This window comes from Hippoglossus hippoglossus, chromosome 7, assembly GCF_009819705.1.
Source record: "Hippoglossus hippoglossus isolate fHipHip1 chromosome 7, fHipHip1.pri, whole genome shotgun sequence".
NCBI lineage: Eukaryota > Metazoa > Chordata > Actinopteri > Pleuronectiformes > Pleuronectidae > Hippoglossus > Hippoglossus hippoglossus.
In genome coordinates, this window is record NC_047157.1 from 5,897,501 (window position 1) to 6,375,992 (window position 478,492).

The 478,492-nt window shown below is 41.1% G+C and overlaps 2 protein-coding genes across 4 annotated transcripts in view; both read right to left on the minus strand.

Moving 5' to 3' along the window:
- Positions 1 to 125,443: 125,443 nt before the first annotated feature.
- Positions 125,444 to 387,265, minus strand: LOC117764601 (plexin-A1-like). 2 transcript variants are annotated; one of them, XM_034590517.1, is made up of 33 exons: positions 387,044 to 387,265; positions 348,561 to 349,957; positions 327,514 to 327,696; positions 266,620 to 266,751; positions 251,704 to 251,804; positions 249,197 to 249,320; positions 248,723 to 248,876; positions 247,184 to 247,283; positions 238,327 to 238,441; positions 220,054 to 220,254; positions 208,812 to 208,908; positions 202,896 to 203,119; positions 194,480 to 194,631; positions 192,935 to 193,055; positions 192,660 to 192,796; positions 189,758 to 189,925; positions 182,300 to 182,393; positions 179,973 to 180,209; positions 174,857 to 175,000; positions 167,712 to 167,946; positions 160,717 to 160,859; positions 156,436 to 156,533; positions 155,544 to 155,702; positions 153,826 to 153,892; positions 146,680 to 146,826; positions 145,530 to 145,689; positions 144,574 to 144,677; positions 144,380 to 144,476; positions 140,909 to 141,099; positions 135,797 to 135,966; positions 134,525 to 134,737; positions 131,099 to 131,249; positions 125,444 to 128,822 (listed from the first exon to the last, which is right to left on the minus strand). In XM_034590517.1, exons 2-33 carry the CDS (start codon positions 349,737 to 349,739, stop codon positions 128,727 to 128,729), a joined length of 5,694 nt encoding a protein of 1,897 aa, XP_034446408.1. In that variant the 5' UTR covers positions 349,740 to 349,957; positions 387,044 to 387,265; the 3' UTR covers positions 125,444 to 128,726. The 2 variants fall into 2 exon arrangements, with proteins under 2 accessions (XP_034446408.1, XP_034446407.1); XM_034590516.1 differs by having other exon boundaries at positions 160,711 to 160,859.
- A 51,604-nt stretch (positions 387,266 to 438,869) lies between these two features.
- Positions 438,870 to 478,492, minus strand: part of chchd6a (coiled-coil-helix-coiled-coil-helix domain containing 6a) — a 73,379-nt gene continuing 33,756 nt past the window's right edge. For both annotated transcript variants that reach the window (XM_034590488.1, XM_034590489.1), the window contains 3 exons: positions 475,830 to 475,900; positions 464,349 to 464,484; positions 438,870 to 439,453 (listed from right to left, as the gene is read on the minus strand). In XM_034590488.1, the coding sequence (XP_034446379.1) occupies positions 439,430 to 439,453; positions 464,349 to 464,484; positions 475,830 to 475,900 (231 nt within the window). In that variant the 3' untranslated portion in view covers positions 438,870 to 439,429. The remainder of the gene's footprint in view (positions 439,454 to 464,348; positions 464,485 to 475,829; positions 475,901 to 478,492) is intronic.

Genomic DNA, 478,492 nt, shown 5'->3' on the forward strand with positions numbered 1-478,492 from the left:
GTAAGTGTTTAATGGGGTGTTCAGATTATTCCCCTCTGCCAGAGAACTCTGCGAATAAGCATATTTCACAAAACGTCAAATGTCTCCTTTCAGAAAGCGGGTATGTACTCAAAGCAACTGGTTTGAATCTGCATTCAGTGCTGAAGGTTTACACCCTTGTATTGTATACACCCTCTGATTCAGCTGCATGCTTTTATTCAGATGCAAGAACAAATGACACAATATGTTTAACGCACAAATTTAGCTGCACCATTTTACACACACTTCGTATCCTCTTAATGAAAGTCAATGTTATTTGATTCCTCATCTCAAGACTCCAATGGCAAAGTTCAGTGACAGTTCTGTTTGCTTTGTTTGTAGCCAGGCTGACAATACAATCGTGTGGATCTAATGGTGATGGAGGAGCAGGAAGCTCATCAAATCTTGATGCAGGACACTGAAGCTTACTTTCCCCCTGAACCATACCATAGTTGCCATGGGCAGATACGGTGGGAAGAAAGGATTTTAACAACGTTCTTTTGACAGTAGGGTGCATGCCATCGCATTTTCACTGAATGTCACATGGAGGTATGGAGGAGAATTGTCCAACATTGTTTGGCAGTAACAACAGTGTCACACATTCTGCATGCAGGTGTAGAAAATGAGTTGTTTTCTTAAAGGGATAGTTGAGAAATGAAAATCCACTCATTATCTACTCATCACTATGCCAATGGAGGGGTGGGTGAAGGGTTTGAGTTCACAAAAAACGTTTGGAGTTTCAGGGGTAAACAGTGTAGCAGCCCAAACAGAAGAAAAACATGACATGCCTCCGTGCTGGTGTGGTGTCATCCAAGTGTCGGTTAGCCCCGACATTCATATTCTACTCAAAAAAGGTATAATTTACACCATGTTTTTAGCCTAATTGTCCTCCGCTTTCATGTTTGCATGCACACACTGCAAACAAGCTCTCGCTCAAGGGCATGCGCAGGCTGCACGTTAGCTTCGCTACTTTCGGTAGCAGACTTTTAGGATAAAAACATGGTGTACATGACACAGTTTCGAGTCGAATTTGAATGTCTGGGCTTGCGGACACTTGGATGACACCACTGGAGCAGAATGGAGGCAATTTATGTTTTTTTTCTGTTCTTTTTTTACGTTTGATGAATTGATCACCAGTTACTTCACTTGTATTGGATTTGGCTGCAACGCTGTTTACCCCTGAAACTCCAAAAGTGTTTTGTGGACTCAAACACTTCACCCACCCCTCCATCAGCATAGTAGTGAGAAGATAATAGGTGAATTTTCATTTTTTCTGTGATCCCTTTAAAATGAATCATCGGGTTAACTTGAACCTGGATGACATTATTTTGTCTGCTGCTCTATAAAAACATCCAATATCATCTCAAATATTCTACTGGATGAAACAAATCCCAATTTTTCCGTTTGTTCAGTATTTCAGTGTATGTTAATTTTCTTTTTTTCAGCAGATTACTTTCATGTCACTATGTACACTGTTTTTACTTAGTGCAGCAATTTTTTCAACATATCTTTCATAAATATATTGAGAAAACCACTCAAAGTTATATGATATATAAGCAAAGTTTGTTATATATCAACTGTTAAAAGTTGTGTTTTCCACAGTCTAAGTCAAGAGATCAACTAGTTTCACAGAGGAATATAAAAAAAAAACTGCATGTAGTAGCTCTTCTCTCAACATGAGGCCAAAAGGAGAGGAAAGTGTAAATAGAAGCCATTCAGAGATTTGGTATTCCCTTTGTATTTGACTGGCCTGCCACAGCCACTTTCATGTGGTTTAATCTTTACATTTACAACCTTCTGAGAGTTCGCCACATGAAGTCAAATGATATTCATCGCTGTTAATTATTCAACATGAATTCATAAAAGATAGTTTAGATGACAAATTCATAATTTAATTGAATCATTCATACTTCAGTGGCCGGTCACTGCAGATTGACAGACAGGATAGTAACATCTCAGGCACTGGGATGCTTCTCCGAGGGTAGACCCATCAGGAGGCCCCTAAGTCCTCATAACTTTTCTTTTTCATTTCACCATAGACAGTCTCATGTTGGATTTTTTTTAACTATCCACATTGAAGTTATCTATTTGAAGCTTATAGTTTTCGTTGTAGCGGAGCACTGTTCTGTTTGGTTGTTATAGGAGCCGTTTGGGGATTCGGTTCCAGCAGCAAGTGTTATTGTGAAGGGATTTTCTTCATAATGGGGTTCAACTGCTTCACTGAACAGTGTGATGGATAAAATCCAAGCACAAGTAATGGTTTATTTATAATTTTGAAGTTGTGTTTCCCCTTAATAAGCTGCAGCCTGCTGGTGGATCGGTCATTACAAGTTCACTCTGTGCAGCCAAATTAAATACATTCCATTGGAAATCCCAAAGTTTCCAAACATACTGCAACTTGAATTTTTTGGTGGACATTGCATTGGAGAGTACGCACAAGATGTCCAGATGATTTTAATGGATTCGGCTTATCCACAAGACAAAATACTATATGTGCTATGCGAGAGTTGGGTTTGAATATTGAATAGTTAACATCAGATAGCTACAAAAAGCTTTTAAAATTAAAGTAATTTCAGGGGAAACAAAAGAGAGAAGCTGAGTGGTAAGGGGTTGTGATGGATAAGGCTTAGTTATATTAGCAAACCCCTGCAGCAGTTTGTGCTGAGAATGTAGCTGATTGCATGTTAAGGGAACACTTACAAGCTAAAACAGCTCCACACTTAATTACCAAATAAACAACCAACATTTTAACACTAGTTTTAACTATATGTTGCAGCTGGCAGGACTGGTTTTGTTTTCATATTCCTAACCTGATTTTAAATATAAAGTATGCTATGCACTTTCCAATAATTGAAATCATCATTATACACTAAGCACACAAGTCTCAAAGTATTAACATTGTATGAATAATAATAAAAAATAGCGATACAGTAAAAATGTGACATAAGGGCAACTTGAGTAGTGGGTTGCCTTGTTATAAATTTAATTTCCATTAGGTAGTATTGGTAGAAGTCCTTGGAAGTATCAATACTAAAAAATAGTATCCGTAATAATTCCCGAATTGATCAAATCTGTTAGAGTGTGAAGTAATTTTAACAGTAGTTTGTCATCATTTTAGACTATAAATATAAAAAATAAACCAGATAATCACTGTTTCAATATCAGACAAATGTTTTTAGTTGTCACTGATAAACATTTACAATTTATCATATATACCAACAAAAATGCATATTTAAATAAGGCACTAAAATATTAAAGCACACACTGAAAATGAAATACTTTCATAAACATGTTGTCTTATCAAACGTGCCCAAAGTGTCTTCATTGCCCCCTGGTGGCTGGCTGCAGTATAGATGAGAAACCCTGCTATCACCATGTTAGTGGATGGGTTGTGGACCAAACTAAAAAGTTAAAGTATGCATCAAATAAATTCTTCTCAGAGATGGTCTATGTCAGTTTAGGAACTTATTATCACGCTGATGTATGTTCAATGTGTTTGGGTTTTTATCACTTATTTAATGCTATAAAAACTGCTACTTGCTAGTGCGAGTCTAGTGCGAGTCCAGCTCCACATTATTACTTCAGCGCAAGATGGCGACCTTCATAGCCAGAAAACGTATGGCTTCTTTTCTGGATAGTGGGAGGAATGTTACAGTTAAACTGTGTCACAGTGCTGATGCAGAGGGATATTTGCAGTCTTTTTAAGAGAAGATGCTGTTTGATAAAAGTAGAGAGGAACACAGTTCCCTCCACTTCACACTGCCTGCATTCCTTAGCAACACACCTCAGCCTCACATTGCTTATTAATACATTTACATAGATCACTGAGAGTAATTACATCCATATGTTTCTAGATAAACCTTTGTATTTCAAAGTTTTTAGTCAACACCATGTCTTCACTAAGGTACATCTATTCCATAGCCGTGCAACACAGACACTGCTTTAATGTTTCATTACCTCAACACTGCAAATTTATCAGAACATTTATCACAGGTAATGAATGAAAATGATCAAGATAACTGACAGGCTCCATCGTTTCATCGCTCACTTCTCATCAAACTGGAATAATTGGCTCGAGTGGCCCTGTAGATCCATAGAGATGTTTCAAAAGTGTTTAAAGCATATCACCCATAAACACACTACGCCTGTTCATCCTCTTCTTAAAGGCATGGCAATTTTATTTATGTAGCATCTTTCCTACACAGAGGAAGAATCAAGGCGCTAATTTAAACCCATCAGGTTTGATTTCTTAGTTTTGGGCTTTCTCTGCTGCCGAGGAAGATGTTAAGAGCAGACATGGAGCAGTGAGGGGGCAGAGGACATGTGCACGCTCACACAAATTTAACATGGTTCAGGTGTTTCCATGATGAGTCAACATTACAAAACTGAAAGGGCACACAGAGAGCACATCCCTCCACCATATCTGAAAGGCCACTTTATCATCATATTACATATTAAAATAAGATGTTCCATATACACAGAATTGCTCTGCAAACTGCTCACATTAAGCAGGAGATATATACAATCTAGCTAGTAAAAAGTAACTGAATAAAGATAAGTCCACTAATATATTTTTTTATTTTGATTCACAGAATCAAGATTATTATCCACATCAGACTTCAGATCTTCATCAGATCTTAGATATTACCACACTTCACATGCTTGATTGTTTTCAAAAAGATCTCTGCATTATCTACAAAAATGTTGGAAAAACACCTAATCTCACGATGCTGAGGAGTGCGAAAAAAACCCCACTTCCTGGAATCCGTCCCCCTGCTTTCCTGACCCATACTTCATCCTGCCACAAAGTCTTGTGGTAATCCGTACAGTAGTTTTTTCATAATCCTGCTAACTAACAGACAAACAAAATGAAAACGTGACCTCCTTAACGGAGGTTAAAATTCTCAGTGCCCTTCAATAGTCCATCTATCCATCATCTATACCACTTCTCCTTTGAGTGTTGTGGGCGGTTGTGGCCAATCCCAGCTGACACTAAGTGAGAGGTAGGATACACCCCAGTGGACAGCATATGACTTCACTGCTGAATTATATATTTTAATATCTATATTATTCAGGCTAACATTTCATCATCAAAGGCACTTTTTCCTCCCATTAAAACTTGTGTTTTGTACTATGCTTGGTGTCCTCTAGTCTAGACCATTCAAATGTGCAACACAGAACACTGCACATCAAAAATATCCACACTGTCCTCCGAGTCGTTCTCCTTCTGATGAAATGGATAAATCATTCAGTGATAGATTTGGTCTAGAAGAAATACAGCAGCTCTTCAAAAGAGTTGTTAGAAACTTCAGCAGTTCATTACTTAGGAACACTGATGTTTGTAATATATTATTCATTCCGCACATCCATTTCAAATGCCCTGATGTTTACAGTATTTCTTTACAAGTTGTTCAAAAGTATAAAGATGTGCTTCAGGCTTGAAAAAGTATCTCTCATCATGGCACGCCAGTTTTCCTTCTACCATAAGAAGCGGTTCAGACGGAGAGAGCTTCAGTGAGCTGGGGCTGGTAGCTACCTGGCAGTGGATACATGCAGTATAAGCTCTGTCATTCATCTGATAAGAATGGAGATGCTGGTATGCACAGGCTTCCTCACATACAATTACTCTTGTCTTAATGTTTGACCTTAAATCCCATATCACTTCCGATGATGATCCATTACTTCTCTTGTATGTCTGTTAGTGGAAATTATAACTTATCTTATCACCACTTAAAAAGGATGGTGTTGTCTCTTATCTTCTATCTTGGTTTTTCATTCTACCACCTGAACTGTGTGTGGAAGATCTGAATGCAGAACAGAGTTAATGTGATGAAGTGAAATTCTTTTTCTCTTACAATAACAGTTTAAAACAACATTAAAACCAAAACAAATACTTGGTCAGACAAGTTTCAGCCCTCCTTTTGGCAACACCTCTGACCTCCCTTCCTGTTCTCAGGTTGAGCCAAGTATAAGCTCTCTTAACCATAAATAAGGAGGACAACTGAATAAAGATTTCCTGTGTACAGGAGCCAATGAAAAAAGAAATTCCAACCACAACCATTACGCCCGGGCTACACTGCCTTTTTTTCACTTACAATGTCTACTCCATTTTGTGGACAAGCACGTTAATACCAACTACCAAGTACTCAAACATTTGGGTTGGAGAACATGGATGTAAGCCTCTATCATGATACATGTTACTGTATATTGTGTTCCTTGTATTTAATCATGTCTTTAAAAATTCATTAACTCTCACTACGCAGAATATCATCCGCTATTATCACTCCGCTACTTAATCATGAAATATCATGTAAAATTGCACATTTCAAACCGAATCATGGCAAAGATAACTCGCTCAATTAAGATGAATTAAGATGTTGAGTTCATGCTGGGGAAATGTCAACCACACCAGAAAAAAATCTCGAGACAATTATATTAACTATAATCTTCCTCCTTAAAAAGGGTTAGAGTAAATGATGGTGGACACACTAACATAAAGCAAGAAGTTCCCCTCTCCCCAACTCCCTTGTTTGCTTTTTTCTTTGCTCTGAAATGCGCAGCGGCAATCCGACTGTCTCTGGTATCCTAGGAGTGCTCAACGGTGAGTTGGCTGCCTCTCATAGCCATGAAGAGATACCTGATAAAAGATGTTTAAAATAAATAAGAGGCAGATCAGCCTCTCTTGCCTACCACGCTGCAGCTGCTTGATCAGAGCGAGGCAGAGCCAGAGGTGGAAAGGGTCGCATTGTAATTACCTCTCACTACCTCGTCTAAAAACAGACACATATCACACATCTGCACACGGGCAGATAGATCCCTGCTCTACAGCATGTAATCATGCTATAAACATCATTAAAGGTTTTTGGTATGAAAATACCATAATGATAGAACATTCTAACAATTATTTTTCCCTCTCTCTAGTGTCCCCCCTCCCAAAGAAAGCACGTAAGTCTATTGTAAAACTTGTGAGACTTGTTTTAATTGGTATGATTTTGTATCGGTGGATATAAAGGGAAATGATTGTCTCCCTCCCTGCGTGTGTTTTTGTGGAGTGAAAGGGAAAAACAAATCGCCTCACAACAAGAGTATAGGTACAAAATAAAAAAGAACACAAGAGACCTTTGTGTTGTGTGCAACCATCGTTTTCTTTCTGTTGCCCTGTTCTCACTCCAGTTCCTATCACTCACGTGAACGCAAACACACTTTGGAAGTCGCTGCCAGAAAACACACACCGATGAAAACTGGAGCAAACACTTGCATGTACACAAAGTCGAGCACACTCTGCCAGGGGCTCTGGTAAATCAGCCTATTTGCACATGCTAATACTGTGATGCCTTTTGCCGCATTAGATCCTCCTCCAGGCTGTGAATTTGACTGCTGGAACTATTGACTTTATTTACCACAAAACGAATTCTGATGCAGTGACATATCAACTACTGCCTCATGAATTCCTAATAAATTTAAACACAAGGAATAATATAAACATGTGCCCATACTGATAGATCTGGAAGCAAACACATGGAAAGTCAGGGATACACACGCATGCATACACACACACACACACACACACACACGACAGACAAAGAAGACATATTCATATACACATGGCGTACACATCTTAACCTGAGGCTGTTGCCCTGGCAACCTTGTCTTTGAGGAAGAAAATTCCTGCCAGGGATCCAGAGGAAAGGGTGGAAAATCACTCAGAGCAAAATTAATGGCACGTCTATGGTGCTGCATTCAAACAACATTACACTGGAACATTTCCGTGTGTCACTGTGTAAAATTAGTGCCGTGGATTGGGGGAATAATTGGGATCCTGATGGCTCAGAAATCCAGAAAGTGCTTTGTTTTCATTGTTTGGGGGAAAAAACTCAAAAAAGCTGTCTTTATGTTTTGTCTTGAAATTTAAATAATGTGTGCTCCTCCTCGGGTTGGGACACATCTTTTTTTGTCCCTCAGAAACCACCACAGTGTGTTTCACCAGTTCCTTTTTTTCCAAGTCACTGACTTGTGGTGAGTGTGCACTCATTACTGTGAGAGTTCACACAGCACATCACTCAAATTGAGGGTGTGTGTTCTCAGATCAGTTTTTTTTCTGTCCCTCTTTAAGTGATGTCACTGAGAAAAATATCAAATCCCAAGCAAGCAGCAGAGTCAAACATTTCAAATGATAGATGGCAGTAGGATAAAGCAGTTTTTTTGTATTTGACGCCATAATACACAGAAATGTTGAAATAATGAATGTTTCATTATACAGTCGACAGACAATTATGATTAAAGCTAAAGGTTCAGTGTAAGTGCTCATTAAACAGGGAGCAGGAGTCAGTTTGTTAACATCTCAGACAAAAACACTGACTTCATCATTATAAAAGCATAAATTCTGTCAGTTATTGGTCGACAGCCAAACAAAAAGTTCAAGTACAAAATACGGAGCAAAGTGGAAGAATTGAAAAAGAATGAAAATAAATAACTAAACTGAATTAATATATTCTGTTTGATAGAGAACAGAAGCAGCATCAAATGTATGATGGGTGTTGTTCCACAGCCTGAAGTCTTCTGTTGCAAACTGAACACTGGCTTGAGACAGAATTCTTCTTCTTCTAATAATAGCGTTGTATCTGTAACAGTTTGGTGTTTTTCAAATATAAATCTAGATTTATAAAAGACTAGTACAGTGGCCTTTGAAACCTGCCTGTTTGGAATGGGCTGTTTACATGGCCTGTGGTGATGCTGGTTGCAGCTTTCTCTCTGAAACTGTTAAAGTGACCTGCAGTGATTGAGCCGTGGCAAATAAAGACAGGACTCAGTCCACAAAACCGTGAAGCTGCGACACCACTGCCGCACAAAGAGCTGTTCACCTGTTTATTCAAGGTTTGGTGAAGCTCGATTCAGTACACAGAACATTGAACTGGAGAATCAGCGGTGATTGCTATTATCGTGACAAACCCATTGTCGTGAACGCGCTGTTGTTGTGACCGACAACGTCACTTGCGTTGATGAATTCCAGCCGCCTGTTTATTCAAAGTTTATTAATATTGAATGTATTGTGTGTCTAAATCACAACGAATTGAAGGCGATAAGATGAACAGACAGACAATTATTGTATATAATATATTGCTTAAATAAATGGAGATGGGTTTTATATAATTAAACACCATCAGCAGTTCAGTGTATTAATTAGCCCAAACATCTCTGTTAGCAGGCATTTATTTCTTGGTTTTAGTTAGAGTGAAACTAGCTTCAACATAATGTTGTGGTGCTGCTGAAATTTGACATTACCACAGTCAATGTAGGGTATGAAATAAATTGTTATATGTAACATAGTTCTATGACAGAAGATTAACTGTTATTAGTGATTAAGGGTGAAGCTGGAGAAGAACAGGACACGTATTGTGGCCACTTGTAGGAAGCAGAATAAGCCAAAAGCCGGTCACATTGCGGATGACACCTTATGAAGTTATTACTGGACATATGTTGTCTTTTTTTTGTGTTGTCTTTTTAATACTGATAGACACAGCCTCGGGTGGGGGGTAGAAAAGAAAGCAGTAGCTTACTACTAAAAGCTCATGAGAAGTTGTGCAATTCACATAAGTAGGGTTAGGGTAAATGGGTTAGGGTTAAAATAGTCAATATCCTCTCTGTTAGCTCTAAGTGCAAAATCTGCTTTTAGCAAGGCAGTGGTCTGGTCCGCACTCTGGATTTCAGTGATCAAGACGAATGTCTTTGTCATTATTGATGATTTTGATCCTTCTCTTAACTGATTGGTGTTCAGTATGATGTGCCTTTAACTTTTCAATGTGGGACACAGTGGAAGCCAATTAAGTGACATAGTCTGAGCAGCCATGGGCATTTGGGTTTAATATGAGATGTGGTCTGCAGCATTGTTGGCACATTGTTGTCTTGAGGCAGCAGAAAGTGCAACTGAACAAACTTAACGCATGTACCAGGATAGTAATATGCACCAAGAAAGCTGTGTGCATAAAGCATATATACTCTGCTTGTTCCACACACAGGGATGCTCAACAGTAATGACATGAAAAAAAAGTCAAATTATTTGACCAATTGTGACCAACACACATAGGTATTGCATCAGATCTGTTTCCCCTGCAGAGCAGCATCCCTATTCCTAGCAGGAAAACCCGCTGCTGTAATTACAATCCGCCAAGGTGCAAGCACACCTGGCTTTTAAATGGATCGAAAGATGAAACTCAGATTGCTTTATTGCATGTTACACCAAAAAGGCATTCGCTCCATGCACTTTACACCGTGAGCTTAGATGGTTAAAATGGAGCCTTTATGCCTTCATGGTGATTTTGGATTGAATCTGTATCACATCCTTACTCCTGCAGTTCCCTGTGAGAAATATTTTGCGCTTTAACTGATGTTCACCAGCTAACTTTGTCTGGTTACAGTTTGATGCTGGGCAGGAGACTACAATAAGTTTATCAGAGCTTATTCATTTGCTCATTCAGAGTTGGGGTCTGTAAAACCACCACAAAGAGCTAAAGCTTCAAGGTAGAGCTCAAAGGAAGCGCAGGATTGGAAGATAAACCTTAGTGGCTTTATCTCAACATGAGACTGCTTTCACATCATCATTTGATCCACTGTTGACATAAAGACAGTTTATTATCGCAGATTAAAGGCTGGACGTAATTTGGATATTTCACAAACTGAAGTTGGGTGCAATTTATGTTGATTCAATGCTCTATAAATTCTGATTATCTGCTCCTTTTTCATCCCCCATCTATGTTAAGTCACACACAGAGAGAGTGCTTGGATGGAGAGTTAAAGAGTATTAACAATGTTGTAAAGAGTGAGTGGAAACTAGAGTGTGAGGGGAAAAAAGAGAGAAGTGTTGTGGGAGTTACCTGCCGGTGCCTTGTTCTGATGGATGGCCTCGCCTGCAGCCCTACCACTTTTAACAGTGCTTTAAAGAGCTGGCGTCTTGCATGTACACACACATACACACACTTTGAATTGCCCGTACCATTTCTTTTGTATCCTCTGACGTGTTTGTGTCCCTTTGTACACACACTAGCGGGACGCCGATTCAGCTCTTTTTTTACTTACACACACACACACACACACACACACACACACACACACACACACACACACACAAACAAAGTCAACTCGTCTTCTATGAGTTACCTTCAACGTGTTAACATACAAAGTGCAGCACAATAATCAACATGCAGCTGGTATTTGCCATAACAGACTACTATTTGTGATTTCACAAGGATCTTGGTCACAGGCCCGGGATTACCCGAACCCTTATACTAAGGATGACCACAGACAAAAAAAGACTTCTGCCCATGACCAAGAGATCAAACAGCAACCTTTGCAATTATATTATATATTAGGGGTGTAACGGTAAACAAAAACCACGGTTCGGTTCATACCTCTGCTTTAAGGTCACGGTTTTGTACGTTTTCGGTACAGTATAACAAGGAAAAGAAAACATTAAACAGATTTTTCTTCTCTTTTTCATTAAACCCTGGTGTCTTTCTTACCTAAGTAATTTTTACAAAGTCAAATTACAAAATGTGCTACCAGCTACATATCCGATATAGCAGCTGCACAATGTCAGCACACAGTTTTTCTACGATCCACTCGTCTTTGTCCGTCGTCATTATAGTGACTGGGACACTGAAGTGTTCCAACACAGAAAACTTAAATGATGAGGGAGGGTCTTCACACGCTGTTTGTCGGCGGTCGCTATGACCACGAGCTACAGAACATCTGGTCCTTCACCAAAAAGTTTTCTTGGAATTTGAGACCCACACAAATAGGTTCCGAACGTGAACTCGCTGTATTCGTTCGGTACACGTGCGTACCAAACCGAAAGACCCGTACCGGAAATTTTCGGTTCGGGTACCGTTACACCCCTATTATATATTGTGCATAATGAATTGGTCCTCTTGGGTCAATCGGCAGGTTCTACTTTTAGACCTGAACTGTGTCATGCCGGCCTGCTCACAGCTCATTGAACGTTTTTTTGTCAGCACTCCCTACCTGCCCTGGATTTGGCTCACTACGACTTCTTTCTCTTGCCCAAAATGTGAAGTGTCTCTGTTTGGACAATATGGTCGAGATTCATCTCAGGTCTCAGACAGTGTGAGTGACGTGCTTACAGATCACGACTTCCAGGGAGCGTTCCACTCATGGAAGGGGCATCAGAAGTGGTGCATTGCTGCACAACGTGCCTACTTTGATGGGCATGTCGGCCGAATTTAAATCAGGTATGGTTTTTGCTTGTTAAAGATGCAGTCTTGCAACTTTTTGATTGCACTTCTTATATTGTACCTGTACTCTTCTTTAATATCATGCCATTCAGAGGTAATAGGACAGCTTCGCTAAAGCAGAGTGCCTGCGCCTCAATATTCATAAAAATCCGGAGCTGCACACAAGGCAGCACTGAGCCCTCTTACCGTAAAAGATGTATTTTTGCATCACTACTAAGCCCAGAATTATTGTCAGCAGTGCTTCTGCATGACTACATTTCTCTTTTGACAGCATTGTGCTGGTAACTGGTACTAAAGCTGCCACGGAGTCTCGAGTCAGTGTTATAAATGCAGGCGTTTTGAGCACAGGTATTCCCATTCTGATTGTAAACCTTAACCCTGGAACACAACTCACCAGAAGAAAAGAAAATAAAATAAAAGAAGATTCTTCTATCCGCTCTATGCTTCAGCAGGGTAATCCTTAAGTCTACAACAGATGGCAGCGGTTGCCTTTTCTCAGTTCGCAGTGTTTGTCTGCCTGTGTGTCTGTTTGTATATGTGGGTGAAAAGAGGGGGAAGGAGGGTAAGAAAAAGGTGGGATTGCATACAATGAGGGACTGTGACAAGGCAGTGTGGGCCGAGGCGTGGGGCCTCCCTCCAGTCTGTCCGTCTAGCGCCCCACCTGCCTGGTCCGAGCGTCCATCTGCCCATCGCACATAAGCCCACTCCATCCAGCACCATGGCTTTACCAATAGATTACACAGTTTCAGCTCAGTGATTTGCACTTTGATGCCACCGTGGTCTGTTTTACACAAAGAGATGCTGGTTGTGACAGACAACTGAAAATGAAATTCATCACAAATGGCTGAGCAGCAGGAGGAAGTGTTCTGTTGGCTCTCACCTCTCATAGTCAGTCAACATCAACAAAATAATGGGCTGATATCTGATCGCTGGATGCAATACTTAGCACAACATGTGAATATTGCATGATACCAAGCTACGCTACAGGTATACTGTATATATCAACATGAGACCAGGATGGGTGATCGTGCTTAAAAATTGACCAAGCAAAGGCTTTGAAAAAAGACAACATTGCTAAAAAAAAAAAGGTACTTAAATCGAGTCTGTGGACCTTGATTAAAAATATTATTTAAAGGCTATGAAAATCTTTCTCAATCAGTCTTACAAACAAGTTGGGGACAGGTTTGTTGAGTTTTGCTATGATCCTCTTGCATATTTATTCCCCAAAACTTTATAACTGTTTCTTTTTTCTTTTCTTTTTTGGGGCAACAAGCTGTGAACACAACACTGACACAAAATATTATCTGAGCTGATATTGCAAACAAAGTCTAATTTATATATCCAACAGACACAGAGCTACAATAACATTCATTTAGGGTTGTGTCTGTCCCCGTCCTATATTCACTCTCCTTTTAGCTCTGTTGAGTCTCCTCTGCATCCCGGGGGAAAGGCTCTCTGGCTCTGGAGCTGCTAAATGCTCTAATTTGTTCCTCAACTGGTTGTTAACTATGTCTGTCTGCCGCAGAGTACGGTGGGGTCTTTGAGCTCCTCCCTAAAACAAAAAACCCTCCCGAATATGGAAAGGGTGCTGATGAGACTGAAACAGTAAAGATACAGGCTGTAAAAACCAAAAAAGAGTTTAAAGATGTTAAAATGTTTGGTTCAGCTGAAGGGAACTACACAGCAGGGTGATTTCTAAATTGGGTTCATAACTACAAGCTCACACAGTCATTTCATCCATTGCTCACATCAAATTTATCAGAGCAGCTTTAACTTTGTCATGAATATATCACACATGGTAACATGTTTATAAAATCACCCGGTACAAATAATTGCTCCACTAGTGACAGAATTTTGAGGTCATTTTTACAATAATGACATTTTCATGAGAATTCCCCCTCACAGTTAAGACTAGATCCTAGTAAAGATAAAAGTTATTCACAAAGCATCTCAGCCCTTCTGAGAGCACCTAAGGTGAAATACTGCTCGGAGAAAGGAGGAGGACTTTTAAGAGGTTAAGTGTTTCTTGAGCAGAAGAGAAAACAATGTTATTAAGTTAAGATAACTCTGCCTGCTGTTGTAAGTGGTGCAGTATCTGTGTGTTAACAATCCTGTTGGTCTCAGCCCTTACTTTTAGACTGCAACACACACCACCTCTTCACACACTTACTAGTGTAACACAAACAGAGGCAATGAGGCGTTAATTTGCTGCACTGTATTCTCCAACATCTGTGCTGTAACACCAGCACTGAATTTAACTCTGAAATGGTTTTACACTCAACTAATTGAGCTAATGGGAAACAATGGGCGTCTGCCCTAATGGTCTTATTGGTTCTTTTACGTGCTTCAATTACTCTTTGCTTGCTGGCTGGTTTGCGGTAGATTTACATTCCAACCAACACTGCAACTGTTGGGCATTCACAGATAGTTCTTGGTTTGCATTCTCTCCCATTGTCTGAATGCATTTTCTCCAGGTACTCCTGCTTCCTCCCACAGTGATCGGAGACTCTAAATTGACTGCTGGTGTGAATGTTTTTTTGTCTTTTATATTTAATTGTAATGGGCTGACGACCTGTCCAGGGTGTACACCGCCTCTCACCCAAAGTCTGCTGGGACTGGCTCCAGCCCACCACAACCATTAAAAGATAGGCAGTAAAGATAATGGATGGATGTGTGATAAATAAAACTATCTGTGAACAGGCTGCTGCACAACTAGACTTGTGTTTTATTGTTATTGGTTACTTGTAAAATAAGGCTTAGAATTTATTCAACATGTTTATAACATTGTGTCTTAGTACAGATTAAACTCTGTGACTAGGCCTCTTCATTTCAATGTCCCTTCTAGGCCCATTTTAATCAGAGAATAGCGACAGGGTCAACCACACTGCCTCACTCAGGTAAACGTTTGTCCCTTTTTTGCTCACAGGTGCTCAGAGCAATCATTGACCAGGAGTCATTTCTAGAAATTATTTTAGGCAAAGCTCTGAGAGTCTTCACAGGGTCTTCATACGGGGAAGTGCTATTTTCTTTCAGAGAACAAACTGCTCCGATTTTCCAGGACAGATGGGGAGGTTTGGCATTGGGTTTTTCATAAAGAGGAGAAGTTCTGTAGCGAACAAAGACTTATTATATGAATACAAGAGTTTGTTCAACACGATATTCTAACACATTTCACACATCAACAGACTGACTGAAATGAATAATTATTATTAAAGAAAAAAAAAAAAAATACTGCAGATTAATGAAAACCCAGCACTGAAATTCTGGCTAAAGTACATGAACAGAAACTGTCACTTTCTATTGTGTCTTTAGGCAGTTTGATTTAAATCTACACGGCGTGAGGTGATTCATTTACACAATTTGAACTTTGTGTTATAATAATGCAAAACACTAATACTGATCATGTTGTCAGGGCTCTGGGGTCAGAGAAGTTAGTTAAACACAACTTTTCTGTGTAATCTATGAATACTCTACATCAACCTGAATGCATTAACCTTGTCAGTTGATGATAGTGGTGGGCGGATGCCTCGGGAGTCTTGTTTGCACCAGATAGGTGACCTTGTGTCGTCTCCAGTCAGATACTGTAAGAACACAGAGGCTCTCCAGGCGATCGAAGCTGTCACATTCAATAAAGGAGATGTTAAATAAAAACACAAAGACAGGGAAAGAAAAGAATATTTTTTGAGTAAAAAAGTGTAGTCTCTACATTGACTTCTTCTGCGGGAACATCGAACCGTGAATAAATATCCTCCGAACTCTACCCACTAACTGAAGTTATACAGACACTCAACTGCTGCTTGTGTCGCCAAGTTCAAATTCTCACTGTGCTTGAAAAAACATTGATTAAGCGTTATAATATGTGGGAGGAACAGTGATGAGTTTTTTTTACCTGTTTTGACATTTCAACTGAAACTTGTCAAGAGAAAGTCACATATTTACAAAAAAAATCCATAAGAAAAACTTTAATTAAATGAAGGTTTATATAGTCAATGACATAGCACATATAATAAAGTGGTTCTCCTTTAGTATTGCAGGGAGGTTATATTAGCTTCAATATTGTATCTGTGTGAATATTTTTTCATACAACTTTTCAGCTTTTTAATATTGGCAAAATTGGCTTTTACATGAAAATGGAAAAAGATGTTGGCCTCAAATGGAAAAGTCATTAATGTTATTTTTTTATTTTGACACAAGAAAGCATGCTTACATTAACACACAGGCCTGATCAGGAGAGCAAGCAACTGGAAAACTCATTAGATTTTCGAAACAGGTATACTATTCTTTCAAGATCTTTATTGTCAATATACTCAGTTGTAAGAGGCTTCTCTCTCCTGTGTGTGTGTGTGTGTGTTAAATATAATGTAGAAAACCCACAATATCATAGCAGCAGCAAATAAACACATAGTGGACTGAATAACCCAAAATATATACATAGTGCAAAATGGTGCAAGTAGGTTTTTCCCTTTTGAGCTCTTCTAGAGGTCTCACATATTTTTTCCGCTTTCCGTGCGCGGTTTTCAGTATTATAGACAGATAAGAAAAAAGATCGCTCAAGGATCTGTAGCCTGCCCGTTTCAAAATAAAAGCCCTCCAGCATTTCTGTTGACTGAATCCATTCATTTGTTTGTGTCTGTGTGCACTGTTACCTTTTGCTCAGGTTCTGGGAAAATAATAAAGAGGCTACCCAATTATTTTATTGTAATCAACGGTTTATAGACATCAGTTTGGCCCAGGACAAACACGATCATTAGCAGTTTCAATTGTTGTAGAATTTTGTCGGGAGGCTGAGGCGGATTGAAATTTGATGGAGGGGGTTCACAATTCTCTATACAGGAAAAACCCTGGACCGTCAATGATCTGAATATCTTTAATTTATTACTATATAACGTTTTGTGCTGCATTTTTCCACTTTCAAATTGAATGAATTTTAAATTTACTCTTTTTACTTTCTTTCACAATGTTTGCACTTACACTGACTTGTTAGCGAACTTATTTTTAAAGATTAGTTTTTTCTTTCAGCCAGCGATGCTCTCCTCAGAGCATATCGGAATAGTTAATGCTGCTTAAAGTGGGATACATGGCAAAGCACTGTAATCTTTCTCTATCTACATCCACGGCTGCCACCTCTCCCAATGTGTGTTTACCCTAGCAGCAGCTGGTCTGGGATCAGCTCTGTGCTGCCTTGGCCTCTGCCCCTTCATTCAACTCTGCCCACTCAGGTCGCTTTACTGCCCGTTGTAAACCAAACAGGCCTGGACCACTGGCAGAGACAGAGAGGGAGACAGACAGGAGGGACCAAAGTTTTCTATTCAATGTGAGGAAAAGTTCTGATTTCTGATATGAGATGAGGTTATTGGCCACAGGAAAAGCACAGTTTACTCAATGTTTGGCTAAACTTCTGAAAAGTAAAACAAAAAGGTATTGCACTACAACAAACATGTTTCTTGAATAAAGTCTTTCATGGGCTGATTTTGATCAGCCAACATTTCTTTATTGGTAGGAGCTGTCATTTCACTTTGCATTAGCATAAATACAAAGAAATACACTGACTGATGTCTGTGTGATTGTTCTGTGAGCAAGAACACTAGAACTCTTACAGCTGCTGGGACTTCATACAGAACACCTCCAGGAGAACACATTGTGTTACATATATTGTTATAACTAGCACTGTTCATCAAATCTGACTGCAATCTCTACTGCATCATGTCCAAGCAACAGAAGAAAATGTTTTCAATTTTAGGAGTAGGGTGCATTTTCTGAAATGTTCATACATGTGATCAATGTATTGATCCTATATTTTTCATGTTGAGCTACACAGTGTTTTTCAGATCAGCAGCAGCTGGAGAATAATAAGTACAAATTCTGTTCATACTTAACTGAAACAAATTATATTATGTTACACTGTGTTACTACGCTTACTGTCTACCATTTAAAAATATGTTTTCACATTGAATGTGGGGAAAATGCATCTGCTCATTGATAACACAAGGAAAACACTTTGAGAAAAGGGCAGCAGTTCTATTTACAAGCTCAATTTAACCTGTGAACAATCACCAGGGGTCTGCTCATCTGTCGCCATGAAACTACATGTATTTAAGAAAGAGATTTGTGAGATAGGTGGATGTAGCAGTGCTTTGACACTGGAGACTACGGCTGCAGTCGATGAATCAAAAACATTTCCTCTTCTAACCACTTTCCTCGGACCCGGGTGGAAAACGTCATATGGTCAAGGAAAGATATGAAGGAAATACACGGTACTAAGAATATATAAAGCCAACTGTATTTATTTTACCAGAAGATATGCACAGTGACAAATTCAATGCTGTAGCGGTCCATTCCATCTCTCATGCCACAGTGGTAGTATCAAACACTGATCATGCACAGGCAGAAATTACACAAGCACCTCTGCAAATACCGGTTCATGCAGGGGTATGGGGGCCTGATGACCCCAAAACCTCCTATTACAGTAAACTGGGTAGAATTTTCGTTCAATATTATAATCACATTGTTATTTCAGTTTTATTTATTAGATGTTATACTGATTCAAGCAGCAAATTTTACAAAGCCTTACATGATTTCTTTCATATGTCTGATTTTTTTCGGCATCTTGTGAGAACTAGGAGAGCCAAAGGACACACACATACACACAGAGAGACACACAGACTCTTACAGCGATGATGGCACCAAACCTGACATGAGAGACTACAGAGCATTCTCATATTCATAAGAATGAAATATGAATGAGCGCTGCTTGCATGAGTACAATGGCAGAGTTACACATTCAAATAAATTAAACATACATATTTACATTTGCAACAAAGTGGATACTGCAGTTCAACTAACGTTGAATATTGTATAAAAGGCGTTTTTGTTCAGGCATGCATTGATTCTTTGTGAATATGATTGAGGCTGCAGTCTTTCTTACAATGGCCTTGAAATATTGGTCCTGTTAAAATGTTTATAAAGCGACAGTAGACAAGTTTCCAAACTGATGTAAAGACAGCACAGTCTCCACAACATTCACTGTATGTTCTATACATCCATTTTAACCATTATAAATGGGTATAGTGTGATCACATCTCTGCCTGCTACTACAAAGGGAGTACAACCTGCATATTAAACTACATAATTGATTCCACTGCTACAGATGGTGAATTGATGAACAGTCAACAAAGCTCTGAAGCTTATCAGCACTTCCACAGTAATAAAGCTTGGCAGGTTTCATTAAAGAAGATGGCACAGAAACCTTGTCTATCTCCAAGCAAGTTAGCTAACAGCAAGAAACTTTGCTAGGGTTATCTAAGGCCACTTCTTGGGGTTGCATTTCCATTCTTGGAACAGTATAGTAAATATTACTCTAATGCTCACAAGAACCTAACTTAGCTTAGCAAAAAGGCTGGAAATGAGTTGAATTACGACGTAGTGTTGATTTACCCAATTAACTCTGGGCAGGCAAGTGAATGAGCAAATTTTTCTAAAATGTTGAACTTTTCTTTGAGTTGTGATAGGCTGTATACATCAGTCCTTTCTCCAAATTCTCTTGGAAAATTGAAAACACCCTGTGGCAGTTGACCATGCCACGGGGCTCTCACCACAGCAGCCAGAGACGAACCATTCAGGTTTTAACATCTTTTATTAAATCAAACCACACACGTGAACGGACGCAAATAAACTGACAAAGTGACTAGCTTTGCAGCTCAGTGTCTCTGGAGTCTCTCAGTCCTCCGTGTGCTCGGTCGATTTAATAGGTGCTTGTATCTGTCTCTTTTTACTTTGCAAAAATCCCATTTTGGGTGGTACATGGAAACTAGTTCAAGCAACTCTAAGAGAAATGAGTTTTGACCAAAGTGTCTGGTGAGAAGAAGCAGCCCATTCTGTCTCCTTTGATCAGAGAAAGGGCAGATATAAAATTTTTAGTATATTGATAGCAATCATCTGTATGTGATGGGACTTCAAAAAAATAGTCTTTATTCTTCGAGAAAAATCAGCTGGTACCCTACCTAACCTGAGTCATTGAGGGTGGGTAGAATTTATTTTCGCCAAACCTGAAGCAATTGAGCAAATTCTGTAGAAAATACTATTGATAGATCCATGAACGTGACACTTATTGTTCTGACACAAACTGAAGGACATTCTGAAACACCAATATCCTGTGCTCTGTGCACTAAGTTGATATTATTGGTCCTTTTTCCATTGGACCAGCAGAACCAAATTACATACCTGTCTCTATATCTATTGATGAAACAACTTTGATTCATTACAACTTCCCCAATATCTTCCGCTAACTTTTTGGGATATTGCTTGGCATCTTGGGGAGAAACAGACCCATATGAGATTTGAATCTTCTGCTTTCTAGTTAGAAAATCTTTTCTTACTTGTTTTTTTGTTTTTCCCTCTTTGTACTTCAACTCATATTCTTTCTTCTTAAGGGAAAAGGTTTGTGCTTTCTCCTGTGATGGAAATCTGGAAATACAAGAGGCTGGAAAACACCAAAGTTATCCACGTGTATTTTAATAGGGGCTTTCTGCAGAAAGGATCAACACAGAGAGTCACAAGGATCTCAGAGTGAAGATGCAGGACACTCAAATGCAAGGATCTTATATAGGAGGACTAAGGCTGTCTCTCAGAACCAGTTAAGACTGGTTCTGTAGGCGCAGGAGAGAGAGGAATCTAAACAAACAACTGATTTACATGTGTTTCCTAAGGAGATAAGCAGACATACATTCCGTTCTATGGAGGGTAAATAAGTGGCAAAAGGGTCTGGCAGTTTTCAGGTCATAAATAGTTCAGACCATAAAACAGCTCAGGTCATAAAAGTCTTTAGACAGGGCTGCAAAAGTTACTCTTCAACTATAAAATAGGTTTCAACCACACTTAGTTAATTTTTCCAGTACATGTGACATGGTGTTTGTTGGTGCAAGGAGTTTCTTTGATCAGGCGTTTGAACGCTGAGAGAAACAGCCCCAGAGCAAAGATGCAGAGCTGTGATCAGAAAAGAGGGGAGTGCTCACAGGCAGTTCTTTAAAGATGAGTCTCCCATAAGGTGATGTTAAGAGTTAAGATGTCATTGTAAGTTGATAACCTCAAACAAGAAGCTCTTGCCTCTGCATTCTGGTGTAATAACTATGTTTTAAGTCCAGCAGTATTAGTTTAATTAGAAAGAGAATGAATACAATGCACATTGCTCTGCTTTAATAACATGAAAAGGCATAAATTGCTGCAAAAAGAGATATGGGTGACTGGTTATTTACAACTTCGGAGGTGGTGCGATATGAAATTATGGGAAAATACAGGATTATCATGCAAAAAAAAGATCGCTAGCACGCAATGCTTTTTTTCAAGCAACAGTGGAGGAACTGCAGAGTTGAGCTTGGTTTGATACTATTAGTGACCTCTTCCATTACAGTCATTTAACACATTTATGATATGATATTAACTGAAGCAGCACTACATAGACTGTCGCAGAGGTGCTGCTTTTAAGCAACAGCTAACAGGTTCCTCTCGATATCAACAAGCTGCTGGACTATCCAGCCAGACAGATGTCTAAAGCAGTTAAAAGGGCCCCTGTGATATAATGATAGAAATGAATGAGAAGTCTTAATGCTCATTTTTGAGACTGATTCCATCACTTACTCAATCTCGGTCTGTCAAGATGTGTGCTGCGGATTTTTTTCCTTGAGAAGGTCATTTTCTTGGTGAAAAATCAGGGAAACTAAACTCTGCAAGGACATTGTGCAACTCTTAAAGCAGTGTATGGTTCTATTTTATTTATCAGCTTCTCAAAAAAGAGGCACCCACGTTTGTTTCACCTTCCTTTTGTATGAAAACAGCATCTGTGTTCTCCCTCAGTCTTCCAAAATCATCCTCTGAAGATGAAGTCTGACTTCAGTCATTACAGTGATGTTTCACTTTGGTTCAACTTCTTTATCGTCACTGCACTAATCCAGCACATCTTCATATTCTATGAAATGGCAATATTTTGCATTAAAGCAGCAAGGCACATGCGTCCGTCTCCATGGCTGACTTCATCAATAATTGAATAAGCAAACATGCTTTGTGAAAACGGATCCAAGAACAAAGGGAAACCTGTTTCATTGTATAAACAAAATAAATTGACAAAGTGGGAGTGACCACAGTATTTCATGGAAAACGATGAACAGCTTAAATTTACTGTAGTCGTTACAATATCAATATTTGGTATCAACTTCCGTTTTGATATATCATACCAGAACATGAACAGGGCTTTAGCTCAGAATAAAGTTAATCTATGAATGAGTTTATCTATGAATTATTAAAATACACGTTTTATAAGTTTAGTTTAAACTATTGCCCTTCGACCAGTATTGTGATTTATTATTGTGATTTATTGTGATATTTTGTTTTATATATAACTTGAATCCAGACAATGTACTAATTGCTGCTTAATTGCTGTACATCCTCCCTCTGATAGAACTGGGTGAACCGTATTTATGTCCTCAGAAGTTTACCACAGCCACACTGATGTTTTGATGTCTGTTTGGGACAAAGTAGCAGTACAGTGAGCAGTTCTTTTCAAAACTGACTCTAACAAATATCCCCCCCCCCCAAAAAAAACCCCCATTAAACTGACTCAAACTTCAAAAACCAGCTGCCAATGAAATCACCAAAACTACCATTAGAAGTCAAAAAGAAGAGGTTCCATCCATTGGTTTAGAGGTAAGTTTGATATTTGTGTTGAATCCTTTAGTATGACCCGTGAGGGTAAGGGTGGCGTGGTGTTAATGTGGCTCAGGTGAGCACCTCCAGCACAGGGAGAATGATAGCACAGCTGACTCCAGTTAGGGAAGCACTGCCCTGCTTAGATGTAGCAGAGATACAAGATAATCGGCAAGAGTTGGTCCTGTGCATGAGAGAAACCAGGCAGTGAACAGGACAATGTTTCTCTTTGTCCCATTCATACGCGATTCTCTCCCTGACTCTTTTGATCAGCTGACTGTTGGGTGTGTCCGGTAATCTAATCATATTTTTCTTTGATTTCAATCAGCTAACATGTAATTGCTGCCAAACTTAAAGTCTTGTCTCCTCTCCTCTCCTGTCAGCGGTCATATCAGTGTTTTTCTGAGACCCTCCTCCTCCACGATCACCTCCAGTTTCCACACCCAGTGTTCACTCATCTCATTCAGATCCTCAACATTCTCTGGATCCAATCAACCACCACTGGTGTCCAGACCATTGGGGGGTGTTCCTACACTATGCATATCCTCATCCCCTTTCAACCTTGATGACATCACAAGGGGTCTAGTCACCAAATGGACTCTCATTCATATCACAGGACTTCTCCCATTGTGCGTGAAAAAATGTTTTTTATTAGTATGTCTTTCCTGATAGAACAGTTCATCACAAAGATAGAGAAAAGTTAATTATTATTGTTCAACTGCTATGTTTACATGTCTATACCTGAAGAAGGTTTTAATAAAACATTATATTAAATGTTATCTATTTCTATATAGACAGCGTGTGGGTGTTTCATCATCCTCCTCTTACTCAGGCAGGTATCCTCTGCCTACACCCCCGTCATAAAGAGAAATTAAGTGTGTAAGAGATCTTTGATGAATTCCATTTAAGTATTAAAATGACGCTCTAAGCACATGAGGACATATCCTGTATATGCCTATTGTACCCAAGCATGAGCAGGTAATGTGAGATTGAAACTTTCACAGTTTTAGGATTATCACCTGTCTTTTAGACCGAGGAAGATAATACCAGCCAGGGCCACAGACTGACAGTGATTGAATCAAAATTACATATCCAATATAGATTGGCAGTGCATTAGCTTGCAAATGAGGCTTTCTAAATTTATTTTTCAACTTGGAAACGTTGCAGTGAGTGGCAGCAATTCTGCCTTGACATCATTTCAATATTTTTGCCCCTCTAGTGGTTTTCTAATGGTCCTACTTAAATAATACCATGTTCTGATTCATACTGAGTGTGGCAGCACTGTCTGACAAGAAAGGTCATTTTCTATTGAAGTGTCTGATGTCAGCCATCACTGCTGTGAGAATTCCTTCATGTGGAAAAGTATATGTGCACAAAGCATTCAGTTAGGGTTGCAGTAGTATCCCAGTCTCATTGTAAAACGTTGTATGAAAATGAATGGTTATAATACTGTTTGCATACTTCTCTGCACTATGTACGCACATCTGTCTAATCGACTGCCTGTCAGATTTAGCATCTGGAACCTTTGCATTAGACACATAAATGCAAAACACATGGCGGAGACTGATCATTTTTATCCCCCCAAAAAGAAACTGAAATCAGCAGCTTGGAAACACTTTGGATAACACACAAGTAACAAGGGGTTTCTCTCAAAAAAGAGATCCAGTCTGTCCGAGGAGGGTACCTCTCACATACTATATATTTGCCCAGCTTTGAGAATGCCATCGCTCCGTGCAGAGCCAACTGTGTATATTAATCTCTGAAGAAAATGTGTGAATGTTTAAATAATCACTAGTAAATATGCTATCTAAGTTACTTTTCATATCATGGATACATACTGGCTACATCTGCATTGTTTGTTTAGTTGGTAAACTCTGACTTAAAAATACACACGTGACCCCATAAATAAACTGTGGGAGGAATACATTATTCCCCCTATTATTTAAGGTGATCATACATTTGAAGTCGTGAAATCAACACTCTCCCCCTAGACATAAAACCTGTGGTCTGTAGACACCTAACACCCCTTTGTCTTGTCTACTAGCGTCTATTTTTCCAAATGTGTTTAATCTTTTATTGTCGGGTTCTTCTACTGTGTCATTTTTAACAATTGTACTTTTGTGAAGCACCTTGTTGACTTTATGTGACTTTGCTCTGTGAAACTTACTTTTACCTTGTTCTTATGTTTCTTAAAATATGTTCTCTTCTTAATTCAAATTAGATTTCAACATGTTTTTATTTTGATCTATATTGTATGTAAAGTACTTTGAGCTGTACTTTAAGTTTTTAGAAACTAAAATATAAATTGATTAATGGAGAAACAATCACCAGATTCATCTATGATGAATGATAAGTTGCAGTTGGACACAAAAGGGTAGAAAAGAGCTCTAACTCAACCAACTACAACAGTAAAATCCTCTAAATACATTAATGCATGGGCAATTGTCTAATGGGTATAAGTACTTGTAATTAATTAAATGACATGAATACTTCCTCTACAACTGCTACGAACATGCAAACTCAAAACAACTTTGTTTTTATTCCCTAAATAATCATTGTAAATGATAATATTAATAAAATAACTATTAACTATTAAAAAGTATTTTTCAAACTAGGTTCCGATTGGGATTTTTGACTTTGTGGCCAAGTGTGGCTGTCACTCCACCATTTGAATTAGAGGGCCAGAGCTGCCTGCTTTATCCAGTGTGAATCTATTCAGACAGTGTGAATCATAGACAGGATGTCATCACTTTGTTTGGAGGAGACAACATTCTGACACCTTCGATAAGAGTGACGACATGCTGTTGGTCTCTAGAGAGACATTTCCATGGCAAACAAGCATACTGTCAAACTGCATGCGCGCACACATACAGATAAACAATGTGGGCAGATAACTCGAGCAAGCAGACAGGCTCAGAAACTAAACACACACACACACACACACACACACACACACTTAACAGTAGGCAAGATTGCAGGGTCCAGGCACCACTGTCACACCTCTGTCTCTTCCTCCATCTGTCATTTTCCCTCTTTCACAACAGGGTCCAATGGGAGAGTGGTGTGAAGGACAGGAGAGAAGGATGCTGTCAATGTGCACCCACGAGTCAAATGCAGAGAGGGTGACCAAAAAAGTGGTAACATTTTATTTTAGATGATTAAATCTGACTTATTTTTATCCCAAATACATCATCCTGTCAGGCACCACTTAGATCTGATCAAGATTCTTCTTATATGATCAATCTAAAGTTTCAGGTACAAATTTCAATAAAGTTTTGAAAGTGGATTGAGTCATTATTACAGAATATCCATTACGAGAAAACAAAACGGCTTTGCTTATTTCAAGAATCCGTCTCATCTAAAAACAACCTTGTAACAACCTGTACCTTGTAAGTACTGTATGTGAGCTGTCAGCCAGCCAATCAGAGTAGACTGGTCTTAATCGGGTGGGGGGGATCTTAAACAAACAAGAGATAAAAAAAACATGCGTTTAAGACAAAGGCTGAAAGGAGGAGCTGCAGCAGTGGACAGTATGAGTAAGCTTGTGCGACGACCTAATGAAGATGAACCTAATGTCTCCTTAAAAATGATATCACTATGTGCACTACTAATGATTTGTTTTTATATGTTTTTAAGGTTGTATTGGTTTTATTGATTTCACGTTTGAAGATAAATGTGATGCAGCAACACCGAGCCCAAGGCAAATTTCTCAAAGGAGACGATGAAAATAAATCTTATTGACTTACTTTATCATTTACTTGATTTAAAGCAGATTGCTGCACTAGTATTACAGAAAATGTGACTGAATTTATTTTTTAAATAGGGCTCCTATGTGAGCAAAAAAGTTAACATAATTGAAAAAAAAATTAAAGTGGATTTGGAGAGAATCTTCAAATGGAACAGTGTCATGAAGGCCACTTGTTTCTGCTTAGGCTTTGAGGTATAAGTCTTTCTAGTGAGTCGTAAAGTGTTTTGGGTTTTAATCCTACACATAATTGTTTTTCTTTATACTTCTGTATTCTGCTTGTAGAGGCTTATGCACAGCTGGTGCACTTGAAGCTTAGTGTGGCCACATGGTGTCATCGAATTGGTAAAAACTTGGACATACGCACAGAGCTGTGAATACAATCTCTGATGAGGATATTGATGTAACTTGGACCCGAGGGGACCCTGGCGTCCACACAGATATGGAAAGTATAACACTACCCTTACACCAGCCTGGTTTTTAGGCCAGTTTCGAGAGATCAAAACAAATAATTTGTGCTCACACCATTGAACAATTTTGTGTGTCAAGCTTTTGGTTGTGTTGATAAATTCACATACACTTACAAGTTTGCACTCTGTGTCCGTATCTGCATGCCTGTTAAGCGGGTAACAGCAGTAAAGCATGGAACCCCCCCTGTATCAGCGTCAGCTCCCAGCATCTCAGCTGCTCTCCACCTCCACAAGACGACAATTTCTTAAACCACCTGAAAATGGAGTTGACTCCAGCTGAGTCCCCACGAGAGTACACACTGGTTCACTCCGCATGAATAATAGCACCACTTTGTATTGAGGGAAATAGCTTTTCTTTTTTTTCTACCCTCCCCTCTCTTTCTCTCAACCCTGTTTGGCTCTCTTGGGACCTTGGCAGCTCACCGCAGGGGGACATTTCTTTAAAGTAAAGACATTGACCTTTACAAATAGAGTTGGGCCACTGGCAAGACTGCTGCTCACTATCTGTGTATCACCATATGGGAAAGATGCATTTATATCACAAATAGCTCGGGAGGCAGACTAAATGGGTTCACTTGCCTTTTTTATGTTTTTTCATCATCCTCTCTCTTCCAGCAGTTTTTGAAGATTGCAGAAAAAGAAAAGAAAGTTTGATGACACAGGCTCAAACTTTTCACAACACAATCACCCAATGATGAAAAAACACACTTGGGTAGTGCTTGAAAAAAAATTAAAAGACCGCCTGCAGAGAGTGGAACTGAGTAGCTTTAGTAAATATCTGTCGGATACCAAAGCTGCTGTTGAACAGGAAGTCTTCCAAAGCATAAAATGTCTAGTCATCAACAAGCAAACTTGACCTCTTTGTTAAGTCTTTTGTTCTTTTCAAACAAGGTTATGTGAGAAACAACCAAGATGGAAATAAGAAGATATGTCTGATTTTAACCCTAACACCAGAAATCAAAGAAACATCTTAAACATAACAAACACAACATAAGAATTGCTCTTGTGTTAACTCTAGGTCCGCCTACAGGTGGAGGCATAGTTTTTTATACTGTCATAAATACAGGTATATGCATGTACATTTGTAAACAAGCTGAAGAAAAAAGAACTGGCAGCGTCAAAAGCTAATCAACCTTGTTGATTGTATCCAGTGCTCATTTGCCCACTGATGGTTTGCTCTCTCTCTCCCTCTTACTTTCGCTGTCACTCACACACAAACGCACAGTCAGCAGAACAGATCTTGCCCACTTAAACTTTCATATAGTTTTTACCATCCTATGCAGGCAGGCAGGATTCAAGATGCTTGTCACCCCATCCTAGTCCAATATTCCCTCTTGACCACTTTCTTACTCAGTCCTTTTCTCTTTTACTCTCCTCCAACCCTCCAACAATGACAATGAAATTGGGTTTCTTCACTGGCTTTTTTCTTATGTACAAACTGAGAATACTAAAGATTTCTCTTACAGCTAGCTGCTAACTCCGGTTCTGGTTGTGGGAATGCCGTAAAGCCACTTTGCATTTGAATTACATGCAATTCCTGGTTCTATAGCAATAACAGAGATGGCATTTTCATATTATAAGTTTGCGTACAATCAAAGTGATTTTAAAGTGGTTATTTTAAAGGTAAAACCAACAACATTGTGTTGATTTAAGGCACGTGAGACTCTGACACTCAACTTGGATGGGGGTGAAATAAATGGAGTGCTCCTCTGAAGCTCGTGGTTCTGAGCCAAAATCACAGCATAGTCTGTAAAACACATGGACATTCAGGAGGACAAAGGGGCAGTTGAGGGGAAGGTGAAGAGGAAGAAACATGACAAAGATCCTGCAAGTCAGAATTCATATTCCTTCTCTGAGCCACAACTCATTCATATTTTAACACACACTCATGAAACACATTGATATCATTCAGTCTGACCCACACTTCCCAGGGGATACCATTATCTCTTGATATCCCTCTTGAACAAATCCACCTCAAAATAATCAGAAAAAAGATGCTTCAGAACTTGCCTGAGAATCATACCATTTTTCTTAAATTTTCTTCAATACCAAAAGAATCCAGTGATAATTATCTGATCGTCCATGGGTGCTTGGAAAAAAGGAAATGCGGACTGATGTAGGATAGCTTTAATAGCACCAACGTGCTGAAGTATTATTGAGTCAAAATAAATTACTTAACAGTAAATGGCAGTACATAAAATGAGCTTTTACAGGGCAATGTATTCTTTGATGATTTTTCTGTCATCATGTTGGTTTCTAAATAGACCTATATGTTGTGGTTTGTGGCATGTTTTAATTTTTCACATCAGCAAAAAATATTTTGACTTCATCCATGTTTGCTCATGAGTCACATTTCCCACTGAGCTGATGATAAAAGAGAAGGACATCATCTTCCCTTGTGGTAAAAACAGAGATCCACTTTGGACTCAAGGACATTGCTACAGACAATTTACAGGAGGAGCAAACTCATCATAAAAAAATCTGTAGGTATTTGAGGCTATAATTATGACCGGGGTGGTTATGAAGAAATTACCGACATACGTGTTCCAGATGCGATTAAAACCACTGACCCCACCGCTGAAGAAATGAATCCAGTCCGAGTGGGGCTTAAGTAGAGCTAAAAGTTCACCTTCTCTATATGGAGTGTAAAAAATTTGAATTTGGCAAGTTGAATTTCGGAGTCCACTCAAGTTGTCATTATGACAACAGAGTTGCTTCTGACATAAGCAGCTCAACCAGACTCTTGTGATTACACATAACTGTCAACGGCTTTTTTGGGGGGAGACAGCTTTTTCAGAGCTTTCAAATATGTTAAATATGAGATGCAGTAACAGACACTGACTATCTTCAGTCGAGTAGGGCATACTGCCCTTGTTCAGTTAAAATTATAAATGAATAGACATTGTCTTGTACATAGCTGCAATTTCTGTCAGCAAGTTGAAGTTCTGAACAAATGAGGACTCTAGAACACTATTACATGAGAAATCATCATTTCACATGACATGTTTTGTGAATGTATTGCGCAGTCATGAAACAATGGCAGTGGCTAAGTCAAAGAGATGTGGTTTAGTTATGAAAAGTCTGGCAGGGACCTGGACATTTTAATTTGGAAACCATTTTCCAGACTTCTTCCCACAACAGACTCAAAACACCACTGACCTACTTGAACAACTAGAAAAGAAAGTTGTCTAACAGAACCAAAAAAACTACAGTTGAGTTCTCGAAACAAACACCCAACTCAGATTTCGTAAGAGGGCTTTTCTTGCACACAATGCTGCAAAGAAAAGTTTCATGGCATTATGATATTTCTGGTGTGTCTATGGGAATTGTGGCCTGATAATGCTGTAACAATAAAACAAGTTCATCAACAACATCAGGATTTATCTTCCATGGACCATGACATTTTTTGGATAGCCTTACATGAAGGTTTATCTCCTCTTCCATGTGTTAGTTGACCCCTAACATCTTTCTGTTTCAACAAATAAGTCACACAACAAAAGTGAATTGTGTAAATACCTGTACTAAAGAAGTCCAGCTCAGACAGGCATTATGTATTATATATAATTCAATGAATTGTTGGATTGTGTGTGTGTGCTTTAAAACCATGTCAGTGGGCAGTACCAAACATTATATGTAAAGAACTCTCTCCCTTTTTCTTCTGCACTCTCTCTCTTCTTTTCTGTGCACCTCCTCTCAGATCTCCTCTTCTTCAATATCACATTCTTTTTCTTAATTTCTGTCTTATCCTCTAGTCTTTGTTCTCTCTCTCCATCTGCACTCATTGCCTGTCCCCGTCTCTGTGACACCTCTCATGTCTCTCCTGCCAAAGTCAATTAAAAATCCTCTATATTTCAGACTTGTGTTTGAGTTTGCATCATCTTGAATTTGAATTATCAAAATATGTCTCATTAAACAGTATTTAAACATAAGCTAAATTTTAACATTTTTTTTAAACAATAAAAAATAAAAATATGTAAGGATTCCCAATTTTAACAAAATTTTAACCCCCACAAACTGAATTTAAAGATCAGTCTTTCAACTTTTATTGCAAGTTTTCCTGATGTTGGATGGGTTAAATTAAAGGGATAGTTCACCGAAAAATGAAAATTCACTCATTATCTACTCGCCGATGGAGGGGTGGGTGAAGTGTTTGAGTCAACAAAACACCTTTGGAGTTTCAGGGGTAAACAGCGTTGCAGCCAAATCCAATACAATTGAAGTAACTCGTGACTCCTTCAATCGTAAAAAACAAAAGAATGCCTTCATATTGCTCCTGCTCAGTTCAAATTCGACACACAATTTGCACCATGTTTTTAGCCTAAAGCTTGCGTGCAGTGTGTGGGTGCAAACGTAGCGCGGCTCCAGAGGAGAATAACAGCGGACATTTAGGCTATAGATTATCCCCCTGACCTTTGCACTAGGGCTGACTGAGTACACAATTATCTGTATCTGTCCAACCAAATACTCGGATGGGGCGGGACTTAAACCGAAAGTTGTTATTTTAAGCCTGACATAGATATGGGTTGATCAGAAGTTGCTATAGTTATTCAGCAGCAGTGATCTTTTTCATTCATCACGAGTACGGATATTGACACATTTTACTCAGATGGTATTCTTGCTCGTAAAAGTGCATTATCCGTACTGGATACTTGTTTCAGCCGAGTATTCACCTCAACCCTACTTTGCACATTGTCCATTATAAACGAGTTCCTTCCCATTGTCTCTGGTATTTGTTGAACCACAGCCACTGTTTCTGTTTCTAAGCACTGCAATGCTCCCAGTTGTAAACAGTTTAAGCTTTAGTCCCTCTCCCAAAGCAACAGTAATTCTACATAACACACATTGTTCATTATACTGCACAAAGCCTCTATAAGCTAAGCCTATGTGACCTACGATACCTTGTTGCTCAGAACAGATTCACTACAACCATGTGCAAGTGTGTGTGTGTGTGTATCTCTGTGCACCCGCATTTGCTCATTCCCTATTCATGAGTTGTACTACTTTACAAGGAGGGAAAATGTCATGATATTTTTTTCTGTCACTAGAAATCAATAAAAAATAATTAAACAGATTAATTTACTTTATTCTATACATTTATTCATCTATCAATTTGTTAATCTTGGTTACGGTGACATTTTACAACACAATGTTTAACCGGCAGAGCTTGAAAAGCTTTGAATAACAAACCTTTTTATGATACGAATGATTCATAAAGCTACACTGTTTACGACCCGGCTCGCTATGAAAGAGGTGGCAACATAAAACCAGATGTTTTTGGTAAATAAAAGTCGTTTAGTTTATTGTAAACTTGGTTTAAAGACTCTAGGACAATGCAGGTAACATGAACTAACAGAAAAACAAGCAACAGGGTGCTATTTCAAACAAAAACAAATATAACAAAAAGAGGACTCTTACCAAGAGCTACACAAATCTTATATAAACCAGAACGAAAGGTCATACTTATTAAACAAAACACTAGTTCAAAACAAAAGACTTTAATTCTCTAATAACAATTCTGGTCTGACTCTCAGACAACGTCAATCAATATCTCTTAATTACAAATGTAATCTCACTAGAGCTAGGTTGGTGAGCTGTTCACACATGACATACAGCTGGACAGATTATATACTGCCTCCAGCCTAAGTGCTTCTGGGTGATTGGAGGTTTGGAGTTGACGCCGCTCCAATCCAGATCTGTGCCTTCACCACCAGCCAGGAAGGAGGAGGAGCATCTGCCAGGCTCCACTGAATACAGAGAGAGAGTGACACATAATACACTCTTACTGGGCCAGGGGGTGGCTACGGCCTCTGGTTGGCTGTATCACAATTGGGCAGATTCGGCAGTCTGTCTGATTTGTTCAAATAATCAAGGAATCAAAAAACTCCAACCACGTGGACACAAGCAGTGACACCAGATTAACAAAAGTTAGTGATTTTGGTGAGTTTTTTCACGCTATTACTCTTTTAATTTTAATATATTTCTTTAAAAATACAGTGGTCAAGACTTGGCCTCAATGGTTGGAGCGGCCATACATGTACTTCTGTGATAACTGCCAGAAAAACGGGGACTAAGAAGAAAAGTACATATCTACGCTCAAGACTGAAAGCACATTAACACATATAACTATCAATGTAGTTAATTCCTCACAAAGTTGCAAGGAAAGTAAAACTGCAGTAAATGCCAAACTGGGTTCAAGGTAAATTTGAAAAAGTGTCCCTATTACTTAGTCTGTTTATCAGAGAGCACGGACTAGTTTTATACTTGTCCCACACAGTGTACATAAAAAAAATAAAAACTACATTTACTACAATTGAAACACATTGTAACATCTTACTGTATGTTACGTTTTTACATCAAAAAATACTGTTTGCTCTCTAATATCTATCTAACTCTCAAATATCAATGGTAATAGCGGTCCAAAACCTAGCATTGTTCAGATTACAGAATGATGCGAATGATGTTCCGGAAAAAAGTATATTTCTCCTTAGGGAACCATCCCCGATTTAGTTGTTTTAGCTGCCAATTTATACCTGTGGTAATATCCAGACAGGAAGCAGAAGGTGTTGAGAAGAGGAGGTGGGAGACAACCGCTCACATCAAAGAGAAACCACCTCTCTTTACTTGACATCTCTTTTTTTAACTTGCGTCAGTCTGACATTTCTACTGTATCTTTCTCTCCATCCATCACACTTTACTTTCACACTCTCTTCGCTATAAATTCCTAATATTTAGCCAATTAAAACTAATCTGAAATTCCCAAATCCAACCCAGGAATGTTCCTCTCCTCTTATCTTTCCCTATCCTCTGCTTACTATTCTTGCGAGGACTTCTGGCTGCATGCACATATTCAGTGATTCTGCCTCTCTCGGGGGAAGGAGGGATAGAAGATGGTGGGCGCCTCTCCAGGGTGTCCTTTGGATTTGGTTAAACCACCTGGGCTCACAGCACTTCACAGCAGACAGACAGACACATACTCGCACAGACATACACAGAAAGTGGGAGGAACAGGCCAGCTGGTGTGTGTGTGTGTGTGTTTGTGTATTTATGTATGTGAGTAATGAGATATGCAGAGCTTCTCATGCCGTTCCCAGTGGGTTTCCTATCACAACACATTACACACTTTCTACCTCTCACCTCCTCCTGAATCCATCTCTCTTAGACTCTCTCTCTCTCTCTCACACACACACACACTCACATACTTGTTCTTGGTGCATCGGTTCGGAGGTTACACGAGGGGAGGCTACTTTTTATATAAAAAAAACAATTTTACCTGCCAAGTGCATGGATTATTATTTAGGACCCCAGAGTTAACTACAGTCACAAAATGTCTTAATTTTTGTAGAGGATTTATTTATATACTTACAAGCAAATGGTAAGTTTTTAGAAACAAGAGCTTTATATAAAAAGAGAATGTGTATCATATTTCTGTTAATTATCTTTCGATTGCACTTGTGTATACACCATTAACCATGTATTTGTATATTGACTAATGATCTGTGCATATTGAACTTCAGAACTGCCTTAATTCTCCGTAGCATAGATTCAACAAGGCGTGGTGTTTAAACGATGCTCAATTGGTACTAAGGGGCCCAAAGTGTGCCAAGAAAATATCCCCCACACCATTACACCACCACCACCAGCCTGAACCATTGATACAAGGCAGGATGGATACAAGGCAGGATGGATCCATGGTTTCATGTTGTTTGCGCCAAATTCTGACCCTACCATCTGAATGTCGCAGCTGAAATCGAGACTCATCAGACCAGGCAACGTTTTTCCAATCTTCTATTGTCCAATTTTGGTGAGCCTGTGCGAATTGTAGCCTCAGTTTCCTGTTCTTAGCTGACAGGAGTGGCACCCGGTGTGGTCTTCTGCTGCTGTAGCCCATCTGCTTCAAGGTTCGACGTGTTGTGCGTTCAGAGATGGTATTCTGCATACCTTGGTTGTAACGAGTGGTTATTTGAGTTACTGTTGCCTTTCTATCATCTCGAACCACTCTGCCCATTCTCCATTTCGTCCACACAACTGCCGCTCACTGGATATTTTCTCTTTTTTCGGACCATTCTCTGTAAACCCTAGAGATGGTTGTGTGTGAAAATCCCAGTAGATCAGCAGTTTTTGAAATACTCAGACCAGCCCGTCTGGCATCAACAACCATGCCACGTTCAAAGTCATTTAAATCCCCTTTCTTCCCCATTCTGATGCTCGGTTTGAACTTCAGCAAGTCGTCTTCACCACGTCTAGATCAAGGGGCAACATCCCGGGCTGAGCGATGAGGCCAATACGGAAGTGCAAAAAGCTGCAGTTCACTGGGTGGCCACTTGAGGCTGGCTCCAAGAAGGAGTCAATTCCCATTGACTCCCATGTTAAAAAGCCCGACTTTAGAGCAGAATTAAACCTGTTTACAGCCTGGTTCAAAAAACGGTTTTAGTCCCTTCACTCTTCCTTCATGACAACTCTGAGGGGGGTGAATTTTTTTCTAACTCACTCGTTTAAACTATATAGAGGTTTGATATTATGAATAATTATCACTTGATGGACAGGCGACGTCACCGTTAGCTCGCGACTCCAGCTCCTAGCCTGTTGCCTGCTCGGCTTCACCTGAGCTAACAGGCTAACAGGCTAACCCCGTCACCGAACAGGACCTGAGTCTGTGGAGAGGTTTCACTCACATATCGGATGAATAATACGGTTTGATGTTCGGCTTGTTCCCCGGACGGAGAACTTAAAGACGTCTGCGCTCCCGTTTCTGTGGTCAGTAAACTATAGTATGTTATTTATGTGTTAGTAGTGATGAGCAGGTATCGGTGTCTCTGTACCTGGCTTGTTAGTTTAGCTCCGCTAGCCTGCAGGCAAGATACCAGCAGTAATGGCGATGCTAACGGGACCGTACGGGAGTTATTACCGACATGAACCGAGACAGGCGACTGTGTGTGTTTGGAGAATAAGCTCCACCACGTAAGATATGTAAAGTTGTTTCACTCGCCAACCCATTTGACTTGACTACGTTACACAGATTATTATTCTGCAGAAACAGATTTACTGTGATCAACTGAAACGTGAGTATTTAAAGTCACATCTGCATTTTAAGAGCAGCTGTTTAAAGTAGCATTACGTCTCCTAAAGCTCTTTATTCAGAGTATTGGTGTTGATGTGTTGTAACGTGTTAGTGAAAACTAAACTTGTCGGCTACATTCAGTTTTTACATCGTTAATCTCAGGCAGACTTTACTGAATTATTGTGTTAAATAAGTGGACATGCAGAATAATGTATTTTTTTGTCACATAAATAAATTATAGGAAGTGTAACTTTACTAGAATAGACAGTCACATAGAGAACCTGAGGCTGATGTCCACCACCTATTTCCTAAGCTGAAATGATTATGATCTGATGAACTTTGAAGTAATAAACTTTTATTTTTACTATGTAAAAGTCTGTTAAGGAGTTAACCTGGCACATGTATGACTTTACGTATCTGTGTATTTGTGTTGAATGTTCCTCTAGGTGACTCAGACAGCCTGCACCTGTGGATGTCCAACATGAGACACAACTGGAATCCAACCAGACTGAACACTGAGAGTCATCACTTCAACACTGACTCCAGGTACAGACCTGTTTTCATAACTTACAAACAATCAAAACAAAGTATTGCACATAATACATAATGTATTAAATTATATATGCAATACTATTAATGTGGAAGAACTCCATACTGTACATTCATTGTCTTGGTAGTGCACTGTTTAATCCAAAACCATATTCAAATACATAGTTGAATATCCACAGAAAATAAGGATACAAACTTTGTTCATAAGTAACACTTCCTCTACAATAATGCCATACTTTTATGTTTCCTGTCATTTTATTAGTGACGGACGAGCCTGAAGGACACAGCTGTGCTGACTGTGTTCTGTCTCTTATGGCAAAGAAGAAAAATAAAACACTGGGTTTTTATCTAAAGTGTATCAAATCAGAAAGTAAAAGATAAACATTGTTCTGATAAGTGTTCATTTTTTTAACCAACCATAATGAATATAGAAATTAACTCTATTATCCATGACACTTAGCAATGACTGCCAACTCTAAACAGTTGCAGGCCATCTTTAGTTAAGGGAGGAAAACATGAAGTGTTGTGCAGATGAAGCTGGTGCAGGTCGTCCTCATGTTGACCAGCCTGAAGCTGCCGATCTCCACCATGTTGCTGCTGCCACAGTGGATGCTGAGGACATCAGGTGCTGCAGTGCTTCATCTAATGAAAAGAAGAAACTCACTATAAAAGGCTGTTTTATGTTGTGTATGTTCCAGCAAAGACTGGTTCTTACAGTTTATTCTGTGTTCAGCAGGTGGAAGCACCACAGATTTCAGACAGAACCAATGTACTGGGCTCTGGGTTTGTACCCTCATGGTTAAATGCACATATTGTAAGTCGCTTTGGATAAAGCATCAGCTAAATGAAATGTAATGTACTGAAAGAAATAAAACATTGTACAAATAGATAAAATGTCTTTCTACCTCATCTGTAATATTCAAGGTGATAATCTCCCACAGAGCTGTTGATAACAGTCCACATCAAGTCTCTCCACTTCTCTCAGTGTGAAAACATAATTATATAATAAATATGAGAACCAACAGTGGTGTGTGGAGATTATAATCATATCTAAACTGTCTAATTCACTGTAAATTCCATAACAGGCTAAATAAACAAGGTGGCAATACCAGCATGTATCACAGCATTTGTGAAACATATAGTTACTATCACATGCAACTTACACATGTAGCGTATTCATATTAACTTATTAAAATCAAGTCACAACCAAACACACGACTCTGTAGTAGTGTAGTTAATTTGCTTCAATCTGTTCATTACACGTGTTAAATAAACGGTACCTTTTATAACAATTACATATTAAAACCCACTTGAGGCATGTAAGCAAATGATTATGATAATAGATAAAGCAATAGGTTTTGTTGTTGTGTAGTTTCAAGGTTAAACATCGCGACCATCCTGAAGCAACAACACCGCAGCGCTAGCCGGTTAGCAGCCGCGGGTAGCATGTAGCCTAGCTCCTTAGCCTGAGCTAACCAGGTAACGTTGAGCTCTGCTGGCGTGGCTCAGCTGTCAGTCTTCACTCGCGCTCCTCCTCTTTGCCCATTTATTGGTTAGCCAGGAACTAGGAGGAGTCAGCACCGGCAAGATGGCGCCGGGTGAACGCCTACTACTAGCCTAATTTTCACTCTTCAGAAACCAACGGGTGACGTCACGGACCCTACGTCCATTATATATACAGTCTATGGTGTGTACACACACATCAAAGAGAACTAAGCAGCTAGTCTGACATCATAGCACCAGGCTTTAGCACCAAGTTCTCTTTGGTGTGTGCTATAATCTCATTTCTGATATCTCCTTTGTCCTAGTTGATCAGTGTATGGTAGGGGTAGTACACGGAGAACAGTGAGAGCACTTCCGACAGGAATAGTACGATTTTTTAAAACTAAGCCAATAAGAGAAGTATTGAAAAACAATATCAGAAACATGAAGATGGACATCGACAGCATTCTGCCCATTGTGACGTCCTTTTTCCAAGGCATGACATCAGAACAATGGAATCTTTCGAAAAAAGGCAAACCTGATGTGGCCACAATGACCATACTCGGAGAGAAACTGCTGGAAATTGTCATTTTGATGACACAATCCATCCTAAAGGATCTTGAGAGCACAGCTGTGCCTGTGTCTGAGAAGAGTGTGATTTGCTCTTTGGGCAACACACTTCCTCAGGTTTTTGCTCAGGCTCTTGACATTCCAGATGAAATCAATCTTGTAAGTTCAGAGAATTTGACCCAGTTGACTGCTAAAGAGATTGCAGAGTGTGTCAACTCTGTCCTTTCCATGGGCGTGGACAGTGTGAAGGCAACTACTCCTCGTGTCACACCTCCAAAAAGACTACAAGGTATGATTCAACAGGCCGGCAAAATGATCAAGGGACTCATGAGGAATCTGAAACGTATGTGTGCACCTTCTAAGAGCAAAAAGAAGGTCTACCAACTGGTCAATGAAGATGACAGTCAGTCATCATCCTCATCCCAGAAGACAATCTCAGAAGACAGGGAAAGTCTTCTGTCTGCAACATCCACAACTGTCCAGGAGATCATTAAGGAGGAGGTCTCTCAATACACAGAATCTACTAACGATGAAATATCAGACTATGATTATGATCAGTTGGAATCTGGCTCCACTCTGGAGATTAAGAATGTTGCAGATGACGTTGCTGAGGTGATTGTGGATGAAATCATGTCGCAAAACAAAGATGATCCAGAAACAGCCCAGAGCACACCCTCTCTGAAGAAAGTGTCTGAAAGGATTAGGACAATCGCTGCAAAGCAGTTTGCCCAAGCGTCCATTTGTCGTATTGTGGGCAGACTGAATAACAAGTACTTTGACAGCCTTTACAACCCGGCCTTTGACAAGGTTTTGGGTAGGCAGTCAATGCAATCTGTTACGAGTGATATTGACGCTCTGCTTCCAACAGCAGTTGGTGAGATACAGCAGGGGCAGAATGGGTCTCAATGGATGGATGATATTTTCAGTGGTGAAACCCTCGAGTTAACCAACGAGCTGAATAATATCCTCAGCAATCACATAGATAGGATGAGATTTAAGATGACCTCACGACCAAAAGCCTCACAACCACGGTGCACAAGCATAACGGTTTGTCCGCCACGTGCTACAATATCAGCTGACATCCTTGCCATTGTGTGGTGTTTCCTTGGAGTAATGAGGTGGTGGCTTCACACACAGTCAGAAACTCTCACTTCCACGGTGATAACACATAGTTTAGAAAAAGCTGTGTCAGAGGGCCCGATCGGTGGGGCCAGTCTGCCTTCGGCACCTGGTAACGGGTCTGGCTCAGAAAGCAAGGTGACCACTCCTGAATTCAGTGAAGAATACAGAGAAGAGCAAGAACCAACAGTGGAAGGAAGGAAATTACCCATCAGGATAATTGTTCTGAAGCTGGTTTCGAGGATCTTTGCTAAAGCAAAGTTGTCGAACACTCTCAGATCACCAAACACCATCATCGAGCGTCTACTCGAAAACATATGGGTCGAAATCAAGGATGAAGATTTTGAGATCACCCCAAAAATAATGAAACAACTTGACAAAGCCGTTTTCAAAAAAATCTGCAAAAAGTGGCACGGGGTTGTAAGTGTGCTGTTAGAATTGGAAATGGAAGACCCAACACTGGACAAATATATTGTCTCTGTCGTCAAAGATCTGCTTGTGACACCACCATCAAGATCCAGCGCCATCAGCAGGTTCTTCTCCAGACTGTCCAACGCCTTCTCCAAACCTTTTGAATCAAGAATCTTGTTACCAGATTACCAGAATGAAAGTGTGTAACTTGGATAAGTTTTAGTCTTTAGTCCCCCACAGATTCCCATTTCCATTTTAATTGTCGTTGCCTGCGACATTTGAAGGCTTTTGAACAAAGATTTTCAGCAAAGTGACTCTTTCTCCACAGCAGATGTTAAAAAAATGAATGTGTGTTTTTGATTGCCCAAAGGCAGCTCCTTGCCGAGTCCTTGCAGAGTGATCACAGTACAGTTCCTCCGGCTGCAGCAATAAAATCTGTACCCTAATGACAAATTATGAGAGGACTTTTAAAGGGGTGAAGAAGAAATGTAAAGTAAAACCCTCCAGCTTGTCTTACTGTGAACATGCGTGGTTTTGACAGATGTTATAATGATGATGCAGTTTGCACATGTTCTGGTGTTTACTGCGGCCGTAAAATAATAAATTCATTGCTCCAATCAATGGAGTTAATAGTTGAACTAAAACAATTAGATGACTTAGCAGGTGTGGCTGTGGGTCTATATACATTTCCAATAGTGACATATTTGTTCTCATGAAGAATTACTTTAATAAAAAGATCCTCAAAGTATTTCGGCTCTACAAGAGGTATAATTAATTCAGAGGCTAAGCTAGATGAAACATATGTAGCCACACCACCGCCTCTGTTACCTCTGTCAGCTCTATATAACAAATAGTTAGGAAGATTGATTTCAGTGCAATTTTGCTACTTAGCCAAGTTTTAGAGAGTGTAATGATACCTGGTTTGTGAAAAGTAATGAGGTACTTTGAGGTACCAGGCTCCTGATATTCATGAAGCATTTTTAATTCGTTGGTATTGTCCATTTTGTAATCAAATAATAATCAGCACTGTCATTGTTGAAGTGTAAGCTAAAGAACACAATTGACCCTATATATAAGAAAAGGTTGAAACGCGCAAAACGAAGGGGAAGGGCTAAGGACTGCGCCAAGGGATGAAATGGGATTGGGCCTTACTGATCTTTGCCAGCTGTAGTGTGCCTTCAGGCAGTCTATAATACTGGCGATGCACGCAGGTGTCGTGGCCAAGGAAGTCAGCAAGTCATCCATTTTATTGTCCTGTAAGTTGAGGACCTTTGACATAGTGGCCATCTGCTTTCTTAATTTAGTCAGGATAATGCTTCTGCCCCACAGGTTTGAGCAATCTGATGAATAACATCGGATCCTCTAAAGTGACTGAGTGCTTGCGGTCTCTTAAACATGAATGGATTCTCATCAGGTACATCACAGTTCTGGCGAGCATATCAGGTGTGAGTAGAATGGCGACCTTTCATCCACGTTTGCCTTTTATCTCTATTTGCTGGAAGTGCTCACAAAGCTTCTTCTCAAGGTCAGACAAAGCAAGCGCCACATCTGGATGAGTCGACGAGTTGTCTCTCAATGTAAAAACATTAAGGGACATCTTGGACACTTCTCCTTCTCTTCGGCGTTTGAAAAGGATCACCTCACAAAGTGTCATTTTTGCAAGTTTTGCCCAGTGCTTCTTACTTGGTTCGTCTTCTAGTTTTGTTTGGCACTTTATCCTTTGTATGTTGAGATGCTGATGCATTTTTTTCACTTTTTTTCTTGGGAAGAAGTTGTGGAGCATTCCATTTTACCTCACTCAAGTTCCTAAGGGCCTGTGATGGCACAGACTCCTTTCATTTGGTGTCACAAATTTGTTTAAAAACCTGCACATTGCCAACAACACTTTCATCACCTTAGATCAGGGGTCAGCAACCTATGGCACGCGGCGCCATAATCATTGGCACACAGGCGATTTCTTATTAAAGAAATGTTCAAAGGTTTTGCCGTCACACAGCCTGTATTATTTGATTTGATTGATGTTAACACCTCCCAGCCACTAGGTGCCAGTAATGCGCCATAGGCTGGATGCCAATCGCCATCAAATAATAATAATAAGAAGCCTCCCAGCCGGCGCTGCTCGCATTTTCCCACATGAATCTCCGTGAAGTGCAGCCGTTCAGGTGTATTGGTGATGGCATGCCCGCTAGCTAAAAAGACGAAGACACGGGCATTTCAGCCCTCATGGGCAGAAGACTACGGCTTTGTTTTTCATAAGGACCGTGCTGTGTGCACATTATGTTTTGAAAATGTTGTTTGTCCAGTGTTAAGCCCCACTTTGAGACAAAGCACAAAAGAAGTTTCAAAGATCAGGCAGACAAGGGAGAATCGATCAAACGTGCAGTGTCCAGGTATGGGAAGCCAACTCTCTCAAAGTCTTTGCCACTGCCAAAAACCATGCGACTGAAGCAAGTTTTCGCAATACTGAATATGAGTGTGGTTGGTGGGGTTAATGACAAACTTATTACAATCATAATGAGATAAACATGTTCCTTTAAAGTGTTGTTCTATATATAGCCAATATGGATGGAATAAAATGACATGTCTGTTGGAAATATTAATGTGGTTCAATAATAACTTATTATAAAAAAATGTTGATATGGCACACTAATTAACAAGAAAATTTCACATTGGCACTTATTGTCAAAAAGGTTGCCGACCCCTGGGTTAGATCATTGCTTCACATTCCATAATATTAGACATTGAGGTTGTGGCCCAACTTCAATGCCAGAGATGGTGTTCTGTACATGCCTGTTTCCTCATTCAAGCCAGACTTGACTGCTTCTATCACCTGAGGAATATTAGCCACTACAAAGAAATCTGACACCATCTTTAACTTGCCATTTTTTTTTCCCTTGGAGAATTAGTCGCCCTGTCTCGCGTATTTTTGTATTGTATTTTTGTCATGTTTTGAGACATCGTGTCTGCTTATTAAAGAGGTGTTCCCCTTATTTCAGTATGATTTTCTCTTTGAGAACAACAATTGCAACCTCATCTTCATGCATGTCAAGCACCAGCTTTCACAATAGTGCTTTCACACTGTCTGGAACTGGCTGAGCATATGTACAAAGTGCCTGGAATCTAGTTTTTCCCAGCTTTAAACCTTTGACTTTCTTATTTAAGTGAGATATCTTCATATGCCTCCATAGTCATCTCCTCTTAAAGTATAACTCACAGTTTATACAGTGCATGTACTCACTGGATTTTAAATGTACAACTGATTGTTGCTGGGTTATCAGCATTGTGTTTCCTTCTTTAAGTCCCTGATTATTATGGGCACGGTTCCCTCTATTTCTCAATAAACCAAGCTGTATTCATCGCTCTTTAAACCCCTTTAGAGAAGCAACTGCTCTTGCCACTTCTGGTTTATCACTGTGTTTGATTGGAAATGGCGTGCCATTTGCAATGAAAAGGATTCTCTGGTCATTTGCTTCCACAGAACTAGAACGTGCCATGCGCCTTCTCTTCCGTGGTCAGACATCTTTTGCGAGATTTAGTTGAAGTTTTTTTCCGTCCCTCTCACTTCTTACCCATGTTGTGCCATAATGCATCAAACGTGATACCATAAAATGGTGTGCCTTTCGGCATTCGGTTATCAAAATAAAATATTAATATTTTACGATTAATATTAAATAATAACTTTAATTGATTAAAGTTACCTCGGGGCACCACCCTTCAAAGGAAGGGAAAAGATAGCCAATTTATTGATTAAGTCTCATAAAGGTTCTAACTACAAATTTGGAACTCTGATTAACAATTAAATTAATAACTATAACCAAAATTACCATATAGATAGTTAGCTAAGTTGAAGGATATGGGGTTCTTGACAGTGTAGAGGTTGGCGAAATTCACTTATGCAACATTAATGAAAAAACATTTGTGAAAGAAAAACATTTATTATGAATATAATAAAGTATAAAAACACAAATTACTAACAGTCTAATTGCTAAACAAAGATAGGTATGTGTGTGTGTCTGTGTGAGTCAGCGTGCTTTCAAAATGGTGGCTGGCCAAAGAGATAACACCCTTCCCCCACCTATTGGAATGTTTACGACCTGTAGAGCTAATGAGGTGAAGAGTTATGCGTGTGTCTGTGTGTGTGCCAAATTAGAGAAAGTTACTAGATTGGATGCAACAAAAGACTGAAGAGCATAACAGACTAACATTACTTTCTCAATAACTTGTACCCAAAATATCACAACACCACAAATCAAACTTATAAACCTCACACAGAATCAAATAAACAGTCTTGCTTAGCCTAGTATAATTACTAAGCCCAGTTGTGTTACCCGTCCTTTGGAAAGGGGAAAAAGGAAGTTGCTGTGCAGTTCGAAGTCCTGTGAAGTCTTCTGGCTGGCTGTGGCTCCCGCCTTAGTGGTTCTGTTGAGTTCAGTTGCTGTTTGAAGTTCTTACAGCAGGACATCGAGTCGCTGCTTGAAGGGTTGGCAGAGCTTGGAGTGCGAAGAGGTTTCCTTGGTAAGATGAGCTGGAAGCTGCACCTTGGTGCTCCTCTCGAAGAGTTGGATGGGAAGATGAAGATGTGAGCTGGAGAAGAGGCTCAACAGCCTTCCCTCCTGTAGAAGGATTGTAGAAAAAGGGCAGAAGAGGCTCGACATCCTTCTCTCCTTGGAGGGAGTGTAGAAAGAGGATGAAGAGTTGGATAAACCTGGCTTTATATTGGCCCGGTGACGTCACAGGTCATGGGGTCCAGAGTGACCAATGGGAGTTGAAACCTGTGTCCCTGGGGGGGTTTTCACACCTCTGATGCCCCCTGGGAGACTGAGTTCCTTGCTCTGGTTTTTGATGGCCCCTGGGAGTCTTGGAGGAACATGCGGCTTCAGGCTTTGATGGCACATGTAGGCCGAAGTGTGGTTTCACACAAAGAACCATGGCCCAACATCCTTGTGCTGTTTGACATCTTCTGCTGAACTGTCACTTTCAGTTTCTTCAGCAGATCGAGGAACACACTCTGAACTTGATAGAGATGTGTATGTTGTGTATCCAAGCATTTGTCTTTTAAGTTAAAAAAGAAAAAGAAAAGCTAAGAGTGTCTTCATTGTATTTTGTCCAAACAATCATTTAAAGATCATAAATGTCTACACAAAACCGGAGATTAAAACTCGTAAAGGCTACATTTTGGAAGTCAATTTCCGTGCTTGCCTAAATTCAAACATTCACAGTCTGCATAGTTTGAAAATCACAATGATATATCTATTTTTCGTAAATTTAGTTTATCCGTTATCATGTCATATAAATAAGTAAGTAATGTCTTTATCTCTTGTTTTCTTGTGTTTCCAATTTACCAAAACATCTGCGGGTCTCTGACGAGTCACTGGAAAAACATGTTAACTCAACAACTTCACTGACTTAAGATATGATGTCACTCTGATTTATATCGTAGATACAGTTGTTTGTTAACTGTTGATTTTAAGAAACAAAGAAGACGACATATCCTACCTCTTTCTCCTGTTCAGGGTCCAAGCCATCTGTCACGTCAGCGCCTGCAAGTAAGTAACAGGAGATGAAAACGTTAATTCAATTAACGATCAACTAACAATGAGAACTTGAGCCTGTTCAACCTCTGATAGAACAATGCGTTTCATTTTGGTTATATGCTATTTGAAATTTAAAAAAGATCTCTTTTGCAATAATCATTATATTAAGTGGAAAACTACATTTAACTGGTTGTACTGCCCCTTTAAGGAGGCATTTCTACTGGTAAAAATAACTTGATGGGTTATAATCTTTAAAATATAACCATGCATAACCTTTCAGTGACAAGGCAGTTGTTGCTATCACTTTTTGGAAAAGGGAAAACTGCCTTTTATGGGTTGTAGGGCTATAGCCAGCGTAAGGATATTTAATGTGGACAGGACTGGTTATAATCAAGGGCACAGAGCAGGTAATATAATGCAGTCAATAGGATAATTGAAAAATAGATATTTTTTTATTTTTTGTACAACACATTAGTAAATTTTGTTTATCACAGTCTAGTTTCCAAATAATCAAGATATTAGACTTAAAACCTATAAACATTGGAAGCATAACAGTATTGCCTATAATCACATACATGTAATGTTTGACTAATATATAAACTCCCTCAACGACCGTTTTAATTATTATGTTAGCAGAGACATTAAAGTTTCACAATGATCTACCTTAAATGAGTATCTGCACGTGATGACTGATCAGATAAAAGCAGCTGTAGACATCTATAAACTGGGCTCTGACACGCTCTTGTGGACAGCAATCCACAAGCATAGGTCATATTTAAGCCATGTTGGTGAGGTTCCAACAAACTGCAACATAACGTTAGCTTGTTTTATGTCGTTTATGTAGTTTTGCTTTTTTGAAGAAATTGTACTTTCTTGATTCTTGTTGTTCTGGGTTTGTACCCTCATGGTTGAATGCACTTATTGTAAGTCGCTTTGGATAAAAGCGTCTGCTAAATGAAATGTAATGTAATGTCACAATATTTGTGCAAACAGTGTCAAGTCAACTTAATAGCGCTGTATTATATCAGGATATTATAACTATTTTAACTCTTATACCTTTCCATAGAGGTTCACAGATAGCTAAGTCAGGTGCAACATGTTCTGAGAATCTATCCAGTCCATCGCCTTTTGACAAGAGCATGCACTGAGCATGGGTGGGGGATGGGCGTGGTCACGATGGGGACTGTGAACGTCAGGATGTGTGTGGAGACGGCGTGGATTGGATGACAAAACATCTCGCTTCCAGTGGGGATTCCCAATAAGGGTTGCTGGCATTTACATAAATGCTAGTTTAATTTAACAAAATGATGCTGAGTAACAAATAGAAATCAAAAAAATATTGTTGTTGTTAATAATAATAATAATTATATATATATACAATGTCAAAATAAACACTAAATATAAAATGCTTTGCCAAACTTCAATACTACCTTTGACAACTAGAGACTGCTAGAGAGTGAGCGAACGGCGACGGACACTTCCGGAACAACAGACCTCAAGGGGACTGCAGTACCTATGATCATTAAGGTCGCATAAAACATACACACATTTTTGTCATTAAAATTGTCCTTTTGGGTCCTCAGCAAGAAAACTGCATTGTGCATGTTTAAAGACTGTTTTCTAGCCTCTAATGGGGTCGACCGGTGGGGACCTCTTTTTTTGTCCCCACAGTGACACAGGTCCCCATGGGTAGGTGTGCATTCAGGTCAATGTCCCAACCAGAATAGAAGAACACACATATACTCATTTTTATCCCTTGGAGAGAACCATCCTGTTTTTTCCCCAATGTGGGGTCCAGACTTTCCAGTTTTTTTCTTCAAACTTGAATGTATCCGCCATTATATGTTAGTCTGGGTCTCGACTGTATTTCAAGACAAAAGACCTCAAATGACATAACATAACATTTCTTTAACATGTTGTCAAGTTAAGTCAAAAATAGACTTCTTTTGACACTTTGACATGTGTCAACCTTCTTGAGATTGTTAGTCCTAATTTTTCTTTTTACTGCAAAAGTCATTAAACTCATCAAATGTATGCCACTTCCTTTTCACCGGGAGATATTTGTTTTCTCTGTTTTCTTTTCATTTTTGCGTCCGTCGCGTGTTAGAAGCATCATCAACCCCCCACTCGCTTGCAGGGGATCCCCTGCTCTTCTCCCGACTTTCTGCAGACGTTTTACTCGGGGGCCAGGCAGAGAAAGTCTAAAATAATAATCCAGAGGCTCTCACTCGGACATTTGCTTTTACACATGCAGTGGGGATAGTCTCTGGAGTTCAGTGCATGTCATTTCAGTCATTCAGAGTACAATCACCATATGGGAGCGCATGCTGCACACAGCTCTCTCTCTCATCCCCAACATGCCTGGCCATTCAACTTTTTTTCAATTATGAACAGTCAAACATTTAATCTCCTACAAATTATCATTATCTAAATCTATGGGATGAAGTAGTCAGGAGATTTCTCGTTTTGTGCACCTCTCGGTGTGCGTTTAATTTACAAACATTTTTGGTTACAGAAACGTCTGGGTGTCACCAAAACAACCGCTTTTAACCCCTCCCGGTGCCCTTGTTACTGTGGTAACCCCACAGCTCCTTGCCGAGTGTGTAGTCGTGCAAACCACATAGTGCAAATCAAATAGTGTAAACCACGTCAACAGTCTTTGGTGAATTCTGTCTATCACGTGTCCACTACAATCGGATATAATTCATATTATCGGTAGATACAATTATACTATCTGCACCCACTAAACCCTAACAAGTGAGTAAAAAATATGGTATTAATAGTGTTCCTTGTTGCAAGGCAGGCATTTTTGTGTACCTTTTGGGGTTTGACTCACTGCACAGTCACAATAGTTCACAGCTATTACTTCTTGTGTTCCTGATAGGACAATGTCAGTGATAACCTGAAATTAATTATTAGCATCATTGGGTTTTAATTACAATGTTGTTAGATTAGGATTAGAATTGAGTATTTCTCAGAAAAATTACCTTGATATTTCTGTCAGTAAGGCCTTATGTAAACGGTAGTTAATTCCCAATAGAACCATTTTTTTGACATGCTGGCTGTTTTGTAGGACCACTACCTGTAGACCATCAGTGTATATATGTTGTAAATGAAACCAATAGGTAGAAAATGAAATTAGACTAACTTAGTACTTTCTCTTTTACCTGTTTGCCCATGTGGCGAATCACTCCTTTGATGAATTTAATGACATTAGTAGTAACAACACTAACAAGAAAACATTTTTTTTCATGATTTCATGAAGGGGACATCAAAAGAAAGTCTTTTCTAACCTTTGTAGTAGGGATATCTCAAAAAGTTTGTGGACTTGGTTCCCATACTAACTGGCTAATCTCTAAAACTGCAAAAGATACAATTTATCGGGTAACTGATCTTACAGAAATAGTGCCTTGATGCTGATCTTTTTCTCCCAATCACTGCTCAATGTCCTCCATTCTACCTCCTTTAAGTAGACTCATTAAAATACACCATGGGAGAGAGCGTCAATCTGTGTTATTCTGCTGGGCTCATCTCTCTTTTTTGCTGACTTCCTCTGGTTTTGGTCAGACGTGGTGGAGGTACATTCTTGAAGGGATGTCACACTGACCTCATATTCTGACCCCTCTGCTTCTGGCACACTGGCATCTGTGTACAAAAAGAAAGTCTATACAACTATACAAGACAGATTGTTCAGAAATGCAAGTACACTGCTCAAAAAACTTCTTGGGAGGACTTCTTGGAGCACCCACACACACACACACACACATATACATACATACCTACACACTCACTCACTCACTCATCAATCTTAGTGAGGACGCTCATTGATATAATGCATTCCCTTTTACTTTACCCTACCTTAACCATCCAAACTAAATGACTAAGCCTAACATAAACCCAAGTCTTAAACCTGGAACAGCCCCTTAAAAGTGAGTCAGAAAGTGAGGACCAGCCAAAATGTCCTCACTCTGTAGGTTGTAGGCTCAAAATGGTCCTCACAAAGATATCTGATCGCTTGATCACTCACTCCTCTGCAGAGTACAAAAGTGAACCAGTGCTGGACAGCTGAGTAACAGGCAGAGACAGAGTGTGGTGGGAGGTTTGGATGACGTCCCAGTGTTTGTTGGGGAGAAGCTTTAGTGGACCCACTCCACCTCCCACATGGCAGCCTCTTTGTGTCGTATGCAGAGTATGGGAATGCTGTGTGGTTATACCTCATGTAGTGAGGTCTAAACATAAAACATGTGACTCAAGAGTTTTCTAAATAAATATTAATGGCAGAATACAAAAGTCTTGACCTGAGGCTCATTATTGGAGAGAAATTAAGTTTAGCGTAAGTTAAATAAGGAAGTATTTCCCCCATTCAATCAATCTTAATTCCCTCACTCTATTAATCAGCTTATTGTGGGTGTTTCTAAATGGCCATCAGATTCTGCCACAGTCTCTTCCAGCCAATCATGCGGCTGCTGTCAAACTTTAAATCCCTTCTCCTCTTTAGTCAGCCATCATTCAGTGACGCATGTAAGTCAAATCTTTTGCTCACCTTGCTTATTTTCACATCGTTTTTTATCTCGCTGTCGAACTCTGACAATGATTATCCCCAGGAGGTTAGGACCCAGCATGGATCTGCTCCAAGAGATCGCTTCAATCCTTCGGGTGGTTGGTGCAGGAGCCTTCGCCGAGCCAACACCACGAATCTCCCCTCAGCGCACCGACAGGCCACCAGGTGAATCAATTCAACAAAGTAACCAATTTGAAATAATTTCCATCTGAAAGCACGTACATGCCCAACTGCCAGTTTCTTTACATTGGCTGCATCCGCAAGATGCTTAACCCTAATTAAAAGGTCCAATTTAAAATTAGACCCCCTCATTAACTCATTCACAATTTATTCTGTTAACAAATATTTGATTTTGTTCTTCGCTTACCCTAATTTCTTTTCAATTATGATCTTTTCTTCGTTTGGTCACCCAGACATTGCATAAGCTTACAGTTGAATTCTAAAAAAAGTTATATCACCCCAAAATATTTATCTGATAAAATGTTTAATTATTATAACATTCACATACATTTCTCTGTGTCAATAAATGTTTTTTAAACCGTTGAATCAAAGTCTCTCCTGATTGAAAAAATTATATATTATTCCCACAGGTATATTTTAGAAAAGAGAGAGTGGATAGGTAAAAGAGTCAATAGTATAGTAGCCTACTATAAATAGTGATACTAAAAGTAGAAAAAATGTCCTAATGCAAATGTGAAAAAAGTTATATGCCACAGTGTGGACAAAAGTGCAAAAATGGAAATGTGCAAAGGTAAATTCAGTTAACTTCGACTTTCAATGGAATCACATTTTTTGATGTCATTATTTTACTACAGTTTAGCACAAATGATTTTGTGCTATGTATTGCAAAAAACTGAAAACTGTTTATGGCATCAAACTATAATGAAACATATACAATGGCTGGACAGATTTTTTAGCTCATAGCTTCAACTATCTTGCAGATACATGTTGTTGGTGTATAGTAAGGGCAATAATTAAAAAATGTAATTGCGGTATTGCCGCACACAATAAGAGACAGGTTATCTGAAACAGTGTCTCTACAACAGAATCGAGTGAAAGTGGCAATGACAATACATAAAACTACAATGTTATACAAATTGTGTTGTGTTATGCCTTTTATGGAAAAAAACGTGGCCACAATCATTATCACCACTCGTTATTATTAATAACTTTGCATTTATGTGCCCTGTCATGATGAATACGGATATAGAACAGAGCGCAACTTCCTCAGCTCACCTTAAGACACGCACAATAACACCAACACGATCTACGATCTAAATTGTAACCACAATAACTATTAATAGAACTATAAAAGTTGTTAATTCAGTGATAAGGATAGTGATAGACTGTTAGAGGAGCAGGCATGGAGTACAATGATTAAACAAATCAAAGAACACAAACTGGATTTGAGGAAAATTCCAAACTGTTACATAGTTTGTCCACCAGAGTGCAAGCGAGCAAAGACTTGAGCCTTGCAGCAACAAAAAACAGGTTCGCACAACACTCCTCACATTGTGTCAAAATAGCCATCTCACCTCCACTGCATCTGCACATACAAAGTTGAAATGTAAAAGTAATATTGACAGCAGACTGCTCCAATTAATGGCCTCAAGTGCCCTGTTTGCATAATTTTAAAGAGAGGGAGGGCCTGTCAGAGATGACATGCAGTTCCTAAACTAACCAGAAATGTCTCCTTTCCATCACCATGTGGGTGGTTCACAATCACATCTATCACACCCTCCGTGGGCTGTGTGAACCCTCATGGTCACCATAGCCGTCATCCTAATATGATGGATTTTGATGAAATGCCTCCCACAAGATTAGGAAGAGGTACTGGAGCCGTCAAGGGTCATACACTCTGGACGTCCATCTGAATTATCTGATGGTTTCACTCGGCTTCCCTCTAACTGGCATTAAAACTGTTTAAAATATTCTAATTTATGTTGATGAGCCTTGCAGGCAGCCACTGCAGTGGCCAGTGGGAAACTCCAGACAGAGGAGCACGGTAGAGGTTTGGCTCATGTTGGGGAGTCACCTCACCTTAGGGCAGATCTGGGGGTTAACATGAGGATCCCAACTCTGACAGGGTGTCAATACAAAGCAATTTACGGGACCCCATGAAGAATCGACCCCCTAGATAACAGGCAATTACTCTGCTCTGCTGGTCACCACGGGCCACACAGGTCCAGATCAGAGCGGAGGAAGGTAAACACAGACAGACAGATATGTGTGTGTGGTGTGAGTGGACCATACAGTAGACTGTACAGCTTCAACACATGCCTCCAAAGATGATCCGCAGACTTGTACGCAAGCTTAGGGGCAGACTGTGTCTGAGACACACTAAACCAGTGGTCGCCAACCCGTCGATCTCCCAGTCTTCACTGTCGATCCCCCAACTCTCTGGACTCACTGTCTGTCGTCGCGCCGCAGATCAGCTGTGTGTCGGCTGTCTGTTTTTCACACACGCTGTGTGTCCGTTACTGGCGGCGGAGCTGCAGGTTTATCTCCTGCATTTCCTTCAAGAACATGTTGGTTTATGTACTAAAGTAAATGTCAGGACTCTTTCGGTCTGTCGATAACAATCAAAGCCCCATTGAAACAAATGAGTGGATTCAGAATGTGAAACGCTGGAATGCTTTTACTTTGAAACGGGTTCGGAAAGTGTTGTAAATACATTTGTGTCATAAACAGATAAACATTGTGGTTCACAGCAGTATAAACAGAGAAAATGATCTTTCACCTGAGTTTTAATGTTTATCTGATGAATTTATGTCACAAACAAATGGTTGCAACACTTTCTGTATACCTTTTCAAAATAAAAGCACTCCAGCGTTTCAGTTAATGGAATTCATTCCCTTGTTTAAAAGTTTTTTTTATTGTGAAATATTTGCAGGAGCAGAAGATGCACGGCTTCATACTGTGTAGTACTGGTATTTATTTGAGGACAAGGGACTTCTTTCATACAGGGCAATAATCATTTGTGGCCATATTCAAATAAAAGCCTATATGTAAAAACGTTGCTGCAGTAGCAGCTCCTCTGCAGAACATGTTGTGGAATTGAGAAGCTACATATTGTGCATTATAAATATGAATTGATATTAATTTGAATATTGTGCATTGAATAAAAAAAGTTGCACAACTGCCCTTTGTGTATATTTATTTCTTGTACATTCAGCCTTTAACACAAATTGCAAAAAATAATAAATATGACCCTCCTAAGTGGGTTTTTTGGAAGATATCAGGGTGGTAGATCTCGGCTTATGTTTGGAATTAAAAAGTGATCTTGGGCTCGAAAAGGTTGGTGATCACTACACTAAGGTGTCTTATATGCAACACACACACACACACACACACACACACACACACACACACACACACACACACACACACACACACACACACACACACACACACACACACACACACACACACACACACACACACACACACACACACACACACACACACAGAGAGAGAGAGCTTCCCCTCTAACAGTGTATGTGCGTTAGGCTGTGGATAGGAGGCAGAAGCAGACTGAGAGGAGGGGATACAGTTAACCAGAGAAAGAGAGCAGGGAGAAAATTAATATTGAAAAATGAATACATTTTTTATTATTAGAAGTAGAGACAGACAAGAGAACAGCATTTTTTTCAATATACAAAGCATATAGTTCAGGGCTCTGGAGTGCGACTTTTGTGTACTTGTATGATCATGCTATATTATCATTATATCAATGGTATAAAATTGTTTAAAATGATGACAATAAGACTTAATAACAAAATATCTTCCAATGACCGACATACCTCATTATTTTTAACCTAGTTAAAGGTCATAGTTCTCTTAGAATCTCTTTCATATTCAAGCAGGAATATCGAAGATATTGAATCGAATTGAAAATGTGTTTGGCAAAATGTTACTACCTGGGTGTATTGTTTCCAACAGTACATTGGTCAGCTGAGGGGCTAACCATAATGTATAATAGGAATGAGCGAGTACACCATTATCTGTATCTGTTCAACTAACTAATTTGTCCATATCCGTACTTGGAAGGGACGGGACTTAAACCAGAAGTGGGTGAGACTTAAACCTGGAATTTGAAGTCTGACATGGATATGGGTTGATCAGAAGTTGCTATTTTTTATTGTTTATTAGAAAACTATTTACAGAACAGCACACACACACACACTCTGTAAAGATTGATGACATAATAGCTTCTCAAATGTGAGGTGAAGCCAAATCATTTTGATCAGCCCCTGGTGGCTGGCAGCAGTATAGGTCATAAATTCCTCGATGTTAGCAGAGGGGACATGGACCAAATTAATGTCAAATACCTTTTTCTAAAAGCTAGTTCCTATCACACTGTTTCAATCACTAATTCGTCCACTAAGTTTACTTTTAATTAGTTGATTGATCCTATGGAAAAAATTGTCATGATGACAAACAGCGACTGATTGGTCAAAAGTTTCAATGCGCAAAATGGCTGCACCAGTATACAGGATGATTTAGCTTCATTTTAGCAGCCTACAACAGGAGGAAGTAGAAATGTGGCGTCCTTCATTTTATATAGTCGGCATTAATGCCGACACACACACAAACACACACGTCCTGATCACTGGAGGCATTGCTCTGCAGAGAGTTACTCTGGAAGATTGAGTTGTTACAACTGTATTGGTTTTATTTTGTCTCAACATTTGTCAACTATGCATGCACGTTTGATTGAAGTGCACACAACAGTGACTGCAAGCAGAAAACCACAGTTTGCGATGCATTATTTCAACTCTGCATGTGCATCGAAAAGTGTCTGCGAGCAGAAAAGCATTCTAGCGAGCGAGCATGTCTGCTCCTTGCACAACAACGGTTCCATTTGAACAGGGCTGAGAAGAGCTTTAAACACTCCACTCCTCAGCCTGTTTCTGATCTTCTAAACCCCATAACTCAATTTTTCGTAATGATTGTAAACTTCATGGGTGATATACACCACTGCTGTCGACACAAAAAGCTTTTGTTGTATGTAGGTTATGCAGTATTTAATTGTGTTCAGGGAATTGAAGAAGTGGTTCCTTCACGAGTATGGTTTGGCGCTTACGAATACTATTCTGTACAATTGGATCTGTGAGGTTTGATACTAAATAAACATCATAGTATTGTCTCTGAAAAATTTGATAAGAATTTGGGTTGAATTTGTGTATCAATGTATATTGATGAAAATATATGTTACCAGCAGAGCTATATCAGATCCTGACTCATCATCACTCTTCCTAGAGCCAAAAAGGTCTAAAATTGTATTTCCATTAACAATTACTTAATTTCAGGTGGTGGTGGATGGGTTTTGGGGGGGGGGGCACCCATGCACAAGGCTGGATGGGTAAACAGGATATTAAAGTTTGGCCCTTACACCCCTGATCTCTAATCTCATCCTCACATACATATAGTGTGCGTTTTAATGGTGAAGGGTGTGTGTGAGTGAGTGAGTGAGTGAGAGAGAGAGAAGTGACCTCAACAGAGAGTAAGGCAGGGAGATATAAAGATTTAAAGAACACGGCACTTGAAGCAATGTCTCTTCAGACATTATCAAAGGCTGCCCTAAACGGTGCCAGGCATATTAAAGGATGTGCAAAGGATTCTGGGTAAAATCATAAGTTCAGTGGCTGCCAAGGGTGAACATCTGAACTCTGTCAGAGAGGTGAAGGCGAGCCGGCAAGGCAGCTCCAATCTAGTGCCAGTCTGTCAGGAAGTGAGTAATGGTGAATGACATCGCTAACCTCCCCCAATCCGTTTGAACATTTTAACGTTTCTCTGACAAAAAGGTACACATGCCCCATGTTTGTCATTTCCCTTTTTAAAACAATGTGTCTTTTTGACTTTCTGCTGCTATCATGTACTTCCTGCCAAAGGAAAGTGATTTTCTTTTGTTTCTGGGTAGGAAATTCAAAGGAGAACTGGTCCGGTTCTTATTTCTTGTCCCCATAGTATGATATGCCATCATATATATCTGTATATGAGAATGGACTGACATGACCACTAACTAATACCAATGACTGTGGTAAAAATTATAAAAAATGATTTTAAATCTAAAGAAGAAAGTTCTGAGGATATGTCCTCTGGCTATCATTGACAAATTGTATAGCAACAACTGTTTATAAATTTCACTGAACCAACAAATATCAAACTCATGCTGGTGCTCGAGGAAAAGTCATCAAAGTCAGTCAGATCCATTCTCTAGGGACCATGAATATCCAAATCTCATGTCAGTCCATCTAACCGACACTGAAAAAAAGGAAAAGTGGGGTTTTTCAATTTACAATATGCAGTTAGTGTATAACACATGATTAATTTATGTCCCTTATCTGAACATATATTAATCATGTAGAACGATTTTAATCTTGAGGGATGTAAAATTATGAGTCTCAGTCATGTTATGAATTGAGAAAATAGTTATGTTTCGTCTGAAACTGCGCCCACTGAGAGCAGCAGAAGAATTACAGTCCGCCATCTTTTCACCTGAGTTTGATGAATTCTTTAAAAAGGTAAAAGTTATTAAATCTTACCAAATGTTGGTCATAGTTAGAGTTAGTCACTTTAGACACATTGGGCCTCGTTTACTGACAGTACGTACGCACAGATCTTGGCTTAAACCACGCGTATGAATGTTTGATGCACAAATCTGGGATTCATCAATATGTTCTTACCTATATTTGTTCGTACTCTGGCAACAAATTTAGAACTTTCTCAGACCATGCGTACGCACAAATGATGAAGGCCCAACTGTCCTGGAAAATGTAAACACACATCCTTTTAACTTAAAGCAGTATATATTAAAATTCCATTTATTTAAATCAAAATAATTCAATTTACTAATGCATTGACGAAATGTATTAAATAACTATGGAATTGATGCCCCTTCATCCTCATCATCTCTATTAAAACCTGCTGAATTCATATTTATGTTTCTGGATAAACGGGTCTTCGCTTCTTCTGCAATAATAAGTGTTAAAACATCGCTGCTACTCGTACCATTAGCTTTTTACAGTGGAGGTGCCTGGGTCAGCCGAAGTCCTTCCAGATTAACCTTATGATACCATGATGAACTATGAGATATATGAAATGTCAGCTGAAGGAGAAAATAACGCTGCATGAAATGGTGTTCCATGCGCCATGAAAACAATATGCAACAACCTTTTTAAAATTGAATCTTTGAATTGAAATCCCCGGCCATTCCCAAGTAATCCTGGGAATGGCCAGCAGCAGCCAAATGTTGACTTTCCAAAATGGACTTCCTGGATCTGCTGATGAACATGTTAGCGAGGTACAAAGACAATGTGGTCTTGACTCTGACTTCAGACTTCAATTTATGGATGCACTATTTGGAAATTAGTTTATGAATCTCACTTCAATAGATGAAGTACAGGATAGAAGGACCATCAGAGTAATCTCCATGACAGAGGTATCATCTCCTCAGTTTGCTATTAGCCTCTCCACTTCAGCTAACGCTCATGTTCTTGAAGACTCCTCATCCCTGTCTAGTGGGTGTGTTGGCACAGACATACTCTCCTCAACAGAGTCAGAGTCATCTGGGTCAAGGTCAGTGTGGCCCAGCGTCTTCCGTGCTCCTCAGTTTTGCTATGATGCAGAGCTGAAACTTGAGCGGGGTCATGCAGCATACAGGGAAAAGGGTGCCTTGCTTACTCCAAATCATAAACTGAGGTTGAACATTCTCGAAGGACTGGTGCAAGAAATAGTCTGGTACAAAGTTTATGTCACTGATAAGCAGTTTAACATGGTTGGAGAAGCCCTCATCTCAAAGCATCCCTGCCTGACTGAGAAAGGCTCCCTCACTGGATATGCTGGGTGGAAAGCTAGCTTGAAGAATAAACTGGCAATCTATTGCACTCACTTAAGAAAGCTGAGGTGATGGTAAACTCTCTCAAGCAGAAACCAGAGGGCAAATCAAGCGGTCCGAAGTGAACTACTGCCCTTCTTATCCTATTGGAGAATCTGACGTGAGCCTTTAGAGTGGAACTTCTTTCAGATGTTAAGAAGAGTAATAAAGGAGGTGGTGAGAATGAAAATGTAAAGGCGTTTGCATATAGGAGATATGATGTGGTACGTGACACACTCAAGATACAAGTCTTCCAGGTAAGATGGCCAGCACTCTTTGAAGTAAATGAGGTATGCATTCATGTAATTTGTTTGCAATGCAAGAATATATTGATTTAAATATGTTGATAGTGCATTGGAAGCTTTGTGAAAAAAATGTTGGGGCTCAGAATTATGCATTGTTCACATTTTTGTCCTTGTTTGCATGTTTTTATTGCTGCCTGGGACAAGTCCCATCACCCAAATTCAACTTGTTCATGTTTTTATGCCTGAGGCATTATGTTTTCATGTTATCTGTCCTATTCTTGTGAATGTGATACAAGAGTACCTTGAGGGAATTTCATCAAACTTGGTAAAAGAAATTCTAGATTTTGATTTGAATATCCAGTTTTAGATTTACAAGACCAGTGGGTTGCAATTTCTTTATATATGAGATATTGGGGATGAAACACCTCAAAAAAGGATATTTTGTCTTCAGTTTTCAAACCAAAATGTCAAGCATACTCTTATTCCAGATTATCAGTTTCCTTTATTATATGATAGAAAACTCAACATTTTGGTCTTATGGTGGTATAAAACAAGGACTATAGGACTCAGTATTTTATGTCATTTGATAAAACTCTTCATAGAAGTAGTAGTACCGTGTGGCAAGCCTCTGAATTTTCCACAACACATTCCTGCCAAGGTTTCACAATGGAAGCCTGTTAGGAATTGAAGGGATTCTATACACTTAAAAGCAAGAGGGCTTTTTATTATAAAACAGATACAGGAAGTGTGTGCATTAACAACAAAATTCAGTAACAAAACAGGGCAAAGAGGAGCAGATCAGACAACAAGGAGACTAAAATTAAGAACTACAAAAATGATTATAAATTAAGATTATTATTAATTAACAGACTTTCAGTATAATATTTCCACTGTATATATTCATTGCGCTTTGTTTGTGTACTCTGCATGGAGAGAACGCAGCCATCATCGAAGGATCCATTGAGGAGACCACAGTGGGAATATACGTTGTCAAACATGCCGCCACCAGTCAACCAGAGGACATAGGGATTGTCCTGGAAGGTCAGCAGATATTGCATGATCTGAACAACGTTGCATTAGCTGCTGCCATGTTATTTGGCCTAATGTATGCAATAAACCTGAACTACCCTCCTGAACTAATTTACACTTTCAAAGTGCTCCAGAAAGTTGGGATGGAGCTGGATGGCAACACACTCTCTAAGTAAGCCCAAGTTCTCAAAAACAGACTGAGTTTGCTGTTGACATGGACCATTGTTGCTCTTTCACTGCATTTATACTGGACTTTTGACATGCACTTATGCAACTCTCTTGCACTTCCTTTATGTATGTTTGTTTTTTGCAGTATTTACCTATTGCATGTCTACTGTGTTGTTTTTCAGAAGATTTTTTCTCCCGGGGTCATGTATTCCAAAATGTACCTCTACCATTAAATTGCCCTGTCAGATTTGCAGATTTCACTTAAACTTATGAAGCTGCGACAAAAGGTACATTTTCCCCTGATATTAGGATTTTGGGGTGTTTTGATTTTTGCATGTTCCTTAATGTGAAATGTTGTGGTGCGAAACCAAGCATATGTTATTCTTTAATTTCAGTACCATTATAAAATACATGCCAGCAGTAAACCAGGGGACATTTATCTAGCTGCTGCTATGCTAGACGGCAACATAATTTCTAAGGAAGCCCAAGTTCTCAAAAACAGAATATGAGTGAGCTGTTGCTATGTTACGGCAAGGTGGACACAACACAGTGCCCCATGTTTGCCTTTTGGAATACGAACCACTGTTGCTCTGTCATTGCAAGCACAAAGACAAAGACAAGCACTTAGCACCTCACTTGCACTGTCTTATGTATGTTTATCTACATCATATGTATTGTGTTTTCACAAGACTTTTTCCATGTGTTACGAAATTGACTTCTTGCATCAAAATGCCTTGTTAGATTAGCAGATTAGAAGTAATGGATTTGCAACAAAAGGGCAATTTTTTCCTCTGTTAGGATTTGGCAAAATTTGTATTATAATTTTTTGCGCTGTATAATATAATGGTGAGGAAGCAAGCCATTTTTACTTTTACATTTCAGAGCCCTTTGGCACAGTCAAAGACTGTATTTTTGACAGGAGATTAATTGTTTAAACTCTTATTCTTTTCAGATTCCCACAGTAGTGGCTGTTTGAGGGCTATCCTGACATTGGGTCCTTGCTTTACTTGAAATTGCAAGTCAGAATTATTTGCCTTCAACCAATGGGGGACATCTATCGATGTTTTCTTTTTGTTTTTGGAAGCTGTTTTAAGGACTGATTGTGTTGCATTCAGTTGTAGCAGTTAAATATATTTACTATGCACTCTTGAGAATATGGTTTACACATGTTTCTATGAAGAAAAAATGTGCTGAGTTCTAACAAGTGAGATGTGTTTGTATGTATACATATACAAACAAGCATTACACATTTTTTGGCTGTGATTGCATTTTCTTGTTATATTTTCAGTTTATTTTATGTGTTTTCCTGGCATAGTTTTTCAAGGGTGGAAAAAGCGGGAAAAAAATTGTGGATTTTTAGTTAATTGTTAAAGTTTTAAAAATACAGTTACATTGTTAAATGGAATTTGTTTTTCTTTATTCCTTATTTGTTTTGAAATTGTATGATACATGCTGTAGATAAGAGATAAGGATTGGCTCGGATAGAAGGATGTACAAAATGCCTTTAACAACATAAAATAAATTGGTGCACAGAGATAATGTCATTCAATTAAAATAAAAAAGTCATGTTTTTTGACAAAATAATTCTGTGTATTTAAAAAATAATTAAACCTGAACCCAACCTGAATGATGGCTATCACATATTATATGTTCTTTTTAAGAGTTGGTGTATGTTGTTTTGTAGCCTAAATGTCCGCTTCCGGAAGTAGCGATGCTAACGCGCACCCTGTGCATACCCTTTGGCTGTTAGCTTGTGTGCGGTGTGTGCGTGCAAACTTGAACAAAGCTCCAGGAGAGGATATCAGAGGACATTTAGGCTAAAAACATGGTTTAAATGACGCCGTTTCAAATCGTATTTGAATGTACGGGCTTATGGACACTTGGATGACACCAAACACGCAGTATGGAGGCATGTTAAGTTTTTTTTTTTACATTCAAAATAATTGATCACCAGTTACTTCAATTGTGTTGGATTTAGATGCAACGGTGTTTGCCCCCTGAAACTCCTAAAGTGTTTTCCGGACTCAAACACTTCACCCACCCCTCCATCGGCATAGTGGTGAGTAGTGTAATGGAAATTTAGCATCTGTGCATTGGAAGATTGCATGAACAGACTTGTTTATCTAAAAGGGCAACTGTGAGTTAACGTTAGGTTTTCAATTATTGCTCAGGGACTTTAACTTTATGGCTTCTTGAAGCCTGAAAACTTTATGGTGTCTCTGCGCAAATGGTCCACTCCAGGGGTCTAAGCCAGAAATGAAGCCAGGATGTCCCCCACCCTAATAAAACATCAAAAAAGGTAATGGATACCTTCTTTTCCCTTGTGGGAGGGGGCTATGAGTTATAAGTATACCGATTTCTCCTGTGTTCTTCACTCATTGTGCATATCATTCAGGTAACGTGTATTTTGAGTCCATCTGCAGATGTAGGATTAAATTTACCGAAAGACAACTGTTTGACTTTGTGCTTGATTCACAGAAAATTGCCACCACCGTAGATAATGAGGTTTTGGTGAAAAAGCTGTGGAAATGGAAAAGAATGCAAAAATACCTTGCGTCTATTTCAATCGATGTCCTCTTGAACTGCTCCACTATCCCAAGCCTCATGGTCTCCAATGTGTCTTTAGTTTCTCCCAGTGGAAAATTAGGAAGGAAGTTGACTTCCCCCCTTTGGGTCCTTCGATGTTGGCCCTGGATGCTGCACCCTCTGGATTGGTCCTGCTGCGCTTTCCTGCATTCACAGCCACATCTTTTATGCCAGCCCTGCTCAGTTTTGTCCTGTAGTTGCCCATTTTGAAGCGCAAACTGTTCTTCCAACCCTCATACCCCGTTTTGGAACCATTTTCTTTCAGACAGGGGCGTTTGCTCACCAGAGCCTCAGCAGACTTGACTATCTGTTTGGTACTAGGATATGCTTTATGTTTATATATTTCAGCAGCCATTGCATCTAATATGTTGTGTTTTTGATCCCTGGTCAACCCGAGAGTTTTTTCCTCCTTCACATATGCAGAGTTGCCCTCTCTTAGAGCATACTCCACCTCATATGAGAATGTTGGAACACCAAATATCTCTGGCCATTGACAGACGCTCTGGTGAACATTGTGTCATCTTTGCTGGTTGAACTAAGATCTAAATCAACAAATCTTACTATCTTAATGGCTGCCTTGGATGGAAGGTCCTCTATGTTAACTAAAGTACAGAGAGCATTGTCAAACTCTGGGTCTTGGAACTGAAGGCGAAAGTCATAGGCCAAGTTCAACTTATTTTTCACCTCCAATATGAGGGCATTTACAGTCTCAGGACGAGAGAGCAAAATAAGCCTTTCAACGTTGATATCATCTAGGATGACCCTTAGTTTTAGGACTGCATTCGAGAGAAAACGGGTAAACCGGAAAAATGGCTGAGGAAGGCTACTGCTGAAATGTTTAGTTGTCAGAATTAGCTTGCCCGAAACTTTGTAGGCAACCTGCGGCATTTGATCAGTTAGCTGACACACAGATTTCACTGTATGGCCCTCCATGCTTTTATGATCCGTTAGCTCATAGGACCGTAAATGTTCAATATACCAGGTCTCAGTCTTTTAGAAGAAAGATGTTATTTATAACGGAAAATAGGTTGCGTAACGAAGTTTAGCGGTCAACAAATAATACAGTGTCCCCACTCGCCCTCTTTCCTTCCTAAACAGGTGAACAGGTGCTTAAATCAACTACAGTTGCAAGCAAAATTATTCAACCCCCATTGCACATTAGGTTTATTGGCAAAATATACAATTTCTCAGCTGTTTGCAATAAACAAATTACGCAAGAACTGTTTAAGTAGTTCAATGAAACAAATATTACAAGAGTTTTTATCCAAATTCAACACAAAATGCTACTTTTAATTACTTTAATGCTACTTTTGACTACTGCAGTCTCAAAATTATTCAACCCCTTCATGACAAGCATCTTCAGTACTTAGTAGAGCACCCTTTTGCTGTTATGACCTGCTGCAAACGTGATGCATAGCCAGACACCAGCTTCTGACAGCGTTGCTGAGGAATCTTAGCCCATTCCTCATGGACAATGGCCTCCAGTTCAGTAATATTCTTGGGTGTGCGTTTTGCAACCGCCTTCTTCAAATCCCACCAGAGATTTTCGATGGGGTTCAAGTCAGGCGACTGTGACGGCCACTCTAGAATCTTCCATTTCTTCTTCTGAAACCAAGCCTTGGTGGACTTTGAGGTATGCTTGGGATCATTGTCCTGTTGGAAGGTCCAATGATGCCCAAGCTTCAGCTTCATCACAGACGGCATGACGTTTTTTCCTAAGATTTCCTGATACTTGACTGAATCCATCGTGCCCTCCACACGCTGCAGGTTTCCAGTGCCAGAGGCAGCAAAGCAGCCCCAGAGCATCACTGAGCCACCGCCATGCTTCACTGTAGGCAGGGGGTTCTTTTCAACATATGCTTCATTCTTCTTCCTCCAGACATACCGCTGATCCATAGGCCCGAAAAGATCCAGTTTTGTTTCATCGTTCCACAGAACAGAATTCCCAAACTTTGGTGGCATATTTATATGGTTTCCAGCATATTGGAGCCGACTTTTCTTGTGCTTTTGGGTCAGTAGTGGTGTACGTCTTGGAGTCCGGGCATGGAACCCTTCAGTGTTTAATATGCGCCTTGCTGTGCAAACTGAAACCTCAGTGCCTGCTGCCACCAAGTCTTGCTGCAGGTGTTTTGCAGTTACTCGAGGGTTTTTGACCACTTGCCTCCTCAGGAATCTGGTGGCAGCCGCTGATAGCTTCCTCTTTCTGCCACGTCCAGGTAGTGTAGCCACTGTTCCTTCAACTTTGAACTTGCGAACTATGCTTCCAACTGTATCTCTAGGGACATTCAGTGCTTTTGCTATCTTTTTGTATCCTTTTCCTTGTTTGCGCAAGGCCATGATCTCTTCTCTGAACTTTTTGGACAATTCTTTTGACTTCGCCATATTTCTAACATGCAATCAAACATCACTCTCAACAAACCCCTAGCCAGTCCAGGTATTTATGTGTTCCATCTCAAGCACACCTGAACTAATGAAGCCCTTGATTAGTTGCACCAGGTGTGCTTGAGACAGGGGGTTGAATCATTGAGACTGTGATTAAAAGTAGCATTTCGTGTTGAATTTGGATGAAAACCATGGTAATATTAGTTTTATTGAACTATTGCAACTGTTCTTGTCTACTTTGTTTATTGCAAACAGCTGAAAAAAATGGTACAATTTGCCAATAAGCCTAATACGCAATGGGGGTTGAATAACTTTGCTTGCAACTGTATGACTCCCGCCCCTATCCTTATGTCAAATCAATAGGATCACAAGTAAACAATAAATAACAAATTAACCAAATAATACACCCAAAATACAAACTCATTACATTTTATATCATAGAAAACAAAATAATATCTTTCCTTAACTTATTTACGGCTCCTACAGACAGTATTGCCCTATTCAACTCTTCCAAAGTGAAATATTTTTTCGTGATCAAACCTTTCAAACAATGTGCCAACTGCACAGGAACCACACCCTCAAACAGGTCATGTAGGATGTCAGGTGGAAATAAGAGAGATGGTCAGAGAGAACACAACTGCGTTTTACACCGCAATTGTCTCCATTGTCATTGTTCTGTATTTCTTGAACATGGTTATCATGCAGATCTTTGGTTCTCATCTCAAAACTACCAGAGACTGCATCTGACATTTGCAATTCTGTTTGGGTGGCAAGAAAAAACCTGCAGAAATATGTAGACCTGAAACTCTCACTGAAATCAGCTAGCCCATAGGCAGCAAGGTTATCAGCCACAACAGAGTAGACTGTGCCTTTGAGGCAGTCACCAAATGTTTCAATATAGACAACAGCTTCTTCAAGAGTTTTTAGGTCACTCAATAGGGGTGCAAATGTTTTTGCATATCCAAACTTCCTTACATAATTTGAATTGCACAATAGAGCCGGTTGAGTAGAGTGGAGGGCTGAGCGGTACTTTACTGGCAGGTTAGCTAATGTCCAATAAACTGCACAGACTTTATGTATTCTTTTTGATGTTCCTAAAGGGTTTGCAATTTCAAAATCAACGAAGTTCAAACTGCCATGGCACTACAAACGTCACTGTAGAGACTACCCATTTATGTCCAGATAACCTCTATGGTTCACAACCATTTTAATTTAATACAAATGCTCAAGTATCTCATTGTCCATGTAAAAAACACACAAAATAATGTACAAATAATAATAATAATGGCCCACACTTTGGGAATGACTGATCTAAGCAATAGCCTAAATAATTAGGAATGTAATTTCACACTCGCTCAATCACAAGCTAACAATTCACACCTGTTGGTGGCAAGGCCTACATATATGGATTTTTCAGCTCACTGGATTTGTAGAGTAAGGAGATTCAGAGAGAGACAGCGAGAAAGAAAGAGAGAGAAATACAAATAGCAAAAGAGAATTGAGAAAGTGATAGAGTTTGGGAGATTGTTGAGGTAAGGTTAATTCAGGTGACAAAGTATTTAGAGTATTTAGAGCAGGGATAGTATAGAAACAATATTGTAGATATAGGATATATTATTGTAGATATTAGATATAGGGTAGATTTGAGTAGCAATAGGCATAAATTAGCACAGGGTGACATTCAGATTAGTAACAGTTTAGTCAGGGACACATAGATAGATAGTTACAATGGACCGTAAAATGGTAAGGGAAATTAAAGACTTCCTGAGGCATAATGCCTATCCATTTGGTCTATCCTCAAAAGACCGATATATAATAAAGAGGAGATGTGAAAATTACATCTTTAAGGGTAAGTAGTAGGCCTTGTCTTTCCAAACAATATGGCACTGATGTCGAGTTACTAATATCATCATGGCCCTCAGATGGGCAGCTTCACTACGTATGTCGTAGAAGGAAGCAGGGCGAGTATCTCGCAAAAGTTGTTACCTCACCAGAGGAGGCAAACGATCTGTTTGTGGCCTTCCATGCGAGTGAGCATGGAGGCCATTGTGGGATGGAGAAAACAGTGGATGCCATTTCCTTGCGGTACTACTGGCCTGGGATGGAAAAGGACATAAGGAAATGGGTGAGCTTGATCTAATTTTGTCAGTAATCTCTGTGAATGGTGGTGTAAATTAAACACACTTTCATATTCAATTTGGTTCTTTTCTCATTTACTGATTTCTCAAATTTGTTTAGGTATTGGAGTGTCCTCAATGCCAGGCCAGAAGGAATGTCCTCAAAATAAAGAAGGCTTACATCCCAATTGAGGTGACTGCACTGAAATGAGTCCCTATCCCAGAATAAGAACACATTTCCATAACATTCTCTTTCCTCAGGTAACTGAGCCACTTGAGCTTGTGGGGATGGATTTGGTTGGCAAGTTGACACCGACCAAAAACGGCCACCAGTACATTTGTGTGATGATAGACTATTTCACGAAATGGACCGAGGCCTATCCTTTGAGGACCAAATGTGCTGCTGAGGTCACAGAGTGCATCCTTGACTTTTTGTACAAGTTTGGTGCTCCGAAAAGGCTTCTCACGGACCAAGGAAGAGAATTTGTTAATACGGTAAGAACTCCTCATGCCATCTGTATCTTAAATGGTATGGGCGCAATATGAATGTTTCCAAACTTATACACAAAGTAAACATCGACCAGCTAACCAGATATATTGAGCCTACGCCGCGCGTCCCCCACAAATGGTTGACAGAATCACCATCCACAATCTGCATCTCACCCTCATCTCCAGCCCCGTCACCCTCATCTCCAGTCGCCTCAACCTCAGCTCCAGCTGCCTCACCCTCATCTCCAGCCGCCTCACCGTCACCCCCATCTCCAGCAGTGTGTGTCCCGTTGAAGGGCATGAAAGTCGATTCAGACACTTTGGAAACAGGTAATAGCTAATTATGACTAAAGTTATTTTGCTAATGTTTATTGCAAGTAATATGTCAACTTTTTTCTACATAGTGGTACAGAAAATTTGGGCTGGGGAAAAGCCAGAGGTCTTGTGGAGCAAAGTAGGGCCTTACAAACAACCTCCGGGAACACCTTTGTCCAGATGAACTTGTGGAAAGTGAGGTAAGCAAAGTTTTCAGCATTTGGAATTTGAATTAAGATGTGGGTTAAAATTTGATTCCATTACAGATCACAATTGCGCTGAGGCATTTCGCAGAGGCAGGGGCTTTCTCCTGGACTCCTTCCAAATGACTGACATTTGGAAAGGAAAAAACAAAGGACTGAGGAAGGTAAGTGATAAATGTGAATACACTGCATATTAGGGAGGATCTTTTTAATCATGCTCCTTCACTTGTAGGCCTTTTTTGTCTTGGTCATGATTATTTATTCTGCATAATAAATGCAGGTATATCCCCTGGATTACGACGTCGTGGTTGGAGCTGTCTGCGAGCACCAACACTGGACACTAACTGTAAGGTGCTTTGGCTATAATCACAATATACAGCTCCTGTTAGAATAATTCCTTGTTGCCTTTTCTAATTTGTCCAGGTGATGTATCCTAAAAAGAGGCAGTCTGTGTGTGTGGATCCTTTTGGGGCACATGAGGACGCATTAAAAAAAATGCAGTGCAGTGACCAGGTAAAGGGGGCCATGGTGTGGAGGGGGTTCATCGATTTTTGAACGTGGTATTAATTATTACTATGCTGCACAGGGCTTTCATGAGGCAGCGGGGCCACAACTGCTCCCGCTGGTCCAGTGAAACAGTACCACACGCTCGTCAAGAGGATGCAACCTCATGCGGTGTTAGTGTGTAAAGTAAGTGAAGGTGCTTTGAATCAACCAGTTCAGAAATAAATGTTTGGACCGTTTATGCATCCTTGTGTTTTCCACTTGTTTCTTGTTCCAGTTAGCAGACATGATTTTAAATCAAGAGGACTTGGAGGACATTTTCAATAAGTCTTCAATTTTACATATGAGAATGCAGAGAGGCCAACGGCTGATCAAATAAACAGGTTTGTTCCTTATTTGTTTTTTATTAGTTATTGTAAAACAAGAGATATTTATTAGGAAAAAAATAACAACTATGTTTTATGAACAGATGATTTGTCCGACCTATGCCGAGTGTGTGGTTCGTATGACACAGATGTGCAATGGGTAAGGCAGATTTTAAGCGCTTTCAGTTGATGCATGTCTTACTTATGGTACTGCCATACAGATGATTTTCTCTACTTCCAGATTGCTTGCACACTGTGTGACGGATGGTTCCACTGCAGCTGTGTTGGGCAACCACCAGTGGAGGCACCCTTTTATTGCCCATTGTGCACATAAACATGTTTAATATAGTATTTCTGTTTAACCGGCTCCTTGCTTTTAAGGTAGCTTGATTGATAAAATGTCAAACTTATAAAAGTAAAGATGAGTGTGCATATGTGTTGCATCTAGACACTAAATAAAAGACCTTACACCAAACCAGCAAACCATGACACTAGTATTTTTTTCCGACTACAAGCTCTTACGAGCCTCTCATTACTCGTGTTTGTATACTTGCTTCATAACAACCATGATATCAACGAAACGCGCACTAATAGTAAGCACGCAAACTATTTATGGCTTTTGCTTTGTATGTGCAGCCTGTGTAATAGAAGTGTAGAATAGGTAAAGATGGAATGAAAAAGACAACAAAATTCCAAATGGTATTACTATGTCACACACTCTTTAATGGGCATAATTAACCAAATGATCAGGGTAAATAAAAACGCTGCTTACATGTTTAATTACTAATTATGCTTCCTGACCAGTTCTTAATTAGCAGATGGATAAAATATTGGTTTAACTTTGGAATCCTCACACAGATGAAGACTTTTCTTTTCCAAGCCGTCTCCAGGTTGTTTAGTCTTATTCACACTGCTACAAATTAACTAACTTCTAAACTGGCAAAGGCACCAGAGTTCATTGTGAGCAATTAAAAAAGATGGAGTTACACCAATCTTCAAGAAAAAAGTAACAATTTGGGGAATAATAAGACTGTAAAACTTTGATTACACATGCACCTCTTCTAATAATTAGCATAGTGTTTTCATTTCAAGAAGCTGATACGAAGCAAGAAGAAAAAGCATCTGTTTCCCAACCCATAAAAGAAACTTGTTATAAGAAAACTCCATGATAAGTAACTGTCCTGGACACACATTATTAGTTATGCTCAGAATAGCACAAAAGTGTTTTTTTGTAGGGTGATTGTTGGTCCATCATGTGCTCAAGTCAAAAATCTCTAAATGTGCAGTATAACAGAACTTGCCATGGTTATGGCACTGATGTTATCCACTTTGTTTGCCGTGCTTAAGTAACGTCCTGCCTTTCAAACCCCTGCCCACTACCATTCAACAACATCCAGCATCATTTTGTACAAAACATTCATTCGCTCACTTTAAATTTCAATGCTTCAGGCTTTTACTATTGATATTTTGATTATTAAACCTCATCTTGAGACAGCTTCAAGTTCTGCCAGTACCAACAAAAACTTTCTCTGCTGTGCTCCATCTTTCTGTTTGAATTTGCCATTGTGTGTAACCATGCATTATTTGAAACACTCCTCACCAGATAAATAAAGAAAACTCTTTTGGCTATTCTTCGTCCTTTGCATAATTGCCTGTGTTGATGTGGTAACCTTCTCAAACAAGTATCACAGTGAGCAGTTATCTCTCATCTAAATCACAGAGATTATATGGTTGTAAAAATGATAATGGCAGCAAATTTTTTTTCTATAAAATACTTATTTTAGTCTGCAGTTGTCATCATTCTGTGGCATTTTAACGAACTCTGATTACAGCAGTGTGCTTTAAGTATTGCAGTAAAAAACACATGCCCAGAATTAATGGGCGTATTCAGGAAGTCTATATAAATAGGATTGCATATATAAAAAACAAAGACATTTTAAGTAAGTATTTAAATATATAAAATGTGTGGAAGACAGTGAATTTTCAGGTCATTGTGTAAGTGTTGTCAGCAGCGGTGCGTATGGCTTTGTTGCAATTTGAATGTTGTTAATTTGCTTATCAGACAAAAAATGCATTAAAAAAAGGTTTTGAAAAAAAAAACGTATGTAGGACTGATGAGGAAAATGTAATAAAATTTGCAATAAAGTATTTTGACAATATATTTGTATGGAAAATAAAGCTGCAGCAGGAGAAACATTTAAAGTATTTTTTAGCAGCACATCAACCATCACAGGCAGCTCTGACACTTATTAAACACAAGTTTCCTGCCATCAAAACTGTCCTTACTCATATGTGTAGAACCCTGGTTCCAAGTGTGTACGTTGTACAGGTGGGGACAAATAGATGGAAGATTCATTCACATAAAGCAGCAGAAAGCAAACTGCTGGTGGAAACTGGGTGCAAGACTTAGCAGTGACACCTCAGACCAGTACAAAATCACTATTGTCAGAATCATCCTTACAATGTAATTGGAATGTTTAATTTAAGGCAAGCACGTGCACACACACACACACACACACACACGTCCTACCTAATGTGCGGTCAGTTACAGGCTGTGGTTGATTGGCAACTGTGTGTCCCTCTTATTGGTTGTGGAAGAGATTATACTATATCAATTATCATTGGTTCGTGAAGTTTGGTGACCTCACGTCCAGCATAGCTATAGCCAAAGTTTTACAAATGAGTGAGCAGACTTTTGAGGCCTGGCTGTAACTTTAAAAAATCTTCAACCTGTACATTGTTTACATGGGATGGCATTATACAGATTTTTTTTCAGCTGACCCTCATTGGGACAAATAACAGGAACACTTGTAAGTATGATGCAATAAAGCTCAACAGCTCCACAAAACTCCAGCCTCCAAAATGACCATCAGATTAGATCCACTTCTCTCTGATAGAATTTGATTTAAAAATTTTTAACAAACTTGACATTATAACTTTAATGATGGTAGGATTTACAGCATGGCTGTTTAGATTAGTCTGCATTAGTTTGACCTACCTGCAGCTAAAAGACCAAATGTATTGTCTGGCCTTTACATTGGTATTTTCAGATTTCAACACTGCAAACTGCGACTACTTCCTGGCAAACATGGTCATGAAACAGCTTCATGAATAACTCACTTAAGTCTTACTCAGACCTAGTTTAGTTGTTGCTTATACAGGTTTCAGGGATGTGTTTGTCTCAAATGGTAGATAAGTTTTACCACATTCATGAGCATAATCACTCAGACTGCAGACAGACAGCATTTGTTTTAGCTTCTCCATAACATAGTCCTTAAACCAGTGTGCTACGTTTCTGATTATATATTATTTGTCACTGTGGCAATCGACCTTGCCACACAGCCAGAGACGGAAGTATTCCTTTTCAACATTCTTTATTTATCAATAAACATAAATTCAAACTACAAACATAAAGCAGACTGGCTTTGCAGCTCAGTCCAGACGTCTCTCCAGTGTCTCAGTCTCTGAGTTCCTTTCTGAGGCAGCTCAGACGCTGCCTTTTAAGCCCAAGGACCAATCAGCTAACAGCTCTCACCTGCGCTGATTGACCCTCTGTGAGCAGGTGAGGGAGCTCTCCCAGCCCCCACACCTCCACAGTCACCAGCCGACTGCAGGAAATACAGATGAAACTATCGCCTTTCCACATGCTTTTTGAAGAGGTGATTTAAAGTTTTTAATTGGCCTTTTTACTGCAAAAAAACAAACAAACTAGGATAGGTTTTAACTCAAGTAAACGTCACTTCACCTGGTTCACAGTGTCCACTGCAGCATCATCACTGTGTCTGTGCTAATATTGCCCCGTCCCAGGAGAGGACAGAGAATAAGGGCAAACAGGAGCTTCATATCAAAATATTGCCAATAGAAGGGAATTATAATTTAAACCATTACAAGCCTGTCATAAATTAAGCACTGTTTCCTGCTGCAGTTGTGGAAAATAAAAGGCCCTGCTCACTATTCTTGACTTCTTATGTAACTGAGTGGTGTTTGTGCAGCACTGGTTCACATCAAAAGTCCAAGTCTGAGTATCTCTCCATTGTTGCTCCTTCACTGTGACTTGTTTTCTCCCCTTCCCGCCATCAGTCCATCCCCTTTCACCAAGACAGTCTTTATTTCCAGTCTAATCTAGTCTTGAAGTGTGTCTCATTAATAAAGTGAGGTAGAGATATTGGATTAAGAACAGATTAAAGATGATTAATGCTGCATAATGAGGACTAATCTGGTGCTCCTCTGTTCCACTCTGTGTTTTAATGTGTGTTTTGCTCTGCCCCTCCTTGCTTGCTGAGTCATCTGCCTCCTGGTACAGCTGCTGAAATATACATGAAATGTTGGTTTTACAGAAATTATGAAGATCTGTTAGAAAAGAGGCGCAGGAGCTGTTTAAATAAGGAGGTTTGTGTCTCTTAACCCAGTGAGGGTGAATAATTAGCACTTGTCAGACAATCCATTACACACACAAACACACAATCTAAAGCCTGAGATAGCCCTAGTGTTGAGAGTCCTTAAACTGCACCTCACAAACCATTGCACACACACATATATCAATGGCAAAACGTGATGCTGAAGTGCTTAAAATACACACACACACACACACACATACACACACACATACACACACAGGACTATGTCCTTGAACAGTGCAAGGAGAGGGGGAAGGTTACAGACAATCATCCCAGGGTCCTCTGAGGCCTCCCAGCATCCGGGACGCCACCTTTGGGAGTCCCACTCCTCCGGCATCGCTCCTTACTTCCCCCCTCTTTTTTTTTTTTTTTCAAAGACCCCCTACGATGAACAGCCAAAAAGCTTCAGCCTTCTGTGAGCTGAGGGGGGGGGGGGGGCATGTGTTTGAGTGTATATTCACATGTAGAATTGCAGTAGATTTGAGGACATGTGGACGATGCATATTTCTGCTTTGTTGCATTAAGACATTTTATGGCACACAACTACGTCCTCAATAGAAAAATAAAAGCCTTTCTTCCAAACCTTTGGCAAGCCACCATGGACAAAATACATCACTCGCCAATAATGGTATTTTTAAAGAATGGCGTAAAATGCCGCGTTCTGGTGGGATTCACGTCGCTTTTATGCAGCGCTTTGTTTGCTCATGGAGCACAATTTTTACGCTGTCCAGTGTCACACAAGACTTCGAAGAAAGCGGCGTTGTACTGATGACCAGGCCCAGTGGTTTCACAGCTACTAAAATCAAACTTTAATCACTCAATCAGTAAAGAAAAAGGGCCGACCAAACCAATCGAGCACCGATCGCCTTTTCTGTAGATCACATCATTCACGGCCTATATTGTTATTCAGTGTCATTTAAGTACCCCACACTCAAAATTGTACTAGTTTGACAATATCACGGAAGAACAAGTGATTGACTACTCTCGAATTAAATGATAGGTGATGGTGGAGGTAGGTGTCACATATAAATAGAGAGAGAGAGAGAGAGAGAGAGAATAACACAATGCCGGTTTCATACAATGATGATTAACATTAGTAATGATAATAATATTAAGGGTTTTGGGGGTTTGTAAATGAGGAGTTCATGTTAATCATGAGCAGATTATTCAATGTCATGGTGCCTTCGTCCCAGCAGCACACACCCTCACGCCTACAGCCTTCTACTTCTCCTCACTGTTACCAGGGGCCTATACACTAACGTTCAGAGAGTTGCACAGAGCTGCAGAACCACTGTCCAGTGTCAGTTCGTTTACCCTACACAGGAAGCAAGACCATCTACATCACAAACTTTATAGCACAAATTGCCTACATTAGTTTAGCATTTGCAATGCAAAGATTACTGAGGTTGACATGATGCTCTGAGAAATGTTAGTCGTGTTACGTCCAGTCCTGCTTACTAGTTAAGTTGGCCTGATATTTATCGTTTATTCTTCTGTTCTGTGTTGTGATTGGTTACTCATCTCTCCTCTCGTTTCAGACTCCTCACTCCCTGCCTTGTGTGTGTGCTCCACCTTGTTGATTGTCTGCTCCGCCCCGATTGTTTGCACCTGTTCCTCATCACCTAGTGTATTTAGTCTGTGTGTTCCTGTGTCGCGTTGCCAGTTCGTCTTTGTTTCCCCGTGTCTCAAGCGTCCCAGCGATTTCTATGATTATTAAGTTTCTAGTGATTCCGACCCCGGCCTGTGTAATCGACTCCGCTTTTGCCGAAGTCCAGTGCATGTCTGAAAGCAGCTGTAACGTCATGGGGCCTGTCCTCTCTCATTATCCTGTGCTGACTTTATTTTCTATGCTGATTGTACGTCTCCTGCATCTCGTTGCACTCTGCCTGGACATTCTCACCTTTCTGCAATCCCTCCTGGATGAACAAGTGTTAGGATTATTCAGTAAACATATCAAAAGTGCAGCTCAGAGGAAAAATGTCCAAACTTACTGGTTACTGCTTATGAAGTAGAAAAGAAAAACTGTGGAAGTATTTTTCTATAATTACAGTTTCAACAGTTTAATCTCAGATCAGTGGAAGCTGAATCTAGAGCATCTTGACAGGGAAACTTGTCTGTAGCTAGCTCCAGCCAGTCCACTGTCAAAGATTCCAGGATTATCCACATTATGCATGCTTTAGCTTGACAAGCCCCAGCCTGTGTCAACAAAACAGGGCCAGATAACAATGAAAAAACAATAGATACAACCACTAACAGTCAACGTAGCTTGCACATTTCCAGCTTGCCCAAGAGCCTGCTGCATCAAGGATAAGATGAATGAAATATCAGACCCGTTATGGCACAGAATGCTGTTCAGAGAGGTAGGGAGAAATATGGCTTTCTCTACGGTATCATACTAACTAATGTCTTATTTTTTAGATTGAATTGGTCGCCTTGCTCACATGTGTGAGATATTTGGATAGACTCTTAATGTGGTCACACAAAATGTGTACGGATCTACTTTCTTTGACCCAAACTGAAAGCTTTAAATAGACCAAAATATTTTGGTCATAGTGATCAAGTAGTCTGCTTACAGTGTTAATTTTCAGTCTTTTCATACATGTTTGGACCATAAAAAAGTTATTCCTTACATTTTTTATCGGCTCTGTCAGTAATTTACTGATCCTCTCTGTGTCTCGATCATTCACGCTGTGCACTGCCAACCAAATCGAACCAAACTGAGCATGCCCCACTATCTCCTCTGGCTCTCCATGCATTGCCTGAGTTTACAAATTCTGTTGTTTTTACCTAGTCTGAGTTTACATATGTCCAATGACACTGTTTGTGTGTGTGAGTGCATATGTCGTCGTGTGTGTGTCTGTGTGAGAGACGAGCTGAATCTATGAAGATGATATATTCTGGGACTGTCATACAGAAGCTACACAATTCGGTTATGGTAATCAACAACTTGTGGTGATCAATTTGGCCTGGACAAACGTGATCACTGTAGGCAGGTTCCACTGTAATCCTTTTTAGACACAATCCACATTCTGGGAAATCTTTCTCCCCAATTTTGAAATTGTTAAAGATATAAATTTTCATTGTTGCTGCTTTTATCATACAGTATGTTTTTAGTTTACGGATAACTTTGCTTTGAGAAATACTTGAATCTACATATCCCAACCACAGCCATACACCTGATGTTGACTCCTTTTTTATCACCAGCTCCTCATCTGTCATGCTGCTTGTTCACATTGAATTGTTTTTCAAATACATCAGGCATAATAGAGACACTAGGATTAAAAACTTTCGATATAATTTGTATTCAGTCACCAGAGCAGGCAATCATTTTGTTGGTTTGTGAATGGGTATTTACGCCATCATGGTAGACCAAATGTAAATGTCATCAAATGTAAACATCTCTACATTCATGGACACCTTCAAGGTAGATCATTTTATAAAATCGTCACATCACAATGGGCGGCCTTCTCCTTGTTAACTTTAATTAATTTCAGTTTATCCAACAAGTAGAGAAGAAGCACAAAATCAATCAGACATTTCAGTGTAGAAATGATCATGTCAAGTCCAATCAATATTGCTATGTTGAAAAAACAATAGGCTCCTCTCCAACCAGTGTTGTTGGACAGCTTGAGAGTGTGATGTGGTACCAAAAAAACCTTCTACCTTGTATCAAAAGTGGATCAGCAATTGTGGCAGAAATGAATATGTTGGTATTTCAGAGGAAAAGTTCTTTGAAAGACAGAAAAAAAGCCTCACTTCAGTAATGAAACCCATTGACTATGCTCTGTTGAAGGCTGCTATTAGAAAAAATGTATCAGTGTTGTGGTCAGATTTTCTTTTCTTTAAAAAGAAGTGAAAGCCCAGGTTTAGTGCAATGATTTCAAATGATGGTTTTGATCAATGGAGAGCCACTTTCGCTTCTTTCAAGGGCTGTTCGCTATTTGCTGGAGGCAGAGCTCCCTCTCAACAACTTTGAAAAATGTACTTGTCTTTCTTCATCGTATAATTGAGCTTTTGCTGCACCGCAGCATTAATTTTCTCTTTTCATCCCTCTGCCGCCACCTTCTCTGCCCTACCATCCTCCAACTTGTCTTTTTCTCCCTCGTCCACCTCTGCTTCACACTCCCTGAGTCCCAGTTCCCTTCCAATCACAGACTCCCAGAGGATTTGAGGCCCTCTCCAGCCATCCTCCCCCCTTGAGAGACACACATAACACAGACAGACTCACACACACACAGACTCACACACACACACACACACACATCCATGTTCGTACTTAAACACAGACACAAAGACCAATCTCTCTGCCTCATCTCTTCATCTCTTCATCCCCATCACCATTCCTTTCCCAGATGTGCCCCATCCCATGAGAGACTCCCCCCCTCTGCCCCAAAATAATAAAATAAAATCCCACCGCCTTACTCTTCAGCCCCTTTCTGAAGAGGGCGAAGAGGAACTGATGAATGTGGTGGGGCAGATGTGGATGAGAGGAGAGCAATTAAAATCATCCCTGCTCTCCTTTTCTTCCCAGATCCAGAGGGAAAACAGAGGGAGACAGAGATTGTGTCTGGCATGAAAAAAATCTGTCTTATCTCAAAGAAACCTATTTTGAAGGCTGAATAAAGACAAAAGATTCACTGGCTTTTATAGGACCAGTCACATGGAGAATCAAGGGCATTTAGCGCTACTAAGGACGAGACATGAAACACTGGCACAGACTAAACAGAGCATGAATTGAAAAATTCTGCTAAAGTTGAGGTGACAACTGTGGAAAGAAATGTTGAATCAATACTTGTCTTAACCTTACATCAAACCTTTACCATATGTTTCAGTAATATACTGCAGAAGTAAAAATATATACGTATACAAATTTGATTAAATTAACATCGGATCCTAATCAGTGTCGCCATAGCATTCGCTCAATGCTAAGCTATGTCTGTTCTTCAACAGTGAATAACAAACAAAACTGTTTGTCATTTGTCCTTTCTATTCGAAACCCCATTAAGGTTTGTCCTAACAATCACTTAGTGTATCATTTTGACGTGAAAAATGCTACTATCCAAGACACTTGTGAGATAAACAAAGTACTTGTGCTGGAATCTACTTGGAAACCTGTTTCTTTTTTTAAATCAGCAGATTCATGTGTTTCTTTGAGAATGCTTATCTTGCCCCGTAACATCATCATCAAACTCTTGATCAGTCAAGACCAGGGCAATCACTGTGCCCAACAAACAGAGCCAACATATTCGGCTCAGATTACCAGTGTCCTAGAGGGATAAAATAACTCCAAATAAATTAATTTATCCAGCTGGCAGAGGCCAGTTTCTGAGGTACCTTCTGGTTTCTGTTTAAAAGTAACTTAAGGTTCTGGGTGTTGGTCTTGTCCACTTGCATTAAAACCCGACAATCAGTGCAGTCATGCCAGCAAGTTTTTCTTAGTGGCTAAGTGGACAGAACACTTTCACACTGCGACCAATTAGACTCCAAAGTCTTGTTAGATAAGCACAAATGTCAGAACCAATTTAAAATGCTGGTGAATTACAATTAAATGCAACTTTTTAAACTCTTACTAGACTTAAACTGTGTATGGCTTCAGCAGTGAAGTCATTCTCACTAAACAACTTTAGAGGTAAGGAATAAAACAACATAAGGTATCCAAGTGTTAGAGGAAATAGTTTCTAAAATGGATAGACAGTTTAAAAGAATTGAGCAAAACCCTGAAGAAGTATAGCTAAGCATTATTGCTGGGCACAACATTAAGATACACATCAATATAAATATGACCTTTGGAGGTTGTTTTGGTGGAACTTTTGACATGGAGAGACAGGAACTCATTGAAATAGCAAGTGCCCCACAGAGAAAAAGCACGGGAAATGTGTCATCTTCATGACTGCATCTAAATCTTAAGCAAAACTTGCCATTCTCACTGTGTACTTTGCAGCTCAGAGGTCATTGTTTCCCTAAGCAAAGGGGATTTCAAAAATGGTGCCTGGAGGTTAGTGGAAGGAGAGAGGAATGCTGTATTAGAAACGCAAACAACGGCCAACAATACCCACTGTCTCCATCTAGTGAGTCATTCTCAAAAAACAGCTGTTATCTTAAGGTCAATAATATGTCTCTCTGCCACTCTTAGCTCAATATTTGTTGAGATATTTTACTAGAAACCTCAAACACCAACCTTGGGTTGGTGCTACAGGAAAAGTCAGGGAATGACTTAGGTCAGTGTATCTGTGGCCAATTGTACGCCCACCCATCAAATAGTGGATGACACATTTGAATTTGGATGAAAGTGAACGACCGACGGAGAAGGGCCTGACATTCACATCCCTACAGCAGCATGGCAATAAAATGACACATTGAAGTTTCACAGTGCATTACACACTGTTACTGTATCTTGGCAAGCAGTGGACAAGTGCAGTGATTTCCTGAAGTCATGTGATAACTGTGAGGTTGCCAGGGACTGGATACTCAAGCAACATGGAGAGTGAACCCAGAGAACCTGTTTCAGTTTCTCAGTAAAACTGATGAAATAAATCTATGAGAGATGACTGAGTTACATCTGCTCTTGGAGCAGCAGCTACTCTAAGTATGACATCAGGATTTTGGCTTTATATAATCTGTTAGTTTCTTTTAGCCCATGTTGATCCAGCAATGTTTACCCATTTTCCTCTTTTTACCAGGAAGACTTTTATTTAACAGCAGTAAAGCTGGAGGTCCCATTGTTCTGGAGGTGTAAAGGACAACCTGCCCTACACTATGTTGCACACCATGCTCGTTCTCCCCTTTGTCTCCCCTTCTCACTCTCTCTACCCCAAAAAAACCCCCAACACCCTCCCAGTGGGGGAGTGGTGCCATGTGGTGATGAATAGTCAGATCTGAGGCAGGAGGACGCACGATGTAGGTCGAGCTCCAGGGGTTGTCGTCTACTAGTGTGTGTGTGTGTGTGTGTGTGTGTGTGTGTGTGTGTGTGTGTGTGTGTGTGTGTGTGTGTGTGTGTGTGTGTGTGTGTGTGTGTGTGTGTGTGTGTGTGTGTGTGTGTGTGTGTGTGTGTGTGTGTGTGTGTGTGTGTGTGTGTGTAAAGGCACTTTAGGGGGGCTTTTGGGTACATGCTGTTCTCCAGTGAGAGGTAGGGGAGGGGGGTGTATATATCTGCAACACTATGATATATGGGGTGTCTGTTCCCCCTTACACACCTGTTCCCGTTGCCTATTCTGTCTCTGCCTAACACATGTGCGTGCGTGCACACACACACACACACACACACACACACACACACACACACACACACACACCAACCCTGCACCCAGGAACAAGGAGTGGGTAATCAGCTCATTTGTTATGGTGCAGGTAGATGAGCGAATGAACACGTATGCATGATGATGAACCGCACTGCACCAGCACCACAACCTTGTTCTGCAGGACCACAAAGTCGCATATGGAGAGCAGCTAATAACGTGAACTTCAAAGACTTTGGGGGTCAGAGGAAACTGGGATGCAGTGGTGAGGCCTGTGTATGAAGGAGGCCATGCAGGCTCCCTGTTTGTTTGTTTGTTTGTTTGTTTTTAATCCAGTCTTTATAATGGTTGGTTGTTTATGCTTGATGTCAGATTCCCAATTCTGGCTTGTGGTGACCATTTATGGTCTTAATTTGGCACAAAGATAACACTGGTGTTTGCAGATACACCAACACGAGGCACCACAATCAGAAATGGGGCAGACAACATTGGAACATCCCTACAGACAACGTAACGTTGATATTGTTTCTAGATTAAAACTATCTGTGACATTTCTGATGAGTCATTCCTTTTCCTCTGCTTTGTGAGCAGCTTTTGTAGTTTTACACAACCACAGCTTGTTAAGCTAAGATTAAATTATTAAGCAGGATCTCAAACATCCAAAACATGTAGCCTGTTTATCTTTTATTTTCACAAAACTTAAAATATGGCAAACTCTTGAGCACAAAGCTTCTGTCTGAAACAAGCCACCCCACCCTCCGGTACCTGTAGACAGTGAATCACAGCAGCAGAGGAGGGAGGACAGGGACAAGGAGGAAGGACTGATCCTGACTCGTGTCTGTATTCTTCATTCTCTCAAGAATATTATTTATTTAGCTGACATTTTAGTTCAGCTTCCAGTACGATAAAAACTTCATAAAGTAACTTTGCTGCAAACTGTACCCTTGCAGCTCTTGAAACAAATATAAATCCCTTTTATTCCTGCACTGAATTTTTTTTTTTTTAGAATGATACTTTAAAAGATGTAGCAGTGTATCAAGATGCATCAACAATCAGGGGCACCGGACACAGCTCCTCCAACGTCACAGCTCTATTTGTTTGGATTTCTTTTCTTTTTTCAAAAAAAGTACAGCTCCAGTTGCTATTAGTTTCTAGTTTACAATAAACAAGCTCATGTGGCGGCAACATTTTTTTTTTGCAAAATGAGGAGCACAGGTTTGTTAGCAAAATGCTAGGAAAAATACAACATTTTCTAAAAATAAGTGGTTTGTTGGAAAACTGAAGGCACTTGCTGGTCCTAGGGGGATGCTAGCTTAGCAAGCCTGCAACATGCACACATTACACAACAGCACGTTGTCCTGTTGAGTGGAGCTGACAGAGGAAATGTTCCCGCAGAGCGAAGCGTCACTCTGCAGAACGACACTCCCACACAAAACCGAGCAGGATCTTCCATAGACCTGGATGCTCCTGCAGGACACCAGGTAGTTCTGTAATGTGGAAGCTTTTACTGTGAAGCAACTTCTCATTGTTCCTTCTCTTGTTTCACTCAGACCAACAAAACTATCTCCTACAAGTTCACTGTTCACTCCTCGTTTTCTCTTTAGACCAATACATTTTTCAGGACTTTGTCTTACTTTTTAAACCCCCCCCTCACCCTAACTCCTCTCTTCTCCTCTTCTTCCCGTCTCTCTCTTCGCAGTGCACCACTGTATAGAAACAGCAGGGAGCCCCCCATGCCTTTTCATCTTCTCTCTCATCTGCGTCTCTTGTGTAACAACCTCAATCTGTCTGTCTCTGTTAGCCATCATCTGCGACAATAATTCTGTAATACACTCAAGTGGGAAAACCTTGAAGTGGCGTTGCTCCCTCTGCTCTCTCAGTCAGTTCACTCAAGTTATTTATTTATTTTTTGGACGGGCGGTTATCAGAAAAAAAATACTGCAGGATTCCAAATAAGCAAAGGGACCAAATCACACAATGTGTGTGTGTGTGTGTATATGTGTGTAAGGTCCAGGTATTACTCATGTTGTGGGGACCTCACTCTGTTACACAGTCACATTATGGGGACAAAAAGCAAACAATTTAAATCATTACATTTTTAAGTTGAATACATATTTTCTAGTTAGGTTAAGGTATAGGTTTGATTAGGTTTAGATTAATTTAGGTCAAGTTTAGGTTTGGTTTAAAGTTAAGGTTAGGGTTAAGCAAGTAACCCAGGTTAAGAATAAGTCTTCAGGAGATCAATACAAGTCAATATAATGTCCCCTGAAGTCATGGAGACACAACTGTGTGTGTGTGAGGGTGTGTCTGCATACTGCATCTGCACTTGCAACTGTGTGTGTGTGTGTGTGTGTGTGTGTGTGTGTGTGTGTTCGCCCTGGTATCTGAGCCTCTGTCGGCCTCGCAGGAGAACAAAACAAAACAGAGCAGAGCGGATCTGCGCTATCATCCCCGAGCAGGCCGCCGCTCTCCGTCTCTGTGCTCCGTTACCTGTTGGTCCTCATATAATTACAGCAGCCACCCTCATCCATCACAGTATTGTTGCGGTGTTCGCCGGGCCCCTTCTTGTCTGTGGCTCAGCAGCATTACATAAAGAAACAATAACAGAGTCTAAACAAGCACCATCCACCAGAAGAGGGGGTTGTGGGGTGGAGGGGGGCGAGAGCGAGAGAGAGAGAGAGAGCGAGAGAGAAGGACAAAGTGCAGGTGAAAGCGCGCGCACACACACAGAGAAAAAAAGTATGATAGTACAGCGCAGGGTTTTTTGTCTGCATCCCAGTGAGCAGGAGTATGAAATATTAGAACCACCGACTCTTTCTCTGCAATATATGGAGCAGGGCAAGGTTTGATCACCACAAAGAATTCACTTTTACATTAGTTTTACCTGTGAAGGGCAGATAGTGCAGCTGGAAGAGAGGCTGGGAGCTAAAGATATTCTTTACCTCCTGCAGAGAGCTTAAGGAAGATCTGTGTAACATGATGAATCAGAGGTTTATTTATTTACAGTGATACTTTCTGCACATCTGCATGGTGTGAGGTTAAGGTGCTGCAATATCAACTACAATTAAATAGCGTGGTAACATATGAGCAATTATGGAGCATAGGTTGAATCTGGACCGAGCAGTGAGTGGTCATACTACAACGCCAGCAAGACCCAGCAGTGATGTTACCCAAAAAGTGTTTCCCATAATAATTCCAACTCCAGACTGGAGGGAATAAATCCTAGGCTGGATGTATTAGTAGAGAAATAACGTTTCCTTTTTTTCCTGCAGAATGCAGCAATGACTGAAACTTCATATTTCCATCAGTACCAGATACTTCAACTAAAACAGTCTGTCTCAATGTGTTTTTATCTCATAGCTATCACAGTTAAACAGAGCCAGCAGTCAACCTGGAGTCAGGATAGTCCCACAAAGACATATTTTAACTGCTTTCTCAGGATTTAGGGTCTGAATTCACCTTGAACTTTTTCACCCTCTCCTTTTTTATCCTCTATTATCAGGCTAGACATAGTCGTTGGTTCCTGATTTTAACACTCACATTGATGACACTTCTTGCAGCTGATTTTATTGATTTCACATAATCTTTTAATGTTGTCCCACACACTTGAGAGGCCACTCCTTGGACCTTGTTTTTACACTTGGTTTAAATAATGACTATTCTTTCTGAAGAGTTGCATGTCACTGATCATAAATGTGGTCTGATGAACCTGTCTTTTAATTTAGATTATATTCCCAGTAAACGTGAACATTGCTCTCCTTTCTTAAATGGTCTCTCAGCTGAAAAAGTCTGGTCCACTCCTTTAACTAAAAGTCCTCTCCAACAACGACTGCAACAACTTTCTCTCTTTCTTTTTGGATAAGATTAGAGATGTCAGGGCCAGTATCATCCCCTCTGATGTTCCTTTCTCTGCTCATCCAACTCGGCCGTCAATTTTGAATTGTTTTTCTCTAATCTCCCTGCAAGATCTCACTGAATTAGTGGGCAGTTTAAACATCTCCTCGTCAAGCCCACAAGATATTTTATCATCTCCTTTTATTAAGGACGTACTGGGGTCTGTTGGTCCATGCCTGGTCTCCATTATAAATAGCTCCTTACAATCCGGTTGCGTCCCAGATTATTTTAGACATGCACTTGTTCAGCCTGTTATTAAAAAACAATCTTGATCCTTCCCTTCCCCTAAACTAAGGCTGATACCTTTAATAGCTATTGTTTATTTGAGTGAAATTATCAAATTATTGATCACATATAAAAATTTATATTTCTGACAAGGAAAACATTATAATTTCTTATGTACACAAGTTGTATTTCTTTAAAAATGCAAAACCTAAAGTCCAGGCTAAACATTTTTAGCCTGGACTTTCTTAAACTGTGGACAAATGACTAAGTAAACAAGTGTTTTATCTTTATTTTTTAGAGAAAACTATTTAGAAACAGGAATGAATATTGTGTAATAGGAATAAGCATTGGTAACAAGAATGTACATCCTTGTGTATCTCTGTGTGTGTGTGTGTGTGTGTGTGTGTGTGTGTGTGTGTGTGTGTGTGTGTGTGTGTGTGTGTGTGTGTGTGTGTGTGTGTGTGTGTGTGTGTGGACACAAAATAACTCAAAACGTGGACGTATATCCAGATTATTAACTTGTGGATGGAAGTGATCAGAGAAAATAGTGAAGGTTAAAAAAAACAAAACATGTAATATACAGGGAGTTTCCGGGTAATTTGTGGTTTGCCACCAGCCAATGAACTGAACAAAGACGAAGAAGAGGAGAGCATTGAATGGGAAATGTATTGTACAGTAGATGGTGGTAATGCACCTTGACGTAGGTTGCCACCCAACAATAAACCGAACAAAGAAGAAGAGAGCATTGAAACAGGAAGTGATGTCCGGTGTATTAATTGTTTTTTCAAACAAACAAGCAGCCAGTCATCCAATAGCTACTTAAAACTTAACCTGTCAGAAACATGAACACTTGAACATACATCAGTTTGATAAGAACGTCCTAAAATTACAGAAACCATCTTTGAGAAAAAAGTATTTTCCATGTACCCATTTGCTACATGGACGATGCATGTGAAAATTTGACATACATTCTACAAAAATGGGAAAACACTGAAATCTGCATCAATTTTGTTCATGTATAACAAGCTTTAAAAGGTTTATTTTTAATGTAACTGGGGAACATTAAGAGTAAAGTCACCTCCAACTGTTTTATTTCACACTGATGCACAAAGACAAGGTAAGATCGAAGATTTGGACGTAGACATGTCATATAAACAGGAGATGTGGGGACACTGATTTAAACGTGCACATTGTGGCTACTGTACATTAATTAAAAAAGCACAAGAAATGTTAGTTCCTGGGAACTACCCCAATTTAGCCTAGACATTAATAATATCTACTTTTACTCCTTGTCAACACACATGCTGTAATTAAATGAGGCCGACGTACTGTGACTGAAGAGAGAATGGCCATAACAATGTGGAAGAAAAATGGGACAGACGAGTGGGAGGTGGAAAAGAGACAAAGAGGAAAGGGATGTGTGAATAAAATGCTTTCTTTTCACTTGTCAATCAAATGCTTTGTTGTAATAATCAAATTTCTAAGTATCCTAATTCAACTTTAATATAATCAGGTTTTTTTTAATTGTCTTCTTCAGTCAATTTTTAAAAGTGTCTATATGCATGTTTTCTCTGAAGGGTTTCATTGCCGGGACCGCATGGTGGTGATGGTCACTTAACAAAAGCTTCAGCCATAATCGCATTTGCAAGACAATAGCATATTGCACTGGTCAATTTTTGCAAACCCGCAATCGCCTGCATTCCCAAAGCTCTGCACCAGACCCCACCAGTTACCCGCTATTGTCTCCAAGTCCAAACCCGTCCAGACCTGTTAACATATGACTCATTACGTCACTCGTGATTAAACACACACGCTCAATACGCATTATACACTCACATTACATGGGTTATGGCCTCCTTGTCCTCCTGTTTTGGTGGGTGTATTGTGTTCTTGGAATCTGTGAATTGATAGTGCACCTTTGCTCCTGCAGCTCTCAGTGTGCTTCTTCAGGGATCACGTGCCAAGCTTGTGGCTATCAAAACGTCAGTGTGGCACTTTTTACAAGCAGCAAAGCCATTGAGAAGATATTCACTTCTGGCTATTTTTGTCTTTATGTGATCCATTTGAATGTTCTAGAAAGTTTGCTGCCAGTACTGACACTTTGAGCAGAAGCGAAGTGAAAGTGGTGTCATATGCTTTCACAATAAAATAAATCCTTGTGGCTGACTAGGTTTCATCAAAGCTTATTTAGATGTTAAAAATACTGCACATTCATTCCAATGTCGGATTTCTGGAGAAATAAAAACCAAAGCAACCAAGTGGATTCTTCAAATTTTGCTAACTACCACATAACACAAGCTGTTTCGAAAATAGGCAGTATATGAATGAATAGGCCTGAGTATATTCTTTCGTTAAAAATGTCTCACAATTCAATGCAACTTTAATAAAGCAATCTGACTTTGACTTGTTCCATTTTTGAATCATGTGTATTGAAAGATCTTACATTACTTATTTCCAGAGATAATTAATCTTTCTGTTCAGCCACTTAATATATATAAAAAAGGAGTCTACCATCACACACCACAACATGCTATCTCTATCCATGCCCATTCACTCATTTATATATTCTTTGAACCTGTACAACATGTGCTACTTCTGCAATCTGGCGAGTAGTTGATCAACAGCTCATTTGATATGGAGAGTTAAAGCTAAATTACTGTGGTCAGAGTCAGCCAACGGCTAGCACTTTATTTTTAAAGGCAATCATTTATTCCCTGGAAAAAAAGACATGTACGTATGCCTGGGCTAATCTTCCGTATATCCTGAATATCAAATGTAATAACAGAAGTGTCTGAGCTGGTATACATCCTGAGACAGAAATGGGAGTGTTGACAGTTTGATTGCACAAGTTTCTACTTTACAATAGCCGCACACCATCAATTCAGTCTGCCTGGAATGAAAGCTGCTCTGAAGGGGTGAATACAGATGGGCCTTGACTCGATGTGATTATGAAATTGCCACACAGGGCAGGAAACATTTTATACTCATAAACGATAAATGAGCATCTTTGTAATTGTTCAAAGCCTCACGTCTGGGTGCGAAGATAGGTACTTGGCCATGTCCTAGATGTCTTCACAACACATCTAATTTCTCCCTTTTATGTGCTACAGGGGTAATAAAAATGATGTCATTCTGAAACAAGGTATTTGCTTAATTTACAATTTGACCTATGCAAGTTACATATTACCTGGGGCTGTGTAACAGCCACGGTTGAGACCATAATTTAATCAACCACATTAGGGCATTTTCAGATGATCTCTTTGATGTTCAGAGGAGGCTGGTAATCTACACCACACTCATCTATTTGCACCCTAATATCTATGCGTTCTGAAAATTATATTCAGTACTTTGTGATGTTCATGATACTGTCCTTTGTCTCCAGGTTCCCTTTAGTCAAATAATGTTTCTGTGACCTAACACATTCATCTTCCAGTTTGTTATATCGGTCTGTACATTTTTCACTGAAATATCTTGTGGTAATTGGCCGTTTACAGACTTGCAACTGCAATGTATCAGAGCAGTCGATATTTTGTTGAAAGCGGGTGTATTGAAGGTGGAGTTACTCATTCTGGGTAAATACACCCCTCCTTCAGAAGTTCCAATTGCATCGCCAGGGTGAACAACTTGTCTCAAAAAGTTGGAAGGAGCCACCACCCTTTCATTATTTTAGCGTCTGTGTGTAAGCTGTAGTCTGTGGTGCTACAGCACTTGGCATTTGGAGCACATCTGTAGAAGTAGCATTTCCAGTAGTTTAATATTCTGTACACTACTTATAATAGTTTTTTGGGGTCAATCATTAACTGTGATAGATGTTGCTTTTCATTTCCGGCTGATTGTCGGTATCTGTGCATACGCATCTAATTTTTGTCCGACCATATTGCTGGTCATGCCAACAATCCGGCTTTTGTTCATCAATTTCAAAAACATGTACGTGATGAACTATTTTTATTTGTGTAATTGAAGCAGGTTCTTGATGGTTTGACCACTGAGTTCCAACTCATGGATAACTGAAGGGTCAGTGCTATTTGGATTGTCAAATTGCCTGTGAAGACTCAAGGCCTCTCTTTTCATTTCATTTCTTCTTGGTCAGTCTGGTCAGGAACAGGCGGTACAGGTCAACCTGCTGCTGCCCATGGTTTTCATTTGAGATCTGACAAGGGCTATGAACACTTTTCACACACCACATATGGTAAAAGCCACAGCTTATAGGATATCAAGATATTTAAGATTATATAATTATATTAAAAGGGAAGGCCCTTTCCTGTTTAAGATAAAACCACTCCAGTGTTCAAACGAAGGTCCCCAGAGAAATGGTTACAAATAACAAATATTTTCATAATAAATTAATCTGTTAATTGTTATCTAATATATTGTCAAGCCAAAGACTAGTAACAATTTTTCACATTTGAAAAGCTGGAATAATACATTCCTATTTTTTGCAGAGAGAAAATATCTTAAATACTAAATCAATTGACGTACTCGCTGATTTTTTGTCAATGAGCTAATTAAAAGTTATATTCATGTCTGCATTTCTGGTGTTACCATGTTATGGCCCTTCTAGCATGTGACACATTCAGTCAGAATGTCTGCAGTCAAAAAGGTGGACTTCCTGTTTATGAACAATAAGAGATTACATTTATCTGTAAAACATGGATTAAAGAGAAGTAGCTTCTCGGTCCAGGGATCTGAGACTTTTAGTCAGATTTAATAAACCAACAGTCCCGCAAACTTCTGTGGGGAAAACGGCCAACAACTCTGCTGAAGATCCTCGGAGGAACAGGTTTTACCACGAAGTTGTGGACATGACTATATTGTCAAGTATGTCCCGGTTATTGTTACATTCACATCCCCTGATGAAACCACTCCCATCCAAGTACTACTTTTCTCTCATTTACTTCTCCTCTGTGCAGTGTGAACCCATAGAGAGACTAATTAGTGAGAGGAGCTGTTGAGTATCGCGGATGACACACTGGTCTGAAAAAGTGTGTTTTTGATCATGGCTTTTGTAGTAGCACTTAATAACCTACTTTCAGCTCTCAGACAAAAATGCCGCCTACATCCTGACAGGCACAGGAGCACTGGGCATACAGTTCATTCACACTGCAAGTCTACTGAGCCACATTCACAATAGCAGCGAGCTTTGTTCCATAATAGATACAAAGTCTTTCATATTTCCCCTCCACATGCACTATACATTACAGCAGAGGATTGCTAATGAGGGAATAGTTACAGGATTATTCCAAGGTTGCAGTTTCACATTGGTTGTCTCTGCCTCACTTGTAGTGATCTACACGGCAGGGGGCCTCGCTGCAACCACGCTGCTGTACAGTCTGTGCAGCGTGGAGGGGCTGACGGAGACGCGTGCTCAAACAAGAGCAGAAAAATAAAGCCAAAAAGGGGAACGGAGGGAGATCACGATAGCAGGCAGATGCCGGCGCTCAATAACACAGGCTTAATTATAGCAGATGGACGAAATATCTCTGGAATTTCATAAATCATGTAAGAAGTGCTTACTCTCTCATTCATTTTTAAGTGATACGGGTAAATATCCTTTTGCATTTGAAACAGGTCCCTTCGTATCGATTCCCTGTCATGCTGCAGCCAGTGGCTAATGCCGTGCCATCATTTATAGACAAGGTGCTCAGCTTATCATGCCCCGAGGCCACTATTACATTCAAGATTAGACTATGAATGATTTAAATGAACCAAGGTTGGGCTATTGATTGAAATCAGGAAACTCAAAACACTCGGCGTTCGCTTCAGCCGCACTTATAGATCTCGCTTTGTTTTGCCCCATAGGCTACACCCTCAATAAACACTTGAGCAGAGGAGCACAAACCCCACTCCAGATGAAACATGTCTTTCAAGGCAAAGAAAAAAAAATCTGAGCGTAAAGAGCATGATAAAATGGCAGCAGTGCTCGTTAAACAGCTGCAAAAAACACCTCGTCGGTGCTGAAATTGCTATCGGGAGCAGCAGTTGACAAAAGATTATTATAATTAAGTCAGCGCAAACCAGCCGCGCCAACGACAAATCATTTAAAGAAGACAAAGTGGGATGAGTTGACATTACGCAGCATCGAAAATGCCCGAAAAGGCAAGACAGACAACACGAGATTTGATAGAACAGTCTTACAAATTGCCAATCAAGGGGAGCAATTTAGTAGGGAGTCATTCGAGTGAGAATTGGTAAATGTGTTGACGTGTCGGCTAACAGGTGCGGGATCGACATAATGTAAACGCTCTGAATGACAAACGTGTCGTTCACCCTTAAAGACTATATTCAATTTCTCTGCATGACTGATTCTGGTGTGGATGAGGATGTGAGCCCATTTTAATCCTGTCTGCAACTAAACTAAACTAAGTTTGGACTACTACAATATTTTTTACTCTTTTCTCTCCAACAGGTCAGCCAGTTCAGGGCTAAGAGGGAAAGCAAGAGAGACGTCTGGAGGAGAGGAGAGAGTCAGGGCAGGCGAGAAATCATCGGCTCACACACACAAACTCACAAAGCCACCCAGAACACCCAGTGGCCACGCACAGGGGAGTATCGAGCTGTGTGTAACAAGTTCAGCTGCTCAGTGGAGGTCCAGCTCAGAGGGTCAGGTTGGAGGAGCACCAGGAAGGGAGGGAGGAGTTATGAATAGAGGTTGGAGAAAAGTCTCATTAACAACCCTACAAATAATTCATTTCACTAGAGGAATAGAAACACTCTGGCTCAGACTGCAATTAACACTTATTAGTCTACGCTGGTTCTTTGTTGGTGAATCATTGAGTCCATGAAATGTCAGATATGTATTCCCTTGTCCGTCAACAGTCAAAAACCTATAGAAATTCCGTTCACTTTCACAGAGTACGGAGATAAGCAGAGCGGCATCCAAGTTATTTTTAATATGATTAACAACCAGATTTTCAATGAATAAATATTGTCTATAAAACGGTAAAAAGCTGGTAAAAAAGTTTTAAAGGCAAAAATAATTATAGTCAACAAAATTATTTTGCTTTATATTACTAAAGCTGGGGAAGGGCAACATTTGTCATTTGCTTAGTAAATAATAAAAGAAAACCATAAAATATAAATGTTTAGAAGCTGAGACATGAGATATGGTTTTGCAAATTTCCATAAAGGAACAAAAACTAATTATCTGAACACTTTAAGTTTAAATTCTCTGTTGAATTATTATTATTTTTAAATCAATCAGCACAAAGAGACACAATTTCTGTAGCAAATAGCAAATGTACAAAGCATACCCGCATGTTTTTTCAATCTATGGCACCATTCATCATATTACTCCAATTCCCCACAATTTGGTGTAGTGAATACTCCACTAACAGCTGTTCAACTACAACTAATGCACTACAACCTGTAACAAAAACCAAGTGTCTTTAATTTCATTTAAATGTTTTTTGTGTGATTTAAATGGTGAAAATAAATACGTAAGCTGGATCAATTCTGGGTATTCTCGACTGCACATTTCAGAATTGGGAAGATAAATTGTTATATGACATGTTTTGGAAGATGGCCCAATAGGGTCTTTACACCATGTTCACACAGGAGACATACTGTGAGCACTGATTATAGGAGCATATCCCGTAATTTGATTTAAAAAAAATATATATATATTAATCTGGAATAACATTATTTTTGGGATATGGTGTATATGACTGGTACACAGTCTATTCACACAGCTCATTCAAAGCGCCACCTCTCAGTCCCTTATTGCCAGCTGTGTAGCAGCTCTGTGCCCCTACACTTTGAATAGGGTGACACTATGAGTTTCGAAAAAGTGCATTGTGGTTCATTGGTGCTGTTGCATTTAAACAAACCCTCAAGCGCAGTCGCTAGCCAAACAAATCCAAGCTAACGTGGAAGAGGAGGTAGAATCAGCTGGTGAATCTGGTGTCTTCTTTCGGTTGTGCATCTCTTTAGCATTTCATTACACCTTGCATGTACTTGAGCAAACCAGCCGGCTATGTTGTGTGTCCCAGGCATGACACAGTGATTGTTGTCGTTATAATCATTGTGCCGGTACCAAGCGTTAGGCACGTCCACCATCAAGCAAGAGTCCAGCAGAAGCATTCCCACTGCTGATCAAATAAATCAGTCACATGTGCTGAACAGCAAAACAAAACGTTTTAAATAAATCACTTAACTAATTAAATCTGTGTTAATGTGCACTTTTCCTTACATCCATTGCTATAAATGACCTGAGTAAAAATACACATTGTGAATACACCTGCATATGTGTATGTGCTGGTAGTAACAGTGAGAACAGAGGGACTGAGAAGCGATGAGAGGACCACCGCTAGCGAGTGTCTGACTTAACAGAGATAAGAGGTAGGGTCAGCCAGAACACCCGTGCTCTGGTAGGGAGGGGAAATGGCTGCTGGGCAGTCCCTGACCCTGGATCAGAGTCTGGGAGCTGGGAAGAAATGAGACGTGACTAATGGAGGCACTGCTAGCTGACCCCTGATCAGTCGGGAGCAGGAAGGACGCAGGAGGAGGAGGTAAGAATGTGAATGAATGAGGTGAAGCCGCTTGAAGCTTAGCAGTGGGGTGAAAAGGTGTTTGTGTTTGTGTGTGTTGCACTTTAATGTGACTTCTGAGATGCCTCCTGAGATAAAGCCAGAGCTCTGACTGTTTGCTTAGAAGGATATTTAAGGAGATTGCAGTGCAGGCATCTCTGATGTGTCAGAGCCTACACAGTGACAAATGCTGTTTCTATTCACTGACACAGAAGAAAACGCAACACAAAAACAGACATGACTGGCACAGTATAATAGCTCATGATATACTAATTAAATAATTCACAATACATATCGAAAGTGTACCCAAGTAGTGATAGTATTGAATCAGCATATACATGTTTCTTCCCTGGCCAAACAACCAGACAGGAAGTCCCACTTTAATCTCTGGGGCCCGTAAAGTAAAGCTGCTCAAACATTATTCAATTAATATATAACATGTCGGTGACGGATCAGCATCAGATGAGATCTGTAAAACCTCCTAAACTCTTCATTCTGGCTTTTAGCGGCTTGGTTGAAACACGGCTGTTTTCCACACTAAGATTGCACAGAAGAGAACAGATAAAATAGATATGCATAACACCAAGAGATGTCCAGAGCTAATGTCATTAGGATTGGTATCAGGGCTGATCCAGGTATATTTACTAAAAGGAAACAGTATCGGCAAATCTAAAGCAATTATAAAGCCAATTCTTTTTCCTTCTTACTTTTTTTTCTGACCTGGGCTGTGTTTTGTCCACCTCACGCAGCTAATGGTGCAATGCTCCTTCATGAAATGCTACAATGCAAGTAAACCTTAAATAATGTAGAAACAAGCACAAGTGAGAGTGACTCTGAATCCGGATGTCCATGTTGGCAAAACACGAGGATTCTCTGATCTCTGACTCTAAATGTGTCTTTTTCATTTACAAAAACAATCAGCGTGCAAGACGTTCAGGTACCTGCTTTCAAGGGTGAGGAATCCTTTCCATATCAGGGGCCATTAACTTTATACAAAACCCATTTGTCCTTGCAGCTTCTTCAGTTAAGCTGCATGTTTCCAGCTGTAAAGATGCTTGAGATCTGCCTTATTCATCACTGCGATTGCATCCACGCAAACTAGTTACACTGGCTTGTCCTCTTTGGTAAAAATGTAACAGTCCGTTTCACTCGGAAAGCTGTTTCTGGGGCAGCAAACCAGAAACACTACATTATTTTGTAGTGGCTACTAAATTAATCATCACTGATATTAAGATTTAAATTCCATCACGATAATTAAGCCTAATTTATTTTCAGAAGTTGTAGCTAGAAGCTGATATGAGCTGTAGAGCAGAAGAAATGACATGACTGTTGATAAATACAGATTTTTCTGACAAACTGAAATAAGAGCAGACAAATACCAATGGGGGACGATAATAGGACCCTCTATTCAGCATTTTTATGATAATTAGCATTAATCCAAGACAAACTGAGTAAGATTGAGCATCTGAATAGATTTGGAATTAACAGCTTTCTTTTCTGAGTCTGATCAATTTAATTAAACAATTAAAATTTGCTCTGAAAGGAGCTGGTTCCTCTGTAATAATACAGGGTGGGAAAATAATACAAACGCTGGGTGCCCATAAACTTTTGGATTATTGGAAGATTTTCATCTTTACTACAAATTAACACGTGTCCACTATTGTCTCCTTGATTTCTAAAGATCGGTATCAGTGTGTATCACCCCTGACAAAAACATATTAGTTTACCCCCAACAAATACAAACAGATTTCTCCAAAGCCAAATTTACAAATCCAGAAAATTGCTTTACCAGTTTCAAAATGGAACCTTCTGTTGAAACCCAAACACATCAAAACTTTTTCTGATTTCTATATGTATATGTTATATAACTATATATATATATATATATATATTTCCCCCCTCCTAAAATACCCAAGATCATCATTTTTATCAATGCAGCTTACCTAGAATTATGGCTCCTGACAGCACTGTCCACTCAGGCAAAATTGAGGGAGAAAACGGATCATGTATCACGCTGCTTTCTCAATTAGGTTTGCGCTTATTTCAGGACAAAACTCGATTTGTAGAAGTTACACCCTACCACGCTCAGTGCTGCTCTGTGTACAATGTGGCAACTAGAAGGAAAAGGCCTTTCATTTAACTGATTAAATGAGATTCAACCTCATTAGCTTGCATCTCTTGCAAGATCATCTTATTGCTTGATTGTTGTAGCGTTCAAGCTGCTCTGCTTTCCTCTGTTTCCATGACTTACTATCACTATTTTACACATGCTGACCTGCATTTTCTTTCTGGATTTGTTGACTGAACCAGACAATCCTCATGTTCCCTAATGTAAACGTCAAGCCAACCATGTAAAGATAATTTTCTCCTTACCTCTTTATAACCTCTTTTTATCCCTACCCCCTTTAAATCCTGTAAAAACTGGCTACGAGATGTTAAACATCCCGCAGAATTCTTTAAATCAATAACGGTAGTGGGTGTGCACATGCACCAACATGATTCGCATGCAGTCTAAAAAGGGACTAGTTCTTGTGTGTGAGAGAGAACTGCATTGCATGCAACTTATGGGTATGAACACAACTGTAGCTGAAACTATGAGGTCTGACTGTCTGCATGACAAGTCAAAACTTTATGGACAATAGCGCCATAGATCACACGGCAAATAGTGCTGCACACAGGTATAGAATGGAGCAAAACACCAAGATGTCTTTATGAGAAGTGCAAAAAAATCTTGGTTCATTATGAAACTGCGGCAGGACACATTAGACCAGCACAGTCTAGATAATTCATTGGAAATACTTCATAATTGTTATCAATACAACTATTGACTTTTTTAAACAAACATTTTCAAAAACTAATAACATAAACATAACACCATTCAGAAACGCAACAATATTTTAATTAGTTGAATCATTTTTCAGTTTTGTTACAAAAGTTTGGATTCACTCAATAAATAATTGTTTATTTATGTGGTATTATAATTAAAGGGCAATCTATTTTTGACAGGCAGGCTCACACAGTGCCAGCTGACACCGTCAACAAAAACCACTAAAGACTTAGAAAGTTACCAACAGTTTAAACTTTGGAGTTGAAAGCTAGAGAGCTGGAACGTAGTGTCCACACGCAGTACAAAGTATTACTGAAAATATTTTTTTCTTCTCCAACTAACCTCTGTCTGAAATTGAGAAGTTACATTGAACAGCATACTCCTCGACTCATTTTGTTTACATCAGAAGGCTTTGGGCTCTTTGAGCTTTTGAAAACAATTTCATCGTTGGGGAGCACGGCAAACCTCCAGGAGCACAGCAGGAACTACAGAGTTTGCCAACTACCAGTGTGTTTCAGACTTTTATTGGCAGTAATAAAAAGCTCTAACAGCATCAGAAACATTAACCTTGATATCCCCACAGACACTTGGAGCTCTGTACCAGTTTGAGTGTTTACTTCGGAGCAGATCTCAAGTTCGGCTCGGCGGTGTGTGGATCACATTTTGCTTCAAGGCATCTTATCTTGTTATGTGGTTTGTAAGTACAGTTTCACATTAGCAAAAGCACTGCAATACTTTCTGATACTGTAAGACACAGAACCGTTTTCTTCGTCAGTGATGAGAAACACAAAAAGACAGGTATCCTTACTGTACATTTGAACTTGTGTAGTTATTTGTAACTTTTTAATTACAAAAAAAAAAGTATTTATTTTTCTGTCACAAAAGAGAAAACCCACTTACCCACACAGAAAGTATTCTCCTAGAGGCATGGATTTTATGTTCCATCCGACAGTGTCAGTACTTGGTGGTTGTGCAATTGGTGTTAATTCTGCTTGGGTGGGCATTTACAAACAGGACTGGGTCAAAACCTGGTGTGTGGCTGTACTGTGTATGGTTCAATTGAGGAAGTAGTTGTGAACAGTTTGGAAAGCTGCTAAAGCTTGCTCAAATAGTAGCTAAATGTCAATGGATTACGTTATATGCTAATTGTAATTTTCATTCATTAATGGTGTCATACTTTTATTCTACCTGGTGTCAGCTGGTTTTAACTCTACAACAGTTTGCTTCTGTTCTGCTCTCTGTGCTCACTTATACAATATTTTGATACAGATGAATTCACAATGAAACTGTTCTCATTTACATGTCTTTATCTGTTTCTGTTGTTGAACAATAGAACAATAGTGACTGAAACTTTGACCATCAAGACATGTTCACTGGCCGTCACTTACCAGCCATTTCCATTCTGCTCCGATAAAATCAAGATTTGATAAAGGTGACAGCAAAGCCATAAGTTACATGTAAATACAATCGCTGTACTTTGATTTAGGTATATTTTATATATATATATTCCATAAAAGTGTCAAAAAAGGAATAATGGAAAAAATATGCACAATATATGCATTATCATTCAACTTTATAGTGTTTGTTAAAATAGTCTTTGATGTCAAAAATGTTGCCAAAACTAAAGCCATAATGTCCTGGCTTTGAAGTCGATACAAGACCATAAAAAGGTAGTGGGTATTCCACCGGCCAATAAACGTAATGAAGAAGAAGAAACGGTAGTAATGCACCTTGACGTTGGTTGCCACCTGCCAATATACCGAACAAAGAATAACACCTGGTTCCCAATCCTCGAAAAGATAGTTTGTATCATCCACGTTAATGTCATCAGTATTATTAAGAAAATATGAAAAAACGAAAATGCACTCATTATCTACTCACCACTATGCCGATGGAGGGGTGGGTGAAGTGTTTGAGTCCACAAAACACTTCTTGAGACTTGAGTCTCAGGGGTAAATTTGTTGCAGCAGAATCTGATACAATTGAAGTAAATGGTGACCTACACTTCAGACGTAGTAAAACAGAAAAAAACATAACATGCCTCCATACTGCTCCTGTGGTGTCATCCAAGTGTCAAATATGAATGCTTGCGGACACTTGGATGACACCACAGGAGCAGTATGGAGGCATGTTATGTTATTTGTTGTTGTTTTATTACGTCTGAAGAAGGGGTCACTTTGGCTGAAACACAGTTTACCCCTGAGTCTCCAAAAGTGTTTTGTGGACTCAAACACTTCAGCCATCCCTCCATCGGCGTAGTGGCGATTAGATAATGGGTTAATTACAATTTTTCTGTGAACTATCCCTTTAACTTCCCCCTACTCATGTGTATTTCACTGGATCTTGGTATGTCTTTCTTTGACATTGTGTCCCATGGCGTACTGTGCAAATAGGACTCCTGTACATTCACTACTTGTATGAGAATTGAAATAATAGAGGAGAAGACCTCAACACTGTCATTATTATTAGTTAAGAAACTTGAGCGCCAAGTTAAATAGAGTCACTGTCAGAAGGAAAACACGATGCATCATTTCAGCAACCAACTACCAAAAATATAAATATTTGAAAAGCTTCCACGCTGAGTTTGCCTCTACTTTATCAAAGTATTGAAAAAGACAGTCTTTCAGGAATTAAGGGTCTCTTATTGACTTCAGCTTTAACATGCTCTATACAACTGTTACTAGAAGCTGGGCCATAAATCAATATGGATGCTGTATGTTGCTACACTATGAGTAGAGAATGGAGAAGGTTGTTAAGCAGACAAAGAACTAACTGAGAGGCCCAAATCCCATCACAGTGCAATAAACAATAACAAGGAACTAGGTCAATGCATTGCTTCGCCCTGCAATGCATTACCTAGGGGTGCCGACCACTAGGCACCCATAACAACGAAGATGCTCCATGATTGTTGGGAAAAGGGAATCTATGATCAGCAGGTTATGATCCTGCAACGTTTTTTTTTGTGTGTTTTCAGTATTTTTCATGCTGCTGATGAATGATGAGTGACAATACAAATATGACAACTGTAGCCTCCTGTTTGACTGGCACTGCTGCAGAGGGCTGGGTTATAGGCCCAAAAATGATATCAAGATAATAATGTTTATATTAGTTGATATCGATAATTATCATGATAAATGTCACAATATTATTTCCTTTGAGTTAAAGGAAAGATTTTTGATCCTGAGTGAAGGTTGAGGTTTTAAATTCTTTATGTGCAGATAAACAGCAAAAATATTTTACAAATCTGAGGAAAATCAATAATGTGTTGTACCTCCTCAGTGTGTTTACACAAGGCATACAAATTATATCGATACATACACAAACCTTGTTATATTGTTTGTTATGTGTTGTTGTTCAGCCCTCCTGCAGTCTGTCTCACCGGCTCAAGCTTTGGCTTTTTTCCTCACACAACTATCTGAATGTGACACAGTTGGCCTCCACCATTCACAGCTTGGAAAAGTTCAAAATGTCTCGTTTAATTTGTCAGCAACATTGTGACACACTGCTCTAACTAAATAAGGCAATGCAAATGTACAATGTCATGACACAACTCGTCTCATTATTAAGAGTATGTGATGTGAGGCGCCTCTTTTTTCCTCTGAAGGTTAAGTATTGCTCTGGTTTAAATTTTTTCTTTTTGGAACAGGCTTGTCTACAGCAGATCCAGGAGAATCAATAGGTTGGCTCTCAGCCATCCACACATATGTTGCTGCTGCAGCTGAACACACATAATGTAAATATGTCAACATGTCAGAAAACTGTAAATTTTCTGATTAAGATTAGTCTAATGCCAGGGAACATTTCTGACAGACTTTTGTCTTTTGTTTATTGAACGATTGTGATATAGAATGATAAATGTTTGTCAATGATTATTATAAGTCTTCGCACTCTTCACAAGATCATATTTATCTTATTCATTATCTCCCTTTTACCTAAAACTAAACCCAAAAATATTTTTACAGCAGTGCTGGTTTTGTTGTGGATACCCAGCAATGTTAAAATATACTTTATATAGGTTGAACATAGGCTCAATTCCTCAAGACCACAATATGCCTCAAGCGGACCTTCTGCAGACTTCCAGAGTTTTCACAAGATTGGGCTGCAAAATTGTATTACCCACAATTCACTGCCAAGAACGACATGTTTTTCTGACACTCGACTAAAGAAACAAAAATAATAGTAAAACTACTACTAACTAATTACTTGAATCATGTAGTCCAGGAAAAATCATGATCCAGAACATAAAGCTATAGGCTATACCGTGGCTCAGGAGATAGAGCTTATATATTATATGCAATGTGATAACATTATTGGAAAATGAAAGAAAAGAGACATAAGACAATATACACAAGTGCTGCAGTAATAACAGTCTTTTGAATTGAATGTTCCAGTAACAATGAGGGAAACAGACTTGAAGTCTGCCTATCGGCAGCTCATAGGGCCTTGCAGTCTTCCACCCCAATAGACTTGATGTGATGACAGTCAACATGTCATGGTACATACATACGACTGAAAACCGTAAGGACATTTACATTCAGCCTTACAGTACCATGCAAATCTTTCACACATTGTGTAATACCACCAGGGAGGCTTGTGATTGGCCCTTGGGTCATTTTGCAGCATGAGACAACAAACCCAAACATACAGTCAAAACCATTAAGACCTATCTTCAGTGACAAGAGGAACAAGGATTTCTGCTGTATTGTTTATTTAGAAGGATCCCCATTAGCTCTACCCTAAGACAGAGCTACTTTTAGTGGGGTCCACATTTAAAACATACACACAAATATCAAACATTTAAAACATACATTACAATACCAATATCAAACATTTAAAACATACGTTACATTACAAATATCAAAAGTTAAAATACATAAAAATAATGATCATACAATTTCACATTACAAATATCAAACATTAACATAGTGGTTATGCAATTTTACCTTTGTCATGATATAAAACACTGATATATCCAATTCCATAGAAGCGAAAACTGCAAACCATGTAAGAGAATACTACACATTTTTGCTGTAATCGTCAAAGAGCTCTGATATCAGTCTGGAAGCACGTGAAGAAACAGGAAACACTAAGGTACATACCTTGAAAAATTGTATGCAAGTGCACCTAAGATAACTAATGCAATTTCAAAGGCAAAGTGTGTTCACACTAAATATTGATTTGATTGAGGTTTGTTCGGTTTACTGCACTGGGTAAATTAGAAAAAAAAAAAAGCTAAATGTTTCTTTAAACTGTCAGCAATTAACAGTTACAAATCTCCGACCCTCTAGGAAGTTATTTGGGAAATTGTCAACCTGGGGGATAAAAGTGATACAACAACCTCACAGTGAAAAAGGCAACACAATAGTAGCACAATGCACATAAATCAAACATGGCTCAACAGGCAACTAATACTAAAGAGTAAACAATAATGTCCGTGGTAATGTGGGAGCAGCGGAGCATTGAGAGGCACACGGTAAACACTGTCCTCATAACAAACTAATTATCCTGGAACTGAATTAGACCTTAATATGCTGCTGGACATTTGTTCATCAGACTCACTGAACGGACTGACTCAGTGTGTAGCCATGACCAATGCTGTGGATGAGAACAAGCAGCATTGGGCTTTTGGGATCGGCTTCCACGTGTAGGCTAATCCATTTTATATGAATGATTAACCTATCGCGGCTGCAGTTAGTAATGCAGTACTAACAGGACTCAGAACATGAGGAGACTGGAGAACCCGCACAGACTGTCAGCGGCACTGAGCTACTAAGCTGGAAAGCTCAGGGAAGTTTAAGTTTGCGTTTTGAATTTATGTTGTGGTTATTAATAAGGTATGCTTAAAAGCAACAGTGGTGTGTGTGTGGGAGAGCCCCGTGGCATGGTCTACTGCCACAGTGACATAAAGTGGTGAAGTGTCATGTTGCAGCTGAACACCCCTCACCTCATTCTCTTCTTCCAAACATGAACGAGAACCTGTGGTAACCTTCAGTTTTCATAAAAACTCAAAGGGTGTTTAGTTTGTCCAGTCTAGGCTACTACAAGAAACATGGCAGCCTCCATAGAGAGCCCCCCCCATGTAAATATAAAGTATTTCAATATAAAATGCCCATTCTAGGGTAAATAAAACAAAAAAATATATAATTTAAATGAAACACTAGTGAAAACATCACTAGGATTATTTTATATAAAATTTCTGTCAATAGATCCCTTTCACCTAAATCTTACATCGTCGTTTCACAATTTCTTTGCAACAGAAAACTGAGTGCAAAGTTAGAAAGATGATCTATTTCAGTTTAATGATTCTTAGGTATTTCATTATTAAACAATGGACTGTTTACGTCTGTGGCAAGGGTCGTTGCCACCGGGGTCTCCCAACAACAACCAGATACGAACAGCTTGCATTTTAACATCTTTTAATTTAATAAATCAAAACCAAAAAAACACATTCAGAATAACCAAACTTAAATTGCCCAGCATATGTCCTTACTCTGCTGGCAGCTCGGGCTGGGCGATTAATTGAATTTCAATTACGATTACGAAAACAAAGAAATTGATATGAAATGAATATTATCCCGCGTTTCATTTTGCAATGAGTTCTCTCGAGTTTATGAGACACGTATTTATTCATGATCCGACATGACTAATAACTTAATACATGCAAATGTCTGTTTGTGTGAAGAGTTACAGAAACACTCACAAACAGACACAGACACACAAACAGACACAGACCCACCTGTACAGAGGAGACATATTCTTCTCACAGATTAAAACGCAACGCAGTGTTTTAACCTCATTGTTGCAGAAGAAGTGACGCCCCGTTTATTTATGAACACATAAATATATATTCAGCAGGTTTTTATAAAGATCAATTCTACATGTGAGTGAAGAGGAGCAGAGTCACCCTGCTGAGCCGGAGCTGAACTGCTCAGTCAGACAGTGTAGTTCCTCTAATCTGATAACATGGGCGCCAAAATAAATGTTCTTTTTCCAGAGCCATCACTGACTGAAGCCATGTTGGGCCCCACCTTGGGCGCCACTTTGGTCTCCCAACAACAGCCAGACACGAACCAGTCACTTTTAGCCAAACTTAACTTGCCCAGCACATGGCCTTACTCTGCTGGCAGCTCAGCTCAGGTTTGTCTCTGGCTTAGTCTCTCTCCAGTCTCTTGTCCATGTGTTTCTCTCCGTGTGGCAGCTCAGAAAACAGGAATCCGAAAGCCACAACACAACCACAAACGCTACAACGCAAGTACAAAAAGCCTAACAATGGAAACACACTGAAGTGGGCAACAAGGGATGTTGACAATGAAACAAGCAGAGTTACTTTCTGCAGTCAAGTAATGGTGGTATGGGTCAAGTGAGCTGTCATTGGTGAAAACCTGGACAAGCCAGTCGCCACTTGAAATGTGATGATACCCTTTTTGGGTGCTCCATGCTCCTGTACAGTAACATCTCAAATAGACAACACATTTTAAGCAGCAAGTGGCTTCACAGGGTTTTCACAAACGATAGCTCACTTGACTGAGTAAAAAGAAAGTAATTGTCCGCAGAAAGTAACTTTGCTAATTACATAATCTCTCAATTCTGTTGTGATTATGTTTTTGCTGTGTGGCTTTTGCAGTTGTGTTGTGGCCTTTGTATTTTCTGTTAATATGCTTGTCATCAGATTACAGATACTTTTTATTGAATAAGTTCTTATTGAAAAGTTAAACTCTGACAATTGTAATGCCATTACTTGTACACTGTCACTCTCTTTGCCAAAATGGTAGCGTGGCAGCTATTATCAAGAGGCTAAAGGCAGAATTTCATGCTTTGAGGCTCTTTTTTTAAGATTCATTCACCCTCATTTTCTTCTTTCTTTCATCCACTTCAGTGTCTCTCTGCCCTCGCTGTCTTCTCAGAATGAAATGCCATTCTGCATTAGGGAGTGAATTGGTGAGACTGATGGTTTTTGAGGGTTTCGGGAGATAGCTTAGTTGAGAGTGAAAGAATGTGTGACGGTGCGTGTGCGATTAGGCTTGTGTGCGTGCGTGTGTGTGTGCGCGACTGTGAAGGTGAGATTCGAAGAGGAGAGAAAGTGAGGGAGCCGCAGAGAGCTTGTCAGCCAACACGGGTCATGAAAAATGCATGGAGGTTGTGGTGTCAGTTTGCTGGAGCGAAAGCTGCAGAGAAAGAGCACAGACAGGGTTTTCTGAACTCTGCAACTCTCGCTGTCTGCACTCTCACTCACCCGGCCAGCCGCTGCCTTTCATACGCTACAGCTCACTTCATTAGTCCTGCTCGCCTCTCAGCCGCCTGTACTCTCCAGATGCTCTCTTAAGGTTTAACTGTGCTGTTGGCACTGATTATAGACTTTTCTCTACCACTATTAGACCTTTGTGGTGCTGTCCCCCTCCATATCTCCTCCGTATTGTCCCGTAAATTTTCAGGACAAGATCAGCTCAACTTTGCTTCAAACATCAGATTTTTCCCTTTAAGACAAAATGCAATATGTGCTTTTCTCCCTTTGAGACCAAGTGTGACACCTGTGTGCTTCTCCCTTTAGAGCCGGATGATACACGACCAATGAAATGCATAGTGATTTGCTGAAATTCAAGCATGGAGAAATGAAATGGGTTTCTGCAATTTTAGCCCATAAAAAAACAATATTTAAAGTTATGGCCCAGGCATTGGTCGAAGACCTAAGCAAGGGTAGCGACCTTGAAGCAGAGTAAAGCAGTTACTTGGATGAAAACAACAATGACACAGACATAGAAGATTCAGACACAGACTTAGCCAGGGCTCAGCGGGTGAGAGGCAAGTAAGGGCAGGAGGGGCAGAATGAGGATTTCAGGGAGTAAAGCTAGTGTAAGAGCCAGTATCACCAAAGGCAGAGGTACAATAAATACAGACCTGCCCGACGACAGAGTCACTAAACCCTTTATTTCTCAGCCTCTGAATCAGATAGTTACATAAAATGTATACGATTTCAGTGATTAAACCTTTGGCTTTTATTGTAAATAATCACTTTTGCCCATGAACAGCTCTCTCGTGGTTTTCATTTCATGTTTCTATCTGATTACAAAAAAAAACTTCTGGTTTTAGGAGGTTGTTTTCAAATGGTGGGTGCATCAGGTCTTAATGGGTAAATTAAAGCAGAGAGAGTAAACAAGAAAAACAGGTTTCGACATTGAGTGTGCGATCACTGTCGAAAGTGTTGTAACTCTAAGGGCTACAAATCAGTCTGGAAACACCAGACATGATGATTGTACAGAGTGTGGAGAAGAGCAATAACAAAATAAGTCCACGGGATAAAGATGTGCACCTCAAAATATGCATTTAACAAAGTTTTTAGGTCGTAGGTTATACTGGGAAAATAATATAGAATTTTTCATTTTCGGTTTGTCCACTGTCCACTGGAGTTTTCTCTAGGGATAGAGAGATATCAATATTGTGAGACAAGATCTGAAGATATGAAGTGCCTTTAGCTGGGAGTGTCCCCGTCCAAAAAGAAGCAACAAGGGAGAGGGTTAGAAAATCTTCCTCTTCGAGAATGTATGTGAATATGGTTTTAAATGTAAGTGCACAAAAAATGTTCAGTATGCAGTTCTTCAACATTAAAGGTATTTTATAATGTAATGTATTATGTTCAATACTTCATTGGTTTAAGTAATACTTTGCTTTGATTGTTTCTAGGTTATGAAAAGAGGTCTGTATCTGGAGTCAGTGGTGAAGTGATGACTCTGTGTTTAGTCTTGTTGGAGTCTCCAGTTCTGTCTCCTCAAGTTGGACATCCACGGATGCAGGCTGTCTGAGTCACCTAGAGGAAAACGTAACACAGACATATGTAGAGTCATACATGTGTCAGGTTCACTCCTTCACAGAGTTTATCACTTCAAAGTTCATCAGATCATAATCACCTCACTTCAACACATCAACTCCAATACTCTGAATAAAGTGTTTTAGGCAACACTACACTACTATAAACAGCTGCTTCACAAAATGCAGATGTGAAGTTAAATATTCACGTTTGAGTCGCAGTAAATCTGTTTCTTCAGTATAATAATTTGTGTTTGTTGTGGTAGTTTTATCAATCAAACTTGTTAAATTCAACGTTACGTTAGCGTACTGTCGCAATAACAACTTGTTAACTCTAGCTCAACCAATTTCACACTGCAGCAACTGCACTAATGTTATTTCTGGAACAGTAATTTATGTGACATTAACACTTAAGCTACTCACTTTAACATACTCAGTCAAGTGTAGCATCAATGTTAACAATACATTACTAGGATGGCAAGCGAAACAACACGACATAACTTTAGCTAACTAACGTGGTGGAGCTTAATTCTCCAAACACACACAGTGACCTTCAGTTTAAAAGTATTATCACCATAAACTCTAACGCTTCTCTCTGACATGTGGACCGGTTCATGTTGGTGTTGTGTCGGTTTAATAACTGTAATAAGCAATCATACGCTCCTGTAGCTTCGTCATTGCTGCTGGTATCTTGCCTGTAGGCTAACCCGAGGGCTGATTAGCCGAGCTAAGCCAACAAGCCAGGTACAGAGACACAGATACCTGCTAATCCCTGCTAACACGTGAACAGAAACTGGAGCACTATGTCAGGACAATCAATCGTACAAGAAGTCATATTATTCATCCGATATGCTGCTGAAAACTTCTCCGCAGAGTCGAAGGGGTCATTTTCGGTGACGATGATTAGCCTGTTAGCTCAGGTAAAGTCGAGCAGACGACAGCTGCTAGCAGCCAGGGTGACGAGCTAAGGGTGATGTCTCCTGTCAATCAAGTGAATCAAATTATGCATAATTTCAAACATTTATATTATCTAAATGAGCGAGTGAGACAAAAGTTTACCCCCCGCTCAGTTGTCACAAAGGAAGAACTTTGAGATTGACAATTAAAACGTTTTTTGAACAAGGCTGTAAACATGTTTAATTCTGCTCTGAAGTTGGGCATTTTAACATGGGAGTCTACGAGAATTTACTCGTTCTTGGAGCCAGCCTCAAGTGGCCACTCAGTTAACTGCAGTTTTCTGCACTTCTGCATCGGCTTCACCCTCAGCCGTGGTTGTTGCCACTTGCTCGTTTCTCACTCTTGCTGTTAACATGCTTGTTTTGATGGCATGAATAGCGATTTTCCTTTAAAAGCTTGTCACAGCAATTCAAATATTTAAATTTGCTACTGGATGAAAATGAGATATATTCAAGTGGATTAAAAAAAAATAATTCAGGGTTATATTGCAAGATTTCACACTTCACACATTTATGAACATTTGTACCCGCAGTGGTCCCCACATTGATTCGCTTCGTCCGTTTGTAAAGCTTCCTTTTAAGGGGGGGTCCTGAATACACCACAGTTGAAGGGGTGTTTGAAGGGCCACTACCCCTACATCACATAGAAAAAGGGACAAACCTACTCCGTCACTGCCAAGCGCAAAGCAAAGGGGTTGGGCCAAGTGGTGGGGCTGAGGGGTGAATTAAGACAAGGCCCAAGTCAGGCCTCGACTGTTCAACACTACTAGAACTGAAAGTACACGAGGCCCATATTCACAAAGCCTATTTCCTGGAAAAAAGCAACCTTACAACACAACCAAATCATACCATCCGTATACAATGATAGGAAATAACTCAATACTGCTAATTAGAAAGACATCTTTGGAAAGCATGGTGAAAATATATTTGAGCTGAAAGACACTAAAGGGCATCATGTGCTCAAGGAACTGCAGAGAGAGAAGAGGGTTCTCTATGTATTCAAAACTACAACTATAACTTTAAAAGTTTCACAATAATTTAATCAGTGGAAGATGTGAAAATATTGATTTGGGTAGCTTTTACAAAAACAAGGCTGTTACAACTTTTGTACTTGTTTTAATTCAAACCTGGTTCATGATACTTTCAACTGTGGAGGTCCCAGAATGCTTTGCCGAGACTGAGGAAACAAAGAGAAGCAGATTTCCCTGCTGATTACACTGCTGATAACAATAAAACCAGAAACAGAAATTAAATGAAAATGCTTTCTCTTTATTTTGCCATGTCACTCCAATCCATTAGACATCTAACCTTGTTTTGCTGCAAATTACACTCCTCTGAAGATTTTCTTTTCACTACAGAGTTATTCATTTTCAAATTCAAAAACACTGCAACATACAGTCAACCAAGGTTACCTCCGCCTCCTGCTCCCCGACACAAAGAAAGGAGCAGAGAAGGAAGAAAAACAAGCTGTGCCTTTATCCTTCCACTCATTATACATTAAGATTGCTTTTACATGTTTGTTAAGATAGCGTAGCCTAATGGACTTTGTGTGTAAAACATCATCAATGTATGCTACTGCACAATGAATAATTAACTGCAGTGCTGCTTAATGCTCTGCGTGCTTCTTCCACATACAATATATCTGTGCATCCTGAAAGTCAGAAGTAAAATCACAGTCTTTACCTGGAGACCAGCAAATGTAAATAACTGACAAACACTTCTCTTAGGATCCCAGCTGCAAATCTGACTATCTCTAGTCTAAGCCACTTTAAAGCTGGGCATACACTGTAGTATTTTAGAAATGCTGAAAATCCAACTCATACTGCACAAGTAAACCATCTGGGATGTGAAGCCGAATGTCAGTGTTTATGTGCTCCCACTGTGTGGTGCGATCGTCAGCCACGACCTGACTGCTCACGCTGTACATGTAAAATGCCCGTCGGTCCCTGCGGAAAGCTACTGAGCCCCTCTGGTGACATTTGGGAAGAAAAAAAGATTACATGGCCACGATATAATAACGCATGGGAACTAGAGAATACTTTTTGCACCGTACACTGACTCAGATTGATGCCCCACTGTGGTAGAAACATTTGCAATTACTAGTCAATTTAAAAACACAAGGCCCCATCTTTGTGCGCCATGACGCACTGTACAAAGCGCAGTTACATTTCCAGAGTGCAGGGAGCCTGACTGTGTATTTGGATACAGGGAGAAAACAGAACCTAAACTTTTGTGTCACCAATACTACATTTACCTTTCTTGGACCCATTCAACAAGTCAATCAACAAGACATGACAATCAAATGTGTATGGTTATTAAGTCACTGTGTGATCAAGCAGTGCACGTTTAACACAACCTAAACAAACATGTCAGGATGAGGCTAAACTCCATCTGCAAAAAATGCAGTAATGCCACATTGTTGTGAAAACATTACATTACACCACTACAGCTTTTTACAGCTTGAAAAGTCACATTACATTACTTAACATTTGGTTACGTCAGTGTCTATTTTGCACATTGAGGCGTCTCCTCAGGTTGGTGCTTTTCTTCCCAACTTCTTTTTAGCTGCAGGGATTCTCTCCAAAGTGGCTTTTTCCAACCAAGCCCCATTGTTGTTGTCACATTCTTTTCCCATTGTTTCCCACAGTAGTAAGGCTGGGCGAAACGACCAAAATTTACATCAGGATGAAAATAAAATCCGTCAATATCGCTATTTAACATGATAACATTTTTTGTAAGTGGGTTTATCACCTTTGTTTGTTTTTGTTGTTGTTTAAAGACAATTTTCTTTGCTGCCGAGTGAAGGATACAGTTTTAGAGTGACAAACACTGAAACATTTTACAAAGCTGAGGTAGATCAATTATGTGTTGTACTTCCTCACTGTTTTTGCAAAATACATAAGCATCACATGGATATGTTTTATTGCCATTAATTAAAATTATATTGAAATAATTATTGATTTGGTTTTATTTTGCATCCCTTAACTATAGCATTAAAGTGCATATACTACCTAGGTCCAGGCAAGCAGTGTTGGCAATGTGTCCATGGGTGTGTGGCTAGTGTCACAAGGAAGATGATGGGCACTCTGTGTACAGTGGACAGTGTGCTGTATATGTTTGATGCTCTGTTTGCATACTGTACACTGCCAGCACACAATATTCAGCTCCAGGCTAGATAGGAGCCCAGCAAAGAGTCAGTGCCTCTCCACATGCACTGCAAATGTCACACGGAGAACTTTGCTATATAAATATGCAGATCCTGTGTGTTTGCAGCTCAAACATCTTTATTTTTAGATATTACCTCAAACTGAAGTATAGGTTTTTGCCCTTCCTATTTATGTGCTGAGAATAATAATGAACACTGAATAAACAGAGTCGAGATGACTATAGAGTCCCTGCCATACTTTTATAAAATGTTTTTTTCATATTCTGTATGATCAAAGTACTCGAGATTTTTTTTGACAAGCATTCACGTCAGGAGTACCTTCAGTAATGAGCTGCGTTGATGTACGGTTGCAAATAGCTGTTGTTTTAACAATATTTCATTTAAGGTTGCAAAGATTATCTCACTTAATCAAGTAATTGTTTGATCTATAAAATGTCAGAAAAAGAACTTTGCGTGGGAGGACTTTGAAAGAACTTGATGAAAAGTATGAAGTGTTTTTTGCGATTTGTGATGTTGACACAGTGTTTCCCAGAGAATGAATTCAATCTATGGCTTTAACAGCGATGCACATGCACAAAGGTCACTGTCACGCCCAACAGATTCCAAATGACAGGTACACAGACTAAATAGTAAAAGATAAGTTCTCCTGAGAGAGAAAGAACTGCATTGATGCCACAACTGCAGCGGAAACTATGAGGTCTGACTGTCACGCAGTAAAAACATTATCAACCGCAGCCCATGAATGCGGTAGCATGTGGTAGCAGCGGCAGCACAAGCTAGTACGTGGCAAATAGCGCTGCACACACCAAGTTGGAGGATATGAACCATGTGAAACAATGTTTAGTTCATGATGAAAGAAATTAGAATATGGCCGACTGCCACAGTCTAGATAATTATTGGGAAACAATGATATTAGAATAAATTTGACTTGACTTTCTTCAGTTTTGCTGTTCTTGTTCTGTGATATATATTCTGTACGGTGTTAAGTGTTTAAGCTGGCTGTTGGCTGTTTGGCCAATAAACCATTATAGAACACAAAGTTGTAACCATGACAGTAGACACTGCTTCAAATATGGATGTTTGTGAAGTTACATATTATACAATAGGGATTTCACACAACCCAGCGGACCACAGGATATTTACTGTCATGACATTGTCAAGGGGGACACCCAAGATTAGTGTAAGCAATTCAGGATCCAACCAAATGTGAAATTGTTCCAGACTAATGGTGCTGAATAATGGCCAGAGAAGTGTTTTTGCAGAAAATGATGATGTCACAATGAAGCTGACCTGATAAGTTTAGGATATAAGATGTCATCACGAGATCAATTTATTATATTAGATATTAATTAGTTAAATTGTGTCAGAAATATTGAATTCCTGAGTTATGGCCAATTATTATGATTATTATTATGAAAAAATATTATATTTAACTTTAATCACACAGACCAAAACATCAAGAAACTTAAAAAACATACAGTACAGACCAAGCTTACAAAGCATAAAAGACAACAACAAAAGATCACAAAAAAAGGTCACACTGGGTCAGTCAATCATTCAGTGAAAGTAAAGCATATAGCCAGGAATAGCCACAATGGATGTCATGCAAAATTTGGGGTTTCATTCGGGGAACTAAAGGTCACGAATAATTGGGCTCCAAGTGTTTCATGAAAACCGTATGTGTTGCTCCGAAGCCTGTAAAGATGTATCCCTGAAGCTAGTTCCATGAACCACCTGGAGAAACAAGGAGCACTGGTAGCTTTCCATATACTGAGAGTTATTCTTCTTTGCTACTAACATACCAAACATAAGGGTCTGCTGTACAGTATGTTCAGTGTAAGAGAAGCTACAGAGCAGAACAAGCAGGGAAACCAGTGCGTCAGGTTCAATCTGTAGACGATACATTTTAGAATACCATTTGAAAAATATCCAAAATCGTAGGACAAACCAAAAGGTGTGGCCTAGAGTGTCTTTTGTAGAGTTACATATGTCACAAATATCAGATACATTAGGGTACATTTTATTAATTTTTTCTTCCAAGCATGACTTTAAATTGAATCAACTGCAACATGGCATTAATTGAGCCTGAATGGATCCTCTCCATCCCCTCCCTCCCTCCCTTCCCATCTCAACGCTCAACTCCACACCAAGATCTAATTCCCGGACAAGGAGGCAGATCTTGACAGGGTCTCTTGTTTTGATGAAACAAGAGACATATTAGCTAATAGTCGAGGAAGGAGGACATCCGGTGACATGTGGAGTAGCTGTGTGTGTGGTAGTCTCTTCTCACAATGATATGAATTAATAATAATATGACCCTTGACTTCTGATGAACACAACTCAAGTCCAAGAGTTTCACCCAAATTCTCTCAAGGCACTCCCACAATATCATATTCAACAGAATGGGATGAGTGGACAGACACACAACCCTCACAGATAATGCCTCTGGCCATGCTTGTTGCCGGCGCCGAGGCATAAAAAGACAGAAAATATCAAAAACTAGGTTTATCGCCTCAGGCAGAACCATACAATTAGGCACATGAAGCTCAAGTGCTTCCAGTTTCAAACACCAGCAATTTGACCTTTCGGCTTGAACAAGCAGCCAGACGTGGGAACAAAAAAACACCTCAACAGCAGCCTGTAACAGTACTAAACTTTTTTTAATTGCATCATTTAACACTCAACTCTTTGAGATGTCAAGCTTTGAACCTGGACCTCTGACACTCGCAGAGGCTTGAGATAAACAGCTCATTGCTAACCTGGTGCAATGTATGCTAATAATTATTTCTGATGAAAAGCAATGGAAAACATGTCACAACTGTTCACTTCTGTGATGAAACTTTGGATTTGGCCACAGTCAGTTTGCTACTCACAGGTTCATTTCATTTGTCAGTCACACTCAACAATTAACATCAGTTTGTTTATTTGGAATCTGTTTTTTTTTTATTTTTTTTAACATTACAATGTTTAGATGAATGCACACATTTGAACACTGTAGGGCTCCACAGGGAATTGTTTTTTTTATATTAATCATTTGCTTCTTTGTCATTGAGTTACCGTGGTTGTTGGGGGAGGTTCCTTCCTGCTGGCAAAAGGTGCGGCTGAGGAAGCTTAAATCCTGGAGCCAGCTCATTGGGCCAAACCATGTGCTGCTATGTCGCTGGGGGGGGGGGGGAGTTGTGTTTAGTTATTTTGCGTCGTATTTAGTTGCAGTTGGTGGCCATCTTGTTTACCCGTTGTTTGCCATTTGGTTTGGCCCATGTATGTGGCCTCATGTCACATTGTGGGGAGTCGGTTTTGTTCAGTTAACACGCTCTTCAGTTGTTACGTTAAGTATAGTTACCTTTTGTTGACTTCTTTTATAGGCCTAGTTATTACATTTTTGGTTTATAATGTTTTGTATTTCTTTGGTTTAATAAAAACCCAGATCTTTCATTTACAACTCCTGTTTCCTCATTGCCTCACTGCTTGGTCCCTTACAACCACAAACAGCATTTGTTGTCGCCTCTCTCCCTTGAGTAAACTGATCAGCCTGCAGGTCATCAGTGAGCCATTACGTTTGGAGTGGGTAGAAATGGAAGGCAATTTATATCTGCAGCAACAAGTGATCACTATGTTGGAAACGGTGCTTCAATCCACAAAAACAGCAGCTTCATTCTGGGCTGTTAGTTAAAAAATGACTTCTCTCTTCTCACTTCTAGATTCTCTCTCCTTATTCACACACCACAATCTAAATGTTATCTACTCATGTTTGGCTAACCCATCTAATTATCTCCCTCTCCTTCATGTATTCCTTCTTTTGCATTGCTTCGCTCTACAGTGTCATCTTACCTGCCTGTCAGCCGGAATGCCAGCAGTTTTTCTTCCTCCTCTCTCTCTCTGTCTCTCTACACTAACTTCAGTGTGAGGAGGATTGTCTACCTGTCCCATGTTTAGATTGCCTGCCTTGCATTGTGTCTGTCAGACTCACTGTCTTTACACACCGTGCTTGACAGCCACACCTGTCTGCTAAGTACTAAGCAGCGTTTCCCCTGTCTGTCTTTATTTGTGTAGTGTGCAGTCTGTGAGGCTGGTCGGGCCGTGCCATTGCACAGTGCGTCTGATAATCAATGCGACACATACAGACCCTCTAAGTCTTGACCTTGTCAGTGCAGTGAATTCAGCTCCAACAACATTCTCCTCCGCCCTGCCTCGACCTGTACTGTTAAACTGTGTGCCTGTGTGAATGGACATACCCTCAGTAGATAACAGGGACATACATACACGTTATCCAAAGCATATGTGGACTGGTTTGTCTCCACTTCAAAGTCTTAATCTCAATCCTGAACTGAACTCCAACAGACTGGTTTCATTTGTTTTCTCATCTACATGCTGCTGACATCTCTGTCTGTGACGGATAACCAAAACTCAGTTTAATACACACTTGTTACAGCTGTTTAAAGATGAATGAATGTTTGCGACTAAATACAAAGTACAATGTACTAAAAAGTACAAAAGTTCATCCTTAAATCCAAATGAATAGGTGTGATTAAAAATTCCCACCAGGTGTTGAGGTGAGCAATCTTGTTCACAAGAACAGGACAGACGTATGATTGGAGAACCTAAAAACAGGTAGTGAAGACTTTGAAGGAATTTAATGAAAGCAAATTGAATAGAAAAGGAAAAGCACCAGAGAAGATGTAAATCCAATTGGGACAAGATATTATGTTCTAAAATGCCTGATTTAATTCTGTGTCTTTAACTCAATTTGTGAATCCAGTCACTCATCTCTCTTTGTAAACTGCACTTTCAAATATTTTTTTTGCATTCAATTCAATTCATGTCCCTATTGATTATTTTATACTTTTGTTGTTATCCCCTTTATAATTATTATCATATAAATTCATATTTTATTTTATTCTAATTATTACTATTAGTATTATTTATTGTCCAATAAAATGTAAGATAATGAACAAAAGGAAAATAAATGTAATTTTTTCATTCAAATAGGGAAATAAATATTTATGCATATTTTATTGTAAAATTAGTTGTTAATTAATGAAGTGCTTTATTTACTATTTCCATGACACTTGTGGTCCTCCATACAGGTGGAACAGTCTCCATAAACACCCCACAGATTGTGCATTGTTTTGACTCCACTCACTGTGTTTCTGTGAGAAACTTTACTTTCAGATGTCAGAAGCTGTAACAGTGTGGCAACAGGCTGCGAGAAGACAACACCGTTCATCTCTGCTCGACCAGCTTTCAGGAAAAAAAACGATTGTGGCAGCCAGTGTCGTATTCTTCATGAGGCCTTTTCAACAATGCAGATACTTGTACTGTGAAGGTTTCATAACTTACTTTTAGCCAAGATTTTTAAAATACGAGGAAGAAGCTCTGCCCAAGGATTTCTGTCTGCCATTAGACTTATAAGGTAGCAAGACCTACTAATGTAGATGTACTGTAGCCTGGTGCTAATCTTCTACCCTGTGCAGATGTTTCTTAGACCAACCCTTCAACCAGATGTGATCTAATGTCACCAGATTTATAATTAAGATTAATTAATTTAAAAATATTAAGGCTACAGATATATTTTGAAATGACTGGTTTTCTGATTTTAATTTTAATCTCAGATTTATGGTCATTATCTGTGACGCACAAAGGCCTTCTCCAGAGTTAGTAATATGGATATGCAACCAAAGAGAGGAGCCTGGTCTTTTTACCCTGGAATAACTGAATGGGCGTGTTGTCGAGATGTCAAGTGGTGAGACTTGTCTTTGTTTTTATCCATTAGGCTTTTTCATAAACCAACGAGTGCTTTTTCAATAGAATGGATGGATGGATGGATGGATGGATGTCAGACAAGTCACAGAGCAGAGAGGTTATAATATCAATTCAAACTGGATTGATATTAGGTGTCTTGATCTGACCTCATGCAGTCAAAGATTGGGGAGTGACAATAAGATCTTTGACATATTGCAGATGATGGATGTTGATGAGGAGTTGCGGTTGATGAAATGCAATATGTAAAAGCATCTGCAGCCGTGGACATGGCAGCGGGCTTAACGACATTCACCTTTCTGAAAAGGGCGCGCTGGATTTTCTAGGAGCTGCAGGGAGTTGTCATGGATGCACATAAGGGAGTGTGAGTTGTTTGTGCCGTAACAATCGCTTCCAGGCTTCATTGTTGGCAAGTTCTTAGAACGTCACAAACAAATACCTGTGAATTCGGATGAAATTAATGTTTCCTGACTGGGAAAAAAAGAACAATCAAAACCACAGATAAACAGCAGAAAATGTTAATAACAGACATATTTTTGAAATTTGGTTGTAAACATTATAACTCTGCTGTACAACCCTTTAAATATGAAGTATAAATGTATTTTTAGTTCAAAATTAAGAAGATAAAAATGTGTTTGGTAGACATCTTGTCAGTGTGAGACTGGTGAGTGTGGATAGAAGGGGTGCTGAAGTGCATTGCAATCACGGCAACTGAAACAGTGTGAGTGGTTTGACCTTATCTGAGGCAGTCAAATCAGCTCTGTATGCAGAGAAAGTTACTCTCATCAGCCCTCTGCCACCCTCAGCTCCATATGGCTCCTAAAACTGTACGGCCTCAGACAGATTTCCTTTTAATAGCACAGAACAACAGTTAAAGAAGTCTTGATGATGTTTCGGGGGCCGCTTACCTAAAAATCTAAGCATGGTAATTACAGTGTCACATAAAGCTGTGCACTTCCTTGACCTTGACTTTCACCAGACTGTGGCATTGACATGGCGACGAGCCACATCTCAGCACGTACAGCTTGATTCGTGAAATGCCTGTGAAGTGAAAGAAGTTGCTGTCGTGACTTAATGCATCAGAGGAAGCACCATCCATCCATCCGCTGAGACTGTGGCACACTCGGGGGAGTGATTAGAAATAAACCAGAGAGAGAAAAAAACAGGGTGTAAGAACAGATCTTCTTTTTCAATAGAAAACATTGTTAAAGTCACTGTTTCATATTGTGTGTTTTTCTCTGAGTTGAGGTCAAAAGTTCACGTGAGTCAGCCTGTTATTACAAGCACATATTGTATGGATGTCTGAGAGAAAAGGTGCACATTGATCTGCTCAGCAGTCAAACCCAGAACAAAAGGAACTGAAAGAAATCCTGTTATGGAACAGCTCACAGACTTTCTGACACAACAGCCCTGAACTATTTCTTCACCACATGTACAGTAGATCAATGAAGAATAAATTAAAAAAAATCTGATTGATCATTGGTCACTTTTACAGAAAGAAAGCTTCAACCAGCATCACCACAGGCCAAGCACACAGCCCACTCAAACGGGCAGGTTGCACTGCTCTAGTAAAAATAACAATAAAGACGTTTATTTAGGCTGTAGTCACTACAAATGAATACACAGATATTGTGATGCATATGATATATGTTGTCTGCAAACAAATGGTCAGTATCAATGTACTTGCAACTTGCCAAATATGTTAATCAACATGTAATAACATTAAAATATGAAGTATTGATTATTATTTTCCGCCAACTGCAATGAGGTTTAATTGTGTCTCAATATAAATAAGTGCAGCATCACACCGGGAAATCTTTGACCTGCGTTTGGCTCCTGCACTTAACGGTGCTTTGAGCCTGAGCCACCGTGTACTTTGGATACTGCACTGTATCAGTGTGCAGTCCAACTTGACTCTAAAATCACCTCAGATCAGACTTTAGTTAGCTCAATTATCCCGGCCCCCCTGAGGTGTCTAAGGCCAAGTGCCCAGCTTTACTGCTTTATCACCTGATATTCTTTGTAAACCTCTCCAGACCATCGTGCTAAGATGCTTTTCGGAAGCAGGGCTTAGCTCTGCTTAGTACCAGATGACTCCTCAAGCCCCATGCTGCTTCCAATACCGCAGCACTGCCTGCAGCCAAGCCATAAGTGATACAGGGAGAGAGAAAGCAGGAGCGCGGCTCTAGCAGACAGGCAGCGAGAGGGGGAGGGAGCAGATGAGAGGTCGGAGGAGATAAAAGGATGACAGAAGTGACAGAAGGGGATAGAGGGGCGAGAGAGTGTAGAGTGGGGTGGAGAGACAGAAGAGGTGTGTGTGGGGGGATGATTAGATGACTACTTTGTCTCGTCAGGTTTGTTCTCCTCAGTCAGGGCTCCCAAGCATCCGACCATCCCGCTGAGACAGGGGGAAATGAAAGTGTGCGGGTAGCTCGGCGGCTAGCGAGAGGAAAGGTGAACTGAGCCCTAGCGACGAGGATTGAAGCAGGCGGGGGGGTTCGGATTGGTGAAAATAGTTGGAGCCGAACTAGGAGCTGAATTCATAACGCCACATTTGCATTTCATTGGCTCATGTGGTCTGTCGTTCGATGCTAAAGGTTATGCTACGAATTATGGGGGCTATTCTGTAATTTACTGATCCGGCCTGGTGCAGTGAAAAGTCAATTTTAACAGTTTCCAGGTTCTGAGCATAAACAAATATTATTCTCAGAGAGTAACTGCTAAAGCTGTGGAAACATGCAAATAGATTACCGTTTTAATGTTTTTATGAAACTAACTGTGCCAACTACTTGTTAATTGTGCCATTAACAGTATGAGAATTACCTATTAGGTGTTCCTGTTTGCAGTGTCTACATTAAGTATTCACGTTCACACCTAGCAATAAAATTTGTCCTGAATGTGTCTCCAGGTTAATGCGTATGTGGTCCTTCATATGCGGCCCGGGACCTAATTGCATTCACACAGGGAAAAGAAAGTGGCCACCTTTGACCTTGGTTTGAGTGATCGCACATCAGAGCCCATTCAAGAGGCATTTGGGTGCATTCAGACCTGAACTTAGCGCTGACCCGTTGTCGTCTGATCACATCTGAGCGGATGTTATTCTCTCCCCGGGAGGTTTGTTTATTTGTGATCTACTATTACAATCTACATCCTGTAAAATGCAAGGCAGTGCAATGACTTAACCAAGGAGCATGGTGAATATCTCTGCAACTGTTTTCTGCCTTTTCTCATGGATAGAATGAAGAAGAGACCGGGAACATTCAAACCTGGGACGTAACGCTCCAGATGTGCGCCCACGTGGTTTATGCCCTAATCATTCAGCTAGGGTCACCCCTGCACAGCGAATATTTTATTTCCCAATTAACGTGTACTATTAATCATGTCTGCGTTGATCTTAAGAGTCTTAAGTCATTCTAGCAGCTCTCTGAGGCTGCAGTGTGACACAACAGTATTTTGGAGCTAAATGTTAACATCAGCATGCTAATATGCTCACTGTTAGCATGTCGAATTCTTCCAATATTCACCGTCTTGGTTTAGTTTTTTATCAAGCTAACATATGCTAATAGGTAAACACAAAGTGCAACTAAGGCTGATGTCACTAGTTTTGCAGGCGTATTGAGGGAAAATTTGAAATGAGAAAGTCTGGGGATGACCAAAGTTATTACAGTTCCTCCTGAGGGGAATATAGACTTCAGTATCAAATTTCACGACAATCCAATACTTGTTAACACATTTCTCTGATGCTAACCTCATCATGGCCCTTGAAAAGTCAGGACATAACCACAGTTGTTAAAGTATCCACTCTAAAGCATGGACATCTGTTTAATTTCATGGCAATCCATCCAATGTTTGTTGAAATATTTGAGTATGTTCCAAAGTAATCAGCAAGCTGCCAGCATGGCTAAAAAAACAAGAGGCCATTGTCTCTCTCCTATAATCTTTCTCTTGACTTAACCAGGTAATTTAGCTGCCTACACATAACCAGTAATGATAATTATTTTGGACTTTGGCAGTTCGAAACCCTTTTTCATCTTATATCAGTGTTCTGACAACATCGTTGCTCTGCTCATTATTAAAAAGTTTTCAGTCCTGCTGATACATGCACTCGACCACCTCATTTTCATATCATTAGATAAGTAATTTAGACCTACAGGAATAAGGAACACTTACATCAGAGTGATAAGAACTCCCTGAATTAACAGAAATTATCTTTATTATTAATTATATTTGCATTCTGACTTTTTAGTTTGGTCCATGTCTCATCTGCTTTCATGGAGGAGGCAGGATTTATAGCTTATACTGAAGGAAGCCATTAGCTGGCGATCGAGACCCTTCGGCTTCACTCTTGGGAGTTGTCATGTCATCCAACTTTATATTTATGCAAAGTGTAGAGCTAATGTGTTGTATAAAAGCAATAAATCCCATAAGTGATTTTGACAGACACATCAGTAATGAATATGTCCAAAACCCGCTCCACTTCATGCATTGTCAGGTCATGCACCAGCAGTCACAGTTTAGCACTTCATTTTCTTCAGCTTTGACAGAGAGGGAGCAGCCAGGGCTGACATGACTCTGTCTGCTGCCCTGAATCTGCGCTATCATCTTATTTCCCCTGCTGGTCGTCATTTATTGGGGCTTCATAACAACAGAATGAGCGAGATCTGAGCCAGGCAGTATAACCGCCCACCTCCTACAAGACGACCAAAGTCAGCTCTCTAGCCTGCTTTCCATCTCTACACTTGTCTCACTCTCTGCCCGTCTTTCATATTCTCACTGGTGTCCTCTGTGCCCCCCCCCCCCCCCCCCAGTTATGTTGTCCTCCTCTCTGTGGACACAGACGGGTCTTATCGCAGTTTAATCACCAGCTGAGAGTCAGAGGTGTGGGGGCCCCAGGCCAATGTGACTCTGTCTCTTATTCCGTGTCGGGGCATCTTTAGAGCACGGCAGAGTGTTTGTTTTGAGAGTGGTCGGGGTTATTGAATTGCCAGACATGCCTCCAGGCACAAGAAAAAGAGAGACGAGCAAAATAAGAAACAAGTACATCTCAAACATGGTAATCAGATGCCCGGATATATGAGAACAAAAAGCCAAACAGAAGGGGCGATCGGAGATGGTATCTGCTGTCAGGGAGAGTGTGTGCACCTTGTGGCTTAATCTAAGCACTGCTAGCTTTACCTGCTGTGACAAAAGTGCTACAGCATGGAGTTCAAACAGTATGCAAGAGGCAAATTAAAGGAGCAGGAAGGGGAGCGGGGAAGAAACCCCTGAGGAAACCATCTCAGCCTGTCTCTCTAAAAGACCAGAAATACTCCAATCTGCTCCTCAGCTTGAAACCTCTCCACGCACAGAAAGACACAAGAGTCTGAGACAGCCCTGCAGGTGGAGGAGAGAGGAATATGGAGGAAAAAGGATTTTGAAAAAGCACTTAGGATAATAAAGTGAGGTCAATTCCATTCAGAACAAAGACAAGGTGTCTGTGATATCCAGGGCAGATTCTCTCTGGAGGTCTGAATCTCTCCTCGTAATGGACTTTTTAATTGATTGATGGCTTGCCTGTCAAATCCTTTTGTTCCCATGGGGAGCGTGTGGCGCATTTTAAAATGTATATTTTCCAACTGGACGGTCTGAGGGACGTGACGGGGAAGAGGAGTTGATCTGTTTTGATATGATTTGCTCAGGAAAGGAAGGATGAAGACAGAAATCACTCCCTCATTCGGTAGTCCTTAGAGCTGAAATTCACTTGGGAGCAGAGACACTTATGAGTCATTGTCATTTAGCCTCCCTCTTGTTGTTCAATGCTTTGTGACATTTTAAGAATTCAAAATAATAATGGAATTATTGAAAGCTATTTGTCTATTTGTGTTGTTTTAGGTTTCTTTATACTTTCTTGTTTGGCATGTAATTCAACAACAACTATAATCCTCTTTCCCTATACTTATGTTCCCCCGCACCTTTACGTCTTTATTTTTTATTTTATTATTTTTATTACTGTTTATTGTGCATTTATATATACCTTTTTATGTTTTGCACATCACTACCCAATATGTACACTTGCTATTCTTTACATCCGCTGTCAACATTATACCAGATTTCTCTGTGTATATATGTCCCAGTCAGATTCATTACTTTTTGTGTGGTAGAAACACTTCTGCTGTAGTCTGCACCACGTTTCTCATGTGAGTTGTGTTTGTGTGTACTTGTGTTGTCAAACTGATGAAAATGCTGGATTCATTTCTTTGTGTTTTTTCTACGTGCATGTGTGTCCTTAAATTCAGGTGCGCTGAGCTTTCTTGGCCACTGAACAAACCAGCTCCATGGGGTTTAAGATTGGAGACTGTGCCAGTCCTCAATCGTTTGAAGACACAGTCTGGTTCTTTTCTATTCATCTGAAGTATCAATCCCTCACCAACCATCGTCCTGCGCCACTTGTCTTTTTCTTCTCCATTTTGATAATAAATAAAGTACTACTACCTGCAGTATAGTACTGGGCTAATATTGCATTAGATGTAGTAACACAGTTTGTACAAAGAGAGGGTTTGTAAGTAATGAACCAAAATCGGGGCAATTCTAGGAATCATTGTCAGTGTCTTCATCATCATCACCGTAGTACAACTGAGGGGAAATCACACAGAAGCAGCAGCTTCTTCTTTTCCAGAATACATAGAGTACACAGAGTACACAGAGTACACAAACAAGTCTCATATGTGCTGCTTTTGATCTTGTGAGTTCTCCTGTGGTGACGTGCACTTGAGATAAACTTAAAACTTGTTACAACTTTCAAATCCACAACTTTGAGGATATGTAGGGACAGGGAGGGGAAATAAAAACATCAGACGAGCCAGATTTAGCAAAAAACATGTTTAATCTCTCCTTGATGCGTGTCTATTTACACGTAATAAATCTGCAAAATAGGAAAGAGCAGGATATTTACACGGGCGTGAAACAGCCAAAACCTGTCACAGCAGCTTCAAGTCTGAAACTCTTAAAAAGGTATCAGAATTCATAAAGTATTAAAACTCTTTAAGGTATTTTTTTTCTTTCTACCTCCTCTTAATCTGTGTGTGAAGATATTTCATGTCCTATACTCCTCTGAAATATACTTTAATCAAACTCAGCAGGTGATGATGCCAGAGAGTTGGAGCTGAGGGATGAAAAGCCCTGTTGAGGGGGATCAAATCTGAAATGGCAGATGAATGGGGGATGTATTAAGGTTGTGCGTTGTTATGGGTCTGAGGTGGTGTCATTTTGGTGGGTGGAAGTTGTACTGAAAAATAAGCACATTTACGATACACTTGTAAAGTTTTAAAGACTGCTTTCAGAATGTACGGGGGGGAAAGGTGTGGGTTGCCAACACCTTATTTCAGAAACAGTTTGACATTTTGGGAAATGTTCTTTTTCACTTTTCTGCTGAGAGTTGGACGAGAGGACTGACACCAGTCTAATGAAAATGAAGCTAGAAACAGAAAGTGGTTAACTAACTTAGCGGAACAGCTAGAAAGGAGCACCAGCTAATCCAGTGCTGTTTAAAGGTTAAATGAACAAAAGACATTGTGTTCTTTCGATAATGGGTAAAATCATTTCAGGTAAAGTTTCTTTTTTCTCTCTTTTTATTTAATTTTTTATATCTACACCCCACTCTGCTAAACCTAGCTAACCATCTTTATACACCTTATTGATAAACACTTAAATGTACTTGCAACAAATATGTGCTAATTTTTCTTGTCTTCTAGAGCTACAGGATGATGTCACTGTTATGTCTCTGTATTTAAAAGAGAGCTGGAGTCACAATGTAGTTAGCTTAGCTAAAATTAGCATAAAGACACAGAGAAAACCAGTGTACCAAAGCTGACTGATCAACAACAAGGTAAAAGATGATAATATATTGTTTTAGGGGCAGTTGTGGTGGAGTTTCCTGTTAAAAGCTTGCTAAAGCTCAATGGGTGTAAGCAGGTACTTCTAGCATATTCCCTCAAAGCACAAACTATTGAATTTTAGTTTATGACTAATTCAAATTGAAATACACAAGAAGACAATTGGTTTTCTAGAGCCAGGCTAAAGACCTCCAAATATTCCTCTCAGAAAGAAGTGAAATTAGAATATTCTATAAATTACTGAAGTAAATGAACACAAAAATGTATGTTTAAATATATTTCTATGACCAATTTTTAACATCTGCCTCGATTCATATTTCTTTTCAGTATGTGAAGGGGCTGACGAAGCTCGGAGAACAGTTCTGTGTCGGTCAATCATTGAGCGACTCCTTCATCATTTCATCACTGTCTTTTTCTATGTGAAAAACTGAATGCCACAGATGCAACAGAATGGAAAATGAAGCGGTAACATTGCCTTCAAAGCGCTTCCTCTGCCTCGCCCGAGTCTTTTCATCTTTTACCCCAACAAGTGGTGAAGCAGAAAACAAGAGGCTAAGAAACAAAAGCACCAGAGACCAAGTGAGTCTTATCCCCCCATCTTACTAAACGTTTCTTTTTTCTTTTTACACCCGTACAAAGTTATCAGCAAGGCTTAATAAGCCTCATTACTCTTTCCAGATCTCTAAAATTATCTTCACGAGCCTTTAACACAAGAACAAATGAGCAAGTAAATCGCTGTCAAAACATCCATTTAAATTGAACAAAATGTGTTGATGAGCGCCTGTACATGGAAGTAATGTCTCTCGATTTCAGCATTCATCAGCCATAGAAAACTAAACGACTTCCTAGTTATTTAAAAGACTGTAACTGAATGGCGAAATCCGTTTTGTGGAAGTGCTGAGAAGCAGATGGATCAAAGTTAATCTCCTGTCCTGGAGTTCCTCTCCTGATGTGGATGACGAAAGCTTTGGTCTGCTGCCCTGTATGTAGTTTTTTACCCTGTGTAGATCAGTGGTTCAAGTATGGAAGCACAAACAGTACGTCTCACTCTGTCCAAACACATTCATGCTGTCAGATGAAACACGGCGTTTTAGTTTGAACTGCAAAAAAATATACACTGCATTTTTTGAAAGGGTTTCTTTAAACATCCTAATCCCTCAAAGGTAATGTGGTTCTGTTGGAGTGAAGAGCTTTCACTTGACAGCAGCAAAATGTGTTTGGCTTGGAGGCTACACAATGTCACTGATGCTAAGTTTGCCTTATAACTTCAACTGAATATTAAGGAACTGAATATTTTTATATTACAAACCTGTTTTCTCAGCTGTAGGGAAAATATGATGTTCATTTTTCTATAGTTGTAGCTGGGAAATGGAATTCAAATAATGAATCCTTATCGTCAACCTGAATATTAGCATGTCAGTTTAGTAATCACCTCATGTGTGGTGACATTATTTTCCACTTTCCTTTTAAGCGTGAGGCTTTGATTGGAGGGAGTGCTGCTCAAAAGACACAATCCAAAGGGTCTTATGTGAAAATTAGTGACGGCCAAACACACTAAATGAAATATCACCCTGAATTTCATTCTGTGTGCCAGCTGTGACTGAACAATATCACTGGGTTATGTTCTTTAGTCTGTCTAGTGCTTTTTTTTAATCACACCAGGTGCCTTCTAAACAGAAAGTCCTTATCAGGGTCTGAACCAAGGTTTGTGTTTTTGTGACATCATGTCGGCCAACATTTGATCTGGTTTGTTTTCACACTGCAATTTTGCAATGTTCTGTGGTCATCACATCCACGTGCTGCATTGCTCTGTACTTGACATTGCTTTCATGTGGGTTAATTCTGTGGGCAGCCGTTACTGCTTGAAAGGAGATAAACGAAAGATGTATCCTGCTATCATAATAATAGCATAGTGGTAGCAGAAAAAAATCTTACATGGATAACATGATTCAGTTTGATGTGGACCCAGACCACTTCTTCTGTTTGGACCTGAGTCTGTCTCTTCGATCAAAACCAAAGACAATTCTCACTCCTGCTATTTGGGTTCAGACCAACCTGAAAAGTCCTAAGGTCCAAACCAAACAAGGCAGGTGTGGAAGCATCCTTTCTCTACTGGCTGCTGTTTTCTTTGGAATAAAGAAAATAATGTAATATTGTCAGTACAACTTGCACAAATATGTGGGGTGCAGATTTAAATACAATTATTTCAGTTCAATTACATTACTTGAACTAATAACTTAGTTTAGTATTCAAAAAACATGATGCCTAGTGTCCTAATTATTACAATTAATATTAAAAATCTTTAGTTTTCCCAGCTGGCATTTTAAACTTCTGTTTAAAACAAGTATCTATTCCAGCAAAGGTTAATTTGAGACTATGTAAAATGAAGACAAGAGGTGTGAGCAAGTCTCATTGTAGATAGATTACAACTGTGTTGGAAAGTATACTTGAGAGTTTCCTTGGCTGTGTTGGATTGTACTGAAGAGCAGCACTCACTGCAGTCATAAGGATCTATTACCAAGGTAGAAGAACCAAAGTAAGTTAGTAATAACTGCCATCTCTCACTTGGCTCTCCTTGGACTGTCTAAGTGTAGGAGGGGATGATAACTCAAGGGGTGCGGTTTTGCATAAACCTAGCAGGCCTGTTCGCAGACACCCCCCAGCTGTCTGCAGACTCTGTTATTCAAACTGGGATGAGTACTCTGGGGTTCACTGATTAAAGAGTCAATTCCACTGTACCACAGGAAAAAAAAGAAACTGAGGGAAGCACTGTTGAACAGGAAGGAAAAGAAAGGATAAATCCATACTACCCCATTTCATTTGAAAAATAAAACGATCATCTCTCAACACAAGCGTTTTGGCTGAGGATGAGTTTTAATTCCGGTTCATACTTACATGCCAAAAAACGCGTGTTGGTGTAAACAGGAATTGTTAGAATATTAGCTCCTTTTCGCATGTGATCACTTTTATCATAGTTAAATGCAGAATTCAAGCTGTTAGCAAAGACAACAGGGTCAGCAACGCTTGTAATTGATTATCCATGTTGTGTTCTACACTGGTAGCCGAGGCCAATGTTGGTTGCTAGTCGTGTGGACCCAGGCATATTTGTAGCAGAGTTGATTTGTAACATAGTAATGTGGATGTAGCCAAAATGATTTTGATGCATTGGTAACTGCAGTATTCTTGTAAATCTCATGGAAATCAACCTGTTTCAACCATCACCTATTTTCTCTGTTATTAAAAGAAACAAACAGGGATAAGTAGTTAAATTCATCGGATCTGGTTGTAAATGAGTCTGATCTGCTTCTCATGGATGAATGACAGTTCATCAAACATACAGTTTACATGACATTACCCCGGTGTGTTTAACGCCTGTCAATCTTATTTTTTGTCATAGGAGAAAGGAATGTCTTGTTCATGTACGCATGTTTTTTTCTGAGCACTGCCAGTTTATGTGGTGCAGCGCGTACTTCACTTTTTTTGATACCCCTGTAAAACCACAGAATGAAAAAAAAAGGCCTTCAACTGGTACAAAAACACCACTCACATGAATCAAGCTACATTTCATTATCGCTTCATAAACCACATTCACATTTCAAAAATGGAGCCTTGAGCTTTTACCGTATTCACTGCAGACTAAGAAAAAAAAAATACAAGCCAAAGTTCGACAACACTGTTTCACTTTCTTTTGCATCACACCAAAAACTAGCCTTCATGTCAGATGGCACATCTAATAAAATGTTTCAGACAAGAGGGGGAAGGCTATAAAACAAGAGCAAGAAGTTGCAGAGAACATGTGCCACGGTTCAACCTAGACGGCTGCCTAATTCCTCCAGTGGTCCGACCACCACACAGCGACGAGGCTGGCCTCCACAGAAATGACTTCATCTAAATCAGCTGTATTTGGTTGCTTCAAAACAAACACAAGAGCACTGAAGGTCGGTCGTCTCACAGGCGACTTCCAGACACCATTTGTCCTTTCGCCAGAGATGTAGCACACAACTACCCAAAGACCTCATGAAATATAGAAAGTGTCTGTAATTATATATATATATGTATATCTTTGCCAGTTACCTATTTTTTAAACTCTCACTTTCAGTCGGTAAGCATGGCAACATTTCATGATAGCACATTTCATGATAGCACATTTCATCTAACGAAAAGAAGTCTCTTTGCACTAAACAACATTCAAAGGAAAACATGGCACAGGACAACTTTTTCCTCATAATTTTTCATCTCGGAAATATCAAATCCTCTTCTCAAACTTATCTTTTGTACATTAAAATGGAAAAAGAACTCAACTTCTCATTTGTTTTAAAAACAAAAGGTTTGTATTTATATATCCATATATATATATATATATATATTCATATATCCTCTTCTCTCTTTTGATTTAGCTTTGTTGTGCAAATTCAGCAGTAACACAAGTGGCACAGCACTAGGGAGAGTAGGCAGTTGAGGGAGCAACGGAATCGAATACAATTACAAATCAAAAGCCGAGTGGTGAAACTGAGGATGTCCTTTGTCAGAGATCTTGTTGATAGTTAGTCAGAGTCAGTACTGGAGGAAGAGTTTCCCTGCAAAGTCCTTCCTCGTGGTTGCTCTGCGGTGGCAGCCAAGTGTCCTGCTGAAGTGTCTTTGAGCAACACACTGAATTTCTACCAGCTCCATGGCGGCTGCTCTGTAGCTGTCCCTGACCACTGACCTCCCGGTGGAGGACAGCAACAGAAAAGAGAAAGGGATCAAGTATAGAGATATCACATCCTGGATTTGTATTAGCCCACAGTTGCTATTGAACCGTAGCTCTGGCTGTGGAAAGCTACTCGCTGGTGACTTGTACCTTTCCCCCTGCAGCGTTTCAGCTCTGCGTCCAGCTCCATGAGTGTCTGGTCGCCACTGTGCATGTACCGCTCCTGATTGTGGCCAAAGTACCCAGCTGCTGCCCCTATAGGACTCTCGATGTGATGAGGGGCCTTGATGAAAATGAACTCTCTCCTGAGCTGAGGACCATATCTGCTGAGGCTGTCGGTGCGTTTGATTTGGTTGTTCAGGGCTGGGTTGGTGGCTCAGAGAAAACAAATAAAAACCAAAAAAACACCAACCCTGCCGGCGGGGCCTTAGGTCCTGCTATCTCTCCAGTGTGCTGCTGCTGGGTGCTTGTGTCCTGGCAGTCTTTTCTGCTGCTCATGTTTGTTGTTGTTTACGAGGGCGACAGCGAGAGACTTCAAACGTCGAGGGTCTAAATGTCACGGGGCGTCAACGGTTGTCAGGGAAGGTGTGTTGGTTGGCCAGTTCTCTGCTAGCCGAGGAGCGCGATTGGCTGGTCCTCAGCTGGCCAGAGCCATGGTGTCGATCACCTGCTCCAGCTTTCCGCGTAGCCGCTGTCTGCGCGACTGCTCGTCCTTCTGCAACGCTGAAAGGATCTGGACACAGATATGGAGAAAGATGATCAATTCTTTATATCTTGGTGCATGCAGCAAACTCATTAACACAAATGCTCTGTGGCTAATGTCAGAGTCTCTGTTAGTGATCACATTTTAAACGGATGCTGACAACATGGACATGGTTAGGAGGGCAGGTGTCTGGGTGAGTGGGATGTACACAACTGCATGACCAAGGCCACATGGAAAGTGTGTGTGTGTGTGTTGGTGTTGGTGTTTTATTATGTGGGCCTTGAACAGGGCAGAGAGGAGCTGGTGCAAAAAGACTGTATTTATGTGTGCATTTGTCCTCTCTTACTGAAGTGTGTGTGTGTGTATCAGCAGGCATATTTGAGCGTGTACATTCATGCACGCGCTTATTTGAGTGTGCATGTGAGGTCAGGGCATGTGTCAGAGGCGACTGCGATTGTGCAGCCGCCTACATCTGTATAATAGGCTGTAATGAAGGGGAGCACTTGGTTTGAATGGAGACACCTGCAGCCAGCCAGCGTAACCACTGTAATACTGCTGCTACGGGGGGACGGAGGGGAGGGGAGGGAGGGAGGGAGGCTGAGACAACTTATCGGTCGCCACATAAAAGCGCGATAAAGCTGGGGAAGGCGGAGGTTGCAAAGGACACAGGGCTGTCCATCAGAAGCGGGAGGAGGGTGAAAGAGGAGGGGGGGGGGGGGGGTGGTATGAACCGCAGTGACTCATGGGAGGGGAAAATAAAGGGATGGAGAGGATGGAGGATAATGAGGCAGGGAAGGAAAGAAGGAGGGATAAGGAGATGGAGGAAAGATTAAATAGCTTGGAGGGTGGGGGTGTGAGGGGGCTCTTTCAGTCATTTAAGTCTTAATGGGTTGGACGAGGGGGCATGGAACAGATTTAAGGCTAAATTATCAGTCCACTTAAAGAAGGACATTTAGCGTGCACACACTCACATGCACACACACGTTCGGCAGAAGCAAGTAACACGCACATTATTTTACTAATTAATCCTGCCTTCCAGTCTGCTTGGAAAAACATGAGCAATGTACAGCTTGATTACATTAGCAAAAATAGTTCAATATTTGTCAAATACACTTATTTGATTTGTTGCAGAGAGTTACATGAAATTATATATTTTTTTCTTCTCTCTTTATTCAAGGGCTTGGTCTTTCAGTTTTATGGTTATTAGTACGTATTGTTTTCAAGTTCAGATTTTGTAATGCTTCCACTCAAAACCTTGCGCTCTCACTCAGATGTACCCTGCTTGTGCTTACATTTGCTGCGCTCCAACTTCAGCTCTTCTCCACACGCTGCTTCTGTGCTTGTGTGAAACCTCTGCTCTCGGATTTCTCCTCTGCACTCTATCTATCAAAACTGCCCAACCAATAGAATGCCAGGTGTAATTGTGAAACTGTCCCGCCCTCGTTGTGAATGTGTTAGGTTTCTGTCCTGCACAGGCGATTACTTTAACCAGGTTCGTGCACTACTGCTCTCCAAAAAGGTATTTCGTCATCACTCCATCTGGCATTCTATTGGTTTTTTGGTTTTGACAGAGTTGTTGCACAACAAAAAATCCGAGAGCAGAGGTTTCTCTTACGCACAAAAGCAGCAAGTGGAGAAGAGCTGAAGCTGGCGTGCAGCAAATCCAAGACCACACTCTTGAATAAAGATAGAAAAAAAAAACGCATTCATTTTTTATATCACTCTCATATGTGTGTGTGTGCTAAATTATGAAGCCATTGCAGGCAGATGGTGAGTTTGTCTGCGCACAGACTAGAAACAGGGTGGAGACCCTCAGCCTGGCTTGTGTCTAAAGGTAACACAACAAATCTACCTACCAGCGCTTCTGAAGCTCAGTAATTAACACGTCCTATCTTGTTTGCTTAATCCCTACAAAAGCCTCATATTTAGCACAGAGACGAGAGCGGTGGGTTTGATCTTCTTCAGCAAAAAGCACATTAGCATATGTCAAAATAATGTCAAACTGTTCCTTTATCAGATAAACCACACACTTTGAGCAGAAATGTGGAGTTTTAATCAGCCGGCAGCAGCTGTGGGACACTGTACATGTCGGGGGGGGGGGGGAAATGAAAACCACATTAATTTAATGTGGCTCCGTTAGGTCTGTAATGTGTTGAGCTCATGCCTTAATGTGCATCCTAATGGTGATAATACCTTCCAGCCTGTACCACTGGTTATCAGTGTAATTGAATTAAAATGACCTCATGGTATTAGTCAAGGGAAGTGAGGAGGGTAGGGTGGGGGGGTTTGGAAGCGACGGAGCCCACCTCGTCTTTGTATTTGATGATGTAGGAGTAGATCTCGTGCAGCGCAGACATGCTGTTGAACTGGCTGAGGTGCAGGCGGGACTGCTCTGCTAGGTAGGCACTCATGTCCTGGTCGCTGATGGCCGGCATGCGGGAGATGTCAGAGTAATACCTGGAGGAGACATCAGGCAGGGTTTAAAGAAAACATCTGTATTACATCCAAAAGCTTATACACTTATTTTACTCAAACAGAGTCTGAACATGAATATCCTGGTCATCCACAATTGCTTTTTTGTTAAATTATTTTTTTAGCAGTGTGAGCTTTCCAGATGGGTTCTCTGTAGACCTCTTCATCTGTTGTGGCAGAAAGGTTTGGAATAAAGATAATACTATAAAAGGTGCAGCAGCCTCTCACAAAATAAAATATGTAAAACAAATCTGTCGAGTTCTGTCAATTTGCCGTTAGCTGCTGCCTGAAAAGGTCGACCATACTTTCCAGACTCCGTGTCCGCTGATATTTTTTTTACTGGAATCGGTTACACATGCATGCCCTCATTTCCATTCATACTAAAATGAGGGTCCGCACGGGTGTGGCGTTCCTGGGCTGCATACCTTATCCAACATTCAATTCCATTCTATTCCAGTAGGTGGCGCTAAACTGGTATAAGGTTTGTTTGTCAACTGCCATTCATATCAAGATGACTCCTGGACTGGAAAATGTTGAACAGTAAAATATATTATACCTGGAGCATGCGCACATACAGTCAACAACCTTTGGGCTGCACGTGGACAAGGGGTCCGTGCATACGCTAGCATGGGTGGACATGAGACAACAGTAACGTCAGGAGGACCATAGCGGACCCCAGTGGACTGGCAGACATGGGAGTTAGAAATTCACTTAAAAGAAGACAGGTGCCTGATAGTTTTCCTGCTGCATTGACACAATTTTTCACCGTATTTTGAGGTAGACGCAGGGAGGTAAACATTGCGTGTATAAAACTAAAAATGAATACAGAAGGCCTTGCTTTACACATAAAAACATTATTTAGTTATTTATGTACAGTCCCTCATGTTGAGTGTTGACTTGCACCTACTGAGGTCCATTCTGTATGAGCAACAACCTTCACATTATTGACTCAGTGCCGCAGCAGAGGAGCAAAATCTCCAGTAAATATGTAGCAGGCAGTGAATAGCACAGTATATTGAGAATATATACCAATATTGAGTTGCACCTGAACCTGCCTGCAGGATCCATATCTCAACTATCTCAAGGTTTACTGCTGCAGTCTGAGGTTGAGAGTGGGTTAGGAGGCATGAGCGAAAACGAGGTTTAACTGCACCCAATTAACCCTCTCCTATAAATCCCTATCTCTGCCTCCAAATGCTCTCTGCAAGCCTCAGGACTTACTGTAGCACAGTCAAGCCTGTTGTTGTCCAAGTGCATGAGTGCTGCAGCGGCAGGAGGAGAAGGGCAATGCACTTTGGATATATCATTTACTTTTGAGCCAACACTTGTTTTACACACAATTATCCCCATTTGGCAGATGATGTTTCCTGCCCTGCGAGCATTATATCTTGGTAATTTCAGTATCAGAATAATCAGAACATCTTTACATGCTGTTGAAGACCCGGCAAAGCAAATTGCCAAAGAGTGAAGGAAGTGGCAGTCCAGATAAGATACTTAAGCCTTTTTCAGACATTAACAATTCGGTCAGGACTCTCTCAGGAGTTTGTCTTTCACATATTCAATTTAATTCAATTGTATTTGTACAGCGCCAGATCCTAATATACATTATCTAAAGGCACTTTACATAAAAGGTCAAGACTTTAAAAAAATTATACAGAAGCCCACAATGAGCGAACACTTTGGCGACTGTGTAGAGAAAAAACTCCCTCATTAACCGGAAGAAACCTCGAGCAGAACCAGACAGCCACCTGCCTCGACAGGTTGGGGGTGAGCAGAGAAAAATGTAGAAAAGACGGGAGAGAAGAACAACGTGGCAGAAGACGTGTTCACAACAACACATAAATCACCAGAGCATTCAGGTGAGGGATCGGTGTAGCAGACAGAAGCAGGATGTAACGTAGTAATGCAGCTGCAAAGATCACGTTTTTGATTGCAGCCCATAACCTTCGGTGCTGAATAAAAGATGTGGCGTGCACCAGAGGATGTATTTCAGCGTTCCTCTGTTTGGAGAGAGGGCGAACAGCTGTTACAAATCCTTTATTCACCCGGATGGTTCCTCTCTAAACTTGATTCTTAACAGGTGAAGTGGATTTTAAAGTCAGAGTGTTTTTTCTTGGATCTGATTCATTGGGTCAAGCTGAAAATGTCACAGGCAGAACTGATAGATTTACACTGTGTGAACTTTTTTTTTTTTTTTTTTAAAGCCGAGGGCAAGACTGTTGTAATCACAGCACATGATTGCTTCACACCAATTTAACCCAGCTCCAATCTTTGATTTCTAGAACCGGATAAAGTTCAACCTGTATTTTTGCGTGTTACAGCTGTTTTTAACCTTGATCCCATGTCTCCACGACGCTTGTCACATTATCATTCTTCACCTTCCACCCAAATTTCTCGATAACCAGGCTCCCTCCTATGCTCCACCACCACCACCCTCTCTCCTCCAGCCTCCGCTCCTCTGATGCCAACCTCCTGTCACCTCCACTCAGGACCAAGGACCAGACCTGGGGCGACAGAGGCTTTTCTGTAGCTGCTTCCTCCCTCTGGAAGCCTCTCTCAACCATTCAGAGGCTGCACTGACCTGCCAACCTTCAAAACATCGCTCAAAATTCACCTCTGCAGAACTGCTTTTATATGACATATGATGTATTTCTATGTATTTGCTTTTATTGGCTCTCTCTGGTTTTAACCTTGATGTAAAGTGTCATTAACACTATTAAAAGCGCTATATAAATATAATGTACTATTACTATTATTACTCCACCAGCTCATAAGTACAACAGAGTATTTGTGCTTGCCAAGTTCTCCTTCGACTGGATCCAAAAGCTTGAGATGATTAATCTCATTGTCTTTTGAGAAAATAAGAAACCTCTTCGAATCCATCATGCATAAACACAACATGTAATCAATGATACCTGTGTATTAAAACCACTGTCAAACATCTCCTACTCTACCGAAGAGGCAATTTAAGTATTTTGTTATTTCTGAAACCCTTACTAAAGTATAATTTAACAGGCTGCTCCACATTTCTTATTTTAATGCAGGTTTTATTCTCTTAATTTTAAAACTAAAAGACATTCATCTTGTTAATGTATGACTTTTTTTGGTAATATTACAACTTAAGTCATGTAATATTACCACTTTATTCACAAAATCTTTAAGTGGCCCTAATACTAGAAGTCGTACAAGGAACTAAATGAGTTTCCAGTTGAGTTTTGTGGATTTGCACGTCAGTTTGTCTGTGTTAAACTTTGACCTACCTCTCCACCCAGTTCTTGTAGTTGGGGATGTCTTTAGCGTAGAGAAGCTTATTTGAAGGTGAGTCTTTTCCCAGTTTGTGTTCTGATGTTGAACAGGAGTCCATGAAGGTCTGGGCCACCACAGACAGACAGGCGTCCGTGATGCTGTTCTTGTGAATGTCAAACACAAACTGGGGGTTCTTGATCACGTTCACCCAGAAACGCAGAGGGAGACTGCAGAAGGTAAAGAAACACACATTTACAGGAAGTACATTATAACTGGTAATAGCCTGAATAACTATGTCCCTTGTGACAGGTAGTTTACTTACTTTGTTAGAATTGCACTACTTAATTTTAATCTCTGATCAGTGCATCGTGTACATTTAAGCCTTGTGTTTATTGTAATCACTCAATAGGTGCCATGATCTCAGGTGATGTGTCAGTTGTCTGGTCAGATATGCAAAATGTTTTACAACCGTCCTCTAAATGCTTTGCAAAAACTGTCTCCCATCAAATAAATGGGAATAAATAATGTATGGAAAATATCGCAGCACTAGTTCAAAGATGTTCTGAACTCATCCAGTAAATTATGACCAAGCGTACGACATAGCAGCTATTTGACTTGTCTGTGCATTTTGCAGACTTGCATTCACTGATTTAATGACTTAAGTTTGAATAATTATTTTCAGTAATATATACTTTCCAGGCATTAGCAGATGGGATGCAGAACACTATCATTATCACCACATTCTATTACATAACACACTCAGTTACAAGGCCATTTAAATACACTTTGGCCACTAATTACCACTGTCCATCAATAATTACTAAGCCCCCATAAACACTGTAATCTTGGGGTAGTATAGACAGTTGGAACACAGGTTATGGAACATCATCTGGTAAGAAAAACTTTGAGCCACTAGTGTAAAACTCTGTATAACACACAAAAAATGTAAATGTTAAAATGATCAAAGTGTATGCTGTTCCAGTGTAATGCTGTAAATGAATAGGCCAGAAAATGATAAAAAACGTCAATCAAAATTCCAAAGGACAATATGATGAATAGTTTTGTTTTGTCCCCTGAGAAAAGCAACAAATCATCACATGTGAAAAGCTGGAAACAAACGTTTGATATTTTCAATTTGAAACAAGATGACTTAAATATAATATATACTCTAAAGCCTTCATTGTATTTTAGGTTGCCATCTTGTAATACTGTAAATCCATTGCAATAGTTAGTTTCAATTGTTAAATGTAGAAAGAGAGAGAGAGAGAGTAAACTATCTCACTAACCAGTTGCTCTTCCAAGTGTGTCGTACGTCGTAGTCATTGATCGAGTGTTTGTCGGCCTGCTCGTCCAGGAAGTCGAACATGTACTTGATGGCGAGGGGCAGCGCACTGCCTCTGTGTGCCGTGCTGAAGATGGTCTCAAACAGGTCGTCCACAAACTTCTGTAACGTACCCTGAGTGGTAGAGTGAGAAAAGTGAGAAAACAAGAATATTAAATTCCATTTCTTAGTTTTAATTCAAACTAGTGCAGTGCCCATCTTAAACCTGGCTGTTGTTCTGTTTTCTGGTCCTGTGTTAAAGCTCTGGAGCTACTTCAGAATTATTCCTTGTCATTAGTGAGTCCTCCTCAAACTACAATATATTCTGTCACTTTTTATTGTTTGTGTGCCGCAAAGTGAAAACGTTGTGTTCATCCTACCTGGTTTATCTGCAGCAAAGATATTGTCAGCGTTTTTCATAAAATGAAAACTTATTGTTTATTTAATTATTATTAGTAGGTAAATTATGTTAGTTTAGTTTTTATATGATTTGAATTTAGTTATTCATTAATTGCATTTTTAATTTTAACTGTTTATTTAACTATTATGCTTGGTAATCAGTGTTGGTCCATAAGAATGAGAGAACCTTTTAGTTTTAGTGGAGCTTGAATACCAGTTGTCACAGTATACACAACATGAGTTGTGGTTTTTGTTTCCTCTGAACAAACATGTGCTCAAAATGGCTGCACTATGTCATTTAAGTTGTAACTGACTACATAGTATTCAGGAGGCCACCTGATTTCTTTTCTCTGATTCCTTTCGACATTTTAACGACATTTACTTATTATGGAAACCTTTATATTAGAGGTTAAGACAATAAGAACATGTCAGTGAGAAGGTAGAGACTGATAAATAACAGTGTGACAGTGCTGTGTGTCAGAATATAGTGAGCCACTTGTGTCCACAGCCCCTGAATGGGCCATATGTGTGTAGGTTTTCACTGTGAATGGTCCCACTGTGAATCACAGCAATAACTTAGGCTTTGTTACTGCCTCGCTCTGGTCACTGAGCTCCACATAATCACAAACAGGAAGCCCAGCTCCTCGACTCGGACGCTTTCCTCCAATGACAACTCTTCAACATAAATGGGACTGAATTTCCTTAACAACACATTTGTTTCCCGGACTTCTCCGGCTGGCTGAATCCATTACTGCACAAATGTTTGGGGATCGCATTTAGTCAGCCTTCGTGAAATGGAACAGGAATGAATTCTGTCCCAGTTACGGATCGAAGTGCTGAGATCTGCATAGATGAGACAACCGGGCAGGCGGACGCAGATAGACAAGGACAAGATGAGCTACTCAATTATATTTGCCTCTCTGTTTTTTCATCATGCGTGGCCAAATCTTCAATCCCTCAACAAATTACCTGTCTCCCGACACCTCCTGTAGCTGCCTCCCTGCACTCTGCACCACAAGCCCACCTTTTATTAATCTGTTTTTTCTTATTACCAGTGGAAATTGAAAAGCCGACTCGCTTGTAACTGCTGCCCATTGCTCTGCCCCCCCCCCCCCCCCCCCCCCCCCCCCCTTTGTATAATTAGGAGACAGAGAACTGAGAGACACAAGGAAAGACAGCTGGATTGTCTCTGAGACGGAGAAGATTGTGTGTGTGTGTGTGTGTGTGTGTGTGTGTGAGTTGTGATGGTTACGGTTACAGTTATGAGCTAGGGAATTAATGTCATCCATGTGTCCTCACAAGGAAGAAGTACAGGTTTGTGTGTGTAAATATACAGAGGGTCCATTGGTTAACGGTTTGGTTAGCATATATCAGAAAGAAAAAAAAAGGCTTTGTCTAGAAAATGTCCTACAATGTGACATACTGCTTTCTATCGCCAACCATCAATCATGTGGTTGTGCACGTGATAAATGCTTCACCGGCTCTGGTTATGTTTGGTAAAATGCTTTAGTACAGGTCTCCTAAGTGCGGTTTATTGCAGCGATGAAGCTGACTCTAAACCGATCTAAACTGAAGATCTTTACAGGCCAGTCCTGTTAAGCTGCTTTCAGACACACACTGAACTCCAGCTAATCTCCTGACATTCTCCTGAGGGGCCGCATGGGAGAACGCAATTGTCCGACAAAGAAGCTCTGCACTTTCCTCATAGTTTCTCCTGCTGGCCCCCAGGTAAAAAACTCCAGATAATAGCAGAGTGAGCCACTGTGAGAACACAGCAGGAGATCCTCTGACGGATTCTGCAAAGTCCATAAACATATCTGGGGTCTTAAAAGCAGGTGCTGTTGTTTTGGATGTAGTTTCCTACTACTGTTGTACCTTTGTGGGCTGTAGTGGTTGGAGTTGTGGCAGTGTGCTGCTTGTTGTGTGGAGGTGCGTCCTCTAAGGTTACTATGCGTGTTTACTTTGTTTTGCTGTAACTCTTTGTTTGCATAGTGATCTTTTGTGGATTCTCGATTTCGCTGTGCGTGTTACTTTGTAGCACTTGGTTAGCACAGTTAGCCCGACAGTACCGTGTGTATGTGTGTGTTTGGTTTTTGGCCATAACACTTTGCGTGCACACTCGTAAGTGTGCATACTACAGCGCTGACGTGTTATATTTGGATTGACTATGAAACTTTGTGTGCAGAGCTGTATGGGAGTTGTATATTTGTGGTTTTGGTTAAAAAATCACTGTGCAGGTTGGTTTCCCTGCGTAATGATTAGGATGATTTTCTGAGTAACCCGATGCGTGAGTTGTAGGAGAAATGTACTAAAGATAATCTTCAACTCATTGCGGAGATATTAGATATTTCTATCACTAAACAAGGCAAGAAGCCGGTCGTACGGGCTGATTCAGCTGTTGTCTGCTTTGGTTGAGAGGAGATTGCTGTCAGCTGGTGAAGCCGTGCAGGAAAGAGATTGAGTTGGAGTTGCGTCGGCTTGATTTGAGAGAGATAGAAATGACCCGTAATCTGGAGCTGAGAAAGCTTGAGGAAGAGACTAAGCAGAGACTGCCTGTGAAAGGATTAGAACTAAATGTAGCCGCGTCTCCCTCGGCTTCACCGGAGTCTGATGTGAGCAGAATCATCCATCTTGTTCTGGCCTTTCATGAAAAGGATTTGAGTGGGTCGGAACAACACTAAATTGGTCCAAAGAGGTGTGGACACTTTTACTGCAGTCCGTACTAACGGGTAAAGTCCAGGAGGTTTATGCAGCATTGCCTCCTTGATTATGAGAACGTTAAAGCTGGTATTTTGCGAGCACCTGAACTTTCTATCGTCAGAAGTTCCGCAAATACGGAAAACTTGAGTCTCAAACCGATGTCGAGTTTGCTCGCCAGAAAGAGGCATTATTTGACAGGTGGTGCTCAGCGCAGGGTGTGAAAACGTTAAGTGCCCTTAAAACCTTTTTGCTCTTTAAAAGCTGCTTGGCTGAGAGGGCTTCCACTTACCTGAATGAGCAGAAGACTCTTAAATATTCAGATGCTGCGATTCTTGCGGATGAATATGTTCTCACTTACAAATCTGTGTTTGGTGAAAAGGTGGCTGTGCACGCTCGGTTTAAAGATAGCGGGTCAGACAAGGGTTCGACTCACTTTGTGGTGCCGGCTGATGTCAGTGTTTCCAGTGGTGCCTAAAGGGAGATCCACTAGAGAGAGCCGAGTTTGTTTTCATTGTAAAAAACGGGGACATATCATTGAAACTTTTCATGCTTCGCAGAAGAAAAGCCAGTAAGCCAGGTGGTGCCGTGGTTGATGTTAGCCCTGGTAAAAAAATCTATGGCACAAGAGCAGCTGGCAGACAGTGTGGCATCCAGCACGGCAACTGTCAGTTCTGTCATTGCCTTTGTGGAGCTGTCCAGTGCTGAAGGGGTTTGCCCTGCTGTGCCCTTTGCTGTCTGTGTGTGTGTGTGTGTGTGTGTGTGTGTGTGTGTGTGTGCGTGTGGTAGTGGTGGGAGCTCGAGAAGTTCTTCTCTTGGTTAATTCTGATCACTTCTGATTTCTGCAACTTGACTATCTGTACTGACCACAACTCCCTTGTGTTCCTGCAGAATTTGCTCGTCAACAATCAGTGGCTGATACGGTGGAGAAATTGCTTCGGTGTCTCTGTCCAAAATGTCTACGGCAGGTATGATGTTGTGGCAAGATACATTCCCACGCCTGTTATTCATTTGTATTGGGATTTATTTGTTCACGTTTGTTTGTGTATGTTGGTTTATGAGAATCATCAACTTAGGGTGTTTTGTGTTTTCTTTCTCCTTCCCTCACTCTTTCTTCTCACAGGTATGAGTAAGTGTGATCACGTACATCTGGACCCACCGCCCTTCGTGGTGGGTCCAGATGCTCCCAGTTTTATTTTCTTTATGTCCATGCCTCTATTTGTTTATTCTTTGTTTTGTTAAAAAACTCTTTGTTTTAATCGTGACTCCAGCGTGGTGTCCTCTTTTTATGTTGCAGTCACAGTGTTGAGCCAAAGTAAATTTATGAGGCTTTGGCCGTAACAGGACCCAATTGTGCTTTCGTGTACTACTACTACTTTGCTGGACAACCACTCCCTTTGCTCCTTGGCAATTTGCTTTGTGGTGTGTCTTGAGACCTGGAAAAGTCCACACAATTGGTTCCGGCCTTTTCTCCTCTCTGAAAACGGCTTTACTTGCTTTCCTGTTCCAAGTTTCTGTTTTCCTCTTGAAGATTAAGAGCAGTCATTTTGCTGAAACTGCTCTGCTATTAACTATAGCTACAGGATGATAGTTGAAAATAGAACAGTAAAGACACCACATGATCTGTTTCTACCTTGAAGTAATGAGTTCATTTTACATTCGAACATCCATTTTTTAAAAGTAATACTTGAAGCTTGTATACCCTCTGGACGCTTCTCCTTTGCGATGTACTTGTGTTCTGCTCAATGCCTCTGAAAGCTTAATGCTTTAATGGAAATGTCAAATGTATATAATTTACCTTATGTAGGATTTTAAGACCCCTCAAGGACAGTCAGTGTGAGTAGTTTCCTCCACATCTACAACCTTAAAGGTTCCATTAGTCTGAGTTTTAGTGGTGGGTTTGAGTGTCCCTCAGTACTTCTAAGTGCTGTTTGAGAAAATAACAACACACAGATGTGCAGGATCCTCCCCTGCGTCTTACTTTTGTGGCGAGCAGCCTGGTCAGGTAGATCTCAGAGACCATCTTGCTTCCCCGGTCGCCCTCTCTCTGGTCCGAGTGGTCGTGGTTCTTCACCAGATGCCACAGTTTGGTGCCACTCTCCAGGTCGGGCGTGATCATGGGTGTTCTGGATCGGAGGCTGTCTGGACTGCTGGCTGTCCTCAGCATACTCTCTAAATCCACACACACAAGACAGAGTGATTATTTCAGCTTTATGTCAGCTTCCTTTTGAAACCGTGATGCAGTGAATGCAAAAGGGCTAATTTGACTTGTTAGGGCCATTTACCAGACCAGTAAATACCCCCAAACACACTTGAATATCTCTCCCCCACCATATCTCTCTGTGTTGCTTTCATTATTCATGGTGTGGGTGTCAGAGTTGATTAGAGTGAAGCAAAGAGATGCATATCTATGACCATTCCATTAAGGGTTGAGAGAGAGGGAGGAAGGAACCAGGGAGGTGAGGTGCACAGGGGGGGGGGGAGGGAGATGACTATCTGCTGAGTAGCTCCCATCCTGGGGGAAGGAGGGAATATGGAATGGATGGATGAGAGATAAAAGAGAAAAATGTTGCCGCGTGTTGCAGTCCCTTTATGTTCGGTGAAAGGACGTGGAGAGGAGTGGAGAGAGTGAATGTTGGGAGATGAAGGGGGGGTAAATGGACACAAAGAAAAAACATCTGGGGGAGAGAGGGGTGAAATGGAGAGTAATGGGGGAGCACAGGATAGAACAGTGAATGAGGGTGAGTGGGATGGTGTCTAGTGCTGTCGGTGCTCCTGCCAGCGGGGTGCGGAGTGGCTCTGATACCAAACCTATCATTGCTACTGGTGGCTGACATTAATGTGTGCTCATCCACACACACACACACACACACACACACACACACACGAAAGCAGAAGCACACAAAGGTGCAATAATGAACACTGAACCGGCCATAATGTATTTAGTGAGAACTATGGGTTTTAGTGATTTCAGTAAATTAATTGACCAAAAATACATATTTCTCCTCAACTAGCACTAAAGCAGTGAAGATGTGACACTGATCCATGGACTGTTTTTAAAGATGGATGACGCCTTTCCACTTCCTCCAACTATCAGAAAATGAAGCCAACATATCCCAGATGAACGCTGCAATCTGTGCAGTAGTGATCAGGGGGTGGAGCTGTGGTAATGAGGTCCTGCTGATACACGTAGTCGACCAATCAGAATCAACTATCTGTCATGACATTTCAAAATTGATAATTGGACATGCGTCAATGTAATAACAACTACCTAAAATGACGGACACCAACTTTGAGAAAGAAAAAAGTATTTGACATTTACTCTTCATTTTGGTCCATGTCCCATCCACTAACATGCAGGAGGAGGGATTTATGAGCTATGCTGCAGCTAGCCACCAGGTGGCGATTGAGATGCTTGGCTTCACTTTATATCATCTTTATATACAGTCTATGTACTTATCCAAATACTTCCTATTCAAGTCAAGATGCCCACAAACAGATACTTGATAATAAGAGATAATTTTCATAAAACAATGAAATACCTATTTGAAGTAGCCATACGATACGGAGCTGTTATATGAACTTAAATATTGTATCAGTATAGTCCTTGTTTCTACTGCCCTCCAGTAGCCAAAGAATAATACCATTGAAACCATTCATAGTGGTCGTGTCTGTACGAGTCAAGTGGATATTTGTTGTAACCTTTTTTTGTTTGTTTTTATTTCTTTATTTCTAATGCAGATTATTATCTAATTGACATCTATATATTTATCACCCTAAAATATCAAATAATGTTCCGGACAACATTAACATTTACAAATCTAAAGATACATGATAAACTGGGCGAGGGTCCTCCCCGGCTCCAAGCCAAGGTTGGTCAGAGACAAAGCATTACACTTCACTCACCACGCAACACACCTGCTGCTACAGGAGAGAGGGAGTGATAGCTATGCTCTGGAGGATTCCAAAAACGGCGAGCTGGGCAGGAACGGGAGGTCGAAATAATTCACTGAGCCAAAGCAGTGGAGGAAGATAAGACACGGCGCACAGCATGCACACATACACGCACTCCCTTACAGCGAAATTAATATGTATACGCAATGGGAGTCCAACAACCTTATAAATCAGAAGAGAGCCTAAACACACGCCAGTCTGCAGGAGCAGTTTACAGCAGGAGCTTTGTTGTTCACAGCAGAAACACATTTCTTCATGCTGGTCAACAATCACACGTGGAGCTGATCTTTATGATAACCTCATGAATTTCAGAGGGCCATTACCTTCTCTATTGCCTGTGTGTGTGTGTGTGTGTGTCACTATCTGCCTCACTTATTGATTGAGCTTGCTGAAACACAGTCATGAGTCACCTCAGCCCAGTTCAACCCCAAGACAAGACCCAAACTCTGTGAGCTGACTTGAAAACTATGAGTGAATTATTCAAACAGCAGTCGTGTAGGAATGATTTGTCCAAACCTTTTTGATAACTCTAAGTGGTTTCCACTGTGTAAATGTCAATATCAAAAGTGGAGGTGAAAATGGCCACCTTCATATACGATGTCATTGTACAATGAGCTGCTTTCGAGCATTTTCCAGACGGGCTTTATACGTGAACGCATATGTCTGAGTTGGCCACCGAATTTATTCTTCATGTCCTGCACGCTCTCCACAGGCGACACTCCTCGAGTCTGACCCGGACAATCTTCTGCTGCATTATTCATATGTGAAAGGAAAATATCCTGAACCAGTATTCTACAAATTTCTGAAAACGGCTAAATAGACACTGGCTAATAATATTCTCAATTTTGTTGACGACCACTCTGTCACCAGAGTTAATTCAATATCAATGCCAAATTGAATTTCATGTTATAGACAAACACAGGAAAAGGGGATAATACCTTCAACAAAACATTTTTCGTCTTTCTTTTTTTTTTTTTTTTATCTGCTGAGGTTTTAGTCCAGCTTACCTTGGGATAACAGCAGTAATGTAAATGTAAGGATCATTTCCTACTAAGTAGCAGACGAGGGTCGAGCTTTTTCTAACTACAGAGCCATTTATCTTCTACATATTCAAAATTTCGAATAAAGTATACAATATTGATGCTGGGCCTCTATCTGTTTATCTGACTGCCAGGTGTCCTCCCTTTCTCTCCCTCTCTTCTCTTTCACTCTGTCAGCTGGGATCGAGGTGTCTACTTTAATGCCTGTCATTTATGGACTGCTTGGAAATAGCCATGGAATAGCCTTGGCCCGGGCTGATAGCAGTGGATAAAAAGGATTGCCATTCACTCAGAGGGAGGCGGGGGAAAAAAAGAAAAAGTAAGGCAGCCAATCATGGCAATGAAAAACAAAGAGAAAGAGAGAATGAAAGAGCAATGGAGGGTGCAGAGGGAGGAATGGGAATCATAGACGGAATGATTTAAATAGGATGAGGTGAAGAGGAGAGCGTGAGCCGTACCGTATCTGCTGAGGCTCTTGGTGAAGGTGGACGAGTTGGAGATGTTGTAGGCAGAGTTCTGCTTTGGCACCAGGGCGATCACTGAGCCGTCCGTCACCTGCACAAACAAACGCACAACAAAATACAGTGTGAGAGCGACTAAGCTCACAGCGCCTGCTCGTTCCTGTCTGCAGTGCACGCCGGCACTCGTGTACCTGATAGTGAGCCAGTGTGTTGAGGCGCTTCCAGTCGTTGTCGATCTTAGTCGTGACATCTTCATCTTGCAGAATGATTCTGGCCATCCGACCTTGACGCCATTCTTCAGAAAAAAAAAAGGAAAACGGAGGATTAGATAAACTTACACAAGTTGTCAGTTCTTAAGCTACAAACAAATGCAACAAACAGTGAATATCGTTTTCTTCATTTTCTTTATTCCTTAATCACAACTGTTGCAGGCTTTGAGTATTGGCAGTGCATGTGTTTGTGATGTGTTTGCAGTGTACTCATCCAATTCTTTGAATAGTAGTCGCGACTTAAAGATGCTCAAATCAATATTTCCAAATGACCAATGTCTCGTCGGCCTCTGCAGCTCCTCTCAGCTCCATGAAGCCTTAAAGAGGTTAGCTGCTCTCAGCTCATTATTTTGCTTTTTACTCCTTTTTCCAACTTGTATTATTTTTAGTACTAAAGTACTAAACGGCTCAGAGCTTGTGACTATTGCTGATGAACATGTGGAGCATTTACAGAGCCACATGTTTTCCTCAGGAACTGGTGGAGACACGAACATGACTCCACATTAATGTTACACTGTGTCTGCAGGATATGTAGGTGAGCAACCTAATAAGGTGATAATAAGCAAATGTTGTGTTCACGGGTTGCTGAACTCTCCCAAAGTGGTCAAAATAAAATGAATTATTTCATATGTAATAACAATAATGTCAACTGATTCTAGGCAACAGAAAATCCCGTCACCTGAGTTTGATTCAAGTAACCATCCAACACATCACTAGCTCTGTTACGACCACTGACATTAACCAGCAGTTCAGACAAGTGCAGCAAAGAACTCCTAATACTACAGCTAACTTGTACAAGTTGTGATTGTGTGTTTTGAGCTGAAGTGACAAAATCTGTGCATGTTTCATACATGCGTGTGCAGCACTGTGCTTCTTACCCAGGTCCATATCAGAAGCCTTTGGCCTTTGTGAATAGGGGCTGCCCTTGTACACAGCATCGAGCAGCTTCTCTTTGACCTGAGTGATCGTGTCACAGTTGAGACACTTGACCGTCACCTCGGCGGAATTCTCATTCTCTGGGTTTACACAGTGCAACGTCTGGCAGAAGAAAAAACACAAAAATGGAAAGAGACAAAATAAATTAGGTTTAAGTCGGCACACTGCTAGAGTGCTGCTAAGTGAGATGTTTGTATCATTGTTTAGGAGCATTTGATTGTACATGAAGTTTTACACCTAGTTTGTTTGCAGTAGCTCAGGAGCGGATCCAGGGGTGGGACCAGGGGGGCACTGACCCCAGCTGAAATCTGATTGGTCCCTAAAGTGCCCCAGTCCTGGCAGTTTTTTTTTTTCCTTTAATAAACTAGACACTTAGTATCAATGAGATAAACATGACAATTTGTTAGGAGTTTTAATTTTCTAAGCTTTTTTGAGAACCATTGGCTTAAAAAAGGAAACATTTTCAAATTATATACAATAGTATGAGGCTTTGCTCAAAGCTTTAGAGCTAACAGTAAACAAGAAATGACTTTAATGTGCATTATACTGAATCAGAAACTGTGCATGGATGTTGGACATGTAAGGGCCCCTCTGTGTAAATTGTGGCCCCTTTATGGCCCCTGATGATGAAATCCCTACATTCACCACTGCAGTAGCTATATTATCATCCAGGCATTTTCCTAAACTGTTTGTAAAAATTAACTGAGAGTTCAGACTTGGTTCCAGACCAGAACAACTCGACAACAACGAGGTTTGTCTCTGTGGTTCCAATCCAAACCTCTAGTGCTTTTTTTGGACAGACAAAGTGAATAACACAGAAATTAAGTTGGGCCAGTTTTCAGACAGATCACATCCTCACTCCAAACATAACTGGTGCTGAAGCTTCATGTTTCCCCTGGACCAAATCCTGGAGCAACGCTCCACATCCATTCAGGGAAAAAGAGGCTCCGTCATGTCTTACTGCTGATTACTTCCAGTTTGGTTTTAAAATCTTCATCTTTGTCAAATGTGACTGAAACGTAACGAGTCGTGCAGTGATTCAGATCCGATAGGACAGCCGCAGAACACTGGAGACACAGCGAGTTTACTGACCAGTGTTTTGTAGTCAATCTGCTGCCTGATGAGCTTGTCCTCACTGAGGGAGTAGCGGGCTTCTCCTGTGATGGCGTCGATGGGTCCCTTCTCCATCTGCTGCTTGATGGCACAGTAAAGCATGAACAGAGGCTCCCCAGCACACTCCTACAGAGAGAGGGGGAAACAGAAGTTCTAGAGTCAGTGGTTCTCCTTTCTTATTTGAGTAACTGGCTCAGTATAACATGCCTGTTTGATTGGTCTGTGGTAATGCTGGTTGCAGCTTTCTTTCTCAAAAAGCAAAAGTGATGCTGAGTCACAGCAAGTAAAGACCGACTGCGACAGAACGCTGAAGCTGCGCCACCGCTGCTGCACAAAGAGCTGTTCGCCTGTTTATTCAAAGTGCAGTGGAGCTGTAACCACAATCAGCAGCCATTGTTGCTGTTGTAATTGACAACGTCGCTTTCGTGGATGAGTCCCAGCTGCCGCTACAGAGAACTGGTCGACTGTTTATTTAAAATGTATTAATGTTAAACATATCATGTGCCAAAAAACCCAAATTCAACACTGCACTTTCTTGGAGCCATAACAATACAGACAGATAAACAGTCTAGTGGCTAATAGCTAACATATAAGACAAAGAACCACAAATGAGACAGGCACACGTAAGACAAAGATCTGATTGATAAAATTAATACATAAATAGAACATCCTTAATAGATCATCCTGAAAATGGTTTTCTTAATTCATGACTCATCTCATCTTATGACCCTCTGCCTCTGGTTGTGGAAAATATGGTAACATTTTATTGAAATGCAGCATTTATTATAATTTAATATTATTACTTAAACTGTCAAATGTTGGGAAGTTTGTTGCATTGCTGCTCTTGTTGTGGTGCTGAGTTCTTGTGTTCTTGTCCATAAAGTAAATTAACTTTATGGATCTTTTCATTTGAATTGCCCTTTTCTCTCTTTCTCCTCTTACACCTGCCTCTCAGGGTTTAAAATCTTTAAATCAAATCTTTAAGTTAAATTTCAAACCCAATTTTCTCTGCTGCTCCGTATTCGTTTCTGCTCCTTCCTCCTGTATTTGACTGTTTAGTGCTTAAGACAACAGCTCCATATCTTAAGTGCATCCCCACATGCTATCACATGTATGATCACTTCAGCCTCTGTGTGATGTACCAGCAAAAATACATAAATTCCTAAAATGTATGATAATTTAATCTCATTATGTGACAGTATTATTTTGGTATAATTATCTGTATAGTTAAATATGGATCTATGTCTCTCTGTCTAATGCTTGTTGTGATGACACAGGTGAAAATGGACCATGCATCTGTTTTTTTGTGCACATCTCTTTTCATGTTGCTGACCAGCCAAGCATCATTGGCACAATGGCGGAGGATGTAGGATACACAATGTTTCTTTCATGTGATTTGTAGGCAGTGTTTTATGAAAGTTTTTCATTTAAAATAACAAAAATAACAGGTTTGGGTTATTTCTAAGGCCATGTGGAATTTGTCTACTTCCTTTCTTGGCATTTACAAAGCTGGGACTCTCTAAGGTGCATTCCAGGTCAAACAGGACCCAGGTTTATAGTGCAATAAAACAAATTATAACCACCTTAACAGACGCTAATGAGTGAACAAGCACAGCAACATTATTAAATGTTCTCTGGACAGCATGTCATTCACATTTTGAGTCTAATGTCCAAAATCCTCCCACACCTCTTAACTTAGCATCTATCCTCCCTCCGTCTCCTCTTACTGAAGGATTATTAACGTTTTTGCACAGAGTCAGTATTTTCCATATGCGGACACTGAGTCTGATACATTTAAATATTCTATTCAATTTGAAAGATCGCTGTAGGATTTAACTGAAGTTGAGCAGTGGGGATGATTTTGTGGTCCTCTCACTTTTTTCAAAAAAGAAAACAATGGGTCCCTCCAATCCTGAGAAGCCATCAGGTACAAGGAGAGTTCCATACTGATCAAGAAGCTGTAAAAATTATATTCTATATTCTATTTCAGTTTGTCAGTGGCCCAGTTTGATTCACTCAAGCACTGAGACCACATATCAAAAACAAGAAAACTCATTTCGGTGATCCAATCGATCCCGAACAGCTCGAACAACTCTCTGCCTTCAAAAGTGCAGCAAATCAAACCTGTTCCAAAATTTCTAATGATGGATGACAGTTTCGGAGTTGGTGCACTGTTATTGACGCAGCTTGACGTCGCATATATTTTTAAACGTGCAACAATTTTGGACCAAAAAAATACAGACATGGTGTGCAATGTATCAAATCTTTAAAAGCAGATATTAAAATGATCAAGTTATCGCATACTGTCAGACTCCAGCCTGTGAGTTGCAGATGGAAAAGAAGTAAAAAGGTAATGACAGATCTAAATATCTACAGCCAAGAAGGCATGTTTGTACCAAGTTTTTTTAACACAGCAGTGGACATTCTAAACATCAGACCTTAGAGTAATGTCTCGCAACATGAAGGACACTGTGGTGTTATGTAAAAATCTCTTTTGTCTCGAGGACTTAAAGAGTGAAAGCAGCTGTTATATAAATAACCTTTTCAGGTCTTTCGCATTGTTTACACCCCAGAGTGAGTCTTATGTGACTAGACCCAGATGTTATAAATATGTTCCCCACTTCTCCCTCTATCAAAGACACTTGCCAATCAATACTGTCATTAGTCATCACTCGGGCCTAAAGGAAAACACTCCCGACCGAGGCAGCGGCAGTTTAGAGAGGGGAGAGAGGACACATCACAGCCAATACTCATCCAGACGAGAGTTTAATGATCGACCGTGCCGTGCTCAGCGAGATACTTCAGGCTGTGTGTGTGTGCGTGTGCGTGTGTGTGCGTGTGTGTGGAAGATGCATGACGTCCAGATGAGAAGAGGGAAAAGTACTAATTTATCTGTTTCACCTTCAAGCACACTCAACAAGTCGCTTTTTCTTTGTATCACGCATTCCTCCTTTTTCTCTGGCTTTTCCCCCTCTCTCCCTGTGATACCAATCTTCCACCCTTTACTCTTTATTTAATCTTCCCTCTCTCTTTCTCTCAAATTCACTCACACAGTATTTTCTTCCTCGTCTCTACCTTTGATTTGATGCAAACATGTTGGATGTATGTGATGTTATCATAGATGTAGAAATGGACGAAACGACCGCTCCCCAAAAGAGAAGCCAAAGCGTCTCGATTGGTAGCTGGTGGTTGGCTGCACTATATAAAACTCACCTCCTCCATTTTTTTCTCAATGATGGTTTCTGTTATTTCAGGTAGTTCTTATGTGCTCATTTGTCCAGTAAATTTGATTTCAATTATTTGATGCTATAAAAACGGAATGAAACGTCATGATTCACAGCTGAGACTGACTTGTGATCGGTCAGGTGCATCTATCGATGACACCTTGCGACCGCAGCTCCATCCAAGTGACAGATTGGTTAAATATTGGCTCAAAAACTATTTGGTTAGCCCTCCTGATGCTGAATGTGTCACTCTATTCACTAAGGTGTAGGTGGTTGTGGCTCAGGAGGTGGAGCAGATCATCCACTAACCAGAACGTTGGTAGTTCGATCCCCGGCTCCACCAGTCTGCTTACCAAAGTGTCCTTGGGCCAGATATTGAACCCAAAATTGCCCCTGATGGCTATTGTGTAATAGAAAAAGGGGAGGATATATAAGTGCTGTATGAATGTGTACGTGAATGGGTGAACGCAATTTGTACCTTAAAGTGCTTTGAGTGGATCAATAAGACGAGAGAAGTGCTATAGAAATACAGACGATTTACCATGTTTGTACAGAAGTGCTTTTGGGATGTTTGTAAGAGGAGGACAGTTAAAAAAAATTATGCTTGAAAATACATGTCAATCAATAATGACTTGCAACCACACTGAAGACTTATTTGTATGATTTTCTAATGTCCGATGTGTGTAATCATTTTGTTTTCCTCCTAATTTCTACCTTTAAAAAGGCATCACCATAGAGTTTTCATGTTTCCTTCTCTGCCTTATTGGACCACTAGGATATGCATAATGCATCCGGGTGAGAAATAGTGAATATAAACAGAAATTGTTTTTGTTTACAAGAAATCTTTCCTAACCTCTAAGGTTAAAAAGACAACACACCCACAGAAGGTTTCAGTAAAATTAACAAGTTGTTCTTACGTTGTATTTGAAACATGATATTTCTGATATTTGTTTTCTGTGTAATTAAGAGGAAAAATTACCTCAAACATGAAGAGGTCAAAGCCTGAACTGACATGGACCCACTGTAAATGGAAAATAGCTAAAGCTTCTTGATTGCTGGCTAAATGTCGCTAGACGATGTAAAATCTGAATTAGCATATTTATGATGTCATTATGTCGCATGCAAGGACAAGGAAGGTGATCAGGGCTTGATCTGTTAAAACTAAAAATAGATTTCAATTTGACGATACCAAGTGGAAGTGATATATCTCTCCCTACATTTGATGTCAGAACAAGCTTCTGTCTCATAAAAGATCTAATATTGCCTCTGCATTCATATCGTACTTTTTTGCCAACTTGTCATTCCTTTTTTCATTTGTCCCCCTCCTGAACCTTTCAAGTAACAAAAACCCTTCCCACTACAACCCTCTCCTGAAAAATCATTCACATATGCAACTTAAGTTTTGGCAACATAATAGCCGACTGGATTATGTTTAGAGTTTTTATTTCTTTTTATGAATAACACTCTACATTTACCCTGAGGAGGAGGATGGGGTGGAGTGTGACATGCGAGTTTGCATCCACAGTATCGTCTGGTTTATGTTTAGATAAAAAAAAACACACTTTGCATAAGGTCAGGAAAGGATTGTGATTTTGGTTAAATATCAATAAATATGTTGTATCTTAAGTCAGTTTGAACTTTTTAACTTTAAACCAGACCATGATATTGTAAACCATAGAAAAGTTTAATAATGCTGTTGTCACTTCAAGTGGATTTTGTTCTGCAAGATGAGATATTATTTTAGTTATTCACTATCAACATTAATTTAATAATTCCAGAAATCTGTTTGTGATATGTTCAATATGAATAAACTTTAAGAAAAAGATAAAGAAAACCACCACAACAACCATCATCAAACACCAAGCACAGCCCATTCCAAAGTATTGGTAAAAGTTATGTTCTATAGAATGTTAGTTGTACAGAAACATCATTTCCAGTTAGAGGATTGTCTCCTTCCAACACCTTGTCTACTTTGCTTTCACTCTTTTTCTGTCGTTACTTGAACGCTGCTCCTCCTTTTACATTTGTTACACTAAACTGTCTCTGCCTCTTTTCCTCCCACATCCTTCCCCCTCACTTCCTCCCTCCCTCGCTTCCTCCTAATTGTCGAGACTCCCTCTATTCTTCTTCCCTCTCCCCACCACCTCTAACCCCTTCTTCTCCTCCCTCCCTCCCGCCTCTCTCTCTCCTCCCTCCCTCGTTCCAATGCCATATGCTCTAAGAACCTTGTTAGCATCTGGGCCAATTAGGTGGGTAGCTACTAACGAGACAGAGTGAGTATACATCACACTGTTGTGCTCTTGCTTTGTCTTTCCGCCTTTGCTGCTCGGCTGCTGCGCGCGTGTCGACAAAATGTTCCTTTCCTCCACACACCGCCTTCATTAGGGCTCCCTGATTGTATGCTGATATTTACATTTTGAGGATATAATGATGGCTATTGCTGTTCAGGGAGATACATAGTCTCCGAGTCCTACATCACTAACAATCACTGGAAACCAAATCAGCAATGCATGAGTCAGGGACACTGTGTCTCTTATTTTCTAGGCAAATAAACCTAAAAGCAAAAGGGATTTAAGTAACAGTTTAGATGCATCATAAATATTTTGCATGTACTAGTGTCGGGTCTGTTCTAAACCTGCCTGTTCTCTTGTCCTGTGTTCATGCTCTGAAACTACTTCAGAATTATTCCTTGTTATCAGTGAGTCCTCCTCAAACAGTTCTACAATATAATGTCACTGTTTATTGTTTGTGTGCTGGACGTTATGTGCTGAGTTTTTTATAAACATCCTACCTGGTTTATCTGCAGTGAAAATATTCTAGATATTTTTGTTTTTCATAAAATTAAACTGAATTGATTTGATCAAAATGAGCTGGTGGGACAGTTTTGGGCCGCGAAGACATGTTCAACTCACCAAATTGCACCAAATTCAACACCGCACTTCCTCGAGCCATCAAGAATACACATGCAAAGTGTGAACGACGATAAAATGAACTCTTTGCAGGTTACAAACAGACAATTGTGAAATTCGTTGGTGGATGTATTATATTCATCCTTGTTAAACAACACAGTCATCAAAACTAGAGAATGACACAAAACTTAATGTTATTTTCTCCCAACACTCAACATTAACTGAATGAACATTGGCCTATAATGATCATGGTTTAGCTCTCATAATGGGATTAGGATTATAACGCCATATGAGGACAACTCAAAGTTTTGTAATTATCATGTGGAGAGGAGACGACAAACTATTGCGAGAGAGAGCAACGTCAGAAACCATTTCATGAGCAGACTTTCTTTAAGCGGCGAGTGACAGGGAAGAGGGACAGGGGACGGCAAGGATGAAGGGAAAGAGAGGAGGCGTGGGACGACAGCGTGAGCGACGTCGCACCCCCCCCCGGTGATGAAAATGACCTTAAGGCAGAGCGAGAGAGAGAGAGAGAGAGAGCGACCGCAGTAATAATGACAACAGAAATGACACTGATGAAAGAGACATCAGAAGGAGGGAAGCTAAAAGAACGACGGGAAGATCAGTGACGAGGACGTGTCAGGTACCAGAGTGAAATTATGAGAGGTGAGAGGATCTGTGCACAAAAGAAAACAGACATTATAACAACCGAGAGCAGAATAAAGCTGCCACGAGCCTTTGATTATCTTCTGTATGTGTAAGGCACGGAAATATGCAGTGGAAACAGGAAAAGCCCTTTTAATAACAACACTGAGATAAATCCAACGCAGAGAGAACATAAGCCAGGGGAATTCAATAAAACTCCCTAACACGAAGGCAGTGGAAATATATTTAAAATATCACACAATATGTTGTTAATCCACTTTAGATCATGACTGCTTATTTAGCATTTAGAAGATTGAATGATTATAGCCGGTTGTTGCTGGTCTTACCTTGAGGAACTTATACAGCAGAAACGTAAACCAGTTGGTCAGCATCTTCTCAGCGACGGACTCCGTTCTATTGCAGAGAGGAAAATAAAGACAAAACACCATTAAAAGGAAAAGCTACAAACGAGTGAGTCACAAGATCATGAAAACATGGAAAATGTACGAGATTCCAGGTCTTAGTTAGTATCTCAGATAGATCTAGATAATTAAGTATTAATTATAAGGACAATAAAGCGTTTGGTTGAGAAGGAGATGATGATTTTCGATGAATGTCCCTTAAAGAACTGGTCCACTAAAACCGATGAATACAAGACGTCCTGTCTTCTGACCCCATTAAGCGAGGTCAAGGCCTCAGTGCAGACATGAATGTGACAGGAGTCATTGGAAGGCTTTTCTTGGCCCTCAAGCCTTTTTGCTGCCAATTTGTTGCCATGCTTTCCTTTGCTTTTAATCATATGACCCTGGTTGCAAGTAAATAGTAACTAATTATTGATAAATACCAGGATCAATAAAGTGTCAATCCATCCATCCATCTGTCAAGGAGGTTATGTTTTCATCTTTTTGTTTGTTTGTCTATTAGTTAGCAGCATAACACAAAAGCTACTGGATGGATTGCCATGCAACTTGGTGGAAGGATGGTGTATGGGTCACAGAAGAACCCATTACATTTTGGTGCAGCTCCAGATCAGGGGGGCGGATCCAGAACCTTTTCTCACTTTGTTTAACATTGCGAGATCGGACGTTTTTTCAACACTTTTGTGTAAGAAATAATGCAGAGATCTTTATAGTAACGATCAGGCATATGTAAAGTGCTAATAACTATGAACAGGTGAAGTTTGCTTCAGATCTGGATAATGATCCGGATGTATCTGACCTCACTACATGTATTTGCAATATTGCAGCCAGTCAGCCTTGGCGGAGATATTCTCTCTCACTCTCACAGTTTACCTCACCTGCTGTGCTCTGACACAAAGACTCCCGAGTTAATTTATTTAGAATGAATTACTCACTAATACACTGTCCCTATTTCCCCTCTTCCATATGATAAGACATAGTGTTTAAGACACATGACAGAAAAATGCTACAACCCTGATGCAGGACTCTTTAAGTGTCAGTGAGCACAGCAATAAACTGCTTTTAATTTGTCTGCTCAAACCTGAAATGAACTCGTGCAGATCTGTGGTGAATCAGTCTTTCTCGTGTTTATGTGTAATACTTCGATAATAGTGATTCTGAGTGTGCTGGAACCCCTGGTTATGTTTTTTTTTTATTTTCCACATCAGTGAAGCTGACAGAAGCTTTACTTCCCTGCCTCATTTATGGAGGGAGAAATCTTTAAAGAAGTCCAAAACTTCAATGGCTCTTGCAACAGTTCACATCCTATATTTGCCTGATGTGGTGCCGTGTGACAGATGATAATGAGAAAAATAGATTTGTCAATGGACAGTTTAACGAGCAGTGGATCTATGCTGTGGCCCGTTTTTACAGCAGGTTGATAAGAAGGAACATTAAAACTCACTACAAGACTCATTTAGAATACACATTTAACAATATCTAGTTTCTATGGTATCACTTATACTAGGATTTGGTTTGTGGTTTACTTTTTGCCCTCATACCTAGTCCAGTTTTAAGCTGGTTCAACTTAAAAGAAAACGTATTCTAAAAATTCGAGTCCAGCATCCAGTCTACAGTTTATCCCTGTCTCTCCACGTCCTCCTCACCTCCGGAGCAGCAGCTTGGGATGGTTTTTGCTCTCCAGGTTTCTGTCGATCAGGTCGGACAGCAGCTGTTTCAGGACTCCAGTGGCGTACTCCATCTCCCCCTGCAGGGCCGTCATGATCAGAGATGCCACGTTGCCTCTGTCTCGCATTGAGAATGACCTGGAAATACATTGACCCTCTCGATGTAAATGATCCACAAACGTTCGTCACGGCTTCTTTTGAGCCACATCTGAAGCTGCTCATCAAAATACAGCATCATGTAACATATAATGCAATGAATGCACCATAGATTTCATAATGGAACCTTGCTGTAATAGTTGTAAACCTACTATAGTGACTGTTTTGCATTTACATCATCCTGTTCCCAAAACCGGGAGTCTACCATGATCTCTATTTTGATATTAAATGCTCTTATTTTGCTTTTACATTGCTTTTCAAAAGCGGCAGACATTGTTTATTCACATTGTTGAAAGTTGGGGAAAACATGTTAATAACAACATATTTAGATGTGTAAGAACCAAACTATCTAAAATGACCAAAGCTGTCTGTATGCACGTGTTTACACTTATACACATGTGTACAATAAATAACAAATAAGCTAACACACACATACTTTTACTGTATTATGTATTTTCATTTAATTGTTATTTATTTGTCTAAGTTGTTTGTCTTGTGTAAGCCTGTTTAACTTTTTACATTTTTTGGATTGCATGATTTATGTATTTGTTTATCATGCTTCCTTAGGTGAGATTTTTATCATAAGCCTAAAGGGGTGTCTTTGATCTCACTTGCACATACCTTTTTTTTTTTTAAATCTCAATATTTTGTTATATTTTGCAAATAAATTAATCAAATCAAATCAAGAATTAAAGAAAGAAAGGAAGTGTGATACCTTTGTGCCTCCAGGGTTCGTATGAACGTCAACAGGAAGTGCTTCTTGGTCAGCAGCTGGCCAAACAGCGTCAGTGCCTTCTCAACATTCGCCTGAACCTGAAGAAACACACAGACAAGTTAGAACAGAAACTAAAAAGAAATGCTCAATATATTAACATTCCTGATTGTTATTGCTGTATAGCTACTGAGGTACACAGACAAAGTACCACATGCACTCACAGACTCTGCTAAGGCATTGCCACGTGTAAAAAAAAGATTGTCTTCTCCATTCTGCTTATTATTTGACCTCTGCAATGCAATCATTTATGCAAATGCTTATTATTTATTGGCTCAGTCCCTCTGAGTGTTTTCTTGCCACTTTGCTGAATCAGCGTTTACTTCAGATACGTGAAAGCTCTTCAATGAATCTTTGAATAACACGTCAACATCCCGCTGTCAGTGGGAAACTCTCGCCTTTTTATCTGTTCAATCAGCCCAATGTCAGAGATCTTCTTCTTCTGTCTGGGAAGAAGCACGGGGGCATAGCAGGACAGTTTCCGTCAGCATCGGTGTCAGAGGTGCACCCTGCTTGTTCCAGTGGCTGGCACCTGTCACTACTCATCAACAACACGCTAAACCCCCCGAAGACGCCTCGCTGTCTCTCACTCCCTCCGTCTTCCTCAGCGCTCTAATCCCCCCCACTCGCATTTATTGTTGACTGTTTCACATCACTGGTCTTTCATCCATTTTAATTTCTCCTCCTCTTTGTCATTGTGGGGCTCTGTCACACACACACACACACATGCGCACACACACAGACACACACAGACACGCACACACACCATTTCCATCTCCCCTCTTTCTCTCGCTCTCCATTGTCATCCTTTTGTGCCACTATAACGTCTTTTCTCTCTCTCATTCGATGTGCCATTATAAAGTGTCTGGGCCTCGCTCTAAAGGGCTAAATGAGATTCTCGGGCCTCCAGGGTGGAAACTCAGTGTGATGCGAATGTGTGTTTGAAGAGAGTCGGAGCAATGAGATGAGAGACGCATGTACATACAGTACAGTACTGCAGGCGGCAGAGTCTTTACTGAATTTCAAGAAGGGCATATCCAGCTCTCCGCAAAGCCGCGTACGTGTGTGATGTCCTGTGTGTGTGTGCGTGTGTGTGTGTGAGAGAGAGAGAGCCTAACTGGTGTGTAGCGTGGCTGTCCAGATTAGAGGAGAGAGCAGTCACACAGAGCAATAAAACTAGGAGCATTGGTTTGCACAGGCCATTGGATTAAGCCAGCAATCCCTGTGGGAAATATAGAGGGAGAAAGACGGAAGTCTAGACTTAACCATCAAACATGTACGATCCCTTCACATCTGTGCCCGCCTACAATTGAGCGTGGAAATGTACAGACAGGAGAGCGGAGCCGGAGAACCAGACTTTTTCATGGCAGAAGTAGAAAGATTCTTTTAAATTCAGAGCCTGTTTCTGTCTCATGATTCTGTGCAGCCTGTCTCTCCTGTGCTGAAAGTCTCTCTAACTCTGCCTGGACATCTTCACCTCTCTGTACTCCTTCCTAAACGAAGTATTTAGATTATATATCATTGAGATACTAATGTGTTTTTTGATGAAATACACTTTCGCTGATTTTCAAATCACATTTAATTACAAAATCGATAAAAGAAAATCTGTATTTATGGCTTGAACATGGCTCCTAATGACTCCTCCTGTTTCAAAACATCTTATGCTTATGTGGAGTCAACCATTTATGACATCTCTACATCTTGACATTCATGCATAAATCAAAAATGTAACACTGCCGGCTGTTTGAATGGCTCAGAGCCATCGAAGTCCTCGGACACAGTTGCTTCAGCACCGGCCGCCTACGTTTCAATTTCTGTCACAAAAATGTGAGTGATGCTACTGGAGTTGTCGCTCATAGGAAGACAACCTAGATAAGCCAAACTTATAAAGTTGAAGTTAAAGTTACAATCTAAATCACCTTTATGACAATCTTCAAAATATTAACTATTAACTGACAATAACACTGTCTAGAGACAATGCAGACGCCTGCATTTGTCTGCCTTAATACTCAAACTCTTCAAAACGTACTGCAGATCTACACAGTGATTACCAGACAGAAATACATCTTTAGAAGTTGTGCAAGTGTACGTAGGTAACTGGACCTTTTTCACCTCTCATTCAGTAAATATCCTTGGATTTTGTATGTCTGCATTTTTGGGATTTTGTCTTTGTTGGTTTTTCATTTCCTCTTTCCTTGTGTGTCTCTAAGTGTGTTTTTCTTCCTCTGTGTCTGTTTTCCTGCTCCCCAATAATTACCAGCCTTGCTTATTCACGAAGACACGGGCATTTCAGCCCTCATGGGCAGAAGACTACGGCTTTGTTTTTCATAAGGACCGTGCTGTGTGCACGTTATGTTTTGAAAATGTTGTTTGCCGAACGTCCAGTGTTAAGCGCCACTTTGAGACAAAGCACGAAAGAAGTTTCAAGGATCAGGCAGACAGGGGAGAATCGATCAAACGTGCAGTGTCCAGGTATGGGAAGCCAACTCTCTCAAAGTCTTTGCCACAATGTGACTGAAGCAAGCTTTCGCAATTCTGAATATGAGTGTGGTTGGTGGGGTTAATGACAAACTTATTATTGCAATCATAATGAGATAAACATGTTTCTTTAAAGTGTTGTTCTGTATATAGCCAATATGGATGGAATAAAATTACGTCTGTTGGAAATATGAATGTGGTTCAATAATAAAACTTAATTTTAAAAAAAATGTTGATATGGCACACTAATTAGAAAATTTCACATTGGCACTTATTGTCAAAAAGGTTGCCGACCCCTGATGTAAACTAATTACAGATTCTAAATGTTTTAATTATTTACAAAACTGTAAATGTTGAAAGTCTATTTAAATCTAAAGCGGGGTTTGAAAAGATTTAGACCTGATAGGTTTGATACAAGACTCATGGTCTAAATAAATACTAAACCTAGACTACATTATTTCGCAAAGGTTCATATTTGTCTGTTAAAGCATCAAAGCAAATAAATGGATGTAAAGATTTGACTTTAAGTAGATCTACTCCTCTGCTACCTTCCTGCTGGAGAACACTATCTAATTACTAATTACTCTGTATTATTTTTAGTTAAGTTATAGCTTTATAGTGTCCACTGGAAACCATAATTTACTTTTTTTTCTTTGTCCAAGGATAATTCTTTTGTGTTTAAGTAATCACTTATGTTCCCCCTTGCCAAAAATAGCAGAGGATAAATCACTAAATTCACAAATGACAACTATAAAAACCCAGAGGACTTTTTGTCTTTCTGTTTTTTTTCATAGGAATATAAATCCACTCTCTGGATTAGAACGATTAAATGAAGCTGTAAAAGGTCAAACAAATTATTCCTCGACTTCAAAAAGTCAGCGCTCCAATCAAAGTCAATGGAGCGGCACCAGATTCTACATCTTAATGATACTGCTGATTACAAACTTGGCTCGGGTTTTTTAGCTTTGGAGGAGCGTCGTCCCTGTTGACGTACTATTAATTCCACTTCCCTCGGCAGTATAAAATGTCTTTCTAAATCCGCTGCATCTCAATTCAGCAGGGTAGTCGTATGTACTCGCTTAATTAACAAATTAACAACGATCTATAATACAAGTCACAATCCTATAGTATAAGTGGATCTTATCTCTCCCTCTCTGTTCTAATCCTCTTCTTATCTTTGCCCTCATCGTTTGCTATACTCTATCCTTTCTTACATCTCTTTATCTCCTTGTATTTCTTACATACAATTTCTGGTGGTTCTTACTTTAAAACTGCACTTCCAGACATCCTGAGAACACAACGTGCATCCGTCCCATGAGAGCCGACTAATGAGGCTACTAAGGTGCCCGAAAAGTCCTCCGCATTCATTGAGACTAGCTGAATACATTAAGATAAAGTAGGTGAAATATAGGCTATGCGATCGCTTTAAGGTGAACCGTGTGTGGAGTTCTTCTTGCCTCAGATTTTGTTCTGAGGTGCCAGTCTTTGATGAAAACTATCATGGGATAATGGCTCCCAAAGTATTAAGCTGTAAAGCCAGAAGGACATTTTTTATGCTTTTAAATCCAAATTTCAAAGTACTTCTCCGAAATATTTCTCTGGATTTCACTTTTTGTCGCAACTATAAGCAACCACTACGTCTCTACCTCGGACATTAGCGGCCTTGTATTTGGTTCTACTGCGTTTGATTGTTCACGGTTAGTTGGTATCAGTTTCAAGTTCAGTTGGTGGTGTACTGACCCGTACCTCCATCTCCTTGAGCACGGGGTGGTCCTCGATCCCGGGGAACAGGACCCTCATCGCATAAGTCCGATAGTCGAGGAAGGGGATCCCAGCCCCGTCCAGCTCCTGGGTCAGCTCATGGATGTCGGTCTGAAGCTCAGCAAAAGCTACAAAAAAAAGGAGAAAAAGAGATGTCAGGATAAAGGACGGTTATGGATTGGATTTGGAATTTGCTTGCAGATCTTTTACTGTACTTTCTGTTTGTTTTTGATCAGTTGCATCAGTGAAGTGATTACGTAAACTACAGGCTCAGTCACATCAGCATCTAAAACGACGGAATTCTGTGGTGGTGACATTCATTAGTTTCAGTGACATCAGTATGGTGACCTGAATCTTTACTCTGAGTTCAACCGTGGTGACCTTTAACATGTGAAGTTGTGTTATTGACCAATGGCAAATGGTCTTGTTGTTTGAGGGAACTAAAAGCTGGAGAATAGGGAGAGAGCTAGTCCAGGCTGTCCTACTGAGCTGCTCTGCTCTAATCATGTGACATGTCTCACTCTCCACAACCCTCTACAACACACACCCTCCCAATTTGGCAGCCTCTTTGAGCTGCAAAGATTTCTCATCTCTTCTTTCACCACCCAAGCATCCACCTGCAGACTGCGGGCAAGGGGGGGTTACACATACTTGCTCATCTCTCCCCATTATGTAATCATATCATGGGAAGTAATGAAGTCGAAGCCTAGACGTCAAAATTTACTTTCTCCAAATTTGGATTAATCCCTTGTCTAAGCACTTAATTCCTTGTCATTGTAAACTCCAGTGTTGATCAAGGGTGTTTGTAGACAACGTGCCGCCTCTGTGACGCAACTCATCACATGCGGCTTCATTTGTACCTGCCAGTGAACACCTTCTGCTAGAAGGATCTAGTATTTATTAAGCTCCTGAAATTAACATTTTGGACTGACGTGAAAGATAAAACAAAAATCGATTCAAATTCATTCTAACTTAAATAAACTTAAGAATAAAAAGTATCAAATATTCGCAAATGTACTGTAAAATCCGGGGAACTCCAGGGTTTATTTAAATTAGCTGATCCTTGATGACTTCAGCACAGACACAGAGCTGAGCATGCATCTGCTTTCTGTCAATGTTTTTTATTCTACTATTATTCGCATTTGAACTTTTGATAGGAGGCTGTAACACTCCTTCTTTTTTCTTCTCTTTGGCAAACGAACAACTACAATAAATCTGGCATTGATTTTATTTACAGCCACTGTGTAAGCATCTTCATAGTGTGCACTTGTCAGTGTGCTGCTACATTCTCCTTGTTATATGGTGTCTCTGACGTACCTCGTCTACCAACAGCAGAATTCTGTTTCCATTCCAGACATTATATTATTATCTTTCATAAATTATAAATACACTAGATTATTGTTGCAGTCTATTTTAGCTTCTTATGTGTTTGGTCCTGTGTGGCAGTGTATGTGAGAACGCAATGTCCAAGTCAGTTGCTCCAAAGGTTATCTGAAACTTTTACTTTCAGCACGCTAGTTAAATGTCGGATAATGTCAGACTTAGCCATTGTGAGAAAGCAGCAGGAAAAAATCCGGAAAATTCACTAAACTGGCAATGGACACAAAAGATTACAAATATCTCAGCATGAAAAAGATGTGCCATATAGGTAGAAGATGTCTATGAAGATGAAACTTAAAAAAGATGAGATTCTAGAGCTTTTCGTGATTAGAACCAATGCTGCTGTTGATGTGCAGTAAACAAAAATCTGGTTTTCACTGTTGATTTTATGTCATATCCTGCATGCTTTACCCAGATGCCACCCCTTGTCTGAATGTTCCGAGATTTTCCTGTTGCATCTGAGCCACATAAAGTGTCCCAACCCAATTTTTCAGCCATTTTCTGGAGTTCATGCCTGAAAACAGCAACTGCAACATGGTTTATATTTAAATATATATATATACAGGCCTATGTTATTGAGAGTGTGAAATAGGGAAACGTTAAGGGCCAAGTTGGAACCTGTGCACTACAGGTAAGCTAGCGGTAGCTCATGCTTGAATCATAAAGTGACAAGTTCATCTATCTTGATGTCATCAATCTGTAACACTTGTGATCCCACGTAATTAAAAGCAGAGGGTAATTCTGTAATGCTTCACCAATGGCACTGATTACAAAGATGGACAGTGGACAAAAGAATCACAAACCAAGACTGTACTGACAGTGTGTGACAGCACGGTAAACAGGATATATGTGTCAGATGAGGAACTTGCCTGACACAAATAACGGGGAGGTACTGTTGACAGACACCAACAGTGCATCATTTCAGGTACAGTGTCTGCGTCTTTAACAAGGGCCTAGACAGTTAGGCTTAAAAATAAACACCATAATGAGGGTAGAATCCCACAAAGGCAATAAATGAGAAGTAAAATGCAGACAAGACAGAACCATGAGGGGGAATACAGGGATAGACAGCCATTAAAGCACAATAACCCACCCAGGATCAGCTCGTCACTTCATTTTAGTCACGGACATGCAGAGAAAGCAACGGGAAAAAGCCAGTATACGTATCTGTCTGACTTTAATTTCTCAAAAAATAAATCTGGATGTGACAATTAGGCGAAAAATCCACTGAAAGAAAAGGCTGAACGTGTCTGGAACTGAAGTTCTCCATGTGTGACTTAACTTCAGTAAATTCAATCCTTGTCAAAAAAGACTCGAGCACAATGGAATGAAACAGGGAAAAGCAGCCTGGGGAGAGAAAAGCAGAAAAAGGAAACAGAAAACAAAGTTCCTGGAAGACAATTAATTGCATGAGTGGATAATTATTAAGAGAACGACGGATGAGCTTTCATGCATAATTTCCCCCAGCTGTAATTGGCCTGCTTGGTCCACAACAGAGAATGATAGGGGGATAAAGCGGAGGAGATGAAGGAAAGATGAGGGGAAGAGAAAGAAGAAAGGAGAAGAAAAAAGATCATGAGGTTTAGAAGCGAGGATGGTAGGACAGAGAGGAAAGGAAATCCAGGGGATAGAGGACATAAGTGAAGAGGACTACGAAGAGCGAAAGATTAGGAGGTAAAAGGTCAGAAATGAGAAGAAGTGGAAAGTACATTAGAGACGTGGAGAAAGAGGCAGAGTAGAAGAGGCAGAATGGGAGATAAAGAGAAAGAGGAGAGGGATGTAAAGAAGATGAGAAAAGGAGAAGGATGGAGAAGAGGAAAGGGATTGTTAGATATTCAGGAACATGCTTTCTCTCCTGTCTGTTATCGTCTCCAGCTCCCTCTGTCATCTTGTGTTTCATCTGTTCCTCTATTCTCTAATCAATCTTTCATTTATTACTTAAATAAGTAAATGGTTATAGCTATAAAGGGTCTGGTAATAATAGAGACAGAAACACTGCAGCACATCAGGATACATAAAATTTGATTGATAGCCAGACTTAACTGTAGCCATTGTGGCCATTTCCCAAAATGTCCCTTTTTTTCTGTTTTTTTGAGTGAGACCATGTGTAACAACAAGCAGAGCAATGGATGTACTGGTGTGTTTATCGCTCTAAAATACCAACCATTTCAAATTCAATGAATGAATTTTATTTCTGAAGAAATTATTTTTGCAAAAGTAAAATCGGGTTATTCTGTGAAACCTTTAATCCAATATTTGAAGTCAGTGCACAAGGTAAATTAAACTACACACTCAACAGTCAAAAGACCCACAATAACAATCAAATAAACAGAAACTAGCAGGTTACCAGTCATCTTTCCCTTCTCAGCATTATCTACACATACTGTGAATTTTTTTTGTAACGGAAAAAATCTCCCCCATTTAAAAAAGAAAATCTGTCCGCATGACCTTTGTTTGAAAAAATATGTCCATCCAGACAATAATACAAAGACGATTAAAAAGGCTCAAACTGATGCTCAGTGAGCGTTCGTTTCTTTGTCAGTAGCCATAGTTGTTGTTGTTTCTGGTGCATTCTCATTACACACAGCAACAGAGTTTGACGCTATATTTTAAGTATTTTAACTTCTTGTGCACATTGTGTTAGCATATGTTTTGTAACAGAAAGTTCTCATTGTGACATCCCATGATGTTTTAAAAAAGCGTATTGGTTCCAACTCTATTTCCTTATGTGTATAAATGTTTGCTTCTTGCTAAATTCCACAAAAAGTCTTGTCTTTGCCCGTTAATTTATTTGAAGGTCAATTTGCATTTCGTTTGGTCATGTAGCATCTGAAAAAAAAATCATCTCTCCTGAACTAAAATGTGACACTTGCCATTCAGCAGTTGTCATTTCTATAATGCAGCTAATTGACTGATGATGAACTAGTTCAGATGATAGTCTGCTTCTCACGGCCGACTGAGCCTGACGTCCCCTGTCACTTCCCCCTGAAAACTCCTCGTAGCGAGCAGCCAACCTCACACGCAGAAGACCACCCCCTTCATCTGTTCCTCCGCCCACACGCAGGGTCTCGTCTCGGCGGGCCAACTGGGGGGGGGGGGGGTTGTTGCAGGCGTGTTCATGTTCTACTTCCTGGAAAAACTGAATGGTTGTTTTCTGTATCGACAAAAATCAACCGTCTTCTCAATGAGCAAAGAGCGGGACTTTTCCTGTTTCTGTCCTGTGTCTTGAAAATCACAAAAAAACGTCTTAATACTCAGACGAGGTGGGAGCACCTTTCTGGAAATGTGACCTTGCACCGCTCTCCTTGAAACGGCCGCACTTTAAATCAAACGCCGTCGTGGGTTTTGTCTGACAGCTGATCCTTGGCGGCTGATAGAGCCGTGACTCTGTGTCACGACTGTGCTGTAATCATATTGTAACCTTGTACCATAACTGTGTGTGCCTGTGTCATTATATGGAGTGTAAACAGCTGGACTGTCCCTACATCAGTCATCAGACACTACTGCTAACAGTGTGACCTCACATAAGGCCCCTCTCCCTCCCGCTCAGCCGGCTGTCTCTCCCACTTTATCTCTCATCCCACTGAGAACGATCTCTTGGTTGTTCTGACCTCACACAGCCTCTCTCTCTCTCTCTCTCTCTCTCTCTCTCTCTCTCTCTCTCTACCAGCTAACACTTAATATGCTCTCTCTCTTTTTATTCCAACACTCTCTCATTGTCCTGTCTTGCTTTTACTCAGACATACGGACAGACGACTGACATCTCCCCACCACCACAATCTGAACCCCACATAAGGAACTAGAATGTCAGTCTGTAGAGTTCATACCTCCGCCAAGGCCCGACAGTTCCCTTATGAAACCACATCTAAATTCACCCAACTGACATACTCATAAATGAAGCTAAGTGAAGGTTCAGTCAGATAGACTGTCTTCTTGTTCATAACCTCCTAAGTCACATGCACAGTTCCCGCTCTACCTAGGCTCCACCAGCTCATCCTCTTTTTATCCAACCAAAGCCTGACACGCTCACTTTGAGCCAATCAACCTTAAGCTGTCAGAGTTTAAAGTGTTCTCTCTCGCTCCGCTGTCAGTTCAGCGGGGCGATTCCAAGCGACCCCTGCACCATCCCAATTCTGGATTCCTAGTCATCCTCGACGTTCCAACTCCGTGCTTCATCCCTCATCATCACCACCAGTGTCTGGGCTCCAGGGAAAGTCTCCTACATGATCAGAAGCTTCTAACTCAGAAGACCGCTCTGGCACCACAGACTATTTCAAAATAAATGACGACAATAAAGGATTTTTCATTCTAATTTACTCGTTCTCATTCATTTCTATATAAGTCTCTCCTGATTAAAATATCAGTCCCCTAAACCCCTAAACATGCCCGATTTTTTTCCATCTAGATCCAAGGTTATTCACAAAGAAATCAATGAAAATGTTGAAAAACACCTCCCTTTTCCCCTCTGCTTTCTCAGCCAATCTGTGTGTCAGGTCAGTGTTTCATAACTGTGAGTGAAAACACATCCTGCTCTGAAACTGTGACTGTAATGATGGTAATGTAACTGGACGCGAGTTCTTCCCATTATGTATTTAGATCAGCCCTGTATATAAAGTGTTTTTTTGTTCGTTGTGACTCATGTATGACACAGTCATGCATTTTCCTTGGTAAACACACCCTGCAGCCACCATGTTGTCATCCATGACAGCAGCAACCAATTTCCTGCTACTACAACAGCCAAATACAGTGCATCTCTCTCCATATATTTTGGGTATAAAACTCTCTTAATCCACATATCATGAACTGTTGGACACTTACTCAGCGTAGTACACACACACACAGTGTCATTGCCTTCAAACCAGTTTACTCAGCTGATATGTAGGTACTGTTAGATAAAGAGAGTACAATGTTGTGTGTAGCAATAATATGGATTACATGTTGGACTTTACTTTATTTAGATTAAAAGTGTATTTGATATAAGCTTGAAAAACTGTATAGACCAAGTCTGATGTACATGAAGCTGACATTGGTGGGATACACCCTGGAGAGGTCACCAGTCTATCAAAGGGTCAACATACAACCAACAACAAACAACCGTTCACACTCACATTTAAACATACAGTCAATTAGTCTCCATTAAATCTAACCATGTCCAACAATGTCTTTGGATCATGGGAGGAAGCCAGAGTTTCACCACAGTGCTGCCCAGCATAGCGTATTGATCACAGACTAGCACCCCTAAAACTATTACTACTAATTATTAAGCAAGACAATCAAGGTATACGTTTTAGAGTTGCCAGTCTGTGATTTTTGACATCTTTTCGACAGACAAGTGTCTAAGCTGACAGGCGTCTGTAACATAGCAATGGCACAAACGAGAATTATTTTTTTTCCAAAAAGATTAAACTATTCCTTGAACACCTCATTTGGTCCAAATTAAATAATTTATTTGTTTCTTTATATGATGTAAATTTATCAAATGTTCTCTACAAGATAATTTTATGTTTTTGTATTATACATTAATTTAGATATTAATCCAAACGACTGTATAGTCATTCAAAGCTGTGGCTAGCACAGTGTACGCTGTTTGTGTGACCTACCTTCTTTACACTCCAGAGCCACTCTGGACTCCAGGTTGTCCATCTGGAGCTGAAGACGTTTCAGTGTGCGGTCAGCGTCCCTCGACTTCCTCTTATAGGCTATCAGCACAGCGATGATGACCAACAGGAGCAGGCCGCCGCCCCCTCCGATGCCGATGATGGCGGGAAGTGTCAGAAGGCTGTCTGAGTAGATGTGAAGAGTCCCGGGGGAGTACTCGAACCCCCCAGCACGGATCTGAACACACAAAGGCAACAAATATTTAATGATTGAGAGAAAAAAGAACACAAGTTCCAGTAACTCCTTAATTGTAAAGTGACACAGTCATTCACCAGAGGGCTGCGAAGGTTCAGTGCATTGCTCAAAAGCAGTTCCACCACTGGAGAGGAAATTACAACTGATTTACTGTCCTCTGTCAAATTTTCTGGAAATGTAAACCAGCACTTCCCAGAAAGACATACAAACCAGGCAGTGGTCACTTGAAAATAATGGTCTGAAGAGATCAAACAGCGGTGGTCTGATGAAAGAGAAGTTGGTTGACCCAATTTCTACCACAAGCTTCATTAAATGTTTATCTATTCTGTGCTTGTGCTAAACAGGCTGATCTCTGACAGGCTTATACTGAGGAGTCTTACATCCCCTCAGCTTTGAACATTACTGGTAAAGGTTTTTTCCAATCTTGCCTTTGGGGGAGCAGCTTCACAGGCCTTTGATAATGAAGATCTCACGAGTTAACTTGCTCAGTGCTTTAAATGATTTACTCTCCTCTGCATTGTCTGCACATCCCCAGTAAGTGGGTTTTCAACACAGATGTTCTGTTATACCACTTTTCCACCGAGGCAGCTCCAGGGCCAGTTTGAAACCAGTGCCTAATCTGGAACCAGTTCTATGTGTTTTAACAGCCAAAGAACTGGCTCTAGGCCATAAAAACAGTGGCACACACTCATTGCAGGTCTAGAAGTAAGAACCGGCTAAAGTTTACACACGTGTACAACAACACGGTGTTTATATGTGAGTGTGGTGATCAGTGTTGATAATGTGGCGGTCGTTACAAATAAATCAACATTTAAACTGTAGCGGGTCACAGACGTCAGGTGAGTCGGTGTCAGTGTGTGTGTGTGTGTGTGTGTGTGTGTCTCTGCGTGTCCGTGCAAGCGAGAGAGAGGAGAGCAAGCAGAGTAAGGCTGGACTAAATAAATGAATGAATGAACACATATAATATATAATAGTTGCCAGCTCGTGGGTCAGGTGTTGAGATGTAGACAGCGAAAAATATATGGTGACAAAATGACTCTAAATGGCTCTAAAGTGGCTCTCGCCCATGGAAGAGCAAACTGGTCTTTAAAAGCTTTGTAAGTTGAACCAGCTCCGAACCAGCACTAGCACCCGGTTCACTGCGGTGGAATAGGGTTATTATTGATATGCTCATTTCTTACACGTATATGAACAAAGTTAAACCAGCCGATGGTGTTAAAGTCAAACACACTCACACATAGAAACACTCAACACACACTTATTAGACTACACACACACCCAGACACAGTATAAGTAATCAAAAAACGTAATCACCAGCATTTAAATCTCTCCCCAAGGAGCTTGGCTAATTATGGGAAGTCAAACACATGTTTTTTTTTTTGTCTGACTAACTACATTTACATAAGCACAGTTTGTCGCAGAGAGGAGAACAACACACACGCACACACACACACACACACACACACACACACACACGCACACAGGCACGCTGCACTGGAATCCGTCAAATCAAGCGATCCTGCAGGGGGGTTGATAACAGATTCAAATGAGGTGCGATTATGTGCTTTGACGTTTCTGTAAGTGCACTTTCATGTTATCATTATCAAAGTCTGAAAAAAGAAAACAGAGGAGCTGTTAAATCAATATCCATGTAGTCATAACCTACAAATTGAATTTGCAATGGCGGAGACAATTAAACGGGAAGACGATTAAAGTAAGAGTTTGGATTTATTAGTTTGTGGAACTGAAATGTGTGATTTCAAGAGATCGCGAGACAGCTGGGCGGCACAGCACGGTGGTTGGGTACTGCAGCTTCCTCTCACAGTTTAGAGACATGCAGGTTAGGGTTAGATCAGTTCTCTAAACTGAGCATAGGTGTGGATGTGAGTGTGACAGGTTGTTTCTGTATGTTGGCTCTGAGATATGCTGGAGACCTACAATAGATGACAATGGACGGATGGATGAAAGACAGTCTTAGTCTAGAACGTATAAACATCATACAGGATTCATTTTATGACCTAATAACTGTCAACAGAATAGCACAGGCTCACAGTGGTGATTTACCACGTCATGCCTTTTAACCATCAAAGCTCTTTTTTTTTGGTAAATTTAACTTATCAAATTTTTTTATGGCAACAATAGGCTGTGTAATGGGTCACTTGAGCTGGTTTTAGACATGCACTCAACTCTGGATACTCTCCCACACTTTTCCAGAGGGGCTGTATGTGACAACCCAAATCTCTGAGTCGGTTGCTCCGGACATTCTGCAGCGTTTCTCCTGCCAGTTTCCGAGTAAAATCTCGAGACAATGTTTGAAAAAAGCAGGAGATTATCCGAAGGTTTCACGGAGAGCGAGTGGGTGTGTTGATGACGTTTCCGACAAGCGACATTGACAAAACTGAAAATAAGAATACTAAGATCTCTGGTTTAAAAAGAGGTGTCATACACATAGGGGACATAGAAGATGTAATCTTGGAAAGGCGACGAGAGCTTGGAGTACTGTAGTCAATGTTTTAACAAAAACACATGATCGCTACAGAATTGATAAATTACATCCTGCCTCCTGGATGCTGCGCCACCCCCCTCGCCTGAATGCTCTGGAGATTTCTGTTTGTGTGAACGTCGGACTGGAGAATCTCCTGCTGTGTTCTTCATGTGTGAAAGGTAAATTCATGAAAAAGTCTGGACATTTTCCTGAAAGTTCATGTCTAAAAACAGCTTTGCAGCCACAGAGCAACATTACCATACTCTACAGTTCCCTTGGTTTGATGGGACATTTCCAGATTATTGTTTTGATCTTACAGCATATAACTTCACTGTTTGGATTCGCCCCCACATCTCACGTCACCTCTGTCATCAGGCAGCTGCTGTCAGTGGAACAGCTCTGATAAACCCACTGTGTACCTGCCCAACACCAATCACAGGACCAGTGACTGGCTGGTAAACAGAACAGAACCATAACGAGTGAATATTGGATTTACATTCGAAAACGCAGCCAAGTGATTATATGTCAAACCATTCTGTGTAGCTCACACACCCCAAAAAAAAAAAGAACAGCAAGTAGAGCAAATGATCATGTCAGTGTGAGCAGGGGGTGGGATTTGTTTTAAATCTAAAAGTGGGAGGGGGCGTTTCCTCTCACGCCTTTTCATTGAGGACATTCTGACAGCAGGAAGAGCAGAGGTGTAAATGTTTAAATTAGTGACGACTTAATTACATTTAGCTGCTTCATTTTCAGGCTCCTGGTGTTCTTCATGCTGTGCTCACTGTCACACACTGTCAACGCTTCCTGGGACACTTGAACAGAACACGCGCCCCATTAACAGAACAGAGCAGAGACACTGGTAAGGTTATTACCAACATCTGGGCCTTTTTTTTCTGAAGGAAGGACACAACAATAACACCGTCAGGGAAATATGCATTTCAAAGGTCTCATAAAATGGCACTTAGACTGATGATTCTATTTATGTCCACATGAAACTAAAAGCTGTGAGGTATTTGAATTTAAATATTCATGAGATTTCAACTTGTTTGGTTTTTGGAAAATGGGGAAAACATATCAAACTGGAGGAAGGGAAGGTTAAGGTTATGTTGGATTTGGGGAACTCAGAGATAGGGTTACTTTCCCGGCCCATTGCAAATGAATACGTGTTATCTAATCAGAGGTCACTGGCAAATCTGGTGCAATTAACCAGGGGGAAAAGTATCCTTCAATGACTCGAACGCAGCATAAGTAGAAGTTGGTGACACATTTTCGAGGCGTTTTTCTATTTTTATTCTTCTGACAGACTGAAGGACTGATGGAGGAACTTAAAGAGCTGAAGGCCAAAACAACAAACAAGTTTCTTCGAAAACTCGAGGGAGGTGCACAGCTGCCAACACACAGCTGAGCATCTGAGGGGACACACAAAGACACATTGACGCACACACTCACCACTTCTGACTGTACAACAACACACAAAACAGACACACACACAAGCGCAGTATGTCTGGACACCCATTGGGGTCCCCTGTATGTAGGTCATTCTACGTAGGGAATATTATTGTGCCACAGCTGTGCGCACAAACACAGTCATAGTGCATGTAGTAACACACACACACACACACACACACACACACACACACACACACACAGCAGAAGAGATAAGAACAGACAGCTCTATTTTTTCTTCGGCTATTGTCAAACGAAGGACTAACTCCACCACCCCCGCCACCACATTGCATCGCTCCGATATTCGACATGACATTTCATTGAAAAAAAAAAAAAGAGAAAAGGGAGGCTAGAAAAAAAGACAGAAATTCAAGAGAGTTCCACCTTGGAGCTGGCTGTATCCGTTGAGAGCTATCATACTGAATTACATGGATGTGCTGTCAGTGGCTTTCTAGGTATATTGGCGGTAGCTGGCGGGGAGTAAATGTCATAAAGATTGGTGATAAGTTTAAAGCGCGGGGGGGGGGGGACTGAGTGTGTGTACTGGCGGACAAACATCCAAATATATTCATGGCAGAACCGAGTCGCCTGAAGGAGACCTGACCTTCCTCTGTGCAGATGCCCCAGGAGCCGCGTGGTGATTTTGAAAGTCTGCTCCAGTCAGAGTGAATCAGGGATTTCAGATCTGCCGTCTGTTGACAGCTCAGCACTCTGGACAAGTAAAGCTGAATGGGTACCGCGGGACGCCGTCGCACGCTTGTTCTTTGGCTTTTCCCTGAACTACTCCCTGCTGTATTGTAATTCCTGGACTGCAAGTGGAAGCAACATCGGCATCATTCACACTGTGGGTGGCGGTAAGACAAAAAAGAAGCTAGCTACAGCTACTACACTTCACATACAGAACAGGAAGTAGAACTAAGTGACGCTGCAATGATGCTTTAGCTTGGATTTGCTGAGAGTTGGACAAAATTTGCACATCAGAGAGATTTATACAGAGAACGAGGTTCATGGATTAAAGCTTAGAGGCGAGCTTAGTGTCTGCATATCAGTGGCATCCTGGAGAAACAATTCTATTCTTAATACCACCTTTTATGTTTCTGCATAACTCGAGGACAGAGCTGCGCTGGTGACAGTGAGACAGTGCCTTGTCATGGACATAAACTGGAGCAAAAGTGAATACTCATACACTTCTCTTATCTCTCACCAAATATGCTGTACATTAATTCAGCTCTCTGCTTCCCCCAAAATCAGTTTGATAGTCTTTTGAATAAAAAGTTTTGAGTTTGCAGGATCAGGTTTCCTATTATTTGGCAGGTTTTTAGTATGTAGAGCAGGTATGACCCTTTGCTGGTAGAAAAAAACTAGAATTACTGCACTGGGGTTGTATTCCTCCAACAACCACTGTGACCTTTGACCACTGAAATCTAATTTATCTTATTTACTTATTTGAGTCCAAGTGACAACTGGTCAACATTTTAAGAAACTTTCTAGAGACAGTGACCTAATCTAATAAATAAATCTGTGAGTCCAAGTGAATGTTTGGTTCCAATGTAATGAAATTCCAGATGGGTGTTACCATCATATCGCGTTCACAAGAACATGAGGTCACCATGACCCTGACCTCATATAGAATGCACAAAGGGGACATTTTAACATGTTTAAAACCCTTGATTTTCACTGGAGGGCAACTATAACTCAAGCTGTGTCCTATTTTCAGATGTGTATCTCTCACTTACAGATGTGTGATTGCACTTGCACTTGATGTGTGTTCTGTGATGCAGGGCAAATGATATATTTTTAGGTTTACCTTCGCACTGTTTAATTCATTATTTTGAAAAGCATTGCAGGTTCCTTCATTAAGTGTGGATGGTATTAATCAAACATTTACATTTGCATGATTATTCTGATATTTGATTGTCGTAGCAAAAATCTTAAAAAACATGCTGAATGAGACAAAGTTCGGTGTGTAATACTGGAGATATAAGTACGGAGCAGCGGTGATGTGTGCAGCTTTGATTAAAGTGGAGTGTGGGTGGAGGATTGGCTGGTGGATTTACTGAGGGTTAGGTACATTATATTCTGTGCACTATTAAATGTCTACACCCTCAAAGTAAAGGGAAGCTAATAAAAGTACATGAAAAATGAAGATGGCACTGAGGGGACTTGAAAACCACTCAAATCCAAAAGCAGCAGCACCTGCAGTGGAGAAGTGCTGACGCCTGCACAGCTGCTGGTGCCGATACACTTCAGCAGAGAGACAGGAACATGGTTTTACATCTGCAGACATGTCTAAAGGTTCACCGTGGTCATGTCGAGGATATAATGTAGCTGTGAGATGTGACATTTCAGACACTTAATGGATGTGAGCGTTAACAGCGCTGCGACGGTGAACAGTTTGAAGATTGGCTCTTAGACAGACATTTGTCAGGAGTCTGGTTCCTGTGACGGGAACTCAACTTCTCCACTGCCTTATTTCAACGGCAACCGGCCCGCTCAAGGCCAATGAAGAGCAACATGTTAATTGTGCGTTACATATTTAACAGCAGCCTCGGTGTGAATGCTCAGTGGAGCGTATCCCCGGATCTGTCGGCGGGAATCGTTTAGTAACGACACGAGCGGGTCATTCTCATAACTCACAGACAAGGTTAGAGTGACATTATAGGCTGAGATTGTCAGCCTCCAATGTTTCTTATTCATAAATATGAGTTACTGGGACAGTGCCATCTTTTTTTGTCTTTCCAAGAAAATCGCTTTTAAAATACATTTTAAAATAATTTAATGAATGAGAAAGGTAAGAAATTATATTAAGGAATCAGCTCATTACATCGAGTTCTCTTGTAGATAATCAATTCAGTGCGCACGGGGACAAAATGGGACAGAAAAGTGCAACTTTGAAGTAAAGTCAGGACAGGTCAAAGTGACAGAGATAAAGAGGCAGAGGACACAGAGCGCTGATCTGACCGTGACTTTGTGTTGTCCAGTGAGGTTGGGCCATTCACACAGCAGCTGGCTCTCAGACAGGGTGAGGACGCAGGGAGTCTCTCCAATCAGCACCGTGTAGTTCAGGCGACTGTTCCCCGGAGCCGCTGGGATCAGGTTTCGACCCTAAACACAAAACGAGAAAGAGTCATGAGAGGTAGGAGAGGGCCTCAGCTCATATTTTCACACAGAGAACTGATCATGAGATACCATCAACACCTTTTCTTTAAAGGACGACTTTCAAGTGTAACCCTCTAACTGCTAATTGCTTGGCAGTTAAGTTGTTCAGTAAAACTTTAATGGTTTTCCTCTAATGAAATCATTCAATTATCTGTAAATGAATATGAGCCAGAGAGAAATAACTCAACGACAGTCAAAGTGCTCAATTAAAAATGACTTAAAGGACGAGGCCGTCGATGCTCGATATTTTTCTTACTGTTAAAAAAGCTTACTGATGATGTTGATCTTTAAAAAAACAGGTATTTATTTAATCTTTTCTGTTAAAAGGGATTTCCTGAAGCAGCTGCTTGTAGTTCTGTCTGTGGATGAATACACATTTGATGCTCTGGTAAATACAGCAGCAGGATGAAATACAAAAAACGACAGTGCCCATGTTTATCACAATGAAGAAACATGTGTTTTTATAGTGTCAGACGGTAGTGGAGCTCAATTGCACAAGAACAAGATATAGGAATGGGGTTTAGAATACAAACACAACACTTGTTAGTTGGGATCAAGTCCATTTTGACGATGAAGTGTAGAAGTGCCAGTACATCTGCTTATCTGACTGTGGCTTAATGAAATTGTATATTGTTTTCAATCATCAAATCTTCCCAATTGTTGTTTTATTTTTGAAACAATTTTGATGATTCAGGCCAAAAAATCGATCAAAACATGAAATTGGGCGAATCTGGCTCAAGAGGTAGAGCAGGTCGTCCACTAACCAGAGGGTTGGTGGTTCGATCTCCATCTCCCCCATTTAGCATGCCAAAGTGTCCTTGGGCAAGACACTGGAGCCCAAATTGACCCTGAGTGATACAGAAAGTGCTTCACATGGATGCACTGTATATTTGTGTGTGTGAATGGGCCAATGGCAAATCTGTAATTTAAAGTGCACGAGTGTTTATAAACACTAGAAAAGTGCTCAATATATAGAGAGCATTTACTCATGTTGACTGTATCTTGACTTATACTAAGGTGGTACACAAAACCCTCCCCCACATGCACCAAAGCAGTTTTTTCCCCTGTCCATGAAACTGAATTCCACACAAAGTCTGCACAGACGGTGTTTCTCTTCTAACATTTGTCGTTTTCAGTTCCAGTTTTTCATTTCCATGTCCCAGGTCCAATTTGAGCCACACTCTGTGACGGACAAGAGGCAGTTCTGTGCGGCCTAAAGAGGGATCCCAACGTAACGGTGAGAAAACAATAAGGGGGAAAAATGAATACAAAGAAAACAAGACGGATAGTAAACGTGGCGAGAAAACATCAGGAGAGCGGGCGCGAGGAGTGGAGAGAGCAGAGAGAAGATTATAAGAGAGGTAGAAAAATGTGTGGGGACTGTAGCGGGCGCGCGGGAGAGACAGAGAGAGAAAGAGAGAGAGGAAGATAGCTGCCGTGTGTCCCGCTGGCTTAGCAGTGGGACGCAGAGACAGACTCCGTTTTCCAATCCCATCGTCTCTGCAGGCTGCCACCCAGCCCCGCTCTGCAACCCTGTAAACATGCATCCCATTCCTTCTTGCAAACACGCGCACACATGCAGAGTTCCAGCCACACACGCACTCAAGTCACAGCCACACACGGAGCTGTTGCCACACATACACACAACAGGCAAGAAGCATCACGCCGGGCCATACTGTCAAAGACACACAAACACACACAGAAAAGCACTCAAGACACACCACAACCAGATAAATATTTTTTTCTCCAGCTAGCACACTCACTAAAAACACACCCGGCACTTCAGATGAGAAATTAATTGCGTGGCGAGCGCAGTGCGTGATCTGAGACACGCTACCCCCACATCCCATCTTGCCAAATTGCATTTCTGTCCATCTCATCAGTGCTTCCACTAGGTAGGCAGTTCTACCAACAAGCCAAGCAGGAGATTTGACAATTACTGAGAGGCTCTTTGCTAATAAATTATCATTTAAGAAATAAATTACACTGGTTATGCTGCTTTCAATTTCTTCATGGAAATAAACACCGTGACACACTGTGATAACACAACCGTGCCAAGGCAAATTCTAACAAAAGATAAATGCACGGAACAACAGATTCAGAGCGAACGTAGCATTGCTCGACAATAGATTTATATTATTTTGTCCCTTTATTGTGTAGAGGTCAAGGTTAGGTAAAAGGTGTATAACCGCTTTACACCTATATAGTGCACAGTCCACATTGTGCCATCAGTTAAATTCTGTTTCCACTTTGAGGTTAGCTCATTTTGGAGTCGCACCGTATTTCAGCAAACATTGTGCAGCGTACAGGAGGTTGGGAGGACCAATCATCCGACGGACCAATGGATTTCTGACATTTTCGAAATTTTTTGTCCTACGATTTCATAGCAAAACCAAAATGCCCACTTCTTCCAAGTCTCCTGCGTGTCCATATTACGATGCCTCTATCTTTGGACGTTTCGGGACATAGTGACACATATGATCAAGGCAGCATGTTCCTCCCCTTTTAGCAATGTTAGCAAACAAACGTCTTATTCTTTGACAAGGAGGAGCTGATAGCAGCGTACAGTGTGAAATCTTGAGCTTTGGCTTCACGAACAAGATTTACTTGTGTGAGGTGGAATTTAAAAACAACATCTCTAAAGTCGCGGAGTAGCCCAGCTTTACTTACTGTTTCCAATCTCATTTCTACGTTTTCCACTTCACTCTCTACAGTCGCTCTGACTAAACATTTCAGGTGAGCTCGGTGTGATCACATAATGACACACACACTCACAAACTCAAAAATTGCCAATTAATTTCCTTTTACTTGTGTCCAATCACTGTCGATGCGAATGAAAACCAATGGAATCCAAATCTCCTGGACTGTGTGCTTCCACACTGCCCTCGCGGCACCAGAAATTAATTACACAAATTGCAGGCAGTGTTATTTAAGAGGGCTCGCGGCCGCAGAGGAGGACGGCAGTCAAAGAAGCTGCTGTTAGTTACTGAAGGACGGGAATAGGCCTTGGAAGGTGTGGACGTTTGCTTTCAGCTTTCAATTATGAATCTGTGAGTTTTTTTTCCCTCCCCGTCTCAGAGACCATGTAAACACATTTGAGTGCTTTTTTTTTTCTAATAAGAGAAAAAAAAAAAACTGCTGCTGAGTGTCTCTGTGTGTTTGTGTGAGTGAGTGTGTGTGTACTTGTCATTATTAATACAAGATAGGTTCAATATGTTTGAGACTCTTGTAGTCATCTAAAAAGCTATCTATCTACCACGAGCTGAGACTTTTTGTACGCCTGCTCCACATCAATACTCTGTTAAAAATCAATGACAGTTCTAAAAGAAAATATAAAACAAGGTTGGATAACTTCACATGTAGAGGGGGTGTGCAAGAGCGATACTGGGCGGGTAAATGAGGAGTTTGGAGAGTGGTCTTTTCTTAGTTGTTATAAAAAAAAAAAGAAAAAAAAAAAGAAATGCAGGGACATAAGTGTAAGGAATGGATTAAACTGTGTTTTCAACTGTTTTAATATAATATGCAATTACCTCACTACCTACACAATTAAATCAACATGTATTTTTCTTAAAGATGCACATCATCAAAAAACTACATTGGTTTTAGGGTTAGAGGTAATATTAGAGGTGTGATTTGTAGGTTTTCTCTGCTGCCAAATATGAAGACATGAGGTTATGTTTTTTGCACAGCAGTGTTTCCTGTTTTATTTTTCTATATTTCTTATTTTCTGTAGTCAAAGATGTTTATGTATATTGTGGAATTATATTTCAAATTAGTTTTATTATGATTCTGGTGACTTATTTTATATTTTTATTATCTTGTCTACCTCATTCTGACCAGTCTGCTGCTGTAATAAGGGAGTTTCCCTGGTGTGGGATCAATCAGTTTTATCTTATCTTATCTTATCAGACATTGTTTCCACTTTACTACTCCACCTGGGAACCTCTTTACATTGCCTGACGTTCAGTGCAGTATTTCTATGTCTGAAGTTTTGCTGCTCTTCTGGATCTTGGATTTATAACTCTTCCTTGTCTGTTATTGTTTGCCTTTGTGGACTGCCTTCACATGGATGACCTAATTGAGGTCTAGTTAACACAAAATGTATTTTACCTAGTTTGTTCATTTGTAGTCTATGTATTAACAACATAACCTTTTATATAGATCCTTTAAGAATAAAGTCCTGTTCCAGACCAGGACATGTATTGTGCAGTATTTCCCCCATTTTGTGGAAGTGATGCAGTCCTGGATTCTAGCATTGAACTCTAGCATTTGGGGTAACATTAGTAGCTGTATTCTAACACAGCAACAACTAGATATAATTAAGTTTGGCAAACTAATTAAATTAGTCCTTTAGATATAAGAACTGTCTGATCTGTTTCCTTATAAGCATCTTCTTCATCTGTACATTGTCTTCTACATAGATCAGCTGGTGAGCATGGTGACTGTCAGCCTTTTACTGTATGTGCCACATGGAAACCTTAACAGGTATCAAAACCTGACATGATGCTTCACTGTAGGTTGGGGGGGGATGCTCTGGCAAATACCGACAGCTGATCCCACCATAGCTTAAAATCAGGGATAACCTTATATTTCAATTTGCAAGTGATTCATTTATCGTCCTCCGGGTACGGTGTGAAAAATTAATTAGCTTGAAATCCAGACGATTTAACACCAAGCAAATGTGACAAATTCGGTGTAAATGTCAATAGCCTCATTCCCACTGCAAAAGCTGTCTGAGAGCAGAAGAGACTCATCTCTTCTGCTCACAGCTTCACAGCATCACAGAACGAGTCCCTGTCAAGTTAAGAAGTGTTTACAAAGGCAACATTGTATCCATGGTAAAAAACAAACAGATCAGAGGAATAATAAAATCAACTACATGGTACGGGGCATGTACAGAGCAAATAACACCTCTGACCTTGAGAATGAGTGGCGATGTGGGTTTGAGCTCGAGTATTCCAGAGGGACTCAGCGGCTCGAACACGGGGTCGGGGTAGTAGCTGAATGTCTCGTTCACCACAACCAGAGCATTCACATTGTCCATGTAGAAGCCGATCTCGTCCGGGCCTGTGCCGGCCTCTGAAAATCCCAGCTCTGAATCGGCCACCGATGGGGCGAGGCACACCATGACTGAGTTGTTATACACCGTACAGTTCTGAAAAGGGAAGAGACAAGCACGTATTGAGGGCTTATGTTTGCAGTCACCAGGAGAATCTCCATTTTTTTTAAATATTTGAGGTAAGGCTGTGAAGAAGGGTAGAATAAAGCTACATACTAGATAATGAGTGTAGACACAAATCTAAATGCTTTTAATCATAATATATTTATAGTTCCATTAAGAAAATAATATCACGGATAAGCAGTCAACAGAGTCTCCGTTTAAAATACTGAGAATAACCCTCAGGTTATATTTTTCTCTCTAAAATGGATCTGTTGGGAACAATAATTCATCCGTTTTGTGCGTCAATGCCCTGTGAAACTGCGATGCTGTTATACTTATTGGAAATGTAAATTGGTTGCAAATTTATGATCAACTGTTAATAATCAGTAATGTGCTGTGTGCATTTGTTAGTACATTTATTACATCATTGCTTGGGAGAATATGTGAATAAACAATAATGTTTGCATGAATTTATAGGGCTGTTTGGAGGACAGCACTTTCGTCTTGTTTTAGACAATTTATCACGGAAGTGTTACCACAACACTTTGAAAGGAAGGAAGCCAATTACTAACAACTGCTTCATTGATTTTGATTGCAGCACATATATATGCACAATGTATATAAATAAGAATAGTTACCGATATAACACAGCCTATTTTGTCGACCTCAACAGTGATAAAAGAAGTAAATATCCAATGAAAAAACATGATGCGTATTATTTGGCTTGTGAATGCAGAGCTATTAAGCTGTCAGATCTGGGGAAGTTTTTTAAATAAATCTACAGATTCTGTTTGGTTTCTGCTGCAATGCAACCGTAATGCCACTCTGACAAAACTAAAAGGAATCACGATGTTTGTTGTGACCTCTCTCAAACAAATCTCTGCGAGCTGACTGTTTTATTGTACCACATCGCACAGAAAGCAATAGAAACCAGGTGAGAAAAATGCATTGACAAAAATGTGAGACACGATAGAATGTTTTGGAAAATGGCTGGTATTTGTGCCGTGACTTGTAGTGAATGGGGGACAACATTCGAAAACATCATCGTGGTCTTCAAGTGCAGAGTTGTTTAATAGAGGACTGTGTGGGATACAGCGATGGCTGTTTGCCTCAACGAAGGGCAGCTTCATCTGCAGGCTGAAGAGCCGTAGTATTGTTTCAAGTCTAGTTCCCTAACACTAACAACTAAAAAGCCTCAACTCACTGCGACAATCATCAAAGTGCTTTGAGAACAGTATCTATAGAGCCCAAGAAACTTTTCAACTCCTTAAAGGGGTTCTGTGTGGATTTGTTTTTTCTTTCTTCTTTATTCCCCGGATCATCCTCCGCCTGGGTCTCTCGCTCACACATGCACACACAGCCTCTCGATTTGTGTCAAAAACACTCATGTGGTGCGGTGACATTTTGAAAAGCTATGTGGCCTGAGGTAGCGTTAGATGTCTGAAGGAGATGTGGGCAAAACACAGAGGCAGACCGTCCGCCACCTTCAGCAGTACCCTTAAAAGAACTTGTCCGCAGATGTGCTTGTGTGCCTGGGCGGGTATGCCTCACTATATATGTCAGTTCTTGTATGGATGATACTGTCTATCTACGTTGTATTCATTCCAAATATCTCTGTCTTTCTCAAATATCTAGTACACACTTGACATTGTTAAGGGTCCCAGAAAGTGCAGTGTCAAAGTTAGTGAGATTTGGACATGCAAAATGTTCAATATTGATAAACTTTGAAAGAAGAGCAGCTCTTTGTGCAGCAGCAGTGTCACAGCGTCATGGCTCTGTGGAGTGGACCGGTCGTTTCTTGCCGCAGCTCAATTACTGCAGTTCACTTATACAGTTTCAGATAGAAAGCTGCAACCAGCATTACCACAGGCCAAGAAAAAAGTCCATTCCAAACAGGCAGGTTTAGAACAGCACTGCATGAGAAAATCTAAATCTAAAGTGGGTATACTGTAGATACTACATGCCTGGGTATGTTGCTGAATGTCAATTTGTGCATATGAGTGGTGTGTGTTTCTGCACAGCCTGCTTGTCTGTTAGTGTGTGTGTGTGCGCTTGTAATATGTGTCAGTCACATCAATACTCACATGAAACGATTCCGCCTGCCCATACTTGGCCCTTATCTTTGGTTCTCGGATGGTTGCGAGGTTGGTACCGCTCACTGTCAGCAGAGTCCCACCACTAGAGAGACAAAAAGGAAAGAGAGTGGGTGATGAGTAAAAAGATAGTCCGAGTTGATGGGTATCTCAGGGTATCTCGGATTGGTAGAGGCCAAACTGCTATACTGTACATGCAAAATGGATATTACTGCAGTGTGCATGGAGCAGTTTGACAAAGGTTCCCAAAGAAAAGGGGGTAATTGGGATGGATTCAAAGTGCAGGATTTTTATTTATTTCCTTAACCTTCCTATCCAGTAAATACAAATGCCAAAACTTGGCTGATGTCCCAAAGAGTAATTTTGTTGGTGAGTGGTGTATGAAGGGAGACTCACGTGGCTGGATCAATTCTTAAACAGACTTAGTATTTTTGTCCATGACCGAGGCTGCTTGTGCATTAGAAACAACAGCTGATCACAAGTTCAGTCAAATTGGCAAGTGTTGAGGATGCAAGTCTGTGGGAAGGTTTAAGTATCCTTCAATGGTGTCCTATGTTGGTCTGACCCAAAATGATATGTGGATTTGTTTCCTTTGAACCCGAAGTGAAGAAGGATCATAAAGTGAACCATAAAACAAAATCTATAGCATGGAGGAACCTGGCCACTTTTAGAGGCAATGGTGTTAGTTCGTCCTTTTCACTGCTACACTTAAACTGGATTTATAAGGTTTTTATGAAAGATGTCTTCCTGTCCCAATGCCTGCCTTGCTTTTACAACGGCAGTTCCAACTTCTGAGTACCCTGCTCGGTTTCCTGCACGGAGATCACTGCCTTTCACTGCAGTGCCTCTGAGAAATATAGTGTCTAAGATTCCCTATTGTGTGTCTTTCTGCAGGTTCCCCACTGCCTAGAGGAGGATGTACTGTCCTCTCTTTCACTTTTGTCTGAAAGAAAAGGCTGAGATAATAATGTATCTTGAAAATGTCATAAACAATGTGCAGCACTAAAGCATATTTTAAAACCTGGAGTGAATTTCCGAAGGGTCGTTTAGGCCTTGGTGAAGTTTGTAGTTCAATCCACGGTTTTAATATCTCATTAAAAAAAGGATCTCATTTCTCTTGCTGGTTGGACTGTAATACGCCTTAGTCTCTACTCAGAAGTACCTGTGTCTGACAGCTGAATCCACTTTCTACACTTCAAAGATGAGTGTTTTGAAGATTCACTCCCTCTGTTGCTGTTACGATATGGGCTCTTCGCAGGGGGATACTGCTTTAGCTTGTCACTGCCCAGACTTAAACGAAACTAGAGAAGTCTCTTTTCTTTAGACAGATTTGCCACATGTCTCCTGGTGTATTGTTCTTGTAGCTCTGCTTGAACATTGAAGAGATTTATGACAAAGTATGACATAAAACTTTTTTAAAACAGCCATCTTGGTATACAGTATCTGGACCAGTAATCTTTGCAGACTGTACACTGTGGAGTCTTGTGGGAGCTGGCCCTGTAAATTACCTCCTGTTCCTGTCGCCTGTATCCCTTATACCTTTCTTCATAATAAATTAAATGGCTTTTAGTAACCTTACATGTTTTGTTTTGTTTTGTTTTAACTTGAAGGATGCTCAGAGAATGCAAACCTCCACCAAAGCTAGCACCCTGTCCCGCAATGTTTAAGAAGGTGAAAAAAAAATCAAAACCACTCTTAAAGATATTGGATTATTCCTTGGCCAATAGCCTTCAGCAGAGTTTCAAGAAAATTGGTTCTGTAGTTAATAAATGAACAACAATGAAAAGATAACCCTCTTGGAAGAGGTAATGATGCAGTATGTCCACAGACCAATATAAAAGTCATATGAGCAGACCAAATGAGTATCACATTATGATAGGTTGTGTTGTGGCAATATGTCACTCACTGAGACAGAAACAAGCCTTTATCTCTGGCCCTTGTGTCAGCTTTCCTCTAACTCTGCTCAGCACGACAACAAAGCTCAATCCTTCTGGTGAGTTACCGCATGTAGCAATTGATTTCTGAAATGTGCAGGTGTCTTCTTTGTAGAAGTTAATCGGACACCTACGACTTACGTAATAAGAGCGAACAGCAGAGTAAGTGATATGGTGATTCAGAGCATGAGCCTCTTCACATCTTGGATAGAGTCGTAGAGAGTCTAATGTGAGACATTCTCCCCCTCCATAATCAAGGAAGACTTACAATACCAGCAAATGGTAATGATAGGGAAGGACAGGTGTAAATGATAAAGGTAGACTTAGCATCTGCTACATCACTGATAACTCTGCCTATTGTTCTCAGCTAAGTGGGTTTTCCCCCCCCCCGTAGTTTGGCAGCCTTCCCATTTCTGGCTACGGAGCACGAGTCTGACTCATTCAGTCTCAGTGGAGTCTTTGTGATTGTAGATGTGTGATGGGGTCATCAAGTGTTTGGTATATTGACAGCTCACGTACTGTAGATGATTTGCTTCTACTTTCACACACTTGTATTCACTATTTGTAATGCTGTAATCAAACAAGAGCACTGGAATCCTCAAGAGCTAAATTAAGCCAATTTGTGTGCATGCTCGTTATCTAACTGTTCCAAATTTTTAGCTGCCGTCTTTTGTAAAATGTGTTTTAATGTTTATCAATAAGTTATTTATGCTATGCTTTTTCTGTGAGGAATGACTTTGTAGAAAGTGTAGTGTTGTGTTTGCATTCGGCTACGCTTCAATTGCAAAGCCACTGTCTCCAGGCACTAGCTGATTGTGTTCAAACTTGCCGGTGTAGTGATCAGAACAACGGACAACCCCGCAGCATCTGTGTCAAGTGGACGACCCACAGAGGATGCCGAGAAAGAATGAAGAGACAAGGGAGGAGAGATTGGTCAAAACAACAGAGACTGATGGAAAAGAATGTATCCTTCATCTATCAGTTGAAATCTGAGCTCACTAGACAGTGAGATGGATGAGCTAGCAGCCCCTTTTTAAGGAATCGGAGTACCTCAAAGAGACATGACCACAGGAGGATACTCCAAATCCCAACACTGCCATTGACAGCTTTCAGATGGTTCAGTTTGGACAGAAATAAATGAGAGTGTAGCGATAGGAGGTGATGGGCTTGCCACTTTCATTAACAACACCATGAAGGAGAGTTTCTACAACATTGAACTGACTGTTGCATGGTACAATCTATATGAGGTACCTAGAGAGTTCTCATATACCATCTTGGATGTTGTTTACATCCCACTCTCTACTAACCAACAGCCCCCTGTGATGTCACCTACTCTGTTGCCAAAGTATCCTCTCTACCCCAGCAGCCCAGGGCCTCCTGATGATTTTAAGGTGTCTGCCTTAAAATGCACTGAACTCCGGAGAAGGTGCATGTGCGAGTGAGACACTCTGCAGTCTCTGCCGGGCCTCCTAGTATTATTACCATAGAAATCCTAGAGAATTCCATGTGAGGACACAGCAGTGGATTCCCTGCTGGATTCACAGCGAGCGAGTGGGGGGGGGTGACGCTTCTAACGCACGACAGACACAAAAATAAAAAATAAACAGCCTCTGCTTCACCTCTCACATGAAAAATGCGGTAGTTGTTGCTGTCGTGAACACGTCTGTGCAGAAAACCTCCTGCTGTGTGAAAGGCAGACTGCAGGTAAACTCTGTAGCCTATTCTCCGGATTTTACCCGCAGGTCATGTCTGAAAAAGGCAGAAGTGAGACACTTCAGTTTAGGCTGAGCTCTATTAAAGTCTGCCACGATGTGGTACAATTTATTCTGAACGAATCAAGTCTGTTCTGTTGAGCAAAGTCTAATTAACGTCAAAAAAGTTAAAGTTATGTCTAAAATCTATAAATGATGCTTTTTTTAAATTCCCCTTTGAATATATATTAGATCTTTGATGTGTCACAGCAAAGGATGGTCCTCCTTGAGTTGTCTTTCTTTAGTTCGGACTTTTACTATGTAGTAATGTAATCTGTTTAGCTGAATTATATATAAATAATATTTAATCCTTAGTTAATCCTTAATCCTTTATGAATGCAATAAAGCCATATTAATCTGACACTTTAAAGCACATAGTTGCCAGAGTAATGCTTTAATACCCGTTTGTTACATAGAGTAAACTGTATTTGCTCATATACTATATTGGATGTTAGAAGAAAGAGAGAAAGTAAAAGAAAGTTGTATAGCATAATAGCACTAGGCTCTATATAACAGAGATGAAGGCAGCTGATTAACAAGGGAGCAGTGGAGCTGAGGCCACATTCAAATGAACTGATTTTTAATTAGACATTTATGTCATTGCCACAAACACACCATGGGACAAAGGAGCCTGCACTTATATAACGCTGTGTGTCCGGTGTCTCCTTCCTCCTCAGCTTGATGAATATTTGTGCTGAGTCCTTCTGTCCCTGTTGCTCCTCTCTTTGTCTAACTGTCTCTTTAGCTCAGGTACACGCTTCAGGGAAGAGACAACAAGACAATCAGGATAAACTCCCAGGGATAGCTGGGGAAATCCAACCACTGTTGTTAGCGTCCCACTCTATATGCTCTGCCTCCCACTCTTGCCATCTGTCACTGCTGTCTCTGTTTTCCTTGTCTGTTTTTTGGTCTAATCTTCCTCTCACTGTGACATATATGTTCTTTCCCACTATAAGCAAGGGATTCTTCAAAACGTCATTTCTAAGTTTACCGTAGCAGCACAGTTACCTCACGGGAAAACCTGACTCGTCAAATAGTGGCTGAAAAAAAGGAAACACACAGTAAAGACTGGACCACACTTAAAGTGAAGCAAAATCAGTGTGTTGGCTTGTGGAGGAAAAATGCGTCTGCATCAATACTTCAGGTTTAACTTTTGTTAACTTTGACACTTGAATTTGGTCGGTGCCAATAGTCAGCCGTATCGACAAGGCTAATGGAGAGCCAAGGAGCCTATAGCAGCTCATTAGCTTTGTTGCTCCATCCTCTTTTTTAACACTATGGATTGCTTCCAGAAAAGAGCCATAATTTGCAGATAGCTAGCTACAAAAAGTATTAGGGCCATGTTGAGGGAAAAGTAATGAGATTTTGAGGAAAAATTCACAATATTATGAGAATATAAATTTGCTTTACTTTACAAAAGTAAAGTCTTAATATGATGAGAAAAAAAAGGTAATTCTTTTAGGCTACGTGTCAGGGGAATATCAGAAGATCAGCCTTTGGCCTGCGTTAAAATGAGGAATATGGAGCATCTTGTTAAGTTATAATATAGGTTTGCAAATAACCTTTAGGCTCTTTAGCACCATATTAGTAAGTATCAGGACTTTGAAAAGATTGCACAAGGAACTGTTTCTCTTCTGAATAAAGAACACACACTTTATGTATGGTAGTGCGTGACTGACTGTATATCATGGGTTATATCTGTGTGACATTCAGAGGGGTTTCACAATGAGATTGGTTGAAGATTTCACATGTGGAATTAGTGGAACTTTCTTTCACACTATTACAAATCTATTCTTGTAAAATTAGGATTTTTTTTCTCGAAATACATTACGACTTAATTCTCATGATATTATGACTCTATTCTTTATTACAAGTGTCTTCTCAATTACAACTTAATTCAAGTAATATTAGGAGTTAGCAGCACAGTACAGTGAAAACTAGCTATAGTGACGATTGCTAGCATGTCAGTTGTTCAGTTAGCTCTCTAATTACATGAGTTTACTAAATATTCCTGCCATGTCCCGACCAATCCTCTACCTTTTCTGTGGGAGTGCGAGGAAGAACATTATTATTTCACTTCCTGGTGTGACCTTTATGCTTGTAATAAAGTGAATACTGTGGTTAATTAATTTGCACTTTCAGGATACTGGGGAAACTGACGGCTTCCTGTCTGAAGGCCTGGATTTAGTTCAACCACTTTACCAATGGTTATGCAGATCAAGCAGCACTGAAGCAGTAAGAAGATTTAGTACCTTGCCTAAGGGCACCTTGGCAGTCCTTGCTGTAGAAGTGGCAATCCTTTTTCGCATCTGCAGTTGGTTTGGGAGAACATTTAAATATTTTGGACCAAAATTGCTTGTCTAACCTCTAATGCAACCCAAATAGCTTCCCTCGCTGTCCCTGATGAGCCCTCGTTGATTTATTTTTGAAGTCCTCTGTCTTCTTACTAAATGGAAAATCATCATTCCATCCCCCCCCCACACACACACATACTTCTCGTTTTTTTGTCCTCACCGTCTTTCATCCACTCTATCTATCATCACCCAAGCACAATGATAATGCTCCAGAGGCGTGCATGTATTTGCACAAAAGCAGACAATGAAGCAGATATCAGCCAATATGATATCACATCTCACTGGTTGGTTATACTTCACACCTGAGCCAACGTGAGGGCACTGGCTGAAACGCATCAGCCAAATAAAAGCTTCTTCTATAGCTGTAACAAACACACACACACTTTGTGTTGCCATTTGTGAGGTGCAGGTGCAATGTTTTGTGGTTTTCTCGGCCTCTGGGAATCAGTGCGGTGTGTGTGTGTGTGTGTGTGTGTGTGTGTGTGTGTGTGTGTGTGTGTGTGTGTGTGTGTGTGTGTGTGTGTGTGTGTGTGTGCGTGCATGCATGTCTTCTTTATGTGGGATCATCACCCCTGAGTTAGCTTCCAGAAGTAGAAGCCTAGTTTTTAGCACAGACAGACAGACAGACAGACAGAGACACACACACACACAGTGGGTGTGCAGGGGCAGTGATTGGGCCTCAGCTGTTTCTCGGGCCAGTCCTACTGAGCAACAGGGAACGGGGCAGAATTCATCAACACCCTTCTCTAACAAACTCTGCATCTATCTGCTACCATCTACTGATGAGTCACCAGCGGGAAGGAAGCAACAGAGAGAATAAAAGAAGGACAGGGAAGGAGGGAGGTAAAATAAAATGAAACAGGGCAACGTTTTGTCCAGCAAAAAAGCTGAATAACAGAAGGGATACAGAAAAGCAAATGCAGGCTCCAGTAAATTATCTGATATAACATTGATTGAATTGGCTTATTCAGATGGTGGGTAACATAAAAATACTTTAAGTCACTGCATGTTCACAGAAGGTAGTTTGTAATAGACATAACTGTACTGTAGATAAATTCTGAACTCTATTGCAAGCTAGTATCCAGCTTTGACATTTTCTGACAGGACTTAAATCATATAAGGAACATCAGGTGCCAGCAATCTGTGAGTATTTGAGGTTGCAGTAAATACTGAAGCAGTGGGTGAAAAGTCAACCACATTCCGTTTGGGACCAGGAAAGGATAGAATCAATAAATCAAGCAAAATGAGAAACCTTTGCTAGAGCGTGTCCTCCATAGTGATGTTGCTCTTATGCGCAATGCTTAGTTGTGCAAGGTCTTAATTTATTTAAGTGGAGATATACATCGTGAACCTAAATGGACGAAATACAAGAAATATTCCAGTTTAGTAAATCGTACCACACTGGCTTACCTGGCAATGCTCCAGTCAGGTTCAATCCTCAGGACAGTGGGGTCTTCAGTGTAGTTAAACTTGACTTCAGGGTTTCTCAGCTCAGCGTCGTCGATGTCCACCAAGACCGATGAAGTGCCTGCTGCCAATCCAGCTGGTGTCACACACACTATCTCACGGGCCTTCCTCCTGGATGGACACAGGGCAACAAGGAAACATTGGTGGAAAGTGATCAATTAGGCATTTTATAAATTAAAGAGGGAGTCCAAAAATCGGTCAAGTGCTACATTTCCAAAAAGCTCTGGAAATATGAACATATATGAATATGTAAAACTAAACTTTTAAAAACAATTTTCGTAGGAAAGTTTATTGAACTGAGCCTTGAAATCTGTAAATGTTCTGCTTTTTCACAGGAATGTCTAATAACGAGAAATCTACAAATAAAATACAGGAACATAAAAAGAAGAAAAAATGAACTATTTTAGAGAAAGCAACAATTCACATATGAACCAAGAGTCTGCCCACTCTAAAAGAATTATAATACTAATAAAGAGTAAATGATTTCTTCCTTGTGCCAGGGCAAGCCTCAAATACTGAGGTCAAAGCGTCGACATGTTTAATGACTTCCTCATTATTCTTGTAATTACCAGTGTCTAGCCTGAGCCCATTAATCTAATTCTCTTAAAATCATATGCTGCTAATTTGATTGAATAATTCCACTTGTGGCCATCGCACTTCAGCCAAAAAAGCCGGTCAGGTCCTGTGAAATGACCAATTTCCTGGCCTGCAGGAATCAGACTTTGTATCTTCACTTCAGCTTCTGATCACAGCAGTGAGTCCAAATTTAGTGCCACAGCTTGGTTTTTATTTTCATTTTTAAATCACATTTATCGAAGCACCGACAGATGATTTTTAAAAGCTGGAATTTTGATTACACATTTCATACCGTAGGAGGTACTTAAGTTTGTATTTTTAACTCTGCCAAGGAGCTTATGTTTTTTGTTTGGTCTGTCTTGTCCGTTAGTCAGCGGAAGTGCACACAAACTGCTGACTGTGAAACTTGGTAGAAGGACGCAGTATGGGCCAGGACAAAACACATTAAATCTTGGCAGGGATCTAAACAAATGTGATGTTACAGGAATTTTGTTTAAGTTTCCCATTAGCATTTCCCACATAATTCCCCCAAAACGCAAATAAATTTCGCTGTCACACGCAACAGATTCAGTTGACCGTGGGAGAGAAAGAACTGCATCGCATACCAACTGCAGGTGAAACTAAAAGGTTTGACGGTGCATAAATGGTAAAGACTTTGTGGATGATAGAACAAGTGACCATGTCTCAAACAGCATTGCCAATAGTGCTGCACACAGCGATACAAGGCAGCAATGGAGCAAAACAACATAGAGATCTCCTATGTTCTTATGAGGAGTCTAAAAAAAGAAAAGAAAAGTAGAACATGGCTGGGCACCACAGTGTTAAAAATTAATGAGAAACAATGCGTTGACATGGTGCGATAGGGCATTAGCCTTGGCAGAGGTATGTGCTCTCACAAAGCCCTTCTAGTTTCTTATAAGTTTGGGTGAGCTCGACAAGACGGATTCTAATCAACTTTGTGTCTATGGCATTAAAGTATTGAATATTGAATCTTGTGATAGTATGTTACTCTTTAATAGCTTGTATTTCTTTTATATCAAAAGAAGTGAGATAGGTGTAGTGTAGGGATGAATAGTTTATAGGTCATGTTTAATCTTTACACTTAGTCTACTATGATTGGTGCTTTGAACAGCATCAGTTGCACCAGTCACAAACACTGGGATGGAGGTTGTGTGTCTTCATGTGTGTACACAGTGTGTGTGTGTGTGTGTGTGTGTGTGCGTGTGCGTGTGTGTGCGCATGTCCCAAAGGCAAAATAAAATTTTCAATTGAAGTCTTGTGCGCAGTGCCCAGTAGCTACATTATCTAATATGTATTTAGCACAGTTGAGTGGTGGCTGCTTTTCTGGGCCATGACTTCACAGGAGTGACACATGTGTGTGTGTGTGCCTGTGTGTGTGTGTGTGTGTGTGTGTGTGTGTGTGTGTGTGTGTGTGTGTGTACTTTAATGTAGTATTGCACATTCTTTTGTGTCTCTATACACCATGGCACTCACACATAGGGAGGGAAGTGTGTATGTGATGGAGAGAAAAAGGGAAAGAGAGAGAATCCACAGTATCTCTGCCCTGTAACCATAGCAACCCCATTTACCAAGAACACACGCCCCAGCAACCTTCACAAGACGCCACAAACACATGGGCACAGTTAGGGTGCGACAGATAAAGGCGGCGTTGAGGTGACTGAAGAGTTGTGGTGATGTGGAATCTGTTGGATTACTGTGAGGAAGCTGTGGCACAGATATAACTGCTGTGACATCAAAGCTACCATACAGTTGCTTCAATGGAGATTAGCCGCGAGAAGCTAATCCATGCATGTGACATGCAAGCAACTGTGGTGATAGTTTGGATTTTTTTTCCATGCACCAGATTAAGGAGAGCAGTGCAGACAAATAAAAGCTGTGTGTTTGCAAGCAGCGTGTGCATACACTCTTAAATGCAAACATTAACACCCCCCCACTCACACACACAAAAACCTCCTAACCTGACACACTGATTACATGCTAACATGTGCATGTAATATCTGTATGCTGATGACATTTTTCCACATTAACAAATCTGTTTACTTATGCACCCATTACATTTGTTTATCTGTCTCTTGCGTTATCCACTGTACCCTCACTCATAATTAAGAACTTGTTTTTCTATCTAAAGTATTGTTTATTTGTCTTTTTTCTTCTCTAAATCCTAACTAATATCCTCTGCTGCCACGTTCCCATTTCCCCGCAGGGATCATTAAAATTCTATTTAGACTGACGAAAATTTGCTCTTTACTTTTTGAAGTAGCAAGGCTGTGGTCCTATGCTGACAGACACGTAACTGCCTGCGTTCAGGTTGCTTCCCTCGATGGTGACCCTGGTGCCGCCGGAGATGGGCCCCTGAGATGGCTGGATACGGGTGAAGTATGGAGTCTGGACAAGAGAGGAGATAAACACAAGTTTATGTCAATTCTCCAGTTCCTAGAGATTTTTCAAGGCCCCGTGTTGCAAAACAACAACTTGAACAAAATGCCAGTTGGAAAACCTTTGTTGTCATTGTATGGTCCTTACCACGAAGGTGAATGGCCTTGGCGACAGGGCTCGATAGTCGTTGACACAGTCCCTCACACACACCTCCACCTGAGCCTCTTGCACCCTGTAGCCCGTAGCGTCGTTCAGCAGACACACTATTCTGTGGATGGGAAGTTTGAAGGATTGATGAGGAAGAGAGGAGAAGAGAAGAGAGTAAGAGGTCAGGGTGTTTCTGTTGTTGTGGTGAATCAAATTTGTTCTTTAGAAACGGATTCACCTTAGAAAGAAATTCTATTTGGGCCATGTTCAAGAAAAACATTCTGATGAAAAAATTGACTTTTGCAAGAATAAAGTCAAAATATTACAAGACCAAAGGGAAAAACTAATAACATTTTTTTGGGGAAATAAGCAAGATGAGAAGAGAATTGACTTTTGATTCTTTCTCCGGATTAAATAATTTCTTTCACACTCTTTTCAAAGTCCTGATACTTTTAGGCGAATGTGGTGCTCATGTGCCAAAAGATGAAGTATTTCGTTATTTGTGAAACCTTTACAAAACTATAACTTAACAACATGCTCCATTTTCCTAATTTTGACATAGGCAAGAGGCTGATCTTATGATATTCCCCCAGTAAACTGATACAGAGCCTAAAATTATGATATTTATTTTAGTGAAATTACAACTTTTTTCTTGTAAAATTATAATTTGTTGTACATTACTAATTAACCTTTATAAAAAAATACACAACTATGCCAAAAATAGATCATAAGCAAGGACAAAAACAACCATAAACCTCAGCCTATACCTGCAGCCCCTGTACTGAGTTTTAGACGCATTAAGACTGAATGAACCATCAGTCACATCATCACACTAGACCACTGCAGCAAAAATACACAATGGATTTGAATCCATGTCTCAGGAGTAGTGAGAGAAAGTCAAAATAAAATAAAATGAATCTGACTATGAAAGAAGGAGTAATCTAAAAAAGATCACATGTTTGAAGTGGTGCGGAGATTTCAGGAATAATGTGGTGAATAACCGATGTGTGTGCAATATTTGAATAGTGATGCCCTCGATCTCAACATGCATCATTTCCCGACTAACTGCACTGCAGAGAGATTGTTTGATCTGCGTGAACTCAATTCCTCAGCCGTGTAGGACCCTGCAGAGGAGTAAATGTCAGGATGGAGGGATGAGAAAAATAAAGGAATGAGCGTATGCAGGGAGTAATGGAGGGGGACGACAGGTGGAATTTGCAGACAGGAGAAAAACCTGATGTCAACGTCTTTTCAGCTGTTGAATAAGGATACACCTACACAGGAACACGCTCAGTTATCTTTCTTGGTGTTTGATTGGTCAGGATGAGAGAGGTACGAGATGGTGCTGTCCTTGGTGCGGATGTGTCCTCACATCCACGAGTGTGAGCTTCAGTGAGAGAAAGCTGCTTCTCTGCACGTGACTGTAAAGGCTTTGATCCGTGTCGGTGCACTTTATGAGCATACGTATCATTTTCAGTTTGTGCACGCCTTTCGGTGCATGTGTGTTTAACTACCTGTATTTGTGTCCTCTGTTCCTGAACTTACCTCTCAGCGCTCACGTACTCCTCCTCGATAGGCACACAGGGCACCTTGCCCAACCTGACGCCCATCTGAATGTCTCTGAAATGCAGACCCAGGTTCTCCCCCAGGATGGTCACCCTGGTTCCCCCCTGGCGAGGCCCCGTCTCAGGGAACAACTGGAGTTTGCCAAAAAGAGACAAAAGAGTTCATATTATATTTACTACTTTGACCAATGGCTTCCAAAGAATGTTCACATTAAACAGACATATTACACACACACACACATACACACACAACAGTTAATCCACAGGTTCATATTATATTCTTCATATTCAAGTGTGAAAATGGCCCCACAACATGACACAGTTTAAACACTGTCAAACAGACATACACACAGGCATAACACACATTCACACACACAGGCACACACCATACAGAATTGCTTGTATCAGGTGATTCTAGCTTTAATGAAGAAAAATCACCCTCTTGCCTTTGACAAACACTGAGAATGAGATAAAGAGAGGGCAAAATAACAAGTTAGGCCGACACAGAACCAAAGCAGCATCATCTCTGCGGTTTAATTGAAACTTATTACGCCGGCTTGGCTTTGTCAGCGGGGCTGTGGCGGTGTAACGCGCGGTCACACTGCCGACCCATAATGTGATTTATCTAGCCAGATTATGGCGCGTAACGGGGACAGGTGTGGTGTGACAAAACAAATATGGTGACTGATGGACGGTGGCTGTCACGAACACACACACACTGCGGCATGGGCATACACACACACACACACCTAATCCCTAACAAGCATCACAAGGTAATTATGTATAATCTGTCCATTGCCCTGTTCTTCCGAGGTGCTTGGCTGAGCAGACAGCCCAGTGTGGAAAGGCAAACTGAGGCGCTGACAGTTTGGAGGCATGATGCTGTTATTGTACCACAGACAGTAACAAACAACAGACCGTGACAAATGGTGATTTCACCGGTGTGAACTAGTTTAGGGGGTGAACAGTTCGTGTTGCCACACAGATGAGATGTAATCCTAAATTTTTTATATGGAGAAAGTCTGCAGAGACCCTGTACCTTGCTTCATGACCAAATGCCTTGCACAAGGGCACCTCTGACTCATTGATGGAGGCAATATAAAACAGTATGAGTCAGTGACTTTGGACTTAAAGCTAGGTCTGGTAATCCCAGAAAAGCTAGCAAGAGCAGGCTACACTTTGAAAATATGCAAGCACTGACTGACAACTGCTAGAAGACGACTTTTCAGTGACTCCATCACTATCCTCTGGCTATCATCTCTGTCATCTTTTTTATTTGAGACAACTGTATTTATTGGTGCTTCGCGACGTGAAGAAGATTCCACCAAATAAGTGTTTCAAAAACAACTTACCGACGCTACCTTAAACAAAATCAAATCAATGTTTGCATGTACAACTTTGGACAATGCAGAGAAAATAATTGTAATAGAAAAGAGAAAAAACGACAACAAACAATTGCATGAAACTGCTCAAATTGAATCATTATCAGCAACAACATGTATTGACAACCTCAGGAAATCAAATAAAAGATTAAAAAAGTAGAATAAAAAAAGTTTCTTAATATTACCACAAACGAAACATCAGTACAATCACACAAAAACACACTTATGGACTTTTGATCTTTTTACATCCAGTCTAAGTACCTAGTTTCTTTTAAATGAACCTAAACTTCTACAGATTTCTAACATCTACAAACTGTCAGACCATACATTTGGCAGCATTGTGCGAGTACCACAGTACTCTAACTAAAACAAAGACAACTTCATCAGCAGCTATACAGATCTTGGCACAACTATCTGTCATGGGGTTTAAGATAAATATAATCTAATAATAATCATTGTAATGTATGACATTTAATGTGTTGCTGTATAGCAAACTATCTGTAAAGCGACAGTGAAGATGTGAACTTAATGGAGAGATGAGGAGGGAGACCCAGACAGAGCAGTTGAGGGATAATGCTGCCCACTACTCAGAAGCTGAAACCAGTTAGGCACCAATAGAGCTGCTGCCCTTTGGTCCCACAAACACAGTAGCTGCCAAACACTGGCCAGAGTGAAACGCCATCAAGCTCTCGGGAACGATATGGACGGCAGATGTCTGGGTGTGGAAATGGGGCTTCAGATGGTTTTGGAAGAAAGAAGCCATGATACCACGAAACCCAATATCAGCTATAGCCACCAAGGCCTGGCATGTGAACGGTGGCAGAGCCGCAGACTGGGAGGCAACAGAGGAAGAGAAGGAAGAGCGCTGTTGGGTTAGAAGTGATTACTAACATTATCGAGGGGTGGGACCAGTGAACACAATGGAAACATATCACACTGCACACACACACACACACACACACACACACACACACACACACACACACACACACACACACACACACACACACACACACACACTCAGCAGGGCATGGAAACAGGCTTCAGGGGACATTATTAGAGCTTGCACATATGTAACATTAGAACATAATGTCTGTGCTGCAGAATTCTTCTCACTACTAATGTACAATGCTACTGTACTTTTACCTGAAGCTGCTCTTGACAATGGATTTTGTCTGTTTGAATCCCTGCACAGCCCTCACAAGCAACTATGACTATCTTTAAAGGGACACTAATAATCTGACCTTAGACATTATTAGGATTATAATGTTAAATTAGTTGCTAATAGAATACTCCGTTCATGTTGCTATTTACACGTTGAGCATAGTCTGATTATGACTCACATTACTTCATTTGTTAAATGTTCCTGCCAGAATAAAAAAAAAACATCCAGAGATAGTTACATGCACCATGCTGCCATATTCAATTTTCAATGTTTTCTTTCTAATTTTGTAAAGACTTTAACTCCTCCTGTCCAGCAGGATTCTTTAATATGATTAAGCTGTGTACATGTCTACACATTGACACTAAGGTTGGAATACTACCTTGTCTTATTTGATTATTGATTATTCCAAACATGATCTTACTCAGACTTAGGTAATCAGAAAGTACAGTTTATTCAGGCTACTGTCTTAATCTGGTTTACATCAAAATAGTGGTAAAGGGTACAGTTAACATGTCTGTCAGGAAGGGGAAGAGTTATAATTTAACCATTTGGATGAATGCACCCTTTTCAAACAATGTAATCCAAAAACAGTACATCAGGTAACGGCATCATGTGAAGCGTTTGGAAGTGTATTGATATTATGTATAAGGCTACTGTGGTTCTGCAGCGTCCTTGTACGGCACTGACACTGACTGGGTCTCCGATCACAAAAACAGGGCTTCACGGTCCTGAATGATGTTTTACATGAAAGGCAATCTGCATGTTTAAGCTGTATCCACCATTAACTGTCATTTTCACTGACACAGCTAAACCAGCCTTGGTGCTTGTGGTGGCGCCATCTGTCGCTCCTCATCCATATTTGTGAGAAGATAGGTGAGGTTTTGAGAGCCAGGGCCTATTTTGAGTAAAGTACCACTTTATACCACTTCCCCAAACAACAACTGGAAATCTCAACATCCCTTAAAGCATGTGAGGGTTGAGAATATTTTAGTGTTGGATGAAACATGGCTCACCAACATTAAGTAGGGCTGCCAACCAGACACAGATTCCTAAGTCAGCAATAACACTGCTTCCTATCAACCACACTATAATCTCCAGCTATGTATCTGAAACATGATCGCTGTGGTAAGAGAGATGGAGCCAGACCACTGTACCTCCTGGCTGCTATGAATGAAAGAATGTTGTGTTTGTGTACATGATAATATTCCTCAGACATATGACAGTGGATTTCCACTGTAACCTCACAAACTCTGGGAAGTATACAAGTATGGCACCACATAACAAGATAACTAGCGCTTACTGAGCCCGTGGGCAAGCAGGCAGATGCCACAGTGTGGAAATGGGACCTCAAGCAGCTCTGGACTCACGTTACAGTGATTTGACACAACACCACTACATCCAGGCACATAACCACCACTCTCCGGGGAATGTAAAGTACAAACACCCCAAAGCTGAAAATGTTTTTTTGGGGGAAGGATAGTGATCTGATACAACCATGAGCACTAACTAACAAGCCTCAGGATTTAACTGCAAAAAGGACAACAGATACAAATGTTCCACATGAGCAACCAAACTGATTTTCTGAACACATGGGGCCCCGAATGCTTGTGGATGCGTGTGTGAGTAAAACGCCCTGCAGACCCTGCCAGATACTAGCCACTAACCAGTGAACCCTGGAGGCAACGGGCAGATATTCAAACTGAATGGCAGCTTTGTTACGACTCCATCATTTAGTGTGACAGTGCATCCCCTGTTCGCTGTTTTGTTTGAGGGGAGCATTTGATTTTTCCCCCCCCCAAACAATCACTGATGACTTGTACATATTTGGCTGCTTTGACATTATAAGTCAACACTGAGGCGACATCAGCCGAGAGAGTTTGCAGAAGTTAAGCAATTTTGTGGAGAGTCAAATATGAGGATGTATGCTGTGTAGGCAAAGATGAAAAAAATAGTTTCCTCCGCTGTTTTACAATTTTAGGATGCCTTGGAGCTAAATAACCACTTAGGCTTTACATTAATCTATAGGGGATTCATCTAATTGATCTTTGTTACCTTTGACATTATTTTTCGTCCTATGTTTGGCCACTTCTTTTAAATACCACAGACCAAGAATCCAGAAGAAGTAAAGTCCTGTGGCGTCACTCTGAGGTGGTGCGGCCTCCACATTGCAGGCCGGACCACACAGTAGCCACATCAAATCATCAATATTACAGCAGTGGTTTCCTAGTAGTTGTACACATATCATGTGTGTGTGTATATGTGTGTGTGTGCTGTCACATGGTAAACTGGCTGTGGTCTCAGTGGTAACCAATGGCACATTAGCGATGGAAGCAGCAGCCATCAGCTGTTGCAGACTGGGAAAGTTGTCTATGTGGTCAGAGAATAGTTTGAGGATAACAGCTAAAACACTTTAAGTCAAATGGGGAGTATGGGAAATCCAATTTGCAGTGGTTCTTCTTTTCTTTCTAGGGAATTCTGCCTCAAACAAATAATCTATAAAACCAGTTATTATGTTCAAAAAACCTGGCAGTACTGAAGGGGGAATATCATTTTCACAAAAGTGGATTTTAGGTGTTGCGAGAGTGTAATGTTATTGAAGGATCTTTGTTTTCGATAGGATCAACTCCTGCTATTTGAATGTGTTCGGGGTTATTGTCAGCACATGATTAACAAGAACACTGACTGAATAGAGTCAGGCAGTGTCAGGACAGTTTGAAATCAAATGTTTTAGACACTGCTCCTCAGACACAATAATAAACTAGTTTTTTCCTAAGAAGACTAATGTCCTAGACCTAACCCTTGACTTAATGAAGAAGCTTTAAATTTGCAGGTCTAACTCACACTTGGTGTCCACTTGATGGTCTCTTCACATAAATAATCGAGGATCCAAATGAATACCACCTGAGCTTGTTCCTGATGTCTACAAGTATTGATGCTCATGATAGCTGATGGACTTGACAAACAGAGGTTGTTTCTTCTACCTCTGCTGGAAAGGAATGTAATTTAGATAGACAAAATGAATCAAGAAAATAGGGACAATTGTTACTGTCAAAATGTCTCCTTTTCTTTTTCATTTCTCTTTAGACATTTCTGACTCCCGGTCTCATTCCATTTGTACAGTTTTTAAAGATAAAAACATCACTCTCACTCTCCTTTATCCATCTTGTGTCCTTGTGCACACACACAAAGATGCAAATACATGGACACAAGTGTATGCACACAAATTAACAGGTATACTTTGCAAACGTGTGACCAGACCCCAGGGTGTCCCGCCTCTCGCCCAATGTCAGCTGGGAGTGGCTCAAATGTTGTCATCATCTCGCACATTAGACATTTTGCTACCTCAACTTCTAAAGGTTATAATCTTACACTACGCCAGTGGTATTGACAGTTGTCGGCCGAGAGTTGAAAACTAAGAATCACACGGCCCTGATGCAACAGTATATATTGAAGAGAAAATCCCTGTACTCTGAGATTCAGTTGAAACAGTTAGTAAGTCTTATTTCTTATGATATATACACAATAAGTGAAAAAAAGACAGCTGAAAGAAAATAAATTGTCCCTCACTCATTTGATCAACAACCGGGGCTTTACATATTGCAGACAGATAATTCCAAGTGGGAATAGTGTCAGTTTCTGTACCTGATCTATAAATATAGTATTTTATCTGTTGTTTTGTGAAAGCTAAAATTGTTTTCCCTCTGTTTTTAGCCCACTGAGATTATGATCTTTATTAAAATGAAACAATCTGGACCTAAAATAAATAAAACATGTAAAAATGAATCAGATGAGCCAGAAGATCTGCGACAGACCATTTTTGGATTTTGACCATTCAAGTCCCCCAAAGACAACCAGAGAGACAGTGACACACAACAAAGAGCCCAAAAAGAACCAAAACCAAACAACCCTTTACATGTCTTTGTCTCTGGAGTAGCAGTTTGACGTAACCAAGAGTAATAACACAATGTCTGTGCCAAGGGCAGCCACAAGGTCCCAACATGTGTGTGTTTTAACAGCAACACATTCCAAACGAGCAGCTTTCATTCTGGGTTCAGGACACGTAGGGCTTTCGTGACCACGGGGGCTTCAGCAAAGACAGCTGACGCAATGGTCTATCAAGGTTTCTGAGTCTTGGATCTCCGCAGGCGACATTTACACTCCTCATGAGTTGACGAGATTATAACACAGAGCTCAAAGAGGCCGCGCTGCTTTTTTTTTTCGCAGGTGATTTTAGAACTCTAACACTGGAGGGAGAGTGATTAGAAGAGTTTCTGTTGGGTGTTGCTGACTGTGAATTTCAATGGTGGTTCCACTTTCTCGAATCATGCTGCCTTTGCACCGAAAAACACACACACTGCCAAGATGCAATAGTGACGTAATTTTGCGTTTTTTAAAATGTCTTTCATTTTGCAGAAATCTCCAAAATAGTGAGCGCAAAGCACAAAGCAAAGAAAAGAAGCAGCTTAAGAGAATGGCCTATTTTATATAACAAGTCATAGTTTTGGAAAATTGGGAAAACATTCTGTTGCCATGCATTATCTGTGGCCAAAGTTGCATTGTGGCAGCACTAAAGTTTGTTGTAAAATAAATAAATTAGAGTTGTTTTCAGCATCTTCTGTACAGTAGCCTGAAATCCTGGATACAAGGAGATAAAAGCTTTTGAATTTGGTTCAGCTCAGTTCTATTTTTACATTATAAATATATAATCACTGGTGTAATTACAATGGTTTGTGTTATTTATACCGGTTTATATTTGTACAGAGAGCATCTTGATTATTGCTTTGGAAAGCGAACTGTGTCCTTTTATTTTTAATTTATTTACTTTATTTAATATCTATTGGCAATATTTTCGAAACAGGCTTTAGTTTTATTATATTGAACACACTTTTAGTCTTAGATTTAAAACCACACTCACTTCAGGTTTAAACATCACGTGTGTTAGCACTGCAGGCAATGATGAGCTGTGTGGTTGCTCTGTTTTGTTTGACCATAGGAAAGAGGTCAAAGGTCACGCGGGTGTCCTGCCAATGTTGCATCAAATGTTTTTTGAGCACTGGCTCATGAGAAACACTCTACAACACATCATCTCATCTACAAAGATGGGTGTGAAAGCTCAGCGGTCCTAGAAACCAAACCAGTGAACAAGCGTATATTTATTTGCGTTTGCAGATGGGTCTGGCTGCGCTCCTGGTCAGACAGATCCATCGGGCCTCAGACAGGTCAGGCCAATCATTCAGGGGTGGCTGGTACAAAGGGCAGTAGTATTAAACAAATAGGATGCTATATAGAGAAGAAAAAAACAACTGCACTTATAGCATTTGTTGATACACTACTTCAGGTGATTTGTTGCTCAGATGGGTTGTAGCATTATCCAATTGCATCCGGAGAGGCATTGCACGACCAGTGATCACGCCCCTCGAAAATCAAAAATATACTGATAGGTTCCAGGCCTATTTGCAAAGACAGGCGACAGCTCAGCACTATCTCCCCACATACCAGGCAACTGTTCCCATTAACATTAACTATAAAGACAGCACTGAGGGAGAGTGTACGCTGTTTAAAGCTGTGAAAGCAAACTACATAAGAGCATAGATTCAGAAACCAGTATCAGAGGAATGGATGGCATTCATACTCATGCACATACGTCAGAAATTCTGTCTGATCCTGTACACATAGAAAACATTTTTTTTTTCAAACTCAGCCATAATGTAACAAAGCTAAACTACACACAGAAAAAAGCACATCCTCTAACATACACACACAAACATTTTAATATTTTATTCTGGTCCAATGGTGAGTAGTCCTGTCTCCTATATATGCAGCCATGTCACCCACACGCACACACATACCTTCGTGATCTTTGGATGGGTGCAGCGGCTGTTTCCAGAGGTGGCGTGCATCCACCCTCCACCTTCAGCCAGCTGCAGCGCGGGGTGGGAGTGTCCTCCACCGTTACACTCCTGCCTGAGGGAGCACTTCTTGTCCGCGACGCACCAGCCACACTCAAACCTGGGGTCAGCCTTCAGGCACATACCACAGCTGTCCCGCAGCGCTCTGCACTTGTAGAGATGAGCTGGTTGAGAGACAGAAAGAGTGGGAGAGACTCAGATACAGTATAAATTGTCATGAAACCTTAACGTGTTCTGTCACTGTGCAGCTACTGAAATCTTCCCTGGGATTGAGAGTTTTTATAAAGCATTTCAATTCAATTCGATTTTATTTGTGTGGTGCCAAATCATAATATACATCATCTCAAGGCACTTTACATACGCTGGTGCTGGTCAAACACAGGAGCACGTTCAGTGCAAGACTGACACCACCGAAATGCAAGAGCGCCACAGGAAGTCCTTCCTGCCTGTGGCCATCCAACTATGCAACTCCTCCCTCTGAGTGTCAGACACTCTGAGTCAACCGACTGGACTCATTACAATGTCAGCAATACCGGACATATCCATGCTTGCACTAAATACTCAATGTACAGAACGCGCATATTGTACATATTTCTTATTTTATTTTATATATTTTTTAAATCATTATAAGCTTATATTTTTTATCTTGCGTGGAGCTATTGTAACAAACACAATTTCCCCCTGGTATCAATACAGTATTTCTGATTCTGATTCTGATATAAGGTCGAGCCCTTAAAAATAATAGAGAAACCCAACAGTTCCCACAATGAGCAAACACTGTGGCGACTGTGGAGAGAAAAAACTCCCTCAGTAACTGTGAGAAACCTCGAGCAGAACCAGACTCAATGTGGGCGGCCATCTGCCTTGACCAGTTGGGGTGAGCAGAGAAAAATGGGGAGGAGATGAGAGGTGGGTGGGAAGGAGGGGAGAGAAAAGACCAGGAACAGTTGTGTAACCATCATGTTTCAGCTCTGACAGACTAGATGTTCCAATGAAAACAATCAGAGTGATCATTATGGATGCAAAGATGTTATGAATGATAGCAGCAACAATGTATATAATTGTAATCCTGATTGAAATGCATGAACTAAAGTAACAATCTACCTTTTTTTTAATTCTACTGGAGAATTCTCATTTCTGATGAACATAAACTTCTCTAAGTTGTTAATTGAAAAAAGGCAAGAAAAAAGTAATCAGGCTCCTGTGTGCCTGTGAGTGAGAGAGCGAGCACAGGACCAGCATAAATGAATGTTAATCACCTACACAACACCTAAAACCACTCTGACGACGAGAGAGTAACAGATAAATAGAGAGGAAACATTTTAACATGAACAAGCGACCTAGAGGGATATTACAGATATTAATTCAACAGGTAATGTCTTCTCACGCCAACAGGGAATTGATAATTTGTTGTGTGTAAAACCGTTCCCTAAACTCTGCAGAGTGGAAAAAGTCATTAAAAATGAAAAAAAATATCTATATATTAAAAAATAAACATAAATAAATAATTAAAACCTCAGACACCTGAGTAGTGAGAGGAGAGGGAGATGAAAGAAAACAGGGAAGAGGGGGAGGAGGATTTTTAGCTGCGCTTGTTAACAAAACAGCTACAAGAATTGTTATGAATTTAAAGATGGTGGGGCCCCGCGAGGCCGAGTGAATCAGAGGAAAGGGAGGAAACTGCCAGAAAGAGAGCGGGAAGGAGGGAGGGAGGGAGAAGTTGAGAGAAAATGAGAGAGAGAGAGATGAAAAGCAATCTTAACCCACACACAATCTGAAAAACAAACAGAGGAGAGGAAGTCACATCCAGACGAGAGCAGGATATTCCGGTGAATGGTTAAGATCTTTTGAGTTCTGTTTTGATACCATTTGTCATCTGTTAATCTGTATCATAATTTCCGCAGTTGATTCTCTGTTGCCTAAACCTGCAGGCAGGTTTGTTTGCCGTCACAGCAATTAAACAGATTTGAAATGAGCTAAAGTGGAAAAACAGATGCATGAAAAAAAACAACAACAACCGAGCATGCAAGAATCTCCTCCCTCCACCTCCTCCCCGGCAGACATACGGCGGCCGGACTTCAAAGAGAGCTTCTCTCGGATCCATCTGCCGGCCTCGGCCCTCCGCTCGCCCTAATCTGATTAGCCACGGCTCGTCTTAAAAGTAGCGCGACGCTAATTAATCTGAACCAAATGAATGATTTAATTAACATTAACATCTCCACTTTACACGGGGGCAAAATCGGGTCAGCGCAGTGCGGCTCTGCCTCTGACGGATAATGCTGCTTCTATTCAGCGAGGAAAAGACAGGGGACGGAGAGGGGGAGGGATTAATAGGGGATGGAGAGAAAAAGGAGGAGAAAAGGAGGAGAAGGTCTTTATGAGATTTATGAGTGAGGACGGTTTCATAATACCGAGTTTTAGGCCTTCAACACTAAGCGTAGAATTGAATTTCATAATCATAATGGGTATTCTGAGAGGCTTTAGAACAAAGTAGCCAAACTATATCTAGTGGGGAGTGATAGTGCTGTTGATTCATTCTAACTACTCATCCATAACCTCGCCAGCTGTTTTACGAGTCTGTGTTTGGCTTCTTTTGAGGAACACGCCATTGGCCTGGGATGCTGCCTGCATAAATTCCCTGCCACGTAGAAAGTCAAGTAGCGAGTACTCATAGTCATAACAGCAGGAGCACGCTCGTCACACACACACACACAGACACACACTCCACAGCCTCTAAGATCACTGGATTTCACATTCGAGAACTCTCAGAGCTCGACACCATCCTGTCACATGAGAGGCGCTCTCCGCAGCACACATCCCTGGGGCCTGTAACGAGTGCTTCTCTATAAAACCTCATGAAAGAGATGGATGCCAAACGCCCTGTGATGACTTTTTTTTCAAAGTCTTCCAGATAACGCAAGATAACTTGAAAAAAATAATTACATTCTCTTCAGGGTTACACAAGGGTGCCCCGAAAGTCCTCACAGCTCAGTGTTCAACTCAACAGTGAGCTGTGTTTATTTTCAACATATCAACAGTGATCTGTGAGGACATTTTGGGGATTTGAAAGTGTTAGCGGGTGATGCAACAAAAAAGCGGGACTGTAGCCTATGAGGTTTATTCTCACTGCTGTATTTCCCGCTAACACTTTGAAATCCCCAAATTACCTCACAATGCGTTCTTTCATTCCCGAACCTATTCCAGGATTCATTGCATGAGGATTCTCACGACTTCACTCTGTGGGTAGCTGAGCTGCAGTAAGCGTAGCGGCTCAGAGTAGCTAACAACACAAAACGCTGTAAGGACGGGACAAGCTGGTGACGCGAGTAAGATACCAAACAGTTTCAGATCCGCCTTTGCGGTCTTCTCCGTCTACAAGGCCATGACTAGACTGGGTCCTCTGAAGGATGTCACCTCTGGATTGGGACACAACTAGAGACTACTCGATTCCCCCGATATGTTACATGACTGGATATTTCATCTGTTCGTTATGAATAAAGTCAGGAAAGGTTTGAGAAAATTGTATTTCAAACCATTATATGGATAATGGATCCTGCATTGTTACTGTTTATAAAATAAATTAAATCTTGTCTGTGGCCAGTCATGGCTTCACTTTGACGCAGGGAATTACTCTGATAAAAAAGTGGCTAGGACATTCTGGAAGAAGATAAAAGCACATGAAACATGAAAATCCTTACAAAAGGCAGAAGGTCACTTTTATACATTAACACCTGCAGCTCCCCCGTCCTGTGTGAAAGAATGTCACTAACACTACGACGACTATGACACCTAACCATGTGCTAAAAAAGACAACACTGCTCTAGTAGGTATAATGTTAACCACGTTCATCAGCTTTGTCAAGCATGGTCCTCGTATCACAACTAAACACAAACTACAGCTGAGGCTGATGGTAACACTGGTAAGTGATCACAAATCTATACGGGACTTATTAACAATTGAACATTATCTAGCACCATCGGGTCACAGATATTTTTTTATTTATTTTGTATGTTTTATGTATGTGCATTTGATTTTTGTGTTTATTTGTATATTAAAAAAAAGATCTAATATTTGTACATCCATTTTTAAATCCAATCTTTAATTTCTATGGACAGACCGGTATCTCCCCACAGTTGGTGTGATGGACAACCTGCTTCATCATCAGCACACAACAACTAACTCAACTTCATCAGCACACAGCAACTAACTCAACTTCATCAACAGACAACAACTACCTCAACTTCATCAGCACACAACAACTAACTCAACTCCATCAGCACACAACAACTAACTCAACTTCATCAGCATACAACAACTAACTCAACTTCATCAGCACACAACAACTAACTCAACTTCATCAGCACACAACAACTAACTCAACTTCATCAGCACACAACAACTAACTCAACTCCATCAGCACACAACAACTAACTCAACTTCATCAACAGACAACAACTACCTCAACTTCATCAGCACACAACAACTAACTCAACTTCATCAGCACACAGGAAAAAGTTTGCTAAGAGGTGGCACAATTTATGTGCACTTGAAAGTTTGAAACTTTCACGCTGGTGTAAGTGAACCAAAACACAGAAGGCAAACACAGAACCATTAGTAATTTAACATCATTCACTCAACATTATTGAATAACTGCTTAATATGAGGAAACATTATATCTGAATATGTTTCAGGCTAAAACATTATGACATCAATGTTAAACCACTGTGTGAAAAATGACTAGACTCATTAAATAAATGCAGATACAAGTGCCGGATGAATAATTCACCAAAGATCAGCCTTTGTTAAATATCGAATACTGATTCAGAACAGTCACCAAATCCATCTACTTGATTGTACAGAAAAAAGGGGGATTCTTTATTTTGTTGCGACAGCGACAGCACTTCTCAGCACATGTTAAAACACAGATTGTTTGATCCCCAGAGAGAATGTCTCAGCGCAGACCCACAGAAAAGCTTCAGGGAGCGTATTTTAAACAAAATTACACTGGCAGACGAATTAGGTCACGACCGATAAGCAACTAATTTCCAAGCAATCTGCAAATTAACTGTGCGTGTGACATTTATCAAAATGAGGTCAGATACAACACAAAGGATGTGAGATTAAAATGTGCATGTGTGTCTTTTTAAGACTGAGACTGAAAAGTGAACGGGGTTTGAAAAAAGAAGAAGCAGAGAATAGAGTGGGAAGGGTTAGTTAATCTGAGTCTGGTTGTGCAAATTCACAGCAAAAGACTTCCTGACACACTTGAGAGCAAGACTTATATTATCTTGTGTAATGGGACGTCTAAAATCATTAGCCTCCGCCACCCAATATATTACACTTGATAAAGAATTTAGAATTGGTAATTGTTTTCCACTTCATGCACAAATAGCGATTAAAAATAATAAATGCCATCCCTCCATGTCGCTTTCTGTTTTTCTTTATCAATTCCTTTATTCTCATCTACACCCCCACCACCCCCATCGCCATTACACAGTGCATTTATCATCCTGTCATCCACATCTTTCTCCCTCTTCATCCTTTCTTCTGCCTATCTCTCTCTCTACATTTGTTTATCTTCCTCTCCAACATCCATCCCTATTAATTTCTGTGTTGGGTGTTTGTTTGTCATTGGTATCCATCAATCACTCCCTCTGCCCCCCCCCCTTTTATCCCCGACACAAGAATTGTGTTTTTCCAAACCAACGGTACACTTTCACCTTTCTCACTGATGCCTGTCAAAAAATGAAATTACAGATTTCTCATGAAGGGGGAGAGAAAACCGCACATAGTGTTTGTCTGCTTCCCAGGGAATCATTACCGACAGATAAACAAGCAGCAACACAAATGTTGTACCTTGAATGTTGAACGGGTTGTCAATGACGAAGTTTCCATTCCACACCACGGAGAGGTCGACCGGCAGGTCACTGATGTCGCCGCCCTCGTAGTCGTACTGAGAGAGACAGAGAAACACAGAGACAGGGAGGCAGTGTGAAAACTCTTTGATTTATACTTAAATTGGGAAGTGTGTGAGATATTGGTTCATTTGCATAGTCATTCGCTGCAGCTTGGTCATTGCAGACAGCGATACAGCCTGAGCAGGAATGCATATAAATCACATGTATAAATTCATATTCACCAAAACAGACATATTTTATAAATACACAGAGATAAATAGCAGATGGGCTACAGTTGAGTGGGCATGAGTGAATGGAGATGGAGGAAGCGGAGGATTGAGGGAGAAAAGATAGGAGAGGTGACAAGAGGAAAATGGGGAAAGGAGAAGATGAGGAGAAGGGAAGATGGGAGAGGGTGGAGGAGAGGTGTGAACGGTGGAGGCAGAGACAGAAATCGGACGCTGGTAGACGTGTGAGAGGACCTTATTCATTTACACATGAGCTAAGTGGTGGGATGAGGGTAAGGGAGAGATAAGATACAGAGCAGTGTAAAGTGAAATTGGCATTTCCAATTTGTTCCCTGACAACCTGGATTGTGTAGACACGGTTCAACCATCCCATGGGCAGTGGGGCCTGAGAGGACACACACACACACACGCGCACACACACACACACACACACACACACACACACACGCGCACACACACACACACACGCACGTACAAGTCAAAACTTTTCTCAACTCTACTCCGGCTGTACCGTGACTCAGGTACCAACGTGTCAAGTAGTGGATATTCACACACATGGATGGTATAATCGGTGAAATCAAGCAATAGTGCATTGGGCTTCGGTCGGGTTCGGACAGAGAGAAAAACAAGAAAACAGAATGCCTGTCAGGTCGGGTCTCCGTTGTTTTTCTCTCGGTTTCAGGCAAAAAATACGTCCAGAGTCGCTCTCTTTTCTTGACAACTGTGACGTCCACTGAACTGTTTCAACTCTGTTCTTTGGCAGGATGACGCGGAAGAGCAGGAGCATCAGTCAGACTCATCGTGTCTCTTCTCGTGTATTTTTGGGAGTAAAGATAGTGTGAAGACAAGTGGTAAGTTTTTCCTGACAGATAATGTAGTGTATCATCGCAATGAACGACTGTAAGACTTCCGGTTACAGGGCAGCGAGTCATTTAGTGTGAACGGCACAGCGGTCTCACGACTTTAAAAGTTGCATACTGTTTACTCGGCTTTTAAAATAATGAACCGCATGGGTCAAAGTAGATGAGCTTCTGAAGTGGATGTAAACAAAATACTGTGTTAATTTAGATCCATCACAGTTTCAATTCATTCTGGAGCCTCGGGGAGAAGGCGATGAAATAAAAAGACGAATAGAAAAAAAGAGTAAAACTTAAACAAGAGGCCAGAGGGGGAAAGAGGAGACATTGTAAACAGGCACAATGTGCGAAGTCAGGATCTCTATTGAGTCAGTGAGAAGCTGAGAGCAGCACATCCCAACGAAACCACAGGATTCTGGGAGGTCAGTGGCCTCGGAGCAGAGGGATTCAACCGAAAACACTCTCTGGCCACAAAGGAAAGGCTGATTGGTCTTATTCTCTTCCCACTCGTTCAGTGTGATCCAAGTCCATCACACATGAGGTCGGCTGTTGACTTTATTAGCATCACTATTACGTCCCACTGGCTTGAGGTCTGTGTGTGGCAGCAAGGGGCCTGAGAGAAACCACAGGACAAACGCTCGCACGCACACACACACACACACACACACACACACACACACACACACACACCACTCCTCTTCTCTCTGTGGCGTGGCCCCCATTAAACTTTAAGGGCTTCTACTTGTTTGCCATCGCCAAAAACACTGGGCGCCCTTGTTCTCTTGTCAGCCCCTGCCCACCCCGCTGCCCGCCACATCATGCTTTATTCATACCGTCACATGGTTTAAAACGCTGACACAAACCGCACTGTGACACCGTGACACCGTGCCACCACTCACACCGAGCATCGCCCGCCGGCTCACCAGCTTCCTGGGGGACGTTTTGGAGCAAAAAAAAAAAAGACAATTCAATAAAGCGAGAAGGAAAGAAAATCATGGATAATCAATGTCATTAGGATTTATTCTCTGGCGACCACGAATGTCATTCAAATGAAATAGTGTTAATTGATAAATCATACACACTGGTCCTGTCAGTTATTACTCCACTCATTTTGTAAATCTCCAAGTTTTGATTTAGGTTCATATTACGTTTTAATCAGCCATTCACTGATCTTTAAATGTCACACCCACCATATAGTGGTTCTTCTACCTAATAAAGTCTCCTTTCATTTTTTGATAGACATAATTCAAAATGAGACAGAAATGGAGAACTGTTTTCCACAAGTCGACAGCTTATACTTTTACCTCACCTCACTCTTGCTTTGACTCACACACAGGCTGGGAACAAGTGAACACTTTACCTAGAATCATCTGTCTTAAAAAAAAAAAGTCATGGCATGGTTTAATGAGGAATTTTAGCTGTCTTTTGTTTTATGATTTATTATCCGCGCTTGTTTTTTCCACATTTCTTGCGTTTAATTATGTTTTTGTCTCTCAGCCATCCCGCTCTGGGTTACCTCCTTGGCCTCTGTTTAGGATTTCTTCCATACTGGGCATTCCTCTGGTCTACTGGAGATTAGACATTTGGATTTCCGTCCTGCGGCAGCCTGCAGCTTCTCTTGTTTTAAAATAAATAAATATATGTGCATCCATAAAGCAAGGCATGTCGTTTTCCTCCTGTAACTGCATTGGGTACATCTTCTTTACTTATTGATGTACAGAGCTGTTGACTACCAGCATGTCAGTGACTTTTGACACTCTGATCTTAAAGCGGTGGCACCAGCGCTGTTTAAAAACTCTGTATCGGTGGGTCCCTGTGGGTGAAAGTTGCTCTTCCCCCACTGAGAGTCCCCTCTGCTGGCCTACTGTCCTGACTTCCCTCCCCTGAGCGCCCGGAGCTGCTGGAGATGAGTAATCAGACTCATTACTGAAGCCTCTGGCCAGCTCCTCCATGTCACTGCATGTAATTAATCTACCTGAGCCAACTCATAGTGTGTACCCCCCAAGGGAGGAGAGGAGAGGAGAGGAGACAAGGGGAGAGGAGAGGAGTTAAGGGGGGTTTGGGGGGAAAGGAGACGAGACAAAAGGGGAGGAAGATGAGGACAGAAAAGTTGGGTGGATGTAAATGGAGGAAAGCTTATAGAGGCGATAAGGGGAAAGTGAGAGGATTGGAATTAGGAAAGGAGATTAGGACAGCAACAGAGGGCAAATAGGGAAACAACAAGAGGCAATGCGAGGATGACAAGAGGAGGAAAAGAGGTCGAGGAGAGAGAGAACACAGGGAGAAAATAACATATGGGACAGAAAACGAGTAGAGGACAGTTGGAGGAAGGAGAGTTTAAACAAGAAGGCGATAAGAGTGCAGAGAGGAGGAGGAGGGGCATGGAAAGGAAACAAGGGAGGAGAGGTGACAAGAGGAGAAAAAAGGCGAGGGAGGGGAGGAGGTGTAAAAAGTACAAGGTGAGCACAAAGCCGTCCCTGGCCTCATTACAGTAACACACCAGCCTGGCTCGGGTTCATTCGTTATCTGCTCCCGCACTCGTTTATTCTCTCGCTACATGAATCGTCTCCATGGATTGCATGTCTCCATGGACTGTATGAATAGATATGGCTAGTGTGTGTGTGTGTGTGTGTGTACGTGCTTTAATGTCTGGGTGAACTGAAAACTGCCAATGTTAACAAAACAGAGCAGCTGGCTGCTGAGAGGAGGAGAAGGTAGGAAAAAAAAGGTGTGTGCATAAGTGTGCGCGTCCATGTGCAGGTCACCCTCCTGTAATTAGTCATGTTGAAGGATACGCTGAAGGATAGTGTGTGTTAAAAATACACTGCTCACACACACACAGCCACACACACAAGCCCTTCATTCCAGTTCCCTTCAGTTCAATGGGGCTTTAGTAAATGAAATTCTTCTGTTTTATTGTTCTTCCTTTGTTTGTGCATTAACGCAGATACTGTGCACACATTAATGGATTACTACAGTTTAAAAAATGAAAAATAATAAATCTAATAATAAAAAACACTTACATTTCTGCACTAAGCCTGCATGTGTTGTTTGCAGGAGGGGCATGTGCAACTAATTCACATTAAAGAACTGTACTGTAGTGAAGAACAGTAATATCATCCTAATTACAAACCTTTATATTGAACATATCTGCAAACTGCTCACTGCCAATAGACAGCATTCACTTACTCTAACAGAGGCGGATGAAATGTCCAAGTTAACGTCTAAGTTAACACAACAATATAAAAATAGTCCAAGTTAAACTCAAGTTCCTGCCACTGCTGTTGGCAATACATGTGTATGGTTGTCATATGAATATAATGAAAAGTTTTTAATAAATAATAAATAATGGAGAAAAAGTACCACAAAATAGATAAATACACATTTATATTTAGGTATTAAAACTAAATCATTTTAATCTTTGTGTATTTTTGGTGAGATAATGGAGATTTCAATCTCTTTGCTGTTAAAAGAATTATCCATTTTTTAAAAAAAAAAGTAATAGTGGACTCAAAGTTTAAAATACAGAAAATCGAAAAATACTTAAGTATCTAAAAACTGTACTGAATTGCGGTGAAAGAGTAAAGCAAGTATCAGTGTATCGTACCAGTGTTGTCGTTGACTTAATAAGTCAAGTCTCAAGTCCCCAGTCTCTGAGTCGAGTACCAATTACCTGAATCCGAGTCATCAAAGTTTAATTTAATCCAAAAAGACCAAGCCACAATCATACATGATTGAAAGGCTGAGTGTATACAGCGACTGCAATCAACTTCAAAGTGCATCTGTGGCCACAACATACCAAATGACCTGTGTGTGTCCCTGAGCAAGAGCCCCTGCTCCGGAGGTGATGGGTCAGAGTGCAGAGGTGAGACTCGTCTCAGAGAGCACAAAGGACAAAGAGTGTAGCAGCGAATCAGATTCATTATTCAGTCATTATTTCATTTCAAAAGGGAAATAAATTGTTACTTTTAAGATTAAATAACAAGTGGATTAGCCAGAGCTGTTTCAGTAAACAGGAAGGAATAACGGTGGATGTGCTTTACCAACTTTCTTGGCATGGATTATATGCATCACAGCCCGGCACAGGAGAGAAGTTTTTCTTTATTAATTCACACACTTTATCTTTGTCTCCTGGCCAGGTTAGAGTAGGATATATTGTCTCTGCATGGGAGAGTGCCCCAGCTCTCAAAGCACAAATTGGTCTAGTTCAGATCCAGATAAAACATTTCGGTGTCTTCAAAGTGGGCACACGGGGTTTCAGGGGGTCTAGGCATCTTAGCCCTGACTGTTACTGTCAGCATGCACGTGAATCTGCATGTGCCTGCCCTTGCATGAAATTGAATAATGTTCCAGTATTCATTCAGCTATCAATATCTTAATCCAAATTATTAAATCCTATTACAAAAACAAATTCAGAATCCTTGTCCCAATGTAGCCAGTGCTCAAGACCAAGTCCAACACAGTCAAGATAAATGCAGATACTTTCTGCCTCTATACCTTCCTGGCGACTAAATTAAGATTAACACGTGGTTATGTTCAGGCAAGTCAAAGTTTTCAGTTAAGGGTAAAAGTGACTGCACTGATTTTAAAGAACAAGACAATACATCGATTGATTCATTGTAATATTTAATAAAAACACAATGTTTCCCTAATGTTAGTTAAATATTTGAGTAGTTATAATGAAATAAAGCGAATTTACTTAAGCACTGCACAGAAATTGATTCAGTTTTCCATTTATTGTAATGTATACATGTCAGAATGGAATGTTGTGCTTTGTTTCCTCGACATTTATATTAGTCAAAGTCACTACTTACTTTCACAGGTTAAAATTTTACACAATATTATGTAATAAAAATAGTTCAATCAAGCTCTACCTTTGTCAACAACAAATATCTGCCCAAAACATTAAATGTACAGAACAAGCATGTTAGTCACAACTAATTTTTGTTAAATGTGTGTACTCGTCATATTTTTAATGCAGTACTTTTATTTGCAAAGAGGATATTGATATTGCAGTTTTGCTACTTTAATTGCTACACCAAGCGGACAAACACAAGTCCCAGTTTCTGCTGTTAAACTTGTGAGTTTGGTCCATCATTCAACTTGAGCTCGTCTACTTAATTACTGTTCCAACATGCGTCTGACAGAACAAATTGAAGGTCAAGTTGTTCCTAAAATACTTTTTTTATCTTATTTGTTGGAATCGTCCTGACGTCACTATAGCCATAAAAAAAAATAAAGTTGTCTGTGGCTCTCGCAGGACGAGCAATCATTACATTGGGACGTACCTGTCTGTAACCGACATGTCCCCGCTCTCACTGCACATGACTGAAGTCTCACAAGCCAGAGAGACACACAGCGCTGAAGCAGAGACGATTGTCCTAAGTTAGCGAGAGAGTCACAGAGAAGTCGTCTTCTAGCAGTCGGCAGTCAGTACTCGTTCATGAGAGGGTCGAAGGGGAGGGGACTGCTCTTGCTCGCTGGTCCGAGCTCACCAACCCTAGCGTTAATGTTGCAGAGGAACATGCACGTCTGTATAACGTAGTGCATCGGTACTGTGTGTGTGTGTTACATGGAGCATGTTTGTGGAAGTTATCGGGAGTCCAGACTTGTGCCAAGTTGAGACCAATTTGTGGACCGTGAACACACAAACAGTCTGTCACCCTCCCAAAATGTGCTGTGCCGCTCGCAACTGTGCCAGATGCACGGACTTACAGTAGGAAACACACACACACACACACACACACACACACACACACACACACACACACACACACACACACACACAGAGAGAGAGTTTGATAGCGTGTGTGTCAGTGTAATAAATCATGTAAAGCAGGTTGCTGGTTGCTGCTGATGCTACATTCTCCGTCTGCTCCACATGATTAGGGAGAGGATCATGTGGAGAATCTCCATATGTCTGCTTCACGTTGGGCTTCCAAACCCCTGGGGAGGGTGTGTGTGTTTGTCCATGAAACAAAACAGTATGTATCCACGCAGCTTGCATGTATCCTATCTGGGGGTGCCGGTGTGTGTGTGTGTGTGTGTGTGTGTGTTTTCCTGTGATCATCCATGCATACTTTGGGTCCCTGGAGTATTTGAGTATGCGAGTTCAATGCTTCAGTGTTTGGCGAGGGGCTAAATAATGCACAAAGAGACAGTAAGATTGAATGGATGAGTGTACATGTACTGCTGGCTAATTTTCTCTGTGATTTATTACACTCCACTGTCCCCGTCACAGCAGCTGTGATACATGTACACACACCCGCTTGCTGAGGATACTGAACACAATGGTTACCAGGGTGCAGCTTCTCAATCATGGATCTTCTACTGCCTGTGTCGAGCCTCTGGGTTCGTGCTCTCATTGTTCCTGAAAACACACTAATTATTATGTATGAGGAAGTAATTACTAGTAAAGGGGAGGTAAAGGAAACATTCACATATGGATGGAAATACCTTTCCAATGACATTTTAATTATTGATAATGTTTAAACTGACTATATGAATTAATTTGATTTATTGTGTGTATGGTCGCCCCCCCAAATTTGTAAGGAAGTGAATATTGATGATGATGATGATGATGATTGATGATGATGATCATGTGACCGGCTGAAGTTACGTCAGTGATTGTCTGGGTTTTGGATCCTTCCTTATTGGCTATAGCTCTTTCAAATTGAATGTAGAGCCTGAGGAGTTTCTATTATCACAACCCTTTTGAGATTTTTCTTTTACAAAATAAAAATCTTGCAACAAATATGGAAATTTGATAAAAATAATAATAATATCATAATTACACGGATTTATATGGCACCTGTCATTGCACCTTTCATTTTACAGGGCTAGGTGGCCAGAGGCAAACCTCTCTTTATGTCTGCTGTGTTCAGGGAGCATCAGAGAACCAGAGAACCACGGAGGACATACTTCTGTAAACATCATCACAGGCTTTGTTGTATTAGTCCTAATGAGTAAACAGAACTTAATGTTGCATATTGGTGGAGTCCCTTGTTTCTTTATGGTATGAAATTAAGAAAGTACATATGAACCTGCTTTTTCTGCAATGTTGTGACATCAAGTCAGCAGTCACTTTTCTTTACATCAAATTTCCTTAGTAAATGTTAATGTACACGTTTCAAATCGGTCTGCACTCAAACGGCAATTCTCATTTGTTGACACAACTCTCAGATCAGATCTGAATTCGATGTGTTCACTGTGATTGACAACACAACTCAACCCAGGTGTAGTAATCTGGGTTCAGATTGCAACAGAAAGAAAAAGGAGAAAGATCAACATAATGTTGAAGTTAGCTTCATATTTAACTGTGTAGCTACATGAGCACTGCTATAGTCTTTTAAGTGGTTTACCAAAAAGCATCATGGGGGTCGTCTATGCTTTGTCTGAACAGATTATCTCAACATTTACTTGATTTTTCCTGACGACTGTAATGCAGATCTAATATCTCCAAACCATCAGCACACATCTGAACCACTTTGAAACCGCTTCCTATTGTCTCAGCCGTCCTTCCACCCTGTGGTCCAGTTCATCCAGTCTCACTCCCACTTTTGCACGGCTCATGATTTCCTTTTCTTTCAGCATTCCTCTGTCAGACATGCACATCTTTTATATTCCACATTCATTCCCTCTCCATCTGTTTCTCCCTCGTCCGTTTATTTCCTTTCCCTCCTAGTCTGCCGAGCTTCGCCCCCACCCACCTCCCGTCTGTCTCTGTTCTTCTTATTCTTCTCATTCTCTCTTCCCTCTTTTTACGTCCTTCATCACACTCTTTGTTGTGTCGTCATTGTCTGTTCCAAATTCCCTCACCTCCTCTTTGGCTCTCTCTCTCTCTTTGTCTTTTTACTTCCCTCTAGTGTGTTTTAGTGGTTTGCGCTGTGTGTGTGTGTGTGTGTGTGTGTGTGCGTGCGCCTGTGTGTTTGTGTCCGTCGGCCTACCACAACACAGCAATTCATCATCATTTTATCTACAGCTCCCTTAATTGGATCCTATCACGGTCCCACCTGACGAGAAAGTGAGGCGGGGGCACGGAGAGAAGGAGGATTACTCCCTCACAACACCACACTCACACACACACACACACACACACACACACACACACACACACACACACACACACACTCCCACTCTCTTCGGCAACAGCTGCAAAGTTGTGTTGAGGCCTTTATATTTACCATTTTTTTCCAGCAGAGAGAACATTGGGATTTTACAAAACATCAAAGCTCACAATGACGAATGAAGAGCGTTTGTGCATACGCGTGTTGATCCATTTTAGTTTTTGCTGCTGTATCAGAGTTTTGTTGGGGAAAGTCTCTGCCCTGCAGCAGCACTGGTAACAAGTGTATTGAACACTGGGGATGTAAACCTCTACTTTTGGAAAACATGCCGGTGTTTGAGGGTCCATATAATACCTGGTTTAGCTCTTATTTTAGGAGCAACAGCTTTACATTGTCAGTGATAGAAGCCATCCATTACTTCTTTTAAAGACATGAACTCCGCAATGTCCGCACAATCGGCTCTGGACTTGGACCGGAGTTTGCCTTTAACACTCCAGAGCGTTCAGGTGAGGGGTGGAGCAGCAGGCCGAGGCAGGACGTAGAGTCATAATTCCATAGCGGGGATCACGTTGTGTTTAAAGCGCATCAACACCGGCGTGGGCTCTCAACACCGAAAGCTCTCTTGGCATCTTCACCTTCTTCTACGTGTATGGCAACACTTGTTCATCTTGATATATTTGTATTCTCGGGATAATCTCCTGTTGTTTTGTATCATGAGCTCATTTCCCGCAGTTCTTACTTGAGAAAGTCCGGAGCCTCCCACTTGGACAATTTTTCACATACAGCCCCTCCGGAGAATGTCTGGAGATTATCTGGAGTTCAGTGCATGTCTGAAAGCAGCTCATATCTGAGGTTGATGGAGAAGTTCGATAATAAGCTTATCGAACGCTTTGCAAAGGATGTGCACTTCGGAATTTGATGTTCAGCATTTGCAGTGTTTTAGCAGCTCACTCTATTCATCAGGCTTTTAACATTAATAATGATGAGAGTAATAACAACCCAAAAAGTCAAATCTATAAGAAGTCAATCACATGGGGCAATTACAGAAACACAAGCCGCTAAATATGCACAGCTCCCCTAAGCACAAAAGAACTGTGGGAGCCATCATTACGATCCGAAAAATCCACTTCAATAACGTCCCCCAGAACTATTTTACGTGTCACCATCCGACAACAGCGGCTGAACGGTGTCCAATATCACAAAGCTGAAGCTCAATCTTTGCCTTTGTGTGACGAGGGAGTGGGTGACTGGGTAGAACTCACAAAACAGCAAGTGGCCACAAATCAGTGATGTGTTCTGAGCCCAGCGGTAATGCATCAGCCGGCTAAACGACCCACAGCCCCCTGACAAGTGTCTGACAGGCTGAAGAAAAGGCGGCCGGCGAAATCTGCCAAAGCCACATACTGGCTCCCACTGCCTCTTGAAACTGCGAGGACTCCCTGTGTTGGACCTATCATCGTGAGCGAGCGCTGCGCCGCGCGGCTCAAATGTTAATAATATGTCTCGTTAAGTAAGTCATAATTGGTGTCGTTAAAATGCCTCTCCTCTGTCTCATGCCCTGATTGGAGCGGAGGAAATTAACATAGCTGAAACGGCTGCTCCCCATTAGCGGGGACAGTTTGGCTGGGGGCTGAGAGGCAGGAATGAAGGGTGGAAATGAAGAGCGAGCAGCTTTGCGACAGCCAGTCCCTGTGGCTACATGCCTCGGTTTCAACTCCTCGCCACACCAGTCTATTACTGCTACTTTCTCCGTCTCACACTGCAGCTAACCAACTGTAAAGCCTCCCGATGGTTAAACCAATGTGGCTGTCCTGGACGGAGCTCTTGCTGACAGAGGTAACAGCCTGGGATTGGTCAGAGCAGAAAGGTCGTTGATTAAGACTGGCTGCGGTGGTAATCTGTCGATAACAAGGCCCTTATTCAATCTACTAACTCACGTTCATCAGGTTAACAGACGTTGCTGGGGACGTCAGCTCTGTGAGCTGCTGTAGTTGTAGCTGCGTGTGCACGTGAACGCGTTTGAGTCTTACCGTGGTCTTCTGACACTGTATGCTGGTGCTGTTGAACCTCAGAGCCGGGACGCTGTGCGTGTTGCCCTGGATGTGGAAGATGCACTCGTAGTTCCTCTGTCCAGACTGAGGCTGCGGCAGGTTCTGGGCCAGCAGGGTGATGGGCCTCATGACGCCGGCAGGGATGTAGATCTGAGTGGAGGGAAGGATCTGAGGACACTCCTGAAAATGAGAGAAAATATAAAATTTCTGTGAGAACATTTTATGCAACTTAAAAGGTGTTCTCCCTCTGGAAGAATCGGGTGGTCCAGAAAGCACAAGCAATCAGACGCCATCATAATTATGTAGTCTCAAGGGAATTTTCTGTCAAGACCTCGGGGCTAATATCTGTCAGCTCGTGAAATAAATCATCAGTCAAATTCATTCATTCCATCTGCTATCAGGCTACTAAAGGCTTAAAGTTGTTGATTATTGTTGTTGATGCTGTTGATTTGTGCACTGGTGGCATGTTGATGTATGATTGTGTCTACTCATTTATTTATTCTTATTTATTAACATGGGTTCGACAGTGTGACAAGTTGCTCTTCTGGGATTAACAAAGAATCTGAATTTGAATCAGACTCAAAAGCTCTACTTAAAAAGGATCAACACTCTCGAGGAACAATTCTAGTCCTACTTATTTAACACTAAATATAAAATGTGGCAGTGCATGTCATTTTGGAATCAACCCTTTCTCCTAATACAAGGCTAAAATGGATAGGAGGTATGTTTTCTCTCTTTTATTTCCAAAAGGATTTTCTGATTCGTGGACAAAACTGAGAGCCAGAGGCAGCGTGAATTCCATCGGGCTGTACAGTAAACCAGCTACAGTTTGGGGATTAGAGCCGGAGACGGAGGGGTCAGCCGATTCCATTCAGCAGCTGATTGCTGCTCTTCAATCAAAAAACAAATGTTTGTCTTTGCATCATATTAACGGAAGCAAAAATAATTGAAATCCCTCGGTGTTTCTTTTTTTCCAGCTCTAAGTAAATCAAAAGACAATATGCGGCTCTCAGCTGGAAGCCATGCTACATCTCTACTCGTACTACGTTTTGAACTGCTTCTATTAATGAGATTCAATTACATCATATATGTGTGAGGAGATAGTTATGAGGCCCCTATTATGAACCTCTGCTGTGTATTGTCTGTCTGTATAGTGACTTTAAACCATGATGGCTGAGTCAAGTGTCACTTTACTGATAATAGCGATGATTTACCTCCTTATTGTTCGGAGATGGTAGACATTTAGTTTGTGGAAAATTCTAATTCATATCAAATATGAATGAGAGACTGCAACTTTTTAAAGACATATTCTGCAGCTCGAGTGGTTACAAGAGCCTCTGCAATATCGTAAATTCTGCTGAACTAGTGAGATCCACTAATATATGTTTAATGTTCATCTGGAGATGTGGGAAACAATCATGAAGGCCAGATAAACACCAAAGTAGAGCTTATAAATTAAGTCCTATTCCACCATAAGCGCTATTCAGCAAAACTATAATTTTCCTATTAGGATATCAGTCGTTTGTATCTGCCATGATAAATCAGTGGGAACTGCATTAATCAGGAATGACTACCTGACGTTAAACCACATACTGCAGAGTCATCTCTATGTGAGGCTGCGACGAGGTCCTGTGTAATGGAGCAACAGTAATGACTTTCAGATTGGCCTGGGAACGGCTGAGAGGGTGTGGAGGGTGGAGAGAGGTCTGGACATAATGGGACCCAGAGACACCTCTACACAGCCGTCACTGTAATGCAGCACGCTCCCACAGCCGCAGGTGATGGCACTGATGCCATGTGGGAAGATGCAGATTGGAATAGGCCTCAAGGAACATTTGAAATGCCAGTAACCTGTAGTTCAACATATCTGTAGATAAATACGGACATGTCAAATCACATGAAGATAGCTGAGTCAGCACTGGAGAATCGTCCTGCAGCACCATTATTGTGCAATAGGGGCTAAAAAACACAGTATTTCATAATACATTACATTACATTTAATTTAGCTGACGCTTTTATCCAAAGCGACTTACAATAAGTGCATTTCAATACCAGTCCCAGTTGTCTTGGGCAGTAAGGCCAATAAATTATCCAGATTTTTTTTTCATCGATATCCATTGTTTCCCCTGAGAAATCAGTAAATCACTAAAAATGATTGGACCCGCCCCCCTGATCCTGATCTGCACCAACATTAAAGGGTTCTTCCCAGATTCATCCCACATCCTTATTCCACTAAGTTTTGTGTCCAGTAATTCTTGCACACTCATACTTACAAACAAAGAAATGGACAGAGGTACAAACGTAACAGTGAAGATGTCAAATTAAAGATGTATGTCCGCTGTGTGATATATAACTTTTACTGATGAAGAAGGACAGACAAGGTGCTCTACAGGTGAGGTCAGTTCTACTCTAGCTCTGGAGGAACTCACTGGACTCACTCAAACCACAGGTGATCTAGTTGTATGTGACGTGCATCAAACCAATAAGGAGGTTCGGAAAGGAGACGTTTGCATGAGATACCCGTCCAATGAATGATACCCACACTCGACATGCATTATCAATTTGCAAATGACTTGCTGAAATGCTTCTGTCTGATGAAATCTGAAAATCATCATGTTTTGTCAATAGCTTTCCACAGGAAGGAGGAGGAGATGAAATCGATGCAAGTGAGCAGAGAGAAGCAGATTGTCAATTAGTGAGGCTGACAGTGAAAGTTTAAAGTATTCACAGATGGCGACACAGATGAACCACTGCCAGGCTCTAATAAAATGTAAAGTAGGGCTAAAAAAGCCTAGAGTGTGTGTGTGTGTGTGTGTGTGTGTGTGTTACTCCCAGATAGACAGTGGCAGCAGAGCAGTATCTCATCTGAAGGAGCAGTCATTATTAATGTTGGACAGACCAGGCTCAAGCATCCAGTTGTGGAAATACACACGCACACGCGCACGCACACACACACACACACACACACACACTCACACTCACACACTCACAAGACATTCAGCCACTTAGGACCTGCATACAAAGACTCACGATTTCACAAACACATATAGGAAGAAGAGAGCAAGGGAGACACACAGCGGAGCAAGGGAGTGAACAAAAGAGAAGGGAGCAGAGGATTGTGGGAGCTGTTTCATTAGGAGTGGTGACAGGTGTTAGAGCTGAGTCTGCATCAGATAACGGAGCAGTTCTACACAATGCATCACAACAATCTCTTTACCTGGGGGATTCCTCTCATCCCTCACTTTTACGCCCCTCTCTTCTTTCATCCTCCCACTCATACTTGATCTTTTTCATACTTCCTCTCTCCTTCTCTCCCACTAACACCTTGTTTTCCCACATTTGTTTCATCCGGGAATAAGAGTCTAGGTAGAGCGGGCATTCAGTTTCTAAAAAACTATTTTCGCACCAGTAAAGGTTTCCAGTACAAGCAGTCTGCAACTGGTGACCACTGGAAAACATGGTAAATCTAAGGGAGTGGCTCGTTGAGATGTGAATTTACTGCAGTGCAAGTCAGGGATGAACGCTGATGCAAGGGATGAGCTGACATAAACCATCGGATAAGAAAGAGGTGAGGAGGGGTGAAGCGAAACTAGGGAGGAGAGGGGGAGATGAGGAGGCGAGGCAAGGTCTTGGGAGCCATACACTCGTTTATTAAAGTAGGGGATGAGAGTCTAAGAGGTCAGGTTCCCAACAGAGCGAGGCAGGGGTGGAGCGCGCAGCACGGGGAGTCATACACACCGCTTATATCTATCCAAATTACTTCCCACACGAGCAACACACACACACACACACACACACACACACACACACACACACACACACTATGTTACATTTAGATACATATACCCTAAATGCACATAACAGTCGATACACTAACCAAATACATTCATATTCGTTCTTACACACCTACTACACACACAAACACACAGGTCTAAATCTCTCCCTCTGGCTCGGTGCAGTAAGCTGGTGCTCTCTGAGGCCTGTGGAGTGTTTTACAGTAGCCTTGGGGCCAAATACATGGAAAGTGTGATCAAAGGTGGGACGGTAAGCTTTTAGAAAAAAAAATAAAAAAGTTTGCCTTCCCTGCTCCAAAGTTAAACCAATGTAACATTTCTATTATATCTACAAAATCTCTGTCAGTTGCTTGCACATCTGTGGGTGTGTACACAAGTGCAGAGACGTTAGGGCACATTTTGGGGATCTTAAAAAATGTCCACATTTATATGCTGGTCTTATTGACCTGGGAAACTGAAAAAAAAAACATACATGTATTGACAATATATATTCAATCGTTAGTGCTGAATGCGCTGGGCATCATAGCTGTATTAACGGTTATACAAAAGCTAACCTACATACTGAGGTCAGTTTGAATGTGGACCGATGAAATTGCAATTGTGATCAGAGCCGGACGTCCCTATACGCTCACTACGCACGTTGAGTAGGGCCCCGCAAATTAAGCAAGGCCCCTCCTCTCTCGTATCAGAGCCAAAGTCTCAGTGAGTGAACGTCTTAGTCACGAGCTCTGCGGTAGCTGTGTACTATTGTGTGCAGCCGCTTAGCATCAACTGCATTTAATGGACTTTAGGGAGCAACATTACTAACAATAACTTCAGGCTACGCATTTAACATCTGTAACTGGGTAAACTAGACAAAATATCCTGGGTTTCACCTTTATTATAAGTATTTTCTAAGGCAGAGTCGTGGATCTATTGAAGCACGTTGGTGGTGTACTTCACACAAAAGCCTGACTCCTCCTCACATCTGAACGCAGGGTTTATGTCATTCTGAATTCATTATAGCCATAACAACCAAAGCACTATATACAAGCATAGCCATTGGATCTTTATTTAAAAGGGCAATATTTATTTCATCTACTTTTATGTATTTTGCGATAGTGGCTAGATCAAAGAATAATTGCTTCTAAAGTTAAAGTAATACAAGGCTGATTTGGGATCAACACTATTTCGTTTGTGCCATCTGTCTGACAGAAGTCATGTGTTATTAAGATTAAAAACCATAGAAGCATAAAGGCTGGCATTAAGCAACAAGCTACAACTAATACAATTGACAATGGGTGTGTTAGATTAACAGTTTGTGAATGATCAAGTATTGACAATAGGCGAGCCCCTCAGATCAAATTCTGCTTAGGGCCCCATAAAGGCGATGGAGTTCAGACAATGGCTGACAACCTGAGTGAGGAGGTGACTGTGAAGCTACAGCAGTTACTGAGGAATCAAGGTTTCAGTGAACGATTTTAGGAGGCTGTTTTAAAACAATGCTCAGGTATAAGCATTGGTTTGAACAAAAAATTGTTTATTCATCCATTATCTATAATCCATCTGATCCTCCCCCTTCCTGCTTCCTACCTGCTCTGCTCTTTGTTTAAATATAATGAGGCCTGCAGCCAGGAACACCAGCTGTCACTGAGGCTGAACAGCATCTTCATATTGACTTTTTACTCTCCTCTGTAGCCTCTCCTTTTCCCCTCCCAACATTTCTCCTCCTCCTCATTGGCTGCTGGGATACGATGTTACGATGGAATGGGGTAGATGACTCAGGCCAACGGAACAACAACAAGAACAGTACCTTTGAGACAATGAACCAAACAATATGTGGAGGCAGGAGCATGATGTTTATGAAGTTTAATTATCCTGATGGATATGTTCTTTATTTATATCCAGCTCTGTTGCACCTAAAGCCGTCATATTATCAGTTTACTTTCTTTCCTTCACTTCAAATGACTTTTTGAGGCGTCAAACGCCCGCTGATGTCAGAGATGAAGATAGGGCCCCCATTGGCTGCCGGCTGTCACCCATGAGGCCACCTCACTGAGGCACTGACAACCTCCGAGTATGATGGATGAGGGGGTCTCTGTGTGTTTGTCTATGTGTGTGAGTGTCAAGGGGGGGTCACCGCAGTGTAGAGGGTCCCTGCGGATTAGCGTTACAGTCCAATGAACCGTTTCAGGAGAGGAAGGGGGCGAGACCCCATCGACCGGTGCGCTGTTTTACACACACACACCAAAAGAAAGGAAAAGGTCTGAATATGATGACCACATCTCCCAGGAGAGGGAGGACGCGTCATCTGTTGAGCAATGTCTCTGTTTGAAACAATAATATAGTCAAACCCTGAGAGGAGGAATCTAACACAAAGTAACACACGCGCACACGCACACACTCACAGGCCCCAGAGAACGACACAATGGTGTGTAATGGCTCATGCTAGTGGCCCCAATAGATCTCTCCATTCAATCAATACACAGACAAGTCATAAGACTGTATCCATATAGATCCGCTGAAACACTTCCTCATATTTAGACTCATCTTTCCTCCGGAGTGTTTTCCTCTCACTCTTCATTAACTATTAACTCCATCTTCACCTCTCCATGTCTGTCTCTCCTAACCCAACAGCGAGGGAACACACGGAGAGAGTGTTGTCAGCCCGTGCATCCAAAACATCTCGTTATGGCTGCTACACTCTGAGCATGTATTGGATACTTCCTACAGGTTGTGTCCATATGCACTGACTGCTGGAAATCTCTTTATGTGAAAACCCAGAGAGGAGGTCAAACCGAGGACAGACACAATCTAATGTCCATCAGTGCAGCAGCTGGTTGACATGTGTTTGTTCAGCTCGTAGACATTGTTCATTCAGTTGCATGCAATATCCTGCATATCCGTTTGTACCATATGTATATATTTATTCTATTACTAATATTATTTTTTTTTAAACTGTAGATAGCATTTATGGACAGCCATAGCATTAATAATTGCATTTGTGAACCAGATGCAATGTTATTTGGTTTTACTGTGCACGGTCTTCTGTATGATGTGAATGACAATAAAGTGAATGTTGAATCTTGACAGTCTGGGTCTCAGTTTTTGTTATTCCAATCACAGAAAATACAGATGTGAGATGGAGATTGGCCTCCACAAAAACAGAAAGGCCTGTTGGTGCGCTCCTGTCGGTCATGTCAGAGGGTTAGGAAATCCAAACACACAACTGACTAAATATTTCCATGGGACTTGATGCAGGGACAAGAATATTTAAAACATGGAGAAGCTACCATGAACTGAATGGAATCATAAATGTGTGTTTGCGTTAGGGGGGGTGTTGACCAGGAAAAAACAACAACAAAGCAGTTAATTACCTCCACCATTCAGGCAGTGTTGTCATTGACGATTGTTTGTTATTAATTGTTAGCAGGACGAAGAATAAACTACCGAAATTATTTCCAAGAAATGTTCTTCCACTTTCTTTAACATATAGCGAGATGAGGCATTAGCCTTGGCAGAGGTATGGACTCTTCACCAATCTAGTTTCTGACTGCTATTTAAAGACATTATTTATATTGGACAGCCGTACGATATATCATGGAGGATATGTAAAATAGATTTAATTGTTTATTCTGTCGCATGGCCAACAGTGGTTGGAACAGTACATACATTTAATATGGAATCTACAGAAGTAATGAGATGAGGATTCTGTGCCCAAAATAATCAATAATTCTATAACAGTGACTGAAATTCAAAGCCCTTGAGTTATTTTAATCCAGAACAAAGATATGTGGTATGATTTATTAGAAGTTGGTTTTACAAAGACACACTTGGACTATAATTGGATTTATTCCTAACCAAGTCTGAATTTAAATCTAAGTTACTCCGTTGCAGAATCCTCTGGGGTTTTTAACGATAACTGAAAATGTTGGTAAAACGTATGCAAATTGTTTTCATTGAGGTTTGAGATTTTTAAAGTTACAAGGACATTTTAAATTGTGTGACGAGACAAAAAACCTCCCGAGACATTACATTTCATTTCAGTGCAGTGCAGACCTGGGACAGAGCACTGATTCTGTAACGAGTTCACTTTGGTGAAGGAAAACAATTCACAAAGTCCTCGCTGCTATAATATATGTTTCCAAAAGATGACGGCGGTTTCTAAAAGCTTCTCATTACTCGGTCCACAACATTGTTAAAAAACCACAAACTGCGGGCCATGCTGCTGGTTTTGCTTTCACCTTGTGAGTGTGTTGAGTGTGTGTGAGTGTCCAGGTATAACTCATGTTGGGGGGAACTAAATCCATTTACACAGCCACATTATGGGCTCAAAAAAGTCCACATGATCTATATCATATTTTGAGGTGACGACATGTTCCAAGGCTAGGGTACGAGTTAGGTTGAGGCAAGTCCTGATAGTGGTTAGGTCTCCAGAAAATGAATGCAATTCTATGTTCTGGTCTCAAAAGTGACCTATGAAAACATATATGTGTATGTATGTACGTAGGTATGTCTGTCTTTCCCTCTTAAAGGGTCAGAACAACCTTAATTTTAGCTGGAAGCCTTATTTTCTATAATACTTAAACCAGTGGATCTCAAACTTTTGCAATTCAAGGACCCCTTAACTGACACTAGACCCCCCATTTGACACAATTTTTGGTTTGAAATGTGTTGGTTCAGGATGTGTATGAATTTAGGTTCAAAATAGTTCCCCTTTCTGCAGCGCTCAGAGCTAACTCTCCTTCCCTCAGCCGGAGACACAGGGGGACTGGCAGAGCTCTGACAGTCACAGAAACACATTAACGGCCCTTTGACAGAGTCACTGTGAGGGTACCTCTGTTGCAGCGGGGCGAGCAGCTCTCCGGTGTGTTGACTGTGGGGGACTGTCTGTATGTATGTGTATCCCTGCAGTGTACTGCAGTTAATGTTACTGCGCAGCCATAAATATCCTGTTGAGCTCTGAATACAGCCCAGTTACCGTGGGTCTGTGTGTTGTGTTTACTGCACTTGCAGCTATATTGCAGTCAAAGTTGTGCTTTTTATATTCAGCACAGCGGCTGATGTCACCGCAGGGACCAATGCAATAGGTATAAATATAAGTACTATAAGTATATACTTATAAATATAATAAGTAATAATAACAATAATAAGTGTATATAAGTATAAATTCAATAAATACAAGTAGAAACTCAGTAGTCTATTACAAAAAAGCCATATATACTTATAATAAAGCTGGTTTCTATGAACACACTAATTCACTGTTTCTAAGTGAATTATCATTATCATGTTAAGAAAATGAAATTAATTAGTATGTTGAGCAATAATGCAATATAGCTCAGAGCAAAATCTAATTTACTACCAATTAGTGGAGAGCAAATGTTATCTGACACTTGTTTGTAAGTTTGTGGCACAAAAAACTAAAAATGGGAATAAAAGGAGATTCACTTATATTGTTGGTGTTAAATTGTTAAACAATGCCAACAAAAATGTATAATTGACTTTTGGTTTTTCAAACAATGAATCACAAAGTTATATCTAAAAGGGTTACATATAACAATAGTTATTCTGTTTTGTATGATTGGAGTGCAGCCTAATTTTCAGAAGAATATAGGCAGGCATATATAAGCGTTTTGTTTGCTCTGAGCCCGTTCAGTCACAACATAGACTTCTAACTTTTCTATACTGTAATTATCATTTATTATACATATACTGTATTATACATGATGACTGATTAAAATGCAAATAAATACAAGAACATTTTGTAAAGCTATTCGAGATAAACCTATTACCTACAGTCCAATAAAATACTAAGCCATCATGTTGAGAAGCTAAAGAACGAACCACTGTGACAACTGGGAAAAAGACCTTTACTCCATTGACTGTAGCTCTTCATCACACACATCTCCATTAGAACAGCAGTACCCTGTGTATTATCTCTGATGACCGAGTGTGATTGTGTGTCCATCTGGATGCTATCAGGTCTGGATGGTCAAAGAGGAGGATGTGGCCGATAAGCATCAGCTGGTGGATCGATACAAACCTCTAAAAGATACACAGTGTGTGTGTGTGTGTGTGTGTGTATTCCTGAGGGTGGTACGGTAGATACATGACAGATAATGAGAAGTTATTTGGGGTGGCCTCACAAAGCGCAGCCCTCTGTTCTCTTTTTTTCAAGCCGCAGGACCGAAATTTGATGAATTTTGTTTTAATCTTGTGAGCTGAAAATGACAAACTGCTCCTTGTCATGTGGGAACCGACCGAAAAGAGACTCGCAACCCGTTTTAGACCGTGACCCAGTGAATAACACGATACGTCTGTGACCCACCTAAGAATCCGCCAACCTTTCAAGGTCAGTAGCTCTGTGATAAATGTACTGACTTCATGTGTTTAAGTTTACTTCCAGTATTAGTCTCGGGACAAGAGGATAAAATTCTTCTCATCCCGAAGGTCCCAGGCTGGAAAAGTTCAAGCAACACACAACACCGTCAGCTTCAAACAAAAGACGCAGCGTATAGTATCAGGCATCTAAATACACTGGGGCCGGAAACTTTTTGAAAGCGGTCGCTTCTCTTTGCGAGACCTGTTTTCATCTTTTATTCCAGATTTGTGACTCATCCCCCGCGCTTCATTTCAATACGGAAACTTTTCATCTATTTTGCTCAAATGAAGCTCAGTCGTAGTCTCAGGTGGAAGGAGGGCAGGCACCTCATCGCACAGCGCCAGGAGTTCTTCTCTTCAATAAAAGACACTTTGAACTGTGTCAGAAGCCTTTTGGAGTGTCCACCCACTCTTCGCAGCCCTTCACTGTAGGGGATATGAAGCGAGGCGGGTGAGGCACTACAGATAAAACACAGAAATATCCTGCGCTGCTATGAACTGAGATCTTTAAACAGATGCATGAACATAAGCAGCGCTTTGACCTCATTACGGCAGACATCGGAAAATGTTGCCAATTTGACTTAGTTTTGAAAACTTGAGCAAACCTGATTGTATAATTCATCGCCTGTAATCTAAACAGGTTTCCTTCAAATCTCGACATGAAAGGAATCTTCCCTGCCACTCATCTATAACAAGAAAACCAACGTGGGAAAGCAACAGACATGCGAACATGCAATGCACTCCCCACCATGTGATGTATAGGGATCTCGTAAGATTCATCTTTATAAAGGTTTCTTTGAAATTTCTGCCTCTGAATGAAGCATCTGTGATCAAAACGGTTTCACATCTCCTGAAGAACAAAGGGGCGATTCCTTTTACTATACATGTATTATCTGAATCATGCAAAAATAATTTATACACACGTGTTTGAGAGAGTGAAGTTCATGTGAGTCTTTGAACTGGTTCATCTTGAACTTCACCTTTTCCAAATACACGGATGTGTTCGGAGGTCTCTCTGTGAATGGTGTGTACGTTTGCTTCAAAGAGAATGCAGTTTTTTTCAACAGCCTTTGAGCTCCATCAGTTCCCGTTTGGTGGGAGGGTGAAACCAACACGACTGCAGGGCTAGATGTTGAACCTTAATACTTTGAGTGTACACACTGAACTGTGTCCATAAATCCCTTCAAAACAGCTTCTCCTCCGACATTCTTTGATCAGACATTTTCTGACTTTGATCGTTACTTCCACTGCCAATAATGCGTTTGATATTTCTACTGTCTTTCTCCTCCTCAGAGTATGGTCTCAAAAAAGGGTGGTATTGGCACCTGTATTAGAAAACCCTTTAAGTGACTAAGCCTTGTAAAATAATCTCACTGTGTTTGAACAGCCTTCACATTGTCACATACCAGAAAACATGTAATTACCACCAAGGAGGTTATGCTTTCATCAGCATAACACGAGAACTACTGAACAGCAGGATGGAAGGATACACTATGGGTCAGAGAAGAACACGTTAAGTTATGGTACTGATCTGGATCAAGGGGTGGATCCAGGATTTGTTTTTTCAACATTTCTGTACATTTCCAAAGAAATAGTGAAGAGATCCTAGTGAGAAAAGAATGCATGTGTACAATGTCAATATCTATAAACAAGTGAAATCTGCTGTGGACCAAGATAATGATCCGAAAGTATCTGAACTCAATACATGTGTATGCAATATGGTGATAAAGGGACCAGTCAGCCCTGGTGGGGGTATGTGGTCCAACAGTGCCCTTAAAGAGAAAGAGATTTAACTGCATTCAGTTGCTTTTTACAGACATCGCCATCTAGCATCAACAATCACCAATATTTCATATCTAGGGCTATTGTGGTAGATTTTGCACTACAGGAAACACATAATAAACTGGTAATGCTGTCAACTCTCCCATGAGATTTATTTCATTCTTTAATTAATATATATTTGTAAATTTACCAAAAAATCTTTCATATCAATAGCTTTACTTCACCTCTGCTAGTATAAAACAATCGAGTGAGGAGCACTGACACTCCAGCTGATTCACCTCATTCTCCTCCTCAGTGCACCATTTAGCAGGTTGATCACCGTTGAGACAGTGAACACCATCAAAACTCTTTCAGAACTTAGTTCCCACACAAAGATTACTCATGTGCCTCAGTGACGCAGGAGCAACAGTAGAGTGAGGTATGTTAATACTCCTACAGGAGGGAGAGGTGCGGTCGGATTAGAATAAAGCAACACAGGAAATCGCGATCTCGACTGATAACGATGAAGGGATACACATAAAGTGTCCTCTTGATATTTTACATCCATCCATCATATTCATCTTTACGAATGGATATGTTCTGCAGACGAAAGCAGGCTCTGTAACTCCGAGGTAATCTTGAGTTTAAGCAGCTGAGCTTCCACGGAAAGCAGAAAGTAGGGCAGATAGCATTAGCCAAATGACATAGAATTATTGAGTAGATGCTAAGAACACACGAGGCACAAGGTGGTGTCCTGACCCTGAAGTATCCTTTCATTTCCTGAATACTTAAACATCACCCTCATCCTCCTCCCACTTCTTCATCCTCCTCCTTTCAACAACCTGCTCGCTCCTTCTTCTCCTTCCGGTCGGTCTTCTGTTAGCAATTTATTGTTAAACGACAGGGCAACATGTGAGATATGCAAAATTTGCAGCTAGAGAAATCTTACCAGAGTAAGATTTGTTAAGGGAAACCAGCAGGATGGAAAATACAGACATTCTGTAATATATATATATTTATTTTTACAGAAGGAATCTTTTCTTCAAATTTTCTTTATGTGCTGTTTGCATATAGTTTCATAAATGAGGCCCTTGGCTGTTTTAGCAAGCTCGCTCCTTCTCTAACAACTAGGCCACATCCACACCCCTCCCCTTATGTTTTATTGTGGATGCTCCACCTTTCCCTTCGCATCTCATCTGTCTCTCTCCATTAAACACGCCAACGATCAGGGAGGCATCTGGAGATGCATCTTTAAGCTTTAATTCACTTTGAATAATTAACACACATGTGCACGGTCATAAACACACACACGTACACACACGCGCGCACAAGTCTATTAGTGGCACAGCCAGAGAAACTCAGGGGGAGAAGGGAAGCTTGGTCGGTGCCAGCCCCAGCCCCAGAGTCTCCGAGCTGGGTAACTCCGAGCTGTGTACCAGCCTGAATTCCTGCAACCAGACACAATGGAAGGGCAGCTGTAACTCTGAGCCCCTCAGCTGAGACACACAGGGAGGGTGTCTGGCTCCTGGTCAATGACTTGTTGAGGGAGTAAGAAATGGGTGAAGATGAAGGAAGAGCTCAGTGGGTTAGAGGGCAAAAAGGGGCGAGCCCATGTGGCTGGTGAGATGCATGGCACGGTTCAAGCAGTGATAAGTGAGATGTTGGCTTGTGTGCGCTTGTTGGCCCATGCATACATGCATGCCTGCGCTGGTGTGTCCTATAAAGGTGAGGTGACTACACAACTCACTCATCACATTGATTCATCCTCTAATTAGCAGCACGGAGGCTAATGCTGATCCATATATCTATATTCACCTTCTTTGCATCTGGAGCCACACACAACCTGCTAATGATTATCATTGAGGCTAGGCTAGAAAGCCAGGGGTTCAATCCCCCGTGCTGCAGCAATGCATCATGGACCTACTGTATTTCACCGACAGTAAGGAGGTCAGCTTCAATAACAGGAGAGGGGGAGAGAAGAGAGAGAGGGAGGGGAAGAGAGGAGAAATAAGATATAAGGGATGCATGGGGCGAGTGGGAAGAATGGGAGGAGGGCTGAAAAGAGGACAATGCAAGGACCACAGGGAGAAAACGGAAGATGAATGAAGGAACAAAAGGGGAAACGAGAAAATAAGAAATGACAGACACATTTAAAGTTAGGAGAAAAAAACCATATAGGGGACAAGGGAAAGAAGCTAATGAATGAAGGGAAATGAAGGATAACATAAAGGAAGAGAGAAAGAAAGCAAGAGAGAATAAACAGTGTGAGGTTGTGAGTTGCAGTTCCACTTATTGAAAAGGTCAGTGCCTCGATAGTTAAGCTGCTCCGAACGGCTGAGGCAGAACCAGCACTGGATCATAAATTATGAGCATGTTGATCCACAGATTCACATGACTTCCCTCAGCCCGAGTCTTCATGAACAGCTTCAAGCTTCACTTTCCTAAAAACGGAATAAATTAACAGAAAGAAAACATTTGTCTGAATTCGACGCCTCAGTGCTCTCTGTTGCAGATGCATTAAGAAGAAATTGATCCAGCCCGGGTGAAAAAGCACAACGTTTTCAGGTGAATAGGAAAATACCACTGCACTAAAAATAAAATGCATGGGCTTGGTTGTGGGTAATGTGTTTCTTGAGGTGAGAAGATTTGTCATCGTGATATGCTCTATCTCAAACAGACCAGTGTCCCTTGTAACATCCATAATCATCAATTCTGCACCTCCATTTTTTTTAATACAGTTTGACATTTTCGCCAATGCACACGGTCTGATGTGGGATTTCACACCACAGACGACGATGGGATTGCATTATTGCTCCCACTCTCAAGAAATGTACCCAGAATATCTTGTATGAGCGCTGCCATGTTGCAATCTTTTTTGTGGACTTGAGGGTCCAACAATCGCAGGTCAATCTCAGCTGTCAATAAGTTTCACTCCTTTTTTATGGCATCAAATATCTAGAGGCAGCTGCACAGAGTCCAATAATCGGCTTCAAGTGACGTCATGTCAGCATCAGTTGGTGCTGAAGACAACAAGAGTGAAAATGAGCTTACTGGTCCTCTGAAGACCACTCGTCATTTCTTCCTCAGGCTAGCTGCTGCCAGCTACGTTAACCACACAGGTAAAACTGTCAATTCACAAGTTGCACTGTGGGTAATGTTGCCAGTTTATGGCACAGAAGAAAAGCGTGTGAAATAACAATAAATTCCCGTACATCTCTGATTCCAACGTATCCATTTCTCCTCTTATTCATTTCAAATGTCTGGCAGAACCATGACGTCCATGCAAACCTATTGCTTTGAGTCAACCGAAGAAAGAAACAAGTTTAACTTTTACATGCAGCCACTTGACATCACACTGCATTGTGGTGGAAATCCATTTACCTTACCTTTATTTATTTCTGCCCTGAGTAGAAGTTGTGAAGAGTAAACTTGTAATAACTTTTCACTTTGTTTACTTGGCTCTCTGATACTTTTCCTTTATATTTTGCCACATTGGTGTCTGCGCTACATATATTAATGACACATCCAATACAACATGAAGGCAGTATTAGGGTATCATCAATAACCAGCAGCTCAGGTCATTACTAATGATGAGATTGTTGTTGCATGGAGCTAAAGCCTTCATTGTGTGAGCAGCTTATTATGACCCATAGTTACGGTTTATTGTGAGGTGACCTCTAGCAAAAAGGATTAATTTACGACAGGAACAAAGGAGGAAGTGATGAAGAGTGAGAAATTCTGCGTTAGGCGGAGGATGAGGTGGATGGACGGGTCAACAAAATATAAGACGTTCACACAGGAGACACTGTTTGCTTCCTGTGTGAAATCGACAGTCAAACACATGATTTATCTTATAATCCTAACTTTATTACTGTTACTGTAACTACAGTCTGCTACGCCTTCTGCTGGTTCGCTCATATAAGTCATTTCAGGCTAAGGACAAACAACCTGCTGTATCTGGTGGTTTAGGTCGGAGCACTTGTTTTACAGAGAGATGAAAATGAAAAATAAGTCACTTCTTGTCAAAGCTGCCTTCTGAAGCTGTTACTTGGCAGCGACTTCGTGTCTCTGCTGTCAATCTTGTGCCGCGCTAATTCATTTATGGGACATGAAATATCCAGAGTAAAAAGCAACTCCATGCAAAATGAATGAACAGCTTAATTAAACGAGCAGGCAAATCACAATCAATAAATGAATAAGCAGGCGAGCTTGTAGACAGGGAAATAAATGCTAACAAACCTGCTTTGTTACTTTTGCTGTTCCTTTTTAAAAAAACTAATCTTGTTTTTCCTATTTTCTCTAATCTGAATGAAGTTATGTGAGCCGACCTCAGGGCCGAGCCTCGGCCCAGTCTGTTTCACCAGCCCAGCGCTGAGATTCACTGGAGCAGAGCAAATTTGTTTGTCTCCGTGTTTGTTTCTCCCATTGTTTGTGTTTATACACATTTCTGCTGATGGTCTTCTCAAGTGTTTCTCCGACTCTGGCAATTTTCTGCCTGGTCGCCCCTAATGTGCCTCTCTGTTTATTTGCTGTCACAATACAGCTGATTTATATATATTTACATACCCAGGAAGTGATGGCAGAGACTTATGTTTACTTTAGGAGGGCAGGAATTATACATTAGAGGTTTACTATTTACACACACGCACGCACACGCACGTGCACACACACACAGAGAAAGCGATAAGAGCGTATTTTTGTGATTTACATGTGGCACAGATTCACAGATGCTATGAATTGATATCAGATATGAAGTGAAGTCAGCCTCAAGAAATATGACAGATACCTTTGGGAAGATAACCAGCGTAGTGTGAATTCAATCACTTTGGCAACCGACTGCTAATGACACAGGGGGAAACTTTTTCCGGCAGCGGAGATGGGCAATATTGCTTTCAGCAGGAGCTGCAGACTGGCAAGTTGGAACCAAATCTTGGCTAGAGGAGATAAGTGTGACGACAAAGCTGCTCCTGCTACGTCTGCTTCTGCCGGCTCAAGTGCACATGTGCATTGCTTATTCAATTCAGAACATAAGGAAACATCAAAACACATGCATCCATCCCAAAAGCCAAAAGCTGTCACTTCACTGTCTGCTGCTGTAATACCCATAATCCATGTAAGGATGTGGTGGTGACACTGGTACTGTGTGTGTGTGTGTGTGTGTGTGTGTGTGTGTGTGTGTGTGTGTGTGTGTGTGTGTGTGTGTGTGTATATCAAAATTCAGCAGAAGCACCCTGACATTCAAAGAGTCTTGGTAACCATAGCAGCGGCTGCACCAAAAAGGCATCAGAAGGGGAAAGGAAAAAGCGACGGAAAATAAGAGGATGAATTGTTGTAGCACTTCAAATAAGATGAGGGTGGATGTCAGCATGCTGTGTTTACAGGAAGGATGTAACATGTGATGACAGGGTGTGTGGAGTCAAGTGGTATCTCTTCCATACACACACACACACACACACACCAACACACACACACACACACACACACACACACACACACACACACACACACACAAATACTCTGTGTCATTTGCACAATTGGACATCATTGAACACACAAAACTCACTCCCTTGGTACATTTGATAGACGCATGCAGAAAATGTCCTGAACAAGATATTGTTCACACATATATTCACATTCACTAACACATACATGGACATAGACTCTATACACACATACAAACCAGATCAAATCTTATCACACCTGTACGCAGACACACTTGCACATTCATATTTACACCTCCTGACTGTATGTAAGGTCTGAAAGGTGAGAGAAGAGAAGGGGAGAAGAAAGGAGGAGAAATATTTGTCATAAAGGAGTGATTTTTCTGAAAACACAAAAGCTGAACTCTTTGTCATTGTTACTTTTGTGTTTGCATGAGCGACAGTGAGAGCTACAGACGTAGATGGAGACAGAGCAACTGTGAAAGGCTGTGAGCTCCTGGATCAATGTTGCCTTTCATGCAAATATAACATTTGAGAGCGTAGTGTGAGCCCCCATTTGCATACTCATTCACCCTGCCTTGTTTATAAGTAAATAAATCCAGCTCTGCTTGGAGTACAACAGCTGCTGCTGGGCCACTCATGGTAGCACACACACGCACACACACACACACACACACACACGCACAAACAGGTCCCAGCTGCACGCTCTGTAGTGAGACACTGAACATACTTGTGTGTGTGTGTGTGTGTGTTTGTGTGTGTGTGTGTGTGTGTGCACTCATCTATTAATACTTGTGCTAATGGATTTTTGGGGTGTGAATTCTGAAATTTTGTCTGTTAATGTGTGTGTGTGCTGTTTGTGTGTGTGAGTGCGTGCGTGTGCGCTTAACCCTCACCTCAGAGGTGTTGACTCGTCCCTCCTGGAAGGAGCAGTCGCTGGCATCCTGCGTGCACATGTGGCGATATTTGCACCAGTTACATGGGAAGTTTCCATTTACACATGACAGACACCTGTAGTGAGTGAGAGAAGAACATGTAGGAGTTTTAATATTTAACGTAAACGTCTCTTTTTCTTTGTATGGTCGGCTATGGTGGCTATCACCATAACAACTATTCATATTTAGTTTTCTAAGTATTCCCTCTCTTCTTGCACAAAATGAATCCAGAAATGACAGCTTGCATGTTTTTCTTCTCCTGTTAGGAAAAAAGTGTGATGGAAACTGTACAACCTGGACGAACACAAACATTTAAATCATCAACAGCAAGACGCGGAGTATAGGTAGAATGGAGTGTAGACCTCATAACCCCATTTAAAGCCACTGGATCTGGATTTTTATTTGGATCTGCACCAAATTCCAGACACTCATAAAAATCAAGATCAATGAATTATTATAAACAAATGTATCGCATGTGAAGGAAAGAGAGAAAGAATTCCTGAATCTGCCCCCAATCTGGATTCTCAACCACATTTAGAGTGTTCTTTCCTAACCCATACTGCATCCTTCCACCAATGTAGTGATAATCTGTTAGTTTACTAACGGATTAACCACACAGTTAACTAAAGGAGAGACAAAACAAACAAACCAAGACAAAAACATAACCTCCTTGGTGGAATAACTAATATCATGGTCACAGGTTGTCATTACTAAATTTAATTAGTTACTCTTTGAAGAGGGCGGGTCTTAAATAACAAGCGCTGGCCTGACGGGAGAGGCCAGAGAGAAGGGAGAGTAGAGGAAGAACAGGAGCGAGGTGAGTGCCCTTGTGTTTTTCTGTTATTTAAATTACTTTTCAGTAAAAAATAAAATACCTTTCCCCTCCCGTTCTCTTGTCTCTGTAGCTCTGATCTTCTTTGGCATCCAAGAACTCAATTAACTACTCAAAACAGATGACTAATGCAGCGTGAACCTGCATTAGTCATTAGACAATTCTTTGTTGGGGATTTCTAATTCTTTAATTTCTTCCTTATTCAGTGCTTTTATCTGGGAGCAAATCAAAAAGAAAACTTGTCGCAACATTTAGAAGACAAACACATCGAGAAGTTGTCAAATTTTATATTTACTCATTATTACCAGGATAACATCCACTGACGGAAAGCCCAGCTAGCATGACCTGAATTCATTATAGATTAGGTACGATATGCTCAGGGAGAACTGATGCCAAGTCAAATACAGAAAGAGTGGAAACACGGATCAAAAGCAAACCTAGGCGTATCGCACACACTGACAGGCCAAGCGTGGACATGCTTCACCATAGTCGCACAACATCAAATGTTTATGGTCAGATCTCAGGAATTCAGGTTGAACTGACAAGTGTAAGCGTGGCCTCGTGCATTAAGACGTCATTCCAGCTGTCAGCGAGAGAGAGAGAGAGAGAGAGAGAGAGAGAGAGAGAGAGAGAGAGAGAGAGAGAGAGAGAGACCTCGGTGATCCACTCCTCTCCTCCTGTTCTCAATGCTCGCTGGCTTACACAGAACTAAGCTGGCAGACCAAGATAAGTCGTTTTTTAAATAACATTTGTCTTTTTTTCTTCTTAAGAGTTGAGGAAGCAAAGTGACTTCATACACATTCAAACATGGATTAACAGACAAAAGCACGGCCCTCGTCGTGGCCCTCGTAGAAACACAAAGGTTGGTTTAGGTTTTTACTTTGTTTGTGTGAGAAGTTAAATTGAGTTTTCGGTGAAAGTGCTTTTATTTTTATATGAGTGCTACATTAAGCTTTCATTGTCATTGTGACACCCACAGGGAGAACAGGAACCAACCTCTATCATCATATTCTTGTAATTTTAATGTAGCGTCTTTGTCAGCTCAGTGTGAACTTAAAATCAACCCCCATCTTGGTTTAAAAATAAATAAAAGCAAGTCAAAAGTTAAAAACAATAATTACAGAGAGTGACAGAAGAAGGTGCTGTATAACTTTAAACCTGGTGTTCTCTCCCAGCAACAACAAGTCCTGGCTTCGTAATCTTTACACCACTTCTGAACCGAGTTTCACTTAAGTGGCTCTAATTACACTTCAGACCTGTCACTGTTCACTCAGTCAGACCTCCTACGGATCCACCCCCACACAGTCTCTGCTCTCCCACTCACATCCATCCTACTGACAGGGAACCTGTGGGGTCAGATGGACAAACCATCATCCAGTCATCACTCTACAGAAGTGTTTTTACAGTATAACTACACATTACTATGCTTGTAATTTACTTAAGTTAAATTATTAGAAAATGGGCTCTTGGTTTTGATGACAGATTGTACTTTGAAAATGGAGCTTAAATGTAACGCTTCAATTAAAACATTTTTGCAAAATCACCAACTGGGAAGCTTAAACACTTTCAGTCAATCATTTTTTAATTTCCTAATAACATTAAAGAAATGAATGATAGGTCTTTGCTGGCTAGTTTGACATTCTGGGACACTTGCACCTGGCTCGTTCTAAACCATGGGCTATTTGCTTGGCCTGTGTTAATGCTGGTTGCAGATTTCTCTCTGAAACCAGCTGTGGGATGAGGAAGTTCGAACAGAGAAGTGAAAACGCTTTTTGTCGCAATCAACAACGTCACTTTCGTTGATGAGACCCTGTTACAGAGCACTTGTCACCTGTTTATTCAGAGTTTATTAATATTGAAAATGTTACGTGTCAAAAGTCGCACCAAATTCAATAATACACTTACTGGGGCCCTTAACCATACATTTGCCAAGTGTGAAGCTGATAAGATGAACGTTTCTCAAGATATGTGGACCACATACAGACAGACAGACAAGAGTGAGAGAAAAAGAAAAACATGCTAAATAAAGAGCTACAATCACCATGCTGTTAGCTTAGCTTAGCAAGAGAACAGCAAGCAAGCAGAGGGAGAACAGCTAGCCTGACTCTGTTTGAAGGTATGCTAGTTTTCCAATGCTAGTCGAAAAATTAAGTAAAAAGAGCTGAAGAAAGAGTGCATATTAGAGTTAAATTCCTCAGGTGGCCATTAATCCACTGAATTGTTGGACTGTTTCTGCTGGTTGTCTAAACTGGTTCCCCAACTTTACACCATCCTGTTAATAGGGCTGAGTGTGTTTCATCTGGTTTTAGGGTTTAAAGCTGTTTAACATTTATTTGACTTTCAATCATACTTCATTTGAGAGTTAGAATTGAGGATTATAGTGAGGATTACTTATAGTGACATACATTTAAAAGCATTTAGGACTAACTTAACAATGCAGTGGTTTGTTCAATATCCACAAAATCTCTATTATTCTACTCAGTTGTTTTTATGTTTTTTCTTAGTGAAAAAAATAGTGATTTTGACTGGGAATAACCTCAAGGACTCTGGCGTTCTACTGGTTAGGGACTGTAACTGCAAAACAAAAACAGTGGAATAAAGAACTTCTAATTTCATTTTCTAAAGTAACATTTTAAGAGAAGCATAGTAGTAGACATAACAATCACCAATTAATGTGTTTTTTACATATATATGTTGTTTTTCCTTTTGTATATTTTCTATGTATCTAATGCACAAATCAGATCGGTTCAAGTTTGCTTTTTTATTCTAATGTCAGAGGAAATATGAATCACAATACTGTCACTGTTTAGCCAGCGAGTGATCTCTGCCAAATCTAATCCAAAAACACCACATTAATGAGCCACCATGGGGGTTTAAAACCAGGTCCTCCAAACTGAAAGACAACGGCTCAGCTCACAATACAACCCTGCTGCCAGGGAGACTGGCATTAAAGTAGATTTCTGTCTAATCCTCGCTCTGTCGTCGTCCTTCTGTCCTTGGTTTATTCAGATTTTCGAGGGTCAACTCCTAAATCGCCTGTATTAGACGACAGAGTGACAGAGGGGTCTTCATATAGCCAGAGATAAGCTAGTCATGACAAGACTGAACTGCAGTGTGAGGTTTGTAATCAATGCCAGTGGATTTCCATCGGAAGAAAGGTGGACTGAGGTTATGCTAACAGCGTGATGTTTGTTAGTAGAGCCGGTGAGCCAGTTCCTCCTCGCTATTAACCCCGGGGTTTATCGATTTCTTGTTGCAGCCACATGTCCGCGCACATTCACGCGGCTGTGCGCGCACGCTCGTGTCTGCGATGGCACACACACACACTTGTGGAGCCGAGATGCACTTACACACACACAAGCTGTCACCCATGTTGACATCCTGGCATTCCTTTGAGTCACCTGGGCAGTGGAGACTTGTTCTACAGTAGAGCTGTCAATGCCTGGACAACTGGATTGGGTAAGTGGCTGTGCTGCTGCAATGTAATCAATAAAATCCCCTGCTATTTAACAAGGCCTAGCAACAGAGCCGGGTCAAAAGCCTTTTCATCTCCTCAGAGTTGTGGTGCTAGTGAGGCTGGATCGATGGAACAAAGCCGTTGATATGCGAGCAATAGACCTGCACAAAAGCATACAGTATATGTATGATGATATGCTCATTTCACTCTGGTTAATGTGGATACAGCAGCGAGTCTTTCCTAATCAGGAGAAGAGTGTTTTATCTACTGCTCTCCAAAACATGTCAACGTGAGCCAACCCCAGATCAAACAGGCCGATGACACATTTAATGGCAAAAAAAGCAGAAATCGTTGAGGCCTAATCAGCTCTTGATCCTGATTGTGATTAAAAACCTCTGATTGGTTTGACATCATATCTCCCAGACACGTGAGCAGGGTTTGGAAGACGGACAGATAAGACCAAGTGTGCTCGATTTATACGTAGGCCTCCTTGTGTTGTATCCAATAAAGCTCCAACGAGAGTAGCAATAAAGTGATGCACACATGATTAAGTTATGCAGCAGACGAGCCAAATGAAGAGTTTAGATTCTCAACAGGGGACTCATTATAAGATATTACTGCATCTTGTCATAGCGATGTCCAAACGCAGTTAGTCGGCGCGTCTCAACCCTCAGTTTAATTAAACAGGGTCACATTCACTGAAAATTGGACCAACAACTATACTGTCTTAAAAAAAATCCACTAATGGACTCTTAACTGTTTCTAACCAGAGGATAGCTGGTCGCGGAACAGGAGGCAACAGCCAACGGCCGGCCTAGAAATGACAGCCCCTTCCTAGGCGCCGGAGCGTGGGCCTCTCCCCTCCCTCGAGTGTTTCTTTTCACTGCATAGATTTCAGCCCTTTCATATTGTAATGGTCACGGTGGCCTACGGCTGGGGCGCAAACCTTTTAGCTGTGTGGGACGCATTATTCCTGACACAATGGGAACAATCTCTCTCTCTCGTTCGCTAACACTCAGCTTTATATATCTCTCTTTCCCTCTCCATTCCTCCTTCAGTTGTCTTTTCCCTCTAGAGCTCTCAGGGAATGTGATTTTTTTCTTCCTTGTCCCACTCTTCCCCGCAGCAATCTCCCTACCATTTGTTTCCCTTCCTCTCTTTAAAGATGAATAATTCCTCCTCCCGCTTGCTCAATTAAATCATTCCAAACCTCTTTTTTAATGCAAATTTCTAATATTGTAACAGCGTATGCAAATAGCTCGCAGTGCAATTTGCAAGTGTGTGCCTTCTGTCTCTGCGTGCCCCTTCTGGCTGTGTGTGCACCTGTTTGTGTGTGTTTGCATGAGGAAATGTATGGCCAGAGATGCGAGAGCTTAGGCGTGTAGCACGAGGCTGTATGAAGTTGCACACAAGCCTTTTCTGGGCCTGTGGGCTGATACTGTACGTCTCTACGTCCACTGTCGGGAGTCCAGGCTACAACACGCCCACGAGGAAAAGTCCATTATCTGCCACTGGACTCTGGCGCCCCACGTTCTGCAGGCGGGGTCAAAGATTTGGAGGTGAAAGGTAAAGGCAGAGGGGGAGTAGTGTATAATATATTTGCTACAGCCTCTGCTGTAATAATTGCTCTTTGGTGGTATAGTCATCCACAGGGGCCTCAAGGGGCCAGCAAAGCCATCATCAAAGGCTTAAACAGCAGTATGGCTGTTTATGCAGCAACAAGAGGAGGCGGCTTGGAGGGCTGGTTAATCAGGGGAATGGAGCATCACACACACACACACACGCGCGCGCGCAAACCCCTCCTGCATGTTCACAAATATGACACTATAGTGCTAACCCATCAAACAGAAACTCCTCATGTTCACACACACACAATCCCAAAATGAATCAGAGCCATTGAACTAGGCCTGGAGGCTCTGAGAAGTGGCCCAGGTGAGCTCTCTCTTCAAGCTCAGTCCATTATGACCATCTCCACACAGGCACCCGCGCTAGGTCTAATTAACGGCCTATTACTATGCAGATATATGCAGGGCCAAGAGCAGAGTGCAGGCAATAAATGGGTTTGATGAACGAGTGCAGGGCAAAGAAAAAAGGGGGGGGTGGATGGAGAGGGCTAAGTGGGGTCTGGGGATGGGGGTGGGAGACTTGTAAAATGAGCAACTGGGAGAAGAGAAAGTAGAGGACGGTTGGAAGGCAGGACAGGAAAAGAGAGTCGTGGGGAAGAGAGAGGCAGTCTGGGAGGGATGGTGGCTTGAAAGCCAGCAAAAGTGCACTTTAAACAGCTAGAGTAATTACTGGCTGCTTGTAACACTGCTGATCAAATTATGACAAAGGTTTTGTCATAATTAGTAGTTTTTACAGGTCAGTGTTATGGACCTATCCAGTCATTCAGGAACATTCACAAAAACGGAGGAAACAGTAGAAAGAAAGAAAGAAAGAAATCGGATGGAAAACAAGACCTTATATCCCCCACTGCTAATCTTCAAAACACATAGAATAATAACATGCACCAGACTCGCAGATGAAAAATACAGACTGTGACCAAAAGGACAGTGCATCTTGTTTAACATTTGGTCGGGAAACAGGAAGAACCAAAAAAAGTAGATTGATTAGACATATTTATAAGTGACAAGCTTTTTCCGGGAAGCTCTTATTTTTTTTATTTTGGGGTTTTTAAATGCTATAAACATTAGGAAAGGAAGTAAAGCTGTCGTCAGTTTATGTTTGGCAAGAGAAAGAGAGCTCCACATTAGGAAGGCCACAGATTGGTTTTTATTTGGTCTGTATCGACACCTACAGTTTATGTGAGATGCGAGTTTGTGCCAGGTGGGGGGGGGGGGGGGGGGGGGAGAGGGAGAGAGAGAGAGAGAGAGAATGAATTTCCCTCAGCTTCTCTGACGGAGCAGCCAAAAGTCATTTAGGGAATGACATTTTATTTGTTTTCATTTAACCTTCATTTAAGGTGGCAGATCAATTAAGAACACATTCTTCATTCATTATCAGGCTGATCTCACTGCTCCTCTCTCTCTCTCTCTCTCTCTCTCTACTCCCTCCATCCTGTCTTTGAACTGAAAGTGTTTGTCACTGGGGTTCAAAGACACAACCAGCGTTAATGCTGAGCAGTTTGGAGAAAATCACAGTGCATTTCCTCTTAGTAATACTGGAATTTAAACTCCGAGCCTGTTTTGTGATCTTCATAGCATCACGTTTGAATATGGGTACGTTTGAATCAACCACAACCACACATTTTTGTGAGTTTGTTCCAACCACTGATGAGTTTTTCTTACAACCAGAGAAGCAGCACTACAGCACCTCTAATGCTTTTAAAAATGTTATACTGTAGAAATAATATTTCATCAGCTGAAATGATGTAGAAAATAAAAAACGATCTCTGTCCAGAAAAGTGTTTTTGGCTCCGTGTCAGTTTTAATCCCCGTCCATACTAACACACTTGAAAACGCATATCACATGACCACTGGACATGCATGAGCCAGTGTAAACAGGAAGCATTTGGTTGATAGTTGTAGAAGTGTTGCAGATTGCTGGAATAACAGCTCATCTCCTACACATGTTATCAGTTGTATCATTGTAAAATGTAGAATTAACTGCACAACAGCTTTTAGCAAAGACAACAGGGTCAGCAACGCTTGTATTTGTTTATCCACGTTGAGTTCTACACCGGCAGCCAAAGCTAATGCCGGTTGTTTTCTTCTGAAAGGGGGTCATGTGATATGAGCCTGGCGAATCAGTGAAGGCTGTCGTGACCAAAAAGAGGGTTTGGAGTATTTACGCCATGGTTTCCGAACATTTCAATTTCCGACCATCGAAACCATCCAGTTTTTAAACTAAAGCGGGGATAGCAGCATTTCCAAACATGGCTCTAAAACTCCCAAGTAGGGTAGATACTAAATGTATCCGTAGAAGAGTTGATGTGTTCTAAAACAAAAGTAGTAGTGTGGCTGTAGCCTGTGTCTGTGGTCTCTCTCTCTCTCTTAACAGAGTCAGCTCCACGATATGTGAAATCTGTTTCCATACCAGTGCTGAAAAGCCAATCAGTATTCCAATACTTACATTAGGGATAATTCATTTCAAGGAACACAACTGCCGTGTTTTAGCTTCCTCGGCTTGGCTGCTCTTCTATGTCTTGCATGGTTAGGAATCAATTTATATTTCAGTCACCAGTGCTCCCTTTATTGCTTGAGATTTAATTAAGTAATTGATTTGTAAAAAGCTTGAATACATTGAATAATGAATTAGCAGAGGTTGCATGCTGTTCTCTCCATTCCCCCATTATAGGACTTATTTTCAGGCCAACATTTTACCACTGTTGCATTTTGAAAAGAACCACAGGCAGCGCTCGATTGATCACTGCTTCCCACCAGTCTGTGTCCTGCTGGGTGTGTCATATCCTTGTGTGTGTGGATTAGCATTCAGGTTAGTTCGGATTAAAATGGCATGTGAACAATGAGAGATCGTCTATTCCTTTTCTAATTCAAGTCTAAAAAGTTTTAAAACACACAAAAACTTACGATCGGTGGACGCTGCAGTTGTAGAACACAAAGTCCACGCTGGCAAACTTCTTTCCTGTTTCCTTCGACTTCAGATACAACTTTATCACGCGTTGATCCCCTGCAAGTACACACAAAACATTCACATGTTATCTTATTTGTCCTTTTCTTCCAAATAGGGTCCTAGGGTTTTTGGATAGTGCACAACTCACTCATTGTTAGTGTGTAGGTAATGTTTCATGAAACCAGGATCATGCACAATCACAGTTTTCATCCATTTCTGTTTACATATACTCAGAGAATAATGGGATTTTTCCTTCCAGTATGCTGTTGAGCTCTGTTTCCACTAAGCTTGGAGAAGTGATTTTTATTTTTCAGAAACATTCAATTAATATATTTAGGAAATAATGCACCTTTGTTGATTTAAAAAAAATCAGGCATATTTAGTGACATTAAATATAAATAAGTAGAATTTGGGTCGGATCCAACTACTGCATTCTTCTTTCAATTATTTGTTCCACCAGTGTTATTTATTGTTGTTAAATTGCAGCTTCTCTAGTTGACATATTTTGTGTTGTTAATAGTGTGAAGCTTTTTACCCTCTAGAGCAGATACACGTAGTTGAAGGGGAAAAATGATACATGTTACATTGTTTTTCATGTTCAGTTTATATATTTGTTTTATGACAAATCAATCATTTAGGCAATCGGACCACTTCTTTTGTTTCTTTTATATTTCCACTATAAGAAGTAGACGATCATGTGTGGGATTGCTCCTCTGTGGCGGAGGTATACGCACTCCACCGAGTGCCGTTCCTGTTTAGGTGTAACTTGCATTGTGCACAGTGTTTCTGCTGGAGAGTGCAGGAAGCCTGGAGCAGAATCAATGGGATTTGTGGAGAAGTTGCTCTGCGGAGGAAACGGTTCAGCTGTGTGTATACAGTGTATTTCAAGCTTTTATTCAGTAAGTTTTAGAATCAGCAGTTTCTCATTCTGACTCTGGCTGCAGTTAAAAAAGCATAATTTGGTGTTTCAAACAGTTGAATGGACGGGCTGAATGAAGCAAACTAATTATATGTGTGCATCCTTTTCAGACAGTGCAGCTTCCAGAGCAGCAGGGCTAATTCATAACATCATGTGAACAAATTGCTTTCTTCACTTCACGACTGTGCTGTCGTCGCTCTTACAGCTCTCAGCCAATCACTTGGCTCCTGCCTCTTCAAGTAGCGTGAGAGGAAGAGGCGACTGTTGATCACACTGCAGTCATTAAAGTGGATCATTAAGTAAATAACTAAATACAACTCAGCGTGATATAACACTATTGGTAAAAAGGCCAAATGGCTGTTTTTGTTTTATGGAAATAAGAAACTAGTAATGATCAATTTGAATCTTTTTTTTTAATTATTGCAAATATAGTTTTTGCATGTGACACTGTTTATTCATATTTTAACGTATGTAATGTTAAACAATTTGGGTTTCTATACGCATTGCTGGTTTCGGATTTTTAGAAATTAAATATTTTCCCACAGACAGCCAGTCAGATATCTGGTAGTTTATTTACCCTGGTCTCGTGTGATGGGGGCCACCTCCTTCGTAGAGGGCGACAGGCAGAAGATGCGTCCACCATAGATGCGTCCCTCCGTCTCTATGAAGTCCTCAAAGGAGCAGTTCACTCCAGCAGACAGACTCGGCACATTCTGCGTCTGAAGTACCAACTAGGAGATGAGAGACAACATACAATTAAACTGATATACACCAGTGGTAATGGTAATAAAGAGGATTTCTATTACCACGGAGCAGAAATAGCTTCTCAGGTATGTGGTTCAAAACTCACTTTTCAGCTCATTCTCAAAATGATGGACAGATTGCCAGCGATGACATGAGAACACGCTTCATTTAATCTCATTCCTCATCTGATTGACTCACTTTTCCTGTCCATCTTTCTTATGTCAACTTCTCCCACCACAGACACACATATGCACAAATATTTAAAAGCAAAAAAAAAACAACACATAAATACAACAATTCACTGCACCTGCACTTCTGACATGGTGACAGAGACGGTGTCAGGTTGGACGGAGAGTCGGACACACTGCTCCACTCTGGTGGTGAAACGCTGAGGTTCGTCCGCTCGCTCACAGCTATCCTTCCTCGAGCATCTGCAAGAAACAGATACAATCAATCAATGGATGAATCAGACATCACAAATTCACACTTCATTCAGTATCATGGGTCAGAAGGGTAATTGAATCCCACAGCTGCTTCTCACTTGTGAAACACAACCTCAGGTTCCTCACACAGCTGTTCAAACCTCAGGTTGTTTGGAGTGCAGGCTCCACTGAATCAGTGATGTCCTCCACAGTATTTATTGAACAGCAGCAGGACGCTGGGTTTCACACAGAACCTCTGTTTGTGACTGGAATATATTTGGTAACGGTGATAAGATAACCAGCTCTTTTTCCAATTAAGCTGTAAAGAAAAGTAGTCGTTGTTTGGAGAGAGACAAAACCATAGTCTGGTTCTTGGTTGTCCTGACAATAATAAGTAGCCTATGTGTACTTTGAAAGTAAACAAATACATCAAATCACTCTATGGTTCACCAGTAATGCACCAGCAAATAAATACAACTGCAAAGATGAAACACATTTAAACACACTAAACATTAAAATGAAAGTTGAACACATAAATAATGAAAAATGTATTTCCAGGATCAAACATTTTAAGTCTATGTCAATTAATATAAATTAATAATAAGTTCTTTTTTAAAGCTGTCCACAGAGGTTGACTAATTGACGTTCAGGCTGTTCCAAAGTTGTGGTGCACTGTTCTTGAAAGCAGCTTTTGCAGTTTGTTTGTTTTTCGCAGTACTTTGGGCACTTTGGAGGATCTCAGGGCTTTTTGTAGTTGACAGGGTATTAAAAGGTAAGAGATGTACGAGGTTGCTATGCCATTAAGAGCTTTGTAGGTAATTAAAAGGACGTTAAAATCAATTCTAAAAGAAACAGGGAGCAGAGTGCAGTTCATCTAAGACAGGAGTGATGTGCTCGCTCCTGTTAGTTAAAAGTCTGGCTGCAGAATTCGGTTTGACCTCCTATTTCTTCAGCGGCTTTTTTAGGGGGAGACGGGTTAAATGTGCACTGCAGTTTTCTAATCCACTATCAACATGAGCCTAGTGCTTTGTTGTTGAGTCAGCCGACTAATATAAGGGTTTTGAAACACAAATTAGAATCTGAAATGACACCTGGACTTCTAACTTGTCTGGGGATCCTGATTCCTGAGCTTAATAAACAAGCTGTGCTTCTGCGAGAGTGAATACAAAACTAATAGAATAGTGCATTAGTGCAGGTGGAGCACAGACGTTGCACTAGCTAAATCCACCAGCTGCTCATTCATGCATTACAATCAGTGACTCATTCAGTAGCTGCTTGGCTATTATCTGACCAGTGACGTCCAATCATATCAATACAGGTGGCAGTGCTGAAGATTCTCAATGACCACTCTGCTTGTGTCTTCCCAGCCAAACCATCTGCTGCCACAGCTTTCTCCATCACCCCAACCTGCTCCTTATGTGCTACAGGCTTTATGTATTATTGATTATAGGAATGTATCAGTGTTTTATGTTCCGTGACAGTGATTCATTCAAGAGCATTTTATTTCCATCATATCTCATCGTATCATCCTTTAAGAAATAAGTTTATTTTCAAACAGAAAAAAAGTACATTTTCTAAGCACCAATGACATCTTTAGGAAACTAAAATTGACCAGTGAGATCCTGATTGGACTACAAAGGGGACATGATGAGTCCAATCAAGTCCAATCAAGCCCAACCCCCCCCCCCCCCCCCCCACCCCCCCCCCACCCCCCCCACATCATGATTAGAAAGCCCGTCTGTGTCTATAGCAACTTTTGTAACATTTGGAAACTGACAAACCATGAAGAACAAATCATTGACCTTGGGGGAAAGTGGTAAGATAGGTAAGATTTGACTTTCTCTCTCAAGCTCTCTTTGTTCCACATGTATATTATTTAATTTGTTCCTTCTTAATCTTTGCAAGACAGGGACTTTTCCCAGAGAATCATTGATGGATCTTGATGAAAGAAATCTGCCACATTTAGGGAACTGACATCTATGAGTGTGTGCAATTTGAATGTGAGGAGACTGTAGGGCCTTGGTGGAGGTATGCGCTGTACCGACTGCCATCCAGTTACACAATGACGTTTCATATTGACACTATACACATGTAAAGGAAATGTATATGTTAGCAGAATCAATACATAAAGATTTCCATATTCCCTTCTTAAACCCAGCCCTTTAATAAAGTGGCTAATTGTGGCTTTTGTTGTGTTAAAACACAAATGTAGGAGCAGACACATCTACATAATTATAACCTTGTTACCGTGAACATGACAAATGGAATTCATGGGTTTTAAACACCCCTGTCCGTCCAGGTATCCGATCATAATTAACCGCAGAGCACCCTCGTGATGTAGCCGCTGAAATTACCGCACGGACACGACATAGTAAACAGTACGTGCACTTACACATTATGCAGCACACACCAGCCACAGTGAGGGTCTCCTGATCCCAGACAGGCTCCACAGGAGGTGTACTGCTCACAGCTCTCCACTGGTACACGTGTAACCTGGAAGACACACACACACACACACAGACCTGGTCAATGTTGCACAAATACCCTGCGTAAAACCAGCTTCAAACTACTCAAGTCCATAATATAGGCCTTGGTTTAAACAGGATGTACCGGAGGTGTCCTGTGCCTGGAACATGAGATTAAGGAGGAACAAGCCCACTGTGACTATCAGAGATAAACAGCTCTGGAGGTGCTGCTTGCAGCTCCACACTGCAGCATACAAGGCGAGCTAGAGGGGGGAGAGTCGAGGTTGAAGCTCATGTAAACACACACACGGGTTAAGATTACACACTCTGACAAACATCTCTCTGGTATTTACTGTGTACAGCCCAGAGTTCTTCAGTGGATCAGAACATAGTGATGCAAGAAAAGCTGTGTGTTTTGAGAGATAATAAACCGAATGTAGAGAAAAAAGGAAATAACTAGAATCTCTGCACTGGAAACTCAAGATAATCCTCAATGTCTGGACAACACCCTCACAGATTAAAACAAACAGGACCTTATATTTGCTCAAGCACTTTTTATCATATATGCACGCACGGGGTGTATGTTTGTGTGGCTACATCCACTAGCATTGCTACTTCCGGTACTGTACTTTCAAGCTGTTGTTTTAATACGTCTGAAGAAGAGGTCACTTTGGCTAAAACACTGTTTACCCGTGAAAATCCGAAAGTGTTTTGTGGACTCAAACACTTCACCCACCCCACATAGTGGTGGGTAGATAATGAGTCTATTTTAATTTCTGGGTGAACTATCCCTTTAAGAGCTGTGTATATCCCACCTGGTTTTACAGTTTAAGATCAACATCAACAAAAGTCAATAGTGGGGTTGGGAACCGAAATCCAGCACCAGTTCTGCACCAGTTCCTGCACCTTCACTACCTAACGGACCAAATCCCAACACAGATTACGCTGCCTGAGCTTCGGACTGAAATAGTTGTCCTGCTTCGAGGCAACATAAGCAGCACAGCTTGTGTCTAGTTAACATTAGACTTAACTCCGTTGGCAACACAAACTAAGTGTGACCATGACCAGGGCATGAAGAAAATATCTGAAAACAAAACAAACAAAAGAGCCTGAGACACACTTATGTTTGTATGTTTAAGCTAAGTAAACTTTAAACTGTTGACAGTTATTATATTAGATATTATCTTCCAATTTACCTAAGCACTAAAAAACTAATTCTTATTCTCAACTATCATTTTGTGTTTTTTATTTAAGAAAATAAATATTGAATCTGGCACTTTTTAGGCACTGGTACTGTTTTAAATATATTTGTAAAGAATTGTAAAGAACCTAACATTACTCATCTCTGTTGAACATGTCATGACAGCTTCAGTGGTCGTGCTAGTGGCAGACGACCCAAAGTATCGTTGTTAACCTCTGTCAAGGAGGTTCTGTTTTCACCTCGGCAAACAAGGGTCCTGGAGTGCGAATGATGAGGGCATTTACCAAGCAGGTCATGTTCGATGCATAGAACAGACCAAATGTGATTCTGTGAATTGTAGGATGCAGGATTTTTGGAGCTTAACCAACACTTAGGTCTGTAAGTTACGATATATATATATATATTTTTTTTTTCTTAATCTGCCACTGCAGATCACTCAAATTTATAGTTTTGCAATAAAAAAGCATGAGAACTCGAAAAAAAACTAACGATTCAGCTTAAGTTTTGAATAAATAAGAACAAATGTCAATGTAACCTTACAGCATTTTAGAACGACACATCTCCAAAGTCAACCATTGAAAATGGCCGTTTCAGAAGACAAATGAGGGATGAGCATAACAACTTGACCTTCAGTTACTTTCTTTCTGTTTGTTTTGTTTCATACAGAATCTGACACATGGCCGACAGGTTCCTGCTGTACTCCCCATTAGACCATAAGAGGACTACGTTTCGCCTAATGCCTGTGAAGTCCTTGCAAAGAATATGCTATTGTACTTAACACCATTGAGATAAACATCAAGGATTACTCCTTTTGTCCACTAAATCTCTACCGGCTGCCATCTGTGTGTCTGCGTGGCTGAGATAAGATGGAACTTTAATGATTTCTTTTGGGGAAACGAGAGAACTCGGGTATTAAGAAGGACATGAAACGATGCTGTCCAAATGTACCTGTCTCTTAAACTGCTACCAAAAAAGGATTCTGAACGTCTCGCGACGCAGTGGGACAGACAGGAAACACCATTTACTGAGTCCATTCCCACAGACGGCTCCCTTTGCAGTTATCATTAAAAAGACATGTTTTCTGCTGCTGTCTGCAGTTTCACCATCTGTCACGCTTATCAGGAAGCACACGTTACCTTGAATTTCACCCAGGTTGTGGAACACTCTGAAGTCACAGAATTACCCTTTATGAGAACATTTGAAAAGCTTTAATCATGAGATGTTTACTCCGCTCTTACTTTTCCAAAATATCCAGCGTACAGCATCCCTATGTTTAATCTCAATGTGCTGGATGCTGTTTGCTGGTGACAGGTGGATTGGCAGACAGGAAGCCGCCTCGGGCAAACACACTCACACACAAGCACGCACACCGCAGAAATTACAATTTGAAGCAACGTGAGAGTTTGAAACAAGTTTTCTGGGGCAGTTGTTAAATACTTAAATACATCGCTGACCACCCAAGACAAGTTCACACGCATGAGCTCATGCAGACGCACACACACACACACACACACACACACACACACACACACACACACACACACACACACACACCTCCAGCTGCCTCAGTAAGGTGAAGTACGACATCAATAACACTGCAGAGGCAGGGGGCACACCAGGTGAGCTGGAAGGTGCTGAGGGTGAATTCTAATGGCAGCTACAGGCACAGCTGCAGGCACAGCAGTGTAGAAACCTTCAAAGAGGAAACTCTACCTTTATGTACCTTTTTTTTCTAAACTTCTTAACCTTCAAACAGTAAATAAGGCTCTTCTCATGCCTTTTGCCCTAACGCTGCATCAGACACCAACGCATATGTTAGTTATCTTGTCACTGTGAACTTCAAACATGTCCTCATTCTACGTATCCTGTGCTTTTCATCATTTTCCATTACAGCACCTTACTGCACCCACCAGTGCCCAAACTCCTGCTTCCACCAGATGACTGCCACAACTGCCAACCTCCAGCAGAGGCCTCTGTGAGGACCTGATCCAGCTGGGGTGCAAGTGAGCAGTCTGCATCAAAGGTCCTGATTAACACATACGTGTTTTGGCCGATTTGAATCGCAAGTCGATAGCCTAATGTACTCAAGTTCCTACCTGGCTTCAGAGTGCGTCTCCAAAAGTGATCTGATCTTAATCCCCTGCTCTAAATAAGCAACAAATATTTCGTTTGCAAAGCCATGTTCCGTTGTGTTTTTAACCAGCAGGGGACATCAATGCACTTCCTGAGCCTAGTCTTCTGGAAATGACGAGGGAATAAAAACCATACAGATTGGGACTTTTCTTGGCGTGTTCCAGACAAACCAAATTGCCTAGGATGTTTGACGCACTTGGAACATATCTGTTTATTGTTTGTTTTTTGTGTCAACATCCGCATGCACGTCTTTTTGTGTGCACGTTAGCATGCTTGCATTATTGTTGAGCTCAAAGCACCGCGATGCTTACGTACAGCCTCGCACGGCTGCTAGCTAGGCGGCAAACTCTATTGTGTACACGAACAAACAGCACTGCAGCCAAAATGCTTCACTGCTATAGGAGCTCCCAAGTTATTCCAAAAGAAGCAAGAAGGAACTCCAAACCCAATGAAGAGAGTATGTACTTTATTGTCTTTAACTGAATCATCACTGCCTCATAAGGTTATGAAATTTTGAAAACACAGATAACTATTGATAATAGGGATTATCAATAGTTGATGCAGAAGGGATATTGTATGTTCCTGGTATGATGCTATTTCACGTTGCATCCCCAGACAGCTTTCGTGCAAACAGCACAACCCACAATTTCCTCCTCAGCCTGTACATCTCCTCCCCCTGTCACTCTGATGTACAGTCAGACATGAGGGTTTATGGCAGATTCATAGCATGATAATAGAAACCTGTGTCTGATAACTACTATACAATGCTACCATTACCAGGCCCAGGCCTCTTATAGGACACCAAATAGCAGCAAATTGTAGTCATTACTTGCGCCTGGACAAATACCCTGCTAGTAATACAGCCTATCTGATAGAGGGAGGTGAAAAAAAAACATGTCACGCTGAAGCACAATAACCAGGGAGAGAAGTTTATTCAATGGGTTTTGTGATTGTGGGGCGGATGATGTATTCCAAGAGAGCAGTTCAATTATTGAGTTTTAGAAAACAGATAATGGGATGGGAAACGAGAGATGCTCGGCCAAAGACGCTTTGTCTTATAATGCTAGCAGTGTGTGTGTGTGTGTGTGTGTGTGTGTGTGTGTGTGTGTGTGTGTGAGACAGTAAGTGAGAATCACCTAGTTATATTAAATATGGCATTTTCATCCTGGCCTATTTGCTGCTGCAGAGGGGAACATATTCATCTGTGGATAGCGGATGGAGGAGGAGGAGGAGAGAAGAGAAGAGAAGAGAAGAAAAAGGAGAAGAGGTAGAAAAAATGAGATCACATAGGAAAACTGTCCTTTTTAAACATTAATTTTACCCTTAAAACTAATAGTCGACAGTGTTTATCGACAAAAATATCTTCAAGCTGGATTCAGATGCTTTTTCATCTTTCTTTTTTGCCAAGTTTCCAGAGTGAAGGAAAGACGGGGGAGCAGAGGAGACGATGGGGTGGATGTTCATGTGTTTTGTTATAACAAATAAATAAGAGCTACAAATGAGCCTCTCTCATTTGGGTCATGATGGAGAGGCTCTTAATTTGCCTAGCAGCTGATGAGAGGAAGGAAGGGGGTGTGGGTGTAAAAAGGAGGGGCTGAGATGAGGAATGCAGGGAAGGATTGATGAGTAAGACACAAATATAATTACGACTGATGTTTCATTCCACATTCGGGGGGGCCCGTGTGGTCGCAGCTAGTTGCAGCTATAAGCCCGGCTGTAATTGTCCCATCTGTATAATACGGGGGGCTGTATGAGGTGCTATCGCTGCACAATAGGTTGATGGATGGCTTGATATGCTGGATTTTAAGGCTGCCATACCAACACACACGTTACCAGCAAAGTGCACGCAGATAGGCAATTTGTGCTGACATGCGTACACTGATGCAGACATATTTGCTCGTAAAGATGGTCTGCATGCTGGAGTTAATGCGCTGCATGAACTTTAACATGCGGCTCTAAATTACAATTCAGTGAACACAGGAGCGTACACACTGATGGAAAAAACAAGCACACACAGCATGCAGGCACACACACACACACACACACACACACACACACACACACACACACACACACACAATGAAACAATGAAAGCTGGATGGTAGATATATATATATATATATATATATATATATATATACATATATGCTATTTCTGTATCTATCTAGCTATCTATCGATTCATCCATCCATCCATCCTTACATCCATATCTATTAGGGCTGTAACGATACTCCGATTCAGTTCATACCTCTGTTTTGTTTGTTTTTTTTGGGGGGGGGTTTGAGGGGAGATGTACTGTTGGAACAGTAAAGAGAAGAACACTATAACATGTTTGCCTTGACTTCACATAAATCCACATGAACAAAAATTACCAAAGAATAGGCAAGAGGTGAAGGTGTGTGTGTGTGTGTGTGTGTGTGTGTGTGTGTGTGTGTGTGTGTGTGTGTGTGTGTGTGTGCGTCTCCTACAGTCTAAATTTCCCCCGACTCTGACTTAAAAAACGAGGCGTCTACTCCCGAGCGGCGAGAACACGCAGACTTTACAATGTACTTTTGTAAAGGTAAAACAGACGATCCTCTCCGACATCCACAGTCATTGCTCTGAAGATACTAGTCACTTATATTTTGGGTCAGATTAAGCAGGGTTGTGATTGGATTGGAGTGTGACTGGACACAGACAAGCGACAGGATGCAACTGCTGCTGTGGACTTCTGGACTGTTGTTCCGGCTTTGGTTCAAGAATCATTACAGCCCTTCTTTCTTTCTTTCTTTCTTTCTTTCTTTCTATCCATATATCTTTCTATCTATCTATCTATCTATCTATCTATCTATCTATCTATCTATCTATCTTTAGCAAACCTGTACAATAAACTTCTTTAAAATGTTTCTCTTTGCCTTCCTTCTGTTTTGTGTCCCTCCTGCACAAGACAAACAGTAGGAACACATTGCTGTGTGACATTACTGTCCTGTATTGTGTACAGTGTAAGATTAAAGCAGCAACCTACAGTTTAAACCCGCACTGGGACTTGTAATCGTACACCCTTAATATTACTGACAACAAGGAAGGCGAGTGTTCTGTTTAGTCCTTTAGTCACCTGGAGGAACAGTAGAGGGAAAGTTTAAAGCGGTATATGTGTTTTTATTTACCTTCCATACAAACAGACAACAGTAAAATCCTGCTTTCTCACACATGCACGTGTAATAACACATAACAACATACACAGAGTGCATTTATTGTGAAAATGGCCAAGTTAATGTCCAACCAGAATCATTGGAAATTAAGTCAAAAATGTAATTGCTAGCATGCGATTCCGATAACTAAACCTAAATCAATGCGGCTGATAACAACGGGAGGAGCAGCTTATCTGTGTATGGCTGTTAAAAGGGAAAAGTCCCATTTTGATGAACCGTTCTTACAGGACGGATCCACAGAAACTCGCTCAGTTTGCAACAGAGACTTTGAGAGTGTGCAAGCAGCGAGCGGGAGGAGACGGGAGAGCAGCCAGGCAACAGTGAGAACGGGCCGGGGCTCTGAACTCTCATATAATGCTCAGTATACAATGGTGATGAATTAGTGTCAAACTTTAAAAAAGGTGTGTAAACGCTACTTTGTATTTAAAAAGTAAACAGCGTGTGTTTACCCCCCACTACAGCCCTCATTGATGCTGGACCCAAGAATCTTAACATGCAATCAAACATAAAGGGACATCCACGTCTCAACTCTGTCTAACTCACTCTCTCCCTCACACACACAAATACACACACACACACACACACACGACCACATTAAGACATCTCCCTCTGTTCTCTCTTCCCCTCTCTTCCTGTCTGTCTCTTTGATCGTCTCACAAATCACATTGTGATCGGCCGATCACTCATCTCTCTGCCTCGACAGTCTGACAGCTGGGGAAGGTGTGTGTGTGTGTGTGCAAGCGAAATACAAAGGTATTACGCCTTTTAAAAATACGCTTGTGTAATTTTAAATTCGAAAAAAGTATGTCAGGCAGAACCATATGATTAAAATAATAATGACACAAGAGAATAAAACATGATATCTTAAAAGCTATTATAAATTATTAACCTTTACCCCGCAAGGATACATATAAAAACGTAATGCATATCTTTCCAGTTGTTAAATTGATTACAAACACAGGAGAACTATAGTTATGTCCAGCTCCCAAACCCCCACAACACATCCATTGGGCTCCACAGACGGCTATTAACACGTATTGCAACATTGTCTTCTACTGTATAACTATCTACTTAAAAAACAGTATTTTGACTCAGAAAAGCCAGGCATAATGTGTTTTTTACGCGTGACAGTTTACATCTATTTTGAGGAGTAAAGGTCCAGCTTGTCTTTAAGTTCAGACAGCAGTGGCCCTGAAGGACTTCAATGCCTTGCTCAGAGACACATCAGAAATGGTATCCACTGCACCCTCTGCTTGAAAAGACCCCGTCTTTAAGCAGTGTAGTCTTAACAATCCTGTCACTGTGATTTCAGCTTGCCCACGATAAATAACCGCCAAGACATGCCATCCCCAAAACTCAACTCGCCAATTAGGCGACAGGGCCAAGGGCACTTCCGTTAGACTTCGATATCCTCTCCTCATTATTCTCCCAGTTCCTGTCTGCACTAACATCTCTCTTTTTTAAGCCACTTCAAAGTTGGACAAACACCAAAGTAACCGTTTTAAAAAGAAGTGCATGCAAGTCTTTTCTCCCTGACCTCCAAGTGCAGTAAGTGCTGAGTGAATTGAACATGAGCCCTCTCTGATGTAGTGCCAGGGGTAGGGTTTCTCCACTGTGCAGTACAGCAGCTCAGTATATTTCTGCACTGTAGCTAAATCAATACAAGGAGGTACATCATCAGACCATTATGCCACTGTCTGAGCGGCCCCACGGAGGCAGGGGTCACCTTACGAAGCTGTTTTACAAGCAGAGAGCTTTGACCTTGCTCCTGTGAGTTCAGTGGCGGAAATCTGGTGCTGATGCTAAGGCAGGGAAAAGATCAGAGGCTGGGCTCAGCCTCTGATCTGCACTGAACAACCAGGAGATTACAAGAAGAAATAGATTACAAATCCTCAAAACAAATTAAAAAGAAAAACACGAAACCAAAATAAAATCCTAAGACTCTATTATATTTGATGGAATTACATAATAACTCATCATAATGGGGAACACGTAAATAGCACGCTTCACCTCTCAGCTGCACTTTAGAAGAAAGACTGGTAATTATACGACAAGTGAGTAATTTGCTTCAAAAGTACAGCAGAAATCAATACATTATGAAGTGTAATCCACTTAGTCCTTTATTTTAAAGCAATTAGGTGATGTCAGCCACAGGGACATAAAGGAAACAAGAAATATTTCTGTCTCGCAACGACAGGATGAAAAATCTCTCCTATAGCCGGCTGCTTTTTATTAAATCGGGACAGTTTGAACATGCAAGGGGGGAAACAACAGCAACGATAAAGTTGATCTAGTGCCGTTGTTAATTTTTAAGAGCGCAAAAATGATGTGATGTCACCGACCAGACAGCGACAGACCAAAAGCTGGAGGCTGGCAAAGATACATGGAACCAGAGAACGTAGGAAAACTGAGTGTGGGTATGAATATGTGTGTGTATAGCGGAGACACGAAGAGAGCCATGTATAAATCCATCGCTCGCTAATCGAAAACACTCCACCTGCAGTGAATCAGAGGACTTTATGTTTTCACTCTACGTGGGTGCGAATGCGTGTTCATGTTGAGCCACTGCTGCTATAGAGATACGGAGTCTATACGCTGCACTCCAATCCACCGCTTTTAATTACGTGTGCGGCTGAATATGGGAAAAGGTAAATTGCTCTGTCAAGCTGGGAAATGGGCTTTTTGATGTTTGAGCTCTCATCACTTGGCATTTCTATTATTCAACAAGGAGACAGGGACAGGGGGAGGAAGAGGACAACCAGGGCAAAGGTATGGCTCCCATCTGGAAACGCTCCTCATATGAATACAATAAGATTCGAAAGGACATGTTGAGAAAGGCTCTGTGGTGCTGGACTGCGGACCTCACTCCAGAAAGACCCCAGATCTGCAAACTAATGCAACGAGCGCAGGAGTGAAGTGCATCCCCCACTGGTCTTTTTTCACACAAAAACATTTAACAAAATGCAGCTACTTTTACAGAGTTTATGCACAAATCAGTATTTTTTACATGTCGCCTGATAGAGAGGCCCCCTGTGCGTTTTTTTCCATTTTGTGTCTTTTATAGAATTGTTTTGGTCATACAGCCCGGAGCAAGTTAACCATCCGCCTCATGGTCATATATGCATGTCCTCCCCCACTCTCTCTCTATCCCCCTTTCACAAGCTAAATCTGTCCAATGCATTTAAAAAAAACATATAAATAAATAAAAAAACTTGCTGGTGGACAGTATAGACGATGTATAGAGCAGTAGGCCTAATGAATGAGAATCCGATAAAACATTTCAATGAATGATCAACACTGCACTCCGGAAATACAGAGGCTAAAAGATGACAAACCATCAGAATATGAATGTTGACAATGTTTGATTAAATTGTTCAAGTAAAGGGGAATTCGCACGTACACACACACACACACACACACACACACACACACACACACACACACACACACACACACACACACACACACACACACACACACACACACACACACACACACACACCATTGAGATCCAATCATAGCAGGAGTGATAGGTCTAGTTTGTATGTGTGTGTGTGGTAATTGTCGACATTGTTTGAATGTGATCAGGTCAGTAAGATGTTGCTTGTGCAGAGCAGCACTGGGACATGATGCTAATCCTATCCTGGGCACAGAGGGCAGTGCCTCTGCTTCCTCTCATCTCCATCACCTTCTCTCTTTCATTTTCTCTCCGTCTCACCTCTCCCCTTCCCAAAGCTGATGTTAGATTGATGCAGTCGTCTCACTGGCGTCTGTGTCAGTGAGCAGAGTAAACACTGGGTCAATTCATATTTGTATGCAAATGTTACCAGTTGCTAAAACTAGTAAAACTATCCAGCATCATGATTATCAACCACACAGGAACTATTGGTTAGATGTCTGAGGATGAAAACCATTGCACTACAAGCAGTCCGCTGGTAAACCCCTCTGGTTACCTGTGTAATGCTTTGGCTGAGTCAGCAGTCTGTCTGGTTTCTCAACATAATTATAGAAGCACAGTGTTGAGTAGATTTCGTAGTAAAAACTATATCGTGGAATTAGATTTTTTAGGTAATTATTTCATTGTAATTTATTCTAAATCTCAGAAAAATGACCCTGTTGACCTCAGTGGTTGGTATTGCGATGATCGGAGGAAGCCAACACGAAAAGATGTTCTTGCACATCTGACAGCTATATTGCAAATCTGTGCTCTCGGGCAAGTGCAGCTACATCTCTGCACATTTAGTTTGAGAATTGTAAATACCTAGTATGTTCTCCTCAGAGTGGATCCTTGAATATAACTCAAATTCTGTCCACAGAACAGACAAAAGAGTTGTAGTTTAACACTTTTTTTTTGTTTTCCATACTTTTTTTGCTTGAAAAATATTGCTGAGGCTTATACACCCCTGGGCTTGGCCAGCGACCTTAAACCACTATACATTATCCAAAGTACAGACAGCCTCTGGCGAGGAAGAAGCTGCTCATCTGCAGGCTGCAGGGAGGCTCTGTACAGACCCTGGTCCTGTACTGTCTGGAACACAAGTTCACATTCAGCAGCAGATGGAAGATCCTTACTCTATACTATGCTGTGTGAAGCTGCTACTGGGAGAGCACTTACTCCACAAACTCACTCCATCTGAGAGAGACAGAAGTGAGGACCCCCAAGAATACTGAAGAGATGAGGCAGGAGGAGTCGGGAAAAGGAGGAGAGCACATCCTGCAAACCAATCACATTTTCCAACCTCCTCAACTCTCACCACCGCTCTCTCTCTCTGTATCATATATTCTGTTTCTGACTGGTCAACGTTTAAGTAAAAGGCCATTATCTCAGCTCTCTGGAGAGACAGCCATTTTATCTGATCTACTCTGTGAAATACTGGGATTCAGATTTATACAGAAGCAAAGTTACACAAAGTTAAAATACACATTTATTTATTTATAAAGATAAGGACAAAACTGACTGCACCGCAGGTCTGAGGCAAAGAGAAGCTCATACAACAGTAGCCACTAAATAAACTTAACCACTTGAATCTATTCACAATTGCCATCGGAGAATAACTAATCAAATTGATATTAAAGAATAGTTTATTGTAAAGGTTTTTTGATGAGTGTTAGATCAAAAGATAAGATCAGATAAGCATCAGTACACCAACTGATGGCAACAAACAGTTGAGAATAAACCAATCACTCTTTTCAGACATGCTCTGGATAATCTCCTGAACTTATTCAGAGGGGCTGTGTTGGAGAACGCAAGGGTTCGAGTGAACCGAAAATCTCCTGCTACGTTGTCGATATATGAAAGGCAAAGAAACAGTCCAAACCCCATTGTTTGGACAGTTTCCTGAGTTCATGTTGTGAAACAGCTTAACTAACACAGACTCTTGCCAAAACAACAGTATTGACTTAAAAGTTAAAACTGTGCCATCACGCAAACTCCCTGTAATGCGATAATTTGTTTTTACTTTTCTGTTTCTGTGTGGATTAAGGAAAAAAACACAACATGTTAATAAGTAAAATTCAAGTGTGCTGGGAGGCAGATTTGTTTCGGCAAGCTGTTTCCACCTGCTTTCATTCTTTATGCTAAACTAGGTTAATCGCCTGCTGGCTAAAGCTTATTTCATATGAGAGTGATATCTTTTTTTTTTTTTTTGCTCTGCAAGAAAGCATATTTCCCAAAATGTCAGTATAGTCTTTTTAGAGAGGAACAGAAACACAACACCACTAAACTGTATCATCAGTCAACTCCGAGCAGAGCAGCACTGTACTCTTCACCTGACTTCTCCCTGTCAGAGTCTCTGCCAGAGTCACTGCAGTGACATGCACAGACATGTATTGGACATATCAGTGCTCATCAAAAATGAAACAGTGGCTTTAATAATTGAAAAAGACTTTTAGGTGAAGCTAGCAGTCATCTTTAATGCAGGTGACAGGAGTTAAAGGGGAAATGTTCAAATACTCCCAGCATGGACTTTCTGCTCAGCATTCTTCATTGTGCTGAGCAGCGGCTGACACTGCTGGCTAAAACACTAGATGCTCATTGGACACGGGGCCAACGCCGCTACACTGTGATCATTCTAATTGATATCATCACTTCAGTCTCACAGCCTCTGTTGACACATCAGTATTATTTTTGTTAACATACTCCATGATGCTGATGGTTTCCCAGATCTCTAGTTTCTCTTCCAGACTCCCTCTCCTTCTTCGCTTTGGCTAAGACCTGATCTTACTATTACATTTTGTAATATGGCTGATCTTGTATTGTGCTCATGATCCAGAAACTCAGCTTTATACCACTGCTTGCTGTGTTTTGAATCGGAACTCATACATATTCCACAGACTCTAATTTTGTTCATGTTGAAATTTTATCATAATTGTAAATGTTAATAATTTTGACATTTACATCCTGATTTCTATGAATACATTATTTTGTGTTTCAGTGTGTGTGCGTTGCCTAAATCAGTGTGTGTGTGTGTCTTTGTGTGGGCAGACTCCCTCGGCTTGAATATATATTTATGTATCTCCCTGTACAGTATATTTCAGCTTCCTAGACTGCTCAATGATGGAAGGGCCTTATTTCCCCAGTCTTACATCAACACAGACGATGTCCATTTGTATCAATTACTCTCCACTTCCTCTTCGCGCTCATCCAGACACATGGAAGTCAATTATGTCTAATCGCTGGTAAATTACACAGCACTCGCATGGTAGTTACTGTCTACGTGCAGGGGAGTCTCGCTGAGGGTTATCACATCAGGGTCATTAACCGTTACCGAGATAGAGAGTCACCCAGGTAAAGGAAGGTGAAGGGAGGAGGCTGAGGAGCAGCTTCTAGACAAACTGTGCTATCAAACTCTCAGGAATGAGGGGCCCAGGGCTACTGGATATACTTTACTCAGGTCAGTGTTAGAAATGAGGCACTTCGGCCAAGAAGGTTGTGTTTTCATCGCCATTTGTCTGTAGGATTATGCAAAAAATACTAGTTTAACTTCTCTCTCTCACACTCTCTCTCTGTGGAGCGATGACAAGAACAGGATGTTTTCTGTTGGTGTCTGAGCCGCTCCTTCTGGATGATGCACAGCCAGGCCAGCCACAGGTAACAATGGGATGCAGCCTGCTATTGTGGCTCGGTCAAATTCACTGCTAAATGCAAATGGTGATTATTCTCAGTGCTGACATGAGCCAATATTAGATGGAAATGCCTAGTTAATTCAGAAAAAAATAACTTTAGCCACTAGCATTGTGAGTAATATATTGGCTTTCTTTATCTTCACCTTTTATCCTTGTAAAGCACTTTTTAACCAAATTTTTGAAAGTCGCTATATTCATAACATTTTACTTACTTACGTCCAACGAGACTACTTGTGTTGAGTTACTAATAAAGTTTAAAAAAACAATTTGGGAAGGTGGGATTGGGTGGTGCATGCAGGGGGCGGGGCAGGGGGGCTGTACAGTTGTGACATCACAAAATTACACAGCAAAACTCATTTCTCTGTGGATTGATACACTTAAGATGTGTGTCGAGCCCCTGAACCTGCTTCAGAATGTTAAAAGGGTGTAAACTATGTGTGACATTAACTACTGTCACATAACTGTCTGAAAAACAACGCTCTTTTCTAGATTAGCTTTTACTCCGACACAGGACATTAAATAAAAGTGAATGTTGCAACACAGCTAATAAACCTGCCAATGGCTTAAATGCTGATTTAATTAAATGCCTTTAAGTAAAATCCATGCTGCTTCCCAATAACAAACAAGCAAACAATCAAAAACCCTTCAAAAAAGATTAATTATTCCTCTTGAGCTTGATTCAATGCATTAAAGCCGTCACACTAAATCTTTCACAGCCATTATTATGCAGAGATTGTATGTATACTGTAGTCTATCCCTGGTGGAAGGGTGGTGTGGAGCCTGATACACTTAATATTCATGATATTAATTAGCACTTTAGACTGTAAGAGTGTGCATGTGTGTGGTTGTGTAATACTGTTAAAATTGCAAATGCATGTGGACCGTATGTGGTACTGTATGTATGTAATTAGCTTGATTACTCTAAGTATATATATACTTTCTCATGAACTCCTTATGGTGCCACTGGCAGTGTTTTGTTGAGGTGTGTGTGTGTGTGTGTGTGTGTGTACCACAGACTAAAGCCTATCACTATATCCATCACTAAAAACCACAAAGCAATAAATTACAAAAGAACTTTAGTCATTTTATACGAATGGTTGTCAACTACGACTGGAAGATACATTATGGGCTGCACTGCTAACCTCACCTCGATGTGTATCACTGTATTTTGAGCGTTCATGTGCTTCTCATACCTGTTTATCGGTGAGGGTGTATAAGTACTGGTGTTCCGGGCCGAAGAGAAGATCTCTAAGAAGGGGGCTTCCATCGCTCACCGGCACATTCTCATACAGCAAGGCAGGTTGGGTAATGGAGTTCACAAGGATCTGGGAGAGGACAGAGGAAAATGGTTATTAGTTAACAATACTATAAACAACAAAACAACTAATCACGTACACCCAGTGAACACACTCAACACGTTACTCGCAGGAAATAGTTTCTTTGCAAGAAACAGTCAATTGAAAAACAGCACACACAAAAAACTGAATTCACCTCCAAGATCAAACATCTTTTTCGAACTTTTTAGAAATGTTCTACTGTACAGCTATGAACTGTCAGTATTAAAATATTCCACTAAACAGAGCATGGACATCCAATCAGCTTCAGAATGCAGTTTCAGCACAAAAGAAGCAGAAAAGTCGGACTCATGTGCTCTGGCTGTTTGTCTCTACTGACATCAGCCTATCAGCTAGTGTTAGTTGCCCTATAGGTAGAGATAGACTAAATTAATTGAATTTGACCAACAATTCAGTCAACTATTAACTGGCAAACACAAAGGCGTTCACATTGCACTTTGCAAGCGACTTTCAGGACTCAAGACAGCAAAAGCACCGATGTACAGTTGGGTCCAATTGTGTAAGACCACGTGATAAAGTGTTTCCAGACTTTAAGACCCCAGTGTATTTTATTTTTTTCAAAGTAAAATTAGGAGAAAAGGCATATATCTGTGAAGATTCTGAGTCAGCATGGTCATGGTATCTTCAGGAGACGTACAGTGTACAGTAGGTAGCTGGACTTGTGTTTCTTGAAGATGTTTCACCTCTCATCCAAAAGGCTTCGTCAACTTCTTCTTCATTAAGAAATTAAGAACATTAAGTTCTTCAGTTTTGAAGAGGCCTTTTGGGTGAGAGGTGAAACATCTTCAAGCAAGACAAGTCCAGTTGCCAGCACCTCTCTAACTCCTGAAGAGAAAATAGGTAACTTTTAAAGAAGCTGCATTTCCAAGAGCAAAATCCAAACTTGGAAGATCCAATGTTTCCTTACAATCCTTCCTTCCCTACCAGCTACATCTCAATCCCAGGTCCTCACTTTGAAGGGTTAACATGGCCCACCTCACCTGTGTATTAGAGTATTGTCAAGTGTTTTCTGTGCTTTCATTCTATTCACTGTATTTACCAATACTAACCTTGAAGAGCGACAAGCAATTCCTGCTGAATCCTTGTAATCCTTCCAATGTACACTAGCTACATCTTCAGGATAATTAAGTATTCACCTCCATCTTATGTAAAAGCAGCCAATTCCCATTTAATTTGCTGTAACACCTCAAAACTTTCACTTAAAATGTTGCAGTCAGCTGAAAAACAGCTATTGAAGAGGCAGATTACATTTTCAGCACTTTCATATGCTTCTCAATTTATGCTGAAACTCACAATCAGACCATTGGGTTAAGGTGCCAGACCGTAGTAGGTGTAAGTGCAGTACACAACTAAATGATGGCTCTATTGTTGGTTCTTGCCAGTGTTGAGTCTACTGACAGAATTACAGAGTCATGAGGGTCACTCCCATCATACCAGAAACTAAATCTGTTCCTTTCCCCTATACTTATTTTTGCCTGCCTCTTTCTCTTTCTAATTTTCCAACATTCATCTGCTCATCCATCACCTGGAGCAGTTTAGCTTTCTAAAACTTTCTGTTGTCTAGACTCGCTCTGTCATCTCTCTTTTTTTTTCTCATTATAGTCCCAACAGTCTTCCAGGTTATTATCTGCCAAATCACTTCCTGAGTTTCCTTAATCTTTCTCTGAACAGAAGGTTCACTAACAGACAGGCTGTCATCACTGTGTGTGCTTACGTTGTTAAAGAGACTTTGGTTAAATGTCAAGTGCTCAGACAATCAGCTTTGAGGCGTTACTAAGCCCAATTCATGCTTCTGCTACGCCGAAGCTACGCCGTAGGTACGCACGTAGCCTACACACAGGGCCGAGGATTCATAGTTGTACGTGTGTGTGTGTGTGTGTGTGTGTGAGTCGAGCTGCAACTACACTTCCGAAATGCTAGTGCTAGTAGTTGAGTGTCTTCCAGTTTCTGGTCCATTCTCTATTATCTCTCTTTACTTGAAAACAATGGCGAGTGGTATTAAGCGGATTGTGTTGGAGTTGGAGCTGATGGATGTGGAAGAGCAATTACTTTTTCTTATAGAACTGCAATAAAGAAAAGAAAGACATTGTCCGTGTTTGTTCCTTCAACTCAATTAAAAAAGGATGGCAAGTCTACCGGAATTACCATGCTACCAATCAGACCAATCACAGTCTGTGTCGCCGCAATGCATAGTTACACTTTTGGGGAGGTGCATGTCAGGATACAGCTTATGGCTCTGCATAGGGCACACGTCTATGCGTGAGCTACAGCGTAGCTTCGATGCAGAAGTATTGGGCTTAAGTAGGACACAAAGCACGGAACGTAGAGATTTTACACCAAACACTCAATGTGAATATGTTTATAGTGGAAATAGAGGAAAAGCAGCAGGTTTGGCTGGAATGTGATACAAGGCAAATCTTATGTTGCTCTAAATCATGGTTTCAATAGTGTCTTTTACAGAACTAAAGTGTGTGTGAAGGGGGTGTGTACAGGTTGTAACTGTCAAAAGATCACATGTTTTAGCTGTCCCTTGTGCCACTGCACCCACACATGCACACACACAAACTTTAGAGGTGAATTGAGTGTGACCTTTAGTAATTCCTGTTACTTCAACCTCTCTCTGAAAGACAAACAAACAAAACTAAAAAACCCACAAAACATTCTAAAACTGCAACATGCCCGAGGCCGTCGAACCACTTGTGATGAGTGAAGGAGGGAGTAGGGAGCATACTTTGCCCTACAGCTCGGGGCAGAGGGCAGTTGGAGTGGGTTTCAGGTCAGCTGGCACAGAGGGGGGGGACTACAGACCGGAGCAGGTGACTATAGATTCTCATCTATTCCAGTCGCCTGCAGGTTTCTGTTCTACTTCCTCTGCACTCTGGAAGTTACTCTGTCCAAACACAGTCCTCACTGAGGAAGTGGCAGCAATTAAGGGTGAGAGAGTTTGTTTAACCCGCCAATAATCAACTCTTTTTATTTGCTTTCCATAGAATTCACACTGAAATGATGCGGACTGTGTAATCACATCTAGTGGAGAACTTTGTTTAGCTTTAATTAAGCATAGCGTTACATTCAAAGAGTGTGAAATAAATGTCATCTGTTTACCCAGCTGGAATAACCTGCAGGGACCAGCTCCATAAATTCCGCATCTTCCCTCTTTGTAGTCTGTGCTCACTAAATTCAAAGCCGTAAAAGTGAAAAAAGGGGCGACACTGGGGCATCGGGCTGTTTTTTATGTTTCCATTTGTCCAGTTTCTCACTTTCCGGAACTTATTAGCAAAGAGCCGAGGCTATAAGATGAAAGAGGCTCTGGTCCACAAGCACTGTCTAGCAGCTTTAAAAGGTTCTTATTAAAAATGCTTTTATAACTGCTCCCAGGATGATTATCAGATGAAAAAAGCCCCATAAAGGTTCCCACTTTGAAGTTACTGACAGCTTACGAGTCATTAAAACAGACTGTTTTTCATTAGTTTACCTTTTTGTAGTATGCATATTGTTATCGTGCTCAGCGGTACCGCTCTCTGATTAGTGCGCTAAACACTCAATGATGCTCTTGCATTCAAATTATCACTCAATTAGTTTCAAACCACAAGATTTATTTGGGATGAAACAAGGCCAACAAGGACTAAATTTGTGCAGTCACTTTAAAGCAGTGATGCTGAGCTCTATCAATATTCCGGGGAACTTTTCCAGGACGATGTACAGAGGAAGCAGGGGCAGGTTGCGTGTCTTACTTGAGGACAGTGGAAAAGACACACATCATGTCTTCAACCTTTCATGTGAAGGACAGTCTCTCTAATCCATTTCGACTAACGCAACTCTACGGATATGATACTGTGGGGAAAGTTAGTATTTGGATGAAAGTTAAAGGTGACTTTTTCTGATGAGTTTGTAACCCACGCTCTGACCTTGGAGTCCCCTCCCATCTTTACCATCATGTTTGCCACCTCCTCAGCCTCCCTCCTGCCACCAGACCTAACTGTCTCCTCTATCCTCCTGGGACAAAGCTCATTACAAAACCAACTCTGAAATGGCCGAGGACACTGTAACCTTTGCAAATACTGAAGTCAACAGGTGCCCCCAGAAATGCAGACCTAGCTACACACATTTACACTTAGCTATAAGTGTGTTACATATTAAAATGTGACAATGGGTTCTCAAGACACAGAACATTGTCATTACATTTAAAAACAGCTGATATGAGCGTTTCCATTTGACATCCCTTCCCATATGATGATGTGAGCCACACAGCCACACCTACAGTTTATTTGGGATACGGCAGAAAAACAATTAAGGTTAAAGTTGGGGAAACATAATAGCAGAAGATGATGAGAACTGGATGCCAAGAAAATGTCCAATTCTCCATCCATCCTCACTGAAATTCTCCCTATGAGTTTCTGTGTTGTATCACAATGTGACTAAATGTCTTTTTAATCATCACTTTGGGGCTTTTGAACAAACTATGTTGTATTTTGTATATTTGGATGTGTCAATGTGCTCATCCTGGTGAAGAGATGCAGAGTAGAAAAGACCACATTCACTATCATCATCATCATAGTTATTTTTCAACAAGATAATTAATACATACTCTTTAGAGTAGAGTTGGGCCAAGAAAGGTTCTGCTGTAAAGAACAGTATAATTGTAATGCCAACCCCAGGAGCCAACAGGGCTTTATATTTAATCAAATATTAAATTATTTAACACTATGCAACTTCATACAACTTCCTAATAAACCAGACTTTACACCTCGAACACCGGCAACAACAAAGATAGACAATTTTAGCCTAAAGCACAAATAGGAACAAGTTTTGAACATGAAATTGACTGAATCACTTTTAGAGTAAACAATGATACAACCAACTATATCAGCATTGCTTTGGAGTTGTTTGTCTAGCCACTGGATGAATGTATGTCCAGTGTTCTTCCCATTTTAGAGGGAAATATATCTGTCTCTTCGAAGTTAAACGTTTTCCACCAGCTACAGGAAAACTGTGTCTGACTACTGTTTGGTGTTGAGCAGGTTGAGCACTGTAGGTTTTTAGAGCTTTTGAGTGAACCGAAACCACAAATGTTACAGGAAAGAAAAACAAAACAATGAACACTGTATTTTGATATTAGTCCAATAATGAGCACGAGCTAGCGTGCTAAATGCAGGATTGTTATGACGCACAAAGGGAAATGCAAGCATGAACTGGGCTCAAGATGAAGGCAAAAGTTGTTGATGATGATGATGATGATGGAGACGGATGAAGCTGGAGGAAGGTGAGCTTTGCAGTTCAACACCAAGAGGAATGCTTAGTGTGAGGGCACGCAATAGTGAGTGTGTAGCGGTGGACAAAGAAATGAAAGTGAACAAAGCTGAGTAATGAGGTTTAGCTGCTGCAGTGATTAATACCATTCAGGGTTCAAACACTGGTCACACCTTTGGGTCAAGTACACTGGAAAAACTTCACTTGCCTACATTTATTTCTTCTTTTCTTTTGTCTGAACCACCTTTCATGTTTTTTAAACTTTCTTACAATCTTCTTTCCTCTTCCATCTTCCCTTCTCTCCTCACTCGCTTTCTTTTGCCTTTCACTTTTGGTATTGATTCCTTCAAATGCCACATTATGTGTTGATTTTTTTGTTTCATTCACTCAGTTATCCACTTGTATCTTAATCCTTTTTATTCTGTCTAACCTGTATTCCATTCATTCCCATCTTTCCTTCCATTTACCCCTTCACTTTATTTTATTCCCCAATATATCGTCTCTGTTTCCCCCTTTCTTTCCCTTTCACTTCCCCTTGTTCTTCCAGCACCCCACAGACACAGACGTCCTTTACCTACTGTGTGTGTGTGTGTGTGTGTGTGTGTGTGTCCAGAAACAGCAGTGCCCTGTCCAACCTCAGCTGTTAAACATCTAGTTAATTACACGGCTGGACAAAAGCAGAGGAGAGAAAAGAGGATGAGGGGAGGATGCAGAGAGGATAAAAGAGGGGGAGATTGGAGCAGCTTGTTAACCTTGTTAGCATTTCTCAGTGAGACCGATGTTACAGATGTCCGGTGAGGCCGAGTAATGAACCAGTGTCCTCAATGTTCAAGTAGCTCTTTGATGACGGAGGGAACAGAGGGAGGGAAAAGGCATTTCCTTAATGAAATCTACAGAAGAGTGTGTGTGTGTGTGTAAGGGTGCTGGTGAATGAGTGTGTATTAACAGCTCCTCATTGCATTCATGATCCCTAATGAAATTGATTTTGGGTTCATGGGTCTGCGAACACACACACACACACACACACACACACACACACACACACACACACACACACACACACACACACACTTGTACTTCTATCTTAGTGAGGACACTCATTGACATAATACATTCCCTTAGCCCCTAACCTTAACCATCCAAACAAAATGGCTAACCCTAACCTAAACCTAAAGCTATCTTCCATAAAGTTGTTACCGTCCATGCAGACAGTCAGACCTCATAGTTTTAGCTTCAGCTGTGGGCACACTCGCAAGTGGCATGCAATGTGGCTCTCTCTCACGCTTTCACTCTTGAGTCTGTACCTGTCACTCTGAATCTGTCGTAAAAGCAACATTCCCGTGCATGCACATGCACCCCTGCTACTGTTATAGATTGAAGGAATACTACGGGAAAGGCTGCAGAGAAAGTGAAAGAAAAATCCTAGGCTGGCCTGTTTATTTTGATCCACACAACAATTAATGGGTTCTTTCCTGACCCATACTAGTATTTTTTTATTTGTAATCCTGCTAACTACCACACAAACAAACCAAATAAAAAAACAACCTCCTGGGCGGAGGAAAAAGAGATAATGATGTGTGAGAGTGTGTTACATCGTCGTGGGGTTGGATTTACGATGTAGTCGTCTCAGTGTGTGTGTGTATGCAAGAGTGTGTGTGTGACCCTAAGTGGAGGGCGTCCAAAGTATCACAGCACACCTGCTGACTTCACAGTCTACAGCTCTCTCTCTAACAAATACACACACACACGCGACCCACATCAGCGAGACAGGTTACTTGGAGTGAAATTAATCATCGTTCTTTTGTCGCACCACTGCTCTCACAACAGGAGGCTGGCCCCAGGTGACACACACATGTACACACACACACACACACACAGAGAAGGAATGACAGGCCGACAGCTGGTCGGTGACAGCATGCCACTATGAAGCTGTTTTCCTACCAGCTAACAATAGTTGGCTCTGGTTAAAGGAGAACAACACTGCCAAGGTGCGGTCAATGAAAAGTGCAGTACACTCCCAATGTTAGTCTGATGTATTTGTCCTCAGTATCCACACACAACCAGTGTCTATAGCAGCAGCAATCCAGTGATAAGATCAGAATTATGCTAATTCTGTCGTCCAGAGTTGCCCCATGCTGAGATGAACGTCCAAGTGATCACACGAGTCCATCAGTTGTGGTCAGATAAGAATGCTTTGAGGTCAAATACACTTCCTGGAACACATACAATAAAGGGAGCATTTGTTGCTAGTGCATTAGCTTTAGCAACACATGAAGATGAATAGCTCTGGTTGCTTTCCAGCATACTTGAGTTTCGGAAAAGCCAAATCCAAGCGAAGTGTGCATTTCAAAAAGTAACATTGGCTTTTCCACTCTTGTGCAACTTTCAGTTTTCATCTTGATACATTTCAATATTGAAATGTTCAAGATGTTCAAGTCGTAGATTTTAGAAGTGGCCCAAAAGTGAACGAATTGTTTTCTCCCACCACGACAGACTCTTTGCCACCACGGCAAAAAGAATAATCATACATAAAATCTGTACAGTGCTACTTTCAGTCTGGGCGTGAGACAGAGTTAACACTCAAACCCACAGTGAAGCGAGAAAAGAAAGAACATTAACGTAAATAAGATGGTTTGTCAAATAAAGTTTATTTATTCGGCTATCATTGTCTAATCCAGGTCTAATAATGTATCAAACTACAAATGTAAGACCCGAGTTGTGATGAAAATATGTTTTCACTGTTTCGTGGCGGCTGACATGTTAGTTCCCCAGTAGTTGTTGTTTTGAGCAGCAGTGAACCATTTTCATTTTCCTGCTGCCTGGACGTGCCAGAATGTGACAGGAGTGGCTGAAGCTGCAAGAGCAATTAGATGCACTCACACTGAAAATTCTCCGCGGTATAACTTGACAACAGCTTGCATTATACTGATGTTATTTTTTCGTCTCTCGACCCCCGGCGTGCATTATTAGCACTATTAGCACTGTTAGGATTTCTCATTGCAACTGCAGGGCACTGAGATTGTCAAAATGTCACTGTATCCCTTTGACTTACATCCCTGCTGGGGAATATGTGCTACAAAGCAATGACACTTTGTAACCAGAAGACACTGACAGAAGATGTCTCTTTTTATTCAAGTCAGGAGCATAACAGATAAGCCACGCGTGCCCCCACACAACTTCCTTTACCAGGCTGGAATATGTACCCTACTTGTCAGATAGTGAGACAGAACACTGTACTTTTTCTCCACTGTCAGCCTGGGCCAAGCAGAAACAGTCGCATGTGTGTTGTGAGCATGCGTTTGCAGTCGTAAGGCCTATTTAATCTTTCACAAACCTTCTTCCAGCAGACACACACACGTACACACACAAACACACACCCACACACTCACACACACACTCACACACACACAAAGCTTTCCTCTCATGCCTGCTCTGATCATAACCACAAGCTGTAACCACTCCCTGGAAAGATCGCATGCTTCGTTCCTCATCCTCTCTGTCGTCTTTGCTTCTTTACCCCTCATCTCTTTCATCCCCTTCTCAGCTTTCTCTTTTTCTTTTCTGTCCCTATTGTTCACTGCATCGCCCTTATTCTCTTCCTCCCACACTTCCAACCTTCTCAATTTTCAATTCATTCTTCTGCTGCGATCTTTGTGTTGCAAAAAATGCCCGTCATCCTAAAATATTTAGCCTGATAGTGAAGACGGCTGCACACTTGAGGATAATCGGGCTGATTTTAGACCCGAATTGCCCCTTCCGACAATTCTATTGTTGTGAGGGGTTTACAAAATGATCTAAATCGTAAATATCAAACATGATTTTGAGCTGACCTTGAAGCGTAACCAACCGGATGTTATACATTTCTAACTCACCTGCAGCTCGTGCTGCAATCCTGCCTTCTCAGCTATGATTTCATGCATAGTTTTTGGTTTGCGCTGAAAACCGGACACACAACATTGATTCTCCTCCATGTTTGATTCGTTACGTGTTCCACACACAAAGTTTTGTCCAACCCCCATAAAAAAACTGGAGAAGAAAAATCTTGCGAGTTTCTGTGAGATTACGAGAGTCTGGAATCTCCCCTGTAAAATTGTTTCCTCCAAACGGCAAGTGTGTGCGTTCTTAAAAACGGTTAAATCTGTCATTGTGTCTGTGCTCTCCCACGTTTTTGTGATCAAGTTGAAAATCCTCTAGTTTGCAGCAGCCTTTATTCCTTTTAAAAGCAATGTTCTACCAGTGGGGGTCCATTAAGGAGCCCTTGGTTCAAATCTGTCTCACTCACAGTCACAAGTGTCATTATCTTGAAACAAGGAAGACTAATGACAATGAATCAAGTGATATACAAAATTGAGAATCTTGAACTGAGCTGATGTACTTCGACACTGAGTGGCAGTTTTGGATGAGATGAAATGACATGTTGAGGTACTTTTTGTGAACTTTCTCTTCCCTCGGCTCCTTCTGTCCCTTTGTGCCATGCCCCCCCTGAGAATGCTGCTGACATAACTAGGTCTGTCTGTGTGCTAAAACAACAGGTCCGCACTCTTCCCAGAGGCACATCCTGCAGGTTGAGGCCAACGTGAATCTAATGACATCCACACACGTCAGCAGAATGGATTGTAATGGTGCAGTTGCTGGTTTGAAATCTTGGATCACCTGAGGAAATGTGGGTGAGGAAGCCTGTTATTGTGAGCAGGTTCCAGGCATGTGTGAATTGTAAATCATACAATGTGTGTAGAATATATGTTTTCTGTAATATTTCCCTGCTGAGAATGGTTCAGATACAAACCCCTTAAAAAACACCCACCCACTCCTAAGCCTCAGTTTTGTTCCTGCTTAAATGATCATGAGCAAGATGGTCATGGTTTCACTGCACATCAGAGCACATCTGACCTCCATGTGGAGGACAATGATGAAAAAGAAAAGGAAACAGTGCTGGGTAGTAAACATATTTATTCAGTAACAGTTTTCTGTTCTGCAGTTTGGGACGTGTGAAGTCCGTGTCCTTCACTTTGAGGAGGGGACTGTGTGCTGGGGCTAACAGTTAGATGTTAATGAGCAGTGAAAAGCTCCGATGGCTTGGTCGGCTGCTCTTTGAACCAACATCTCAGCTTCATTGTACAAATATTAAATAGATAAGATGAGACATGTGAGTATGACAGGTTTGGGGTGGTTGGAGGCCTATTCAAGGAAACTAATAGGATGAGTAACGCAAGTAATGTAAAAAACGACTTCTACTGTTGTATACTTAGTAGACAAATGGGAATGAATCCTAGGTCATGATCAGTGATATAATCTTTCAACTCACAAGATTTAGGTTAATAAAGACCCATGTCACTGGGAGGACATCCTTACCCCATCCTCTACCCACAGGGGTGCCCCAAGGCTCAGTTCGTTTGTGCCGACACGGTCACATCAGAAACATCTGTAATCTCCGACTGGGTAAAAACAACGTCATTTGGTATTTGACAACACAAATGACTCGTGATTATTTGCATATAGAGCGAGGAAGTGAGTTCCAGTCACAGGAGAAATTTTCAGGATGCATTTGAATACCAGGTCCGACAGGGCCGTACTGCACTGAGGCTTTAGAGCTGTCCACAAGTTGTTGGTCACTCTGGATTAAAGTGCCTGCCTACGGATTAGACTTCAACAGTTCAGTTTCTGGAGATGCTATAGCACAAAATGATTGCCAATTAAAAAAAGTAGATATCCACTTGACTATGTGAACCTTAATTTGGCAGTGCTGTGTCAAAAAGTCATTCTGCAGACTACATGCAAGGCTTTGTCTTGGTAACAGTTAGAGAGCAGCAGTAATATTTGTGTCACTGCTGCAGTGGTGCAAGTGCTCTCATAGCTCATTAGTATTATTTTTAACACAGCAGTAGAGTCTTAATTTGACAACATCTGTCATCGGGAAATGCTCCGTTAGATGCAAACAGGCATCGCTCTGCCAGCAGACGTACTGTAGTGGTAAAGCAGCAGGACTGTGGTGGCACGTCCCTGTTATACGGAGGTTTTCAGTGGCTTCAGTGTGTGGCCCCTCTGTGTTTCTCCATGCTTGGGGATGCCCCTAACATGTCCCACTGACCACTTCAAGGTCAACAGAGAGAGACCAATCAGAACGGAAGGATGCATCATTCCCGCACCCAAAATATGTCTGCTGGCCCTGAGCTATTGCTTTCACACTCCAACCATAATAGTTTTATCTCGACAGCTCTGAGATGAGGATAACTGAGGACAAATCTTCATCTCTCCAGCTTTATCAGTGATGTGTGTGTGTGTGCGTGTGTGCGTGTTTGTGAGTCTGTATTTGCATCTGCACAAGCTTTCACTTCCCTTGCAATATCTGATTTGGCACCACCGTTCCTCTCACTCGCTCCTCAGAGCTTTGGAAACAATTGCATTTCTCTTTTGTTTCTCTCTCTCTCTCTCTCTCCATCTGTCCCTCTCTCATCCCACTCTCTCTTCAACTTGTCACACTCTCTCTCTTTTGCGGTTTCTCCCTTGATGTAACAGCTCAGCTGACACACATGGGCAGCCAAGCAGATCCCACTTCTGTACAGCGCAGCCCAGGAGCCTCCGTAGGTGTGAGTGTGAGTGTGTGTGTGTGTGCGTTTGTGTGTATATGTGTGCGTTGCCCTGTAGTGAGGAGTGAAACTACTGCTAAACTAGCTCAATTTGTCAAGTGCAGAGAGGTGTGGGCCTTGAGGACCACCGCTCCGCTGTCTTCAGGGTAAACGGAGGAGTATGGATTTAAAGGTAAAGAAAGGAAAAGGAATTTCAAGGATAAGATTTCAGTACATGACACACACACACACACACACACACACACACACACACACACACACACACACACACACACACACACACACACACACACACACACACACACACACACACACACACACACACACACACACACACACAAATTGCCTTAACGATAACCTGCCCAACCATAACCCAAACCTTAACCTCAATCTCGGAGCCCATAGCCAATCATGTAGCAATAATACGTTGGGACATCCGGTGTACACAGCAGATACCCAGGCCAAGACTCCACCTTTTGTTCTGCGTACACTGTTTACAGCCTGACTAGTTTCTTTTATCATTTCAATCGAACATTTCTCCACACAAAACAAAAACAGTGATACTTTTTGAAGGTGTTTTAGTTCCAGGCTGAACTCTATTAACAGCTATTTGCATTCAGTATAAACGCAGATAAAATAAAAAGCGTTTTTTGGTACATTGGAGCTGGGAGGGGCCTCCTGTGGGATACCTGCGCAGCTGACCTTCATCTCCTCATCAACTCCACCTCACTCTATAAGACCTCAGCTCATCTCCCCTGTCGTCGCCAGGTCGTCCGTTCACCAGTGTGGTACTTATCTCGGCTTCTGTGACTACTTCTTTCTTGTTTTGTGATACCTATTAACCCCGTGCTCCCTTTTGCCTCAGATTCAGCTGTGCACCTTCCGTTTGTTCGACTCAATCTACTCCCGCCTCACCCTCCCTGAACTTTTTGGATCCCCACTGCCTGCCACCACCACCCCAGCTCCAGCTTTAAACACCATCTACCTGCTGTGTTCGTGTTCTGCACTTTTGGGTCCGCTTAAATCAGATCATAACACAATGTGCTCCACCTCTTGCTCTCCACATGCACCGTTGACCTAGGGGCTATCAAAGCCATCTCAAATTTGAATGCTCAAACTAAAACACATAACCAGAAATAGTTACGGACCCCGATATCTCTCCCACAGATTCTGCATATTCACATAGCCTTAGCCTAAACCTAACCTTAATCTAATCCTAACATTTAACCATGTCTTCACCTTAAGATTTTATGAATTAGGTTATGGGAATAAGCTATTTATCCCCTTATGGAAGACAAGTCAACAACATGAGTTATACCTACACACCCCCCCCCCACACACACACACACACACACACACACACACACACACACACACACACACACACACACACACACACACACACACAGCCTGACTAGAGCAAACAACAGGAGGGAAGGATACTTCATCATTGCCACTCTTGCAGTATGTGTGTTGACTTTGACAAAAAGTGGTCAAGACCCCAATGTTGACTGAGTATTTCATGTGTTTGTGTGTGTACACATAAACAACGGAGCTGGCCCCACCTCGAGAAGGAAACACTCATTATTAAAGGCGTAGTGCGTATAAATTATCAGCTGATGGCCCGAATGAACTAAATAAAGAAAACAATGTCACGGTGCGGTCACAGGGTGAATGAATACTGAACGAATGATAAATGTCTCCCTCTTTCTTTCTCTTTGCTCCCCTCTTCTGGCATGTTGCCACGGCGATTAATTCTGGGACAGCGAGAGAGAGAGAGAGAGAGAGAGAGAGAGAGAGAGAGAGAGAGAAACTGAGAGAGAGAAACTGAGAGAGAGAATGAGTGACGTTTTGGACAGCTTTGCTTCAAAGGCCACAAGCTTATCACAGCTTTACACACACAAAGATACACAGACTGGTACCATGCAACTTCCAAACAATCTCACATGTGTGCACACACACACACATACACAAAAATCCATAAACAGCCACACCTTAAGCAATAAGTGAGCTCAAGTTAAGAGTGAGTGATAAGCCTCAGGGAGCGTGTGTGTGTGTTGGTAGTTTAGTTTGATATTTGTTTTACTCCAATTTGTTTGCGAGGTGATAGTACATTAAGGAAAAGCAATTAACAGAAGAGAGGAGGTGTGAATTATTAATTTGTGCTGGGAAGATAATAAGAAAAGCAAATGTGCTTTTTTTCCATTCATTAATCTCCATCTGACAATGTAGCTTTCACACTAAGTAGGGACGAGAGGCCTTTTTTCCCGGTCTTCTTTTCGACCCTTCCTACTCTTTCTCCTTTCCTCACCTCCCTGTTCACTGTTACTATGGATACGAAATCATCGAAGTTACATCAGTTGACTTTGAATCACATACAAGCTGTGAAAACCCAGAAATAACAAAAATAATAAGTTTGGTATTAACTTGTTATTTGATGCTATATAAATGGGGTGAAATGTCACGATTGACAGCTGAGACTGACTCGCGATTGGTCAGATGTGTGTATTGGCGGGACCTATACTGCAGCTCCACCCACCAATCGCTACTGCACCGACTTGTGACTCAAAATGCACGAGATGGCAGTGTTTGTATCCGGGATATTTCGGTTTCATTCCTGGATATTGGGAGGAATGGCAATGCATCGTCCATTCATATATAGAGTCCAGGGACGTCACGCCCGTCTTGCTGCACATGAAGATAACTTGCACAAAGCTTGTATGCTACGTCCTGGGTAGCTGTGCTCTGTGACACTCACAGGGTTTCATTGTTCTCTGCACATCCTCTCTCTCTCCTCGCTTTCCCTACTCTCTTGTCTTGGGAGCAGGCAGAGCAGTGGACAGTCAGATTAATGACCCCGGCCTCTAACACACTCTGTCTTCCTCTTTATGTCTGTCTGCTGCCGTATAGCGCCTCACAGCTGCACTGGGACAAGACACACGAGGAGAGCGCTTGCAAAGAGGCGCAGCGATCATATTTTTGGTCTGTCTCTTCCGCTGCCGCGCTGTCATTCATCTCCACTTATGCATATTTGTCGCAGCTGCTGACACAAAAACTAAAAGTCACTTCCTTTGGAGAACGCAAAGAAAGTTACACCGGTAGAGGAGCTTTAGTGCATTACTGCGAGTGGGGAAATATAAATGGGCATGTAGTCGCTGATACATGCACGCCTTTCATATGTCTTGTGCATCTGTCAGTACTCGTGTCTGCTTGTGTGTGTGTCTGTCGCCCTGCTCACTTGTGTAATTACAAAGGAGAGACGATAAGCCCGTTTTTCCCTCTCCTGTGGGAGCTCACAGCTAATTATAGAGCCAGCAGAGCTTCAAATTGCCATTTAAAACAGCCATACGGCGGGAGACAATAACACACTCCCCTGGTGCTGTCACCGCTGTGTAGTAAGTGCGTCTGCATAGAGGTATCACACTCGAGGAGATCGCAATAGAAGCAGCAGCGGTGGAGAGAAAAGAAGTATCCTGGAGCCCTGTTAACAAAAAAATGACTGGTCCCCGGAACAGGAGGCCATTTCTTAGCAGCTTAAGTGTCTGTGCATTCCAATGAGTAGACAGCTTTAGGCACGGAAGAATTTGCTGACGTGAGGGGATAATGGGTGGCCCAAGTTCTCATATTAACATCAATTAACAGGTAACTTTGTTTTCTAAAGTTCATATTGATTTATTTGATTAAACTAATGCCAGCACGCAGTTCTAACCCTTCTATAACCAAACACAGAGTGTACAGCACTCCGCCAAAAGAAACTCTCAGTCACTCAGCCGAGGAAGCGTTTCAATCTGCGGAGACAAATCTCAACCTTTTAGGCAAGATGGAAAACAAACGGAGGGATGAAAACAAACGCAAGAGGGAGGAGAGAGGAGGAAATAAGAAAGATGCTGAGAGTTGTGGGCAGGATGAGAGAGAAAGATGAGGGGAGAGATAAGAGGGAATGAAGAGAAAAGAAAAGTGAGGAAAACTAGAGAAAGGACAAGGAGGGATTTTGTGGTATGCGGTGGAATGTGCTTTGAGGGAACGAGCAGCGCCAACACACACACACACACACACACACACACACACACACACACACACACACACACACACACACTGTCTCTGCCTCTAGCCGTCCTCTATACACACAGGAAACCTCGACACTCTTTTTCTCACTACTTCTCTCTGCCTTTTCGCACATTTTGACACTGTAATCGCACAAAAATAAAGAGACCTTGCAATAACACATTAATTTCTTCTAAACCATTGTATAGCATGGCGTAACTTGTGAACATATTGTAATTCTCCACTCATGCATATAAACATAGCTTTGCCCCCAGAGATACAGTGTACCCATACGTGTGTGTGTGTGTGTGTGTGCGCGGGCGCAGTTCCTCTTACTGTCTTTCCTGACAATCCTCCCTTGAGTGTACATGGGTCGTAACTCATCTGCCAATTAATTAACAACATGGTCGTGTGTGTGTGTGTGTGTGTGTTTGTGAGTGAGAGATAGAGTTACAGTCCATAAATGTAATGAGTGTAAGAGGAGCTGTAACCAGACACTTGTCCTATCTGTAACTAACACCAGGTTACATACAGCATGATATCAGTCTCACATATATTAGATCTGCCCTCCCTCTCTGTAGAGCCAGCAGCAGCACGCTGTCAGGGCCTCACCACCAGACCGGGGGCACCAGAGCCTTCTCCATAGCTGCCCCCTCCCTCTGGGACTCTTCCTGAACAAATCAGAGTCTGCACTGAAATGTCCACCTTAAAAACTCTACTCAAAACCCACCTCCTCAGAACTGCTTCTTTGATTCTGACATTCAATCTTATATTTCAATGTTTGATTATGATTTGTACTTTATATTAAGAGTTATTTGGTTTTTATCAGGGTTTTTTGTGTGTTCCATTTGAGCTTTTTTTTTAAAAATGTATTATTATTATTATCATTAATCCAACAATGATCACTGGCTGTGCTCAGTCAGGTCAATCAAGTCTAAGAACCTTTATGTAAAATTAGAGGAAATTAGGCTTTTTGGACATTTTCAAAGTGGTATTACATGCAAAATTAATAAATGATATAACAATAGTGTGTGATGATTCAAATTTGTTTTTAAAAAACAGTCATTAAAAGCCACCCTGAGGGGGGGGGGTTTGGATGTCTGTCCCAGCTGACATGGCAATGCCTCTAATAGTTGTTGAGAGATGACACTAAAATCTATACGCTTAAACATCATGGGGGCGCTAGAGGGACAAGGTCAGGAGATCACCAAAGTCACCGAGCTCCGTACTCTAGTGACCACGACTGAACAAAATGTTGCCAATCCATCCAATAGCTGTTTTTTTTTTTGCTGGCCTAAACATGGTGGACTGGCCACCTTATAGACTGACAGTGTCATTCATAAAGCTGTGATGCTAAAGTGGCTACAATTCAGTAATATGTCCAACCCTGCTGCACTAGGTTTCAGCACATGAACACTGCTTGTTTCACGAGAAGTCACAGACACGCAACCAACCCAGTGCACATGCCGAGTGTTTCCCATGACTGGTAATCTCGTTATAGTACCAGGCAGCGACACATCCACACACACATCCACAAACACACAATTCAGTCCACTGAGCTTTTTTACTTGCCACCCGCAGGTTCCAAAGGTTATTTATGCTGTTAAATCCACTAACAACTCATACAGTTTCCAACTCGAGCTGAAACAAATGTTTTATGGAGCCAAACAACAAATAGGACTGTAGTGTAAACCACACTAAACCCAAATTACCTTTTTATGTGCGCAGAATAGCGTTAACTAAACTTTAACAACCCGCCCAAGATGGTAAAAATCTTTATGATGTGATTTTGAACACTGGAGTGAGTCGCATCAAACTGGAGCAAGTTATTGGAGGATGGATTTGTTCAAGGGCCAAATATATATCAGTGTTTTTGCACAAATGTAATTGATTTTTGTTGATACTGCTGCCTTGCCCCCGAGGGTCACACAATAGTTTACTCACCTTTTTATTTACCACGGCGTCATTGCAGATAATGCCTGGCTGTAAACTACAGCTCCTGCAGGCGTGCTCCACGTGACTGGAGGCTATGAAAGGCGTCTTCCTTCCCATTATTGTTGTATAGCTGTATTTATGAATATGGGGTTTTGCTTCTGCACCCAGCTCATTTCACAGCTGGTGGTACTGCTAAAGCTTGCATTCCATAAACCGCCACCCACCCAGCCAGCGCACACCCATTACAAAAACCAAACACACCCCCAGGCAAAGATTTGAATATTATTTCAAACAGAAGCAAATGCAGGTTTTTTGTTATTTCCAGTCTTCTTTTCCGACTAAATTTCTCGGTGCCCATTCTACATACTAGCAGTACAACAAATAACAGTTGCATGAATCAGTCAAAAACATAACTTTTTCCCACATGGTGTTCCCACAGAATTATCCACCGACCACCACAATGAAAGAATAACGTTTTTTCTTCAGCATATTACTGCCCATGTATTGAATGTTTTTTATTATGTACGGTATGCTCATTATCCCTTCCTTCAGTGCAGTTAAATTTGTCCATAACATCATTCATAGGCGGAAATCCCAATAAAAGAAGGTATAAGCAGCAATGGTCAAAGAGTTAACGAGCTTCAAAGGGATATTTTCATATACAAATTATGGCCGAGCCCTATGAAAACAGTAACATCTGCACAGGGAGAAGGTAGTTAACTTTAATATCAACATTGGAAAGATATTGTTTATTTTTATCTTTCTTGTTTTATCTTAATGTTTATTTTCATCTGTAAAACCTTTGTTTTCCTTCAGAGAGATGATACAGTCATTATCATGTAGGTTGGAGAAGTCTAAGTAATAAAGGAGGTCATGACAGTGTTAGCAGCACTAATAGCAGAAAGCGCGGTGTTATTAATTCAGAGATGAACGACATGAGCAGGGTTTGAGGGAAGAGAGAGAAAAAAAGAGAGGGAAGATGAGTGAACAGAAGAAAGAGAATGCAAGCAGAGATGAAAGTTTTGAATTTGATTTTCTCCTCGGGCTGCTCTCTGCAGCTCTAAACCCTTCCACCACCTCCACCGTGACAGAGCCAGGGTGGCGTCTTGAATCTCGCCCGCTGACGGAGCACTATCCCGGGGCTGATCTCCTGTCACGACACCAGAAGCTCCAGCTCTCTATGCAGCTGTGGGGTTGTGAATATAAAAGCATCCACTCAAACGTTGGCTGTTGTAGAAGTGACAGCGTCATCATTTGAATGTGACCTAAGGGGTCGGACAGGCTGTATAAGAGAGCCGGGGTGTGCGAGGGCACGAGGGAGGAAACTGTCAACTTGAAATGTGGAGTTGTCAATAGTCATTTGTGTGTTTGTGGGAGGACGTTGTGTGTTCAGGGTGACAACTGTCCTCAGCGTTGTGTAAACTCTCACTAATGTTAGGCTGCATTTCATTGTGTCATTATGACAGATTTAACGTCACTCCCAATATAAGTCAAATTGAAAAACATGTCAAATCTATATATCCATCTCCTACATCATGACCAAATTATATAACAACAGTGGCATATTGGTAAAATCGCAACATTTTGGAGTGCATCATTTAACCATGGGGGGGGGTTATCATATCTTGTCATAGGTTTTAGGGCAACATGTAGCTAAAATCTACAGGGAGTGATTATGAAACACTCAATTAATATAGTTTTCAGGAAAAAAGAGGGGGAAAAAGCTGGTGTCTGTTGCCCTCGCAGGACTGCAAACACAATGATCAATACTTTCACCAAATCAAATGATTGGCTGGTGTACCTGTCTGTCACTGACTGACCTGCCTGCCCGTGCTCTCACTGCACATGAATTCGGAGGAACACACAGCTGAAGCAGGGACGACAGCCAGAAGTTAGCAAGCGAGTCAAGGAAAAGTCGTCGGTTGCATATTTTCAAAGCCTGCTCTTTCTAGCTTTTCCATGATTTCCAACCCTGGCTTTAAATGAGCATCAAACTGCAAAATGTTCTTTGCAGTAGAAAGGGAAATATAACATTTTATACCATTACATATCATGTATCAATTGGTTCCAAGTTCATCAATAATCTTCATTGAATAATAAGAAAACTACAATTTTTTACCTAATTGGTCCGATTAAAAGCTTTTTCCAGAAATATTTACATTGTTTTCCTCATTTAAAAAAAAGCTTTATTCTGCCAGACTCATTTTTCTAGGTTTATATTGTCTGTTTGCTACAATGTTAGGTCCATGTCTTTGTTTTGACTGGAAATGTGTTTTCATCTGTGGAGGCTTTATGGAATCAGGTGAGGCGACAGTATAAAGGAGTGAAAGTGTCCACACATCGAGCAGCTTGAGCTGGATTAATGGGTCAAATACAGGACATTCAGGAGTCTGGAGTGAAATTCGGACCTAATTTATTTCTTTCAGTTTCTTTATTTTTCATTTGCCACAAAGCGAAAAACACTTCATGATAAAAACAAAAAAACATCATCATGCTGAAATTTCTTTTTAACTTGCGTCTCTGAGCTTACATATATATTTTATTGATTGGATAATTCAATTGCCTGCAATTCTGTGCAACCCTTGGGGGAAACCTATTACCTACATTTTTCAAAGTCAAATTGGATGGAACAGTTTTTGATATAAAGTTGCATGCAGAACTAAATTTAGTTTCAATTCATATACTACAAAATTGGACATGTGCTTCATTCTACAGGCTGTCACCTTGGATGGTGTTGGAAATAGTTCTGTAGTGAAATTGTGATCGACTCTCATTCCAGGTTCCACAGTCCTCAATGTGCAGGTTGTTGGACATTAGTTCTTTTTTGCTTTTCTCTTACGAAGGCTTATTTAAGAAAAGTGAGGTGAAGAATGAAGTCTATTTACTTGTTTTTATAATTATTACTATTATGTATAGAGAGTCATTATGCAGGGGAAATAACATGTTTGTTGCACTGTGTATGTCTGGATACATACATTAAGTGTGGTTCTCAGGACTTTGTGTGTGTATGTGGTAAGCTTGGGAGGAATGTGGGCATGTGCTGATTCCCTTTCTGCCGTGGGTGGGCCTGTATGTGTGTGCATGTGTGTGTGCGTGTGTGTGTGGGTGTGTGTGTGTGTTGTGCCAGGCAGTAAAAGACACCAATCCAGCTGTAAGTGCCCTAATCCCACCATCCTCCTTTCATTTATTTTTAAGCAAGTCTTTCATTTTTCTGTCTCCTGTTTCGCCTGTTCGCTTGAAATATTTTCCTTTGGTCTCGGGAAGACCACATGGTTACACCGAAAACACTAAAAGAAATATAGAGAGACAAAGAAAGGCAAACAGGTTTAAAGAAAGAAATATAGAACATTTTGAGTGCGCAGACATGGGAAGTTTTGCCAAGACAGGAAGTTCAGCGCCAGTAGAAACGAGTGCAGAGACAGAGGGAGGGCAGAAAACACAGCGAGGAGTGATGGCAATGGCCCAGTGGAAACCATGATGTCATGATTAGTGAGGTGCGACCATCCTGCAGTCACACTGGCACCACATGGACGCCAGCAAAAAGCACACACACAACACACAACACACACAACACACACACAAAATCTTTCGGCCTCTGCCTCTAAACGATCACAGCTGCTGCAAGAAACAATGCAACCATTGTCACTCTGTACCTCCATCATGGGCATGCAACATACACACACACAACCACACACACACACACACACACACACACACACACACACACACACACACACACACACACACACACACACACACACACACACACACACACACACACACACACACACGCACAGCAAATCAGCATTTAAACATTCTGGTCTTAAAGTACTGTGGATGTTGACAGAATCATTTAAAGCTGCCGTAAGCAAAACTGTCTCTGGAAAACTGCAGACATCTTATTTAGTCCACATCATCATATTTTCACCAGTAATGCTTCACTTGAGTTATCATATGAACTTTCACTAAATCACAGTGATGATGCATTCGTTCTATAGCAACAGAATATGAAGCTGCCATGAACTGGATTGTGATTAAAACCAAATGTGGCAGCTTGGAATGTGGTTGTTCCTCAGCCTCATGGGACTAGAATAACCAGACTGATGCTTGTGACTGGTGTCAACTCATTGAACCATTAATGACCAAGGGAAAGAGCTGATGAAGCAACATGTAGACCCAGGCCCTGCTCAGACCTGTTTCCATCCTGAGTGACACAATCAGTGCACAGCAGCTCTAAGAGCAGGTGAGAACGCACCCAGGACGCATTTAAGATCTCACCTAAGTCGTGTGTTAACACCAGGTGTACTGTGTGTCGCTAAAATGTTACTGATGATCAGCTACTCATGTCTGCAAGCATCTGTCCACAGTGTGCAATACATCGCTTGTTAAGGTTTTCAGTTCGGCTTGGCCACAAAAAGGACTTGGCTACAGTGAAGCGAAGATTGTGGGTTCAGGTAAAATAAATAATAAATAATTTAATAATAATAATCTGATGCTGGTTGTCATTAAAAAAGCCAATGTGAAGTGAGCAGAGCGCTCCAAGTATCTACCTCTGAGGTTTTGTTGACCCATCTGTGCAACAGCATCCTTTACTCCAGATGAACAAATGTCATGATCCTCACATTTGGTAGAGATTACTTTCCATCTGAACTTAACTATGTGTTGTTTGTGATCATTCGATGTTGTTTGAAACAACTGATCTTGTCTTTCATTGTGATTCAGCACATGTCTGACACATGCCAGCATACGCAGACACCCAGTGTGCTGTGGTACAGAGCCCTGTGTGCCTGACCTGATGTCCATGTCGGAGAATCAGAGAACTGCACCATTTTCCAACAGCCTGTGTTAGAGAAAACTTCATGAAAATGTTTTCAATGTTTTAGGTTAACTCAGGGAACTCCTGTTTAATTCGGCTGTTATGATGAAAAATGCTTTGAATTAGCACCAAATTTAGCTCCAATTAAAACGTTTGAATGTTTCTGCTTTATCCCATAAAACAATATAATATTTTAACAAACCGAACCCTACATCAATTAGATGCTACTTAGCTTGACACATGCAGCGAAGTTGCAATATGAAGATTGATGTCGGCCCAAAAAGTTGGGTAAACTCCCGCTCTGCAAACTGAAAGGCGTGTAAACAGGTCATGGATCACTGCTGCTCTTCACAACAGCGCGCTCATTAAGATGGCGCGCAGGACCAGACACAGCAGAGCAGAAAGTGGACTAAGAAACACATCTGGCACAACAGGCGAGCTGACGAAAATAAACTGCTTTTACAATTACTGCTGACAAAAAGAAAAAATGAAATAAGCCCAGTCCTGCTAAAGTTGCAGGAATGGGCCTGCTGTTATTCTTGCCGTATACAGCTCACGTAAAGTGAATTAAATTAAGTAGCCTGTACGATTACCATATATTTCTATACAATAAAGACACATTCCATTTGTCTGTTTAAGGTTTCAGCATCATGCCAGTAGGGCAGCCTTGTGTGAACTCTGCGAGATGGTGGAAGATGAAAAAGCGGAAGTAGAGAGTGAGCTGCCCGGGCCTGCTGGCACTCCTCACAGGAACACGCTCATTAATACAGGAATCTTGGAAAAGCTGAAATGTCCCGCTACGTCTTCCTAACAAACAAGGAGAATCAATAGAGCAACCTGCTTCATATTCTCCTCAGAGTAATGAGAAACACACACACACACGTGCACACACACACACACACAAGCGCGCACACGCAAGCACACTCACAGGCTCACTCAACTTTGAACACTCCGTATCTCTCTGGTCATTCGATTCAATCAGCGCACTGAGGGAGACAGATGAGATCAGAGCTTTGACCGCTACTCATGAGCAGTCATCTTGCAAAACACACACTCACAGGCACATACACACACACACATATTCACGCACACACGCACTTCAAGACAAGGGTCCTATTTGAGGAAATGACATCATCAACAGCCATGGTGTCATGAGGGTCAAGGCTGGCTGGAAGCCGTCTCATCCCGGCCGAGATTACCCCAGAGAACGGTTATTACACAGCGTATGAGCGATTGCTACAATGAGGATGAGCACTGATACACCCCCCCCCCCCCGCCCGCCCGCCAACCGCCCCCACCTGAGATAGATTGATCGTGCAGCCCATTACTGATAGATGGATGGAGCAGATTATGGAACGCTCCATTAGTGTCACTTCATATAGCTGGGTGATGTGTGTGTGTGTGTGTGTGTGTGTGTGTGTGTGTGTGTGTGTGTGTGCGTGTGCGTGTGTGTCTGTGCGCGGTAGAGATAGATGCACTATCTAAGGAAAAGGGTGTCTGGAACAACCTGACACTTGTCTCTGATTGCGGTGATGAGAGTTTGGGACTTAAAGGTCATCTACTGTGGAATTCATCGGGATGAGAGCAATCAGGCCGGGGATTTACAGTCTGATTGTTAATGTATGTTAATGTCTAAGGACAATCTGCAGATAAATATCTGAGACATCTGACGCCCATGGGCCTTTTGGCCTCAAAATGAGGTGTGGTCAGGCGCACTGTTGGTGCATTGCTGTCTTGAGGCAGTAGAAAGAAATTGCGATGTTGACCAACTACCTCCTCATCATCGTTACGATTATTATTATCATATTAACTGGTGCTGCTATCATTAATAACATCTTTACATCTATAATTATCACACTTATTATAACAACCAGTCTGACAGAGCTGAAACATGATGGATACAGAGTAATGTCTTCACTCTTTTCCACCTAACTTTACTCTCTTCCCCACATTGAGTCGGGGTCTGCTCAAGGTTTCTTCCAGTTACTGAGGGTCTCACCCTTACTATGTAAAGCACCTTGAGATACTGTATAATATGATTTGGTGCTACACAAATAAAATTGAATTGAATTAATCCACATTTTAATAGCAATCCACCCAGGTGCAAGCTCACCAGACCTTTACGGGGAATGGGAGATGGCACTCTGATTGGTTTATTGCATGTTGCAACCAAAACATGATTTATCAAGAGACCAAGCCCAACCCTTCTGAGCCATGCACTTGACACAGTGAAATTATTTTTTCGGCTGTTAAGACTTGCAAAACGCTATTTGGACCCTAAATGCACCATTTGCTTTAGACAATGACTTTAGATTAATAAAAGAGGTTTTAATTCCTAATGGAGGCAGCAATTTAATATAGAACCTTGCCTGCAGATACATGTGGTTCAAACAGAGCTGTCAGTGAAAGTGGTGGGTTTCAGGCTGATCTGTGACATGAGTCTGTTGTTAGAATTCATCCTGTGGGGACCATGAACCATGAATGGACCATGAACCAAAGTCATTTGGACTGGTCTTCTGGGCATTTTGGGCATCTTTAAAAAATGTATGTCAATCTATCCAGTGGTTGACAAGACAATATACTAAATAATATGAAATATTGAATGTTGGTGTAGCAGACAATCTTCTTTCCAGTATGTTTTGTTTTTTAAGAGGTTCAGTTTTATTCTACAACTTGTTTAAACTTCTATAAATCATATGGTGCTCATGGGCCTTGATAAAAAAATAAAAAATAAAATAAATAATACTAAATGCACCCATTTTGGGCGACAGTAGAAACAAAACTGACATGATTTATGTGAAGTCCCACAGAGGGCTGGACATCCAGTGGGTGAACTTCATTTTCTGCTCAGCTGCTCCTCAGTTTCCCTCCCACAGACGTGCACGAACACACAGATGACATACAGTAACATGTGCACACTGAAATAATGCATGCACGGATGTATAATGCACTCCAGAGATTGTGACGTAACTCCTGTATGTCTGCGTCCACACCCATCCACCTTGACCCGAGACTGTACCGCAAGAGTGCAGAAGGTCGCCCTCTTTTTCTCTCCTCCGTCACCATCCCATTCCCGAGATGAGAGTGTGATTAACCCCTATGGAGCCAGTGGGAAGGTGATTCACCTCCGTTAAGATAATGTGGCCCGTCCTCACCTCATCTCTTGGCTAATGGAGCTTAGAGGGCTGGCTGACGTACAGGGGGGGGAAGAGATATTTAATCTTGGCACAAAGATTACTCCGTACATAGATGGAGAAAAAAAGCTGGGTATCTGAAGGTTCAAGACATTTCATGTGCAGCTGGGTTTGAAAAAGAAACAAGAGCAACATGCTTTCACCTGCCTGAGCCAACAGAGTCTATATAAATTACAGCCTGTCTAATATAGCATATTACTCTGATTTTAGCTTCTTTTAATTGGCTTCCAGTAGATTTTAGAACAGATTGTATTGCTGACTTTTAAGGCCCATTCTGGATCTGCACCTAAGTACATTTCAGATCTTTTAACACCATATGTGCCTGGTCTTAACCCGAGGTCCTCAGAGAAAGCCCTGCTCGCCGTTCCACAGTGGCGGAGGAACCAGAGGTGACTGGGCCTTTTCTTTCAGGGCTCCCACTCTGTGGAATAATCTCCTGAAAGCGATCCGTCAGGTAAACTCCTTCTCCTCTTGCAAATCTCTCTTAAAACATTTAATAGGTGTTCTTCATCCAAGTTCCGATCTTACTATTTTTCATCGTTTTGACAATGTTCTACTTGATCTAATTTGCACTTTTTTCTCCTCTGCCCCAGCTTCCTCTCTCCATCTTATCCGTCTCTCTACTTTTAATCTCTAGCTTGCTCCATGTCTCTGCCCCTCCCCGTCTCTCTGTTCCTTTTGCACCCGCTCGCTGCTGTTGAGTGACAGCGCAGTTAAACTGTTATTGGCTTCTGCAGAGGAAGCAAAGCAACAGCAACGCGACTTGGCAGCAACAAAAAAAGAAGTGTGTGTGTTTGTGTGTGTGTGTGTTGCAAAGTCGAATATAAAAGTAGATGATTTAAATGAATTGTTCCAACTATTGAAAAAGTTGCATGGTGTGGTAGGAGGATGTGGTGGGAGCTCCAGTAAAAGGAGAAAGGAAAAATATGCAGGTGGAATATTATCCTAGTTTTTCAAGCCAATCCAATGAAAACACAGCGCACAGCCCCACACAGTGCTATCTCTTAGCATAACATTACACACGCTTGCATCAAAGGGAACACAAATATACTGCGTACACTCTCCTATCCAGTGGTGCAGCTTTAAAAACACTCTGTAGGTTACTGAAACTAGGTCATGTAATGTGAGTGAAGACAATCATTCACAGCTTTTAATTTCAGCGCTCACTCGTGTTTCATTCATAATGAAATGGAGGACAGTGCGGGTTTGGTGCCAAGTGCATTGGCTTAGGTGAGCTAACCAGCTGCCTGGAAATGAAACCAACATGTGAAGAAGAATGTCACAATGATGACGGTAAAACACAAAAACTGTAAAAGAGGATAATATCTATACTGTGAGGAAACTTGTCATACATAGTGAGACAATAAAAAAGGTTTCACTTGGGTGTGATGAGATCATTTGGAGCAGGTGTATAAATGCTATAATAATAAAAATGTAACCGTTAAACTTACATACGAAAGGAGTTGACAACTAAATTCGGTGTCTCTTCTCTTTGGCCGTCACACCGATCACAGGGAAGCTTCATAGGCGATTTTACAGCATTTTGAGCGTCACTTTCCGACAGCTGGTGAAAATGCCAACAAGGAGACAGCATCGCAGTTGTCACTACCGATCCGTCTGGCAGAGGAGCAGCCCCGTAGCTGTTGCGACTCTACTCTGACCATGTTGTTTCAGGGTCACAAAACCAGATGAGAGCCTCTCGAGCAGAAGCAGCTTTGAGCAGACTGCAGGCTCACTCAACGGACAGGAGGCAAGAACCACGGTCTGAAACCCCCGAAACCCATTGAATTCTGTTAGCTTCGTTAGCTTATAGTGTGCTATCGTGCTTCCATCGCCTTCGTACAGTGCAGCACTCTCTCTATCATTCATCAATCACACACTTTATCTCTGTTCAGTGTCTTACCCAAAGACACTTTGGCACGTGGAATGGGGTAGAAAGGGATCGAACCTCAGACCGTCTGGTTAGTTGACAACCAGAGCCAGAGATGCCACAGCCGTCCAAGCATTAAAGTCACTTTTGGATTTATCAATAGATCTACAGATGTAATCCCATCTGCGCCTGATCAATAGGGAGCCTCTCAGACGCATTTTAGAATGTTAATGTGTGCACGCATTACACAAGACTCCCGATCATATCTTTTCAAATCACAATAACAGCTTTAATCTTTAATTTTGTGTCAGTATTTGTGGATCTTGATTCTTAAACTCTGCAGCTCCATGTACCCTTCGACTGCGAGGACCTTTACACAAATGAGAGCTCCATTCAAGTCCACTTTGATAAAAACTCCTGTCCATATGAATCTTCTCTTTTACTCCTGTTATTAACGTCCATACAATGTGAGAGATTGACTTACCGGGTGTCTCTGCCCCCCTGTGCGTGTGTGTTTGAGTGTGTACACCCTTGCACATGGCAGGGTAATTCCACCATCTCGCTCCATCGCAAATTACCTCATTAAATTTCATTGCATTAAAGCCACTTTTATGAATTTAGCGTAGTCCCAGGCCCATTGTTCGCCCGCAAATGAGATTAAAGCAACATTTGCCTTTCTCTCCGTTTTCAATTATATTCCTGGAAGGACAGCTCGGGCACAGCCAACTTAATGAGGAGAGGGAAAAGAAGAAAACGAGACATTCACAGCACTTTGGCCAGTTTGCTGAGTTGAGATAACTTGGTAACACATTTTGGAAATTCTGACGTATTCTGAACATTCCACTGCAGTTTCTATGAATGTTTACTATTTTATGTTTTTTTTTGTCAAGGTGGCAAGATAATCATGGATTCCTTTCTCTAAACTTCCCCTAAAGATAATTTGCTTTGTGGCATTATAGCGGGTAATGTGCATAAGTAAATGGCATACAAACAATGAATGTTTTATCCACTCATTCAGATTAATATTTAATGGGACTATGTACGTGTGTGTGTGTGTGCGTGTGCATGTGTGTCTGTCTGTCTTCTGGAATCAGCAGTGTGTACTCCTTTGTGTCTGCATCATATGCCCCACAAGAAACAAAGTGCAATAAAACTGAGTTAGCTGAAGCGTAAGGCCTTCACACACACACACACACACACACACACACACACACACACACACACACACACACACACACACACACACACACACACACACACACACACACACACACACACACACACACACACACACACACGTTATGGCTAATGGTCAGCGAGCTCATGTTGCCAGGCAACTCTTGCCAGTACAATGCAGCATTGTGATGTTGCTGAACACCCTTAACTCCTGGAAGTAAAATTTTAGATGATGGAGGTTTGAATGTCAAATCAACCTTAAATATAAAAAGTGTTGACAGCCTCGGCTATCAAGACGCCCCAGAGAAAGGACGTTCCCTGGTAAACAAAGAAAAAAGAAAAATTTCTGCTTTTCTCTATTTTAGTTCTGAATGACAATGACATTTTGCGAGGGTTCAGGTTGCTCATTGTGGAGAGCATCTTGGAATCTGGAAACGTGTGATGGACATTTTGGGACAAAGATTTATCTACAAGACATGAAATGTCCCTCAAAGGGACTTTTCTTTACCCCCTGGTGCCGTTTCTGTGCCTGAAACTTTACATGGGCCTTGTGTTACCTACACACAGGCCCTTCATCTTTTTAACATGCCCAAAATGTTACATGGGAGGCAATTAAAACAGTTTTTGGGACCTTCTGGTGTGCAGACATTTCTTGTTTTCGTCACTTCTGTCCAGCACCTAGATCTTCTCAAGTTTGGATGTGTGTGCTTTCGAAGACTTACTGATAAATTACAAACTGTTTAATCTCAGAATTATTATTCAAAAGATTAACTGACAATGAACATAATCAGAAGTTGCTGCCATCATTACCACAACAAATCTGAATTCACATGTCACTCAGCGAGGCGGCGCAGGCACACCAAATTAATGTGTAAATTTGGCAGCATGACATTAGTTCAGGATTAGGAAACACAAGTCGCTATTTCTAATTCAACATGTCGGATCCCATTTGCATGAGAATGCACACGGACTGCACATGAACACTTCTCTTAAGGGACACAGAATGTCAACATTCAAAACCTGATTACAAAGAGATTTGGACGGAGGTCTCTCTACAGCGCAGAGCCACAAAGGCTTCACCTCAGCCAGAATCAACAGGACCCTCCAGCCGTCGGCCGAGTCAACAGCCGCAGCAGCCACGGAGCTCTATAGCCACAGAAAGGAGCTGGTGGCCCGTCAGCCAACTATACGGGACAAGTGGGTTTTGTCAAGAAGTTGAATGCTATAGGAGTTCCATGTGAAAGGCCTGTGTGGAGAGGCTTATGTGGCTGATCTGCATGTGAAAACCACGAGGGCTTCGCACACATATTATACAAGGCTTTGAGAAATGGACACACACACACACACACACACACACACACACACACACACACACACACACACAAACAACAAACATAGGGAGGCAACAGAAGGAGGGAAAGTGACGGCGAATAGTAAAAAAAAAAAAAGAAAGAAAGTGCATTTAAGGATTTGGCAACAATACATGAATGCGTTCTTTGTGGTTTTCAGTCCACGAAACCAAACAATAAATCATGAACCAAGGGAATCAAATAGATTTTCCCAGAATTCTTCATTTCTGTAAATATTCACATTATATGAAGTGATGTTTGACAAAATAAAACAGACCACCTACGCCAACAAGGACCACAACAGACAGCGAGGGAGACTTGTGCGACCGTGGAATCCCAATTTGTTCTCTGTTGTTGCACCAGTCACAGCGCCATTGATGGAGACTACCTTTGCTATAATTGTTTTTTTTCTTCTTTTTAACAGATTGACAATGGTTCTTTCTATCCTTTCAAAAAAAAAAAAAACGGGAATTCAAACTCATCTGTATTCGACAAGGCTCAGGCATCACTTGCAGCCAAATCCTTCTCCTATGGTTTTCCTCTCAGCTTCTCTCCGTCGAAAAATAAATTTAAAAAACAACAGAAAGAGAAACAACCTCCCTTCTTTTTTTAACTCCTGTTCTAAAGGCCCAGTTAGTTCTGTTTTCTGCTGGTTTGGATTTCAAAGCCTGCGATCCCTTTCTCCATGCCTCCTCCTCTTTCTTTTCAGAAATTCCTAGTTCCTCTCCGTCTCTAAACTTGCTCATTCCCTCCTCACTTTCAAAACATCCCTTCATTCCTTTTCAAGTCAATATTTAACTGTAATATTCTACTTTCCTTTTAGCGTCTACAGTTTGTCATAACTTTATTTTAGCCCGTTTGATGTGTCAATGTAATTGAGTGTGTGTGTGTTTGTGTGTGTACAACCACAAACACATGTGGGGGAGACTTGGTGTCCTGGTTCGTAAGCCTGCACGTTTGCAAGTGTGTGACAGAACGCATGCAGGTGTGCGATGTGTGTTAGGAATGCACACACATGTCAGCATTCCTGCACTTTTGTTGGCAGCAGGTTGCATGGATTTCTGTCCATCTCAGCACGTGTGTGAGTGCATCTGCAAGCGCACGCTGTATGTGTGTGCTTGATAGGGCGAGAGGCTGGCAGACATGACACACCTCATCTTCCTTTCCATAGGCCTCTATTTTAATCTGGCAAAACAGGCTGTGCGTGTAATGACCTTTAGAAAGGGTGAAGATAAGTAGATGAGGCTGACTGTGAGGAGCGTTGAGTTACTGTATAGAGGAGCCGGTGCTGGAATAAGGGGGTGGATGACAGAGGGAGGAAGATAAATGGATGAGGGGATGGGATAAAGTGGAGCATTTAAGGAGATATATGCAGACGGAGAGCTGAGAACATGGGGGATGACGTTGAATTTTAAACCAAAGCTTGAGTCGCACACCCTCCCACAACTGGCTGCTTTTCTCTGAGGTAAAGAATCTGCGGTTCCACTTTATTAAATGTGTTTACATCTCCGTGCTACGGTCAGCTAAACCTTTATTTACCCCGAGGACCTGACTGATGCACTTTTAAGTTAATCCACAGACAGTTAGTATTTAGGTAGTTACACATGTTTCATTCTTCAGGCTCTGAGCCTCTGCACATTCAGGTTGATAACAAAAAGTGGCTACTGCATTAAAGTCACAAATCTCAGTTTGACATAGGTTTACATATGTACAGAAAGAATACAAGCACAACACATAGGGTTCTACATATGTTCTGCTCCATTTCTGTCATTTCAGCATCACTTCATAAACAGTCGGGCTCATCAGTGGCTCAGAGGAGTCTTCTCTACAAAGAGTGAAGAGGTGACAAGTGAAGAAGAAGTGAGGCTCAAAGAAAACAAAAAGTCACAGAGATATCTGATGTATTAGGTTTGTCAAAAACAAAAGGTGTTCTAAAAGAGCAGGTGTGAGCAGGAAAACTAGAAAATGGCAAAAGAGCTGGTCGACCGAGGAGAAAACACATCGTGTTCACACAAACACACAAAATGTAACAGGTAAAGTTCAGAAACAAAGTCCTGTGGACTGTGAAACAAAACAAATATCTATCCAAATGATGAAAAGACAAAATAACAAAGTAAAAAACAGCTCATGAAAAAACCAGCACCTCATCTGTCAAACATGATGTGTCAGGAACTTGTTTTTTTTTTATTGTGAGGGCTCTAGAGGAGCCCACACTTAACTTAATAAGGCTTCCTGTAGCATTATGGGATGGTAGGAAATAAAACACCTATACATTAATTACCTATGAAAATACAAAATGATATGTGTGTGTGCATTGTGATTTACAAAACCTGAAAATAGTTGCCGTGATTGTGACTGCTTCTATATTTAATACATTTGAAAGGTAGGTGCTATTCAGAACTGGCTGCAGTTATTGTGGTGAGGAGGAGACGGCAGGAAGAAGACGGAGAGAACGGGCTATTTCTGCTAATGTTACCATGTTTGGATTGACAGGCGGTCACTCTGTAATGCTCCATGGCGGAAACCAGTAACGCACGCAAAACACTAATTTAAATACTACTGCACCTCTACCATGTTTGCACCTGTTATCATTTGCGTAATTATTTTTAGTAGATCTCCCGCAAAACGCCCACCAACCAAACGTGCAATCTGTTATAAAGCTCACGCAATTTAGCTAAGATGTGCAGTGTTAAGGACATAAGGGAGTGAGTAACAAACAGCCCAGTGTATAAAGGGTGCATCTTTTCTGTGGAATGTAAATGAATAACATGAAGACAAAGCAAGGACAGGTGTATACGCAGTGCTGTGCTTCCATTTAGGTTGCAGCCGTTTGTTAAGTTATCAGCACTTAAAATCCGTATATAGTGCATCCTTACACACAGATACCTTCCTCACTTTAAATTGCTTTTCCAGGCACCGTGCTCTCAAGTGGTTGGTCAGCATTCACGGGGATATCAGACGTTTTCGACACGGCCGGGACGTCTACACTTTGATTCTCTGTATCTCAGAGCCGCACTCCGCCCGCGCACTATAGCTTGTAATTCCAAGCTGCTGAGCTAAATGCCTACAATGCAGAAGGTAATGATAAGGATAACTGTAAGAGGATGAGGTCAGGGAGATGAATGGGAGTGTGAGCGAGAATAAGGAACGGAGCGTTGTAAAGAGATTGAGGGAAGGATATAGGGATAAGGGGGAAGGATAAAGGGGGAGATGAAGGGGGAGACGGACGGCGGGCCGAGAAGCAGAGGGATGACGGGATAAGGAGGTGAAGCGCTGTGGGGGTTGGAGGGGGTCCTCACAAGCCCCCCCCCCCCCCCCCGATTATACTAATCCTGGTGGACCCCCCTCATAGCAGCTTAGTGCCCGTACACATGTGTGCGAGCATACACACACGCACACACACACAAAGAGGGAGAGAGAGAGAGAGAGAGAGAGAGAGAGAGAGAGAGAGAGAGAGAGAGAGAGAGAGACGCGCCTTCCGTTGGCCCAGCACATGTTGATTTGTGCCACTCTCTGGTCCCCCGTGGCCACAACCAAATCCCTGGGAGACGGGGTAAAAGCACAGTCAGGGCAAAGAGGGCTGGTGGTGGTGGTGAAGTCATGGTTCCTTTCAATTAGATATCTTCCCATACTGATACCAGCATTGAAAATACTGCAGAAACAACTGTGTTGGGCAAGAATGCAAATCTACGTACGATACCACGTATATTAGTTTTACTACAAAGAGAAATGTGATTTTCTATTTCCAGAAATCAATTTGCTTGTTTGTTAGCACTCTTAGGCAATTCAAATTGTAAGTAGCGATTCAGACGACGGCTGACATTCTAAATGAGGGGAGCTTAGAGGAAGCGGAAGAAGAAGGGAGCATGTCTCGGCTTTTTCAGTTTTTCTTTTAAATGTTCACAACCTTCAGGGATACAGCAACGGTTTAAAATGAAAACCAAATGTTTAAGCTATCAAATGTTTTTTTTTATTTCATCTCTATATCTGCTTCAAAAGCTGAGGAATAAAAGTTTTTTGTAAACGTTGGCAATTCTGACAGCTCTTCAGAAAACCCTCAGGCTTTAGGTGGTTGTTTTCAAACTACACTCAGGTTTTAGAGTGTTTATATTCTGCGCCTTAGGTCTGTCTGTGTATATATGGGCTATTTCAAGGAAGTAATTGTTATGTATTCCTAGATGTATTCTTTTGTTGTTGTTCTTCGGTTATAACTATCGAACTAGGTAATAAAAAAGTTCTATAGCATTCACTCTCTGTATTTATTTGTTTTTCAAAGGGTTTAAACTGAGCTAGTTCATCACTTCCATACAGGGTGAGTAGCATACAGCTTTTAAACTATGTTTTGTCTTTTTTTATTTTTATTTTTTTAAGGCACTGGTATCGGACCTTTCCTTATTATCGGCCAACAAACAAAGACCAGGTATCACACTCTGTATCTGGAAGGAAAACAAAGTATCAGACGATCTCTCATTCAAACTCAACTTCCAATCAGGCCAACAATAGAAACAAAAGTCTCTGTATAAAGCCACAAAATAACCACATTTACAAACTTCCATCTTGGTTAGCCCTGGTTTATTTCATATAACTGTTTGAGGTGCTTGCAATACAGCCGTTCCACATTTGTACTTACACTTTGTCTTTTAAGCCATTCCTTCAGCTCACCTGCACACTTTCCTGATGGACGAGCACCTCACACCAGTTTTCTCAGTGGTTATCACTTGATGTAAATATGAAAGTTCAGCGACACCATAACAGGTGGTGGTAAATGTGGGTCAGATGCCTTTTAGCCAGGCATTGAACCCTTAACTGCTGCCCTGTGGCCCCCATTAGTATCTGTGCATGGCTGAGTGCAGATTTACATGGAGGTAAAGCAGAAGGATGTTGCAACAGAATATGTGTGTTCAGCAAACATTTCCTGGATGAATAGCTTAAAAGAAATTTAAAAAAAAGAAATGCCAGAGACAGATTGTGTCACAGTAAGCCACCAGTCATGGAGGTAAAGAAGAGGGCTGAATGGCAGGATATGCTTAATGTCAGCCAGATTGCACAGTGCAGCACTTCTCACTGCAAATGACACCGAAAGGATGAAGAGGGATTACAGAACACAGCATGCAGTATGCTCCAGAAGAGTAACAGGCCAACCCAAGCAGTCCTCTAAAAGTCACACATTTACTGCAGCCTTTAAACACCGACATCTGCAAACTGTGCTCTTTGTCAGGCGTGTTTCCCTGGGAAATGTCACAGAGGATAAACAACTGTTTAGCCGGTTTTCCTTTTGCACGGATACATCCACTCTTATCCTCCCTCCACAAGTGAGACAAGTCGAGGACAGAAATGTGGTGGCGTGCTCTGCTCTGTGTCTGTCTCCGCTTCACAGATTAAGCTGGACAAACAGACCCACCTGTGTGTCTCTTTCACAGGTCATCCAATACTCCCTGTCCAAATATTAACTTTGCTTAAGATTCCAGTGAGAGCAGGAGGAGAGGGTTTTTATTTTGACTCTGCCTTTTGCTGGAAGTATTCGGTGTTGTGAATCTTTTTTGCACTTCACCTCACGGAGACAGATTTATCTATTCAGTCAGATCTTTTGCTTTGTATCTTCCGTTGAGGAAGTCTGAGTTTGCACATCGATAACATTGCATTGTGTTTATGCTTGATGGTGGTTGTGCCCGACTCCTGGTGCTGGAGCATAATCTGTATGACTGTGCTTTTGGAATTTAGCAACAGTTAATTCAGTCATTAATTTAAAATAAGAGGACTTCTCCAAGTCCATACTTAATAATCCAATTTGCTGTATTTATTGATGTGATCTTAATAAAGATGTGAATTCTAAGTGTCAGGTCTAAATAAATCCAACTGGAGGTTTTGGTTAAAACAGGAGACTAAACATGTTATTTATTGTTATAAGCTCCATATAACTACAAGACAGTTAAGTTTAGGGACATGACGGAAAATGTGGGTTAACGTGATATGTGGTTTAGGTAAAGACAGCGTGACCCTTTCCATGTCCGTGCTTTCACATGGAACCTGCTGTCGTGGAGCAGTTAACGCAGAAGTGTTGGGATGAAATATGCTGATGTAAGAGTTGTTATTTGTGCAAATTGAATTTCAGTAACTTGTGCAGCTGCCAGCTTCCAGGTTGAACGATGGCTGTGTAAGAGTGATGACGTCCCATTATTCATCCCATCTGCAAAGCTCCGATTGGTCAACTGGCAAAAACAGCCGTGATATATTTGAATCACTTAACAAATTAAAGATGTGGCTGATGATTCAGAGGTCCAGAACCAGAATAGAATTTGTCATCGTCAAATAGTGATCATGGACCTGAGCTGCAGAGCAAGACTGTTGCATAAAACATTTACTACTGGGTATCAAGGATAATATTTACATAATCTTATAAGCTTAATGGCTATTTGAGCAGTTATGCCCTGAACTTGGAATGTGCTACATGTTTCCTGCTCATTCGCTGTCACACCCACAACAACAGGATACTGATTATGATCTTAAGTAGGTCATCCATACAGGAGGTAACCAGTCTGACATCAGTCACCACAGCTCCTCCATCTGCATAACATAAAAACTGTCGACATTAAAGAAGCTGAGGAGCCAAAATGATTGGGACGATGTCGACTGATACATGTTAGCTGAGTTCACACAAAGACAACAACTCTGACAAAGGCAAAGTCTATAACAAACAGAATAATTATAAAGAAAAAAATGGTGACAATAACAGATGATGTTGATTGGAGCCTGTTGCCACTCGCCATCAACTTGTTCAAACTAAAAAGAGCCTGGCAAGACACGGGAGAAAACTGGTTTGAACTCTCATCACTAATTCAGACGAACTTTTACAGCGACAGGAGAGAAGATACAATTCCTGTCCTCGAAGAAATATCAAGAAACCACTCACAGGATTTATGTTTTTCTTATGATCCCGAAAACGTCTGAAGCCATTAAAAAATGACATTTGGGACGGCTGTCCATTAAATACAAGGGGTCAACTGAACCCGGAACATGGAATAAACTCTCTGTAGTCCTTTGAGTCTCCCACACACTGCCACTGCCGCTCTCCCATGCTGGACTTCTCGCAGCCATTCCGCTCGGTGACTTTCCATGGCTGATTGAATTAATGTTGCATCTGCTAGTGTTGACACGGCAACCCTGCAGTGATATTTTGGTGCTGTCTGTTTCTGTTGGGTCTCCAAGCCAGGACACTCGCAGTAACAGGCAGTATGGCCTGGCCTGGTATGTGTGTGTGTGTGTGTGATGTGTGTGTATATTGTGTCAACTCATGGGCCACATGGCTAGAGGGTAATCATGTTACTGACAGGGCTGCTAAAGTTCACGTCCGCCAAATGCAGACACACACACACACACACACACACACACACACACACAAGGAATGCTGGCCAAGTAGCCCTGTTTCTCTAACCGTTCACTCATCTGAACTTCCTTAAATGGATTTAATAGGAAATGTTCTGTGAAAGATTTATGCATTGCCTGCAAGTAAGAGCTTAATCGAATCAGACTGCAGTGGAGTAAGGGACAAGCGTTGAATACGAGATGACAAAAACACAAGTAACACTCTTTTTGGAGTAAAATTTGAATACCAAAAAAAAAAAAACACTGCTGGGACTCCATTTGTTAAAAAATGATGTGCCTATGCAAATGATTCTAATAAAATCCCCATGAAGGGAACATATCTACCTTTTCCTTGTTTCCCCTGGACATCCATAACAATCAGTCATTCAGCATTCATCATACCAGGGTCATTTTGAACCTCGAGCAAGAAAAAGTCTGCTCAGTAGTTTGTTTTTTTCATTATTTAGTGTATCTTCAGAGTTATTGGTGCTGTTGACTCGTATCACCCTTACAATGCTGGCAGCGTGCGTCCAGGATATCGGATTTTAATTCGTCACGTAAACTCAGTCAACCAATGCAAAGGCATAGAAGACATTCATCACTGCATGTGCTCCGGGAGGCAGTAGGCACATAAAGTGGTGGGAAGAATAAAAAGGACAGAGACGTCAAGGGAGTCAATAAGTCGACAGCATGTTTCACCAGGGAGATACAGTACATGTCACATGTGGTGCTTTGTCGTGCTAACTGTCATGTCCACAGAAAATTGCATTTCTCCCATTTGCTAGCAGGGGAAATGTTATTTCCTTTGCAGAGAGAGAAGTGAACAGATTATATATATTTTTTCTCCACTACAGATGGTGACATGTCTTGCTAAGGCTGAAGGGGGACAGGTCACTTCATTCCAGTCAAAAGACAAGTCCACACTTTCACATCTGCCTTAACACTCAAATGCCTATTTGTACATACTGTTTAAGCTATTTAGGTAACTTTAATCCTTCAAACTGACCAGAAAGAGATTGCTTCCACAAGCAATTGAGAAGTCAGTGTTGTGTGTAAACTGTATTTCAAACTGTAGATGGAATTATGGCTTCAGCTGAACATGTTCCACAAATCCAGTAAGGATCTACTAGATTTAAAGTCTTGTGAGTTCAGGATTCCCTCTCTGTGTGTTTGACTTGCTGAGCTGCAGTGGATGGTTGCTATTATACTAAAAAAAAAAGGTATGTCCCACCTCAAACAGGTATGAAATTAAAAACCTGACTTGAAAACAGCACTCAGAAGAGCAAAGGCAGAGGTATGACAGTCCCCTTATATTCAATCAAGCTGCACCAAATTGTACACACTCATTGATATCTGTTCCTTAGATATAACAGATTTTGTTTTCATCTAGATCCATGTGTTATTCACTAGGAAACTGGTTAAAACAGCAAAAGAAAGTGGATACAAAAATCCCGGATCCGCGCCAACATTTTATGGGTACTTTGCAGACATATACCACGCCCCTTTACCCAGTGTAGTGGTAAGCTGTTCAGTTGTGTTTGTGTAATGCTGCCAACTAACAGACGAACAAAGAAACACAGATAAAAACAAATCATCCGTGGGGGGAGGTAATAAATGTGAACGTATCCTTTAATCAAAATTCTACAGCATACAATAAAATCGGAGACAACAGTGCACTTCAAACTTTGTGGCAACATGTGGGAGAAAGCTCTTTCCTGTTTCAACACGACAATGCCCCTGTTCAGAAGAACATGTCTGCAAAGTAATGGTTGGGTGTGGACAAACTTGAGTGGCCCGCAGGGAACAACTGACCTGAGCCCAGTCCAACACCTCTGGGATGAATTGAAAAGCTGACAGCACGTCAGGCCTCACCACCCCACACCAGAGGCCGACTTCACTAATGCTCTCAAGGCTAAATGAAAAACACAAAAACCCTGTAGCCAGGTTCCAGAAAAGACTGTCTCATTGTGGAAATTAAAACAATCTCTCGCCTGTTCTCATGCCACTGTTTATCTGTCCTCATATGGCTGGAAGGAAAACAGAGAATTAATCTAATGCTCTATCTATCTGTGTTTTTTCAATCTTAAGCTTCCCGTCTATTCTTCTTATCAACTAAACATTATCCAATATATGTTTTTTGAAGTGGTTTTAAATGCAGTTAAAATAAATGAAATTTACTTTCAATGATATAATTTTTCTCTAAATTTCTCTTTCAACAAACTTGGAAAGCAGAGAGAACAAAACACTTAAGGCTGCGCACACTGTAAAATCCGATCACTAAACATCACTAGCAACTGGTTCTGAACCACACATCAACAGATGCCTTTCTGTTTCTGCCGAGGCAGAGCGATCATGGCGATGTCTAGACAGAGTTGCCTTAGAGTCGTGCTGGGGGACGTCACGTGCACACCCATGCATGTGCACAAGAGCTGTAGGGAGGCAAGCCAACAAGCATCCCAGCTGTAATTAGCTAATGCTGCTAACAGGCTCTCTGTGATGCTCACTGAATGAGAATGGAGTGAAGTTCACTGAGAGGTCACAAGTTCATTAAGAGGCAATACATGCATGTGCACGCACACACATACATGTTGCCTATAGACACACATTCACACACTGATAACACTTATTTGCTGAGACACACATGCATGTAACACACTCATAGTTTGGGCGTCTGGTCAGTGTCACTGTGGTGGAGCAGAGACAGAACCCGCCTGGTTAGCTGAGGGCCTCCGTTACTCAATGTGGCCTCACACTGGCCTGGTGCACAGCAGAGATAAACCAGTGCACATGCACACACACAGAAACAAACACGTCACCAGCCACGGCACAATATACTTGGTGGAATGCGTTGATTAAGCATGTGATCAAATCTTACACAATCTGAATCCTTCTCTGTCGAGGCCTATTACATCTTTTTTTTTTATGAGCACCCTGATCCATATACAACAGGTTCGGAATCAGAACTATTACTGGGATTATTGATTTGATAGGAAGGGAAGTTTTACTGAGAGATTCTTGAAACTGAAGTGACACAGTCAACTTAGACTTCAGACCCACATTACACTCTCTATTAAGTTAGCACAGTCATGAAAACACTTAAAAAGAGTTTGTTAACCACAAGAGCTTGTTCACATTTATCTACAACTGATACATTAAAGTCAGCCGAAGCTAATGGGGGAGGAGCAGCCCAGAAGACGGCAACGAGTTTTCCCTAGAGGCTGTAACCGTTCCTCCTCTAACTCGATGCAAAGAGCTTTATTATGACATCTTTGCATTTTAATTAAATGATTGAATGATGATGCAAACTTACCATGATCTGTCACTGACCACTTTGAAGCTTTATAACAAGTGAAGGGAAGTCTGTCTGTCCATCTGTTCATTTTTTTCATTAACTAATGGACGGAGCAGATTTGTGTGTTGTGTGTGTCAGCTTTAGATTTAGATGGCACAGTCACACCTTTGGCTACATATGTGCTATAACTGCAGCCAAAGGTTTTAAATCAAAAGTAAGAATAAAATGTAAATTATTCAGCTTTTTTTTAAAGGTATTGTTAAAGTCATTTTGGAGGTGGTTGTATACAAGCACAGGTAGCACAGCCAGCGTAGCTCTCACACAGGCAGAGACAGCAGCGCCATGTGTTTTCATAGCGAGTGGTAACAAGGTCAAGACAGAACAGGAAGAGAAATGATAAAGAAAGAGAGAGATGGAGGGGGAGTGACAGCTCAATGCATTGCTCAGCATCCATCCCCTCTGCAGCCAACACTTCTTTCCATCTTTATAACCATTATGCAAATGTCGGTGCTGCCGCGCACTGGGCTATAATGTGATGCTGGTGGTAACAGTAAGCAGTAATCATGTTTAAGGAGTATGGGTGGAGAAATCAAACAAGGGTATTTATTATCCAGCGATCTCTAATCCGATAAGCTGTCATCACTTCACTCTGCAGCAATGGCTTCAAAAGAAGAAGAAAAAAAAGAAACGCTCCCTCCTGCAAAGGAATGAGAGAGAGGATGGAGAGAGCTTCAGTCTGACTCAATTCTCTCTCTCTCTCTCTCTCTCTCTCTCTCTCTCTCTCTCTCTCTCTCTCTCTCTGACAGACAAATCTGGATTCGGCTCCGTTATTGTGTCTGTCTAGTTGTGGTTAATTAAATGTAGCTGATAATTTGATCTTTTTGTCTTGTGCCTTTTTGTTCTTTTCTCTGAGCCGCTGTGAGAGACTTTGTGTGTGTGTGTGTGTGTGTGTGTGTGTGTGTGTGTGTGTGTGTGTGTGTGTGTGTGTGTGTGTGTGTGTGTAACATGTTGAATAGCTGCTTTACCCTGGAGGAGAAAATTAAAAAGAAAAGGAAAAAGAGGAGGACACAGGGTGACCCAAAATGCACATACACAAACAGGCCCACACAGACGCACACATGATTAAAACGACATGTGCAGTTTTGTCCTTTCTGGTTTGAATGATGTTATTGTTATGTGATCTGAATTTTACGACTTTTTCAGGTTATTAAACATAGTGGTGATTTTATACTAAATATTTTTAAGTTAAATCATTCATCTGCTCAGTTTGGTCTGACTGCAACAAAGGCTGTTTCGTAATTCTTATATTTTTTCACACTGCAGAGACATGTTTCCTAATAAACAACATTTGAGACACAGCTGGGCAGTAGAAAATGATGAGCGAATGGTGAGAGCAGACTCGAGGTCCAGACAGGAAACAATCAATCAAACGCCCCTCTTGCCCCCCCCTTTCTTTCTTTATTAAACTTCCTCTCTGTTGACCTCTGACCTCGCTGTACGCAGCTCCCCGCAAGCTCCACAAGTGAAGCTTTTTGCCTTTTGAACTCGGTCTACAGGCTCTCACCCTCGGGCTGACTGACGATTCTTAAATGTTTCAAACTGCTCCTTTTTCTTTCTCCTTCACAGAAGTAAACAAGTGATAGATGGCTGACCTGGGAGCAATGCTGCAGATTGCTGGTTCAATCCAAATAAACAATAAAGTTGAGGAAAAAAACAACGGCAATATATACTGTGTATATACAAACACACCCAATGTCCCCCGTGGGCTCCAATTCTGCTTGATACCCAGTATTCGAGGCAACATGTCCTCTGTTCTTGTGCTTTGCTGGCTCCGATAATAAAATACTTACAGAGCAGGGGGGGGGGGGTGGGTGTTCAATATAAAGTCTGCTATCCTTAAGCAATTTGTAATCATAATAGGGCTGCAGAGCGAATACATAAGGTACAGTATATATGCAAAGACAAGCACATTCAGTGGTGGCCTTTACCACAAAGTAAGCTCTTTTTTCAGACCAGCTCTCCTCGGATTACCTGGCAGGGGATTCTGGGTAAAAGATTTATCATCAAGGTGGTGATCAACTGGCTCACTTAGCTCTGATAGTTCATGTGAAAACGTGACAGTTGTTCAATGAAAAGCTAATCATGCTACTCATTAATATAAATTATAATAACAATATAAAAAAAAAACACATTACATCACGGTATACCTCCGTGTGTCTCATTTCATGCATCCTGGCTTTATAAAAGTACATTGGCATCCGAACATAGCAGGTACATTGTTAAATATATATATATACATTGTTAAAGCTTTTAAGACTCTACGCAAACATCCCTGTTTTTGAAAAAAATGGTGGTAACCAATGTCGTGGTTGGTCTTCTTGGTCATGATAATGTCATCCTCAGCCGTTGACATAAGTTCTTCGAGACAAGCGAAGTGGTGCCAGAGTCAAACCAGTTGTTCTGGTTCCTTGGCTGTCACAAAGAACTGGTCCGTGATGGGACAGAGGCTCTGAACCAGACCTTGTACTGCCTCGTTGGAAAAGGGATTTATATTGTATCCTAGTGGTTGCAAAAAGGGACTTAGCATAAGGTGAAATGAGGAGACCTTTACTTTACTTCACTAATATTGTTTTAGCAACATGGATGCATACCTGCTCTTGAGAGCAACAGGGACACTCTTGATGAGAGCCTGTGCAGAGGAAGCAAAATAATAGATAACAGATATGGTATGCACGTCCATGAATGCTTACACAGGCAGCAAAACCATCTCCAATAGTTCACACACACACACATTTTGGAATTTTGTCCCTCTGTCCTCCTGCATCTCTCCTTTCTAATCCCTCACTCCACATTCTGTCATCTATCTGGCAGAGTGAGAGAGGGAGAGAGGGAGGGAGAAAGACACAGGAAGAGGGAGACAGTGAGACTCTTGGCTGGTGCGCAGGCTGTTTGGACTGATGCAGGAGGATGTGGAGAGCCCTCTCAACTCTAATCTCTCCCCTCTCTCTCTCACGCCTGTCTCCGCTCCCTCCTCTACCACTCTCGCCCAGTCTGTTCTTCTGATGAAGCCTCTCCACTCGGTTTTCCAGTGAGCAACACGGTTATGCATATGCACTGCATATCTGAAACACCATCAAATAGGTACAGGAATGTATGTACTGTACGCTAGCAACTCCTCTTCAGAACATAAATAATTGGTTACATGAAAGCTTTTCAGTTAACATCTATAAAAAAAAATTGTGACTGTACAAAAATGGTTTGAAAATGGTGTTTCTACTTTGTTTATAAGCCTGTATTTCACATAGAAATTGTGAATACTCTCTGCTAATCTGCTACAATCTTCTGTCACTGATTTGGGCTGCATCGGGCATCTGGGCCCGTTGGAGCCCTGCAGTAGCACCAGTGGTCCCCTGAGAAAAATCCTTTAACTTTGCCATTGTTTAATTGACCATAAATTATCGTAATTTCGTTTCCCAAGTGCTGAGCTGGAAGGTTGCCTCTGCTGTATCCTCTGCATGTACATTATAGCCTCGAAAGGGTATTACATGCCCGAGTATCAGAAAATGCTTCTTCAGGCTTCTCCGGCCGACCATAGTAGTGAGGTTATTACCACACTAAACTGTTCCAGTGCCTTGGCCAAGGGCTCCTCGGGGAACCTTCTTCTTAACAGGGTGGGGAAGAAGTCATATGTTGTGGTGCTCAGACGCAAGAGGCCTCGTGGTCCACTAACATGGTCAGAAGTCCCAAAGGTCTCATGGTCCCATTTACCGCAGGCCTGACTGGCTCGTGGATTAAATGTCAAGCCACTGGGTCAGAGTGCAGAAGGTCAACCTCAATTGCACTTTGAATGAGACTGAACACACTTTTTCCTCTGGATTTAACTTGTCATGTTTGCACCCAAACTTAACTTAACAACAGTTTGAGCAAATCAGAAATTAGTCAAATGAAAATATTCTTGTAAAAGTAATGGACTAACAGTGAGTTCCTGCCCATAGAGCTGTCGGATCAGAGAATGTTCATATGGGTCCTATTTTATTCAATTTATCTATGTGATAACTTGTTCTTTGTAATGTCCCTTTATTCAGATAAGTCCCTTTATTTGTATTTGTCACTGATTCTACTGTCTAGACTTTCTCTATTTCTGGTATATAATTATTTTTTAATTGTTTTTATCACTTTGAATATTATATTATAATTTAGCTTCTATTTCATGTTTTATCCTTTACTTATAGTCTCAACTTGTGTGTGTTATTTAATACAGCCCTGCTCCGCACAAAATCTCATTGTACCTGTTCATTGACAAGAAATACCTCCTGAATCTTTCTTGAAAACAACCAACAGCATGTTATAAAGAGTTTTATGGAGAACTTGTTTGTTTACTATACGTTAAAATAAATACTGATGAATCCAATTAGTACATAATGATATACTGAATGGTAAATGTCATTAATTGCTTAGTAACTTCCCAGAGGCAGCACAAGTTTGCCAGTGAAGGATCATGAATTTGCCGACTTATATGAATGAGGAGCTTGACACTATATTGTGAATTCATACATTTAGAGCAGTATTGTTACACATTGTGTATCATTTATCTCGTCCATTATATGGTACATTTATACACCTGGTAGAACATCACAGCACAGAACCATTAATTGAAATAGACTTGAATTTATTCAGCCATAACACAAAGAGTAGCAGGTCAGATCCTGCTCATGTCTCGTTCATTTGTGATGAGAACAGTTGAACCGATGCTTCAACAAGAGGACAAGTGCGTATCAGCAAACATGTTCAAATACCAATCCCTTTATCTATCCTAGATGCTTTAACTTCTATCTCTTCCAACCATTATTCTATCCATAATCTCTCTGCTATAATCTTCCATTCAGCCGTCTCCGGTGCATTGTAATCTGCTGTAATCTGATGGATTAACCTCACCACTCTGGCTCATCAGCCGATGGTTCTGGTTCAATGCCGTGTAGCTTCAACCACAGTTGCTCATTTTTGCTCCTTGTCTGTGTGCGTACAATTCCTGTTTTACTGTAAAAGAACACGAGAGAGAGATGAAGAGAGAGAGGCATGGGTAGCATGAGACAGAAAGAAAAGAGATGTGGAGGAGATAAACGTACAATGACGAGAGAAGAGGGGTAATAAAATGTCTCACTTTAAAAGTGAATAAATAATAATTTTAACCGAAGAAAGTAATGACAACAGATCACAATGTGATTGTTTCTGCCTTTGAATATTAAGAAGATCTGAGGTGTTGCCTCCCAGGAGGGAGAGATGGAGTGGTAATAACACGAGGAGGTGCTTTGAGAAAGTATCCGAGTTTAGCTGCTGATATGTTCAGCAATTTGAACAAGACAATAAAGGTTTCAAAATGGAAATCCATAAATCCACTAAAAGAGAGGTCCCTTATAACGCCAGAGCTCGCCTGATAATCATCATATGTACAAGTCTTCTTCAGTATAACTGTTATCCAGTGACAGTTGCATGGACATCCACTGGTTGATTTAAAACAGGGACTGATAAAATATATATGGCACAATTGCAAAGTGTCACAATTTGGTGTACAGCCCATAAAACATGTGACATTGAGGAGATGCTGCGCACCTCTTGAATTGTTGCTGTAATAAAAAGGCTAAAAGATATAAAAACATGACTCCAAATATATAGCGTGACACGTAATGAAAGAAATGTAGATAGCAATGTAATATCGCTGCATTATGATCCACTGGGACAGACTAACTGCATTAGTCCTGTTGTTATGGTCTAATTCTTTCCATCATCAGCTCATTTCCATTCTCCTCTACCCCCCCCTCTACTCTTCTCCTTTATTCTGTCTCCATTTCTCTGCCATTCTCTTTGTCTATTGTCCCTCCATATGACTCCGCAACATCAGGCAGCCTGCCAAGTCACTGTACACTTCAATTAGAGAAGAGACCCACGCGCACACACACTTGCACACAGGCAAAATATATGCACACACATGACGTAACGGTCGCCTGTCTTTCATCCGGATGCTTTGTATGCTACCCAATGATAACCAACAGGCTGCAGAAACACAGGGAGTGTCAGTGTGTGTGTGTGTGTGTGTGTGTGTGTGTGTGTGTGTGTGTGTGTGTGTGTGTGTGTGTGTGTGTGTGTGTGTGTGTGTGTGTGTGAGTGTGTGTGTGAGAGAGAGTTTGCAGGGTTACTTGGAGCGTATCCTAGAGTGTGACTTTGATATCAGTCTTAGTAATCTAAGTCATTCTCTCCGGTGTCTCCAGATACAATAGAACAGGTGCACACACACACACACACACACACACACAGCAGATGGCTGAACACCAGCACTGGTTGGGTTTCTGTCGTCCCTCCATTCTCTCACTGTCGACCTGTATGTACTTTTCGCTCTAGTTCCACTATTTGCTCATCTGTTGGTCTGTCTGTTTTTCAGTTTGTCTCTTTACTTCATGAAACAAACTCCGTTTCTTCCAAATTTTAAAAGTGAACATTTTTCTAAATTCAGCCCAACAGGCACCCAGACAATCAATTCATTGCATTTGTACCAGATGAGTTATATCATAGGAAGGCAAAGTATGAATCAGTAAAAGAATGGTTAAAAAGAGTGGGTTGAAACCGACTATGTGGGTGGACCATGTAAGGTCAATGGGCACAATAAGGCCATGGTTGAAAATTGTTGTGGAACCGCAATACGCCAGTTAACATATTCATGACGTCATTGTGACGTATTTATATTCTGCCTGGTGTCAGCATGTTTCAGACCGTCCATTAGGTTTTCACCATTTGGTTTAGGAGAGGGGGGGGGGCACGTAGAGCATGCAGGAGAAATGATAGAAACGTCATCGACTCGCCCACTCACCCGCTGTGAATTCTCCAGACAATGAGTGGCTCTATTCACACATCGGCTCAAATGGACATTACATGGACTTTGTACTGGGGAGCTATGGGAGTAAGGTCTGATTAATGTCTGCTTCAACATTTGATCCACACATGCAGCTCTTCTGGGTGATGTCGACAAAACATTTAGGGTTGCAGTGTGTGTGTGTGTGTGTGTGTGTGTGTGTGTGTGTGTGTGTGTGTGTGTGTGTGTGTGTGAAAGCAGATTCTCTCTGACACACTCACTGAGCAGAGCAAACGTAGAGAGAGGTGCTCCTCTCGCAGAGAAAGACTGGCGACAGTCTTCTATTAAAAGTAGCTGAGGTTTGTCCCAAAAAACAAGGTCCACTATGTCGATAACTGCTTGTTCGAAAAAGTTAACGAAGAGGAGCGAAGCATTGGCAGTCAGGAAATTACTAAAGCGCCAAATATCACCAAAGTGTAATAGTGCTGATTTGTGTATTGAGCCCAGCAGCATCACATACTCTCACTCAAAAATCAACACTGGGTCACATCGATGTCAGGGATTGATAAAATAATGTAAGTGGAAAGATTTGAGAGAAAAACAGGAAATCCATTGTTTTTTCCCTGTATCCACTGAATCAACTGAGACAACTAATCTTTGAGAGCAGAAATTCAGCCAAAACGCAGGGAAACAAAAAACTGCTGTTGCTTGTTAAACATTATGTAAGTAAGCATATCTGAGTGTGTGTGAGTGTTTGTGTGAGAGTTTGGGTGAGAGAGAGTACATGGAGTGAAGGGTCATTGTCCTTGATTGCAGAGGCCACTCGAGACATTAGATGTTCTCGCTGCAATCACAATGTCCAAAGTGTCCGAATCAGAAATCAGGACGCTTCTGGAGAGCGGCCAATCAAAGTCATATACATCCTCAAGGACAACGCTCTCACTCTCACTCTTCTTATTTTTCCATCTCCTTGACTCCCAGTGTCTCTCTCTCATAAACATATGGGTGTCGAGCCAGGACTTCCTTTGTGTCTAACAGTCAAGCAGGCTTACACTAAAACATACACTGGAAAAACCAAGGTCAGCCTCACAGCATTACAGTTGCAGTAACATGACAGTAAACATCAACACACACACACACACACACACACACACACACTCAGGGACAAAGAGGAGTGCCTACAATTGATAAAGACATTACATTCAGGTCATGTAGACGTGCGTAAATCAGCTGCACATAACAGATACATAACATGTTATTATGTCTGAAGGTTTCTCTCTGACTGGCTGATGAGGGATGGACATGTGTCCCTCAAAATCCTTGCTCTTACCCTGTAATATACTTCTTTATCTTGACATTGTCAGAATTGCAATATTATGACTAGTGGTTCTATAATGAAAAAAGATTGTTATTATTATGCGATAATCGAGGTTCTGCCACAACCTTCTATTGATAAGACAAAACTAATAATATTCACGCACAATTGTCGCTCAACCCAAGAGGCTGGTGTGGAGCAGCAGACCATGGTGACTTGTGGAATACACAGCTCTGACTGCTTTGCTGCAGTATAAGGTGAAATAGGTAACGTGTTTCATGTGTTGCCGTATTTCAGACTGTTATCACATCCACTGCAGTGCTGAATATCGGGGCTGGGACAGACATAATGGTCAGGTTGGAGCTCACTGTATATGAGCCTGCATGTGCGTCTTCTTTTGTACATTACGGTGACAAACTGAGGGGAAACCAACATGAAAGAAGATGGATTCCACACAAGGCACAATAACTTTCTGAATGGTTTGATGTGTACAAATATGGTATGAGTCACACCCTGTGGCTATCACAGTCAGCCTCTACTCGATCTATTTGGAAGGTTTGGCGCTCTCTTCCACCATCTTCAAAACAGCAAATAAGGTTAAATCTTTAGAATCTTCTATGTTTATCCCTCTAGTAAAGCTCCGGGGACAATTCATTTCATGTCAACTTTACAACACAATCCCTTCTAGTTGCTAGATTGTATCATTTTATCTGAAATATTTTTGCCACCATTGGCGTTACATGGTGTCAGACACGCACTCACTTAAGACATCAGAGGATACACATCATTGTCCTGACAGAGCCCGGTGTGAAGTGTGAAGTACGCCATGTGTGTCTGCTCAGACAACAGAAGGACCATGTGTATGCATTAGTGTATGGGTGTGAGTGTATTAATGGACAGACAGATGGGGCAGTCTAGAGAAGCAGTTGATGAAGGCTTTACACTGCAGCTGCCCCTTTTCTCTTCCCTGCTGCAGCAAACACACACAAAGAATCTCTACTGGCACCAGTGGCACCAGTGTGTGTGTGTGTGTGTGTGTGTGTGTGTGTGTGTGTGTGTGTGTGTGTGTGTGTGTGTGTGTGTGGGTGTAGTGGCAGCTCCCATTCTACATGAAGAAAGCACAGCTGCTGTAATGTGTAAACACACACTTCCTCCTACACTAAACAGTGCACACACTGATGAAGATGGCCTCGCTCATACACACACAGACACACTGTCAGATTACCTATAATCTAAGGCTCAGTATGTCTCAGAGATGCATACACACACTTTGCACACAAACAATAGTAAAATATACCCTGTGCCATCCTATTACACACACACACACACACACAAAGTCTGTATCCCTTCCTGCATGTGTCCTCTAATCAAATGTGCACACACACATGCACGCACGTGCATTTCCCAAGATGTGACAGAGACGTAACAGATACATGCACAAACACACTGAAATGACTCTTTCAATCAGACAGAAACACACACTGAGGCAGCATCTTTCCCGTGATGTTAATTCTGATTGAATTGTAAGATTGTACACACACACACACACTCACACTCACGCACACACACACACACACACACACACACACACACACACACACACACACACACAAAGCTACATCTCTACCTGGAACCTACATCGTATTACAATTCACAAACAGACCTGCATACACACAAACAGACGCACGCACACACCGACATTGCCAGACACACAGCTACCCCCAACACGCCAGTTGTTCTCCAGATGCACGCCAGACCTCGGAGACACATGTCCGCCCATCACCTCCTGTATCTGTGCAGACACATGTTGTGATGTGGGGAGGTTAGCCAGCTCGAATCAGGCCGCTGGCACCTGACACCGGTCATCAGCACAACAGCTGTCTGACTGCATCGCTGGCTGTCGCTGAACGTCTGCATATGTGTGCGTGTCTGTTGTTTGTCTGCACTCGTGGCGGTACACATCCTAACAGTGGGATGTTCAGACTCAGGGCTTGGGCTGGTGACGTCCATGTGGGTTCGCTGAGTGTTTCTCTGACTGCCCATTTTCATTTTGTCATCAAAAATTGCTCAATATTCCTACTGTAGCAGATGTGGATTACATCATAGAAGGGGAAGCCCTTCCTGGTACACGGTGAGCAGATGGAGACAGTGGATCATGGAGAGTCTGAAATATACTATACAATAATATTTACAACTAATTAATGCAATAGAGGCCTTTTTAATAACCGTCAGCGTCTATGTCATCTATCACCTGTGCTGTATCTATGGTTGAAGGATGAGGCAAAGGTGTTGCTGCACCTGCAGGTCTTCATTAAAGAGATGTGTTACAGTCTCAATATTACTATTCTCATCTACCTCACTTCCATTTAAAAAACAGTGTATCCTCCCCATTCACCTATCATATCAACAGGAAGACCAAGTTGATAAAAACCTTGTAAATATTGTATAGATTTCTCTTAGAATTTGGTGGAGACCAAAACAGAGCTAATAGCTGAGTGAATGTCAAACTGAGGTTGATTGGATGGTTGGAAATATGACTACAAATTAATGCAAATGTTCCTCATGGGTGTTTACTCAACCTGTGAAAACTACTATCAATAGCTCACTGTGTGTGTGATAACACTGTTGTGCTAATTTGGTGACTTCAAATTGCTCCTAAAACAAACAGCAACTCTGAGTTATTAAACATGACAAGAACATGGATATAGAGCAATGTAATGTCAATATAACATGGGATAGACAGTGACACAAACTTCCACAGGGATCAATATGTTACCAGGTAGCTGGAAATATTTTAATTCCCAATCCAACTAGGTTTTATTTACCTAAACATTATAGGATTACAAGAAGTAAATTTATCCTCATGACAACAAAGTTATTTGATGATTAAATATAAAATTTAAAAAATGGCGTTGGTTTTCGATAGGATTTGCTACAGTGCTTTAAGAGTACATTCCAGTACATCTTTGACAGCGACACCAATGTCAGAGACTTTTTTTATGAGAACTAAAGTCCTCTCCCAGTCGACAGGTTTAGCCGTGATCTTTATTTTGTCTCTCGACACACACAAAGCCTTTCCCACTTATCAAAGATTCATTAGCTCACTAATATATCCATCTAGCTCCCTGTGCACGTCATCCATCCATTAACACCAAGCCATATTCCTCCGGAGGGACTGCTGAGATAATGCCCTGCTCAAGGACACAGGGGGTAGTATATGAAGTTATAGCCCACCCGGGAATTGAACCCACAACCACAAAAGGCACATTAGCAGCGGTGAAAAAGTGATGCGGCACAGTATCATGTCAGCCTCTGTCCCGGAGGTGGCATGAGCCCGCTGTTGTACATTCACAGGCACTAAAGAAGGACTATTTCTGCATCGGTCCATCCTCACCTGACACTGTGCTGACTTTGAAAAGAAGGCTTCAAGGCTTTTTCAGTCCTACTGTCCGTTTGTCTCATCCTTTAATACGCAACAGCTGGGGACTTCAAATGCAAATGAGCACAGAGGAGACATTTTAACGTGTGGAAGTCAGTCTGACGTACAGCCTCACTGAATCATGTTCACTCTAATGCATTCATTTTCTGCATGGTATAACTCTGACAGTAAAAAAAGAAAGGAAGAAGTGCTGCGATTTCTTCAAAAGAAAACCAATCACATGTGCTTCAGATGAAGATGTTAGAATAATGATGATATTATATATATTATGTATAACATCATGCTTTACATATTCTGGATCTATTTTGGCCTCTTAAAAACCTACCTGCTGTATCAGTGATGGGGAACATTCAAGCACTTTTAATGGACCATATCAGATACGATATAAAGTCCTGTCCACTATCTGTCCTTTTTCTGCAATAGATGGGAAAGCTGTCAAAAACATCTGAGCTCCATTAAAACTCTCATCCAATGTACAGTGTTGTGAGAGCTCACAGCAGCCAGCGATGGTTTATCCTTGTGTGGCGGTGGGCGATGAAGAGGAGCTAAAAAGATTACACTAATTTTTCAAGTGCAGCGGTTGATTAAAATCCAAAAATAAAACTTGAAAATGTGTCTTTAATGCTGAAGACAAAACAAACGGTATAAGACTGACATGTCCTGCATTAATGTAGGCTCACTATACCGTAGGCTAATGGCTGCATTCATAATGCACCTTTAAACTTTAAGTGATTTACAATTTGCCTCTCATTCCCTCAGTGACACAGGGATGACAGTGAGCTACCGCTGGGGTTAGTATCTTGCTCAAGGACACGGTGACTGGGATATGACTCACTCTCTGAGCATCAGCCACTGTGTTAGGTGCAGTAGTGTTGTGTAAAATAAGTTTTTTTTTTAAAGTTATGAGACTTTTGTATTTATTTATTTTATTTTTTATTTATTAGGCCAATATATCTTCTTCTTAAGAGAAATTGATTGTAATACATTACTCTGGTGGCTTGAATCTGCATGAATATTACACATGAGGGTCTATGTATTAACTTGATCTCTTCTTAAACAACCATCCAGAAAAACACATCTATAAAACCTTTATTTAAAACTTGTTTTCACCTTCACTGAATTATTGTGATCTGATTTTTATGAATGCACCAGTGAGAATTGTATTGTATTACTGGTTGGGGAAATCTTGTCCATCACAGTACATTGTATGATGCTGCTAATGATGTCTGCAGACTTTGACATTGGCTGGCTTTTATATATAAAACTCTCCTTGGGTTGGTTCCTTCTGACCTGTGTACATACATGTGTACAACCAAAATCAACATGGCCTAAGCTCTCACATGATTTAAAAAATGTTGGTCCTACGGAAAAGATTTAAAATAAGCTGCCCCCTCTTCCTGAAGTAATCCAAGGACATGACATTGTCAGTGATGGTAAATATTGAGGAATTGTAATGTGATGTATAACAGCTGTATTTGTTAGTATTGTTTTTATTGTAACAGTGTTTTGCTGCCTACTCGGTCGGGTCTCTCTTCTAAAAAACATTTTAATGTAAATGAGAGTTTTCTCTGGTTGAATACAAAAAACAAATACATACATATAAAGTTGCTTTAAATGTTGATATACAACACCTTAAGTCTTAATTTATATCTGTTCATTAGTCTCTCTCTCTCTCTGTTTGCCCCTCTATGTACCTCACTCTCTCTCTCTCTCTCTCTCACACACAAGGGGTTTGACGGCAACAGCACTTTTTTAGCTGGCTGACGTACACTAATGTACTAATGGAGAGAGAGAGAGAGGAGATATGGAGAATTAGGGAGAGGGGAGAAGGACAGTTCAACACACACACACACACACACACACGCGCACACACACAGGGCGGGAAGTTCTCGGGGGAGCCAGATTTGCAGCACCTCAGCTGGTGGAGAGAGAGCTGAAGGTGACATATAAGTGAGTGTGAGGGAGTGTTGGGATACACACAAAAACTATAAGACCAGGGAACAGCGAGTGCAGTGAGGTACTAGAAGAGAGAACCGGAGGATAATTCAGTCAAACACTAGCACCGCTCACAGCAGAAATATTATCTCTGCATGATTTACACAGTAGACTTCCCTCAACAGCCTCTCACAATAGCTTCTCTCACACATTCATTTATTTAGGCTCACACACACACCTGCAAAAAACACTGCTCCACAGACATATGGATGTGTATTATTACATAGATGCTGTACGACACGGTGTAAACTTTCAGAACACACCTTTGAGCATGTGCAATGCATGTGTGCATACTGTGTGTGTGTGTGTGTGTGTGTGTGTGTGTGTGTGTGTGTGTGTGTGTGTGTGTGTGTGTGTGTGTGTGTGTGTGCTCAGAGCCTGCGGGAGTCACTCTGGTAGGAAGCTCCATGCAGGAATAAATGACACCAATCTCGCACAAGGCCTCAGAAAAGCCTGTTGTGTATTCTGAGGAAACCGATAAGACATTATTCCGCTAACTTCTAGTTAATGAGATAAAGATGGAATTAGTGTGTGCAGGTGTTGTGCTCATCTGCTCATTATGAGTTTGTATCGGAGAGAAGAGACACTTCAGTCGCTCACACACAAAACAGACAGCGGCCCGACCCAACATTATCAATCATCTCCAGCTTGGTGTTTTTGCCATTTAACCAGGCTGAGCAGCCGATGCGCTGCTTCAATCATCATCTGCCAGTCTAAATGCTACTGCTAATTAGCATTCACATGCTAAATTACCTCCCATCCCATGTTTCCTGATTAGTCTTAATCATTCTGACAGCAAGTAATACTGCTCGCCAATACACGCACGGCCACCTGAAACTCCAGGAGGAGATCTGAGGCGCTCTCATTGGCTGGATCCAGGGAATTGAGGAGGTTGATACACTGCTTCGACAAGTGGTTCCCAACCCGAGGGCACAACCCCTCCAATGGATCATAAGCTTCATATGAGCAGTCTCAAATTGATTCACAGGCATTAAAAAAATCTTGTCAGTCTAACTGACTTTTCTCTAATTATTGCTGTCTGTGTCAAATACTGGATGGTTCTGTCTCTTCAGGCGTCTACCAGTTATTCTGTTGAAATAGTAAAGACAGATATAGAAAGGAAGAAAATCACTCAATGATGGAAGAAGAACTCGGCTCATTGAGTCAAGTAAACGTTTAAATAAACAATGTAAAATATTCTTTATAACTTTATAAATACACTACAACTAACATCATATTATATAGACCTACTACCACTGACATTATATACTATATCTATACACTAACAGTGAAACTATGCAGTGATTTATACTACGAGCGACCTAACGTACTATATAACATACAATACAACTGGAATTATGTAGCTACTATATTATAAACAATACCACTGCTATTATATACCACTTGATATACTACCAGTGACATTATATATATATACACTATCACTGACATTGTATACCATTTTATATACTAACACTGACATATACCATTTTATATACTACCACTGACATTATGTACTATAGTTTAAACTACCACTTACATGACATACTATATAATATACACTACCACTGACATTATGTACTATATTATATACACTTCAACTGACATCATATATTATGTTATATACTACCACTGACAACTGTATTATGCACCACCACTGTTGTAACACTGAACCGTGTAACATTTTACTGCTTGACTAGTTGATATAGAGCAAGTTTACATACAGTTAGCTAGACCAATACATTCTTGGACTTTCAAGTAATGATTGTGAGTAACTGGATAATTTGACATCTCTGGGCTTCCACCAGATATTCAAATGAAATTTAGATGTGAACTCTACCTTTGGTGGAGCTCCTCTAAACTCAATGTAGTGAAGTACGATTACAAAAGTGCAATATTTCTATGCTGCACACTACATACTTTATGTTAGACAGGCAGTGAGGTAACTTTTATATAGTGTTAGAATATGGTGGGAGATTATCATACAATACACACAGCAGTAAAGGTAGGTGGATGAGGAAATGTACTGTGTGTCACGTCTGTGACAAACAACAAGTGGAACATCTTGCGTTGGATAATCGGAGTGGGAGTGGGAGGGGGCGAATGAGATGGCAGGAGCAGGTGAACTCCTGTTTCACCTCCGCAGCTCTGAGAAGCCCCGAGTCTCCCCAGTCTCACTCGTCTCCTTGTCTCGAGGCAGTGAAGTGCCAGCGTCGTGTCAATCAACCTGTTGGCACGGTTACCTCGGTAGTGCTGTACTCCAATCCTGTCACTCAGGCTATCTTCCAAGATTGAAACGATGGGTAAAGTAATTGGATTTGCTGCTAGCAGGGAAATGATGAAATGACATGAAACCACCCCCCCTTTCCCAACCACACACACACACACACACACACACACACGCACACACCTTCACACAGCTCGGAGTAAATCTCTCTCTCTCTCTCTCTCTCTTTCTCTCTTTCTCTCTCCGTCTGTCTTTGTTTCTGAAACCTGGAAATACCACAGGCTGTCGAGGAGTTTCTTTTCTTCTCCCCTGATGTGGCAGGAGCGCCTTGTTCTCCCAGGTAGACAAAAGAGGCGACGACATGAGGGGAATTAAAGGATTTCCAGGTTTTTACCGAGATCTGAGGAGGGTTTTTTTTTTTATGAATGTGTGTGGTAAACGGAGCACAAGGCAGCGCACGGTGCAAATAAGTACCCCAACCACTCCTCGTCTACACGTTAAGCACTGTCAATAGAATTTTTCCTTTTAACTTGTACTCTCGCCAAACCGTCTCAATTGCCCCCTGGTGGCTGCAGCATTGGTCAAATCATATTAATCAATAGTTTAAATATACCTCCTCCTCCATATTAGTAGAAAAGTCATGGTACAGTTCAAACAAATTGTTCTCATCAATAGTTTCTGTCATTTTAGACAGTTCTTATCACACTGATGTATGTACAAGTGTTTTTTATGCATTTTTGCATTCATTTTGATTTATATTAGTTATTTGTAAAAAATAAGGTCAAATGTCATGATTGACACCTGAGACTGACCCATGATTGGTCGAGTGTATCGGCGGAACTTTGCTGCTTGGGCAATGTTCCACATTAAGGTTTCAGTTGCAATTAACTATTATTTTTATAATCTACTAATCTGCTGAATAATTTCTAAATTTATCAAAGCGGCACATTCCTATTGCAGAACTAACTGAAATGATTAATCTATTATCATTAATATAAAATAGTTCATTATAAAATGGGACTCATCAATTCAGTGATTAATTGTTCCTCTATTGTTGCATCTGATACACAGACCACCGCGTATGCAGTGCCAGTATTTTGTTATTGTCTTCTCTCTGATAACGACTGTATATTAACAAAGGCCAAACTGTGCCATTAAATAAGAAAATGTCCACTGTTTTGACACAGGGTTGTTAATCAGATGTCGTCCACTGCGTCGTGTAAAAAAACGTGAAAAGACTTTACAAACAGAATGATAAGTTTAACCGTTTTAAATTGAGAACTGCAGTTTACGAGGAGAGCTAATAAAACACGTTACTCAGAAACTCAACAGTGATGGAAATGTCCGAGGGATTTTGCACATATGCTGTGTGCATCCTGATTGTGTTGACGTCAAGCAGCATGGATTAACGCCGGTGCACGTCACAGCTCCATCTCTCTCACAAAGTACATAGATGCCAACACTTGCTCAATGGACTGTCGATAGGTTTAAGATTTACACTAGTGATTATATATTCATAGATCAATCGATACGGGGAGTCTAGCAGCCGAGACATGTCCACGCAGGCGAACACGCATTTAGCAACGTTCACATTGTATGAATTCTAATGAGTGCGAGCGGGCGCCTGTGTAGACGTCGATACACTGCAGCTTTACATTTCATTAGGCCAAGGAGCACAGTTTAACTCCCAATGAATAGCAATAAAACCACACAGCCCGGAACCATCTCTCTCCATCGGCCTCAGCGTCTTTCTCTCTTTTTCCTCGTCCTAACTCTACCCCCCCGTCCTCCTCCGTCCTGAGTTTTACTCTGTACTAATCTAGTTCAGCCGTTTAACACTTGTTCTCTAATTCATTTGGAGAGAAAAAAAATTATTTACAACCAAACTAATCAACTCTCGGTTCAGAGGAAAGACTTACCAGGCACAGACAAATGTAAAAGCCTCATAAAGTAACTACAGTGTGAGTCACTGCTGATTTATAGTAATTGTTGCCCTGTGTCGCCATTTCCCTGCTCACGCACAGACGACTGCATGTTGCTGCAGCATCTGCATTGATCTGTGCGAGGACACCGGCAGCCTCCACCTCCGTGTTCACCTTCCCTCATCCCCGAGCACAGGAAGACTCGCCGGCTGAGGGGAAATGGGATTCCGATCAGTGGGATATCATCCGGGATCTGCTGACCCCACACGCTCAACACACCCACAAATCATCCGTCTGCACACACACACACACACATACAGACAGTCCAGGGGTCAGGCGCAAGGACTAGTGGACCAGGTTTCAGTCGACATAGCAAAACGCCAGAGACAGGAAGCTATAAGGAGGCGTGTGTGTCTCTGCGCGGGTGTGTGTGTGTTGTGCATATCATCAGAGCTTGTAAGAAAGCACATTCCCCTGACCACAGAGACACAGAGCTAAATCCTGAGTGGTCATATTCAAACTACGCTGAATAATGTAGATGCCTTTTAGTTTAGTTTAATAGAGCGTGACAGAAAGTGGAATGTAAACATGTTGAGATAATTTGAAATAAAGGACACAAGCACCTACAAAATAATAGTGGACTTCAAAGAACATTCTGGAAACTTTTCAAAGTTAAATGCCAATGACATTAAAATATGCATCTAACTTTTGTTATTTCATTATTTTAAATTATGTATGTATTAATTCAATTATGATTCTTATCCTCAGGTGATTGTTTATTGGAGTATCTGGAACACGGACACACTCCGACGTGTCCTGCTGAGGAAAGAAGTGGAAAAAAATAGAAGAAGCAACACGCTCGCAGCGGCTCAGTGGGAACTCGGATGAAGGAGTAGCTGATTGGCACACGCACCATGCGGTCTACTCAACAGGGGTACTTGAGGTGCACACACATACACCTACTGTAAACCCACAGGCACACACACAAAGGGACGCCATGCTGCGTCTATGCTGAACATGACGGGAAATTACTGCTATTACTACTTACTGCTAGATTTTGAGGCTCCCGTTGCAACACTAAGCACAGACCACACACACACACACTCATGCACATTATTGGGATTCTTATCGGCTACGGTACTCAGAGGACCAATAAGAAATCATCTTCACGCCCACCTACAGGCAACACAGAAACCCTCCCTGGCTCTTGGCAGACCCTGGGAGTGGACCACCACACAACACTCAGCAAGGTAAAACGCACACAGCTCCAGATTGTCAAGCAGCATGAGCTCCACGCCACACATCACCCAAAGAATCACTCACACACACACACACACACACACACACACACACACACACACACACTTTTACAGCTGATGCAATGAGATTTTTGATGACAAAAGTATTTGTCAACAACACCAAAACCAAAGACTTTTGAAAACACATCACAATATTACACAACGTTGTTCCAAAGTGAAAATGGTTTTCTACAATGCACAACACAGACACACGGACACACGGACACACACACACATTTTTGTACTTCTATCTTAGTGAGGTCACTCATTGGCATAATGCATTTGCCAGCCTCTTACCCTAACCTTAACCACAACAACTAAATGCCTAACCATAACCATAACCCTAACCTAACTCTAACCCTAACCCCCAAACCAAGTCTTAACCCTCAAACAAGCCTTTGAAAAAGTGAGGATTGGCCAAAATGTCCTCACTCTGCAAGGACTATGCTCAAAATGGTCCTCACAATGTAGAGTACAAGTAAACACACAAACACATTCTCTATCTCTCTCACCATTCAAACTGTATAAGCAGCATCCGGTGACAAAATCCAGAGAAGACACAATGAAAAATAGCACACTGGAGTCACATCAGATGAAAATCCTATTAAATTGTGTCTGCAAAACAGCATTGTTCCTCTAGCTGTGATATTTTTATTAAAAAAGTAAGGTTTTGACCCAAACTTGATTAAATGTTTTAAGAGTTTTCCCAGCCACACAGCCATGAGATCAGAGGTAGAGTTCCAAGGTTTTCACATCACAACCACCATAGCGATTTCAAACTGCGTGTACACACAAACAAAAACTTCGGGAGACCTACCTTCTTCATGTGTCCGCTGCGAGTGCCTGTGAACGCCACAGTGTGTCCTCGGTAGTCATAGGCCGCCACGGAGGTCATGCCGTCGTCCTTGTCCACGTAAAGCGGGATGCCCTCGATGGCTGTGGTGCCCCCTAGAGGCTGGTTGAAGTCCTGGCCGCAGAAGTTATCGTCTATCTGCAGAGGCTGGGGTGTTCAGAGAGGGGTGAGGAGAGAAGGAGAGAAGGAGAGAACGCCATTAACACCTTTTAAATCTCTTTCTTTAAAATAACATTAATTCTTAAATAAGGGGGAGGCTTTCCATCTCCTCAGCACTTAGGAGACGTTTTATGGTGCTGGAGCGAAGCCAAGCCGCTGCAGATTCAGTGAGAAATGGTGTGAAATTAATGGGCGTCGTTAGGAAAATTAACTTCAGTTTCTTCAACTCCCTCCTATAGGACTTTTTTGAAAAGCGATCTAATCTCACCGGTACGCGCTGAAGTCTTCTGTGATGGGAGGTTTTCCCCTCCGTACACTCCTCCTTTGATTATTTCATAGGACATGATGTCAACCCGAGCAATTTAGCATCTCAGCATGGTTCGAATGGATGAATGAACAGCTGTTTGTTAATGTTTTAAATATTGATTTCTTTGTATACAGCGTTGGCAGTGTTGTTTCTAATAAGAGACAAGCCAATATGGGGAGTAAATCAAAGGGAAGTGGAATAAACATGGAGGGGGAGGGGGAGCGTACGAGCAGGACAGTGGTGCAGATGACAGAGAAATGACAGGAAGTAAATTATAGGTCAGATTAGCATACCATAATCAAAGTGTCTCGTACAGGCACCCAGATATGCTGATATGTCACGTCTGATTTATGAACATACCGTGTGTGTGTGTATGTATGTGGGGGGGGTGTAATAGGCATGCCATTAAAAGCCTGTGATAGGTGTGTACGCATCAGGAGGTTCCCCTGACTCTGACATGTGTATGAGAGATAATCGACAGCATCTGTATTACCGGTACTACGTGACACACACAAATGCACACACACACACACATACACACACATGGACTCCTGATGAAAAGCACACAAGAAAAAAACACAACTTCAGTTCCACCTCTGACAGGAGATTTAAGAAGAACACACATTGAGATACAAATAGCATATTCGCAATAGTCAGGTGTCAATCAAAATGTAGCCTAAATGAAAGAAATCAGTGAAATATAATCTGATTTCACACACATTACCCACTAATATGATTTTAGGAGGCAGGTGGTTCACTGAGACAAAACAGCTGGTGGTCCATTGAAGGTAGAAAATATGGTGGAAAGATGTTTTTTTGTTTCATGTATTAATTTGAACAACACAGATCTGATGATCTATTTTAAGACTAGTCAACTGAGAAAAAGCTTGACAGATGTTTAAACCACATGTTTCACATCAGGATTCCTCTTTGTCCCATCGCAATTTGTTGCACTTTGTTGTAGCAATACAACCATCATGTCCACAAAAAATTAGTTTTTGCATTTCTAACATTTTATTAATGTGCAAATTGACACCTGCAGTGAAAACCAATGCGAGAGAAAAAGAAAAGATGCTCAGGAATAATCACACAAACCTTCAGAGGGAATTCACTTATAGACTAAATTTAAATCATGTAAACAGCAACACATAAACTTAAAGCTACACATTCACAGGGAAGGTAATCCTGCACATGCACACACGCACACGCACACACACACACACACACACACACACACACACACACGCAAACACACACATTCCCTTGACAGCTTTGCAGTTTTGTAGGGGTGGTGTGATTGATTAGTCTTTATGGAGATACTTTGTCTTGTAATGAACAAGAGAAAGCTGGCATGTTCATTTGTGTTATTGTGCGGGGCTTGATCGTGTGTGTTTGTGTGTGAGTGTGTGTGTGTTATGCAGGCTTAAATAAATTTTGCCAAAATGCCTGTGGCGGACATTGTCTGCCTTCTACCAGACTTTCAAAGGCAGCTAGAAAAAACAGCAAGTTTAACTTGAATGAACAAAGACACAAAGTGAGTCAAAGGGAGTGAGGGAGGGGGTGAGACACAGACACACACACACGCACACGCACACACACACACACACACAGCTTTGGCTTTTGCATGATTTACATAAACATGTTCTAAATTTTGGAAATGTTTTGCAAGTGATTTGAGTGATGCAGAGAAGATGGAGACAGATATGAGGAAGAGGAGAGAAAGGGGGGGGGGTAGGAATGCAGGAATAAAGAGCGAGAGAGAGAGAGGGGGGAGGAAGAGGGAATAGAGTATAGAAAGAGATGGCCATGCCTCAGTGACAGTGTGAACCCTGGCCTTGTATCCCTGCCACAGTCGCCCTTCGTTTCCTCCGATAAAGACCAGAACCAGATCTCTATCCATTTCTTTCACTCACTTCCTCCTCTTTCTTTTTCTACCACCTTTCCCAACCTTGTTTTCCCTCTTTCCCCTGCATGCTCTGTATTAATACTTTTCCCTCATCGTTTTCATTTTTGGTGGGAACTCATGTCCTTCCCAGAGGGTTAGTCTGTTTACCCTGCTTTCACATGCCTGCAGCTGTCTGAGACCGTCTTTCTTTCCTTCTTTCGTTCCTCCCTTTATCGGGATGATGATCACAGGTCACATGATGGTTGAGATACATGACTAGGGGTCAAAGCATTGCTATCGAATATCTATACCACTATTGTTCTGCTGCATCAAAAAAAAAACGGCTGCTGTCCAAAGCAAAAGTCTGAAGAAACACAACCCGAGTAGAAAAATGTTTATAATAGTAACCCGCTGTACCATCGTTGGGCCTGGATTTATTTACAGCAGGCGCTTCACTCTTGTAAACTCATCTGCATTCCCAGTGTTTGTCATGCTCGCGCTGACGTGAGATCGCCATCTTCCCATCGCCGTCGCCGGCATGCTGGGGATGCTAATGGTTTGTTATGTTTAGCCTGACTTGCATCATTACCATAGAGTCAACAGCTCAGATTGAGGCACAGTGGAGCGTTCAGTCGACGTGTTTTCACTGCAGACAAATGTGGCTTCACACAGACTTGGCATCTGCTGGCTGTTTTGTGCCTTGTAGACATGTAATTCCTACAGTCTGCTCTGTCACTCCTCCGCTGCGACTCATTGAGGAGACGCTGGAAAAATTATAATCAATGATACAGACATGAATGAAAAGCCTTCAAAAATACATCTGACCACCGTGTGCTCACATTAATGTCTATGACTAAAAACAGGTAGTCATGATCATGTATGACATTATATACATATATAAAATATTAACCAATGTAATAATTATTCAATCATGTTTAATGCAGGTCCGCACGGTGACCCCAATGACACAACACTGTGCCTCGTACACTGTGATCTGGTTGCAAGTGTAAATGCACAAAGTGTTTGAGACAGACCGAAACCCCATGGATGTACCAAATGCACCCACATGTCAAGCAGGTGTAAAAGCCCCTGTGTCTTCCTGACACATGTGTACGCTTGTCTCCTGCCCTGAGCTGTCACTCTGCAAATCCAGGACACCGTCAGTGGATATAACCACTCGCAGGGTCGGTCCCCTGTGACAGTGGCAGCCAACGTTACAGTGTCATTGGCTGGTGTCCCTGTTGCCCCTGAGAAAATGACCCCAGCGATTTTGGGACAAACAACCATGCCCGTGTTACTCTGAGCTGCTGTGGCATTTATCTGATCCCTGATCAGCCCAACCAGTGACTGATGTGTGTGAGGGAGAGAGCAGGGACATCCTGGTGCAGCTATACTGGTTGTTTGAGTGTTTTTGGACAGTTTTTTGGACACTAACAAGTGCATGACCACCACTCTCTGAACTGGAGTAGTGCAAAAAGTAGCCAAAGAAAACCAAGACGGATTCCAGATTTGTTATCTGACCAATAGAGTGTAAGCGTAAGTTAAAGTGCATGAAGAGCATCTCATTCAGATGCAGTTAGAATGACTTTGAACACGCACTTCACATTGGTCCATCCAGGTGCACTGTTGGACCTCGTGTGTACTGTTCGTCCAAGAGAGGTTTGACATTAGGATGTGCAGCCAAGGCCATTTCTGACTAAATCAAGACATCCACTGAACTTGAGCACACTTTGATGAAATTATCATTATCATTAGACATAAAGTTAAGTGACTGTGGATCGGGAGGTAGAGGGGGTTGTCCACTAACCAGAAGGTTGGTGGTTTGATCCCTAGCAACTCCACTGTGCAGTCTGAAGTGCCCTTTGGGTAAGATACTGATGGCTGTGCCAACAGTGTATGACCGATTGCGTGAATGGGTGAATGCGACTTGTACTGTACATACGTGTTGAGTGGTCTGGTAAAGCACAGTTATATAAACACAGTCCATTTACCAGTTAAGTTACTCAAGACAGAATTGAAATGAAGACGTCTTGTCCAACACATTACTGTAATACCTCAGCTCACTGAAAGCTAGGGTTGGTCATGCCTGAGATGGTGCCAGTATGTTAATAACAAAATAACAGTTTGTTTGATACTTTACGTTAAGCATGACAAACTTATCTTTCTCAGATGAAGGAGAAGAAAACCCTTGTAAAGTGTGTCTTATGATGACTTTGATCTAAATCAAAACAATCTAAACATTAGGTGCATTCATACCTGAAAAACGTGATTTCTATTTTTGGATTGGATGTGGATTGGATCCCATTACATTTTTATGACTTGAGAATCTTCACCTATGATTGTACAGGCTTTGCTGTAAATCTGTGTCAGAGTCCTTTACTGGGTCTCTAACATAAGGTGACCTGCTGTAGTCTTTTATTAGGTCTTTTATAAGCTCCATATAGTTTGTCCCTGTTGGCCTGCTGCACCTCTGACCGTGTTATTATTATTAATGCATATCGCTCATGCCCAGTACACTGTACATAGCATCGCACACACCCACACACACACAGAGACACACACACACACACACACACACACACACACACACACACACACACACACACACACACACACACACACACACACACACACACACACACACACACACACACACACACACACATTTGTTCTATTTCCAGGGGGTTGGACAAGGACAGAGTCCCCTGTGTTGTCCTTGCTGAAGAACTCTGCTGCACACAGACGCAGGCTGGCCCCTGGCATCACACACACACACGTACACACACAGACACACACACACACACACACACACACACACACACACACACACATAGACTACTGCCAAACTCTGGCTGGGTGAATGATGACTGGGTGATGAGGGAAAGAGTGGGGCAAGTGAGATCAAGGGAAAGGAGAGGAGACGGGGAGAGAAAGCCATGGAAGAAAGAGGGAGATAGAGGGGAGGGACATGGGGGAAGGCTAAGGGTCAACAGTGCTCTTGTCGCCACTAATGAGCCTCAACCCAGGAAGAGAGAGGGAGAGAGATAGAGAGAAGGAGAGAGAGCGAGTTTGGATTCATGAATTCACCATTAAGCGTGTGCACATGAGAGCCGCACCGAGCAGAATGTGGTTACAACAGATGTGGCACTGGAGAAAACATGTTACCTGCATCCCTTGTAAAACTACAATCACAGTAAACGTCTGTCTTTGTTGTGCCTTCTTTTCTCTATAGCTGCACTCAGATTTGCACGGAAGTCCAGACATTTTTCAGAAAGGGGCTGTCGATGAGGATGCAAATGTCCAAGACCAAGTGTTACAAACACTTTTTAGAACTTTTGGTGCCAGCCCCCTCTGAACAACCCCAGCAACGTACACGGAAAATGTGCAAGTGAGCCCCTGTGAGAATAATGTGGATGACGTTTCTAACACAAGAGGAAAACGAAACTGGAACAACACAACTATCTCAGAATTGAACGAGGTGCCAAACACGTAGAAGACACATTTTAAAGACTACGTTCGAGAGTCGATGTGCTGTTGTAAACAAAAAAACGCAAAGGAATATATTTATCATGTCCTTTCTCCTTCATGCTCTACTCAGGCGCCACTTCTCCCCTGAATGCTCCCGACAATTTACTGTTGTTGTGAATGCGTCTGACCCAAACAATCCCCTGCTTCTTCATATGTGAAAGACAAAATCCAGAAAAATGTCCAGACCCAGTTTATGTCTGATAACAGCTTCAGTTTGCACCAATTACTACTTTCAGACTGTTTCAGTATGTACATTCAATATGTGTTTAACATGAATCCATTCAAATGAACCTTAACATAAACAGCTTTGTGCAACAGCCTGAGACCACCTTCCCTTTTTTGGATTCAAAGCTTGGGATCCCACTGTGTACGTATTTCATCTATTGTACTTGAGTTCATTTTACCACAATCAAAACACTTGTGCATAAGTAGATTCTAAAACCTTAATAAACATTGCATCAAACATTGGTCCTGTTGTGTTAGTTCATTACAATATGTGTATGTGTGCATCTCTCTTTCCATCTCTCTCTCTCTCTCTCTCTCTCTCTCTCTCTCTCTCTCTCTCTCTCTCTCTCTCTCTCTCTGTTGTCACTTCACTGTGTAGGATCCCAGTGTAGTTTATTGGGAATGAAAGCAGCTACATCCGTCTTATCAACTTCAATTGTCAGCACATTGTTTTTCAAATCCTCGCTCATTTGCAGAGATGTAAGAAAACACTGAGAGATCGCATCCCACATAGGGAGAAAAGGAGAGAATGGGCGAGCTAGAGAGAGTGACTGAGGTAAAGGGGAAGGGAGAGAGAGGGAAAGGGAGAGAGAGAGAGAGAGAGAGAGAGAGAGAGAGAGAGAGAGAGAGAGAGATGTTGTCAACATGGTCTCCAGAGAGCCAGATGTCTCAAGCATCTCATCATACAGCACTGGCATAAACACATCGCTCTAATCCCAGGGTGAATGAGCGAATGTGTGCGAGTGTTTCTCTGAGTGTGTGAGTGGGACGGTGTGTGTGTGTGTGTGTGTGTGTGTGTGTGTGCGCGCGCATGTATATGTTAAACATAGCTCATGCCTCGTTCCCATGTGAGAAAGATAATGTTGAAGTGTGAGTTGTACCACTGAGACCTTGCCAGCTGATGCAATGAACAACAGAACTTGCAGAGTGGAAAAATGCATTTAATTAAGAGAGGGTTAGTGTGTGTTCATCTGTTTTTTTTAAAGGAGAGGAGATGGGAATGGACTGCCAAACGTCAACAGGTCAACAGCACACACACACACACACACACACACACACACACACCCACCCACCCACCCCTGGCTGATATCCAGGTTGTTGTTGTTATGACTTGGCGTTGCAAGCGGAGAACAACACTGGTTGGCCTTTAGATTCCCCCAGCGAGCCAATATCTGCTCTCTAATTGGTCATTAATGAGTGTATGTGTGTGTGCATGTGTGTGTATCTGTGTTTGTTTGTCATGAAATAGAGAGAAAGACGGTGTGTATGTGTGTGTGTGTGTTATAGGGACAGGGGCTGCAGTGGGGATCTTAGACATCTGTCCCATAGACTGGGCCACTCGAAGCCTTGACCCGCTTAAACCCAAACACACACACACACTTTGTTGATCAATGTGGAAGTGTGTGCATGTGGGTGAGAGAGAGAGTGTGTGTGTGTACTGGGAAAGAGGAAAGTGTACAGCCTCTCCAACATATCCACAGACACACACACACACACTGTGGACTTGGTGCAGACATCTGGCAGTACATTCTGCTCTAATGGAGACAGAACTGCAGGCATCTGCATCTCACACCCACGCACACACATGCACATGCTTTCACACTCACACAAAAACACACACGTCTGACTTTTATTACGTAATAATGACTGTTGTAACTTTATAAGCATAAGAAAAGAAAGACAGTTTGTCACAAGTATCATTTGTGTTGATATTTCCCAGGATAATTTAAGGTCGCGTGGATATTGATGCTGAATATTGAGGAATTTAACATGAGTTAAATGACAACACCACCTGTGGTCATGACAAGAGCTAGAATGCAGCCTTGAAACAAGAATGATTTCTGTTTGCTGTCGTCACTTTCAAGTACCATGGGGAGTTTCGGACACAGCGGTGGCGCCATGGTTTGGATCCTGTGGTCAAGTAGCATACACAAAGGGACGCAGGTTAATAGACTGTTCAATCATTGCTGGTGGTCGTAATGCAGAGGGGAACATGACTGCTGGCCAGTGTTAAAATATACACAAAGTAGATTTAAAATATCTGAGAATGTCGAATGAAAAGTATAATGAAGGACTAATTTACCCAAAAGTTTGTTTTCATTTAAGGTTTGGTACAGTTCCACGAAATAAAAATACTGGAAGTAAAAATATGTACTTTTTCTCAGTCATTGATGAATAATAATAAATTAATTTATCAATACACACACAAAGAAACATGATTGTGGACGTAGTTGATCTGCTGTTTAATGGAAAGTAGCTAAAACCTGCTCAGGTCCCTATGTGTTGCTAGATAAAGCAATACAACAATTAGCATATGCATGATATCATAGAGTTTTTTGTATATTTTGTGTTGGCTGGTTTCTGCCCTTTATCCGTTTTGCTCTTACGTCTAAGAATGTAAAGGAAAAGTCAGACCTTGTGCAGCAATATTGGTCTTCTGTGTAAAGTTTAAAAAAAATAAAAATAAAAAAAACGAACTTCATCACTAGACGCTGTCCTGATGATGTAATACAAAAGGTTCCCACTTTATTTTGAATGACAGCCAGTGAGGAAACTGACACTAACTTCATTACATTCCTTATGGAAATGTGACGGTGTTGGAAGAACTGCCAACAATTTGATGTTTTGTATGGTTCTGTTTCTTGCATAGAGACCAAGGCATCACTGGACTGATTCTTTATTTATTTTTGCCAAATGGTTTTTTACTTTTCTGCGAGTTCACCAGTGGGGGCAAGACCCTTCTACATTTCAGCATCTGTTGTTTTGGCTCGGGTGAAATGAGGAGTATTGAGTTGGAGATGGAGGGAGAGGCTGGCAGCGAGGAGATGTGCTCTGGTGGAACGAGGAGCTGCAGGCGAAAGAGAGACCGGGAGAGACTTGGGCCCCACAGGTCAGAGGCAGAGGAATAGCTGGGATGCCATGAGATCAACATTTACTTTGCAGCTAGATTTATTCCACACTGGTACTTTGCTCATTCCCTACCCGAACTCCGATCTGGTTTACTTTTATTCTTCGATTCCTTTCGCTGTTTTTGAACATTCTTCCCCTGCATCTTTCTTTATTTTGTCACTCCCCTTCTCTGATTGAAAACACATGTATGGCGCTGTAACATAATGGTGAAAAAGCCTGACTGACCTGCAACCCTGAGGTGTGAACGTGTGTGAAAAAAGTAACAGCCACGTGTGTCTGTGTCAGTTGTAACCCAAACATTTCCTCTCTATTTTCTTTCTTTAAGTAAAAAAAGGAAAGAGTAAAAGATAAAATTAAATAAGAAATGATCCGTTAAGGTCCTAGAATAATCACTTTATTGCCTCCTTTGTTCCTTCCTCCATCGTTCAAAACAATAATCCACACATGCGGGAGGCTTCATCAGCGAGCCTCCATTAGTCACACTCAATATACTGTGAAACACCTTGAAACACTCTTTTGGGATAATTGAGTTTAATTGCAGAGGTTAGACAAGGTGGCTGAATCATGAATGTGAGCCTGTTGCTTTAAGTGCAAAAACAAGGCGGAGGGCGTTCAAAATCCCTGCCAGTCTCGTTTTCTGTATTTTTTTTTTGGCTGTCGTGGCTCCCATGAGAACATTTTCTGGGTCATAATTTCATGAAGGTGTGGAGAAAAACAAAATGCACAAAGTAAAAGGAATCCCGTGGAGAGAGAGAGGCAGAGAGAACTGGAGGAAGTAAGGGCTGAGCTCCAGTGCTCCGGTGTCAGCTGGACATATAGGTTAATGTGCCACAGTGGGACAGTAGCTCACTCTCTTTACCCCAGATCGCCCCGGCCTGCAACTGAGCTGACGCCACATGGAACGCTCCGCTCTGAGGTTTGGCTTCTCTGGCACAGCAGACGTTTGGTGACAGCAGCGATGCAGATTTTAACGATCGGCCGGCTGTGGATGTGGTTTTTTAATGTTTGTGTCCCAAGCATTTACAATTTAATCAAACATGGACTTAATACTCAATATAAAGGGAGAATTCCACATATCAAAAATCCTGGAATGTTACTTTATATTGATGTTAAATTATAATAATTCACATTTCATCAGTTGTTGGATTTCATAAGGCACATTTACTTATTGTTATTTTTTCATTTATCTTTACTTAAGTAGATGTATTTTCATGTACTCTTTTCTTTTACTCCACTACATATATCAGCAAATATCTGTAGTTTCTACTCCACTTGAGTATTTAATGACATTTAATAATATATCACATTACATTCTCACATTGTTTTTTTGTCTTTTTAAGGCCTATAATTCAGATTTTTTTAATTTGAAACTATTTAAGACCCGCCGAAACCCTTAATCAGCATCAGGCCTGGTCTACATATATATTGTTATGGATTGGTATCAAGCACAATATTCCCACTGGAATGTCAGGCTTTGCTTTGCTGTGCTCAACAGTGTCTGGTCCACTTGCGCCAGGCTGTCACAATGTTAGAGTGAGTGTGAAAAATGATCTGGCCTCATGAGTGACTCTGAGCTCTCTGACACCTGGACTGGCACATTACACAGGTTCAGATACAGTCAGTTGTCAAACAGGCCCTTTTCACAGCAGACATTTTGACATGTCACAATAAGTCAAAATAATGTGTTGATTACAGATTCATTGTCAATGTAACCAACTGGAGCTGTTGGATGAGTCAGAATGATTCTACTGTGTTCAAGGCCTTAACTTCTGCAACATTAGCAGTTCCTCACATGTAGCCAGTGAGATCTAAGAAGACTCCACTTTATGAAAACCCCTGTACAACTGCACGTCGGCCAACAACACCATCTTTTCTCCAACGGATATCATCACTTCCAGGAGTCAAACACTCTCCCAGTTCATCTTAGATAATGTTAAACTTAAAAGTATTGAACCCAGACTTTCGCTATTTCAATCATGAGGACTACTCCCTACTACATTTAGTAATCTGTTATTTCAATGGGCCAGATAATCTTATATTATGCACATTATATAATTACATGATTGCATAATATTATCACTTCCTCCAAGGAGTTTGTTTTCATGTGTGCTCAGCAGGATTATTCAAAACCCCACCTGACAGATTACCAGAAAACTCTGGAGAAAGATGTTGTTTTGGTCAAGAAAGAACCCATTCAACTTTGGTGCAGATCTGGATTAGGGGCAGATCAAGCATTTCTTTTTTTCTCGTTCTTTACCAATGCCGGACAGGACATTTTGCAACATTTTAATTATTTTCGTGTGAATCTTGATGAAAAAAAATCCCGACACATTAGGGATTTGGTATCGATGCTGTAAAATTTTGTGCGGACCCAAATAAAAATCCAGATCTAGTGGAATTAAAGGTTGTTTTGTAGGGGCGTAGGTTTCTATTCAGCTGCTGTATGCTCAGATCAAACTGTTTCCAGTTTTGTTTCCTTGGATCAGAATCAGGGCTAAAATAACTTGATGGGGGACATCCCTAACAGATATCTAAATCTCCATAAATCTCTCGAAACAGATGTCTAGACAGGCAGATGATAGATTCTGTTAAACTTTTGCGTGGGGGACACATCTGCTACTTTTGGCCTACATTTACCAAATGTAGGCAAACATCACATAATATGCGAGTGTGCCAACATGCTCTTTCTATGTAACACAAGCCAGATGATGCTCTTAAAGCCCCACTGTCCATCTGAGCACTGCAGGACTACAATCTGTGTAATCTGAACTAAAGCCCTTCCTGACAGCCATAATCCAATTATTACAGACCACTGCAGGGATTCACCCAAACAAGGGAGCCTGTAAAATACTGTTCAGGGAAAAGTGGAAGGCAGTGAAGGAGCACAGGTCCAAGTAGACACATTTGTGCACATGGCAGCACACACATTGCTTGACATGCTATGCACAATTTAACATTTAGGTGACAAGGTTTTGGTTTTTGTTGTTTGGAAAAAAACATTGCCCACATAACAGGAACAATCTAATAAGTATGGTTAAATGTTATTTTTTTTAAACATGTCATTGTGGTATTTGTTTTATTTTAGATGCAGGACATGTTCAATTTACAAGGGGCTCAGTTAGTGCAGTAACTTTCATATGTTCATATGTCATCACATAAATGTGTGAGTGTGTCTGTGTGTGTGTCTGTGTGTGTGCGAGCGTGCGTGTATGCAGCACACATCTTCACACCCTTCACACAAAAATATGAAGCCAGGAGATATGTTTAAGGTTGATCTCATCTCACAGCGCCCGCTGCACTGCTAGCAGGAAAACACAAGCACAGCTGAGACAGACTGCTTTAGAAACACACACACACACGCACACATAGAAATATATGAATTCTCAAACACATATAAACAGAAACACACATGAATACATTCATGTCTGTCATAAACCTACAAAAAAAGATACAACCCCAGCATGAACCAGATAAATAAATAATCACACTCTTCATTAGATGCTGCTGGGTCAGCAGTCTGAGTGTGCTGCGGAGATCTGTATTGACCAGTTGCAGGTTTGAATAAAGTCAAGAAGTTGTTGGATATTTGACCCAGTTAAGCAGTCATGAGAGATATGAATGAGACTTTCACAGTGTTTAGTTCCCTCTGAGCAGATCGTTCTGCGAAAATCAGAGATGATATGATCAAGGAGAAAAGCAAAGTTGGAGGTTATTGAGTCGTTGCACCACTTAACCACAACTAATTACCGACTTTCTACCGATACAGAACTGTTCATTATTGTGACACTAACACTGACGTCAACATGTGAAATCTCGTTCAGACCACTGGCGAGTTTCAGGGAAAAGGGTCACACAGCTTTAAGGCTAAGCAGGCGCAAGCTCCATAATTCTACAAATCCACAAGAAGCTGACACCATCATGAGCCTATAGCAGCCATTAATCCTTTTTGTCATGTGCTAGAGTTAACAATGAGCACCACTATGCAATAAATTTAGTTCACAGAAACCATTCATACTGTAGTTGGATGCGAGAAATCTCCCCATTGAGAATTTACTATAAATTAGGAGGGTTTCACAGCATGATGGGCCCCGTGTGATTCAGCCCGAGGCGGAAAATATCACAAGACAAAAACATATGGGGAAGTGTTACAGCTGGAGTCATTAAAATGACTGGAGGTGCTCTATGTATGGAGCATTTTGCACCGCCATGCATCAAAATGTCTCGAGAGGCAGAAAACTGCACCTCATCAAAAAGGGTTTCTCCCAATGGGCTGAAGTCTCGACAGCATTTGACAGCAGTTCACCTCAGCACTGCATGCACAAAAATTCATCTCTACAAGTCATTAAATCTCCCACTGAGTCGTGAAAACTTAAAAAGGGAAAAACTCTACCTCGAACCTGAGATAACACCATCTGTTTCCAGCTCCTCGAGAAGAAAATGTCATAATCATGACACATGTCGGCTCCTGAGTGACTTTGGCTCCATTTTCATCGTTTTTATGGTTAAATAATGTCAACGCCTAAGAAAAGGACTTTATTTAAGAGAGTATCTTCATAAACATTACAATTTTTGTATTTATTTGCAAATTGCTTCGACTAAAACGTACATTAGTTAAAATTGTATTCAAACACGTCTATAGAGGATTATTTCCACTCACGTGTTGGTGTTACAGTGACATTTTTAGTATATAGGTTTAATATGAACACGCTCATCATATTGTTATTTTAGGTACAATAGGCAGAAGACAATGCTGTTGAAGTTAGTTGAAAATAAATTGGCAAAAGAACCAGATATTTGTGAGCAACTGATGGAGACCAAACTAGAGCTAATGCCACAGTGAATTTGGACATTCATAGGACGTCCGAAGACACATATTTGCTGCCTTTTACAAGGTCAAAACATCAACATCAAAAGGAAAGTTACGAATGAGAATACCATGTCTGCTAGGAAATTTGAAACTACTCAATGGTGGTGAGTGTCTTGCACAATGTGATACTTTACTGGACTGGATCAACTGGACTTTATCAATGTTTTATCCATTGGTGAGTTGTGTCAGATTGGTTATTGTTTGCTTGATGGTGATCTGACAGAGGCACTTCTTAAACCTAATTCAGTGACTCTGTCTGAAACGCTTAGAGAGTCGTAGCTCTCCAAAGATATGTCGCATTAATGCACGTTTCTTCACTGAAGTTGTGAACACAGTGAAGTTGTGGACTTATTAATACAACGCTCTTTAGCAATCACAGTATACTTATTTCATAATTGTACGGTCCCATAATTTAAAATCAATTATTTACTTGCGCACAGTGGTTGCTTATCTTTTGCGCTAATGTATAAAATCCTTACAGTTTAATCTCTTATCCCAGCCAACTAGAAATGTTCAAACTGCAAGTCAAATACTTGAAAATCTCTATAATTGGTATCCTGAATGCCTAAAGTAGCTTCTGCCACCTTGTCACTTAAATACCCACAAATGTGAAAAGCAATTTTCTGAATAATATAGGAATATCCCATCAATACCACTTAAACATGTTTTTTTAGGAGCCAGGATAAACCATTTTCTGGGTCATTGCATGCTACATACGGACATTAACAGGCATCACTCATTAACAGATAACGTTTCTTTATCACATATTATGGAAATATCACTGAGCATAATGTAAGTGCAGCCATTAGAACAACCCAGCAGGTCCAAGGCATGATGCAACGTGGGTGATCCATCCACTGAGGCATAGTCTAACGGTAATGAGACGAAAGATACAATAGAAAGAAAGAGCGTGAATGAAGAAAAGGGAAGCGCGCACACACACTCACACACACACACAAGCTCGCGCACACACAAACACGCGCACACACACAACAGTCACCACCCGCCTGGAAGAAAGAATACAAAATGCCACAGAAATAGACTATAATCCTGGCCAGCAGTGATCAACACTGATAAATATTAATAAGCACTATTATGCTCTGAGAAAAAAAGGGAGAGAGAGAGAGAGCAAGCGAAGGAGAGAAAAGACAGTGAAAGGGGCAGAGAGAGGTAGGGACAGAGAGGAGACAACAACAATAGACTGCTTGCGATATGTTATTGCAAGCAGTTTTCCTCCCGACATCCACCTGGTGTTTTTGTAGACAATGCAGACTCACGTGCCCACACAGACACACACATACACACATTTCTTATTATCAGCCTATTTTCCTATGTTTGCCTCCACTATTGTTTTGTCCCTCTCCTTCACAGGCCAGGATAAGAGGTGGGCACGCACACACACACACACACACACACACACACAAATGAGCATCCAATGAGAGGAGAGACGCAGAAAAAAGGAGATAAGGTGAGTCCTAAACTCGCACATGTATATACACAGAGGATAGTATCTCTCCCTCTCTCTCTCTCTCTCTCTGTCTCTGCCTGAATCAGTCTCATTAGTCATGCTGAAGCCGTAGCGCTGCTGGGTCGGCCTGCTTACAGAGCTGTAGAGCTGGATGGCAGCCCACAGCCAGCGAAGGTCACCCACCGCTCAGTTTTAACTCTCACAAGACCAACGCCGGCCACTTCTCTATAATGAGTGGACATAAAGATGCATAGGGAGAGACCTGCAGTGTGAGCCACACCCATCGTGGTGTGGATGTGGATTTACAAGCTCCTTTTTTGTACTTTTAGAAAATGTCTAGCTAAGCTCTTCTGTTATCATACATCGTTTCTGAGAAAGACACTGCAAGCAAATGCAAACAAGCTTCATCAGAATGTATCCAAGTTCAGCATCTACAATTCAACATTAAGTCTTATATGAACTGTGTTGTTGATTTGCAAAATGTACAATATATTTGGACATCAAACCTCTGTCCTCAAGTGTAAATAACGTGGGATATTTTCCACAATGCGTCTGCTTCTAGGATTGGTTGGATAATGTATTCATCCAAACCAATCAGAATAAGACATGAAATGACATAGAATCCACCGGCTGGTGAAACATGTCAGAAATGCAATTTTAAATAAAGGTTATATGGCCATAAAAAAAACATGTGAGCCCAAGATTGACTGACCACAAAGAGGTTTGTTGGTAGAAAACCTCTGGAAGTGTTTTGACAAAAAAGGAGCATCTTTAAATATTTACATAATAAGTATGATGCACTAAAAATCACCATAGTCATCACAAAATCTGACATCAAACCCTACATCCTGTGCAGATAGCGACCGAGATTTGATCCACCTTTAACACTGTGACTTTAACAATGCCTTTACCTACAGCTTTCTTTTTGTCTTTGGTTGAGCACAATGCTTCTTTTTGAAAAGGAAAATCCTGTGTCAGATTCAGTGAGCCAGAGTATCAGGTGCTGTACATGAATCTGTCCAACACGTTCCTCAAACCGACCTGCTGCCCTCAGACAGTATGGAGAAATGTGAGGAGAGATGTTTGCTGGCAGATTTTAATTACTTGATTAGAGGAAGTGTGTAGAAATGTCCAAATGTTGGCGATGGAAATGGAAACCTGATTTCATTTTGACGTTGGCTGCAAACCCAGCTACATTTACCTGGATTAACCGCCAGCTGTTGTTGAATTCTCACTCTTTATTTCCAGCTATGGTCTACACCTGAGCTCCATTCTCATTTCCTTACGTTGATCACATTTGTGCTGCACTGGTTTCTGCTTGTACTGTAACCTTGGATGAGAATCAGCTGTATTTGACAAAAGCATAGACGTTAAGTTGGGACTTTGTCCATCTTTCTGTCCATCTTGTATTATTCCATTTCTCCTTCACACAATCCACCGGAGTGTCAATAATGAACTCAAAGCATGGATGACATTGTAGAGACGCTCAAGGACTGAAACATACAAATTAATGTCTCTAGATGACTTTTACTACTTAAGCAATAACAAGATAATTTGAGTTGGACTGATTTCACGTTCATTTATACAGGTGTGGAGTTGTGACCATAAAGTTCTTCCTTTTAGTAGCTATAATCCTGAGGTAGTCAATTGCAATTTATCGCCACATGAAGGCGGGAGCTGTATCATAATTTGTAACGAAAGATTTATATTTCTTACAATAGTAAAAATTTCACAGAGCTCTGGAGCACTTTTTATAAAATGATCTTCTCAAGGGCTGTGCGGCGTGATGAAGTTTGATAGTTTCCAGGTAGGGAGGAGTGTCTGAGTGTTGACTGACTGACCCGACCTTGTCTCCTGAAATGAGCCGCTATGAAAGGTTCCACATGACACTAGCGCAGAGGCAACAAGCTGTCACCGCTCTCGTCAGGAAACATTGAACATGTCTGTACGAGGGGGATGATAAATTCATCACAGCGGCGTCCCAGAGCGAGCGCCGCTGACACGACCTTGATCGATCGTAGGCCGAACGGCAGATGGTCATAAAGGACAATCATGTAACTGTACGCTCATTAGCATAATCACATGCCTATACAGTACACTTTAGACTACAAGGCCACATGGAGCTCGCACAGCACCGGTTGGCTTGTGACCGAGAGGTAATGTTGTTACTGTCTTGCACGAGCTGTGACACTTTTAAAGTGAAGATCGAATTTGCAACTATAGCAATGACATGCTGAGTGTGCCTCATTTGTTTAAAAAGGCATATTGTTTTCCTGCTGAACACAGACAGTGGAAATTTGCTGTGTAGCAAGAGAAGTGTGTAACTTTTTCCACTGACTGCATCACATTTCTTACATTTACCTCAACATGAGATGATGATCCCTTAAAAGAACAGCCACAGCTACATTTCTACAGCTACCACCCTGTCAAAGCACAAAAATAACTCGCCAAAACTTTGTCCCAACTGGATCAGCAGTTTCTGACACATTACAGATAATGAGCAAATGGACAATCTGACAAAGACTGGTCCATTTCCCACCATGATTAAATCAGGGCTCAAAAACACAGTCGTTCAGGGGAGAGGTTTTGTATTAAGACTAATCTATTGACTGAAATTCAGAGCAGGTTAGAGGGACAAAAAGTTGTTGCTTTTGCTTGCTGGAAGTTGAACTGCTAAATGTTTCAAAATGAGCAGGATGCTGTGTCCAGAAAGACAATCAGTGTTGAGTCTCCTGACGTCACCAAGAATTAGAAATGAGGACAAATCTATTTTTTCCATCTGTGGGCACCTGCAGTTGTGCGATACATTTTCTACATTTTATAGAGACAGCAAAAAGGAGACGACATGGAGGAAAGTCAGTGAAACAGTACAACCATCAAGTTTCTTCAACGTTCTGTATACATTATTCCAGTCCAGCCATCGCTTGTAATATTACAAATCAAGTTAGCAGTAGCTTTAACTACCCTCTCAATTTAATTAGTTGGTTTCCCAGTAGCTGAACTAATGCGAGTAAATGCTAATGATTAGCAGTTATAATGTTTACCTTGTAAACACCTTTAGAGTAATTACCACGCTACTATTTACCCATTAACTCTAAACACAAAGTACAGTTGATGGAAATACTAGAATGAAATTTAAAGGATCACCAAAGAGAGTATAATCTATCCCAAGGGGAACATGAATGTGCACCTCATTTCATCACAATCCACCAAAATGTGTCAAGACATTTCACTGAATTTCAATTTCATGGTGAAATTAGCTAAATAAGTACAACATTATGTTTCAATCCATCCAATCCATTTTGAGTTATTAGAGGATTCATCCTCTGGGGACCCTGCATGTGTCAATAAATGTTGTGGTCATGCATCACAACTTATTCCCAATAACTCTCCTGCCTTTATGATTGCATCGCCTGTTCCCTTCACATTGCATTTCCAGATCACATCCGGGCACTGGCTTTACTCTCTAAGTCACTTTAAACCTCATCACTCAGTGGAAAGTCAAGGAGAGGGCAGAGAGGGATGGCGAAAGAGCTAATGCTTGAGAGAGGCAGACAAGTGGAGCGAAAAAAGCAAGAGTGGGGAAATTAAGGAGGTTAAAGGTTGAAAATTGGAGACAAAAAGGTCAGAAGAGGAGTGGGGGAGACGAGCGATTGGCAGAGCAAGAGATATTAAGCTAAAAGAACGAGCGGAGGGACAACAGGGTTAGCAAAGTGAAAACTCTTTATGTAAATGATGGGGTTAGAGTGAAAGACATGGAAGACAAAAGAAGATGGGATAGCAGAGAGACATAGAGAGAGAGAGAGAGAGAGAGAGAGGTGGAGAGTAGTCCAGAGATTTATGGCAGGTTGTTATGGAGCACCGACTGAATAACAGAAGGTGAGACAAGGTGAATTATTCATGAGGATACAGGGCTGTGGAGTGTGTGTGTGTGTGTGTGTGTGTAATGTGTGTGAAGGGAGCAGGTGAAACAAACACATGCACACTTAATGTCTCAGGCACCCTTAGGCCAGCTCATCTATGAGGCAGACGATCTTTCCACAACCTGTTCATTTAGTTCCTTTAGCTTCCTAAGATATTATTCCTACAAAAGCAGACAGAAGCTCAGAGAGACAGCTGTCTATACACCCATTTTATCAGTGAAGATATTTTAACAATATCAAATGGTGTTAAGAATGGCAGTGATGATTTCAAATCACAAGTATGCTATACAATGCTGACTTCCAATACTCTTTATGAAGCATTTAAAAGCTAAAAACATTAAAGATGGGTCGAGAAAACACCAGAGACTGTTCTTCGGTGGCTCATAGGTAGAGCAGGTCGTCCACTAGGCCGGGGATTTGATCCTCCGGTACCAATGTGTCCTTGGGCGAGACATTGAACCCCAAATTGCCCTTGGCAAATGATGTATGATAGAAAAGGTGCTGCATAAAGAATGGCTTTATGAATGTGTGTGAATGGGTGAATGTGACTTGAAGGTCTTAAGAATCTCATGTCAAATGTTTTGCAGTTACTACCCACATTCTTCCTAGTCGCTATAGTGCTGGATTGGAAAAGCCACTGAAACAGCATTTATGTGGCTCTACGTGTGCAATCCCACCTACACTTCAGTTGCTTTGGCCTAAACCACAGTGGAAAATATTACTTTGCTGCATGTAAGATTTAATGTGATTCATACTTTCCACTAATAGGTTAACCAGGGAAAGTCAAATGGATGCACTAGCAGCTTTTGATGATTTGCCATCCTGCCAGGGTGGAGATTCTGGGCTTTGCAGTGTCAGTATGCAGCTAAAATGTATTCAGTTACTGGATATTTCACATTAGGCTAATGTTGGAACTCGCCCCAAACACTGCCCTTTTAGGGTTTTTTGGATTGTTTTTCTCTTACAGTCTGGCTTTGATTCCGTTCTCACTACTAAGAAATTGCTAGCTGGGTTAGAGTTGTCTTCATTTTCACCTACACAGGCAAACTGGATAAATACAGTGAATGCTTTCCAGGCTTACTTGGTTTTAACACACCCTAAACCCATGACCACGAGAATGCTTTTGGCAAGGTGCAAGGTAAAGGCAGGCGGTCCAACCACTGTTGAGCTGAAGCCACACAAACCCACTGAAACTAACACTTCTCATTTCAGGAGCTAGACACTGCGCTTGAATGCTGTGAAATGGTCTATTCTGTTTCAACAAATTAATTAATTAATTAATTAAACAATACCATGCACACCCGACCACAAACTAAAACCTCCAACAATAATTGTTATGGTTAATTCATTCTTTTGAAGGTCCTGAGGGAGCAGGAGCCAATTCCAGCTGACAGTGGGCAAGAGGCAGGATAGACCTCGGACAGGTTGCTAATCTATCACAGGGCTAACATATCGAGAGAACCAACCAATAACACTCGCACCTACAGGCTATTTAGTGTCCAACCTACCCTCGATGTCTATGAGCTGTGGGAAGAAGCAAGACCACCCGGAAGAAACCCATAGACTCATACAGAGAACATGCAAAATCTACTCAGAGAGGCTGACAGATTCAAATCCAGGTCCTTCTAGGTATTGGAAAATAGTGCTAACCCCTGCACCACCATTCCCTTTAGCAAAGCTTATGATGATAAAATCTGAATCAAAAATAACTTTTGGAAGCTACAATCTTAAACACTCACCGAGTTGATGCAGGCCAGCTCTTTGTTTAGAAGCCAGGGCAGGGAGAGTTTCCCTTCTCCTCTGTAGCACGACTGAATCCTCTCTTTAATCTTCTCCTTTATCCGTTTCATCGTGAACAGACACAAAGCGGTCTCCTTGGGTGGTTTGGCTCTGTTCTTCTGACCCTGGGCAAATACAGTAAATAGAACCTCTTCGTGTTCTTCAATACCAAGCGAACGTGCCAAGCGTGCCCCTGGTCGGGCTAAATAAGCATCCTGAACCAAGCGGTATTCCACTCCGTCCTTGGTGCAGCCGATGGGGAACTCAACATAGGAGTAGAACTTAGGATCGTCAACACACAGGCGAACAATTTTAGAGGTGAAGAACTGTTCGCTGCTTGCATCCGGCGAGGTGAGCTGGGTGTCAAGCTGTAAGGTGAGGTAATACACAAACTGCTCACTGTTGAAGCCGTAGATGTAGTAGATGTCAAATGCTGGGAACTTGGAGAGCGTGTCTGAGGGAATCTTGAGCTGCGAGGAAACAAACTCATCCTGGTAGACGAAGCTGAACATGTCTGCATTCTCCTCATTGGACATTAACTTGCGGCTGGACAGGGTTGGGAAGTACTCAGATTTCCCGTCGATGGGTGTGCCGACGAATAGTTTTCCACCCTCACCAAAGATATTCGGCGAGATCACGACACCTGACATGGTGCTTGCTTCAGCAACACTGGATAGATAATGCTCTTTACGGTGGTGAGGCTCACCGAGCTTAAATAAGTCATCCAGACGCAGGAATTGGCATATTCCCTGGGAAGTACTCCCACAGGCAATTAAGCGGTTATGGGCAGCATCAAGTAGCAGGAGTTTATTGACATTAGAGGTTTGCACCAGCTCATGGGGACAGGACTGCACACCAGGTGGAGGGTAACAGCGAGGGTTGTCTGTCACAGGGCCCGTAACATGGTTCCGTAACTTGGTGAGGTTGCTGGACAGCTTGTAGATCCAGTTGACAGCGCCCAGGTAGACCTCGCCGGTTTTGTTGTGCACCACCAAATGTGTGAGGCCTCCTTCAGGTGGGGAGAAGGAGAGGAGAGGGGAGGAGGAGGACGAGAGAGTGGAGGTGGAGGGCATGGAAAGGGAGAGGAGCAGAGAGAAGATTGGGAGGAAGAGGCGGGGTGGGTTCAGGTGGGAGGACATGGCAGTGAGGGGAGGGGAGGTGTGAACGTGTGGGTGTTGGTGTATTTCTGACTGTGTAATCCACGTCAGGGTCAGTCAGTGCCTTATAGGACTGCAGGGTACGATGATACAAAAGAAGAGTTTCCAAGCAGCCGACTTCCTCTTCCTTTTTTTCCTCCTTTCTCCGCTGTAGTTTTATAACCTCATCCCCTGATCTTCAGCCTTGACTGCTTTTAGCCCTGAGAAAGAGAAACACAGAAAAATGTTAGCAAACACAGATGTCAATATATTCATGGAGTTGTGTTTTGCACTTCCAGAGATCTGACAAACGGGATTCATTTGTTTGCATGGAAGTGACAGGGAACTTAATATTCGCCCACAGACTCAGAGGCCCTCAGTGCTGAGGTCCAAAAAACAAATGAGGGCACTATCGGCTTTGTTTTATTGACTTCTCGACTTGGCTCGCACTACTCTGCGGAGTGCATCTTTTAAAAGAAGACAGGGCCAAATATTGCTCCTCTGCGTATCGATTGTCTGGAAGCCTTAAAAGATACAGGAGACAAAGTGGAAATACACACACAGAAGTACATAAGCACCTTGAATACACACAAAAACACAACCTGTGACACAGGTGTGTGAAAGCAGGAAAAGGTTGAGGATGCACTCCTAAACAGTGTGTGCATAAAACACACAAATGGAAGAGTAGACCCATTCTACACATTACCCAAATATGAAAACAAGCACAGGGTGAGCCACTGATGTGCAGCATGGTGATAGCAGGTAAACATCCATAAATTACCAGCAGGGCTGCAGGGAGAACTCTACAGTATATTTACTACAGGGCAGCAGAGCAGAGAAATACAGACACCCTGATAAAAAAAAAAAAGAAAGAGGAGAGAGGGAGACAACTGGTTCAACTCAATAAAACAAGAGAAAAAGTGAGAGGGAGAGAAATGAAAGCTATTTGGCTTCATACCTGTTCAATATAAAGTCAGTGGAGATGGGGAAAGATTGCCATGAGTGAAAACTGCTAAAAAGAGTGAGGGACAAAGAGAGGGAGGACTGACTATCTTTGAATTTTTCATTCCATTCATCCACCCACCACTTGTGTCTATATCTGCTTATCCAGTTCATCATCACAAAAGGCTTGGGTCTATCCCAGAATGCACTAGGGAACAGGTAAAGTCTTGAAAGTTGTAGTGCAAAAAGTGCAACATTGCTCCAAACACTAAATCATAATAATAATAATAATAATAATAATAATGGCTTGCATTTATATAGGGCCTTTCATGGGACCTAAGGACGCTTTACATATGTCTGTGAATACAAAACAGAAGAGAAAAGAAAAAGTAATAGTACAAAACAAGATAGAAATAAACAGCAGGGTGGGGCATTAACTGAGGCCACAGGCCTTAGTGAAGAGGTGCTGCTTGAGGATTGATAAATCATCAGCACCATTGTTGCTATTACTTTCTTCTTTGTGTGATGAAGATGATGGATGTTAGCTCAAGTTTTACTCGTGGAAGAGAAACTTTTAAAAAGCATTTGAAGTATGTTTATCCATAATCTTCAATGTCTACTGTCAAAAGTAGAGTTAGATTCACTCTTACTGACAAGTATCTCCAACTGACTGACAAGTGACACACGATGTAAAAAATGAAAAGAAGAAAATGCCTTTAGCTACTGAAATGAACAACAACCTACGAGCTAGCAACCTACATACTGAAAATGTAAAGTTTTGCAAAGATTACAATTTTGCCATCATACCAGCTTTGCCGGATGGGAAATGTTGAAGTATCGTTAGAAGCTTAAAATTATGGTATTTTGAGGAAAATTAATGATGGGACACTTAATACCGACGTTTCCAAGCTGTGTCGAGATTCCGAAGCGCAGTTGTCTAGAGACTCTGCTCTTAAATGTGATTCAAAACGGCCATGTCATGTGACCATGTCGAAGTGACACATCGGAGAAGTGCACATTGTACAGTGGGCAAATTCATCGTACAAATACGATAATTATCATACATCTGGCAACACAGAATCACACTGTCAACATTTATCTTTGACTGTATTTCTGGCATTTTTTTCTTTGCAGGGAATTAGCCATTTTAAGGACAGTTCTCGCCTCCCCATGTGGTAATGATCCACCAAAACGATTCTTCCACCTGACACTGTAGGGGCACCGTTGCAGCATCCAAAAAGTTAGCACCACCCAAGACGATGGTAATTGTATTTTTCCCACTTTAACAGAGCGATTAATGGCTGCAGCCTGACCATTCAGCAGCGCTGACCCAGCACTGTGGAGATAGGTCTGGATATGGAAGACTATACCAAATGCAATCAGCCAAGCAACAAAGTACTCTCTCTCCATTCATTTCCCCTGAATGTTAGCAATGTGCACTGTAATGCATGCTGGTACGGACACAAGATAATATTTGGTTCTTTTTGCACGATTTCTTGTGTCGATAAACCAAAGACTCAAACTAATTGACAACAGGATCCTTATTACAGGCGACTATCTGGATATAGTATTTTTAGTATGTTAGTATTTTTCCTTGATCAGTGTTTGGCTTCACATCCTCAATCTACTGTTATCCAGTTTTTATTAAACCTCATTGTGGTCCATTAATATGTTTACTGATGTCACCCTCAATGGTTATTCGACATATTAGTCTGTGATGACTTCTAACACAAAATAATGTTTTAAAGGCTGTTGGAACCGTTTTACTCCAGCCATGATTTCACATACAGCACTGTGTAAACTTGCTGTTACTACTGCCGTCTCTCGTTCTTCTCTTTCAACGCAACCCCCCCCACCCACCCACCCACCCCCCACTCTCTCTCCAACACTTCACTTCTTGTCAATAGCGTCTTTCATCTCCAGCCCAGCCATGATTAGTGGCTCAGATGACGATGCTATTGCCCGTCCCATCAGGACAATACAGCCACTGTTAGCATCTTGGACTCACACACCCGCACACACAATGTGAACATACGCGTACAGTGGTCAAAAGCGTTTTTTACACACTTTCTCATATCCTACTGAGTTCACCACGTCTCCACACACTCATAGACACAATAGACACAAAACAGACCTTACCCCCCTCACGCACACACACACACACACACTCATTCTCCACCCATGTACTTGCTCACCGGATCTACACAAGCAGCAACATAGAAGCCTGACAAGAGTGGAAGAAATGGAACATGCCGTACTAACTGACATGCTAAGAGGGACTATTTTTGCTGCATTTTTTTTATCTAACTTTGTCTGATGTATTTTATAAATTCTATAAATAAGTGAAAACTGAGCAGCACATGTGGACAGTGGCACAAAGAGAAGAGAGGAAGGAAGCGGATGTCTTTGAACTGAAAAAGGACTTATTGATTTAATAGTCTTTATTTAATGCCTGAATTAGATCATACGGAGAGAGGGGTTGAGTTATGGATAAAGACATTGGTTTAGAAAAGTGACTGTTGGCACAAATACATGAGAAAGGATATTCTAATTGGGTAAAAAGTTCTTCTTCCTGTTGTCATGCATACAGTCCTAAAAGAGTCTCAAACAGATTCAGTTTTTGTGTGTGCTCTACCCAGATTTGTCATGTTTAAATTTACATTTTTCATTTTATATTTATAACTGCTTATTGGGCTTTGTGTATATTACTGTATTTTTACACTATGCATGATAATTACACTCTTAAGATTTTATTTAACATTAAAGCAATCTTCAAATATTATCTGTCCAGTCTGAGTTACTCTTTACTCATCAAAAATATGTGACATTAAAATATGACAAAATGTTATTACTTCATATATCATGTCATCTGCATATTATCTGATCCAAGGGGACCTTAAATTATCCAGACCTTCATTTCTCTGAGTGTTTGTGTATATGTGTGTGTGTGTGTGTGTGTGTGTGTGTGTGTGTGTGTGTGTGTGTGTGTGTGTGTGTGTGTGTGTGTGTGTGTGTGTGTGTGAGAGAGTCAGGGCCATCCTGAAGCCCACCTGCCACATCACATAAAGCTGTAGGGGCGTTAAGGTTCTGTACCAATCTAATTTATTGCTCTTGGCACATTGACTGCACACAAAGCCACAGACCTCTGCCAAACTCTCACATTTATACACACCGCTTCTTTCACATGTAGATCACATCCATGCCTGCTGGCCTCACTCTGTATGTGTGTGTGTGTGTGTTTGTGCGTGTGTGTGTCAGCATCCAGCAGCTATTCCCTCTCATTTACAATTCAAACACACGCAGACACACGTCCAAACATCGGCCGATACATAAACTGTAAGTACACAAAACATATATTAAACTGTAGTCCAACTGTACAAACCACAGTCAAAGTATAAACATTTACAATAATACCCTTTCCTTTTTAAACACACTTTTTCTCTGTATAAAGTGCAGTAAGGAGAGAGAATGTCGAGGACATGAGCTGGATGTGAACCACTTGGTCCTTTCGCGTGCATTCACGACCCAGTAGATAAAAGCAAGTGAACCGAGATGTTTGCATTTTATATCCTGTACATTCACCAGCACAGTCATTCTGGTTTTATAGCTCCTGCCAAGAGTAAAAGAAAAAAAATATTTTGACTTCAAACCAGTTTTCCATGTGACATTTCAAACCTGTGCATTCGGTTCACAACTAATCCACAGGTTTAAACATGGAGAAACCATTTAAAAAACAGAGCCTAGAGCTGGTGTCTCAGGACACAGTCCCCAATGAGAAGCTGTCACACTGTGTGTAGAAATACACATTTCATTACCAAACTATATGCATTTTATTTTTTATTTATGTGTTTCAATATTTATTTAGGCATTTACTCATTTATCTTTATATTATTGAGTTGTTTATTTATTGTAATTTGACAGTGTTGGTTGTAAGTGTTAGTGATTCAAATAGTCTTTTGTGAAACAAAAAACAGGGTAAATTAGTACTAAGGAGCATTGACAACAGAAAGCAGCAGAGACAGCAGAATCTCTGTGTCTCCAGGGATAAACAAACAAACAAAAGGTTCATGAGAAAAGACAGATGCTGTATTACTGTCTTGATTTCTAATCTTTCTAGAGAAGCGAGAAAATCGAGGGTGTTTTTTTGTTTATCTGAACACCTGTAAAGATTGAAGTGCTAATGGCTGTGGCAACAATTGAAAGTCTATTTCCAAAGTTCTGCTGCAGGTCTGAATATGGCTCAACTCAACACACTATTCCACACACTAAAAGATTTGCTTGCACTTTTTGACTCTGGGCTTGTTGCAACAGGTGGCAGCAGAGTTAACGGTACACGGCAGGTCAGATCAGGACAGTGGAGGAGATATGAGAACAGCGGCAGCAGACACACACATGAACGTGAGGAAACTTCTATTTGGAATCCATTTTCCACGAGGCGTGATATTGACATGTGTTAATAGTGCAGACTGTAGTCTACTCACACTCCCCCTCTGCTGACTTTTAAGAGACAGACAGAAATAAGACAAGACGAAGAGGAGGGAGGAGGAAGGGGAACCTGATTAAATATCTATAAGGACATTTGTAAAAAAAAAAAAAAATGAATACAAATTTCCTGTTTAACAAGGCAATCTATATGTATGCATTTAACTTTCTATAAAAATTGTATTGCTTGAGAAGATCATTACATCAAACCTGCTTTCTTAAACTATTTAGTTAAATCTTCATGAGGCCTGCTTCCCCATTGGGGCAGGGAGCGCTGAAAGGGCGACACAGAGGGAGAGCTATGATATTACCTGTGGTGAAAGGGACAGCTGCATGTCACTGTTGTATCTGGATAGTTACTTGTTGTCTTTCAGTGGCTGTTTGGGCTCAGTTATCATCATGGTCAGCAGTTTATAGCTGTAACAGAAGCTATGAGGATATTCACATTTTGTCCAGTATCCAGTGCAAAGTTATCAAGTGACAGATGTCTCTCACTCAGCGTCAAAAAACAACGAGGCTCAAGTTGTAGCACCACAGCTAATCTACTAACAGCCACATTTACTTTCTGTGTACGACCCCCAAAGGTTTCATCGGTTTCGTCTTAGGAGTCCCACTGTGTCAGATTTTGAAAGACGACAGTTGTCAAGTCAAAGCTGATCCACAACTGCAAAGCTTGGGTATAATGATGTCGCTGAACTGATTTAGTTAATTATGAAGAGACTGCCGTGGCAGACAACTCACTACTTTAATTTCTTGTATTTTTGTGGGGACTCATGCCCACACCAGGTTCTCTTGACTCAACTGACACAGGGTGATGTCTTTTAATTGCATTATGTCCTTTTCTATCTGTTACGCACATATAATTGGATGACACTGATGACAATATGCCATGTCATCTGCATTAATTGGAGCTGTGCCTTTGCTGGTGTGTGAATCCAATGGAGTACGTGTTGTGTGAGGCTGAATGAATACAGAGAATGTGCACTGGACTGTGTGTGTGTACGTGTGTGTATGTGTGTGTGTGTGTGTAAGTATGTGTGTGTGCACATGTGGGCTGCTGTACTGCATGCAGTGGGGACACAGTGGTTCATTTACAGTCGCATTCCACAACTGACACACTGACCCCACAGACAGCTGCATCCACACAAACATCAGTGGAGAACTCGGTTTGAACATCGCACTGACTGCACACACACACACACACACACACACACACACTTTTTCAACAAAAGGGATTAGCAGGATGAGAAGATACAATGACTCAACTCCATTCAGAAAAATATTCAAATACACCAACACACACAGAGAGAAACAGATGCTTACATAATGTCGGAACACACGTCCATGCACGTACATTCATGCATACATTTTCTAAGCATGCAGCCACACACAAACCCAATCCACCCATACACACCCCAATGCATTGGAACGCACACGCCCACAGATAAAAAGACCCACTCACACACACAAACACACACTTACTGTCTCGTCTGACAGGTGCAGCTCAGCCATCAGTCATTAAGACAGTGCAGTAAAAAATCTGCAGTGAACAGTAGTTGAGCTTTAATCACACTTAATCTGACTGAGACTGATCTACAATACACTCACTCTGCCTCTGATCTCTCCACGGTGGAGGGATCAGAGGATGTGTTCAGATAAAGTAATGACCTGACAACTGCAACGGACCAATTACATGAGCGGCATTTAAACATCTAGTGAGTCGGTTTAATTGAATTAGGTTTGGAGCGTTTGGTTTATTTAAATGATCAAGCGTTGTCTGTTTGTGGACTGGTACCTTCAGCAGGCCAGTTGCAGTCCTGCTGGTAAAGAGGGTGATAATGATTATAGCAACGTTGTTAGAGTTTTCCCAACGAAGGTAAACAGTTGTGTCATGCTCCACATATTACGCTTTAGTAAATATACAAATCTGTGAGTGGGCATATTGGTATCTATTGTCTGTTCAGGATGCATTTATGAATACCAGGGAAAGGTAATTACCCAAAGAGGACTCTCTCTTTGTTTTTTTGTTTACAACTGATATTTTAGATCTATTACCTCCTCCAAGGAAGTGTTTGTCTGTGTTTGTTTGTTTTTGTAAACTATTCAATCGATTTCAATGAAATTGTGTGAAGGGGTGGGGCATGACCAGAGGAAGAACCAATCAAACTTTGGTGTGAATCCGATCAGGAGGCGGAACCTGGATTTTCTTTTTCTAACTTTCTTTCACATTGCAATTTGGCAATTTTTTGGTTGATTTCTGAGAGTATAGTTCATGGATCTTGTTGAAAATAATCAGACATGTTAAGGGGACTGATATAAATAAATAAAAAAATCCGGATTAAATGTGGTTTCATACAGAGACTGTTGGGTCTTGGTGGAGGTATAAGCTCTTTTGAGTGCCATTCTAGTAAATCTTCCGAAATCGTTTGGAGGTAGTGTGGAAGTAGTGTACATTTCCCAAAAATAAATTACAGCCATCCAAGGAAATGGAATGAAACAAATATAAATCTTTGAGGTTTTGTGTGTTCATGGCTCTTGAAGCAGAACTTTGAACAAAAATGTCAACAAGGATGAAAGTGACTAATACAGAAAGCATTTGCGCTAAAGATGTATTGTTACCCAACTTTTGAATAAAATAAAATATAATACTGAGTTCTGTTGTTGTAACTTTGAGTGATATCACTTCCATCATGTCACACAAAACCAATAACGCTCTTCAATCTACTCCAGCACAACAAATAATAACTCACATTTTATCGTGGCTGTTGAAACGTTGATGGCTTTGTTTGGATTCTCTATCTGCAGAGATGTCAACAGCAACTTTTTGCCACTGCTGGTTCTGAGTGTGTCGCCACCTCTTTGTTTGAAAAAATATTTGGATTCATCAACTGGCACCTGATGTGTGAGAGTGAGTGTTTTCACACCACTAGTTCTCTAACACTTTACCTCTAAATACACGTGGAGGGTCGGCGGCAGAGCAGCTTTTGAAACTACTCTCACACAAGTAGAAACAAACAAAAAACATGGTACGAATGAATGAGACTTATGTTTTCATAAGGGGCTTGAAATACGAGGAGCGTGATCGGCACAATACACGACCCCAGGTTTATCTCCTCTGCAGCAGGTAGAAATAAGCAGCAGGTCATAACTTGTCTATCAGAGGAAACACCTGACCTTTTATTGACCCCATGACAAACCTTAATACTGATCACCGGATGAAAACCAGCAGAGTGCTGATTGACACTTTTCAAAATTAGCATTCCAAAATCCAATTTAATGACCTTTCCCAAAAAAGGAGAGAGACACGAGGAGCAGCATCAGGTTTCAGCTCTGACTAGTTGTTGTTGAAAACAACAAGAGTGATAATTATGAATGTGAAGTTGTTATAAATGATAGCAGCAACAATTCATGTAATTTGCTCTCTTGCCGAGATTTAGATGAGAAGATCAACACCTCTCTTTCATCTGGTTGTTAAATATGACACTGCAGGCCAGAGGCAGTTAGCTTAGCATAGCACAGAGACAACAAGCAGAGGGAAAAGAGTTAAATGAGCATTAAAGAGCCTGGCAGCTGCTTCACATTTACGCATGACAGCGATTTTTATCTTCTCAGCAGTAAGTGATTAATGGTTATTTATGTTTAAATCTTTGGTCTGGACTTGGCTGACTTGGATAAGTCAATCCTTGTTGTATTAATCCAACATCTCATTCAAACTAACCACTTCTCCTCTGTTCCTCCCTTTCCTCCTCTCTCTTTGTTAAAGCATTCATTAGCAAGGGGATTGCAGGTGTTGCCTGGTAACACGACTGTGATCAGTGTCTACCTGTTGTTCATTTATTCAATGACGATGAAGATTGAACACATGCATGCTGATGGAGATAGGTGTCCATGTTGGTGTTCTGTCTGTGTAGGTTTCAATGACTTTAAGGATGGGACATGAGCTGCTCTTATCTGTGTCCGGTGGTAAACATTGTAAGCACATCCATCTGCCATCAACTTCTCAGTATAAGCACTTAATTTGACCATTTAAGCTGCTTGAACACATGACACATCCTGTCCCTTTCCTCGGGGGACAGACACAACAAATACACAAACATTTCCTCTACTTACTCGACACTGATTGTCCAGCATCTGCATATTAGCAAATGATTGTGTGAGTGTTTGTGTGTGAGAGACAGAAACACAGAGAGAGAGAGGTTTGTATGTGCTGACAAACCTTAAAAAAGAGAAATTACCCTCCAGTTCCTATGATGGGTGTTGAAATGTGTGTGTGTGTGTGTGTGTGTGTGTGTGTGTGTGTGTGTGTGTGTGTGTGTGTGTGGGTGTGTGTGTGTGTGTGTGTGTGTGTGTGTGTGTGTGTGTGTGGGTGGGTGGGTGTGTGCAAGGGAGAGTGTACACGAAGGAGAGCGAGAGTGTGTGTGTGTGTGTGTGTGTGTAGTCTCCAAAGAGGGGACCCTGCAGCTAAAGCCATTTAGAGGGGCTTTAAGTGCTTGAATAGGCGCAGAAACACAGTTCTTTATCAGGGAATTTGCCGTAGATAATCGAAGCTGGCTCCCAACCGCAGAACAGCAATTTTGCAGTTTAAGAAAATGAGCGGGATGGAGCAATGAAGGATGGAGCGATGGGGAGAAAAAGAAAACAAAAAAGGGAAAGAAACTGCACAGCCCATTCATTGGGTGTCTGGGAAAGGGAAATTGCTGCATTAGAATCAGTTTGTTTGTGTGCACATGCATAGAGGAAAAAAAAGCACACAGGAGAGAAAAAGTGACACAAGGACAAAAGAGGAGAGAGCGAGTTCCCTGCTACTGCTGGTAGGTCTGTGTGCAGACAGATGGGAAACTAAGTGCACACTGTAGTTTCATATCTGGAGGCGGGAAGAATATCACAATCTATCTTGGTTGAGAGACTTTGTGCCCAAGCTGCAATGGAAACCTGCTTCATTGTGCTGCGGCACTGGCTATAAACTGGTGGTCCAAATGTTCAGCCACCATCAGGAGGGTGGGGACGTAACACACGTATCTGACATTGTCTGTTCTGCATGACACTGAGTGGAGCTGGGATAATGACCAGGGTCTTTTTTCAATAAGCAGGTACTAACCTAGTTGTATGGTGATAACAAGATTTTACCTAACCATGAATAATGTCATAGAATCCTAAATCGATTTAAGTGTTTAAAAGGTGATGAAACAAAACAAGGACACATATATAATTTAGTCACATTTTAGTTGACGCATTGTATTTATTTATCTTGTTGATGTTGTAACTGCATACATGTATCACAACATGAATATGTAATTTATTAATAAATTGCAACCTAGTTTTAAGTGGCCTCCAGTGATCTAATATCGCATTTCCATAAAGTTGGGGTTCTTACGAGAGACAGATTAAAACATCTATTGGCGCTAAGAGGCTGTACTAAGGCATATGAGTGCTTTAAGCTAAATGCAACTGTCAGTGCACAATAACACAAAATACAGCTGAGGGTAATGGGATTGGGATTAAAAACCAAAGTATCAGACAAGGATTCAATTTTGACCAAATGATGGCACGAGATAAATATCATTCAATCTCAAAGTTGACATGTACAACATACCGTCAGTCTGCCCAAGAAATGTTGAGATATATCACTGGATTAGAAAAACAAATCTATAGGGTTCATCCTCTGACCACCAACAATGTCTGTACCAAGTTTCATGGTGAGGCATTGAGTAGTTGTTTTTGGTCTCAGCACCAACGTGGTGAACAAGCCAACCAAGGCTGAGATATCCTGTCAGTCTGTAATAAATATCCCAGCTGCAAAACCCTGGATCCTCTCTGCCCAGATAATGGCCATGTTGCTCCAACAGCCCAGTCTGCAAAACAATATTTCTGTTGAAAATAAAGTCTCCGAACCGAAGCCCAGATAACCCCTGATGACATTCCTCTGGTTAATTTTTCAGAGGGGAAAAACAAAGTTTGTGGTGAGCCACGTTTTTAAGACATTGTTTCCTGGAGACATTTATTTCCCCCTTAAGGGGTCAGATGATGGACAGGAAGCAGAGAGTAACACGATGCAGCACAGACATACGTAGCCGGACACGGACTTTGCACTCCACCAAATGGCACCTTCACAGTGTGATAGATTACCGTTTTGTGAAAACAATATTATTCTCAAAGCCAACTATTTGCTCTCTGGTTTCAATTTGACTTCATGCCTCATCTGTCCCTGCAGCCAAAACCAAAGTCCCCGTGCTCCACTGTTAAAACTCACTGGTGTACCTGGCTCTGTTTGCTGAGTGTGCATGTTGTTTTCTTTTGGGCTGCCACTATTATATCATTTATAGCTTTTCTGACCCCAGCTCCACATTCACTGTGACCACAGCAATGTTTTTTATGGAAGTTTGAAGCTGCCTGTTCTCTACAAGCTTGTTTTACTGTAGAATCGAACCGACACATGGGGTGTTTCTGTGTTTACTGCTGTTCTCTTTGAGAGCAAGCCTCACTCCAGTGTTATTGACGGCTCTGCAGGTTAACGTTTGAAGTCGGCCCTGCAGATTAAAGAAGAGAATCCTCTAAGTCAATGAGCTTTGAGGGGGCTTTCATTATCAGCTCTGTGTTACACATACGTTCAGTTACTGAATTCCCCGCATGTGTGGTCATTAACTGCTGAGCACAAGAGGCTTTCCAGTGAAATTTCTTTGTTTTATATTGTTCTAATGTTTTAGTAAATACTATTTCAACTAGAATTGCACTGAGTAGAGCGCAGACCTCCAACAAGGCCCAACAGTCCCCTTAAACTCATTCAAGCTGCACCAATTTATCACATCTATTTATTATTCAATGCGAAAACAGTGAAAACACTATCTGGATCCACCTCCTGGTCCGCATCTGGGCCAAAATTGAATGGGTTCTTCCCTGATCCACACAGCATCCATCCAACAAGATTCATGGATACTCATTCAGTTGCTTTAGTGTAATTTTACTTACAAACATACCAATTAGTGGACAGGGGTGAAAACATAACCACCTAAGGTATCAATAGAAAACGGGAAACCCACCATTAATCCATCGAAAGGACTGACTATCTGATGGTACTAATTTACAGTGAACATGCAGTCTGGGAGTTATGTATATATAAGGAAATATGTCTGTGGATTTAAATGTACAAAACATATTTCAAAGGACAAACCTATAAGAAATATGTTTCCATTTATACAGCAGACTTAGGCGAGGGACATGTTATCTATATTCATAAAATAAGATGTATCCTTTTGACAAGACTGTTAACTTTCCTTTTTTGTCCTAAAGTAGTTCACTTTTATTTGAACTCACCTGTGGGTACAGTCCTGGAAAGGTCCACCTTGCTGACAATGCTGATCTGAGCACAGTCGGTGGGTTTCAATCATTTAAAGAGGTAATCAGAGGTTAAAATAACTCGTGCTGCCGATCATCATGACAAAAGCCATTTGGCTGTGAAGTTTAGCAACAGGAGTGAAATATTAACATCAGCCAGGGGCCAAATGCTGGTAAATTCAAATTTTGAGAATTGCCTACTCTGTCAGCCACTCACCAGCCAGCATAAGAAGGTCTACAAATGAAGCTGCATGAAGATGAACCTGCTGCTGGCTTCCTGTAGACTGAAAAAGAAGTTTGCATCCTGTGTTCATAGATCATAGGTGTCGTGCAATCTATGAATATCTGCATTATGTGTGCATGTTCAAAGTTTGAGAGCGGTATGACTCACAAAACTGAGTGTGCAATTTTTGAACAAAATCTTTTCTTCAGGTGTGTTTATACATCTGTGTTTCTTCGAATTGTCCCTTCAAAGCCTTTATGTGTTTACTGCTAGATTTTTTTGGACTCATCCTGCTTGGACTGTGCTCCGTCTTTTATCTGATAATATGACCATACACATACAGACAACTACGATTACAATACACACAGGAGTAACTGCTCTTTGTGCTGCCTGTATTGCAGATGCCAAGCTTTCAGAGCAGAAATATCCCACTTGATTAAACACTTGAATCAGCCACTCGCACACCTTCAGGGACCCACATCTACACACACGTGCGCACAAAGACATATGCATACTTTAGGGCAGGAGGGGGCATCCAAAAAATCACTCTAGCAACCACAGCCAAAGCATATTTCTGTGCATCAGAGATTGAAGCAGGGAAGCAGCATGTGTGTGTGTGTGTGTGTGTGTGTGTGTGTGTGTGTGTGTGTGTGTGTGTGTGTGTGTGTGTGTGTGCGTGTCAGAGAACACCGTGTGCATGTGTGTGTCATCTATCCGTATGTCTCTCCTCTGATGTGACCTTTACACACAAATATTTTCTTCCCGCCCTGCCAGCAACACAGCTAACACAATTACACTGGGCTAATGAACAGAGGACCCTGATAAAGTGGTGCAAACCCACAGATACACACACCAACACACTTCCTCCATGCATATCAATCTGCCTGTAAAGGCTACATTTGCATCTTTAACATAAATGAAAGTGCTTATTAAAGTGCACACGGCAGTTCAGATCAGATGGTGGAATAACTCGTCTATTTCCGCAGCGTTTAACCCCTCGCTCTCCTTCTCCTCTCTTCTTTCAAATCCAACCCTCCTTTCTCTTCTTCTATCCGTCCACAAAGGTCAGACGAGTAAATCAGCTCACTGATGTGGGGGTTTTCTTCAAACTGAATCTCAGGGGACGTCTTCAAATTGCTTGTCCAACAAACAGCTAAATATTTAATTTACAATCAGATAAAACAAGACAAAAATAGCAGATTCTCACAGTTTAGAAAATGAAACTGGTGAATGAAAATCTTTTGGGTTAATGAAAAGCATCAGAGTGGCGAAGCATATCTAAATAAGAGACAGATGGCGACTCTAATCTTATTGACTGCAAAACTGATGCATTATTGCATTACATGATGTCATTGTCTGACTTCATAGTGAGGTGAAGATGACATCATTCCTACCATAAAGGTCACAAATCATTCATAGATCTATATAAGCTTTAGGTCGGGTCTACTGTTCTATAGGATGCAGAGAGCGCTTGAAAATGTATTTTTTTACTTTGCAGGACGTCCTTTTCTGACTTCCATGTCACGTCTTTGATGTTACTTGTCATATGATGGGGAATCATTTTCTGAACAATATACGCTTCAGATCGTCTCTTTATTTGCAGATATATCATAGAAAAGGAAAAGTTTGGTGAACATCCATCCAAGCATTTTCAAGTTATTTTTTTACAAACTGTCTCTCTCTCACACACACACACACACACACACGCACAGGGTGAAAACATGTGCCTGCTCCCGGCTGAGCCAGTGTGCAGAGCAATAAATGACTGATTGTTTATTAACACTCTTTTCCTGTAGTCGATCAATCAACTAAAGCACATAAAGTTATTCTTCAGTATGGAAAATAAATGGCCATTTAAAGCATCAATATACATTCGTAGGCATATATTTGATAAATACCACAGTATAATCTCAATGATAATTCCATCTCAGAATTGTTTTTACAGCAATAAATTTATAACGCTGCAAGGAACCAAATCTCCCTCACTTGTTTCAATGAGACTGAGAAGCTCTTAACCTGAAATGAGCCCAGTGTGACATTTTGATTACATTTCACACCGGTATAAATACATTTTCACTTTCATTAGCAGTAGCAATAATATTCGCTAAATGCACTCGAGAGGCTTTTCTGCTGTAATATAGGAATGAAGGTGTTCATAGGCTGGTTGCCAGACTTTGGTGAGAGGAATTCAAACAAGGAATAACCACATAATGATTGTCTTGAATGTTTGTTTTGCACCTCAATTCTTGTTTGTATATCGTAACTCTGATTGTCTCATGTTTTACCTGTTGAACTTGTACTGTGTGTTTCTGCCTCTCTTGCCAGCACGCCCTTGAAAGAGATAAAACAAATATATACAAAAAAAATGTCTATTCTATGATATTAATTTACCCCCACATAAGATGTTTGTTTTGTGACAATTTTATCGTTCAACTTTATTTGCCCAACTCAACACTGTGTTACATCACACCTGTGGTTCTACCTTGTTTTGCTGTATTTTTGTGTTTCCCACACATTTTTTACTTCCTGTCTTTTCCCTCCACTTTGATTATTTGTCCGGCCTTGAATAGTTTCAGCTTTTCACAATCACTCTTGCCTTCACCATGTATTCAGGCTCACTCGTTGTCAGTTCATTTGCTTTAGTTCATGTCCAACTAACTATTAACCAGTGTATCAGCTTCATGTTGCTGTACATTTCCCCATGAATCCCATGAAGCGTTACCTGCTGTCTGAACCTGTTTTTTTGCAGTAAACTTATGAAAGGTTCCTTAGTTGACCCTACTTAGTTGTGTGTCTACACTAATTATTGTTCTGAACCTTCGTTGTGACACAATAAGCTACTTCAGTCCACGAAAATCCCTTTTCCACTCTTGAAGGAATGTTTAAATATACAGCATATATCACTGCTCTTGTATGATCAGTGTCCACAGAGAACATTTATGACCTCCCTCACTTCCCGTCATAATATATTCTCGCACAGTGGTTGTCAGAGTGGTCCTGGTAAGCCCCAGGTGTTCCTGGGGGTGGAGGGGCGGGGGGCCCACCAAACTTAATTATACTTTAATTCAATTCTCTGGAAATGTTTCCAGTTTGAGAATGTCAATTCCATCCAGGTGTCACTTTCGGCATCACCATAGTCACATTTACATGTTGGACGGATACACAATCCACTGCAGCCAAATTCGACAGTAAATTAACAACAGACCTCTTTTCCATATGGGATCCCTGGAACGGAATCTTATCAAATGGGGGTCTGGAGCCTAATTTGTCTTTACTCAGGGGTCCGTGACATAAATCATTGAAAGAACCCTGCTCTAATTTAATTCCTGATCAATCTGCATGTGCATTTTTGACATGAGATTACAGTCGCAGAGGAAGAGGGCGAATCTGTGAGGCGTCTCATTGGCCTGATTGCAGTTGGATGTGGTCTGGGCTGCTGAATCTGGTTCTGATTATCACGTCTTAGAATTGACAGCATTCCAGCGGTGCTGCAAGGCCACGGCCTCACAGGAGGGAAGAATTTAAACGTTGTGCACATGTTCCTCTCATCATATAGATCTTTATTTGACAGGAAGAACGGACCTGATGGTGGTGTGTACATGGTTGACGACTTCTGAGCCAAATGCTGGCAACCATCAGTTCTGCTGAGGATCCTTTGTGCCAGTAGCTGGATCCCTACCAGCTCCAGAGCTGCTGCTCTGCAGCTGAACCTGACCTCTGACCTCCCTGTGGGTGAGTAAAAAGAGAATTTCCCCCCAAGGAGCAATAAATACTGTTTGAAACAAAGTGACGAGTATCTGCCAGGAGGGAGCTTTCACACCTAGTCCTGTTTGCTTAAGTCAAAACAAACTCTGTTGGACCAAGACCACCAGAAAAAAGGGGTTTTGGTCCAAGTCCATTCAGGCGATGGCATAGTTTGTTTGTGCTCTGAAAACCAAATGGACCAAACACAGGATTGAATGATAGAAGATATGTGATTTTCAGTGTTTTCAGTGTTTCCCATTAATTGTCTAGACTGTGGCGGTCTGCAACATTTTAATTTGTCCCAGCAGAGTTTCACAATGAACCAAGAACTTTTTTACTCCTGTCATAACATTAGAGATCTCTTGGTGTGTGCAGCGCTGTACGCCACATGCCTACTCAGAATGAGCTACTGCATGCTACCATGTACTCACACTATGGTCCATAATGTTTTTACCGTCCACGCAGACATTCAGACCTGATAGTTTCAGCTGCAGTTGCAAACAAAGCAGTTATTTATTTCACCTGGCAACTTATCTTTCACTCTTGGTCTGTGTAGCTGTCACTCGGGATCTGTTGCACGTGAGAGTGACATTTGTGCATGTGCACCCCCATTATGAACATTGATTGAATACATTCTGTGGGAAGCGCTTAATAAATCCAACTGTTAATAGCTGAATCGAATACCAGGCACCCTGCCACAACTGGTAATAAGTGCAAATATACAACTCCACGAATGACAATGTTTAAGTCAGAATAGGTTAAAATGAAAACCACTGCACATTGAGACCTTAAAGCTTCTAGGAGCAGAGTTCACCTTGAGTGCATATTTACTACTACAACCACAGACCACACCACACAGACTTTAGGGAAATCCTTGTGCCTCTCACCACTTGCTGTTACAAACACCCACTTCAATAACTCAGCATATGGATTTTACACAGAGCCAGTTGTGTGTACTGATGTTGCTCTTGTTAATATAACATCTTAACCCAAAACCCTGCAGCCACGCTCTCTGACTGTGTGTGTGTTTAACTCAGGCGTGAGGACTTGAAGGCCTGCCGACAGCTTGCTGCATTTGTGCAACTCAGCCATAGATATTCATGATTCGCTCTTGTTAACCTTAAAGCGATATCTCAGCTGGGTGCAGCCATGTGCTGTAGATCTTGGCAGCCATACGCCCATAGGGGTTCATAAATAATTAGCCACATATGTTTGCCGTCCTGGTTGCATTAGAGGAGAAATGATAAGGGAGCAGTTCAAAAAAAAATTAAATAAGTGATACAAATTTAATGAAATAATAGTCTTTCAATGCATAAATGTGTATCAAATACTTCAAGAAAAATAAAGAATACAATATTGTAGGCTATATGAGGCTTAAAATAAAAACACAGTGACAAGCTGAAGTATTGTGAAATGTAACAGTTTGAGAGCAGTGATGAAAAAGGTCAGCGGGGGAAAACCACACACCCCAGGCACAGCTAATGTTGACCGGTTGGTGCAGGTGATGCCAGGAACATGTTGGAAAATGAAAATACACTCCTACAGTGAAATATCACTGTCGCTCATATTATCCATCCACAGCCAGAGACCTGCTGCTGCTGAATAAATATTCAGTCATACTATATTACAGCTCGTGCCCTAGTGATACTGCTGTTGAACTGTTTTTCCTCTCAGGCATGTGGAAGGGACACCCGTGGGCCTGAGGGTCAGAGAGGGCGTGAGAGCACAGAAAGGCCTGGCTGGGAGAAAGAGAGAGACAGACACACGGACGGGGACTGAAGGGATTGTGTCTCATGTGGATCTGCTCCAAGGCAGCAATCCAATACTGTAAACAGAGCGTCTCCCCTTAACCTGGGGGCCGTGACCCCCAGAGGACACAGAGAAGATTTTCAGAGGAGTTCACAAGGTTGTTTGTCCACAGAGACCAGTCGTTCAGTCTTCTACCAAAATCCTTAAATCTTGCTTTTCTGAAGTTGTAAAAAGATCTTCTCCTCTGCTACTTCCTGTAAAACTTTGACTCTTCAGTGGTGACCTCATACCAACCATTGAAGTCAGCTTAATCTCTTCAGGAATGACCGGACGCCAACTCTCTGCCTTATTTCCTGCCATGTCTCTACTGGCATCAGCTAATAAAATAAAAGAAATACCCAAACATAATAACAATAATCATTTTGAAGATTCCAACCTTTTTTGTTTTATGAGACAGCAATTCTCTCCATAACTCATTTCTTTCTCTGTCAGATATCACATCTCATGATGCAGTTTGAACAGGAAATATATAAAGGGGGTAATGATACTGTCTCATGGGACTTGGAGTGAAAATATTTGACCACTGATCTTTGAGTAGTCTCAGTGACTGCCAGCATCACATCTCTCTGTTTCTGCTTAAAGATACAGCCATTACTTACAATACCACTATCATTACAATGACATTATTTTCTTTTGTATGAATACTTTAAACATTGATACACCTCTCCATTCATGTTAGACACAGTCTTTTCTCATGAAAGGTTTGGACCTGTCAATCTGAACACGTGCTTTTTCACTCACTAAGTATAAACACGTTTGAACCAAGGTTGGATCAAGCATATCACTCAAATGAGGCTGTATAACAATGATCATAAAAGTAGTAGATTTTCTCCAAACACATTACCAATCATCTGCGGCTTAAACTTGTATACTTGAATATGATAAGCAGGTACACTCAAAAATACCTGCACAAAGCCAGTGAGATGATTCATCACTTTATGAACAGCAAATTCTAGTAGCAAAGATTTAACATTAAACTACTATAAAAGTGACAAGACACTCTTTAAATAGGTATCAGTTATTAAGGATGATTCGTTACCACAGCTCAACTTCCAACATCAAGTTAAAACCAGAAGCCGGGGGTTATGGGAGACAGCAATAACAGCTCTTCTGCTGACTTTCCTCATGTCATAAATTAGTGGAAGAATTCACATTTCCGTTTTTTTATATTCAAACAAAACATCTGTGATGCAGTGGGATCCAAGTTGGATTTATCTTGCACACAGAGAAAAAACTGTTTCCAGGTTTGACTCATTCCATAAGAATACATCTGCCGTCAGAGCAGCTCTGCCTTTGACAAATACCTTCAATCGGAAAACAAGCATTAGTTTTGTGAGCCAGTATTTCCTGGCGAACAATGTGGGGCCATATTTCATTTTTGTGAACATATACAGCAACTGTTGCTGTTGCCAGTGTTCGAGAAGTGATAGCTCCCGTCATAAGCCTTGCATCCCGAATTTCAACTGTTTTGGAACATTTTGAATTAGCTCAGGATGCACTTTTTAGTTCCTGGAACTTGGCATGGGCTGACTATCTTCTCACAGGCTCAGTTTATTATTTGTTTTTGACTGGCTCCATAAGCTTTTTAGAACATTTCTGTCACAGAGCACTGGAAAAGCTATTAACAGCACTTAAAAAGAAAAATTCTAGTTCAATGTCTCCACTTACACACTGTCAGGTGGCCGAGGCAGTTTGGGGTTTTTTTGGATTAAAGAAAGGACAAATAGCAGAATCAGGGACAAGGTGTGACACTTTTATCATAAAGCCAAAAATTACTGAATGAGACATCTCACTGAGTAAATTCAGATTATCATAAAAGCATGAGATGTAGGAGGTCAGAAAGGCGTTATTATTAAAGATGTTGAGACAAAACATATGAAAAATGAACTAGTGGATAGATAGCAGATATTTGTATGTGACCTTGCCTCAAAAACCTGCAACATGTGTCCAGATAGATTTCTTCCTTAAACACTGAGAGACTGTGAAAAGACAGGAACACTGGGGCTGCATACTAATAACGGCAGCATGACTGTGTCTTTTTTGTGCCGGAAAACGAGAAAGAAAGCTCCAAAGGTTGTGAAAACAAGTTCCATTTGCTGCGATAAAATCTGTTAATCTGGCTGCGCTGGCCCCTCTCGGTGTATCAGCCACATTCATTTCCCTAAAGGACCTCTGGAGTGGGGCAGCACTCAGCTCTACAACTTACTCACTCACTGAGAGAAGCAGATGTTTGAGTGATACGCTCGTCGCCTTCGAGCAGTGATTCTCTTCACCGTGTCATCGTGGCTGACGTCTCCTTTCGCCAGCGGGCGCGCATGCATGCTGGAACATCAGCAGCCGTTAATGTAAAGGCGTAATGAACACGCCCATGTCGACCATCGGCTGCTCTGGTGTTCTTTTGGGGTTGCACTGCTGGCTCACACGTGACTAATTTTGTGTGTGGATGAACATACTTAAGCGCCCAGATGTTAAGACAAGGCATCACACGTGCAATCGTCCATGTGAAGAGGTCAAGCCAGGCCATGGGCATGAATGGGGAAGTGTGTCTGTGCATGTATGTTTGTGTGGAAGAGCAAAAAGCCCTCGCTCTGGCCCCTAGCCTCTTTTTCCAGCCTGCAAAATGTGGAAAAAATGCGCTGTGACTCCAAGCATGAAGCAAAGGGCCAGAAACGCTGAACCGGGACAAGCACATAAAAATCCATGGCTGCATTAGCCATGTTCAAGATTAGCCTGGCATGGCTCGGTTTGGTTCACTTTGGCAGGGGAGAAGGAATTTCCGAACAACAGCTGCACATGACTGCGGATCCACTTCAACAACGACAGATATGTAGATGTATGAGGGTGACATCACTCATTAAATTGGATTGTAATAAAAGGCCCTTTTGTCTGTATCTTAATCTATTTGAGGACGAAGCAGGGGTGACAGTTTGTGGTGGGTCGCTTCACCACGACAGACACAATCGTCCATTCTCTTCCTGCAGTCGCGGCTCCTGCTCTACATTTATAACACAGTGCACTATGCATCACACTGTCCATGACTCATTATGACATCACCCAAGGATCTTATTGAAGCAATTATTAAAATGTGATGTGCTGAAGCTTTGATTCTGGTGCATGTGCACTCGCACAGCTGTGACAGTTTACAGTGCAACAGTGTGAAGAGTGGATCTAATCAGAGAGGAAGGAATGTGACCCCTCACCTCTAACCATGAACCCTCTGCAGCCGCTGCAGCAGCAGCCTTATCTGATTGTTCTGTCTGGCACGGTAATCATTTCCAGAACCCGGTGAGGCCGCCGAAAACGGGACGGGAAGGGGGTTGGGGGGTCTGTTTGACAGCATGGCTGCTGAAGAGTTCTGCTCAAGAGTTCTGCACGTTGCATCGGTTATTCATGAACAATGGTCGTTGAATGAGCCGCAGCATATAGGATTTTGTTGGGAATTTGTTTGGTACTTCGGCAAAAAGTGATGGATGCAAGCTAAAACCATCAGGAAGGTTGTGAGCTTCAGCTGCAATGAATTGTAGTTGGTCGGACTCTGGTAGCAGCTTTGAATTCTAGGTAAGAAAGAAGCTGCTATGCTGCATTGGTAGCTGCAAAACTCAGGAGTGTATTCAGCACACGTAACATGACCTCTGCCTCTGGCTGCAGCGGGGCGGGTCATCCCTTTCTCCAGTGGAAACTGCAAGTGAGATTTTTCAACCATGAACAGGATTAGTGAATTTCATCGTTCTTCCAGCACTAAATATATTTTCCATCGTATTTCAGTATAATCAAACACCAAAGCCAAGTGTCTGTTTTTCAGGTTGAAACAAACTGAGAGTCAAAGAGAATCACCTGGATGCATGACCAAGAATGAACCAATATAACTGGAGCAGCACCAGGGGGATTCCCACATGCACGAACATGGGAGCTTTTACACTGAAAACCCAGAAAGATCAAGTGCTCTGACAAACAGTCTCATCTTTGTAAAAGAGTTTTATTCTTAATTGGTTGTTTTAAAGAAAAATGTTTCCTACTCTCCCCACGTGGTTGGATGGGGAACAAATACATTAAGTGAAATTAATAGAAATATTTCATAATTCAATCAAATTCGATAAATTAAAAGTCCTTTGTACATGGTTTGTCCCATGTAGCAGTCATGTAAGTGTCAGCTCTAACTGGATGAGACAAACTGCCATACATTTCCTCTGTTTATAGTCAACAAATTATCAGTGCTACACCATATTGATTTTTAAAAAGGGCAACTCGTAGAAAGTTCCATAAAAATAAAACCAGTGGAAAAATATCCATCATTCTGTCACAATGTTTTGGGAAAGAATATAATAAATTCTTCATCTGGAATAACAATAACTGTGTCCCAGTCGGCACCTGCAGTGGTGAGCAACACGAGAAAACATGTATCATCCTTTAATTTATGATAAGAGGGAGTTTATTCTACCTTTTTTCCCCTCATGTAACACAAACCTCCACGGCCACAACATGAACTGAGGCTTTGCACTGTATTACTGCTTTGTGGTACAACCCTTACAGCCACTAAGTCTCTTAAACAGCAGCACAAGCAGCAATTCCTCACTCTGTCCGTCTCACCAGCTTTCCCACACACACAGGCGCACACACACACATGCACGCACACTAACACACACGCACAAATACACACACTTCCTCTCCTCCTCAATCTCCTTCTACTCTGTATTTCTCTCCATGCAAGTTTTTTTTTTCCAGTTCTGAGCATCAGTATGCAGAGAAAAAACCCATCAGTAATCCCTGCTGCTCAGCCATGGAACTGCCTGGCTGCCCCATGGTAGTTATAGGTCATTCATACGTGCACGCGCGCACACACACACACACACACACACACACACACACTGACACACACACGCACACTTCTTCAGAAGCACATACATGCACGTGCACCCAGAAGCACAAATGCAAAGACATATAGAGGCATGACAATGTGGATTGTGTAGGTCATGGTAGTTGTGAATCTTCCTCTCTCACTCTCACACACACCCACACACACCCACACAGACACACAGACACACAGACACACACACCAGCAGCCTATGTGTGTGACAGAGAATGCCAGTCTTTATCGCGCCCCACAGTTTAACCCCTTCTAATCCCTTCAGAGTGGCAGAGCTCTCTGGTCAGTTCACACTCTTTCATGCTTTTTTCCCCTCACTGTGTTGCCTCAGGAGTAATCCCCAGAGCAGCTGTGGCTAAACATCAGACATGTGGAATAGACCCATCACACACAGTGACGGAGACATGGATCTAACAAGCACAACGAGCTCAATGATATACAACACAGTCAAATAATACTCCTACTATGATGTCTGAATAGACAGAGATTGATTTTAGTTACAAATCATTCTACCTCTTCTTTCTCCTTCAAGATAATGGGATAATTATTTTTTTAATCAAGTATTGTTTTTCAAAAACGTTTTTCTGCAGTTTGGTCTTCATGACATTCAGTGTAAAGAATATACCATAATTATAATATAATAACAAATAATTTCTCTTATTCATTCATCTGCAGATAGTTTCGTCAATCAATCGTCACATAAATGTAAGAAGGGAAAAGCAGGAGTTAAGGCTGTTCAACTATAAAGAGATTGCTAGAAAATTGTTTCAGAATGTTTAAATGAGAAGTGAGTTTATTAAAAATAGGCAAAACTCAAGCTACAGTTCTTATATTTATAATCTCTGCAGTTCATTTTAATGTAATTCACCAGCCTTTTAATATCTGCATCATTAAATGTTTGATTTGTTCCATGTTAATGTGAATAGTCCAGTGAGCCCCACACTGAGCATGGATGGATTCTTCAATATCACTTCAGTTAGATCAGGTACAGATGCAGGTTTTTATGGAATCCCAGTAAATACGACGCTGAACAGGCTTCAACAGTCTGAGAACCAAATGTGAGCTAACGAGATGTTTCAGTGCAGTGATGCTCCGACCACAGGTCAACAAAAAGAAGATGTTGAACAGCGTGAGAGAATCCTCCCATCTCTACGTGAATGTTAACTTTCTGTCCGTCTCCAACAACAACACATGGGTTTCATTGATAAAAGGAAGAGAAAGTATTTCTGTGAAAATGCAGCCGCAACAATGGACTCAAGAGCACCACAGACATGCTATGTACCACCAGCTGCAGCATAAAATGTAACTTCACATTTGATTATTATAGTGTCGAAACAATTATTGGTTTATTGATTTGTCAAGTGATTCAGTTATTGATCAAATTGTCCACAATACTAATAATCCTTCCAGTAAAAGTAGAGTAAGTAACATTCCAAGAAGTCGCTGCTTACAGCTTCTCAAATGTAAAGATTTGCTGCCATTGTTTTTTATTAGTTGTATTTTGTACACATTCATCATATTTACTGAACATCATTGGACTTTAGGCTGTTGATAAATCAATAATTGAATTTACCTTGTGGTGGATTTTTGTTTCACAATCATTTTACAGAATTAAATGATAAATTAATTCACCAGTAAAATAAATAGAAAAAAATTGCAGTTTCAGGCATAAGATATTGTTTCGACAGTATAAGAAATGAACTGTACACACATTGTACCATATCCCATGAACCAACACACAAAGACAATCTCTGGGGCAGGTATGGATTAACTGAGATCCTACTGTAGTTCGACAGAAGAAGAAACAATGGAGTTGAATTCCCAGTACAGAGTGAAGTCAGTCAAGTACATCAGCACACAATGGGAAAATGAAATGTTGCCTCATAAACTGTTCAGTTTCCTCGGTTTCACAAGAGGAAAGAATTTGAAGCAGTGTGTTGAGAGGCAAGACATGAAACACACACACACACACACACAAATGCTCACAAACAAACCCCGTAGAGACACACAGAAACATGCTGACTCAAACACACACATAATATTTCACACAAGCAATTTTACAAAACCACATACATAAACATTCAAACACTCACACATGCACACACTTCTGCAAACACACACACACACACACACACGCACACAGTGTAGGGATGTGTGTATGCAGTGAAAGGCTCCTTTTCTCTCATTAGGGAGAAGGAGCAGCCTGCAGCAAAGCCTCCTTCCAGTCAGTCTGCTGAGATCTCTAAAACCAACAGCACCAGTCAGACTGAGAGCAAAGGAGGGAGAAATAAAACAGTCATACATTGAAACTACACTGACAAAGAAGCAGATGAAGAGACTGAATGGAGGAAAATGTGGAATCATAAAGAAAGAAAACCGCAGAACAGTTCAAACACAGCAAACCCTGAGCATCTTCAGGGTATCTCACATTAACTGATGTGACCATCAAAAGGTGGACAGTTGGACCTGGACTCTAATGTAAGACCAGACTGAAAACCAAACACAGTCTGTGATTGAACACCAATAGAAAGAAGTGAGAATGAGGAACAGTGCTGCTGCTGGGAGAGAATCCTGTGGTGTTGTGCAGGAGATGCTACAAAACAGCCAACAGTGCTTTTGACCGAGATAAACCTGAGTGAACATACCCAGACTGAGACAGTCCAAGTCAATAGAAACAAGACCTAGGCTCCATTTTAGTGATCGAAATGATCTAAGTGTCCAAATCCACTTCCTAGTTTGACAGTGGAAAAAAAGGTCACTACCCCGGGTACAAGGTTCAGAAGGTTGTACTCCAGTTTCTTAATTAATCATGGGTGTTAACACCCAATAAACCAATCAGAGAGAAAGAATACTTCACTTGAGAGGAAAACGTGTGTTCACTTTATCCGTGTGTAACTGGCAGAGTGTGTACGCGTTGTGCTCTCACCTCTTACTCCCGTATATATCTCACTTTCTACTGCCTCAAGACAGCAAAGCACCAACAGTGCACCTGACAACACCTCATTTTGAGACCAACGCGCTCGTGAGTGCTCAAATGGGTTCAAGTGCATTTTCTATTTCAACAAGTCGGTGGCTGGGCAGGAAAACAACAACTGTGTCGGTCTGAAAACAAGCAAAGACATCAAGTTTATGGAAGAGAAGTCGATAGGAGTCAGGTCGGTCGCGTTGGCTCAGCTCTTTTTTACATTGCACATGTCTGTAATCGACCGAAAACAAGTAATTACCACGTGTGTGTGTGTGTGTGTGTGTGTGTGTGTGTGTGTGTGTGTGTGTGTGTGTGTGTGTGTGTGTGTGTGTAGGGGGTGGGGGGGGGGGGGGGTGGGAGTAACACAAACTCGGCAGTTTACTTTAACTGCATCATGCTCGGGTCAGGTTTGGACAGAAGGGGAAAAAAACTGGGTTGAAGTCCAGCTCGACTCGTTTTTCTCTTGGGCTCTTACAGGTTGGGACACACACATGCCACCCGTGGACCACTCTAGTAAATATTTGGTCAAACACCATTCATCCATCCATTTTCTATAACGCTTATCCTCCTAAGGGTCGCAGGGGGAGCTGGAGCCAATTCCAGCTGACATTAGGCAAGAGGAGCAGTACACCCGGGACAGATCACCAGCGTATCACAGAGCCAACACAGAGAAACAAACACCTACCGTCAATTTAGATTCTCCAACTGACAAAGCCTTTCTTCTTCTAACTCATTGGGCTGTGGGAGGAAGCCAGAGTACCCACAGAAAACCCACTCACACACAGGGGGAACATGTAAGCTCCACACTGCTGGGAGGCAACATTGCAAACCACTGCACCACCATGCTGCCTGGTTATAAACCAGATAAACCTGGATAAAAAGTGAGGAGATCACCAAAGTGATTACAATTGGCCCCTGTGTGACATGAGTGTGTGTTTTAAATTTGTTGAGATATTTCAGTAAGGGGCAAAGTGGTTGATCGGCTGCAGACAGACAGACTGACGCTGCCTCCTCAGAGACATATTCAGATGAGTTGGAAGAAAATTATCTATAAAACAGGATCAAGTCCCGGTAATACAAACATTTCCAGTCAAATCAAAGTGAAATCCTTTACAGCCACAAAGTTTCTGTAAGCAAATTGACATCATACTTGAGCATTCTTTCATATTGTAGGAGACAGTGTGCTTGGGTGATGTTTTCCAACACACACCAGTGTGACGCCGTTTGATGTGTAAAATTAGACCGAATGTCAGCCGTACTGATAACTCTGATCTGGACAAATAAGAAAGTGGACAAAAGCTCCTGCTGTCACAAAAACACCAAAAACTTCACATTGTTTCAGCTTTTAAATTTGAATACACTGAATTATTTTTCTGTCCCTTTCATGTGAATTTACTGAATGAAGGCCAGAGAGAATAAGAGAGCGAGGCAGAGAGAGAATAAAGAGATGGGAAGAGGCATTCAGAATAATGGCACACAATACCTAAGCCGTGGAGAAAGGGAAAAAAAATAGGAAAGCGAGACAGGCACAAAAACAGAAAATAATAGACAGCCCCATTAGGCAGAGGTTATTGAGTAAATTCATCTCACTAGACAAAAGCTTTGACTCCGGTTGTGTCACTGTTGCTTTCACCAAACTCAACATTTTCTCTTCAGTTTCAGCCCATTTGCAACCCCACGCATCTGTTGAAAGCTATATTGTCCCTGTGCGTTGCCTTAAAAATGTTTCCAATGCATCATTACTGTATAAAGGCAGGCGATTCGGCCAAGGAGAGCTCTGCCGCTTTCAAACAGCAAACCTCAAGGTGCCTCAAATGGATGTTTTTGACCCTATGGTTTACTTTGTTGTGGAGGAGTGGAAGCATTTACTATCAACACTACACCGTTACTGTGTCTTATCAGCTGTGCCCCTTCTTTGAGACAGAACGCAAGGGGATTTAAAGCTGGCAGAATAAGATACGAAGACAAAGGAGGAGGACGGCAAACGGAGCTGGATTGGATGAATCTCACTCCAGGAGGCTTAAACTGAACAGAGAGCGTTCATTTCTCAACTCAAGCAAGAAGTTCATCCATCACAACAAAAGCCAAAGCCAGTTACTTTCGAGCAGCACCTGTTTCTCCAGTTCAGAGCAAATGCCCATATGAGATGTCGGACCAGTAGCACTGGTCCATCTGCACCACAAGCTTGATTCCCCTGAGACACATTGGTGCAGTTGCCCAGTTTGTTGTCAAATCACAAAAAGTGACTAAACGCCAATTTTTTTAGTGTGAGCTCCACATAGACTGTATATAAAGACGGATGACATGTCGGCTGCCCATAACTGAAGCAAAGGCTTCAGGCCCCCTGGTGGCTGGCTGCAGTATAGGTCATAAACCCTGCCTCCTCCATGTTAGTGGAGACATGGACCAAACAAAAAAGTAAAAGTTTTATGCCATTTTAGGTAGGTCTCCCACTGATGAATGTTTAAGGGTAAAAACTTTTCCGGTAAGGTTGTTTTAAATACCTTCGTCAAGGAGGTAATGTTAGTCAGTCCGTTTTTTAAGCAAGATTACACAAAAAACACCAAACCATTTCCCAAGGGAATGATTTATTAATCTTAAGTAAAAAAAAATCAGGCACATTTAGAGAACTGATATCTATGAGTGAAATTTGATGCAGCTTGATTGAATTCGAGGGACTGTTGGGCCTTGGTGGAGTTGTGCAATCTAACTGAGTAATAGTTAGTTATTTGATGCTATAATAACAGGGTGTAACGTCATGATGGACAGCTTCGTTGAGCGCATGTATCGTTGGGACCTTGCAACAGCGGCTCCACCCCTGGATCAATATATGATGTAGACTCAAATGGTGTCTTTTGTGCAAGATGGCGGTGCACAGTATCCAGGACTTTTTGGCTTCGTTTCTGGATAATGGGAAAAAGTGAAGGTCGTCTATTTGTATTTACAGTCTATGTTGCTCACAGAGGATGCAAAAACACGTGGAGGGATGACCTTGATCGAAACGCAGAACATGGACGCTGTACTTCTGTGTGAGAGGACGCAGCACACATGGCTCTCTTGTCCCATTTCTCAAAACACACACGGACAAAACCTGATGGCCACCCCTCCCTCACACGTGCGGGTTAGTGACTGACTAGGCACTCAATAAAATGAGATGAGCCTCAAGAGTGTGTGAGCGGGGCTGTGTGTGAAAGATGATTGGGGGAGTGTCACTGTACCCGCTGACTCAGCGTTTCTGCTCTGTCATTCCTGTCATTTCACTGCGGCTCCTTCACAACGAAGCCAAGAGGGACGTGTCAGGACCCCTCTGAAAATGTTTGAAACACAAGAGTGATGACAACGTCTGTTTACCTTGTGTTTTCCCCAGATGGCAAATTGTTTCTGTTGGCAGTATGATGAAACACTAACCATACAAATGCTCTGTTTTTGTTGCTTCCCCTTATTGTTATTTTTATAATTGAGGGATATGAATAGTAACTGGACTCCTGGTGAGCTTTGTATGGCCCCAAAGTGGGAATAAGGGATGATTCAACTCTGCGTTGCTGCATCTTTTTACAGCAGGAGAAACCAAACAGTTGAGTTAGCCAAAGCTTGGCTCTGTAATGAAGTGAAGTTACAGTGCACTTTTTTTAGGATCCTAATAAGTCACACGTTACACTGTAGTTCAACTTGGAACTTCATTGCTTCTTTGAAAACGTCTCTTACACAGAAGTTGAGAGTAAAGTTTGACATCGTGCTTTTAAAAAGTGCATCTGAACATAAGTGTCTCTTCTTGCTGGAGTAACTGTTTTCACCTGGCACAAAATATCCTGCTACAATGGATAAATGTGGACAAAGTCATACCTATTAGTACCTGATAAATAATGAATAAGATGGGGGTTGAGACCCCTTTAGGTCTGGCTTTTTATTTGAAACATCTGTTGACGATGGTCAATTTGAGAAGTTACCATCGTCACTCCAGACTTCCTGCTGTGCCGAGCGCCACCACCAGCCCCACGCATGAGGTGCATTACTCAGCGCCTGCCAATAAGAGACTCTGTTCTTTTCTATTCACTCACACATTTAACTGATCTTCATAAAAAAACTGCTGCATTCATATTTATGTTCCTGGATAAATGGTGCTACACTTCTTCTGCAACAATCAAGTTAAAACACTGCGTTGAGTCATAATCTGCAGGAAGAACTTCACTCCTGCCTGCAGAAGTGTGTGTGTGTGTGTGTGTGTGTGTGTGTGTGTGTGTGTGTGTGTGTGTGTGTGTGTGTGTGTGTGTGTGTGTGTGTGTGTGTGTGTCCGCTCGTCTTTGTAGCTCTTCACACAAACAGACGATCACATGTATTTAGTTATCAATCCATGATGTTGGATCATGAATCTCGACTGTTCCGGTCACTTTAACTCTGATGTCCTGGCTGTGTGCGTCACGTCTTGTCTCATGTTGTGTGTAGCAGTTGAACGACGTCTGCGCAAAGTGTCGGACTCTTTGTAAATGTGTTTAAATACGTATCTCATAAACTCTAGAGGAAATCAGACAAACACAAAGTAAACTTCGGTCCTGTACGTGACCTAATAACTTCTGATTAGTGTTGGTGTTTATTGTTAATGTGTAAAGTGAGCGCAGGTCAGCGGGGGAGTGAGGAGGGGGGACATGCGGCAGGGTAACACAGCACGGTACATGGTACACGGGCCGCTGCTGCAAAATGAACGCGGCAGAAACCCAGAGCTTGTGAATACACACATTGTTTAATCTTACTTGTGACATTCTGTGTTAACACCAATGTGCATTTCCGTGTGGCGTTACTTGCACAAGAGGAGACCTAGTGACGACTGCTACCAAAGGCTGACCAATGGCCAGTTTGATAACCTGCTTGCTTGTGTGCCGTAACCTATCTGCGGTGGGTTTCATTCCTAACACTGATTGGCTTTCACAACATTGCATTAAATACATTTTCCACGCGAGTCTTTGCATTGACTAAAAAATTGCTTTGCGTTCGGTATGGACGCACCATTCGTGCTCTGATAGAAAACTGAGTAACCAGAAAAATCTTGATCAGCAACCATGCCACTCTCTCTATATCTCCTATCAACTCTTTTCAATCCCCCTTTCTCTCCTCACTTCTTTGAATTCCTAATCACTTCCAGAAAGACCAGAATTTCAAGTGCACAACCTCAGACTCGGAGCCTTTGCCTCCATCCATCCCCTCGTCTTTCTGCGCGTCCTCTCATGTGAGTCACATTGTCAGGAAAACCATCATTCTCGCTTTGCATCACTGCTTCCAACTCTTTTCTTCCTCTTTCATTTCCTTCTATTTCTCCCGCTTTTATTAAAAAAAAAAAAAACCTCGCCTCAGTTGTTTTCTCCATGACTTTACTCCCTCGCCTTCTTTCCGGGTTATTTTTCTTCATTTTCTTTTATCCTTCTCAACAGAGGTCAGAATAAACATGTCGCTACCTTGGATTTAAAGCATCTAAAGTATTTGTTGGATTAGATTACATAGTGTGCTACAATATTACCAAAAATATTTGTTCGTCTTCAGACAGCATGACAAATGGCTAACATTAGTGGACTCCAAAGAACAAAAACACACATGAGGATGGTTTGTGAAAGGTTCTTCATTGTCATGTGGACATTTCCCGATGACCTGTTCTTTTCTTAAAAAGCTCACCTAATAGGTTTTCATAGGCGTTTTTTTAAATTATGGATATCACCAAACGTCTACCTAAAAAATTGTCCCAAAAATGGACGGAAATGTAGAGTCACATCTGCCGTTTCCTTCCCATTTAACCTCTTCACCCCAGCAACATTCCTATTTCTCAGCCTCTGTCGTCTGCTCACTTCTCCTCCCTCCTCCGGCGAGCCTTAGCAGCAGGCCCAGCCAGCAGTGCATACTGTATATCACCACTCTCAGCCATCCTCTCACTTTCACAGGCACCGGTTATTACTCCTCAACCCCACTTTGGACCCCCCAAAATCCCCCATTCTTTCACCGCCAGTCCGTCGGTAAAACACTTTTTTAGAGGAAAACTTTACAAGCTGGAACATAAAAGCGGTTCTCCATCTTTTCTACTGATCCTCGCTGTCATCAAACACTTTCATTTCTGTCTCCAAAGGAAGTGACAGATCTTACAGAGTGAAATTCAAACTGCGTCATAAACACGTCGTGGAGAAAGCCGGACTTGCTAACACTGGATCTTTGGCCTTTTTGTCCCTTTGGTGCCATTTGGTGCAAATCACCAGACGTCATCTGGGTAGTTTAAGATGAGTCTGCAGTGCACTGTTTTACAACACCATGATATGTGAACTCGGAGTATTGAATTTCAAGCAGCTGAACAGTTTCCTCTCTGTGAGACTGTGAAGGAGTGTAACATAGACATTTTCACTGAAAGAAAAAGCTTCCCCTGGTTCCCTGGGGGAGAATTCCAGAAGAACAAGATGGAAAAAAGCCTGTGAGCTTCAGAAACCCATTCAACATATAGAATTTGGAAGGATTTGCTTGTGTTGTAGATGCTTCCTTATGAAGAGCCAATTGGAGAGTTTTACAGAGCAACTGACATTGTTCTTTAAATTAGTAAACAGAAAATGATGCTTAAGAGTAAGTCCTTCCTTCTGTTCACCTTCTACCTTTTACTCCTTTTCAGAATTTCCCTCCTACACGTCATTACAGTCCGAGGAAAGTCTAACCGAGAAGTACAGATAACAGAGTGAAGATCTGCATCTGAAAGCCAAATACGGAAAAATCCAGAATGAAATCCTCTAGGTTTGACCTTGGTCCGTCGCTAAATATATACAAGAAGAGAAGCGAGTGAAGGGAAGACGGTCCGAGTGAGTGTGTGTGTGGAATATGGAGATTGGACAACAAAATAGGAAACGAACACAAGCTCAGTGGTTTTGTTCAGTTACACATCGAGATATGGGTAGTGTTTGCACACACAAACATGCACACACACACACACACACGCACTGGTTACTGCTGCCTCAACTGTTCAGACAGTAAGAACATAAAGGCAGAAATTGGCCATTTGGGACAACAAACACACGCTGCACTGTCTGCAGCGGCAAAGGAAAAAATGGGTTGCTGAAATTCTTTTAATTGCTGACAAAACAATGGCAGAATTATCCTTGCTCACAACCGGATAGGAAATAACTCCCCCCCCCCCCCCAATCCACCCACACGCCTCTCGCCTCGCTTGAAAATCCTGAACGCGGTTGCTAACGACAATTAAGCTTCTTGCAAGTCCTATTTTGAACTTTGGAATCGAGTGTTTGCAGCGAGGCAGCGTGTAAAAGTGGGTGCCGCCTCCGCTCCGCTGTTTACCTGTCGCCTCTGTGCAGCGCCGAGTCGTGTCTTCCCCTTACAACAGAAGCTGCTCCAATCTGCCGGCCCCGTTTGATCTGCCGTGGCCTTTCAGCTCGGAGGCTGCATCAAAAAGATGCTGGGAACATAAAAGCTCCATTGCCACACTCTTCCTCTCTCTCTTTATTTTCCTCTGTCTAGAAATTGGAAGCTGTAATTACTTTGTTACTGGCTGATAAGGAAAGGAAGAGGGGAAAACAAGATAAAGTGGTTCATCTCCTATAATATCACTTTACTTGTATGTTGAATTCAACACAACAAGAGAATATAAGATATGTTTAATCGCCTTTCTGCCCACTTTCCCTCAGCTAGATGATTGTGGGAGACTGCTCTTTAAAAATCATTGTGATATTCTTACTTTTGGACTTGTAACTGGACATCCGACCAGGACCATGATCCTCAACTACGACACTTTGAATTCTCCAGCCTCCTCAGTTAGGGAACAAAAAGATCCTGGTATTGCTTTTTAAATCTCTAATGCAGTGTTATGCAGTGTGAAATCAGCGTATGGTACAGCTGTCAGACTGTCCAGCTTCAAGCTCGACTGCAAGTACTGCAAGGCTCTGCTCAAAGTCAAGTTTCAAGCTGCCTATTTTAAAAGAATGTTGCCTCAGGCACATCTCTCATATCTTATTTGAAGAATATCATTCTTATACATTTTTAAGCTATGGACTGTTTGCCATGCCAATAAATAATAAATGATCATTTAAAACTGATCCCTACTTATGAGAGGGACTGAGAGAGACAATCTGAAGGTGGGATAAGTCCATCAACACCTCACACCTCCGCAAGTATGTGACTGTGTGCAACATTTCCATTGAAACGTCTTACTTGGTGTTATCATATCACATGCGTCATATCATCCTTCATCACCCTGTTAGTTCATTGACATCTGCGAGCTGCTCATGCACTAGTTAAATGTACACTGCAAAGGCACCTTGAATAAAAACCCTCAGCGAAACGCCATGCTCATCGGGTGAACATTTTATGACGAGACTCTGCGTGTTTCTCAAACTGCAACAGGTAATAACAGCATAGCTAATCGGCTTTATTGTTATTTTATTCCCCCCTCTCCTGCCTGGATTATTTATTACAGGTGTTTGAGGTTATGTAGCTGCTCGACGCAGCCGGACCGCAGGGTGCATTGTCGATTGTCTGGTGCTCTCATCTCAGCTGGGGTCTGAGCCACTGAGGGCTGAGAGCGCAGACACGACTCCAGCACCGCCGCCTCCCTGACCTCCCACACACACACACAGACACACACACACACTCTCTCTCTTCCTGAGGCGGTTGGTGCTTTTGCCCCAACACAATGGTTTCCCGCTGGGCAAGGTAGTGAGCCTGCTGAGTCCACTCTCACTTATAATGTGGCTAATAAAAGTCAGTGTCAATGCAGCTCCATGAGGAATAGACTTGGCCAAGAGTACAAGAAGCTTCATCCGTGAACAAAGAATAAGGCCATTCAACTACACACCCAAGAAAGAGTGCCTCAGCGCTAATCTTAACATGTCACTACATTTTCTACAGCAGAACTTTCAAATATCATGACAATATAACAGATTAATCTCTGACAATAATCACGTAAAAACTGTCTGATGAAGCCGATGTCTGGGCACTGCATGATTGCACATCCCGTCTTAACGATGTGCCACATCAGTCCCCTCATACAGGAAATAGTCCCACTTTTGAAGCTTTTAAAAAAAAAGCAAGAAATTACGATAGGGTTGCTTTAACTGTGTGACGGAACAAAAGACACATGGGATGATATGTGACTGAGCATTAGTTACAGCACACACGGAACGCCCGTGATACATAGAAAGGTGGATACATAGAGAGCGGAGAGAAAGGATGATCTCCTCGAAGAACAAATTAATAATAAAAGACTCCAAGAATAAACTAGGTAATTAGGTTAAAGGCAGCTCAAGGCACATGCTGCGCCGCTGTCGTTTCAGTCGGATCCCGGCTCATTTTGGGCTTAAACCTCTGAAAACAGTGTGCGGCTACGAGAGTAATGGTGAGTTAAATGTTTCACAGTCATCATGTCACTACAGCCGTGCATGCCGTCACTTTGGATGTCACGCCTCTGCTACAGAGTGGAGGTGATGTACAGGGTTTCTGTCTTATCAACGCGTCCCAGCACAGGAACATCATGACACACACGCGCGCACTTAAAAGAGAGAGGGGAAGAAGTCTGTCTTCCCCATACATCTCTTTGCATCTCCTCCACAGCTCCCACATCATTTCTCTCTCTCTCTCTCTCTCTCTCTCTCTCTCTCTCTCTCTCTCACACACACACACACACACATCCTAACAAGTTCACCCCCCCCCCCCCCCCCCCCAGTGAGATAAGAGAGAGAGAAAAGGAGATGAGAGGATGTTCAGAGAAGACTCTTTCCTTCCTCTCCCTCACACACACGCACAGACACACACACGCACAGACACACACACACACACACACACACACACACACACACACCTAAAGAGATTTCTTCTATGTGCTTGGCAGCCAAAGCGGTGGCTTGGCGCCCGTTGTCTCTCAAAATCAGCCCGTCTGCCTCACCTACGCATTTCAAGTCAAAAATTCATAAGGTGACACAAAACTGTCAAAGCACGTTGATGCGACTCCAAAATGATGATGCTATAAATGTGTGTGTGTGCGTGTGTGTGTGTGTACGTGGGTGAGTATGGGGCACAAACACACACACCTGCACACACATTCACATTGCTGCATGCACGTACAAACTTGCACACACACACACACACACACAGACACACACAGACACACACACACACACACACACACACACACACACACACACACACTGTGTGGTCTCACTGCAGGAGAACTGGCCTGGCACGCACACAATCATATAGGCTATAAACACATGCACGCGCACAACGGACGCAAAGTGTGTTTCCATGTTGATAGATGCAGCACAGAATCCTCACATTAAACCACAACTGCTTCAAATGCAAAACTCCTGTTACACTTTTATGCGTGTGCGTGCGTGTGTTGCGCAACGGATGGTTTATAGCAAATAGGGTAGAAGGAAGTCTAATTGCATCATGCGACCAACATTCCTATAGTGCGTGCTCCTGCGACGTGCCATCCAAACATTAAAGCCCGGGCATGTGGCACATAAACCAGCCCGTGGAGCTCCCACCACAGCGCACTGACAGCCTGTCCCCGGTGCCACACTGCGTCCTTCATCCGCAGCGCATCGCCAGGGAAGTCAAACAATCCTTCACCTTCATCACAACTTGACTGATTCCAGGGCTGACGGTCAGTTCACTTCAGAGATCCGTCCATCCGCATCCTCGGCGTGCGCCTGCTTGCTCCCCCCCCCCCCCAAAAGCCATGCGATGTTTCCGTGCGCAAAATATGACACAACACAAAAACCCCTCTTATCCCCTGCAGCACATGACGGGTCCGTGTGGGTTCTCGTTAGGAGGCGATGATGGGAGAGGGACACCGGTGGGAGGTATGAGGGGAGGACAGGCAGAGGAAAGAGGAAGGGTCGGGGGAAAGAGAGGGATGTCCCCGAGCTCCAAGACGCGTATGGAGAACAACCAGAAAAAGTTTGGCGGGTACTTACGCATCAATCCGTCCGTCGCGTCCGTCCTGTTTGGCATGTTAGTGGGATGTGAGAGTTGCAGCAGAAGACATTTCCATTCCCAGCGGGCTTGTCAGACAGCAGCGGCAGCGGCGGCAGCGGCAGCGGCAGCGGCGGTTCCCGGTTCCAAAGCTCAGCTCTGCAGCTCCGTGCGCACAGGAGAGCAGCGCTCAGCATGAATGAGAGAGGAGCCGCGCTCAGACTCCGGCATCCCCTGGTAAAGAGAGAGAGGGAGAGAGAGAGGGAGAGAGAGAGAGGGAGCGAGAGGGAGAGGGAGAGGGGTTGGCGACAGGAGTGCGCCCCCTGGCTGCGTGACTGCGTAAAAGCGCAACGCCAGACGCACCGCTCCATGACGCGCATAGGTGGCAGCATTGGACGCGGCAGAGGCTGCGGTTCCATGCAGTCTGGTTGAGGCTCATAAATGACGTGATAAAGTTATTTTACAGGAATCACTGTCTTTGATATACTCTTGATGAAAGGCTGCTGCTATTCAGAGTAAATGATTGTTCCTGTCATCAAGCAGGAGAGGCACTGCTGTGTGTGTGTGTGTGCGTGTGTGTGTGTGTGGTATTACTCATGTTATGGGGACCTACATCTGTTCCCACAGTCATATTATGAGGACTTGTCTACCTTACAGGGACACAAAGCAAGTCCTCATGGTGTAAATCATTGCATTTTAAGGTTAAGATTAGTGTAAGTCTCCAGGAAATCAATGTAAGGCAATATAATGTCCTCTGAAGTCATGGAGACATGACATAGTGTGTGTTTGTGTGCGTGGGTTTGTGTGTGTGTGTGTGTGTACAGATATCTTTGTGAGGACCATTTTGAGCCTACAACCTACGGAGTGAGGACATTTTGGGAAAGTGAGGACAGTTTGGCCGGTCCTCACTTTCTGACCCACTTTTAATAGACTTTTTGGGGGTTAAGGACTTGGATTTAGGGTTAGGGTTGGGTTTAGGTTAGGGTTAGGCATTTATTTGTGATGGTTGAGGTGATGGTAAGGGGCTAGGGGATGTATTATGCCAATGAGTGTTCTCACTAAGATAGAAGGACAAACATGTGTGTGTGTGTGTGCGTGTGCGTGTGTGTGTATTTGTGTGTGTGTGGGCATGGCTAAAACTCATCATCATCATCATCAGCAGATCAACACTCAGCAGCTGAAGAATAAAAGCCTGATCCCCCCCTCCAGTCTTTGCCTGATAGTCCAGTCTCTAGTGGTGTAAGCCACTCTCCTATAAATGAGCTGAGTCTGCTCGCCTCAGTTCCAAACTCTGCTCTGATCTCCAGTCCACCAGTGTGAACTTCACTAATCACTGTTACAACAAAAACCCTTAACACTTTGTGCCAATAAGAGTCTCTGTCTACTTTGAGTCCAGACGATTGAGGGAAAAAACAACATCACAGTACGAGGGATGGTATAATAAGTTTGGCCAACGTGACTCCCATGGTAAATGTAAGGAGGATGTGTGTGTTCTCCACTCCCACCACCTTCTGTTCATCTGCATGAATTTGTGCAGTATTTTCTTATCCTGGGCCCCTGCTCTGACCTCTGTCGTCCCCTTGTGCATATTAAATGCTGATATTCCTTCCCATATTAGTGATGACAAGGGACTTTTCATACAGGGAGATGAAGGCTCGGGTTCCTCCTCTCCACACCGAGGAAGAGGATGTGGTTACATGGATGACACTCAGCTGCTCAGATTACCGCACTAGTGGATGCATATGTGCATGCGTGAACATCCTTCCCTCTAAGTCCCATTGTCTTGGATTGACGAGGCACTGCCGGTCTAAGAGTTCATTTCTAATTCTTAAAACCTCTGAGTCATCCACATGTGCTCTGTTCCGATTGTGTGGCTGAAATCCCTTATCAATTAAAACCAGCTTCATATTTAACGTTGAAAGATTTGTGTGCCTGATTCATCTGGAAGTAAAAGTTGTCTGATTCATCGGTGACAGGTTACCACCTCTATAAGCTGCTATGAATAATAGTTCAATTTCTTGTGAGTTATTAGGATAAGGAAGAGGAAAATGGGAAGCGCATGTGATAAAGTGTGTCCATATTTATGCTCGTCTTTCCATGACCGCTGACTGGAGGGTACACTGCCATACACGTATCTATTTACTATTACACTAAGGGATAAAAATGATAGTGACTTCACAATGCTGAAAATATCAGGTGAAATAAAGGTAGAAAAACAGCAGAGCAGAAAGAGATAACGTCTTACAGGAGGTAGCTCTGCACAGCCTTCAGGGTACAATGCTCTTCCACTGCACCTCTGACATGCGTATCGAAGTATCTGCATGTAAGGGAAGACTGTCTTTGTTCTGTACCTGGTGAACATTTCATAACCAAGTCCTCCCACATTAGCACTGGGCACGGCCGAGTGTTTGTGCCAATAAAGTGGCAAATGAAAGTGAATAAAAACCGTAACGCCCCGGCTACACAAGGTGCGTGTCGATACGTGAGGTTTTTGGTATGACTGCTGTATTTCCTCAAATAGAAGTAGCCGGTGTAATCAGCTCACTGCCAGGACTCTACAGTATGAAGCTGTGAATCGTATGGTCCTGCAGTAACAATAAAAACCTTGTTAAAACAAATGAATGGATTCAGTAAACAGAAACGCAAACAAAAAGTGTTGCAAATATTTATTATGTCACATATTTGACGGATTCAGATTAAAACTGTGGTGAAAAAACATTTCACTGTCTATTTAGCTATGAACCGTGCGTGGCATGTGGAGAAGATAGGTGAAACCCAGACTCTCTAGAAGAGCAGCATGGAAACTTTATCCTGATAACATGGAAAATGAAAAGCATGATATCCTGCAACCCAGAAGCTGTTTTTTTGTTTCATTATTTTAGTGCCGTGTCACAAAGCTGGAGAGAGACGTGTGACTCGACCCAAACATTTACGCAATGAAAAACCAAAACAAGCTCAATTATACTAGCTGAAGGGAAACACAGAACTAAGAGCAATCCTCTGTTTGTTAGGCACTATATCACATAACATCAGTTCCTTTGCCAATATTAAATTACTTATAACTGCAGCTTTAACGTGTCGGTCTCCCAAGAATCCACATTTAAACCCATGTTTATCTTCAAATGTACTTCAGCTGCTCGTGGGTTTTTAAAAAGTGTACAACCAGGCTCCTCTATTATCCACCATAACACCCTTCTCTGGGTTGATCCGCAGGGGTATTGACGTGAATATTTACTTCCACCCTGATGTAAATATATATAATAGTAATATTTATCTGTCTCAACTGTATTTCCAACAAAGTAGATTGAGACAACACACCACTTCCTGTGCGCTGAAAGAATTCTTCCGGGGAGAGACACAGAGAAAGAGAGCAGCTTTCAGAAGCCGCCAGCAGCTGAATCATTACATCAACGAGCAGAAAGAAAAATAGCAAAACAGAGATTTCTGTAAAAACGTTGCTGCTTTAGTGCAAAAAACTGATGCAAGCAAAATGGCTCTCCGTCCAGCACACGTCTTGGTGTGCACGGCTTGTCAGCACGTCGCTGCTCATGGTGTGAATGAAAATGTGTTTCCAGCTCCACAATCTCTCATTTTCTGGTTGTGCTTGTATCTCCTTCCATCTCTACAGCCTTCCAACAGAGCCTTGATCAATAACTTCCATTTCATCCCCAAAACGCCGCCTGATGCCAAATCATAATTAAATCTCCACAGAGAGCCGCCTGAAAAAGAAACTAATTAGGTATTAAAAATAACTGTTTTGTCCCTTTTTTAATTCCTTTTAGACAAAAATCAAATGAACTTTCTTCAGTTTTGTTTTTTAAAAGTTGTCCTTGCGTACAGTTGTCAAGATCCGGCAATGTTTTTTTTTGTTTTTCTTCGTTTGGTTTAATTTTGTTTTTTGTTTTGCTTACTGGATTTCGATCAGCGCCCAAGTATCAGCGGGATCATTGTGATGTTAGACCCAACTCTGAGAACAAATATAGCAGGCATTACAAAGAGAAGGGAGCAGATGAGGAAAGCAGACATGTCAGATGGAGGAGATGATGGTGAAACAGAATGAATCTGGTGGCACATGGAGAGATGGAGGGCAAGAGAAAAAGAAAGAGTGGGTGGTGGGGGATTCTTTTTGTGCAGCCGCTCAAAGGACATCTAGGCTTCTTTGCTCCTGTATTGTCCCCGCTTGATCTCTATCGCACATATGATGCACACCCACGCATGCCGGATAGGGATAACGACACACACACACACAGAGAATACTTTTTAGCGTCCTCCTTTTAGCGTCTGTAATTACAGCCGGCCCGGCCTATGAACAGCAGGGGAGGCTGCTGATGCTACAGCAAACTAGCTAATGTTGCCGCTTCACCTTTGAAACGGCAACATCTGTGAGCTGGAGGCCCAGTGAAGAACAGCTACAGGGGGAACAAGGTGACAGGCTTTTGTTCATATTGTTTTTCCGAGACCACAGAGAAACAGAGCTGGACTAAAGCAGCTTTTCATCCACAGCATTTACAGCTTCTCTCTGCTCTGCTCATTGTTTCCTCTCCAGCATGATTCAGTATAATACAATTTATTCCCCCTGTGAAACACTGATTCCGCCTCATATTAATGTATTTATTAAGTCAAATGTTATGTCAGCGATTGTTCACTGCCAAGAATGAAACCACAAAGTTAAACAATGACACCATTTGTACTTTTTCCTCACTAGAGACTGTTTTCTATTCAGCTATGATGAGGTTCACATCAGGAATAATGTTTTACTAAAATGAACCATTGACATAGTTTTTCCGTTATGATTTAATTTCAGGTGCTCTGTCTAAATTCAGGATGTTCACTTTCTTCACCTTGTGCCACTCATCATTACCTTTGACAAAATGAGCAGTCGTGAGAAAAGTTTATTTCATATGGCATCTTTCCCAGAGTAAGTCACAAAGTGCTTCACAACCCAGATAGCATACGGATGTGGGCCACTTCAGGCAATTATTTTGCACTTTTGGTCTTCTTGTGGCCTGGATAGAATAGATATGAGCCCAAAGTGGCCCAATTCTAAGATAGACAATGTGGCCCAATATTCCAAAACAAATGTGGGACTTTTTTGGCAAACATGCAGTGCTCTACAAGGTGTAATTTGGACGTGGTAGATGGTGAATATGTTCCGTAAACCAAACCTTTGGTTGACATGCAGTATTGCTATGGCTTACTTGTGGCCCAGATCTGGCAAACAGGAGCCGACAGCCCAAGTGCAATTACTCCATGTGGAATTTGGGCTGGATGTGGGATGTAGGCCAAATCAGAACTCAAACTATTTTGCAATGTGGGAGAGTACAGTTGTTTAAATGAAATAATAAGAGAATCAAACAAAGCATTAGCTCATATAAAAACAACACTAGGAAATCTAGACAAAAGCCAGTTTGAATAAATTACTTTTTAGCTTCTTTTTGAAAGCATCCAAAGAGACCACTGATCTTGTGTAAATAAAGAGGGCGTTCCATAGCGCAAGATCGCTTTTTGTTTTTAATCATGTGTGAGGAAAAAAATGGTAAGCCCTGGTCAGAACACCTAAATTCTAGATTATTCTTGGTCCTTGGGTCCAAATTAGGCTCAAAAAGATTTGGAGGTTGATCACAAATAATTCCAAAAGTTTGCAATTGTAAATCAACCTTTGTAAACCAGTAAAATATATGAGGAATTAAAGTTTAACATGTGTAGAAAAGAGTTGTATTCTATGTCATATGTATGTGCACATATGTGATAGCACTGCAGACCCTGATGTGCAGCTCTCATCATCTCAGTTTCTATTGACAACATTTACCTTTAATCTTAGCTTGACCTGATTCTGATGGCACAGGACACAAAGGACATTGTGTGTGTGTTTTTTTGCACACAAACACACACAGAAGTCAAAACCTCTTTCAAATCTGTTCTTTGCACCTAAGCTTCAACTGTTATGCTGTGTATTTAATACTTTATTTGCACACCAGAGCTTTTCTTTAAATCATTATGTTTCAAACACATGGGTGTTTAGTTTTACTTTCTGACAGCATAATTTCCACTACATTACAGTTGTCTTATAAAGTCATTCGTGCCTGACTAAATGATCCTGGAACTGTAATGTGCATCATCAAGAGCTGTATGCGTTTTTTAGTATAGAATCTGTTGCAATACAAATACTTAAGACAAGTTTCTCTACATATATTCCAATCACACACACTTGATGCTTGTAGACGCACTTTAACCACATCACTTGATTTAGTTTTCAGACAAACTAATCATTTGGAAACTTTAACTGGATGAAAATCACAGTATACTGACTGTATAGCTTTTTTTGTTGTTTATTATGTTTAGAATTTTTTTACCTCTAGAAAGCACTTTCTGTTTACTGCTTGAAAAGTGTTTTATTTATTGTCATTGCTATGGTGACACAGATGTATATACACTCATTTGTTGTCCATGAGGAAAAAGCAGCAATAACAAGAACTGTATAATTGATAGTGTGTCAGTAAAAAATACAGATGTGAGTGGTTTCACCCATAGTGACCGACAACACTTTTTTCGGGACACAAGATGAATTATTACATTTAATTTTCCCAGGTTTCCCTGCTCACCCAGCTCAGGTTCCTTGGCTTTGAAAAGTGGAGCAGTTGTCATGAGACATTAGGCTGCAACTCATTTTGGCATAACTCGAGGGCTGAGGATAGAGAGGAATTCAGGAATAAAATAAATGTGTGTGGATGACACAGCAGGGAGCGGCCGAATGAAAGTGTAATGGAAAAAATGCTGTTGATCATAATTGCCAGTGGTGAAATTGCTGGTCTGTATTTCCTCTAAAATTTCCCTACATGTCAGTGTTCACTGGGGCTCCAACATCTGCAATTATTTCTCGAGGAAAGATTCGGCTTGAACCTCTACATCACCTCCTCCTCCTATTCCTCCTGCTCCATCCCCCTCTCTTTATCCCCCTGCTCCTGCTCCTGACCAATTTGGGGTGGCGAGGCGATGGTTATCTAAATGCAAAGTGATGCTGTAATAGCACTCACTGAGGAGGCGTAAACAACTGGCGAGACCCAGAGATGGAGGGATGGGGGGAGAGGCAGAAAGAGGAGGTATCAATAAGACGGATACATACAAAAGAGATACGGGGGGGGGGGAGGTTGTATGGCCACCAGAATGAGAGCGTAAGGAGATAAAGGGAGTTAAATGAAGAAAAAAAAAGGGAGAAAGATAGGAAAAGGAGGCTTCAGGAGGAGAAAAAGAACGACAGGGAGAAAAGGCAGGGAAATGAAAGAAAAGAGTGAGGGACTGGTACAACAAGGAAATGTGAGATAAAATGAGAGATGAGATCAGAGGAAAGAAGGCAGAGGGAAATAAAAGAAAAAGAAGAGGAGATAAAAATCAGAGGACGTTACAGAAGAAATTAAAAGACATTCTCCAGTCGAAAAGCAGAAGCACTTGTTCAAATGCCTGTGTGAGGATCTCTGACAAGGTGTAAGTAGAGAGATGGGTTAGGGCCAAACCTCTTAGGGATGAGGATGGGACTAAATAACATGACCATACAGTGTGAAACACAAGTGTGTAACTTTGACACAGGAGGTCTCTGTTTATTCCCCATCTGCTTGAACAGTCATAGTGGATTTATTATAACCACGATCATGAAGGTTTCTTCTCTCTGCACTTCTATCAACAATGTGATTACCATCAAAATCTGCAAGGAGCATCATGACATCTTTGTGCTTCTGGTTTTACAGCCCATAATGTTAATGTTTCTTATCAACCTCGCTCCTTTATCGCCTGCTGCACGGTAGAGGATTTTCAAAACAAGCACTTGTACAAGTGCCACAGTTCCACAAGTTTGTCCACCTGGCAAGTGAAACAACAGTCTTTACACTCACACTTTAGTTTTGCCTGAAATGAAAACTATATGTATTAAAATTACAAATTTAATTTTCACTTAACTTTATTCCCCATTTTTAATGTAAAGGGACACATTTAATGAAGAGTTATACTATCATGTTGTGATTTGATGAAATAAAGTTTATACAATTTGTATACAATCGAAAAACCTGACCCGTTACATTGAACTTATGTGATAACAATTTAAATAATGTAATTATTATTATTATAATGTAATTTAAATACATAAAGTTGGCATTTTAGGCAAATTAATTTAGTGAGTGTAGGCTGTTGGTAGCTGTTCTAAACACAAGAAAACTAGAACGTAACATCCGGTTGATGACACTTCCCAGTCAACACCATCTCATTGGTCATTGCAGGTTTCTGTGAACTCACCCAACTGCTTTTACTGACACATCATTGGGTCCAAGTTTCCCTGATTTCAACTCAGGTAAATATCAGTCACGTTTGATATTTACAATATAAAATCAGGAAGGCTCAGATCCAGTCGCTGACGATAAGATCACGTCTGTGACCCCCTCCCACTACATGATCACTTAATCTGTTCAGATCAGCCTTGAACCAGCAACTCCCCCACAATTGGATTGTATGGGTCCTGAAATCAACCCGATTATCCTATAGTGTGGGTCCAGGCAAAGCAAGCATAAGCTGACCCATTACTCTGACTTCATCTGGTCAAATATCTTAATAGCCTACAATCTTAAATACTTTTTAGCCATGAGGGCTTCACTTTTGTGGAGCAGTCATCTTTATACACAGTCTATGGTCGGTAATAACAGGTTTGAGAAATAACAACTTAACAAAGCTTTTTGCTATTATGTTATTGCTGAAGAGAATTGATTTTATCATTGATTTTTTGGGTTGATTCATCATATGTTTGTAATATTACCTCAGTGTCACAGCCCCAGTCTCCATATGCTCTAATGGAAGTGCCAGAATTGACCTGAAATGACAAAAGAGAAAGGAATGAAGAGAGGTACAGGGATGACCACAGTCAAGATACAGTAGATTCTTATTCTTAAAAAGCTAAGTTAAATGATATGATATGATATGTGGTGGAGGATAAGTGATAAGTGGAGGAACAACGAGAAAGCACAACATCACACCATCAGCTCTGTCAGTCAAGGCCAGAAGAACTGGACAAGATGAGGAAAACAAAATGAAAAAGACATTTAGAAATCAGGGATAACTTCGCATCGGCCTGTGTGTGTATCACATGAGAGAATAACTTTACATGTTGTCATAGCAAAGCCAATATCCACAGGACGGAGAGCCAACAGTGAGAGAAACCCACTGATCACTGCATCTTTTGGTCTCCCTTCTCTTTTTGGCCTGTGTACAGCTGTCCATGTGGAGCGAGAGCGTCACCTCTTGGCCTCTGCTAACAGACCAGTTTTTCTGTCTGTGTCCTGGCCAAAGTGTTAGCATTTAGCTCATTGATTTCCTCCGGTCAGTGGCTGTGATTAATCCAGAACAGGCAGCCGGCCCTGCATTCTTAACGGCTCGTCCTCCGCTGCAGGGGGGGGGGGGCGAGCAGTCTTGGACAGGGCCGGCTCATTAGAGACATCGACACATTTTCCTCGAGCCGACATTCGCTCAATGCCTTTCTCTTTACTTGTTGACAGCAGGGGTAAACTTATAAGGATGATGTTATAGTTACAAATAAGCAGAATGTTTGTTTTTCAGCACATGAAAACAGGATTTTTAAAAACATTATGAAGCTTGCAATGTCCTGCTGCAGAAAACTAGGTATTGATTTCCCACAGTGTAAATGGAAAACAAGACACTTTCCCATGCTCTGAATGGGAGAAGAACTGGACTTTAATAATATTAATTGCACAGTTTAGTAGAGATTTAATTGGTCATCAGTGAATACCAATGTTTTCACACCCTTTTTTTTGTAGAAAGCTGTATGATAGAAGGAACTTGTCAGTGCTGAGTTGTACTTTCCACATCCATTTTTCCAAAAAACAATGTCTTATTTCATATAGTATGAATGAATATATATATTAAAGAAAACACGTTCATTGTTAAGTGCTGCTTAACACACAACCACACAGATTTTGTGGACACACACCTTCCTCATTTGTGGTTAACGTTTCTTACTTACTTTCTCCTTTTTTCTTTCCCATCCTTCCCTTTCCATGTCTCATTTTCTATATCCCTCTTCTGGGACTTCTAGACTGTAAGGCCCTGAACAATGGAAAATTCTTGATTGTCTATAAGCACAAATAAAGGTTTCAGTGAGGATGCACCAAGAGAAAACAGTATTTCCTACAGTAAGAGCTGAAGTCTGGATCATATAAACTTAATTTAAGGTGTAAATATTTCAGACTTCAGATTACATACTGAAAAGTCTTTCCAAGGCTAAAATCTAACTTATTGTGCCAGTCAACTCATTTGGTGCCTGATCCTGAACACTCTGTGGGCTGTTTTGTAATATTTCATTCTCCAACTAAAATGAGAAGAGATCGCTGTGCCCACTGAGCTACACACCACAAATTTCTTTCTTTCCTTTATTCTCTGAAATGTTTTTCAAACCATTTTCAAATGATATTCAGGCTCTAAGGTCTCAGAACAGGAGTGTTTCTGAATATAAAAGGGCCAAGGTTGCGCAGACAGAGCTAAGACCTTAAGTTTTGTACAGCTTTTGTCTGTGCTGCTGGATTCCTTTCAGAGCTTTTTCACTTCCGACTACAGATGTTCACAATGATGTGGCTTCACTTATAATGGCAGTCCTTACTCAATAAGAAGTCATTTGACTGAGGCAGCATTCGTAATTTGTGAGTGTGCGTGTGCTCCCACACAGAACAAGTGCTCTCAGAGAGAGGGAGAATGTCAGGGTAAAACTGACAAAAAGATTTGTTTTCTAAGGGAGAGAGAAACAAATCACTCCAGTAAATTGATGTGCATTAAAGGCTGAGGCTCCCCTCTAACCTATCCTCGTCAACTTGCAGCATATAGTTGAACATTTATTGGAATTTAAATTGTGAAAGACTTTGAAACCTTGATGGCTGATATAAGATGCTCTGCAGCTCCAGAGTTTGTGCAGCTGTTGTATTCAGAGGTCACATTCAAGGAAACACAATGGTCGTTTTAACATGTGAACTCTGGACAATGACAGCTGATTCTGCCCTTATACTCATGTAGTGATGGTCCACAGATCCTGTGTTCTCACCTACTGGAGTTTACTTTATGTGAGGGCTTCATAACGGACAATGACTGGCTTCTGTTCACACATCAACTCAATGTGTGTCAGTGTGACTCCCACATGGCCGATACACAAGCTGAACATGCAGTGCTGGAAAGATTCATGATCTGGGATGTTAATGCAGATTTCAAGCTGAAATTCCAGACTCCAAATGAATGAATAGTTAAATCAACTTTCCTCCAATTTAAAACCAAGGACGAGTGAATCAACTTAAAGTGGTGTATTGATGGTCCACAACTGAGACCTTGACTTTTCCTTCAGCCCACAACAATAAATGATTGCAAGCTTCTCAAAAGGAAAATGTGAAAAACAAGTACAAATACTGTTAAAGGGAAAAATAACCGATTAAAAATGCCAATTAAAGCTGTTTAATCCAGTGCTAATCTATTCAAAAGATGTTCTTAAAAAGGTAAAAAGGATTTGGAAATTGGTTCTACCTGTAGCAAAATTGTCATATTTGCATTTTATCAATTATAGCTGCAATGTTAGGTCCTCTCCAGTTGCTTTGTTACCGTGAAGGTCCAAAGTTCCAATATACAGGATTTTCAGCGACTGAACCGTTATTGGACTTCTATAGATTTGGGTTTTGATGAGTTTCAAGGCCAACCTGAATCTCAGACATCCCACAGCCTGAACAGCTCTCTGCTTGTACCGCTGTACATTACCATATTCATACTGAGCACTTCAGTGTTCAAGGGTGAACTGTGTGGGGACATATAGATTGAGCACAGAAAATAATATACCTGCAGGGCCCAGATGTAAAATGCTGTGCAAGTAAAAACCATGCATATGTCACAGGCCACATGAACTGTAATATTTGTAAGAAACTATGAGACGGAACAGGTTTGGTTTAGAAATCGTTGCAGTTCGGCAACTAAGAAGCAATTAACACAATTATATACGAGAAACAAGTATAAGACACACACACCACACCTTTGCTGTCAGCATCGCTTCAGGAACGGCACAATATTTACTACACAAGCACTGTACATGGCATTGGATGTAAACTGTGAGGTTTTCATTTGTCCAATATGGAAGAGTACATTCAATGAGGATCTGGATGATAATTAACAGTGAAACTACTGGACAGGCACAAAACTAAATCAAGTCCAGATTAAAATGTGCTAATCAAATAAATGTTTTTCTCTTTGCAAAAGTCTGATGTGTTCAGGCTAAAACTGATTCTCTGCACTTGAACTACAGCTAACTGGGCATCATGTGTGGCTAAAGAAGTCATAACTTGGAACATCTTGACCTTGAGGCCAAATACAATATATTTTACTCTGTTCAGCTTAACTTTCCATAATAAAAGATTTAAACTACATGAACAAAGTGTGTAACTTTGAGGCAGCAGGCTATAAAGAAGCCCCACAGTCTACTCAAACCTGCAGTTTCATTAAAGCTAGGGTTGGTAATCTTGGAAAAGCTGGCAAGAGCAGGCTCCACTGCATCTGAAACTCCAACACACAAGCACACACACTGACTGACATCTGCTAAAAGCCCGCTCACTAACTGATAACAGGTACACCACCATGTTTATTCCAGTCCTAGTCCAACTGCCTGTTTTCTCTTTTTTCAGACGACTGTATTTATTGATGGCCATCGGTACGTGAGAAGAATTCAACAAATAAGATAATTTGTTTCAGAAACAACTTTGCAACCCTACCTTTAATAGCTTAAAAAAACACGGTTTACATACATAATGATGATTTATTTCGCTAGCACATTCTGCTCCGACAGTTCTGCCCCTGCATGCTTTAAAATCTTAATATGACCTTAACTTTACTTTCTGGCTGGGAGCTGACGTTGGCTGGATAAGTACTTCTGCCAACACCTCCTGCCTATTTAAAGCTTGATCAAGAAAGAAAGTTAATGAACCTGAACTCTCCCCGTGCTACACAGAATGAATGAAAAGCAGTCCTGAGACTTTGGCCAGAGCAAAATCTCTCAGGGAATTAAGAAATAATAAAAAAAATACCCCCTGGGCAGCCCCCTGATTGTTGCACAAATTAATCCCCCTTTCCAATTCCATCTTTCGCCCCCAGCTCCCCTCTCGGAATTATCCCTTTTCAATTATTTCTCCCTCCTTTTCTAATTTCTAGTCACCATTGAAAATATCAATGGTGATGAGAGTGGAGAGGAGAGAAGAGCAGAAGAGTGAATGTGTTATTAATTGCTCTGATGTGGATTAGATCACGGGCGCCCAACCCCCACCCACCCCTCCGCCCCCCATCCTCCAATCACATTTCAATTAATAACAGTCAGCCTGGCAGTGCCTCAAGATGTGCCAGCGAGATGATTGGCCTGTCAGTCAGGGCTGCTCCGGAGCATTTGCAATTTGTCACCAGCTTCCACTTTCTTTCTTTCTCTCACTCATTCTTGTTTCTATCTCATAATCTGTCTCTCTTGCTTCTCTCATCCCCCTCTTCAACCAGGTATTTTTCCCATCCTAAAATTCATGCCACATTTCATCATTTCATCCATTTATTCATTTTCCCCATGGTAGCTTGGTCAGCATTAAAGGGACTGTGTGTTTGGGTGTGTGTGTGTATGTGTTAAGAGGGTTTTCTCCTGCCTGAGATGGCATGCAACTTAAAGAAGAAGAAAAAAAAAAGCCTGTCGTCCTGCGCCACATTTCAAATGAGACGGAGGACAACACAGCCATTTTCTATTAAGGTCTGTGTGCTCTCATGATAACCTGCTACCCAGGACTAGCATGCAATAAAACTACACACACAAGCACACTAAAGTAATTCCTCACTAACGTCCCCTCCTCTTGTAGATACCGTCTCTCCTCACCTGCTCATGTATGTGTTCCCATGGATATGAGGCCTATGAGGATTAATTGTACCACTGTTTGGCTCTTGGTTTTGGGCTTTCTGTTTTCATAGCTAAGTCAAAGACGCCTTCCAATAAGTCCAAAGCCTCTACATCAAGAAATGACATCTTAGATATTAAGCAATCAGAAATAGGAAATGAGACTTGAAGCTTAATAGGCAGCTTGTCCATGATTGGTACATATTTACTGACCACCATCAAATAGCTGCAACAGTGAATTGGTTCTCCAGAGGTCTTTACTACCTTACTAAGTTTCATACCCTCATAAACAGTCGTTACTCTAGTAAGTATAAGTGAGTATCAGTCTTTACAGTCTCAAAATTGTCATGTATCTGCCCGAGTTGTGTTTTTTTTTCTGTTCTGCTCGTTTTATTTTGAAATTACCGTTGTTTCTTATTTCAGAGCACTTCACTTCCTGACTTTGTCTGGTTTCCCGCCTTTCATTGATTGCTGCCCTGCTTTGATTGGGTCCACCAGCATCTTGTCAACTTTTTTGTATTTAGTCTCTGGCTATAAAACAAATCACCGGATAATCACTATATAGTGAGTTTTTACCCTAGTGGACTCATTGTTTCCAACAATGCATCGTGGACATTCAAAAATTCAATGTCTACGTGTCCCGAGTGTTAAGGGAATGGACAGTAAAGGCTTTCAAGATCTACCAGTCGATTAAGCGGTCGGGTATATAAAGCTTTTTAAACTGAGGCAAAAAGTGTCTGTTGCCACTACGTCATCCATATGAAGTATATTTTAATTACACAATATAATGGCTTCCAAATAATGGCGTTTGAAGTGGTTCATGTAAGTGTTGTTTCACTATGTAATTACATTGACCACCAGGTACAAAATCTACAGAGGAGACAAAAGCTAGTTTTATGGCACAAGTGCATATGCCAGTAGACAACCAAAGCAGGTAGAGATCGTGTTTGTGTTATCCCTCTCATGCACACCCTGAATGACCAGTAAAGGGACTGACAGGGCCAGTAAAAACTTAATCTTAACTTAATTAATTACTTTTATGCCCCAGTAATGTGGCACTCGACAAGGATTTGTCACAGTATTCCTAAAAGCCAGTTTGTCAATTGGCATTATTCCTTTTAAAGTTTAAATCAGGATTATTACAGTTTCTTGCTCTTGACAGTAGCCAGGCTGAATGCATGTAGACATGTCCCGATCCAATCTCAATGAAGACAGCACCAATATGCTGATAAAAAAACGTAGTGAAAAACACATAAATGAGTGAATTTTTTGCAGAGCATAAAACCAACCATTCCAATATCTGTGCATGTTGTATCATGAGGTCGGAAAATAGGAGATATGAAGTCAATAAAGTACTGCATCAAAAATCAACATCAAATTCAAAATGTTACACAAACAGGCTATGAAAACTATTAAACTGCAGCACTGAGTCACACTAAGACTGAAGTGAATGAAATGGTATCCTTTGACGTACAAGCTGCGGTTCAACATGTTCAGGGAAGTGTCAAGGGCAGTGAGTAGGTACCAGAGCTGAGTGTGCATGGGTTTGTATGGGTGTTTAGTTCTGAACAGTCTCTATAGCGAGGCCACGAAGCTGAGGTCAGCCTCGAGGTGACAAACCATTCAAGTCATTCAACACCTACACTGCTTAGAGACATTTTTATGTTGACACAAGTACTCAGGTTAGTTTTTATTTCACGAATTAATGCTTCAATTTATATGGTTTACATTTAGTTGAGTAAAAGCAGAGAAGGCGAGAGCCATTGTTCATGTCGGAGTTTGGAGTTCGACCATTCTTCTGGGTCCTAATATGCATCAAACTCAGCAAAGAACCTGTAAGTTTTGGTTGCTCATCTCTGACCAGCACCACTCCTGCCTCTGCACCAAGCTAACATACCAGACTGGTTTGTACTTTGCAAAGCAATGACAAATAAATGGGATTGTATCTGTAACAAAGAAACTAGGCACTCAACCTGTTGAGGTGGCAGTAAATACTGGGATTTTGTAACTATAATTACCGAATATCAAATGGTATTACTTTTTTTAGCGCAACAATATGTGGCACAACAAAGAATAGTAAGAGACATGCATAGTTTATGAAAGTGTCAGATCATCACTTGAAGAGGACAGGTAGTGTTAAGCAGACGTCTTCAGACAAGCACCAGAGAATAACTCTCCTTTTTCTAATTCTCTCTACTTTTTCTCTACATTTGCTCTTTTTCTTCCTACACAACACGCTTCATTACAAACAGAATAATTCCCCTGGTCTTCCATCTATGATCTCTAACGGAGAATGACTGGACACAATATCCAAAGGAGCTTTCAACAATCTTTCTTTGTGTAAGGTGAGTGTAAGGATGCATGTTCTTCTGACAGAAAGCAATTTATTCCACTGCCAATATTTGGAACTGGGCTACTTGTCCCTGGGTCTCTGCAGACATTGGGTAAAGTCTCCAAAGTATTTTATTAACTGTTACTTCTCCCATGGTGCTTTGTTGTGTTTGTGCCTCATGTCAGTGTAGCTCCTGCAGAAAACAGCAAACTAAGCCCATACTTCTTGACCGGCGTGTCAGATGCCATGTAGAGCTACTGTGCAATGAGCTCAGGTCAAATATTTGAAGGAAATCAGCACTTGGTCAGTTACCGGGGGCTTAGATCAATATCATGTTTATGTAGACTTGCAGCTCTGATAGAGAAGCAGGGTCCCATTTGAGCTCTTTAGAGAGTTAGACAGTTCTATCAACCAGAATGTTTTATCAGACTTTATGCAAACTGATCACTGAGCTCCTAACACCTCGTATCTGAGAAAGGTTTAGCATGTATATTCTCTGAGCAATCAATAACATGGTGAGTAGAAACTTGCTGCACTCAGCTTTCCCTCTTCAAATTCTACAGCCAGTCCCCGACAGCATCCATGGAGCTCGTGAACATTTCTGACACATAGTTATCCCAGCAGACATGGTTGGGAAATGGATTTTTCACAGATCTCCGGATAGAAGCGGAAAGGAGACAAATCAATTCTTTGTTTTTGTTTATTGGAACAATTGTCTCATTTTTCAGTTGTGACAGATGAGGCATGTTCTCTCCATGGCTGCAAACCACCCCAAGGCATACAAACAAATATTTACTGTTTGTAAAGCAGTGATAAGTTTTGACTTCTTAAGTTATTCCTCTTATGTCTCTTGTTTCATACTAAATAGCTAAATTGGTAATTTGCAACAACCTCATTTAAAGATGGTTTTTGCATCTTTGTTGCAAAGCATCAATGGTCTTGTGGAGTTTTTGCTTAAAGTCCTAAACACCTGCTGCACGAGTGTGAAGACGGACAAACATCAACACTGAATCCTCCAGCTGCTCTGACTTGACACACTCATTAATATCAATCTGATCAATAGTGATTGTCTTGTACTGAATTGAACAAAAGTTCTACAATTCAGCAACAGACTCACCTACTCCTGAACTAGAGCCAACGCTAACATTCTGAATTTTGATTTGACTTCTGATGTACATTTGAATCAGGGCGTAGCCTAGGGTGTGTATATTTCTTACCAAACTAAATCCAACTCCTGGAGAGTAGTAACCAAGCCCGACCCAAACCAGACATTATGTTTTGAATGATCAAATATGACACAAGACCGACACAGTTAAAGTAAGCTGAAGCAGTAACACTTTGCAGTTGTTGTTACCATTGTCAGAGCTTGTCTGTCTTACCCCGACTACTTGCAGTGTAACAATACACTGATACAAATCATAAATCAGTTTCAACATAAGAGATGTGACAACAATGTACTATGAACCGGTCTATAGCCTGTTTTGAATAGGTTGACTGGAGCTGCTATGATGCGACATCCACAAACAAAAGTTCAAATGTCAGCAGGAATAATGGGACTGTAACATTGTCAGCAAAAAACAGAAGCAACATGTCAGACAACGCAAAACATTTACACTGCACCATTAAAATGTAGCAATCAAAAGTATAAAAGACATTTGGAAAAGAGGGAGGAGAGGTTGACAAAAACGTTTTGGCCCTATTCAAGCTCTCCAGCAGAGCAAGGACATCACGACAAACGTGGAGAGACAGCACAGTAAAATCTGTGCAGGTGAAGTGTTTGTGGATGCTAGCACAGCCAGCGAGAGCACGCAGTGCAAAGACAGATCCAAATGTTCCAGCCCCTGGCAGGTCAGAGGTAAATCACAATGACATGTAGTTCTGGAAGGATATCTTGTCTCTTCCCTTTTTGTCCTTTGTCATAAAGTAATGCAATTCCCTGGTCTTTTACATGATTGGCAAATTTCTCTCATCGCATCACACAGAATCTCATCGAAACCAAATGACAACCAGTGTTAACGGGAGTAAAGCAAAAGTAAAATTTAACAGGGTATATGTTGACTGAATAATGAGTCAAATCAATTACAAACTGTAAAAGACAACAGCAGGTACACTGATTTATGGAGAGAAGAAACCAATCTGAGCCAGTTTTTTTAAATGGTTTAACACTTATCTTGAAAATGTGTGGAAATGCTCAGATTGACAAGGCAGATGCACCCCCTCCCTCCTTAGCTTCCCCATGGAACAGCAAACACACAGCTGAGCTTAAGGAAGCAAGAATGTGAGGACAAATGAGAAAAGCCTTGGCCTATCTTCTTTTGGCTGAGTGGCTCTGCACCACCGTCTCTCTCCCTCTCACTCCGCTCGCTCTTCTTTCTTTATTAAAACGAAACACATGTAGTGTCGGGGCGTCCAAGTATGAAATTCAATTCTCATCCCCCAAACTGTGTTTTTATTAAAGCCGTTACTATCACGGTGAGCAGACGGGCCCGGACAGCTCAGCTTGGCTCGGCTCAGCTATGTGGGTACATACTGTACAAGGAGGGAGGGGACAGAGAGCATAATGGAGGGAGTGCAGGGGGCAGAGAGAGAGAGAGAGAGACGAGAGAGAGAGAGAGAGAGAGAGAGAGAGAGAGAGAGAGAGAGAGAGAGAGAGAGAGAGAGAGAGAGAGAGAGAGAGAGAGAGAGAGAGAGAGAGAGAGAGAGAGAGAGAGAGAGAGAGAGGAGAGAGAGAGGAGAGAGAGAGAGAACAAGGAAGCAAAGGATTGGGGCATTCTGCGACAGAGAGGCTAATTTGCCAAAAGGCGGCTCAGCCTCTTATGCATTTTAACCAGGACCTGCTTGACTTGAGCTCGGGTTAGCGCCCGGCCACGGCCCACTACACAGAATCAATTGCACATTGGACAGAGAATTACAAAGCAGTCTTGTTTGCACCGTGTATATTATTTTTCCATCACCGTGATAACATTGTCATCAATAATGACATAACAGCTTCAGAGCAGTCATCAGAAGCTGTGTTCTGACTCAGGAGTGTCTGACATTGAGTGATTAGATTGTTGCAATTCATTTATTAAACAAGAAAAACATTTGAAAATTGTTTTATATATATATAAATAATGCAGCACACATAAATTAAACAGTGATCTATAACCAACCGATAAACGGCAGTTGTGATAGATTTTACGATCCCAAGTGACAGCATCATGGAGAAGACAGAACACGAGTAGCTTGAAAAATACCCAGCGCTGAAAGAGGAGCTAGAGGAGACGTGGAAAGTGAAGGCAACAGTGGTGCCAGTGGTAATGGCAGCACTCAGGGCTGTAACCCTCAAACTGGGAGAACAACCTCAAAGATCTGCATCCAGAGGAACGCGGTCCTGTGAACAGCTAAGATCCTGTGTGGGACCCACAGGCTCCCAGGCCTCGGATCATCAAACCTTCAGGCTATGATATAAAAGCATTTCTTATCACATATTCTAAATATCAGTGGTTAAAGTAAACAAAACAGACGGCCTTAATCATTGCATTTAATTGTGCATTTCACCAAGCTAGCAGAGATAAGTGATCATGGTATATTCATTTGTTTACCAAGATATGAACATTGTAAACACCTGCACTAAACGTCATGTCACATGACAACATTGTAAGCATATCGCCATGGTGAAATTTGGGCTCAAAGCATTGTTGTGCTCTAGTTCTGCCTCACAGATCCTCATTTGTTATGTAGCTATTCGCAGCACTCTTCATGTGCATGGCTGAGCACAACACGATGAATTTCTTACTGGAGAGACTGTCTGAAAAGGTGTGCCATTAACCCCATTTTTAAACAGTATGTCGACTTCCTCCTCTCCATGACGGTTGCTTTGTTACTTCACCTTCAAGTGTGACCGTCTGGATCAGGTGTAAGCGCTTTACTTCCAGCATGGTTGGACATCGTGTCTTACAAACTAATTCCGACGGACCATAAAGTGGTCCTGAAGCTGCTGCTAGTGTTGCTGCTGCTCTGCTCCCGTGCTATTTTCACTACAAAGCCTGTGTAGACACTATTAGATGATATAACTGTGCACAAACAGGGATTTTTCTGGGCTTGTTAGTGGTAAACTTACAAATGCACTCACATCCATTAAAAAAAACGGAGTATGAAAACACAGACTTAATAGTGATATGATAATAATTGTGATACAATAGTAAAAACGGTTGTGATATGCACCGTCATGTTTCAGATCCTGTTTACACATGATCTGTACAGACATGGCACATCAGTGTTCAAGTGTTTTCCACTCTCATTTGTTTAACTGCACTCAGTGCTATCATTTCAAATCACAGTGTGTTTCTGTGTTGTTGTTCGGAATAATTCCACCCACAGTTCAACATGTTGGGTTGTGCTATGAGGCCTGAAACCACAAAATAAATCGGAATTGTCAAACACGAGACCACTTTTAAATCTTTCTGTCATGACTCTCCTCCGTCTCCTGCCCAACAGTAAATACACCGTCGGGGTCAGTTGACCCTGTCGATGCCTCGGAGAAAAAACAATGAATTGTGGCTAAACATTTCTGACAGGCCTGCCCTTTTTACACGAGGAAGACGAGGAGGAGGAGGAGGAGGGTGAACAGGACTGCTGGCTGGGTGGTTGTGTTTTCGGTGGTGGTGGTGGTGGTGGGGGGAGGGGAGGGGAGGTGTCATAAGGAACAATGCAAACAAGAGAGGAGGAAGTCAGATGGACGAGGAGGAGAGAAAGTGAGGAGACAGCAATGTGGCTGGCCGGCTGTGTCGTTGGATGGCTGGATTCAAGGCTCACAGGTTGACAGGCTGACTGGCTGACTGACTGGATCTCTGACCAACAGGCTTGTTTGTTGATTTGGTGGCCAGCTGTGTGGTGGGCTGACAGGCTGACAGGCTTCTTGACGGGTGGAAACTGGCTAGTTGGCTGTCTGTGCATTCATTATTCTTCCCCCGTATCTGATGATGTGGGTCAAGCTCAGTTCCAGCCAGCTGGGGCTGCAGACAGACAGACAGGCTCTGCAGCGAGCAAGGCCTTTAAGCTACAGCCTGCAGCAATACAGCACCGACTGCCGCCTCAGCAGAATCCTAATATGATGTAGTTTACCACAGGTTGTTCTCGTGTTTGTTTGTTCAACATTAAATTAGGTTTGTTTCAAAGGGGAGGAGAATGGAAGAGAAAGAGACAGAGCACAGAGCGCACTGGAGCCAACTAACAAGATAAATAGACTGTGTTCACCTTTAACCTTCATTTCCAAAATAGGGTGACACTTGTGCGTAAGGCTGCGTGATGGATGCACTGGCACTGATAGAGGAGTACGGATAAAGGATGAGGAGGAAACAAGTGTTTAGCGACTTTGAGAATTTCCTGGCCCATGATGATGATCAGCTAATACAGATTCAATCTTGGATCGTTGTGCTGAACTGAGTCCAGTATTACACAGGCCGAATCAATGGAAATGAACCATCCCAGTACAAACACAAATTCTCACCACTCTGGGTTCATTAGCTGTCAGGTATGTATGTGATATGATAAACACTGTATACTTTTCACTATTCTCCTTAAAGCCCCTTTTAGGAATAAATGTTTCTGTTATATTTGATATATCGAGGATATCGCAGATGTCTCTGAATTTAAGAATCCTGCAGTTCTGGATGATTCAAATACGTACAGGTCCCCTCACATTTTTTTAATCTGACCACACCGTCCTCTCTGTTGTATTCCCTGTCACGTTACCACTTAGTGTATTTTCTGTATCTAATGATATCACTGCTGTGGAGACCAAAAATCTGCCTTTCTTCACGTCCACCTCACCAACAAGCTCCTCGATGTCTGGGTCAGAATTTTACACCTCTTCCCATCGCTCGATGCCATGATTCCCCACAGAAATTCATTGGTCAGCAGTTAATGTGGACGTGTAGAGGGCGGACTCTGAGGCTGATCCACGTACGCACGTTTCCAGGTGGTGTGATTTATAAAGGGATAATTGCCTTCAGGTGTGTGTGCGCACGGTTTTATAAATCTGAATCTTTTTAGCATACACTATTTTCTGCCTTTGTGCGCACATACACTTTGAGTATGAATCCTACGCACTGTTTTATAAATGAGGCCCCTGGTCACAGAACATAACGTAGATTCAACTACTAATGAATCACTCAGATCTAAATGTAATACCTTCACATTTTGGGTTATATGCTCATTTTGCCTTCATGCTACAGTACTAACCAGCTAAGTTCTTTGTCATTTGGAAGACAATTACTGTATGCTATGTTAACGTCTGATGCATTGCCTCTTCATTGAATTCTGTAATAGATTTGACATTTATGCCGAATCTATTTATGTCAAGCAAGTAAAGCAAGGAAGGAACTAATGCGGAAAACCTGAGAATAATCTGTTGTTCAGGGGAGTTAATAGATTTTTTATGCTTTTTTAAAATAAAATGTATGGAAGGAATGGACCAGGTTATGGCTGCCTGCCAGGAAGACAAGCAACAAAATACTTTTTTGACAAAAATGGCTATTTTGAAGAGAACTGTGTTGTCGTGGCGCTAACAAGTTGAGAGCTAGACCCCTTCCCCAATATGAAAAACACATACTCAATCAGAAAGGGAATGCCGAGCCATAGCATCTGTAAAGTGAAACAATGCTGTATACTATATCATATTATGTGAAATATAATATTGTTGGGCACAACGAGTTTGGAGACAATTCATTTCTCTTATTTAAGGACTGCACGGAAAGCTTTCCTGGATAGAGCCCATTGGTTTCCTTGTTAACCTTGTGAGTTTCTGAATTAAGTTACTCATGGCTGCCTCTGGTCTCTTTTCCGTTCGTCGTCATTCCTGTAATGATGATACATCTGTGGCTGTGACCTCACACTGACGTGAGTCCTCAGAAAATACTTTGTTAGGCTTGATTCAGAATTCAATCCTTAAACCTTAATTTTCTTCCCTAATCTACCGCATCAATGCTTTTTCATTACACTAATGCAGTGCTTGTTCTAAACATGTCTGTATGAAACCATGAAACTGGTTTCCTTTGCGTCTGTCCCTACTCTTTACACACAAACTTCCTTTCTTTCCCTGCTTTACCTCCTAGTGGAAGCAAAGTTACAGTAAATAAATGGCTTTCAGAAAAAAAATGGATGTTACCATAAAACAAAAAATGCTTTTGTTTCCAAGTTGAATCCTGCAGGGGTGTTTTTTTTTTATACGAGAGCTCTATTCAGCCAGGATGTAAATACTCAACGCCAAGAATTTATTTACCTCCTCCTCTCCTAACCATCTTCCTGACTATGCATTCTTGGCAGCTCAAATTCTCCCATCCTTCTCCGACATCCTGCATTAATTCAAGATGAAGTGAGGAGTAGTGATGGAGATATCCCCCCTTGGCGAGATGGCGATGGCTGTGATTAACACCCAAGAGACAAAAGGGCTGGAAGAAGAAGAACACAGGAGAGGAATACAGTGGGGAGGATGTTGTAGAAGAAAAGAACATTGGAGGGTAAAACATGAGAAGAGAGAAGATATGGGGTGAAGTGAGGGCATTGCCGGGACCGGAGGGGAAAGGAGATTAACATGGGGGTGAGGATGAATAAGATAGAAAGGAGATGAAAGTGGTCAGATGACTCATGCAACTGTCCAAAAGTCGGAAACCGGGGGACCCCATGTAGAACTGAGTGTCAAAAGTTTGATGTACTTGTCAATCTCGCAGACATGCCCCTAAATACATCAAGCTGCCATTTAGACCTCATTTTATTCTCTGTTGTAAAATACTTGAAAATCATTCATCCCAGGCACAAAAAAAAAGTTACATTTGAGAGTTGAGAGGCAAGTAATTCATAAAAGAAAAGGGAGAAACTATTTGGATGATATTCTTACCATTTGCGCTATATACAAAAAGGTTGGTGCTGGGCTGAAAGTCCATAAACTAAAATCAGGATTGATGTGAAAAATTGTCAAGACATGTATTCCCCCCAGAGGACGACCACTGATTAGTTTGATGATCCCCTGAGTTCATGTGGTGACACAAGTAGGTCAAAGTGTTCAGATACTGAATCCGTTGAATATCTTCATCTACAACATTTTGTGTTTGTTAGAATAATGACAATCCCCTGACCTTTACTTCCATCATCAGATCAACCTGTAGTATTCTCACCAGGTCCAACTGTACTTTGTGACTTGAATGTGTTAGAATGACATGTTACCGTGCCAACACACTTGAGATGGTGAACATTATAAACATTTCCCTTGAAATACCCGCTTGCCAACAATATCATTGCGTTAGCATGCTGATGTTGGCTTTCACCTTAAAACCAGCTGTACCCAACAGATCCACCAATGTGGCTGTATTTACTCTCAAACAATATTTATTCTCTAACAGTTGGTTAGCGGGAGTTGTGCTGACTGAGTTGTGAAGTGTTTTAATTTTCTTATGTCTGTGGTATGATGTGGGAAACTTCCCTTGTTTGATTTTGTGAGGCTATTCAGTGTGAACACCAGTTCCATAGTTACATTTTTTGGTGATTGAGGGTTGATCACATTAAGATTAAAGTGTTAGAGGGGAAATGGCTTCGCTAGTATAGTGTTACTCAGAAAGTGGAAGTTTAGTCTTTCTTGGACTAAAACATTGTATTCACTCTGACAGTCACCAGAGACTGGTTGGAAAAAACAACCTGCCAATCACAGTTTTTGCAGGTTACTCAATCATTTAGTGTGTCGTCTACAGTATCGTTTCAAAGCCTTCGTGTTTAGCTGCCGTAGAACTTGCAACACCATAACACTGAAGTATGAACCGCGCTCAGACTCAAAGGAGGCCTCAGTCTCACAAGGTTTGTGTGAATTTATTGTTTTTAGAAGTAAACAATAGCTTGTGAATTCAGAACCATCAGTTTTGGATTTCATAATATCAGTCAAGTTAGTTTTCTTTCTCACACAGTGCAAATAAACTGAATTGTTTTGATACCAGAGAGAATGTTTCCTGTTGGATAGCGCTGTTCAAACCACATGTCATCAACCCCTCCTGCATGTTTCCATTACAGCCACACATCAAATAGGATGACATCACACCTTGCTATTTCATCCCCTAAGATACAGTAGTTAACACAGGTGCCCCACAAGGGTGCGTTATGCCTTTCTCTATGCATGCTCAAGATCACGTCAAAGTGCAGCTGATGATTGAGACAGCAGGCAGGATCATTGGGGTTGATCAGGTGTCTGCAGCACAACTGTAATGACGACCTTATTTTAAAAAGACCGGTCAGATCCTCAATGATCCAACTCATCCTCTCCACCTCAAATTCAGAGGGAGTAGCAGGTCAAACGGCAGAATTCTGCAACAGAATATTACAACATCAGGGTACAGCAAACCATTTGTCCCTACAGCAATCAGACTGCTCAATGAGAGATAGATGCACAGATTGTAGGCTACTCTTATTGTGTAGACTGTAGTCTATTCTCTGTATATTGTACATGAGGCTGTGTGAGGTACATGTTATGTAACTTTGGATGTGGGATGTTGAGATAAACATTTAGATTGTATATTGTATATGCTGCAGTATATGGTAGATCCTGATTGCACTTCTAGATTGTATATTTTACTCAAGGCATTCTCTTTTTGCACATTTTATATCGTTGGTAGGTCTATTGCTTAAGATAGGATATTTGTGTGTCCCTCTGTGTTTTAACTGAGACGTGTATGACCACATGAATTTACCCTTGTAGGATAATAAAGTTTACCTTGTCCTTGAACCCGAAAGTTGTGCTTAGTGTGAATGAAAACTAGCATATTCTCTGATGCTAATGGACACCGGTGGTTTCGAGAGAAGATGGAGAATAGATTTTGCTGCAATGTTTCTAAGCAGCATTAACTCCTCACTATTTTTCACGGCCACTGGTTTCCTTGATATGACTGTATCATAAGTAAGGCTCTGGAGCTGCCTGTCAGAGCGAGAGTGCTCCGTCTCCCCCGTCTCCCATCCAGCTCCAGGAAAATGCCAGGTTGAGTTTTCAGCCTGAGTGCATGGGATGTGCACTGTGCAACCATCAGTGTCAGCAGAGTACAGTACCTGAAGCAGCCCCAGTCAAAACGCTGACAGGCTGGAGAGATGGGAGATGGGGAAAGGAATCAACCTGCAGTCCAATCAGCAGTCCAGCCAGTCAGCCAGCAAACATTAAGTGGACATAAATGACATTAAAAAGAGCTTTTGATGTGACATTTGGTTCCAATGTATTTCCTTACAATGCTTGATTGGTGGCCACTTTGTGAATTATAAACTCGGATGTTGACAGATCTTAAGTTTTTTACCAGAGGCTAAAATAAATCTTTAACCACAGTCCTGTCTGTTGAGCAGGTGACTGGACAGAGGTCATTTTGCAACCCGACTTTGATTTAACTTTCTTTTGATGAAAATGTTATAGTTTTGAAACAATTTTCTTTTTATGATTAGCTGAAAAGGTGTATCGGAGTTACACAAACACACAATGCCACTTTGCGGTTATACAACAGAATTACACACTGTGTCTACACAGGAGGTGTAGCGTGAGCAGCATGTTAGCAGAGCAGCAGCGGTAGCTCCACTGCTCCACCTGTGTCTACACAGGATGCGTTCAGGCACAGTATGGATTGAAGGTCACCTGTGCTCTGGCAGCAAACTAAGCCCAATACACACCTTCATGGGCGTTAAAACGGAAAACCAGAAATACATTTGAAGCCTAAAAATAACATGTTGTTTCAAGTAGAATTCAAACTGTGACATGCTGTCACACTTCATTCCTACCAACAACCGAAAAAAACAAGAAAAAACTAACTGTAATGCAATATTCTTAAGAAAAGTATTTAACAAAATAAAATTACAATTTAAAACTTGACCCAACTAAAATAATTTAACACTAAACAACAGTTTTAATTGCAAAATACTCCAGCTCCAATCACATCATGAACCATCTCCCCACCGCGGGGGCCTGGGACGCCCACACTGCCGGATGTATTTGGCATGAGGTCAAACAAACAGTCAAACCCAGATGTATCCCTCTGCTTTCAAATGTGTCCTGTGTGTCATCCCGTCCTTCATTGACACGTTCCTCCCTTCACACAGAATTGTTTTCAAACATTTGCGGCACTTCCCAGTGTCTGAATCCTTTCTCGTGAAATGCAGCCCTACTTCCGACTGTTAAGCTTTAGGTGTTTTGTTGTCGTGGCGACTCGAGTTTGAGTTAGCTACTAGCTCACTGTACACTTACTTTACGTGCTGCCAGTGCCACCAGAGTTAAATGTCATGTTAACTAGGCAGTGTAATGATGTTAATTTTGCCTGTAAACAGGGTAACTATTTCAGTACAGAGCTCAGGCACTGAGATGAGGCACCATAATCTACATTGTGATTCGGTCCGGTAGGCACAGGCCTCGTAGGAATTTTGGAGTCCCATTATTTCAGAGAGCGAGTATAAAACATTGGCAATCCCTTATAATAAAAAATGCAACAAGTGCACCTTCCGAGCAAAATGCAGCAGTCATTTCAAATCTGCCTTAATTACATGATTTTGTCGCATGTAATTTTCCTTCATGAAAAATCACTCAGTATCTCTTTCTCTGTGGAAATAACTTGCTTTAGAGTCAGTGTATCATCATAAAGAAAAGCACTTACTGACAAATGCATGAAAAGACAATTAACTGATCTACCGAGCGGAGTTGTCTCCATATGAAGTCGATGTTCTATTTCTGTGTTTGACTGTGCATGTGTCTGCTGCTCAAGATGAGATGACTGAGCTTTTTCCTCAGGTTTCTCATCCCAGTTCTACTTGTGAAAAAAAAGTACATCCTGCGTCCGATGACTTCTGCAGATGCAGGGATTTTCTATCCATCTGCTGTTACTCATCTTTGTCCTTCCTCCCAAATACAGTAAATCATTAAAATGTAGCCTGGGCTTTAAGAATGTCTCATATTCTCCCTCCTTTTTCAATTTTTCCCCCTTTCCTCTTTTCCTTTTACATCCTCCTCTTTCCTTCCTTTCTCCCTCAGAACGTTGCCTTCTTCTACCAAAACAATAACAACAAGCTTAGTGATGCACCTCGCTGACCAGCTCACACGCTAGAAGGAACTGAATCCCACAGCTCAACACCAGCAGATAATCCTCTCCGCAAAGCCAGCCCTCGCCTTTCGGAACAGTGCTCTCTTTACACCAGAGTGACCCTCAACTTGGTGCAGGAAAAGGCTGAGAGAAGGGGAAGATGGAGGAAAGACAGAGGCAGAATGCAGCAAGTTCAGAGACTTTTTTTTTTTTTTTGAGAAAGGTCAGAGGATTTTGGAAGTCAAATGCCAAGAAAAAGTCTAAGGTTTCCATCTGAACGCCCTTCAGCCATACAACCATTCAGGAAGCAGAAGTTTCAAACTCTCACAGAGAGACTCCACTAACACCTGGCCGACCAGAATGCTTTTTGTATCCAGGTTGTTACTAGATATGATTCTAAATTGATCACATTTACACGTAGATTAATATTTTTATCCAGTGTCCAAATTGGGATCTGATTGTTATTCAGTTGATCTTAGATCCAAAAACAACAGAAGATAGAGGTGCTAATCATCCAGGATTTTCGTGCTTTTTGATTGGTCTTGTCTTCACCCCCTCCACTGATGTCTTAAATAACGCGAGGACCAAGCTGTGTGTTTATTGGCTAATGGCTGCTAGCTGCTGCTACTTCCTGTTATGGAACAGTTGTGTGCATCTCCAACCACATAGTGATGCACTTATTTTGATAAACTCGAAATTACAAACTTTCTGACCTGAAAATATCAAACAGATGTCACAGACGGACACTTTAAAAACAAACTGAACCATGGTTCAGTTTGATCTTGACAGGGACCACTTCCTTTTGTCAGACTAAATATTTGTCTGTTGGTCCAAACTGTGATCCAAGCTACTTTTGACATCTCTTATTTTGGTTCAGACTAAATAGAAAACTCAGAAGGAGTGGACCAAGAAGGAGGATGTGAAAGCGCCCATATTATAACTAATTGTTGAGCATATTCATTTAATTAGTAGATAGAGAGCAGATCATTTATTAGTTGTTACACACTGATGTTGTAACATACAAGTTGGTATAATGCTGGAAAAATAAACTATAGGTTCTGAGCAAATGCCACTGCCTCCAGAATCCCAACTTATTTTCAGACCATCAGTTTATAAGCTTCAGATCGAAGCTGTGGGACATTACTGCCAGAAATCACAGGATTCACAACCTTGCAAATGTGATGGCAAATCTTGGAAAAGTGGGAACTGTAAATCAATTCTTAAAAAAAAAAAACTACAGTATAAGTGCAGGTGTACATCCACAAACACCATTTACAAGGTTTCAAACCTGGAAAACAAACTGATGCACTGGGAGAATAGGGACAAACGTGAATCTCTGAAATGTGTTGGAGGAACACTTGAAAAGAGTGCTGCAGTATTGAACAGGGGAAACTCAAACACAAAATAATGTTTGCAGAGATTTGAATGTTTTTTCAGTCTAGCAAATATTACACAAGGCTTCAAAACTTACTTTCAATCGTGCAAAACCTACCTTATTAGATTGTAAGCTTTCAATCACAGAGTTTCAACCATTCAAAGCATTTCTTTGGGTTTCAGAATATATCATGATAGATATCCCATAGAAACTGTTGGTATATTATTAGAAAAATAATACACAAGAAGCATAAGAAGTGTTAACATATTTTCCTTATACTCATTTATCCCAACAGTTTGTTCCCATTTATTGTTGCTGCTGGCTGCTTGTGCTCAGTCCCAGTCGTGATTTTGACATAAATAGGTACATTTTTCATGTGATAAACTCGCTGCTGTTACTGTGGGCTCTTACCTCCGGTCTTTGCCTGGAGAGATCTTACTCACATTTTGTTTTCTCTCTCTGCTCTTTGATCCAAACCCACTAACAGAGCTACATGGTCCTTCTCTCATGCTGCTGCAACTTCAGCTAAGCTGAATATTAAGAGCTGAATCAATAGTGAAGCATCCAGGCCACACAGCGGCTGCTGCACTATTAACTGAGGGTTCAAACCTGCGTCCTGGAGCCACAGGGGTTCTCCCTTGGTTACTGATTACAAGCACCTGCTGTGACATCACTGAAAAGGGGGGTGGCCAGACGTGGACCATGCAGCCTACAAACAGAGCAGAAGCTTCTTATTGGTTATTCTACACATTTGCTTGTCGTCATGTCGGTTATTGGTCACATAATCACTTGTTTAACGATAATGAGTTTCAGGATTTTGAATGCCTCTTGTTTGCCTTTATATAGCTCATGAAAAAATTTAGTTTTGTATCAGCACAACATCATCTATTGAATCTGGCCATTGTTTTTATTTTTCACTGTATATCAACATATTAGACCTAAAAAGACACTAAACACAAAATCTGATTCGGAAAATTGTGTTTGTTAATGTCAATTAAAACACACAAACAAAACCTAAATAAATCTCAATAAATCTGATGTGAGAGATATGCACCTATGTGAAACAAAAGCAGGTTTACTCATAGGCATTTCTTTCAGCCATTCAACGCTTCCAAACATTTAAGCTCCTTTCTCCTGACATTCTCCCAAGGGGCTGTATGTGAGAACGCAAATGGCTTCACAGCCCCGGAGTAAAATCTCAGGAGAATGACCGAATGGGCCCATGTGAGAAAACAGCAGGAGACCCGCAGGAGAATTCACTGCAGGCAAGTGGTCCCTTTGATTGCAACAGAGGCAAAACGGAAAAAAATTACAACAACAAAATAATACAAATATCTCAGAATGAAAAAGAGGTGTCATACATGTAACAGATGCTGACTAAGATGCTTATTCAGAAAGACGGTGAGATCAGAGAGTTTTTCGTGATAAGGGCTGAATCTAGTGTTGATGTGCTGTAAACAAAAACACATGTGATCTCCGCAGAAGAATCAGAAACCAGCACATCATTGGCCACACAGCACTGCTTGTTTTAAACAATATTCGGGTCACACTTTAGACAAGAATGAACATTGATAAAAAAATTGCAAAATTAGAAATATGCATTAAACCTGTCTTTCTTTTTTAAGATAAAAATGATACAATATTATGGTAATTGAAATCTTACCATACAACTGTCGATGAAAGAAAAACAGATTATTTTGCACAAGCATGTCAGAAGTCGAGCTCTTGAGTTTGTGTAGATTCTGTTCTCACCTAAGAACAAATCCCAGATAAGAAAACATTGGTGTATGTCAGGATCTTTGGAAAAAACTGCGTACGTGGGTTTTGAGAAGAAATTTCTTCTTCGGAACAGTTGGTGAATGAGGTCTGTTCTCCTTCTGTAAACAATAACTGTGCTCACTTAGACAAAGCGCTGCATTGCTGGCTTTACATTCCCAGAGGGTAGAAAACAACTAGTGAGAATATAACATATAAAGACCAAAACAAACCATATGCAGCTACTTACAGTAAAATCTGGATTGGCCACAGGTTTTTTTCGGTTTCTGTCAACAATGACATAGAGGGTTAGGATCCATATGGTGTGAGGTGGTTTTTGGGGGGGGGCAGCACTGTCGATTGGAGTTCACAACTGGGCTGTACATGGCTTTGTTTTTCATCTGAAGTCTTAATCCAGTCATGCGATTTGACCACGTTAAAAAGCAGGAGTACATGTTGATTTATCAGGTATGAAATTTTGCCAGACCTTAAAGTCAAAGCCTTCTCATGGATCAACTGGTAATATCTCTTCTTCTAATCTTTAAAAAGACAGAAAGGACTACAAAGAAATGGAATAGGATTACAAAATGACCACATAAAGATATAAAATAACAGACAGAATAACCAGAGACAGGTGTAAAATGTCCAAAAGCAGATGCAAAAAGATCATAAAAAGATGCAAAATGGCCACAATAGGATGGAAAACATCCCCAAATTGAATTTAAATAACAAGAAACAAATGTAAAGAGTCACAAAATCAGCAGCGTGGCATCCTAGTGATGGAGGAGGAGTGGGAGGTGTTTCACCTGTCTGTGACCAGGGGCTCGTTTGTCCATAATCTCATGGTCACACTGTTTATTTATAGGCAGCTCTTCACATGCTCACTGGCCATTTTCACACAAGCATGGCTGAATTCCATTTCAGTTCAGGTTTCTGGGCAGTGTCCGAAATAACGAAATATTAAGTGCGATCTTAAAGCTCTGTGTGGTGCCAGCATTAAGTTGCACGTTGGAACTCTGCAGCTACTTTGGATTTCCTGCTCAGCTGCTAAAGTAGAATAAAGTTGCAATTCATAAGAAAAGTAAATATTGCGAGAATAAAGAGAAAAACTTTCTTTAGGAAATAAGCAGCAAGTGTCATTTCATTTCTGGATCCACAATCTTGATGACCAATCTCATTGTTTTTTGAGAAAATGTGTTTGAATAGTGCGCAGATTTAAGTCAGCTGCTAACAAAAATTCTCTCCCCTATAAAATAAGTCTGTGTGGCTCTTTCACAGTTTCTCCTGCTACTTATGATATTTTGGAGCTAATGCAGCAAAAGATGAAGTACTTTGTTTTTTGTGAAACCTTATAACTTAACAAGAGACTCCACATTCCTCATTGTAACGCAGGCAACAGACTGACCTTCTGATATTCTCCCCTCTAAAATGACACATACTCATAAAATAATAACTTTATCCTCCTATTTTCCTGTAATATTACAACTTTATTCTCAAAATCTCATTTATCTTTCCGCTTTAAATGGCCCCTAATCCTCACAGGGCAGAGCCACCCTTCGTGTTATTACTTTCTCCTGCACTTTTCCTCCTGTTGCTACACACGACTTGTTTACAATGACTGCCTGGTGATGTCATATTCTGCTGTTTACCGATGCGATCTCTCTCTCTCCAACAACACCCCGACCACTAAACATTAGAAGTTTGATTCATTTTGCTTCTGAACCTTGATCTTTTGATGCTGTTCAGCCCTTATTCACAAGAGGTGGACTGCAGAGAAGAGGAGATATGAGGAGAGAATTATGACACAAGGACAAAGAAAAGAAAGATAACTTCTATGGACACTTTAATAGAGCAATTCAGACACTGTCCAAAATAAAACTGTGCATTGACATCAATGTGCGTCATGCTGCAGGGAAAACACAACCACCCATGAATCTCACTGCGTTTGTCCCTCAATGTTCTCATCTGCTCTCTTCTCTACCTGCAGCCACTGACTCCATTGTTCTCTCTCACTCTTACACACACACACACACACACACACACACACACACACACACACACACACACACACACACACACACACACCGTGTTTTAGTAGAGTGAGTCACAGGGATGGTCTGCGTGTCCCTGCCTGTCAATCACGTCTCCATTAGTGGCTACTTGGCTGGATGGCTCGGGGTCCGCTGCTGTAGATGTGGATGGGAGATGACAGCATTGTGTTTCCTCCTCAATATACACATTTCCCATCCATGTGTGTGTTGCAGTGTGTATTGTGTGTATCTGTTGGTCCTTGCAGTGACCCCACACACTTCGCACACTCAAACACCGAAAATCTGATTCACTCATGCACCTGTGACTCATCATCATGTCTCTATGTGTGTGTCCCAAAAAATATTGGAATTCTGAAAGATTTAAATTTCATGTAAAGATCTCATCAAAGCATTCAGTGTGTGTGTGTGTGTGTGCGTGTGTGCGTGTGCGTGTGCATGTGCGTGTGCGTGTGTGTGTGTGTGTGTGTGTGCGCATTACTTGTGCACCACCTGGAGGCAGGTCGTCATGAATCATATGAGAGCAAATCTGCTGTTAAACGTAGCCCCATCTTACACACACACACACACACGCACACACACACACACACTGGCCAGCAGTAGTGAATCACAGTGCTCATCATGCTGTTGCATATGCGGAGCATGACAGACACATTAGTGGAGCACTGCTGTATAGCCAGCACCTCCTTCCCTTCTACACCTCCTTTCTGTTCCTCTGCACCTGTCTTCTCTCTTCTTTGTCTTTTCCTCTGTTGCCTCTCCTACTCTAAACTCTTTATTCTTTTCATGACCTTTTTTTTTACCCCTTCTTCACTTCTTTCCCTTTACTTTCACTGGTGTCTTCACCTCCTTTCTTTCTGTTGCATCCCCTCTCTTTTTGAGCACTCCTCTACTCTGTTCTGCACCTCCTTTACTTACGTTACTGTTTTCATCTACAATTCTTCACTTTTTTCTCTCTCCTCTTGTCCGGTGTTTCATTTACCTTTGGATCTATCCTGAACCTTTTTTTCTTTTCTCCTCCTCCTCCTCTGTGCCCCCCCCCCGGACCTCCTCTTTCTTTTGCATCTCCTGCCCTCTCTTCTAATGCGGTTGTCAACACCTTCCTTCTTTTCTCCTGTACTTATTTTCCTCGTTTTGCTTTCTTCTGTTCTGCGCCGTCCTTTCTTTTTCTTCTGCTCTCTTTTACCTCACCTTCCTCCGCTCACTCTCCACCTCTACATCTCTCTGCTGCCCCCTCTTCCTCCTTTTCCATCTTGCTCTATCTCCTCCACTACCTCGACTCCTCTGGCAGCCCTGGGCACTTTTTCCTCTGCATATTCGGTCAGTGTGAATAATGTGAAGAGGAAAGACAGACCAGTAATAAGGGATGTGATCAGCTCCCACAACAAATGGATGCTTTAAGGTTAAACACAGTTCATACAGTCAATTTTCAAGTTAAGAACAATATAATGAAAAAAATAACTTGCATGTTAGATGAAAAGAAAACAAAATAGATCCATTTATAATTGAAAGTCTGGGTTTAATTCGGAGTAAAAGTAATTAGTTAACTGCCTGTTGCCTACAGCTCGCCTCATGCTGCGTGCATGTCTTAGTAGTCTGGAATGTATGAGGATTTTCTGTTAATCAGCTTTGTATGAATCATGATCCTGTTTATTCCTGAGGTTAAATACTTTAATTCCTTTTCAAATATTTTCTTTATTTCCTTTTAAGTGTTCACTTGGACTTTTTAAATGTTAATGTTTCAGGTATGAAGTGGAAAAATCAAGTATGGTCACATCGCTCAGTGAACATGAGATGGTGTGTGTGTGTGTGTGTGTGTGTGTGTGTGTGTGTGTGTGTGTGTGTGGGGGGGGGGGGGGGGGGGGGTGGAGCTGTGAGCTGTAAACTGAAGCCAAGGCTGCCATCTATCGTTCCCACATGACCCCACCATGTATTTGAGCATCACACTAGTTTGAAGCTGTGTATGTACAGAGCTACAATTAAGGCCATCGCTCCTCACAACATTAACAGGATTACCACTTCCTTAAATCCATTATGGATAGTTTTTCCTGTCAGTTAACAAAGTGCAGGCTCTACACTGCTGCAAACTTGCAACAACAAGGAGTCACGGCAGAGAGGAAGAAACTGGCCAACATGTGGCAACAGTGGCCATTTTATATGTGTACAATGGTCATTTTAAGTCAGGGTGGAAAAACCAGCAGTTTGCCTAAATGTCATTATCCCCAATATGGGCTTCAGTTCCAGGAACACAAAATCTGACCCTCTGCACAGGAGGGACTCTGCTTCCCTTCCCCAACAACACATATGTTACCAGATAAATATTTTATAGAACATTATTGCCAAACAGGCAGGCTACTAAGATTTATTTTTCTTTGACTGAGAATAACTAAATAAGACCCTGAACACTGAAAAAAAGGAGGCTGACTTTTTTTTCACAAAGAAAATTGATCATGAATCATTACGGGAATCAATAAATAATCAGACTGATAAAGAGAACTGATAAGAGTATTGATATCAATCAAATCTAATCAATTCCCATCCATGTTACAGTCACTGTTTTTACACCCTGTGATTAAACAAACCAAGTATGATTCATAAAGCAAAGATGTTTTTTTTTATCTTCAAATACTTACCACTGCTAATATTGATTCATCCACTTTTTAATCTGTAACTTTCTTTCATACCCTCAGACTCAGATGTGTGACAGCAGTGATGATTAGAAATTTAAATGGATGCTCCTCAGGTTGAATGTGTCTGAATTTATTAAAAACATCTAATGACGTGTTCAATAATTCGACAGAGTGGACCAGAGTTTTCATACATTACGTTTTAGCCGCGGACCGAATCACTGTGCACTGTCATCTCACTGCAGTGCGCTGCAATGGGATGTTTTGCCAGTCTGAGCCTCTGAGTCAAAAACCAATATATTCCTTTACTTCTGACTCAATAATGTTCTCCTGGAGAAAATTGCATTCCTCCGACCTGTGTTGAAGATGGAAATTATCTGGTTAGTTTTGCTTCAATTTTGCAGGATTATGTGATGGGCTTAGTTGAAAGAAGTTGCCTCTGCAGATGTATGGACAGAGCTTTAAACTATCTATTTGTGTCGAGGCAGTTGTTCGAGGAAGTTTTCAGTGTCTGAATTGTGTTCAAACACTGGTCTTGATGTTTAAACATGATGTCCAGACTGTATCTATACTAATGACTGTCTGTATGTGCAAACAGTTCATCTTATCGGCTTTACACTTGACTTGTTAGGGGCCCATGGAAGTGCAATAAATTTGGTGTGATGTTAACACAATAATACATTAAATAGAAACTGAATAAACAGGTGACCGTGCTCTCTATCAGTCAGTGGGGGCGGGACAGTGTGCCTTCAATCTGCAGGTCGAGTTGAACATGTCTTCTTCTACGTCCTCTGATTAACTACAGTAGCGGTCGGTTACCGGGTCAAACCGCAGGTCAAAATTGTCGCCAGATAATTTTGATAATTTTTCCATTTCATCATATCGGACTGACAAAGACACCCACGGGTGTCGCGAGCTCTGTCATGACAACAACATTCATAGAATTACTTGCTCTCTCGCTTTTTGTCCCTAAAGTAAAAGTGCTTTTGCTTTGTGGCTGCAGTGGTTTATATTGAGCTGAATTACAGAGCTTTTATTAGACCTCTTAGATAGCTGACATGTGATGTATGAAAAAATAACACAAGTTTAATAAATCATTCAACTTTATATATTTACCACACAAGTAAACAGTAATAAAGCAAATTCAGTTTCATTTCATGAAAAACTTTGACACTGGCACATAACGTGTGTGTAGGTTGTGTTACTTTTGCAAGACATGAGATTAACAGGAACATTTCGTAGCGAATATAAATGTATAGGTACGTTTTTCACATGTTGACAAATGAAAAAAAACATAGTTTCTCATTAGCCAGTTTTGGAGGTTTGTCTAGTGTGTCCAGCCTAAAATATATTATATTATTTCTCCAATTGTCTTTTAGACCTCTGTTACTTACTGGCGAGTTGCCATAGCAACCTCTAGTTAGGCTCAAAAAATACTTCAAGGTTTTGATAAAACTTAGCCCCAATTAGGTCGGCCCACACAAATTTAAAAGGCCAGAGTGTTAATCACAGAGCCATTCTTCCCACAGGGCTTTTAAGTCCACAAACCACATCTAGCATATTTGTCTGAAATGGAACTTTAACAAAGTAAAGCCTAATATGATTAACAGCTCAACTGGATCGAGGCAAAATCTGAAATATTTATCCATGCACCTGGAGCAGCGTGGGTGTTATCAAAGTACTTGCTCAGCGTAAACACAGACAATAAGAGAGGACATATGAACTCTATACACACACACTCAAAAGCTCTCTTAGATGCAATCACACGTAAACCTGCCTGTATATCACTCCTACACAGGCAAATATAGGTTTGCAGAACATTTTTGGACAAAGGGGATTCATTAACCACCAAAACAAGCAAAATAAAAAATGTCAAAAAGTGAGGATTGATTGAAAAAGAGAAGCAGGAGTTTTTCCTCAAGTGCTTGTCTGCCAATCAAGGGAACCACAGGAGGACGCAAACCAGACACTCTGTCATACATCATTAAATAGGGCTTGATTCGAAAGCTGTGGATATAGCGATATAAAAAATGCAGTCTTGTTATAATTGGGTAGATAATGACATGTCCAGGGGACAGTTTCAGGGAGCATAAGACTGACTAGTAGCAAATAAATAGATGTTTTGGCTCCTGGCTCCTTGTTAATAATGGATTTTTTCAGGTGCAGGTAAGCAGAATCTGGATTCCACTATCCTCTTGTTAAATTTAACCCAGCTACCCAATTTATCCTATACATACTGCTGATAAAAAAACGTTTTATACAGGATTCCCAAAGTTAATTTAGCTTCGCACTGTGGTCAATATTACAAATAAAGTAAAAGTAAAGTAAATTTATTATTTAAATAACATTAATTATGAGATGTCATGCATGTTTGACTTAGGAGAAATTGACTGGATATATTCATATCTGCTAGATGTTAAAATAAGAAATCCAAGTGTTCCTGGGGTTTACAGTCTATATTCTAAGGCTTCACTATGGTGCATGCTTTTAGTTATTAGTTACACAATGACCACAGTGTCTGAGGTGTCGTGGTTAGCCCTGATCCCAGTTGTCTATAAAGGTCGACACTACTCAGTCGATTGAGGTTAAAGGGATTTTAATGAGTCCCTGATTAACTTCGCTTTCCATAAGGTGGTAACAAATCAATGTTATGTTTACAGATTGTTTTATTTCCCCCAAGTGACCAAAAAGTAGTAAATAAATTATGTTTGCTATACGATTTGTACTGTGTGTCAGTTTCAACTGTCACTGAGGCTGGACTAACAATACAGTGTCGTGCTAGGGACACACAACAAACCTGGCTTTCAAGCTAAGTACACAGGAAATCAAATCCCCCACCAGAGGAACACACAACAGGTTCACCAGCTGCCTCTGTCTCTGTTTTAAGATCATTTTAACATGATTTGATTGGCTAGTACCTGCCCCTAGGTGTTTGGTTGGACATGGTTTGATTGGCTCGTGCTTCTGTTGCCACATGGCAGAAGATGAGCTCTGCACATGGGAGAAGCAGAAGTTGAGCAGAGCAGCACAAGCAATGGAACCACAATGCAGTTTGGCAACACATGACGTTACCTCATTCAAAGTGAATGAAAGAATTAATGACTCAAGATTTCAAAGGCTTCTGATGATTTCATACATCTCTTAGTAATGTGTGATACCTTGCTACCTTTTGCTGTCTGAGAAACATAAGGATATGTAAGACTGGGACTCAAGCTCAAGACAGAGGAGGGTGGAAACAATTCATCAATGGCCTATGTTCCGAAAGGAATATAAAGGCCAAATAGAAATAGAAGACTGGGACTGATCAATGTAAGTGACAATGTCAATCAAGACACCAGCAACAACATCTGATTCTCCAGTTTAGGGTTCTGCGTACTAAGCCTACACTGAGATTTGAATTGAAACATCAAAACTTTGATCGTTTGTGTATGAAACCTCTGTTATTCATGTGTGTATGAAAGCTTTGTCTATCTTTTCATATTGTTTCCGCCTTATTTTTGCAGCTCAAGTATAGTGATTCAGTCCATGTTACACCTGCTGTTTAATTTCCTACTTTCTGTTTCAGAGAGCTTGCCGTCCCTGAAGGTTTTTCTAATACTGTCAGTGTTGTTAGGGGATGAATGTATTGGTATAAAGTGACACCTAAGAACTGAGGGCATCTCTTCGGTCATTAATATCACTGCAACATTTCTCATCCATGTTCCGGTTCAGACAGTCCAAACATCTCTGGAGAGTCAAACAGAATCATCGGGCCATGTCTGAGCATCTTTAGCCGAGTGCAACTGGCACGGATGAAGTTTATGCTGTCATGATCAGCCGTCTCCAGCGGACGCAGGGCTCTCAGATTCAGAGCATCAGCCTCTCCGACAGAAACACTGCACACGTCAAGGGTTGTGCTGTGCTTAGTGTGGTGAGACACACAGTGCAATGATGAAACATTTGACATTGAGCATTTGTTAAGTCTCCATTCTGGGGATCAGACACGTGGGTCGTGCTGTCCATGTTACCTGGGGAAATATGATATCTGCAGCAGGCATCAAAACAAATAACAGGGGCATTCCTCAGGCATATCTGCAGGGCAGTCAGACTGCAATGCTGCATCTCTGGTCCAGTCTAATAAGACTGCTATGAAAAGAAGGTGAGTATTTAAAAACCTTCATTTATGCAGAGACAAGACCCGTCTTCGATTGATCTGCCAGTAATCCATGTGTCATGGTGCTTGAGTAAAGTCATGCCAAACCTTTCACTTATCACATTTAGTCCAAGTCCTTCTCGGCCATGCATGCAGTGTCTCTGTGAAGGCTCCAACACATGTTGTTTGTTGGGATCGTGAGTGCACATAAGGCTTTTTAGGATTTCTCTCATTTTATCCCTTCCCTAAACACCATACTGTGTGCGCTGCTTCCTGGCTTTGCAGGAAAACTGAGGGAGTTTTAAGACTGACATATCAAAACAGTTACAGCAGAAACACACAGAACAAAATCAGTTTTTGAAAGATGTTGTTTGGCAACATTTTGAAGAATTATTAAACTTGAGCTTTAATGATTTATTGAGGGTCATGGGGCTACTGGAGCCAATTAGATTCTGGATACCCAAGATGGGCTGGGTTTAGACCAACATTTTGAATGGCATTCAGGTTGGGTTCGGGTTTGGTCACGTTGGCTGGACTATCTCTTTGACTTTATATGCTGCACATGCCTGTTTTCATTGGAAAACATTGGGCTCAAGTTACGTTCTGACACACCAAAAATCAGAATGAGTTCAGACAGAAGACTCCAGAGCCAATCCCTGCTGACATTGGGCATGAGGCGGGGCACACTCTAGACAGGTCGGCACTCTACATACAGAGACAAACAATCATGCTCATGTTTACACCTATACAGGCAATTTAGAGTCTCCAATTAATGCATTAAAGTATGGACTGTGGACGGTAGTCGGAGAACTTGGATACCACCCACTCAGACACAAGGGGAATATACACAGTCAATGCAGAGAGGCCCTGGTCCGGTGAGGCTGGGGACTGAGGCAGAGTGTGAATTCATTAGTATATCTGTGAGCTAGCGCTGCAATGTATGTGCAATCCAGGCTGTTTGTCAGTAAATAAATGTCCCATACTCTCCTACTGCTGTCAGATGTCCTGGTCTGTGTCCCTGCTGTCACATACTGAGGCTAACAGAACAACTCTGTTCACGGCTGTCAAATATAAATATAACAACAGGATGAAAAGTTTGAGTGGGATTCTGAATAATTCTATTCTACTCTGTCACACACTGGTCTGCCTCCTCCTGTCAGTAACACTGCTCTCAGATGGTTCACCTCACAATTATAAATTAGCTTAGTATATCTAGACTTAATTACACCGCTTTGATATTCATTAGTTATTGAATTATAATATACATGGTGTAGTAAACAGATGAATTGTGCATTGAGATGATGTTCTCTTTTAGCTTGAAGTAATTAGTAGTCAGAGCAGACAACAGCAATGAAATGACTGTTTCACAGATGAAGGACAGCGTTCAATCAATGAAAGCGTTTCATTCACAGTAGCTGAAGACTGTGGATATCAAGTCATTCAGCTAGCACCTGGTTTCCATGGCAATCAGTGCATGAGAGTATAAGTGAGCCTCCTGTAAAAGTCTTTTTTTCTCTCCAGCCATTTTGATTGCAGGGCTTCGTAAGTTGCTTTTTAATTATACAAACAACAACCAAAGCACGTAAAATGATAAGAAACTGGTCTCACACTGAGATAAAATCCTGAGCTCTCTGACTCCTTGTCTACACTACTGAATGTTTTAGTTTTTTTGCCCCTCTGTTTTAAAAAAAATAGCTGATTAGCTAAAACAAATAAATAAGTGCTGAAAACTTTCCAAATGATTTTGACAAATTTATATTGATCCCAGTTATTTGTACCTGTTCCAGACACATCTTGACTGGAACAGGAGGCAATTCTGCTTTTCTCAATCTTCAGCCTTCACCTACGTATGAAACAAGCCCCCAAAAGCTGTGAATCACCTGGTGACTCTTCATTTAAAGAATGGATTTACACTGTTCATGACCTTGTATTTACAATGTGACTTATTTTATTTTATTTTATTTAGTAGGAAGGTGTTGGTCTTTCTTTCACAGATATCCACACACACACACACACACACACACACACACACACACACACACACACACACACACACACACACACACACACACACAACATGATGCAACTCAAAGTAAGAGGCTGCTCTATAATGAGTTGTGTACTTTACTGGTCATCATGGAAGACATGAACCCTGCTCGTTTCTCAGAATCTATATCACCCGTCCTCTGTGCTCTCTTGAGCTGCTTTCGTACATGCACTGAACTCTGCAGCTCCTCCAGATCTTCTCCAGAGGAGGCGCATGTGAGACGCCTTTCTCAGCCTGGACCCCTAGAAATCCAGGAGAATTGTTCCACTTCCTTCCTCTGTCTGCTGCACCCGGCTGCTCCACCCCTCTCCTGAATAATGCGGAGGATTTGTTGCTGTTGTGAACGCGTCAGTGCAGAGAACCTCCTGCTGCATTGTGCATTCTCCGGATTCTACCCACAGGTCATTTCTGATAAATGGCTTTACGAAGAAAATAATGTGTCGTAACAGCTCTAACTGAAGAGCCAATAAAGTAACACTGACCTCTTTAATGTTGACTGGAACTGCTCATCTTTGTTGAGGCACCTGATGTCAAATGGTAGTGATGATGCAGTTGGTTTTCCAGGTTTTGATTCAGTCAGTCTTGATTGCAACCATTGAGCCTGTGCAACCGTCAGCTTTGAAAAGTACAGTTTACAGCAAACAGATGCAAAGGACATGTCTCCTCAGAGGGGGGAGATCCTAAGGATGTAGGTAGAGTTAATAAAACTCAAGCAGAGGGAGGTTGTTGTACCTTTTGTAGCTCCGAGCTCAGCCTTGCTTTGCAGCTCAATGAGTGTGTGTTGTAGGTTGTCGGGCAGGTCAGCTGGTTCCACATTGAACACTTAAGAAATATGTTCCAATCTGTTTGTCTACTCCTCATGTCCTGAAGCCTCTCACCACATGCCTGAAATAGATTTTTTCAGACTTACCAGAATATTCAGATGTCCTCGCAGGTTTTTGTTCTTGCACAATAGGATAATGCACAGCACACTCTTTCCCAGAGTGTTCCTGATCAGGTGTAAACTCACCTGGAGCCACAGAAAGAAGGGCATTTGTTCTGCCTCACCAATTCGACCAAACTAGCTAGAATATAACCGCCAACAAACCAAACAAAGAAGAAGAAGAAGAAGGAAGATGGAATAGAGGCTTGCTCCGTCCACTCCACTCATCGACCTGGTATTGCAGTACCTCCAGGAACGGTGCACCAACACAATAGATGGCGGTAAGGCGCCCTAACGTTGGTTGCCAGCCGCCAATAAACCAAACAACAAAGAAGAAGAAGAAGAAGAAGAAGAAGAAGAAGAAGAAGAAGAAGAAATAAGTGCCATAATGCTCTGTCACAAATATTATGTGTCGGTGTATAAAATAAGACACAGGTGATTTTTTAATTGAGACATGGATAGAGACTCTGAAAGAGCTGAAAAGCTGCTTTCCACTTCTCCACCACTAGAACTACAAAGAATAAATAAAGAAACAAAGGATAGTTACTTTAAAAGATCATACTGACTTTTCTTATGAGGAGGCGACAGTGCAAGAAGATATTTCTGAGTGTTTGTGAGCTGTAATGGGGGAGGGTGTGGTATTATTCACACCAAGAGTAGAATGTCATTAGGGAGGTTGAAAGTAAGTTAAAAGCAGTGACTGAGATTGCTCTCAGTTTGACAGTCTTTGAAAATGTCAAGTTCTGACTAAAAGCTCTAGCAGAGCCGATAAAAGGTCCTTGTGATGAGTTGTCTGCACCAGCACTCATCGTACAGACGTGTGACATGGCCACTGGCTGATGAAACTCTCTACCTGTTGATTAAAGAAATCATCTCATAGTTGTTTTTATTTCAGAGTTAAATTCACCTCTAATTCATCTGTGATGCTATATTAACTACTTACCATTTTGACTGAAGAAAGGCCTGGTTATGCTACATGTGGCCCCAGTGGGAATCATCCCTAAACCCAGGAATGGCCAGCAGAAGGACATGCCCCTTTTTAACAAGGCTGGTGGACAGTGCTTTGTCCCTTTCTTTAACATCTAAACTGCATTTAATTAGGAAGAATTAAGAATGATTTTCTTTGCCTAACAAGGTGAGTGCAATTTAAAGTAAGCTGTGAGGGCAACATACTGAGAGCAGGTGAGTGGTAGTCGGTTTGTTAAATTTTAACAAGGAGTGGTGCAGGATTTTCCCGAAAATTGCACTGCCCAACAAATATACAATTACAGGTCAGACCAAGCCGACACATTGGCCCCTGGTGGTCCAGATGAGTGTTGCATCATTTCTCTTTTTACTCTTGACATAAGTGGTTTCATTTAGACCATTGCTTGGGTTTTTGAGAGCCAGTTGAGTTCATTTTAGCAATGACATGTCTGTGTGTTTAGAGTAGAGGTGGAGTCAGGACATGATAAGACTTAAACACATTTTTAAAAATTGTCTTGCAACACTTTTTTACATGCTTCTCTAATCAATGGAGAAAAATAATTGCAGCAAAGATGTGGTAAATCATCTCTTGTCATCAGTGGGACCCAATGACTAAATGCACCAACAGAGACTAAACTTCTGGAGTTTGGTCTCTGTTGGTGCATTTAGTCATTCTGCAGTCAAGTCTGCTGGTCCTGTTTCAGTTTGCAAACTCTGGGGCTGTGTTATAACCCTCACATACTGTCCATATTTTATGCCTTCACAGTAAGGGCCATGAACAACCTCATATTAATTGTCAATACCGAAATTTGAACTACAGATATATTTAGAATGTATAAACAGCCTATTTGACATAAATAAATGGATAACAAATCCTTTATTAATGAGAGCAGGGAGAGTGTATTTTTTAGGTTTTACAGCACTCGTTTTTGGAGAAAAACATCTACTATCACACAATATCCTGTCCTGTTTTACCTAAGACATGAAAACATAACAGCCATAATGATTTGAATATATTTTATTGGAAGTGAGAATGGCAAGAACATCCTGGAACTGTTTGGATTTATTATATAACCATGTATAACCATTATAACCAATAAAAATGAGTCACTCGAATGACATTTTCCGCTGCCATCCCACCTGCTACTGTGTGGAAGTGGAAGTGAGGACCAACTGATAGTACGTTTTTGCATGACCCTTCAAAGACCAGCAGGTGCCTGTCTCTGTGGGAACCTGGGCAAATGTGGTGGGAACACAGACAGTTCTCATGACAGTATCAAGGTCCCCCTTGAACTCTGTCACCACTTCCATAAAAGATACACACAGACATGGCATGTACAGTTTCACAGTTTCAAGATTCCATAAAACCCAAATCTTTGGCCCACACTGATGGATCTAAAATCCATTTTAATAGATTCGGGTCAAATTTGATTCCTGAATTGGTCACTGAGTGCAATACAGACCATAAACTAAAAAAATCTGCTTACTTTAAGTAAAAATTATGCCTCATCGTCAGTCTGAGAAAGGAAATCCCTGGTTTTACATTCGGCTGTTGCTGTTCCTCAAAAGTATTTTATGCAGTTAAGCAACCAACTTCAGTGAAGTTTTACACCAGCTTATGCATGTGTACTTTTGAACCCGCATTTGTTTACAAGATGGCTTGTAAAAAGGAACTGTCAGAAGCCAAAGAACAATGTGTAGTTTTCTTTGTTGTGACATTGGGCATGAAAACTAACAGAATGAAAAGCATCAAGGGAAAATCCATATGTTCACATGCGCATGTTGCAAATAGGCTACTCTATACATACTATACTTAATTTGCCCCGCCAACATTAATGATATAATGATAGTGCCTTTTTATACACAACTATAGATCTCCAACTAAATCTTCTGTGTGTTGCTTCACTGATCATCAGCAGCACTGGATTGAATGACACCCGTTCATAAAAACACGTTTTTTTACCTTCACCTATACTAACGACAGATAGAGAATTTACATTAGATAAAAGTAAATGTAAAGCCCCATATCGTCACACACACACACACACACACACACACACACACACACACACACACACACACACATAATCGTCAATTCCATTTTAGCTCCATACAGTCTTCACCATAGGAGCCCATGGGGCTGAGATAGAGTAATGACAATAGGCAGATAAAGGGATGTCACCACATTAAACAGCATTAAGCCACTCAGTGCCAGACACATTACTGAGAGAGAGAAAGAGGGGATGAAGAAAATGATGGAGAGGGGAGAGAAAATGACAGTGCAGCCCTGACAAAAGAGTGAAGCAGTGATAAATGGGAGGACTAATCCGGGCTACTACAGTAGGATTAAATTGTTCTCTCGGAGCACGTTCGCCTGCTCCGTCAGAAAGCAAAGGTTAAGAAGACCATTCTCTCCCTCTGCCGTTTCTCCTCTCTTGCCTCATCCCCTCATGCACTTTCTGTCCTTCTCTCATCCCTCTAATGGCATTAGAGGTGGAAGTCTTTAATCAGAGGAGCGCTGTCTGAGGGAGGCCTCTGTAGACTACTGGGTGCACACACACACACACACGCGCACACACACACACACACACACACACACACACACACACACACACACACACACGTACAGATGTTGTGTGCCGATGGAGTGTCGGGCTCATAGATGTCAGTATTTCTGATAATCTGATGGAGGGAAGAGATAAGGGACTAAGTGATTGATTTCCCCTGTGGTGGGTGTGTGTATAACTGTGTGTTCATATGTTACATCTTTGTGTGTTAGAACATACAATTATTATCTTGTATCCAAATAAATAAATTACAGCGTCTGATCCTACAGTGCTTCAATTGTAGTTTTACATTCCAAACCTTATAAATGAGATCATGACACTGAGTGCAGACCTCTGTCTGTGGGGGTGTGGTTGTACAAAATGTGTTATATGGCATGTGAGTTGTTTATACAATTCTGATTTAGTATTTCAACAAAGTATTAGTTTAGTTTATTATTACCTTTGCATAACTATCCAGAGCAATTTGGGGTTCATAGTCTCACTTAAAGACACCTGAACTTGTTGGCAGGGGGGGGGGGGGGGGGGGCGACAGTTGGAACCACCAGCCCGCTCTACCTGCTGAGCCAAGGCCAGTTGTACACCTGTAATAACAACGGCCTTAAACCAACAGTCGACTTATTACCTAACCTTGAGGACCCATCTTATAGAGGGGCCTTGAGTTAAAATACTGTTGATCTTCTACGTCCTATACAAATATTATCAAACAGTCAAAACATGAACAACAAGTCTTCTGTGTGGCTGCCATAGATTAAACTTCTAGACTTCTTCTAGAACATATTACATAAACCTATCTCCAGCTCATGGTTCGTCTCTTCTCAAACCACCATCGTTAGATACTCACTATTCCTGACCAGGAGGCGAACAGAAAGAATTACTACTACTACTACTACTTAAAACATCCATCATTTTACAGACCAAGGATCTGGAGCATCTTTGACCTGTGCACATTCAGTTCTCCTGTGCAATGAGGGATTTCCACACGTCAAACTTCAATTTAAGTGGTTTAAATAATCTGGATACATTGTTTGCATATTTATGACCTGACACACAACATCTGCTTTTTCCCCCTTAGCAACAACTTTGGTAAATGAAAGGAATAATGAAATATAATGAGAAATTAGTGTCCAGAAGGAAAAAGACCCCCCCCTGTCTCATCAAGAAAATTGTCTCAACATTATCATAGTTCAGGGACAAATGTGTATGCAGAGCGGAGTCTCGGACATTCCACACACTCCTACATTCCACTGAGAAGTAGATGCACACACCTGTCGCGTGCATGTTATCTTGAAGCTGCAGCTAAGGAACATTTTTGCCACCACCTTGTATAAGTGTCACGACAGGCGTGGGTGTCTACCTCGGCACACGCGTGTGCACCATCTCTCTGTCAGGTTCAAGCAGAGACCAGAATACTCCTCTTCCTCTGTCTGTATTCTCAGTACAACCCCCACCAGAGCACCCCCCCTCTCCCTGCGCTCCCTCCTTCCCCTCGCTGCAGTGGTAATTGGGTATGACACGAGATCAACAGGGAGAGAGCACGGACGCATTTGAATGCGCCAAATGTCGTCTTCCTCACTTCTCTTCTCTAACCTGCTGCCTACAGCCCCTTGTCCTCGCTTACCGCTGTTGCCGTAGCAACATCTGCGTGACCGAATCTTCCACCCTCCCTCCTCCACCCCCGTGTCATTTCTTTTATTAAGATTGGCCGCAAGTGCCCAAATGTGTGTTTGTGTGTGTGTGTGTGTGCGACTGCTCAACAGTGACGTGCACAGCAGCAGAGCGTTGCCAGCCTAACTCAATGCTCAAAGCCAATTACCAGATCCTTGCTAAAGAATTTAGAGCCTCAACTCAGGAAGAATTAGCTCGAGCAGACAAAATGGAGCCACTTGAGTCAAACCTGTTACATTTAAGTCAATCAAGTACATTATGGCACACCTGGGTACACCTCAGTGCTGCTGACAGGGGCCGTCTCCAGCCCGAGAAGTGGCTCTACCGAATACTCTGAACAGCTTTGGAAAAGAGAAAAAAGAAAAATACCTTCCTCATATTGATTCTTCTATCAAAAGTGTTACTTGTTGAACAACTTTTTTTCCCCAATTAAATTTAAACTCAGGCCTGAGGACTATAACAGGACATCAGGGCTTAATTTTTTTCTAGGAATTGTTGACATTTTTATATTTTGTTTGATTATGATTTTTAATAAGAAGTGACTACTTTTAAGGGGGTCTGGGTCTTTAATATGGAAAAACAACATGACGCGGAATATTGAGCACACCCTCTACATGTGACTATTTAGTGATCACAATGGTTTCCTCTAAACACAACAGTATATCCAGTCCCTCTTTGTTGACATTATTGTTGCTTACAATAATTACTGTGAACCCTGTTGTTTGAGAGAAGTCATTCAAAACTGACAAACTGCTACAATAACAACTTATGATACTTCAGATTGGGCAAAAACATTGGTTACTGGTAGTAACAGTATAACAGAGTGTGATTTAATACTCCTGGTCCCAGAATTCTGAGGGCAGCAAATACTCCCTGTACGTCTTTATCAGATATATGACAGAGAATCAACTGGTTCAACAGTGTCCAGTGCAGTCAAACAAATTCTGACAAAATGTCTTCATGCCCATGGGTGAGAAAGAGATGATTTTAAGTCACAAGTGACTCAGTTTTCCGAGGCAAAGTGAAAGGAGTAAGTTACCTTGCTGAGAGGTTGTAGGTGTGGCTTGCTCTTCATTCCGTTACTTGTGTTGTTTAGTAGAGGCATGTTTGTCACAGTTAAGTCAATTATCCATTTCACTAGTTGAAAGTTTTTTAATGTGAAAGAGCTACAGACCAATTCTAATACCAGGTGTGAACTGATGTACTTGTAAGTATACCTTATATTAATATTATAGAGCTGTCCACTTGCAATTGGATCACACAAGTCAGATGTTAACACCAGATCTGGACAGGGCCTGACTCATTTTGATTAGGGTTATTCAAGAAGTGTTGAATTCTAAGTTACTGTCAAACCATTCACATTTTTACACTGGTCTTGACCTCATAACAAGTGGTTAAACACCTAGGACCCCCCACCATGAAAAGTAGAATGTCTTCAAGGATTCACATCCAAGTCCAGTTGTTCTCAACTCAACCCTTCTCGGACATCTCAGAACATGGTTTCCATTTGTCTTCATGGCTTGGATGAGCACACTTCAGTGACTGGCTGTCTTTCTGGAAAATCATTGGCAGACACACAATACACAATATTCCACACATATTTATTGATGAACACATTCACAAGACACCATCAATTTCCTTAACAATCAATATTTCTTTAGTGTCTCATTGACTATCATACTTAAGTTCTGTAATGCACTTCTTCCTTCAGGGACCCAATATGTGCGTTTCTATTCACCTGGTTTTGTTTTTTCCCTGCAATGGGAACAATATTGACTGAAAATGATGAAGATAAAAAATATACTTTGATTGGAGCTTTTAATCACATCATCTATTTGAGTCATTTTCATCTGCAATGCTTTAATGACACTGGCTGGAGGACGAGCACCATCTCAGAATATCAGCATAAGCGTCGTTGCAGTAGTTGTATTGAATTTTGCTCAACATTTGGGTGGAAATAAATAAAGACTCTACTACCCATTTCACACTGGACACAAACCCATAACACTCATGAACATCTGTTTTTTCTCTTCAGTGGGAATGGTTACAATCAGTATCCATTTCCAGGTCAAATGCCTGCTCACCAGTCAGAGGTATTAATCCGTTCCAGTGGTTATGAATAACTTGACAACAGAGTGAACACGCTACCTTCCACCACTTCTCCTGCGCGACCGCTCAGGTCTCCATCATCAAGGATAATTATCATGCAGGCAGTTGGTAACTTCTGTGACCATCCGTTTCGGTTCAAGCAACACAACATCATTCAATCTGTATTTGTGTCTTAGTTTGAAGAGGCTGAAGTGAAAGATATGTAAAAGCAACAAAGGAAAAGGTAGAAAGTAACATGGAGGCCAGGGACTAATCCTCCAATACTTGTGACATATAGTGTTACACACAATAGAAACAACTGAAAGGTAAACTAATCTAATGGCAATGTGAAATGATGCAATCCCCTTTTTATAGAAAGTTCACCTGTTCAATGTATACGTGTGCGAATGTTGTTGTAAAAAGGTGTTTGATACAAGATGCTCTACAAGTTAAGTTACACTTCTTTATTAAGGGGTCGCCATCATCAGCAACTTACCTTTCGTCAGTCTGTTTCAGATTGTTTGTGTAGTCCCTCTTTAAGTCACTTATCCTAACAGCAGTAAAAGGTTCATCAGCTCCGCCAAGGAGGTTATGTTTTAGTTTGTTTGTTAACAAACTCACAGACAACCTGTCGAGGCAGAGGGACGCTCACACGGGTTTCTCCTGGTTTCAAGGTTTGGTTTTTCCTCTCCAGTTGCAGAGTGCTTGCTCATTGTGGGAATTGTCAGGTTTCTCTATAATACTGTGAGGTCTCCACCTCACTATGGAATTTCTCTCAAGATAATGTATGTTGTAATGTGCTCTATAATTTAATTGGAATATGTAAAAACTTCTAAACGGTAAAAGGATGGGACATGGGCCAAGAATAAATCGCTTACATTTTTTATTGCAAATTAGGGCCTTATTTTCATATTTTCACTGATTACCAGGGAATAATTCATGGATCTTGATGAAACTAACCAGGCATAAGAAGCAGACTGATATCAATGAGTGTGATACATTTTGTGCAGCTTGCTTGAATTTAAGGGAACTATTGGGCCTTGTCTGAGATATGTGCTCTACTCAGTGCTATTCTAGTTCATTTTTTCATGTATTTCCAGAACATTTTTAAAGCCAACAGTTGCAGTATGGTTTCCATTGCCACCTTTTCACATTAAGATTGAGTTTGAGTTGAGGTCTGACTTCTGAGGAATCGATCAATCACTTAGTTGAAATCAAATGTGCAGAGCATTAAATCGGAATTTAACATGTACATATAAACTAAGTGTGAGTTGAATAAAACAAAGTACAGCCACAAATGAGACCAGGTATGAATAGTTTAATAAAATCATATATTACATCACAGGTCTGATGAATTAAAGTCATGGCCAGGAGCACCTGAGCTTGTTCCTATGTGGTAAAAAACATTAAACAAACTCAAAAACTTGAAAGCAAATCAACTCAATCAGTTCTTTGAGTCTGAGATCAGAGCAAGGACGATCCCCAAGTGCCCGATTCAGCTCCAGCCTGAATGCTTTACTGCGTTCTCGAGTACAAAAAGCAGCAGAGGTTTGGACGTGAACCTAACTCTATTCAGCTGACGGAGGAGTGACCCTGACTGTATCTGAACACCTCTCGGACTCAGACCATGAACCGAATACACACACTCTTTCAAACGTTTCCCTGTAAAATGTAGCAGTGCAGATTAGTGGAGCAATGTCAGCGGATTATACCGCAGATAAATAGCATAATATGAAAATATTCAAAACAAGGCATGCCAACAGCAAATTAACTCTCTCAAAAGTCAAAACAGGAGTGCAACCATTTCTGCTCTTAGTGCCAAAGTAAAAGCCTTCGTCTGTTTTACCCTTTTCCTCCCACTCTTCATCCGTGGTTGACCTGCAGGTTCTAAGAGACAAAAAAAGAGAGAAAAACAAGTGATGATTAGAACATTTGAACTCATTTCCCACCAGGAATGACCTTTGAGATGCTCTTAGGTGCAAGGACCTTCCATAGTTTTTTCACACTTTTCCACCGTTAACTGATCACAACGCAAAGGTCATACCTGGTAATAGTAGGGATTATCTCAGTAATGGAGAGAGGTGAAGTTGTTGACCACTGTTACTCAGCCCTGCAACCCCAGAGTTTTTTTATATCGCACCAAACTGTAGCTCCACATGGAAGACAACAAGAAGAGAATTTCCCTCTTGGTTATTCTGTCTGTTGCGTCTTATTGCTGATGAAGTCTCATTTTAGCGTCGGCTGTGTACATTTTACGAGATTTTTCTTTGTGACCTACTAAATAACTAACCTTTAATCTTTAACGCACACAAAATTTGGGCATGGAATGTTAATTTGGCCTTTTGCGCTACATTTCATAAAATCTCTTTACAATAAACCTCTAATTGCAGAGCCTCTTTTATAGCTGAACGCTCTGCTAATGGCAGCTGACGAGTTTACCCTTCATCCTAAAGGTGGCTTCATTAGCTGTGCTGCCAAGTGTATCATTTAAGAGCAGCAAAGTTGGGAACGTGGTGTAATGAGGTGAAATATATTAACAGCAGCATCAAACCCAACCAATTATACTCTTTTCAAATCTGTGCATGCCCCACAGATGCAGTGATTCCTAAGATAGAGGAGAGTTAAGTTGTTGAAGTTATTTAGACTTGATTTAAAGTAATGAAATAAGCTATCCATTAGTGAAAAACGTGGATCTGAATAACAGCAGACTAATTTCACGTGAACCATATGACAGGTCTTCATACTTGTAAGAAAACCAATATCTCTATTACTGAAATTTACATTTCACAGCCAAAGCATTCAAATAATAGTATTTTTTCAAATTACCATAAGCAATTCTCTTGTACTGGTAGATTTGTCAGGTTCTGCTTTAAAGAACAGTCAAACATTTATTCATCATAACAGAAACATCAGTAACAATAGAACCATTTAAAACTCTGTTTGTCCCAATTCAAAATCTTTTAAGTGCTTCAATGAATCTTGTTGGGAGGATGCGACTGAGCGCTTAAAGTAGAACTCTTAGCCAAGAGATCCTTTGAGAACCTTTAATGCAACCCTCTTTAAAAGGTTCAGTGGAGAACCTTCTGTCCATCATTTCATCTTGGCGACAGACTTTTTGAAATACATGGGATATAGTGATACTTAGAACCCACCCTTATGCAGACGTACTACCTATAACCCACTTCAGATTCAGGTAAATGCTCATATACAATCACAGCACACCTTAGCATTCTGCTCCTCTAAGGGAGACTCAGTGACCTCCATTAGAGCTGTAGTCCATCAGGTCTACCTAACTCCTATATGGAAACAGATCAATTACAGGAGAGCAACCTCCATCCTTAAACAACAGATCAATGGGGTCCTTGAAACCCTGATACCATTATTCCCCAGTTACAGTATAACACCAAGAGGACTTCACTAAGGTTGTGTTCTCTCCCATGAAATGGCAATCATCAATTAACACCTTGAAATCCTGGCGAGACGATCCAGAGACACACAGAACCTATGAATCCAAGGTGATAAATATGAATAGAGCTTTGGCATCTTGCAGACCTGATTTCAAAGTGATCAATAATGTTTAGTGATACACAGCCCTGTTAGTGAGATTGTCTCAACAGAACATATTGAGTAACAGAGCACCAATAAGATGCTCATGGGCGTTAAATGGTAAATGACTGGCCTTGTGGAGGTCAATAAAGTCTTTGAATCCTTATTAGTTATAACATATGCTTGTTGAGGGAGATAATATCCAACAAGGTGGCTCCTGGCCTCAATCGGATGCTGATTACAAGGGAGGCTTGACCCTGACTACTTCATCTCCCACACAGAATCACAGTAAACAGCAGATCAGATATAATGAGGATTTTGTACGGTTGCAGATGTAATGCATACAACTCTTGGATATATGCATTTAAAGTGTATTAATTATACAAAAACAGCTCCAGGCTGAAGTCACAGTTTGTGTATCATTGTGTATCGTGAGTGTTTGCAAAATGTTCCACTATTTCTTTAAGGGGAGGATCATGCATATAATCTGTGAGCCTTTAAGAAGAGTATGATTATTATTCCACTGGATATATTAAAGTCACACAAGTTGGGATGGTACGTTTTGTGGAGGAAAATGGATTGTTTCTGAAAAGCAGTACATTTGCTCAGATGGGGTGAATGAACCCATATTCTGCACATATATAAAAATCAACACACACAGAGTGTACACACCACAAAATGATCAAGAGATATGAGCTGTATCAATTAACTAGATTGATTAAGGCTGCAGATCAGAAATCTACAGCTATGCTAGCTGCCCTGTACGGCTGCACTGAAGCAAAATGGTGCTTTGAGTTAATGTTTATATTGAATAGCCTGACCAACATGCTCACAATGCCAATCTTTATAAGCTGATGTCTATCAGGTAACGTTTATTATGCTAAGCATATTAGTTATGCAAACAAACTATTTTTAATTAGTATTTTAGTAGTATTGGACAAACCTATATTTGAGCTAATGATGGTCCTTGATGATCACCAAAGCTACTACAATTCATCCTACCGGGTTTCTGCATCAAAATTCATAGCAATTTATCCAGTGCTTCTTCAGGATTTTTAGATAAAACTACAAATGTCAACCTCATGTTTGCCCCAAAAAAGTTGGAGGAATCACCAGCCATGTTCTAATCTGGATCAACATTATTGATCGACTGCCTCACCTATAAATACCACCAACCATTGAGCTACACTGCCATTATAGTTAAAATATATGAACTGATATAAATGTTGGCCTACCTAACTAGAAACACATTATCAGAGATGAAAATAGAGCAATAATCAATCAATCAACATCTGATTTTGTTTGTGGTTTGTGTTCAAAAACCTGAATTTGAACTCAACATTGAACAAACTGCACTTTTCTTTCTTTTGATTGACAGTGACTCTGTTTACCTCACTACTCCAGTAAGATAAGAGCTTTATCAACAGCATCTCCAGATGCTGCAGTCGGAGCTGCTCGACCTTAACTTAACAAATATCAACATTTTATCACTCCTAGTTTTTATCAAGTGGAGTTGAAGTGTGACCACAGTAAATGCTTAGGAATAAAGATCAATACAATATCTTTTTTTTTTTTTACTTGATGATGTTGACAGTTCCCTCAACGCTGTGCTCATGTTAAATCAAATGAGCATTTATATGGTCATAAAATCATAAATCCACAGTCAGAAATCAATCAGACTCAGCCGTGCTTGGCTTCAGAGGCTGGACAGGAGCAGGGTGGAGGGTTGTTTCAGATGACCACTGCTTCCACTGAATCTGCAGTACAGCTCCTGCAGTCCATGTGGAACGATGCAATGAGCTAAACTGACAGAAAGCTTGGGAACATTGACCCACATCCAGCTAGCGTAGACTGTGTATGTGCTGTATGTACTTGGAAGTGTGTGTTTGTGTGTGTGTGTGTGTGTGTGTGCCTAGAGAGCATGTTATCGGCTCTAGGCACTGCAGAGTTCAGTCCAGCTGTGAAACTCAAACCATTAAAACCACTGAGAGACTCACAGAGCAGGGTGATCAATATGGCTCCCTGCTCCTGTCCTCTCATCTCATCCCATGGTTTCCTCTCCCACTCTCACATTCTCTTCTCCTATCTGCTCCACTATATCATCTGTTCTTTTCTTCTCTAATCCACTCTTCTGTCTTACAATTTTTCAAGATCTCCATTCCTCATTTCAACTTCTTTCCTTTCTTCTCTACGACTAAACTCTAAGTCTAGAAGTGAGAATGCTCTTGAGCGCTCAAAGCAAGGTGGAAAGAATGGACAGCATGCCTCTCATGCCTACACAGACACATTGAAGGACAGGAGGTGGTGACCTCTGACCTGTACTCGCACATTTCATCAGGTAAAATCAGTATCTCTCATATAGCTGAGAACCTACATCCATGTGTGGGTAACCTTTGCCTTGGAGGGTCTTCGACTTACGAGGTAATTTACAGGATTCTGATGCTATTCTATAAAGATATATTTCCTTCAAAATAGTGAAGTATTATAAGTATTATAAAAAAGGAAAAAGAAGAGTTTGATTTTTCACCTTAATTTATAATTATCACTGACAGACTTTAATTACATACAAAATAAACTTCCTCTTCAATGTAAAAATAATCTTTGCAGTAAATGTGATAGTATGTAATTTCCACAGCAAGGTATCGGCAAGGACTTAAAGCGCTGTTTGAACTAATCTCCATGACAACTGGGAAAACATCACCTGCTTAAGAACATTTATCTGATATGAGCAAAACTCCAGAATAGCAACTAAATGCACCTTGTGTTCAGATCATCAACATTACCTGTTATTGACCTTGTAATCACAAAGCAAAAATGAGGATTACAAATTTTGCTAGGCTATTGCTACGTATATGTTGCATTGGTATAATTGCATTTGAACTGGGAATGAATTGGTCCTGTATAAGGATGAGGCTGGAGTTATTCTATATTTTTCTTACTGTCAATAAATGTAATGAAAAAACAAAACCACCAATTTAGTGCATTTCCCTGTCCCTTTGCTCAGCCAAAAGCCAATTGGTTCCTAATAAAGACTTAATTCAGCAGTAACACATATATTGCTTCATATTTAAAAAAAAAAAACTATAGTCGTAATAGTTTCAGAAACAACTGGACACTGTAGTTTATAAGCAAGGGTAACCTAAACAAAGAAAACTGTGCATAAGTATAAGTATATTTAAATGTTTGTATTTCCATCTCTGGGTCAATCTACAATTTGGTCCTTTAATTTAGTTAATTTAGTATTTATGACAGTAGGACATGTTGTCACTGTACTGACTTATAGATCATGGTCATGAAAGAACTAGTCACAAAGGGCTACAGTGCAACTATGACAACAATGGAGATCTACGACACAGAGGAATACGATTTATCAGGCTTTGGAAACAGACAATATTTAGTTAGTGGGATTCGTTTATTGTTTGGTATTTGTTGACAGCAAGAAAAATCTGGACGAGCATCAGATATATATTTTAAAGACCCGGTCAGGTAATAATCATGTGTTCATACAGAAAAAGAGAACCTTAAAGGTACCCTTTACCAAGTACTAATAAGTTTGCTTCATACATGACCAAAGTTTTACAATTGTGGGTAATCCACGTGTTCACTCTCTTTGTTGCAGAGATTCAAAAGCAATTGTAAAGGAAGAGGGTCAAATGATGGAAATGGAAAGAGATGTGGATGAGAACACATAACGCAAAGATTGTTTCAACCTACAACGTTATTTCAAGGCAACCTAGACAATCAGCTCTCCTCCATTTCTATCAACTAGAAATGAGTAAGAACTCAACACTCAGTTGATCGGTTCATAATATTTTCATCTGATCAATTCTACCAAAAAATGGAGAAAAGCAGCAGGTCCTCATGTATGAGATGCAGGAAGTTTATTTAAAATGTTTGCTTGATAAACAACCTAAACAATTTATGTTTAATCAACCTACTGACCAACTGGACCCCAGAAAAAATAATCAGTTCTGTGTAATTAGTACACAGAACCGCTCTTAAATCGTATCTGTGCACTTGTACTGTATTAGAGAAAACTGGTAACACTTCACAACTCACCCACTAACAAACTAATGGATTTCCCACCTGTTGATCTAATTGAAGATCCATCCTGAGTTAAAGCAGACTAAGAAGACGTGCTGTGGTTACATCACACTGCCTCCCAGATAGTATGTTTGGTCCCTGGGCTTTTACAATGAGCCTATTTTCATTTCATGTGGCTCTAGCCAGTAGATCAGAGACAGCGGGATGGGAGTGGAGACAGGGACCAAAAATAGTAGGAGAAAGAGAGAGAAACAAACAACAAGCAGAAAGTCAGGAAAGGTAGACGAGCAGCAGAAGTCTGCCTGTCCTCCATTTTACCTGACCAAGCCTTGACTAGATTGGAAATCCATTTTATCTGATGACTGGCAGGCAATTGGAGCTCCCTGGTGATAGAATAAGGCTCTGCGGTTGATTCGCCTGAACACTCCACTACTGTGGGATGGAGATGGAGGGGGATGTGGATGAGAACATGTTCCCCAAAGATTGTCTCCACTAACAGACTTGACTTCAGGTTATCGTGATAACCAGCTGTCCACCACTTCTATCAAACATACATGAGCTACGAGTGCAACTAAAGTATATTTCCACCATCAATTAATCTCAGATTTTTCATAAAATCAGTGCAAAAAACAAATTTATTTACAATGAAATTAAACAAGCAAGAACTACGTTAATACTAATATTCATGAGCTGTATAGAGATACAGTCTCCATGGTGGTCAGAATACGTATCCTGGTGACATTGCTAATCCCCTAATTTAAAGGGATAGTTCATTGAAAAATGAAAATTCAGAAAACACTTTTGGAGTTTCTATCGTTTCGAGTTGAATTTGAATGTCGGTGCTTACAAACACTTTTGATACCACAGGAGCAGTACGGAGGCATTTTATGTTTTCTTTGTTGTTTTTTTTGTCTGTCTTCTTTCCTTCAATTGTATTGGATTTGGCTGCAACACTGTTTACCCCTGAAACTCCAAAACTGTTTTGTGGACTCACCCACCCCTCTATCGGCATAGTGGTGACTAGATAATGAGGGCATTTCCATTTTTGGGTGAACTGTGGTGAACTGTGTGGTGAATGATAGATTATTCCTGCTTAACTTTGGCATGCTAACGATAAGACTGTTAGCATTTAACTAAAGCATGGATGTACTGGAGCCTCTAAGTCTTGATAGGGTTACCACAGGTTTCACCCTTCCTTGAGAACAGAAATCTTTTGATAGACACAAGTGTCCCTTGCTGCTAAAAGCACTGAGAAGAAGTGTACTAACTCACCCTACTGCCGTATTTAGTGCCCAAAGGTGAAGATGGTTTAAAAAGATATAGCCAACCCTCAGGCTAATTGTAAGGTGAAACTTTGAGTTACATCAACTGGAAGCACTGGCAAAGATTTTTACCGGACAACAAAACAGCACAAGTGACAAGTTCATTAGTCATCGTTCTGGTGCAACATCAATATATGCTGCCTTCTGTACATTTGCCAGACAAATCATTGTAAAAACCTGCAGTACAACTACAAAAAAAAGCAATTTTCAGAGTTTCACATTAAAGTGAACTTGTCAACATAGCACTGGGAGCAAACAATAATGCAACGGTATTTATTTATTTACAAAAAGGCCAGAGGAAGAAAAACATCGATCTCCTTTGGAAGTACAGGGTGTGAATTGAACAACAATCACAAAAGCAAGGCAGGCGTCAACTGAAAAAGAGAAAGAGAAGGTGGGGAGACAGATGGATTGAGTGACAGTGGGACACAAAAGAGAGGCTGGTACAAAGTGGACTGTTCCGATAATGTTGAGGCTGCTTCGAGGCGACAAAAGCCACCTAAAAGCCCCGCTGTTGTCCTCACTTATCGCAGCTGGGGTTCTTTCTTCCACAAAAGCTCCTCTTAAGTGTGTGCGAATGACGGTGATGAAATTCTGTCCAGAATACTGGTGTGAAATTCTCCCAGTATGTAAGCATGTCTAATGCTTATGCAGTCGTGGTCGCTTTCCGTGGAACATAACACAGTATGATGTTGAATTATGATTGAGACCCCCATCAGTGAATGCAGAAAGAAAAGAAGAAGGTGGGGGGTCTGGTGGCACGAGCAGACCAGCACGGTGGCATGCCGAAAGGTCAGGGTACAGCTAGCAAGGGGGACAAAAGCTGGTGTAAATACCTCCCTCAGAAGGCAGTTGTGCGTACCCTCAACTCTACCCCCCCTCGCTCCAGGTCCCCACGCTCCCCGACCCCTTCCCCCAGTTCAAAAGCTTTGAGGCATCTGAGGGCCACCGGGGAAACTCGAGGCAGATGAAAGAGGAAACAGAGGCTCTAGATTTGGCTTGATGTGACGTTCGATTGCTCGCTGCAGAGCAACAAAAGACGGAGAAATGGGACAACAGGAGGGGGGGGGGGAGAAAGAGAGGTGGCAGATAGAAACCCAGCAAGTGTTACAACTCTCAGAGAAAAATAAAAAGTAAAAAAAAATCAAAAAGTCCCACGTGCAACACAGCATGTTGAGTAGAACAGCAGCCACACTGTAAAAAGAGTGTTGTATGCAAACCAGAGGTCAGCACAGAGTTTCAGTCCACATGCTGACACACATTGACACAACAAGATAAACTAGGTCCTATTTAACAACAGCAACTTCATCACATGTGCTCCTGTGTACCTGAACTAGCTTGCGTGTGTGAAAAGGATGCAGTGATACTTGTGTTATGACCTAAAGGCTTTCTACCATTGCTTAAAAGGGTATTCAAGCCATTCTTTATTACAACTCCATTAAATTGGTGAACTCACAAACAAGAGTCTCTTGTTTGGGTGCCAATGTCAAAACAATGGATCCTACAGTTCACATAACACAATGCAATAGTGTCTTTCATGAAAACTTCCTGCTTCCTACAATCACTTTTTTAAAGAAAGTCTCAAACCCAAGTAAACATGTCATCAGGCTTCTTTTTTCAAAGCCACAACATACTTGCTCTTGATACATACTGTTTATTGTGTCATGTTTAATTACTTTTATTCTTTATTGAAAGTTTAATTGGATTTATTCAGTTTTTTTATAATAATAATGAATTTAGAATAACGAAAGCTTTGTTTAGTATTTACTCTGTTATTGACATGCCTGCACATTGCCCTTTGCATTACCACACTTAATGTACACATAAAAACAATAACAGTTCTATACTCATTCATTCTTGTATCATCTATTATTTTCAATTGTTTCTTTTTTTAAATCCTTACTCATTTAATATTTTTCATTCTGTTGTTGTTGTTTTATCTTTTCTATTTCATATGCTACGCTTTCACCACCCTCGCTCTGTAATTATTTCCTACAATGAGAACACAGCAGGACATGTGATTCACAGAGCAAACATGTAAGCTGTAGCAAAAAAGCTATTTCATTTTTGGTTGGACTCTAATTCTAGATTATTATAACGATGTTCATATTCAACTACACATCTGTTTGAAATGTTTTACACAGCACTGACTGGCTATGCACTCACTCACAAACACATTCAAAATGTTGTATATTTGCAACAACAAAAGTATGCTTCTGATAATTTCTTATCAAAGTTTTGCAATGCTGTTTTCTTAAAAATTCCTGAGCCTTCCTTCTGAGTGAGTAATTTTCTAATTCCGAAGCCTAATTCACTACATAAACACCTGCAAGTACAGGCCTGCCATTTCACTGGAGCTCTGAAAAGCAAGATACAAAAATAAAACCCACAGAGTACACAACACAAGACAGACGGACAACAAAAGAGAACGAGTAAGAGCAGATAATGATGCTCAGGGGTGATTGGTTGTGATCAGCTGAACAATGATCAATGCGGGCTTGAAAGGAGGCAAACCTGATGGTTTATGACGGAGGGAACAACTGCCAACAGTATGAAAATGAAATCAATAAGTCGACTGCAGAGCAGGGGGAGAGAAATGGAGGAAGCAGCTCAGAAAAAGAAAAGAAAGGAAACAGAGAGGAGGCAAGGTGGACTATAACAAGGGAGACAAAAGAGTGGAGTGGACACGGAGAGAAAGAGAAATAAAGAAATACGGACGGACACAGAAGCTAGATGAAAGGTTTCGGTGTAAAGAAAGCAGGCAAAGAAAAGCACAACTGACAGATGAAGCAGGATTTCATTAAAGATAGATAAAAAAGAAAAAAAGAAACTGACAAGCATTCAAGTTTTCTACTCTGATGTAAATATACTTGAGTAATTGTGTGCTACTATGTATGTGTTAATGTAATCAGGTAACCATACACAGGGACGAGGAGCTGCTCAACATATACATGTTCTCTGTCCCATTTAGCCTGAGCAGAGAAACAACGCCTACATGTTACAGCAGAGCAAGCAAGGCAAGCAGTGCCTGACTAGTTAAAGCTAAACTTAGACAACAATCAGAACAATACCAAAGTGGAAGAGATATTTCTCCGTACATCTCAGACCAGCGTTCTGTCCCATTAAGGATCTGATATTGTCTGTTTAAATCATAGAAGGTATAGAGGACATGTCTGCACACGTCAGTTTTTGTAAGTGTGACTGTGTCATAATGACAAACTCTACTTTGAGAAAAGCAGCACGTTTTGGATGTTTACTCGTGTCCATTGTGGATAATCTCTGATGGATGATTGACAACAGCTAGCTATAGACAAGTGTGTCACCGTCCTTCCCTCAGCTTCAGCAGTTCTTAGATCAGTCACGATATTTCACACATTATGACACACATGCCCAGATATGCTTGAAAACCGCACTTGTGCATTACAGAATTACTTCAGCTGTCTTTTTTTCTAAAGCGTTAAGAAGAAACGGTAGAAAGTAAACAAGCAAATCATGCTGTAATTTAATAAACTGGTGTAAGTTGTCTCACTATTTATCCTGTGAGGAGTGAGGCTGTATTGTGGAGCGATACCTCAGGGAGAGACTGCATAGAGGAGATGGAGAGAATACTGGATTTTCTATTCTCACTAGAGATAAAGCGTATCATAGAAGCGTTCCTCTCGATAACTTTCCTCTATAGTGCAAATTTGATGTTAGTTCAAATGAATAATATTAAGTTGGTTCTTTGATTCTGCTTTCATATCTTTAAAAGTCAACATATTCCACCATGTTAAAGATAATTAACTGCTTCATAAATCAACATTCTCCTGTTTATATTCAACAGGATATAGGTAAATGGTAAAACTGATTTTACACTGACACTAATGAGTGTTCAAGACACCATCCCTCGATTCCTCAAAAAAGTATTGGCACCCAAATTTATGCAGCTAAAATGCAATTAGCCACATTCTCTAAAAAAGGTTTTATAAAACACTAGTCAGAGGTTAAATGACTACTATTTGATTACTTGTACAAATCCGTAGCAGCAAAAGTCATGAATGTAACGCGAAACAACAAACAGGAGACTCATCTTGTCCACCAGATCCATCTGCTTTGTCAAACACCATAAAACAACCAGGACCAATGAATGATCATATTACTGAATGTAACAAATTAAACACTGAGTAGTTTGCTTGTGTTTTTTTTGGTCTCTTACTCTTTTACCTTGTCTTGTACTAAACCAGCTACCAGCGGCCTTCATTATGTTTTGCGTCCACACGTGTAAAAATCAACCATGCTTGAAATAAATCACAACAGCTCTGACTCGATTGGAATTGGAAAGCTAAATATTATCATGCTCAACACTCACACTACTGTATCATCTGTGCAGAGCTTCTGTGGCAACTGCTCCAAACTAAAAGCATAAAGAATCCATGTCAAACATCTGTCAGCACGAGTAGACTGTCACACGATTGTTTAAGGTCAACTGAACATCCTGCTGTGGAGTGTGCAGGGTTCTTTGGGGGCCAGATCATTTGTTAAAGAACTCACAGTTGATTATGACTCTTTAGTTGCTTTCAGACATGCACTGAACTTCAGTTAATCCCCTGAAATTATCTGGAGGGGCTGTATGTGAAAAAACAAATGTCCGAGTCAGTTGCCGCGGACATTTTCTGTCATTCATGTGTGTGTGGTTTCTCATTATAGATATCTACAATTATGTTTAATTATTATATATTATATTATATCATAACCTTTAATTCCAGTTTCAGATAACTAAAATCTAACTCTGACTAGTCATAATACAACATCATACTCAACTAGTTGATACTTAATTTAAGACATCTTCAACTAAAGTGAATTCAAGACATCTTGAACTTGGATTATGACTAATCAGAATTAAATTGTAGATATCTGAATCAGGAATTATCGTCATAATTAAGTTGCAGATGTCTGTAATACATATAAACAGCATTGTATCAGAAGATATTGTCTTTTTATCCAATGAATAATCGATTAATCCAAAAAATAAGCAACAGATTAATCGACTATAATTGAATGTGTGATAAGGAAAACTTTGAGGAGTCCAGATCTAATTGTGTGGATTTTCCGGGGTCCATGTCTGAAAGCTGCTGATGTTTGTGTGTATGTTTGGGGTCACTGCTGTGTTACAGATGGAGAAGAATATGAACATCTCCAGTGCCTGAAAAGTTTGTAGGACTGTTGTATGGTGAATAATTGAGAGAATAATTGACAAATTGTTGGTACATGCCCAGAGTGAAGGACTGGTGAGTCTGAAGGACATCCGGCAGCGTGTGATGCATGTCAAAACATCTACAGCCTAAGGCTGTCACTATCAAATTACAATTCTAAATTAAATACATTTTCAAACTGTAACGATTTAATTTGAAATTCAGAGTGTTTAAAAGCAAGAGTGTTGGAAAAATGATCTAACAATTGTCCTGCTGGTAACTGTTCCCTTTTATTAAAACTCAGACACATAATAACGACACCAAATCGTTTGATGAGCAATGTGGGGAAGCATTTTGGATTCTACAAAGAAAAATACAGAATAAATGTGAAATTGCTGGCATATTTTAGAATTAAGCGATTAATTAAGGATTCAAACTAATTTCAACAAATTGAACATTAGTAGTCTTTTTTTTTTAAAGAAATCCCTACCACATTCATTGTTTCCCTTTTAATTTCCTTGTTTTTTTCATTTATATGATAACAGTAGTGTAGAGCTGGCAGGAAACAAGCAGAAAAGATACAAGTTCCCAACTGGATCTTAAAGGGACATTGGTGTTTATAGTCAGAGTCTTAACCTCTGATCCACGGCGACACCCCTGCAGTCATTACCACTGTTCTGTTTCGTACTTATGTCAAAGCTCCAGAAAAGCTGCCTTTCCATCCTGGGATCACCACACCGCTCTACAGTACGCCGACAACTGCCAACAACTACTACTGCCTGTGCGTGCTTCAGGAAGTGTATGACCAGAGAATGCCAGACTTTGTAAGTAATTACAAAATGTACAGTAATAAAAAGTACCACGCTACACCACAGCATTCATTTTATAAACACTTATAAAAAGCAACACAGACATAACAGTTAATGACAAACAAACAACTTCATTGGTAAGCTGCAACTTCAGTTATAAGAAAGAGATACAAAATAAAAGTTTTGGTCGACAGACATTCATCACAGCCCTGATTATAATACCGTGTTCTGGCGAGTCTTTATCAACTTTAGTTCAAAGCTGTAAGCTGGGGCGGAAAAAAGAGTTCAAGGATTCCTTTAAGGATTTTTTTCCCCTTGTCTGTAGGCAGTCACAGCTAATGAGGCACAAACAGCCCTTTAACTCGAAGCAAAGAGTAACAAGAATATGACAAAAATGTGCTCCAAATGCATGTCACCTTTTTAAAGCAGTTCTGCACCTGCACAAAGCATGAACGACAACTTCTGAATAATTGATTAATATATTATTTTTCCTCTAAATTGTATTCCTGTTTTCTCTGGTGGGCACAAACTCAGAGTGGTTGGAGCACAGAGTCATAGGATCGTGTCAAAAGATAAAAAAGTGCTTTCTGCACAATGGTACATCACCTTTGGAGAGAAGTTCTTGATTTGGAAAATGGATAGAGAAAAATGAAGTGTAAAGCAGGCTACACTATTTCAGAAGCTTGCTGTGAAACTCCATGCCTGAGTTTTGAATCTAAGACAGTTTCTCTCAGAAGAATTAAAAACATAGAGAATTTAAAGAAAGCTACAAGACATTATATTATATTTATTCATAGATAGCAATGAGGTGAATATGGAGTTTGACTACTTGTTCGCTTCATAAATTTTGTGTCATAAAATGAGAAGCAGATAAGCAGAGTATGTGTGAAACTTTCTCGGTGTGTGTGTGTGTGTGTGTGTGTGTGTGTGGTCAGTTGCAGGTCCAGCAAGCAGCTCAGGCTCCTCATTCTTCTTCATTAGTGCTGACTGCTGAGGGGCCGGCCTCCTCTTCCTCTCTCTCTACATCTTTTCATCCTCTGTCCATCTCCATCCCTTCTTCCATTGCCACGTCTCTCCTCACTGTAGCCACCCATATTTCCATTCTCGCTTTTTTAACCTCCTGATCCTCGCCCTTTTCTCCAAATATCTCGCTTCTAGACTCACGCCTCCCCCCCATCTGGCCTTGTCTTATCTGTCCCACTCTTTCTTCTCCATCTTTCTGCCTCACAAAGGCTCCTTCCCCCATCACCCCTCGTCTGGCTCCACCTCTGTTCTTCAACTGTTCCCCTCCCCCTCTACTCGCCTTAATATTTCAGTTGCTAGTTTGTTTCTTTACGTTCATTACTCTGGTATATGTTCTTGTAATGTCTCTCCACTTCGCTATAAGGGCATTCAGTCGTGGTCTGACAGTTCAGTGATTTCTTTGCTTGTACGTGTAAGGTACACAATCATAAGGTGCACGGGCGGAGGGATGAGCACATTGTCTAAAGCGTTAGCGCAAGTGCATTTAGGCCACGTCCAAATCCAGTATTGCTACTTTCATGGTGGGAAAAATGGTCGCTGCAATAAGCACATGGTTCAAAAGGTTTGTATTTAGTTTCTTGATTATTCATGAGTGGGTGGTGGGTGTAACATGAAATAGACCAATCAGAGTATCAGCTCCCATTCCCTTTAAAAGTCAGGTGCATTTGCCCCATGACGGACTGATATTTTAAAGATGGATTTGTCACATAGTAATAAAGAATGCTTCTCTGCAGAGGAAATGTATCTCCTTGTGCGCAAAGTGGAAGTGTACAAGCAAATCTATGTGTATAACGAGCAGAAAGTATGTGTGTTGTGCCCATTGTCCTTAAAACAACAGTGAAATACTACAACGTAGACTTTAGACCAGATTTTGTTGGTCTATCAGGGATTCACTTTCCACAGCTTCAAGATGGGCTCTTAGCTATTTCAACAACATGGGAGCTGGATGGGAAAACTGTGACAGTCTGACACTATCAAAGATGTTGTGTATGGTGCTGCTTCGCTCTGCGTGTAAGATAGAATCCTAAGACTTTGGGCTGAGAATAGAATAGATGCAAGACCATATCTTTCTAACACAACATCAATCTGGTGTCATTTGATGATACTAGGTAGTTTTTATCAACAGGAACAAACTAAATACATGATGATGGCTGGAATGTAAATAAAGCATTTTAAATATTCACTTTCAAGCAGTAGAGGTGTTTAAATCAGCATAAAAGTGTATTGTGCTTCGAGCAGTAACCTCTGTAAATCAGTCTGCAGTGATTCTTACAGTGTCTGTTGTCACAGCTGCTTTATATACTTTATGAAAAGTTTCTCTTTCAGGTCTTTAAATCCCTGCAGCCATCTGAAGGCAGCAGAGTAAGACATGTTGATAAATTTGATGTGAAAAGTGCTGTGTCAAAGCACAGTGCCACTACACGCAGCTGTCTGTGTTAAACCTTTTGATAAATCTTGGGGAAATGACACCAGGCTGCCACAGAGTAAACCCATACAACACCACATACATCAGATTGGTCCAGGGTGACTTGGTATTCTGTTGTTAAAGTGGAAGATGTCAGATTACAGCGGCTCATCAATCCTGTGCGTCCTTGCCTCCTTACTAACTTTTGTTTTAAAGCAACAGTATTATCCCATGTTTTAATCTTGAAATGTCCTCCAGTGCAATGCTGTTGTGCCACATTTCATGGTATGATGTGACCGACAGACACATGTGACAGAGTGATGTGATCAGATAAAAAGGCTTCATCAACAATTTGTTTTATTTATTTCTATCATCATTGTGCACGTTCATTCAATAAAAGCCCACACCATCTGCCTCGAGATGCAGATCTGAGCTGCTTTGTGTTATCATGGTCATGATGCTGCACCATCCAGACAATATACTTTCTTGGAGAAGCCTTTTTCAGGTTGTTGTGCAGTCTCTGTCGTGCGTCACTTGGATTAACACAGCTGTGATGAGGCCAGTAGTATGATTGGTTAAGAATGAATGTATTGATCACCACACCCTCTTTTATAATCCAACTCAGCCAGTCTTTCTTAAGAGGTCATTGTCACAACCTCCTCCACCGTTACCATGTTGTTGTCAGTGCTGATGGATGCATTGCCTCACAACCATGCTAACACAAAGCATGCATGAAAGCATGTGGGCAGTGAAGGTAACATAATTTTGAAATGGACAAATCTCTTTTAGAAGGCAGCATAAATGAGCCTTTTGACTGTTATAATAGTTCCATTAGTCCTCACCACAAGGTTCAAATACTTTTTTTCAACATAGCCTGTTTGGGTATTTTTTAGCTTAAAATATTTACTTTTTCACTCTCCTCGTTTTAATGTTCTCCTACTCCTTGACCTTTCTACAGTAGTTTTTATCATTGTCTGCATTTCTCAAGGCCTTGCCATATATTTCTCATTGGTCTTTCTCATCCGCCCCCCTTATCTGAGAGTGTCAACATGGTGTGTATCTACAGAATCTTTTTTTTGTTCTTCAATACAAATACTTGTCCTTAGCCCTCTTTTTGTATTTTTTTTCTTCAGTAAGTTTGTCTATATTGTTTTCTGTCAGCAGTGTAGCTGAGCTGCTGTGATCTTTGTACCAACATGACTCCTGTTCAATCAAGAATAAGATGGAAGGTAAAAAAGAAAAAAGAAAATCAATATTAGGTTTTATACCACTGTGATTCACTGGCTTCGCAAAAGTCAGTGTGCATTCAGATTGGCAACAGATAGAGATTTATTATCAGTGTGTCAGTACTGTCAATAGGGGTTTTCTTTCCAAATGGACTTATCAAAAGTTGATGAAACTATTTTCTCTTTCCTCCCATTTTCTGGTGTGCCATCCACAGGGACTCGTACTCATACAATAAGTATTCCTCAGAAGCAGCACGCAGGCTCCTGCACTTTGAAGCTGCCCCATTTCGCATCACAACAGTGTTCGGAAAAATTGCTATAACATCCTGCAGTGGGTACATGTGATGCTTCCCTGCTTTAACTGCAGAGCTGTCACGCTCAAATGTTCTGTCCAGCCCCTCCGGATAAACATAAATGAGAGGGACAGATTTCTCCTAACACCTCTCACTATAATCCAGCTCAGTATATCAACAACACCAGCTCTAAACATGTCACATTGCCAACAAAAACTGAACATTAACAGCTTCACATGGGATTCATTGCAGGACTGTCATATTGGATTTTGTTAGGCCGTAGTAGTGGTACCTCATAACTGCTACCCGAGCAGAAGAAAGGTGTTATGATAAGAAGACTCTTTCACCTCAAGGAACTAAAGTCAGCTGGATGTTAAATGTGAGGAATACATGTCTAAATTCTGCCACTGAGAAAGCTCCATCTTGACACAGCACATAGAAAATCTGCAAAGGGGCCTCTGATGGACAGTAGTGATAATTTATCATCCTTTCTGCTATCTCACCAACCTGTAGCCCTGGATGACAAAGCTGTCAACAACTGAACAACCCAGCAACCCCGCCCTTGATATCGACCACTGTTCAAGGATATCTGCCATTTACCTGACTTCTTCCATGAAGCACCACAAAGGAACAACAAGTTGTGTATGTATACATGATAACAAGGTGTTCCCAGGCCAGATGAAATATGTAGTCCCTTCAATGAGTTCTGGGTCTACCCATGGGTCCCCTCCCAGTTGGGCGAGCCCGGTTAACCTCCAATGTATGCGCCCAGGAGGCATCCTGATGATATGACCAAACCCTACCCTTTAACATGGGATAGCATTGTCTCCACTCCAAGCTCCCTCCAGATGTCCAAACTTCTCACCCCATCTAACGTTGAGCCTAGACACCCTACTGTCTCTGTATGTCAGCCCTGTCCAGGATGTACCCCACCTCTTGCCCAGTGTACTGACCTCTCTGTCAGACCTTTGGCTGAGGTCAGTCGATGCAGTAAACAAAGTGATGCCAAGTTCTGATTTGACAGTTTGTTCGCGTTCTTTTTAGTTCTTGCTATATAGTGAAGCAGCAAACATAGCTCATCTGTCAATTTCAGTAAATTTTCTCTGACTCCGTCACAGTTACTTTGTTGTTATATCTGTTTTTACCATTAATTATCTAGACTGAAGCGTCTTGTCAAATTCAAACTTTTCCTGCCAGCTGTGTGCCTCCTGGTCCATAAAGTTGTTACCGTCCACACAGTCAGTTCCCAGTTTCAGGTGCATTTGTGTGCAAGTGGCATGTCGTTCTGTGAATGATCAGTTCATGTAAGAACTGATCATTCACTTTATAGTGTTTGTATCTGTCACTCGGAATCTTTTGCATGGCAACGACAAAGATCGACAGCAACTAATAACCAATAACTTAAAACATATACATGTTTAAATGTTAACATGACAAGGCATAAAGCAGAAAAGTGTATCAAGACAGTTTCAGGTATACAGAGGTAGAGGTGTTTCGAAATCAGTTTCTCAGTCAGCCTGCTGGCCCTCAGCACTCTCTAAACTTTTTTTATTTTTTGCTTTGGCTTTTGCTCGACTCTGATTCTACCTCCTTCTCTCTCTCTGTGGTTCCATTTCGGCATCTCAATCTTCAGTCCGACAGGCAGCTTTTAACTTTAGGAGCAGCTCCCTGGGTATTAGACCCAAAGCCTGCTATGTCTGTACTCCACAGCAGGGCTCCGGATATATACCTGTGAATGTGTGTACGCCTCAGTAGTTGGCCTTGCTGAAGGGGAAAATAACAGCATTTAAAGATTCAGAGGTTTAGACTGCTGAGCAGATCCCAGCCTTGCTGCAGCTCCACATACAGTATATCTGTGAGTGGACACACTGTATACCAGTCAACTCTATGTTTTTTTTTTAATCCCAAACTCTTCCTCACTCCATATATCCTTCACCAGCTCCATTTTTCCTCTCCATTTTGGTGTTTTCACTCTCACCTATACAGAGTCTAGTCTTTATTTCTCTGCTCAGATTTTGTCTTTTGCTTTCTCTTTTTCTCCATAGTGAACAGAGACTCTGACACTGATCAGCATCAATGCCGGTCTCTCTCTGAGACTGGCGCTAAATGACTTCAGAATCCTACCAGGTGTAGAGATGATATGTACATGTATGTGTGTGATGTTTATGTGTCTGCATCTGAGAGTGCAGATGAATGACGAGAGCATCCCGCTGGACCGGGCAGTGTGTATGTGTTCGATGTGGCAGTGCCCACGTCAGGCTCAGTCTCCCAGAGAATAATGATGAGAGGTTGTCTGCTCTTTCTCTGCAGACTCCGTGGGGACCCCCCCCAGCCCATTTGCCATCAAACACACATGCACGCGTGGAGATGTTAGCGTAACCCAGCTGGAAGACTCCTTTGACATGCAGGCCTGTTCACTGACCTGCTGTGACACTGATCAAAACATATCACAGTCGTGTCTGCGAGACTGGAAACACAACACAGGCCCTGGAACAAAATAAGCCTCAAATTAAGACCTTTTGCACAAAAGCTCAGAAGTCATTCACCCTCAGAGGTTTTCTTCTATCATTTAATTCTTAACTTTGATTGACTGAATTAGCAGCAATCTCTTAATACAATATTTAAGAGATTAAAACTTCCATTCCCAATACAGAAGACATCATGAATCAACCGTTCATGTGAATTAGATGAAAACACTGGGCTTAGAGCACACATGTATTACAGAGAGGAGCCGCAAACACTGTTTTGCTTTGTTAAGAGGACTAGGGAGAACATCACAGTATCATATCCCCTTCCAGTTTGTTGGAATCAAACATCTAGAACTTAAAAAATTTAATATGACAATTAAATATGAATAACTTAATATGAAAACAAACATTTCAACATAGTCCTCCATTACACAAGGAAAATCCTCGAGAATAAAGTGCTGCACTTTGAAGTTCACTTCAAAGGTGAATTTTTGAGGCTGGGATGAATTACCTAATATTACACATAAACCAAAATACTGATTAATGCAAAGTCAAGGCCACAAATACACAACATATTCGTCATTGTATGACGATATATAGACTGTTCTGGATCAAAGTCAAAAATCTAATATTTCTAATTTTATGTGAAAATAAAAACAAATTGAAACCTACTATCTGTTGTCTGACATACTTTAGGTGTGGTCAAAGACCACCTGGCTCTCACTTGCTATGCTAGCACTGCATCTAGTTTGGGGGACAGTCTTTGCTGCGTGGGACCATAGCATCAGTTACCTTGGCAACTGATGTAAATACTGAGCTGGAAACAAAGTCATTCAGGAGCCAGTTGTGACTTATGGGACTTTATCAATGCTAGCATATGTAGAAAAACAAAACTACTTATATTTATGTTCTTTATATCGATATTATTAATATTGATATATTAAAACATAATATATCATCATACCCCAATCGGTGCTCATCTTGGAGTTCACTAAATTTGAGGTGAACAGTTAGAAAATGTGCTAATTGTGCCAATTTCATCAAAAGTACGAGGGTTGAGTTGACTGAGAATACATAGGCATACTACAATACTTTTGATCTTTTCATACTCCTGAACAGCTTATACTAGTTCTGTCAATTAAGATTGTTATTTTGTCTTTGAACGTGGTTTGCTCAATGTGATGGGTTACAACGTTTTTATTGTATCTTGCTGTCGTGAACAACTACTTGGCAACTTTTTAGGTCATCTAATAAATGCAGCAGAATCAAAGTTGGGCAAAAAATCGCATTGCAATTATTGTGACAGATATTGTGAATGAAATATGGATCAAGATTTTAGCTGGAATGGTACCGTGTGGATTTCATTTTAATCTCTAATAAAAAACAATAATGATGTTAATGTGATTTGCAGCTTCCCCCCCAGAAATGTTTTTTCAGGGATAACCAAACTCACTGTGACAGCTTCTAAAGACAGAAAATGGAGGAAGAACTTTATAAACTTTCAAATTGATGGGGTGAAAGTCAGGGAGATGCCTTGGGGGCCAATCAGAAGCAAAGACCTTGATGTGTAGGTTTAAGCAGACTGCAATATAGCAAGCTATTCACGCACCACACACACACACACGCACAGTGTATGATCTGCCGTGCTCTTTTAAAGACGTCTTCAAAGCGTCTTCACTTCACTCCTCGTTATCTCACACTAGCTAATATGCGAAAGAAAGAATTTTTCACTCTGTTGCACGCACACGCACACACACACACACACACACACACAGCTTACTCATTTGGTTCTCAGAAGTGGACAAATACGAGAGCGCAAACATGAGGTCAAAACCCACGTATATAAATGTGCGTTTTTGTCCGCATGGTGTAATACAAGGCATATACAAAGGCTCAGATGCTATTGACAGGGCACACACGTACATGCAGCCTCACTCACAAGCACATTACATTAGTGCGAGAACAGTGGAATCAAGTTTCGGCGGCAAGCTGATTATCACATGCTGTATTACTGTATGCCAGGGGAAGCCTCAGTGCCCCTGAGCAATGCGGTAGAGATGTGAGCAGGGAGCAGCATGAGGTAGATTAATACGTTGTTTGGGTGCATGATGAGCAGCTACACCTTCAAATGCCTCTACTGTAAAACCTTTGGAAGTGCAAGCTTCCAGTATTCGGTCCTCCAACTCCCACTCCCCCCCCCTCCTCCTCGCGATTTTTCCTCTAACTTTCTGTGAATTCATAACTTAAAACTGCTGCAATGATGCACATACTTGAAGAACTTGTCTTTGCTTTTGAATAATACAGCAGCAGGTCCAACTGAGGAATGTGGAGAACTGAAACGTAAAGTACAAGGGCTCAGTTTTACTGAGTGCATGCATAAGAAGCGCTTCTTGTCTGCTCTCTATGTTGCAAATGAAATTACACTGCTGAAGAGGAGAATCATCAGACACGTCAAACATATCAGAAGTTAAATATATAAATAAGAATATATACAAACAGTACTGAGTTTAAAAAGAGTTTCAAAGAATAAAGTTTTTCCTTAAACCACCAAGCAGCTGGTATAAAGAAGTAAAGTTTAGGTTACTTTTCCCCTTCGTTTCAAACAAGTTGCAAAATACATTTGAACTACATTTATTTTAATCCTTTATCTTTATTTGTTCGTGTTATTTTTTACCATCTCCAGTTTTACATTTCTTTTATTTCTGGTGGTGGTGGTGCATAACAGCACCCTGAGCAGAGCCTCACGCTGATATTCAGTGTGGGTTATTATCTGAGTCTCTCTCTCTTGCTTCGTTCTGGTAGCCTGTCCAGGAACTTGGTCATGCTAGTGCCTTCCACCCCTTAAAACCATCGCCCCTCTTTACATTGCTAAAGTGAAATGGCTCCACCTCTGATTGGCGGTAATGTAACAGGGGAACATGATTATTCTCACCCGTTTTCCACACTGTGATGGACTGAAGAGCACACAAACACTGTGGACACACCTGTCACCTGCCTGTCACGCTGCTGGTAAACCATAAACACCACAGCCTCATCTTCAAGAGTTAACGCAAGGCCGAAATGAGTTTATTTTACCAAGCGTCTCACATGGAGCTGAATTGTTGGATTGTTTTTTGTTAGCTCTCCTGTACACAGAGAAACTTTATTCAGTTGTGCTTCTGGTAATGTTTATAGGGGATGCAATTACTTGGCTCCACCACACACATAGATTGTATTGGCAACAACCTGGTGAGAACAAGAAACAACGGGAGAGTTGTGGCCGGAGGGAGGCTGGTGGACATAGCCAGCAAAGCAGTTGTTTTGACTTAAGATTCTGGTGCAAGCGGTCGTGGATATCATTTATATATTAATGACTATTACAATAGAATTTTCTCAGTTACTGTTGTCTTTCCTTTATTTATATATTGTTTTTATTGCTTTGCTTTTCTTATCTCCTTTTATTGCATATTTTTTAATAAGGTTTGGCTTCGAATTTCTCAAATTACAGGTTTCAAACCTCACTTCACATCTAACTAACTAAAATGATACTATAAAAACATGGCTCACACGCATCATATAAAGTATTTCTTCTTTGCTGTGATTAGGGACTTGGTTAAAAGATGAGGCTTCACACTTAAAATATTCTGCTAAAAAAGCCTTTAAACAGAGTCTAATATTACATAATCTTATTTACAGTCAACCAAAGTCTGCAGTGCAAGCATTTTGCTTTCCCACCCTCCTAGAATTCTAATGGTGAGAATGCAGATACAGCAGCATCTGACTGGAAGAACCTCTCTTATTTACACCATTTTTTCTTCAGTCGAAAAGTTAACTAACTATTCCCACATTAATAGCAAATGTCTGGTTTTACATTCCCTTTTACTGCTTGTTTTCAGAAGACATCCTGTTTATCTTAACTTTCTCCAAATGATTTAATGCCTGTAATTAGAACCAAAATGGCAAAGAGCTACAGTGCCCAGGGAAACTTTAACTGAAGACTTATTTTATCACAGCCCTGAATGAGGTTGCCTTGACAAGGTGGCTCTGGTAGGAAAACAAGGTTGACAGTGCTGAAATTTTTTAAAAACATACTTTTACAAATGTTCAATCTGAAAGCTGATTTAAATGACAAGGCTTTTACTGCTATGTAAAAACCTCAAGTGACAGCGCTCAAAACCGGGTTAGGGTTAGGGTTATTTTCCGTCCTTTACTTGCACAGAATTATCTTTAAAAGAATAAGACCTTTTCTTTAACATCAGAGAGACCACAGCTGTGGAAATAAAAAAACATCTCTCCAATATGACATTATTAATTCTTTTGTGAGAAAGTTGCAACTCAAACCAAAAAAGAACTCAAACACACTTTCAAAACTGTCACCACCACTGATTAACAATAGAGAAAAACAACCTACAAATGTGGAATTGTGCAATCCCACAGTTAAAATACATTGTCTACTGTATTTTTTTTCTTCTTTTTAAGCAGTTTTCTTTTATTGGGATTTAGCCATTTTATATTGACAGTACTTGCCTCCCTGTGCAAATGTTACAACAAAACAAGTTCCCTGCAGACACCATTTTGGAGGGTCACCATCGCTGCGTCCTGGGCTTAGTGCCGTCCAAGACTATTGTCATTAGTTTAAAGAAATACAAACAAGTTAGAGCAGTTCTTTCACCCCGATAGCAGAATGATAATGAGTGCAGCCAGACCTCTATCCAGCTCTGACACAGCACTGTGGAGATAAGTCAGTGGCCATGTGAGACTAACATTGTATTGATGTTGTGTATTGTAATTTGGAATCACTGGTGTGTGAATCACTGTGTCTGATATAAAACTTTGGGGGGGGACCAATATAGCAAGTTATTGTTTGTTCTAGTTTTAATGTGAATGGATTTTGACCTATTGCTTAACATTAGGACTATTATCTCAGTAACTTCTCTATATAAATTTCATGGGCTGTAGTAAAATACTTAACAGTGTGTGTAATTAAAGATGTGTTCCTTGTGCATAGATTCTGTATTTATTCCATCAGGATATAACGATGTCTATGGTGATTGTGATGGTGACGGAAATGATATGTATTTTTGAGTAAATTTGTAAATTATTTTATACCAACTATATTTACCTTTATCTCAAAAAAATCCACTGATGTTCATTGACAATTCTGGCCTCTCACTATTGACCATATGATGTGATACACTAGTGATTTTTATTGATTATAAATGTATTCCTTCACTCTTCCCTGGGTTCTTCTTCCTTTGCGGATTGCCTGGTCTCTAGGACTGTTTGATGTCATTGTGGGTACATGGTTGTGTGTCATTTGTCGTGTGAAATGCCTGACGAGAAATGCATAACCAAAACCAAGTGACTTTATGTACATTACTATTTATTGTTTTGACACCAACATGCCTTAAGAGAGTGTTCCTCATAATTGTTGTTTGTGGTGGTGAAATATATAGATATATTAAACCATGAGATCTAGATTTGAACAACTCTTACCTTCTTTGCGGCGTTGATACACTGCATGTATGTTTTGGCGAGGTCTGAACACTTTAGAGTCTGGTCTCCGTTGTCCTTGTAGCAGGATAAAATCTGAGTCTGCAGGCCAAGACACACTGGGTCTGTGTTACGAGACCTGCAAAAACACAGACAATACAAAATAGTTAGGTTTGCTTCCCTCTACCTGACTATATTCGGCCTTGCAGAGAGATAATAGAGACTGAAAAAACTAGGAAAGAGCAGAACCTCGAAGATTTTAAATAACTGATGTGCAACATTTAATGTGGACAGTCGACCATCTAAATCTTCCTCTTGATGTTTTCTTAAAAAAAAATATCAATCTGATCCGAGGTGTCTGCTTCTGCTCTCAAGCTGAATCCAGCTTCTGACAGAGTAGTACAGAACATACAGTGAGTAAAACGAGAGAGAGAAAGAGGTTCTGTTCGCACAGATGCAGCCTGGAAATGAAAACTGAATTTACTGAAAAGTGACAATGTTTTGAAATGATCCCAATGTGCGAGTGAACAGGCATTTTTCAAACTCTTTTCTAAACTTGCTTTAGGAAGAAATTCCATGGTAACCATGGTAAAAGATGGCAACATGCAAGACAAACATGTCCTTCTTTCCTTAACAAACCAACCAAACAAAAGAAAAAATATGAAAATGAAAAGCTATTCCCAAGCAGGAAAAATGTATCTGATTAAATGAAGCAAGACAAAGATGAAAAACAATTAACATTTACACCCACTGCAACCTGTTTAACAAGCTAAGGTGTGCATAGTAAGTGCCTCATTTCAAATCATGTAATTAGTGCTAAATCACATTTAATTAGGTGGATAGGAGCATACTGATCAAATACAACAGAAACGTGTGCATTGAGAGACTGAGGGTGCTTAATTTGATATGAGGGCTGTATTATAATTGGTCTTTGCCGGTCTATCTGTCAGAATGTTAACTATGGCGGGTTTACCTGTATACCTCACTGTAATGGATTCTGACTGATTGAAGCAAGACCAAGCAAGTTATGAACACCCACGCAAGTATAAAAAGGCACGTGCACAAATGTACATGGCCACACACACTTCGGAGCGCACTGTAAACATGAAAGTACTATGAACATGTGCAACACACGCACATGCACACACACACACACACACACACACACACACACACACGTTGTGCCCGGAGCATACACACTTTCTCTGCGAGGAGCAGCTAACACCAGATTTCATTGAAAGCCAAGTTAAAGGCTCTTTTTAGCTTTGATTCACAGAGGACAGCTGACCCCAGTGTTTCATAGTCGTATCCACACTGGCAAACACACGCTTTTTCATCAGCAACAATATCACGAAGGCAAAGGCAGTTGATCAGAGAATGGGTGATAGAGGTAAAAGAGGAAAATAAAAAAAGAGGCAGAGGGAAAAGTGAGATAGAAAGATGAAAAGGGCGGGATGAAACATCCACTGCTGTTCACTCAGAGGCCCATTTCAAAAAGAGGAAAGACAGTCAATCATATCTGTTCCCCCACACCACCTCTTATGGTTAATCTTCCCTATTTAATCTGTCTTGTTTTTGTTTTTACTTGATTGTCTTCTCTCCAACTCAGTCTCCTGTCTTACTACTCCCTCGCTCACGCCTTACGTTTCTCTCGTTACATTAACAACCCAGAGAAGACGACACCAAAGTGCGCCATCTTTATCTCTCTCTCCATTTGAGGCTCCCGAAGATAAGGAACTCTCCTTTAATTTGAAATAAATGGCCTTCATCAGGGAAGCCGAAGCCCCCTGATAGCGCCGCGTGGTTTATTAAAGGCGCTTGAAGCAGAAAATTGGTTCAGCTGCAGCAAAAGCTAAAGCTCTGTCCACATGCTACACCAAATTGAAGGTGAGGTCTTAAATCAACAATATTAACTGAGCCGCTTCCAAAAATAAATATATAAAGAGAGGGAGAGAGAGAGGCGGCGTCTGCTTTTTAACTGGAGTGAAGTAAAGCAGCATCCCTGACAGCTCGTCGAGCCATGTAACGGCGTGTTGTTGTTAATGTGTGCGTGTATGCTGCAGGAGCAGTCATTTTTTCGGGGGAGCTCTCTACGCATCTGTGAGCGGAAAATGTGACAAAACATAAACAGTAAGATTAGCTGCTTAATTAATGGTGCTGCCCATTATTTTTAATCTTCAGCAGCGAAGGCGGAGGCGGACGGAACACAGAGGCTTCAGACTTGTGGACAACACAGACCAGCTTACCAAGACGGAGAGAGGGAGGGAAATCAAAGGGGAGAAATTGGTAAATGGAAAAGACACACAACACACCAAGAACTACAAAAGTTACTGGCAAAGCAACAAGACCGATAAGAAAGATGTTTTTATTGCCTCTAAACCATGCTTAGTTAAGAGTGACATCTTTTTCCATAATGGCTTTGGCTGTACATGTGACACATTGTTTTCTTCTATGCACCATTTATTTCTCTCCTGTCAACTACAAAGTATTGGTATCTCTACTGCGTTTCAGGCAAGTAATTAGAAAATCTTGTTAACATCTCATAGGAAGCAGTGCCTTAGGAGGGACAAATTAAGGGAATCCAATATTGTGACTGACTTGAGGGCTACAACACAAGTGCAGTCAAACTCTGCAACATCTTGCTTGTGAGAACAAGTCCTAACGACATATTTTATGGTCCTAACAACATAAAATACTGCTGAATGAAACATTCCTTCCTTTTATTCTATGTATTTAACATCTGGAAATATACTGGGTTCATCAAAAAAACATGATAGCAATGATAAAGAGTGGAAAGAAAAAGCCAGGTAGTGCATGGGCACTGACTTTCTCCTCAGTCCTGCAAGAAATGTCTCTATCAAGTTTCTTTGGCCAGTCATCAACCTGGGCATTTTGTCTATTTTTGTCGACCTTCTGTTTCTGGAGTCCAGAAGCAGTCTTTGCCCTGAACAACTTGGGCTTACACTATCAATCATCGTCTGTTTTACACTCTCCTCCATTTCTTCCCCTTCCAAGTCTTGTTGATTCATTGTCTGATACGTGACTTATCGAGGCAGCTGCTGCAGCCATTCTTGTGTTACTGTGGGGTATATAGGTCTGTGTATGAAGGGGACATATGGCCTATATCTGATTTGATGACTGAAGAGAGAAGATCTATAGCCCTCTGATATTTGTATTCAAGGCGTTAGCTTAGAATAAAAAAGGAGGAGAAAGAAATGAGAAAACACCAACCTGCACCACTGCAACTAATCAATCAACACAATAGGAAGCTGTTTCTTCCAGTTCCACTAAGTTTTACTGCACTACATGTTTAACATTGTATGCAATGTACAGGAAAAAAGTCTTGTCAGGAATAAGAGGAAGCACATTTCCCTAAACTAGTGCAGTGCCTGTTCTGAACATGCCTGTTTGGATTGGGCTGGTTGCTTGGAATGTAAAAGTGACCTGCAAGAATTGAGCCACAGCAAGTGAAGACCTGGTTCAGGACTCAGTCCGCAGAAGCATGAAGCTTTGCCAACGCTGCTGCTGTTGATTCAAGCCTATTGAACGAATCGCATCAAATTTGACACAGCACTTTCTTGGGCGCTTAACAATTCACATTTGAAGAGTGAAGCTGATAAGATGAATGGTTCTTAGAATATGCAAGCCACATACAGACAGAGATTTCTGGAATGAGTAGATACATGTCTGACTATTCTTTTGGGGAAACCTTCTCATTAGTTCTAATCCAGAATACTTTGCAGCATTCAAAGAATTTGCTCACTACTGGACAGGTCCAATAATGAGAAAATGCTTACTAGAGACTCTGGGGTACACAGATCCATCCTTACTTACTGAGGCATAAACTGTCATTTGACAAGTTACAGGGTCAGAATTCCTGTAAAGACGGTTTTACCATGGCTGGCTTGATTAATACTAGCGCTGCGGTGAAGTAAAGAGAAACAAAAGAAATGATAACAAGGGGAAGAAGAGGGCGAGAGAGGTGAAGAGGAAAACAGCTAGAGAGACAGAGTTGCCTCTTATCTCCAGCTTGTAGCTTGTATGCACCTGCACCCTGACAGCTTTTCAATTGACTGAGGGCACATATCCTCTTCTCCTCTATCTTGTATCTCCACTCTGCTTCACACGTCCTCCCCCGTCTCTCCATTCCTATCACACCTGCAACCAGGAAGAGAGTGCACTCTATGTACTAGAGCTCAGTCTTTACTTTGTCTCTTATATAAACATGGAAGATGAGGCACAGTACATTTGTCTCAGTGCCCCTCTCTTCTGATACCCCTTTGTCAATGCTGCACATATTTTCTTCTTCTTTCCACACTCTGTAACGTGACCCTACATGTAAAAGTATGAAGCTTCATGATACTTCATATATACACACACGTACTGTACATGTCCAGGTCCATCTCTCTCCTACTTATAAATCTCCAAATATCCATTAAAAATATTTTAATTGCTTGATAACAATTGTAACAATCAACCCAATAAAACCTAAACACAAATTGTTTCCCATAAAATCAAGGTCAGGATCATTGATCTTATGAGGCTCCTCGTTACTATGGTATATTTTGTGGGTGGAATCAAAATTCATTTTGTGAGATAGCCACAAAATAAATGTGAACTAGTGAATGTGCATTGCATACCAGTGTCTGTATGCCCGGCTGAAGATGGTTTATCAGAGCGAAAATCCCACTTTTACTGTATTCAAAGTTAACGAGGTTTAGTAAACGATCTAGCTTTAACAAATTGAGCGCTGTGCATTGTAGCAAGATGTCAGCCACGCTTCTCATCTGTTCTACAAAATCTGACAACACATAACTCTAATATGAATTTTCACATTATTTTAAGGTTAGCGTGGTACAGTTTTCACAATACAGTTAATTGCCCCCCTTGAATGGGACAGACACCTCCAGGACAACCCTGGCTTCAACTGTGGCACTCTCTGAGAACACCACATTCAGACTTTCACTGAATATAGAGCATGGAGTAAATTCAGAACATCTTCCCTTTTTTGGTTTACTTATACCGCAAAATTTATTTCCAGCTTGTAAAGTAACTTTACAAATAAAAAATCACAATGACCCTCGTTTGAGCCCATAAACCTTCCATACTAATCAAAAACTTTTTTATTCCAGGACCGTTTGAAGCTTTTGTAGTAACACATCTTAACAGCTATTATAAAAAATAAAACTCCACGTACAGCAGAGACATTTATTCATTTTTTAATAAAATCTCGGGGGGCAGCTGCTGAAAGGTAAAAGACGCACTTATGATAGGAAAGTTGGCAGTTTAAAAACCTGCACTCAGACCCCCAGTCCACCCAGTGAAAGGGCTGTGACTGTAATGGAAGGTGGCGTAGAGCCTGACAGACCTGGTGATAGAGTGTGTTGAACATAAGCACTATTCATTCTCAGGGTTGGAAATGAGAAAATTGGTTTAAATTGTTCAAATGTGTTCATTAGTCATCAAAACAAGAGTTGTAACAGCTGTAAAATCAAGGCGGACTGAGGTTTCATGAACAGTTGCTGTCCACTTGATAAAGTTAATAACACGGCTACCATTTCCATTCAAATCAGGGTTAATTATTTTGTCTTTCTTCAAAATGCCACTTTAAAGTTCAGTGGCATTTAATGAACACATCTGAAATTCATCTGGGTCTAACTTCAGTGAACGACATGCAATGGTTTTGCTCGGCTTTTCTCTCACAGCACAGTAACACTGCCTTTTTCACTCAGACTTGCCTTGCCAATGTTTCCAGCCGTATCTCTGAGTGATCTCCGTTGGCTGGTATCATCTGACAAAGGCTGGGAGGATCTGACAAAGGCTGGCTATTAAGGCTAGTTCAGCTACTACTGTTACAGACAGCTGGCCTTGTTAAAATGCCTTGGATACTGACCTGAGCGGCTAGACGTGGACATCTGCCTTGTCCGTCTCCCTCTCGCTCCCGTTCTATTACTTTCAACTTTGAAGAGGAGGAGGTTGTCTCTCTCGCTCTCTCATACAAAATGTATCTGAAAAGACAACAGTTTCCGTCCTCACGTCTCTCTCAGTCTTTCTGTAATTGCACAGCTGAAGGTTGTCGACGAGTGAGGAAATTCAAAATGCCTTTGTTAAGTGGCCAACACTTAGGTGTAGCAATCACTGTGGCAGTGTGGGCCTGCTGCCACAGACCACTGCTAAGAGGCCTTGTTTTTTTTGGTGGCAGCACCAACAAGAGGGTACACATGTCATCAGGCAGGGTAGTTGAGCTGAACCACTGCAGAAATCCTGTTATACTTTGTTTCAAAGCTATTGACTGACTCTCACTACAAGATTGTACCTCACTTAGACTTTCAGCACCAGTAGTCTCACCCAGGTACAGTAATGCCCTGTCCCAATTCACCCCTTCGCCCTACCACTTGGCCGTACCCCATTGTTTTGCGCGTGAAGGGATGTGTTGTCCCATTTCTCTATGTGATGCAGGGGTAGTGGCCATCTAGCCTTTCAAACACTCCTTGAACCATGGTATATTCAGGAACCCCCTGAAAACAGAGGGGTAGATGGAAATTCCTAAATGCTTTATGAACGGAGGAAGCCAATCAACATAGCGACCGCCGTGGGTAAAATGCTCATAAATTTAAGTATGAAATCTTCCAAAACAACCATGACATTTTTTTAAAATATTGGAATATCCTTTTTTAATCAAGAAGCAAATGAAAATGTAATGATTAATGCTACATTGACATAAGAGATGTAAACATGCTGACTGACTGTGTATTGATCAATAGATCAATCTGTCCTGTCTGTCCTGCAGTTACCAGATACAATAACGTTAGTTGATATTGTTTGTCACCGTAATAACGTTGGTCGGTTGCTGATGAAGTAGCGAGTAGTGTACTAATTCCTAGGTGAAGATTTTCTAACCCTACTGCTTGTGGCTCCGTTTGGAGGGGGACACTCCCAGGGAAGGGCACTTCATATCTAAGGGTAGAGCCAAGGGAGAGGAATTGGGACAGGGCCTAAATCTATACAAGCTGCAGCTGGAGCTTTAGTGTTCAAATGTACAGAATCATCTAGAGACCCAGTGGTGTAGACTTAAGTTCTAATGTGGTTTTGCTGATGCAAGCCTGAAGTCATACCACCATCTTCAGCATTATGTAACCTGACGAAATCTGTGGATTCCTGTGAGGTGGAAGGTCTACGAAACTGTGCTTCAGCGCTAATAAAGACTGGAACATGTGATGAGAAGGTGGTGGATTGGGGACCTGTAGTATTAGTTTAATTTAGTAATTATATTGTGTAACTATTTATTTGCATTTCTTTCTCTTGCATGTATTGTATTGATACCATATGGCTGCATGTCCTGATAGTGTTGTTTTACTTTAACAAGTAAAGAACAATTATTAAAGCGTGCATTATGTGCTGGAGAGAACACATTATTAGTGTGACTGTGGTTGTTGACTTATGTTCTTGTGATTTAAGAAACAAAACAACAATTTTAAAATAACTATATATACAGTACATAATCGACCTGCATTGGTGTTGAAAGATATTTAAGTTTAGAGACATTATTGGTATAATTTTGTCTAAAAGATTTTTCTCTTCTCTTTTTGGTTTTCATTGTGTTACTTACTTAAAAAAAAGTTCTGAATAACTTGGATCTCTGGTGTGCAGAGCATACAGTCAGTACATCGGTGGTGCAAATATGAAGGTTTGGTCAGAGAAAGCAAACAGAGACAGGAAGAGGAAAAGACAACAATAGGAAACTTGATGATTTTGTTCTCTTATGCTTCGCTGAGTTTGATATTTCAAAGCGCTACAGGTGGCTTTGTCTCTCTTTTCATCCTCTATCTCTTTCGTATAAACACACAGGACAATGACACAGAGTGGCCCAGTGATTGTCTGGGTCCCTCAAACCACAGAGTGCCGGAAGCTAAAGCTGCCATTTTACTTCAAGGATTAACACTGGATTAACACATCACACGAACACGCACATGCACACGCACACGAACACGCACACGCACACGCACACGCACACACACAAGAGCCAGGGGGGGGGTTAGACACCTCAAATATTATAGGGGCTTTGTTCTACCGCTCTGCACTGAGACAAACTTCACTCGAACTGTTTACAGCACAAAACCAGAGCCTGTCTGAAGTTTCCCACTGATTTCTCAGGAGCTTTGTCATCGGAAAATGTTAGAACACCGAATTGTCTTTTGTTTTCAAATACACAAACCCACACAGTGTCTATCAATTTCCAGGCTCTACCTCCCTTTTACTAACAGCAAAGGCATTTCGAATTTAATTAATGTGAGACAATTTTCACAGTAATCAAAGCTGCAGTGGCTACAGCAGCTCAGGCAGTTTGCATTTTAATTTTAAGATTTAAAAGTTGGTACTGAGCTAAAATCATATATCTGCTTCAACTATTTAGACTATTTAGTCTAACTCATTGACTTTAAGTTTCCTGAGTGAATGTAATTATGGTTGGTATCACGTGTTAACATCATGTGAGTAAATCATGGTTGTTTACCATTTTCATCTCATATATTAAGAAATAAAAAAAGTACTTTAAAATGGAGGTACTTGATACAATCCAAGGTTTCTCCTATGTCCTTTAGCTGTGACAATCTCCAGTGCAAAAGAGCCACAAGGGGAGACAACGATCAACCTGCGACCTGAACAGTCAAATAAGTTGTTTGTCTCTACCCTCTCATGACCCAGATGAGCATCTCCTAAGATAGAGCTACCTTTAGGTAGGACCTTTTTCTTCATGATTACAGTGAAGAACATGTGATGTTCTTATGGAGCTGTCTTAGTGTTGTAAGGATTTGGTAAGGTTTCGGAAAGATTGTTGTTGAATTAAAAGAAGTGGTTCAAATAATATACACAGGTCATGGAACTGTCATGGATCATAGAAACCTTGGTGACTTCACTGGTTCCTTTCACATTTCATCCCAACCTTACTTTAAGAAGATGATATGCTTTGCAAAACGTTTTTGTGCTAAATAGACCATGACTACCCCACAACTTGAACATGAGGTTCATTATCATTACAGTGGAGACAGAGGTCCAGTTCATCTGCTGCTGGTAGTCACCATGGACAGGAACAAACCATACCTATTTGGTTGTTTAGTTTGAAGGACTTGTTGAAGAGATCACACAGCTGAGGACTTGTAAGGAGCCAGACATTTATCTGACTTGTCACAGTGGGAAAGCACAGGTGTAACTAACATAACAATGACTCCATTCTACTCAAGTGAACCATGTTGTAACCACTTAAGTATACATAGAAAGATCAAAAACGTTGCGTTTTTGTATTCTGACACCATAAACACAGTCACTCGTTTCCTTACACTTTAATCCACTCATTTAAGTATCACTTCTAAATTCCACAAAGGTTAGGTTTAGACTAGATTACAGAATGAATGAAGCCTAATCCATTCCCTAAAGCCTGTAAAAGCCCCATATAATTGACCATAAAGGTACTGCCATACAGGAAGCTTGGATTGTTTTATCTTCCTTGATAGAACACTCATGGATTCAGATTACCCTCCTTCCCTCTCAAAACACACACACACACACACACACACACACACACACACACACACACACACACACACACACACACAGACACACACACACACACACACACACACACACACACACACACACACACACACACAAACGAGCAAAGGATTAGAGGTATTACTGTACTGTATTCCCTAGAGGTAAGATCACCATGGTCTTCAACATCAGCACGGATCAAAAGCATGCTGCAGTAGACTAATGGGAATCTCATACTCCTAAACTGCAGATAGCGGTGAACAGTCACTCAAAATTATGGAGAGGATGTATTAACCTCCATGCGAACACACATTGAGCGGAGTATAAATGCATGAATATAGTCCAAAGCTTCTTGTTGTCGCTGGGCTTAAGACTCTGTACAAGGTTTTGTTGTGAAAGTAAAGTCAGCAGGTAATCCTCTATTCTTTTGAAAAGGTACATTATTGTTTTTGGTACATTTTTGAGTCATCCAGGTAGAAGTGAATGATCATGCAAATGTTAAAACTCTAAATCCTTGGTACAGTTCCCTATTTTTGGAACCTGCCATCCTTAACTGGATCAGTTAGGTGCTTTATTCAGGATTTAAAGATAATAGAAAGAACCAGTGTTACTCATTGTTTTCCTCAATGCCTCAATTTAGTTTGTCTCAAGATATAATTTATACTTGAAATGTACATTTGAAGAATAATTCTAGTTATTCACAGCTCATTTGCTTTTGTCCAAAGCACCTATATATAGGTATATACTGTATACATGTTGTGTTAGATGTTGACAGTGGAGATGACTTTTTTTTTTTTTTAAATGGACGACGGCCCTGTCGTGACAGCATTTGGCAGCTTGTTCTGTCATGAGGGAAAGAAAATTAGACCAGTCTGTGTTTCATCCATGCAAGGCAACTTTTAATTGTCTTAACTGTCCAGCTTTGGTGCATCTGTGCCCAACGCATCCTTAGATTACTGTTCTTGGCGGAAAAAAAGAGCTGCCCTATGTGGTCCTCTGCGGTTGTAGCCCATCCGTTTAAATTATTTCTGCGCATGTCCAATGTGGATGATTGCCTTGGGCAGACGCAGAACACACTGGCTTGGGAACATCCCTCAGGAGGAGGGAGAAGATGTGATGTGGCTAGGAAGGAGAACATGTACAAGTGCAGCAACCACATTGGTCAAAGCTAAACTAAGAAATTAGATTTTTACAATGGCATGTTTAAGTTTACCATTTGCCTTAAAAAGTGCCTTTAAATACATTTTACAAATTTAGTTTTTTTTCTAAAATCCACATGATCTTCTTTTTCCATTGGCCCTCTTTTTTTTAGCAATGTTGATACAAAATCCAAGTTGTGGACATAACATAAGAAAAACACTTCACTAAATCTTGAACTTACAAGAAGTTGGCCACAAGCTTAAGTCTGCCTTCGGGGAAAGGGACACACTGAAGGACATAAACAAGTATATTTTGTCCTCACCCATAAACACTGGCGTGGCTGTACTCTTGTCTTTTGAAAGCACCGTTACTGGTGTGACATCAAATTTAACAGTAAGTCGAGGCCAGGTCTCTAATGTGAATTACAGCTGTGTGTTTTACAGACTGCAGAGGCAATAATTAGGTACCTTCTCCCTGGCTATGGCTCATTACAAGTCCACAGTGGGAGGCGAGGACGGGGAAATAGGGTATTGTTAAATTTAGCTTAATTAAAGTAGCCAATTAAAACACTTATCACATTAGTCAGGTTTGCTCAAGAGATTGTATGCGTTTAACTAGTTAAGAAATGAGGAAAAGTGCAGATCACTATCAATCGCCGCTTGTTATTCTGCTGTTGCATATGCTCATGTACGTGTGCGAGTTGGTGGGTGCATGTCAGAGGCTCCAGGGAATAATATCACCTTACGTTAGGAACTGCAAATTAGCTTGTGAACGTGTGTGTGTGCATGTGTGTCTCACCTCACGTGTTCTTCAGTCTTGGAGGCAGCTTGGTGGAATTGGTCCTTGCTCTGTTCGTATCTTTCCAGATTCTGGACATAGGAGAACACAGGAAGACAAACCAGAAGCATTAGTTGAGCTCTTTCCTTTAGTTTTTTTTATTTTATTTTTAATTTTCTAAACAAGTATGTTTCTAAATGGACAAAGGCTTTTGGAGGCTTTGTCATGGAGTTCTATTTCAGTTTTGGTCAAAGCATATTTACAATTATATTTTTAGTATCATTTTCATGCCATACATCTTTTTATACAGTTTTGTTCACATAAGTGCTTCACCTGAAATTCAACGTTGTTACAGTTGTGTTGGATGCCTATAGAACTATTCCTTTTAACTTCCTGGAAAACTGACATTTAATTTTATTTCAACAGCCTAACTTTAAAAATAACAATATACCATTAAATTATTGACAATCGTTTGTGGATTTCCATCCTTTTGACTCTTTTATCAAATCAAAAAGACTTCTTGCCTTAGTCTAATCGTCATTTTATTTTTCGTTTACTCTGAATATTGTCCCAACACATGACCAAATAATATTTTTCCCAGTCTTAAAGTTAACTTTACCACAGACAGTAATAAAAGTACAGTATGAAGGAAAAGTTGTGGCGTTGCATTCAAATCCCGAGGATGTTTTTTTTCTGTCTCCTCTGGCAAAACTAAAGCTCAGCAATAATGACTTGCATTACTCATAAATGTTTTAAGAAACTGTGATTTTTGAGTTTGCAGCCCAGAGAGCACCAACCCCAAACAAGCAGGCAGTGGCATTATGATAAAACAAGCAGCTAATCCCCAACAACTGCAGCCTCTCTTCTGCTGATCCTCTGAGTTTAGGCCTTCCAGCCCCGAGTATCCCAACCAAATATTTAACCAGCAAACTGTACCAGCTGGGGAGGGAAGGGTTACTGGAGAAGAAAGGAGAAAAAGCTGCACGGGAGGTAAGAGAAGAAAAACGGTGAAGCAGCAGAAGGCATGAAGGTAAGAGGAAATAGGTTGAGGGGGAGATATTTGTGAACTAGTACTTATGGGCAAAAATCATTCGCCTCGACAATTCAGGTCCAAAAGTAGTCCTGACTGTGACTTAAACACAGATTTACATGATATCTTAAAATGCAACACAGTCACTCATTAACAATGTAATGACTTTCAATGATAAATTATGAACAGCTGACTGTTTTTATTTTATTTTCAAGTTAGAAATGAGTCTGTGATGTAAAGGATTAATGAGATCCGATGTCTCCCACTTTAACAGTCAGAATACTGAGTCATGCTGGATCCACAGAAATGCATTTCCTTTACTTTTCCTGGAGTTTGCCATAGGATTGAATACACTTGCAGTTGAGTCACATTCAAACATGAAGCCTTGTGGAAACAAGGAGTGAAAGTGTAGTGTAGAAGTGGGGTTCTAGTCAGAGGCTGCTCAGTGATCAGAGGACGAAACACCTTGTGCAGCTGTGGACAACATATAGCTGTTTTTTAAATTTATAGATAATATTGTCTTTTTTCTGCACTATTCCAAGAATTCAGTTTACAGTCCTAGAGAAAATCACCCAAGTGTCAGCAGATTAACATTTCAACAGAAACATCTATTCTCAGCGACAACAACAAAGATTTGCCTACTTCATTTGCATGGCCCCCAGATCTTTTTCCATCTCTGTACCTTATGCATGGACATGGAAATCCTGCACAGCCTCAGTTCACCTTCATTAGGGCTTTTTCAATATTGTCATAGACAATCTGGGGTCAAATGCTACATTAAGTAGCACGCACTGGGTTTCTAATACTGCATATACTGTCTAGATGCATGTTTCTGGTCAAATCAAAAGAAACTGTGTGTACATGTGTTTCAGCTCAAATCCACCCCCAACAAAAATGCAACCCCAATGCAAATGAAATGGAATTTGAAACAATGGATAGCAATTAAATGAACTAATTAAATTCAATTGGTTTTTCAGATTTTGATAAGCTTTTTTAAATAACAAACAATGCTTTGTTCAGATTCTATCTCACTATTTCCCCCCATCTCCACCTCGTCACATTGCCAGACTATACAACCTTACACATGGTCTAAGGCACATCTCACATCTCATTTGCATAAACACAGTTGAAGTGTACTGTGTTTTACTGTACAGTTTATATCTTTTAAAATGGCGTGTGCTGTTCCTACACATTGTTTATAGAGCCCATGGAGCCTCAGATGTATTTATGAACACCTTGTCAAAAAGACCATAAAGAGATAAATCATAGCGACATGCTGACAGAGAACAAGGGAAGAAAGTGTTGCTCGCTGAGAGAATACAATAAACCCTTTAATTTAATCGAGGTTGGACACATTTTACTACCGTTACACAACGATGTTGTTAACATCCATCAGTGTTGCCTGTGTTATTAGTGTTTTCCTTTTTCTGAATATAAGCAGGTTTATATAACACACGTGCAAACACACACGCATGCGCACGCACAATCACACCCACACATCAGGAGCAGTTCAGTATAAAGTATCACTCTTACACAGAAAATTCAATTTCCCTTTTGTAAGAATTATCCTTTTTACTTCACTCATGGGGACAAATTAATAGGAGTGGGAGCATTGGTTGCCATAGTGACCTGAATTAAGGGGTGTTCAGAGGAT

Bases quoted from the DNA above. Each gene is read 5' to 3' on its own strand.
- LOC117764601 (XM_034590516.1), bottom strand. From the start codon at position 349,739: ATGTCCTCCCACCTGAACCCACCCCGCCTCTTCCTCCCAATCTTCTCT. The intron at 247,284-248,722 runs GTAAATAAACTA...GTGTACTTGCAG, and splicing joins CCCCATCACACGAGACCAGG to GGGATCAACGCGTGATAAAG. The intron at 156,534-160,710 runs GTCAGTACACCA...GTGTTTCTTCAG, and splicing joins TCAAGGAGATGGAGGTACGG to GTTCAGGCGAATGTTGAGAA.